General features: G+C 48.4%; 36 protein-coding genes, 8 long non-coding RNA genes, 3 other non-coding genes and 1 pseudogene across 94 annotated transcripts; 15 read left to right on the top strand and 33 right to left on the bottom strand.

Annotated features, from left to right (window-relative positions):
• Window positions 1-7077: 7077 nt before the first annotated feature.
• On the bottom strand, window positions 7078-20169 carry LOC105062678 (kallikrein-5). The gene is made up of 6 exons (XM_010947038.3): window positions 19799-20169; window positions 19424-19507; window positions 12764-13040; window positions 11518-11774; window positions 11255-11388; window positions 7078-7729 (listed from the first exon to the last, which is right to left on the bottom strand). The coding sequence occupies exons 2-6, from the start codon at window positions 19500-19502 to the stop codon at window positions 7574-7576; spliced, it is 903 nt and encodes a 300-aa protein (XP_010945340.3). The 5' UTR covers window positions 19503-19507; window positions 19799-20169; the 3' UTR covers window positions 7078-7573.
• A 4082-nt stretch (window positions 20170-24251) lies between these two features.
• Window positions 24252-31930, bottom strand: LOC105062679 (kallikrein-6). Of its 2 annotated transcripts, none has more exons than XM_010947039.3 (7): window positions 31871-31930; window positions 31095-31222; window positions 30654-30701; window positions 30141-30297; window positions 27099-27346; window positions 25874-26010; window positions 24252-24889 (listed from the first exon to the last, which is right to left on the bottom strand). In XM_010947039.3, the coding sequence occupies exons 3-7, from the start codon at window positions 30697-30699 to the stop codon at window positions 24731-24733; spliced, it is 747 nt and encodes a 248-aa protein (XP_010945341.1). In that variant the 5' UTR covers window positions 30700-30701; window positions 31095-31222; window positions 31871-31930; the 3' UTR covers window positions 24252-24730. The 2 variants fall into 2 exon arrangements, with proteins under 2 accessions (XP_010945341.1, XP_010945342.1); XM_010947040.3 differs by having other exon boundaries at window positions 31095-31192; window positions 31871-31921.
• Window positions 31931-36043: 4113 nt separating this feature from the next.
• Window positions 36044-40332, bottom strand: LOC105062680 (kallikrein-7). Of its 2 annotated transcripts, none has more exons than XM_010947041.3 (6): window positions 40283-40332; window positions 39853-39973; window positions 39209-39368; window positions 38733-38980; window positions 38337-38473; window positions 36044-36653 (listed from the first exon to the last, which is right to left on the bottom strand). In XM_010947041.3, exons 2-6 carry the CDS (start codon window positions 39917-39919, stop codon window positions 36498-36500), a joined length of 768 nt encoding a protein of 255 aa, XP_010945343.1. In that variant the 5' UTR covers window positions 39920-39973; window positions 40283-40332; the 3' UTR covers window positions 36044-36497. The 2 variants fall into 2 exon arrangements, with proteins under 2 accessions (XP_010945343.1, XP_045366721.1); XM_045510765.2 differs by having other exon boundaries at window positions 40159-40291.
• Window positions 40333-48849: 8517 nt separating this feature from the next.
• LOC105062681 (kallikrein-8) lies at window positions 48850-54403 on the bottom strand. Of its 5 annotated transcripts, none has more exons than XM_045510759.2 (7): window positions 53743-54403; window positions 53255-53354; window positions 52858-52950; window positions 52584-52743; window positions 52112-52371; window positions 50320-50453; window positions 48850-49177 (listed from the first exon to the last, which is right to left on the bottom strand). In XM_045510759.2, the coding sequence occupies exons 2-7, from the start codon at window positions 53322-53324 to the stop codon at window positions 49022-49024; spliced, it is 873 nt and encodes a 290-aa protein (XP_045366715.1). In that variant the 5' UTR covers window positions 53325-53354; window positions 53743-54403; the 3' UTR covers window positions 48850-49021. The 5 variants fall into 5 exon arrangements, with proteins under 5 accessions (XP_045366715.1, XP_045366716.1, XP_010945344.1 ...); XM_045510760.2 differs by having other exon boundaries at window positions 48851-49177; window positions 53255-53332; XM_010947042.3 differs by lacking the exon at window positions 52858-52950 and having other exon boundaries at window positions 48858-49177.
• Window positions 54404-54555: 152 nt separating this feature from the next.
• LOC105062780 (kallikrein-9) lies at window positions 54556-61311 on the bottom strand. The gene is made up of 5 exons (XM_074371062.1): window positions 61184-61311; window positions 60852-61008; window positions 58356-58621; window positions 55726-55862; window positions 54556-55303 (listed from the first exon to the last, which is right to left on the bottom strand). The coding sequence occupies exons 1-5, from the start codon at window positions 61224-61226 to the stop codon at window positions 55151-55153; spliced, it is 756 nt and encodes a 251-aa protein (XP_074227163.1). The 5' UTR covers window positions 61227-61311; the 3' UTR covers window positions 54556-55150.
• A 3382-nt stretch (window positions 61312-64693) lies between these two features.
• On the bottom strand, window positions 64694-68778 carry KLK10 (kallikrein related peptidase 10). The gene is made up of 6 exons (XM_074371055.1): window positions 68625-68778; window positions 68064-68168; window positions 67181-67364; window positions 66190-66464; window positions 65868-66001; window positions 64694-65298 (listed from the first exon to the last, which is right to left on the bottom strand). The coding sequence occupies exons 2-6, from the start codon at window positions 68152-68154 to the stop codon at window positions 65146-65148; spliced, it is 837 nt and encodes a 278-aa protein (XP_074227156.1). The 5' UTR covers window positions 68155-68168; window positions 68625-68778; the 3' UTR covers window positions 64694-65145.
• A 1635-nt stretch (window positions 68779-70413) lies between these two features.
• LOC105062682 (kallikrein-11) lies at window positions 70414-75705 on the bottom strand. The gene is made up of 6 exons (XM_010947044.3): window positions 75103-75705; window positions 73245-73321; window positions 72453-72609; window positions 71783-72048; window positions 71072-71208; window positions 70414-70658 (listed from the first exon to the last, which is right to left on the bottom strand). The coding sequence occupies exons 2-6, from the start codon at window positions 73282-73284 to the stop codon at window positions 70506-70508; spliced, it is 753 nt and encodes a 250-aa protein (XP_010945346.1). The 5' UTR covers window positions 73285-73321; window positions 75103-75705; the 3' UTR covers window positions 70414-70505.
• Window positions 75706-76101: 396 nt separating this feature from the next.
• On the bottom strand, window positions 76102-80970 carry KLK12 (kallikrein related peptidase 12). 4 transcript variants are annotated; one of them, XM_010947045.3, is made up of 6 exons: window positions 80924-80970; window positions 80278-80333; window positions 79688-79847; window positions 78406-78665; window positions 77325-77458; window positions 76102-76457 (listed from the first exon to the last, which is right to left on the bottom strand). In XM_010947045.3, the coding sequence occupies exons 2-6, from the start codon at window positions 80312-80314 to the stop codon at window positions 76302-76304; spliced, it is 747 nt and encodes a 248-aa protein (XP_010945347.1). In that variant the 5' UTR covers window positions 80315-80333; window positions 80924-80970; the 3' UTR covers window positions 76102-76301. The 4 variants fall into 4 exon arrangements, with proteins under 4 accessions (XP_010945347.1, XP_045366709.1, XP_045366710.1 ...); XM_045510753.2 differs by lacking the exon at window positions 80924-80970 and adding an exon at window positions 80510-80688 and having other exon boundaries at window positions 80278-80420; XM_045510754.2 differs by lacking the exon at window positions 80924-80970 and adding an exon at window positions 80510-80688 and having other exon boundaries at window positions 78406-78662; window positions 80278-80420.
• Window positions 80971-91500: 10530 nt separating this feature from the next.
• Window positions 91501-110630, bottom strand: KLK13 (kallikrein related peptidase 13). 3 transcript variants are annotated; one of them, XM_074371052.1, is made up of 7 exons: window positions 108770-110629; window positions 106669-106751; window positions 100539-100625; window positions 97026-97215; window positions 96447-96715; window positions 95126-95262; window positions 91501-93466 (listed from the first exon to the last, which is right to left on the bottom strand). In XM_074371052.1, the coding sequence occupies exons 2-7, from the start codon at window positions 106670-106672 to the stop codon at window positions 93278-93280; spliced, it is 876 nt and encodes a 291-aa protein (XP_074227153.1). In that variant the 5' UTR covers window positions 106673-106751; window positions 108770-110629; the 3' UTR covers window positions 91501-93277. The 3 variants fall into 3 exon arrangements, with proteins under 3 accessions (XP_074227153.1, XP_045366713.1, XP_045366714.1); XM_045510757.2 differs by lacking the exons at window positions 106669-106751; window positions 108770-110629 and adding an exon at window positions 101194-101349; XM_045510758.2 differs by lacking the exon at window positions 91501-93466 and adding an exon at window positions 93473-94675 and having other exon boundaries at window positions 106669-110630.
• A 92-nt stretch (window positions 110631-110722) lies between these two features.
• On the bottom strand, window positions 110723-125902 carry KLK14 (kallikrein related peptidase 14). Of its 2 annotated transcripts, none has more exons than XM_074371056.1 (6): window positions 125773-125902; window positions 114861-114921; window positions 113840-114011; window positions 112010-112263; window positions 111633-111769; window positions 110723-111022 (listed from the first exon to the last, which is right to left on the bottom strand). In XM_074371056.1, the coding sequence occupies exons 1-6, from the start codon at window positions 125821-125823 to the stop codon at window positions 110867-110869; spliced, it is 831 nt and encodes a 276-aa protein (XP_074227157.1). In that variant the 5' UTR covers window positions 125824-125902; the 3' UTR covers window positions 110723-110866. The 2 variants fall into 2 exon arrangements, with proteins under 2 accessions (XP_074227157.1, XP_074227158.1); XM_074371057.1 differs by lacking the exon at window positions 125773-125902 and adding an exon at window positions 115064-115137.
• Window positions 125239-132953, bottom strand: CTU1 (cytosolic thiouridylase subunit 1). Its single transcript, XM_074371036.1, has 3 exons — window positions 132794-132953; window positions 128774-129318; window positions 125239-126420 (listed from the first exon to the last, which is right to left on the bottom strand). The coding sequence occupies exons 2-3, from the start codon at window positions 129279-129281 to the stop codon at window positions 125879-125881; spliced, it is 1050 nt and encodes a 349-aa protein (XP_074227137.1). The 5' UTR covers window positions 129282-129318; window positions 132794-132953; the 3' UTR covers window positions 125239-125878.
• Window positions 132954-132957: 4 nt separating this feature from the next.
• On the top strand, window positions 132958-140162 carry LOC123614561 (uncharacterized). Its single transcript, XR_012509350.1, has 2 exons — window positions 132958-137763; window positions 139236-140162. It is a non-coding gene; the product is annotated as an uncharacterized LOC123614561 (long non-coding RNA).
• CEACAM18 (CEA cell adhesion molecule 18) lies at window positions 133905-153924 on the bottom strand. Of its 7 annotated transcripts, none has more exons than XM_010947050.3 (7): window positions 150963-151102; window positions 148623-148979; window positions 147134-147403; window positions 145355-145630; window positions 143591-143726; window positions 141438-141493; window positions 133905-134130 (listed from the first exon to the last, which is right to left on the bottom strand). In XM_010947050.3, exons 1-6 carry the CDS (start codon window positions 151012-151014, stop codon window positions 141475-141477), a joined length of 1110 nt encoding a protein of 369 aa, XP_010945352.2. In that variant the 5' UTR covers window positions 151015-151102; the 3' UTR covers window positions 133905-134130; window positions 141438-141474. The 7 variants fall into 7 exon arrangements, 5 of the variants coding, with proteins under 5 accessions (XP_010945352.2, XP_074227135.1, XP_045366708.2 ...); XM_074371034.1 differs by lacking the exon at window positions 133905-134130 and adding an exon at window positions 139171-139307; XM_045510752.2 differs by lacking the exon at window positions 133905-134130 and adding an exon at window positions 140655-140791.
• A 5882-nt stretch (window positions 153925-159806) lies between these two features.
• LOC105062690 (myeloid cell surface antigen CD33-like) lies at window positions 159807-167301 on the top strand. The gene is given in 8 exon segments (XM_045510766.2): window positions 159807-160946; window positions 161029-161400; window positions 161603-161881; window positions 162103-162150; window positions 162332-162428; window positions 162658-162739; window positions 166813-166944; window positions 166946-167301. Coding segments are annotated over 8 exon segments (1083 nt in total). The 5' UTR covers window positions 159807-160912; the 3' UTR covers window positions 166985-167301.
• Window positions 162847-171614, bottom strand: LOC141578718 (uncharacterized). The gene is made up of 3 exons (XR_012509362.1): window positions 171494-171614; window positions 167201-167262; window positions 162847-163720 (listed from the first exon to the last, which is right to left on the bottom strand). It is a non-coding gene; the product is annotated as an uncharacterized LOC141578718 (long non-coding RNA).
• Window positions 171591-181902, top strand: LOC105062689 (sialic acid-binding Ig-like lectin 13). Of its 3 annotated transcripts, none has more exons than XR_012509342.1 (9): window positions 171591-171780; window positions 171888-172268; window positions 172482-172760; window positions 172986-173033; window positions 174984-175241; window positions 175327-175589; window positions 176059-176155; window positions 176493-176574; window positions 178757-178813. XR_012509342.1 is itself a non-coding variant. In XM_074371018.1 (9 exons), exons 1-9 carry the CDS (start codon window positions 171729-171731, stop codon window positions 178937-178939), a joined length of 1665 nt encoding a protein of 554 aa, XP_074227119.1. In that variant the 5' UTR covers window positions 171591-171728; the 3' UTR covers window positions 178940-181902. The 3 variants fall into 3 exon arrangements, 1 of the variants encoding a protein (XP_074227119.1); XM_074371018.1 differs by having other exon boundaries at window positions 175327-175611; window positions 178757-181902; XR_012509341.1 differs by having other exon boundaries at window positions 176059-176574; window positions 178757-178823.
• Window positions 176368-179135, bottom strand: LOC141578717 (uncharacterized). The gene is made up of 3 exons (XR_012509361.1): window positions 178994-179135; window positions 178392-178510; window positions 176368-176501 (listed from the first exon to the last, which is right to left on the bottom strand). It is a non-coding gene; the product is annotated as an uncharacterized LOC141578717 (long non-coding RNA).
• A 12786-nt stretch (window positions 181903-194688) lies between the features above and the next one.
• On the top strand, window positions 194689-199607 carry LOC105062783 (SIGLEC family-like protein 1). Its single transcript, XM_074371064.1, has 4 exons — window positions 194689-195096; window positions 196371-196652; window positions 196776-196881; window positions 199245-199607. The coding sequence occupies exons 1-4, from the start codon at window positions 195072-195074 to the stop codon at window positions 199279-199281; spliced, it is 450 nt and encodes a 149-aa protein (XP_074227165.1). The 5' UTR covers window positions 194689-195071; the 3' UTR covers window positions 199282-199607.
• Window positions 199608-209293: 9686 nt separating this feature from the next.
• On the top strand, window positions 209294-213907 carry LOC105062784 (sialic acid-binding Ig-like lectin 5). Of its 4 annotated transcripts, none has more exons than XM_074371030.1 (5): window positions 209294-209777; window positions 209972-210253; window positions 210397-210499; window positions 211929-212074; window positions 213776-213907. In XM_074371030.1, the coding sequence occupies exons 1-5, from the start codon at window positions 209294-209296 to the stop codon at window positions 213787-213789; spliced, it is 1029 nt and encodes a 342-aa protein (XP_074227131.1). In that variant the 3' UTR covers window positions 213790-213907. The 4 variants fall into 4 exon arrangements, with proteins under 4 accessions (XP_074227131.1, XP_074227132.1, XP_074227133.1 ...); XM_074371031.1 differs by lacking the exon at window positions 213776-213907 and adding an exon at window positions 212931-213750; XM_074371032.1 differs by lacking the exon at window positions 213776-213907 and adding an exon at window positions 212853-213750.
• A 5484-nt stretch (window positions 213908-219391) lies between these two features.
• Window positions 219392-234941, top strand: IGLON5 (IgLON family member 5). The gene is made up of 8 exons (XM_074371041.1): window positions 219392-219547; window positions 227733-227811; window positions 228470-228702; window positions 230036-230155; window positions 231436-231570; window positions 231814-231934; window positions 232536-232690; window positions 233415-234941. The coding sequence occupies exons 1-8, from the start codon at window positions 219469-219471 to the stop codon at window positions 233501-233503; spliced, it is 1011 nt and encodes a 336-aa protein (XP_074227142.1). The 5' UTR covers window positions 219392-219468; the 3' UTR covers window positions 233504-234941.
• Window positions 234942-236528: 1587 nt separating this feature from the next.
• Window positions 236529-244918, bottom strand: VSIG10L (V-set and immunoglobulin domain containing 10 like). 2 transcript variants are annotated; one of them, XM_074370983.1, is made up of 11 exons: window positions 244879-244918; window positions 243959-244798; window positions 243251-243544; window positions 242810-243094; window positions 241788-242042; window positions 241082-241360; window positions 240532-240828; window positions 238221-238334; window positions 237855-237997; window positions 237296-237372; window positions 236529-236943 (listed from the first exon to the last, which is right to left on the bottom strand). In XM_074370983.1, the coding sequence occupies exons 1-10, from the start codon at window positions 244916-244918 to the stop codon at window positions 237301-237303; spliced, it is 2619 nt and encodes an 872-aa protein (XP_074227084.1). In that variant the 3' UTR covers window positions 236529-236943; window positions 237296-237300. The 2 variants fall into 2 exon arrangements, with proteins under 2 accessions (XP_074227084.1, XP_074227083.1); XM_074370982.1 differs by having other exon boundaries at window positions 236529-237372.
• A 3404-nt stretch (window positions 244919-248322) lies between these two features.
• Window positions 248323-259471, bottom strand: ETFB (electron transfer flavoprotein subunit beta). Its single transcript, XM_010947053.3, has 6 exons — window positions 259313-259471; window positions 253529-253687; window positions 253216-253374; window positions 251777-251839; window positions 249628-249786; window positions 248323-248536 (listed from the first exon to the last, which is right to left on the bottom strand). The coding sequence occupies exons 1-6, from the start codon at window positions 259367-259369 to the stop codon at window positions 248366-248368; spliced, it is 768 nt and encodes a 255-aa protein (XP_010945355.1). The 5' UTR covers window positions 259370-259471; the 3' UTR covers window positions 248323-248365.
• A 621-nt stretch (window positions 259472-260092) lies between these two features.
• On the bottom strand, window positions 260093-261598 carry CLDND2 (claudin domain containing 2). Its single transcript, XM_010947054.3, is given in 5 exon segments — window positions 260093-260207; window positions 260457-260579; window positions 260897-261034; window positions 261375-261438; window positions 261440-261598. Coding segments are annotated over 5 exon segments (504 nt in total). The 5' UTR covers window positions 261545-261598; the 3' UTR covers window positions 260093-260133.
• A 1772-nt stretch (window positions 261599-263370) lies between these two features.
• NKG7 (natural killer cell granule protein 7) lies at window positions 263371-264644 on the bottom strand. Its single transcript, XM_010947059.3, has 4 exons — window positions 264230-264644; window positions 264007-264153; window positions 263785-263919; window positions 263371-263679 (listed from the first exon to the last, which is right to left on the bottom strand). Exons 1-4 carry the CDS (start codon window positions 264384-264386, stop codon window positions 263621-263623), a joined length of 498 nt encoding a protein of 165 aa, XP_010945361.2. The 5' UTR covers window positions 264387-264644; the 3' UTR covers window positions 263371-263620.
• A 4124-nt stretch (window positions 264645-268768) lies between these two features.
• LIM2 (lens intrinsic membrane protein 2) lies at window positions 268769-273632 on the bottom strand. 2 transcript variants are annotated; one of them, XM_074371063.1, is made up of 5 exons: window positions 273560-273632; window positions 272646-272826; window positions 270605-270754; window positions 269342-269476; window positions 268769-269117 (listed from the first exon to the last, which is right to left on the bottom strand). In XM_074371063.1, the coding sequence occupies exons 2-5, from the start codon at window positions 272818-272820 to the stop codon at window positions 269056-269058; spliced, it is 522 nt and encodes a 173-aa protein (XP_074227164.1). In that variant the 5' UTR covers window positions 272821-272826; window positions 273560-273632; the 3' UTR covers window positions 268769-269055. The 2 variants fall into 2 exon arrangements, with proteins under 2 accessions (XP_074227164.1, XP_010945359.1); XM_010947057.3 differs by lacking the exon at window positions 273560-273632 and having other exon boundaries at window positions 272646-273528.
• A 743-nt stretch (window positions 273633-274375) lies between these two features.
• C9H19orf84 (chromosome 9 C19orf84 homolog) lies at window positions 274376-278880 on the bottom strand. Its single transcript, XM_010947055.3, has 3 exons — window positions 278110-278880; window positions 275664-275762; window positions 274376-274891 (listed from the first exon to the last, which is right to left on the bottom strand). The coding sequence occupies exons 2-3, from the start codon at window positions 275696-275698 to the stop codon at window positions 274381-274383; spliced, it is 546 nt and encodes a 181-aa protein (XP_010945357.2). The 5' UTR covers window positions 275699-275762; window positions 278110-278880; the 3' UTR covers window positions 274376-274380.
• A 3899-nt stretch (window positions 278881-282779) lies between these two features.
• LOC141573274 (sialic acid-binding Ig-like lectin 10) lies at window positions 282780-290516 on the bottom strand. Of its 6 annotated transcripts, none has more exons than XM_074370995.1 (11): window positions 290387-290516; window positions 289452-289726; window positions 288982-289365; window positions 288546-288830; window positions 287832-288233; window positions 286509-286556; window positions 286120-286377; window positions 285750-286034; window positions 285354-285435; window positions 285087-285255; window positions 282780-283515 (listed from the first exon to the last, which is right to left on the bottom strand). In XM_074370995.1, exons 2-11 carry the CDS (start codon window positions 289573-289575, stop codon window positions 283249-283251), a joined length of 2304 nt encoding a protein of 767 aa, XP_074227096.1. In that variant the 5' UTR covers window positions 289576-289726; window positions 290387-290516; the 3' UTR covers window positions 282780-283248. The 6 variants fall into 6 exon arrangements, 5 of the variants coding, with proteins under 5 accessions (XP_074227096.1, XP_074227097.1, XP_074227095.1 ...); XM_074370996.1 differs by lacking the exon at window positions 290387-290516 and having other exon boundaries at window positions 287832-288095; window positions 288186-288233; window positions 289452-289774; XM_074370994.1 differs by lacking the exon at window positions 290387-290516 and having other exon boundaries at window positions 289452-289775.
• A 4861-nt stretch (window positions 290517-295377) lies between these two features.
• On the bottom strand, window positions 295378-301566 carry LOC105065923 (sialic acid-binding Ig-like lectin 13). 4 transcript variants are annotated; one of them, XM_074371040.1, is made up of 6 exons: window positions 301459-301566; window positions 301002-301376; window positions 300509-300787; window positions 300264-300332; window positions 298566-298701; window positions 295378-298440 (listed from the first exon to the last, which is right to left on the bottom strand). In XM_074371040.1, exons 1-6 carry the CDS (start codon window positions 301490-301492, stop codon window positions 298398-298400), a joined length of 936 nt encoding a protein of 311 aa, XP_074227141.1. In that variant the 5' UTR covers window positions 301493-301566; the 3' UTR covers window positions 295378-298397. The 4 variants fall into 4 exon arrangements, with proteins under 4 accessions (XP_074227141.1, XP_045369763.1, XP_045369764.1 ...); XM_045513807.2 differs by having other exon boundaries at window positions 300291-300332; XM_045513808.2 differs by lacking the exon at window positions 300264-300332.
• Window positions 301567-302050: 484 nt separating this feature from the next.
• LOC141578713 (uncharacterized) lies at window positions 302051-305159 on the top strand. The gene is made up of 2 exons (XR_012509356.1): window positions 302051-302184; window positions 303051-305159. It is a non-coding gene; the product is annotated as an uncharacterized LOC141578713 (long non-coding RNA).
• On the bottom strand, window positions 304063-311326 carry LOC123615695 (sialic acid-binding Ig-like lectin 13). Its single transcript, XM_045513809.2, has 7 exons — window positions 310616-311326; window positions 310137-310415; window positions 309858-309905; window positions 306673-306930; window positions 306330-306423; window positions 305920-306000; window positions 304063-305135 (listed from the first exon to the last, which is right to left on the bottom strand). Exons 1-6 carry the CDS (start codon window positions 311052-311054, stop codon window positions 305928-305930), a joined length of 1191 nt encoding a protein of 396 aa, XP_045369765.1. The 5' UTR covers window positions 311055-311326; the 3' UTR covers window positions 304063-305135; window positions 305920-305927.
• A 138-nt stretch (window positions 311327-311464) lies between these two features.
• On the bottom strand, window positions 311465-350712 carry SIGLEC6 (sialic acid binding Ig like lectin 6). 7 transcript variants are annotated; one of them, XM_074370984.1, is made up of 15 exons: window positions 350571-350690; window positions 345376-345653; window positions 343601-343836; window positions 342223-342410; window positions 341545-341667; window positions 341224-341328; window positions 319577-319661; window positions 319129-319360; window positions 318686-318964; window positions 318439-318486; window positions 317663-317920; window positions 317293-317577; window positions 316413-316506; window positions 315998-316073; window positions 311465-313725 (listed from the first exon to the last, which is right to left on the bottom strand). In XM_074370984.1, exons 1-15 carry the CDS (start codon window positions 350612-350614, stop codon window positions 313552-313554), a joined length of 2505 nt encoding a protein of 834 aa, XP_074227085.1. In that variant the 5' UTR covers window positions 350615-350690; the 3' UTR covers window positions 311465-313551. The 7 variants fall into 7 exon arrangements, with proteins under 7 accessions (XP_074227085.1, XP_074227088.1, XP_074227087.1 ...); XM_074370987.1 differs by lacking the exon at window positions 317293-317577; XM_074370986.1 differs by lacking the exon at window positions 341545-341667.
• Window positions 329928-339141, top strand: ZNF175 (zinc finger protein 175). 2 transcript variants are annotated; one of them, XM_010951126.3, is made up of 5 exons: window positions 329928-330033; window positions 331816-332066; window positions 335404-335530; window positions 335765-335860; window positions 336985-339141. In XM_010951126.3, exons 2-5 carry the CDS (start codon window positions 331917-331919, stop codon window positions 338853-338855), a joined length of 2244 nt encoding a protein of 747 aa, XP_010949428.2. In that variant the 5' UTR covers window positions 329928-330033; window positions 331816-331916; the 3' UTR covers window positions 338856-339141. The 2 variants fall into 2 exon arrangements, with proteins under 2 accessions (XP_010949428.2, XP_074227101.1); XM_074371000.1 differs by lacking the exon at window positions 329928-330033 and adding an exon at window positions 330051-330068.
• On the top strand, window positions 350708-356479 carry LOC141578710 (cytoplasmic tRNA 2-thiolation protein 1). 2 transcript variants are annotated; one of them, XM_074371037.1, is made up of 3 exons: window positions 350708-350843; window positions 352204-352748; window positions 355098-356479. In XM_074371037.1, the coding sequence occupies exons 2-3, from the start codon at window positions 352241-352243 to the stop codon at window positions 355637-355639; spliced, it is 1050 nt and encodes a 349-aa protein (XP_074227138.1). In that variant the 5' UTR covers window positions 350708-350843; window positions 352204-352240; the 3' UTR covers window positions 355640-356479. The 2 variants fall into 2 exon arrangements, with proteins under 2 accessions (XP_074227138.1, XP_074227139.1); XM_074371038.1 differs by having other exon boundaries at window positions 350829-350938.
• A 4644-nt stretch (window positions 356480-361123) lies between these two features.
• On the bottom strand, window positions 361124-374584 carry SIGLEC5 (sialic acid binding Ig like lectin 5). The gene is made up of 9 exons (XM_074371017.1): window positions 374428-374584; window positions 373974-374342; window positions 373460-373741; window positions 373160-373207; window positions 372281-372538; window positions 371911-372195; window positions 371594-371693; window positions 370645-370723; window positions 361124-361641 (listed from the first exon to the last, which is right to left on the bottom strand). Exons 1-9 carry the CDS (start codon window positions 374477-374479, stop codon window positions 361447-361449), a joined length of 1668 nt encoding a protein of 555 aa, XP_074227118.1. The 5' UTR covers window positions 374480-374584; the 3' UTR covers window positions 361124-361446.
• LOC141578714 (uncharacterized) lies at window positions 370735-377622 on the top strand. Its single transcript, XR_012509357.1, has 3 exons — window positions 370735-371308; window positions 373080-373238; window positions 376000-377622. It is a non-coding gene; the product is annotated as an uncharacterized LOC141578714 (long non-coding RNA).
• A 5357-nt stretch (window positions 377623-382979) lies between these two features.
• On the bottom strand, window positions 382980-388593 carry LOC105080563 (sialic acid-binding Ig-like lectin 14). Its single transcript, XM_074371028.1, has 7 exons — window positions 388465-388593; window positions 388010-388378; window positions 387496-387777; window positions 387283-387330; window positions 385624-385881; window positions 385387-385522; window positions 382980-385255 (listed from the first exon to the last, which is right to left on the bottom strand). The coding sequence occupies exons 1-7, from the start codon at window positions 388511-388513 to the stop codon at window positions 385240-385242; spliced, it is 1158 nt and encodes a 385-aa protein (XP_074227129.1). The 5' UTR covers window positions 388514-388593; the 3' UTR covers window positions 382980-385239.
• A 7674-nt stretch (window positions 388594-396267) lies between these two features.
• Window positions 396268-396423, top strand: LOC105080491 (large ribosomal subunit protein eL39-like; annotated as a pseudogene).
• Window positions 396424-414861: 18438 nt separating this feature from the next.
• SPACA6 (sperm acrosome associated 6) lies at window positions 414862-426579 on the top strand. Its single transcript, XM_010969486.3, has 9 exons — window positions 414862-415301; window positions 415552-415629; window positions 421748-421816; window positions 422503-422526; window positions 422896-422973; window positions 423081-423187; window positions 423562-423564; window positions 423628-423784; window positions 423874-426579. Exons 1-9 carry the CDS (start codon window positions 415088-415090, stop codon window positions 424086-424088), a joined length of 945 nt encoding a protein of 314 aa, XP_010967788.3. The 5' UTR covers window positions 414862-415087; the 3' UTR covers window positions 424089-426579.
• LOC123612927 (uncharacterized) lies at window positions 420135-422961 on the bottom strand. The gene is made up of 3 exons (XR_006720220.2): window positions 422825-422961; window positions 420789-420941; window positions 420135-420263 (listed from the first exon to the last, which is right to left on the bottom strand). It is a non-coding gene; the product is annotated as an uncharacterized LOC123612927 (long non-coding RNA).
• A 192-nt stretch (window positions 426580-426771) lies between the features above and the next one.
• On the top strand, window positions 426772-426843 carry TRNAG-ACC (transfer RNA glycine (anticodon ACC)). The gene has a single exon. It is a non-coding gene; the product is annotated as a tRNA-Gly (tRNA).
• Window positions 426844-431281: 4438 nt separating this feature from the next.
• Window positions 431282-441330, bottom strand: HAS1 (hyaluronan synthase 1). Of its 2 annotated transcripts, none has more exons than XM_074371014.1 (5): window positions 441030-441330; window positions 436713-437420; window positions 435112-435337; window positions 434368-434500; window positions 431282-432099 (listed from the first exon to the last, which is right to left on the bottom strand). In XM_074371014.1, exons 1-5 carry the CDS (start codon window positions 441036-441038, stop codon window positions 431424-431426), a joined length of 1752 nt encoding a protein of 583 aa, XP_074227115.1. In that variant the 5' UTR covers window positions 441039-441330; the 3' UTR covers window positions 431282-431423. The 2 variants fall into 2 exon arrangements, with proteins under 2 accessions (XP_074227115.1, XP_074227116.1); XM_074371015.1 differs by having other exon boundaries at window positions 436713-437417; window positions 441030-441329.
• Window positions 432523-432597, bottom strand: TRNAD-AUC (transfer RNA aspartic acid (anticodon AUC)). Its single transcript has one exon. It is a non-coding gene; the product is annotated as a tRNA-Asp (tRNA).
• A 19329-nt stretch (window positions 441331-460659) lies between the features above and the next one.
• LOC105080465 (uncharacterized) lies at window positions 460660-469126 on the bottom strand. Its single transcript, XM_074371004.1, has 6 exons — window positions 469011-469126; window positions 468782-468860; window positions 465263-465442; window positions 463957-464083; window positions 463568-463663; window positions 460660-462676 (listed from the first exon to the last, which is right to left on the bottom strand). The coding sequence occupies exons 3-6, from the start codon at window positions 465275-465277 to the stop codon at window positions 460797-460799; spliced, it is 2118 nt and encodes a 705-aa protein (XP_074227105.1). The 5' UTR covers window positions 465278-465442; window positions 468782-468860; window positions 469011-469126; the 3' UTR covers window positions 460660-460796.
• Window positions 469127-469244: 118 nt separating this feature from the next.
• LOC123612918 (uncharacterized) lies at window positions 469245-489939 on the top strand. 2 transcript variants are annotated; one of them, XR_006720205.2, is made up of 3 exons: window positions 469245-469774; window positions 471743-472066; window positions 473742-475196. It is a non-coding gene; the product is annotated as an uncharacterized LOC123612918 (long non-coding RNA). The 2 variants fall into 2 exon arrangements; XR_006720203.2 differs by lacking the exon at window positions 473742-475196 and adding an exon at window positions 487521-489939 and having other exon boundaries at window positions 469248-469774.
• Window positions 481958-507974, bottom strand: ZNF577 (zinc finger protein 577). 5 transcript variants are annotated; one of them, XR_006720169.2, is made up of 7 exons: window positions 507800-507973; window positions 506617-506706; window positions 503483-503681; window positions 500591-500717; window positions 499774-499869; window positions 494552-496053; window positions 485240-485366 (listed from the first exon to the last, which is right to left on the bottom strand). XR_006720169.2 is itself a non-coding variant. In XM_074371009.1 (6 exons), the coding sequence occupies exons 3-6, from the start codon at window positions 503495-503497 to the stop codon at window positions 483742-483744; spliced, it is 1863 nt and encodes a 620-aa protein (XP_074227110.1). In that variant the 5' UTR covers window positions 503498-503681; window positions 506617-506706; window positions 507800-507974; the 3' UTR covers window positions 481958-483741. The 5 variants fall into 5 exon arrangements, 4 of the variants coding, with proteins under 4 accessions (XP_074227110.1, XP_074227111.1, XP_045362822.1 ...); XM_074371009.1 differs by lacking the exon at window positions 494552-496053 and having other exon boundaries at window positions 481958-485366; window positions 507800-507974; XM_045506866.2 differs by lacking the exon at window positions 485240-485366 and having other exon boundaries at window positions 492811-496050; window positions 507800-507974.
• On the bottom strand, window positions 501057-501132 carry TRNAV-GAC (transfer RNA valine (anticodon GAC)). Its single transcript has one exon. It is a non-coding gene; the product is annotated as a tRNA-Val (tRNA).
• A 65-nt stretch (window positions 507975-508039) lies between the features above and the next one.
• On the top strand, window positions 508040-520537 carry LOC123612924 (uncharacterized). Its single transcript, XR_012509360.1, has 3 exons — window positions 508040-508105; window positions 509781-509839; window positions 520407-520537. It is a non-coding gene; the product is annotated as an uncharacterized LOC123612924 (long non-coding RNA).
• On the bottom strand, window positions 510833-520594 carry LOC105080534 (uncharacterized). Its single transcript, XM_045506889.1, has 3 exons — window positions 520457-520594; window positions 517054-517180; window positions 510833-512735 (listed from the first exon to the last, which is right to left on the bottom strand). Exons 1-3 carry the CDS (start codon window positions 520469-520471, stop codon window positions 511435-511437), a joined length of 1443 nt encoding a protein of 480 aa, XP_045362845.1. The 5' UTR covers window positions 520472-520594; the 3' UTR covers window positions 510833-511434.
• Between the last annotated feature and the right edge of the window lie 1258 nt (window positions 520595-521852).

Here is a 521852-nt window from a genome sequence, read left to right as displayed (position 1 = left end):
TCCTTCTAATTACTGGGGCATATCCCATTGTTTGAATACACCACTGTTTGTTTATCCTTCCTCCTATTGATGGACACCTGGGTGCTTCCAGTTTGGGACTGCCACAATAAAGCTGCAATGAACATCTGTCTGATTGTGGTGTTAAGCTGCATTTCTCACACGATTAAAGGTGTTGAGATCTTTTCACCGGTTTATTGGACCATTTGTCTATCTTCTGTTATAAAGTGGATCTACCTTTGATTTCTTTCTCTCAAGGAAAGGGATCTTGAGATACTTTCTAATGCCCTTGTCTAACTTGCACTGATTATTAGCTTCCTAGGGCTGCTACAGCAAAGGACCACAAACTGGACGGCTTGAAACAACAGAAATGTATTCTCTTACAGTTCCGAAGGCCAGAGGTCTGAAGTCAAGGTGTCTGCAGGGTCATGGTCCCTCTGAGACTCTGGGTGGAATTCTCCTTGCATCTTCCAGCTTCTGCTGGTGGCCGCAGTCCTTGGCCTTCCTTGGCTTCACTCCAATCTCTGCCTCAGTCTTCACATGGCATCCTCCCCTGTGTGTCTGTCCTCACGTCATCTTTCCTCTTCTTATAAAGACACCAGTTATATCGGATTAGGGTCCACCCTACTCCAGTATGACCTCATCTTAACTAATTACATCTGCAATAACCCTGTTTCCAAATACAGTCACATTCTGAGGGACTGAGGATTAGGACCTCGATATATTTTCTGAGAGGGACACAATTTAAGCCATAACACTATGGATTCAGTAACCTGCCCTCTGAACTATGTCCAGGATCTGTCTTGGAAAAAGGGATGCATCCTGAAAGTGGTAGAGAATATTTTTTTTCTGCACCAACTCTGGGGCAGGCACTGTGTATAAAGTGAGATTATCATCTTGGTGTCGCAGGTAATGAGGTTGATCCACCTACGGGTCACACAGATCCAGTGGCTTGCTCAGCGTTAGCGCGGGAACTGGCCCCCGGGGGTCGTGGGGTTCCAAGCGTCCTGGGCACGCTCAGGGTTTTCCCAAGTCAGTTCTTCAATGGGCCTCAAGGTGGCGCCGTAGAGCAAATGGTGGCTTCTAATACCTCGGGTTTAAAATTTCTTCTTGGGTGCTTGGCGGCGCATCTCAAACTCGAAAGGCACATGAATCTCTACGGGATCTTGCTAACATGCAACTCCCGACTCAGTGGGTCTGAGGAGGAGGCAGGAATGTACTCTTCTAACAGGATCCCCAGGGATGCTGATACGGCGAGGGCTTAAGTACCAATGAGTCTGCGTATCTGTGCGAGCAGCTTAAGGAACTTCAGGACAATAGTAATCACGCTCACAATCATCACAGAAACAGCCGTTTTCACGCACTCGTTCTGTGCCAGGCTCTGCGCGCTTGCCTTTATATGCATTCTCTCCTTTGGTGCGCACGGTCGCCCTATGAGAGAATCCCGTGGTACAGAACCGGAAGCAGATGCGGATCGGCCGCATCCATCACCTCTTGACTGCGGGACAGACACCATCCATGACAGACTCAGCCCAGGGTCTGGGGGGAACGACGTGGCGGGGGGGGAGCTCTGGAGTCTGGCTGCAAGACCACAGGGTTGCGGTGGGCATTTAGGCACCTGGAAGTGGGGGAGAGAGCTAATCAGGGCCAGCAAAGGAAACCCCGGATCCGGGATTGACCCCCTTAGAAATCAGCGCAGGAATCCTTCCTTCCCTTTCTCTCTGTCTCTCTGTCTCTTTGTATCTGTCTTTGTGTATGTATGTATGTATGTATGTATGTATGTATGTATGTATGTATGTATGTATGTATGTATTTTACTGAGTCCCTCTCTCCATCTCCCTAAGTCCTTCTTCAACCTTTCCTCTGTATTTCTGTTTTAATCTCTCTCTCTTTAAGTGTCCCCAAAGGGCTGCCGCTTTCTCTCTCTCTCCTTTTTAAATCTGAATGTCTTTAAATCTCTTCTAGCCTCTTTCTTTAAAGTTCTCTCCCCTCTTCTCTTTCTCCCCCCAATTCCCCCCTTCCTCCCTCTCCCTTTTTCCCCCCTCCCCCTCCCGCACTATCACACATCATCCTAGCTTGGGCCCTGTGTTCCTCTGTTTGCTTCTGTTGGCTCAAGCACGTTGTGGTTTTGGGCATAAGCTCAGGACTCCTACTCCCTTGATTCACATCCTGGCTCTGCTACGTACCAGCTGCAGACATCGAGCCAAATTAACCCAACCTCACTGCCCCTCTGCCTCCTCACTTGTTGAGAGCCTCCCTCCTGAGAGGCTGCTGTCAGAACCGGAGAGACAAGGCATGTCACAAATGCAGCAAGGTGTCTGGCACTCAATAAATGGTGGCTGTCATCATCATCATCAGCATCATTATTATTATTACTAATAAAAGGTAACCCACTGCCAGCCTCTCTGTAGCCAACAATTAGATACTTATCTGGTGTGTGGAATGCATCGGGAAGTTCCTCCCACCAGCAAAGTTGGGGCCACTCCCTGACCTCGGTTTCTAGCCAGGATCAAGCACCCCAAGAGCGAGGGCACCGGGCGTAGGACGCACCAGCTTTCTGAGACACACCCGATGACACTTTTCACCCTTAATCGCGGCCTCTTCAATATCCTGAGCCAATTCTGTGCATTTAGAGTGTTTTGTTGGGGGAGGGTAAATCAGGCAAGAATCGGCCGTGTTGGGTTAGATTAAGGGTCTGATTTAACAAGTTAGGGATATAAAATAGTATCAGAAGGTGGCCACGAGGCATAGAAACACACAACACACACACACACACACACACACACACACACACACACACACACACACACACAGATTCCCTAGACTTGCAGAAGAGGTTCAGCCCATGGACACTGTTCATGCAGTGGCTTGACAATTTGACAAGGTAATTTTTTAACTTCCTTTAGACCTTAGGTGCAGGGAGGGGTTGAATATCATACGCATCTTTATGATCACTGATTTGCACAGGAGCCCTCTTTTATCTTCCTTCCTTCCTTCTCCCCACCCTCCCTCAGTCTTACAAAATGTGTAGTGTGGTTCTTATATGTGTGTAATTTTAATTTGTGTAACTGGCGCTGGATTGCACATCTCAGTCTATTCTAAATTGTTTTTCAACCAGCACTGTCTTTTTAAGACCCATCCATGCTCTGTGTGTTCCTACATCTGCCCCACTGCATCAGGGCTACACAGGAACTCCACGGGGTTTGTCCACACATCCACCCAACAATCCGCCCGCGGGATGGACACTCTATGGCTGCCAACTCCCAGACACCACAAAGAAAACTGCGAGGCACATCCTTGTACGTGTCCCCTTGTGGGTGTGTAAGAATTTCTTGGGGATGTATAGCCAGGAGAGAAATTGCTGAATCATAGGGTGTGTGTTTACTCAATTTGATCAAATAGTGCCAGATCCTTCCTCAGAATTTTAGGCACCACACTTAACCCCAGTCACACCTGAACATTCTAATGTCTGTACATCCCTAACAACACTTGACGCTACCCACCCTTCTGATTTTCTCTACCCTAATAGCTGTAAAGTATCTCTTTGTTGTTTCAACTTACATTTCTCTGGTAACTAATGAGTTTGAACATCCCCTCATATACATAGCGTTTCTGCAAATTGCCTGTTCACGTCTTTTACCCATTTTCCCATAAAGGTGTCCATCTTTTTTCTTATCAATTCACAGGTGCTTCTTGCCTATTGTAAGTATTAGTTTCTTGGCCAGTTTGACAAATGCCTATCAACAGTCCCTCTGACCCTCCTTTAAATGCAGACTCTTGGTTTTTATGTAATCAACTTAATAAATGTTTTGTCTTATGATCTGTGCTTTTGAAGCCTTAAGATGTTGTTCCCTATCACAGAGATTCAGATATTCTCCTTGATTTTTTTTTCTGTTAGCTTTATAAGTGTATCTTTCCCATGTTGGTCTTTCCTACCTATTGAGTCCATTTTCATGTGTGGTGTCCGATAGGAAGCTAGGTTTATTTTTTTTTAACACCACTTAGTAAGTACACCATCTTTCCCTATTAATCTGAGTTGCTACTTTATCATGTTTTATATACAGTACATAATATTATGTTGTGCTCCCATGGGCTTCTGTCTGAGCTCTTCCTCTGTGTCACCATCCATTTGTCTGTCCTTGCACTAACACCTCACTTTAAAAAAACACATTAGCTTTGTTTTGTAGAATGTCTTAACGTGTAGTAGGGGCAAGAAGCTTATTTCTTGTGCCATCACAGCCCTATTGTCACCACTTACATCGCCACGCAGGAAATACAACGATCCTCTCCACCCTTAGTGGAAACTATTTACTGACATCTGTCCCCTCCTGGTTCTGGAGCCAGCCTCCGTGCTGGAAAAGACGCATCCTCACGCAGAGAAAGCTCAGCCTGCCCAGGAAAATCTGCGCAATTCCTCAGCTCAGCTTTTAGCTCCTAGAAATGCTATTTCCCCATCACCTGCTCTGTGCCAGCACACCGAAACCCAGCTGCAGTAGCCCAGACACCTGAGGTTTTACTCTCTTTGTTTCAAACCCAGTTGTTGGGTGTCCACGCCTGGAGCAGGTGCCTAAGCAAGCCATCAGGAGCACAGGCTTCCTCTTGTTTCTCGTGATCCAGTCTTTATCTTGTGGCTTTTATCCTCAAAGTGGCTTGTCCACCTCTGGGCACCTAATGCCGGGTGAGGAGAGAGGGAAGGTCCAAATATAATGCTCTCTTTTTCATCAGCAAAACAAAAACTCCCCAGGAAAACCCAGCTGCTAGGTTTCAACTTATGTCTTATTGCTTAGAACTGGATCGCACGGCTGCCCTGCTGTAGGGTGAACAGCTTTAATTTAGGTCACGTGCCACCCTGAGTAATAGTTGGTCTCAGGTGGCAATGTGGTGCAGGGAATGACAATTACATCTCAGTTTTGCCCAGCTTGCCTTGTGTTGAGTCAGACAGGTTCACAATACATCAGCCTCTGCCTCCTGACCTACGCCTGTCCCTTCCGATCTCCTGCTCACCCTTGAGTCTAAACCTGACAACCTGACCTAGGATGCATCTGGGCTCTGCCATTGGGAGGAGGAAGCATGGAGTGCGTGGAGAATCAAATCACAACTGCTTCTTCTAGACTCTTTCTACCTTAGTTTTAGGAAATGTTACATCAGTAAAATTTTAAACTGTTTAAAACTGCTGAAGATTCCACACATATGAGTGATAAAGAAACAGACTCACGGACTTAGCAAACACTCTTATGGCTACTGGGGAAAGGGGGTGGGAAGGGATAAATCCAGAAGTTTGAGATTTACAAATGTTAGCCACTATATATAAAAACAGATTTTAAAAAAAGTTTCTACTGTATGGCACAGGGATCTATGTTCAATATTTTGTAATAACCTTCAATGAAAAAAATATGAAAACAAATGTATATGCATGACTGGGACACTGTGCTGTGCACCAGAAACTGACACGTTGTAATTGACTGTACTTCAATTTAAAAAAAGCTGTTGAAGAAACTAGAAACTACTCAAATGCCTATTTACAGTAAAAATGGATAAACTGAAGTACATTTGCACCGTAGTATACTGTGCAACAATGAGCAGGGAACATTTACAACTACAGACAAAAATCTGGGTGAACCGAACAAATGTAATATCGAAATTTGGGTGCTGAAGACGAAAACTGAAGTCTCTGGATGTGTCTGAAACGGGCATACCCACAGCCTTCTTAGGGGAACTGCCCAGCCCACGTGGGCAGATGCCGGAGTGGCTGGGGCCCCAGCTTGTATTAGGTGGCCCCGCCCTCCTTGGCCTTAGCTGATTGGACTCAGAGGCAGCACCTGACCCATAGGCAGCCAATCAGGTTTTCTCTCTCTCTGGACTGTGTACTAAGAAAAGCCAGTCACTGGAGCCAGTTATCAGGGGGATGAGGAGGAGATAGAAGATGCCCCTTAGAGAAACTGAGGAGACAGAGACCGTGAAAGCAAGAGCACGTTGGGGAAGAATGAGAGCTCCCAGGGGCGCTGCTTCTGTCCTGACACTTTTTGACTGCACGTCATGGAAAGTCTGGTGATAACTCACCTCCCTTTTCAACATTTTGCCGACAAGCAGCTCGATTTTGTTCTCCATCAAAAGCTGGATGGATCTTCTTAGCACAGAAAGCAGATCATGTCACCATTTGGCTTTAAAACCTCTGGTGTCTTCCCAACCTCAGGAAAACAAACTAGCAAGCTTCCAGGTCCATCGGTCTTTGCATTCTGGGAGACGCCCAGCCTGCCCCCATCTCAGAGCCTTTGTACCTGTCCTTCTGTCTGGAACACCAGGCCCCCAGACATTCGTGGGGGAGTCTCCTTTCATCCCGTAGGTCTCCACTCCAATGCCACCTCCTGTGAGAGGCCCTTTATGTTGGTTTCCTCTTACTGTGGTAACAAATTCTCTCAAACTCAGTGGCTTACAGCACATTTGCTCTCTTATAGTTCTGAAGGTCAGACATCCAATGTAGCCTCACTGGGCTAAAGTCAGCGCAGTGGCAGACAGGGCCGAGTGCCTTGTGGGGGCCTTAGGGGAAAACCATTCCTGTGCCCTTTCCAGCTCCTAGAGGCCACCTACACTCCTAGGCTCACAGCCCCTTCCTCATCTTCAAAACCATCACCATAGCATCCTCCAGTCTCTCATTCTGACCTGCCTCCCACCGCCTCCCTCTTATAAGGACCCCTGGGATTATAATGGTCTCACCCAGATAATCCAGGATAATCTCTCCATCTCAAAATCCTCAATTTAATCACACCTGCCAAGCCCCTTTGCCATATAAGGTCGCATATTCACAGGTTCCAGGAATTAAGATGTGGGCATCTTGGGTTGGGGGTGGTGGCGGCTACTCCCCTCCCACACCCTTGGGACCATCCGATATAAGCAAGCCCCTCTCCCAGCATCCTTTCTCTTTCTTCATGCCTTGTTCTCATTTTATTCACATTGCTTACATACTTCCCAGAGCACATTATGTATTTGTCTGTCTTTTTATTGTCAGTCCCCCTCCACTACAACGAGAGCTTCCCAAGGCAGGAAGTTATCTCTGCTTTGCCTGTTGCAGTATCCCAACCCCCTGGACCCATTCCTGGCATGAAATTGCCAGTCGATCAACATTTGTAAACAAAATGGAAAGCAGCTCAAATGAATCTCTGTTTCTTGCAGTTGATATGACCCAACAGGGCACACGCAGCAGTGCAGAGGGGAGAGGGGCTTGTTCCTGGCTGCTCGGCCATTCAGGGAAGAGACCACACACTGAGTCCACTTCTCAGATGCTTTATTTCTGGGGCCAAATTTGGGCTGCAGCTTCAGAGAAGTGGGGGACTCTGGACCTGAGGAAGGAAGCACTGGGGTGACTGAGACACACCCTCGCTCTGGTCATTATGGGAACTGGTCCATCCACTGTCAGGGAAGGGGGAACTTGACTCCAGGAGACTCCGGGGGACTGGAGAGGTGAACAACCTCAACATTTTGGGGAAGGAACTGGGGTCTGGAAGGAGAGTCAGGGTCCCTGCAGGGGCAGGGATTTGCAGGCGGTGAGGGATGCCAGAAGGCCGGGTCCCGGGGTGACTCATGAATTGGACTGGATGGTTTCCTTGATCCACTTGGTGAACCGGCAGAGGTTGGTGTAGACGCCAGGTCTGTTGGGCTGGGCGCAGGGAAAGTCTCCCCAGGACACGAGGCCTTGGAGTGAGCCATTGCAGACCACGGGGCCCCCAGAATCACCCTGTGGAGGAGAAAGGGAGGCACAGAGAGGCAGAGATGTGGGGAGGTGGAGGGAGGGAGTCACATAGATGAGGAAGGGCCAGGGCAGCAAGAATAGAAACACGGGGAGAGTAGAGAGATGAAGAAACACAGACAAAGACAGAGATGGAGACACAGGTAGAAAGAGAGGCAGAAAGGGAGAATGTTAATATTTCCCCCAAGTCCCTCTCTGCTCAACCCCCCACCTCTTCTCTGTCGCTCTCCCTCATTGTGTGTCTCTCTGTTTCCCTGTATTTCTCTCTCACTCTCCCCTCCAGCCTTTGGATAGCGTGTTTCTCCTACTGGACACCCCTTCCTTTCCCTTTCTCACTCCTCCCCGATCCTTGACGCCAGCCCATCTTGTACTTAATACCTCGCTGTTGCAAAGAAGCAGTTCTCAGCCCCTGGGTGAAGTTTTCTCAACCCAGACACCAATGACACTGGGGCCAGATAATTCTTTGCTGTGGGAGGCTGTCCTGTGCACTGTAGGACATTTGGCAGCAACCCTGGGCTCTGTCCATCACATGCTAGGAACCCGCTTCCTCCCCTGAGGCACAGCTGTGACAACCAAAAATATCTCCAGGCATTTGCCATATACCGGCTGGGGGTTCAGAGTGACCCTGGGACTGAGAATCACTCCCTTGGACTAATTTGGGTTGCCTGTGCTTAATTCCTTATGTCTCCCTGTAACCACCCTCCTATACAATTTCTCAACACTCTTTACTGTGATTTCTTATTTAAGTTTATGCAAGATACCTACACTCTGGCTTTTCTCCCCAGTTAGCGGACCCTGTTTCAAGGCAAAAAAGCTTAGCTGTCCCGACAGCTAAATTTCAACTCTCTTGTGGTTTAATTTCTCTCATTATTTTTTGTTTGCTCTTGTTTATTATCCCTGCAGAGTTTCTTTTGATCAGCAGTTAGTGAACTGCTCTGAGCCTTGGCTCCTCCTCTGTCAAACAGAGCTAATCATAATGGTTAAATGAGTTAATGAGCCGATGCATGTGAACCACTTAAAAGAGTGTCTGGCAATTAATTAGCGCTATTATTACTATTATACTATTAGTATTGTTGTTATTATTTCTTGCTTTTTGTGGTCACACCCAGACCACACTGTGGTATGAAAAAGCCACTTGAGGTCTAGGAAAAACATCCAAGGTACTAACCTTGGCTCCAGGAAGGCTAAGTGGTTTAAAATGCTGACACCCGAATAAGATCTGCTTTCTTCTGATAAAAAGTCCCTCCACCCATCCCTCTATCCAGATACGCATGCTTCCTGAGTTAAGTGGAGACAGAGATTAAACGGGGAGACCTGGGAAGCTGTTGCAACTGTCATGTTTGTAAGATCATGGGAGAGCTTCTCACAGCCATCCGAATGGGACTAGAGTGCTATCTGAGCCCACAGCTTACTAAATGCCAGTATTACTGAAGCATACATCCTGCCAGCAGGGATAATAAACAAAAGCATGCTAATTTACATCCCTCTAGAACCTTTGGAAGCCTGAATACAGGTAAGGGTCCTGAGCTGTAATAGGTTAATTTCTGTCATCCTCAACAAATAGAGCTCCCATGAGAACATAGAGAAACTCTGTACCATGGGATCAAGAAATACTTGCTGAACATTGGGTCCCACTCATCTCTCCAGGCCCAACTCCTGTCCCCCAAACAGGCTGGCTCTTTTCTAGTTTTTGAATCAGCCAAACTCTTCCATGCCTCAGGGCCTTTGCACATGCTTTTCTTGCTCTTAATCTTTGCAAGGCTGGCTCCATTGTGTCATTCAGTCTCTGGAGCTCCCATGCCACCTCTTCAAGGCCCTCCCAACCACCCTTCCAAATATTGCCCCTCCATCACTTGCCAACATAAAACTAAATTTCATATTCTGCATAGCCCTTACCACTCTCTGAAATTGCTCTGCTTATGCGGTCTCTCGACCACAGGCTTTTTTTTTTTTTTTTTTAACCTTTTTGCTCCTCCAGCACTTCCAACAACTTTGTAATCAATCCTCTCTATTAACTATTTTCTTTTTTTCAATACCTACCGTGGGTCTCTGTTTTCCTTCCTTAAGACATTTTACTAGCATTTGTCAGAAGAAAAAAAATTCAGACTACAAATTTTGTGGGAACAAGATACTTGACTGCATCTGCCTGAAATGTGCCAAAATAAATAAGACAAAACTGTGAGTGTGAAGGGTGGCCCCTTAGATATGATATGTTTATGCAGTGCACATCTTGCCAACCATACAGAACAGCCTTGATCTCTCTCTTGAGACCTGTGCTGTCTGATACAGTAGCCACAAGCCACATGGGTCTCTTGAGCATTTGAAACATGGCTAGCCCAAACTGAGATATGCTGTCAGTGTGAAAATACACACTGGCTTTCAAAGACTTACTATGAGAAAAAAGTGGATATGAAATCTTCCATTCATAATTATTTTATATTAATGACATTTTGAAATGATGGTACTTGGGATATATGGGATTAAATAGGATATATTATTAAAAATAGTTTCATCTGTTTCTTTTTTACTTTTTCTTTACATCGAGCTACTGGAATGTTTAAAATTACATGTTGGAGAAAGTGTGGAGAAACGGGAACCCTCCTGCACTGTTGGTGGGAATGTAAGTTGGTGCAGCCACTGTGGAAAACAGTATGGAGATTCCTTAAAAAACTAAAAACAGAGTTACCATATGATCCAGCAATCCTACCCCTGTGCATATATCCAGAAAAAAGATGAAAGCTCTAATTCAAAAAGATACATGCACTCCAATGTTCATAGCAGTGCTATTTACAATAGTCAAGACATGGAAGCAACCTAAGTGTCCATGTATGGACAGATAAATGGATGAAGAAGATATGATATACATACACACACACACACACACACACACACACACACACATATATATGTATACACACACAAAGGAGCATTAATTACTCAGCCATAAAAAAGAGTGGAATATTGCCATTTGCAGCAACATGGATAAACCTAGAGATTATCATACTAGTAAAATAGACAGAGAAAGACAAATATAATATCACTTATATGTGGACTCTAAAAAATAGTACAAATGAACTTACTTACAAAACAGAAACAGACTCACAGACAGAGAAAACAAACTAATGGTTACCAAAGGGGAAGGAGGGTAGGGGATAAATTAGGAATATGGGATTAACAGATGTACACACACTACCATATATAAAATAGATAAACAACAAGGATTGATTGTGTAGCACAGGGAAGTCTATTAAGTATCTTGTAATAAACTGTAATGGAAAAAAATTTTTTTAAGAAAATAGATATATACACGTATATATGTATAAACGAATCTCTCTGCTGTACACGTGAAACGCACACAGTGTTATAAATCAACTGTGTTTCACTGCTCAAGAATGTGAGCTCTGTGGGAACAGAGGTGCTAACCTATTTGATCATTGTGGGGTCCCCACAGCAAGGGGTTACACAGTTGGTTTGTGTGTATCTGCTGAAAGAATGGAGAGTCTCAAGCCTTACCTGGCAGGAGTCTCTGCCCGCCTGGTCACCAGCACAGAACATGGTGGCATCTATCTGATTTGGATAGGCCTCCTTGCACCTGTCGTCACTGAGCACCGTGATGTTCAAGCACTGGAGGGTTTTGGGGAAGGTAACTGTCAAACAGAGAAATGCAGACAAGGGCCACAGTGAGTGGTGGAGAAAGAGAGGAAAGGGCAGAGTGCTCGGGGACAGAGAGGGGAAGGCAGATATAGGTGGGCATCAAAAGGGACCTGGACACTCACCCTGGGGGCTTTTGGTTGTTCCCCAGCCAGACACCAAGCACCTGGTCCCAGCAGATGGACAACGGGAGGAGATTTTGATGGGCCTGACATCCCAAGTCTCACGGATTTTTCTGTTCAGTTTGATGAGCATGAGGTCATTGGAGTGGCTGGGGTGGGAATAGCCAGGGTGGGGGATAGATTTGATGCCCCGGAACAGCTGTTGCCCAGATTCATAGGTGGGTGACAGGGCATGGTGGCCAAGACGGATTCTGAAAAATCTGAGGAAGATGGTGTTGATCATGACCAACCCTGACCCCTGTCCCCATATCCAATGCCAGCTGCAACGCCAGACCTAGTCCCAACCCCAATTCCACTGCCCATTCCCAACCCCAATTTATCTCCAGCCTCATGCTTATCTCCACCCTGGTCACAACTCCAAGCCCATCTCCATCCCATCCCCAACACCAACCCTAATCCTTTCCCCACACAGAAACCACCTACATATGCATCCTCAACCCCAAACCTAACCATTCTCAACCCCCAACCCAGCCACGCTCAACCTCAAATCCAGTCATCTCCAACCTCACCCATGACTTTAACCCCAACCCCATCTTCAATTCTACATCTATCCCCAAGCCCTATCCTTTCCCAGTTCCAATTTATCTCCACCTCACCCCAATTTCCACCCACCTCTAATTCTAGAATCAAACCTCATTCCGTCTCCATCCCAAACCATCAGCATGTGCATGCCCAAACCCAAATCCAGCCCATTCTCAACCCCAAACCCAACCCTAACGCCAGCCCTAATCCTTGACCTACCCCCAAATCATCAACCTATTCATTCCTAACTTCAAATTCAGCCTTCTCCAACCCCATTCCTATCTCTAACACAACCCAGTCTTCAGCTCCACAGCGATTTCCAATCCCAACCCCATCTTCATCCCATCCCATCCCACCTCCAGTTCTAAAGCCAAACCAAATCACATCTCCATTCCTAAGCATCCAACAGTTGTATTCCTAGCTCCAAACCCAACTCATCTCTAACTCCCATCCCCTAGTACAACCCCTTCCCCAATCTAATCCCATCCCCACCCCACTCTCCTCCTCAACTCCATTCTAAATCCCGACTCTACCTCCCCCTGCTTCCTCAGCCCCATCCCATCCCCACCAGATCCCCATCTCCATGGCTCATCCCCCATCCCCAGTCCTGCCTCCCAAGTCCTTCCCCCGCGCCTTGCCCAGCCATCCTCCTGGAGCCCCCACTCACGGCTTCCGGCAGTGGGCGGCCGTGAGCAGCCACTGGGGGTCCACCAGCACGGCCCCACAGTAGAGCTGGTTGGGTCGCATCAGCAGCGCACCCTGCCATGGCTGGGTGTGCATCTCACAGTCCGTCCCATTCACGATGCGGTTGCTGCTGCTGTCATCTGTCCGGGTGTCCTCCCCGGCTCCGGCCCCGGCCCCGGGTCCGAGGTCCTGGGTGCTCCCAGAGGGCCTGGTACCAGAGGGGCTGTCGCAGGAAGCAACATCATTTGCAAGAACAGGCTCTGCGGGCAGAAAATGGGCAAGATGGAGCTCGGGGTTTGGGGCTTGGATTCAAGAAGGAGGATCAGCCAGAGGATGTTTGACATCGGAAAGGGTGCTTATGTTGAGGGGCCAGTGCCAGGACGTTAGGAGTGGGACCAGGTTTCAAGAAGTGGGGTTCAAGCTTTAGTGAATGGGCTGGAGGTAGCAGAGCCTGAGATGTGGGCAGGGCCAAGGCCAGGGTCGGGTGGAGGAGTCAATCCCATAAGGAGCCTTGACTTTGGGAGAAGAGGCAAGGGCCAGCTTCTCAGAGCCGTGGACAGGAAAGGAGGTGGAGCCTGGCCCAAAGTGGGAGAGCCAAAGGGCCTGGGTCTTTCTTGGGGAAGGGGCACAGCCCAAGGATCCCTGACTGTGGAGTCTGGGCTTGGGGTGTGGTTGTTGAAAAGGCGCGGAGTCAGAGCTTGTGGGCTGGGCCAGAATTGGAGGAGCAGACCCAGGAAAAGTGCTCCGGATGGGGGTGGCCCCCCTTGGCAGGTGGGGGTGGAGGAGAGCAGAGCCGTCTTGTGAATTCTCAAACACAACTGTGGCCCCCGAATCATCCTGCGAATACCCTTCTCCCTCACACAAACCTGCAGATAGGAACACAGATACCCCACTCCATCACTGGTTCCCCCATCGTCCGTCCACTCACTCATACTCCTGCTGAGGACCCAGGCAAGCGGAGCCCTGGGGCTGCCTTGGTTTCCGCCCACACTCCAAGAAACACACACACAACAGTGTCAAAGACACGCATACAGGCAGTTACACAGAGAAGTCCATTGTCTTCCACAGGGACAGCCACACCCACAGCTCCGTCTTGTGGAACCCTGTCTTACCAGATACACACATTTGGGGGCAGCCTTACATGATCTCACTCGCCCACGCACAGTGTCTTGGTGACCTGCATGTGTACACCTCCTATACAGACATGGAGAGGCTGCCACTCACTTCTGCACACAGCACAATGGCATGGTGACAACATTAGTCCCAGTGGACCCAGGGCAAGTCAGGTAACATATCCACCTTTACACAGCCACTGGCTCACGGTGACAGCCTCTTCTGCATGAAAGCAGCTCTTTTGGCCCTTTTCCTGTTTGTCAATTTCTCTTCCCCTCTAACCCTGAAAGAACTTCAATACAGGAATGAAGATCTCTAAGCAGTTTAAACTAACTCCTGACTTACACGCTCCTAAATGCACACCATGCCTTGCTTAACCTGTTGATTCTTTTCCTAGATTAAAAGAAGTTAAGAATGAAGAATAAAGTAATTAAAGAATGACTCTCTATCTCTAACAGCCCCTTTAGCCATCCTGCAGGCAAGATAACATTTAGAGAGAGCCAGCCAGTCTGCACTCAGCGGAGAAGGATGCGGAATGCAACCTCCTGCCTCGGTGATTCACTGAGATTCTTCCTCCCATTTTTAGTTTTCAAAACTGTCATGGCTGAGCAGACTTGTCAGAGTTGGTCTCTGGACCTGAGTCTACCTTCTCCCCAGATTGCTGGCTTTTCTGATCAAAGCACCTTTCCTTTCTCCTGACACTTGCCTCTTGAATTATTGGCTTTTGAGTAGTTAGCAACTAAACCTGGGTTCAGTAACAGATTTTGGTACCCAGCGTAGGCCTGTGTTCTCATGACAGCCTGGTTCAGCTTGGACCCACTGGCTGCAGCATCGCGTGGGGTTGACCTTGAAGAGCCAGCCGCTCATGGCTAGCCAGCCCAGAAGGAAAAATTCTCAAGAAAGTCCTAGCAGCTGCCAGAACTACTTGTTCTGGGGATTCTTCCTGTCTCTCCCTCTGCTCAGCACTGAATGCTGGTTTTCACTTTCTGGGGGTGGAAATGGAAATGTGCATTTGAGACGAGCTTAGCAGCTCCAGGGCCAGGCTTTCCCACTGGCGCTTGCCCAGGGAGCCTCCTCCTGCAGCCAGCTGATCCTGATGTGCGTCGGCCATTAAGCCGCAGGCACCGTTTGGACAAGGGGTGCTCTTTTGGGCCAGTTGGTTCTGACATGGGTATGCTGTTGAGAGCCGTTTGCATTTAAAGGAGTGCCTGATGAGGGCTCACACTGGGCAATCTGTGAGGGCCGTACACGTGTGTTTCGTACTTGGTGATTTATGGTTGTCATTCCGCCTTGTGAAATGGGAAATCCTGGTTCTGTTCCACCGTGGAGCCCTCTTGGGCAAATTCTGTCTGACTGGAAAGAGTTTAGCTATGAGCCTATGACTAAGAAAAAGACGACATTTTATTATAACACTGTGTGGCCACAATATTCTTTAGACTCCAGAGAAAATTAGTTAAGGTGAAACTGATTTTGAAAAATTCCAGAACTGGTTCTTTTTTTTTTGTTTTCTTGCATATGCAGTTAGAAAGAAAAAACAGCTTGTTAAAATATTGTTTCAGAATTCTGGCTCTAAGGGAACAAGTCCTTCTAGGAGAGTTTGCTTTTCTCTCCCTGTGCCTGGAGACCGGATCCTCAGGAACACTTATCTAGACCATCTGCAATTCCTGAGACTGAAGGGAAAAAAAAAAAAAAAAACTGAAAAGAGGTTTTTGAAATTTAATGTATTCCAACTATCACTTACAAACTAGTGAGTTTTATATTGTAATACCCAATTCATGACTAAGCTTAGAAAATGAAGCTATGAGCTCTCTGGTTGTTTCTGTCTGTATGTCTATGTGTGTGTTATATATACGTGTCTTTACCTTTGGATCGTATTTTCAAAATTAATTTGTGAATGAGCTCTACTTAACTGGCTTAAAGGAAATTAAGTGCTTATATAAATTCTCAGAAACACAGGAGGTGACCAACCAGAATGAATTTCAGGATCACGTGAACCGGGAAATAGTCAATGTTAAAAATAACACCTGGTCTTAAAGTTAGTTTAGATTTGTTGATGTAATTAATATGATATGTCTGTAGAGTCACCAACATTAAGTATAATACTTTTTTTTGTATCTGGGTTTAATATAAGTCAAAATCTGATTATATCTGTTGCAAATTTATCAGCAAAACAAAACTTGGTATGATGAAAGTTCTATAAGTAAGTTAAATGCAAGATAAGAGCTTTGGGATGAACTCTTCAGGAATAATTGTATTTCAGAAATGTCTACAGATCTCTCCAGATATTGGGCAACTTGAAATTTAGAGTTTTGCTAAATCAAGTTAAGCAATGGAAGTTTATTGAATAGCTAGGTCATTTGCAAATAAAATAAGATACTGAAACATTAATTACTGAACACCGACTTCCTTTTACCAGAGAAACTAAATGCATTTAGTTAGGACTACTGACGAATATGCTTGATGCCACCCTGAGGTGTTCTCTATGAGAAAGCACATGTTTTTAGAAATTATTGGTGTTCATGTTTACCAACCCACAGGAGGTTAATGCAAAACACAGTTCAAAATTGTTTACCTGGCCAATTAATAATACTTGCTCTGACTCTGGCCATAAATGTACATTTTCTTCTAAAGTTACTCCGGCTTAATCAGAGCAACAAGCAAAATTTCAGCCAAAGAATATAACCTCCCACAATTATGGGATGGATTTATGTGGTTAACACCAGGGTATGTTCATTTAAGTTTAAGGGTTCCCTTATACTGAGAGTAATTAAACCACGCCAAGGGGAACCAGCCTAGTAGCACTAGGAAATTGGACTGGGTGCCTGTGGGCAATGCCAACATGTGGTTTCCCTTAAAGATGAGGACTGGCACAGAACAGACTAAGTCAGATGACCCGGGGATATACTGGGCTGTACCTCGTGGAAGTTCTGGACTTAAATTCTTACTTATGACCGCATTAGTACTGCTAGCTATGCTATTTATATATTGCTTATTTTACAAAATTGTTCTTTCTTACATCACCAAATGTGTGACTAAGCCTCTGATAAAAACAATGATGGCTAGGCAACTTGGAGCAGTTGACCAGATACACAGTTCTGTGTGAGCTCAGTGAATATAATAGTGTAACTCGAGATATGGGAAGAAGCAACAAGGGAGATGATTTTTTTTCCCTCTGGACCATAACAGACTAGTGATACAGGTGGTCCAGAGACTTTTGGCTACTGTTAATGAAGCCTGGTCCCATAACAGCACGCCGAGTGGCCTAGCGATGAAATCTTTGCCTGACTGAGCACTCCCAGCACCACGGGGTGAAACAGTCATGAAATGCCTCCCAAATCCAAGGCCATGTATGACCTGCCAACCAAAAACTGGCACTTGCCATCCACCTCGGCAAGGATTCAGTCACAAGCCACTGCAGCTGCTGACCTGCAACACACCCCAAAAAGAGTTCAGGGTGGAGATCAGGAATGGGGCGTTCTGTGCTCTGAGAAAAACTGGCAAAGCAGGCCTTCGGATAGCTAGATATTTTCAGGAGAAGATTTTACGAGCCCCAATTTTTGCATCTCCTCATCTCCAGAAAAGCACTGAAATCATTAACGGTGACATCTGTTTTGGCCATTGAGGAGGGAAATGCCTTTGAAAGTCAAAATGGAGTAGCTGTGGTTCAGACATTCAAGGTAAAAGTAGGTGGCCACCGTGGGTGTGACTTCAGACACGCTCCTGTGTTTGCTGAGGACCTGAAATTTCTGAGCTGTGTCACACTCGGATGCCACCAGCCATTCTCAGAGCAGCGTCTGGGGGTGCAACCAAGCAGGACCCCGTGGGCGCCTCTGTCAAGTTTATGACTTTATTCCTTTTCGGGTTCTGCCCCTGTTCCTCTTCAAGATTGAGGAGTATCAAAGGAAGGGGGGGGGACTGGAACTGAGCAGAACCCTGCAGGGCCCCCCCCCCAAAGTGCAAAAGCGCTTCCATGTCCCCTCCTCTTGTTTGTGGAAAACCTCAAGCCTCCCTGAGTCACAAAAGAGCAGGTTCAACTGGTTAACGATAAGGACAGCAGAGTCACAGACTCTCTCAGTGTCTCGTGCACATTCCTGAGTCATTTCACAGACACTGTAACTGCCACCAGAGGGGAAGAGCTAACTGCATGATGACCAGACTGCGGCCACAACATCAGCGGCCCCATCTTGAGCAGGACTGAATCTGTGGCCTCAGGGGAATGGGATTGACATGATTGCTCATAATCATCTGTATCTTTGTGGGCATCAAAATAATCATAGCTTGTTCTGCCCCCAGATGTAAACAGGCAACTAAAATTGTCAGCAAAGAGATGCTATCGACCCGCATCTTATCTCTTCCACTCGGAGAACACGGGACTGTCCGTCAGCATGAAGAAGTTTACAGAAAATGGACCTTGGCTCCTAAGCCCTTAGAAATGGGATGATGTTTGACGCTGGGGAACTGAAAGCAGCTCTTTTGCCCCTTTCCTGTTTGCCCGTTTCTCTTCCCCTCTAAGCCTGAAAGCACCCAATTACAGGAATGAAGGTCTCTAAGCAGCTTAAACTAACTCCTGACTTATGCGCTCCTGAATGCACACCACACCTTGCTTAACCTGTTGATTGTTTTCCTAGATTAAAAGTAGTAAGAATGAAGAATAAAGTAATTAAAGAATGACTAACTCTCTACCCCTAACAGCCCCCTTAACCAACCTGCAGGCAGATCACTGGGGCAAGATAACATCTGAAGAGAGAGTCAGCCAGTCTGCATGCAACGGAGAAGGATGCAGAATGCAACCTCCTGCCTCTCGATGATTCACTGAGATCCTTTCTCATTTTTAGTTTTCAAAACTGTCATGGCTGAGCAGACTTTTCAGAGTTGGTCTCTGGACCTGAGTCTACCTTCTCCCCAGACTGCCAGCTTTTCTGATTAAAGCACTTTTTCTTTCTACTGACACTTGCCTCTGGAATTAGTGGCTTTTGAGCAGTGAGCAGCCAAACCTGAGTTTGGTTACATGCACACTCAGTCTGTCATAGCAGGGGTGGGAGCTCCACACACAGCTGCACCGCCACACGTGCAGCCCCCCTACCAATATGCAGTCACATATAATCGCCCAAGCGCAGAATCTCAAGCAGTCACACCGTCACAAATATAGCCACACGTAACCTTGCACCCAGCCACGATCACGCAATCACAAGTGGCAACCCGAGAGCATCTAGCCACACATTTTCATGGTGACAGACACTTTTGTCTCACACAGTCCAGCGACACAGGGTCAGGAACCCCAGATACCAACAGTCACACACAAAGCCAAGCAGCCACACACGCAGTAGCATTCACAGCGCACATACAATCACCCACAAAGTTACTGAGACACACCGTCTTAAAAGGCACACACACCCAGTCGCACAAGCACATATACAGCCTCAAAGGGTACTCCTACCTGTCACAGTTGCTTGATATGGGAAAATGTACCACATACACTCACACACACACCCACATACACACACACACCGGGGGGGTGGGTTCTAGTTACCTGTCACTCCCAGAATCAGGGCTGTGATCAGGGCACGGACCATCCATGTTGAGGGGGGTCCTGCCGTTGCCATGACCATTGCACCTGGGAAGTGGGGAAGAGGATGGAAAGGCCCAGGTGATTTTGGGAGCCCTTATCCCACCCCCACCTCCTCCTCTCTCTGGTTCCCCAGGGCAGAGAGGGACCACGAGGACATTGCCCACCCACAGCGCTCAGCTGAGACAAAGGATTATAGACTTCAGAGGAACCACCATCCAGCATCCTCCAGTCTGAGTGAGGAGAGAGGATGGAGAGAGAGAGAGAGATGGGGGCACATCCCAGGCCAGAGCCAACTTGAAGCATCTCTCCCTTCCTGTCCCCCTCCCCAGGCCTCACCTGCCGTGTCCCCCAGGTAGAGGGTGGGGAACTGGGTCCCAGCTCAGCTGCCAGACTCTCAGGCCCGCTGCCACTGGCCTCCACGGTCCTGCCACCGCTGCCTCCTTGACTCCGGGCACCCGGCCTGGGTTATAACCACCCACTGATCCCTTGGGCGCATTCCCGGGTAGTGAGGCGCCCTGCCGGGCCCTAGCAAACCACTCCTCTGGCTTCCCCCCACCTCCGCCCCGGAGCATCCCTCAAGCAGCTCGGATGGCCGCTCCCTGCCTCCCTGGCCCCGGGATGGGGAGGGGTCTCCTGGCCCCGAGCCTTGAGCCTCGGACAGGCAGCTCCTCTTGGCTCAAGTGTTTTCCTTCTTCCCTGTTTCCTTCATTCATTCTGCCTCCATCCATCATCTCTCCTCCTAGCCTTCCTTCTCTCCGTGTTCTGCTTCCCTTGAAATCTTTCTGAGCCTCTCTCGGTGTAATGTGCCCACAGAGTCTCCTCTAGGTCTCTCCCCATCCGCTCTGTCTCAGGATCCCTGTTTCTCTGTCTCAAGGTCTCTCCGTCTCTCTGTCCATCCCTGTCTTTCTGGGCCTCTAAGTCTTGCCCTTTATCTGTGTCTTCATGACTCTCTCTCTCTTTTTAATGGTTCTGAATGTGTTTATGTCAAACATACCTTAGAGTTCTCAAGTCTCTCATTTCCCTTCTGCTTTATTATTTTTTCACAGCTTTACCAAGGTAAAACTGTGGTACAATAAACTGCTTGTATTTAGCATGAACAGCGTGATGGGTTTTGACACATATACATCCAACCGTCACCACAGTCAAGACAGTGAACACATCCGCCAGCCCTAAATTTCCTCATGCCCCTTTCTGTGTTTCTGTAATTCTCAGTGACTCTCTCTTTCTCTATACCCCCGAGTCTCTCTGCATCTTTTCTTTTCTGTTCTCTGTCTTTTCTCTGTGACTCTGCCCTTGTCTCTCTCTGTTCCTGTATCTCCCTCTCTTGTTCTCTCTCTCTCCATGTATATATACGTGTGTGTGTGTGTGTGTGAATATATATATCTATATATATCTGTCACTTAGTATCTGTATCTCTGTGTCTTTCTCTCCCTCTGTCTCCCCTGCCCTCCATCTTGGGCCAGGAAGACTCTGGCCACTTTGCTGAGGAATGCCCACAACTCCTTCACCCTGGGACCAGGGCCACGGGGCAGAAAGGGGCAGCGATCCCTTCTGGGGGCCCCGGCAGGTGCCCTAGCCTGCCTGGCTCAGCCCCGCGTGGGTGAGAGAGTTGGGCGTGGCCACCTGTCAGTGGGGAAAGAGGCTAAGAGGCCAGGCTGGGGGGCGGGTGGTTTTGGGAAATGTGGCGATGGGTGGGGACCCGTGAGATGCCTCCTCCCTCCCAGGACCTGGGCCACTGGGAGCCGCCTCTCCTGACCTCTCGTTCACTCTGTTCCTTCATTTTGTCTGCCCCCACCTCTCTGTATCTGTCTCTAACTTTATCCAAGTCTCTGTCTCCGCCAGGACATAAGAACCAAAGCCTCATTCAGCTCCTATTTACTGAGCACCTACTGTGTGTCAGACCCAGCTCTATTTGTGAACAAAATGGACAAAGAACCCTGGAGATGCTGCCTTTGTGGGGCTCACACTCCTTGAGGGCAGAAACCAGGCTATCTTGCTCACTTCTATAATCCAGCACCTGTTGAATGGGACGTTTTAGAGCTCTGAGGCTGGTCTCAGTGTGTAGGGGGAAAAAAACCCTAAAAATATAAAATGCTAAGGTTACTTTTAACTATCGCAATAACTATTTCATGCATTAAAGTGACAAATCCAGCAGGCTACTTCTTTCTGAGTCTTTTAAGTTTAGCTTACAAATCTTTCTATTCCAAATATGACTTTTGATTCCAGGTAAGTCTTTAAGATAATGTTTGGCCCCATTTCTAAACTTAATTCATGAAATGTCTTCAAACATCTAAAACTACATTTCTAAAACCAAACATAGTTGGTCTCTTTGGGAGGTCCTTCAATTTCTAGACAAACCTTCCAGAGCATTTAAGTAAATTTAAACTTCTGTGTATAGTACACTTACAAATATGATCAATATCGTATTCTTCCAAGTACCCCAGCCCTGGGTAGAAATGTGGTATCACTCTGACTTAAGAGTCGCAGAGTGGTGACCCATGGCAAGCTGAAGCCACAAGACTGTCCCTGTAACAGACAAAATTTCCCCGGACATTCAGGCACCAAACGTGCAGGGCTTCTGCCTCAAAAAGCATTCATGTTGTAAATCAATTCTATTTCAATAAGAAAATTTTAAACATTTATGTTAAGGATTGAGCCTTCAAGGGGGAGGTAGCGCTGAGTCATAGAGCGCATGCTTAGCATGCACGAGGCCCTGGGCTCAACCCCCAGCACCTCCATTAAATAGATAAATAAATAAACCTAATCACCTCCCCCACCAAAAAAAAAAAAAAAAAAAAAAGAAAAGAAAAAAAGGGTAGGGCCTTCAACATTTCTATGCTCAATTTGAAAACATCTCAGAATTGAAAGAAGATGTTCATAAAGCAGAGCGATTAGGAATCCAAACTCTGGCACCAGACCCCCGCCCTCTACAACATTCAGTTCTGATTTGGCCACCTACTACCCATGAGCCTCTGGGCAAACCACATTGCCCCTCTGTGCCTCAGTTTTCCATCTGTAAAGTGGGAGCAATTAGGGTACCTAGCTGACAGGCTTGGTGTGTGAGGATTAAATGAATTGGTGCATAAGGCTCTTAGAATAGTACCTGGCCTGTGTTATCATTACTATCCATGGAGGAAGGTGATTTCCTCTCAGTTGCCTGAAGTTGGTTTTGGTCTGGACGTTCGTTGGCTGGGTTCTTCCTGGTGATCCCAGTGAACTTCGTGGCTCTACTTATAACTCATAACTTTTAGAAAGTGTTGGGTAAGGTGGGCCCGGGCCATTATGTGACTCAATATTTCCATTGACTCATAAAAAGTCAATGATTCTCTCCCACTGCCAAAATTTCACTTTTGGTAAATTTGATACAATTTCGCTTTTCTTTGGTTCTTGGGATAGCTAAGTGTGCCTTTGCTCTGATTCTAAAGACCTTTAGAGTCAAAAGACTCTGTTCTTTTCCACAAACTCCCTCTGTCTTTGGACCACATAACTCTTCTATCATAAAATGACACATGACTGACTTTGAATATCTCCTATGGCTTGGTTGCTCTGTGTAATTACTTCCAACTTCATTCTCCTCTGTCCCAGACAAACATAAGACTGCAATAAATAGTTATGAAGCAAATTGTCTCTGATTCTCCCTCTGTTCCTAAATATTTCTCTGCTCCAAACTCCAGCTCCCATGTTGGACCCTCTTTTTCCTTCTCTGGAGACTACCTGTCCCACTCGCCTTCCTGGGAGGCTGCCTGGCTTAGATGTTGTTTTTGTCTTTCTCAGAGATGGTGTAGTGGAGTTAAGAAAGGAAGGCCTCTCTGAGGGCAGGAACAGACCTGGGGCTTGGGCGTAGGGTGTGTGCGCTGGTGTGGGTTCAAGCCCGGCGCACATGGGTGGGAGAGTCCCAGAAAGCACGTGCAAGCCAGTTCTGCCCGTCTGCTCCCCTCGCTTTGGGGAGGGCCTCCAGTCTCTCCACCTCCCTGCCCATCCCCTTCCCTTCCAATGGACTGCAGCAGAATCTTTCAGTTACCCAGAACTGACCCAGTCCTGCTTTTTCTCAAAGGCCTCAGGATCAAGGTCAAGTTCTTCTGCCCGGTACTCAAGGCTCAGTACCATCTTCCCTTGACCTATATTCCCAGCCAAGTCACCCACTTGTCCTGCCTCAAACCCCAGCCCTCACCATCTTGGGTGATTGTCCATCTCCGGGACACAACAAGTGTTCTCACACCCCCAGGTTTTTCTTTGGATCATTAGCTCTCTGAGAATGCCATCCACCCAAATATCTCCATACAGCAAACTCATATTCAGCCTCCCTTCTCCAGCCCTCCCAGACCCAGCCCCTGCTCAGCCCTCATCTTCTCTCACTTTACCATCACCTCAACCTCCTCCCTGGTCTCTGGTCTCTGGTCTCTGGTCTCTGGTCTCTCCCTTCTGGTCCATACTGCACATGGCCCTAGTGCTGCTCCTGCTCACATCCCTTCCATGGCTCCCCATTGCCCTCAGGAGAAACCCCTGCCTCTCAACCTAGAGCCTTTGGGGTCTGGTCCCTGCTCTCCTCTCTCATCTTATCTCCTGTCACTCTTCCCACACACAGTGGTCTCCTAATCCTCCTTTCTCCCTGCCTTTGTTGCTACAAGGGGAGTTCAGGAGATAAAGACATGCCTCAGGGCCAGCACAAGGTGGAAGAGTCAAGATGTCTTCCCGGGGGAGGAGAAAAATCAAATTGGGCTGTAAAAGGGAACTAAGAAGATCTGGGATTCAGAGAGGCAGAAGTGAGATAAAAGCAAAAAGCACCATGGATAATAAAATTCATTCTTTATTACTCTCACAGGTGGGCAAGACACTGTTGCATATGTTTCACATGTTCAAAACCTTGAATCACCACTGCTTTATGAGGAATATACTATTATTATCCTTATCTTGCTGATGGGAAAATTACATAGTGAAGGAAGGCACTTCCTGAGGGTATAAGGCTAGCAAGTGGCAGAGCTGGGACTCCAGCTCACGTGTGGCCAGACTTGGGACCACTCCTTTGTAGGGAGAAATTGAGCCCATGGAATAATCAGGGAGGGAGAGAGGCTTGGAAGGGATTTTCCTGTATTCTTTTAGTGGCGGGGGTAAGACCCGTTAGCCCAGGTCCCCACTCACCCACAGAGATGCAGGGATGGAGCTGGGTCAGGTAAATCAGGAGGAATCGTGCTCGGTGTCATTGCCTTTATTAAGCATTAAGGGTCAGGTCTGGGAAGGTGGTGAAGGTCAAAAATTGGAGGTCACATGTCAGGGCCTGTTGGACTGAATGGTTTTTTGGATCCAGTGGCCATATCTACAGACATCGGTGTAGACACCCGGCTTCTCCTTGGATCCGCAGGGCACGTTACCCCATGACACAAGACCTCGGAGACGGTCACCACACACCAGCGGACCCCCGGAATCACCCTGTGGGAAGGAGGGAGAGAGTCAGACTCACAGAGAAAGACAGAAGGAGGCACAGAGACATGTAGAGAGGGAGAGAGCCACTCAGAGATGGAAAGACTCATGTATAGAGAAAAAGAGAGACAGACAGACATGGAGAGAGACTGAGGGAGACTCAGAAACATAGAGAAACAGAACACCAAGATCCAGAGACGCATAGACAGCAAAAGAGGGGGAAAAAGGATTACAGGTTAGAAATAGAGACTGAGAGGTGTGGGGAGGGCAGAGGTCCAGAGTTGGGGAGGGGAGGTAAAGAGAGTATATATATGCGTGTGTGTGTGTGTGTGTGTGTGTGTTTTATGTAAAATATATAGAGAGTGAGAAATACATATACATGTTCTGTGGAAAGTTATATACAGATAAATATATATGTTTAATGGATTTTTTATATATGTATTTATATAAAAAGAGAGCTCTGTAAAGAGAAGATGGACAGTCTCAGAACTGGGACTCAACCACCTGCCCTTTCTTTGCATCCAACTTACTGTGTGTCACTCTTTTCTGTCTTTGTCTCTTTCTCCCTCTTGGCTGGTCTCTGCAGATCCTTCAATGCACAGGGCTCAGTTTTGGCATCAAAAGGAGAGACCCAATGGACAATGGCGGCAGAAACCCAAGTCAAAGGTATCTGAGAGTGGGGATGGAGGCCCCTCGCTTCCCAGCCAGGGTGCCCCTCCTCCACAGCACCATCTGCCGCCTTACTGTGTCTCTCGGGTTCTTGTTCTCTTCATATCCATCCTTGTCTCTGCATTTCCTGTCTTTGCTGGCTGTCTTTATATATCTGCTGTCCCTGACTGTGTCTCTGTGGGTCAGATTGAGTCTCTCTCCCTTTTCATGCCTCTGATTCTCCCCTAGCCTGTCTCTGTGAAGGTCTAGCTTGGTCTGTGTGTCTGTCTCTTCCTGCCCGTCTCTGTCCCTTGCTGTGTAACTGGAGGGTCCTGGCTTCCTCACCTGGCAGGAATCCTTCCCATGCTTCTCATCCCCGGCACACACCATGTTTTGGGTGATCTGGCCAGGGTAGGCGCGATCACACTCCTCATGGGGCACCAGGTGGATGTATGCACACTGGATGGTGTTAGGGAAATCACCTGCAGAGAGAGATGGGCCGGGATGACTTCACAACCTGCCCTTCCCATGCCCTCCTCATTGATCCCCCAACACCCGTATGTCCCCCACTCCTATTGGTCCCCATTTCCAACTGGTTCCCTTCGTCCTATTTGTCTCTCAGTCTTAAAAAACCCATTCCCATTACCCCTGACTCCTGAATGGTCCCTCTTTACAACATTCTTCCCTCCCATTGGCCTGTCTTCCTCATTAATTACCCCGCCTCTACCAGCCCTCACTTCCTATTGGTTTTTCCTTTCTCTTAGGTCCTGCCTCCACCTGTGTCTCTCCCATTGGTCCCACCTTCTTCAGTAAGTCCAGCCGACTCTGGGCACTGTTCCTCTATTAGTTCCTCCTCCATTATATCCCTTCCTCCTTCACTGGACCCTTCCTGCCCATTGGCTCACCCTAACTGGTCACCACTTGACCATTGGTCCCTTCTTTCCCCACTGTCTCTCCCATCCAAAGGTCCAGTTCCCTCACTGGTTCTTTTTAAATGGCCTCCCCCTCCCCTACTGGTTCTACCTTTCTTTTTGGTTCTTCACTCACAGGGCCACCCCTAATGGTCCCTGCTGATCTGTTAGATTTGTTTCTTTCTCTGGCTGTCCCTCTAGCGACCCCTCTTGACCACGGACTCTTCCTAGTTGGCCCCTCCCCCCATTGGCTGTCTCTATCCTGTTCTCTTTCTTGGCTCACATCCTTCAGCTAGCTCCCTTGCTTTATTGATCTCTCTTCTTCCATTAGTTCCTCCTCCATTTATACTTTTTTGATCATCAATGCATCTTGATTGGCCCTTTTTGACAACTGGACCCCTTCCTCATTAGTATCTCCCCACTGACCCTCCCTCCTCTTGACCCTTCATCTTATGGCCCATGTCTCCATACCATTCACCCATGGGCCTACTTTCTCTATTGCCTGTTCACTTGTTGGCCCAACTCCCATATTTGCCCTCTCTTCCCATTGAACTTTCACCCACTGATGCACTGCCCCATCGGTCTCACCATTAGCCCACCTCCCCCATGACCCATCACCCATTCGCCTGCGCCATTCTCCCTATCTTCCCACTACTGACCATCTGCTGTCTTGCCCCAGCCTAGGATGTGGCAGCTGGTATGGTTGGCTGAACAGTCTCTTTCCAGGCGCAGGGGCTGGATGTGTTCAGAGAACTTCACTGCATACGCCAAGCGCAACAGCATGATGTCCTGGTCATGGGTGGCCGCATTGTAGCCAGGGTGGGCCACAGCCCGGATAACAGAGCTCTGCTCCTGGAAACTCTCCCTTTGCTGAAGGTTGTGCTTCCCTAAGTAGACCTGAAGATTCCTGGGAAAGAGAAAGGCTGGGTCTCACCTGGAGCCCTTGGGCTGCAACTGAGACTCCCGAGAGGGCTACAGTAAGAGGTAGGGGTAGCCTGGTACACCATGAACCATCTGGCATCTCCCCTCACAGTCTTCCCAGCTCAGTAAATGAAAACTCCATCCTTCCAGAATAACCCAGGAGACTATTCTTCACCCTTATTTCTTGCCTCACATCCAAGCTGTCCAGAAATCCTTTTGTCTCTCCAAAGTATACCAGCATCTGACCACTGTCCACTTCCCCGACTGCTACCATCTTGATCTGAGCCTGGACTTGATTTTGTACCTGGACTACAGCCTCATTGCACTCCTGGCTTCTACCTTTGCCCCTCTACAGCCTATTCTCCACAAAACAACCAGAGATATTTTAGCAACATAAGCCAGCCTTGTCCCTCCTGTACTCAGAACCCTCCCATGACTCCCATCTCACTCAGAATAAAGGCCAAAGCTCTCAGTGTGACCTGCAAGGTCCTACACAATCTGCCCCCATCACCTCTCAGTTATCTCCTTACACCCTCCCTCTTCTCGTTCTGCTCCTGACAAACTGGCTTCCCTGTCTTTCCTTAAGCACAATAGTCACCATTTCACCCCAGAGCCTTCGAACTGGCTGTCCCCTGTGCCAGCACCCTTTCCCAACAAGCAAGCCCTATCTCCCTCTCCTCCTTTCTTTCCCATCATCTGATATACTATATACGTATTGTTAAATATTTGTTTTATTCTCTCTACTTCTGCCATAACCGTGCTAGTCAATAGAACTTCCTGCAATGATGGAAATGTTCTCTGTCTGCACTGTTCGATACAGTGGCCACTAGCCACAGGCAGCTACTGAACCCTTGGAGTGTGGCTAGTGGATTTGGAATTTTGCTTCATTTTTATTAATGTAAGTTTCATTTGTCATGTGTGGCTAATGGCTACCACATTAGATGGCATAGCTCTAGAACATCAAGGTGGGATTTTTGTCTTATTCAGATACATCTTCCTCAGCATGTGGACCAGTGTCTGACACTTGATGGATATTCAATAAATATTTGTGAAGTAGATCAAGGTGTTACTCCCTTGCTCAAAGGCTTTCCATGGCTCCCCATTACCCTCAAAATAAAGCCCAGGTGTCTTTACCCACCATCCTCTGACCCCCAGTGAACTGGTAACTTTCTTTTCTTGGAACTCTTCAGATTTTTCCCACCCCAAGGCCTTTGTCCTTACATGTCCTCTGCCCTGGATGCTCTGCCCCCTTCTTCATTTGGCTATCCTTTCTCATTTTCCATACCTCAGCTTGAATTTCATCTCATCAGAAAGTCCTTCAGGGCACCCTTCTCCACCTAAAGTAGGTACCTCTGTTCTTTTCCTTCATGGAGTCATCCCTGATTTTTTTTTTTCCTTCATTGGACTTGGAGTAATTTGTCATTGTATGGCTTTTCAAGGATTCAGTAACTGTCCTTCTGCACCTTTCTGCTCCTGGATTCCCAAGGACAGAGACTCTGGGTATCCCTCAGCCACTGTTGAACCCCAAATCTGGCACTTAGTGGGTGTTCTTGATCAGTGTACACCCAGTGAATGAATGAGGTTGGTGGGAGTGATGCCAGGTCTCCCTGAGCTTGGGGAGACCATTCTGGGTGGAGGGAGGTCCTTGAGTCCATGATCCTGCAAGGTGAGATCCCTGCTGGGGTCCCCCTCCCAACAGTTGGGTGTGGTATCTGTTGGTTTGTCACTTGCTACTTCTCTGAGCCGCAGTTTCCTCATCTGCAAAATGGGGCCAAGAGTCCCTTATTGTGCGGGATTCCAGGAAAGTTATAGAAACTGCCTCACTTGGCACCTGGCCCACAGTTAGTGTTGGGAAAAAATGGCAGCCGCTGATCATCTAACTAGTGGTTATTAGTGCCCCGAGGATTATTTCTGGGCCATCTACACGCCTCTATCTGTGCCCGCTTTTTTGTATGATCTCACCCCATCCCGTGGCTTTAAATACCACCTTGTTTGTGGCTGATGCCTTAATGTTTACTTCCATCTCTGACCTCTCCCCTCAAGCACCAGCAACCGACTTGGCATCCTTCTTGAATGTCTCCTAGGGACCTCAGTCTCACCTTGGCTAAAACAAAATGTCTGATGTGTGCCTGCCTGTATCCCAAATGGTTTCTGTTTCCCTCTCTCCCAATGCAGAGAACACAACAGGCAATTGTTCAAGTCAAATCCCCAGAAGTCAGCCCTGCTTGCTCTCTTTGCCTCCCATCCCACATGGTTCAACCTCAAAACACTCCCAGAGTTTTCAACTTCCCTCCATCCCCACTTCCCTCCATCCAGACCTCCCCATCCTGGTCCGAGCCATCATCTCTGGTCACCAGACCACGGCAGCAGCCTCCACATGCCTCCCTTCCTCACCTCTCACCCAATCCACTTTCCAGAGTGCTCTAAAAAAAATGTAAATCAGATCATGCTGCTTCCCTGATTAAAACTCTCCAGCGGCTTCTCCCTGTGCTTAGAGTTATCCATCTCTCCCTCCAGGGCTCTGTCTGATCTGATTCCACAGTTAGAGGGTCAGTTCATTAAAGCAGCAGTTTTGCTTGTTTTCTTCACTGCTGTACCCCCAGGGCCCCAAACAGTGGCCAGCACATATTTAGTACTCAATTAAATCCTGGCCAGTTGAAACTGGTTATCAGATGGCCTCGTGCTGAGGCGAGGGATGAGTGCCACTTCATGCCTGGAGTCTGCAAGGCTCCTGCAGGCTCTAACTGCAACCACTCTTCAATCACGGCGCGGAGACTCACGGTTTTTTGCAGTGGGCAGCGGTGAGGACCCACAGTGGGTGAATGAGGACCCCCCCGCAGAGCAAATGGCCAGAGGTGTAGAGGGCTGCTTGGTAGGGGTGAGACATCAGCTCACAGGGTCCGCCATGCATCACCTTATCCTTATCCTCTGCCTGGGCTGAGGGAGGGAGGTTCTGAGTCAGACAGGAGGTCTGGAGGCGTTCGGTGCATCCCCCAAGGTGAACCCCGTTCCTGTCTTATCATCAAGAGCATCTCCATCACCACCCCTAAGCATGTTTTATCCCCATTCCCCCAAACCAACCTCATTCTCAGCTCTTCCCCATATTCCAAACCCACCTCCCACCCCTTTCCCATCTGCATCCCTCAACCCTAGCCTAGCCCCCAACGTCTTCCTCATCCCAAGCCCACCCCCTCCATACCCATGTGTATCTCCATCCCCAATTCCATTCTCTTCCCCGCAACCACCCCTACCCCGCGCCCAGACCACCCCATCCCCGTCTCCTTTCTTCCCACCTGCAGTGACCAGAACCAGTGCTACCATCAGCGTCCTCATGGCCATTCCTGAGAGGGGAAGCCAAGTGCTCCATCAGCCCCAGTCCCAGACTTCACCCAGTCCCTTCCCTCTTCTCCCTCCTCCTCCTCCTCCCCTTGCTCCCTGGCCTGCCATGTCCTCCTGGCCCTTGATGCCTGTCCTTCTCATTCTGCCTCCTGACTTCTGGTCTTCCCGACCCATGTCGTCCATCTGAGAGTCCCATGAAGGCAGGAGACTGCAGGACCTGCAGCTCAGCATCGCTTTCTCATTATTTTTCTACTCTTGGCTCTAGTTTGCCCGCTTAGTGACAGGGGGGAGGGCCCCTGACATCCTTTCCTCTCCCTGGGATTTCTCATCTGCGCTTGGCTCTGTGCTTGCCCAGTCGCTCACCCCCACACCTGTATGTTCTCGTGTGATCTTACCTGCTGGGGACCGGCTGCCTGGCGGCCCGGACTCTTGGGTTGGGGGCAGGGACAGCCCACGTCACAGGCAGACAGACAGGGAGACGGAGAGAGTCAGACTGCAGGGAGCCACGGGGAGAGAAGGGATGCTGAAAGCAAAGCAGAGAGGACGCCTCGGAGGAGGCAGAGACGGAGGGCAGGCAGAAAGCAATGAATGTCGATGCTGTGGGGCCCAGGGCTGGACGGGCACCCTGGAAGAGGCTGGTCCTGTCCCCAGATGCTCCTGGTGCTTCCTTTTTAACCCCTGTCCCTGCAGGTTCCTGAGGCAGGAGGCTGCCCCACCCTTTCCTCCTCACCCTGGCCTCCCACACACATTCCTCCACCCCCACAGCTCAGCCCCTGATGATCCCCGGACCCTGGCTTTCAGGGAGGGGAGAGCTGGTGCCTGAGTGCACTGGGGGCCTGACTCCTGGGTCTGAGGGAGCAGGGGGCTGGGGGCTGAGAATTCTGGTCCTTCAAGGAGAAAGAAGATGGGAGTCTGCACATTTGTGTCTAAAGGAAGAGAACATAGGAGCTTGTTCTCCTTAGTTCATAGATTTCCAGGTCCTTGAGCAAGACAGCGTCTAAGGACCCAAACACCTGCATCCCCGGCGAGCAAACAGTACCCCTGGCCTACGGGACTCCCACCTCCTCCGTGAGCACTCTGGGACCTGCAGGCCCTTACTCCTGGGTCCAGCGCCCTTGGGCACCAGGAACCAGGCTGCATGGGTTCAGTGGGGCTGGGGTGAATCACGCACCTGCCTGTCAGTCCCTCTGTGGGTGCTGGCGACCTCCGTGTCCCCACGAGAGTGAGCAAGCCAGCCAGCGAGAAAGCATGCGTCACCAATCTGGTCCCCGCCCCTGCCCCGGGCCGGGGTGCAGGCCCAGGCGCTGTGGGGAAAGGGCCTTCGAACAATCGGGCTTTGTCCACCCCCAGCACCCAGTGCCATGCTTCTGGCAGCTCCAATTCTCAAGCTTTCTTCCGAGCAGGTGGGCGGGTGACTGTGTCAATAGCTTCCCTTTGTCCCTGTCTGACAGTCCTGTCGCTGTCCTTTGATTGTCCACCCACCTCTTCCCGGATATCAGGACTCTTGACCTTCCTGGTCATCTTCTTCCAAGTCTGCTCACCTCTGAGCTCTCTCTGTCCATCTCTCTTCCTGGCCATGGTAGGGGTGCCTCTGTCTCTCTCTCTCTTTCTCCATCTATTTGTGTCTCTCTACCCCTCTGCTTCTTCCTCCATCTTTTTCTCTAGGTCTCTGTCTTTCTCCTTGACTCCCTGAATCTCCACTGACACTCTCTAAGTCTCTCTTCTCACTTCCCTTGGGTTCCCCCTGCGTTTCCACAAGAAGCTTGTGTGTTTGCACAGAGGGGAATTAGCTCCTGCAGAGGGGATGACGTGGCGGGCACAGCTGGGGAGCTACTGGGACACAGGAGGATTTCAGGGCATGCTGATGAGATTTAACAGGTAGGAAGAGACGTGGAAATAAGCAGGATGGCAGGAAAATTTGGAAGCGCCACGGGAGTGTGATGAGACATGGGGATCCAGGAAGATCTGAGGAAATGCCTTTGAACTTGGGCTGATCTTCAGGAGGAGAGGGGGGAAAAGGCCTGGCATGTGCGGGAAACAGACTGGTGTGGCCTGGAGGAGAGAGGGTGTGTGTGGCCGCAAGGGGAGAAATGGGTGTGGTGATCACAGGAACGGGTGAGAAGGAAAATGGGACTTTTGGGAAAGTCATTGGGTAACAAGCACGACTGATAATAATGTCCACCTCAGCACCAGCTCGCGCCTGGCACTATGGGCAACATTTAAATCTTGCATGAAATCTAATTGTCACCAACTTGGCTTGGCCCCACCCCCCATCACTCCTGGGATGAAAACCAATTTAGCATTCAGTATACTCTCTGGGGCTTCTCCCCTCACCCCCCAGCTTCCCCTAGGCCCTTCTCATTCATGTCCCCAGTGAACTCAGCATCGTCTTCTCAGGACCCACCATGTTGCCAGATGCCAGGTTGGACCACTCACAGCCCGCTGATCCCCAAGCCCTGTCCCACCGCCTCCTCTCTCTGTGTGGTCCCTCCTCTCCATCCCCATGTCCCTGGCCCTACCTCAGACCTGCTCCTCTCTCACCTGGACCATTGTCCCAAGCTCTTCCCCTTCTCTGTGTCCTTCACTTGACCTCAGAAGCATCTTCCTGTGTCCAGAGCTGAGCCTGCCTCTGTCCTGCTCACAACCCTGGCCTGAGTCCCTCAGCACCCTCGGGACGAAGTCCCAGTCCTTCAACCTGGTGTTAGAAAACCTTCAGCATCAGAGCAGTGCTGGCCAGTAGAAATAGAATGCCAGGTACACATGCACTGAAAAATTTTCTAGTAGCCACAATTTGCTAAAAAATAAGAAGAAACAGGAGGAGCCATTTTAACATTTCACTTACCCAAAATACAATCATTCCAACGTGAAATCAATATAAGAAAAATTTAAAGACAGAATTTGCCTTCTTACTTTTTTGCATAATAAGCGTTTGGAATCTGATGTGTCTTTTGCACTTACAGCACCCTCAGCACTTGTCACATTTCACAAGTCAGGAGTCACCGTGGGGAGCGGCTACCATATTGCTCAGTGCAGCTCTGTACACTTTTTCCCTTGCGCTCCAGCCATTGAGATGACTTGACGTTTCTCTGAACTATGCCATGCCTTCTGATCTCTAGGCCTTCGCCTATGCTGTTCCCTCCTCCCAGATCCTCTTCCTAACTTCTCCTGGCAACCACAACTTGTCCTTCAAGTCTTTGCTTAAACATTACCTCCTTCAGGAAGCCTTCCCAAAACACCACCCAACTTCCAACCCCCTCTAGTTGGGTTAGTCGGTCTCATCTAGGTTCCCACAGCAGGTGCCTCCCTTAAGTCACCCTGGATGGTGAACATCTGGATCCACATCCATCTCCCCCACTGGACCCATGAGCTCCTTGAGGGCAGGCACAAAGTCTGACTCACCCCTATGTCCCAAGCACCAGCACAGGACTCGGCCCACAGGAAGCTGGAGGAAATGTTGACCAAATGACTAAATAACTTCATTACGCCTACTCCTGCTTTACAGAAAAGAAAACTCAGGCTCAGAGAAGGGGATTTAATTACTCACCATCAAACACTCAGGAAATTGGTGGAGCCTGAATTGGAACTCAGCTTCCAACATGGTGGCAGACGTGGCCCGTCTCCTGACACCCTCACTGGATCTACCTTACTACAACAGGGGATGGGTGGATTGGGGAGGAATTGTTGAGAGCCATGTGGGAAAGGAGGGATGTGGTAGGCAGCAGGGAGTGGAAGAATCTCTAAGAGAGAACCAAGCTCTCAACTAGGCATTTGCCAGTGGCTTTCATGGTTTTGCCCCCCGCCCACACGCCATGCTTATTCATGAGATGTGTTTCTCCAAAGTGACAGGCTCTGAAAAAGTCTTCAGTAAAGAAAATGTTTTATAGAAGACTTTATGAGGGCGTAAGCAGGAAAAAGTGCCAGAAGTCACAAACTATAAAACCCAACACTCGTTGCAGACTCATCCTGGGTCAGAATGTTTTAGCTCTTTCTGAATATTAAACTTATTTAATCTTCATAACAGCCCTGGGAAATACGTGCTGTTTTCTCTCATTTCAAGGATGAAGGAACAAGGATGGGAAAGTAATGTGCTCAAAGGCAAATAGCTTACAGCTGCCAGAACTGGGATGGGACCCAAACAGCCCAGTTTCTAGAGTCACTGCCTTGAACTATGACGCTATCCTATGTGTCCCCCAAAAGAGGAAGCTGTTTTTTCAATTCAACAAGAGTACTCTCTCAAGTCATTGCAAACCAGTCTACCTCCAGACTTGTATACAAGAGCTGCCTGAGAGGCAGTGCCAAGTTTCTCCAGGCTGATTTACTGCAACTGTGATGTTTTGTGACTTTTCAAAATTTTAAATTGAATGCTGATTCATGGTGGCTTGCTGGAGAGAGGGAAAGTTGATGGGGCTCTGTGGGTGTGAGGGGCCAAAAACTCTTAACAGGACTTAAACTTGACACTGATCCAGAGGAAGGGGGAGGTTGGGTGTCTGGACTCCTGGGTTAGCTTCCTGTGCACAGGGACGCGAGAGGAAGACATGAAGCTGCGCGGTGGCTGCAGAGTTTCTGCCATGTGAAGTGTGGGAGAGCGGGAGGCCAGGAGAGAGGGGAAGCTGGTGGTGCTCCATCAAGAGGAGAAGGCGGCCTGGGAGGGGATTCTGGGGGGGAAACTGGAAAGACAGGTAGGAGGGGCGAGTCCTGGGCTGGAGTGGATCCTTCTGTCAGCAACTTCTGAGATGTGACTGCTCAGGGAGACTCTGATGGTGGGGACAGGGTGTGGCCAGGCTGAGTCACAGGGACTCTTCCCTCCTCCCTTTCTGAGGCCCCTTCCCTTGCTTTTCTGAGGGCTGGAGCCCACCTACCCGGGTTCCCAGCCCCCAACTTCCTCTGGCACCCAGGAGGCTGGGAGCTTACTTTTGGCAGGCCCTTGTTCGACCCAGGTGTCCCATCCTCCTGCCTGTCCTATGCGTCCCCCAGACCACCTCCCTCCCTCCCTCCTACTTTGCCTCCTGTGAAATGAATGCCCAGAAACACTTTCACATCCCTTTCCACCCTCATGAAGTAGACATATTCTCTCCTCCTTCCCTTTTCCTCTCTCTACCATCTCCCCCGTTTGACAGATGAGAAAAGCTGAGCCCTGGAAAATGGAGAGAAATACACCGCTGGACAGGAAGGCAGGGCAAGGGCTCAAAATCAGAAACATCTTTCTTCCCAGCCTCCCTCTCTTAAGGGTCCCCTCTCCCCAACCTTACTCGCCTTAGCTCGCCAGAGCTTTTCTGCTTTTGTTTTTCAGGTTATAAAAGTGCACACCCACAGAAAAGCAAATGGGAGAAAGGGAGAATTCAATGACTACCCCCCTATGCAGTTTGATACAAGTCCTTTCAAGTTTTATTGTATGAATATTTTCATTTTACATAGTGGAAATCACATTCATATATGTGTTTGTATCTTCCCTTTTTTTCATTGAACATCACACAGCATAAATGGCCTTGCATGACACTAAAAATTAATAGTCTCAATTCACATTGTCAAATCACCTACCATAAAAACTGTATGAATTTACAGTGCCAATGGCTGAGAGTGCTGGTCTCATTGCATCTTTACCAGCACCAAAGTTTTTGTGTTTCTCGTTTTGGTTTTAGGTCCTTGCTGATTTGATTAGTTTACATACATATTGTTGAGGTTTTGATCTCTTTAAGGAAAGGTAAAATCAAGTATGCTTACAGGTCTTCATCAATGTCCTTACTTCCGTGAATTTCCTGTTCAGGGCATAAGGATGGAGAGATGGGAGTATGAAGAGATTAGGAATTCTGTCTCATGGTCTCGTGTATCCAGTGTAGGAACTTGCAGACTTGAGTATAGACACCCGGTTGGTTGGGTTGGCCACAAGGGTAAGTTCCCCAGGACACCAAGCCTTGCAAGGTATCTTTGCACATCAGTGGTCCCCCCGAGTCACCCTGGAAGGGATAAAGCAAGTTAGCTTCAACTTCAGAGTGAAACCCCACCCCCACCTCAGTCTCATTAACTCTCGCAGTTGTTAATCTATGTCTTGCCAGACCTTGGACTTCCACCCTGGCCAGTGGGGAGAGACTCACTTTCTCTGAGGACCAATGGGAGAGCAGGGATTAAGGCCATCATGCAGAAGACAAACCACGTTCTCTGAAGACACCAGCTTGAACCCCAGCCAGAGACCCAACACAGAGAAGGGGCAGGGCTTCCAGGGGTCAGAGCCCCATTTACTTCCCATCCTTAAGAACTCAGCACCAAGCCTGTGTGAGAAGGAGCATTATCTCCAGGGAGTGGACACAGGCACACGAAAGGGGGACAGGGTGGTCCTAGAAACTAAGGACTGAACCATTGGGACATAATTCACAAGGCCCAGTGGAAAATGAAAATGAGGGCCCCCTTGCTCAAAAAGCATTAAGAATTTCAAGACCACAACAGAAGTGCATTAAAACAAGTGTGGGACTCTCTTGAGTGTGGGACCCTGTGTCACTGTCCCATGTGCACATTCAGGAACCCAGCCCTCATTAGGGGAAAAGGGGGAGCCCCCGTTCTCTAGGACAACATCTCTGTCCTGTCACCCTTATGCCTAACACGTACCGTCTCATCATCCCTGAATGTGGAGTGTGCAGGTGTGAGAGAGAAGGGTAGGGATATGGGAAGGGAGATGCAGGAAGGGAAAAAATCAGATAGAAAAGGAAGGGAGGTAGAGTAAAGGATGGAGAGAAGAAATGAGGAGGAGGAAGAGGAGGACAGAGAAGCAGAAAGTAGGGGCTGGAGAAAGAGGCAGAGATGGAGGCAAATCAAAAGAGTGACAGGGGAGACAGCCAATGGGGGGCCTTTGGGGGGAGGGAAGCAACACAGAGGAAAAGAATGAGACGCAATTAGGTGTAGAGAAAGACGTGGGAAGATAGTGTCCAGAGACAGAGGAGAGGAGGTCACAAAGAGGAGGGAGGGGCAGTTCTTTGCCCAGGACCAGGACCCAAGTGAGGGGAGAGACACTTAGCACCAGGCACAAAATCTCAGTAACTGCAGTAAATAACATTTTAATGCGATACCTTAAAGTTTGAATTTAATAGGAAAAAAATCCACGATGAACATCACATCCCAATTTTAGATGAAGACAGGGCCAGCACAGGGCCGTGCAGAGGCTCACTGAAGCCTGAGTCGGTGGCATTCGCTAAGACTGATGGCTCTCTATTGAAAATTCTGACATTTTGTTCATCATAGAATTTGGCATGGATTTAAAAAAATATATTGCATTAGAATACGATTTACCTTGATTACTGAGTTTTTTGGGTTGCCCCTCCGTCCCCCACCCCCAATTTTAAAGTTTAGGTTTGAAACTAGTGCCTCACTTGCCTTCCCCTAGTCCTGGTCCCATCTTCCCCATCCCCAGTCCCTCCCATTCATCCTTCTGCCTCACCCGCCCTCGCTGGGCTCCTACTAGTGACCTGGGCAGAGAATGGGGTGGAGACAGCCAGGAAAGCCGGGCGTGGGGGCGGGTGAGAGGCGGTGGTGAGGGAGGGCTCAGCACCGAGGTCGGGCCCCAGATTCCGGATGGAGGGGGAAGATGGGTCTCCGTGCTGAGACGAAGCAGCCAGGGACCCAGGGCAAGGGAGGAAGGGGGGTCTCACGTTGCAGGAGTTGGTACTGGAGTTGGGGATGCCAGCACACATCATGGAACTTTTTAGCAGGTCCTTGTAAACCTTCTTGCAGTCTTCTAAGGACATGAGCTTCACATCTGTGCACATGAGGTCCGTTGGAAAGCTCACTGCAAGGGGGTGAGGGGTTGTCAGTCCGAGGCCTGGGACTGTAGACCCCTAGGTGCTGATGGAGGGAGGATGGGGGTCCAAGACCCTGGACCCTGAAAGGAGGAGGTGACTGGGGGTGGGGTGCAACATTAGGGTCATGAAAAGGGGCCTAGCTTCTGGTCTCCTGGGTCTAAGGGAGAGGTGCTGGGGGACTGGACCTCTGGTCTGAGGGAGGAGAGGTCAGGGTCTGGGGCTTCTGGGTCACTGAGACAGCCTTACCTATAGGGCTGGTGGTGGTGCCCCAGCCAGAAACGGTACACCTGGTCCCAGGGGGGTCACAGTGGGAAGGCAGCTTGACTTTCTTCACAGTGGATGACAGCTTGGCCGGTTTGCTTAGTTTCACCAGCATGATGTCATTAACGTGGCTGTTTGTGGAGTAGTCAGGGTGGCGGAATGACTTTGTGGCCTTGATTTTCTGGCTCATCTTATCATTCAGCCGGTCACTGCCCATGTGCACGTTGTATTCACTGGGGGAGGGGAGCAACATTCAGAGAGAGGCACTGTGACTAAAGAGAGGGTGACAGGGACTCAGAGAGAGGGATAGGGACCCAGAGAGAGGGATAGGGACCCAGAGAGAGAGGGATGGGGACCCAGAGAGAGGGGGACAGAGACTCAGAGAGATGGGGACAAGGACCCAGAAAGAGGGGGACAGGGGCCCAGACGGAGAGCTGGCAGTGCTCACGGGGCCTACATACGCCAGCTTGCAGTGGGCAGCGGTGAGGACCCACTGCTCACTCAGCAGCACACCTCCGCAGTAAGTCTTGTTGTTGTGGAGCAGGGCCACCTGCCAGGGATGGGAGCCTCTCGGACATACGATTCCATCAATAATCTTCTCCCCGCTCATGTTCTGCTGGGCTGAACACAGAGAAAAGACACAGAGAAAAACATGGGTAGCTAACATCAGGGGAAGGCTGAGTTAGCAGCCGAGGAATTTGAAGACTGAGATGGAGAGAGACAGACAAAGAGGCATGAAGAAATGCAGAGGCAGAGATGGAAAACAGTGCCGAGAAAGCAGGAGATGGAGAAGGACAGAGACAGAGACAGCCCGGCTCAGAAACCCAGGTGGAGCATCTCATCCGGGGGCAACCACAGAAGCTGATGGGAGAGACCCTGAGTGCAGGAGACAGGGCCCGGAGGGCACAGAGTCCCCAGGAGTCAGAAGGAAGCGGGAAGAAAGGAGGCAGGAGGCAGAAGAGTCTTGTCTCCGAGGAGAGGGAGCTGCTGGAGCAGAGAGAGGTCCCTACTCAGGGACCCCTTGGAGAGAGAGAGCCCTGAAGAGGGTCAGTGGGGAGGATGGGAGGTCCAGGGATGAGGGCAGGCCTCCCAGACTGGTCCTCACCTGGTGCAGCAGATCCCAGGGCTAAAGACAGCAGTAGGATCAGTGAGAGCGGAAGGACTCCTGCCATGGTGGCCTCTCTGAGTCTCTCTGCCAGGCAGGGGAAGGGTCTCTTCTGCTGGGGCTGGAAAGGACAGAGAGTTCAGGAATAGGCTGTCTTGGCCCCCAACCCCATCCTCTGTCAGACCCGGAAGTCCAGGCCCCCAAACTTCCTTCCCCTTGTACCCAGGAATCTGGGCTGCCATCCCTCCCCATCTGTAAGTCTGTATCCCTAGTTCCTTTTTCCCTAAGAGACCCCAAGTTCCAGACCTCCAGCCCCTCATCGCTCAGAACTGGGAGTCCCGGTTTCTCACTCCTCCCTGGGCTCAGAAGCAGGAGTCGGCTGTCCAGCCAGCCTCATTCCCGCCCCGCCCCCCATGAGGTCTCTTCTCACCACTGAAGGGGCTGATGTGACCTGGACTCCAGACTCGATTGGGAGCCAAGCGTCTCCAGACCTGCTGGGCGTACCTCTTATACCACATGCATCCCTGTGCCCGCCCCCGACACCCTGGGGCACAGGTGGAGCCGGCTTTGTGGTTATCTGGAACCCCTGGGGCAGCTAAAGCATTTGGTTGCACTGCTCTTTCTCTACCCCCCCACCCCCACGCACTCGGCCCCCTGGGGCTGCTGGTGGGGGGGCGGTCAGCTGCTCTGGCTCTGAGGGGCAGGGGCAGGAGTCAAGGACGGCTGGGTTCAAGGGATGAGCTTTGGCCTGGGTCCTTCTCCGGGGCCCATTTTCTTAATCTCATCCCCTCTCCGGGATGACCCAGACCGGTACCCTAATTCTGACCAGCTTGTGGGAACTTGTTCAGGCTGCATCTTAGTCATGTCTTTGAGTCTGAACCCATTTCCAGCCCTAAAATAGGGTATGAATTAAAAAGAAAATGCTTTCCCTGTAAATAAATGCTTACTGTTATCAGTCTAGTCCGTAGATTTCTAGACATATTGTGCATTTTTAACAAAATGTCTGTACCAAGCATTATCTAATATGATATTATCTTATTTAATCTATAGGATATCTTGAACAACTTTCCATCTTTGTACATTTAGTTCGTTTCTCCTTCCTTCATAATGGTTGCATAACGTTCTGTACTATAGTTGTACCATGATTTACGTGCTCTGTTTCAAATCAGAGTATGTTTGGATGGTTTTAATTACAATAATGCTAGGATGAACTCCCTTATACATTCATCTTTGCTGATTGTGTTCATTCAGGAAGCATCTGAATGATGAGTTGAGCAGTTGTGCACTGCTCTGTTTCAGAAACCATCCTGACACCTAGGGACACAGAAGACAACAAAGCAGACAAAAATTCCTTCCTACAGGCTGTCTCGGGGAGTGGACACTGTGAATACAAAAACACCTATGTAAAATACATGGTTTGTTAGGTGTTGGTGAGTGCTACAGAGAAAAATACAACAGGGAAGAGGGGTAGGGAGTTACTGGTTCCCTCCACTCTCAGGACCCCTGCGGTTACAATATTAAGAAGACACAACATGAAGATGACATTTGAACAAAATCTTGAAGGAGGTGGTGGATGGATCCGTGTAGCTACTTGGAGGTTACAAAGTCCAAGCAGAGCAAACAGGTAGGTAAGTTAGGCAAGGGACATGCCTAGAATGTTCTAGCAGGGGAGTCATTTTGACTGGAACTGAATGAGCCGGGGGAACGAGGGCAGGCAATGAGGTCGGAGACATAACTGGACTGGGCTGACATAGACCATGAACATTAATGTAGGACTTCAGCTTTTACTTTAAGGAATAAGAGAACCTTTGCCTGATAATACTTGAAGGCAAGTTCCTAAAAGCAGAATTGACCCCAGGTTCTAAATCAGACCCCTAAAATGTGATTTGTTCCTCATCCCTGAGCTCAAATCTTACCTCAGTCCTGACACCCTAACCCAACTCTATTTTTGTCCCAGTTTGACCCATAACAGACATTATTGTTGCCTACTCAAGCATTCACTCCTTCTGCCTTTCTATCAGAATCCCGATTTTGTTCCTTTATCCTCACCGTGACTGTGAGCTTTACTGCACCAAGCATGGAAACCATATTCTGCCTTCCAGGGACTGGTTTAGAAATGAACATGTGACGTAGTTCTAGCCCATGGGGAGTGACGGGGAGACCAGTGGGACACTTCTGGGAGAGGGTCTCTTCTTTCCAAAAAGAAACACTGGAAGAGTTCTCTTTTCTTCTGCTAGATGGTGCCCCTTCTGGATGTAAATTCTGGAACTGTGGCAGCCTTCCTGGGACGGCAAGAGAAGTGGCTGGTAGACCAAGTCAAAACACTGCAGATGGCCAAACAGAGAGATGAAGAGAACCAGGGTCTGTGATGAGTTTGCTGAACTGGTGTGTTAACCAACAATGGAGCCAGTTCATCTAGTGACTTCTTTGGGTTTCCTATCTGATTTGAAGTTTCTTTGTTCTTACAGTTAAAGTCTTCCATACTAAGACCTCAACATTGAATCCAAATCTCAACTCAGAATCCAAATCTGATCCCAAACCATGAATCCAAATCCAATTCTCTTTTAAATTTTATTTTAATAATTAATTTGGGAGGGGGAAGGTAATTAGGTTTGTTTGTTTATTTATATAGAGGAGGTTCTGGGGATTGAACCCAGGACCTTGTGCATGCTAAGCATGTGCCCTAGCCCTTGAGCCATATCCTCCCCTCCCAAATCCAATTCTAACTTGAGTCTAAATCTTGAAGCCCCAATAATCAACGAACCAATCCTGCTGCTATTCCCAGCTCTCTCTCCAGCCCTCCTCCTAAAGAATCTTCTTTCAGACCCAATCCTTTAACCACTTAAGAAAAACGTATTGAGCACAACTACATACCAGGCTGGGCTAGATGCTGAGGATGCAATGGTGCCCAAACCTGGACAGAGTCCCTTCCCTCAAGGAGACGATAGTTTCGTGTAAAAGAAAAATAATCAAATAATTCATAAACAAATGTAAAATTACAACTATAATGTGTGCTCTGAAGGAAGGGTACCAGGTGTCATGAAAGCACTTCAAAGAGATTTTGACCCAGAAAGTGACAATGAGCAGAGAGTGAGAAAACAATAAGCATTAACTAGATGAAAATGAAAGGAGCCTGGAGACTATATCATGGAGAGGAAATAGCTTGTGCAAAAGTCCTGAGATGGAAGGTGGGTATGGATGAAGCTCAGAAACCAGAAGTTGGCGGGAACAGTCAATGACGAACCTTGTAAGTCATGGTGAGTTTGACTTTATCTTGTTGACAATGGTGAACTACTCAGACTTTAGTTAGCTGAGTGACATAACAAGATTTGTATTTTCAAAATGTCACTCTGGCTGCTGTTTGAAGGATGGATTTTAACGGGACATGGAGACATGAGGAGACTATGCTATTGTTCAGATGAGAGATGATGGTGACTTGATAAGGCCATTTGGGAAGTGGAGATGGTAATAAATAGATGGATTCAAGATGCATTTAGGAGAATCAACAGGCCTTGGTGATGGATTGAATGGAATTTGTGGTGAGGGAGGCTTCCAGGTCTCTTGCTTGATGGATGGTGGTACCATTCATTGAGAAAGCATGGTTGGATATAATCGAGTGCTTATGAGAGAGTGAAAAAGATCTCAGCCACAGAATGCTGAGGATGCAGGGGGGTGAAGAGAGAATCCAGGGACCTCAAGCATAATTCTAACGCCAATCCTTTGACAGAATTCTTGACACCAATCTTTACCTAACCCTTAACCCCAAACCCCAACTCATACCCACCTCTAACCCTCAATCCTTGACTAATTCTAACTTTTGCCTCAACTTGGAATCTAGCTCCTTACCAAGTTCCTGACTCCAAATATCGGCTCAGGCTAGGAACAAACCAACCTTAACCAACCTTAACCCTGAATTTTGACCCAGATCCTGGGTCCCTAACCATAAACCAGACTCCATCTTGACCCAAACACTGAATGTCACTATAGCCTCTGTCCCAAACCTGATCCCATACACAACTCAGACTATGGTCTCCATCCCTGTTGTATTCTAGGAAGCCCACATCGACATCCTCCCCAGGGACCCATTTCCAGCTCACACCCTTCCTAACTCTGACTCCAGCCCTGGCCCTACTCTCATCTTCAACCCAGTTTCTATGTGAAATCCCATCCCATTTTTATGCCCAGCTCTTTCCCTCACCTCATCTTCATTTTTCCAACTCCATATACCACCTTGACCCTTTGTTTCACACACTCTAAAATAAAGTACCAATTAACACCATAGTAATGGTGATCCCATACTGACTAAACTCAAGCCAAGTCCCCCAGACTTCTGAGACACTCTCATCAAATCCCAAATCAGACCCTAGAACTCGGACCCCTGACTCCAATAATTCCACAGCAGGGCCCTGGCCTTGAGGGGTGTCAACATTTCTGACATGGGCTCTCAAATCAAGTAGGGGTAGATGCCAGGCCACTTGACCTCACGGCCCTGTGAGTCAGCAATCTGTATCTTTCCCTCCTGGCTTCCCAAAGAGGAATTTTGGCAAGACTTCCAACCTGTTATCTGTTGTCCAAATCTTCATCTCTGGATTCCCTCTTCAGCTCCCTGTCTCCTCAGCATTATGTTAAGAAGAGGGAGGCAGCTACACTAGTCTGGAGCCCTGCTATTCACTCCTAAATCACTGGAACATCTCTTCTACTGTCTGTGCTTGGCATATCTGTCTTTCTATGTTCTTGATTATTTAATAGGATTTTGTTGCTAAACACCAGTCTTTGTGAGGAGAGGAAGTGTGACTGCTGTTTGTTAGTTGTTTTTTTTTTAAGCATGCAGCCCAAACCAGGGAGCTTAGGAGATACTTAAATAAATACTAGTTTGCAAACCACTGTCATCCAGAAATCAGCCTGCTTTAGACCCAGTCCTTCCCTGATCCTTGAGCCATTCAGCCACAAAGTGTGATAGAAAAGAACTTGGTCTCACAAGTCAGACCAACCCAGGTTTGACTAATGCTCATTGCCCTCCTTGTGATTTCAGGCAAATGATTTAATTTTTCTGAGCTTCACTTTGCCCCTCTCTAAAGTGGAAGAGAGCAAATTCTACTTCTCAAGGCAAACGGGAGACTTAAATAAAATTATGAAAGGAAAAATGAGTGGGCACATAGTAGGCACTGAATTGGTATTAGCTGCCCTACCCCATCAGCCAAGGAATGAAGCAGCCTCCATTTCTGCCTACCTACTGTGTGATGTGTCAGGTGCTTTGCAAACCTCATCTCTATTCCTCTCATGGGTCTAAGCAAGGATTGTCTTCCCCATTTAATAGACGAGAAAATGGAGGTTTAAAAGAGGTTACATTCCTTGAACAGAAGTCAACAGCTAAGGATTCAGAAGGGTCAGAATTCAAATAGTATCATGGCTGCGCAAACCCACTCTCTGAGAAGGCAATTTCCTTGGGATACCCTCACGTATGCTCAGAGTCTCCTTTGGCTCAAAATGAACTCAGGACCTCATGGGCTTATGATAGTTGATGCATGTCACCACATTGGTGAGAGCCCCAAATCCCAGCCCTCCCGTACCCTTCAGGTTTAGTCCCAGCACTTGTTCCTAAGTCCCACTCAGACTCCCAGTCTCATACTTTCACTATCAGATGTATGTCCTGATCCTCTGCCTGATGATTCATCTTCCAGCTCATGAACACCCCTGAGAGCTGGTATCTGGCTGTCCTGCAGCTGTGCATTGCCCTGAGGGATTCTGGATATCATGATCCTGAAACCTCCTGATTCAGCCCCTTGGATTCTGAAGGTCCAATGTTTCTGACTTCCAGAATTCCCTTCTCCCTTCCATCAAGAACAGCTCCCCTCTTCTTTTGGGAAGCTGCCCCCTCATTTCTTACAATTTTGGTGAAACTGTCAATCATAGTTTTCCAAACCCTTCCTCCCATTGGAATGGATGCATGACCCAGTAGAGTCAGCAGGATTACTATTTCCTCCCTAGAAATAACCCAATGGGTTGACTCAGTTCAAGCTGGACCAATCAGAGGTCTTCCTTGGGATTGATATTAAGTTGTCAGAAGAAAAGAGATCTTTGTTTCTGCTGAGTTTGCTTAATTGGGGTGGTCAGTATCTGCTCTATTCCCTCCATGTAAAGAAGTCTGTCTACAGAGGCTAGAATGAGATCCACAGGAGAAGGAAGGAGACAAGCAGAGATGAGAAAGGGTTCACAGATATGAGAGAGAGAGAGAAACAGAGACAGAGAGAAGCAGGCAGAGTGACAGAGAGAGAAATTGTCAGGCAGAGAGAGAAATTTTCAGACAGAGAGAGAAGCTTAGCTTAAGTCATCAACTCAGATACTTGAGATTCTGATACCCAAGTCCCTTCTCTTAACATTATGATTCATCTCCAAGGCCTTTCTAGGCACCTAAGCCAACCAACTCCCTCTTGGGCATAAGCCAGTTTGAAGTGGGGCTCTGCCACTTGTATCCAAAAGCTCTCTGACGTAAGTGGGTCCTTCCAACTTTTGTCCATGCCTGGTGCTCTGATCTCTTGCCAGACTCCACAATCCATGATTCTATGCCTGAATTCCTGGTTGACATTGGACAAGTCTTTTCCCCTCCTTGACCTCAGCCACCCCCTTTCTTCATACCATAAATTAATCTTCAAGTCCTTTTTGATTTACATAATATTGGGGACATTTAAATATCACCTGGATATCAGGATATTAAGGAATTATTGTTAACTCTGTAAAAAATGATAATGTTGAAAACAAATTTGTCTTTTAGAGCAGAAATTGGCAAACTTTTTCCATAAAGGGCCAGATAGTAAATATTTTAGGATTTGTGAATCAGGAGACAAAATCAAGGATATCATGCAGATACTTACATAACAAAAGGGAAAATAAATTCCCATACATTTTTAATTCATGAAATTCAAAATTATAGTAATAGTCATGTCAATTGAAAAAAAATGCACAACTTAAAAGTTGAGAGTTATACTTTATTTGGAGGACATTTCTGAGGACTTAGCCCTGGACAATAGCCTCTCAGATAACTGAGAGATTGCTCCGAAGAGGCAGAAAAAGAGCCAGGAGATATAGGAGTTGTGTAATAAGGACCAGGTTGTCAGAACATCAAAAGATTACTGTTAGTTTAAGAAAAACAGATATCTCTAGTTAAGCAATTTAGCACTTTTCTTTTTATAGGAAGATACAGGAGTCTGGGCTCATTGAACTCATTCCTTTGATATGCATCTAGCTGTTTAGGGCCAGTGTCCTGTTCTTTTCCTATCTTAAGTCCCCTCAGGGTGCACCATTGGGGCTAGTAGCAGACGCCAGTCTGCCTTCTTGTCTCCATCCTGAGTTCCCTCCGGCTCACTGTTGAGGAAGCAGTGGTAGGGGCTGATGACTTGATAACCCCAATGTCTATTATTTACTGATATGGCAGGCAATATTTTTCACCCACAATCAGTACAAATTTTTGTAATACAGGTCTGTCAATGAGAATGGAATTCTTTTGGAAGATAACTTCTTGCTTAATTAGGGTTCAAAGTTAGTGTTTCCTGTCATCAAGTCAAATAGTCAAAACTATTTCTAGCTTTTAAGGTTTGGTCCGCCTGCTGCAGTTTGCAGTCCCCATTTTAGAAACACATAATGAAATATTTAAGAATGAAATGGCAAGATTTGCTTCAAAATATTTCAGCGTTAGGGAAGTGTCTGAGTGTGCAGGTGAAAAATAATTGGTTTTACACTGTTAATTGTTAAGTTGAACAGTGGTAATGAGGATTTATTATTTTACTCTATTTTATATATGTTTGCATTTTCCTTAATAAAAACCATAAAACAGTTCTTTAGGTTGAGATGACCGCTGAGTAGCCATCCAGAAATGCGTCCCTGGCACTAGGGGTTTAGTATCAGGCAGAAACCCTTCCTTAAGATTTCTGGTAACTGGGGTCTTTCATGGGGGATCACGAAGGCTGTTAATGTGCAAGACATCTCACACATCCACAGTCCTGGGAGGCCATGTTCATATCGCATGACTCCAAATATCTACTGATTGCATAGGATTAGTCACCTGACCAGAAGGCAGTCGAACCATTGGCCATTCAGTGACCTATGATATGTGGCTGAAAGAGAAACGTGGAGCTGGACCACTTGGATTCTCTTTTGTGAGAATATAATCTGAGAAATCCTAGATGAAGCAATTGGTGGTAGTTGAAGGTGAAGTTCAAAGGATGTGAAGTAGGAAGAGAGGCTGGAGGAAGCACATGAGGGAGCAGACACTATGAAAATGCAGAAGCATGAAGTAGAGAAAGGAGTCAGGGAGTCAGATACATGAGTTAGATGGTTGGTAGCAAGAAAGGAAAGGAACATACACGAAGAGATTTGAGACAGACGTGAAGGGGATCCAGTTTCTATCCGGTGGCATTTTATTTATGTCTTTACAGTAACTACCACCTCTATCCACATCTTTCCCAAGACAACTTACATTCAGCCTTTGCTCTAATGAAAACTCCCCAGAATGTTCTTTTTCTTTATACTTTAATTTTGATACCAGCAGTGACATGACTCATTTCCTTCTTCCCAGAGCAGTTACCTCCAGATAGCTCTAAGCCATGAGAAACATTTCTATTTCTCTTGAGAGAGAAAAAATACCTGGCTCTCAGATGCTGGGGGCTGTCAATGTTCTATTTCTTCAGTAGAAAGGGTGGGGGTTTCATGGATGCTCATGGGTACGTGTTTAAGCTGTTTATGTATTTCCTTCACCCTACTCTGTATATCTCACAATTCTTTAAACAAGGGAGGAGAAATCTCCCTGCTAAAGCTTAGAAACACTAGCTGCTCAGAAAAACTATAAACAGAAATCCCTTTAACTATGTTTTCACAGGCCAGCCCATTGGATATTTGGAAATCTTTGTGTGTCTTCTCTCCCTTGAAATTAACCTCTTATTCCTCCAAGTCCCTCCAGGAAAAAACAAAGAGGGGCGGGAGGTCTTTTCAGGCAGTGGTGATGGCCACAGTAGCCATGGGGGGTCCTAGTCTTTCTAGACTTCCCTTTGCGCTTCCCAGCAGGGTGCAGACCCCTGCCCCTCCCCACCTCCCAGCAAGGCCAAAGCACAGATAGGGAAGGAGCCAGGCTCAGGTTGTAAGTTTATTGAGGGGGAATTCAGGGCTCATCCTACAATCAGTTTCTTCTGCCTATTGTCTTCTTGATCCAGTCTAGGTAGTGGCAGATGCTGGTGTAGACGCCAGGTCTCTCAGGCCGCCCACAGGGGTCTGACCCCCAGGATGTGATGCCCTGGAGAACGCCACCACACACCAGTGGGCCCCCGGAATCCCCCTAGAAGGGGAGAATAGAAGACTTTCATCTAATGCCCTGCTGTACCCAGCATTTAGTACCAGTTCTGCAGCATGATTGGTTCCTTCTAGCCAATGGGGATAAAAGCATTATATCCTGGAACCAATGGTGAGAGAGAGGGATGGGGCTTCCATGCACAGGGATGCAGACAGGATGCCTAAGGGCAATAAGGGGCAATCCTGACCAATGAGGGAAGAGAATGATGTCTGGAGGGTCCAATCCAGAGAGAAGAGAGTGGGCATAACACGGAGGGGACTGAGCTCTTCCATTCCTGGCCAATCTTAAAGAGATCATTGAATCCAGTTACAAAACACAGAAGAAAGGAGCAGAGTTCTTGGTGGGAATCTGTGGGAAGAGACCATTGTCTTTAAAGAATCATCCAGAGAGATTAGATTGCACGGCAAGATCACCCACCGAAGGTAATGATTCCATTCCTGGCCAATGGGGAACGAAGCCCTGAAGCATTGTCTTCAGGGACCAATTATTAACAAAGGGGGTGGGTCTTCCATGAAGGGGACAAAGCCAATGGGATCCATGAGGACCGAAGTTGCAGCCAATGGGAAAGAGACTGTTATATCTATGTCCCAAGATATGTTATACTGGGGATAAGGAGCTCATTGAGAGAGCAATGAAGTCAATGGCGCCACTCCCTGGTCGGCTGGGAAAACAGCATTACTTCCCAAGGAACCAGTCACAGAAGGCCGCTTTGCTAGGGAACCCAGTCAGGGCCTGAAGAAAAGTGGCTGACTACCTGATCATTGGTAAAGTCAGCACAAATTCCAGATACTAACACTGAGAAAGAAGGCAGGGAGATTGTGCACCCTCTAGCCTCAGACTCTCTCTCATAGACTTATCCTCTCACCCATTTAATCCCCCCTCCCTGCACCCCATCCTGCAAGCAAGCGTTCCCAAGAAAACAACAATGACAGTTCAATGATCCTGATTCTTGTGCTGTGTGACCTGCAGGGAGAGCGTGACTTCTCTGAACTTGTCTCCCACTCTGTAGAGATAGGCGTGATCTCTCTGAGTGCTAACTCTTTGGGATCACCCTGCTGCTTGGGATCACCAAGCCTCAAGTCTCTACAAGTTGTGTGAAGGAAGAAAGGATTTGCAGAGACACTCACCTGGCACGTGTCAGCCCCACTGCTGTCTCCTGCACAGACCATGCCGTCTGTGACTTTCCCAGGGTAGGCATCCTCACACTGCTTCTGAGAAAAGATTTCTACTTCTGCACAGTTGAGGGTGTCAGGAAAATTCTCTGAAGGGGGCAGAGGTTGTAAGTTCCCAGAGAGAGCAACTCTTTCCTTCCATCCCTGTCTGGGTCTAACCTCCCTTCAGTGCATCCACAGCTGCACAGGGCGTTCTCTGAAACATTTCAGAGGGGACGTCACTGCTCACCACGTTAAACAAAGCCATGGCCCCTGCTGTTTCTTTCTCTCTGCCTACAGAAGGTCTGCTGGACCCTATCTTTTGTTTCTTGCCTTGAGTCATTTTCAAATTAAGAATCAGGTGACTGGGAACTTGGATGCGCCCCCTGTGACACCTCTGCCTCTTTCCAAACATCCCTTCCCCAGACCATCAGGTCCTCAATCTCAGCTTAATCCTACTTCTTCCAAGAGTCAGCACCTCCTAGAAGGCTTCCCTGACCGCTGTAATTAAAACATCACCTCCCTATCACTCCCTCCATGATATTCCAGTATTGCACTTGACTCTGCCTAATATTTTATTTTACATGTATTTGTTTACTATCTATTCCCCCATCTAGCATGCAACCTTGTAAGGCTTTGTACAGGACAGTACTTGGGGCATATCAGATGCTCACAAATAAGAGTTGAACTGACGACCGACAGTGGAGTTAATCTTTCTGATTAACCTCTGAAGAATAGACTTGAGAGGGTAAGAAATGCTATCTGGTACCTCTATGTGCCAGAAGCTATATGCTCACAATCTCATTTAATGCTCACAACAGCTCTTTGAAGGAGGGATACGTTTAACCATTCATCCATGCATTCCTTCATCAAATGTCTATTAAACACCTACCATGCACCAGTCACCATCCTGAGCACTAGGAACACACCATGAAGAAAACGGTTATAACTGGAGCCCCTGTAGAGCTTAAAAGTCTACTGCAGAATTAACCTCATTTTGTAGAGGCAGATAGTGAGGCCAAGAGATGGGAAGGGACTTGCCCAGAGAAAAGGGGCAAGGCCATGGTTTGAACTGACCTGCCTGATTCATGAGCAGGTCGGTTTCCACAGCATCCCATTGTCTTCTTAGGAGACAGGCAGGCAGGGACCTGAATCCTGATTTTGCTTTCCTGGCAAATCACATCACCTCTTTGAGCTGAGCCCCAATTTTTTCATTGTGAAGCAGACAAAGGGGCTACCCAAACCCTGAAGTCCCAAAGGGAGGACCTCAGTCGAGGTCCAGACTTCTGGGTCCAGAGTGAGGTGGGAGCTGGGGACCTAGACTGTGGATCCTGTGGGAGGAAGGGTCTGGACTCCTGGGTGTGAGGGAAGAGGGGATCTGGGGCCGGGAGTCTTGGGTTCAAGAGAGAAGATTTTTAGGAGCCTGTTTCCCTGGGCCACTGAGGAACCCGTGTATCCCAAGGCTGTTGTGAAGATTATGTAAAATCCTGTACAACACAAGGTCGTGTAACACGATGCTCTCCACCTTGAAGGAAGGACGCATTCATTCATCGCCTCATTCATGCATTCATCCATCTTTTCTGAGCTCTGCTTAACAATCTGTTCGCTTTCTTTCTCGCACTACTCCTGGCCTTTAAGGTTTCCAGCGTGGACCACCTGTGAATCTCAACTTCACGGTCACTTTCCCTTCATCTCCTTCTAGGGGCAAAGCTTTGCCAACGGCTTGGGGTCTGCTGGGCCAACCAGCTCCTCCTCTCCCTCCCACTACCTTGGGGGCTGGTGACAGTGCCCCAGCCCGAGATGGTGCACTTCTGGCCAGTTTGAGGGCAGCGATCCGCCAGGTTGATGGGCTTCACTTTGGACCCCAGGGATGCCCGACCACGTAGTCGAATCAGCATCAGATCGTGGCTGTGGTCATCGCTGCTGCTGTTATAGCAGGGGTGTGGGATGGACTGGGCCACAGCCATTTCTTGTTCTGTTCCATCCTTCTTCTTCAGGCTGTGCTCTCCCAGGCGCACTGTGTATTTCCTGTAATTATGGGGGTGATTTGGGACCCAGGCAGGGATCTGGGCCCCCAGGTCCCTCCACTCTCAGACCTGGAAGTCCGGGTCCCTCAGTTCCCTCTTCTCTCAGACCTCGTTTCTCAGAGACCGGGTCCCCAGCTCTCCCTTCCTGATGCGAAGCCCCAGCCCACTCTTTCCCCTGCCTCCAGCCCACCCCTGCCCCAGGCATCCACTCACTCTTTTTTACAGTGGGCTGCTGTGAGGACCCAGTGGTCATCTACGAGAACACCCCCGCAGAGCAGCCGGTTGCCCTGGAACAAAGCCGTCTGCCAAGGCTGCGAATTGGCCTTGCACTCCTGGCCCTGCAGCACCTTGGGCTCCTGTGCCCACAAGTGTCCTGTAGCAGGAAGGAGAGGGTCGGATCGCCACCCTCTGGGGCAGTGCAGGGGCCAGGAAAACCACTGTGGGTTCACATGAATACACACACACCCTCGGGCATTTGCCTCCTGACCTGCGTATGCTGCTACACAGACGCACACGTCCGCTCGTGGAAGCCCGCGGGGCATCACACACGGAGTCGCGAGCCTGCGCGTGCTTCCACCTGCTGTCACGGGAATCCACGTGCCCCGTATACTCCTGTGAGTATCTGCGCCCCTCAGCAAGCAGCCCTGCAGGCTGGGTGTCCTCATGCAAAATGCAGCAGAACCTGACACATTCCTACCTGCTGCCACGTGTGCCGCGCCTCCCCCCACCGACAGAAAAGCCCACAGAAGCTCCCACATGCGACTGCATGCTTCGCATCTCCCCACCTGCCACCGCACGCACCCACAGCACGCACCCACACATACCAGCCCCACAGCATCCCCACAGGCTCCCGCGCACCACCGGCGCCTTGCGCAGCCACTCACCTGCCCAGGCTTCCAACAGCAGCAGCAGGAGTGTCCAGATCCAGACTGCAGCAGGTGGGGGGCGTCCCATGGTGGGATCTGGGAGAGGGAGAGGGCAGAACTGAGAGGAGGAGAGAGGAGAAAGTCCTGGTGACCTTGGGATCTGGGAAGAAGCAGAGCAGCTGGAGCTGTTCTTCTGGATCCTGCAGGAGGAAGGGGCTGGGGATCCGGATTCTTGGGTCTCAGGAAGAAGGGGATGGGGCACCAGATTCCTGAATCTGAGGAGCTGGGGAGCTCGGGTCTGAATTTCTACATTCCAAGGAAGGAGGGAGTTAGGGTCCCGGACTCTTGGGTCTGAAGGAAGAGATTGCTGGGAGGTGGGACTCCTAAATCTTGGGGGCTGAGGTGCTGATTCCTGGGTCTCAAAGGAGGCAGGGATCTGAGGTTGAGGGCCTAGACCCTGGGAGAGGGGTTCAGGGGCCTGATGCCTGAGAACTTTGGCATCTCACCTTACAGAATCCAGGAGGCGGGGTCACCTATTGATTCCGACCCAGAGGAAGAGGGCCCAGGACTTCAGCTCTGCCTGCCTGGTACAAGATTCTGGAGCTTTTTAATTGGGAATGCCCGCCTCCCGCTCAGCCTCCTCCCACTCTGGGAACTGGAACCCTGGGTATTAGCGAGGAGGAGCCGAGGAGCTGAAGGGGAAATCTTGAGGCAAGAGGGTTCGGAATCTTCAACTCTTGAGATCTGGGAGTGAAGGAACTTGGTGCTGCGACTCCTGGGTCTGAAATAGACAGGACTGGGGGCCCAGACATTCTGGTCCTAGGGAAGAGGGGGCAGGGGGGCCCGGGCTCCTGGGTCTGAGGGAGGAGGGGTAAGGAGACCTGGATTTGGGGTCTGAGGGAGAAGGGGCTGGCACTGAATTCTTAATTCTTAATCCTTCTTTTTGGAAGGAGGAATTTGGAGCCTGGGGTTTTGTGGCAGGAGAGGGCTGCTGCCAGTAACCCGGAATGGAGGACAGGGCGAGTCCTCTTGTTCCCGACTTCAGAGGGCGGGTCGGCCCCGCCCGCTGCCCCCTGAGAGGTCCAGGATCTGGGAAGGCAGGTTTAGGAGGCACCGTGACCTGATTTCCCCTTCCCTCCGGGGGGACGGGACCAACCCAAGCAGAACCCAGGAGCCTTGCAGCAATCGGGCTGATGGAGACAGACTTTAGGCAGGATCGACTCGGGGCTTTAAAGGGAATTGCAAAGCAGTGGCGGTTCCCTCTCTGCCCTCCACCGCCCACCCGTTGTCCTTCCTTTATCCCACAAAGCAGGCAGAAGGAAGGCGCGGTTCTGCACGTTTAATGTAAAAGCATCCCTTGGATCCGAAGGGATCGACACCCTCTCCCAACTTCTTCAGGTCGTGTCCCCGCCAGGATTCAAACCCTGGACACGCCTAGGGCGGGGCCACGAGGGGCGGAGCCCGACACGGTGCCTGAGTTCCACGTGGGGAAAGCTACCATGCCCGTCACGTCACAGGGGCGGGATCTCTGACGAGGGAGGCGGGGCCGCAAGGGGTGGAGCTCAGAGGGGAAATATCACTGGGCAAAGCTCGGAGAGGAGGAGCTATTTAGTGGATGTCTTTACTCCGGTGGAGCCACAGGTGATGCTGTTCCATGGGGTCAGTGCCCGTTCTTGGTGACGTCATAGGGATGGAGCTGAGAGGGGTAGAGGTGTCTCCTCTTTCCTTCCAAGGGGGCGTGGCTATGTATTTCGCTGGAGCCTGGGTCTAAATATCCCGAAGGTGGGAACTTGAATATCCAGAAGGCGTCTCCAGAGCAGCTGAGGCCAACGGCGGAGACCACTGAGACTGGAGTCTTGCAATTCTCCTACCCTGCGCCCACGCCCCTGTCCTGCTCGTCCAAGGCACAAGGGCTCAGATGTCCTTCATGGTCTTTTGGATCCAGTCCTGGTAGTAGCATACAGCTGTATAGACGGCGGGGCGCCCGGGTTCGGAGCAGGGCTCTGAGCCCCCAGACACCACACCAGCCAGGGTCCCGTTGCAAACCAGCGGGCCCCCAGAGTCACCCTGTGCTCAGACGAACAGAGAACCTGTTAGGCAGGTCTACTCGTACGTAACATTACACAGGCCACTTTCTCCCTCCCAGGAAGCCCCCAGTTTCCTCCTCCTCCAGGACCCAGGCGTGCTGGTCTCCAGTCTCTCCTCCCTCAGACCCAGGAGTAAAAGCTGATAGCCCTCACCTCCCCCTGGTACCTAGCATTCTGGGCTCCTAACTCCCTCCTCCCCCAGGACATAGAGTCCAACCCCCAGTCCCCTCCTGCTTTAGATCCAGGAATCTAGGCCCTGGCCCCATTCTCTCCCAGGGCCCAGGTATCCCAGCTCCTTCCTTGGTCTGATTCAAGAAGTCTGGGGCCTCAGCTCCCTTCTCCTCCAGGCCCCCGAAATCCCTGCAGGACACCCCTCCCGCTCTTTCGCAGAGTAGGCCTCACCTGGCAGGAGCCCCGGCCGCCCTCCCACAGGCCGGCACAGACCATGCTGTCTGAGATGTGGCCTGGATACGCCCAGTGGCAGAGTCTGGGCTCCAGGACGCTGATGTTGGCACACTGCAGTGCAAGTGGGAACCGCACTGTTGGGGAAAGAGGTCCGTAAAAGGTCAGCAGCTGTCCCCACCACACTCAGCGCCCCTCCGCACCCACCTCCCTGTTTCCTAAGAAGGACCCACCAAGCCATCGTATTTGACTCTCAAAGATCGGGGGGTGGGTATAGCTCAGTGGTAGAGCACATGCTTAGCATGCATGAGGAGTCCTGGGTTCAATTACCAGGGCCTCCATTAAAACAAAAAACAAACAAACAAAAAACAGTAACTGAAAACTTCCCCAACTTGGGAAAGGAAACAGTCACCCAAGTCCAGGAGATGCAGAGAGTACCACACAGAATCAACCCAAAGAGGAGCACATCAAGGCATATAGTCATCAAATTGAGAAAAATTAAGGATAAGGAGAAAATATTAAAATGAGCGAGAGAAAAGCAACAAATAACATACAAGGGAACTCCCATAAAGTTATCAGCTGATTTTTCAGCAGAAACTCTACAGGCCAGAAGGGAGTGGCACGATATGTTTAAAGTGATGAAAGGGGAAAACCTACACCCAAGAATACTCTATCCAGCAAGGCTCTCATTTCAATTTGTTGGAGAAATCAAAAGCTTCACAGATAAACAAAAACTAAAAGAATTCAGCATCCACCAAACCAGCTTTCCAACAAATGTTAAAAGAACTTCTCTAGTCATCAAACCATAAGAAAGAGAACAAAAAGAAGAAAGAGAAAAAAAATGACCTACAAAAGATTGCTTTGGCAGTTCGGGGTCTTTTATGGTTCCATATAAATTTTGGAATTGTTTGTTCTAGTTCTGTGAAAAATGTTATGAGTACTTTGGCAGGGGTTGCCTTGGATGTGTGGATTGCTTTGGGTAGTGTGGCCATTTTGATAATGTTGATTCTTCCAATCCAAGAGCACAGGATACCTTTCCACTTCTTTGTATCATCTTCAATTTCCTTCATCAATGTTTTACAGTTTTCAGAGTATAGGTAAGCTCCTTGTTAAGTTTATTTCTAGGTATTTTGCTCTTTTTGATGCAATGGAAATGTTTATGCCAGTTATAAAATTCTGGTTTTTGAAGTGGAAAAAAAAGTGAATGAAGGGCTGCAAATGACAAAATATCTTTCTTTCTTATGGGTGAGTTGTATTCCATTACATATATATGTACTTCATCTTCATTATCCATTCATCTATTTATGTGTGCTTAAGATGCTTCCATATCTTGGCAATTATAAATAATGTTGCTGTTAATGGTCGGGTGTATGTATCTCTTTGAATTAATTCTTATTTTTTGGTTGGGTTTATTCCTTTGATAACTATGTAAGTTTAGAAAGCTAAAGCTCTAAACGTTCTTAGAAACAATGAACAGTACATGTAAGTAAATTTTTTAAATATGTGCAGTATATTGTGTATATGTATTTACATGTAATACATTGTACATGTGCAGTCAAATTGCAACAGTTCTACCTAATAAAACTGAAAAATGAAAAAAATTCTGAAAGAGAGAAATTAGAGACAGTGGCAAAGAAACAGAAAAATGCAGAGACCCAAGAGACAAGAAGAGAGACACAGAGAAAAAGAGGGACTATGGCAGGAGACAGAGACCTCTCAAGGGGAAAGGGATTCTCAGAGGAGGCAATGAAGAAATAGGGAGAAACAGACACAGAGATTTCCAGGGAGAAAGCAGTGAGATAAAGGGGAGGAGCCTTTTCTAGGGAGATGGTAATTGACAGAGGCAGGGAGAAGGATTTAGAGGTTAGTTAGAGAAGGAGGGAGATACAGCATATATAATAAAGGTAGATATAATACAGGTAGATACATATTTATCCATGTATATAATATGTGGGTTACAAATTCAGATGCTTCCAGAGACTCGATGGGTAAACAGAAGTGGGTGGAGGGGACTTTGCAGGGAAACAGCAGCCAGTGTGGTGAACTGCAGTGGCTCAAGAACCCATTTCTTGTCTGAAAAGGGGCAGTCTTCCTTGGTTCGGTCACCGGTGGTCGCTATTTTAGAACTGTGGACCCAGCAGTGCCAGTTTTGAATTTTTCAAGCGAATCCAGTAACTTGACTTTAATGTAATATCTCTCAGGTTCTCCATGTTGGCAGCAACAAGCCGAATAAATGAATTGTTGGGGTTTCTTTCAAGACAATTTGAAAACCAGCGTGGCTGTGGGGAGCCAAATTTGATGAATGGATTGCTGATTTGTGACTCTGAGAGACGTAGCCCTTATTTTAATCGTAAGATGCATATACTCACATTTCAACACCTCTGAAATCAGGATGTGTCTCCCAGTGAATGGTGCCAGCGAGGATTGATGGGAACATTTTTTTCTTTTTCTCATTCTTAGAGGGGTTGTAAAATAATGACTCATGGTACAATTTATAGCATTTAGATTTGATGAACTACGTGGAGATAGATGATAGACAGAACTTAAGAGATGAAAAAACAGACAGAAAGAGATGGGGTTCAGACTCATGGCATGAAACATGAGAGTGTGTGTGGTGGGCAAGGCTATACCTTTGGGACTGGACACGGCCCCCCAGCCTGAGATGAGGCACTGGGTGCCCGGGGAGACGCAGGTTTGGCTGAGGTTGAGGGGCTGCACGGCAGGTCCCAGACGTGCCTTCCTGGGCAGACGGATCAGCATGATGTCATCTTTGTGGTCTTGGGCGCTGAGGTCCTGGTTGAACCCAGGGTGAGGGAAGAAGTCTGTGGCCCGGAACAGCTGCTCTGAACCCTCCCATTGCCAGAGGTGGTGCTCCCCGAGGCGGACCCACAGATACCTGTTGGACAGGTCTCAGAGGTCAAGGTGGGAGAATGTGTGGTGTCTTCTCAGTCCAGTCCTCTTTTTCTTATCACCCAGGATGCTGTGTGACTCTCCAAAAGCCACACACCCTCTCTGGGCCCCCATCATCTATGTGTGATCCAGGGTGCTGTGTGATTTTAAGCAACGCACACACCCTCTCTGGGTCCCTGCTTCCCACTTCATCCCTTTGTCTGCCTCTACCTCTGTAGCTCTCCCTTGAAAGCTCACACCCCTTCCTAGCCCCATACCAAGTGAGCCACCTTTCTTCCTGCCCCACCTGGGGCCTTAGTGGTGAGCTGGGTCTCCTGGAACCATGGAGGCATGTAGAGGCTCCACCTACCACCCAACAACAGCCCCACACCCCCGCCCTCACAGGTCTGATGGCTTCTGTGGGGAGTGGCTCTGTGTGTGTGAATTTATGTATGGCGAGGGCAGGATATGGAAAATCCCCAAGTTGGGGTCGTCTGTGGGCTCAGGCTTTTCCCATCTGCCATATCCCTCACCCCTCAGTGAATTTCTTCCTGAGGTCCTGCCTCAAGCCCTCTCCTGGCAGCCCCAGTCCACTTGTTCTGCTCTTGGTCCATGCCCTGAACAGCTGGGGACCCTCAGGGGGTCTACATGTCCACCCCCAGCCTCTGACCTCTGACTTTAGGAACTAGGTTAATGACTGAGAACTCAGGGCTTGAGGAGTATGAGGTGTTATTTCTATCTCTGTCCCTCTCTGTCAACTTGTTGCCTTGGTTCTGCATCTGGGAAACCAGCCCCAACTTGTCCTTGCCCCCTGAGTCCCTTGTACCTCCATAGCTCTGCTTCTCCCATTCTTTCTCTTTGGGGCTGAAATCCGAACACTGTCTTCCTAGCCTGATGTACAGGCCTGAGCTAAAAGAGGCTCAATTACGGAGCAATGCATGATGGGAAACTCCCACACAGCATCCTGTACAGCCCCTGTGCATCATCCCTAGAGGGGAAAACATCAGAACAGGATATATGGCCCCTTTCCTGATAATATAAAAAGGATTTCTGCTTCAGGTAGATTCTAGATTCTGGAATTTTAAGATTCTAACACTTTAGGAATCCACAATTTTAGAATTCTATGAGGCTCAAGTTCTAAAATCTCATGAAGTCAAGATTCTAATGTTCTAGATTTTTCTGGGTCAAAAAATCTAGGATTTTTAAATTATCTGAACTAAATCTAGGATACAAAGAACCAGAATGCTAATAGTTTGGGACAATAAGACTAGAATTTCATCATTCTAGAGTTCTATAAATCTTTGATTTTAGATTTGTAAGAACCTAGGATTCAAATAGCTTCAAATTCCAGAATTCTCTCAGTTAAAACTTTGGGGATTTTAGGAATTTTGACTGACAGCATTCTGGGATATTAAACCCACCTAGTCATGTATGAATATAAGCTTCTGGAATGCTCTTTGTTCAAGATTCTAGAATTCTACAAGTCACAGTATTCTAGAACATTGTGATTCAGAGAGTCCAGGACTATGTAATTCTGTATTCAGTGAACCAGGCTGGAATATTCTGGATCTAAGATTCTAGGATTGCGCTATGCAATACAACTATTGAGCACCTGAAATACGGCTGGTCCAAACTGAGGTGTGTCATGCTTCTAAAATACATGTCTGGTTTCGAAGGCTGTAGAAAAAGGGACTAAACCATGTCATTCAGAAATATTCAAAAATTGCTTAACGAGGAAATAATATTTTGAATATGTCAAGTTAAATCTATTATTAAAATTAATTTTACTCATTGCTTTTTTACCTTTTAATGTGTTTTCTACTAGAAAAGTTAAACTTTCCCCACGTGGTTGGGGCTGTATTTTCATTGGACAGCGCAGCTCTAGACTTCTTTGATTTTCCCAGTCTCTGAATCCAGGATTCTAGAATTCAGTGAAGCTAATGTAAAACCTCCTGGATTCAAGATTTTAGGAGTCTACCACTCTGGCTTTTTCTGGGTCAGAGTCCAGGCTCCTAAGGGTCAAAGTTTCAAAATTTCCACTCTTAGAGCCAGATTATTTAGAAGGCTAGAATTTGGAGAGTCGACTCTTTGTAATTGTAAGAACTGAACTCTGGGGAACAGAAATGGAGGCAGCCCTTTCTGCCCACTCCCTCCCTCCTCTGCCAGAGGCCCCTTGCCCCGTCACCCTTTCCTGACCCCCAACCCCCTCCCCAGAGTGGCCCGCCCAGGTCACTCACGGCTTGCGGCAGTGGGCAGCTGTGAGCAGCCAGCGGTCGCTGATGAGGGTCGCCCCGCAGAAGAGGTGGGTGAGGTGGAAGAGCCCAGCCTGCCAAGGCTGTGAGTTGGGGCGGCATTCCTCGGCCCCAATGGCTCGGGTGTCTGCCCAGCTGTGCCCTGGAAGGGTGGGAGGTGTGCAGAAGGGTTAGTGAAGAGCAAGGTGGTAGGGCTGGGGGAGATGCTGGGGTGCCTAGAGGGCAGGAGTGGAAGCCTAGGGGACAAAGGGCCTGGTGGAGGGGTGCTTGGGGGCCATGGAGGGGCAGTGGCCTGGGATGGGTGGCAGGAGCCTCACCTGCCAGGAGAGAAAGCAGAGCACAGACGAATCCCAGCCTCATGACCTCAGGTTTCCTGGGTCCTTGAGTCTGTGCTTCGTGCCCTGACCTTCTTTATGGTAAGCCATGCCATCTTCCTCCTCCCTGGGGCCGCCCCATGATTAATCTGAGTTGGGAAATGTCCCACAGGGAGGCGGAAGTCCTAGGGCCTTGACTGGGAGCCATGTGAAGGGAGGAGATACAGGGGGATACCCCCTGTCGAGATGAGCTGGTGGCCTGCATCATCAGGACTCCACTGAATGGGGGAGGGGCCCTGGGTTGCATAGTCCTCCTGGGGTTCTCCAGACAGGGGAGCCCTCATTCGCCATGACTTCCAGATGCAACATCTGCATACCGGATATTCTGTGGCCTGGAGGAGGAAGATCCCTAAGGTGGGGTCCTAGGGTGGAAGCAAGTTTATCTTGAACGAAGCTGCAGTGAGCTGGGACTGATGCACTGGGCAGGCCGGAAAGTTAAGTAGGAGGACCGCCCAGGGGTGGGAGAAAGAACCAGGGGTCAGCGGGAGGAAGGCAGGCAAGCAGGCACGATGGGGTGAGGCAGGGAAGGATGAGAAAGAAACAAACAGAGAGGGAGAAAGAGACACAGAAGGATGCAGAGTGAGAAAAAGAAAGAGAAAGAGACAGAAACACAGAGACCACAAAGAAGGCTGTACCTGTGTACACACCCCAACCCTCCCTGCCCTGGGGATTCGGCCCCCTCCCTTTCCTGGGAGGTTGGGAAATATGGTCCCAATTAGGTTAATCCAGTCTGGTCATAACCTACCTCCTTTTTCATGTCCCCACCATCACAAGGATCCAGGTCCCAACCTGCCTAGAACCAAGCATGTTCCCCATTCGCTTAATGCCACCAGATCTTGGCTAAGTCCTGAGAACATGGTCTTGTTTGTTTTGTTTTCCACCTATCTCTTCCCCTCCATTGTCTTTCCCATCATCCCATCCTTCCTGCCTCTCTTCCCATTCCTCCTCCTCACCAGATGGACAGACCCTGGGGGGCCAAGCCCAGGTCTGACTCATCTCTGTGTCCCTCGCGTCACCCAGTTCAGGGGTGGCCTCATGGGAGGCCTCAGGAAATGTTAATTGAATGAGTGAATGTCTTTCTCCATATCCTTCTTGTCCTGGTGAACTTCTACTCAGCCTTCAAGGCCCAACCTGAATGCTCCCTCCTCTAGGAAGCCTTCTCTGATTTCTCCAGGCAGAGTCCATCTTTTCCTCCCTGGGGGCACTCATAGCCTCTCTTCCATTTTCTGTTGTCATAAGCCTGATTATCAAGCTGGGTCTGGGCTTTCCTTGGAAGTGTAGACCTCATCATGTTGTCGTGCTTTGGAGCAGGGACTCTGAAACTGGACCATGTGAATCCAAACCTCAACGCTGGTAATTATTACATGTGTGACCTTGGGCAAGTCACTGGACCATTCTCAGCTGCTCCATCTGTTAAGTAGCAATAATAACTGGGGTTGTGGGAGAATTATGTGAACTAACACATATGAAACACAACAGTGGTAGGCTTTTAATAAATCTGTCTATCCGTCTCCTACAGAGCCCTGCACTGCCTACATCATAATACACATCACTCATGACTGCAGTTGCCTTAAACCCTCTCTAGAAGAGGAGGTCCTTGAGATCAGAGACTGAATACCCACTATGTACTGAGTGCTGTACTAACTGCTTTAAATAACATTTTGATGGCTAGCTTTATTGACTGTTTGCTCCATGCCTGGCAATGTGGTCAGCGTGTCATGAATGTTTTCTCATTTAATTGTCACAAGAGTCTAATCAGCCTCTCTTTCATAGTGGGGATAACTGAGGTAGAGGGAGCATTCAGGCATTTTGCTGAAGGTCACACAATGACTTACAGAAACACATTTCCTTCGCTACCTGGTGAACTCCTACTTATCCTTTAAAACCCCATGTATATGTCCCCTCATCTGAGAAGCCTTCCCTCAGGGCACCCTGTGCCTCCTTCTGCTACAGCACTGATCAGTTTGGTTATTTGTTAATTCAACAACGTGTTGAGTGCCTTCCATGTATCAGGAACGATACAGGTGCTTAGAAAACCACAGTGAATAAATGAGTCCCTGCCCTCACTGACTGGGTGAAGGGAAGGAGGGGACAGACCCATTATGGAGTAAACAAATAAATGAGATCATTTTTGCTTCAACAAGTCCTGCAAAAGAAATCAACAGAGCAGTGGCTTATTGACCAGGGAAGGGAGTGGGTAACAGAGAGACCCTTTTAGCCAGAGCAATCCTGGAAGACCTCCCAGAGGAGGTGACCTTTGGATGGAGACTTGAGTGACAAGAATGTAAGGCTCGCCTGTCTCCCTGACCTGACCAGCAGCTCCTGAGGGTAAGGCCCAGTCTGAGTCATCACCAGGATCTGGCTTAGGATACGGCTCAATAAACACGTAACGATGTGCTCAAGGGACAGGCAAATTGCCTTTATAAGTGAATCGACTTCTCACCTACTTTGCTTCTGATTCCTACATGACAAACTCAGCTGATATGCCTGATTGACGTTTCCTGGCTGTGCTAATAGGGGCGGGGGAAGAGTCAGCAGAAGGGAGCTGTGTAGACAGCTCAACCCCTGTGCACCAGTCTTCTGCGGGCTCTGTGAGGACAGGGACCTTGTGGTCACCACTGTGTTCCCAGAGCCCAGCACCAGTCCTGCCATACAGCAGGGGCTCCACAAACTGGTGTTTGAAAGGGGAAACAAAACAACCTGTGCTGGGTGGAAATTTTCTATTGTGCCTGTGTTCCGCTGATGTTACTGCTCCAAAGTCCGGGCTAAGTGGAGATGCCCAAACTTCTGTTAGCTTTGCCTGGATTCTGTGTGTAACAGCGCCCCCAGCATAGGAACATTTACACAGAAACAGTTTCGGGGAGGGGACAAGAACCCTTCCTCCCAACTTTTCAGGGCAAAATCTCAAAGCCAGTTTGGGATGGGATGAGGATGGAGTCGGACGTAAGGTCTCTGGGTGTTGGACCAGGGGGATGAGAACGGAGATGCAATGGAGCTGGGACTGTAGTTGGTGGTAGGTGAGGGGATGGAGCTGGAGCTAAAAAAGAAACCAAAAAACTTCCCCTAAATTTCCGAGGGCTTCTTTGCATCATCTTAGCAACTAAGATGGGGAGAGTTCCTCTAGTCTTAGAGGCTGGAGTGGATGCAAAGTGAGGTCCCCTGAATTCTGGTGGCCTTGGGAAGGCACAGGAGGTACCAGATGACTCAGAGACAGCCCAGCTCCTGCTGGGACCTGAGGAACAGGCGTTGGGTGGATTCACACATGGGTAACAGTGGCAGGGAAGAAGGAAGTAGTTAAGAGGTTCTTCACAGAACTTGAGAGGAGGGTGGGAAAGGTGATTCTCCCATCAGCCCTGAGAGGTGGGGATGGCGATGGTATGGGGTGGGGGCGGGATTGGGGGCTACTCCTGTGCTGTTCCCTCCAGGACACAGAATCACACACATTCGCACCAGGACCTGTTAACATTTAGTCAGAGCTCTCCATCCATTGTGTTAATGCTTTACATGACAATTTCCATAACAATCTACACACGTTATAGTCTCCTTGTAACACTTTTATGAGGTAGGCACTACATCATCTTCATTTTCCAGGTGAGGAGACTGAAGCCCAGAGAGGATACTGGGCTTGGCCAAGGTCACAAAGCAGGAAGCCAAGTTGGGACTGACAACTTCTCTCGAGACTAGTGACTGCAACTTACTTATGAACAGCACTTTGCTACCACTATCTGCACCTCCACCTAAATGCCGGCATAGGACAGCACTGAGCAGGGGGCTCAAGGGAAGAGGAGAGAGGTTAGCAGGTGTGCATGGACGGCAGAAGTTTGAGAGGGGCAGGGGAAGAGTCCAGCTGACTGCAGAGGAAGCAAGAAGAGGGCAGATGGTGAAGGAGTTGCAGGGCCTCTGGATCAGTTGGAGCGGATGGTTTTCTCTATCCAGGTGGTGTATTTGCAGATCTGAGTGTAGACAGCTGGATGCTGAGCAGAGCCGCAGGGGTAAATGCCCCATGAAAGGATGCCCTGAAGTGTCCCATCACAGACCAGTGGGCCACCCGAGTCACTCTGGGGGTGGGAGGAAGGAGAGAGCAAATAAATACACCAGTGGAAGGGCTGCCACTTGGGGGCCTGGGGTAGTGATGGGGAAGAGACGGGGTGGGCAGGGTTGGAGCTAGGTTGGGATAAAGATGAGGTTAGGGTGGGGTTGGGGGTGGGATGGGGTGGGGATGGGGTTGGACTTGGGGTTTGGGGTGTTGGATAAGAGATGAGACTGGAGATGCCATGGAGCCGGGATTATAGTTCATGGTAGGTGTGGGGTGGAGATGGATCCAGAGACAGGGAGGGGGTAGGGGTTTAGGAATGGCTTGAGGATGGGAATGTGGCTGAAGGTGGAAGGGGGTTAAGACTGGGGACGAGCTTGGAGGTGGACTTGAGGACAGGGTTGGGCATGAGAAGGTGGACCCAAACAAGTAGAGATGGACAAGAGGTTGGAGATGGGGTAATAAAGAGGTAGTTTTGGACATGGGGATGAAATTGGGCTGGAGGTTGGCTCTGGGGTTGGGGAATGTCTGTTTTCCCATAACCTCCCTATCCTTGCTCCCAAGAGTCAGAGACCCTCCCTGGCCAGTCCCTACCTGGCAGGGATCCTGGCCCCGGTCCAGTCCTGCACATATCATGTTGCTGGTGACCACGCCAGGATAGAAGACCTCACACTCTTTAGGGCTCAGGAGAGTGACCCTGGAGCAAGTCAGGCCCCTGTTGTACTTCACTGGTGGGAGAAAATATCAGGTAATCCTGGGGCCCAGCCCCCAAACCTCGAGGACCCAGAAGTCCAGATAACCCAGATTGTTCCCATCCCAGGCCCCAGACTCCCAGCCTCTCCTCCCTCAGGCCCAGGAGACCCAGCACCCAGTCCTCCTTCCGGGAGATACAGGCCTCAGAACCCCCAGTTCTTGCCTCTTCGGGAGGTGGTGGTGCCCCAGCCAGCGACCTGGCACTGGTCTCCGGGCTGGGCACAGCTGTAGGGCAGGCGTAGGGTCTGGATTCGAGGCCCCAGCACCGCGGGCTTGGCCAGCTTCAGCATCATGAGGTCGTGTTCATCTGTTCGCCTTGGCAGGATAGGGCCCGAGCCCTGGTGGTACTTGGGGTGGATAACAGAATGAGAGGTCCGGCGGAGCTGCTCGCCTTGGAGAAGCAGCAGGTGGTCATCTCCTACTCGAGCCCATAGAGGCCTGGGGAGGGAAGAGCCAGATGGATGCAAAGCCTTCACTGGGACTGGAGCTGCTCCCTGAGTCTCTGGGATGGTGAGTATGGGCAGTGGGGTGGGCACAGACACTTGGATCCTAGCAGTGGAGGGTGCTGGGGGCCTGGAGAGTCTGGGTCTGAGGGAGGATGAGCTGCGGGTCTAGATTCTTGAAAGTGATGGAGGAGGGGCTGGAGACCCTGACTCCTGGGTCTGAGGGAGGATTGGGTAGAAGAGAAGGGAGCTGGAGATCCAATTCAGGGGGACATAGGGAGGAGTGATCAGGTGTTTGGGTCCCTAAATTCTGCAGGAATTGAAGGCAGAGGGTCTATCTGGGTAAACCTACCCTTTTCTTCCTCTCTCAGTGGGGAACTCAAGAGATGAACAATTCCCTTTAGTTCTAAAGTCCTAACCACATGAGACCCTGATTTCTGTCTGCTGCATACAACTATCTACATCTAAGTGGAACCCTAGGAGAATCGGCTGGACAGTGGCGCTGGATGGGCCCAGAAACGCTGAGAAAGGCCACACTGCCCCCTCGTGGCCACAGCACAATCCCACTTCTCCTCCTACATGAAGCCCTCCAGGACTGACCCCACTTCGAGCTGGCAGTGCCATAGAGGCAAATGCCCCAGCCCTTCCCGCCCCCTCCCTGGAGCCTGCCTCCACAGCCCCTCCCTAGCGTTCCCGAGGAGATCTCCCTACTTTTTGTTCCCGCAGTGCGCGGCCGTGAGCACCCAACTCTTATCCACCAGGACGCCCGCGCAGTGGAACGAGAGGCCATTGAAGAGGGACACCTGCCAGGGCTGCGAGCCGTGAGCGCACGGGGAGCCGGAGGCCACAGGGTCCGAGCCCGTGTCGTTTCTGGGGAGCAGCAGAGCCTCCGCGGCTGGAGAAAGAAAGGGGTTGGAGATGTGAGCAGGCAGGGCAGCAGGGCAAGCGCTGACTGCGTTTGGGGTCTGAGTGGAGCCATGGGACGAGGACTGGGGGAGCACAAGCAGAACCCCGGGATGTGTGTGGAAATTGGGGGTCCTGAAGGAAGTGAATAGAAGTGGGAGGAGAAAAGAGATGTGAAAGGGGAAGGAGGCGGGGTTGGAGCGGAGTGGAGTAATGGGACCCGGCAGGCTGGGCCAGGAGGGGCAAGGATAGAACACAGAGCTCGAAGAGATCGGGTACACAAAGAGGCGGGGCAGCAAGGGGCGTGGCGTAAAAGGGGCGGGGACAGAACGCTGCGCGGAGCCGGTGAAAGTAGGGGCGGGAATAACGCCACCCGCTGCAAGAGGGGGCGAGGGCAAAAACCAGAAGGCAAGGCTTGGGGTAAACTAGGGCGGAGTAAGAAAGGGCAGGGAAAGGACGAGGCGAGGAGAAAGGGGAGTTCGGATCTTGGAGGAATAAAGGGGGCGGAACCCACAGGGCGGAGCTAGAAGAGGGGCGGGTCTGACTTGAGGCCGGGCCTCTCCGGATCTGTGGGTGTGTCCTGGGGTCCGAAAGGGAGGGGCGTGCGCTGGTTGGGGGGGGGGGTAAGAGCACACTCCCCCATCACCCTGGGTCCCCGGCACCTCCCGTCGAGCCCTGTTCCCCGCCTCACCCGAGAACTGTGCCATCAGTAGCGGCAGCAGCAGCTTCGCCAGGGCCCGAGCGCCAGGGGCGGTGGAGAGGTGGATGTGCCGGGATCTCATGGCCAGGACCTAGGCTGGGGTGGGGTGGGGTGGTGTGGGCAGGGGGCGGCTCAGAACATTTGCCCATTCAGAGTCCCCCACCCTGCCGCGCCCGTCCTCCCATCCTGGGCCACCGCAGCCCGCGGGGACCCGTTTAACCTGCGGCCGACAAACGCAGGGGTGGGCGGATGGGCGATTTGGGCCTGAACAGCAGTAATGGGCGCAGTTACCCTAGTGATGCCCCTCTGGCATCCTCCTCCCCTCTCTACGCCCGAGGGGATCGCTCTCCGGGCCGGGGCTGTCCCTGCTGCCAGCCTCTCAGGGCTTGAGGTTTCGCCATCCTTCATAGCTGGGGTGGGGGTTCAAGACCCGGAGGCGCTTCTCGTAGATAAGAAAACTGAGGCTCAAACAAGTCTCCTGCCCGCGACCCGAGGGTCCTCACATATGCTCTCGCGATTCGCCCAACCCAAGGTGAGATGCATCCCGCTCACCTGGAGTCGTGGAGGGGAAGAAGGGAGGAGACCCAGAAGTGCCTCTGCCCTGCCCTGTGGGCCGCCGAAGTTCTCTGCCAGGAGACCCCTGGCCAGGCCTTCCCTTTTAATCCCAACGAGCCCGGAAACTTCCCCACCCTCCCCTCCAGGGATTCACCCCCTCCCTTTCCCTCTCCCTAATTATGCAGTGGGTGAGGCTGGCATCCAACCTGGGCCCCAGATTCCTGCTCTGGGAGGGGCCCAGGAATACAGGTTTCTCTCAGTGTCTGAAATACCCTTCTAGGAGTTGGATTTCATAGGGATTCCCCAGGTCCCCTGTTTCAAGAAGTCTTCCTAGATGAGGAGAGAGGGTGCCACAACCCCCAGGGACTCTGGGTAGTGCTGGAGATAGGTGAAGGTAATTGAGAAGGGGGGAGAAACAGAGAAATGCATACCTAGAGTGATGCAGTGAGAAAAGCCAGAGTGCTGAGGCAGAGCTAAGACAGATTGAAGGAAAGAGTAGGAGCAAGAGACAGACATACACAAACAAGGAAAAGAAAACACAGAGCGGAAGGAGGCAGATGCAGCCCCCGAGGGATGCTCAGTGCTTGAGCCCACACCCACAGCCAGAGCAGTGTCCGTGTGTGTCCCAGGGACCAGCCAATGTGTGTTGGAGGAGGTTCTGCATCATGGCGGTGTGTGGTCACTTCATACCCTCCCTGCCATCTGCATGTTTCCAGGTGACACACAGGCCTGTGAATCACTGAAGGCCAAAAGCCACAAGAGGCATCAACATCATTTCTACCAACTTCCTCATTTCTGGTGAAGAATGGGAGACTCAGACAGGGCAGTGACTCACAGTTGGTCACACAGCAGGTGCACCTAACAACCAGGAGGCCCCAGTTCCAGCTTTGGACTCTTACCTCTCATGACAGCTACCTCTGCTGAAAGGGGAGCAGGACATAAGGAAAGATCCTGCGAGAAGTGAGTTAACTCCAGAGGTGGTCCAGCTCAGCACCATCCAATCGAACTTTCTGCCACAATGGAAGCGTTTGACGTGTGCAAGCCAACATGGCAGCCACCAGGCACACATGGATATAGAGCTTTTGATATGTGGCAAATGCAACTGAAGAATTACATTTCCAATTTTAGATAATTTTCATTTAAATAGACATACGTGGCTACTGTACTGACCTGCACACGTCTTGATGAACTACCTATCATAGAGGTTGGAAACAAAACACTAATAGCTCCCTTTTCTTAGGTCCTAACTATGGACAGGTCTATCGTACTGTTCACGTGTTATCGTACTGCTGCATGCATGATTTTACAGATAAGGAAACTGAGTCTTGTTGAAGGCAGTGTTGCTTGGTAGTTAAGAAATCACCTTGCTTCAGATTCCTTTCTATTCTACTTACTGGCTGTGTGACCATGAGCAGGTGACTTTGTTTCTCTGTGCCTGTTCCCCCATCTGCAAAATGGGTATAATAATAATACCAACCACACAGGGTTTTGTGAAGATTAAGTTAGTTGATAATTTAAAAGCCCTTGGACCAGAGGCTGGCACATAGTAAGCATTTGAAAGATTCATTTATTCAGTAAGTAATTATTGAAACCTTGGTATATGCCAGGATCTGTGTTTGGGGCTGGAGACATGCCAGTGAACCAAATGGCTATTATCACTCTCAGAGTCACAAGTTAGTATGTGGCAAGATTTGAACCCAGGTGTCCGACCTCCAGACCCCAAACTGAGGGTTATGCTACAGCATCTCTCAAAGTCAAGAAGCCCCCCAAACAGTACATAAAGGAGTCCTGGCTCGGGCTTTATTATTAACAGAATGAGCAGGAACCACAGCCCCAGGTACAGATTAAGGGTATTGGGCTGTGATGCGCTGGTCCTGGCTAATTATTCTCCATCGTCTTCTGGATCCAGTCCATGTATTTGCAGACCTTTGTGTAAACACCAGGCTTTCTGGTGACAGCACATGGATCCTGGCCCCAAGAGATGATGCCTTGAAGAGACCCGTTACAGACCAGAGGACCCCCAGAATCACCCTGGGGATGGGGAGAGAGAGAACCAGTTAGAGAGGAAGGGAGGCCACGGAAGAGGGGAAAGGGTTGGGCATGGTGTTAGGCAGGAGGTGGGGATGGTGTTGGAAGGGGGTTGGAGATTGAAGATGGGGTTGGCCATGAGATTGGGGATGAGTTAGAGTTATGAGTGGGAACAAAGATGGGGTTAGGGTTGAAATGGATTTGGGGATGGTTGGGGTTGGAAATAGGGGTGGGAATGGGAATGGAATTGCGGATCATGTTTAGGTTAGAAATGCGAACTGGGGGTGGAGATGGGTTTGGGGGTGCAGGGGGATGTGGGCTTGAGGTTGGGGATGAGATTGTTGATGTAGATGAAGGCACAATTGAGGTTGGGAGTGGAACCCATGCAGTTGGAGACCCAGGCCCTGCCCTCTGACCTGGCAGGAGTCCTTGCCCTCTTGTTGGACACTGGCACAGACCATGGTATCTGTGATGTTGCCAGGGTAGGCGTTCTCACACTTCTTGTGATCAATGATGGTGATGTTAGCACATCGCAAGGTATGGGGCACGTGCACTGTGAAACGACATGAGAGGGTATGGACAGTGAGAACCCTCTGGTCCCCTTTCTTACACTCCAAGGCTTGCTCTGAACCCAGCACCTGGGTTTTCTGAACCCAGGGACCTTGCTCTGAATCCAGTTCCTGTCCTTCTTGCTTACAATCAACTCATCTCTCTGCTTGTAGCAACAGCAACAGTAATGCTATCAAGTAAAATTCTTTATGCCAGTTGCTTTATAAACCTTATCTCTAATCCAGCCCTAGTGGGTGGATGTGATTATTCTCATTTTATAGAGGAGAAACCAAGGTTCAGAGAGGCGAAGCCATTTGCCTGAGGACCTATAACTAGCAGGTTTTGGATCTGACATTGCACATCATGTCTGTCTGAATTCAAGACCCAAACTTTTATCTCCACCCTCCTCAGCCCTTACTTTTCCACACTTCCTTCCAACATATCCCACAATTGACACCCTTAGGTAGCCTCCTCTTGTATCACTATGAATCTCGTCTTTGAAGGTTCTTCTGGTTCCCCATGTCCTTCCACAATCATAACCACCCTCCCCCCATCACATTCCCCTCTGGAGTCCCTACACTGGGGGCTGGACGTGGTGCCCCAGCCGGAAATGAGGCAGTGGGTGCCAGCAGTGACACAGTGTGATGACAGGGTGAGGGGTCGCACGGCCCAGGTGATGAAGGCTGGTGCCGCCATCTTCACCAGCATGATGTCATTGCGGTGGTCTTTGTTAGGGAGACTGTTGTTGAAGCCTGGGTGGGGGAAGGACTCAGTAGCTGTCCGGGTTTGCTCATAGCCGTCCTGCTGCTGGAGGTTGTGTTCTCCCAGGTGAACTACGTATCGGCTGGGGTGGGAGAGACGGTGGTCAGAGATGGAAAGGGAAGGCGAGACAGGAGATGGAGAGAGACATGAGGGGAAGGAGAGAGATGAGTGCACCTAAGAGAATGAAGAAACATAGCTCCTCTTCCAATCTCATCCCCACTGCCCACCAAAACCCTCTTCTAAACCATATCGCCAGCCCAGCATCTAACCCCATTCCCAACACCATCTTAGTTCCAACATCATTCATTCTCCCATCTTCAGTCCCAACCCAATCTGTATCATCAATGCTAAAGCCACTTGTGCCCATCTCTGACATCTGACACCAGTCTCCTCACCCCATCCTCATTCTGCCCAGCCCCAAGCCCCTCTGCAGCCATCTCTCCATCTCCAGCCCCCTCCCAGCTCCGCCCCAGCCCCCGCACCCACGGCTTGCGGCAGTGGGCTGCTGTCAGGAGCCATTTGGGGGCGATGAGGGTCGCCCCACACAGCAGCCGTGTCTTCTGGAACAGAGCCACCTGCCAGGGCTGGGAATGAGGAGGACACTCGTAGCCCTTGATGATCCTGGTCTCTCCCCCTGTGTGCCCTAGAAAGGGTGGGGACGAAAGAGGGGGCTCAAGCATGAGAGGACTCCCAGAAATGGGGGAGGAGGACAGCGGGCGGGTGGGCTGGACCTTAACCTAATGTCCCGCTGGGATGCACTCTATGGATGGACCAGGTGTGAAATGATTGAAATCCTTCCACAGTGGTTGGTCAGTAGACACTGTCCTGAGCCCTTTGAGTGTCTTCCACACCATCCCAGCTGCCCTGGCCCCTCCTCTGGGACCGTCTTTGACCTCTCCCCATTGTAGCTCTAAAAGGATTACACTTTGGTACAGCAAAGAGCACCCAGGACCTCATAATGGCTCCTAGATGCATTCACACGCCCTATGGGTTATGATATACATATATTTTTTCATTTTATTTTTAAGCTTTTTGGGGGGTGATAATTAGGTTTAATTAATTAATTAATTAATTAATTAATTAATTAATTAATTTAATGGAGGTACTGGGGATTGAACTCAGGAATTTGAGCATGCTATGCACACACTCTACCACTGAGCTCTACCCTCCCCTCCAGTCTATATTTTTAATATCAACCCCATCAGTGTCCAGATAGAGGGTTGGGGATCCTAGAGATTCCAGAGGGAGGCCCCTGCCCATCCCCATCCCCCACCATACCTGTCACCAGAGCGAGAATGATTAATTGCAGAATCATCATGACCTGGAGCAAAGGGGACGGCAGGCCCCAGGTACTTCTGGGAACAAGGAGGGACATGGGGCCAAGTCACTTTCCAGGGAGACGGAGGGCTGGCTCCTGCCCTCTCCATCTCCCTTGCCTCCTCCGGCTCCCCACAGGAGAAGCAGCGGGGTTTGAGGAATCCCCTGGTTCTCACAGCACCCCAACCTCCACACTTTGAAAATAAATCTGGTACTGAGGGTGGCCTTTCAAGGGCTTAATCCCAGTTAGAAACTTCCCGGAGCCAAGTAGGCTGTGGAAGTTGCTGGGAGGGCTTTGCCCAGGGCAAATGATGAGCCTGCCCTGTTTAAGTCAACCACGGGACCTCAGAGGTGCATTTTGGAGAATGTTTTCCTTCTTGCTACCTGAGATGTGGCCAGGCCCAGCATCTTAGGGTGAGAAGATAAAGGGAACCAGGCTTTGTCAGTAACCGTTCCAGGGTGATATGGGCCATTTGAGGGTGGCCTGGAGTATGGTAGGGGGCTCCACTCCAGACAGCATCCTGGCCCCCACTCTGCTGAACCCCTGCCCCTTCAAAGAACAGCCCAATAGAGCCAGGCGGGGCTGGTCACCAGAAAGGCTAATGTCCTGAAACGCCCTGGCCAGCAGGGGTGGGGGTGAAGGGCTGGACTCAGTAACCGCAGCTGGTGTCAGAGGTCACTGAGGCAGGGGCAGCCTGCTGGAGACACAGATCAAGGCAGAGAGACCCAGTTCCCACCCCCAGCCCCAAGCACAGAGCAGAGGAAGAAATGGAGGCCTGGCGCACTGGGTAGGCCAGTGCCCGAGGGAGAGGGGCCTTCCCTTCCCTCCCAGACTCATGGGCTCTGGGGCTGGGGCTCGGGGGCCCAGCAGTGGGCAGTGGTGGCAGATGCGGCAGGCTGGGTCTCGGAGAGGAGTGGGAGGCACCAGAAAGGGGCGCAGGCAGGGGGTGGCCCCGGGCGGGCCCAGGATGACTGGGCCTCCCAGCCCTGCCTTATCGCCCTGGGGGCGGGGTGTTGGAGGCCCTCCCCAGGCCAGCCCTGGGTTCTGAGGTGCTGCCCACCTGCCGCTGTCATGACCACCCCCAGCCCCTTTTCTCCCAGCTTCTCTCAGTTTCTCCACACCTCTGTGTCCACCTGTCTGTCTGTCTGCATCCTCGCCGGTCTCTGTATCTCTGTGGTTCCCTGCCTTTCTATAATGCTGTGTGTGTGTGTGTGTGTGTGTCTGTGTGTGTGTGTGTGTGTGTGTGTGTGTGTGATTTTTCTTTCTGTTTCTACGTATCTCTGTGCCTTTCTCCCTGTTTTTGTTGAACTCTGTTTTTCTCTCCCAGGTTCTCTCTCAGTATCTCCTCTAGTTTTTTATATTTTTCTTTGAGTCTCCCTGTCTCAGTCTTCCTCCACTCCTCTTTCTCTCTCTCCCTCCACCTCTGTCTCTAAATCCTTCCCCATCCATCTCATCGCCCAGTCTCTCTGTGTCTCCTATCCCTGCCCCTCCCTCCCCACAGCCCCAGCTCCGGTGGGCCCGTGGCCTCCTCTGGGCCCCCTCCCTTCTCCATTCTAAGGGGGCAGGGGACTGGGGCATCACACAGGTGGGGCTGCTGCCTGGCAGAGGGGCAGGCAGGAGGGTGAGGGAGGCAGGTTGGGGCCTGTGAGAGTCAGGGCCCAGGGGAGGGAAGTCTTCCCTCTGCAAGTGCCCCAACGCCCAGGGCTCCTCTGAGGCTTCACTTCTCTGCCCACGCCCACCTTTCTGTCCGACCCCTTCTCCCCATCTCCTAGGCTGCCAGGAACCCCGGGATCCTCAGAATCCAGTCACGACACTTACTCGCTGTGTGACCTAGGTCCGATGACTTCCCGAATCTGAGCCACCTCAAATTCCTTGTCTGCAAAACTCAAGTGCCGATCCCTGTTTCTCCCGGCTTGGTTGCTATCAGTCAGATCTCCCTCTGTCTTGCCCTCCTCTCTTCCCTAACCAGGTGCGGAGCAAGACTACGGGGTAGATCTGGGTTCTGACAGCAGTCAGCCCTGGCCCCAAAGCCGGCACTGCCTCTTCCTACCACAGTGACGTGGGATTGGGACTCCACCCGGTGAGGCTCGGTTTCTTCATCTGTGAGATGGGGGTGACAGCCCTGCCTCAGGGGGTTGGGATGAGGGCTCCAGGAGAGCCAAGTTCAGTAGGCACCCAGCAAATGCTCCCACAGCTGTCACGGTCACCCCGCACCCTCTCCCACCTCCAATTCCCCTTCCATTCACCTGGGAGGGGAAATCCTCTTTCCACCTCCTGGAGAAGCTGTGAAGACAAAGTACCTAAGAGGTGGGCAGAACTGTTCTAAGACCTAGGCTGGGTCCTCTTGCCTTCCGAGCCTGCACCCCACCCTCCATCACTGCAAACATATTAAAACAAACGTGTATCCCACATGAAATATATGTGTGTCCTCAATTACAGGCGAGTCAAGTTGCAACTGGCTAGTTGGAAGAATGTAAGGTTTTACAGACATTTAATCCAATGGTTGTGAATTTTGATTTTGCAGTTTTCAGGGGACATTTTGGAGCCAGTAATTCCCTCTCCCCAACCCCCTCCCCTCTTCAGGTCCTTCAGGGCCTTTAAAAAGCTTATAAGCTCTAGGCTGTGTTCCTGTTGTGCCTGATGGAGGAAAATGTCCCCTACTTTTACTGTTAACTTTCTCTACTCCATTCCTGTGTGGCCACTGCCGGGAAAACCCTCACCCTCTCTGATAATTATTTCTACACCAGTGAGTAGGGTGACTGACGAGCCCTCCCTCCAATCCCAACCAGCATGGGGATATCAAAGAGACACAGCCCCTCCTCCATTTATATTTATTTCAGATCGTCACACACTTCCTCCTCCCCCAACCATGGATCTTAGAAGGGCCGGCTGGAGTTGGAGTTCCGGGAAGATCCCCAGTCTACGAAGAGTGGGAACTGGGGTTGATGATGGAAGAGGTGTTGGTGCTGACGGTCAGAGTGGCCCCCAAGCAGAGGCATGAAGGTGGAGGGAGCAGGTCAGTTGTTCCTCATGACCATCCGGATCCAGTCCACATATTTGCAAACTTTGGTGTAGACCCCTGGGATGCCTTCTTGCCCACAAGGCCCCACGGATCCCCAGGACACCAGACCCTGAAGGACTCCTCCGCATACCAGGGGGCCCCCAGAGTCACCCTGGAAGGCAGAAGGAGAAAGAATATTGCATGAATATGGGAGAAATACCGTTTCAGTTTTCCTCTCCCTCTGCGCACCATCCTAGTCCTCCCAAACCATTCCTGAGCCTTGAGGACTGGGGCTCCAAGCCTCATCACCAGACCAAAAACAAAAAACAAACAAACAAACAAACAAAAAACAAAACCAGGTTCCCAGAGGACAACAGAAATGACTGGCCAATAGAGAGGAACACACTGTTTCTAACAGCCAATCCCAGGGGAGGAGGGCGGGACTCCATGCATGGTAGAAGAGTCCCTCAAGGACAATGGCTGGAGCCCTGACCAATGAGGGAAGAGCGCAGAGGCACCAATGCCCAATCCCAGTGAAGGAGGGTGGAACTCCTTTAGAGTTCTTTCCAGGACAATGGCTGGGGCCGTGGCCAGTAGGGAGGGGCAATCGTCTCTTTCTGGAGGACGTGAGAGGAAAAGGTAGCCAAATTACAGAATGTGAGAGTCCTCCAGACCCCTTTCCTATTCCATCGTGGAATCTCTCACCCTCACCCGGGCCAGCATCAACAGGAGGATGGTGTGGGGAAGAACTGGAGAGACAGCCCGTTACCTGCCTGAGCTCCAAATGCTGGCTAACTCTTTGCCCTCCCTCTTCTTCTCTGTCTCTTTCTCCCCCTCTTTTTGTGCCCCACCCATTTTTCCTTCTCAGTTTCCGCCCTCCCTCTGACTTCCATTCCCTGGCTCTCCCTCCCACATTCTGTGCCTCTCTTTTCTTTCTGACCTCATCTCTCTCCCCATCCCCTTTCCCTGACGTGCCCTCCCTACCCCTCAATTCTCTCTCCCCTATTTCCTGTCCTGGGTGTTGCCTGCAGTCGCTTACCTGGCAGGCATCCTGCCCAGCGATGCCACCAGCACACACCATGTTGTCTGTGATTCTCCCCGGGAACACTGCCCGGCAGGTGGCATTGGAGACAATGGAGAGGTTGAGGCATTGGAGCCGGTCTGGGAATGGATCTGAGGATGGAAGATGGATACTGCTGGATCCCCCAAAGCTTCCCTCATCTCCCCCAAAGCTTTGGGGCCACATCCTTCTTCTCAAGAAGCCCAATCCAAGTCCATAATCCACCCCTTCCTATGGCCTCCTCTACAATCCTCAAACCTCTAAATTTCAGATTTATGACTTGATTGCATGGTGACTATTCACTCCAGTTCATTGACCCAGTCCCGCCTGACCTTTAACCTATGACTTTGGTACTATAACTCAAGATCCTCCTGGTCCTTCCAACCTCAGATATAATGAATCTAGACCTGACTTTCTCCTTCAGTCCTAGCTACTGTGACCTTTCACCTTCAGTCTTATTACCTTTTGATCTCAACTTGGCCTCATGTCTTCTGTCTCTTGGCCCCATGTTCCTTGTCTTCACCTTAACCTCCAACCTCAGCTCTACATCTTCTAAACCACTGGTCCCTACTCCAAAGTGACCTCTGATCCTAGTTTATTTGACCCCAGACTCCATGACCTCTAACTGCTGGCTCCACACACCGAACCCTATGGTTTCCAATCCCATACTAGTGGTCCCTGGTAGAATCCTAGTTCCCATCCTCAGACTGTGGCCAACATCTGGATCCCATGACCTCAACTCTGCAATGACTAACACCAGAGTCCCTGACCCATGACCCCAAGATCCTATTTACATATGCCTTTTGCTCCAGTCTGATGACCCTTAACATCACTCTGACCTCTAACCACATCCCTGACCCATGACTTCTGACTCCACACCCAACCACGTAACCACTTTTACTCCCAAGACCCCTGATGACCCATGAGCTCAGAGCCCAAAGCATGATCCTGATTTGTGACCCTTTACCCATCCATCTGCTGAGCTAGCATAACTCCTGACCTCTCACCCTACCCTCCAAACTTTTGCCCATCCTGACCTCTGACCCCAGGCCCCACTTACTCAATGGTCGGTTGGTGGTGCCCCAGCCCGAGATGTGGCACTCAGTGCCAGCCGGGGCACAGGTGGTGGGCAGGGGTAGGGGCTGGACGCTGCGGGTCAGGAGAACAGGGGTACCCAGTCGCAGAAGCCGGAGGTCATGGTCATGGCTGTGCAGGGCTCCCTGGTAGCCGGGGTGTGTCACGGAGAAGCCACTGCGCCGGATCTGTTCCGTCCAGTCCAGCTTGCTGAGGCTGTGTTCCCCAAGGCGCACCCAGTACCTGCTGAATTTCATGGCGGCTCAGTGGGTGACAGGTGTGCCATCCCACGGGCTCCCAGACCCCTTGTCTCTCTCTGCAGTTCTGCATTTTGATGGCTGTCCTCTCCCTCACTCCTTCCCTTGCTCTCAGTCTCTCTCTGCCTCTTCCTGACTCTTGGTCTCTATTTCCATTGCCAGCTTTCCATTTCTAGTGTTCTTTGCATTTCTTCTCTCCATGCCACTGCAACTGTGTCGCTTTCTGATTCTCTTAGCTGGTGAGGCCCACGGGAGCAGGGCCATCTGCTTGTCCTGTTCACTGCCCTGATCCTACCGCTTAGGAGACGATCTGAGTCATCAACATTGTCAACTAAGTCAACAGGGGAATAATGAGTGGGCTCTCTCTATCCTGCTTGTGTTTCTCCCTGTCCCCATATCTCTCTGCCCCTCAGGGGGAGAGAGTATAGCTCAGTGGTAGAGCGCATGCTTAGCACGCACGAGGTTCTGGATTCAATTCCCAATACCTCCATTAAAATAAATAAGTAAATTAATAAACCTAATTACCTCCCTCTCAAAACAAAAACAAAAAAACAAATAAATCTCTGTCTCTCCATGTCTGGAAATTCTCTTTTGCAAAAAATTCCAGAGCATCAAACCTACAAAGCCCAATTCCTACACTTTACAGATTGGACTGCTGGGGTCCAGACAGGTGCCAGATGTAGCCTTTGAGGCTGCACAAAGGGTTTGGCTCAGACATGGGCCCATGACCCACACTGCATCAGGGGATGCCATATGGAAGGAAGTGGGACACAAGGGAATGTAGGTGGTGGGTGGGCAGGTCCAGGACCCTCCCTGACTTCCAGCTCACCCCTCCCCACCCAGGCCCCCCCCCAGGACCATTGTGAGTTAGTCCTACTCCTTGTCTAACCTCAGACCTTCTTGCTGAAGGACCATCTCCTTACTCCTGTGCACCCCTTTGCCCAGCGCTCCTTTTCCCATCACCCGCCCTTTGACCACCCTGGAAAAGGAGGGACCCATATGGGGGCTTACCTGCTACTGCAGTGAGCGGCTGTGAGAACCCACCTGCGGTCAATGAGGACCCCCCCACAGCGCAGGTGGATGCCCTCAAACAGCCCCACCTGCCAAGGCTGCGAGTGAGGGACACACTCCTCGCCATTATAAATCTTCTCCGTGGCCTGGTGGCTGAGCCCTGAGGACGTGGGCCAGAGAGATGGGGTCAGAGTCCTAGAGATAGTGGCTCAGATAGGAGGAAGGACACAGAAAGAGCAAGATAGAGGTGAGAGAGAGAGTCAGAGGCAGTGAGACACAGAGCCAGTGATGTATAGAAAAAGACACAGTGAAACACCCACAGTGACACAGGGAGGAAGAGAGAGAGAGAGAGAGAGAGATGCTTAAAGATAAGAGAGAACTAGAGATTCAGAGAGAGAGAAAAGACAGACATAGTGACAGGAAGAGACAGAGGGGAGATGGATCAGAAGATACAGAGAGAGAGAGGTACACAGGACCCCTGGAGATGGAGGCGAATGGAGTCATAGAGTCGGCCCCGCTTCCCTCCTCAGTGCCAGGCATCATCATGAGGGAGGGGGGCAGGGGACTCCTTTTCCCCCTGGGGAACTCACCAATAAGACACAGGAGCAAAAAGATGCTGGACTCCATGGTGGGCCACCTCCAGGTTCTGGGGGGGAAGTTAGGACATCTCAGAGATGACCCTTTCCTGGTCAACCAGACCTTCCCTTTCCCCATCCTTTCCACCAGCAGCAACCTGAGAAGGGGATGGTCCACATGCTCATCCCTCTTCATGCCCGTCTCCTGCATGTCACCCTGCGCCGGTGATGGCCTGCCCCTCCTCACCTTGTCTCTGTGCTCGCTGGGTTGTCCATGCGGCTGTTGCAATTTCAGCCTGTCGGTCTCTCTGCACTCTGCCTGGCCACCTACCCTCCTGTCCTTTCATCTGCCGGCCATCCTGCTGGTCAACTCTCCCGCTGTCCACCTGGCCTCTCAGCCACCTGTCATGCTGCCTCGCCTGCCCCCTCCTTCTGTCTGTCTGTCCCAGACCAGCAGCTGACACAGCTTTTAACTCTCTTTGTCCCAGCCCATGCATCTTCCGGGTTGAGGGAAGGGGACAAGGAGATATGGGTGGGGCGCCCTCTAATCCTGTAGAAACTCTTCCTGGCTAATGACACATAATTGTGCTTTACAGTTAAATAGAGGGGAAGCGAGGAGGAGGGGGACAGGATGGCTTTGGAGAGAAGACCCAGCCCGTACCTTCTCCCTCCTCTCCAAACCAGCCAGCAGCCCTGAGACCAGTGACTCAAGGTGATGTGGGAGCTGGGTTCTAATCCCAACTCCAGTGACAAAGCCTCAGGGAGGGTGGAGCCCGTGGATACCTGGGACTCCTCCCTGAGTGGTGCAGGAAAGGGGCAGGAGGGTGGAGAGGCTAAGAGAGCAGGAGAGTGAAAATGAGAGGCTGAGAAAGAAGAGGAGGAAAAGGAAGAGCTTTCAAAATAGGTGAGACATTGTATATAAATCTCACATATTTATCCAATAATCTATATTGAGAAAGAATGTGAAAAGGAATATATGTATGGCTGAATCACTGTGCTGTACACCAGAAACTCACACAACATTGTAAATCGACTATACTTCAATTTAAAAAATAAATAAATAGGTGAGACAGAGGAGTTTCCAAACTGGGATCCCAGGAAGTCTGGTTCTCACTGAATTTTTTAAATGCAGAATCAGTTCTGTTCCCTGCTTCCAGAAGCACAGGTCTTACTGTATATATGAGGTCAATTTATTGAATTCTATGAAAGTTTTTGTTTGTTTGTTTTTTTGTTTGTTTGTTTGCTTTTTTTGGCACCAACAGAGAGAGACAGAGGACAGAGAGGGAAGGGAGAGAGAGAGATTCAGGATTCAGAATCCCTTTCTCACTCTCTCTTTCTGCTTTTATCTCTTTTTTTTTTTTTTTTTTGAAGTAAAATTTACACAACATAAAATCCAGCCTTGGAGCCAATTTAAAGTCTACAATTCAGTGAATTGCACTGCACTCATTATGTTACGCAACCGTCACCCCAATCTTAATTCCAGAGCATTTTCATCACCCCCAAAAGAGACCCCATACCCATTAAGCTGATGTCCATCAACTGATAAATGGATAAATAAAATATGATGTATCCATGGTATGGAGTAGCATTCAGCTATAAAACGAACGTAGTCCTGATGCGTGCTACAGAAGGATGAACCCTGAAAATGTTATGCAGAGTGAAAGAAGTCAGTCACAAAGAACCACAAGCTGTATGATCCCATTTATATGAAAAATCCACAATAGATAGATGATGGAGCAGATGAGTGGTTGCCTGGGGCTGCAGGGAGTGAGGATGGGGAGTGCCTGCCTGCTTAGTGGGTCTCTTTTGACGCACAGATTTGCAGCTTGTAGCTTCTGGATAAAGCCAGTCTTTTTGTAGCTGGAGGGTCCAAGAGAACAGATCTCCTGCTTTCAGAGGAAGCTCTGAGCACCTTTGCCACCTCCGCCCAGGGAGTCCCCAGAATTCTCAAGTCCTGCTGCCTCACGCTTTACTCTCAGGCATCAGCAGTAGCTCGATATGAAGCCCATTCCCTAAAGAGAACTCGGCCACCCCAACACGCAGGGTGACGTCCGGGAGCACAGGTTTTCATAGACATGGAAACTGAGGCATGCCTAGATGAAGGCACTTGCCCAAAGTCACATAGCTGGTAATAGGCAGAACTGGAGTTTGAACCCAGGTCGGGTGCTGTATAAAATATATATATATATTTAATTGAAGTGTAGTTGATTTACAATGTTGTGTTAGTTTCTGGTGTACAGCATAGTGATTCAGCCATACATATGTCTACTCTTTTTCATGTTCTTTATCATTATAGGTTATTACAAGATATTGAATATAGTTCCCTGTGCTGTACAGTAGAAACTTGTTGTTTATCTGTTTTGTATATAGTAGTATGAATCTGCTGATACCAAACTCCTAATTTATCCCTGCCCCTCTTTCCCCTTTAGTAACCCTAAATTTATTTTCTATGTCTGAATCTGTTTCTGCTTTGTAAATAAGTTCATTTGTATCATTTTTTAAGATTCCACATATAAATGGTATCATGTGTTGTCTTTATCTGGCTTACTTCACTTAATATGATAATCTCAGTCCATCTGTGTTGCTGCAAATGGCATTATTTTATTCTTTTTTATGCCTCAGTAGTATTCCATTGCATATATACACCACATCTTCTTTACCCCATCGTCTGTCGATGGACATCTAGGTTGCTTCCATGTCTTGGCTATTGTAAGTAGTGCTGCTGTGGACATTATGGTGCGTGTATCTTTTGGAATTGGAGTTCCCTCCAGACATATATGCCCAAGAGTGGGGTTGCTGGATCATATGGTAAGTCTATTTTTAGTTTTTAAGGGACCATCATACTGTTTTCCATAGTCTAGAACATGTATTGTTAATCATCATCCAAACATATGAATGAATGAATGAATGAGTGTACTGAGAAGAGACGAACGTATACATGCTTCTGCAGGTTTCAGAAAAAGAGGATAGCTTTTGACAACATTCATACTGGGTTGAAACCTCAGTTCATCTCATGACTCACTGGCAGCCACTGGGACACTCTCTTGTCCTGTCCTCAGTTTGCCCCTCTGAAAAATGGGGCTGGGAGGAAGCTAAATGTCTACCTGCCACTTCCTCTTGAGGTCATCAAACAAGGCAACAAAAGATGGGTTGAGGGTGTCAGCGATGCTAAAGGTAGACATGACTAAAATTGCCCTTACCAGTTTACCTCTTTGTAAAGGAGTTGTCAAAGCTGACTTCGATGACAGAATCTTTTTTTCTGTTTATCTTTACCTCTCTCTCATTTTATTTCTGTCTCATTCACTCATTCATGCATATATTTGGATGATTCATATATTTGGATGACGATTAACATCAAACATTTTGCAGTATCCCGTGTGCCCAGTTCTTTTCTGGGCAATGCTGGGACCACAGAGTTTAAGCAGAACCAGAGGCCCTACACTTCTTCTCAGTTACTGCTCTGTTCCTCTACCATCCTTCCCAGCAAAACATCTCCATGGATATCTACTCACTGCCTGCACCCCACAGCCATAGCATTTTGGGTCTCCAGAGATTTCCATGTTGAGCAATCCAGCGGCCACCTGTCGGTCTCTATCTTACTCAACCTTTCCGCAGCATTCATCTCGGCCGGCCCCTCCTCTCCTGGCTTCCGGGACAGGGCACCATGCATTTCTGGTTTCCCTCCTACTTTGCGGGCTCTCCTACCTTCATGAATAGGCCTTTTTTTCCTGCATCAGTGCCTGTACAAACAAAGGTGTTCCCAGAGCTCTGTGCTTAGCCATGTTCCCTGCATTGACTGTATACACCTGACAGTTTCACCTGTCACCCGGGGCAGGTTGGTTCTTAGGTCTCTCCCCAGCTTCAGTCATGGGCTTCCCACAGCCTCCTGGGCAACCCAAACCTACCTCATCATCTGTCCCCACCAACCTGTTCTCATCTACTTGGTCCCCCATCCAGACCCTTGGGAGACCTGTTCTCTCCAGGATCCAGCTTGCTTTTTTTTCTTCTGGGACATCCTATCCTTCCCAAGCTGGATTCAACCATTTGCATCTCCCTGTCTCTGAAACCTGTCTCCTGAGCTCTGACCCTCCCCATCTACAGCCAGAGGCTTCCCTGATGCCCCTAGACCCATCTCCCACTGTGGCCCCCGTAATCTCAGCATCATCCCCCTCCCTGGTCCTCTAGCTCAGGGAGGCTCCACCACCTGCCAGTTAACTAAGCTGAATCTAGACACCATCCTCCTCCTTGCCCCTCCTCAGGCCTGTTCCACCCTTCTCCGATTCTCTTCAGCCCCAGCTTGCCTCATCCCTACCTCCTTGGACCCTCACCCAAGACTCCTCCCTGGATCCTCAGTCTCCAGGCTCCCTGTCCCTCTAGCCCACCCCCTAGACAGCCCCAGAGGGGTCTTTTAATGTCCAGAACCAACCTTCTCTCCAGCTCACAGCCCTCCCATGGGTCTCTAGCATACATCTGGTTTTCTTCCTGGATTCTGGTTAGAATTTTTTAAAATTCTTGGAATTTCCTGACTGGTAGGGGAAGTGAAGAGCATCTTTTGTTATTTGTAATAAACCCCAGTAACCCCACTTGAGTTTATGTTAATGAGGTGAAGGAGAGAAGGGAGGGGGAAGAAATGGGGGTTGTTACCAGGGAAACCAACCAAGGGATTAGAAGATTGGAACTTTCAGCCCCAACCCCTGACCTCTGGAAAGAGAGAGGCACCCAGGTCCCAGCTGGAGACCTGGAGGAGGCACACAACCCATTGCCACTTGAAGGAGGTCCCCCATCCCATACCCTGTTCCTGAACATCAACTATGAAAACTTCTGACATAGTTCTGTTAAACCTATGACAGAGACTCCTTAGTTCTCAGCAAATGTAGTACCAAGCAGCACCCCTCAAAACCCACGGCAGCAGGGCCAGTGAGCAGGGCAGCACGATGAGAAAGATCCTGGAGGTTGTGAATGGAAAACGTCACCTGCCATGTCAATAAACAAAAGATGTTGCAAACATCAAGTCAACAGCCAATGAAGCCACTCTGGACTATGCACCCTGAGGGGATTCGGGATGGAGTAAAACAGGGCACTGGCCCTAGCTTGTTAAGGTGCATATCAAAGGAATGATGTCAATGAACCCAGACTCTTGCATCTTCCACCTACAAGCAAAGAGCTGAGTTCATTAACTTAAGACGTTTGTTTTTTTCCTTTAATTAACAGTATTCTTTTGATGTTCCGACTACCTGGTTTTTGTTGCAAAAACTCCTATATATCCTGGCTCCTCCTCTACCTCTTTGGAACAGCCCCTCAGAGCTATATGAGAGGCTGTCTCCCGGGCTTAAGTCATCAGTATGTCAGCTGAATAAAACGTAATTCTCAACTTTTAGGTTATGCGTTTTTGTTTGTTTTTTCCAGCCAATAAGATAATGGTCCTATCCATACTCCCACTCACAGTGCCAATTGTGATCACCCCACAGAGGCAGGAGGGACTCTTTGGTGCATGTGTGGCATCATGAATCGTGGCATATGAACCAACTCTTAGAAGAAAGAGTCCATCCTATTTCTATGGAACGTCTGCAATATTCTTCTTCAATAGCCCCTCCTCCCACAAGCCTGACTCGGGTCTCTGACCCCCTTAGCCCTCTCACAACCTGTCTGCTTTTCTCATCTTGACTTTGAAATCTGTAGAATGGAACTGTGGGCTTACAAACCCATTACTCCCATTTGCCTAGAAAGTCTAACTTAGTCCCTTATACAAGGTTTCACAAATGGGGCAGTGGCTGAGCTTGGCCTGGAACCTCCAGACTAGAGGGGAGATGTCCCTGGGGATGTCTGCAGCAGAGACGCACAGGAATGTGTCTCCATCAGCCTGGATGGTTTCCACTCACTGGTGGATCATCCTTAGTCTAGGGCCACACTTCTGAAAGACGGGGAGCTGATATTTCCCCCTTGGGAGAACGACATGAAAGCGCTTTGTCTGCTGGGCCAATGACAAGAAGTATGGTTATCTCTTTCACACCTCTCTCTCTTTGCTCTGGTCTCTTCCCCAGTCTCCTTCACCTTCTCTCTCACTCCCTCAGCCTCCAAATTCCTTCTTGCACAGAACCTCATTGTTACTGAAGTTCCCCTGGGCAAAAACAGGAAGAAGAGGGCGTGTGGCGGCAATGTTCCTGGAGAGGGAGGGTGGAGGGCGGTCTGAGGAGCCTGTCACCTGGCTGGCTTTCCTGAATTAAGGCCCTGTTGGCAGTCAGAATCTCAGCTCAGCTACGTCATTATTTTCTGTTCCACTGGGAGGATTTGGGCAGCCATCTCCTGTTCTTTCAAATACCGAGCTGCCACCCAAGGTGGCTTGCTGTGGCACTGGGGCCTTGGAACATCATAACAATGACATCAGTAATGACAACAATACTAATGACAGCTGCCACTTCGTAAGCACTCACTCAGTACCAGGTGTGTGCTGAGTGCTTTCACACGTTAAATCGACCCTCCCAAGAACTCTCCCGAGTAGGTGCTAGTTTTTTCAAGTTTATTAATATGCTAAGATAGTTCTTACTCCTCAGATGTAGAGAATTGAATTAGTTGGTGGCTCATTATCATTAGAAATCTGTGCACATCCCTTTCTTTGTTCTCCTTATTTATATTTTTTAGAATTTATTTACTTATTTATTTTATTGATATATATATATTGTTTTATTGAAGTCTAGTCAGTTTACAATGTTGTGTCAATTTCTGGGGTACAGCATAATAATTCAGTCACATAGGAACATACATACATTCGTTGTCATATTCTTTTCCATTGTAAGTTATTACAAGATATGGAATATAGTTCCCTGCGCTACACGGTGTAAACTTGTTGTTTATCTCCTTATTTATTTTATTACCTTTTATCCTCAGTTCCTTCTGCTGTTGCCTTTCCCACTGTGCATCTTTTGCTATTATCTTTGTTATTGAGTGTCCTTTGCTATTGGTTTTATTATTGTGTATCCCCTGCTATTATTTTTGTTATTGTGTATCCTTTGTTAGTATCTTTATTATTGTGTCTCTTCTGCTATTATATTTATCATACAGCTTTTTTGAAAAATTAAGGTGAAATTTACATGTTGTAAAATTAACCATTTAAAATGCACAGTGGAATTTAATATATTCACCATGTTGTATATATATACACACACATATATATATTTTATTGGTGTATGTTCTTACAAATTGTGTATGGTTTTGTGTGCAAAACAAATTATGTATTGTTTTGTGTAATTTTAATTTATGTCAGTGGTGCTGTGGTACATAACTTATTCTTTTCTTTTTCCTAGCTCAGAATCATGCTTTTTCATTTTAAAATTAAGTATTATTTACATAAACTCAAAAATCCATTTGCTTAAAGTGTTCAACTTGATGAAGTTTGGAAATTAGATGCAGTTGTGTAACAACACTATAATCAAAACATAGAACAGTCCCACTCAACTTACCCCCATCCTTAAGCTGCCCTGTGTTCCTTTTGCAAAAGTTCCTCTCCCTTGGGGGAGGGTATAGCTGAGTGGTAGAGCATGCACCTAGCATGCACAAGGTCCTGGGTTCAACCCCCAGTTCCTCCATCAAAACAAATAAATACCTAATTACCTCCCCCAAAACAAAAACAAAACAAAAAGTTCCCCTCCCCACCCCAACCCCAGGCAGTCACTGACCTACTCTCTGCCACTATAGCTTTGCCTTTTTCAAACCATCGTATAAATGTTTGGTTTCCCTCATTAGCATAATGCATTTTAGATTCATCCACGTTTTTGCATTTATCTGTGACCAAGTCATTCCTTTATATTGCTGAGCTGTGTTCTATACAGGTTGGAAGTACCACCCTTTGTTTAGTCATTCACCACTTGTGGGATATTTGGGTTGCTTCCGGCTCCTGGCTATGACAAATCATGCCACTGTGAATACTCATCTACAAATCATTCTGTGGACATTTGTTTTTCATTTCTCTTGTGCACACACCTAGAAGTGGAATTGCTAGATGGTATACTGGGTGTTTGCTTAACTTTATAAGGAATTGCCAAATTTTTTTTAAATTAGCCTTACCATTTTGCATTGCCACCAGCAGTGTATTAGTGTTCCAGTTGCCCCACATCTTCGCCAGCACTCAGTACTGTCATTCGCTTTAACTTTCACCATCAAGGTTGGTAGCACTATGCCTTTAAGATTCCGTTTGTGTTGCTCTGCGTTATATCTAATCTGTTGTTTTTTTGCTTTTTTTTTTTGCTGGGGGGAGGTAATTAGGTTTATTTGTTTATTTTTGGAGGAGATACTGAGGATTGAACCCAGGACCTCATCCATGCTAAGCGTGTGCTCTGCCACTTGAGCTATATTCTCTCCCTAATCTGTTGCTTTTAATTGCTGTTTAGTCTCCACCACATCCTACCATCCACAACCTCCTTACTGGGCACCTGGCTTTCCTTTAATTCCCAACACAGCAAACAGATCAGTGACCGACACTTTGCATTTGCCCCTTTGTGACCTGCACAGTCCCTGCCTTAGGACAGACATCCAGGAGTAGAACTACTAGGATGTGTATATACTAATTTGACCAAGGAGTGCCAAATTACATTCCAAAATAACTGCACTGATTTGCATTCACACCAGCTGCGCACTAGGGTGCCTGTGTCTCTGAGTACCTGCCAATGTTTGGGGTTATTTAAAGATCTTTAATCCATCTAATAAATATAAAGTGATATGTTATTTCTATTTGCATTTCTCAGATAATTCATGAGTCTGATCATCTTTCCACATGGTTTGGGGGATTTCCTCTTCTACAAACATATTGTTCATATCCTTTAACATTTTTCTTATTTATGTGTGGGATTTCTTTGCACATTTGAGGTAACAATCCTGGGCCAACATTGCACACTGCAAATATCTTTTCTTGGGCCATCACCCATCTATTTACTTTGTCCATGTTATCTTTTTTTAAAAAAATTATTTATTTTTAATGGAGGTACTGAGGATTGAATGCAGGGCCTTGTGCATGCTAGGCACACACTCTACTGCTGATCTATACCCACCCCTCAACCCTTTCCGTGCTCTTTTGTTGAACAGAAATCCTTAACTTTGATGTAATCAAAGTAAACAAGTTTTGCTTATGATTAGCCCTTCTGAGGTTTTAAAAAGTCCTGCCTCATCCTTAGGTCATCGCAATTTTTCTCTGCCGCTATCTTTTATGAACTTTATAGTTTGACCTTTTGCTTTTAGGTCTTTAAGCCATTTGGTATTAAATACTGATGAAATAAAATTCATATTTTATGGCAAGACAAGAAAATTTAAACATACAATTTTATGGGTGCCTCCCTCCCCATTAGAGTATTATGTGCATCTGCTTTAATCAGACCTCCTTAGGAGATAACCTTCCTTCTCAATCTTCTGAGGGGGCCATGATGACCCATGACCCCCTATTGGCTTTGTACATGTAGATCTGAATCCTGTAAACTGTTAATGATAGGTTATTTGACGTATACCCATTGGTCTCGAAAACTTACACAACTGTGCTTTGACCTCTAATAGGCAGAATAGTCCTCTAACTGTCAGAAAGACTGTCTCCTGGGTTCTAATCCTCAGGTTGGCACAAATAAAACTTCCCATTTCTTTCTTAGATTGACTATTGATTCATTTTTTTCACTAATAGTATCTTTGTTATACCCATTTGAGTGACAGGAAGATGGAGGCATGAAGAAGGTAAGTCACATGGCTAAATAAGTGGCAGAGCTGGCATTCAAATCCAGGCGGCCTGGCCTCAGAAACCATGCTCTGCACTACAGCATGCGGCTTCTCCATCAATGGGGGTTTCTAATTCAGCAGTTGCTGAGTGCAGAGCTTTTAAATACCAGTCTTTCACTCAATCGACCCAGTAGCCCTGCACAGGAGGTCCTATTAGTATCAGATGAGGAAACAGGCCCCTAGAAGATAAAGATTCTTCATCCCAAAAACCAGATCCTTCGCAAGCCACTCTCTTTTGCTTTTAAACAGGAACATAGAGTCTCCCCCTGAATGAACCAAGGGTGATGGAAGAATCACCCGTGACCTGTGTCTCTTCACCTTCAAATATTTGAAAATTTGCCTATTCACCAAAATTTATCGGTAGCCCCAAAACCAACACTCGAGGGGCTTTAGCGGCCATTCGCAGACATGCTCAGAGTGGTGAAAGTTTGAGTCGCCTCCTCCATTCAGCTCTCACACTATAAACAAGTGTCCTTTTCACCGTCTACTTAGTGCCATGTTTTGCATTTTTGTGACTTTTCTGGGTGATTCACTTGTTTAAAATGCTCCCCAACCCCCAGCATACCACCTGAAGTGTTGACTAGTGCCCTTAAGCACAAGAAGGCTGCAACGGAGAAAATACACGTGTAAGATGAGCTTCCTTCAGGCACAGGTTACAGTGTTGTTGGCCTTGAGTTCAGTGTGAATGAATCAGCAACCTATAATAAGTAACGTGTCTTTAAATAGGAACACCCATAACGCCAGATGACATATTGATTAGTTGGTGAAAACACTGTGACCAGAAGCTCATGGGAAACTCAGCCTGTATGTCTCCCGGGAGGCACTGGTTCAGTATCCTGAATTCAGTGCCCATAGTGACTTTACAGACCATGACTACTGTGAATGAGAATCAATCGTATCACTAGGCGGGTTTGATGTTCCTGCAAACTCTCTCTCCAATCCATCCATGTCTTTTCATGTCTCCTGGCCCAAGATACTGCCTTCCCTTGCCCACTCAGTCACTGCCCGGTCTGCCCCAGATTAGTCTCTCTGCTTCCATGCCCCCACCGTCTTGTCTTCACCTCCCACTCCACAGCCAGAATGATGGTATAATCTCGGATTGGATCCTTCCCCCAGTTCACCCCTCTCAAGGGCTCCCCATCACGCTGGAAGAAAGACCAAACTGTACCACAGCCAGAAAAGATCCTGCGTATGTATTTGCTCTGTTGAATCCCCTAGTCTCCTTCCCTACAGAGGCACTTGGCCATTACTCCAAGATAACACTGGCCTTCCCACAGATTCTGGAATAAGTTAAACTCAGGGACTGTGCCCTGGTGCCTGTCTCTTTTAGGGATATTCCCCCTATTTTTGCAAAAGTGGCTCTTTCTCACCTCAAGATCTTCAGCCAAATGCCAACTCCTTCAAGAAGCCCTCCCTGACCACTTTACTTAAATTAGCATTCCTCCCTAATTCTCTAACACAAAGCCTTGTTTATGTCCTTCAAGGATCACATTTATTACAGAAATCATCACAATGTGCAGTTATTTACTTTGGGTATTTGTTTGCATTCTGTGATTCTCCTAAGGGCAGTTTATTACCATTTAGCTGTCTAATAATCCCTTCAAACAGATCCAGAATCTGACCTCTTAACTCCTCCAAGGGTGTCACCCTGGTCTGGGCATCATCACTTCCCACCTGGGCTATTGCAGTTGTTTCCACACCGACCTCTTCACCCTCTTCACTGATCTTTAGATGCATCAGGTAGGCTCCTGCCTCAGGGCCTTTGCACTTGCTGTATTCTCCACTTGGGATGCTGCTCTCCAGATGTGCACCAGACTCCCTTTCTCCATCCTTTCAGTCTTTAAGTGTCACCATTTCAGTTAGGTCTTCTTACCAGACCAACCTATTTAAAAGAGCAACTTCACCCACTTCCCCAACCCAACATTCCCTGCCTTTCATTCCTGCTTTTTTATTTTATTTTATTTTTTGCCATGGTTCATATCACCACCTGACAGTTCTTCTGTTTATTCATCTTTTTTTAACCTGGGCTTCCCTGCAAAGAATGTACTGTCTACAAGGGCAGAAGTTTTTGTCTGTTTAATTCACTGTTTATTACCTGTGTCTGCATAAACAAACAAAGGTGTATTTGCCAACACCCAGGAAAGTACTTACACAAGGTTGGCAATAAATAAATGTCTACTGAGAAAAATAAATGAACACAACACTTTTTGGATGCTGCAAATTTGAGGAGTTGTTATTAATAGCCTAAGGTAGTATTTTATAGGGAACCACAGAAATATTAACAGTGGTAAGTGCTTAACATTTATCCTCATAACAATGCTATGGGGAAAATTATGAGCTCCATTTTACAGATGAAGAAACAGAGGTTGTGAGTTTTATGACTTATTCAAAGCAAGGATTCCTGTGGCTGAGTATTTAACCACAGCAGTTTGGGGTCATAGACAAATATGTAACAGCACGGGGCATTGAACAAGGATGCTTTGGATAAAAGTACAGAATACTTGGTGGACAAGAGGTTCTAGGCATGGAGGGACAGATACTCCGTGCCACTTGGGATGCAAACCCCATCACCCTGGAGTTTAGAGTGTGTTGATGTTTAGTGAGCAAGGAGATTCAGAGACAGGGAATATTGGCAGAATGTGGAATGTAGGTGGGAATGGGACAATTTGGGAGATCCAGAAATGTCCCCAGGAATTTCCTGGGTTCATTTGAAAGAATGAACCATTGTGAGGACCCAGTGTTGGCCATGACAAATCAGAGGTGCATACAGTGTTGTCGGGGTAGACGACTATACACACAAGAGAATATTTTCAGGAAGAAACGTCATGGGAGTCTAGAACCTTCTTGAGTACAAAACATAGAAGGATCTAGAATATTGGCAATGAATAAATATTTGAAGGGGTATAGGATGTCGTCGAGGACATTGCATTCACGGAACATAGACTCTTGTTGAGATGGGCTGATGGAGGTATTTAAGAGAGTTCCACAGGTAGAATATTCAGTCGGTGATCCAGGTTTATGTTGAAACAGTTGGGAGACCTGGAACATTGTCTGGGTTGGGACGTTCAGGGGACTGGGATGTTGCAGGGATGCAATGTCTGGGAGACGATGATGCTGAAAGTAACTAAATGCTTTTGAAACAGCTAATGTCCGCTGGAATTGGGCATTTTGAGAACGTGGATCACTGGTTCAAGTGGAGAACTTTGGGAGGGACAGAGAAGCATTGGACAAACCAAGTAAGAAGGCAGGTAAGCCAACCCGACTTTCATTGTGGGCCCCTCGTCCATTTCTGCTCCTGGGTTTTCCGTTCTCGGATTGTTTTGTGGATCCATGGAACATACTGAGAGACTCGGGTGTAGACGCCAGGCCGGTTGGGCTGCCCGCATGGGAAGTCTCCCCAGGAGATGATGCCATGGAGTGTTCCATTACACATCAGGGGACCCCCGGAGTCACCCTGAGTTGGGGGAGAGAGGGAGGGGTTCGTGCTGGGGCTAAACAAAAGCAGAGATGGGGACATGTGGGGAGAGAGTGAAAGATGGAGACAGAGAGAGACACACCGATGGAGGCAGAGATAAAGAGAGACAGAGGAATGCAGAGATAAAGAGAGACAGAGGAATACAGAGAGTGGGTGAGAGGGAGCAACAGCGAGAAACAGAGATAAGGAGACAGAGAGACAGGAAAAGAGAGAAAGATGGTGGTAGATACTCAGAGAGACAGGCAGACGGACAGACAGACACTTCTGTGTCTCTCCCTGTTTTCCTGTTCCTCAGTGTCATTAAAGTGGTGACAACTTACCTCATCACCTGTTCTTGGTTCTCTGGCCCCAAATCCCACCTTGCACCTCCCTCTTCTAACCCTGAGCCTTGCTTCGGGCTTGCAATTCCTTGGTATCGGCTTGCTATTAAGTTAATCAGTCACATCTGGGTACGGTGTGCAACACCCCTGTGCTGGCACTTCTCTCTCTGGGCCCAGGGCAGACGTTCCTAACTGATAAGGCACGTATCATGACTTCATGGTCATTCTCTTTCCCACAGAACCAAAACTCAATCTAAGAAGCATCCTCTATTGGGGATGTGTTTGTTTGTTTGTTTGTTTCTTTGTTTTTGCCCACGTATCCATTTCCCTTTATTTCGATGACAGCCTCCCGATTTTTTCATTTGGGAAATGACCCCTCTCCCACTCTCAATCCACGCAACCTGTCCCTGCCCCTACCCGCCCCCACCATTAGTCATGGGACTCAGACTCGGTCCACCAGAGAATCCCACAGATCTGGCCAGAGTGGTGGCTCAGGGTACACTACAGCTGACCCTTGAACAGTGCAAGGGACAGGGGCGCTGACCCTCCGCAGAGCTGAAGATCCTCCTACAACTTACAGTCGGCCCTCAGGACACTCCAGTCCTCAGTCTCCGTGGCTCCTCGTCCGCAGATTCAGTCAACTGCAGACCCTGTAGTACTGCAGTACTTACTACTGAAAAAATATCCGAGCCTAAGTGGACCCGTGCAGTTCAAACTCGTGTTGTTCAAGGGTCAGCTGTAGTTAAGTCAGCTTAGTGAGAATGAAGCTCAAGATGCCTGTGTACACTGTTGGAAAAGGGATGTCCTCTCTTTCCAGGAGGGTCCTTCGAGGGCGGGATGTTAGCCCAGTGCTGCTGGGGCCATCTCACTATCATATGGGAAGAAGCTTAATTGAGAATGAAGCCAAAAAAGGAGGGAAGAGCTGAGAATTAAAGAGAGACAGACCCCAACATCATTTGTGTACCTCGATCCCTGTGCCTGAAACAAGACACCTCTGGGCTTTTCAGTTACAAAAGTCAGTGTTTTGCTTAAGTTGTTTTGAGTTGGGTTTCTGTTGCTTGCAACCAAAAGAATCCCAGCGTTTACACATCTCAACACAAGGATCTGGGCAGCCACTGTCAGTCAAAGCCCAGGTTTAAGATGAACTCTATTTGTCAGCCTTTTTATCTTGACCTTCTATGCTAGGAGATGTCTCACCTTGCAAAGACTGGTTCCCCTCAGGCTGGAAGCAAATCCTTTCCCCAAGCGTATGTCCCCACTTCCATTCTGTTTTCCCCTCCCAGCCCATGACGACATACTTACTACCCCTTGGCCTCACCTCACAGGAGTCCTTGCCACCCTCTTCTGTGCCAGCACAGAGCATGTTGGGTGTGATCTTCCCCGGGTAGGCTTGACGACACTCTTTATCTGATCGTAGCTGGATGTTGGCACACTGGAGGGTTTGGGGGTAAGTCACTGGGAAGGAGAGAAAGGATATCTGAGGGTATCTGTCCTGGACAGGCTGTGGGGTGGAGGTTGGGTGGGCAGAGAGTTGGTAGAAAATAAAGATGGGTAGAGAAAGATGGGAGAAGAGATGGGCTATGTATCTGGGTAAAGTGATGGAAGACAGAAATGTGGAAAGAAGTAGGGGGAGAGGTGGAAGAAGAGAAGAGAAGAAAAGTGGAGGGAAAGATGGAAGGAAGGTGGTGGGAAGAGACAGGAGGGCAGAGGTGGTGAGAGAACTGTAGATGAGGAAAACACAAGGAGGAAGAAAGATGGAAAGAGAGGTGGGAGAGTGGGAAAGAGTGGTGGAGAGAAGGATGGGGCACGTTGGGAAGAAAGATATGGAAATGAGACTGGCTGCTAAGGAGATGCGAAGGGCTCTTGTTGCTATAGAGTTCAACTTTATGTTCATATGTACATAATTTATATACAAAAGATATATTTATATTCTATTGTATTTAATGAATATATAATCAATATATTAAATTATTTCTAAATTATAAATGATATATTTATGTTTAAATATGTATTTATGTATAATGTATGGATTATTTATATACAAGTATATTTAAATAAATACATAAACATATCATTTATAGATTAAGAAATAAATCTAATTTCTACAATTTATATATTTAAATACAGATGTATAATTATGCATATCCATTTAAATAAAACATGCATCTATACTATATAGTGTATATTTTATATATGTATAAATTTATATACATTTTATAAAGGAAACATACTTTTATATATGGTGTATAACATATATGTAATACATAACTTTATATTCATAAATTTATGTATATTTATATAAAGGATAATAACTATATAATATATGATACATAATATATCATAAATAACTATTTATACAGTTAAATTTCATATTTATATATTCTATAAGGATATATAAAACTATACATTATATATTATCTATAACATTTTACAATTTTATATATTTATACATTTATATGAAAAATAGATTTAACTGTATATATTATATACATTTTATATGTGATATCTGATTTATCACATATACAAGCATATATTTTAAATTTTTTATTTATAAAGAATCCTCCAACCTATCCTCCCATCTCTGCCCCAGTTTCCCCAGACAAACTGTGAGATCTCAGGCCACTTGTGTGGGTGCATACCCTGGGGGCTGGTGGTGGTACCCCAACCAGACACCAGGCAGCTGGTGCCAGGAGGTAGGCAGTCATCGTGGGAGAGGGGCAGGGTTTGGATGTGGCTGGTGAGCTGGACGGAGGACTGCAGTTCCAGAAGCATGATGTCATGGTCATGGTTCAGGTGGGTGGGGCTGATTTGGTAGTGAGGGTGGGGGATAGATCGAACTACCTCCCTCACCTGCTCTCCAGCCTCCACACACCCCAGGGCATGCTTGCCCAGGTATACTGTGTATCCCCTGTGGGTGCAGGAAGAGGGTGGTTAGAGGACCTCAGGAGCCCATCTCCATCCCCAGTCTAACCCTCCCCGATCCCACCTTCCACATCTCCAAACATGTCTCCTTCCACACTCTCAAGTCCAACCCCATCCAAATCCTCTACTTTGACTCCACTCCCACACCCAACCCCCACATCTCCACCTCCAAACTCATTCTCACCCTTGTGCCCATCCCAACTCAACTCCAACCTCATCCTCAAATTCAGCTCCACCCACCCACCACCCCAGTCCCAGTCTCATCCCTACCCGAAGCTCCCCCAGCCCCCACATACTCCTTTAGACAGTGTGCTGCAGTGAGGACCCATCTGGGGTGGACCAGGACTCCCCCACAGAGCAGCCGCCCTTGCACTAGCAGGGCTGCCTGCCAAGGCTGAGAGTGGGGGAGGCAGGTGTAGCCACCCTGGAGAAACCCATTGGTCCCGTTGGTGCCGTTGAGAATCTTGGGATACTCCCGAGGGATGCCTGGTGAAGAAGAGAGAATGTTAGAGAACTGGGGCTCCCAGGGAAAGGAGGCCTGGAGTTGTGGTCCCTGGGCTTGGAGACGCAGTCAGAATTTTGCTCTGGGTGACACATTTGTTTATTTGTCGGTCTCTTGGACTTGCCGTTTTCTATGTAGTGGAGATGAGTCAGGGCAAAGAGGTGATGTCTTTTTCTGTAGAAGTGCCAAACCCTCCACTGGAGGTTAAAAGAAGATATCATAGAATGGGGATGCTTCTGATAGGTAAGCCAAAGGCTGACTTTCTTCCCAACTAAATTTTCTCTCTTGTTCCAGCCTGGGGACAGATTTCAGGAGGTAGAAGTGAGCCTAACCTACATATCTACCCAGGCAGTATCCATCCATGCGTCCATGCATCCATCCATCATCCATCCATCCATCCATCCATCCAACCCTCCATCCTTTTAACACATATTTTATTAGGTGGCTCCAAGGCTTTAAATACCATTCATAGGCTAACTACTTCCAAATTCAAAGTTTGAAGGACTTTGCATCATCTGACCCTTGCTAGCTTCTTTAACCCCTTCCCTCACCTCTCCACTCACTCTGCTCCAGACTCATGGACCTGTTCTTCAAACATACCAGATCATTGTGCTTGCAGCCTCTTCTTTATGGACAGTTCTTTCTCTAGACCTGCACTGTTCAGTACAGTAGCCACCAGCCACAAGTGGCTACCTCAATTTAAATGAAATAAAAAATTCAGTTCTCCAATCACACCAGTCATATTTGAAATGTTCAATAGCCCCACATGGTCAGTAGCTACCACATAGCACAGTGCAGATATAGGACATCATACATGTGAAATAGTCTGCCGGATGGCACTCAGAATCTAAATGTTACATGTCTGGGTCCCTTTTGACTCTGAGAGCCGAGTTCAGATGTCACCTCCTTAGAGAGGCCATCCCAGGTCCCTGGCCACCTAGTCTAATACTGCCCCTCTTAGCCCCCCATCCCCATTATTCCCCAAGACATCCCCCTAGTTGAGTTTCATCATAGCTACAGTCACTATGCATTTCTCTTTATACTTGTTTGCATTTAGTCTCCTCACCTTGACTGTAAGGACCACTGACAACAGGCACCGTAACTGCTCTGTTCAGTGCTGCACCCCAGGACCTCGGACAGCACCCAGCACACAGGCGGTGCTCAACCAATGGATGGTGTTTGTGCTAGGCACTATGCCTGGCACTGGACCCACAGCAGTGGGCAACAGGACAGAGAAAGCCTCATCCTGAATGTGCCACTTTCTGGCTGGGTGATCCTGTACGAGTCTCCAGCCTGTTTTCTTAGCTGTAAAGAAGGAAGAGCAATAGCCTGTCTCTCACAGGGCAGTCGTAGGATCCCTAAGATCTTACATCGAAGACACGACAGGACCTGGCTCAAAGCGAGCACTCAGTGAGTGGGGACTGTTATTAATAGCACCCTCAGAAACTGAATCACCATCATTTCTCTTTCAATTCTGATTTTTGTCAGGAGAAAGTCTCACAGTGGTGGTAATATGCTTAAAAGCTTAATATGCTTGTGTGTGTGTGTGTGTGTGTGTGTGTGTGTGTGTGTGTGTGTGTGTGTGTGGCATTGTTGCTTTTCAATCTTATACGTCATTGCTAACAATTTTACCATAAAGCTAAGATAGGAGGTTATGCCATTCTGCTTAATAAAATATTGATAGCTTAAAAAATGCCTGTCTAGTTTCACCAAATTAACTTTTTAAAACCAGGAGAAAGCAAAAGTTGTCTTCCTCCAGCAACCTAAAAATTAAGTTGAATCATTTTGTGGGAGGTCAAAAAGGGTCAACTATTGGCAATCTCTGGTGGAAATGAAACATATTGTTTTGGGTTCATTGTGCAGGATTGATTTTTTTTTTCCTCTTAGCTTTTACTTATAGCAAAGGATGCTGTTTTCCATAAGGACAGTGATATAAACTTTCAATATGCCTTAAGTGAAAAAAAAAGTTGCCTCTAAGAAGACCATTAGGTTTAAAATAATGATGATTTGCTGGCGTGCACAGTGTGACAGACAGGGCAGGCAAGATGGATTAGGGTCCTGACTCAGGCACCACCGGGTGCCTCAGAATCCTGGGTTTTTCAGCTGTGAGACTGGGGTAATTCGTGCAGCTACCTCATAAGTCCAGTGAGGGTTCCACAAAATGGTGGAGCTCCCAGCCTGAGGCTTGGTACCCAGGAGGGCTGAGGACACAGGCATGAATCCTGGGAATGCCAACAAAGGAGGTAAGCCACCCCACCTTCCGGCCCAGGGTGGTGATGGATACCTGAGGCCCCTCCCCCTGCTCCAGGTACCAGCTCAAGGGTCAGGTCCTTTGGGGGACCCCTTCCAGGCCAGGAATTGCCATTACATCTCTTGGTTTCTTTTGGATTAGCTCCTTGAAGCTATCACCTCGCAACACTGTTCTAATTGTTATCTAATCATTTGGGTAATTATTTGAATGATGGCTGCATCCATCTCTACTAGGATCTGGGTACTGAGAGCAGGAACTGTGTCTCTGCTTGTAGAGCACCTAGCACAGTGCCTGGTGCTCTACAGTTGTTTGTTGAATGAATGCATGACGCATGAATGGAGGTTTCCAGAAAACTTGGCTGCAAATACAGGCAAAGGGCTTAAATGTGAGGAGTGGAATCTTTGGGGGCCAATTCTGGGCAGAATCATAAATCTGGGGTCACCCCAAGGATTAAAGAACACACTAGAAGGTTCTGGAAGTTCCTGAGAATGGAGACAGAATACTAATAAAGTCGTAATAACGACTAACTTTCCAGGCTCTTCCATCTCCTACGCACATGACGACGTGTGTTGCCTCATATCAATATTTACAGCCACCCTTTGTGCTAAGGACTTAATGTTCCCATTCTACAGTTGAAAGAAAGGAAGCTAAGCTACTTGCTCAAAGTGGCAGCGTCAGGATTTGAACCCGTGTATGTCTCGTCTAACTCTCAGGGAGGCCTTGGACGTGGGAGGGGTTTGGGGTGGACTTTTCAGGGCAGAGTAGGATAATCAGGGAAGGGGCTAGTGCGGAAGATCTAGAAGACTTTAAAAATAGGGCAGGCCCATCTGAACTGAGATGCCCCAGGGAGAGGTCGGTGGGGAGAGGGGGCAGACCCCAGCCGGGAAACCAGGTCACGCCGGGACAAGCAGGAAGCCCTCAGCGTGTCCTGGCAGGACCCGGCCCTAGTGGGCGGGGGCGGAGCTCGCGGCTTCCACGCCCCCTCCCCCTCCCCCTCCCATCCCTCCTACCATTGTCTGGAGTGGCCACCCCGCCTCCACCCCCACGCATTCTTACCTCCTGACAAGGCCGCGGTCAGGAAGGCAGTCACGGCGGCCAGGGGCCACATGGCGACTCTGAGGTGGAGGGCAGGGCGCTCAGAGCCTGAGAAGTTGAAGGACATGTTAAGGGCTGGCCGGAACCCCCGTCTCTGGACACCACCCACCTCTGCTCCCGCAGTTCTCAGTATTGAATCTCCTCTCGTTTACTCTGAAAACTCTGATGCTAGAATCTTCACCCTCACCCCCAGTTCCATCTTTGGGGGGAGCAGTAATGAGGCGGAAGGGGCGGCGTGCACTCCTCCCCCTGTAGCCCTCCCCGCTCTCCCAAGCACCTCCCCCCCACGCCCCGCCCCGTCCCGCACCGGCTTGCAGCCCCTCGTCCCAGGTGGCCAGGCCCTCCACGCCTGCCCTCCAGCACGCTGGGTCCTTATGCACTGTCCTGCCTCTCTTGACCCTCTCCGTCCCCTTCGTCCCCTTTCTCCCCTCTCTGGGTGGGACTGGTCTCACACTGAGCATCCGCGTGCTTCATTCACCTCTCAACACCTCTGCAGATTTCTATCTCTAGAACCAAGCCTCTGGCTTCTGTCTCCATCTCCCTGACTCAGCTCTTTCCCTCTTTCCCCTCCCCTCCTCCCCTCCAGTGCTCTCCCCCGGATCCAGGCAGACCCTACCTGGGTCAGGGGCCCTGGTGAAGAGCTTCTGCCAGCTGCCTCCAACTTCAGCCCCGACCCATGGCTTTTAACCCCTGAACTCCCTCCCCCAGCGCCTTCAGCATTTCCCTGTTGCTGGCCTTCCCCTCTCCACCCTCAATGGCTCAGCAGGCTGTCGCCAGGCACCCCCCAGCCTGGGCTTGGCCCTCCGCTTGGGGTGGAGCTTCCAGGACAAGCTAAGACCCAGATCTAGGTCCGCCCAAGCCCGAGTTGAACCCACTGTGAACTTTCAGGCAGCAAGACCCACCTGGAGGGAAGGGAAAGGCTCATTTCTCTCCCCAGGCCCACCTGAAATCCCTATGGACTTCCCTAACATCAACCCATTTTCCACCCCACTATCTCCCCTCCAACCCTATGCACGTTCTTAATATACGTCAGCCCTCCATTCTCAACTCACTACCTAATTTTAACCGAATCCCTTATCATCAGCCTATCCCTGAGACCCAATCCCATTGAAACGCTCTACAGCAAACCCAACGCGGCTGAATTCCAGTACTCAGCCTCATCTGTAGCCCCAACTCCATCTCCAGGCCTTTTTCTTCTTAAACACACAGGAATGCCCACATTTATTCTACCCTTCAGACACAAGAAAGAACTCTTCAGATGGGTGGGTAAAAAGTCAGCTTGGGCTTGGATGGGGCAGGGATTGGACCTGGGAAAACAATATTTCAGATAAATGGCCTTTTAGGAGCAGGGCTGGATGGGGTGAGGGAGTTCATGTGGAGAAGAAACTGGGGAGAAAGAAGCAAGAATCGGAAAACTCGGTTGTGGGGGGGGGGCGCTGGGATGAGGGGGAAGAGGAAGGAGGAAGAGATGTTGTTTCAGGAAGGAGTAGGTGTCTCCTGGAACTGTGACTGGGTGGGGCCATGAGTTAATCCTAGGGGGTGGAGGGGGCAGGATTAGGGGTTATGGAGGACAGAGGTGGGGTCAGAATTCGGAAGGAAGCCAGGGATGGAGACCAGTTGGAGTTTAGATAGAGAGACACAGTGGTGTTATGATAAGGATAAAGGGTTGAGATGGATGGAATAAGGGTTCACATCAAAACTGGTGTGGTCCAGGGGGCAGGGCATAGCCCAGGGGTAGAGTGCATGCTGCACAAGGTCCTGGGTTCAATCCCCAGGACCTCCATTAAAACAAACAAACAAACAAATAAACCTAATTACTCCCCCAAACAAAACCAAAGAAACAAACAAAACTGGTGTGGTCCATACCAGGGGAGTTAAAGTTTGGACACAGGGGTCCAATCTAGTATTAAAAGATAATTTTTCAAAAAAAATGATCTAGCCATGACTCTTCCTGCATCTATAAAATGAGCAGATATCAAAGATGTTGTCTTCATTCATTAATAAATGATGGATCTAGGAAAGAACCACACATGTACAGGCAATAAGGAATGCTGAAATGAATTTACAAATAGATGCAAAACTGGCTTATTCTATATGGAAGGGAGGGAATTGCACTTCCCCCCGACAAAACTCATTTGCACAGTTATGGACAAGAATTATTTATATTTTTATATAGTTATAATTTACGGAGTTGTAAAGCAGCTCAAAGACAGTGAAAGAAACAGACCTCATAAAATCGGATAACCTGTCTAGTTTTTCACTGATGATACCTGTTGGATATATCTTAAAGTCTTTCATAGGTTTTCCCTCCCCTAGGAGGAGAAGTCCGTGGTCAGGTTTAGCAGGGAGTTAGGGGAGTTCTGATGACAGTGTTGGGGATGCAATTGAGTTTGGGGAAGAGAGTGAACACAGGGTGAGGATGGGGTGGGAGTTGGGTTTTGGCGATAGGATTGAGTTGTAGATGAGGGAGACCTGGGGATAAGGCTGTTGATGGAGCCCTGTTGGGTTGGGGCTGAAGATGGGGCCAAAGCTGAGGCTTTGGATGGGGAGGTGTTGAAATAAAGTGGAGTTGGTGTTGTGGGTTGACGCTGATGCTGAAGATGAGATGTGCTGTCGAGTGTCTGTGTTGGGGGTAGGGTTTTGGTGGGAGCAGGGTGGGTCAGAGCTGTGAGTGCCTCTCAAGGTGACAGAGAGGCTGCTGTCCTTCCCCACCTGGGAATTACCCCACCTTCCAGGGCTGGGCCCAGAGTGGGGACTGGGTTCACTCTTTCTGAGTAGAGTGGGGTTCAGGCTGAGTGACAGGAGGAAGGATGCCAGGTTAAGCGAGGTAACAGGCTTGTGTGGGAAGTCGGGGTACCTGTGCCCTCTTGTGGCTTGGGTCCAGAAAAAAAGCCTTTTTCACTTGGGAAGGGCTGGAATCTGGAGTCGAAGTGGCTGGCTTTGGCATTTGCTAAGGGGTGAGCACCAGGTCAACACTGATTTCAGGGCTTATGATTGGCTGACTGTTGTTGAAGGGAGGTCTGGACCCACCAACGATTGGATGCCTTCCACCCCCCCACTTGACTGATAGGGCAGCTGGGGCCCACGGGGTCAGTGAGCTGCTGCAAGCCACGCAACAACCAGACCAAATCCAGGTATACCGTCTCATAGATCAGGGTCTTTCCTCCTCAAAGAGCAGGGCTGGAGAAAGAAGGAGTACGGACTAGAAGAAGAGACGGTGCTCCTAGTGGTTCAGAGCTGAGACTCTTGAGCGAAACTGCCTGCTTTCAAGTGACATGGCCACTCTGTGCCTCAGTGTCCCATTTGTAGATGGATGTTGTCAACAGCACATGCCTCACAGAGGAGAGTTAAGTGAGTTAATATTTGAAGGCACTTAGACGAGAGTCTGACACGAACCAAGGGCCACAAATGTGCTTGTTCAATAAATAAAGGCAGAGATGGAGGCAGCGCAAGGTTCCTGGGGGCCCCACCCTAGGTTGGCTTCAAAATGGAGTTCTTTTGTCAAGTAGGAACTGGAAGTTCTGGTTGGAAGTGCTGGCTGGGACGAGAAAGTTGGCCCCACACCCAGGCCTGGAGCAGAGGTCCCAATGTAAACGTGAAAGGAGGGGGAGACAGAGAAAGACACAAAGGGATAAATACACAAATAGAAAAACAGGGTGGATGGGAGAGGGCAGAGGAAGCGTAGGGAGAGACAAAGGCACAAAGGCCTTAGAGGTAGAAAGACAGAGAGACGCCTGGGGAAAAACCAGACTTGGGCTTTTGGAGAGAAGTTGAGACCTGTGAGTTTTTCTTTAGAGCTGGATCCACGTGATTAAGGATGTTGGCCCCAGTCATTATCTTTGTCATGCAGCAGCGAAAAACACCACTTTCCACCCATCAGAATAGCAAAAACTAGAAAGGTCAGTCTTGCCATCTACCTGCATCTGTGCCCACATCCTCTGCCTCCTCTCCCATGTCTACAGATGAACAGTCTTTGCCTCCGTCTAAGACGGACCCCTCCACCTGTGCCCGGTGTCCCATCCCCTCTCACCTCCCTGAGGACATAGTTCCCGCCATCAGTTCTCTGCTCCCTTTCCTGCATCATCAGTTTCTTTCCTCCCCAGTGAGCAGTCCCATTAACACACATACATGCTACAATTTCTCCCACATTCCATCAAAAGAATTAAAAAAAAAAACAAAACAAAAACAAAAACAAAAAACCTTCTCTTAACCTTCATGCTCTCCTTCCACCCTGGTCCAGTTTTGGTGCCCCTGACTGCAATTCTCTGAAACCTTGGCCACACGTACTGTCTGCAGGTCCTCTCCTCCTGTTGTCTCGTGAGCCCACTCCATGCAAACTTCCTCCCCGGCTACTCCACCAACTATGGCCCAGTTAAGGGCACCCATGTTGCAGAACCCATCAGCTAGCTCTTTGGGGTTCATCTTACTTGAGTAATCAGCAGCATTTAACAAGTGGATCACTCCCTTTTCCTTCCAAGTCTTCCCTCGGCTTCTGAGACGCTACCCCTTCTTCATCTGCCTCATAATTCACTGACTGCTTCTCATCCATGTCTGGTGCTGTTTTGTCCTCCGGTCTCCAACCTCTCCATGGTGGAGCACCCCAGGGCTCAGCACTTGGCCCTCTGGGTCCTCTGTGTCTACGCTCACTCCCTCAGTGATCTCGTTGGCTCTCGTGGCTTTAAATACCATCAACATGCTGACGACTCCCAAATTTTATGTCTCCATCCAGACCTCGCTCTGAACAGCCAGTTGCCTACTCAACAAATTCACGTTCAAAACTAGACTCCTGTCCTCCGCCCCAGCACATTCCAGATAGCCTCCTCTGACAGTCTTGGTCTTCTCAGTAAAGGGTCCCTTTATTCTTCCGTATTCCTTGGCCAAAACCCTAGTCTCCTTCTTGAGTCCCTTTTCTCACATCCATTTTGTTACCAAACCTTGCCAGCTCTACCTTCAAAATAGATCCCAAATCAGACCATTTCTCCACACCTGCCATCCCTGCCACCCTGGTCCCTCCCAGCCACCATCATCTCTCACCTGGGTTACCTCCAGTTTCTCACCTGGTCTTGTTTTTGTCCTTGTCTGCCTACACTCTATTTACAACACAACCACCAGAGCGATCTTTCAAAACGTAAGTCAGAGCAGGTCATTCCTCTTCTCAAAAGCCTGCAGTGCCTCCCACCTCACTCAGAATGAAAGTCAGGTTTTCTTATGGTGGCGGAGAGGGCTCCACGCCATCTGGCCCCAGTAGTCCTCTGACATCATCTACCCTCTCTTCTTTTCCAGCCCTGCTTATGCCAGGTGCGCTCGCACCTCACAACCTGAATACCTGTTGTTCCCACTCGTGGAGCCCGCTTCCAAATCAGGCCTCTGCCTGGTTTCTTCCATTCTTGTCATCCTCTCCCTGAAGACTTCCCTGACCACTGTAGCTGGGGATCCCTGAGACAGGTTCAGGGGATCACTAGAAGGACTCATAGAACTCAGAAAAGCTCCTGGGCTCACAGGTTTGGCTTATCACAGTAAAACAGGAAGGCACACGGGGCTGAGGCCTAGAAAGACCAGGCGCCAGCTGCCAGCTGTCCTCTCCCGGTGGCTTTGCCTGGACCACCTCGCCTTGCCCAGCAACAGTGTGTGATGACACGCACAGAATGTTGTCCACCAGGGAAGCTCAGCTGAGTCCTGGAATCTGGGTTTTTTACTGGGGGGTCAGTCACACAGATACGTGGCTGTCCCCTGGCATGGCTGACCTCAGTCTCCAGCCCCTCCACGGGTCAAACATGCCCCCAGACCTCCACCACAAATGACCTTACTCAGATACCTATCTGCATAGCCCAAGGCCCCCAGGTAGACAAGGACACTGCCAATAGGCAGAATGTGCCAAGGGCTCAGAGGTTATCTCCGGAAGTCAGGCAAGGGCCAAACTTTTCTTTGTAATGTTCAGGGTTTGGACGACACAGGCTTGCTGTGTTAACCCCTCACTGCACAACCACCTGCTTAAAATGATCACCTTCTCTGACATTCTCTGTCTCCTTACTCCACTTCACTTTTCTCCAAGGCACTTACTCCCATCTGTGATTCTTTATGTTTTACTTACCCATTTGTTTCTTGTTTGACTCTCCTCTAGAAGTGAGTTCTCCGAGGGCAACAATATTATCTGCTTTGTTCCTAGAACAATACCTGGCAAATAATAGGATTCAATGAATATTTGCTGAATGAATGAACTACAGGTATTTTTGAGGGTGTAGGGAGATACAAATCCTTTTTTTTTTTTTAATTGGGGTATAGTTGATTTACAACATTGTGTTAGTTATCTGGTGTACAGCATAGTGATTCAGTTACACATATATATGTATATATATATATATATATATTCTTTTTCATTACAAGTTATTGCAAGATATTGAATATAGTTCCCTGTGTTATTCAGTAGGATCTTGTTGTTTATTTTATTTTGAAAATTTGTGTGTGGGGTGCTAATTAGTTTATTTATTCATTCATTCATTTATTTCTCATGGAGGTACTGGGTATTGAACACAAGACCTTGTGATTGCTAAGCATCTGTTCTATCACTGAGCTATACCCTCCACCTCCAATCTATTTTATATATAGTAGTTTGTATCTGCTAATCCCAAACTCCTAATTTATCCCTTCCTCAGCTTGAATCCTTATCTGGATGAAATTTGCCAGTACCTGAGGAAATTGATTAAGATTACGCCTTTTGGCCCAATGGTCCTGCTCCTGTGAATATTCCAGAGACGCCTTCTGTCGGTATTTAAGGGGCATGCTCCCCAAACAGTCGTTGCACTGTTGCTTAGATAGTGGAAGGACCATAGATGTCCATCTCTGGGGACACATGGTAGAGGCATACCATGGAGTGGTGCTTTTCAGACTCTAACAAGCATGAGTCCCCTGGGGATCTTGTTAAAATGCAGATTCTGGTTCAGTTGGTCTGGGCTGAGGTCCAAGACTCTGACTTCCAATGAGCTCCAGATAATTCCCATACTGCTATTCCCTGGACCACAGTAGACTAAAGTATTCCTGTCCAATAGAACTTTCGCAATAATGGAAATCTAGTTCTCTGCGCTGTCCAATATGGCAGCCATGTCTGGTTACCAAGCATCAGAAAGATGGTGAGTGTGATCGAGGAATGGAATCTTAATGTGTATAAAATCTAGCTAATCTTAGCTTAAAAATTAAATGACCACACATGGCTAGTGGCTACTATATTGGACAGCACGGGTTGAGAGGACACTGTGGCAGTGAGGAGTAACATACCAGATGAGCAGATGACAACATAGATAGACTGTTAACACACCGTTCTGGCCATCTTTGGTGAAATAAGATCACCTGTTTAATACGGCAACCTGACTCTTCACCCACACTCACCTTCCTTCGTACCCCATTTCACCAAATGCTTCGATCGACTGACGCTATTGTTTTGTATACCACTAAGAAAGGAAAAGGAGCTGTCGACTGAATTGGGATGCCGTGCTAAGACATAACGCTGTCGGTTAGTTGTAAGATGCCTTCTTCTTTCAGAGATGTTAAAAATGGGAGAGGAATGTGCATCTGAGAAGCAATACAATAGGGTGTTCAACCATTACAACTGGAAAGACGAGTTGGAAATCTGATTAAAGTGATCTTTAAACTGCTTTTACTTAGCTTTATAGAAGGATGCAGACAAAGAATTACAGTATGGGCTATATCTTCATCTCTCTGGGGGCCCAAAGCTACTCAAGTACACAGCTGCTTTCAACCCCTTTCCTTCTCAGAGCCCGTATGGCCACCCCATGTGAGAGCCAAGGTGTGGCTGTATCACCTCAAAGAAAGGTGCAGCTCCACTTCCCAGCAACCTTTTTTTCTTTTTTGACTGAAGTATAGTTGGTGTACAATATTATATGTTACAGGTGTATGACAGAGTGATTCACAATTGTTAAAGGTTATGTTCCATTTATAGTTATTGTAAAATATCGGCTATATTCCCCCCTCCCCCTCCAGCAATCTTTTGAGCTGCTGTAGCAGGCAGGTCCCAGACCTCTGGGTCTCAGGATTTTCTGACCCCGTGCTGTCTCCCTGTGCAAAGCAGGTGAACACTTGTGTGGCCACACAGCCTCCTACTGTATCTGAGTTCTGCGGCATCCAAGCACAGAACCATGAGAAGAGGGACAGTTGGGAAGGGATGTGCAGATGCTCACCATGACAGAAGTAATGTGATAGATATAAACAGCCTCCAAGCAGAGATATCTGTAAAAAATTATTAGGAATGGATGGGTTTGGAGTATTTATTGACTTTTAAAAATACATTATTTAATTGTAAGTTTATGTAATTGAATTTTTAATAAATGGCTCTGTTTAGCAATGGCCTCTCTGAATTCCTGCAAATTTGCCAGCAGGCTCATTCATCCGGGGTGGTGTGAGCTGGCTCTGGCACACAGACAGGGCCTGCCACCCAGCCCAAGTGTAATGGCCTTTTTATTTATAGGGACTCTCTACTTTTAAATTATGTTTATTGTTTCTTGTCTGTCACCTCCTGCTAGAATGTAAGCACTGGGAGGAGAAGCGTTTGGATTTGCCTGGCGTGTTCACAGCTCTACTTCCAGCACCTGGAACAACGCCTGGCATGTAGCAGGTGCCCATAAATAGACGAGGGCCTGGCATGTAGGAGGCACCCAGTAAATAGCCATTCTTGAATGAAAGTAAGAAAGAGAATGAACGACCAGTACTACAGAAATACAAAAATAAATAAATAAATAAATAAATAAATAAATAAATAAATAAATAAGAGAATACTATGAACAACTATCTGGAGACAAACTGGACAACCTAGAAGAAATGGATAAGTTTCTGGAAACACACAATCCACGAAGACTGAATCAAAAAGAAATAGACCACTTGAACAGACCACTAGAAATCACTAGAAATGAAATAGAATCAGCAATAGAAAACCTCCCTACGAACAAAAGTCCAGGACCAACTACATATAAAAATAGATTTTAAGAAGTTTCTTTTGTATAGCACAGGGAACTATATTCAGTATCTTATAATAACCTTTAATGGAAAAAATATGAAAACAAATATACATATGGATATGCATGACTGGGACATTGTGCTGTACACCAGAGATAGACACATGGTAATTGACTGCACTTCAAAAAAAAAAAAAAAAAAAGTCCAGGACCAGATGGCTTTTCTGGGGAATTCTACCAAACATACAAAGAAGAACGCATACCGATCCTTCTCAAACTCTTCCAAAAGACTGAAAACTCATTCTTTGAAGCCACCATCACCCTGATACCAAAACCAGACAAAGACACTACCAGAAAAATAGATACACTGGTTGGGACTGGAGCAGAGTTAGGGGAGGGGGGTAACTGGATTTGTTCATCCATCTGTTAATTAATTGTTGCGTTTTAAAATACTTGATAAATGAAACTTAAAATAAACAAAGAAAGAGAATGAGATTCAGAACACAGTGATTTCATGCAAATTAGAAGCAACACAATGTGACAACACCCGTGTTCCAAGGATGCTTGGTATTTGAGGCCATTTGTGTTGGTGCCTGTGGGGAGGGAGGGGACCAGGGCCAAGGAGGACAGGTCTCTGTCAGGACTTGCACTCAAGGGTGTGATTAATTCAACTCTCCTCACTGAGATCTGATTAGGAAAATGAGGACCTCTCTATTTGAATAGAGTTTTCCAGGAAACAAGGTAGGTCTTTGCCCTCCCTGCCCTGGACTTTAGAGAGGAGGCTTGGGGAGGGGCAGTCCTGCTCAGGGCCACACTGCAAGGCTGGGGAGTTTCTTTCTACCATACCAGGTACAGTGGACGGTGAGGGGGCAGACCCCCAGGGGACACCGTGCACCTCTTTTTGGGACACAGCTCCTGACTGGGTCTGTTGGGGCAGCTCTGTGCCCATCGTGGATGAATTAAATGAATAGATGAATGGAACTTAGGGTTGTTAAAATTTTATTAGTAGTAATTATCCAGTTTTGAGAGACACTAAGAGTTTTGAAAATTGTCTCCCTTGGAATATGGTAACAGTTCAGTGCCTTTTGTCTTCATGCTCCTGCTCTGTGTGACTTAGGGACACCTTGAATAATGATGGGGGTGTTGTGGGGGTGGGGAACTGAAGGAACTGCTCTGGGAGAGGGGAGTTCTGAGCCAGGGGTCAGGGTCAGGATGCTGGGGTCTTGGTCTGAGGGAGGAGGAGCTAGGGGCCAGGCTCCCTGGGTCTTGACTGGAAAGAGCAGGGTCTTGGGAAGCAGGCGGGGAGGTGGTATTCTACCACACCGGCTATGAACTGCTCCGCATGGTTTCCTGGATCCAGGTGTGGTACTTGCACAGGTTGGTGTAGACGCCGGGGAAGCCAGGCTGGGCACAGTGCTCCATCCCCCAGGACACGAGGCCCTGGAGCTGTCCTCTGCACACCAGGGGTCCCCCGGAGTCACCCTGAGTGGGGAGAGACAGAGATGGAGACACCTACCAACAGCTGGCCAGAGCTGTGGGTGTGGAGAGCCCGAGAGGCAAAGATGGGGCGGGGGTGGGCTGAGACTGGACATCTCAGCCCCTGGGCGTTGTGGGTCTCTTCCTTCCCTCTTCACGGTTCCCACTCTATCTCAGTCCCTTGGGTCTCTTGGGCCCCTGTTCCACTTAGCTCCATCTCCAGAAACCTGTGTGCCTCCAGATCTCCTGTCTCTGGAGTCATCTCTCAGGACGGGTGACGCTCCCTAGAGGCCCTGAGCACAGCCGTCTAGGTGCCCATATGTAATGACGGCAGTGACAGCAGTGATCAGAGCTCTGTACTCCTTCCGTGGACCAGTCCATCTAATTCCACCAACTAAACCATGCTACGCCTGTGGGGCAGGTGAGGAAACTGAAGCCCGGAAGGTTAGGTTCATTACTCAGGGCGAGCAGCTAGGAGGCAGCCTGGTTATCACAACCCTTCTTGGTCTCTGGGTTGGAGGCAGGGGGAACGCCACTGGTCTTCATGCTCTTGAGGTCCTTTGTAAGTTCCAGCCCCAAACACCCCCCTTCCTCAGGCTGTCTCCCTGGGCCTCACCTGACAAGAGTCCTTCCCTCCTTGGGGGACCCCTGCACAGACCATGCCAGCAGTGATGGCTCCAGGGTAGGCCTGCTGACACCTCTGATGGGAGATGATGTTGACGTTCACGCATTGCAGAAGGTTGGGCAACCTAGCTTTAGGGGGCACTGAAGGGTTAGAACGGGGACACCTTCCAACAGGACCCAGGAGTCTGAGCCTGAGCCCCTCCTCCCTCAGACCCAGGGGTCCATTCCCCAGCCCCACCTCCCTCAGACCCAGGACTCAGGCCCCCAGCCCCTCCTCCCTTGGACCCAGGGCTCAGGCCCCCAGCCCCTCCTCCCTCGGACCCAGGGTTCAGGCCTAGCCCCCGTCTTCCCCGATGCAGGACTTCTCACTGGTAGGACTGGAAATGGTGCCCCAGCCCGACACAAGGCAGGGAGTCTCCGGGCTGGCACAGGAGCTGGCGGTGGCGATCGGCTGCACCGCCCTCCCCAGCCGCAGGGGCCGCTCCAGCCGCAGCAGCATCAGGTCGTTCTCGTTGGTCCGGGAGTTGTACTGGGGGTGGCGCACCTGGCGAACCACGCGCAGCACCTGCTGTGTGGCCTCCCAGCCGCGCAGGTTGTGCTTGCCCAGGGCTACTCGAAGTGTCCTGGCCCATGACCCACAAGAGTGGTGCTGCTCAGCATCTGCCATGGAGACCCCTCCCCACCCTCCAGCCCCGCCCCCTCCCCTGGAGATGAGCTTTCCTCAAGCCTAACCTACCTGCCTTTAACTGCAGGCTGTGTTTGCTGTTCTCCTGTACCCTTTCCCCCAGCCTGGGCATTCTCTCGGGACCCAATTCCACCACCCTCCCCATCCCCTCTTGGGCTGTGTTCTGCCTTCTAACTTGGGTATAAGGTGATGGTTGGGCATTCTTGGCTGAGTTCTGAGGTCTGTGCCTGGCTCTATACTTTGGGTTCTAAGTGAGACTCTGGGCTCTGGCTCTAGGCTCTAAATCAGAATTGGTATTCTGGAGTTGGCCCCAGGGAGGCTCCATCCCAGTTCTAGCCTGGCCTTTGGGTTCTAGACATCTTGAAATTTGACGCTAAGCTAGGAGCTGAGTTCTAGACTGAGTCCGGATTACAGCATACTTTCTAGATACTGGTGTGTGCTCCAGTTTCTAGGTTGAGTTCTGGGCTCTTGATTAAGTTCTGGCTATGAACTGGGTTGTAGACAATGGTTTGAGCTCTGTGCTCCAGTTGGGCTCAGGGTTCTAAACACTGGTCTGAATTTTTGATTCTAGGTCAAGATCTAATTTAGATCAAATTGCAGGTGATAGTCTGGGCTCTTGGTTCTAAACTCTGGTCTGAGCCCTTGGCCTCTGGTTGGCCTCTGGGTTCTAGATGGAGCTCCAGGTTGTGGTCAGGATCCCAGGTTCTAGATGTTGTTTGCATTCTGAGCTTTATGTTCTAGACTCTGGGCTGAGCTCTGGGCTCTGGGTTCTATACTGAACTTCGGTTTATGGCATTGGCTCTGGTTTACGGGCACTGGGTGAGCTTTCATCTGGACTTGGACTTCTAGTCTGGGGTCTAAGGTAGAGGTTTAGATCTAGAATCTGGGAGGGGCTCTGGGTTCTGTTTTAGATTGTGGCCTGCATTCTGGGATGTAGATGTTGGGTTAAGGTCTGGGTTCTAGGCTTATCAAAGAGGAGCTATAGACTAGACTCTGGATTAAACATTGGATCTAGAAGACAACCTGGCTCCAGGTCCTTTCTCCTATGCCTTGAGCCATAAGCAGGGTTCTGGAACCCACAAGCTGGACTGTGGGTTCTGAACCTTACTCTGGATTCTAGGCAGTGTTATGAGAGGGGTCGTGAGTTTCTGGAGGTAGATTGTGCCCTGAATTCAACCATCAGTCTGGAACAGGCTCCTAATCTTAGTCTCTATATAGAGCTTGGCCTCTGGATGGATCTCTAGGTTATATGTTAGGTTCTAGGTTCTGTGTGGGGCCCTAAGCTGTTGTATGGGTTCTAACCTGTTGATCTGCTTTTAGAATCTCAACTGAGTTCAAGATGTATGGCTGGATTCCATATTCTGAGCTGGGTCTGTGCTTCTAGGCTCTTATCTAGACCCCAAACCAGGACCCAGCTACTACACTGGGTTCTAACAGGCTGGAGGGGCCCAGCTGAGCTCTGTGGCTCCAGACTCCGGGACTCACTTGGCCCAGGATGGGAAGGGGTGACTCACGGGCGGGCGCAGTGAGCAGCAGTGATGGCCCACTGGTCGGACAGCAGGACCCCTCCACAGAGGAAGCGACGTGAGGGGCCTGTCAGCAGGGCCGCCTGCCACGGCTGGGAGTTCCGGGTGCAGGTGTAGCCACCAATTATCTTGTTCTCGTTCCCTTGGCTCTGTGCCAGGGCTAGGGAGAGGCAGGGGTGAGGTGGGGTGGGGAAAGCAAATGAACTCAGGCCCTCCACCCCCTAAACCTTTAGGGCATCTGGGACCACAAATCCCCATTTCTTTGCCTAATCCTTAAACCACCCGCTTTTATCTCCCCTACTCAATAGGAGACATGCCAAACATCGCCCCCATTACTGTCCCAACACAACCAGGGGGTTTTCTGACACCCCCTTACCCCTAGGCACCTCCATAGTGTCTATTATCGGACCCCAGGGCTACTTTATCCAGGGCCCTGATCCATCTCCTAACATTGCCTCCACTTGCCCACAAGCGTTTTCTATCAGTACTTTTCACAATACACCACAATTCCAACCAGTAACCCTCCAGCACAATCAGGGAGCTCCCCGTCCCTCCCCAAGACGTCTCACTCAGTGTGACCCTGCCCCGCGCCCCAGGATGCACTCTGTCACCCCACGCCCACTCTGCAGGCCACACCACTCTCCCTACCAGGAGCCCACCACCCCGGCATCACCCCCTCCACCATTTCTGACAACATGCTGTCTCTCCCGTATTCGCTCTTTCTCTGATACAATCAAGAAGTGTCCCGTGGCCCTCCTTTCTAAGAAGACCCAGTCAAGACCTGCTGGTTCTGCACAATTCCTCATTTATTTACCTCTGTCTCCTACAAGCCTGCAATCTCCTAATATCTCCACGACTCAGAACTTGGGCATCGCCTCCAGCGCCCTCCTGTGCCAGGATCCCCAAGCTACGCCCCACTCCTTCCCACCAGGTCACCTGCGAGCATCCCTGGTCCCCAGAATCCTTCCCCATCTCTTCTCAGAGTCCTCAGACCCCACTGCTATCTTACCTACAGCCAAGATCTGAAGTGCTGTCAGCAGGAGGAACATTCTGGGGGTTGGGGTTGGATTCTGGCAAATGGAAAGAAAGAAAGTGAGGAAGAAGGAGGCTGCAAGAGACCCAGAGGTGGTGAGACAGAGACAGAGAGAGCCTCTCATGCAGAGACAAAGGTGCTTAGAGACATGGATGAGGCGTAGGGTAGAAGCCAGAGACCTGGAGGGCAGGGTCTGGGGGCTCCTTGGTGGCTGAGAAGGGCTTGGGTCCTGCCTTGCTGTCTCCTGCCTGGAGGAAGTGGGGATCGTGTCCTCCTTCTCTGTCACTCGTGGAGGCCTTTTATCCCTGGTCTGAGTAGCTGGCCCTGCCCCCCGCCCATCTCTTGACCTTTTTTTTTAATTGCCTAGTTCCCATTCCAGGATCGCTGGTCCCATCTCCTCCCTCCACCTCTCTGGCCAGAGAAGCAGCCACAATTGTTAATGAGAACCTGCCTGCCCAGTGGGTGAAGGTGTTATAATCTAGGAGGAACCCAGGGCGAGGGACCCCAGGGCAGGGTGGATGGGGTGGTAGTGGAGGTTCAGGGAAAAGTGCTGGGAGGTGCTGAGAGAGGGAGGGACAGAGGCAGAGAAACAGTAAGAGAAACAGGCCAGAGGAAGAAGTGTCAGAGGGAGAGGGGCTTGAGGGAGACGGAGGAAGAGCAGGAAGATGAATGTCGATGGGACAGAGGCAAAAAGACAAGCTGGGCGGGGGGTGGGCACAGAGCCCGAGATTCACAGAGAGATGAGAGTGGAAGAGCCAGAGAGAGAAGCAGAGAAACAGAGGGAGGAAGGGGAAGACAGAACAGAAACAGGAGCAGAGAAAGAAGGCGGAGAGAGAGAAAAGAGGCAGAGGTACCCCACCCTCCAAACGCGCACACACAGAACAACAGCAGCGCTGATGCAAGGAGGGGGAGGTGGTGCTGCGCTGGGAGACAAGGAGGAGGGAGATGCAGGGCCAGGCAGAGGACAGCAGGGCGATGGGGGAGTCAGGGAGGCAGATACGAAAGACGACAGGAAGAGAGGGAGGCAGGGGGTGGGGATGGGGAAACGGCAGGAGGAGGAGGTGCTGGAGGCACCTGGTGCTGGGCCTGCCTGTCCCCCACACTTTCTCCCTTTGTGGTCCTCACAGTCCTGAGAGGTGGGAGAGCAGGGACCCTGGCAGGGGGCTGGGAAGGGGGATCAGGGCAGAACTGGTGCCCCCAACTAGGGCTCTGCAGAGAGGCTGGGGAACAGAGAGGTACAGAGACCCAGAGAGAGGGGGACAGGGACCCAGAAGGAGAGAGAGGGAGACAGGGACCAGAGAGGGGGCGTATAGAGACCCAGAGACAGCAGGAGAGACAGAGTGATGCAATGGGGAGCCTGAGGTGGGTCTGGGTTCGAGGCACCCATCCTAACTTGGGGCAGGGCCCGCTGCCCTCAGCTCCTCCCCCAGCCTCTTAAATTCCCTAATGACTGCAATTTGTCCCTGGGCCTGGGCAGCCCATCCCAGACCACCACGCAGTGACTCAGGAGGCCACGTCTCTGCACTCTCCCTCCATCAGCAACCCCGGGGCTGACTCCCAAACCACTTTCCTCCCGTCTCCGCCCCAGGGCCGGTCCCTGCTCCTGGGGAGTCTCTGTGCTTCTGAATCCTCACATGGCTGCGGCCCGCGCACCTCCTCTGTGAAGGTGTGTTTAGGGCAGTGGGAGGAGAATATCCTCCAGGTGGGTGGGGAGGGATCTGGTCCAGGCTCTCCCCAGCCCCATCCCATGTCTACCCACCAAGGGAGCCATGGCCATCTCACCCCCACCCCTACCACCTTCACGCCAAGGCTGTTCGCACCAGCTGCTGCAGACAACAAATGGAGCTGATGTACCAAATCCGCAGTGTCCTTTTAGCCTGCACTTTTTTTATAAGGGGCAAAAGGAAACTCAGTCTGGTGTGATGTGTGCTCTGACCAGGGGTGTTGAGGGCCTGATGAAGTCCCAGGGGCAGGGAAAAGTGTTCCCAGAGGGCGGGCTGTCTAAGCCGGGCACTGCGGATGAGTAGGAGTTCATCGGGGGGGATGGGCGGAGTGAGGTGTAGGGGTGGGAGGGAGGAGCGCAGCTCTGAGTAGGGACCTTCAGTCAGTCAGGAGGATGGCGCCGGCCCAGGGTGCTAGAGGGACAGGTGGCCGTGAGGGCAGGGCCAAGGGTGATTCTAAGCAGCGGAGAGAAGAGCCTTTAAGCTTCTCACTGCAGACCTTGGGCCAGAGCTTAGGAGCGCTGTCTGGTTAGAGACACTGGTGGGGTGTTACCAGCACAGACAGACGGCCCTGGAAACCAGAGCACCGCGGGGCTCACATGGGGAGATTGTACAGAGTGGGGAGACCAGGGGCATCTTCCTGGGACCACAAGAAGACCCCTAGTTTAGGGGGTAGGAGGCCAAGAGGGAGTGATGGAAGACTTAGGGAGAAGTCAGATTTTTGAAGAAAGTATTGATGGGAGTGGGAGCCGGGGCTGTGGGCAGAGACGAGCGTGGAGCAGAGGAGACCCTGGGCAAAGAGGACTCTCTGATGCAGAGGGACAGGGAGGGTATAGCTCAGTGGTAGAGCGCATGCTTAGCCTGCACAAGGTCCTGGGGTTCAATCCCCAGTACCTCTATTGAAAAAAAAAAAACACAAGGACAAAATAGACTGAAGTGCATTTGGAGCAGGGTAATAGCTTAGTGGTAGAACACATGCTTAGCATGCACGAGGTTCTGGGTTCTATCCCCAGGACCACCATCAGAAAAAAAAAAAGTTGTGGAGGGAGGAGATGGTGTCTGAAGTCTGGTTATGAGAGGAAAGAACAAAACAACACTCATGTTACTGAGGGTTTGGCCCAGCCAGGAGCTGTGCTCTGTTCTTTCTGCTTTTTTTTTTTTTTAAGTTTTCATGTTCCAAACTTTTTTAAAAATTCATTTTTTATTGCAGTGAAATGCACATAACATGAAATTTACCTTTTAAATCATGTTTAGGGTACAGTTCAGTGGTATTAAGTACATTCGCAAGGTTGTGCAACAATCCCCACCATCCGTCTCCAAATCCTTGTCATCTCCCCCAGTTGAAACTCTGTCTCCATTAAACACAGGTGGCTCTCCATCCTCCGTCCCCCAGACCCTGGTAGCCTCCATCCTACTTTCTGTCTCTAAGAATTTGACCACACCAGGTATTCCTGTAAGTGGCATCCTACAGCAAATGTGTGCTTACTTTTTGTGTGTCCGGCTTATTTCACTGATCCTAACGTCCTCAAGGTTCGCCCTCGCTGTCGTGTGTCAGAACTTCCTTCCTTCTTAAGGCTGAATCCTGTACCATCATGTGGATGAGCCATATTTTGTCTACCCAGGTAACTTCTTTATGTGGGTTAGCATCTTTCCTTCCTCCTCCCCTCCCTCCCCTCCTCTCTCCCTTTCTTCCTCTTTCTCCTGCCTGCTTTTCTTTATTCTCTCTCCCTCCATTCAACAAATATTTATTGAGCATCTACTATGTTAGTAGTCATGGGTTTAAATGCTGAGGATACAGTAATGAGCAAAATAGACCGAGATCCCTGCCCTATTGATGGAATGAAAGGCAACCCCGGAAAAGAAAGTTAAATAAATACAGTGTATGTTACAAGCTCTGCAGTGCTGTGATGCTGTGAAGAACAATAAGAAAGCAGGGAGAAAGGCTGGGTCGGGACCCAGGTGACCTTTGAGCAAAGAGCTAAAGGTAGAGGGATATCTGGGGGAAGACTGTGCCAGACAGAGGCACAGCAAGTGCAAAGGCCCTGAGGTGGAAGGTCTGGTGTGTCCAGGGACCAGTGAGGGAGCCAGCGTAGCTGGGGCAGAGTGAGCAAGGGAAGAGAATAGGAGGAAATGAGGGCTGTGAAGTCATGGAAAGTCCAGACAGACCAGGTACTATGTTGTGCCCATTTTACAGCCTGAGAAGTGGAGGCTGAGATGGGGGAAGCGGCTTGTCCAAGGTCATCCAAGCACAGGAGGAAACGCACAAACTCAGGACTATCTGAATCTTCTCTCTGCCGTCTCCCGAGGCGACTTGAGCATCAATTCCATCTGAGCACTAAGTTGGGCGTCCAACACTGTTTCTATGCATTTTTCATAAATTAACTCACCGGACCCTCCCGACGGTCTCGTGAGAAAGGTGCTCTTGTCATCCTCCGTGCGCGGACGGGGAAGTGGCGACGCCCGGCCACGGTTACACAACGCGGGTGGCCGCGCCGTGACTTGAACCCAGGCGGCCGCGCCGTGACTTGAACCCAGGCGGAGAGTTCTAAACAACTGCACGGAACTTGATGCCCGACAACAAAGGGGCTGATGGTGCAACCATCCAAGAGGTGGGATTAACCCCGGACAAGAGGGAAGCCGCCTCTTCCATTGTTTAGGAAGGAAGAAGGAAAGGGCGGGTGAGGATGTGGCCGGAAGTGGAGGGAGGGTCGTCCAGGGAGACCGGGAGGCAGAGGCCAGCTCACCTCAAGGGGCACCTGGACGGGGGGGGGGGGGGGGGGGGCTGGAGAGGTGAGGATGGCAGGTACCCAGGTGAGGTTGGCGATCAAGGATTTAAAGAGGCATCCGCTGAGCGGCTAGATGATTTTGTTCTGTTTTGTTTTCCTCCAGCGAAGAGCAGGCACTTGCAGGGCTGGGTGATGGTGGGAGGAAGGCTGAGAGGGGAGCTGAGGGCAGCGTGGGAGAGGGGCTGGGGATAAGGCGCACTGTGGGGGTAAAGGAAGGGCAGATAGAAGGGGCTTGGGGAGGCTGCATGAGGAGGGTCGGGGTGCCTTTCAGGTGGAAAAACAGGTGTGGCAAAGCCACCCACAGCTCTGGGAGCGTGGGAGGGGGTGGTCAGGGAGTGGGGTGCTGGATTTTGTGGTTTCAGAGGTGGAGCCCGTTCGGATGGAGATAAGGGCCAGGGTGTGACTGTGGGAATGGTGGTCTCTGGCCACATCGAGGGTGAGGGACTGAGAAACCAGGGGGTCCTCTCTCCCTGGGTCTGCTGACTCCCCATGTCAGCGAATGCCTTTTTCTACCTCCACTTGTAACCAAGGACTTTGCCTCACAAGAGCTTTATGAGATTAGAGACTCATTAGTACCACATTAGAGATGAGGAAACCAGATCTCAGATAGAAGTCACTTGTGCAGATGACATAGCTGGGATCTAACCAGGGAACCAGGGTCGTTTGTCTGCTAAATGCCATGCCACTCTGTCTCCAAATCTGCCTCCATGCCATCGAGGGCAGGGAATTCTCTGCTGGACCCTTGTCTCCTGGAACAGTCCTGTGTGAATGTGCATGCGATGCATGTTTGAGCGATGGGCAAACAGACCCTCACTTCTGCCTTCTGTCCCCCGCCGGTTTGGGGTTGGCAATTTCTCTAGTACCTCCCGAGTGTCACGTCTTGCTTAATTCCCCCATCAGCCCTGTGTGGTGCACACAATCACTCCCATTCTACAGATGAGGAAACTGAGAAATAAGGTCAGTTGCCCAACACGAGCCACTCGTGGAGCTGCGATTCGAACCTGGGCCCGGCTGACTCCATGTCCCTCTGCTGCTGATCTCACGTGTCTCTTTGATTACCCAAACTCTCCCTGGGTAATCTCTCAGATGGCTCTGAGCCAGCACCTGCATCTGCTACGTGCCAAGAAGCTTCTGCATGCATACCTGGGCACCCCTGATGCTCGGTCCACAGCCGACGAACATCTCTGCCCCACCTCCTTCCATCTTCATCATCAACCACTTATTTCTATTTAGGCTCCATGGTCCACCTCCTCCTTCCTCGAGTCTTCCCTTTGTTAGTAATAACACCATCCTCTCCTCAGTTGCTTCTGTCAGAAGCTGGGAGTGGTCCTTGATCCCTCCCTCACGCCCACTTCCCACTTTGGCAATTCCTGTCACCTTAGCGCCAAATAGATGCCAAATCCACCCACTCACTTCCTCTCACTCATCTGTGCCTAAGCTGCCTTAATCTCTCACCTGGACAGGTGCAACAGCATCCAAACCAGCCTCCACACTTCCACATTCGAACCCCGTTCCCATCTCCCCAACTCCCACCCAAGTCCATTCTCCACTTGGCAGCCAATATGTGTGTATATATATATATATTTATTTATATATATATAAAATATAAAACAATATCACATTAAAACCTGCTTAAAACCCATCCATGATTTCCCACGGCAATTATGATAAAAACCTAAACACTTCCAAGGTACTCCATGTCTGGCTTTATGTCCGCCTCTCCAACCTCATCATTCCATCACGCACTGTGCCTCAGGCTCCCCCCGCCTGGGACTTCCTTGATTTTCTTCACATGATAGGTGCCTTCCCACCTCAGGGCCTTTGTCTTTGCTGTTCCCTCTGCCTGGACATGTTTCCCAACATTCTGCCCATGATCACTTTCTCTAGAGTAGACATTCCACTCTAGTTTCTATCTCAGCCCCCTGTTGGTTTCCTTTCTATGCCTCATTTCAATCTATAATTGCTTTATGTGTTTGCCTCCTTGTTTATTGTTGCTGTTCTTTTTCCTTTATGGCATTTATCACCATCGATGTCCCCATGTTTTATTTACTTCCTTTTATGTGTAGACTGTCTCCCACAACTTGAGTGTCAACTCCAACAGGGCAGGGGGTTTTGCCTTCTTTATCTGTGTTCCCTGGCACAGAGTAGGTGCTCAGTCAACATTTGTGGGGATAAAGAAACATCTCTCTCACTCAAACTGAGGCTTCATGATGGCAGAGACCTTGTCTAGCGTGCTCACTGCTGAATCCCTGGAGCCTGGCTCTGTGAAAACAGGCTGAATGAGAGTGAGATTATGGAGAACCTTCTTCTCCCCAGACTCTCTGCCTCCCTCCAGAATATCTGCTTCTCCCCAGACTCTCTGCACCCAGTGCCTCTACATCTTCAGACCTTTACATCTTTAGACCTACAGTCATCTCCAATTACCCAGCCCTGGGAGAGCACACACTGAGGGAAAGATGGAGAAGCCCATCTTTTTGAGATTGGGCTCCAAATTCTTGCAGGGAAGAATGCTTCTGACTCCAGGGGGATGGTACCCCAGCATGGGGCATGGGGATTTCTACCTCACCAGCCCTGGTCCTTTCACAGACCTATTGCCACGTTCCATAACTATAAAGGACCCCTTGTATTTATGTAGGGGCTGTGTTTACCAAGTCCACAGGCCTCAGCAGAAGCCCTGCTCTGTGATGACTGGAGCTTCCTACCTCAGCAACAACCCTGCCCCACCCGCGGTGTTTTCTATGGCTTTCTCCCGCAGCAAGACTCTCCCGTGTTCACTACGGCTGTCTGCCTAAGTGGCAAACTTTATTTCTGTTCAGTCTGTTTAGTGAGGCTTCTCTTGTATTTACAACTTTGGGTTTACGCTGGAGCTCTTGCACTTACAAAACACACCTTAGGGTTTAGTAGGATTTCCACCTCTCTTAAGTCGCCCTCATGTCTGTTCCCACCATTCCCACCCCCTTGGCTTTGGCTTCTCCCTGGCTTCCTGGCCTATAAATTTTCCCCCTCCAGTCCTCCTAGAATCGGCCCCAGAAAGCTCTTTCTGACACCCAGGGCGAGCTCCGTCTGCTCTAAACCCTTCCCGGTGCCCCATCACCCCCGTGGAAAGCCCGCCTTGAGCAGTGGTATTCTGCCCCTCCCCAGGGGCCTGGCCTCCCCCCTCCAGCCCCTCCCCAGCCGGCCTACTCCAGGAGCAGCGCTTCCGCCCTGGTTCCCAGCGCTTCCTTGCCTGCAGGCCTTTCCACCTGCTGTGCTTTCGGCGGTACACTGGGCCCCCTCCCCTCCCCTTTCCCGTGCTCATTCTTACTCATCTTCCTGGTTTAAACACTGCCTCCTTCAGAAAGCATTCCATGATGCTCCACGCTGAGTTAGCGGCCCCATCTCTGCGCTCCCCTGGGCCCTTACTAATCCCCGCCGGGACACGTATCCCCGTGGGTCTTGATTTACCCACGTCCCTGCAGCCTCTCCCACCAGACGGGGAGCCCATTGAGGGCAGGGACTGGGGCTGAGTCAGCTCTGTTTCCCCACTGCCCCGTGCAGGGCCTGGCTCCTGGGAGGCACTGGCAAATGTTTGCTTCATAAATAAAGGGATTATCCTCATCACTCATTGGCTCAAAAATTCCTGTGGATTCCATCTCAAAACCAGAGCCACACTTATGCAGTCTGGCCACTCACCCCCTCCATCACTCCCTTGCCTCCCTTGGAGTTTGCACCTGCTGCTGCTCTGCCAGCAGTGCTCTTCCTAGGAATCTGCAGAGCTCACTGCCTCCCCTTGTGTGGGTCTCTGCTCAGCTGTCACCTTCTCCACGAGGTCTTCCCTTTCCACCCTACTTACATGTGTGGCATGCTCCCCGTCTCCAACTTATCAATTTATCACCACCTGACATACTGCACGGTCTCCCTATTGTTCTCCTCTCTTTTCTGGCCTCTCCCGGGGCAGGTTTTTGCTTTCGGCCACTCCTGTCAAAAGTTGTGTGCTTCGATATTTGCAGGGTGACTGAATGAATGGACACCTGGGTCTTGAGGTCATGGAAGGTTTCCAGTGTTCATAGGGGACCTTCAGATTCCTGCCAGACTGTCTCTTGCCCTTGGAGGCTGGCTCAGACCAGGGGGCCCAGGAGGGAGGTGGGAGGAGAGAGCAGAACTCCCCAACCAGGCAGGCAGCTGGAAGCAGACCTTGCTATGCAGTCAATGGCCACCCAATGCAAAGTGGGGTCACAGTGACCCCTTGTGGCTGAGGCTGAGAACAGCATCTTCCCCAGCTCTCAAGTGGGATCTTCTGGTCACATTCCCCACTGAACGAACTGTGGGTGAGTTTGAATGAAGTGAGCTGTGTATAACATACACATAGGATTTTGAAACTTTAATACCTAAAAAAGGTAAAATAGCTCAAGGTTTTAAAAATATTGATTACATGTTAAATTAGAAATATTTTTGATATAATGGGTCAAATAAAATATATTAAAATTTCACTTGTTCCCTTTCCCCTCTTAAAAAATATGGCTATTAGAAATTTTTTAATTACACATACGGTTCACATTATATTCCCATTGGCTAGTGCTACAACAGAAATTTCACCAACCACCCACCTCCTGGTATGAAGGGAGAAACTGGGTTACAGAAGAGAAAAGTGCCTTGCTCAAACCATGCGGTCAATCAGTGGCTGACCTGCAATAAGGTCCCAGGTCCCCTGGCTTCCAGCTGACAGAATAGCAAGAGTCAAAAGCCCCAACTCCTTCACCGATTTGGTGCTGTGTGACTTTGGGCAAATGACCTCACCTCTCTGCGCCACAAGTCTACTCTTTGTAAAGTTGCGGATCAAAACGCAGTACATCACGTCACTGATCGAACACAACGGAGGGGTACTCCGCAGTGCCCGGCACCAGAGAATCATCCCAATTGACCGTGATCATCTTGCGCCCCCTACAGTCCGTTGTCTCCACCGCAGCTAGAGTGATTTTTAGAAAATGGAAGTGGGATCCTACCTCCGCGAGACCCTGCAGGACCCGCCCTGGCCGCTGCCTCATCTCATCTCTTGCTATTTTTCTCTGTCCACTCTGTTCTGGCCACACTTCCTTGCTATTCCCTGTACTTACCAACTTTATTCCCAGCTCTGGGCTCTTGCATCGACTGTTCTCTCTGCCTGGAAAGCTCTTCCCCAAGATGGTTTTAGGATTCATTCCTTTGCTTTATTCAGGTCTCTGCTCAAACACCACCTCCTCAAAGAGGCCTTGCCCAGACCCCATGGTCACTGGCTCTTGCTCTCTCCTTATCCTGCTTTATTTTTATTTGTTGCATTAATCACTACCGGATATTATATATTCATTTTCTTATCTGCTTCTCTGTGAACTTCATGGGGCCAAGGGGCTTTTGTCTTTTGCTCACTTTAAGTATTACTAGTACTGGCACATGGGCCGCAGACGAGGTACTCAATGAACGTTTGTTGAATGAATAATTAACCTGATGCTCGATTAACTCACAGAAGAGGCAGGACATCTGATCCCTGTCCTCCAGCAGAATCTAATTAGGAAACGTGAGACCCAAAGAGTGTGGATGGCCACATATGAGGACAGGACCCAGGGGCTGGGGTCTGGGGGAGTCCTAACATCCTGCGTTGGGCAGGTGGGAGGAGAGAATCATTAGGACCCTGGAGCATGTGGGCAGGAAGATGAGAAAGGAGGGCATTCCTGAAAAGGGACCAGCCCGGCAAAGCTTGGAGGTGGGACTCAGAACACCACATCTCCCCAGGGGTCAAGTAGGAAGCCTCTGGGTCTCACGCCTGTCTGAATGGGCAGAGCGGCAACCCTGAAACCCAGAGCCCCCTGGTGGCCAAACCTTAATAAGAACAACCAAGTCTGACACCATTTATTGAGTACTTTATCAAACACAACAGTGCTTTGATGGGAAGCTTTGATTCTATTTTCAGAGAGGTTAAGTCTTTGACCTCCAGAATCGGAGGTCTGGGAAGCCCACCCCTGCTGCTCCCGAACCATCAAACAGAGATACAGGCGGTGGGACGGGGGAGTTAAGGACTAACCAGCGCCTGCAGTATGCGGGGTGCTCACAGAGAAGCATCATGATTACTGTAACTGACGTGTGTCCATCAAGTTAAGTGGTTTGCTTATCCCACTGCTGGCAAACATGAAACATCAGGCACACAGTAGGCGCTCAAGAAGGGTTAGGACTATCCGAGCATGCCCAGAACCCCACAGCCGTGCAGGCAAGCAGCCCCCTAACTCCCACTCGCTCAGGAGTGGGAAGCTGTTCAGTCCTCTCCTCCCTGAGACTCAGGAGTCCCGGCCCCCAGGCGCCTCCCCCGCCCCAGGAGCCCAGCGCCCCAGTTTCTGCAGGGTCACAGGTTGCAGTTCCCGTTTCCCTCCCCACCTCGCACCGAAGCCGGAGGCCAAAGTAACTCAGGTTTATCCACAGTGTCATCTGCAGGCGGCCCCGCGCTCCCACGGCGTCGGATCCCCGCGGAGAACTGGCGTCTCTAGAAGGCGGGGACCGGCTCGGAGGCCGGGGGTCCGGACGGCTCCGGCTCCGCCTCCCGCGGCGGCCCGTCCTCGTCCAGCCCCCGGCGGCCCTTGCCGATGGCCAGGCGGGGCCGGCCGCGGTTCAGGCCGTCCAGGAGGGCGCAGGCCTGGCAGAGCGCGCGGCTGGCCAGCGCCCCGCAGCGGGCGCAGGCGCCGGGCGGCGGGGGCCGCGCGGCCGGGGCCAGCGCCAGGCGCTCGGCCGAGTGCACGAGGTCCAGCACCGCCGACGGCCGCGCCGCCTCCAGCCGCTTGAGCAGGTCGCGCGCGTGGCCGCGGAAGGCCTCGGGCGCGTACACGCACTCCTCGGAGAAGTAGTCGAGGCGGCGGAAGTGCGCGTACAGCACCACCTCCTTCTGCGAGGCCAGCTGCAGCGGGCGGCAGCGCGGCAGCGCGCCCCCCTCGCCCGGCGAGCCCAGGCCCCCGCCCCGCGCCAGGCGGCCCGCGTCGCCCCGCAGGAAGTTCATGAGCACGGTCTCCGCCATGTCGTCGGCGTTGTGTCCTGCGAGGGGGAGAGACGCGGGGCAGGTGAGGCGGGGGGCGCCGGGGGGGAGGGGGCGCGGCGAGGAACGAGGGGGGACCCCACCCAGGCTCCCGTGGAGCAACCTGGGAAGCCCCCCTTTGCCCCCCACTTATTGCAAACCAGGCCCCGTTTCATGTCGTGAGTACAAGTGCTTTCAGCTACAAATATTATTTCAGCCCCACTTGGAAGTGTACTTCAGAAGTCAAAATGGGAGGGAAGATATAGCTCCGTGTAGGGCACGTGCTTAGCACACACAAGGTCCTGGGTTCAATCCCCAGTACCTCCATTGAATAAATAAATAAATAAGCCTAATTACCCCCTCCCCCAATAAATAAATAAATGAAAATTATTTTTTTAAAAAAGTCAAAATGGCATTGAATGGAGATTGTACAGGGGATTGTTGTGGTAAGCAGAATTCACACCCCCACCCTCACCCCAATATGTTGGGTCACATGGCAAAGGGTATAAAGGTTGCAGACACAATGAGGGTTACCAATCAGCTGACCTTAAGATTAAAAAAAAGCAGCCTGGATTATCCAGGCAGGCCCTATGTAATGACAAGGGTCCTTAAAATGGGAGAATCAGGATGGGAGACGTGGGGACTGACACAAGTGCAGATGACGAAAGGTGGGACGGATTCAGCCCGAAGCTGCTGGCTTTGAAGCTGGAGGAAGGGGCCAAGGAACGAGGGTAGCCTCTAAACACCAGAAGAGGCAAGAAAACAGATTCTCCCGTAGACTCTTCAGAAGGAATGTCACCCTGCAACACCTTGATCCCACGGAGACACTTGCCTGGCTTCTAACCCCCAGAACTGCCAGCTAGTAAATTTGTGTTGTTTTAAGCCACTCAATTGGTGGTAATTTGTTACAGCAGCCATAGAAAAACTCATAGTTGTTGACACAAGCGCCTTTGACTACACAGACTGCAGTGTTTTTGTGTTATCTTTGTTTACAGAGACCAGGGAGAAGGTAAGTGAATATTTACACATCATTTTAAAAATGCATTGATTGTCACAACCATCCTCTCTCACCTGGACCACCTCAGCTGCCTCCCTCCAAGCTCATTTCCTTTGTTCTGCCCTCGCCCCTCCGACTCAGACTCCTCACCACTGCTAAGGTGAACTTCTCAAAGTCAGAGTCCTTAGGTCATGTCCACTGCTTTCCCCGCTACTCAAAGGATCAGGTCAGGTGTTAACTCCTCATGGTCATAGGGGCCCCTGGAGCCAAGCCCCGCCCACTGCTAGGGCCTGACACCACACCCCACTTCCTTCTTGGGGCATCTCAAACTGGCCTCTGCATAGATGGTTCTCTCTGCCTGGAGCAACCTCCCCTATGCCCACTGCCTCCTCACCCTGAGCCTTCAGATCTCAAAAAACCTCCTTGATCCCTCTCTGCATGTCATATTTTGCTCACACAGTCTGTGTAATTTTTTTTCAGTACCACTTATAATCATTTATTATTTCATATTTGAATTGTGCAGAGGTATGGGCTTATTTCTGTCTAGTGCATATTTTCTCAGCCCTAGCATGATGATGATGATAGCATATACAATATATATGTGTAATACCTACTATCTATTAATATATACACTATATGTAATCTGTAAATTACAGTACAGACAATAGTGTATATATACACACATATACTTTATTCCTACCAACTCATCTGTCATAACAAATGCATGAGCCAGAAACCATTAATATTCTCATTTTAAAGATGAGAAAATAGAGGTAAAGAGGTTAAGAATTTGCTATGGCTACAGCTTGGATCTGGCATATATTAAAAACCAGTAGTTGTTTGTTGAAGGGATGGATGAGAGTGAGAGAATAAAAGAGTTATCGAAGAGAAGAGATGCCAACAAGAAAAAGGAGGTAAGAGGTGGAGAGATACTTTACAGAGACAGAGAAGGATTCTGAAGAGATATTTGGGGACCATGAGATCAAGAGTACTAGAGGCAATTAAAAATAAGTAAATAATCAAAAACTTAATCCCCAGAGACTAACTCCCACCCTCTTCTCCAGCCCTCCTCACCAATCTGTGTACACCAGGTTGGTGGCCAAGAACCAAAGTCTTTTAGATACCCTATCTGGCCCCATCCCTAACACAACCCATTCTGTCCCTCAGGGTATGAACCATGGGGGATGGGGCTCCCGCCCTACGCTGGAGCATGCGCATATCCCCTTTTTCCTGCTCGTTTCTTCCCCTAGGACACTCGCAGTCTCCTTTACCACTTCTTAGGCCTGCGCCCCAATTCCCTTGCGGTTTCCGCCCCTCGCCCGCGCATGCGCCCGTTCCTTCCCATACGCTCCTCCTGCTACGGCGCCTGCGCTCACCTGTCACAACGTGCGTGGCTCCCACGAGGCGCGCCCCTTCTTCCAGCGCCCGGCGCCGCAGCACCCCGCAGAAGGTGCAGCAGGAGCGGCTGCGGCCGGAGCCGGCTGTGCTGCGGGCCACGGCGTCCATCGTCCAGCCCCCGAAGAGGTCTGCGTAGGCCACGACGGTGAGCGGGAGCTCCCAGCGCGCCGCCTGGCGCCGCACGGCCGCCAGCGCCGCGTCCCGGTAGCCGCCGATGCCCTCGTCCACGGCCACGAGGCGCAGCGAGATGCCCAGGCGCGGGGCCAGCTCGCGCAGCACGTGCGCCAGTACCGTGGAGTCCTTGCCGCCCGAGGCGCCCACGGCCACCACGGCGCCGGGCGGCAGCAGGCGGCCCGCGACCACTGTGTGCAGCACCTCGGCCTCGAAGGCGGCGCAGAAGCAGGTGCCGCACAGCGCCTGGCCCGAGCGCGGGCGGCGGAGGGCGGCGCGCGCCTTGTTGCAGGAGGCGCACTGTGGGGCTGGCATCTCGGGGTCCGGGCGAGGCGGAAAGGGTAGGCTTCTCCTGGATGGGGAGAGAGAGGAGGCGGGTTACATGTGGATTTCGGATTGCAAGGGTCCTTGCCTACAGAGAGGTTGCCGGGATAGTGTTCCTGCCAGGAATAGACCAGGATGAAGTACGCTTCTTCCGGAATAAGGGAGGGTTACCTGTATAGAGCTGACCCTTGAACTATGTGGGGGTTAGAGGCGCAGTCAAAATACCCATAACTTTGGCCCTCTATATCCTCCCTAGTCCCACGTCCGCAGATTCAACCAACTCGGGGACAGAATAGTACTGTGTGTATTTATTGAAAAAAATCCAAGTATCAGTGGACCAGCGCAGTTCAAACCCATGTTGTTCAAGGGTCAACTGTATTCTGGTTTAAGGAGGCTGGTGCCTCCAGGAAGTCTTCTTGGATTACACGCATTACACACCAAGAAGAGAAGGAGCCTAAGAATTGGTTGGCGCGTGGAGGGGAGAGTGAGAGACAGGCAAGTTACACCCGGAATTAGGCTTGATTCTGTTTGGAGGGATAGAGGGGCATATTAAGGACCAGTTTCGTTCTCCAAGGAGGCCACTCCTGTTACAGCCCTGATCAGAGACAGGATGATTATCACTGACTTGGGCTTCCAGGGCCCTTCAGAGAGCTTGGGAGGGGTCAGTGACCTAAGTAAGGCCAGGGAGGCCAGGGGACTGCAGCTCTGTTAGAGGAAGGGGGATGAGCAGGAAAGACCAACTGGATTTCACTTTGGTGGAGGTGGGATAGCCTCCAGGAACGGGTCCCGACTGCATCGTCTGATCACCACCTCCAGGGAGACACAGAAGCAGCATGGATCATACCTCCAAGGAGACCAACTAGGGCTGTTTTGGGGGTGGGAGGTGTGTGGGCCTACAGGATTGCTGTGGTATCAGAATCTCCTGCAAGCTTCTGTGGGTTTACCAAGACATGGGAGAGGGAGGGTATAGCTCAGTCATAGAATGCGTGCTTAGCATACACGAGATCCTGGGCTCAATCCCTAGTACCTCCGTTTAAACAAAATAAAATCGTGGCGCTATTAAAAAAAAAAAAAAGGCATGGATCAGCCCATCCTGGACTTTCTGTTCCTCCCTCCTTCCCTCCCCCCTCCCAAGTCCTCCCCACCCAGAATTCTAGCCCCCTGACACCCCCTCGTTTGACCCACCTGTGCATACATTCTGTGACTGTATGCTTACTGTCTGCAACTTGTGATGGCAGGGACCACTCAGACATCTGACAGGCATCTCAAAACCCAGATTCCTGATTCCCTTTCCCAAACTTGCTTCTCTTGCAGTAAAGGGCCACTCTGTCCCTCCAATTGCTCAGGGCAGGAGCCTTGGGGTCCAGGACCCTGGACAGCTCTTTCTTCTCTCTCTGGCTGCCTCTCCCCACTCTATCTGTGGGTGACTCCAAATTGCAATATCAAGTCCCAACCTTTGGTACAAATGCCCCAGAGGGGCATCCTCAGACCTCATCACCCAAGCACCCAACCAGATTGTGGCAAATCCTGTTTTCAGAACAGATCCAGAAGCCAAACACTCTTTGCCATCTCTACAGCTGTGACCCTAGTCTGTCTGAGCCAAGTTTCTCTCCTGGTTATTGCAGAAAGCTCCTCCCTGGTCTCCTGGCCCCATGCTCCCCTCCTCCGCATGCTCAGTTCTCCACAAAACAGCCAGTGGGCTCCTTCCCAGGACCTCTGCATCCTCCATGCAACTCATCTCACTTGATTCAGAGCTTATGGCCTCTGAGACTCCCTTTTCCTCTGACCTCATGCCCCACACTTCTCCAGCCACTCTGGTCTCTGCTCTCAAACTCCCCAGGGAACACCTACTGCAAAGTGTTAACACTGCTCTTCTCTGTTGCTGGGCCCAGCAAGCAGCCCCCAGGACCTATGGACCATGACCATTTGGCACATCTGTCACACCTGAACAATGCCCCCTTGAAATCTATCTACTCCCTACTCCCACCCTCCCAGCTTTGACTTGATTCTCCCTTGCTCTCCTGGTTTTCCTCCTGCTCAGCCTCCAGTCTCTTGGAGAATCCTCTTCGTGGTTCTCAGGTCCTGCTCAGCTCATTTTCCTTGTGGGTGGCTCTAAATCATGATGGCCACCAGGCTGGTCCTCCAAATGCCCCACAAGGACCCCGCTGGTCCTCTCGGATCCTAAATGCCTGAACTGACCAGTCTCCCCCTCCCCAGGCAGAAACTTGTTCTTGTCCAGCTGTTTCCAGCCTCCTGAGAGCACCATCACCTTCCACCCAGCTCCTCTGCAGGACAGGGCATACATAAAGTCACTCTCGACGCATCTCTCTTCTCCCCCTAAATCTACAGTCTCTCAGTCCTCGGAGGTTACCTCCTGAACGAGGAGATGAGTCTGTGCAGATTGCCAGAGGCTCATAAGCCACAACACGAAGTTTTAACTTTATTCAGAGAGAGATGGGAGCCATGGGAGGGTTTTGTGCAAAGAAAGGATAGGATCTGCCTTAGGTTTTAAAAAGGGTCCCTTTGGCTGCTGTGCGGGGAACAGACTGTGGCAGGCAGGGGCAGAGGCAGGGAGGCCAGTGAGGAGGCGATGGCAACAGTCAGTAAGATCATGGTGGCCTGGACTGGGGGTGTGGGGTGGGGTGTTGGCAGTGGAACTGACAAGAAATGGTGGGATTTGGGATCTATTTTGAAGGTAGAGGCCACAGGATGTGCACAAGACTTGGATTAGGGTAGAGGGTGGGGTCGTGAGAAAAGAGAGGAGTTAAGGATGACTTGGAGGTTTGGGCCTGAGTACCGGGGAGGAAGATGGGACCACTTAGTCAGGAGGGTCGCTGACCAGATTTCCATTTGGACATCCCAGGTTTGAAGCGCCTGTTAAGCATCTTCCGCTTGAAGAGTTTATAGACCCCAGGCTATAAACTCTGGGCTAGAAGAGCCCCTTGTATACCTCCATTCCGTCCTGACCATGATTCCACCATTCCTGGTGACTGGCCTGTGTCCCCTGCTGTACTGTGAGCTCACTAAAGGCAGGGAGTGGGTCTGCTTCGTCCACCACTGACTTCTTCTGCCTCGTACGGGACTTGGCAGAGGATCAGTGCTCAGGAAAGACGTGTAGGATGAGGAAATAGTAAATGCACCCAGAAGACGGGCCCCAGGCCCCAGGGATGCCTAAGACTGAAGCTTTATCAGAAGGACAGGTAATGTGTAACATCATTCTATCAGGACAGAGGTTCCAGGACAGAGTAGGGGCCTTCTGAACGTACCCAATTGGAGGCGGGGTCAGGGAAATGGTCGAATCCCAACCAGTGGGAGGGGGTGAGGGGGCAAGGGACATACCGAACCGCTGCGTCCAAGTGGAGGTCCTGGTAAGAAGGCCTCTATAGGCGTTGGGAAGTCAGAGGCGCGTGTCATCACCCCCAGAGAGACCCTCAGCCCTCTCACGGCACCGCAACAAAGAGCGGGCGCTCACGGGCCAACCAGCTGAGGGAGGAAATACTCACCTGAGCAGAATGCGGTGCAGGGATGTCCAAACTGCGTTACACGCGGAACTCTGGCACGGAGATGGCTCCGGAAACTGGACTCCCACAAGGCCTTGGGGGCTGTCTTGCCTGCGGCTCCCAGAACCCCATGCAGCGGCTCTACCGGAAGCGCCCTTTGTTACAGAGCCCTCTTGGCCTACAACTCCCAGCAATCCTTGTGGCCCATTCCCCGCCCACCATTCCCTAAATACACTGCCCTGTTTCCTTTCTGCGCCTGCGCACGGGCCTGGGATGGCGCTATGCTGCGTGTCCTTGGAGGCAACGAGCTGTCACTGTACAGGACGCTTGAAAGGCTAAGTGGCTGCATTCGGATTATCTGCTTTTATGGGATTGTTATAGGCTTTTAGAGGCATTGTAGAGCATATTATTTTTATCCTTTGAGATGGGGTTGCGGGTAGGAATTGAAGTTGGGAGTGCGGGGCTTGGTCGCGGGTGTAAAAGGAGGGGACAGCGCATGCGCGGGGCAGAAACTGAGGAAAGCGGTATTTGCGGTGGATCTACGCGTACATTGAATGGGTAGTAATGGTGCGCGCGAGCGTGTCGAATGGAGAAAGGGAGCAGTGTTTGAGCTGAGATCTCTGCGCTTGCCTCAGCCCTAGAGGCTCCAACTTCTGAGACGGGGGGTTCCAAAGGCTCAGGTCCCTGAAACCCACTAGTGCCTAGGCCCAGGGTCGTGGAGACTCCGAGTTCCAGAAACCCAGAGATCCAGACCCCTGACACTTCCAGCAGCCAAGAGAACCAGGACTCCAGAGACAGGTCTCCCCCACCAAAGCCCGGGAACCTAGAGACTTCATCCCTCTACCAAAGACCAAGGACCTCGGAGACTCCTGAAACTGAAATTTAGAGGCCAAGGGAGTCACAAGACTCAGATCTCTGAGACGCAGGAGACCGGAGATCTTGGGGGCTAAGAAACTGAGAGTCAGGGTCCCCAAACCCAGATTCCCCCCAAAACCGGGGCTCAAAATTCCTCACAATGAAGGGACCAGAGCCTCAGGGATCCCGAGACTGAGAGGTGCACAGCCCAAGGGGTGTGGACCTTAGTGAGTGATGACAAGAAGGACAAGACAGACTCTGTGGAGACTATGTTTTCTTCATGACAGGGGAGCCATGATGCCTAATTTAAGATGAGATGGCCTCCATGAAGTCACCATCAAGGGTCATCACGAGCCAGTGATGGTTGTCACTGGCTTATTGGTTCCTTTGTGGAATGATCATTTCCTGAGGTCTTCTTGTGCCAGGTTGGCCCTGTGCTAGATACTAGTGACACAAGTGAGGTCGTGGTCCTCTGAGTCCCCTGCCTGGTGTGGGAAGAGGGAGAGAAACACAGTTAATACGGTGATAAAGCTTGATATGGATGTTAGGAACTCTGGAAGCTGAGTCTCAACTACTGCCAGTCAAGGCATCAGGAAAAAAAAATCAACCAGAGATTACTAGGCACCGTGCTGTTCTTTACGTGCACTGTCTCAGTTTGTTCATCTGTAAAATGGGGATGATAATAGCAGAACTTGCCTCTTAGCGTTTATATGAAGTCAAATTGAATTAACAACACCTACAAAGAGTTTAGAACAGTGCCTGGCAGATAGTACCTGCTCAATAGATGGTTATTGCTTGTTCCGGGCTCTTGTAGGCAGCCTTGTAAGGTGGTCCCCAATGACCCCCACCTCCTGGTATTCATGCCTTGTGTGCAGGCTAGACCCAATGGCTTTCTTCTAATGAACAGAATACAATCAAGGTGGTAAATATTACTTCCAAGATTATCTTACAAAAGACTGTGACTCTTTCTCTGTTCTTTCTCTCACTCTCTTTCTCACTTCATGAAGCCCAGATGTCACATTGTGAGCTGCTTACCTTGAGAAGACCTGGGGCTGGCTTTCATTGGACAACCAATGAGGAACTTTAAATCAATTGGCATCATGATTACAGCCTATAAGAGACCCTAAGCCATATAACCCAACTAAGCTGCACTCCAATTCCAGCCCCAATGAAACTGTTGAGATGATAAATGTGGGGTTTTTTTGTTTGTTTTGGTTTTTGTTTTAGGCCACTGAGCTTTAAGGTAAAAATAACCTCTGGTCCCTCTGTCCTAGGCAGGGGTTGGGGGAAGGCTAGGGGGTGGAGCCTAAATTCTCAACATTGGGGTCTCCAAAGGGGGACCACCCCTCTCCCACCTCAGGCATCCTTCCAGCCCCTTAAGAGAGAAAACAGAGGAGGAGGGTCCATCTGCCCACTGCACCCTGAGCTCTCTGTACACTTCACTCAGAGTGAGGTCCCACAGGAAGAAAGTAGCAAGGCCAGCAGCAGTCATGGGAGACACGGGTGTGGAGGTGCAGACACTGTCACATGGTCAGTCTCTCAGGTGAGTGACCTGGTATCTCGCCATCCAGCATTCTGCCTGGACACCTCCCCAGGATGGCCTCCTAGATTGCTCTGCTCAGCATGGCCAGGGTTGCTCTCCTCATCTCCTCCTCCTCCCCACAAGCTGGCATCTCTCCCTGGATTCCCCATCTTGCTAACAGCCCCCCGCCTCTTTCTTTCAGGCCAGTCTCTGAGGAGTCAGCTTCCCCCATCCTCCCTTTCTCCTGCTGCCTCCAAAAAGTCACCACATCTTGTTCACTTTTTCCTAAGAACAGCTAGCATCAGCCCCCCCAACCCTTCTCAACCCTTATCATTTCCAAGGCTTCCTGGACCCCCTCATCTTCCTACCTTCACTTCCCTTGACCTACATGGGGACAATCATCTAAAAGCCATCACTGTCCAGTCCTTCTGCATTTAAACATTTGTTTGCCCCTTTGTCTAGAGCAGAGGGTGGCAAACTTTTTAAATAAAGGGGCAGATAGTCAAGATTTTTGTCTTTTCAGGACATACAATCTCTGTTGTAGCCACACGACTCTGCCTTTATAGCATAAAGGCAGCCCCAGACCACATGTAAATGAATGGGCATGACTGTGTTCCAATAAAACTATTTAAAAACACAGGCAGTGGGCCAGATTTGACACATGGGTGGGGCTGGTCTGTAGTCTGTCCATCCCTTACCAAGAGGATAAACCCCAAACTCAGCCTGCAGCCTTACATGTTCTGACCTCTCAAAAGCCTGCTTCTCCAGAAGGGCTGGGATTAGGGTGAGATTAGTAAGGCACCCACCTCAGAGGCAAAATTTAAGAGGGTGCCAAAAATCTCAGTAACTGAGATAAATAATGTTTTAAAAGTGCAAATTAATGGCAAAAATACCTGATGAGCAGACTGTCAAAAAATCTAAATAACGGCAGAATCAGTAAACTGAAGTTAGTAAAAAATTATTTTAAGATCGTGACTTAGTAAAGAGAAATTGTCAATCAGGGCAGTGTTCTCAGTTAAAAATCTGAGAAGCAGGGTAGATTTTGAAAATATCCTTCCTGCATTTGCTTCTAGGAAAGCACAATTAGAATCAGTTCTGGCTTGGGTATAAATAAAATCAATGTAAACTAATGTTACGATACACACCACTTTTCAAGTGTGCAATAATATTTCAGTTATTTTAATGTCCGGGGGAAAACTGACCATTAAAAATACCTTAAAAAACACAGTGAAAGGGGCATACATTTTTTCCCTCTGCCTCAGGCTTCAATTGGTTCAGAAGGACACTCTTACAAATCCCACATTTATTTAAATTTTTGATACTGTGTTCTCCACAGATTATTTTTTGCATTCATTGTAATTTTTAAAAGCTGGGGAAGGGGAGAGTATAGCTCAGTGGTAGATCGCATGCTTAGCATGCATGAGGTCTTGGGTTCAGTCCCCTGTACCTCCATTAAAAAATAAATAAGTAAATAAGTAATACAAAATCTAATTATGTCCCCCGAAAAAAATTACAAATAAAAATAAATAATATATAAAATTTTAAAATATTTTTTTACTAAAACCTGGCATTAAAATATTATTTATCTCCATTACTGAGGTTTTGAGTACCCCTTTTATTTTGTACTCACCCTAACCTCAGTCCTGCTCTCCAACTCTTTTTCTACCACTCCCCCCACTTCCCTTTTTCAGCCTGTCCCCCCTGGACTTTTCATTAGCCTCAAACATGACAAGGTCATTTGTGCCTCTGGGTTTTTGCATGAGATGTTCCTCCCTCCTCAAATGCCCTTCCCTCCCCTTTCCACTTCTCATTCCTGTTCTGCCTTCATGCTCTTATGTGAACATCACATTTTTCATTTATTTATTGTATTTAGAGTGTGAGTGAAAGCCTTTGGAGGGTTTTGAGCGGTTGAGTAATGTGCATCCTTTCAGTCAGACTCGTAGAAATCAAACTCTGTCCCATTTTTAAAAGAATCTTATATTGTAGATTAGACAAAACTGTGTGAATGTGGTGCCAGGACATTGGAGGAGACCTCGTAAACCAGGAGCCCTAAGCTTAGGTTTCATCAGCTTTTTTTTTAAATTTTTTTATTGTTGAAGTACAGTCAGTTGCAATGTGTCAATTTCTGTTGTACAGCACAGTGTCCCAGTCCTGCATATACATATGTATATTCATCTTCATATTCTTTTTCACTGAAGGTTATTACCAGATATTAAATATAGTTCCCTGTGCCATACAGAAGAAATTTGTTTTTTAATCTATCTTTATATGTAGTGGCTAACATTTGCAACTTTCAAACTCCCAAATTTATCCCTTCCCACCCCCTTTCCCCCAGTGACCGTAAGATTGTTTACTTTGTCTGCGAGTATCTTATTTTTTTTATGGCGGCTACTAAAATTTTCTAAATTACTCATGTGGCTTGCACTGTATTTCTTTTGGACAGCATTGCTCTAGAAGAAAACTTAGAAGAATGTTTGTGGCTATGCAAAGATTTCTTAAAGGACATCCAAAATACTAAGCAAATTATACATTTATATATGTATTAGACTTCATTAGAAACTTCTGTTCATCAAAGACAGAGCTAAGAAGATGAAAGGTAAGCCATAAACGAAGAGAAAATTATATCTACATAGATAGATAGATAGATATCCCTGAAAGGGAAGTTGAACTTAAATATATAAAAGAATTCTTACTAGTTAATGAAGTAACAGGGCCCAAATGGAGCCACATGGGCTAAGCTTCCCGTCAGCAAACCAAGACTTAATACCTAACCTAATTGCGGCAATTAGGAAAGATCCAGGAATGTGACCTTTAACCAGCCTACCTGGAATTTCCTGGTCAGCACTAGTAAGATAATATCCCATATAGACCTTTTCTGTCGCCTAAAGAAAGATGAGGTAATTTGTTCTTTCCTTGTCCCTGCCCCGCCCACCGCCCCCGCCCCCGCCCCCGCCTCTGCCTCTAAGAGCCTTCCATTCTGTACAGCTCCTTGGAGCGCCTTTCTGCTTATTAAATAGGATGCTGCCTGATTCATGAATTGATTAATAAAGCCAATTAGATCTTCAGATTTACTTGATTGAATTTTGTTTCTTAACACCAATGACAACCTAACTTAAAAAAAAATTTTTTTTTTTGTGGGGGAAGGTAATCAGGTTTATTTATGTATTATTGGAGGTACTGGGAATTGAACCCAGGCCCTTGTGCATGCTAAGCATATGCTCTAGCACTGAGCTATACCCTCCCCCCTCAACAACCCTGATTCTTAAAATGGGGGAATAAAAGACTGGATCATACATTTTGTAAGAGAAGAGATCCAAATGGCTGATAAGTACATGGAAAGGTCCTCAGTATTGTTGGGTGCCAAGGAAATGACAATGAAAATCACAATGGGTGCCCTGTCACATCTGCTACAGCGGCTGAAGTTTAAAAGCCTGAGCACACCAAATGCCGGAGAGGGTGGGGAGGAACAGGAACTCACACATTTCTTGGGGAGGGCCGCTGACATCCACACAGGGTGTTCTTGGTGAAGTAAAATCTCCCTTGTGGCATGTGCAGTCCCTCAGGAAAAAGATCCTCGTTCAAATAACAGGGCTTGGCCACTGTCCAGCCCTGCCCAGGACGCCTTCTGGGTTTGAAGAGGGAAATTCTAACTGCCCCCCACCACCACCGCCACCCCTGCATCCCCGCAGTTCAGACCAGGGATTAATTCCAGCTGGCGGTTTTCACTTCTGAATCAGACTGGGGATTGCAGCTGGGGTGTGGAAGGTCTTCGGTGCCCTTGCTGGGTCTGAACTGGGCGTTGGAGTCTGACAGTAGCTTTCTTCTAAGAAACAATCAGACACAGGCGTGGCCTCCTGGGCCATTTGCCAAGCACCTGGCATGTGTGCGGGACTTTGCCAGGTGCTCTGACGGAGCCTGTGAAACACAGAGTGTCATTTCATCATGTAGTTGGGGAAACAGGCACAGAGAGGTTATTCGGCTGCTTCAGGGTCACTCAGCTGCTCAGGGCAGGGCTGGGATTGAACCCCTCGCCCGATTCTGAGGATCTCTTCTTTCATCCACCACCAGGTCAAGTAACCAGCAGACACCTTGGCCACATGTTTGCAGGAAATAGCATCACTTGAAGACTTTTTATTTTTCCTATAGAAGGGGGGGAAATGACCCAGACTCAGGGACAAGACAGATGCAGATGAGGAGATGAAGGCTAGAGGACCCCAGCCCACTTCCTTTGGGTAAGTTGTTCGTTTATTTCTTTGTTTTCCTCCAGATTTTCAAAACATCTTTTTAATATTGAGGCAAAATTTACCAAAAATGAAATACACAGTTCTTTGGGTACAATACCATGAGTTTTGCCAAATGTGCACACCTGTATGATCAACGTCCCAATCAGGGATGTACAAGTTTTCCGTCAGCCCCAGAAAGATCTGGGTGCCCCGTCCCAGACAGTCTGCAACCCAACAGCCGTTATTCTGTGATTTCTGTCACCAGAGATTAGTTTTCAATGTCCTTGAACTTTATATAATTAGAATTACATAAATTAGTAGAATCATATAACTGAAATAGGTTATATTAATTATAATCTATAAATATATTTGTATTATTAATACTACATTATATAATATAAACTAATATTAATTAATGTATATAACATAAAATGATGCTATATATTAATATGCCAACACTATGATTAATGTTAATAGTATGATTTGTTATATAATTGTAATTTATAAAATAAATTTTATAAATTATAAACTATATAATGATTTATATAATTAAAATGCAGTATGCACTGTAGTGTCTTTTTTTTTTTTTCCACTCAGCAGCCATATTTTGAGGTTCATCCGTGTTATTTTATCAGTATTATGTTCCTTTTTGTTGCTGAGTAGGATTCCAGTGTATCACAGTTGGTTTACCCATTAATCTGTTGATGTGAATTGGGTTTGTTTCCAGCTTTCTGCGATTGTGAATAAAGCTGCTGTGCACATACTTGTACAAGGCTGTGTTGAGGTGTACTTTCATTTCTCTCAAGTGTTGGGAGGCAGGGCTGAGATGCGGACAATGAGGTTAAAGTCACATGTTGGCAGCTCAAGGGTGTCTGGAGACCCCACCCCACCCCCAGCTGCCAGGGAGACCAGCGTCCAGCAGGCAGATAGATGGGAAGATGGTCTGGATCTCAGGAGGAAGGTAGAGACTGGGCATGGACAATGGAAAACATCAAGGGGTCCAGTAGCCCTGGCGTGAATACCTGCCATTGTGGGTTGAACTGATACAAAAAAGATACATTCAAGTCCTCACCCCTGATAGCTGTGAATATGATTTCATTTGGAGATAGGATCTTTGCAGATGTGATCAAGTTAGTATGCGGTCCGGCTGGACTTGGTAGGGGAGTGCGAAATCCAGTGACTGTCCTTATACAAACAGGGAAGTTTGGACACACGTAGGGAGGAAGGGCATGGGACGAAGGAGGCAGAGATTAGAGTTAACGTTGCCACAAGTCAAGAAATGCCGAGGATTGCCGGCGATGGCCAGAAGCTGCAAGAGGCAGGGAAGGATCCGCCCTAGAACCTTGCAAGGATGTGTAGCCCTGATTGAACACCTTGATTTTGGTCTTCCGGCCTCTGCAGCTGCGAGAGTGTACATTTCTGCTATTTTAAGGCACCCAGTTTGTGGTAATTTGTCACAGCAGCCCTAGGAAACTAATACATTCGCTTAGCACCTGCTGGGCATCAAATCCTCATGTATTCTGTCTCATCCAGTCCTCACTGTGAGTCTTGAGAGAATCAGAATTATCCTGGGTCAGGAGGCCACAGTGAGCTGCTCAAAGCCTCAGAGGCCAGCAAGTGGAGGGACCAGGTTGAACACGGGTCCGTGGCCCCTGTACCAGAAGGGGTCTTAACCAGTGGCCCCTGGGATTGCCTTGTATCCAGGCACTGACCTGACTGCTTTGTGTACATTCATAGTCAAACAGTTCCTAAGAGTAGTGATGTCCACAGGGGCAGGCCGGCCATTCACACGTCCCACATTCAGCCAGGAAAGGGTCTCTCTTTCTTCCCCTCTCCCTCCCTCCCTCCCTTCCTCCCTTCCTTCCTTCTTTCCTCCCTTCCTTCCTTCTTTCCTCCCTCCCTTCCTCCCCATCCTTCCAGTTTAACTGCCATGAAAATGAACAATCCCCACGTGACTGGGCTGGTTCCCACTCTTGACCGTCCCCTCTAACCTGTCCCTGAGCCCTTTCCACTTTCCAGCCTAGCCCGCCCCTATGGGGTCTCTCACCTCTTTTCCCATCTGGTCTTGTCCTCCAGGTCTGAGGTCATGTACCCCAATGTGACCTATGGGGAGAAATTAAGGAAGAAGTCAGATCTGGGTTCCGTAAGAAACTGCCAGAACACAGGAGAGTCCTGGGTAGATGAGGGATCAGCTTCTTTCCAAGACCCCACCCTTCTAAGGGATCTGATGAATCGGGGGGCATAGCCTTTATGCCAAGAGTCCCCAGCATTCCCCACACTTTTAATATTTCTGACGACTTCAGGTCCCTGCAGAAAGATACCACGGGGCAGGGGCTCGGGGAGGGAAAGGAGGATGGATGTACCTGGGAAAGGAATTGGCACTGCCCGGCCTGATTTCTGAGAATGGTGATGATGATAACGAATTTCACACCTGTTGTATGCCAGGCACTCTGCTAGATGATTTACAGAAATTATCTTAACCCCTCCCAACAGTTACACAAGGTAGATACGTTAACCCCACTTTATGGATGAAGAAACAGGAGTTCAGAGAGGTGATGTCACTCGCCCAAAGTCACATAGCAAGACAGCGACAGAAGCCAGTATTCTAGACCTGGCCTCTGACTCCCAGCCCCCTGCTCTCATGCCAGACGGGAGACCTCAGACTGCAGAGAACATGACAGCTCTAAGGGGAGTGGAAGAGTAGAGATGTCAGGTTGACACCTGGCTGGGGGGAGGGGGTTATGCCTGGCTAGGGGGCTTCTTCCAGGATGTGGAAGAAGAGGGGACCCAGACCTCCCTGAAATACTCTCACTCCCTGGAATTTATCACAACCGGTTTGGAATAGTACATCCAATAATGATAATGATCATGACTGTGGATGGGTCTATTCAGTGCTTACGATGTGCCAAAGCCTTGTTCTAAGTTCTTCATCAGTAATACGTGACTTTACCCCCATAGCGGATATCCCTGTGACATTGGTACCAGAAGTACTCCCATTTTACAGATGGCAAACTAAGGCACAGAAGGGCCAACTTGCTATTGTCACATTGATGGTCAATACTGTAAGCTTCTTGATATAGAGACCTTGCAATGATCACAAATAGGCTTGATATCTAAATACTAAAAAAATGAAAAGAAGAATGTATCTTCTAAAATCTTCACCATCATCACCACAATCAGTATCACCACCACCAGTATCACCATTGTCACAACCACCCCCATGACAACCCTCATCACTGTTACCACCACCATGACTGTCATCACTGTTCTTATTAATTCCCCATCCTCTCTGTCACCATTGTTCTGATAATTTCCATCATCATCATCTCCATCACACTGCTATTCTTAACATCTGCTCTGGTGGTTCTCAGCCAGTGCAATTTTGGCCCCCATGGGACCTTTGTAATGCTTTGAGTCATTCTTGGTTGTCTGAACTGAGGGTGATGGTGGCTGTTGCTACAGGCATCCAGTGCATAAAGACCACTCGTCCTACAGTGCACAGGACAGCCTTACCCCCCACCACTGAAATAATGATCAGACCCCAGGTGTTGACAGTGCTCAGGCTGAAACCCTCGGGTCTGCTCTGTGCTGATAACACCGCTAAGCCCTTCACCGTCCATACGGTGTGTCCAACCCCCACATCACCCTCCAGGGCAGGTACTACTCTCCACACCCTCCACGTGGGGCTGGGAGGATCTGAGAGGAGGAATGAGCTGCTCAAGATTACCCATCCAGCTGGAGGCAGATCTGGGATTTGAACCCAGATTTTAATCATGACTCCACCCAATCTCTTTCCCCTGCATACTGACCTCTGTTACCTGTTTCCCCAACTTCTCTTGGTAACTAGTGAGTACCATGTACAAAACACATGCTGGATGCTTGACACACACCCCTGTCGTTCACACACCTGCCCTTCTACGTGGACCTTCAGTATCTACACTGTAAACAGAAAGCAACAGGGCTTAAGAGAAGCCACTGCATGAAACCCCTCTGGTATTTAGAGACATGACTGACTCCAGACCCCCTACTCTCTGCTATAAGCATCTGGTCCTCAAGACCTATTTGTTTGCCCAGATGATCCCTGACAACCCAGTGCCTGGCTTGTCCCTTCCCCCTCTGGTTCCCCCTCTCAAGGATGTGCTGGTTCTTGAGTCCTAGTCCCCAGCCACCATCCCACCCTGGGACCAGGGTGACCCGTACCTGGTGGAGTAATGTTTGATCAGGGTATGGATCAGGATGATACAGAAGAAGACACCTCCCAGGACTGTCATCAAGATGAGAAGCACCACCCAGGTTCCTGAGATGGTGAAAGTTTTGGTAACAATGGTCCTGCGCCCTAGAAGGAGAGGATACATGGAGGTCAGGACCACCATTCACTCATCCATTCATTCGTCCACACATCTGTTCTTGGAAGATTTATCAGCATCTGCTGTGTGCAAAGCACTGTTCCAGCTATTCAGGACTCAGCAGTGAACAAAACAAACTTCCAGCTCTGACAGGGCTGATATTCCAGCTAGGAAGTGGACAGCTGACATTTAAGCAAAGAGGTGTCTAATATCAGGGCAGGCAGCAGTACACGCTCCAGAAAAGCACGAAGTGATGTAAGTGGAGAGAGAGCGACAGGGTAGGGGGTGCGGTTACACAAGGTCATTAACTCCTCCCACAGATACTCATTCACTGAGCACCAGCTATGTGCCAGGCACCATCTTATGTCCTGGGGACAAATGGTTATCAAAGAGCTTGCCCAGTCTCTGTCAGTCTTGAAGTTTTATAGTCCAGGGAGGGTCGACAGGTGTGAATTGGGCGGTCCCACAAAACACCGTGTCTGGTGCATCGTTGGTCAGCAGTGTGGAGTGGCCGAAATAGCTGTCTCCACCCCTCACTCAGTATCTGCGTGTGGCTTTCTCTGCGAGCCAGGCTGATGGCTCTGGTACCCTGTCTGATGTCCTTGCAGCAGCTCCGTTGTGTAGGATCCTTACTATCTCAGCACTGCAGAGGGGGCACCTGGGGCTCAGGGAGGTGATGCTGCTTGTCTCTGCATCGTGCACGGCAGCAGCAGAGCTGGGATTTGAACTCAGGTCATCGAGTTCCAGAGCCCTGCTCTGCATGCCTGCTCTCTCCCTGAGTGTGTCAGCCTCTCTCCTTGGTGCTGATGATGGGACCAGAGCTTGCTGCAAAGGTGCTTGCCCCGTTTACAGATCCCTTCCCAAGCCCAGTTTCTCAGGCCACATCCACCAACAGACCTCTGCTTCCCCTGCACCACCTCTGCTGGCATCTCTCCACGTCCTCACCTCAAAGCAGCCAAACAGATCCGTTGAGGGCACAGGCTGTGAGGTCAGACTGCCAGGGTTTGAGTCCTGCCTCCAATGCCAGTTAGAACTGGAACATTGAATAAAGCCCTCAAATTCCTTGCAGCTTGATTTGCTCACCTGTAAACTGGAGGTGATGCTAATAACAGTCACTTACTCTGTAGGGAGACTTGGAGTGTCATACAGATGAGAATGGTGGCTCCAGGCACAAGTCAGTGCTCAGTAAATGCTGGCCGACCTCATCTCCCTGGAACCCACCCTGACTGATCTGAGGACTTTGGGGGCTTCATAAAGGAGGCAGTTTCTCCCTTTCCTCCTTCCTTCCTTCCTTCCTTCCTTCCTTCCTTCCTGCCTGCCTGCCTGCCTGCCTTCCTTCCTGCCTTCCTTCCTTCTTTCCTTTCTTCCTTCCTTTCAAATCGAGGTCCTGGGGATTGAACTCAGGACGCCATGCAGGCTGTGACTGAGCTATATCCCTCTCTCTCAAGGAGGCAGTTTGGACTCGAACGTCGGCGGGTGGGGGGATCTTGCCCAACCACGGTGAGCACGGCACTACAGGGTGGAGACGGCAGTCCTGAGGACAGGCACCGCCCAGCAGAGGCATGGAGGCGGGGAGACTGGGCAGCGTGAACCCCAGCGGGGCAGCGGCTGCACTCACAGGGCGCCTGCACCTGGACTTCCTGGTAAAAGGTCAGCTGGGTGACGGGGTTCTCCCCGATGCATCTGTATCTGCCCATCTGGTCCCAGGTCAGATTCAGGAGGGTGATGTTTTTCTCTGAGAAGCTCAGGAGGGAGCCATTGTGCATCCAGCGGTACTTGGATTCCGGTCTGGAGTAGGAGACACACTCCATCTCCACCTGGGAGCCGATCTCAGCGGACAGGACGCCATTGAAGTCATTCAGATTGGTCCACAAGAACACATAGTAGGGTCCAACTGCAGAGACAGCGCAGGAGACCCGGAGCTGTGCCTCTGACCGCTCCGGGTCCCGTCTCCTTCCCTCAATCCACATGCAGTCCTCCCGGAGCCAGGAGGTGACCCCACTCTGCACCCCAGTCAGACCCCCAGACCCACCCCAGGCAAGGCAGCTGGGCCAACAACAATGACAATAATAGTAGTGGCTTCTGTCACCTGCACTCACTGTGGGCCAGCCCCATGGGTGCCCTTGGTGCCATAATAAAATAGGTGTCTCTGAAGCAAGCAGCAGGTCCCTGCATGCCAGACACTGTTTTAAACACGATACACATTCACCCACTCACTTAATCCCCACACAAGCAATGCAACCAAGTCCACCCTGGATCCATTTCATAGATGAGAAAAACGAGGCTTCGAGGAGAGGATTAGGGAATCAGCGGTCCCCGGTCGACTAAGGACTAAGCAAGTACCGCTATGACCTGGGAGGAACTTCGCTAAACAGCTGCAGCCCCTGGGTCCTGGGTCTTGATTCCAAACCTCTGACTATAAGCAGAGGATGATGGTCAGAAATTGTCTGCTCTGGGACAGGTTTCTCTGGAACTGTGACCACAGCCCATGTGTTAGGACACCTGAGCTTCTGCAAGAGTGGTTCCTGATTTAAATGTGAAAACAATCCTAGACTGGTGATTTTTCCCAGTCGAAGGTGATATAAGAGTTGGATAAATGTGAACAGTCCTGGAATGTTTCAAAGATTCCGAGTTTTATAGCATCTCTAAGTTCAATGTCTTTGATTTACAAGACCCGTTTAAGAATTTGAGCAAGTCTTGTTGGGATGCCAACTTGCCTTAGTGGGCAGCAGCATGGTTAGAAGTAACAGAGAATGTATGAAACACGTAACTGAGCTTTTAAAGCGAACTGTCTAAGGGAGTATAGTCAATTCCATCCCAGGAAAAGCAAACGTGAAGGTCATTTTACTGTATCTAGAAGAACAGCATAAAATAATCAATGAGCTGAATTGGAAAGCTCAGGGAAAGAAGGGTTTTGAAACCGAAGAAATGGAATTGAAGAAACAACTGGTTGTGAGGAGGGGAGGGTCGAGCTCAGTGGTAGAGAGCATGCTTAGCATACACGAAGTCCTGGGTTCAATCCCCAGTACCGCCATTAAAAAAGAAATGAAATAGTAAAAGTAAATAAATAAACTTAATGACCCCACCCCAAAAAAAGAAAAAAGAAACAGTTGGTTGTAAGCAGTCCCTTCTTTACACAAAAGCCTGATGGCAACAAACTCATAGTACTTCTAATCTGAGAAGCAGGGACTCGGGCCTCTATTTGAAATTGAGTGGAGGCCGGTTCTGAGCAGTGAGGACAGTTCTGAGGTCCAAAGAGTTAAATGGCCGTAGCTGGGATTCGAACCCAGGGCAGCTGGCTCATGCTTCCTCTCCAGGTCTGCCTGTCTTATTGTTACATCCTTGGAAGACCCTGAGCCCGTCCCTGGCTTCACTCCCATGACCCCAGAACACTCACAGAACACTGTCAAAGAGATGGGTTCACTTCTTTGAATAATCTCTGGGAGGATTTCTATCCCACACTGAAGCGGTTTGTCGGAGTGGCTGAATCTTTGGATGATGAGGGTCTTGCCATCTGGGGAGACTGTCATCCGGCTGTTGCTGGACACTGGTATGTAATCCACATACCATGTGACGTTGGTGGCATTGGTGTCGCAGACGGCAGCCACGGATTCCATGTCCTCTACCACGGAGCTGGTGTTGACCGAGATGCCCGGGATTTCTAACTCTGGGTGGATGAAGCAGGAAGGAGGAGATTAGGGTTTGGATCTGCCTCCCCAAAGCTCTGCTTTTCTCCAAAGAGAGGTTTCAGGTTATGTTGGTGACAAGCCAAGAATCGTAAGATGGGATCTGGGGTCTTGGCAGGAGAGCATCCCTGGGGCTGCCAGGGACAGAGAAGTAGGGAGTGGGCAGGAGGCAGTCAGGATGCGGGCGCTTTCCTGAGCTCATCGACTTATGCACTGAGCCAGCTCTGTGGCAGCCGTTGCAATAATGGTGAGTTCTTAGCATAGGTGTGTGGCCTAATGGTTGTTTCTGAACCCCAAAACCAGGACACCCCCATCCAAGGAGCTGTGGGTAGAATTCAGAGTGAGAGGTGGCTTTTGGATTCTCCATAACAATTCCTCCCATAATCTGAGTCCCTTTGTCTTTACAGATACTTCCTCCAACCTTACAACAGACCACAATGGTAGACAGTATGCCCATTCTACAGATGAGAAAACTGAGGCTCACAGAATGAAGACAAAGACCATGTGGTATATATGGAGACAGAAGTAAACAAAGGTATTTTCAGTCTTCAAAATCTATGCCGACCTGCCGTAGCCCTGTAGAGCTGTCTGGAGTAGACAGAACTCCAAGAAGGCCCCACGATCTCCACTCCTTGGTATGCACCCTGTTTAATCGCCTCGCCTCAAATGTGAGTGGGATTTGTGACTTTCTTTTAGCCTAGGGAATATGGCAAAGGTGATGAGCTATCACTCCTACCGTTAGATTTTTTTTATGTAAGACTCCTTCCTAGCCGACTAGAGAGAGATGCTTCGGATGAACTTGAAAAAGCAAAGAGCCATGGTGTGAAATCTCCTTGGACAGAGTCACACACATGAGAACACAGCCCCGGTCAACATTTTGTGAGTCTCAGCATATGGAATCGGCTAAGCCATGCCTAGACTTCTGACTCACAGAAATGAGCGTTGTTCTAAGCTGCTAAGTTTGAGGCTATTTGCCATGCAGCAGTGGATAACATATACACTGACAGTGTAACTGGAACCCCTGAAGGTAGTGAGTGCTCCATCTCTGGAGAGAAGCTAGACGACCATCTGCCAAGGCTCCCAGTGTCATCTGGAAGTGGATGGGAAACTGGACAATTTGAGCTCCAAGAGGCCTCACTGCCCATACCTCCAGGTCCAACTCCCCTTGCAGTCAGACAAGGGGGCAACCTGCCCACTCACCTTGAATCTTGAGCCAGCCAGTTGCTGTCTGGGTCCCGTTGATGGCATCCACCCGCACGGTGTAGTTCCCCGTGTCATTTAATTGAGCCCGAATGATCAGCAGGTTACCTGCGTTAGACAGGGCTTCCCGGCCACTGTACATGGGCCCATACTGCCGGGAGTCAGACGTGCTGTCGTAGCTAATAATCATGTTTCCCTCGGTGTCATTTGCACCCCGGTGCCAGCTATATTCCTGAGCATCCTCAGGGGCGTTCCCGAGGACCAGGTAGCTCCGATATCCCTCCACCCCTACGAGTGTGTCTGGGATGATGTAGATTTGGCTGGAGGACTGGCGGATCCCACAGGCCAGCAAACTGACTGAGGAAGACAAAGAGAAAAAGACACACAGACTGATTTACACCCCCAGGCAATGATCCACAGAGACACTGGTGAACAGGCTAAGGGTTTCTAGCTCCTGAATGACTCCCTAGCTTGTCCCTTCCTCTCCACTCCCTCAGCCCCTGCCCTGGTCCATTCTTTCCTCATCCTTTTCCAGCTTGACCTCCTCCCTGGACACTCAGCCTCCAATCCATCCTCACATGAAAGTTATGTGGATCCTTATAAAGCCCCACTGGTGACCCTGCTCTCCCCCTGCTCAAGTATCTTCCATGGCTCCCCAGTACTCTCACAGTAAATTTCAAACTCTTAGCATGGCTTATGAGATAGTTTTTTTAAAACTGAAGTATAGACAGTTTACAATGTTGTGTCAACTTCTGGTGTACAGCACAATGCTTCAGTCATACATATACATACACATATTTGTTTTCATATTCTTTTTCATTATAGGTTACTATAAAATATTGAATATAGTTCACTGTGCTGTACAGTAGAACCTTGTTGTTTATCTATTTTATATACAGTAGTTAGTATCTGCAAATCTCGAACTCCCAATTTATCTCTCCGCACTCCCTTTCTTCCCTGTTAACCATAAGTTTGTTTTCTATGTCTGTGAGTCTGTTTCTGTTTTGTAAGTAAGTTCATTTGTGTCTTTTTAATTTTTTTGAGTCCACATATAATGATAGCATATAGTATTTGTCTTTCTCTTTCTGGCTTGCTTCACTTAGAAGGACAATCTCCAGGTCCATGCATGTTGCTGTAAGTGGCATCATTTTATTCTTTTTTATGGCTGAGCAGTATTCCATTGTGTGTGTGTGTATACACACACACACACACACACACACACACACATATATATATATACACACACACACACACCCCACATCTTCTTTATATGAGACACCCTTAGAGAGAACTGGTTTTTAGGACCCATCTAGCCTCTTCTTGGATCACATCTACCTCACCCCATCACCCCACGTACTTCCTTATTCATTCATTCATTGACGAGAAGACCCAACATCCATGCTGTGTGTCTCAGTGGCACATACAGCTCTCTCTGGACATACCACACACTCTCCTGACTTCAGGCTTTCTCCAGTGCTCTTCCTCATTTGTGGACCACTGATCGCTGCCCTCCCCACCTCATCTCCATCCTCCTTGTTGACTCACTTCTTCTCATCCTTCAGTGTTCAGCTTTGGTGTCTTCTCCTCCCCAGCCTGGGTCGGCCACCCTCTCAGGGCTCCCCCAGCCCCCTCTTCCCAGTCCCCATCACTCTGGGTTATCAGAGTCTGGTGACAAATCTTCCTGTTCCACTGGACTGTGAGCTCACTGGCCACCTCGGTAACCACTGCGTCCCCAGCACCCTGAACACAGGGTGGAACCCAGCAGGAGTGTGCTCAGCATGAGTATGTGGGTGGATAAAACGGCCCCAAGACTGTCAGCATGTGTCTTTGATTTAGCACCTAAGTTCAGTGGAGTGAATGTGAATGGGGGAGGGGACCTGTTATGTCCTAAGTCATGGGTGAGCATCTGATGCTCTGTGACCCCTAAGCCGTGACTCCGTGGAGGAGACAGCTGAGAACCCCTGCTGCAGGGCTCCAGGTGTGGACCCTGGAGTTGTCTGAGGACACTATACGTGGCCATCAGGGAAACATGAAAGGCATGCATATGAGGGGGAGGCAGAGAGTCCTGGGGGAAAGTGAGGGATTTGGAAGGGGTCCAGCTGGAGAGGTGGGGCAGGGGATCAGATCCTATGGGCACCCAGATGAGGTGATTGCTTGGAGGTGTGCATGGGGGTCCCAGTTCATCATTCCGCGGCTGCATAAAAATGAACATGTATATGTGTGTGTGTGTGTGTGTGTGTGTGTCTGTGTACCCAGGGATGTGAGCTCACGAAAGTCCTGGTGAGCATCCTGGGCCCTTCACTTCCTCCTCCCCTCTCCCAGCAAGCCCAGATCTCTTACCCACAAGGACCAGTTCCCTCCAGACGCTGCACCTGGGTGTGGAACAGTCCATGAGCTGTGTGGGTCCTTCTGGTGGAAGGGTCTCTCCAGGGACCAGGCAGCCTCCTGATCCCTTTATACAGCTGCTTTATAGAGCTGCGTTGCCTCAGGCCTGAGCTGTTGTCTCCTCCCCCATCCTTCCTCAGGGATGGACTCTGAACCTCAGAGTGGGAGGGGCTGTCTGGGAGGCATTCCTCTGAATCTGCCATTGTCTTTATGGCTTTATACCCACAAGGAAGGACCATGGACCAATGGCAATTGAGAATATCAATGGCCATTATGGGGAACTTTTGAAATCCCGAAACTTACTTAACACTGAATTGGACCACTTGGGAACAGAAAAAAGCACAAAGAGCATCACTCATCACCCATATACACGGGGTTAAGTCACAACCCACTGCAATTACCTACCAACAGTCCACCCTGAGAGCAATTCAGAGGAAAAAAAGTGAGTCACTGTGCGCTTTGGATAAGGGGGCCCCAAGGTCCATATCTCAGGAAGAATCTCAGTGACCCTAAGCTCTTGCATCTTCCCGTACATAAAAAAAAAGCACTAAAATCATTAACTTGAGATAGCTGTTGTTTGTGATGAGCAGTGATCTTTTACCAACGATGTGCTTGCCTACACATATTTTCCAGCTCAAAAATTCAAGTATGTAGATAAACAACAACTTTATACCGTCCAGCACAGGGAAGTATATTCAATATCTTATAGTAACCTACAATGAAAAAGAATATGAAAACGTACATACAGATGTATATGTATGTGTTAATTTCTGGTGTATAGCATAGTGATTCAGTGTTACATATATATATTCCTTTTAATATTCTTTTTCATTATAGGTTATTACAAAATATTGCTTGTAGTTCCCTGGGCTATACAGTAGGACCTTGTTGTTTATCTATTTTATGTATAGTAGTAGTAGTAGCAGCAAATCCCGAACTCACAATTTATCTCTCCACCCACCCCTTCCACCACTGTGAGTTTTCTATGTCTGCAAGTCTGTTTCTGTTTTGTAAATAAGTTCATTTGTGTCATTTTTTTAGATTCCACATATAAGTGATATCGTATGATATTTGCCTTTCTCTGTCTGACTTACTTCACTTTGTATGAAGATCTCCAGGTCCAACCAAATTGCTGCAAATGGCATTATTTTATTCTTTTTTATGGCTGAGTAGTATTCTATAGTGTGTGTGTGTGTGTGTGTGTGTGTGTGTGTCACAATTTATATATCCAGTCATCTGTTGATGGACATTTAGGTTGTTTCCATATCTTGGTGACTGTAAAGAGTTGTGCTCAGTTTTCAAATTGTGGCATCCCAGTTTTTACTACCAGATGCTCCCCCCTCAACCCCAGCTACCCACCTCAACATATTGTACTTTTCTCCTTGTCAGTGACTGGCCCGCTGCACGGCCATTTTGAACGGCTGCAAGGCAGGCTGTGATATGCCAACCAGCACTGACAGGACCCGTTCCCTCGGCGTTGATCTGATTCCTCACGTCCAGCAGCAGGGCTCACGCGGCGTGGGGCGGGGAGCGCGGGGAGGAGCGGAAGGCGCTCCTGGCAGAGGGCGTGGAGGAGGGGAGCCGAGCTGTGCGGAGCTGCGACGGGTCTGCACACTGAGACCAGACCGAGACAGACAGACCAGGGCGCGCGGAGAGAGAGGGGAGGTGGCTGGCTGAGCGAGACACAGAGACGCGGGGGAGAGAGAGCACATCCCAGAAATGTTCAACCAACAAGGTCTTTCAGACTGTACTTGGGAATATGTTCATCTTTTATCTTTATAACAACATGTACTACTTTTTTTTCATTTTTCCATTTTATTAGGTAAAATTGGTACAATTTGACTGCACGTGTACAATATATTGCATGTAAATACATACATACAATATACTGCTCATATTTTTAAAATTTACATATATGTGCTGTTCACTGTTTCTAAGAATAGCTTAGACCTTTAGCTTTTTAAACTTACATAGTTGTTAAAGGAATAAAGCCAACCGCAAAATAAGAATCAACAGAATGCGGTAATCCAACCATAAAGGACAGTCAGATGTGCTTACACATATTCAAGAGATCAATCATCTAAGTTATAAATAATTAGTTCATTTGTGTCCTTTTTGTTTTTAGATTCCACATACAAGCAGCAAGTGTTACTTCTTTAATTGCAAAAGGAATGCACTGGCTGCAGAAAATTTGGAAAATGCTTAACAAACAAAAAGAAGATAGAACTATACCATTTTAATAAGAATTTTAAATAAAATAATCTATTATGCATAGCTTCCAAATACATATTTATAAATATATAAATATTTATAATAAATGCTTTTAATTAGATGAAGATTCACATATTTATGTAAATATTTACACATGTATACATTTCACATGTATAATTATCTAGATAAATTAAAATAGTTTATAAAGAAAATAAATATACAATTATTTATTATAATTTAATTAATACCATTAAAGATCACCGGTAGTAATTTGATCACCTGGAGGTATATCCAGCTTTTTCCTACATATATTTTCAGTTTTGATGTATTATATATACACGCATGCACGTATCTGTATTTTTACCGAAGTGGAATCATACCATTAAAAAGAAATAACGGGCCCAAAGTGGAGTCAATTTTGCAGAGCCACATCACCAGACCAAAACTTAGTAACTAACCTGAGGGCAGTTTCAGTCTCTCCCAGGAGTGGCACCAGTGAGTTAATCCACACAATCAGACCCCCTGCCTTTCCCTTCCCCCGAGGAAAGGTGACCTTGCCTGAAACAATCCTGGTTTTCCTCTTGCTAATAACTTGCCCCACCCTCTTCTGCTTAGTAAAAAAATTTCCATTTCGTACCACCCCTCGGAGTGCCTTCCTACTTGCTAGATGGAGTGCTGCCTGATTTGTGACCTGCTAAATAAATTTTCAAATCTACTTGGTTGAATTCTGTTTTTCTTCTTAACCATACCATGAAATATCCTTCTTTATTTGAGCCAAAAGTCACAACCAAGCCAAAGATTGGGAGAAGGAAGGAATTTATAATTCGCAGCAAGTAAGGAGAGCACACCAGAGATCTTTCCCAAAGCGTTGTCTCCCCCAACAGCCAAATGGGGAAGTTTTAAGCTAAGAGCACATGCATATTCATGGTGGGGCTTAGGTGGTTTATGCATATTCATGAGGGGGCTTGAGCAGAGGAGAGGTCAGCATAGAATTGGGACATAGGTCGGCAGAGTCAAAGCTTTAGTTGATGGAAGCCATGAGGGCCAGAAGAGATCAGCGTGTCATCCCTTTGGTTGCAGTGGACCTGGTGGTTGGCTGAGCACTGGAGGGGGTTTCAGTTCCACAAAACAGCTAATCTTTCCTATTGTAACGGAACTGGGAGGCTTTACAACTGATGTGTTATCTTTGCTATTGTTACTTCTCTTGCCTGATAACAGTCTTTTGTTCCTGCCTTCCTTTGCTCCCTTAAGATCATTAATTACTGAGCCCTGTTCCAGGGCAAGCATTGTGGCCGGGCTTAGATCACAAAATGGCTTAGGTCAAAAATGGTTTCTCTTATGTCAAGACACCCATTCCTGGTTCTCTTTCTCCGGAGACCCCTTTACCTTATCTGCTTACACCATTTGTGAATTTTACATGGGTCCCAGAGGCAGACTTGGGTAGTAAAGAATTTAACTTTAACCAAAGAGGGGTCTAGTCTTTGCCGTCAGCTCCTGGGAGGGAACTTCTGAGCCTTAGAATCTCCTTCTTCTTTTTTTGTTCTGTTTTTTAATTAATTTTGTTTGGGGTTTTTTTTGGGGGGGGGTTGTTTGTTTTTTGTTTTGGAGGCGAGATAATTAGATTTATTTAGTTCTTTTAATGGAGGTACTGGGGATTGAACCCAGGACCCCCTGCTTGCTAAGCATGTGCTCTACCACTGAGCGCTACCCTCCCCCCTAGAATTTCTTTTCCTTTCTTTTTTCTGACATCTGTCTTAGCAATAATTTTTTTCCCTTCTTCAGTTCTATTAGGTAGAATTATCAGAGTTCAGCTGCACATACACATTATTAGAATCTCTTCCTTGACACATGCCTTTGTTTACCTGGGGACTGGAGCCACAGCAGATAGTCTAGCAATGGAATTTATGATGGAGGCTTTGGGTCACGAGGTATCAGCTCTAATTCTGAAGAGGCTGGAGTCTGGGGTCAGCCATGTGTCAGTCAAGCGTAGCTATGTGACAGAGCCTCAATGAAAACCCTCAGGGGAGCTTCCCTGGCGGGCACGTTGTCACCCATCAGTGCTGGGAAGAGGCAGTGCTGTCCACGACTCCATGGGGAGGACAACTGGAAAGTCCACACTGGGAAATCCACCGGACCCTCCCCCATGCATCCTCCCTTAACTGATGTGAATCTGTATCTTTTCGCTGTAATAAACTATAACCATGGAGATAACAGCTTTTAGTGAGTTCTGTGAATCCTTCCAGTGAATTATCAAAACTGAGGGTGGTCTTGGGGACCCCCTGGAGTTGCAACTCACGTCAGGAGTGAAGGTGGTCTTGGGGACTGCCCCCTAACTAAGCAGAACTCCTGGATGGTGCAAAGCATTTGAGGAGAGAGTGTGGTTATAGAGGGGACTCTCCGACCCCACTGCCAGGGTTCCCATCCAAATGCTGCCACTTATCTGCTAAGTAATCTTAGGCAAGTAACCTTCTTCCCCTAAGCCTCACTTTCTCCACCTGTAAAATGGGGATATTAAATGCCTCCTGTCCCTAGGGTGTTCTGAGAATTAAATGAGTTAATACACACAAATGACTGAGAACAATGCTTCACACGTACACAGTTTCAGTAAATGTCAATTCCTGTAATTATGCATATTTTGAAATCTTTTTATACCTATTACTGAACTTAAGAAAAGAAAAAAGAAAAACTTGCTCTAACAGGATTATCCCATTACATTATCACATTTTTTTTTCCAGAGAAGGAAGTTGAGTGTACTCAAGGAGTGTTTTCTTAATAGAATTGGGCACTTCTGTGGAGAAAGCAAATCCAGCTATATAATTTGTGGGGCCCAGTGCAAGATGAAAATTCAGGGCCCCTTGTTCAAAAAACAGGGGAAAGATGTCATTAAAGGTACTAAGATATAAATCTTTTCCTTTTTTTCTGCAGCCTTTCTCTTGACTCATCAGGGTGTTTTATATTTGCTGTTCAATGTCATTCTAAGAAAAATTAAAATTTATACAATTAGCCTAAATTTCCCCATTCATCTTTGCCAGTTATAAACACAGATATAAGAACATTAAACTCCCACAGGAAGGCATGCACTTTGCACGATTCCTAATTTGTAGATGGTACGAGTGTATGTATTTTGCTCTTAACAGAATAGCGGAAACACTGCACAGCATTCACTCAGCTTTTTGGGAGATGGTGAAACACATCTAGCATAAATTTGACTGTTTTAGCCACTTTTAAGTACTACTCAGCGCAAGGGCATTGAGTACATTCACATGGTGTCACCATGCCCACCGTCCCTCTCCAAAACGTTTTCATCTTCTGAAAGTGGAATCTGCACTCATACAAAAACGCTCTGAGTTAGTCTTCTCAGGATGTCATAATATAGTACCATCGACTGTGTGGTTTAAACATTTACTTCCTCACAGTTCTGGAGCCTAGAAGTCCAAGATCAGGGTGTCTGGTTCCTTCTGGGGCGCCTCTCCTCCACTTGTATATGGCTTGTTTCTTCCTATGTCCTAGCAGGGTCTTGCCTCTTGGTAGTCTTTGCCCTCATCGCCTCTTCTTAGATGGACACCAGTCAGATTAGGTTAAGATCCACCCTAATGACCTCATTTTAATTTAATTATGTCTCTAAATGTCCCAACTGGGGGTTAGGACTTCAACATATAAGGTTTGTGGTTTTTCTTTAAATTTTTTTTTTTAAACGGAGGTACTGGGGATTGAACCCAGGACTTTGTACATGCTACGCTCTTGCTATAGCGCTGAGCTATGCCCTGCCCGCAACATATGAGTTTGGGGGGGGGGGGACACAGTGGGTCCATAAGATTCCCTGTTACCTGAACAGTTTTTATTTTTCATTTCACTTCGTGATACAGGCACATTCCAGCAACTTGCTCCTCCTGCAGCTTCCTGATGAATAAGAAAGGACTGAAAGGGGAAAAAACTCTGGGGCCCTCTCTTTCCATTTTCTTCTGAGTCATCATTTGCCACCTAAGTTGTTGGCTAATGCAGGGAATTCATGTGATAAGAAGGGTTATAATAGGATTCTTTGGTCTTTTGTGTTTCTTAGAATGTCCTTGCAAGTTCCAGTTTGAACGAAAAGGGTGGCGTTTCTCAGGGTCATTAGCACCCCCACTTTCTCAGTCTTAGACAGAATACACTTACCTTTTTTGTGGGGGAAGGTAATTAGGTTTATTTATTTATCTTTTAAAGGCGGTACTGGGGACTGAACCCAGGACCTCTGGCATGCTAAGCACGCGCTCTACCTCTGGGCTCTACCCTCCCCCAGAACACGCTTACCTTGATTCATGGTGAGTCTCACCAGACTCCCACACCTTGTGGTGCTACCAGAATTCTGCACCTGGGTCATCTTGAATGTTATCTACCCAAAGGGCAGAGAGGAATGGGTGTCTGTGGCGGTGATGGAGGATTGTTTTCACTAAGGGGAAGGGGGGAATAACTGGGGGAGACCAGCAACCTCTGCCACAGAGAGCATCTGATTGGATCTGCTTAGCATCACCCAGCACGGAGCATCCCCCTCACACAGAGCTTTGTGCCAAGTTAGTGCAGAAGAGTGTCCCTCTCTTTTACCCGGACCATACGTGGCCAGCGATGACTGGTCTGGTGAGTCAGGACTGAGATGGATAGACAGTTAGAACTGGTTTCATTCAGAGCCTAGTTCCGGTTGGTGGCATGAACCTGAGTGTTTAATGCCCTCCAGAGGTTGGAACACATCCTCTCCTGCCTTTAAGCAGATCCCAGGGCTGGACCTGACCCCTTCCACCCTGGATTCCCCATAACGTGGAACACCTTGACTGGACCTTAGTCAGGAGTGCGAGGCTTCCTCTGTTATCAGCCACTGAACACCCCAAATTGGAGAAGTCTGACAGATGTTGGGGAATTGGTTCCCTCCAGAAAGACATGTTAATACCGGATGCAGCTTTCCTTAGCCCGCCCCGGGGCTCCCCTGGGAGCAAGGAGCAGCCGGCGGAGCCGTCTTAGGGAGCCCCGAATCTCTTTCTGGAGTCCAGCTTTGTACTTTCTTATTAGAAGAGAAAAATATGACAACCCCTCCTAGGGCAACGTTCTGCCGGGTGCAGCATGGACGTTAATAAGGCTCCACTCTTACCGGTGTATCAGGCCTGGAGATCACAAGGAATATTAACTTGGGATCTTTGCGGAAATGTAAACGAAGTGGAGCCATGATAACCCCCAGCCTGCGTCCTCGTGGACCAGCCTGGGCAAACCAAGTGCATCGGACCACCAGGGGGAGCCATGGAGTTGTGAAATGCAGCGACCTTGATTTGGTCTCCATCTTCATAGGGGTGCGGTAAGAACTGGGTAGACAGGGTAAGAGGCAGGAACGCCTACCAGCTTCCAGAGAAGAAGGAAGTGGAATGGGAAAACAATAAACCAATATTAATATAGCATTGTTAATAACAACCAATAATAATAACTATTTCCTATTTATCATTCCTATGTAGAAAGACTGAAAATCTTTATTCTAATAGCTTTGTTTTATTTAGTACTGTATTATTTAATTATTTTACTTTGATGGGGGGAGGTAACTAAGTTTTATTTTTAGAGGAGGTGCTGGGGATTGAACCCAGGACCTCAAGCGTGCTTAACAAGCACTCTACCACTTGAGCTATATCCTACCCCCAAGACTGTAAATCTTGAGATAGATTAGCCTCTGAATGAAGGGATGGGTTCAGAGCTAGGAGTCAGGAAAAGCAATTGATGGTGAAAGAATAGGAACTGAAAAATATGGACTGAGGATGGTGGAAACCCGGGGCAGCGATCCCGGTAACTCCCTAGATGAGCAGCAGAGGGCGCCCTACCAACGTTCTGCAAGGAACGTTGAGCTGGCGGCACAGCCGCAAGGGGGCGTCATGGGGGCAGTAGGTGCACAGAGTCCAGTTTCTGAAGGAAAATTACTTGACTTCGGTGGGCTTCAGTGTCTTCATCTGCAAAGTGGACATCGCAGCTCCTATCTTTGTGAATCTGAGAATGAAAAACCAGGCTGAACAAAGTCAGCACCAACAACACAAGAAAAGCAAGGAAAGAGAGAAGGCCGTCCATCATAGGCACCCTGGAATCCAGCCACATCTAAAGCCAGGTCTAATTGTGTCCCGAATGAAAAATAAATAAATAAAGGGGACTCAGGACGCAGAGACATACAAGACAGGAGTCCGAGCCCTGGTGGACGAGTTAGTACTTACTCCAGTCCACATTTTGTCCCTCACTAGTTATATTTGTGTACAGGGGCGGCGGGGGGGGGGGGGGGAGGTGGGAATCTGGAGCGTACAGTTAAAAACAGATGCTTTAGGGACAAGAAGATGAGATTCAAATCCTGTCTCCAGGCATGAGCTGTATCTGTTCTCTAGAAAGCGAGGTCGTGAAATAGCGCAGTGTTGTAATGGTCTATTTGCTGTGAACTGATAACCAAGGAACTTTAATCACATAAACAAGTTCTACGATTTCACCCCCAACACTTTATGTTCTTCGCGTCACAGGTTACATCGTTTTAGCTTGTGTGTCCATTAACAAACTGTTGTGGTCATCACTATCCTTAATGCTTTTGTCTTTTAACTTTTATACTAAAATTAAAAGTGATGTACACACCACCATGGCCCTGACACAGTGATCTGTACTTGTCTCTGTATTTACCTTTACCAGTGAGTTTTATGCTCCCACGTGCTGTCATGTTTTTAAGTTTATTGTTCTTTATCAGGAAATGACAGATAAGAGGATAAATTTTTTATTTCCACTAGGATATCTATTTTTATTTTATTTACTTATTTATTTATCTAAATGGCCGCACCGGGGATTGAACCCAGGACCCTGTGTGTGCTAAGCACATGCTCTAGCACTGAGCTCTACCCTCCCTGCTTATACTACTCCTTACCATCCTTTTACTTGAACTGAAAGACCTCTCAAGCATTTCTTGTAATGCATTACGCTAAGGGGAAGCAAGCCAGTCACAGAAGACAAATGCCTCATGACTCCACTTGTATGAAGTCTCTAAAATAGTCAAATTCACAGGAGCAGACTTTCTCCATCCCAGCAGTGTTGACCTTCAGGCTACATGATTTGTTGGGGGGGGGGGGGCTCAGGGAGCACAGCATGTTTAGAAATTTCCTGGTCTGTACCCACCAGATGCCAGTTTCACCCAATTCCCAAACTGTGACAGTCAGATGTGTCTGGACATTGTCAGATGTCCCCTGGGAGAGGGGCAGGGGTAAGAACCACAGGTCGGACAACAGTGTGACCCTCTCCGACCAGGGCAGCAGGACTCAGACAACCCCCACCCCCGTCTCATGCCTCGGAGGCCTACAGAGGCCCCTGCTGAATCCCTCGCTGGTGAGGGTGGACCTCGCCAAGGCCCAGAGGCCTGATGGACAGAGCCCATATGCCTGGTCCTGGCTCTGGCGCTGCAGGCACGCGCCCGAGATGGGGGGCAGGGCAGGGGTCTCCTCCTTGCCTGCTCCTCTCCGGGCAGGTCTCCGGGGTCTCTGGGCCGAGGGGTGTCCTTCGCTCTGTGCAGAGAGGGGACCAGCTCCGGCTCCCGAGTTCCTCTTCTGTGAACGGCCGAGTCTCGTGCTCCTCCCGGCTTCCCGTGGATCTCCCCGGGGCCCTCCCTCCCTTTCACTTTCCCCTTCTCTTTTCAGACACAGGACGCGCAGAAACCCTCCGACTCAGAGATGCTGCGGCTGCTGCTGCCCCTGCTGTGGGCGGGTGCGCGGGCGCGGGGAGGCGGCGCGGGCGGCGCGGGCGCGGGGAGGCGGCGCGGGCTGGGCTCACCCCGGTTTCCCCGCAGGGTCCCTGGCTCAGGTACCCCGGCTGGAAGTGCAGGAGTCCGTGGCGGTGCAGGAAGGCCTGTGTGTCCGCGTGCCCTGCTCCATCCGTCCTTGGGGCTACTGGGCCATCTCTAGTCCAGTTCATGGCTACTGGTTCCGGGAAGGGGCCAGCGTGTTCCAGGATGCTCCTGTGGCCACGAACAACCCAGATCGTGAGGTGCTGAGGGAGACCCGGGGCCGATTCCGCCTCCTTGGAGACCCCCGGAATAACGACTGCTCCCTGGACATCAGAGATGCCAGGAGGAGCGACGAAGGTTCATACTTTTTTCAAGTGGAAGGAGGAAGTTTGAGATGGAGTTACATGTTTAACCGGCTCTCCTTGCATGTGACAGGTAAGGAGTGGGGTCCAGGAGAAGCCACAAGGGAAGAACATGGGGGTCCTTGGCAAAGCTGGGATGGGAGCCCCTCCTCAGAGGGCATTGGGGGTAAAGCAGGTGGGGGCTCAGAAGGAGGAACTGGACCAAAGCCTGAGGTTTCTCTTGAGGTCACATGTCTAACCCTCCTCCACATCCTCCTGTCTCCTTGCCTCGGCAGCCCTGACCCACACACCCAACATCCTCATTTCTGGGGCTCTGGACGCTGGCCGCCCCAGGAGCCTGACCTGCTCAGTGCCCTGGGCCTGTGAGCGGGGCACACCCCCCATCTTCTCCTGGACGTCAGCCGCCCTCACCTCTCTGGGCCCCAGGACCCTCCTCTCCTCAGTGCTCACCCTCACCCCACGGCCCCAGGACCATGGCACCAACCTCACGTGTCAGGTGATGTTCCCCACAACTGGGGTGATCGTGGAAAGGACCATCCAGCTCATCGTCACCTGTGAGTGCTGAAGCAGAATGCTGGGGTTCTGAGGGTGTCAGACCAGGAGGTCCAGGCTGGGGTTGCTGGGTGCTCTAGCCCTGGAGGCCCGACTGAAGGACACCAGCCGTGGCCCTCCTGCATATCTGTGGCTTCTGGGGTGGAGTGGGTTGGGGAGATGCCTATACTTATTTCACTCCATGCCCCCAACTGAAGAAGGAAATCCACTCTCCCCATCCTAGGTGCTCCACAGAATCCAGCAGTCAGCGTCTGCCTGGGGGATGGCACAGGTAGGAAAGAGCTCCCCAGCCATGGGGCATTGATAGTGGTGGGTTCTCGTCCAGGTTGGGCCAGAGCTGGACTTTCTGTGCTCAGATGATGCGGTCAGGTGGGGTGCTGTGATTGGACATGAGAAGCCCCTGTTGGTCCTCTTCCCCCAATATCCTCTCCCCAAGTCTCTCTTGTCTGCAGGGGAATCGGGGACCAGGGCAGGAGTGATTCAGGGGGCCATCGGGGGAGCCGGTGTCACCATGCTGCTTGCTGTCTGCCTTGGCTTCATCTTCTTCATGTGAGCTGGGTTGGGTGTGGGCCAGAGGTGGAGAAGAGGAACCCAAAGGGTTGTGAGGACCCAGAGCAAAGGCCAGCCCTGGTCTCAGACATCCAGGATTGGGAGGGGGGTGGGGGGTGGGGCTTGTCATAAAGCCTTGTTATAAAATTTCCCGGGATCTCCCTACCCTTGACCTGCCTCAGTCCCCTCACTCCAGCCTCAAAAAAGTGACCCTGATGTCTCCCAGCAGGGTGAAGACCTACAGGAAGAAGGCAGCTAGGCCAGCAGTGGGTGTGGAGGACATCCACCCTGCTGTGGGGACAGCTTCCCTGGTGAGTGACACAGGCATCCGGGCATGCAGCCCCCCCCTGCACATCTCCCAGGGTGGCCCAGAGTCCTGCTCTATTCAGTGTGTCCAGAAATGAGCCCACCACCTTCCTGCCTGTTTGAAAATGCCGATTTTATTACTACTCAGGTATGGGAGGCCAGCAGATCAGGAGGCAGGTGATTGCCATGGAAAAGACAGCTTGTTACAGTTCCCAGAGGAGGGGGCATGCCACAGCATACAGGGCCATGAGGGGCAGCACCAGGGTCTGTGAGGAGACAGAGGGAGCGAGGCAGAAACCTGAGCAAGAGATTTTATTGTGGTTTATGCAGAAAGGAACAGGCGGGGATGGGTAAGCAGATTTGGAGTTGTCTGTGAATAACTGCGGCGCGCTCTGGGGTGTAGGGGCTGTCTCTAGCTGTCTGGTACCTGACCCTGAAGTGATGAGAGCAGGAGGATGACGGCCCAGCATGTAAGAGTTGGATAAAGGAAGTGGCGGGGGTCGTGAGCTTTGGGCTGATGGGTTTGCAACATCAAGGGCAGGCTTGCAAGCAGATCCCTTAGACTCTCTAGACATTGACCAGCCCTGGCAGGGGCAGTCCCTCTAGAATTAGCAAAGCCCAGATGTCAAAACTTCAGAAACACATGGTTAATACAACGCTAAACATACTTCTCCTGCTGGGTCCTCTGTCTCCCTGATGCTACTCTTGTCCCTGACTCCCAACCAGAGACCTACCCCTGTCCCACCCCAGTCCCCCCCACCCCTTCCTGTACTGAGACACGACAGAGCATGTCTGTGCTTCTTCTAAATACAGTTTAATACAAACACCCCCTTTGAGCTGAGATCTCCTCTTCATCTGCATCCTGCTTCAGCCCTCCCACCCCTCCTCCCCAGCACATCAGCCTTACCTCCATCAGAGACCATTAACCCCTCATGCCCAAGTCTGAAATGCACGGCTTCTCCACACTGCCAAACAACCTGGGGGACCTTTAAGGCAGGAAAACCATTTACTTATTAGATTACCGGTTTATTATGAAAGGATATAGCTCAGGAATGCATGAAAAGCCAGATGAAGAGATACACAGGGCAAAGTATGTGGGACGGGGTGCAGGGTTTCCAACTCCCCTTCCAGACACATCACCCTCCCAGGACCTCCACCTGGTCACCATCCCAGAACCTTCTCGAACCCCATACTATTGGGACTTTTATTAAGGCTTCATCATGATTAACTCCATGATTGATGTATAACTCAATTTCCAGTCCCTCTTCCTTTTCTGGACCATAGGGGATTCCAGGCTCCTAGTCATGGCTTTCTCTGTCCCATCCAAGAGCCATTTTGGAACCAACCTAGGGTTGCCTCATTAGAATGAAAGACACTCCTATCACCCAGGAAATTCCGCAGGATTTAGGATCTCTGTGTGAGGAACCAACATGAGACAGATGATGCTCCCAGTGCTCCTGTCACTTGGGAAATTACAAGAGTTTTAAGGCCTCCGTACCAGGAACTGAGGGCAGAGACCAGTATATATATATATATATATATATATATATATTCTAATACTTCACGAGTGATGCACTGACCCTCGTTTTAAATGCGATCACACTGGCTGCTGTGTTGAGAAAGTCTGTAGCGGGATGGGGTAGAAGAAAGGAGCCTAGGTAAGGAAGACGCTCAGACAGCCCAGGCAAGGGATGGAACAGCATGGAGTAGTCTGCCAGGGCTGCCATAACAGGATACCACGGACTGGGAGGCTTAAACCACGGAAATTAATTTGCTCACAGTTCGGGAGGCTGGAAGTCCAAGGTCAAGGTGGCAGCAAGCCTGGTCTCCCCTGACGCCTCTCTCGGTGCCTTGCAGACGGCACTTTCTTGCTGCGTTCCCACATGGTCTTCACTGCGTGCTGTGCGTCCCTGATCCCTCTTCCTCTTCTCATAAGGACGTCGGTCATTTGGGGTCCTGTTCTAATGGCATCGTTTAAACTTAATGACTTACCTCTTTAAAAGTCCTATCTCCAGACACAGTCACGTTGGAGGTTAGAGCTTCAACATATGAATTTGGGGCAGACACAGCTTAGTCCATGAGACAGACTTAGTCTAGGGTAGAATGATGATTCTGATGTGAAGCGGTTGGGTTGTGGACACATTTTGAAGGTAAAGCCAACAGGATATGCTAATGGAGTGGCAGAGTACATGTGGGGTGTGAGCAAACAGAGCTCCCTGCTTCTACCTCATAGGAGCCATAGATGTGCAAGATGACACCACAGGTGTCCTTAGATGTCCTTGGATACCCTTAAATGTCTATAAATGTCCTAAGATGTCCATAGATGTCCTTAGATGTCCATAGACATCCATAAATGTCTATAAATGTCCTTAGATGTCCTTAGACGCCAAAGATGACTCCAGTGTGGTTGCCCTGAACAACATGAAGAATTGAACTGCCAGTTCCTAAAATTGCTGTCTCTGAAGGAGGAGTATACCTGCAAGAAGGGAATCAAACTTTTATCTTGGTTACTGTGAGTCTGAGCTACCTCTGAGACACCCAAGTGTAGATGACAAGCAGACGGCAAGAGTCTGGAGCACAGGAGGGGAATCCGGGTGGGATACACAGAGGTTCAAGGGATCCTCTACACCAAAGTCTGATAGTAGATGAAATCACAAAGAAGAGGAAGGGTCCACAGACAGAGTCTGTGACCCTCCATCATTTAGAGTCAAGAAGATAAGGTTGAAATAGCAAGACAACCACTGAGGAAGAATAAATGACCAGGAGAATGTGGGGGGGGGGGGTCCCGGTAGTCAAGGAGAGATGGAGCTTCAAGGAGAGAGAGCCCATTTGTTTCAAATGCTGAGTAAGATAAGGTCTGAGAAACAACCATACGTGCTATCATAGCTGATCTTGACAAAAGATCTGGTAACCTGATGGAGGCAGTTATCTTGATTGGAGTGAGTTCAAGAGAGAGCATGAGGAGATGGAGTGGAAAGACTTTTCTGAGAAATGTTGCAATAAACCTAGAGCTAAGAAATATAACTGCAGCAGAAGATGGTTGTACTCCTAAATCCCATGGAACTTCCTGGGTGAGACCACCATCTTTTGTTCTAATGAGGCAATTAGGCTCCTGGATCAAGGCTGGTCATCAGAAGGACCAAGCTGAGATTAGAAGCTTGAAATCTTCAGCCCCACTTCCCACTCCCCAGAAAGGGGAGAGGGGCTAGAAATGGAGTTAATCAGTATACATGCCTATGTGATGAAGTCTCCATAAAAATCCCCAAAGTATGGCGTTTAGAGAGCTTCTGGGTTGGCAAAGGAGCTGGGAATATGGTGCACTCAAAGAGAACATAAAAGCTCCTTGCTCCTTCCTACACGCCTTGCCGTACGCATCTCTTCCATCTGGATGTTCATCTGCATCCTTCATCGTATCATTTTATAATAAGCCGAAACACAGTAAGCAAACTCTTTTTCTGCGTTTTGTGAGCCACTCTAGCAAACTCATTTAACCCAAGGAAGAGGTCCTAGGAACCTCTGATTTATAGCCAGTTGATCATAAACACAGGTGACAACCTGGACATGGAGGGAGAGGGCGGTCTCATGGGACAGTGCCCTTAACCTGTGGGACCTCACACTGCCTCCAGGCAGGTAGTGTCAGAATTGAGTTAAATTGTAGGACACCCAGCTGCCGTGGGAGAGCTGCTTGGCGGGGAGGAGCTTGTCCTCAACGCCCTCCTGTGTATCCAGTGCTGGGCACTTAGGAGGCATCAGAGTGTCCAGGAGTGGAGTTTGTGATCGATAGACATGCGACCTCGGGAAGCACTTAACTTCTCTGAGGTTTAGTTTCTCTCTCTGTAACGTAATAGTATTTTCTGCATAGGTCTGTGTGCATGTTCAGTGGAACTGGAAAACAACCTATAGTGTTCTATTTGCTGGATGACTGAATATATGCAAACTTGAGAAATGTTTGGTTAAAAAAAAAAAAGGAAGAATGAATAAATGTTCTGTTCCAGAGTCAAATTCACTTCATGGACCCTTTCTGCCCTCTCCCCCTACAACTTCCTTGATTGGACCCCTTTCTCTGCTCTCCACCCAGGGTCTCCAGCAAGAGTCCAAGGTGGAGGGTCTTGATGAGCCCACGAGCTCCACAGGGACCGCCCCCACCTTGAGGATGGAGCAGGAGCTGCATTACGCCTCCCTCGCCTTTCACGGGATGACTCCTCAGGAGGGGCACCTACACAGACTATGCAGAGATCAGAACCCAGTGAGAGAGCATCAGCCTCGGCCAGAGCGTCCACATCCCCTGCAGGAAAGGGGACTCAAGGGTTGATTCCTGGAGACGTCACATCCCCATGGGCCAACTCCAAGAGTTTGTGAGCTTCCGGCTATGTGGGCGCTAGCTTAGACTTTGCAATCAGAGCGACCTGGGATCGACCCACACTCTTTCATTTACTACGGGCATGGCATCAGGTGAGCCACCTTACCTCCCCTGCCTCGGTCTCCTGCTTTGTGGAGGAGGTGTGAGAAGTCCAGCCTCACAGGGTTTCTGCGAGGATTAAAGAAAAGTATGTATGAGAAACACACAGCAGAAGGCCTGGTATGTTGTGACCATTGTCAACTGAAAAAAAAAAAAAGCACAGCCTAAAAATTGTGAGTTATGTTTGATTCAGGGACCTCACTGAGGACACAGCCTGGGAGACAGCCTCTCCGCTAGCTCTGAGGAACTGCTCCAGAGGTAAGGGAGGAGCCAGGCTGTACAGGAGCTTTTGCTGAAAAACACAAACATGTGGTTGATCAAAAGATTACTGTTCATCACAAAAATCAGACATCTCAAGGAATTGATTCTAGTGCTTTTCTACGTATGGGTAGATGCAAATATCTGGGCTCACTGAAATCGTTCCTTAGATGCACACCTTAACTCTCTAGAGTGGTGTCCCGTTTTTGTCCAGCCTGAATTCGCCTCAGGGCTCACGTTTGGGAGAGGCTAACGTGGCTGACGGCAGCATCCTTTGCTTTCTGAAATGGCAGGAAACATTTTTTTGCCCTCACATTTCACCCAGAGGTTAGGTATGTCCTGCCCTGGACACCACATCAGCCACATGTCTGTCAACTCTTTACTCAGAGCCCTTCCGTGGATCCCTTCCTTGACCTGACCTCCAGCACCTTGTCTCTCCATTCCTGAATCTTCCCTTTCCATCCTGCCTGCCTCCTACTAGCCCTGCTATAGGCAAAATCACATATTAACCTTTAGAGAACTTCCTAAAGCTTAGAGCTGACTGCAGCCAGAATACTGCTCTGTCTCCTTAACCCAAAAGAATAATTTACAAACTTCTTGGGTTGACACTATAGGTCAGGGGTCAAGACACCTTTTTGGTAAACAGCCAGATAGTAAATATTTAGGCTTTTCAAGCCACAGGGTCTTTGTGGCAACTATTCAACTCTGCAGTACAGAAGCAGCCAGAGGCACTTTGCACATGAATTAATACAGCTGTGTCCCAACACAATTGTATTCACAAAAGCTGGCTGCCCCCGGGCTGTAGTTTTCTGACCTCTGTTCTAGGTTATCCTTAATCTCATCCAGTCTGCTTCTCCATCACTACATCCTAAAACCATCAATCCCTCCAGCCATTCTCTCTGTAGCCCTCCCGGAAGCACTCCTCACTGTCCTGGAGAATCTGCATCTCTCCTTAGCCCCAGGTCACCACCTGGCTAATGCCTTCTTATCCTCAAAAATGTACATCTAGGTTGAGAAGGTGGAGGAAAGCAGAAGCTAGTTTGTAAACTTCCTCCTAAAAAGCCTAACATTCTAATTTTCCTAAAAAATCAGTTGAAAGAAAAATAGCCCCAAATATACCAGCAGCACCCAAACCATGACAGGGATAAAGCATGATGCCTCAGTTCATTAAGTGACACTTACAGAAACAAATGGAAGATTCTGGCGTGGTGGAAAAAACGCATAGTGCCCCCACCCCCTGCCCAACACCCAGATGGAACACTTGGGTCAGACTTCTGTTTATGATAATGTCAGGCTGTGCGATGTGAGTCAACCCATCTGTCGAATACGTTAAAGGTGAACGGTTAGACTTCCAGTCCAGACAAGATGGCATTGGCTCATTGTTCCCTCCAGCTGCCCTCTGTTGACAGCTTAAAACTCTGTGAATGGTGCAAGGAACAATCAAAGGAGAATTCTGGAGACTGGTAAGAAGATGGAGAGTTGGCTTAGGACCCCAGGGCTGTAGGCACAGTACAGAGGCAGGGCATCTCAGTCCCCACACCCAACCGAGGACAGACACTCAGACCCGCCATTTCCCAAACCCTGACCGAGAAAAGGAAGGCAGCCAGGTAGGCTCATTCCTGGATGTGGAGGGGAGGGGGCAGGGCACAACTGTTAAAGGAATGACACAGGTACCTGGACCTCCCACGCTGGCCCGTGACCCCCAGAGCCCACGGCTCCTCGTTCCTTGACTCTTACCCCCTCCCCCTAACCCCTGCCACCTCACCACAGCCCAGCCCTCCAGGACACTCTGCTCAGCAGATGGGAGACAGGCAGGCACCCAGGGTGCAGGAGCAGTGACCAGCTCAGCCAGCAGAGGGACCGGCCTAAGCAGAGGCCTGCGGAGCACAACGTGTCCTGGGGAGGCGAGCGGAAGTGTGGCCCGTGGAGTGAGAGCCAGCGGAGTTCAGAGCCAGTGTGCGGAGGGGAAACAGAGGTTGCCTCAGGTTACCACATCGTTCCCTTCCCCTTTCTCCTCCCGTCCTCAGATCCGCCCCAACCTGCAGGCTGACGGCTGGCCTCTGTGTGGGCTGCGTCCATCGTGGGCCGCTCTAGGCCGCTCTGGGCATTTCACTTGTACGAACACGTCAGATCTTCGAGGTGACCCCATCTGTTCATTTGCTAGGCCTGCCACTACGAAGTACCACCGCCTGGGCGGCTTAAACAGCAGAAGTTCATTTTCTCAGGACTCTGGAGGTTAGAGATCTGAGATAAAGCCGTCTGCAGGGCTGGTCCTTCTGAGGCCCATCCCCTTGGCTTGCAGACAGCCGTCTGCTCCCTGTGTCTTCCCTCCGGTGTGTGTCTGTGTCCTCACCCATTCTTCTTACAAAGACGTGGGCCCTATTGGCTTAAGGCTCACCCCAGTGACCTCATTTTGTTACCTAGTTGATCGCTGGTTGACTGAACCCACACCAGGATCCTAGCCCAGGCCGAGACCCGCTGTCCGATCGGATTTGCACAGCCAGTAATGAAACTGATGATGACAGAGGGAGAGTACAGGCTTTATCCAACGGCCAGAGAAAGGAGAAGTGGGAACCAAGTCCATAAATCAACTCCTCAACCCAATTTGGGTGGACACACCAAATATGTAGGAGGGTGGAAGTAAAAGGAGGGAATTGCAAAGAGTAGGAGGAATATTCATGCGTTATCCAAGGCCAGAGGTGTGGTTTGGACCGAGAACTGATGCAATTTTCCTTTCCAGTTCTTATGTGGGCTTTTCCAGTTGTTGTCATGGCAACTGTCAACTGTCTTGGCGCTGGTGAGTGTGTCATTTAGCACGCTAATACATTACAATGAGTGTATAATGAGGCTCAAAGGTCCACTGGAAGTCAAATCCTCTGCCATCTTGGGCCTAGTTGGTTCTAACTGGTTCTTGTTTTTTTTCTCCTTGAAGCTTCCTCCTGAAACTTAGATAAGAGTAATTTGTTTCTATTTAAGGGAGGGGTAGGGGTATGATCCTGGGGCACCAGCCTCAGTAACAATTTTACCTTAATTACCTCTTTAAAGGTCCTGTCTCCAAATACAATGACATTTAGAGGTACTGGGGGTTAGGTTAGGGTGACACGATTCAGCCCCCAACACTCTGTGATCATAGGCACTGGAGCCCGCACAGAGTGGTTAAGCCCCTGACTAAGGCAGCACAGCAAGCATCAGGGAACCAGGCTCCAGCCTAGAGCCATCAAGCTGCGGAGCCTATGCCCCGCCCCTTTGTCGGAGGCCTCAGATGATGAAGCCCCAGGGAAGCGCTGACAACAACGCTCTCACTGAGGGAAGGACTCAGAATGACCCCTGAGGAATGGGCAGAGCCAGGCACTTGAGCTACGAGACTGCCACACCAGTCTGCAGAAAACACCCACCTCCATCCTCGAATCAGATTTTCCTACAGATGAGCGTTGAAAATTGTGATCTCCCCATGTGACAGATGAGAAAACTGAGACTCAGAGGGGAGAAGAGCCAGGCCCACCTGCCCCCAAAGCCCAGCGCTCCCAGCATCGTGCTGGGCTGTCATCTTGCTCCAAGTGTCCGGCTCCCAGACCTGGCGTGTGCAGCCACCACCAGGGATGCCTGGAGCAAGGGGCTGTGAGCAGGTCGGTCAGTAAGCCTCCTGCCCACCTGTAGCATCATGTCCTCGTGACCCCCTCCAGTCCTGGTCCCATCCACTCTGGCCATTTATATGAGGGAACTTGCCTTCTTGCTGCATGGAGCAATCGGGCTTCCTGCAAGCCCCTGCCTGTGCTGCCAGCATCACACACGGTACCAACGGGAGCTGGGGTTCCTCCGCCCCTCAGGCCTCGGAGAAGTTCTCAGGGACAGAGACAAAGTCTGTTACATTCTCCCCTTGGACTCTACTCCCCTGAAAGGAGTAGATACTCGTGTGCCCTTGACATGTTCATGCAGTAATTATTCACCACCTCCTTCGCCCCTGCGGGACCCATCCTCATCTTTCCCGCCTGGAGTGTCCCCGGCCGGCCCTTGCTGAGTCCCACACCCAGCGGGGACTCACCGGCCTGCTTTCCGGTGGGAGGACATGGAGCTGCGAGCGGCGACTGGGCTGCGCTTGCTGCGTGCGACCCTCAGCCGGCCCTCAACTGGAAAGTAGAAGGGGTTATTCTCCAAGGTCCACGCAGCTCCGGCAGCGAGCGGATGCCTCGTTCCTCTTTTGCGGTCAGTCACCTTTCTGACTTCAGCCCTGGGCTTCCTGCTGGGGCTTCCTCTCAGTCCCGTGACACCAGGGCCCCATGATTCTCACCCCAGAGATGCTGCGGCTGCTGCTGCCCCTGCTGTGGGCAGGTGAGCGGGCGCGGGGAGGCGGCGCGGGCGGCGCGGGGAGGCGGCGCGGGCGGCGCGGGCGGCGCGGGGAGGCGGCGCGGGCTGGGCTCACCCCGGTTTCCCCGCAGGGTCCCTGGCTCTGTATGATGTACACCGGCTGGAAGTGCAGGAGTCCGTGGCGGTGCAGGAAGGCCTGTGTGTCCACGTGCCCTGCTCCTTCCAGCCTTGGGGCTACTGGGCCAGCTCTAAGCCAGTTTATGGCTACTGGTTCCGGGAAGGGGCCAGCGTGTTCCAGGATGCTCCCGTGGCCACGAACAACCCAGATCGTGAGGTGCTGAGGGAGACCCGGGACCGATTCCACCTCCTCGGAGACCCCCGGAATAACGACTGCTCCCTGGACATCAGAGACGCACAGAGAGGGGACACGGGGACGTACTTCTTTAGGGTCGAAGGAACGTCTTATATGAAATATAATTATAAAAAAGACCAGCTCTCCGTGAATGTGATGGGTAAGGATGGGGTCAAGGGGAGGACACGTGCAGGGGTCCTGAGGGCCCCCAGCGCAGGGCAAGGAGGGGATCCACTCTCTTCTCATCCTGGGAGGGACCCAGGGTGGCCCAGGGGACAGGATACCGGGGCTGGCCTGAGGCAGAGACTGCTCTTGGGGGCACATTTGGGGTCCCCACCTCCAGGGTGTGTGTCTGTGTCTCCCTCCTTTCCAGCTCTGACACAGACACCTGACATCCAGGTCCAGGGAACCCTAGAATCTGGCCGCCCCAGGAACATCACCTGTGCGGTGCCCTGGGCCTGTGAGAGGGGGACACCCCCGACCTTCTCCTGGACTGGTGTCGCCTTCACTTCCTTGGACCCCAAGACCCCCCATTCCTCAGTGCTCACCCTCACCCCGGGGCCCCAGGACCATGGCGCCAACCTCACGTGTCGAGTGACCTTCCCCGGAGCTGGCGTGAGTGTGGAGAGGACTGTCAGGCTCAACGTGTCCTGTGAGTGCAGGGCCAGGACACTGGGTCCCTGAGGGCAGTGGGTGTTGGGGAGGGAAGGGGAGAGACTGGGCTACTGGCTGCTGGGTCCTGCGAGCTGGCACCAGGGAGGAAGGAAAGAGGAGACACTTCTGTGCCCCCTTCCTATTTGCAATGTTTCTCGGGGGAAAAGGGCCAAGGCCCACCCTCTTGCCACTGAAATATGAACAATTATGTCTGTCTGTCCAGATCCACCCCAGAAGCTGACCATCAGCGTGCTCCAGAAAGACAGCACAGGTAGGGCAAAACTTCTCTTCTCCAGGAGTGTGGTGGGAGTGAGGTCCGTCTCTGCCCTTCAGAGCAGAGCTGCGGTTCAGAACTCAGATAGGAGCGAGGCTCAGGCCGGGTGTGGGGACAGCAGAGGGAATTCCCCCTCGTTCACTCATCAGCATACAGGCTGGCCTCCCCCTCCCGCTGACCCTGCTCTCCTGGGGAACCGCATGGCCTCTTCCTTGCCCGATGTGTGTGGCTCTGCCGGCTGCCAGGGCTCTATCCTTGTCCCCAGCCCTGCTTTCATTCCCCTTAGGATCTGGACCCCACCTTCTCTTCCAGTTTTCTTCCCTTATTTTAATGTTACTGTTTAAAATAGTAAGCATAAAATGTGTCACAGCCTGCTCAGGCCACCATGACAAAATACCACAGACTGGATGGCTTAAAAAATAGCTTATTCTTGCCAGTTCTGGAGGCTGGGAAGTCCAAGATCAAGGTGCTGGCTGCCAGGGTTCCTGGGGATGGCTCACCTCCTGGCTTGTAGATGGCCTCAGACCACCAGGTGCCAATATCATGGCCTCATTTAACCCTCATCGTCTCCCAAAGGCCCATGCAAATACCATCACACTGGGGGTTAGGGCTTCGACAGATGAATTTGAGGGGGACACAGTTCAGTCCCTAGCAAAATTTAATACGTATAAAATAGTATTCAACATCTTGTGTACCTCCACTGTTGGGTATCCTTCCAAACGTAACCTACACATACACATTTAAAAACACACACGTATGTGCAGACAGTACTATACATATGGCTTGCATCTTTACTATTATTTTTAATTAACTTTTCATGTGGAGTAATTTTATATTTACATGGTACAGACATGCTCCACAGATCTCTCACCCAGCAGTCATCGTCATTAAAATCTTCCATCACCATGCCACATTTGTCACAGCTAAGGAAGTGACGCTGGTCCACACATCGGTCCGTTTCTACAAACTGGACTCCCCTTTTCCTCACAGTTAGTCTATCTCGGAGACTTTCCTGTATCACTAATAGGAAACCTCTATTCTTAACGATGACTCCATGGTCTTCCAATTAGATGGTTTGTTTTGTTTTGTTTTGTTTTAAATGGAGGTACTGGGGACTGGACCCAGGACCTCGTGCATGCTAAGCATGTGCTCTACCACTGAGCTATTTCCCTCCCCACTGGGTCTCCCAATTAGAAGTAAAGTATACAGTAAAGTACTTAATGGGTCCCCCCTTAGTGGAAAACTGTGGCATTTCCAATCTTTTGCAAAGACAAATGAGACAAATGGGTGTGTCTGGAAGATGAGTTTCGAGAGGGAAGAAAGTCCTGGATCAAAAGGTATGTTTGCGATTTCTGTAGGTACTGCCGAATCGAGCTACATGGAGGTAGTTCTATTTAAGCTCCCACCTTCTATTTGCCCATTTCTCTGCTAAGCATTTTCACCCTTGCTGGTACCCTGAGTAAATTCAGTGTCATTTTAACTTGTATTTATCATTTTGTGAATAGACTGAGTATCTTTCATTACATTTAAAAACTATTTGTGTTTCTTTGGGGACTTTTTCTTAATGATTTGAAGAAGCTGTTTTCATGTTAAGGCAATCAGCTGTGTGTTAGTTGAAAGGATTAATTTCCAGCCTAATCATGGCCTTTTGATAAAGGGTGATTCTTTTTTGAAGTTGCAGTCAGTGGCGTACTGGAGAGGCGGTCACCAGTTGGCAAGAGGCAACTATGCAATTGCGTCTGATTTTCCCAGTTCTGGGTTCAGTTAGTTCTAACTGGCCAAGATGGAAGTTTTTACACAGAGGAAGTTGACAAATGCTACAGATCCGTGTGCTATTAGCCCATCAGGAAATGGAAGAGAAGAAAGGGATCTACATTTTGAGGAAGAGACTGACAGACAGACAGACAGACAGACACGGAGACATTAGCTTTCTCTCTGTCTTGCCAGGACCTGAAACTCTGGGCAACAGTTCATCTCTTCCAGTCCAGGAGGGCCAGCCTCTGCGTCTGGACTGTGTTGCCAATAGCAACCCTCCTGCCATGATGAGTTGGAAGCGGGGGAGCCTGACCCTGAGCCCCTCAAATTCCTCGAACCCTGGGGTCCTGGAGCTTCCCCAGGTGGAACTGGGGGATCATGGGAAATACGTGTGTCGAGCTTGGCAGCTGTTGGGCTCCAAGGAAGCCTCCCTGAGCCTCATTGTGAAAAGTGAGCTGGAACACACCTGAGGGGAGGGTGCCTGGGGTCTAGACAGGGGAGAGGCTTCTCTGATCCCTCCCCTCTCTCCCCACAGAAACCCCACAACTGTTCGGTCCCTCCTGCTCCTGGGAGGACGAGGGTCTGCACTGCAGCTGCTCTGCTCGATCTCAGAGGCCCTGCTCCCTGCGCTGGCGGCTGGGGGAGGGGCTGCTGGAGGAGAACCTCAGCAATGCCTCCTTCAAGGTCACCTCCAGCTCCTCTGAGCCCTGGACCAACAGCTCCCTGAGCCTCAGTGAGGGGCTCAGCGCCAACCTCAGGCTCAGCTGCGAGGCCCAAAATGCCCACGGGAAACAGAGTGTGAGGATCCTGCTGCTGCCAGGTCTGGGGACTATGAAGGGCTGTGCTAAAAGGAAAATGGACAGGACCTGGTTAATTCTGGGCTCGAGGAATTGAAGGAAAAGATGACTGACAGGAAGAACAAATTTGGATGGGGGAGATGGGGAGCTCATTTTCTGATGTGCTGGCTAAGCTGCTGTGGCCCAGGGAAGGGGGACACGCCAGGCTGGGTCCTAGAAGACATTGAGAGGGAGAGAAAAGGGTCTGACTCTGGGCAAAGGGGTACTAGAGTTCAGGGTCCTCGGGTACTAGAGTTCAGGCTAAGGATGGGCCTGGGGGAGCAGGAAGCTGCAGTCCTATAGAAGGCTGGGGACAAAAGACAGAGTCCTGGATAGAGTGAGCGCACACGTGGGTCATGGATTTCAGACAGCTGGATGGTCAGGTGCCTGCTAAAGGGGATTGGAGGTCACCCCAGGTCTCTTATCTGCAGGGAGACCAGGACCCAGGACAGGTGTGGTTCCAGGGGCCATCGGGGGAGCTGGTGTCACAGCCCTGCTTGCTCTCTGCCTCTGCCTCGTCTTCTTCCTGTGAGTGGCAGCCCCGGTTTAGCAGAAGGCTTCCTAGGCGGTGGTATGGTTGTGGGAGGAAGGAGGAACTCAAAGTTTCTTCAAAACTCAAAGCCCAGAGCTGAGGAAACTGGCGAGGTGATGAAAGCAGGAAGGAGTATATAGATCATTGAAACAGCATCAGGAATTTAGCCTCCTGACATCTTGGCCATGTGTGCAGTCTGGTGCCAGCATCCGGGAGGACGGTACATGCATTCTGGTCATGGTCTCTGCAGCTGGACGGCAGCCTGCAATCAGGTCCTTCTAGGCTCCCTCCAGCGAGCCCACCAGGCTGAAGGGCCTTGGTCTCCCTCCTCAGAGTGAAGATCTACAGGAAGAAATCAACAGAGAAGACGCTGAGCAGGGATGGAGTCCATCCTGAGTTGAGTCCCGTCTCCCAGGTGAGTGATGTGGGCAACTTTCCCACCAGTGTCTTGACTGGACACTTCTCCACCCAGACATGGGCCACAGCAGCTTAGCCAGCACATCAAAACTTGAGTTCCCCACCTCCCCCATCCAAATTTGTTCTTCCTCCCAGTCATCTTCTCCTTCACTTCCTCGAGCCCAGAATTAACCAAGTCCTGTCCATTTTCCTTTTAGCAAAGCTTATCTCCATTTGGCTCCTTCCTTGCTGAACCCTCACTGTCTCTCTCGGGTCACTGGCTCCATCTCTCCTCCCCGAACAAGCTCTCGGCAAGAAATTCCCCAAACAGCTGTCACTCGGTCACCCCTGTGCTTGCCCCCCGCTGTCTAGATCCAGCAGAAATCTGATGTGAGCCACACGTGTAATGTAAAACCTAGGCATGTTACAACGGTAGAAAGAAACATGAGATCGATTTTAATGTAATATTTTATCTAACCCAACACATCCAAAATATTATCATTTCAACATCATGCCATCAGTAATCAACACAAACATACAAATTATTAATGAGATACTTTGCAATCTTCTTTCATTCTTTATACAAAGATTTTGAAATCCAGTGGGGTTTTTTTCTATTTTTTAATGAATTAAAAAAAAAAACTTGATATGATTTTTTTGGGCGGGGGGAGGTAATTAGGTTTACTTATTTATTAATGGAAATACTGGGGATTGAACCCAGGACCTTGTGCATGCTAAGCATGAGCTCTACCACCTGAGCTATGCCTTCCCCTCTATTTTTTTTAATTAAAAAAATTATTTTTGAAATCCAGCGTTTAGTTTACACTCATACACAGCACATCTCCATTCTGACTCACACATTTCACATGACCAACAGCTGCATGTGGCTAGGGCTACCACATTAGGCGGCACAGGCCTAGACAATCAAGCCCAGATCCTTCAGTCTGGTGTTCTGGGATCTGTCCCCTGCCAAGTTCTCCAGCCAGCTTCCTGTCCCATCCCACAAAATGAGCTTACTATATACTATGATATTGTAACTTATGATAAGAAATAGACATTTGGTCTTCATCCCCATTGCTGGCACAGGGCTCCTAGAACCCTTGGAATTTCCTGTGATGAGAATGATAAAGGTGTCTAGTAAGATATTAATGGGGTGACTTTTAGAAAGCACCTAAGGATGGAAACTGGCTGCCAGGAGAACGAACCATGTGATGGGAGGGCTGGAATTTTCAGTCCCAGCACCCAACCTCCTGGGGTGGGAGAGGAGCTGGAGGGTGAGTTTAATCGCCGATGATCTAATCAGCCGTGCCTATGGAATGAAGCCTCCATAAAGCCCCAAAAAGATGGGGTTCGGAGAGCTTCCTGGTCAGTGAGTAAGTGGAGATTTGGAGAGAGTGAAGCAATTGGAGACGGCATGGAAACGGCACCCTTTTCCCATACGCTGCCCTGTGCATCTCTTCCATGGGCCGTCCCTGGGTTACATCCATTTATAAAAGGTAATCTAGTAAATACAGTGTTTCTCTGAGTTCTGTGAGTGGCTCGCGCAAATTACCGGAACTTGAGGAGGGGGGTCGTGGGACCGACCCTCTGATCTACAGCTGCTGTGTCAGAAGCACAGGTGGCAACCTGGGGCTTGCGATTGGCGTCTGAAGTTGGGGGGTGGGCAGTTGTAGGACCCAACCCTTAACCTGTGAAATCTGGTGCTATCTCCGGGTAGACAGTGTCAGAATTAAGTTGAATTGTAGGACACTCAGCTGGGGTTGCAGACATGCTTGTTGGTGTGCAAATCTCCCCCACATCCCTCCTCCACGTTGTAATTGGTACCAGAATCCTTACAGATCCAGGCAGGGCCTGACGGTTTCTTACTGTCTCCTTGTCCTGATACATTCTCCAAGGTCAGGGATCTTGTCTGCTGAGGAGTCACCTGACCTGGCTCACTCAGGGTGTTTTCCTACCTGTAAAACGGGGATAACATTAGTACCATCCACAGAGGGAGGTTAAAAGGATTCAGTGAGATGTGTAATAAGAAGCAGAACAGACTGTTATGATTAAAATGTGTTAAAGGTACGAATGAATGAGTGAATGAGTGATACGGATAAATGAAACGGATAAGTGAATAAGTGCCCCCCGCCTCCAAGCCCCAAGTTCCCTTCCCCAGACCTCAAGGACCACCTCTGAAGCCCTGCTCTCCTCCCATTCAGGGTCACCTAAATGAATCCTGGTCAGACAGCCCCTCAGACCACTGGACCCCAGCTCCAGCTGCCGCCACATCAGAGAAGGACCAGGAGCTCTGTTACGCCAACCTCGATTTCCAGGGGAGGAGGTCGCACAACTTTCAGCACCAGGAGACCACCGAGTACTCAGAGGTCCAGATCAGGAAGTGACGACCCCGCCCCCACCCCCGCCCCCAGGAGCTGGCTGGAGCCCAGAAAACGCACCTCTGAGGATGATGTATGTCAGGCACTGATTCTTGAAGATGTGACTGCCCTCTGAGCCAAAGCTTGTAAGTGGAAACCTGAAGTTACTTGGAGAGGCTGAAGGTCACGGTTAGAGAGTCCCGGGTTTAAATCCAGGCTCGGGTAACGCTGAGGGTGTTCCATCAGGCAAGTCATCTCACTTCTCTGTGCCTCAGTTTTCTTCTATGAAAAATGGACATAATATTCATTAGGTACATTGTTAAGTGGGAAAATTGCACCGTGGGTGTTGTTAAGCACTTTGTTATATGTTAAGTTTACTTCGGATTGGAGGGAGATGTCAGCTTTTGGCTCTATAGCATACTTCTATTTTGTATGACTACTTTTAAGAACATGTACTATTTTATTGTTTGTTTTTCTTTCTTTCTTTTTTTTTCTTGTCAGGGGAGAGCAAGCCATGTATCATTTTTAAAGAGTAAATTTAAATGCAACTCTCTAGATGGAGAAGGTATTGCCCAAGATCTATATCTAACAAAGGGCACCCAGAGTATATAGAAAATAAAGATCAAAGAGGGAAGGTATAGCTCAGTGGTAGAGTGCATGCCTAGCATGCCTGAGGTCTTGCGTTCAATCCCCAGTATCCGCATTAAAAAAGTAAATGAATAAACCTAATTACCTCCCTTAAAAAACCCAAAAAACAAAAGCAAAAAACAAATAAACAAAAAGACTATATAAAGATCTTCCACAATCAGTAAAAAAAAAGGCAGACAACTCAATAGAAAGAGAAGACAGTCAGGGGGAGGGTGTAGCTCAGTAGTAGAGTGTGTGCTTAGCGTGCACAGGGTCCTGGGTTCAGTCCCCAGCACCTCCTCTAAAAATAAATAAATAAAAGCCTAATTACTCCCCCCCCAAAAAATTTTTAAATAACTGAATAAAATAAATAAAACCTAATTATCTCCCCCACCCCACCCCTAAAAAAAGGAGATACTCAAATGGCCCATTATTATCAGAAAGGGGTTCAACTTCAGTAACTGTCAAGGAAATGCAGACTAAAGTCACAATGACGGTGCCACCGCACAGCCACCACGTTGGCTAAGATGGTAAAAATAATTATCAAGGAAATCAAGGGTTGAGGATATTGCACTATGTGAAATAAGCCAGTCACAGGAAGACGAATGCTGCGGGATTCCAGTTCTATGAGATATTTAAAGAAGCCCATTTTGGGGGGTGGGGGGCGGATAATTAAGTTTTTATTTATTTATAGGACCTTGTGCATGCTAGGCACGCACTCTACCACTGAGCTCTCCCCTCCCCTCCATGAGGTCTTTAAAGAAATCAAACTTTTTGAACTGGAAGGTGGAAGGACCCGGGGATGGGGGTGGGAGGAGACTAGGCTCAGAGGAGAGACAGATAGGAAGTTGCTATTCAATAGATAGAGAGTTTCATTTTTGCAAGACAAAAACATTCTAGAGATCTGACGGACAACAATGTGCATAGTTAATGCTACTGTACTGTGCACTTAAACATTGTTAAGATGATAAATTTTCCTTTCTTTTTTTTAACCACGATTGAAAAAAAAAGTACTCTCTAGTGGTTACCAGGGGCTGGGGCCTGCGGGAGTCGTCGGACAGTTAATGTTTACTAGGCATAGCATTTCCGTTTAGGATGATGAAAAAGTTCTAGAGATGGATGGTCGCGATGGTTGCACAGTGTGAATGTGCTTAATGCCACTGAATTGTACAGTTGAAAATGATTAAAGTGGCAAGTTTTATGTCATGGGTATTTTATCACATTAAAATTTTTTTCTTAAAGAAAAGCAAGTGTTGGGTGGTGAGGATATGGTTCAAGTGGTAGAGCGCATGCTCAGCATGCGCAAGGTCCTGGGTTCAATCCCCAGGACCTCCTCAGAAAATAAATAAATCTAATCACCTCCCCCGCCACACACACACACACACACACACACACACACACGCACAAAGAATATCAAGTATTGGTGACAATGGGGAGCGGCTGGAACTCCCCTACACTGCTGGTAGTAGTGAGAATTGGTACAACCTCTTGGGGAAACGTTTGTCCTTCTCTGCTAACGCTGAGCCCGTGAGCCGGCCGTTCCATGTACCCAGCAGAAGCACGCACGCATGCGCACCACGTGTAGACAAGACTGTTCATAGCAGCACTCGCCGCAGGGGCTGAAAAAGGGAACCTGCCCAAATGCCCATCAGCAGTAAGGCAGCTAACAACAAGGTCCTACTGTCCAGCACAGAGAACTACACTCAGTATCTTATAATAAAACATCGTGGAAAAGAATATATACATATATATATGCATAACTGAATCACTATGCTGCACACCAGAAACTAACACAACATTGTAAATCAACTATACTTTAATTAAAAAAAAAAAAACAGTAAGAAAGGTGAAGGGACTATAGGTTATTCACGCAATGGAAGAATGAGGTAACAACTCCACACAACATCTATGAATCTTCAAACAATGTGAGTGAAAGAACCCAGACACAGAGAATACAGACTATGTGATATGCTTGATACAAGGTTCAAAAACAGACAAAATTCAACTTTGGTATCAGGAATGCAGACACAGATTACCCTCTGTGGGCAGTGGCTGGAGGAGGGCAGTAGGGACCTCCTGGGGGTTCCAGTAAGGATCTGTTTCTTGATCTGGGCACTAATTGCTAAGATCAATGGCTGTCTGACTTACTTCACTTAGTATGATCATCTCCAGGTCCATCCATGTTGCTGTCAATGGCATTGTTACATCCTATGTTAAGTTTTTTAAAAATTATCCTCATTAAGTATCTAACTCTGATTGCATTCACTCTTTGAAACATTTTTGTTTAGTAAAAATCTGTGATTTGTGCCGTTTTCTATATGAAAAATCTTTAATAAAATTTACATTATGTTTTTTAAATTGAAGTACAGTTGATTTACATGTGTTAGTTTCTGGTATACATATATACATTCTTTTTCATATTCTTTTTCATTATAGGTTTATAAGATACCAAATATAGTTCCCTGTGCAATACTATAGGACCTTGTTGTTTACCTATTTTATATATAGTAGTTTGTATCTCCTAATCTCAAACTCCTAATTTATCCCTGCCCCTAGCCTTGCCTCTTTGTTAACCATAAGTTTATTTTCTATGTCTGTGAATCTATTTCTGTTTTGTAAATAACTTCATTTGTCTCATTTTTTTTTTTTTTTTAGATTCTGTATATAAGTGGTATCATGTGACGTTTGTCTTTCTCTGTCAGATTTACTTCAATTGGTATGATCATCTCTCGGTCCATCCATGTTGCTGCCAGTGGCATTATTTCATTCTACATTAAGTTGTTAAAAAGATTAGCCTTGTTAAATATCTAACTCTGATTGCCACCAAACCATAAGCTCCCCCCAGGGCAGGGACAGTACTGTGTCCAGCCTGATATTTTCAGAGCCCAGCCTTGGACACAGCACATAGACTCAGCAAATCTTTGAAATGAGCTGAACTCAAGCTCACAGGGAAGATGCCACCAGGCTCCGCTCTGGCGTCCCATGTTTTGTTTCCAGCCCAGGCCTCTCTCCTAAGTTCTAAATCCCCGTGTCCTCCTCACCATCTCTCCCGGACTGACCTCAGGCTCCTCGTTTAATGCATCCCAAACTGGACTCTGCATCACCCCTCAAGTCTGCTTCTTATCACCTCCCCGCCCCACCCCCAGTCCTCCATCCAGAATGTGAGAATGTCCGTCCTTTGCCCTGACTCTCAGTAACTGGCTGAGGAGAGCACTTCACCCTTGTGCCTGGATTAGCTCCAACTCCTCACCGAGACACAATTTCTGGCCAGGCCCTCCCTGGATCTTGTGAAACAGACCCCCTCCCCTTCTTCATCTCTGGTCTCAATTTAGGCTCCTCTCTGTCTGTTCCTTTAAGAGGTCACTGTCCGAACCACTTCCTGAATCAGATGAGTCTGCATCTTCTCCTGCCCCAGGGGATTGTAAGCTCCCCCTGGCCTCTGTATAAAGTGCCCGAAGGCCCAGCTCCCAGGTCCCTTGGTACTCAAGACCTGGCTTCCAGAAATTAGCACAACATTGGAAATGGACTATACTTCAATTGAAAAAAAAGAAAGAGAGAGAGAGAGAGAAAGAAAGAGAGGGAGGGAGGGAGGAAGGGAGGAAGAAAGAAAGAAAGAAACAAACAAACAAACGAAGGAACGAAGGAATGAAGGAAGAAAAACCCAAACAAACAAAAAAGACCTGGCTTCCAGTGTGAAGCCTTCTTCACCCTTACCTATGATCCAAGGAAAGATTCTGGAACAACTTCCTCTGGAACCCCGCAAATTTCATTCGTCTCTCCATCATAGTTTTAATCCCAGGGCCAAGAGTCTGTCTAAATTGTATTAGTGAAGGTGGCAGAAGACAGCTGTTAAAATTGTAAGCCCCTTCCAAATAGCCAAAAAGTGGGAAAAAAATCCAAATGTCTAACAAGGGGTGAGTGGAAACAAAATGTGATCTAACTATATAGTGGCATGTCATTTATGAAAGGACTGAAGCAGTGATCTGCTACATAATGGATAAACCTCGAAAATATGCAGGTGGGGGTGTGGGGGCTCCGGGAGGGTATAGCTCAGTGGTAGAGCACGTGATTAGCATGCATGAAGTCCTGGGTTCAATCCCCAGTGCCTTCGCTAAAGCGGAAAAAACATCCTAAATGAAAGCCATCAGACACAAAAGGTCACATTTGTACAAAACATGCAAAATATGTAATCCTGAGGGACAAGAAGCAGATTAGGGGCTGTCAGGGGCTTTGAGGAGGAAGGAATGGAGAGTGACTATTTAATGGGTATAGAGTGTCTTTTTGGGGGTGATGAAAAATGTTTTGGAACTAGGTAGAGGCATTGGCTGCACAACATTGTGCACATAATAAATGCCACTAAATTGTTGGCTTTAAGATGGTTAATTTTATGAGAATTTCCCTTCATTCAAATAATAATAATAATGATAATTTAAGCTCTTAAAGTCATTCTGCCAGGATTCAAACACCTGCTTCGCCACTTAACCTCTTGCTACTTCCACTTGCTCATTTGTCAAGTGAGGATGACAACGTCTCTGAACTCATTTGGTTGTTTGGAGAATCCAGTGAATCCATGCACACAAGCATGGCGCCGTGTGCCAGGCTTGGTGAGACTGGTGACCGTCAGCTTTGGGTGCCTGGTCAGAATGCAGCCAGCCAAATCCTGCTGAGGTAATCATTCGACTTACTAAATGACCTCTAGGTTTGAAGCTGTAGATGTGTGGCACCCTGATCCAGTGGGCATTCCCGTAGTCACAGGACAAGGATGCTGATATGCCAGATAGCAAAGAAATATAAGGCTTATTTCAAACCTTTACAGCCAGGTTCTCTGTCAATTCCCTGCTCCCTCACCGCCCATTCCCATGAGTCACCAAATCCCTAATCTTCCCCCTCTTCTCTGTACCAGCCTGACCTCTCTCCCCCTGACTATTCAAAAAACCCTCCTCCTCCACCTCTGGGCTCCAGTCTCACCTCGTCCAGCCCATCACCACCACATTCTCAGAAGGAGCGATACCAGCTCCAACTCAGTCCCTCCCCAGCTGAACATCCTTCCATGCCTGCCCCTTCCCCTCAAGATGAACTGTCAACGGCAGTGACAGTTATTCAGGAATTTTCACACTCTCACCCTCATCTATTCTACCCACCTCTCTCAGCCACCACCTTCACACATCTCAGCCACATGCCTGCCACTTCCTGAAGATCTCATGCCCCGTCCTTTCTTTCCAATCTTCATTCACATGGTTTCATCCCACTGTAATATTGTCCCCTTTTCCCATCTTTGCAGTCCACGCTTATCCTTTGAGATCCGGCTCCAATATCCCCTCTTTAGACAAGCTACCTTCCCTGTCTACATTCCTGCCACCCCTACCCTGCACTTTCCCGTGGAATGGGTTAGAGCATGGTTTATCGGCCTCTGCACTGTTGATATCTGGGCATTTGAGGTTGAATGCTGCTCTGTCATGGGGGCGTGTCCTGTGCATTTCAGGACGTCAAGGAACATCTCTGGCCTCTACCCAGGAGATGCCAGTAACTTCCCCTGCCCAGTTTTGACAACCCAAAATGTCTCCAGACATTGCCAAATGTCTGTGGGAGAGAAAAAGTCCCCAGCACCGGCTGAGAACCACTGAGTCAGAACCTCCTCCTCTGCACTTGCACAATGCTTCAAAGAATGGCCAGCTTTCTCCAGTTCTTCTTTTCAAAGTCACTACAAACACCATTTCTTCACTCCTGTCAATTCCACAACAATTAAGTGCATTTCTGTTTCTTTGAATTGCATTCATGAGGGGAGCTTTGGGAAATTCCTATATTGGCTCTTGATTTCTTTGTTCCTCAATTTTTTTTTAATTCCCAAATTGTGTACTTACACTATGCTAAGAATAACAACAGGAAGAAGATATGGTTCCTGCCTCAGAGGAGTTCAAGTTCATGGGGTAGGATTTGGGGAAGGAACAGAAATATTTAGCCTATTCAAACACAGTGTGATGAGGTTCCTATAAAGATGAGCATAGGGTATTGAACAGATAGATACCGCTCATTGTCTGGGGCCCCAGGGCAAGAGTTCTGACTTCTGCCTCAGGGGTGGGAAGAGACAAAAGGCTTCTCAGCTCTTTTTCCAGCTGCACCTTGAGGGAAAAGGAGGAGTTGTCTGAGCAGAGAAGAAGAAAAGCAGCCCAGGTAGTTGTAACATCAAGTACAAAGCAAGGAGGTGGGAGAGGACCTGGCAGCTGTTTGGACAAGAGCAGTCAGTGTGCAGTAGCTGGATCCTGGGGTGAAGGAGACAAGGTGAGGTCACACCCCTAGAAACTCTGGGCTCTGCTCTCCAAGGGCTTTGTATCCAGGCTGAGGAGGCTGGGCTTCATTCTTCAGTCTGTCACACACACACACACACACACACACACACACACACACACACACACACACAAAATCTAGACTTCTGTAAGGAGACTTTGTTCAAAAGGATTATTGCAACAGAGGAGAGGAGACGCGTCAGAACAAGTCTTAATACATTTTACAAGTTGAAAAACTTACAAAGCATCTCTTCCAATCACAGTGGAATGAAACTAGACATCAGTAACAAAAGGGAAACTGGAAAACTCACAAATATGTAGACATTAAATAGCACACCCTTAAACAATCAATGGTCAAAGAAGAAACCACAAGGGAAATCAGAAAATATCTTGGGAACAAATGTTAACCAAAACATATCACACCAAAATGTATGGGATGCTGTGAAAGCAGTGCTAAAATAAAAATTTCTAGCTGTAAATGTTCACACTGAAAAGGAAGAAAGATCTCAAATAAGCCACTTAACCATACAGATTAAGAAACTAGAAAAAGAACAAACTAAACCCAAAGCTAGTGGAAGGAAATGAATAATACAGATTAGAATGGAGACAAAGGAAAGAGAATAGAAAAGCAAGAGAGAAAATCAACAAGATCAAAAGTTTGTTCTTTGAAAAGATCAACAAAATTCGCCAACTTTTAGCTAGGTCAGCCAAGAATGAAAGAGGAAAAGTCTCAAATTACAAAAATCAGAAATGAAATTGAGGACATTACTGCTGATTCTACAAAAAATAAAAAAGATTTTAAGAGAGTACTATGAATAATTGTACACCTCCAAATTGGGCAATCTAGATGAATGGGAAAATTCCTAGGAACACACAATCTACTAGGATGGAATCATGAAGAAACAGAAAATCTGAATAGACCTCTCACTAGTAAGAAGACTAAATCAGTCACTAAAAACCTCCCAACAAAGAAAAGCCCAAGACCAGATGGCTTTATGAGTGAATTCCACCAAATATTTATAACATGATTTTAAATTAATATCATTATTTTTTATTTTTTTAATGGAGGTACTGGGGATTGAACCCAGGACCTCCTGCATGCTAAGCAGGCACTCTACCCCTGAGCTACACCCACCCATTCCCGAACATTTAAAGAAGAATTAATACCAATCTTTCTTAAACTCTTTCAAAAAATCAAAGAGGAAGGAACACTTTCTAGCTCATTCTATGAGGTCAACATTGCCATGATACCAAAACTATACAAAACCAGTACAAGGAAATGAAACAACAGACCAATATTGCTTAGATATGAAAGCAAAACAGGCAACAAAAGAAAAGTGAAAAACTGGATTTCACCAACATTAAAAACTTTTGTGCTTCTAATAACACTGTGAACATAGTCAAAAGGCAACCCACAGAATGGGAGAAATTATTTGCAAATTATGTGTCTGATAAAGGATTAATATCTATAACATATAAAGAATTCCTACAACTCAACAAATACAAATAAACCAATTTTTAAAATGGCAAAGACTTGAATAGACATTTCTCCAAAAAAGATATATAAATAGTAATGAGATATCTCTTCATACCTATTAGGATGGCCATTAATTAATTATCAAAAAAAGAAAAAAGAAGGAGGTTGATGAAGTTGTAGAGAAACTTGAACCCTTGTTCATTGCTGGTGAGACTGTAGAATGCTGCAGCCACTGTGGAAAACAGGAGGAGCCTCAAAAAATTAAACATAGAATTACTGTATGATCCAGTAATTCCACTTTTGTGTATATACCCCAAAGAAATGAAGGCAAGTACTTAAACAGATATTTGTAAACCAATGTTCATAGCAGCATTATTCACAGTAGCCAAAAGATGGAAACAACCCGAAGTTGTTGTTTGACAGAGTCTATTGACAGAGTGGATAAACAAAAAGTTGGATGCACATACAACAGAATATCATTCAGCCTTAAAAGGGAGAAAAATCCTATTCTAAGCTACAACGTGAATGAACCTTGAAAACATTATGCTAAGTGAAATAAACCAGACACAAAAGGACAAATATTGTGTGCCCCACTTAGATGAGGTTCTTAGGCTAGTGAAATTCCTAGAGAAAGAAAGTAGAATAGTAATTCCCAGGGACTGAGGAAGATGGGAATGGTAATGGTTGCACAGTTTTAATTAAGTATGTTAAAAAATTTTCTGGAGCTGGAGAGTGATGATAGTTGCACAGCAATGTGACTGTACTTAATGACACTGAATCGCGTACTTAGAAATAATTAAGATAATAAATTTTATGTAATGTATATTTTATCACAATTTTTAAAAAGAATGTTGTACCATGTTCATGGTCAGTTTGTCCCCAAATTCATCTGTTAACTCAATGAAATCCCAATCAGAATTCTGGAAGGTGTGGGTACGTGCATGCGTGCATGCGTGCGTGTGTGTGTGCGTGTGTTTGTGTGTGTTGAACAAGGGTTATTAAGAGGAATAGCTCGATCAGGTTTCACGTAGAGTGATTTTCATTAACATGGTCAAGAAAAGCTCCTGAGAAGAAAACTGGCGCCTAAATTTCCATAACACCGCTCACCACTACTGATTGGCTCAAGCCCTCAAGATTGGTTCCACCCCCCCCCCTCGCCACGCCCCCCACTGGTACTTTCAGCTCCTGATTGGCTCCGGCGGCTGTGCATCAGTTCCAAGAGGTATGTGCTCATGCGCAAAGTTTCATCTGCCTCAGCGATTGGTTGTGGAATGCTAGCCATAGTGCAGTCACTGATTGGCTGTGAAATAGGCCCATGCAGTCGCTGATTGGCTGCAGGGTAGAGGCGGACCGCGCGAGGCACGCCGGCGGGACCCAGGGTCGCCATCTCAGATCCTTCCCGATGCTGACAGGCCACATCGGGCTTCCGGGGGCTTCACGGGGCCCACACTTGGCCCTTTGGTTTTTCTGTCCCTCGTTGAGTGCCGGGCCTGCATTGGGACTGTCCAAACTGGGCTTCCATGAAAGGGGGGCTTCCCTGTCGGTCAGGCGGTCTGTCACTCAGCTTGGGCAGCTAGACAGCCTCGGGGTCGGTTAGGCCAATTCTGGATCAAATTGGTAGGCTCCTTGGGAGCCAGTTCACCGACTAGTCGGTAAATTCCCCGGCAGCCTGTCTCATGTTCATCAGCCTGCCACCTGGTAGTTCCCCTCATTCAGGTTGAAGGGCAGCCAGGGGGTCACCAGCCTGCCAGTAAAGCCACCATCGGTCTGGTTAGTGCCCTTACGAGTCAACAGTTAGTCCCTTTGTAAATCTTTTGTTTTTGTTTGAGGTTTCTTTTGGCGGGGGGTGGGGGGGTTAAGTTTATTTATTCAATTTAAAGGAGGTACGGGGTATTGAACCCAGGCCCTCGTGCATACTAAGCACACGCTCTACTCCTGAGCTATAGCCACCCCCTCCCACCCCCCAATCTGTTAATCAGATAATCCACCTTCACGGCCTGCCCTGTTCATCAGTCAAATTAAACTCCCTCTAATTCAGACTCTTAATAAGTAAGCTGATCCCCCTATAAGACATTCGGTCATTTGTCACACCGTTATCCCGCATGGATGCCAGTTAATCAGTTTCGCAGTTAGTCCTCGGTTTCTCTAGAAAATCAGTTTTCCAGGCAGCATATGGAGGTCAGTCATCCAAACCTCAGTCCTGCCCTTAGCAAGTCTGGAAAGCCCTTTGCCTCATTTACACTCTGCTGAGGAAACATCCAGACGGAGGTGTGCTGAAGACAAAGACTGTCCCGGAGCCCTGGGAACAAGAGACGAAGGTAAAATTGAGGGGAGAAATGATGGGTGAAAGGAAATAAAAGGGACAGAAAAAAGTGGGTGCTTGAGGAGTCGTCCCATGTATCTCTAATGCCTGGCAGGGAAGGGCAAGAAGAAACTGATCATTCCATCAGAGCTAGAATGATTATCCACCTCCAGCGATAAAGCCCACGCAGGTTCCAGATGAGGAAATAAAAGGAAAACCAGAGAGGGGAAAAGAGTTGACCAATTTATTCAGTGATTTACTGGCAAATCCAAGACCCAGACAGGGCTCATTGCAACACCCAAGTGCAGTTTTAAATCGCAGAAGGGAAAAGAAAAAAAAAAAAAAGGCAGTGCACAAAAGGGAGTGGTTGTGAGGTGTGAAGAAGAGAAATGCTTCATTACCTGGGAGCCTGGACAGCATCTTCTCTATGTAAGAAGAAGAAAGGAAATCTGTTGTGACATGTTAGAGGCCAAGAGTGGGGGCAGAGTCTACTCAGAGGGTCTGTAAAACATGTAGAAATGGGGACAGGAAAACAGAACTGGCCAGAGGACCAGGAAAACAGTGCAAGGGGTTTAGAGGTGGGAAAGAGTGGTCCCAAATCCCATACTGACCAGGGGGTGGTGGGGGGTGGGGGGCAGGTAGGTAATTTAATAGAGAGCAGCTAACATTTATTGAATACATACTGTGTAAGGCTGTTCTATTTATTTATTTAATCCTAAAAACAACCCTATGAGTGATTATACTCCATGTTTTAATCCATGTTTAATATGAAGTGCTGTTATAATCCATCTTTTATTTATTTTTTACTCTTTTTTATTAATTTTTTTTTTTTAGATTCCACATATAAGTGATATCATATGGTGTTTTTCTCTTCCTGGCTACTTCACTTAGTATGACAATCTCCAGGCCCATCCATGTTGCCACAAATGGCATTATTCTATTCTTTTTAATGACTGAGTGGAATTCCATAAATATGCCACAACTTCTATATAATCCATGTTTTAAATTTGAGGAAACTGAGGCCTAGGGTGAGGTGAAGCATCTTGCTGGCCATCACACAGCTAGCCAGCTTCACACCCAGGAAGCTGAAGTTTTTTTCAAAAAGGAAAGAGAAGCTGAAATTAGATAAACAACAAGGTCCTACTGTAGAGCACAGGGAACTGCATTCAGTATCTTATAATAACCTATAATGGAAAAGAATATGTATGTGTATAACTGAGTCACTATACCTTATACCAGAAACTAACACAACATTGTAAATCAGGTATACTTCAATTAAAAAATTATTTTAAAGAGAAGCTGAAAGTTTAAAATTTTCTGTGAAATAGCTTGATTTTTAAATGTTATCCCCCACACAGAAAGTGTTGATTTTAAGAACTAATGTCACGCCTGGCAGGAGTGTCTTTGTTTGCCTAGGGCCTTGCATCACCCTGTATAGTCTAAAAAATGTAATTTAGGGCAGGGGCTGGCCACACCAGCTACTTTAACAATGTGATTTACAGTAAGGTCTTTGGATCCTGTGGTATCAGCTGACTTTCAGAAGGCGTGAGAGAATAAAATGTCAGACAATCATGCCCACGTGATGGAGGCCCAATAAAAACTCTGGACACAAGGTTTGGGTGGGCTTCTCTGGTTGTCAGTATTCTGTGCCTCTTGTCACAAATGAATATCAGAAAATTCAAGTTGCTCTCTCCGCGACTCCACAGGGAGACAATGGGAAGTGCTCTGGTTGGAACTTCCCTGGACTTTGCCCTATGTGTTTCTTTCCTTGGCAGGTTCTAATCCATGTCCTTTAGTTGCAATAAACAGTAACCTTGGGTATAACAGTTTCAGCGAATCCTGGGAGTACTGCTAGTGAGTTAGCAAACCTAAGGGTAATCCTGGGGACCCCCAAACTTGCAACTGTTAGAAGGGTGTTTTTAGGTACCCCTGAAATCTGAAGTTGGTGTCAGAAGTGAGGGCATTTTGTGGACTGTTCCCTAACTTTGGCATCGGAAATGAAATTTGCTAGAACAAACATGACTCACTGAAATATATCATTTGGGAAAAGGAAGGATTTGAGGTCAGGGGATAATGAACCTTGATTCCCGGCTGGCCCCAGGGTCACTCAAGGGTATGGAAATGCAACTGTTCTGCAATTAGTTAAAGGAGGTAGAAGTTACCAAATTTTTTTAAATTGATGGATCCAGCCCCCAAAGGAGTTGATTCACTGGATGCATAAGGAAATGCAAAATAACACGAACAAGCTAAATATACATTCCTTTGGTTATTTTTATCTGTAATAGCTGAAGTGAAAGTAAAGAAGGTGAAGTGGATCCTGACACTGAGCCAAGTTTGGGTTCTGTCCAAGGTACAGCCGTTAGCCTCAGGGCTGCTACTAGAGGGAAAAGTGATGTTGAAACAACAGAGAGCCAAGGATGTTAAAGTGATTCACGGGGGAATGAAGAAAGATGAAGGGGAGAGTCAAAGGACGCATCCCAAAAGGGAAGGAATCTTTAAACAGTTATTCAGAAATGGGCTGAATAAAGTGGACACTGATGGGGTCAAAACAAAGGTCTCAGGGCAGCACTCTTGGAGATTGGGTGGACCAGTGGGAACCCTGGATGGCTCCTCAGCATTGTAGGACCTCGATCTGCTCTATTTACCCGAGATTGGACGAATTTAAAAAGCCACAGGACAAATATGACAATGAAAAACCTGACTTCAAATTGCCTGAGGTGATGGCCCCATAATCTAATCAAGATAAAGATTGATAAAAGGGCCTGGGTTCCTTGGTCCCACTCCCAGCTGGGGACTCAAAACCCTACATGTGTTGCTGATAGATGCAACTGGTGTTCCAGGTTCTTGTCCTGTCCCAGAAAGAATTCAGAGACAAGACGTAGTGGTTAACAAAAGTAAAGTGAGGATTTATTAAAGGATGCATAGCACACTGTCAAGGGGAGAGCGGGCAGCTCAGGGGAGCGGCTGCCCTGAGCTTCTCTGGCAAGTCAGCTACATAGGGCGTAAAAATGAATGGGCGGAATATTCACTGGGGAGGGAAGGGCTTGGGGTCGTATTCCCTGATTATCATCCCAACTCCACCTTCCCAAAGGGAGGAGGGATTTTTGTCCTTATTTAGTCAGGATCGGAAGTGTCATGGCATCGGTACGTGTCGGGTACTTCTAATCTGCAAGGCTAATTTTACTGAAATGAGGGCTTAATGAGCAAAAGGTTACATTCAGACACTGGAAATTCCTGCCTTTTCTCACCTTTCTTTGTTCTTCTACAGGCCACTTGTCACAAAAAGCATGATCCCTTATCAGGCCAAAGGTTCCTGCTTTTCTTTCTCTGCCCAGGGACCCCTGCTGCTTACATGATGTGTGGTTTCCTGCATTTGGCTTGTGCCCCTCCTTTCTGCCCAATTCCTGCCATTTGGTCTGTGTCCCCCTTTCTCTGTTCATATCTAGTGTTCTGCCTGCTGTAACACATGCACATGAGTGGTAAAATTGTCAAGAGGTGGAGAAGAGATGTTTCTGTAACCCCATGCACCGTGATTCTAAAACCTGTTAGTAAATCCTAGTGGGAGTTAAAGTTAGACTGGGAAACTCTGGGACTTCAAGGATGGATAGGATTAAGGTGACAGTTTGGTTGAAAACTAAAATGTTTGAATAGATTTTATGTGAAGTCGGTGTGTCATCTCCTCCTTTACCTGCATGTCAATAGATACCATGTATGGCGGGGGAACATCTCCCCAACCTAGTGTTAAAAAACAGAAGACATGTAAAATCTCCCTTCAGCCAAAATTGATTGGACATGATGAACGGGAACCAGTAAGATTGCCCAAGCCCGCACAGGTTGTTCATTTGAAAAATATAGGCTATCTGGTGGATGAAAGATGTTAGACGCCCAGTGTCTGCTTGGCTTCTTTGGATTTTGGAGGACACGCATTCTCCATCGGGGGTTACTGCTATCCCCTATCCATAAAATTACTGGAAAGAAGTCTTGGAGTCTTCATGTGGACAGAGGTTTATAGCAAAAGCCAGTGGATACCACCCAGTGGTGACTAACGGAATTTTCTTTTTTACCAGCGTGACCTAGCCAAATGAGTTTGTCTTCCTCGTAGAAGATGTGTAGAACTAGGCTGGGCAGGGTCGGTGTAGCAGTTGCACCAGGCCATCAGGGGACTAGGCTTCTTGACTTGCTTCTGCTAAAACATCCTGAGTGGCTTTCATCCCCATGGTTACCTCGTGGTTGCCAAATGGCTGCTCCACCTCCAGCATCACATCCATATTCTAGGGAAGAAGAAGAAGGAAGTGACAAGAAGCAGGAAAGGACAGTATCAGGAAAGCAAAAATTTCCCAGGAATCCCCAGCCCACTTCCACTAAAACAATGTCACATGGTCCCCCCTTAACTGCAAAGACCATAGCTTGCAATACTGCACCCCTAAACGGGTTGAGTTTGTTCATAAAGAAGAGCAGGGGAGGTGACTGTCTGGCACCTACACAAAAACAAATAACTCGGTTACGAGGAAAAAACTACTTCCCCAGAAAAAAACAAATAAAATCACCTGACAGTTCTGCGAGGGGAGAGATTACCCACTTCTGACTGGGTGGGGAGATCAGGAAAGGCTTCATGTAGGAAGCAGCATTGAACTCAGATTTGAAATTGAAGTGGGATTTGAATGCAGACAGGGGAGAGTTGCAAGAGGAAAAGCTGTGGAAGGGGGAAATCCCTGGGTCCCGGGAGAGGTATGTTTAGGGTGAAATTTGGGAAAAGGAACATTTCCCCTTCGGCATGGAAAATGCTGGAAAAGGCAGAGGGAGACAAGGCAAAATTGTGGGGAACCTTGTTTGCAAAACAAGGAAGTTTGAAACTTTTCCCATCAGCAGAAGGAATGCCTGTCAGTTTTTATTCCCTTAAAGATGTGAAGTCTGTCCCATCCACTCCATCTCTCACAGCCCATGCACTGACTCAAGCGTGTCATTCTTTCCAGATCACCGCACCAGTCTCTCCCCTGGCCACCTGGCCTGCAGTCACTCCGCCTCCAAGCCGTTTCTCACATGGGCCCCAGAGGGATATTCCAGACGCTCAGGCCTGCACCTGTCCCTCCGCAGATCTCTATTCATTTGAGAGAAAATCCAAAGACTTGGTACCTGAGACCCTCCCAAGTGGGCTGGGAGCGACAGACTAGGGGAGAAAGGAGAAAACAGCCATGGCCTTGGGACTTCACAGAGGACCATGGCAGTGCCACCCTGTCCCTAGACACTCAAGCATCCCATCCCATATAATTCCTGCTTCTCAGAGTGAACAGGCCTTCAAGATGACCAAAGAGACAGAAGCCCCTGGCTTGCTAAGAATACTTTCTGCTCTCCCCAGCCCGACAGCCTCTCACTTCCTCATCCCTTCTGAACCATACGGTCCTGGTGTCGGACCCAGTCCTGGAAAAGGCCTTGGGCCTTCCCTGCTCCTGAGGACCATTGCTGCTGCAGATGGTTCTGCCACGGCTGCAGCTGGGTGAGTGGGAAGGGAAGCAACGCTGGAGGGGTCTGAGCCCATGGTGGGATGGGCTACAGTGATGTGAAGATAGAGGCCACAGGATGTAGGGTACCAAATAACAGTGTGCATTAGACATCTTTGTGTGCCAGATTCGGGAGGGCTGGGCGTGTCTGGGGCAGACAGCAGACTGGGTCAGGGAGCAGAGATGAGGGCGGGGTGGGAGCTCAGTCGGGGGGTGGAAGATACCACAGCACAGGGAGCCATTTCAGTGTCACTAACATGTGCTGGAAGCTCCAAGGTTAGTTTTCAGCATCTGTTGTCGGTCTCCACAGGCCTGCTTGCCCAGGTGGGGCAAATCAGTCATCTAGAGGGGCAGCCCTGGAGGACAGGCTGGGCAGCACTATGCCCTGCAAATTCCTCATCCCCCTGGGTGACCTGGATGAAAAGTCTTAAGATCAAGGGCTACAGTTCTGGGGGAAATGACCCCTTCCTTCCAGGAACCTCAAACAACTCCGATGAAAAAGTATGTGGAAACACCAGGGCCAATTCCTCATTATTGGAGACCTTGAAGAGCGTGACTGTTCCCTCTTAATCCATGATCTCACCAAATGGACAGCACGTCCTACCTGTTCTCTGCAGAGTGAGAGTTTCACGTGTTTTGACCCTGAAACTGGCATCGCAATCTTTCTTAAGATGAATGCTCAGTCAGTCAAAGGCCGCTGGAAGTGGGAAGAAGAAAATCTCCAAAGGGGTTCTGTGTTGAATGGGTAGCACTTGGCCATGCATTGAGCTAGGAACACAGCAAACCTCAGGGCATTCATTCTTACAGCAGTAATAGCATGATGTGAGTTCAGTGAATATCCCAATTTTTCAGACTAGGAAAGAGCAGAGAGGGAAAAGTGACTTGCCGACAGCATCCGGATAGTAAGTGATGGAGGAAAAATTTCATGAAAGGGGGGGCTGGGAAGGGGCGGAGCCTAAAAGGAGAGCTGGGGATGGGAGCAGGAGAGGAGGCTGGGAAGTCTAGCCTGGGCAGGGGTGAGAAAACAAGGGTCACAGGCAATGGAGATCCTCAGAAGATTCCCTTGCCATCCGTCTAGAAGTTCGAGCATTGAGATTCAAGCCAGATGAGGGGAGAGGGTGAAGGGGAACTGGTTCTGAGGTCTGACTCTTCCGGGCTTCCAGAAAGTCTGAAGCTCCTTGTGCATCATGAGTAAGGAGAAAGTAGGTCCTGGAGGAAGTGGAGAGGGAATCCAGATGCCTTGCTGACTCCTGACCCTCCCTCCCCACAGCGCCGGCCAGGCTGCTCCATTCCTCTTGTTCCTTGAAGAAGACACTGCAGTGCAGCTGCTCCTTCCACGGGATCCCCACGCCCTCCGTGCGGTGGTTGATGGGAGGCGCTCCCGTGGGTGTGAACGGCCCGGACAGTGGCCTCCAGGTGACTTCCCTCATGCTTGGCCCCTGGGCCAACAGCACCATCAGCCTCACCGAGCAGCCAGAAATGGGCACAAGCCTTCTCTGCGAGGGCAAGAACCCAGAGGGAACCTATGCCTTGAGCATCCTGCTGATGTCAGGTGAGGGCAGAGGGACCCAGCGACTGGGTGGGTGCTGGGGCCAGCGGAGGGAGCCGGGAGGGCTTTGACTCCGGTTCCGAGATTTCAGGAGAGAAGCCCTTCTCACGAGCTTTCTGCTTCCAGGAAAGAGTTCTCTGGTTCCCCAGACCTTCATGGACGGGCTGATCCAGGGCGTTTTCTACGGAGCCATTGCGATTACACTGCTCTTCCTTTGCCTCGTCCCACTCATGTGAGTCCCGGGATTAAAACTCACCTGGCAGCCCCTCCCAGCGCCTTCTACCCGCAGGCCCTGGCTGTGGGGCTGGCACAGAGAGGGTAGGACAGGACCCCTGCCCTCCAGGAACTTAGGGGTCTGGCGCCAGACATGGTCCCCACAAGCCAGAGCCATCAGGACTATACCTAGCCACAAAACAGGCCCAAGGGACAGAGGCTTTCAGAGATTGTCATTAAAGAGAAAGCAAAGGAGGGAGTGGAGAAGCCAGCCGAGTCCCCAGGGCGCCGTCTGAGGGTCAGCAGGGCTGAGCACTCATTTAGTGGAAAGGAGTAGCTGCAGACCCCAGGAACACGTTTGGAACTTCTGGTGTCTTTCTGCAATGTCAGGTGCATTGAGAGTGACAAGTAATGGCTAAAACTGAAGTTGAGAACATTTCTTGGTGTTGGTTCCTGAAGATTCTTTTTTTTTAATTAAAAAATATTTAATGAAGGTACTGGGGGTTGAGCCCAGGACCTCATCCATACTGTGCACATGCTCTACCACTGAGCTATACCTTCCCTGCTAAGACCCTTGAGAACTGGCTAAATGTATTGGCTGGAAGCCTGGAGTGAGAAGGGCAAATTTGCCAGAGGTCAGGCCAGAGAGTTGGGCAGGGGACCCTCTGGCCAGTCCAGATGTCTTGGACTTCATCCTCCACTGAGAGCCATGGCAAAGTAAGCTGGGAAGGACGGCGTGAACTTAGGATGGGACACAGACCTGAGAGGGAGAGGCAGGAGGCCTGAGGCCAGGCAGGAAGCTGGCACCGCCGTCTAAGCCAGGCCTGAGCCGAGCAAATGATGAGAGACAGAGAGGTGGAACTTGGGAATGGCTGTCTATCAGGGCTGAGAAATAGGAGGAGCAGGTGGCAGGGGAGACTGGGGAGCTATTTTTAAAGTATGGTCAGCTAGACTTAAAGACCAAAGACAGTCCTTCATGGTATGCAAAGCCCTTTCATAGCTGACCTCATCTGAGTCCCGCCGCCTGATAAGCATTGTGTCCCCGTTGTGGAGAGGATGTAAGCGACTCCCAGAGAGGCTGCGTGGCTTGCCCTAGATAACACGGCAAGCTGGCAGTGTATAGAGGCTCTAAGCTTCTCATGGAGACCAGAGCCCCACTTGTGGGGGTGGAGAACCAGAACTGATCTGGAGGGTCATTTCCTTAGAGTGAAACATATCAGAATGAAGCAGGCAAAGAAAATTGCAGCAATCAAAGCAGAAAACAGCCTTAAAGTCAGAGTGTGCCAAGAACCTGAGATGTCTCTGAGGCCCGAGGAACCAGAAAAGCCCCATCTTCTGAGAGCCGGACAAGGGTGGGTACCGTGTGTGTGGAGCCCAGTCTGTGAGAAGACGGGTAATAAGACCAATGAGGAGAGGCGCACACGGTGTTTGAAGGAAGCATCGCCCTCAGTCCTGCAGGATGTCTAGAATTCCAGGATGGGCTTGCAGGTCATGTTACAGATGGAAGCGAGGGCCCAGGGAGGGGAAGAGGGAGGAAAATGAAGGGTGATTCGAATCAGCAACACACACACACACACACACACACACACACACACACACACACACACTCCCCCACTGAGAAGCGGGCTGGGAGAAGAGGCAGCAGAGTGGAAATCAAAAGCGTTGGTCCCCGAGTGTTTGGTGGGCTGCAGTCTGCAGATGCCGCAGGCCCGGATCAGCCCAAAGCGCTTGGAGACCAGGCCAAGCCCAGGTTGCTCCTTCACGTAACCTGGACCCCACATCCCCAGCAGGGCTTGGAGGGGACAGTGCCGGGCTTGCTGGGCCTCGCTGTTACTTACTATTTACGATTCTCTAGGACTGGAAATGCCCTGCTGCTCTCCTTACACCCTGCACTAGGAGCCAGTGTCCCTTTGTGGCTAAACCATGCATCTGTTAAATTCCACCAGTATTTCCTCCAGTATCCCCTGACCTCCACACTGGGCAATGCTGGGATCTAAGAAATGGGTCAGACCCAGGCCCTGCCCTCAGAGAGCGACCAAGCTGGTGGAGAAGGCGCCCTCACAGTAACAGGGCTGAGCTGGGGGTTATGGTTGCCCAGAGGAGGGAGGGACTGAACCGTCCTGGAAAAGTCGGGCAAAACTTCCCAGGAAAGTCTGCGGATCAGGCGGGTGGCTCCTGGTGCTGGGTTTGCAACAGAGGACCAGCAAGAGACGACAGGGCTGCAGGCTCCAACCATGGGATTTCGAGGAAAGGGGAAGCCAACCCCTGCTCCACACTCCCTTTAATTCTGTGCTCAAAGGAAAGACAGAATTCTGTCTTTTTAGATTTGGATACCTCACCTCTAGACCTGTTCCAACATCCTTTCTCTGCCCTGCCCTGCAGGACCCATTGCCCTAAGCTTCCAGGAGAAGCAAGATAAGCTGGACCTGACGAAACCTATGAAAACGACGTTCACACCTGGAGTCCCCACCACCTGGGAACTGCCAGCGTCCACAGCAGCCTTAGAGAGCCCTGCAACCCTGAGGTCTCGAACAGACTCGGAGCCCCGGAGTCTCCTCAGCTCACGGAGCCCTCTCAAGCCTCGTCTGTCCCTCTCACTGGCTGTCTATTGAATAGGGTTCCTCTTGGACCTGGTCTTTGAACCTTGGAAAGCAAACTCCACGATCTGTTGTTTGGGTGAGCCGGAAGAAATATGCCCCATCCTGGGATGGTGTCAAAGAAAGGAAATAAATGTGAGACCGTGAAATGGGTCCACCAAGAAGTAGCTTTCGAGCCCCTGCTGTGTGCCCAGTCCCTGAATACACATATAAGGGCGCCAGGCTTTGGAGCCATCACATGTGGATTGAATCCTCACTTCAGTGCTTAGTGGTTGTATGTCTTTGGATAAGACCTTTTGCCCACCTCTCTTCACTTTGAACTTCAGTGTCACGTGAGGTATGCCTGGGTAGAGAGTGAGTGAAAAGCGGTGTCCAGAGATACAGGAGGAGGAAAGACAAAGATGGGCCTTGAATGCCAACACAAGGCGTTGGAGCTTTATCTGGTAGGCCCTTATCCTGACTCCCTCAGGATGTAAGGTCCGTGGGAACAGGGATCTTGTCAGTCTTGTTTTCTACTTGTATCGCCAGCACCTAGAATGACTCCTAAAACGTAACAGGCTTTCAGAAATGGCAAATAATTGAATGAATGAATGAATTATAAACTTTCGGAAGGTCTGAAGCAAAGCAGAGTGACCAGATGCATAGTGAAAGCTCATCCTAGGAGTAGTTATTGAAGACGTATTTAGAAGAGGCAAAACTGGAGGCAACAAGCCTAGTTAAAAGGTTATTGCAATATTTCTTGGCCAGAAGGGAACACAAGGAATGAGAACAGGATTCTGGCAAGAGCATGGGCCACGGCTGTGTGTTCCCTTCAGAATGGATGGCAACCTCCTTTCTGGAGCCAGATGCTGGTAATTTTTCAGAGGTTGGGCAAAGTGTCGCTCTTTGCTGGGGCATTATTTATGAGTAGTCCAGTGGTTCTCCCTTCCTCACCAGTGAGACAGTCATCCTGGGCTGAGGGGAGATGTTTATATAAGCCTCACGTGTGTGCATGCAGTTCGCACGTTCCACAGAAATATGAGCCATACACTGAAGCAAAGAAGCCAGACACTGGCCCTGCCACCATGGAGCTCACGGTCCACACAGGTACACAGACGATGAAGAAATAAACACAAAGTTATAGCTTAAAATGTTGATAAGTGCCAGGAAGAAAGAGGAAAGAATGCTTTGAGAAAGTATAAGGGACCAGGCGAGGACTGAGAGTCTGAGAAGGCCACTCTGAGGAAATGACATTTGTGCTGAGACCTTAAGGAGTATGAGGAGCTAGTTAGAGGGAAAAGCAGATTCTAGGCTCTGAGATGGGAGAGTGAAGAGCCCAGAAGGGGGTCCATGAGGCTGGAGCTCAGATTGAGGGGTGACGTTCCAGGGGGCCAGACCTTTCAGGGTCTTGAAGGCTCTGATGAGAAGTTGAAGCTCTGTCCTCATCCGCAGTTTTATGACCCGTGGGCTTTGTAATTTTGGAAACTGGGCTCCGTATTCATCAGGACTCTCTGAGAATCTTGCGCCAGAGGTTTTTGAGTTGAGGCCAGAAGCCTCGTAATTGGTTTGGTGTTTGCCTCTATCAAAGAAAGAAATCTACTAGGGAGAGGGGACAAAGATGGGGAGAAGGAGGGAGACAGGCTTGGGGGAGGAGAGGAGAATGAGAAAGGATGGGAACTGGGTTGGGAATAGGTCAGTGATGGGTATGGGCATGAAAACGTAAAGTTGGGTCTTGTTTTGCTCGCGATAGGGGCCTTGGGTGCAGGACAGGTAAGAAGGTTGATGAGGGGGAGGGGGCAGAGGGAGTAGCAAGGTGCCTTCTGATTGGCCCTGAAAGTCACACAGTTGGCATTTTGCTCCTTGATCAGTGGCTTCCAATCCGCCCATCACCTTCTTGCCCACAAGTCCTGGGTTGAGGAAGGAGAGCTCCTTAATGGCTGGAGTTCTGAGGTCTGGCAGGGGTCTAGAGCCGCCTGCTCAAGAGAGACGATCCTCAGACGTCCGCTAGAGCCCAGGGCGCCCCGTGGTGACGGTTGTCCGGCTCAGACGTTGGAGGCTCGGCCCCCCTTCGCCGCCCCTCGGGGCCCCGGAGGCTCCCGCGCGCATCGTCGAGCCCTGATTGGCTCCAGGCCGACTCGCGCATGCCCACTGGCGCGCCTGCAGGGCGGGGCTGGTGCGGGGAGAGCAAGAGGCGGGGCGGGAATGGCCTTGTGACCGCCTCCTGCTGGGGCGTCGGTGAGGCTCTGGGACGCCCAGGCCACCTGATGAGCGAGTTATAGGTCGGCTGATGAATTAGCCTTCCTCTCCCTCAGTCACTTCCGGGTGAGTCACTCAGTGGTGTGCACATGGTTATCCTACGCGTCAGTTCTTCAGGCTCGTCGTGACGCATTAAATCAATCCAACAAGTCTCAGAACTCCAGAGCGGGGTAAATTTGGGAAAGGAAGTGATAATTTAGGGGGAAAGGAAAGAGGTTGCCTGTGGTGACACCCCGCGGAAGCGCCAAGGCCCAGGGAAGGAAGGGAATGAGACTTGAAAAAAGATAAGAATTTTCAAGTCTGAAGGACCGTTACATGCTGGGCAATAAAACCCACCCGTTTTACAGATGAGGAAAATGGAGGGGGGAGCCAAAGAGGAGATAGTGCTTGTCTAAAGTTGTCCAGTGGAACCACCCCAGAGCTCTCCTCAATCTTTGATTTGAGATTGTACGTAAATCACTATATTCTCTGAAACAATTAGATTCTGAAATTAATTCCTAAAATTTTTATTTTAAAAACTAAAGTATATAATCAGACTGAAAGGAGAACTAGACCCATCAATTATCCCCTCTCTGCAGAGACCCTGTTTCAAGTAGGTCACATTCACAGGTATGTGAGAACAGGCCTTCAACATGTCTTTTCTCATGGACACAATTCCACCCATTGCACAAGAGAAATTAGAAAGTATTTAGCATTGAATGCATTTTAAAAACAACATAGCAAAAGCTGTGAGATGCCACTAACGCAATGCTGAGGCTAGAAAAGAAGAAAGGGCTCAAATCCATGGTAAGAGCTGCCGCTTTAAGAAAAGAAGAAAAGGAAGAGAGGGAAGAGGAGGGGGAAGTGAAAGAGAAAGAAGGGCAAATTAAACCTGAAACAAGCAGAAGGAAAGAAAGAACAGAAAGCAAAAGTCAGTTAAATTAAAAACAGAAGCAATACAGAAAAATCAATGGAAAAAAGCTTTTTCTTTGTTTTGTTTTGTTTTTTAATTTCAATACAATTGTTAGACCTTGAATAAACTAATTCAGGAAAAAAAAGAAAAGATGCAAATTATGAATACCAGGAATGAAAGAGTGGCTATAACCACAGATCCTAAAAACATTAAAATGATAATAAAGCATATATGCCAATAAATTGGATAACTTAGATAGAATGGAATTCCTAGAAAGAAACAAATGACCATATTTTATTCAAGAAAAAATAGATAACAAGAGGAGCCTTATGCTATTACAGAAGTTGCATTTATAGTTAGACATGTTTCCATCAATAAGATTCTAGCCTAGAAGTCTTCACTGGTGGATTCAACCTAACATTAAAAGAAGAAATAATATCAATTCTACACAATCCTTCCAGAACATAGAAGAGGAGGAGCACTGCCCTACTCATTTTGTGAGGCTAGCATTACTCTGGTTATCAAAACCAGACACAGAATTTCAAGAAAACTGTGGACCCTGAACTATCATGCTGTACACCAGAAACTGACACATTATAAACTGACTATACTTCAATTTAAAAAAAACCAACTGTGGACCACTATCCCTGTGATAATAATACAAGAATGCTCAACAAAAATATTATCAAATCAAACAATATAAAAAAGTATAATAAGTTATGATCATGTGGGTTTATCCCAGGAATGCACAGTTGATTACATTTGAAAACCAACCACAAAGAAAGACTTACGATGATCATCATCTCAATAGATACAGGAAAAGCATTTGACAAAATTCAAGCTCCATTCATAGTTAACAACAACAAAACACAACTCCCTGCAAACTCTAAAGAAGAATATTTCTCAACCTGATAGTGTATCTATGAAAAATGTACAACTAATGTCATCTTTAGTGATGGAAAGACTGAATGCTTCCCACCTAAGATCAGGAGTCAGGCAAGGATGTACACTGGCTCCATTCTATTCACTCCTCTGTTCCGCATTTTACTGGAGGTCCTTGCCAGTGTAGTAAGACAAGAAAAAGAAATAAATTGTATACTACTAAAAAGGAAGAAATAGAACTGTCTTTATTCACAGATAGCATGACTGTCTACATAGAAAATCCCAAAGAATTTACAAAAAAAAAAAAAACCTGCTAGAATTTGTGAGTGGATTGGATTTGTGTAAACTAACCAAAGAAGAGAGACTGATGGACGTATTCTATAGCTTGACTGTGGTGTTCATAAAATGTGTGCATTTGTTTGTCATAATTCATTGGATTCTACACAAAAAATGGATACCTTTTATTTGATGTAAACTGTACCTCAGGATGATTTTTAAAAATATTTCCAGATGCCCAGCAGACTTATATTTGCATCTGATCCATTGATCAGAACTACATCATGTGGCCACCCACATGTGCAAGGGAAGCTAGGAAAGTGAGTATTCTTTATTTCTGGCCTGCTTAGTGGTTCTGGAAAGAGATAACACCATTATGAATGTCTCTGGGTCAAGCCAGAAAGCAGTGCCAGGCACAGCGTACAGCTGAGGCTCAGACTCAGGTATCCCAGTTCCTGGCGAATGCTTTTCAGAAACAAGGAGCAATAGTACCCAGAAAGGAGAGACTTGTGCTTGTACAATTTTTTCAGCAAATATTTATCACACAAGAAGTTTTCTAAGCACTGGGAAAGACACAAAGATGTATTTGATGTAGGGCTTTCTCTTAAGGAGCTCACTCTTGGATAGATTGATTCCGTGGTAGGGCATTTCATCAGTTTCCCAGCAAGAGCACGAACCAAATGAAGAAGCCGTATAAATGGCAGTAGACTGTGCAGGGTTGGTGTCGCAGCTCCACAAGGCTGTCAGGGAACCAGGATCCCTATACTGTCGTCAATAATATCCTCAGTCTGTAGCTATGATCTACATGGTTGCCTCATGGCTGCCAGACGGTTGCTCCACCTCCAGTATCACATCTACATTCCAGGGAAAAAGAAGAAAAGCAACAAGGAGAAAGTAGTTGTACTAACATCAGAAAGCAAAAACTCCCAAAATTCTCCAGCAGGTAGCCTCATACGTTTGGTATTTCAAGTAGGCAGGTCTCTCAAAATATTTGCTTAATAATAAATCTAGCAGCAGAGTCCATGGTTTTTTTTTTATTTTTGGATTGTACACATGGGACACGAGAAGAGCACAAGCCTACAGAGAGATACGCAATTTAAGAAAACAGAGATGTCAGTTACAATGTTACTGTTACCAGAGCAAGAAATTACCAAGTAAGGCAACTAGTCAGAATTCCATTTTATTTGGATATCGTTTTCATAAACATGGAATAATTTCTAATGTCTTTGGAGTCTCATAAGACCACTTTGTTTAAATTGTTCTTCCAAGAGCGGATTTGTATTAACAGAACAGAACAGAACAAGTCAGTAACGGTCATGAATATTCATACAAAACTGTATATTGCAGAGGAGAACATAAATTATATCCTTATAAACTTTCTTCCTTTTGTACAATATCAAATCAGAATCCTTGAACCCTTTTATAACACAGAACAATACCTTTTGATTTATAGCTGCAGGGGAAGGGAACATCTTCAATTCTTTCTGAAACTTGTTTCCTTTATTATGAATACGTGGTTTTTTTTTTTTAACCAGGCTCTCAAATTTCACTGGCTAGTAGTATATGCAAAAGATCAGACCTTCAGATTTCAGTAGTGATGGTAAAAAAAAAAAAAAAGTAAAGGCTGCATAGGCTTTTATTTGGTGATAATAATTTAATAGTATTTTTCTTGTACTTGGCCCATTGGCCAGGACTATGTTACATGGCCAGCCCCAGATATAAAGGAGGCAGGGAAATCATTGTTTTGTTTTGTTTTTTTAAAACCAGGGACTTCCACACCTAAAAGAGATGGATGTATAGGAGTGCTGAAGAAAGTTTGAGAAAGGAGGGTTTTTTGTGTGATTATGGGGATCCAGGAAGGCTACCAGGAAGAAATTGCATTTGACCTGGGCTTGGAAAAAGAGGTACGATTTGAATGTGGGTAGAAGGGAGGGTTACAGAAGGACGCCATTGAAACGGGAGTGGGGTGTGGCCCAGGACAACGTGCAGAGGTAGGAACATGCGGAGTGTATGTGGTATGTATATGTGTATATACCGTTTTCTCTTTGGCATGCAGGGAATGGCAAGGGCGTGGGAAATGGGGCAGTAGAGCTGGGGCAAGTGTGAACCCAAATCATGGGCAGCCTTGAATGCAAGGGGAGGAAGTTTGGAATTTGTCCCGTCAGCCATAGAAATGTCTTTTATCGCTCAACTGTCTCCTAAATACGCCTCATCCTCTCCATCCCCCATGGCCACTGTGCCAGCTCAGGCCACATCGTCTTCCTGTTGAGCTGTTGCTTCCTCCTCAGTGCAGGCCCAGAGAGACCTGTACAACGCCCACACCTGTTCCCCTGTGGTTCAGAATCCTTCCGTGACTTCCACGACGTCCCCCTCGACCTGGGAGACAGCCCAAGCTCCTCAGCCTGGCATCTGAGACCCTTTAAAGGAGAAGGGGGCTGGGAGTGAAGACTAGAGGAGAGAGAAGAAAGCAGATGTGGTCTTGAGGCTCCCCAGAGAGTCCTGGGGAACCTTCCCTGTCCCTGTCCCGGGAGGTCCTCAGCCTCTGATCCCACAAGGCTCCCGATTCACAGATAGACAAAGCTTAAGGGTGACAGCAAAGATGAGAGCCCCTAGTAAACTGAATTTATTTCTACTTCCGCCCCTGTCTCTTACTACTGCCCCTCTACTCTTCCATTCCAAATCCCACCCTCCAGCGCGTGTGGGTCTGAGGACAAGAGTTAGCAGCATGATAGGTCCTGACCCTCTCTTGTCCCCGAGGTCCGGTTGGCGCTGATGGTGCTGCCACTGCTATGGCTGGGTAAGCGGAACGAGAGGCAGTGGGGAGGTGTTTGAGAAAGCCAAGGGAGGGCTGGGGGGGCGGGGCTGGAAGCTGGGCTGGGCTGATGTGGGGTGAAGGGGTGAGGACCTAAAGAATTCAGTGCACAATAACTAATACATAATAGACATGGTCCATGTGCATATTCTGTGGTTGGCACGGTGGCCTACCATGTGTCCCATCTTCTCCACCCAACAACTCCCTGAGGAATTATTATCCTCACTTCACAGATGAGGAAACAGGCTTTGGGAGATTAAGCCACCTACCCAAAGTCACCAGAAATGTGGCCAGTGGAGTGCCGGACTCTTCTGACCCCTAGTTCCATTTTAATGCTGCGCCCCTGACTGACACTGTAGAACCCAAATGAGAAATGTGTCCACATCTGCTCTGTCAACATCATCACTTGCATGGTGGGTGTTATTAAGTCACATCCTAGGAGAAGAAGCATGGCGGCCCAGAGCCAAGTGTGCCGAGATGCCTGATGTGCTAGTCTGGAGGAGCAGACTTCACGTGTGGAGACCCAGGCTCCTGGCCTGACGCTGCCAGTCTTTTCTCTGTAGCCTCAGGCAGGGCCCTTCCTCTCTCTCTCTTTTTTAGTGGAGGTACTGGGGATTGAACCGGGGACCTTGTGCATGCTAAGCACATGCTCTACCACTGAGCTCTGCCCCCACTCCCCTTAATCTCCCCTGAGCCTTAGTTTCCCCATACGTCTAGGGGAGCAATAAGAGTATTATGAGAATGACTTAAGCTGATTTCTGTAAAAGTGCTTGGAAATCTATAAGCTTACGCAGGTCGGCATTACTACCATCATTTTAAGATGTCATTACTAGAAGTGGCCTCAAGAACCATGACGTTTACCAGTACCATCCTGTACATGACAGAGCTGTCACCTAGGAAATGGAGAAGGAAGGGGAAGAAATAACTGTTCGCTAAGAGTCGACAGCTCAATTACAATCTGCGATTATGATTACAGGTGCCACGTGCCTCTGCAGTTAGCATCTTTAATTCTCACAGCATTGCAGCACTGGTGTTATTGTACCCATTTTTCTGATTGAGTAATTAAGATACAGAAATGATGTGGCATGGCCAAGGTTGCAAGATACAGTTACCACCAAGAAAAGAGAAATTAAAAAAACAACCTCAGCAGACTAGATTGGAGCAGAAAAGACTAGATTGGAGCGGAGCAGACCACCCTCGGGTTCAGTAACTCACAAGGAGGACTCGCAGAATCAGCAGAGATTGAAATCAGCAGAGGGAAGAGCACATAGAGCAGGATCTAGGAGAGCGCAGGCGCCAGCTCCCCGTTGTCTTGTCCCGGAGGACGGTGCCTCTGCTCCCAGCTACCACATGTGACAACAGGCCAGTATTGCCAAGCAGGGGAACTCGCCAAACCACAGTGTCCAAAGTTTTTAACTGGGCTCAATTTTGTAGGCATGGCTGACCACCCCAATGGCTGATCTTTGTCCCCAGCCCCTCCAGGGGTTGAATTGATACTTTATTGTCCAGGGCCCTTGGTAAATCACACCATTAGCATCGACTGTCTGGTGAGGCCCAAAGCCCCAGGTAAACCAAGACACCCATCATTACCAGACAGAACATTACCGGGGCTTAGAGATTCCCCGCCAGGCGCCGAGCGAGAGCCACACCTTTCCAGGATAAGCTTAATCCTCTAATGCTGGTAACAGGTAAGACTCTGGAGGACACTAGGTGAGTCTGTATTTTCAGCTTGAATCTCTCTCCACAGGGTTACTTTCTCCCGTGTTGGAGGAAGTCAAGAAGATATTGGTGGAAGCGGACCTGTGTGCTACAATCTCTTGCGTATTTGAATTTCCCAAAGAATCTGCAAGCCGTTCCATGACTCTGAACTACTGGCTCAAGAAAAGCATCAGGTCCCCTGCGGCTACAAAGCCACCCACCGCTGCCATAGCTGATAACACCACGGACAGATCCCACACCATTTGGAGTCTTGCAGAACAAGACTGTACCCTGCTCATCCCCAATATACTCAAAAGGGACAATGTGGCATTCTTACTCTCTGCAGATCTGGGAGAAAACAGTGCTTTCCTGAGGGGGAGTATCAAGCTCTCTGTGTCAGGTGACATTGGGTCTCATGCAATGGATGCTTTGGGAAGAAGGAACTCCAGAGGGTGTTCTGATAATTACCTGGGTTTTGCTTCACCTGGCACTAGGCTTTAGAAAACCTTAGGTATTTCATTCTTACAACCATAATCCAATGCAATAGACACAGCTGATAAATTTTTACCCCGAATAGGAATGGCAAAGAGAGGGGAAGTGACTTGCCAGCAGCGTCCAGCCTGTAAGAGTTGGAGACGTAAATGATCATAGATCAGCTGAGAAGGGGCACAGCCTAAGAGGGGAGCTGTGTTGGCGGGGAAGAGGCAGAGTAGGAAGAGCTGACCTGAAAAAGTCCAGGCTGGGGGCCAGGTGAGGAATCATAGGCAGCGTAGATCCTCAGAAGATGGACTTACCCTCAGTCTTGAAAGTCGGGGTTCTGGTTCAAGCTCTGCTACGTTAAGCAAGTCTCTTCAGTTTGCTCCCCCAGACACCGTGGTGTGCTCCCTCCACGCAGGGAAGGGAGATAAACATGTGAAAAGCCACCAGTAACAATAATCCCAAATTCCATGAGGTGGCGGAGTCAGGGTGGGTGCCAAATGGGCTCGAGGGTGGGGAAGCACTTTGCAGCCTGAAAACTCTGTGCATCTGCAAAGTGTCCATGAGGGTCCCTTGTCTCCAGGCTTTGGGTCCAACCTGTCTCTCTCCTCCAGACCTGACCCAGAAACCGGAGCTCCACATTCCAGAGATCCTTGCATCTGGGGAACCTGTGACCTTGGCTTGCACCGTCAGAGGCAGCTGCGAAGAAGCCAGAGCCCTCTTCCTCTCCTGGGAAGGGCCCGGTGTGTCCTCCAGCACGGATGGCTCCAGCAGCTCCTCCTCCCGCTCGGGGCTGCGCTTAGCCCGGAAGCCTCAGGACCACAGCACTGCCCTCGGGTGTCATCTGAACTTCTCCCTGGCTAACGTGACCAGGAGTAGCACGGTCAAACTCCAGATGGCCTGTGAGTGCTGGTGGGCAAGGGGCGAGCCAGAGCCTGGGAGGAATGATGGGCCAAAGAGCAAGGCTGAGCCCTCGGCTGGGGGGCCCGGAGTAGTCCGGGGAGCAACCTCATCTTTCCCTGGCCTCTGGGGCCGAAAGTCTAGAGGTAAGAGCTGAGCCCGGGTCTGCGGCAGACAAGGAGACAGGATAAAGGGAACTGTGCGGAGTCCCAGCTCCTCTGGGCTTCCAGAAAGTCTGAAGCTCCATATGAGTCACAAATAAGGAGAAGACTGGGCCCTGGAGCAAGGGGAGAAGGGAAGTCAGGACGCCTTGCTGACTCCTGACCCTCCCTCCCCACAGCGCCGGCCAGGCTGCTCCATTCCTCTTGTTCCTTGAAGAAGACACTGCAGTGCAGCTGCTCCTTCCACGGGATCCCCACGCCCTCCGTGCGCTGGTTGATGGGAGGTGCTCCCGTGGGTGTGAACGGCCCGGACAGTGGCCTCCAGGTGACTTCCCTCATGCTTGGCCCCTGGGCCAACAGCACCATCAGCCTCACTGAGGAGCCAGAAGTAGTCACGCGCCTCCGCTGTGAGGGGAAGAACCAACACGGAATCCACGCTTCCAGCATCTTCCTGATACCAGGTAAGTGCACAGGGGGCGAGTGACTGGGCTGGAACGACACCTAGGGACCAAGGTGAGGGTGGGTGCAGAGCCAGAGGAAGGAGTAGTGGGTCCAACCTTACAGCCTAAGGGGAAGAATGGCTATCACTTCCCTCTGATTCCAGATAAGAATTCAATTTCCAGTGTGTTCGTGAAGGGGCTGATCCAGGGCATCGTGTATGGAGCCATTGCGTCAGCGCTGCTCTTCCTCCTCCTTGTCCTCCTTGCGTGAGTGTCAAGTTAAAATTCACCAGCCAGCCTTTCCCAAGGCCTGCTCCATTTATTCATGTCCTTTATTTCCCTCCCGTGATTCTTCCAGTTCATTCAGCTTTGTCTGTCCTCTTAATTCGCACTCTTACGTCATTACACTTCAGGTACCAGACCACTAGGGACCACCCCGATAGCCCAGAGGCCACCGAAGTTATTCAGACTAGCCAATCCCAAGTCTGCTTACCCCACCTCGCCTTGCCTTTCCGTGGAAACCACAACAAAAGCTCCCACCCACGCCTGCCCCTTGCTCCCTCGGCCTCCTGACTGACCTGGTGCTTCTCTGTGGGTCTTCGGTGGGACTTGATCTGCAGGAACGTTACATGGCCAAACCCCAAGCTATTGATTGATGCTGATCGCTCACCTTGGGGCTCTCCGACCCACATCTCTGTAAGGGCAGGACTGTGGCCTCAAATTCTAAGAGGAAAACATTTTTTCTCAACCTAGCGCCCAGGCCATATTAGACATGCTCCCTTGTCATCCTTTTGAGCAATGACTGGGTTTTTCCTTCTAGGTCCCCCTCCATGTAGGGGTTGGAGGGGTCTCAGCTCCAACTCTCCACCTCATGTGCACCCAAAGCCTTGCCAGCCTTCATCACTGGGCTGTTTAAATCAAACCCGGTGGTTACCCTAACCAGCAATGCCCCTTGCTCTCCAGAAAAGGGTCGCCAGGCTAGTTGGTTCATCGCGTCTGATTTTCAGTTCCTTGCTTCCTTACAGCCTCAGCCTGCTCTCTGTGTGGTGATGTTCTCCTCAGCATTTTCAGGCATTGTTGTCAAGGGAGGGTTTTTTCAGACAGGAAATGGAGGTTCAGATCCAATTCTCTCAGTGCAAAGAGCATCGGATGGAGACCCACCGGGGCAGGACAGGGGCAGATGACTGTCTTTGTAAGGTAGCTCTGGCTGCTCTGTGGAGACGCATGACCTAAGGGGGACTGGTGAGCAGGCTGGCAGATGACAGGGTTGAAGAGGAAGGGGACCAGTTATATCATCGGTGGTGCACCCACACAGGGGAACACCACACTGCTGTAAAAAGACTGAGGGAGCTCTCCGTGTACTGATATGCACAAATACGCCAGAAATTTTATGAAGGAAAGAAAGTGCAAAAGAAATTTGTCCAGAAAAAAATTGCATATATATCAAAACTTTAGGGGGCCAAGAAGAAGCAGAGGAAAGGCACAGTAGTGAAGGGTCACCAGGCTGGGGGGCCTGGGACTTTGTCCTGGGGGCACTGGGCGGTCACTTGTATCTTCATTTGATGAGGGGAGGGGAGTGCTGGCCACACAACAAGCAAACAGTGGGAAACTTGGTCTCCTGACCCCCAGCCCAGGGCTCCTTCCGGGAACCTGGATGTGCTGAGCACAGCATTAACCCCAGGGCTCGTTGCCCCAGAATGAAGATGCTTAAATGGTGGGAGGAGAGTCACAGTCCCAAGGCCAACGAGGCCCTGATCCTCAAGAAACCGAAACCAGAGCTGCTGGAGGAACCAGAAACACCCATGGAGTATAAAGCTGAAACTTCGCTGGTCTCCGTTGAAGGTAAGTCCCTGAGCTGGGCTACTGCACTGCTAAGGCCACCAGAGGGCACTCGCGAGAAACAGAGCTTCCCAGGGGCCCCCGTACCCGTGAGCCCACCCTCCCTAGGACTGGAGCCCAGAGGCTCTGCACTCAGGGCAGGCTCTCCAGCTCGTTCCAATGCATGGCCGCCGGAGGGGAGAAGCAGGGCTTGGCATGAACGGAGCATCCGTCCAGTTCTTCAAGCAGGCGTTCCCTTCTGGCAGCCAAGCCCCCTGCGCCACGCACGGCCTGCCAGGAGAGGACAGTGAAATCTAGAAGGGGGCATTACGAGTCTGCTTGGGCTGCCTGGACAAAGGACCACAGGCTCGGAGCTTAAACAACAGAAATTTATTTTTTCATGATTCCAGAAACCAGAAGTCCAAGATCAAGGTGTGGGCTGGGTGGACTCCTTCTGAGGCCTCTCTCCTTGGCTTATAGACAGCCGTCTTCCCCTGTGTCCTCACACGGCCTTCCCTCTGTATGAATCTGTCCTGATCGCCTCCTTATGAGGACACTAGTCCTGTTGGATTAGGGCCCACGCACGTGACCTCACTGTACCTTAACTGTCTCTTTATAAAGGCCCTGTCTCCAGTCACATTCTGGGCTCCTGAGGGTTAGGGCTGCAACGTATTGATCTAGGAGAGGAAGCGACACGATTCAGCCCACAGAAGCTGGTTGGACCCCTCTGTTTGAGGGAGACCCAGAGAGGGGAAGGGGCTTGCCCACGGCAGGGGGATGCCAGGATCTGGGTCTCCCACAGTCTAGGGCTCTTGAGCGAGAAAGAAGACTGTGGACACGCAAACTCCAGGACAGATCAATTCCAACGTGTGGTTCGCAGCCGTGTAGATCCAGACCTGCGCAGACCCACAGGGCAGGAGCGGGCAACTCCAGCTCAGACTCCAAGGCCTCCTGCCGCCCACACCAGGGGCACGCCTGCTCCCCGCCCTTGAGGAGCCTGCGGCCTGGGCAGGCAGGCCGGCACTCAGGAACACAGGTGAAACACGAGAAGGAGGCAGTACTGGGAAGTGGACCGTTGCTACTGCAGAGTCCGCACGGGGCTGTGAACCAGAGTGACCGTGACCCGCCTGCAGCCTCAGGGATGCTGCCGCCAACCAAATCCAGCCCCGGCATTCTACGGAGGGAGAAAGGGAGACCTGTAGAAGGGAAGTGAGACCGTCAAGGTCTCTCTGCAGGGACACTGGGGATTATGGTTTCCCATCCTCCACATCCCCATATCGCAGATGGGGAAACTGAGGCTCAGAGGGCCTCAAGTCACACAGAAAGGCTGTGCCCTGCTCAGGGCCCCTGGATCCTAGGACTCTTCGCCCCTGGAGCAGCCATCCCTGTCTCTGTCCATTTTCTCCTGATCTCATAAGGCTCCAGTGCAGAGGCTGCAAACCCAGAAGCCCACGGGAGCCAGGCAGGTAACAAAATAAGTGCCCGGTGGGGCCCACATCCATCTTAAGAGCAGGTGCCCCAGCTGAAGGGGGTGCCAGACAGCAGCCCTCTCCACTCGCATGCCTCCCTCCACCCTCCCACCCCGAGGGGGGCTGGGATCTCTAGTGCCAGGTCTTCTGATTTTTTTTTTTTCTCAGAGAAACCCAGAGATCCAGATTTCAGGGTGAAATTTCTGGATTCAAACATGTTGGTAATCAAGACCATATTGTTGTGTTTTTTTTAAAGCAACGTGGGCCTAAGAAAAGCCACATGGAGTGGCCTCTCATCTGCAAATCTGGTCAGAAGCATAGACATGGATGGGACACCCTTCAGGAAAAACGCGATGTCCCCGTGGGTGGGCGGCAGGGTGGGAACGGCAGGGAGCCGGCAGCAGCTCCGCCAATAAAGATGACGTGGGAAGTGGATCATCTTCCAAGAAATGGTTACAGGGCCAACCTTCTTCCTCCAGAGTCGAGAGAGACAAGAGGGCACTAAGAGGTCGGATGGGCAGGGCTCCCACCCTAGGCTGTGTGACATTGGGCCAGTCACAGCCTCTCTGAACCAGGATAAGAATCAAAAACTTGAAGTGCAGTCAGGAATCTCATGGGGTAAGCCCACGCGGAGGGCCCGCGGGGCCGTCCAGCTCACTCCCTACTGAGCAGACGTTTGCTGACGTCCATTGTGTTGGGGGCCCAGGACCACCCTCAGGTTCAGTGATTCACTAGGAGGGCTCACGGAATTCAGCAGAGCTGTTACACCCACAGTTACGGTTTATGGCCGCAAAAGGATAGAGATTAAAACCAGCGAAGGGAAGAGGCGCACAGGGCAGAGAGACCAGGAAGGGGCTTCCAGCTGTCCCGTCCCCGGGAACTGACCAGATCACGTGATCCCCCAGCAAAAATGTGTGCAGCGTGCATGAAGCGCTGTCAGCCAGGGCACTCCCCTGAGCCTTGCCGTGCAGGCTTTTATTGGAGGTTGGTTACAGGTTACATAGACCCTGATTTCCAGCTCCACCACCACCCAGGAGGTCAAGCTGATACCCCATGACCCAAGGTGTCCCCCATAAATCACACTGTTAGCATTGACTATCTGGTGTGTCCCAAGGTCTCCAGATAAACAAAGACACTCTTATCAGGCAGAACATTCCAAGGGCTTAGCGGTTGCCTCCCAGGAGCGGGTCCAAAGAGTCCTCTCTTTGGAATGGGCAGGGTTTGGAAACCCAGACCCTCCGAGTGAGCCCTTCACTGCACACTAAGGCCAGCTGGGAGTGCAGGAGACGCAGGTGAGTCAGCCACAAACTGCTAGGGGCAGCAGACAGCCCAAACCAGAACAGGACATTTGGTGATGGAGGAGGCACGGGGCACTGCCAAAGCCCCACCCAGGGAGGCTCCTCTCCCAGGAGTCTTCGGACTCCACCTGAGCTGAGTCCGGTAGGGAGTGTAATAGTTCCCCAGGCAGACAGGAGGAAGTAGGACTTCCATGCAAAGAGAATCACACACTCCCATCCATCCATCCATCCACCCATCCATCCATCAATTCAGAGAAACCTGTCCCAGGGTCTTCGGGGGCCGAGGGTGCTGGGTGATGCTGGGACCCCTCCCTGCCCCTGTGCGTCCTGCCCCAGGCTGCCTGTCTCTCTTCCCACTACTCTGCTTTTTCTCTCCCTCTGTGCATCTCCCCGTCATCCTTCTTTCCCTCTCTGGTTTACGTCCCTGCCTCCACCTCCGGGTCATTCGACACCTCAGTCGCCATCCATCTCCTTCCCTCTCTCCCTGTTCCCTGCTTTCTGTCTCTCGCTGTTTCTTGTTCCTTCCTCCAGTTGCTCATCTAACACATGTTTCCCCCAGGTCCTCCAGGTGCCACACTCTATGCTGAGCACCGCAGGGACCTGGGCGTGAGACAGGCCTCTCCCTGTCCAGACTGGGACACAGATCAATCCAGGGGGATGCGGTGGGGGCAGGGAACCGCCGGGTCTCCGAGATGGGCACTAAACTGCCTAAACCACCGAGACTTATTATCCCTCAGAGTAGGATGCTCTTGTTCCCATGGAGACCGGAGTCACCCCTTGGGGTGCCCCATCTGCACCAAAGAGAGGGTCTGAGTCCCCAGAACAAACCCCTGATCCTCTGATTATCTGGTCAACCGTCAGGAGTGTAGCTGAGTGAACCTTGCAATTTCGTCTCTCCAGCCAAGGAGGAGATCACGATCACGGGGAGACAGATTTGTACAAACCGGGGTGATGGCAACAACTGTGATAAGGGCACTGGCCAGGATTGAGTGCATTCCAAGCCCTCAGCCTTCATCCACTTAACCCAGTGTCCCTGTTAGGACAGTGTGCCCCTTTTCCAGAGGAGGAAACTGAGGCCCAGAGAGGTTCAGAAGCCTGTGTAGGGTCACATCTGAACTTTATGAGATGGGAGATAGTCCCCCACCTTTCCCTGCAAGGATGCCAACATTTAGAAAGGGGGCGGTCCTTTCCAGAGGCTCACAACCAAAGGGGCAAAGCCAGGTCCATCCCAGTGCCCCTGTCTGCCTGGGAGCTGGACCCATAAGGAGTGCTTCTCCCCATCTTGGAAACAGGGGAGCACAGACTGGAGGAGGGGTCTGTTTTTGCTGCCCCAAGGAGCTGGTCCAGGCTTCTCCCAGCTCACCCTAACATCTGGCCCTTCCAACACCTCCTATTCTTTTTCGGGGGGTCAGGGGAGGTGGAAGTAAGTGCATTTATTTTTATTTTTTAACAGAGATGCTGGGGATTGAACCCAGGGCCCAGAGCATGCTAAGCATGCACTCTACCACTGAGCTATATCCTCCCTCCTATTCTTATTTTAACTCCCAACACTTAGTTTTAACAGTTTGCTCATTTTCAAAGAGGTCTTGCATAAACAAGTTATGAAAAAAAGATAAGATAGAAAAGCAAGACTTAGACCTCAGTGCCCCTCCCCAGAGACAAACACTGCTGGTGGTGCCTGGTGGTGGGGTCTCAACCAGGAGCAAGGCTGCCCCTCCCTGGGACACCCTGGGGTGTCATGACTGGGGGTGGGGGAGCTCTACTGACACCTAGTGGCTGGAGTCCCAGGACAATGCTCAGCAGCCTTGAACACACAGGGCAGCCCCTACTAAGAATCACTCAGCCCAACCCAATGTCAGTGATGCCAAGAGTGAGACAGCCTAGTTTAGTGGAAGCTATCATCCAAAAAACCACAAATAACAAATGTTGGCAAGGATGTGGAGAAAAGGGAACACTTGTGCACGGTTGGGGAGAATGTAAATTGGTGCAGCCACTGTGGAAAACAGTATGGAGGTTCCTCAAGAGACTAAAACTGAAACAACCATATGATCCAGCAATTCCACTCCTGGGCATATATCTGGAAAAAAAAATACCCCACTAATTCAAAAAGATACATGCATCTCAAAATTCATAGCAGCATTATTTTCAATAGCCAAAATATGGAAGCAAGTTAAGTGTCCATCAACAGATGAATGGATAAAGAAGATTTGGTGTGTATAAATATAATGGAATACTACTCAGCCATAAAAAAGAATGAAATGTTGCCTTTTGCAACAACATGAATGGACCTGGAGGGTATTATGCTTAGTGAAATAAGTCAGACAGAGAAAGACAAATACTGTATGATCACACTTACATGTGGAATCTAAAATATAAAACAAGCAAATGAATATAATAAAACAGAAACAGACTCACAGACACAGAAAACAAACTAGTGGTTACCAGTGGGGAGAGGGAAGGGGGAGGGCAGGATAGGGATAGAGGACTGAGAGGTACAAGCCACTGTGTATAAAGTAAATAAGCTACAAGGATACATCATACAGCACAGGAAATATAGCCAATGTTTTATAACTTTAAATGAAGTATAAATAAAATTCTGACTCACTATGTTGTATAACTTAAACTAATATAGTATTGTAAATCAACTCTATCTCAATTAAACAAACAGACAAACAAAAACACAAAACCCTGCCCTAGCAAAGTGCACATTCTGGAAGTAGTGAATGAAGAGAAAGGGAGGTGGCAGGAAATAAACAAGTGAACACAGAAAATAAGGGAATGGTAAAGGCTATGGAGAAAACAAAACAGAGGTAGGCATTAGGAGTGGGGGTTACTTTTTTTTTAACTTTATTTTACAATGTCATATTTTTTTAAACTGAAGTATAATTCATGTACAATATTATATGTTACAGGTATATAATATAGTGATCCACGATTTTTAAAGGTTAGGGTATAGTTATAATATATTGGCTATATTCCCCATGTTGTACAATACATCCTTGTAGCTTATTTTATATCTGATAATTTGTACCTCTTAATCCTCCGCCTCCATCTTGCCCCTCCTCCTTCTGGGAGGGGGTGTTACTTTGGATAGTACAATAAACAAAGGCTTCTCAAAGATGAAACCTGAATGATAAGAAACTCTGTGCCAATCTGGTGAGAAGAGCATTCCAGCAGAGGGAACAGCAAGTGCAAAGGCCCTGGGGCTGGAACAAGTTTGGCTTGTTTGAGGAGCAGACAGAAGGCCAGAGCAGCTGGAGCTAAGTGAACGAGTGAGGCTGGGCAGTGGCATCAGCTGGCTTACTTGCTTGGGGCCGGTTAATCTGAAAGTGGAGACCAAGGTGGAGGCCGGGAGACCAGAGCCTTGGCTTTTATAGTCAGAGCAGTCATTCAGGGGAGACAGTGACAGCTCAGAGCAGGGTGGAGTGGGAAGAAGAGGACAGAGTAGAGATCTGTTTTGGAGGCAGAGTCAGCTGCTCTTGCACACAGATTGGCTGTGGGGGGATTGGGAAGGAATTGAGGATTTGAGTTGGAGTTAAAACAGCCCCAAGAGATGACTTCAAAAATTCCTGCCTCCAACTGCCCCCAACATGGAGTGGGCTCAGGGATTGTCCTCTTCTTGCCTAAAACCTATATCAGGGGACGTAGGGCAGGGATGCCTCACCTGGTGAGCCAGGAGAGAGGACTATACCTATTAAATGGGTGCATAGTGGGGCTGCGAGGAAAGACCTAACTGCAGGTGGCTGGGGTGCTGGGCAGAGCCAGCAGCTCCCCAGGAGTGCTCTTCTTCTTCTCAATAACCTTGAGAAATAGAGACTATTCCATCTTCCATCTTGACTGGTCCAAGGTCACGCAGGCAAGTAAGGGAAAGAATGAGGAGTGGGGACTTTTTGTACCTAAACCCTGGATTGCCATCTCCCAAGGTCAGGTCCCCCATCTCTCCCCATTCTCCTGTTACCCTGAGCATGAGGGTTGGGGTGGAGGGAAGAAGTAAATTTCACCCCAGAAGTCAGTCTAATTTATGAAAGTAGATGGAGGAGCTGAACGATGTCCCACAGGAAGAAGGGACTGGATGCTGTGACTTCTGGGTCTGGGGGAGATGGGGACTGAGGGACCAGACTCCAGGGTCTGAGGAGGAAGGAGCTGGCGGCCTGGACTCTTGGGTCGGAGAGAGTAGGGGGCTGGGGGAGAAGGGGCCTGGGGGGTGAGATTTCTATGTCTGAGGGAGGATGAGATCGGGACCTGAAGCAGGAGGGAGGTGGGCTCCGGGAAGTGTCCCAGGCCCAGGGTTCCTAGGGATCCGAGGTGGGAAGCCGTGGGGACGCCCGGGATGGGAGGAGGTAGGGGCCGGGCCGCAGTAACAAAGGCCTCTCCCTCCAACAAGCAACCCCCCCTCGGCCCCGCCTCCCCGGCCCCCCGCCTCCCCTGATTGGTCGGCCTTCCTGCCCGTCAGCGCCGCCCCCTCCCCGGGTCTGCTGCAGCTCCGGCCGCCTCGTCGCGCCCCCCCAGCCCCCTCCCCCCGCCCCCGCCGCCCCCCGGGCCGGTGCAGCCGCAGGCGGGGTCCCCCTCCCCCTTCCCCTCTCCCCCCAGGCCTCGCGCGCCCCGGACCGGCCCCCCCTTTCCCCTCCCCCTTCGCGCCGCCGCTGCCGCGATGCCCCCCCCTGCGCCCGGGGCCCGGCTCCGGCTTCTCGCCGCCGCCGCCCTGGCCGGCCTGGCCGTCATCAGCCGAGGTACCGCAGCGCCGGGGGCGGGGGGACTCGTCCTGGACTCCAGGGTCCCGGGCGGGGATTGGGGGCGGTGAGGGGGGCTGCATCTCAGGGCGGAGAAGGGGAGGCCCCCGGTCGCCGAGGTCTGGGCCCGGGGGCGGGGGCCGCATCCCCCACCTGGGAAGGGGGAACTCGGACATCTGGATCCATGCCCGGGGGCGGGGGTCCCCGTCCTGGGGCCTGAGCCTGGGCCTAGGGGCGGAGGTCTGCTTCTCCGGGCAGGAGAGAGAGGGTCGTGGACCCCTGGTCCCGGCCTGGGGGCGGGAGGCTGCGGCTCCGGGTCGGGGAGGGAGATCAGACACGAAAGTAAGGGTCTCTGAGCAGGATCTCTGAACTGAGTTGGGGGGAGATAGGGGAGCTGCCCCGTCCGGGGTCTTCATCTCTACGAGGAGAGGGTCCCCTTGGGGGTCCTGGCCTGAGGGCTGGGGTAGGTGTTTCTGAGCAGAGGTGGGGGGATGGTATCTTCCCAGGATCAGTAAGAGGAGAGGGCAGAGGTGTCTGTGGACCTCCGTCCCAGGGCCAGGAAAAGAAGGGGGTGGGGTCTGGTTTCCCACCTGGTAAGGGGCTGAAATCCCCAGCTGGGTCGTCTAGGTTGGAAGAAAGTGTTAGTATTTGGAGTGTTGCCGTTATGTGTGGGAGAATGAAAGAAGGCAAGAAGTTGGGGTGCTGGGCTGGGAACTCAGACATGGAACGCTCTGGCTGAATATTTGGTTTGGGGTAGGATGGAGGGTGAGAGACGGGGGCTGATTGAGAAGGGAGGGAAGGAAAGGGTTAACATGGGGTCAGAGGGTTAATCTCAGCCCTCCCTGTGGGGAAGGGGGCCTGGGAGTTGGTCTCCACAGAGCAGGAAGAGGAGAAGGGAAAGTGGGGGGCTCAGGTGGTGAACCTGGCAGTCTCTGTTAATAGGATGTAGAACTGGATCTCGGATCTCCCCATCAGGCTGGCATCCTGGGGTCCAGGAGATGCTCCTTAAGGAGGGGAGGGGAGAGCAAGAAGGCAGGAGGCAGGGAACAGAGCTAATTCAAGGCTTCTGGAGGATCCCCCCAGGCCCTGCCCTAACACAAGATCACAGAGTCAGGGACACACCATCAGAGACAGTCTCAGCCAGACAGCTGCTCTCAGCTTCCCGCCCACACACAGCAGTCAGGCATAGTCATATAAACACCCATCACCAAGTCCAACCTGGAGCCAGCCACACCTGCAGCCGCCCACAGTCGCACACACTCAGCCCAGTGTAGGTAGGATGCTGGGCTGGGCCACAGAGGGCTGGAGGGTCCCTACCTCACTGGTGCAGAGGTCTGAGGAACCCTCCCACCTGACCTGTCTGAATCACTGTCTGACTTTCTACCAACCTGTCTGTGTCTCTCTATCACTTGCCTCTTTAAGTCTTTCTCAAGTCTCAGCCATTTCTGGAGTTCCCTAGCCCTGGGTGACATCCTATTTGTCTCTGTCTTTGGTCCCTGCCTGTCCCTCCCTGCTGGGCTCAGCACAATTTCATATCTGTCCCTCCCTCCCTGACTCTGGAAGTGTTCCTCCTTGTCACACCACGTGTCTCTTAGGGGAGCCAGGAGGTGGTCTGTGACCTAGGTCAAGTCCTTTCCCACCTCTGGACCTTTTGTCCCCCATCTGAGAACTACACGCAAGAGGGATGGGACAGGGGTGAACAAAGACAGGATTAGGATGGCAGAAAGATAACCGCACCCTCCCACCACCCCCTGACTGTTAGGGCTGCCTGAGAAAAAGCCCGTGGAGGAGGTACCAGATTGCCTCTCTTCCCGTTGATTCATTTGACGTGTTCCACATTAGGGGGGGATGCGTACAGGTGAACCAGCCACGTCAGGTCTGCGCGAGAGCAAACCCCACCGCGTCCCACCCCCACCCTCCCCAAACCCACTGTCACAAGAGAGAGAGCGAGGGGTTCACAGCCGGGAGCACGGCCTCCCCAGCCTTCTCTCACTTACACAGTCAGACGCGCAGAGTTCAACATCTGTGAGGGGGGTTGTTGGTGTATTTCCCAAGATAGAAACAAAATAAAGCCATTTCCCTGCAGCTGGCTTTTTTCCCACTTAAACTCTACCTCCCTGGCATCTGTAGAGATTGTTCTAGCTTTACTTTTTTTTTTTACTAAATTCTTTATGCCCACGCACATACACACACACACACCTATATATATCCACTTACAAAAGTCGCTGCAGCAGGGGATTTGGGGGCAGTTCCTCTGTCGTGTTAGACGGAGTTGGGGCAGAGTGAACTGGGCATGGGGACCTGCTGCCCCCGCCAGGCACCCGAATTTGCCTGGACTGAGGACTCTGCCTCACTGTGGGCTCATTTAACACGTATTTACTGAGCACACAGTCGCTGTTCCAGGCACTGGGGATCTATAAACACAGCAGCGAGGGAGCCAGATGAAGTCCCTGCTCTCACGGAGTTTACGTCCTAGTGGGATGGAGAGAGATAAAACTAGAACAAAACCTAACAACAAGCAAGTAGGTAAACAGGTAATTTCAGAGAAGATACGTAACGCCGAGAACGTGAGAATGACTCGGCAGACGAGTTGGCCTTGTGAGCGCAGGTGGTGTCTGAACAGCTGAGTGGAGGTCAGACCGAGAGGGGAGACATCGGCCCTGGAAAGATCCCAAGGGAACAGCAGAGGCAAAGGCCCTGAGGTGGGAACCAGCAGGAAGGAATGGCCAGCGTGTGGAAAGTTCCAGGATTCTAGGCTTAGCATCCTGATTCTGGGCATCTGGGATAAGAAGGACTTCCGAGGTCAGCAAAGAGGAAGAGGGGTCTGGGGGTTCCTCAGTGGGAGTTAGACCAGGCCCGGCCCCTTCTCACATCCCTTCTAAGCCAGAGCCACACGCACCCCCCACCCCCCTCCATCCAGTGACACTTCCACCCCCAGCTCCCTGAGCGCCCGCCAGTGGCTCAGATACATTCTCCATCTGTGGGTTCTAGGGTGGTGGAATCCAAGCACTCCCCACCCCATTGGAGGGTCCCAGCTTCGCCTGAGTTCCTTTGAGGGGCATCCTTGTCTACGACTCAGGGTCACTCAGGTGGCTAGAAATCCCCTCCTCTCAAGAGAAGGGAACTCACCCACTGCGACCTTCAGTCCTTGGTTTATCAAACAGGTGTGAGGGCTGCCAGTCTGGACTGGCAGAGACCCAGGTGGTCCCTCCAGTCACCACTGGATCTCCCCCCCACCCCTGCCCACAGCCTGCCACCTGCCACATAACTGGCCAATCAGACAACACACAGAGCTGTTTGAACCCATTGCTTGGGTGACTTTTCATCCTCCACGATGACTGTCCCTGGTTTACAGGTGGGGAAACTGAGTCCCAGTGAGGGGGAGTAACTTGTGCAACTCGGCAGCCCAGCTGGGGTTTGAACCCAGGCAGCCCGGCTCCCCGGGTCATTCTTTTCACAGCCTGCTTCTGCTGGCTTGGCGGTGGGCACAGCAGATGCTGACGGGGCATCTGTACGAGAGTCGGCGACTCAGGGGTGGGTGCTGGGCAGAGAGCAACCCACAACCCGGACCTGCCTTGCTCTCCCCCTCCCCCCAGCCCCTGGGGACCAACACCGAACCAGGGATAACAATAGCTGTTTACTTAAAAAGAAGGTGCTGTTAGGATCAGCTAGCATTTACTGGACCCTTTCTGCATGCTAAGCGCTGAGCTAAATGTTTTGTTTGCATGTTCTCCTGGAATCCCTGACAAAGACCCTCAGAGGGAAGAGCTATTACTTTTCTCCTTTCTGCAATACAGTTGGGGAAACTGAGGCTCAGACTGGCTGGAGATCACCCTGCTGGGAAAGGGTGGGGCAGACGTTTGATCTCTCAGCCTAGGCTTCTTGGGGCTTTCTCACCCAGTCTCTAGAGACCATCAATTACTTCTACAAACAGTTCCCTGCTCAGAGCTAAGCCCAGCTTTGGGGGACACAGCCAAGATTCCAGGCCCTCGGGGAGCTCCTGATCAGGTAGAGGAGACACCCTGGACACTGTCCCAGCTGAGTCAGAGGGTACCTAGTAGAGAAAGTGGAGACTCTGTCTTGAAGAGTACTCCTGGAGGAGGGGGCATTTGATTTGAGGTTTTGAAGAATGAGTAGGAGCTCAAGAGTTGCAGAAGCATGTTGTAGGCACCCATTTACATCCATTCAAGGAATATTTCCCAAGGCCTTCTGGGCCAGGCCCTGTGGTTGGAGATGCTGGAGACACAGACCTGAGTCAGAGCTAGGCTCTGCCCTCAAGAAACTTCTAGTCAGACTTCTAGACAGACACAGACAGTCAACACAGTGTGATCAGAGCTCTAATGGAGGTAGTTCAGGCATTGTGGGAACACAGACCAGGGATGGAGGTTATAGGGAGCCTGAGTTTTCCAAGCAGAATTCCTACAGAATGCACTTCATGTGCACTAGCTTGTTTATTTATACATTAAACACCTCTTGAGGCCACCTGTGGGCCAAGCCTTGAGCCCAGTGATGCTGGGACCCAGACGTGGGTCACACCCAAGCCCCACCCTGAGAGGATCCCATCTGGTGAGGGAAGCCAACCTGGACACAACCCTTGGTAATTGGGACTGAGACAGAGGGAGGGGCCGGGCCCAGGGGCAGAGAGGGTGATGTAATGGCTAACCTGACCCCTGCTCCATTTACTGAAGCCCAGAGAGGGGAAGGGACTTACCCAGGGTCACACAGCACAGACAGTCCTCCTGATCTTGATGTGTAGTAACTGTGCGAGAGACATGCAGGCCCATGACATCCAAATTTATAGACACAGAGACCAGGAATCAAAGACCCACTTGAGATAACTTCATCACTCATCTCCTGAGACTGCTCTCAGCCAGGGCCCAGCTGGGTGTGCTGGGGACACAGATGGTCTGAGCCTGGCCCTGCCCTGGAGGAGCAGGTGGGGGAGGCAGACGACTCCGATCCACGGTGCCCTGGGAGCAGAGTGGCAGCGCATATGGGCTCATACAGGCCGCCTCTCCTCTCCGCCACATGTGCATCAGGGGAGGGGAGGCAGGAAAGTGATGCCAGGCCGAGGGGCTGGGACTTCATCCTGAAGGCAGTGGGGGGCCACTGGAGGGGCAGGGGCCCACTTTGAGTGTTGGAGAGGTTCCCTGGCAAGGAGTGTGTGTCTGTCTGTCTTGGCTGTTTTTCTGTCTGTTGGGACATATGATTAAGATCCTACCTGCCTCTGTGAGGTCGACACCCCACCCCAGGGCCCTAGGCTGAGCTCTAGAGCCCCGGGTTCTGCCCTGAAGTTTTGAGGGGCACCTTGGACAGCTCCCTCTTCAACCCCAGACTGGGGTCATTCCCCTTAACCTCGGACAGTGGCTGTCACAGGGCTGGTGGGGAGACAGGCGGGGCAAGGCGGGGCTGGTGGTGATTTTGCCCCCTAGGAGGTATCTGGCAATGTCGGGGGTGGGGAGGTAATTAGGTTTATTTATTTATTTACTTATTTATTTTAATGGAGGCACTGGGGATTGCACCCAGGACCTCGTGAATGCTAAGCACGCCCTCTACCACGCAGCTATACCTACCCCACCCCCCCCACCCCCGTCCAGAGGCATTTTGGGTTGGGGGAGCTACTGGCATCTAGAGGGTGGAGGCCATGGATGCTGCCAAACATCCTAACACTGCACAAGACGACCCCACAAAGTAGAATCACCCGGCCCCAAGTGTCAGTGGTGCAGAGATGGAGACACCTTGGTCTGGGATGTGTGTGACCAAGAGTATGACAAATACTGTGGGGCGTGTGTGTATGTGTGTGTGAATGTGGCTATGGCTGTGTGTGATCTGATCGTCGGTGACAGCATGCCTGCATGCGCCGGATTCTTGGCCCAGGGCGGCGGCGCCTTTGTATTTGAGAGGCTCTGCCCCTGTCACTGTTCCATTACACAACCTGGAGCTTCCTGCATGACTTTCCAGAGGGAGGGGGTGGGGACGAGTATGGCTCCTGGGCTGGTAGTGTCACTGTGACTGATTAGGCCAACGTGTGTGTGCGCGCGCGTAACCGTGTGTAGACTTTGCACCTGCGCGTGGGGGGCTGCTGGTGTCCGTGTAACCGTGTGGATCGGTTATATATGGTGGGTCGAGTCAGGATGCAATGGCGGCTGGGCCTGGAGCTGCCCCTCCTGTGGCTGATAGGAGTGCTTCTGGGAGAGAGCTGTCCTTTCTAACTGACCTTCTGCTGGGTGTGTGTCTCCGGCTGTGCGCCTCAGAGTGTGTGCTCCTGTCCCTCCGAGCAGGCCCTACCCGGTTCCTGTGACTGCTTGTGGGACTATTTCCTGACCCTGGGGCTGGCTCAGTGCATCTTTCCGGGACCCTAGTGACTGTGTGTGTGTGTGTGTGTGTGTGTGTGTGTGTGTGTGTGTGTGTGTGTGTGTGTGTCTGTCTGTCTGTCTGTCTGTCTGTCTGTCTGTCTGTCTGTCTGTCCTGGCCGTCCCCTCCTGTTACCGGGGTGTGTGTGTCATCCCCCCTCCGCACAGCGCAGGGAGAGCGAGTTCCTTCCCCACCTCCAGGGCTCTTCAAAGCGCAGGAGGGACTCTGGCCCGGCTGCAGGGCCCGGCCCCCAACCCCAGGGCCTGGCGAGCCCACTGCACTGGCTCTGCCCCCGCCCCGTCCTGTGGAGCTGCTGATGGAGAGGGCCTCCGGGAGTCATTGGGGCGGCACGGGCAATTAATTCATTAGATTAATTAGCTCCTCATCCTGGGGCGGGGCACCAGGGCAGCCCTGGATGGGGCCCTCCCTCCCCAGGCGCCCAAGGTCACCTGGCCTCCACCGCCTCTCCCCCTCCTGATGCTGTCTCCATCCGCTGCCTCTGCGTGCCCAGCCCCCACTCCCTGGCCCCGGTCCAGCCGCTGGCCACGGTCCACAGAGAGATGAATGGGTGGGGGTGGGGGCTCTGCCAGGCGCTGGGGTGCGCAGGCAGGCGTGGGCAGGCGCCCGCCAGAGCGTGCCCCGCTGGGCATGGGCACACCGGGGTGTCTGCGTAGACGCGGGGGTCTGCGGAGGCTTGCGTGCCGCTGTACACCAGGCCCAAGGGCAGACTGTGCGTCTGTGATAGACGTGTGTCTGCGTGGATGTACGCAGACATCTGTGTTCCTGCGCGTGCTTGCATACGTGTGTCTGTAGGTCTGTGTAGACATATGTGTGTGTTGAGTATCTGCGAGCCGCTGGCGCTGCGTGTCTTTCCATGTATTTCTGAATTCAGGCCTATAATGTGTGTACAGAGTGCACATGTCTGTTACACACGTACATGTGTCTGTGTATATAGGTACCTACATACCCATGAGTCTGAATACATGTGTGTGCGCCCGTCTACGTGTGTATCTGTGCGTGTATACGTGTGTATCTTCATATGTGTACCTATCTGTAGATTTTTTTTTATTTTTAGTGGGGGAGGTCATTAAGTTTATTTATTTGTTAATGGAGGTACTGGGATGAAACCCAAGACCTGGTCCATGCTAAGCACGCGCTCTACCACTGAGCCCTGCCCTCCTCCCCATCTGTGGATTCTTGAATCTGTGTGTGTGTGTGTCTGTACACTACTTGTGAACATGTCTGTGTGTGCCCGTGTGTTCCCATGTGCGGGTGTGTCGGTGTCCATGTGTATCTGTCTGTGTGTATCTGTGTGCATGTGTGCCTTTGCATTTCTGTAATTGTGAATCTGTGCATCCGTCGGTGTGGGTGTCTGTACACAGCCTCTGTGAATGCGTGCATTGAGTACTGGTGCTCTTGTGTCAGTGCGCACACACACTTGTGCTTGTGTGCTGGGGTTGGCTGTTGTCTCCGTGTCTCTGGAGGAATGTAGGTTTGTGTGTCTGGGCGGTGTAGGCTTGTGGGAAGGTACTGGTTGCGTGTGTTGGCTCTGAGTGTGTCTGCTGTGTGCATCTCCGGAAGCATCGGGGGGTGGGGGGAGGGTATAGCTCAGTGGTAGAGCGCATACTTAGCATGCCCGAGGTCCTGGGTTCAACCCCCAGTCCCTCCATCAAAAAGAATAAATAAATTAATTAATAATCTTAATTACCTTCCCCCCCAAAAAAAACAGAAAGAGAAACATAAGTGAACATGTGTGCCAGTGTGTGTGTGTGTGTGTGTGTGTGTGTGTGTGTACTGTCCCTGCTGAGCTGAGCCACTCCCCCTTCTGCAGGGCTGCTCTCCCAGAGCCTGGAGTTCAGCTCGCCAGCAGACAACTACACGGTGTGTGAAGGTGACAACGCCACCCTCAGGTACGGGACTCAGAGGGGGCTGCCCCCTCACCTTTCTTAGGGGTAAATGGTCCTGACTTGCAGGCACAGCCCATACCTCCCCCATCCGGAGAGAGGCCATTGGGGCAGAAACTCTGGGCCCACCTCCACCCATGGGCCTCAGTGTCCCCATCTGTCAAATGGGCAGGAGAATGGTCACCACCGAGTGAGTTGTTGTGAAGATTCAAGTCTATGCACACACCCTGAGCTCAGACAGCGTGGCCCACTGTGAGAGCCAGGATCACGTTGTCCCAGGCTCGGCCCCTCCCCACTCTGGGTCCCTGTCCCCCCCCCACCCCCGGGTCTCTGTCCTTCTGTCTCTGGGTTCCTCATCACTCTGCATCTCTGTCCCTCTCCCCCAGACTTTCTCTCCCCTCTCTTCTCTGACACACAACAATCACTCAATAACCATCAGCTGCTATTCTGTTGTACACGAGCTCACAACTGTCCATCCCTGAGGTTCAGTTTGCCCGCCTGGAAAGTGGGCACAGTCACCCCTGCCTTCGAGGACTGCCATGGGAACTGGAGATGCGACAGGCCTTCCTCTCCCCCAACTCCAAGCCCCTGAGATGGGGGACCCTGGAGGGCCAGGCAGGTGTGGGGGAGGGAAGAACCGCCCTGCCCTTGTCCTCCCCGCCAGCTGCTTCATCGATGAGCATGTGACCCGAGTGGCCTGGCTGAACCGCTCCAACATCCTGTACGCGGGCAACGATCGCTGGACCAGCGACCCACGGGTGCGGCTGCTCACCAACACGCCGGAGGAGTTCTCCATCCTCATCACCCAGGTGGGGCTGGGCGATGAGGGCCTCTACACCTGCTCCTTCCAGACCCGCCACCAGCCGTACACCACTCAGGTCTACCTCATCGTCCACGGTGAGCCCTCGGCTGGGGCCCCAGAGAGTCACGGAGGGGAAAGCAGGTGGCGGATGCAGGGGAGAGGGGACCCTCATGTCCTCGCAGATCCCAGGGATGCAGCCGTGGGAAGGCAGACACACATCCTCCCTCACAGATTCCAGCCAAGCAGAGGAAGGGGAAGTCATGGACAGCTTCTAGTGCAGGAGAGCGATGGGGGCGAGGGGGCATGCGGAGGAAGACCGCATCCATTCTCTCAGCCCTGTTTATTGAGCACCTACTATGTGCAGGCATTTTGCTCCACGCACTGGGGACAGAGAAGGAGCCAGGCAGGCTGTCGCTGCCCCTCTGGAGGTGTCTTTTCAAGGAGAGGTGGCTTCCCAGACATAATGTCTGAGCTGAGACCTTCAGCTGGGTGCAGGGCTGGTCCCAGAAAAGGAACAGCACGTGCCAGATCAGATGCAGCAGAATTCAGAGCAGGAGAGGTGGGGCTGGAGAGATCCATGGAGGGGGCAGGGGGCTGCTTCGCATGGCATCAGTGGTGGTCTGGAGGACAGGGAGCACTTGGAGAGACAGGACCCCAGAGACAGCCCAGCAGGGCCACGACCAGCCCTGACTTGGGAGCCAGATCCCCTGGTTTCCAACCTCGCCGCTACCACCCACCGGCTGAGGGACCTTGAGCAAGCCGGACTGACTCAGACGCCTCATCTGCAAAACAGAGATGACGTTGTCATGTATCAAATCCAAGACATCGTCAGTTGGAAGGGGCACCTTTATTTTATACCCTGCTGGAAGAGGGGGAAAAACCTGCCTATTAAATTCTGGTGTCCTACCTCGTAAGGCCTTCCTGATGGGAGAAATCTTCAAATGGGACAGGGGGTCGAGGTGGAGAACACCCCCCTGTGTTAGAATTGATGACTATAGCAATGTCTACCCCAGAGGGGTGGTTTAACAAGTTAATCTTTATAAAACACTTAGAACAGGGTGAGCTTACACCCAGAAGCAGAATATAAGCATTAATTAAATAAATTAATTTTAGTGATTTTTTAAAAAAATAATAATTAATACATAAATGCAAATAGAGACTGGAAAGGAGGACTTCAGGCCAGAAGATAGAAGAGAGAAACCAAGTTAGGAGGAAGGTGGAGAAAGACAAGAGACTGAGAAAGAGAGAGGAAAACACAGGAGCAGCAGCTGGAGAAGGAGCCAGGCCCAGAGGGAAGGGAGGACACAGAGGGAATCTTACAGAAAGACAGGAAGTGCCGGGGACTCCCGGGTCGGGGGGAGGAGGGGCTGGGGCCTGGATCCTGGGTCCCGGGGCCCACACCCAGCCTCTCACTCACCTTCCCTGCAGTCCCCGCCCGCATCGTGAATATCTCTTCGCCCGTGACGGTGAATGAGGGGAGCAATGTGAACCTGCTCTGCCTGGCTGTGGGGCGGCCGGAGCCCACGGTCACCTGGAGGCAGCTCCGAGGTGAGGACCCACCCCTGGCCGAGAGCCTCTTCCCCTTCTCCACCAGCTGGGCCCCCAGTTATCCCTCTCTCTTGATCCCTCCCCAACTCTGGTGACGACGGGTTTTCTCCTCCCACCCTGGTCCTGTTATTTCACCCGCAGCCCCCCAGAACCTTAGAGCCATCCCCACTTGCCATCCCAGGCCTGGATGATTTCCTCCAAATCGCCTGCGAGATCCCAGCTTGCCACGCATCCCTGTCCCCAGTATCTCCAGTCTCTTCCCCACCAGTTCACAGGATTCTCCTGGACTCAGACCCCTACCTACTAGGTGGCCAGAGCCTACAGCCCTGGCCCACGGTCTCCTCTCCTGCTCACATCACTACACCTCTACTGGATGCCTTTAGAGCAGCAGTTCTCAAAGTGTGGTCCCCAGACTGGCATCACCTGGAAACCTGCCGGAAATGCACATCTTGGGCCCATCCCCAGCTTAATGAGTCAGAACCCCACCACCACCACCACAATCTGTTTTAGTAAGCCCTTTGAATAATTCTTATGGTAGAGCTGAGAACCACAGCTGTCCCAAAACAGTGCCATCATCCATCGCCCCTTTTACCTGGATCTCCACCACTAGTTCCCAGATCCCTAAATCCTCACTCACAGGGTCTTTGGAGACCAACCGTGCCAATCACTAGATCCTCTGGGACCCAGAACCCAATAACTAGGTTTCAGATCCCTGGATCCTCGCCTACCAGTTCACGTAAGCCCCAAGGTCCTGGTCTTGATATCCTGGTTCCCTGGATGTTCTGAGTCTCGAAGGGTCATCTGAGCCAGTGCTCTGGCATAAGACCCCAGATATCTGGATTGCTGTCCCCAGTCACCAGATCCTGATTCCTTGGACCCCAAGAGCTAGATCACAGAACTCTAGAGCCTCCCCCATTGGGTCTGTATTTTCTGGATCTTTCTGAATCTTTCTGAGCTTCAAGATCCTAGGATCCTCCCCACTGGGTCCTGTGAGCCCCATGATCTGAGTTATGGACTCCCAGATCACTGAATCCCCTGAGCTCCCCAAGTTCTATGACCCTCACCACTGGGTTCTAGTTACTTGGCCCCAGATCCCCACACTCTGCCCCACCCCTACCAGGAGATCCTGGGCCCCGCTAGCCCCCTCCCCACTCCTACTGAGCCGGGCACTCCAGGCCCTGCGGTGTCCGCCCCGCTGATGTGTGTCCGTGTTGTGCCCGTGTTGTCCCGTGTTAAGTGTTTGTGTCTGGCCCTGCCCCTCCCCTTCCCTCCCTCAACAGACGGCTTCACCTCCGAGGGGGAGATCCTTGAGATTTCCGACATCCAACGGGGCCAAGCCGGAGAATACGAGTGCGTGACTCACAACGGGGTGAACTCTGCACCCGACAGTCGCCGCGTGCTGGTTACAGTCAACTGTGAGGCCCCCTCCATCCCACCCCCGGGCACTGGGCACCAAAGGGGGGGGGCCCTGGGTCCCTGGGGATGAAGGATATGAGAGAGAAGGAAGGGGGTGGGGTGGGTCTAAGGGAGGAAAGGGTTTGGCCTAAGGAGGGGGTTGGAGATCTGGACTCCTGGGAAAGACGGAGGAGGGGACTGGGGGCGAGACCTTTTCGTCCCCACTGGGCTAGGAGAATTCGGTGATCCTGGTCCCCCTCCAGATCCTCCGACCATCACGGACGTGACCAGCGCCCGAACGGCCCTAGGCCGGGCCGCCCTCCTGCGCTGCGAAGCCATGGCCGTGCCTCCAGCGGATTTCCAGTGGTACAAGGATGACCGACTGTGAGGACAGCACCGGGGCGGGCCGTGGGGATGGTGGTGGTGGGGCCCTCAGTTCTTTGGACTGCAGGGAATGGGGCAGAGGGAGCAGAGTACTGGGTCCTGAGACCTGGGGGTCTAGTTTCTAGGTCTTGGGGTCCACTGGGCACCGGGAGACTGGGGTGACTTACTAAAAATTTGGGGTCCCAAGATGATAAATGTTGGAGCCCAGTCTCCTCCGGCTATTCAGGAAGAAGGTCTGGGGTCAGGGGTTGCTGTTGAGGATCTGGCCGAGAAGCTTTAGGGGACCCTTGGGACCCGGGTCCAGCGTGGCCTGGGAACCCCTAGACCTAGAGGTTGGGGGGTCACACACTGGGAGAGTCCAATGTCCCTGAGGGACTGCGGTGCCTGGAGAAGGGCGTCGGTGGGAGTGGCCCGTGATCCATGGGGAGCTAGAACAGGAGGCTAGAGATCGCTGGGGTAGGGGACAGAATGCAGGGTCTTCAGGGAATCGGGAACTGGGGAGCCTGATGGTCGCGGATGCGGGTGCAGGGCTGGTCTCTCCGCCTCGAGTGGGTCCCAGGCCGGGTCCTGCGGCCTGGTCCCTGACCCGGGTCCCTGGCAGGCTGAGCAGTGGCACGGCCGAGGGCCTGAAGGTGCAGACGGAGCGCACCCGCTCGATGCTTCTCTTCGCCAACGTGAGCGCCCGGCATTACGGCAACTACACGTGTCGCGCAGCCAACCGGCTGGGAATGTCCAGCGCCTCCATGCGGCTCCTGCGTGCGTCCCTGAGCGGCGGGCGGGGCGGGGCGGGGCCGGGGAGGCGTGGGCGGGGCGGGAGCTGAATGGGCGGGGCCAGGGAGGTGGAGATGCAGAGACCGCCCCGAGAATGTCCTCGAACTTAGGAAAGATACGCGTGCTGAGACTCAGAAGCAGTGCGACTGAGCAAGAAGCCTATCCCTCTATCGATATTCACTGAGCGCCCACCTAGGGCTGGGCGTTGGGTGCTAGGGACCCAGCAATGCACAAAAGAGGCGAGCTCTGGGGACTCGCAGAGCTTGCTGTCCAGCAGCAGTAGAACAGCAATAAACAAGTAGACACAAATAAAATTAAAAGCAAACAAATCTATAAACACGTAACTAAGCAAAAATAATTTTAAATATCCATAAGGGCTACGAAAAAAATAAGTAATAGGATTGGGGGTGGTAGCATTAGATCAGATCATCAGAGAAAGCTTCCTGGAGGGGCTGATATCTGAACTGAGATCTCAATGGTCAGAGGAAGCCAGCCCTACCAAGATCTGCGGGAGGAGGTCTGCGGGCAGAAGGAACAGGGATCACAGATGCTAAGACTGAAACACTGAGTGGGAAGCCCAGAAAGTTCCCTAGGAGGCAGCCTCAGACAAGACCCTCGGAGACCAAAGCAGAGACAAGACTCCTGGGAGAGACACACATGGGGTTTCCCCTCTCCGGGCCTCCTCCCCTGACCCTCTTTCTCCCCCCAGGCCCAGGATCCCTGGAGAACTCGGCCCCGAGGCCCCCAGGGCCCCTGATCCTCCTCTCCGCCCTGGGCTGGCTGTGGTGGAGGATGTAGGGAGAACCGGTGCAGCTCGCCTCCCCCTGCGGGGGGCCTGCGGCCGAGAGCGAGAGGAAAAGGGGGAACAAGCGCTGTGGGTCTCGAGGAAACAGAAGAGCTCTCGGCCACTGAGGAAGAAGAGAGGAAAAGGAAGAGGAAGGGGAGGAGGAAAGATCTTTAGAGAACCCATCACTGTGAGGGATAACGCAAAATTATGCATCTTTCTACAGCCATTCTCGCCACTGTTCACCTTTCCGATTGTGACTCACCCCTGGCCACCCCACACCCCTCTCTTAGCTCAGGCTGTCAACTGGATCGTGCGTGTGTAGTGGGTGTGTGTGAGCGTAAGCCTGCACGTGTGTGTGCGCGCATGCGGGCGTGTGTGGACGGATGGGTGGGTGCGGAAGGGGGCGCAGCACTCTTCCTTCCCCAACACCCCCACATCCACTGCCCCCGTCCCTGCTGTCTCCCACTCTGGCTGGAGGTAGGTATGGGGGCTTCGTGGTAGAAGCCGTGAGGAGAGGTTTTCCAGGCTCCCTCCTTTCCCAATATATGCACGCACACCGCCCCTTCCCCTCCCTGTTGAAAGGCTGTCTCCTGGGCAGGTTGGGAGGGGAGGGAGGGGCATCACTTTGTCAAGCTGTCATTCAGCCTTTATGAGAGGGTTGCGGGATCTCCATCTTGGCTTTGGGCCTCCCTGCTGTCAACCGCCAGCTGCCTGTAGCCAGAGGCCCCATTACCAGCTCAGCGGCCTGAGACCTTCCCACTTTCCCCGTCTCTGTCCACCCTGGACTTTCGGCCCCCTTCTGGGCCAATCGGTGCTTCCATCCAACTGTCAGGCTGGTGCCTGCTGTCACCTGCCTGTCTCAGTGCTTTGCCCTTCCTCAGCCCCACTCCCCTCGGCCACCTGCAGCGCCAACCAGCTGCCTTCAGCGCCCCTGCAGCCAACCCACAGGTGTGGGCTTACTGGTCTACCACTCCCTGGCCTCTCCACCAACCCAACCTCCTGAAGGTTGACCTGACCACCCTCACACACATTCAGACACACCCACAAAACCAGCGACTGTGACCAGCAATAGCCCCCTGGCTCCAGCTGTCCTGTAGTCAGTCGGTTCCCCCCAAGGATGGGCAACTGTTGTCAAGAAGGGGCTCTGAGGCTGTCACGTCAGCTCCGATTGTAGGAATACCCCACCCTGGCACAGCGCATCGCACCAAGTGGGGGAGAGAGGGGCGCCGCACAGACACCCCGAGCCCAGGCCAGGGTGCCGGGCTACCAGCTCCAACTCCCGGGAGACCCTCTATAAACACCCACCCTGAACTACACCACCCAGAGCTTGGGATAGGGAGAAAGGGTAGAGCAGGGGCAGGGGGGCAAGGGGCAGTGACTGTACCTCAGACGGGGGCGTGGGCCCCATCCCACATTGTCTTCCATTCCCAGGGTCCGGGGGACAGGGAGGGGAGGGGGAGGGACGCAAGGGAGGGGGCGGGGGGCCCTGGGGGCCGTGTGTTCCGATTCATGGGGAGTGTTGAGACCACCACACCAATAAACGCCTTTTTCCAAAGTCTCTGCCTGCAGGTGCCAATGTCATTAAGATATGGGTGAGTGGAGGGCAAGGGGTCGTGGTCCTTGGTGGTGCCTCCCCAGCATCACTGCATCATTTCTACCCTCTTCTTTCTCTTTGGTAAATTTGGAATTGACCCACTTACAGAAGTGGCCCCTGATTGGCTTAAGCCACTTGGCACAGCCCATTTCCCAATGTGACTGGTTCAGAGGTGGGCACGTGACCTAGCCAGGCTAATGACAGAGTGGACATCAGAGCTGTGTGGATTCACAAGAAGAGATGCTCTTCTGCTGGATAATGTGGCTCAGTGGTATGAAGGCTAGATCTGCAAGGTTGCTTTTTTCCATCGCATGGAGAGCTCTTGGGTCTGTGGGGATAGCAATGGTGGGGAAGACAGCACGTGGAGCCTGTGAATGATAGAAACACTATGGAATGCAGAGTGAAAAGTCTAGAGAAACTGAGTCCATGATGACATCATTTGAGCAATCGGTTCAAAACTTATCTGATGCCCACGAGCACTTACATAGGCAATAAAGTAGGTTTTCTGTCTCTAGTTATCCAAAAGGAAATGAAAACTCTAACTGATATAGAAGAGATATATAGAGTCCAGGTACCCAGGACCCCAGCCCTTACCTTTTAAAATTATATATGTGTGAGTGGGGAGGGCTATGTGTGAACTCTGTATTTTCTGCTCAATTCTGCTGTGAACCTGAAACTGCTCTAAAAGAATAAAGTCTATTAAAAAAAAAAAAAAAAAGGATTCAAGGGCTCTTTTGCCCAAATCTTTCATCCCAATCCTTAATCAGAATGCCTCACATCCTTCCCCAAGACAGATGCTGGTTGCCTACACTTTATTATATGTTTTCTCCCTCTTTCCTGTCAGATGACCTCACATGATACAGGCTGAGATATTTAGTTTCCTGACCTCCACCTTGCAGTGATGTGGCCCATTCAGGGTCAATGAGACATAAAGGAAGTTTGCTGTGAGGCTTCCAGGAAAGTTTTTCCCCCCATTTATGAAGTTGGTCAAGGGGAGGGGGACCCTACTCCCTTCCTTTTGTTGTCAGATACAGTTGTGTGAAGATGTGATGTCTGGGGCTGCAGCAGCCATCTTGCTACATGAGACAACATGCCAACCCACCAAGGGTGGCAGAGCAGAAGGATGCAAAGAGCCCAGGTACTTGATGGGGTCACTAAGTTGCTGAGCCAGCCTGAAACCACTTACCTCCATGTTACTTGCAGCCAAAAGGATTTTCATTGATGCACTCCTTAAATTTTCAAAGAGAAACCCAGGTGAAAAAGGAAGGAATCCTGCTGGGTAAAGCAACAGCAAGCCCAGTCCTTCGCGGGCCCCAAAACATTTGATCGTCAACAAATATTTATGGAGGAACTGCCATGTGCCAAACTCTGTGTTAAGTGCTTGGGATAATGACACGGTCTCTACCTTTGTGCAGCTCTCAGTTTAGAAAGGGACTCAGAGGTTAAACAATTAATTATGTATTTACATATAAGGCACAGGAGGTTCAGGGGCTCTGGGACCTCACACGTGACAGGTAGGTTGGGGTCATGGGTTCGGGAAGTGTCCTCTATAATGGTAATGGTTACTTTTACATTTGAGAAACAAATGACAGAGCAAAGAAAGCTGCTCCAGGCAGAGTAAACTCTAGGAGCAAAGGCCTGGAGGCAAAATAAAGTGTGGTGGAGAGAAGCCAGGATGAAAGTTCTGGAAGGGGAGGTCAGAGAGGCTGACAGAGGCCAAACCGCAAGGTTTTGAAGGTCACGATGAAGAGTTTGGACAATATCTGAAGGGCAACGGGCAACCGCAGAAGGGCTTAAAGAGATGAGGGATGTGATCTGATCTAAGATGAAGACTCTGGAAGCTGGAGGGGGTGTGGCCTGGAGGCAAAAGAGAACATAGGAAGATCCTATCAGAGAATGAGGCAGGGCGACCTCTCCAGCACAGAGCAACGCAACAAGCCCTGCCAGTCTGCCACAGACACTGCAGGTTTTTCCTGCTCGAAGGTTGTGCAAACCACACTGACAAATCAGCAGGTGTCTCTCCCAGCCCAGGAATCCCATCTCTTTAGTTGCACAAATGCCGGTAGAGTCTTCTCTGCTGAGAGAGGGAAACGGGAAGCCCCACTTTCTGGGTCCAACCTTCAGTCACAGCAGGACAGGAAGCCCTGACTGCTGGTGGGGCTAAACAGGAAGTTCTTCCCCAAAGTCCGAGGCACAGCAGGCCACTCACTCTGGTCACACCTGCGTGGCAGCCCGAACAGTCTTGGGAACCCCACCTGGAGAGATGACTGGACTGGGGCTGGTGGCCTGGAAGAGAGAGGAGGGGTGAGGAACAACCTCACAGGTTACCCTGGATATGATATAACTCACCCTTTTCCCACTAGCTCCCACTACGGTGAAATTAGTTGAGTTCCCCCCAAAAAGTGTCTAGCCACCCTTGGGAGAGATAAGACATGCAACAATCCAACTTTTATGGGGAAGAAGACATTCTATTTCACTTCAGAGAGAAAATGAGAGTTTTGCCAATTTTTATGAAAAAAAATTCAGGTGTTTTCCCTCATTTGGGGAGGAAATTGGAACTTCACTTTTTTTTTTTAATGCTTCTTTTAATTTACATAAAAATTGGGTGGGAAGTCATGTCCAACTTTTATATATTAAAAAAAGGGAAAAAAAGCTACCAACTTTGTAAACCAACAAGAAAAGTTGGAAGAATTCAGACCATCTCATCTCCCCGCCTGAAACAAAAAAGTTCCACCTCCGTTCCAGGACACTGGGGCACCCACACTCACCGGGTGTGCCCTGGATGGGTGAGGGTCCTCCAGCGGGACTTTGAGAGGCAGAGGCTGTGGGGTCACGCTCTGCATCTTCTTTTCTGGTAGTGGGACTACAGGGGTCAGCGTGGGGGGATGTTTCTTTTTCTTAGGGGTCTCTCCTTGGAAAGGGAGGAGGAAGAGAAATAGAAACACGTGACTGGCTGTTCAACATGCCCACCCAGCCAATGGCAAGGGAAGCTGGGCTGAGAGGTGTTGTCTTACTCTGATTGGCTGATATGGAGATAGGAAGGAGGATTGGATGAGGTAACCGCTGCTGATTGGTTCAGAGGCTGAACCAATGGCACTCTTTCTAGGGACTGTACCAGTTGGTCCCTCACTCACCTCGAAAGGGGCACAGACAACAGATGCATAGGAGCAGAAGTGCTGCCAGGAGTGCGAGGGCCAGTAGCGAACCCAGGACGATGCCTGCAATCGCCCCGGGGCTCAGGGTGGGGCCTGGAAGAGACATAGAGAAGGAGGATAGAGGAGCAGGAGCCAAAGCTGGATCTGTTTCTTGAGCCCCCTGGTCTCAACCCCCCTCAGAACCCAGGAATCTGGGACCTCAGCATCCTCAATTCATTTAACATTTCCTAAGTGACTATGGTGTGCCTGGCAGTCCACTAGCTGGTGAAGATCCATTGGTGAGCAAACCAAGATACCTGCTGTCGTGGGGATTCAATCAGAAATGAGTGCTCAAATAAATAACATAATTACAGATTGCACTAAGAAGAAAAATAGATGTGCTATGATAGAAGTAATGGGAGGGGAGGTGATATTTAGAAAGGCTGGTGAAGAAAGGTCCTTGAGGAAGTAACATTTTGGGAAGAGAACTGAAGAACTTATTCTAAGTTCTAAGACATGCTAAACCGGGGGAACTGTATTCCAAGCAGTGGGAACAGAACATGCAAAGACTTAGAGCTACAAAAGGGCTTTCTGCATTCAGTGAAGGCCAGGGTGGGTGGAGGAAATGGAATGAAGGTAGAATAGGTAAAGGATGAAGTTAGAGGGGTTAACAGGGACCAGAGTCTGGGCATGAAAGGCTTTTCAGCAGGGCAGCAGCAACACGATCTGATTTGCATAACTTCAGCTTCTACCTGGAGAATGGCTTTGGAGGAAGGCAAGAAGGGATGTAAAGAGACCAGATAAATGGCCGTTGCAGTCCAGATAAGAGAGGATGGTGGTGTCTGACCAGAGTGTTGGAGTGAAGATAGAAAGAAGTGGGTAGATTAGGAAAGCATTTTGGAAGGAAAAGTGATGGGACCTGCTGGTATCTGGGATTTTGGAAGTGATGTCAGCATGCGGGCAGTGCTATTTACCAGGATGGGAAGACTGGAGATTTGGTCAGAGGCGGGCAGGGTGCAGTTTGGGGAAAACTATTGAGGTCTATTTTGGACATGTAAAGTTTGAGGTGCCAGTTGGGCATCCTAAGTGAAGAGGGCAAGTGGCGAGGTGCCTTTTCAAGTCTGGAGTTTAGAGGAGAAGTCTGGGCTGGGGATGAGACATCTGAGAGTCATCTGAGCATTAATGATATTTAAGGCAACGAGAGTAGACAAGGCCACACTGGGAAGAAATATAGGTTGAGAAGAGGGCTGAGGACTGAGAAACCCAATCCTCAGAAGTTGAGGAGTGTTAGTGGTTGAATTGTATCTCTCCCCAAAAAGATAGAGTGACACCCTAACTCACAGTACCTGTGAATGTGACCTTATTTTGGAAATGAAATTTTTGTGGAGCATCTTGATTTGATTACACCTGCAAAGATTTCATTTCCAAAATAAGGTCATACTCACAGGTACTGAGGGTTAGGATGTCAATACAGTAGCCCCTCCCCCTTTATCTGTGGGGGATGCGTTCCAAGATCCTCAGCAGATGCCTGAAACTACGGATAGCACCAAACCCTATACCCGATATTTTTTCCAGGATCATTACTCTTGCGCTTTGGGGCCATTATTAAGTAAAAGAAGGGTTCCTTGAACACAAGCACTGACATACCATGACAGATGATCTGATAACGGAGACAGCTTCAAAGTGACTAATGGGAGGGATACCCTGGACAAAGGGATGATTCACATCCCAGGCAGGATGGAGCGGGGCCAGCGTGAGATTTCATCACGCTACTCAGGCACGCAATTTAAAACTTATGAATGGTTTATTTCTGAAATTTTCCATCTAATATTTTCAGAGTGTGGTTGACTGCTGGTAGCGGAAACCGAGGATAAAGGAGGGCTATTGTATCTTTTCTGGGGGAGACAACATTCAAGAAGTCAAGTCAAGATGAGATCATGAGGGTGGGCCCTAATGTGATATGGCTACTGTCCTTAAAAGAGGACAAGAGACACACACAGGGAGGAGGAGGCTCTGGGAAGCTGGAGGCAGAGATTGGAGTGATGCCAAGGACTGACGGTCACCATCAGAAGCAGAAAGGAAAAAAATGAGGATTCTACACAGTCTCAGAGGGACCATGGCCCTGCAGACACCTTGATTTCAGACTTCTGGCCTCCAGAGTTGTGAGAGAATACATTTCTGTTGTTTCAAGCCACACAGTTCATGATATCTGGTTACAGCAGCCTTAGAGAACTAATGCAGAGATGGAAGAGCCAACAAAACAGACTGAGAGGAGACAGCCCCGGAGAAGGCACCCACAGCTCCAACTCACCGGCCAGGTAGACCTGGCTTTGGGATGGGATCCCTGGCTGGCCCCCCAGGGTGGGCAGGATACGAAAGACCCAGGTCCCAGGGTTCCGATGAGGGAGGGGCACCACAGCTGAACGCTCCCGAGGTCCCAGGATGAGCAGGGAGACCCAGTCTTTGTAGGTGGCAGCTCTGCTCAGGTCAGGGCCCTCTGGCCGTGTCTGGATCTCAAAACCGCTGATCAGGGCCCCGCGCTCCACATCCCAAGTCAGCACCGCTGCATCCTGGGTTCTCTGCAGCCTCCATGAGGAGATGGAGGGTCCTGGGGAGGGTTGGGGGGATCAAGATGGAGGCCGGATTCATGGGCCCTAGAGGGGAGAGGGAAGAGGGCCACCAGCCTGGACTCCTAGGTCCCAGGGGCAGGGGGTCTGGAGACCCTGACTCCTGGGTCCACGAGAAGGGACTCGGGGCCTGGACTCTTGGGTCTGAGGAAGGAACAGGCTGGAATTCCAGTCCTAAGTGTTTGAGAGAAGAGAGGGCTGGAGGGCCTGGTTCTGGGAAAGGATGGGGCTTACCAATGAGGGTGATCTGGTCCCCACCAGCACCCAGCGCCCCGCTGCACAACACGGAGTAATTTCCCAGGTCCCAGTCCAGGCTGAAGTTGCCAATGAGGAGCTTCCGTCCATCTTGGCTGAGCCGCAGACGCCCCCCACCTCCTGGGGCCAGGGGTCGCCCTTCCCGGGACCAAGATGCTCGAGAAGGTGGGGGACAGCCAGAGGCCTCCAGTGCCACCTCTGCCTCCCCTGACCGTGTCTTCTCCACTATCGGATGCAGCAGCACCTCGCGAGGGGCCTCTGCAGATGGAAGAAACCCAATCAAGAAAGTCAAAGCACAGGTTCTGCGCCCTTTGATAAATCTAATAAGGCACCTTAGCCAAATGAGGAAGAACTAACTGGCTATTCACTCATTCATCTGATTTCCTTAACAAGGACTTAGGAAGTACGTGCCTGGGAAGGCCGTGGCCTGAGAAATTCATGATTCTCAACTATTTATTGCTCTGAACACGTGGGAAAGTGTCAGCCCTCTTCCTGGTTCCAGGAAAGAAATTTTGTCCCCGCCCCTGCTTGAAGTATAGGAGAAACTTCCATCCTTCTGTAAGATGAAAAATAAAGGCAATCTCTTTTCCTGGAGTTAGTAAGTCCCCCTTTCTCAGAGCCTAAAGGAGCAAAGAAGCACCTCCTTCTCCTCGGAAAACAGGAAAGAAGTCCCACAGACTCTCACCCGGGGTGACAGTGCAGGTGCGCGTGGTCACCAGGTGACGAGCAAGGCAGGTGACCCGGACGCCGCTGAGCCGAGGGTGGGCGGGGACAGCCGCTTGGAGCGCAGAGGACACCGGCCCCGCCCAGACCCCTTCCGGGAGACCCTGGAACTGCAAGGAGGCGGCAGGGACCCCGCCAGGCCAAGAGCAGCGGAAGCGGAGGCTTCTGTCCCCAGGACCCCCTTCGACTGAGCACTGTGGGGACCCGGGGGGCAGATCTGTGGAGGGGAGGGAGAGATCAAGGGGTCAGCCTCTCTCCCCTCTCCCCTCTAGCTCCGATTCTCTGAGCGTTCACTGCACTCTTTCTTCACCTGGCCCCACCCTGTAGGCATTGACCCTGCCCCGTTCTTTCGCAGACCCGTCCCCTTTCCTAAGGACACTTCATCTTCCCACACTTGACTCCTTTCATTCTAAACGTAACCCCACCCCCTTTTTTCTAGTTCCACCCCTTTACCAGGTTATTGGGCCCCTCTGATTACTCCATGAGAAGCCTCTTCCTGCTGAACCCGCCCCTTTTGCCAGACGTCCCTGCGCTTCCTAGTGGACCCTGCCCCCTTTCTAAGATGACTCCGCCCCTTTCTAGAACGATTCCCCTCCGTTCTCTTGTGACTCCGCTCCCTTTCCCAGGTAACGTCTTTCTTTTGCTGATCCCACTTACTGGCCTAGCAACTTAGTCCCGTCCCTTTCTGGCTCCCACTCTTGGCCACTTAAGTCTGCTGCTTAATTTATTGAGATTGCTCCCTGCCCAGGAAGCTCCGCCCTCTCAGTGCTGGCCCCGCCCCCTCCTGGCTACCCTCGCTCCACCCCTTACCCTGAGCATCCCCGTTCCTTCTACAGGGATCTCCGCCCCTCCCTGCCGGCCCCGCCCCATGCTAGCCCCGCCCCATCTCCGAGTAGTTCAGCCCCCTGCTGGTTCCGCCCCTTCTCCCCGGCATCTCGGCTTTTTTGCTGGCCTGGTGCCTCCATCCCGCCCCGCCGCGCTCACCCGCCACCGTGAGGTTGAGCAGCGAGCGGCGGCGGTGGCCGGTGCGAGGGTTCGCGGCGAGGCACGCGTAGGCGCCGGCGTGGCCTGGCCGGACCGCCGGCAGCAGGAGGCGCGGGCCGGCGGGCACGGCGGCCTCTGCAGGGTCCGCCAGGCTCCACGTGATGTCGGCCGGTGGCCGCGAGGCGGCGGTGCAGCGCAGAGTCACGTTGCTGCCCGCGGTGACATAGAGGGCAGGGGCGGCGTCGCGGTCCGAGGAGACTTTGATGACCGGTGGATCTGGGCCGTCTGAGGGGAGGAAAGGGGTCGGAACCTCGAGAGTCGGGGTCACCTGAGACTCTTCCGGGCTCCCGAGAGACTGAGCTTCCAGCCCCCTCCTCCTCAAAGAATCCGGCGCTCGAGCCCCTGATCCCTGTCTCCGCCCCGAGGCATCCCCCAACTCACAGAAAACACTGACGTCGGCCGCCACCTCTGTGTGGCCGAAGGGGCTGCGGACGCGGCAGGTGTACCGGGCGTGGTCGCTGCGCACAGGGCGCGCAATGAGCAGCTGGTCGCCCTCTGCGTGGATCCGGGGTGGCTCCGCTCCCTCGGGGTCCGCTGCCTCCACAGCGCGTCCGTCCCGGGTCCAGCTCAGCTCCCCGCGACCCGGCGCCCACCCTATGCAGCGCAGCCGGAGCTCGGTCGCACCCTCCTCTGTCTCTGGGGCCTTGGGCTGCACCGATAGCTTGGGCAGGGGCTCTGGGAGAGGGGAAAGGGACTCAGGACTCCCTCATCCCTTAGGTCTAGGACTCCAGGCCCCAGCCCCCTCCACCTCTTACACCTGGGACTTCCGTCTTAGCAGAGGCCCCCCTTTTAACCCTCCTCTTGGCCCCAGGAATCGTCTTCTCACAGACTCATGAGTCTGAGTTCCCACCTCTCTCCTCTCCTGCACTCAGGAGTCAGGACCCCCAGGAGTTTTGGTCCCCAGGTCCAACTTCCCTCAAGCACCCCTGTCTTTTGCCCCCAGCTCCTCTTCTCCCTCCTTCCAACCCAGAAGCCCTCTCTCCCCTGTCTAGGAACCCCTTCCTCTGGGGAGGAAACATGCTCAAAACAGCAGGAAACTGCCCAAAGCAGCCCCAGTCACCAGCACTGGGGACCTCAGAACCCACTTACCATACACACCCACCGTGAACTCCCGAATCTGCCGAGAAACCCCAGCCCGGATAACCTCAGCTGTGTAGACCCCAGCATCCTCTAACTGGGCAGAGGTGAGTTCCAGGCCCCCTCGAGCCTGGTCAAATCGTAGGCGGTCTCGGTGAGCAGGGTCCAGGCTGATCAGAGGGGCCCCTAGCCCCAGGCCCCCGGCTGCCAGTACTTTGGAACCGTGGCGCCAAACCACTAAAGGGGCTGGAGGGCCAGGGCTGGGGACTGGAACCAAAGGAAGCCGGATGGTGGTCCCCACTAGCACTGCGAGAGGCCCCTCCATCTGTGGGGGGAAGCTTGCCCCTGAGTGGGCCTCCATGGGAACTCTGGGATCCAGGCTCTGGGCAGAGATGTCACTATCCAGATCCTCAGAGAATTTTGAAACTGGGGCCTCCCCAGAGACTTCAGTATCTGGGACTTGAGCAGACACGTTGGAAGCTGGAGTCTTCACAGAGAAGGAAGACTCCGGGTTTTTGGCAGAAACTTGAGGACCCAAGGTATCAGGAAATACTTCAGAACCAGGGATTCCAGAGAAGGAACCTAGCTTCACAGATGGGCCGTCAGCAGAAACGTTTGACCAGAAGGACCCGGGCGCATCGCTGGGATCCAAGGCTTCAGGAGACCATTCAGAATGAGGGATATCCGCGGAAGCTTTTGAAGCTGGAGACTGATCTGAAACTTTCCCGCTGGGGGGTTTAATGGAGGGAACTTTTGAATCCGGGCCCTGAGAAGAACTTTCTGAGTCCAAGGATAAATTGGTTCGCTGAATTCCAGGAGAGACTCTGAGGGCGAGGACCCCTACTCTGGAGGCTGCAGAGGAGAAGAGGAGAGGGCATTGCTGGGCTGCTGAAAAGGGGACAGGTGGGGAAGGGGCTGAGCAGGTCACTTACCCAGGAGCAGGAAGAGCGGCAGAGCCAGTGAGGTGTCCATGGTGCTGGCCGCACCAGCGAGGATACTGAGGCAATACCCAGGGCCTGCACCCATCCCTCCCAGGCTGGTCGGGGCTGGACGAGTCGGACAGGACTGGTAGCTTCCTGGGCGGGGAAGGGAATCAGACCCAGTGGGAGGTGCCAGCATCCCCTACCCAGATCAGGTGCCTGAACCACCACCCCACCCCACTTGTCCTCATCAGCTGGTCCAGTCTCGGGGGGAGGCCCAGCCTGACCCCTGCACTCCCCACCCTCTGGGGGAAGATGGTGAGAATCGAGTACCAGCCAGAAACTTGGTGACAAATTCATGGAAAATCCAGGAAGGCTTCCTGGAGGAAGGTAAGTTGCCCTTTCAGAGAGCATTCCCCTCTATGATGGCCTTGGCCTCAGCCGAGTCTTCCTCCTCTGCAGCCTCCTGGCCTCAAGTCCAATCTGTCCTGCCTGCAGCCTCAAATCCCCATGTCTGACCCTGCTCCTAACTCTCCCATGGTTCCCTCTTGCCCTCAGGACCAAGTCTCAAGTAGCTATCTCTCACCCAGTCATCTCTTCTGAGACCCAGAGGTGCATCTCCATGTCCCCCAGGCACTCACATGCCCTGTGTCCCACTACACTCTCCAACACAACCCTTCTGCATTCTCCATCTCCTGCAATCTAGAGACATGTTGTGAGCCTCCCCCCACCCCACCGCCTCCCTTCCCTTCACTGCTGTCAGTCTCTGAAACCCACCCACTCCCACCCCTGAATCTCTCTGCTCCATCCCTTCCTCTCTGTTCCTACTGGCTGAGCCTCAGCACAGGCCCTCACTTCTCCCTCTGTCCCTTTGCCTGGCCTCCTCCCTCCAGCTTCTAGTCTTCCTTAGTCCATGGATTCCCACTTGGCCTTTGAGTCTTTCCAGAGCTGACCCTGCCCCTCCATAGCTCCCCAGTGCCCCCAGGAGACAACCAGGTTCCTCATCAGAACTGCCAGGCTGATACCCACCCACTTTCCCCCTCCAGCAATTATTCTTTGAATACCCGGCCATTCCTCTGCCCATCTCTCCCCTCCCTGCCTTTGCAAGGGCAGCTTCCTCTGCCTGGAATGCTTGTGCTCGCTCCCCCACCCCCTCCTCTGACCTGGCTAAACCACAACTAGTCCTTCAAGTCTCACCTTATTAAGAACCAAAATAATAATTACCACTTCTCATGCGCCAGGAACCATGTGAAATGCTTTCTGGACATTATTGGGCTGAACCCTTCTAAACACTCTATGGGCCGAACCCTTCTAAACACTCTATGGGCCAGGTGTTTACAAACCGGGATACTACGGCTCAGAGACGTCAAGGGACCTGCGGAGGTGGCACAGCTGGAGGGAGGCGTTTAGCCCAGGATGGTCAGGCTGCTCACTCTTTCTGAAAACTTCTGCCACCCCATGCTAATAATAATAATAATGGCCATAATATACAGTGAGAATCTTCTGCATGTTGGGTATGGGTCTGCAGGTGCTACATTAATTAAACCTTCAGAATCCCATGGAGGTACGTTTTGTAGATTAAGGAATAGCTGCAAATTCAACCCTCCTGCTATTAAGAAATGGGGTCAAATTTGCAGCAACATGGATGGAACTGGAGATCATCATTCTAAGTGAAGCCAGAAAGAGAAAAATATCATATGATATTACTTATATGTGGAATCTAAAACAAACAACAACAACAACAAAACCCCACACAAATGAACTTATTTATAAAACAGAAACAGACTCACAGACATAGAAAACAAACTTACGATTACCAGAGGGGAAAGGGGTGAAAAGGGATAAACTGGGAGTTTGACATTTGCAGATACTACCATATATAAAATAGATAACCAACAAGTGTCTACTGTAGAGCACAGGGAACTGTATTCAGTATCTTGTGTAGCCTATAATGAAATAGAATGTGAAAACGAATGCATGTATGTATACGTATATGCTGTGCACCAGAAACTGACACATCGTAAACTGACTACACTTCAATTCACTTTTTAAAATAAATAAATAAAAGCTATTAAAATTTTTTAAAAAAGAAAAAGGAATAGGGTCTATGTCCCCTCCCTTGGGTCCGGGTAGTCTCTCCGACTGTCAGACCAAGAGAGCAGAGCAGAAGTGGCCCTGCGCTAATTTTTGCATCTAGAACTTGAGAGACTGGCGCCTACGCCGCTGCCTATACTGGGCCCCAGCTGTGAGGAAGCTCAAGCGGCCCCAAGGAGAGGAACCATGGCCCCTGGCCAACAGCCAGCTCAAGCCCACAGCCCCAGCCAGCTTGCCAGGCACAGGACTGAGCCACCTTGGACACCCCATTTGAGCCATCCCCACCAAGGCTGCATGGAAGATTGGCAAGCTGTCCCTGCCAAGCCTCACCCACATTTCAGATTTACGAGCAAAATAAATGATTGTTGGTTTCCACCACCAAGCTTTGGAGAGGTCTGTTACGCCACAACAACCAGAACGCAGGTGTTACCACTAACTCCACCTGATGGAGGAGGAAACCCAGGCTCCGAGAGTGGGAACTTGCTGAAGGTCCTCCCAGCATCCGGGATTGGCCAGACTGGGATCTGAACCCAGGGCCTTGGGATGCAGATCCCAGGCTCTTAACCACTACACCAAGCTCTTACTATTCCATCGTCCAGATGAGGAAATGGAAGCTCGGAGGCAGAAAGTAACTCACTCAAGATCTCATAGCTGGTAAGTGTGAGAGTGAGGGTCTAAAGTCACAAAGTCTGACTCCAGGCCCCAGCTCCTCATGCCTAAAAGAGGTTTTGACTGTCTGTTGCTTGCCTGTCCCCCCCAGCCAGGACCAGAGCCTCCAGCCTCATTCCCTCATGTCTGAAGCTCAGCAGGGACCTGGCACCTGGAGTATCCAGCAAAATCTTTGCAGATGAAAGTCCTTCTTCTACCCCCTCCCCCCCCCCCCACCAACCTCACTGATATTTTTCTTTTTCTTTCTTTCTTTCTTTCTTTTTTTTAAATGGACGTACTGGGGATTGAACTCAGGACCTCGTGCATGCTAAGCATGCACTCTACCACTGAGCTATCCCACCCCTTATATTTGTCTTTTGAGAATCAACTTAAACACCATCTCCCTGGGAGGTCCCTTTGACCCCACAGGCCAGGTCAGATGCCCCATGTGGGTTCCCAAGGGAAGTGGGTTCCCTCAGCTTATAGCACACAGCACCCCGCCTTACAGCTGCCTCTGTCCATGTGTGTCCCCCCCTTCAACAGAGAAGCTCCTCTTGGACAGGGACTGCATGTGACTCACCTGGGTCCCCAGCATCACTTAGCACAGGGCACAGGGCACAGGGCACAGGACCCAGCATGCAGGAGACTTAAGTAAATGTTTGCTGAATGAATCAAAGAATGGGTTTACAGGGAATGGGTTAACAGAGACAGACGTTGGAAGAGTCATGGTTTTATTGCTGAGTTTCAGGGAAGGGGCTCAAATGCACCCAGTCTCCCTCAGCTTGGCCACCAGGTCCTCTGTAGTCTCCACCTTGACGCCGGCTGTGCGCTGGGGTGGGTCTTCCACGCTAAGCACGGAAAGCTTGGAGGTCAGGTCCACGCCCAGGTCCCCGGCCTTGATCACCTCAATTTTCTTCTTCTTGGCTTTCTGCACACAGGAAGCCATGGTTCCCAGGGCTGCCAGAGCCTCTGGCTACCCGCCAGCAGCCTCCTTCCACAGGGGCCACAAATGCACAACCACTCCCACTGGCTGAACCCTTCTGGATCTGCCCACTGGCCAGAGCACATGTGACCTCTTACAGGGCTACATCCAGTGCCGATGATTCCCGCTGGCTGGGATTCCCTGGGAAGCCCTCCTACTGCGAGAGTCCTCCTTTAGACAGCCGCCTTGGGAAGCCCTTCACTGGCCAGCAACTTCATCCTCTGGCAATAATCTCAATGGACTTTTGGCCAAGATGACCAATTGTACTCTCCCTATTAGCTGAGATAACTCATTGAACCCTCCCTACTAGATGCGATGACCTACTGAACCCTCCCTGTTGGCTGGTATGACACACCAAAATCTCCCTATTGGCCGAGATGACTCAGTGAATCCCCCTTGTTGGGTGAAATGATATACTGAGCCCTCCCTACTGGCTGAGATGACTCAATGGACTCTCCTTGTTGGCTGAGATGATTCACTGAACTCATCCTATTGGCTAAGATGACACACTAAACCCTCCCTATTGGCTGAGATGACCCAATGAACCCGTCCTATGAGCCAGGATGAACAGTGAACTCTTCCTGTTAGCCAAGAGACCCCATGAATTCCTCCTAGTTAGCCATCATGGCCTAAATGACTCCTTCCTGTTGGTTAGGATTACCAGGGAAATCCTCCCTGATGAACCAAGATGATCTAATGAATCCTCCTTATTCAGCTAAGATTACACAGTGAACTTTTCCCATTGGTAGGAATGATGGGGGAGTCCTGGTCCTAGGCCTATTAGCCAGTGAAGCCTTTCTATTGGCTGAGGTAATCAGCAACCCTCTCTGTGAGCCAAAACAGCCCCCATGAACTCTCACTATTGGCAGAAACGGCCCAGTGGGACCCCCTCGGTTAGCCAAAATGACCAGGAGAGCCCTTCCTTTGGAGGAGACATGGCGTGGGTCCTCTTTCCTCCCACCTGACCACCTGGGAGCCCTGGGCCTGCAGCCCTCGCCATTCCCAGGCCCTCGGCGGCCCGTCTGCCAAGCACTCACCATGATGTTGGGCAACGTGGCATAGCGGGGCTCATTGAGTCGCAGGTCAGCAGTCACCACGGCCGGCAGCTTCAGGCGCAGGGTCTCCAGGCCCCCGTCGATTTCCCGCTCCACTTTTACCTTGTCCCCTTCCAGCGTCACCTGGGAGGCAAACGTGCCCTGGGGAGGGACAGCGTTGGGGGGAGCACGGGAGAGGTTAACTCAGGACAGGCACAGAGAAGTCAGTCCTGAACGCAGGCGCGGAGGAGCCAATGAATGAGAACACAGGCGGGGGAGTGCCCCCAAGGTGACCTTCAGACAAGCTCAAGCATGGGAGGAAGCCGGGGGTGGGGGAGGGTCTAGCTCGGTGGTAAGGTGAATGCTTAGCATGCATGAGGTCCTGGGCTCAATCTCCAGTACCTTCATTAAACATAAATAAATAAAAACCTAATTCCCTGCCCCCACCCACACCCCCCAATTTTTTTTTTTTTAATGGTAGGAAACCATAGAAAAAGATCTTTAAAATCCAAGGGAGGGTGTCTTTACTGGGACCCAGGATGTATGTAGGTCCTGATGTCCCAAACCTGCCGGTTAGATCTCCCTTCCTTAATGACAACGAACACTTACTGAGTACTGGGCACTGTTCAAAGCAACTGAAATGTAGTAAGTCATCAGATCCACATAGGAACTCTATGAGGTCAATGCTATTATCCCCACTGTACAGATGAGGAAAACTGAGGCAGAGAGAGGCTCAAAAACATGCCCACTGCCGTGAGAGCTGGCAGATCCGAAACCTGGCGGTCTGATTCTAGGCTTCATGTCATGGTCTCACCTACCCACCATTCTATCCCCAAGAGCTCCCACCCAGGCCCCTCTGCTGGGCTGACAACAGAGCCTCGTCTACACTTTGATCCTCAAAACAGCTTCTGAGGCCCCATCTTCTTGACTCAGTGCCCACCCTCTGGCCAAGTCTCCTGTGCCCTTCCGTCCCGAATCACATGATCGACATCCTCTTTGTCTAAACAGCATGTTCTCTCTATTCCATTAATCACTGAATAAATCTTTCAGGTCTTAGCTGGAATGTACCATGAGCCCGGCTCTGAGGACACACTGTAAACAAAACTGAAAAGGCCCCAGCTTTGGGGGCACTGTTCCTGGCAAAGAAGACCGCCAGCAACCAAGTAAATACACGGTGGCCACTGGCCCCATATGGCTTCTGAGCACGTGAAATGTGGTTGGTTCCATTGAGGGAAGGACGGAATTTTTAAGTTGATTTCACTTATTTAAATTTAAGAACTGATAAGCAAGATACATTATCATGATTGTGGTGGTGGTTTCATGTGTGTATAACACGCTTACCAAATTGTACACTTTAAATGTGTGCAATTTATTGTGCAGGTCAATTTTATCTCAATAAAGCTGTTCAAAAAACCAACCAAAACGATACTTGATGCAGTGACTAGGAAACGTTTAAGAATGTTTGGAACAACTGGGGTGTATGAATCTACTTTTTCAACTGTGAGTTTCAAGAATCTAAATTAAGTAATTTCAGATGGAAATTGAGCATCTGAATTGAGTGTGCTATACATATAAAATGCACACTGGATGTTGAAGACTTCGTGCAAGAAGGAAAAAGGAACATAAAATAGCTCAATAGCTTTTCTACTGATTACACATTGAAATGATATTTTAGAGATACTGAGTTAAATAAAATAGGATTAAAATTAATTTCACCTTTTTTACTTTTGGAATATGGCTGTGGGAAATTGTAAATGTCCCATGTGGCTTGCATTTCTACTGGACTGGACTGGACTGGGGAGCCTGGATTTGGGGTGGGGGCATGAGTATTTCATAGAAGCCTCTCTGAAGAGGTGATAATCTGTGGAGAGACCTGGAGGGGAGTGAAAAGTTCTGAGGCAATCCCAGAGAACCCTGTTCCAGGTGGCAGGAACAGCAAGTGCAAAGGCCCTGGGGCAGGGACGAGTTTGGTGGCTGAGGAGCAGCAGGGGCGATGGGAAAGAGCACATGAAGGCCCTGGCTGTGCGCACCTCCTTCCCAGAGTAGCAGTCCTGCTCTACCCTTGCCTCCCTCCAGAAGGGTGGGGACAGGGGTGGCTGTGTCCTGAGCCCCAGGCCTGGACCTCGGCAGGTGCTCCCCACTCCAGCCTCACCTGTGGCCAGTCCAGAAATCCGGCTGTCATCTGCCCCGTCTGGTTACAGTCATCATCGATGGCCTGAGTTGGGGAAAGAGAAGAGACTGTATGATGATGGGGCTTCCGATGTACCATTCCAGCCTCTGTCCAGAATGGAGGTTGGCAAACATTTTCTAGAATGGGCCAGATAATGAATGTCAAAGTCTCTGTCACAGTCCCTCAGCCCTTGCCCTGTTATGCATACTCAGCCAGAGACAATATGTGTCTATGTAAACGAATGTGGCAGCGTTCCAATAAAACTTTATTTATAAAATCAGTGGTAGCTGCGGAACAGTTTGCTGACTCCTGGTCTAGAATGATCCCATCTCGTCACATGGGCCCAGAGACAGTCACTCTTCTAGGGGGTACATGAGGGCACTCAGCATCCTTGACGCCAAATCTTTACCCTGTGCCTAAATATTCCAGAAGCTTCCCTCTAGCCAAGCCTGATGCCGACCACACTGGGGGAATGAATGAATGGCATTTGGGCCAATGAGAACATTTTATGCCAGACCCTGGTGACTGGTTCAGATATGGGTACATGAATCCAGCTAGATCTGTGAAGAGTCAGCCCTGGGAGCTCTGCTGGAGCCCTTGGGGAAAAAGGGTCTTTTCTGCTGGGGTTGTTAGGCTGGTCAGATGTGAGTGAGTCTGGAGATGCAGAGAGTACCACGAAGACAGAGAAGCAGAGTAGAGCATGTGTGTGACCTGAATCCAGCTGTGCCTGAAGCTTGCTACATGAGCTAATAAATCTGGTTTTTGTCTTCAGCCAGCCTGAGTCACAATTCTGCCACTTACAGCAAATAGCATCCTGACCAGCTCATCCAGCATCTTTCCAGCTGGAGGCCCTGGCCCTAAGAACTGTCCCTGACAACCAGGAAAGGCAGAAATAGAGTTTGAGACCCACCAGTGAATGCAGGGTCTTCCATAGGCCATGCTGCCAGCACCATATCCTGGGGGGACGCTGGTGTGAGCCCCAGGCCCCACCCAGTCTTGTGCCTTTATAGACTGTCCCTTTGTTAGCACCTCTGCCTCAGTTCCCTGATTTGTACTCTATCTCTCTTGTTGTTTGTCATCGCTCTCTGTTTTCTCCCATCTGACTTGGGCAGGACACCCAACGACCTACCTAGACCCATCAGTCTCCTCCTCTCACCAGGGGCCGATTGGCAGGTGTCCAGTCGAGTCCCTGCCCCAGCTCATTCTCTTAGCCCCCAACCTCCTCCCCAAAGTCCCCACCTCCGGTCTCTTCCCTTCTAGTCCATTCCTCAGGGCCTTTCTGCACCTGGAGCTGATCCCATCCCTGCTCAGCCTGGGACGTCTGGACACCCTGGGCCTGAGCCACCTGCAGTCTGACCTCACGCCCTCCCCACCCCCGGGCAGCCATGGGGGAGCGTGGGGCAGGGTCGGGGCACACCTACCTGCTTGCCCAGCAGCACCAGGTCCACCTTCTCCTTCTCTGCCAGCTTGGCCAGGACCCGGGCCACCTGCAGGGGACCCAGGCGGTCTGCCTCTGCAGCCGGCACCTCCACGTGGATGCCTCGGTCTGCACCCATGGCCAGAGCAGTGCGGATGGTCTCCTGCAGAGCAGGGAGGGGCGTGACATGGCAGGGGAACCCGGAAGCCTGGTCCCCAGCCTCCTCCTCCCTCAGACCCAGGAGTCCGGGCCCCCAGATCTCCTTCCTAAGACCGGGACTCGGGGTCCCAGCACCCCCTCCCCAGGACCCCGGGTACCTGGCACTGGGCGGGCCCACAGCTGACGGCAATGACTTCCTTCACCAGCTTCTTCTCCTTGAGCCGCACAGCCTCTTCCACGGCAATCTCGCAGAAGGGGTTCATGGAGTGCTTCACGCCATCGGTGACCACACCTGTCCTGTCGGGCTTCACCCGGATCTGCCCAGCCAAGAGGGGAGGGGGCAGGGTCAGGGGGGAGTGGGCGAGAAGTGGGGGGCTGAGACACCAACCCTCGCCCAGGCTGGAGGGGAACCACAGGGATCTGGAAAGGGGCAGGGCCTTGTCCAGGGTCCCACAGCTCCGGGGACACGATGTATATTTATTATTAGCATAAATTCCACTGCCATGTAAGTTTCAGTTAACAATTTCAGTGAACTCTTCCATTATATATCATACCCTGACATTTTTCTATTCTTTTTGTGTGTGTGTGACCTTTATTTTAAAGGGGGTACTGGAGATTGAACCCAGGACCTCGCACACACTAAGCACTCACTCTTCCAATGAGCTATACCCACCCCTCTCTATTCTTTCTTTTTTTAATGCCAGCAGGTCACGTGGATTTCATGACGACACATGGCTAAGCCCTAGTTTGAATAACACCAGCATAGAAGGCCTCTCTCTGCCTAACAGGCAAAGGGCAAGGGCAAGCAAACCTCGCCTGTTCCTTTCCTCACAGGCGGAGTCTTCACTGAGCGCCGACCGTGTGCCTGGCCCCGAGCTGGATTCCGGGGCACCGCCGTGCGCAGGGGAGAGAGGCCAGCGGCCCCCGGGAGCTCTGGCGCAGGTGGCGTGGCCTGAACAACTAACTGTTTCTGTCAGTTTCCTGCGGCCGCTGTCAACACAGCGCCGCAAACTCAGTGACTTGCTGTCTCCCAGTTCTGGAGGCCAGGAGGCCACAAGCAGTTTCGCTGTGAAATCAAGGTGTTGTCAGGGCTGCGGTCCCTCCCGGGGCTCCAGTGGAGGATCCGTTCCTTGGCTCCCACGGCTCCGAGGAGCCGCTAGCATTTCTGGGCTTGGGGTGGCGGCCTTTCTGCCTCAACTTTCTCTGCTCCGTCTTCATGCGACCTTCTCCGTATGTGTCAAATCTTGGCTTCTCTCTTATAAGGACTCTTGCCATGGCATTTAGGAAACACCCTGGGAATCCAGGGTAACCTCCCCATCTCAAGATCCTTTACTTAATCACATCTGCAGAGACTGTTTCCAAATAAGGCAACATTCACAGGGTCCACAGATTAGGGACTTCATAGCCTAGGGGGGCCACATCTCCACCCACTACAATCTTCTTGGTGGCAAACCGGGATGACAGTATTGGCCACTGAAGAAGCATCACGCAGGAGCCCTGTTCTAAGCAATCACATACATCCTAACTCATCATTTCTGGAGACAGCCCCATGAGGGAGGAGCTGTCTTGTGTCTTGTCCCTGTGGGCAGACCAAGAAACTGAGGCTCCGAATTGAGGTGCCTGTGCTAAGGTCACACAGCCAGTCAGCGGTGCCCCAGGCCTCCAGCACTCACGCCCCCTGCTGTACCACCTGACCATTCCTGAAGGAGACGTCAGGGAGGTATGAGACAGGATGATGGAGGCCTGACCCAGTCTAATGTTGGAGGCTATCAAGGAGGGCTTCCCTGAGACAGTGGCACTTGAGCTGTACCTGAGAGAGGAACTGGCATTGAGTAGGTGAAGTGTGAGGTAAGGAGTTTGGGGGGATAGGGAGCGTGTGCAAAGGCCCTGAGGTTTGAGGAGTCCCAGGAGGCTGGTGTGGCCAGGGGAACGCAGTGTGCTGTCAGAGAAGCTGGCAGGGGCTGGACATTGTGACAGGCACAATATCAGATCCTTAAGATGTCCACATCCTAATCCCTGGCACCTACGTGGCAAAAGGGATTTTGCAAATGTGACAGAAGTGACAGTTAGTGTCAAGGTCCAAAAGAGAGACTGAAAACGGTAGGCTGCTGGTTTTGAAGATGGAGGAAGGGGCCATGAGCCAAAGGATGCCAGCAGCCTCTAGAAGCTGGAAAAGGACAGGAAACTGATTCTCTCCTTGAGCCTCTGGAAGGCATGTAGCCCTGCTGACACCTTGATCTTAAGCTCAGAAGACTCACTGCAGATGTCTGACCTCCAGAACTATAAGAGAATAAATGTATGTTGTCATGAGCCACTCAGTGTGCGGTGACTGTTACAACAGCAACAGGGAATGAACACAAGAGGGCCCGGCAGGTCAGGCGGGGAAGCTGGGCTTTGATCCCAGAACCACAAGGAAAGGTAAACGAGTCGGGGTTGGGGGGGAGGCAGGGGGAGGTATAGCTCAAGTGGTAGAGCACATGCTTAGCGTGCATGAGGTCCTAGGTAAAATCCTCAGTACTCCCACTTTTAAAAAAATTAAACAAATAAGGGTGGTGGGTGTAGCTCAGCGGTAGAGCGCGTGCTTAGCATGCATGTGGTTCTGGGTTCAATCCCCAGTACCTCCGTTAAAAAATAAATAAATAAAAAACCTAATTATCTCCCCCCAAACAAACAAAATAATAATAAAATTAAATACATAAAACTAATTACCTCCCCTCCCCCCCAAAAAAACTTGAAAAAAAATAAAGAGGTGAGAGGACCTGACCTAAGTTTGTACAAGGTCATTCTGGATTCTTGGTGTAGGAAACTGGAAAACTGGCAAGAGCGGAAGAAAGAAGCCAGCTGGGGGTGTTAGAGAGGATTGTTGGTCACTGAAATAAGAGATGACAGCTGTGACAGTGGTGATGGGGAAACGGAAGGTGTGACAGACCCAGGGTGACAACATGGTCCAGCTGGGGACACTGGGACCCTCTTGCTATTCCCCACCCCTGCCTCTCTGGGGCTGGGGGACTGACAGGACAGATCTGAGATGGGACTGTGGGATTCGAGCAGGGGTCTCCTGGTCTGGCTGTGCCTCATGGACCAGTCACACTGAAAGGAGGACTGAGTCCATGTGTTTTCACCAGAACTTGTGCCGAGCATGTCACCCAGGAGCTCCCAGAAGTGCTCCTGGCTCGACCCCTCACCTCCTGCCACTTTCCCTGGCCACCTTCTTCAAACCGCATGTGTCCCAACTCTCCCCGTCCTGTCCCGTTATTCTGTCCCCTTCCATTGCCCTGCCCACCCCTGCCATACGACATATGCTATCCTTACACAATCACAGACAGACACAAACATACACACACCCAGAGACACAGACATACACATTGAGCACCATATTGTTATGTTTTGAATAACTGACTCAATAAACATCCATTACTCTTACTACCAACGAGAGCAATACACACTGAGTGTCAGTCAACACTCACTGCGTGTCCCGCGCTGTTCTAAGAGCTTATTTAATCTTCATACCCATTTAACCTACATACCCTCATTTAATCTATAAGGAGGTACTTTCATTATCCCCATTGTACAAAAGCAGCAAATGAGGCTCAGAGTGGTTAAGCAACTCTCCCAAGATCACACAGCAGGAAGCAGACCCAAGTCTGTGCTCTAAACTGTTCTAGGAGTGTGCCTGCTGTCTAAGGCAGCAGGGACTATATCGGACAGACTCTTTTCCCCACCTTGGGGCTCGAATTCCAGAAGGAAAGACAGACACTAAAGCAATAAATCAGTAAAGTAAACTGCTGATTACAAAGTGATAATAGTATGGGGAAAAAAACACAGCAAGAAAGGGGACAAGACTATGGCCCCTGTGATTTTAAGCAGGTAACCAGGAAAGGCTTCACAGAGAAGATGAAGTTTGAGGAACGCCTGGAAGGAGGTGAGGGAGCGATACTGGGAACACAGAGTTGGGTCAGACCTAACATCCACCTCTGCTCATCTGGGGGCAGGGGTGACATCTGGACAAACAGAACATCTCAATCCAATGTGGGAAGGGCTAAGAGGCAAGCCCAGGGGGCTGCAGGTGTGCCCAAGGACACATCGAAGTAGCCTGAGGGGATGGGGTGGGGGGGCTTCCTGGAGGTGGTGACACCAGTGAATTACTAAACTTTGTTACAATCAGTGGGGTCAGTGGGAGTTAGGTAGGACACGGGAGGGAGAAGCAGCAGAGGTGGGAGGGCAGAGCTGGAAGGGCACCCGGGCAGAAGGCAGAGCAGGGGCAAAGGTCTAAGGCCAGAGGCAGCCTGGTCTGTAAGGAAAGTGTGAGCAGATGGGAGCTGTGGAGGCATAAATGGGGATGGAGGGCCAGGGGGCCGGGGATGGAGGGCCAGGGGGCCCGGGCTGGACCACGAAGGGTCTCAAACACTGAGCTGAGGGGACTGGTACTCTGTCCTGAGGGTGCTAGGGAGCTCTGGGTGCAGGAAGCCATTCCCCCTCCCCAGGGGCCGGGAGGGGATAGACTGGAGAGGAACTGGAGACTGGGGAACCAGGGAAGTGCTGGGGGTCTGGTCTGGTAATTAGGTAGTTGGCTGTGTCTGAATCACTCATTTGTTCAGAAAAAGACATCCACAGACACATCCAGGGAGACAGGATGCAATGGAGGGAGGCCTGGGGCCCTGTGGGAGGGATAGGAGCTGATCCAAGGGTAGGTTCACACTTCCTCACTCAGCACCTACACCAGGGGCTCCCACATGCCAGGTCCTGGGCTGGGCGATGCTGGGACTGAGAGCTGAGTCAGATGTGAGCCTGTCTGGCAGAGGGGAAACGATTATGACCCGAGACATCTCAGGCCAGGGACCAGGGCTGGGGCAGAGGGAGGCTATGAGACCCCAGAGGAATTAGTAACATCTAGATGATACCAAAAGGATTCACCTCTGTCAAGGACTCAGAACGCTGCCTAGTGCAAGTAAGAACCCACTAAATGTGAGCTGTTTCATGTGAGAAGTTTTCATGCTGGGGTCGGGTTCCCAGGCCCTCTTCCCGACTCCACTTCAGACGCTGGCAGGAGCAATAGCAGCACCAACTTCGTGGCCTCGGTTTCACCCACCCGAGACCTAAGGCACGCGAGAGTGCTGGGCAGTGCTGGAGACACAGGCGGGCTCCCAATCTGATGGAGGGGGCGGGGGGTGGGGACAGACATGGATGGACAGTCACTACTCCTTCAGTCTAGTTTAGGCCACGTATTGAGACAAAGTGGCTTGAGGGACTGTCTGAGTCACCTCTGTCCAGACCAGCTTCTCTCTGGGGACAAGCCAGGCCCTTGGAGACGTTGCCTCTCACACCTCTTAAAAGATTGTCTTTGTCCCTAGCAAACGCACTTCTCCCTTCCTAGCGGGATACACCTCTCGCCCTGTGGCTGCGATAGCTTCTGGGTTCCCACAGTGCCCAGTGGGACCTCCATCATACCACATTTCCAGAGCTGAACAGTCAATTGAATGTGCAATGCAGCCTTGTGCATGAAAGCCTGGCTTGTGTGCAAAGCACTTAGTTGGGGTAAGGAGTCAGAGGGACCTGGATAGGAATCCTGGCTGTGCCCCTTCCCAGTTGGGTGACCTCTCTGTGCCTCAGTTTCTCTGTATGTTAAACAGGGACCATGACTCCTCCAGCAGGTAAAAAAAATAGAGAAGGTAACTCGCCTTGCACCGATTTCTCAAGAGAGTGAGTCCAGAACCGGGGAAAGGGTAACGGGGTCATGACCCCAGAAGGAATGGGTTTGAATGATGAGATCAGACGTCAGAACCTCTCAGTTCTTGATCTTTGCCCTTAGGTGCGACTTTCACGTTTGGGAAGAGAGTGGCAGAGATCAAAGGTCCCAGATGACCCTCATACAGTGTGCGCTCGTGACCCCGGAAGCACACGGCAGTGGGGCTCAGGGAGGAGGGAGAGGGGGGCCCGGTCACCTTCACGGCGAAGTCGATGACCCTCTTGACAGCCACGAGCGCGCGCAGCTCCGCCATCTTCCTGCGGCGGCGAGTCCTCGCCTTCGGCCTCCCGGGCTGGTAGCCCCGCCCCCCTATCCTTCTCTGCGCCTGCGTTCCGCGCCGCCAGCCAGTCAACAGCCGCGGTGCCCGCCCCGCCCGCCCAGAAGGACCAATCGGGAGGCCGGAGGGGAGAGAGGTGGGGCAAGTAGATGCGGGCCAATGAGGAGCAGATCCCTGGGAGAGAGGCGGAACCCGGAAAAAAGGACATTGTGAAGGGGGTGTGGCCAGGAACTGGGGGAAAGGTCCCGCGAGGGAGGGACGCGTTCCTGGAGAGGAGTTCAGAAAAGACCTCCTAAACTTTTCCCAATGCCTTCGGGTCTACCCTCTCCCCTAGTGCCCAACCCGTGTCCCATTCCCCCTACCTCATTCTCTCCAAGCCCGTGTTCCTCGTCCCCTCTATGATCGCGCCTCTACGTTCCTCCATATCTGTCCTCCCCCGTCCTTGTCTCCACTTTTCCTCCGTGTCTGTGTCCCTATATCCTCTCTATGCGCCCATGTCCCCTGATTCCACTATCCCCATGTCCCCGTCCCCTCCAAATACATGTCCCTTGTCCTCTCTATATCCGAGTCTCTACCACGCCCGTGTCCCCCCCATGTCTACAATGTTCCCTGTAGGTTCGTGTCCTTACGCCCTCCCTGAGCCTCCAAGTACCCCCGTATCTGCGTCCTCAGGTCCCCCAGAAAGTCACATGGAGCCGCTGCGGTGGAAGCCGTTCCTTTATTCTGCCAAGCACCTGCGGTTACAAGCACACTGGAAATTCACTGATGGCATCCGTGCTCTGCACGATCATGTCCGCCAGCAGAAAGCAGAAGCCTGGCGGGAGGAGAATGGAGGGCAGGTGGAGGAGGGTAGGTCCCGGGGCGGATGACCCGGAGGGCCCCAGGGACTGGAGTTTGGGGCTCCAAGTGCTTTTCTGCCGGGTCCCCGGGAGCCCGGAGTGGAATGTGTTGGGGAGTCCCTGGGAAGTCACTGTGGAGTTTCCGGGAAGTGGCTAGGAGTCTCTGCAGGGAGGGGGTGTTCTTCGGGACCGTCTCTTCCACCCTCTTCCGCTGTCCAGATTACCCGCGAGAACAGAGAAGGATAAAGTCAGCCACCCCAAAAAATAGGACCAGGAGAAGACGACGTCGTTTTTCCACATATTCTTCACTATATAGCAGCCTGTCAAGGCGATCAGCAGCAGCAGGCCTGGGCCCCGCCCACCCCCCGGGTGAGCGTGGCCAAGAGGCTGCACCCAGGCCCCACCCTGGCCTCGCCCACCGCCCCAGGCCACGCCCTTCGAGCCCACCCCGTCCGGGCTCTACCCCTTCTCCCCGGCCCCGCCCCTAGCCCCGCCTCTCTAGCTCCTCCACCACCAGAGCTGTCCTTCTGATCCCCGCCGTATCCTCTCGGTCTCCAGCCCCAGCTCCCGGCTCCCATACCCATGCCTCAAGTCGCGACCCCTGGGCCCCTGCCCCTCCAAACTCCAGGCCCACCCTATGCCTGGCGGCCCGCTGCCGTCTCACCGCAGAGGAAGAAGATGGCGCTAGTGGTCTGGCCCCGTGGGTCGCCCTCTTGGCACAGAATCCGCAGCCCCATCACCAAGCCCACGATGCCGGAGCCCGCCGCTAGCACCATGAACGCCCCAGTCACCGCCAGCATGGCTGGGGGAGAGCGGGTCGCATCAGCCCCGCTGGCACCTTCCCTGGCCACCAACCCCACCCGCCAGTTCTGGGCTGGCAGCAGAGTCAGGGGTTTGGATGGGGACTTGGCAGTTACATCATGAGGGCCCGTTAATGTTGCAACAGGGAAGCAGATGCCAAAGTGGGAGATCATGGTGGCCTTGGTCACGGAGGGGTAGCTGGAACTTAGATGGAAGGGTAGATTTGGGGGCGCCGCAGGATGTGCCCCGCAGTTGTGTCAGATGAGGGGGCTAGCTGTGATCGGTCTGTCTGGGGGCTGTCTGTCCAGTGGAGGTCTGACACTGGGGCGGCCGGGCCTCACTCTGGCCGGGGATGTTGGGTTACATGCCACTGTTACACTCCTGCCACAGGCCACTGTGGCCCCCCAGAGTAACGGAACCAGTAGTTGGTGGTGGTGGACAGAATCGTGAGGCTGGTAGCCAAGAAGCCCAGCAAGGTGCCCCCACTCTGAAGGTTCTGCTTCACCCCCATGCCAGGGAGGCTGCTGCCAAGGACCACACATGCAGGATTGGCCAACACCTCTCCCACCCCCAGGCCCCTCGCCCCATTCCTTCAAGTCCCTGAAACCCTCTTCCATATGTCCCCCCATATCCCAGATGGCTATCCCAGCACCCTGCCTCTGGCCCCTACTTATGGGGATCCCCCACAGGCCCCTCTCAGACCCAAGCCCTCCTTTCCCCTCAGGCATCACTGCTTAGGAGTTTCCTTGTCTTCCAGAAACCTCCATCCCTCACATGCCTTTGGCCTGTCCAGTGCCACACCCCTCCTCCACTCCCCCACCCCCCCACCCCCCTCATCTCTGCACACACTCACCTAAGTGACCCATTCCAGCTCCCAGGGCTTCTCAGACAGAGCCCAGAGGGGTGGGGGAAGGGAAACCAGGTCTCTGTGAGGCAGTAGGAATTCCAGAATCCGTGGCTGTTTAAAGAGATAACCACCCACCCATACACACACGCACGCACACGGGGCAGCTCTTCTAGCAAAGTAACAGCTCAGAGTCAAACCGCAGGACTGGGGGCGTCTGAAGGTGATGACACGGTAGCCCATGTCCTTCTAGAAACTTCTCTTCCCTTGACCCTCCCCAAGTTCTCCTGTCCCCAGCTCTTTGACTGTGCCCTCCTAGGCCCCCCTGCAGCCTCCTGCTCCTACTCCCGCCACCGCCCAGTGTGGGTTCTCTCGGAGGCTCCATTCTGTATCTTCTTTTCGGGGGAGCTTCCACACTCCCACAGCTCCAGTGACCACCAATGCTCTGAGAGCATCCCAAATGCCATCTCCAGCCCAGGTGTCCTCCTGAGCCTTAGCCTTAAATCCTCACATGCTCCCGGCCCTCTCCCAGACCCTAGCCCGCAACCATATCCCAGTTGATCTCAGCATCTTCCACCAAAACCAGAAATGACCACATCATCCCACTCAGTTAGTTGGACCAGACCCCCTGGGCACTCTCCTTGCCCTCTTCCTGCCCCTCACTCCACAAAGCCCTTGGATCCCTGAGTCCGGTTCCTCCCACCCCCTGAATCTTTCTGGCTCCTTTCCTCCATTCCATCTCATGCCCTGGCTCCAGCCCAGCCTTGTCCTGTCTTACGTCCCACCTGTTGTGTGGCCAAGATCTCCTCTCACCTCTGGCTTCCCCCATGTGCCCCAGAGGGAGCTTTCTGGTGCTCAGAGAAGATGCTGTCCCTCCCCTGTTCACCCTCTTCTCTTAGCTCCCTATCACCCACCAGAGACAGAGACAGAGACAGAGACAGACAACTGTTGAGTTAGAGGCACTGACTGCCACCTGTCTCTCCATCCTCATTTTCCACCAGCTCCACATTCTCCATTCAGCTGCAAAGCACTCTTCTCCATCCTCTGAGAACTTCCACCCTCTCCACGCCTCTGCCTTAGGGTCCCACTACCTGCATTACCTTCCTTTGGCCCTTGAGAAGTTCTCTGTCTCCTCAGAGAGCTCACCTCCACCCCCCACCCCACCCCACCCCCACGACACAGCCAGCCCTCCTGCTGTGCCCGCCCTGGGCTCTGCCTGCCCCCACCGGACTTGCAGCCCCTGGTGGGCAGGGTCCGGTCTGACCCGCCACAGCACCCCCAGTGGGAGGCCCCCTCAGAAAGGATGCACTCGGGGAAAGCCAACTGCAGGAGTGAATTTATTAATGAAATGAGCAAGGAGGGCTAAGAGTGAAGGCAAGTGTGACAAAAGAAGAGAGGGGCGAGAATAAAAGGGATAAAAAGACAAAGGGGAGAGACAAAGGCCAGGGGGAGGGGGGAGAGAGCCCTGGGGCTGAGCCCGAGCCCACCCCGGCCCCCACCCTGGGTGGGAACACTCTCTGGGTGCCCAGGGTCTCCCACTGTGGAGCTGGCGTGTCGTCAGCTTCTGCTGGGGCTGCATTAACCTCGGAATAACTGGGTCCCAGCAAATTTTTGTGGAGTGAACGAAGACACAAAGGAAGGAGGCTGCAGAGGCTGGGAGTGAGGACTGGGAGGAGAACCAGAGCTTCCCGCGGCTCCTGATGGTGCCTTCAGAGGGCAGGGCCCCAAAGCCATCCACACGGTTCACACGCTCTCATAGCCGGGCCGGTGCGCCCCGCAGTGAGCACCCAGACTCAGGCCGCCTGGGGTGGCAGAGAGAAGTTAGAGCCCTTGCCCCTGCCCTGCTCCCTCAGAGCCCCCGGTGGACCCCCTCCCCCCTCCCCCCAAACTCCCAGGGCAGCAGTCACCTGCACACAGAAAGAGGACAGTTGAAACCCAGCCCAGGTAGAAGGACCAGGAGAAGAAGGACTGGATCTGGGGGTGTCCAGGCTGGTTCCACCGCTCGATAGTATAGACCACCATGGCCACCATCAAGGAGAGGGCTGGGGGTGGAGATGAGAGAGACAGCTCAGCCCCCCTGCAGAAACTCCCCAGGTCCCAATGCCCCAGGTGCAGCCCGGAGCCCTTACCTGCGGCAAAGGCTGTGAAGGTGGAGACCAGGGGGCCACGTCCAGGGGCAGACAGTGAGGGGATGCAGGACATCACCAGGAAGCTCACAGAGATCAGGCCCCACAGGGTGGCCAGAATGCAGAAGCTCTGTGTCACGTGGATGTAGCCTGCTTAGACACAGGACCTCTGAGTGCCTGTCAGCCCTGGCTGTTCCCCACCCCGAGAGAGATGGCTCCCCCTTACCTGCTATTGAGTCCTGATGCCCCTTTGGCCAGAGGCCCGAATGAGATGAAGAGGTGGGCCCCTCGGCCACGAACCAGAAATTCGTGCTCAGAGCAACCAAGATGGACATCAGGCCCAGGGAGCCAGTCAGCAGGGCCAGGGACCGACAGGGCTCCATCAGGTGAGCGCGGGATTTCTGGGTCCTGGGTGATCAAGAGGCTGGTAATCCAGACTTCTGGGTCTCTGAGAGAGGAGGAGGCTGTGCCCCCGGACTCCTAGGTCCTCTGAGCTCAAGAAAGAAACCAGCAAGCAGCCGGGGTGGCCTGGGGGCCGGAGCGCCTTAAGACCGGGCTGGTTTAGCTTTACCCAGTTCCTAGCAGCTGACTCTTGTCACACATCCTCCCTTCCTGGGTTGCATCTACCCCACCCCACCTCCCTGAGGTTCCCCTCACAGCGTGTGTGTTGGGGGGGAGGGCACTGAAGATGTCACCTCGTCAGTGGTTTGGATGGTGGTTGGAACTTGCCTCTCTGTCTATATAGAAGCCCTAGGAGCCCTTGGCGGCAGAGGGGGCTTCCTGGAAGAGGTGAGAGAGAGGCTTGGGGGGCCCGGAGGTGAGATGTGGTGAGGCCAGGGTGTGATTGAAATAGGAGGGGGGGTGTGGCCAGAGGGGACAGTGGGGGATGCATCATGCTTTCCTGTGTGTGGGTTCTGAAACCTTCCATTCTAGGAGATGGGGGTCTCAACTCTATGGTCTCCACCAAAGGAGGGGGCAAGAGATCAGGATGCCTGGGGCTGAAAGAGGAAGGAGTCAGAGGCTTAGACTCCAGGTTTTGAGGGCAGGGGCCCTCAGACTCCCAGATCCATGCTTGCAGCTTGTGCTCAGGGCAGATAAACAGTGATCACAACTCTAAGAGTTTGTGGAGGGGAAGACGTGCCCACATCCTCCTCTGATAAATGAGTTCACAGATAGCTCTGCTTTAAGCGGGGCCTTCAGCTTGGTGGGCTATCACCAAGATCAGGGTTTCTGTGGTCAGGGAGTCGGGATGGGGAGTAAAGGGTGTCAGGGATGGACGCTCCAGACCTCCTCCCACACCAGGAGACTGGCCCTGCGAGATCCAATAGGCTGGGTCCTCTTTGGTTGGAGACTCTAGATTGCAGGCCCTCATCCCTCACCCAGATCCTCCCCGAGGGGGTAACTGGCCACTCCTGAAAACATACCTATGAGGACAGGCTCCCAGAAGAGGATCCAGGTCATGAGCAGCTAAAGCACCATCACAAAAATGGTGGTGGACGTGGCTCCTGTGAGGAGCAGCCAGACAGACTTCAGGAAGTCGGGGCCGTGGGCGTGTGGTGACAGGAGTCATAGCCCAGAGCCCATCTGCCATCTTGACTTCAACCCCAAACCCAGCCCCATCCTGGCTGTGGCTTCAGTCCCATTCTTAGCCCCATCCCTTTCCTCCAACCCAATCCCATTCTCATTCCCAAACCTAACCCCAGACTCAACCCCATCCTTAACGCCAGCTCCAGCCCCAAACTCAACCTCATCTCAATTTCCAAACCTAACCTAACCACTCTTATTCCCAAACCCCAATTCTAAACTCAATCCCACCCTCAAACCCAACACAGCCCATTCCTTAACCCCAACACCACCCCCTAATTTAACCCTATCCCTGTCCTCTAACCTAACCCCATTCTTATTCCCAAACTCAACCTGATCCCAAAAACCCAAACTCATCCTCACCCAGACACTGAACCCTATCTTCATTTCCATCCCCACACCAGATGGCATTTCCAACCCCAGCTCCAGCCCCAGTCCCACACCCACTTCTATCTTCATACTTCTCCCCCAACCCATATAATTCCTACCTCAAACTAACCCCCCTCCCACCTTACCCTCCGCCTCTCCATTTTTATCTGCGTCCCACCTCCAGGTCCAAGTCTCTAGAGGGCTTAGAGCGGAGGAGGGACATGATTTGAATTATGTTTTAATAAAAATTCCTCTAGATACTGTGTAGAGAGTGGATTGCAAGGGTGGGGGATTGGGGGTGGGGTGGGTAAGGCAGAGGCAGAGCTGGATAGGAGACTGTGGCAATAAGCCAGGTGAGAGCTGATGGCAGCTTGGATCAGGGGTAACTGGGTAACTGTGGTTAAGCAAAGAGTCAAATATTGAACACATTTTTAAGGTAGAGCCAATACCTTTTGCTGATGAATCAGACATTAAGATGTAACGGAAAGAAAGCAATGGAGGAGGATGATCCTAATGTTTTTGGCTTGAACAGCTGGCTAAAAATGGAGTTTTTTTGTTTTTTTTTTTTCTTTTACCATTTACTAAGATGAGGGAGGCTGTGGGAGGAGCCGATGTGGTGGGTGAAAGAGATCAGGAACTCAGTTTTAGACATGTGAAATTTGAGATGCCTCTTCTTTTCAAGAGGAAATATTGAGTAAGAAGTTGGAGATAGGAGTCTGGCATAATAAGTGTAACATGATTATTGCTAGAGTAAGCCCCTATAAATACAATGACTCGAATGAACCTCAGTAAATATTTCTACTTAAATTGTCCTCAATAAATTATAATTACAAGGAGGCCTCCATTCCTATTATTATTAGCAGAAGCCTCTATAAATATAGTATTATTGTTATTTGAGGAGGCCCCAATAAATATTTCTAGAGAGTAAGCCTCTATTAATATAACAGTTACTAGCATAGGCTGTAGTAAATATTCTTATTATTGGAACTAGCCTTGCTAAAAATGATAAGCATTAGTAAATCTCATGACGGTTGGCATCAGTTTGTTGGGTGAACTAATGAAAGAGTGGATGAAGAGAAGGTCAAGGTCATGAATGACGGGTGAAGAGGCAGGTGCAGAAGGAGGTGCAGGTCGGAGTTCCAGTGTCCCTAATTGGAGGAACCCATCCAGGGAGGGGCCAGGAGCTTGGGAGCCAACTGGAGACGGCGTGCGTGGGCAGGTAGGTTGTTTTTTTCAAAGGTGTTTTTGATACAGGAAAAAGTTGGGTGAGAGGACAGCTACGTCCCTGGTCTCAGTTGAGTCCCTGGGATGTGCCCCCCGACTTGGCTCCGTGCAGTTAAGAATTCAAGAGCCAGCCACCATTGGGTACAAGTAGATTTATTCGGAGAGAGACATACTCCAGAGACAGAGTGCAGGCTGTCTCAGAAAGCAAGAGGAAGGCCAAGTGGCACGGGGTTGGGTGCTTAGCTTAAAGTAACAGTAGATCCACATGCCACCGACAGAGTGCTGTCCGTCTCAGTCAGAAAGGAGAGCGGCCACCAGGTGTGGAAGCTGTTAGTTTTTATGAGCTCGGCAACTTCACGTGCTAACAAGTGGGAGGGTTATTCCAACTACTTTGGAGAGGGGGTGGGGATTCCCAGGAACTGGGCCACCACCCACTTTTTGACCTTTTATGACCTGTCATGGCACCTGTGGGAGTGCCATTTACCATGCTAATATATTACAGTGAGTACATAAGAAAGCTCAACTGGAAGTCAAATCTCCCACCATCTTGGTATTAATTGCTGTGTCATTCCTTGAATGTCTGTAACCCTGTCCCCTCCCTTCCTGTCTCATTTTCAGTGACTCCATTATCTTACTGTGATATTCTGATTTGGAATAAATATATATTGGGTCTTTGTCCTCATTTCTGGCCTGGATCTCCTAAAACTCTTGGTATTTCCTAAGTGCTGAGAGCGGTCAAGGTGTCTTTTGTTATGCCAATGAGGTGACTTTTGGAAAGCCCCTAGGTAACTGATGGATGGGGCCGGTTGCCAGGGGAACCAACCACACAATTAGAAACTTAGAACTCGCAGTCCCACCTGGTTGAGCTCTTGGGAGGAGAGAGAGGTTGGAGATTGAGTCCAGTCACCGATGGCCGGTGATTTAATCAATCCTCCTATGTAACGAGCTTTCCATAAAAACCCCCCAAAGGAAAAGGTCCAGAGAGCTTCCGGGTTGGTGTGCACATGCATTCTGGGGGAGAGTGGCCCCCTTGGAGAGAGCTTGGAAGCTCACACCCCTCCCCACTTCCCTCACTCCATGCACGCCTTCTATCTGGCTGTTCTGACTTACATCCTTTTATGTTGAGCTGGTGATCTAGTGGGTGAAATGTTTCTCTGAGTTCTTTGAGCAGCTCTAGCAAATTAATTAAGCCCATGGAGGTGGTTGTGGGAGCCTCCAGCCTGTTGCTGGTTGGTCAGAAGCACAGGTGACAAACAGGACCTGTGATTGGTGGCTGAACTGGGGGGGCTGCGGGGTAGTCTTATCAGTCTGAGTCTTTAACTTGTCTGATCTGACCCCTTCTCCAGGTAGATAGTGTCAGAGTCGAGTTAACTGCTTGGTGACGGGAAGAAAACACACCAGAACTAGACCTACACATCGGTTTCCTGGAAGTTGAACCTAGGAGGGCAGGGACTGTGTGGTTTACCTCTCTGCCCATCCCTACTGAAACGGGGCGGGTTGGGCTACTATAATGCAACCACCCCCCACCCCACCTACCACACTCACCCCTGTTTCTCTCCACCCCAGCCTCTCAGGGACCACACTTCAATAGTTTCAATCAGTTTTATTAGACTCCAGAAAGTCGTTCTAATGGATAACCCATTTCTCTAACAACCTCCCTGGTGGGTGGGGCTTTGGGTCTTCTCAACTGCCTCCACCAGGCCCCATTCTTGCTCCTTCCCTCTTGGGACACAGGAGTCAGGGGCCCCCACCCAGAGTCCGGGACCGAGCCCCCTCATGCCCCTAGGAATCAGGATTTCAGGCCTCTAGACCCTCCCCCTCCTCTTCAGTGACCTCACTTTAACTTCCAGATGAAGTTGGGGCATACATTTGGGCTCAGCGGGGAGTGGACAGGCGCCGACATTCATGCATCCGGTAGGCACACATGTAGAAAATTCCTACATGAGAAGAGACCCCAGTTGACCACCCACCACCCCCCTCAAGTTCTCCCAGCCCCATTCCCAGCCCAAGACCCCAACACAGCATCCCGTTTCTCCCTGGTGTCCACAGGGCTTAGAGTCTGCCTTCTGGCTCAGTCCTGGGGGACTCCCCAGTATTTCACCCTCTTAAGTGCTTCCTGCTCTGCCACAGACACTGACCTTGCCACCCCCAAACCCAGTACCTGCAAAGAAGGTCATGAGCAGGGCTACCCAGCCCAGGATGTAAGACCAGGAAAAGCGCCAGTCCCCAAAGCGGCGACCGAGGAAGCTGACGGTGACTCCAGTGTAAATGGCCAAGGCCAGCAGGACAAAAAAGGCTGGAGAGAGAGGGCAGGGGGGGTGTGGGTGGGAAAGGGGTGGATTTGGGTTTAGAGATGAGGGTGGAAATGAGATTGAGAAGGGGGTACAGGTTGGGTGGGTGTGGGTAGGGATATGGGTAAGGATGGAGGCTGAGTTGGAAGTGGGAGTAAAAATGAATGGGGAGCAGAGCTGGGTGGGGATGGGGCAGTGTTGTATTGTGTCACAAAGAACCTGACTGGTCTTTGGCTCCCGGGAGGGAAACTCAATCTTTGGAATTTTCTGAGTAATAGGAGTGTCTTTTGTTGTTCTTGAGCCTCTTGGATCACACCTGAGTTTATGTTGATGAGCAAAGATGACTCAGGATGGGAGACAATCACCAGAAGACCAACTGTGGGAATAGAGGGTTAGGGCTTTGAGCCTCCTGGTATCAGTCTAAACTCTGGAGAGGACAGGGGAGCTGGAGATTGAGTTCAGTCACGTGACCAATGATTAAATCAACCACGTCCTTGTAATGAAACTGCAATAGAAACTCTGAATGCTGAAGTTCACTGGAGCTTCCTGGCTGATGAATGTATGGATGTGCTGGGGGGTGATGTGCCCAGATTCTGTGGGGAGAGGGCATGGAATCTCCAAGTTCAGGACTCTGTCTGGCTTCATCCTGTGCATCTCTTTAGTTGGCTGGTCTTGAGTTGTATTCTTTATAATAAAACTGTCATTGCAAGCATCATGCTTTCCTGAGTTCTGTGAGATGCTCTAGCAAATTTTTTGGAAACTGAGTGGGTCCTGGGAACCCCTGAATCTGTAGCCAGTTGATTAAAAGTGCAGGTGGGCTGGGGACCCGACTTGCAGCTGAAGTAGGGGCAGTCTTGTTGGGAACCATGCCTTTAAACCTGTGGGGTCTGCTGCCAGCTCTGGGTGGTGAGTGCCGGACCTGAATGGCAGTACGCCTCGCTGGTGTCAGAAACGACTAGTATTAGAAATAATCACGAAGTTGTGGTTGGGTTGGAGGTGGGATTTGGATGCGGGTGGAGTTGAGAGGGAGGAGAAGTAGGGAATGAAAGTGGTGTAGGGGGTGAGGACGGATTGGGGTTGGAGCTGGGCAGGGAGCTGGGGAGAGGGGTAGGCGTAGGGGGCAATACACTCACTGGAAGCGAAAAACATGATGCCTGCGGAGAAGGGCCGGGAGAGGCGGGTGAAGGTGGGCTGCTGAGCGAAGGCCATGATGCCCATGACGATGCCGGAGGTGGCACACAGGGAGGACAGGATCATGAAGGCCCGGGTGGCATTCCAGTATGCTGTGGGAGCACCCCAGGGTCACTGCCATGCCTCCCCCGCCCTCAGTGGTGAACGAGGCTACCTCTGAGGGCAGGGATGCCCTGCCTTTCTGTGTATCCCAGACGTAGCTCCTCCTTCGCCTCTGCAAACTCCCTCCTTTTTAAAAACTGGCAATGACTTTGGAAACTTTAAAAACACTATACATATACGTCTTCGGCTGGGTTTCGCCCCTGGGAAGCAAGCTCAGGACTCCTGCTCTAAGACTGGTGAAAAATTATGCCAGTTATACAATTGATGAGCAAGTCAAACCAGTTGTTTGGACAAACACCCAAGAATCAGTCGGGGTGAGTTATGTCACTGAGGTTCTCAGTCTTGTGGTCAAGAAGCTGTCAGATGAACTTGAAGACCTCCATCTGCCGCGCTCTCTCCCCATCCCCAGCAGAGATAAGACCCTTGGGGGTCTTGGGGATGTCTCTTGGGGGTGTTCCCAGTCTGAAGCAGGAGGAATGGTAGAAGTGTGACAAGAAAGACAGCCAGAAATGAAAAGGATGTGTAAAGTCAGGCAGACTGCTTTGTGAAGCTGGAGGCCCACCACAAGTCTTTCCACTTCTCCCTGCCTCAGTTTACCCCAGCAAACAGGAAGGTTTAGGGAGATGAGGTACGCTAAGTCTCCTGCCACAGGCCTGTCACATCACAGGGCTCACCAAGGGTTGGCCACTCCCCCCAAACCCCCCTCAAGAGAATTGGCTTTCTGAGGTCCAGTAACATGTCTTACTCAAAGACACAACGGGAGCACCCTCTTTGTGTTGCTGGGGCACCAAAGGGAGTTAATCCAGCCAAAACACTTAGAATAGCACATAAAACACAGTAACAATACATGTCAGTTATTATTATTATTACCGCCACTATTATTGGATACATATAATATAAAACATGATATACTATATATTATTAATTTATTAATGTATTATATAATGTATATTGTATAATATATTATGTAACACACTGTATATCTCTATGTATCTCTCTTTCCATATATACATATATTCAGTTGACCCTTGAACAGTATGGGTTTAAACTGCACAAGTCCACTTGCATGTGGATTTTTTTCAATAAACACATACAATACTACACGATCCGCGGTTGGTTGAATCCCCAGATGAAGAACTGCGGATGTGGAACTGAGAATATGGAACTATGGAAACGGAGGACTGACTGTGTGACTTGAGCATCCAGGGGTTTTGGTATCCACTGAGGGTCCTGGAAACAATTTTCTGAAGATACTGAGGGACAATTGTACATATATATAAATATATACCTATGTAGAAAGAGGTACATAGAGATATAAAATATATTATAATACTATATATTATATAATACAGATTGCAAGAGCCTTATAATGTAAGTACTTTTTTATCCCCCTTACAATATATAGTGTAATATATACATGTATGTACCTATATACACATATACATACACACATACACACATATACATATGCACATATATATTACATGGCTTAGCACACAGCAAGTATTTAAAAATATCTCATCCAGTATTAAGCAAATGTACGGTCCGTATCGCTTCTGTATCTGCCTGGTACCTAACAGAGCTCTTGATACATTGCAGATATTTAGAAAATGCTGTTCTGACACCCCCAGCCCCAGCTGAACCTGACCTCTATGTTCACCTCTCTACCCAACCTCTAAATCAGTACATCCTGTAATTGTACTAGGAAAAAAATACTGAAATCCCAATTCTGCACCTTTCATGCTGAGTGACCCTGAGCTGCACCCTTTCCCTCTCTGAGCCACAGGGTTCTACATTTGCAAAAGAGGTTGCCCTCTGGCTGTGAGGTTCCGCCCTGCAGGAGGCTCTGATTCCAGCCCAGACCCCGCCCCGGAGCCTCACCGATGCTCTCCGTCTGCAGGTAGCACTTGCTGCCCAGACAGTACCGCCACAGGCCCTGGTGAGCAAAGGCCCCTGACAGCCGGTACTGCATCCAGTGGTCCGTCGCTGTGGCCACCACCAGGAGGATGGTCCCCACCCAGGCACAGAAAAGGCCACCACCCATGAAGCTGTACATGGTGATCTGTGGGGAAGGAGAGAGAAATGAGGTCAGGAGCTGGAGTCCAGGGTCCTGAGGAAGGAGGGGACTGGGGTCTGGGACATGAGGTCCCAGGGAAAGGAAGAAGCTGGTCGCCCGGACCTTGGGTCTGGGGAGCAGAGGGAGCTAGTGATCTGGACTCCTGAGTCTGGGAGAGGAGATGCTGAGGATCTAGACCCTTGGGTCCTAGGGGAGAAAGGGGTTGGGCGCCTAGACTCCTAGGTCCTAAGCCAAGAAAGGGCTGGGCACTGGGATGCTAAGTCTTTGTGGAGAGGAGTGGGCCGGGGGCCTGGACTCCCAGGTCCTATATGAGGAGGGAGCTAGGGGCTAGGACCCCACCAAGTCCCCGGGAGAGGAAGGAGCTGGAGGACTGGCCACCTAGGTCCTGGGGGAGGAGGTCCCGTGCCTGGCACCTACCTGTGTGACAGAGCCTGACCTGAACCCTCCGTCTGCCTCAGCCCCTCTGTGCAGACTGAGCCTAGCCAGGTCACTGGCCTCTCTGCCTCCCGGGTCCCCCAAATCCCTTAAGCCTCCCCGCACAATGGCCCCACAGCCCAGTAGCTTCCAGCAGGCAGAAGTGCAGTGGTGGCAGAGGCCCCAGATGGAATTTGCTGAAGCAGGAATCCGGGTGCTCCCTCTCCACAGCCCCTGGCCCCACTGGCCTCTCTCTGTCACCCTCCCAGCGACCCTCCCACCCCCTCTCACAGGCCTCACTCACGGCACCCACTAGGTCCGCCCAGCTGTGTTAAGCACACACAGACACAAGACATAGGGATGCTCAGCCATTTATTGTTCAAGCCGGTTCCTCACCACCCCCACCCCCAGGGCAGGAAATGGGGTGAGGGCTGCAGGTGTCTAGAGAGGTTGGGCCAATGGGGTTCTTTGCAGGTGGGGTCACCAGGCATGTCACACTTGGGACAGGAAGGAGGTTGTGGACCAGGTGGGGCTGGCAAGCGTTGAAGACCGGGGAGGGGGTGTTTGGGGGGCTGGAGTTTAGGTGAAGCTAAGGATAAGGACTGGGCTGGCCTGAGGTAGATGGGGAAAGAGGATGAGGGAGCTGGGAAGGAGGGAGGCTGGGGTGGAGACGGGATAAGAACAGGACAGGAATGACTGTGTTGGGAAGCATGGTACTGAGAGCGTGCATGGATGGGATGGGACCAGTAGAGCAGGCAGGAATGCCTTCTGGGTTAGGAATGGGGTTGAGGATGGGCTGGAGGAGCCCTGGGTGTTGAGAGTGAGGTGAGGGTTGTCGCTGTAGTTGGGGACGGTGTCAGGATTGAGAAGAGGTTTCAGTACAGGTATGAGGTCCAGGGTTTTTGTTTTGGTTTTTGTTTTTTGTTTTTGGCTGCTTTGGGATCCTAAGTCAGGTCCGAGTTTCACCAGCTGACTCAGAGGACCCACTTCTGAGGCTGTGGTTTTGGGGGGAGAGGGATGGGAGTAAGATGTTTCTTGGGTTATCTCTGGCAGGGCTAAGGTCACCCTCCTGGAGACCCTCAAGGGGCCCTTCCGGAGTCAGGGGTGTACAGGACCCTCAGGCCCCTAGTACTCTGCCTCCCAGTCTTCTGCAGGTGGTGTCTCCAAGGGAGGCTCCAGACCTTGAGTTTCCTTCTTCCCATCCTGGGCAGGTGGTGTTGATGACGGCGGTGTTGCTGGTGGATTCTTGGGGCCAGCCCTAGAGCCCTCCATCCAACCCCTCTCTGCCTGCTCAGCCCTCCCAAGTCCCCATCGTCGCTGTCCCTGGCCCCGGCCTGGCCTGCGTCGGACCTCCCAGCCCCCTCGACCTCTGTACGGCCTTCTGGCAGTGCCTTGCGGCAGTGGGGAAGTGCAGGGGCAGGAGGGCAAGGACTGTTGATAGCTGTAGGCCCCCATGAGGGCGCTGTGCAGGAGGTAGGAAAGGGCATCCAGACGGATGGGGACGGTGACAGAGGCCAGGCTCTCGGGGAGCCCCAGGTGGGCTGGATCTGGGGTGCCCAGGAGAGAAGGGTGCAGGGCTGGAAAAGGTGCAGGCGGCCATGACTCGGTCCCAGGTGATGGCAGGGACAGGTTGTTCCTGGAATGACAAAAGGACAGGTGAGTGGGTCTCACTGTCTGCAAGTCTTCTGTGCTTCTCCCTGGAGTCCATTTCTCCCCACTCTCAGTACTGAGTCCACCTCTGACTTCTCTCTCTCTTCCCATCTCTTTACAGACAGACAGGCAAACAGCGCTGCCAGAACTTAAGCATCCGACAGAAGGCGGTTCCACTTCCAGGCTGCCTCCCTCATGGTGTGTCTGGGCAAACCATGGTCCCATTCCCAACCTTTACACTTCATACCGAAGGATGGCTTTTCGAGGTATCAGAGGTGCCTGTCAAAGGGCTGGGGCTGGGAAGTGTTCAATAAATGCGGGCAATGATTATTTCTCCAGCCCTACAGCTGTTCCTGGCATCTTCAATTCTCCTGGTTCCTTCTTGAAAGTTCTCTCTGTTCCACACATACCTGTTTCCAGCTCTCTATTTCTAAGTCTCTAGCTCAATTCTGTCACCAAGATCCTCTAAGATTCTGTTCCTATGTGATGATACCCGAGACTTTTAAAAATTAATTTTTAAAAAAATTTAACTTTGGGGGGGGAATTAGGTTTTTATTTATATATTTTAATGCAGGTACTGGGGAACGAACCCAGGACCTCGTGCATGCTAAGCACGCGCTCTATCACGGAGCTATACCCTCCCCCCACCCCCAACCCGAGACTTTTTTTTTCTGACACTCTCTGGGTCTGCTCAACTCTCTCTCCGATTTTCTGTCCCTTCTCTTTCTGGGGAAAGGGGAGTGCCTTGTGTCTCTCACCTCTCTGGCATGGTCCCTTCCTTTCGTTGTTCCATCTTCACAAGTCTTTTCTAGCACCTTCGACTGGATTTCTCCAGGGCCCAGAGAGTGGGGCGGGGTCTAAAAGAAAGTGGGCGGGGCCTTGTTAGAAGGGGCGTGGCTTGTGGGCCGCGCAGAGCCTCGGGAAAGCGTGCAGGGCTGGGTTCTTGCGGTTGCGATTCCTCAGCTCTGCGTATCTCAGGTCGCAGCCCCCACCTCCCCGAAATCCAGGAGCCCTGCATCTGAGCTCCGTCCTCCCTCAGACCCGGGAGCGCAGGCCCTTCCTCCCTCAGATCCAGAAGTTCTATCCGCTCCTCTCTCTCCACCTCTGTTTCTGGGCCTTGTCCTCAGGGGGGCCTGATGGTATTTTTTAGGGCTAAAGGGACATTTAGGGAAATCTGGATATCTGGACACTCCGAGCGCAGAAGGTTGAGTAGACAGGCTGGGAATCTTAGGGGCTGGATTCCATTCTAGGCCATGTCTCTGACTTACTTTGTGAGCTTAAGTCCTTCTAGTCTCTATGCTTTTGAGAAATGAGGCTAACATTACCTTCCAGGTTTATGTGAGGTTTAGAAGACGTATCACGTGTGTAAAGTAGTCACCACATGATCTGGACTATGACGGTGAGCCTTAACCAATGAGAGTTACTTATTGTTATTGCCTGGTGGTGGTGGTAGCAGTGTTGAGAAGCAATAGCCATTCTTTTATCTATTCATTTAAGAAATATTATTCAGTGCCTGCGATAGGCCAGGCCCCAGGCTGGACGCTGGGGATCTAGTCCTGGATGAAACAGACACATGGTGGTGAAACTCACATGCTAGGAGAGAGACAGACCGGACCCAAATAGTACATTTCCTATGTGAATGAGAACTGTGAAGATGTGAAGACAAGGCAAGGGGACATAGAGGCACAGAGGCAGGGGGTTATTTTAGATAAGACGGTTAGGAAAGAAGCTGTGGGCATGAGTCAGCAGATCTGGGAGGTGAGTATTTCCAGCCGAGAGGCCAACAAGTCCAAAGAGCAAGCATAGTTGTTGAATGTCCCCTTTTTCTCTATTCCAGAATCCAATGCAGAATCCCACTGAATCCTCTCCTTAGTCGCCTCTGGTCTGCAGCGGTTGCTCAGTCTCTCCTTGTTTTTCTAGTCTTGACAGCTCTGAGGAATACTAGTCAATTTTATAAAAATAGCAGCCTATGTTAATGAATAATTCTAATTTATTTAATCCTCATTTTACAGACGATCAAACGTGCCTCAGAGAGGCAAAGTAAGTTACTCAAGGTCATAGAGCTAGTAAGTAGAACCATGGGATTTGAACCCCAGTTCCAGAGCCTGCACTTTAAATGGAGACATACGAATGAGCCAGATTGTATAGTACCTTGTGAGCTGCAGTGAAGACTTTGGTCTTTCTTTCTTTATTTCTCTCTCTCTTTTTTTAATGCTAGAACTTTGAGATGACTTTGAATATTTGTCAGCAGAAGTGTGATATAATTTGATTTATGTTTTAAGAAGGGCACTGCGTCTGCAGGTTGGGGAATAGATTGTACAAGACTGGAAGCTGCCATTGTCTAGGCAGGGGCGGTGGTGACTCTAAGGAGGGTGGGGGTAGTGGGGATGGGAAGATGTGAATGGGTTTATGATGTGTTTTGGAGGGAGAACCATTAGGACTTGCTACAGGACTGCTGGAGGTAGTGGGGAATCACAACATCCCACTTTAAGAATGAGAAATCCAAGAGACTAGCTTTCACTTTCTGAGTTCTCTCGAACCCTTATAATGCTGGTGACCTGAGGTGATGCAGAACCAGTATCTGCCCTTGAAGGGCTCTCGGTTTTAAGGGGTAGGGAATAGAAACGGAGAGAGACTGTAACTAGGGTAATCAGAGCCTGGACACAGGGAGGAACAGAACTGTGAGATCCCGAAGCAGGTTAGATGTTGCCTGGAGGCAAGGAGGTGGAGAGTAAGATTGGGGACCCGGAAAACATTATTGCTTCCTTGCAAGGGTCGGGGTGGGGCTGGTCGGGGAGGGTTTTTTTTTTTAGAGGAGGTGGCCTTTGGACTAGGTCTAGGGTAAGTGGTTATTTGATGTAGAAGAAACGGTGCAAGCAAAGGCCAGGTGGCTGGAATCGAAAGATTTTTATCAAGAAGGCTGGCTTTCCTTTCCTGGCGACTGTGATTAGCATGTAGGTCTCATTTCTCCGGTTACGTCCTATCCCAAAGAGGGAGCTTATGTCAAACAGGGATAGGAAATGAGGGTTCGAATCCTGGCTCCGCTTCTTACTAGCGTGTGACCGAAAGCAAGCTGAATCTCCGTTTTGCTCGAGATAGCGCTTACTGCTCAATTCCAGCGTAACAGCATTGCTTCTGGTTTTGTTTTATCATTGTTTCACCTATTTATTCCATCAGGGTCCTTCCTCCTCACTTACCACGTACCTGGCCCTTTAAGGCCCTCCTTCCTACGATAGGAGGGCGGAGGCGGGATCTTGCGTCTCTAAGGAAATGCCCTTTACCCAGCTTCCAAATTTGACAGGCAAGTTTTGAAAAGTGACCAATCAGCTTGTGCGTCGGGAGGGAGCGAAGCTTCTGATTCGCGGGGAACGCTGGCAGAGAACGCCCGGTTTTTCTTGCGTATACAGCGCGAGACGTCATCCCCGGCTCTGATTGGCGGGTGAGCTCGCGTTGTTTCCAAGTCTCCTCCTCCGGCAGCTAAATCCTTGGGCTAGCATCCTCTCTCTTTTATTGGCTGCGTTTCTCAGCGCAACCTTCGCTCTCGCCTTCTGATTGGCTGCCCTCTTTCCTCGCCTTCTCCAAGCTGTAACTGATGATTTTCGTCTCGGCCTTTGGAGGTCTCTTGTCGGTTCTCAGTCGCGGTGGCAACGTCCCTGTCCGAGTAGAAGCAGCCCAGGCCTGGAGATACTGAGCGAAACCTGGAGGGGAGAGGAGCCCCCCAGGCTGAGGGGCTCCCGACTAGGGAGCCTCATTGCCCTTAACCAGCGTTAAAACCAGCCTCTTCCTTACACTGCCCCCTACAGGCCTCGGACCGTTAAAGTCCCAAGATTCGATCTTCAGGGCCTCCCCAGCCCACAGGGCTCACGGATTCCCTTAAGTGTCCCTCCCTTCCACTAACGTCCCCCTGCAGGAGACGCCCTGGGGACCCTGCTCTCTCCCTTGGGCCTTACCCACTCTTTCAACCTTTCCATCTTAAGGCCCCTTACGTCTTGGGGGCTCCTCTTTCCCACCCTCACCCTTGTATCCTCTTTCTCCCCTCCACCCATTTCTCCCACCTCCGGGAAGTCATCCTCTCCTCCCTTCCTTGGAGAATCTCCCCACTGTAGAGGTTCTCATCTCACTGCTCCCCTCCCAGCCCCTTGAAGGCCTGGGGATCACCTTTGGACTTTGACCCAGGAGTTACACTTTATTCCTAACCACCTCTTGTTTCTTGCCCCCAATCCCCTTGGGGGGACCTTGGGAATCCTAAAGCCTCCAAAGACCGATCCGGCCACATGGTTAGGATTCCCATACTTAATCCTCTAACTTCTAGACCTTTCAGGATGGAAACTGGGACCTCCCCACCCTAAGGAGTGCATTCTCCCCTCTTCCTAGCCCATTCTCTTTTCTTCTAGGCCCACCATTCCCCTGGGATGTCCTTGAACCCTGCAGGTTTGAGGAGGGTGGCCAACCTAAGGGCCCTCACTCGTTCAGGAATCCCCAGGTGTCCTTCAGTATCCAGGGAGGGTCGTCTCCAGGGATATCTCTACCTTCACATCCCTATTCCTTCCTCTTCCTTTCCCCAGTCCTTAGAGCTCAAACCCTCACTGTCATTCTCCCCTTCTCCCAATCTTTTCAGTTTGGTTTTTTTTTAATTGAAGTAGAGTCACTTTATAATGTGTGAATTTCTGGTGTACAGCATTATAGTTCAGTCATACATATATGTACATATATTTGTTTTCATATTCTTTTTCATTCAGGTTTTTTAATGGATTCTTTTGAAATTTAGGAGGTTGTCCTTAAGCCACCCCACCCTCTCAAATACCCCCGCCTGAGGGCGTTCTCTGCCAGTTCCTCCTCTGCTGAGTTCCTTACCCCTTAGGCATCCCACTGTCTCCCTAAGGTCTCCCCCCTCACTGCCAGCTCCTTCACACTCGGGATACCCCCAGGACGTCCACCATAAAGGGGTCATCCCTGCCCTGTGAACCTTACTCTTCCTTTTCAGGTACTCCCCTCTCACAGTTAGCCGCCTCTCTTCATTGTCCAGAGGACTAAAAATTCAGGGATTATCCCCTGGGCCTCTCCTTCCTTTGGAATTGCCCCATCCCCCTTTGACATACACTTGGAACAATCCTCGTTTTCATCTTCCATTTTCAGAGTCACCTGCATTCAGTGGGTTGCCTGGTCACTTTCAGGGCTTCCCCACATTTTGAGAACTTCCCCACACAGCACCTCCAACTCAGTGACGGTCCCTTCAGCCTCAGAGCAGAAATTACTTTCTAGGTTCAGACGGTGATCTTTAGGGTCTCCCTCAGCCTCGGAGGTTTTCCTCACCCCAAGGGCTTCTTCCTTTTACACACTCCCCAAAGGCCCAGCATCACTGTCTCCATCAAGAACTTCACTTTCAAGGCCTCTTTCTAGGTTCCCCCTTTTCTTCCAACCACCAGCTTTGAGAGTCTGGAGGCCGAAGGACTAAAGATCACTTAGACACGTTCACTTGCATGAACTCATTTAAATTCTCATAATCTTTTTAACAGATTTTAAAAGTGCTCCTTGTGTTTGGTATTTAAAACCGTGTGGCAGTGTGACAGTAAAGGAGAAACACACAGGCGTGTTCTCCCTTACAGTGTGGTAGAGCAGGGTCTCAACTCTCCTGCCAAGAAACAGAGAGCTCCATTAATTAGAAAAGATTCACACACCCCAGTGTTCACAGAAGCACTATATACAACAGCCAAGACACGGAAACAACCTAAATATCCATCGACAGATGACTGGATAAAGAAGTTGTGGTATATATATATGTGTGTGCACTGAGATACTACTCAGCCATAAAAAAAGAATGAAATAATGCCATTTGCAGCCACATGGATGGACCTAGAGATTATCGTACTGAGTGAAGTGAAGTCAGAGAAAGCCAAATACCCTGTTATCACTTATATGTGCAATCTAAAATATGACACAAATGAACTGATTTACAAAATGGAAACAGACTCGCAGACATAGAAAACAAATTTATGGTTACAAAATGGGAAGAGGGAGAGGCATAAATTAGGACTTTGGGATTAGCAAATGCAAACTACTATGTATGAAATAGATAAACAATAAGGACCTACTGTATAGCACAGGGAACTGTATTCAGTATCTTGTAGTAACCTATAATGGAAAAGAATCTGAAAAAGAATATATATATATATTCTGAATCACTCTGCTGTCCACCAGAAATTAACACATCCTTGTAAACCAACTATACTTTAAAAAAAAAAAAAAAAAACCAAGGTGCCTAGCATCCCAAGGTGGGGGAAAAATAGAAAAAAATCCAAGAAATCTCATCGGACTCACCCACCCAAAGCCTCACATTTTTGCTCCACAAGAGACCTAGTGTTTTGATACCTGCCACTCAGAGTCCCAGCCAGGGTTAGCCAGAGAAGCAGCTTCAGCCAACAAGAGGCCACTACTGTGACCAGTTAGGTTGAGTCACTTGTCCCCAAACCTGTCCCTTCTCTAGGCCCCAATACTTTGGGAAACTGGGGGTATGTCAGGAACAACTGGTCTCCCTCTCTTTTCCAAGGGGTCCAGTCCCAGCTTAAACCTCCACTGGCTGGAGATGAGATCTGAACTGAGTTTGAGGTGAAGATTTAAGGCCAGGCTGAGTTTTAATAATCAGAGCTGACTGGAGAGTTGCAGAATGTCCAAGATCCTGTTAGGGGATGAGAAAAATTTTGACAGAGCATGATTAAGTCAGAAATCAGAAATGTAGAATCATTTTATAGTATACCTCCTGGAGTTGATAGTCTCCAGTTAACTGGCTATAAAGAGTATCTGGCAGTGCAGAAAGTCCAAGTCAGCTGACTCCCAGCCTGTCCTTTCTGTAGCTGTGTTCATCCACACACGCCTTTCCCCAAGAGGACTGGACTGCAATACTCTCCCTCCCCCTCCCTCCAAGTCCCAAGCCGTTATTGCAGAAGTCAAGACCTTAATACACATATTTCACAGTTATTGACCCCTGGCCAAACCTGGTGCCTTAGCAACACAGTTCCACAATCTCCCAGGTCAAACAAACTTTGAAGGATTGTTCTCATGCAAGATGCAGGGGCAGAGGCAGGGAAACAGAGACCCCCACCAGCATCCTCCCCACTCCGAGTCTATTAAAAGGAATTTGGGGACCTGCAGCGCTCATCACTTTTGGGTCCTATCTGAGTTTGAATTTCACTTCTGCTATTTTGTTATGTGACCTTAGGCGAGACCCTGTCCCTCCCTAAGCACCCCACCTATAAGATGAGGCAGTTGTTCAAACTACCGGGTGTAAGTGGTAGAGCATTTGACCGCAAAATACAGAGTGTAAAATAAATAATCAGCCAGGACGTACTGGGTAACACAGGGAATATAGCTAATGTTTTTTAAATTAAAAAAATTTTTGTTAGTGGGGTAGATAATCAGGCTTATTTACTTATTTATGTTCGGAGGCGGTACTGGGGACTGAACCCAGGACCTCATGCATGCTAAGCATGTGCTCGACCCCTTGAGCTATCCCCTCCCCCACTGCCTTCATCTTAACACTTGGGGAAATCGAGGCTCCGAGAGGGAAAGTCACTTGCCTACACTTACTCTGGTTAGTAAGTGGTGGAATCTGGACACAAGCGTGAGTGCTTTGTCCTTTCCATATACTGCACCTGCCAGAACCCCTTATCAGGCCCGCTCTGCTCATCAAGCCACCAGGAGCCAATATAGGGTTGTGACCAAAAGCCTGGGCTCTAGAATTGAATCTTACTAATCATGTGGCTTTGGATATGTCTGTAACCTTTTCATGATTCAGTTTACCCAACTGTATAATGGAGATAAGATCTGTATAAAGGAACCCTGGTGGGAGGGGGGAGAGTATAAAGAATGAGCATGGCTGTGTTCCAATAAAGCTTTATTTAAAGACACTGCAATTTGAATTTCATGTCATTTCCATGCATCACAAAACATTCTATTTTTTCCCCCTCACCATGTAAAATGTAAAAAACCCTCTTGGCTCACAGTTGGCATGGAAACAGGCCAGACCTGACCTGCGAGGTTGGCTTGCCAACCTCACAAAGATGATCTTTAAAGGCCCTCCCACCTTTGAGAAACTGAGACTGTGAGTCACCAGCAAGGGTGAGGCCTGGGTTTGTCAGAGGAAAAGCTTTTCCTTGCTGCTCAGAATAGTGTTATTTGCAGAAAGCCACTCTGGAGAGTTTTGTCAAGCTGGTCCAAAATGCTAGGGTCTGGGATGGGATGAGTCAGCCTTGAGGATTAAAGAGAGAAAAGGAGACACTACAGTTCTTCTCAGGTGCTCTCCCTTTCTCCCTGGCCTGGATCCCAGTCTTACAGCCCAGCAGACCCTCAATGGAGCTGGATTTCTGCATAGTCCGAGTGGGCATCCTTGGACCCCTGAGTCTCCCAGGGCCTGTGGCCTGGAAAGTTGAGGACAGCATAATGGAGCTCCTCTTGGTTGTTCTCATACTCTGCATCTTGAGTGGAGGCTTTGGGTCCTGGACAACTGTAGGAAACGTAATAGGGCTGCTTCTGCTTATGCCTGGATTCCTGGGGGTGAGCATCTGGCGGAGGGGGCCGGGAAGGACTGCTTGGATTGGCTTTCCGTTTCTGAGCCTAAGAGAAAGATGGCCATCACTCGTTCACTCATCCCTTCAACAGATGCTTGAACACCTACCACCCACCAGGCACTGGTTGAGGAACTGGGATCACATCAGGCAGTCAGTAAAACAAAGTCCCTGCCCTCTCGGGGCTGGCCTTCCCTCCCGGGGCAGGAATAAACATAAACACATTAAAAAAAAAAAAAAAAAAAACCCCACAAGTGTATTGTTTAAGCCTGCCGGCCTGTGGTTCTCTGCTATGGCCACCCTAGCAAACTAAGGCGGGCAGACTGGTGTAACCACCGCCGCAAGATACAGAAATGTTCCATCACCACAAAGAGCTCTTTCCATCCCGAACCCCTTGCCACTACTAACCTGTTCTCCGTCTCTACAATCTTGTCATTTGAGAGTGTTATATACTTGGAATCCTGTGTATGCGACCATTTGAGACTGGCTCTTTTTTTTTTTCACTTTTTTTTGGGGGGGTCCCTAAGCTCTATCCAGCCAGCTATATATCATTTGTCCCTTCTGATTGCTGAGTAGTATTCGTGGGGGGAGATGTACCTATTTGGGTTTTAAAACGATATCAGATAGAGAGAACTTGACCTGATGAACAGGCAAGAGTGGAAGCTGAGAGGACACACAGAAGGTGGCCATGGTGTCCAGGTGAGAGCTGTTGGAGCGCAGACTAGGGAGAAGGGGGGAGAAGTGGTTTGAATGGATTTTAGAGATTTGCTGATGGATTGATTGTGGGGTGACAGAGGAAAGAGGAATAAGAGATGATTTAAGGCTTTAGGCTCAAACAGCCAGGTGCTGTTTGCTGAGATGCAGAGGATGAAGGAGAAGGGTTAAGTGGTACTCAGTTTGGTTTTGGACAGGCTAAGTTTGAGATGCCTATTAGACACCCGGATGGAGAAGCTACCTAGACAGTTGGCTATGAGTCTCAAGTTCAAGGGTGAGTCTGGAAGACATAAATTTTGGATTCGTCAGCATATAGATGTTCTCTCCTGAATATATCCAGCATTTATTGAACATTTGCTAGGTGCCAGGTACTATTCTAAATGTTTTACAGGTAAAAAATGAAGATGTTGAATATATCTAGAATGATCCTAGGTGATTGGTACGATTATTATTCCCATTTTACAGTTAAAGAAACTGAGGCACAGAGAAGTTAAGTGACTTGTCCCAGAACACACAGCAACGAAAGCAGGAATTAACCCAGGCAGGCAGACTTCAGAGCCCTGCCCTTAATCAACACCAGGACATACTGCCTCTCAGTGATATTAATCACTGTGACACCATTAATTATAATTAGTAATGTCCTTGGTGGTGGTAATGGAACAGCTGCTACATATTGAGCACTAACAGATGTCATAATCCTCAAACCAAGTCTCTAGGAGGAAGAAATGGAGGCATAGAGGCAGGGAGTGATTTGGTCAAGGTCTCATAGATAGTTAAGTGCCAGAATCAGGATTTGAATCCTATACCCAGATTTCCCCTGTGATGTCTCTCAGGCAAAGGGTGGGGGCCGGGCTGGGGAGGAGCGGGTACAGGAGTCAGAGAAGGGGAAGAACAAGCACCACTCACTAGGAGGCCAGGTTTAGGGATCACGTTGATGTAATCCAGAATCGTGCTCCTCCGTGAGAGTCTGGACCGCAGAGTCTCTCCCGGGGCCGGGGCCGCCGGGGCCGCCGGGGCGGCCGGGGCCGGGGCCGGAACCTCTGCCTGGGTCCGTTTCTTCCGCAAAGTCTTCACGCTGAGGAAACACCCCGCAGGTGTGGGTCCTGGCCCCGCCCCTTTCCCGGACCTCCGATTCCCACCCTCTATCCGTCCCTGCTCCCGCCCCTAACTCACGCGATCGGGATGAGGCAGAGGAAAAGGAGGGTCATAAGGCCAATTGCTACAAACACTCCCTTGGAGAGAAGTTTCTTTTCACCTGCACAAGGAAACCGCGCAGCCTTCTCAGCCTTTCCCGTGCACGCGGGTCCTGGCGTCCACCCGCCACTAGGCGCGCAGGCTGCCGGCTCCCATTCCAGAGGTTTTACCTGCAGTCCCTTCCCATTGACTTCTTGGGAACTCCGCTGCACCCCAAGCCCAGGTGTCAGGCTTTCCAATTTAAAGTCCCCCCTCTGCAGCCCCAGCCATAGGCACTGGTGTCCTAGTTCCTAGCTCCTGCCCCAACCACACACGGAACCCTGTCCCTGCCCCGCTCAGTCCCCGCCTCCACGGGACGTCTAGTTGCCCCCTGACCTGGCAGCAGCAGGACCCTGGCGCTCTGGGCCCCGTGGACATTCTGAGCCTCGCAGCTGAGGCTGAGGCCAGAGCTGAGCCCCTCACTGAGGCTCAGGGAGCTGTTGGCCCAGGGCCCAGCCGAGCTGGAGTTGACCATGTAGGAGGCGTTGCTGGAGGTCCCCTCCAGCAGCCCCTCCCCTAGCCGCCAGCGCAGGGAGGGGGCCGGCTGGGCCCGGGAGGAGCAGCTGCAGTGCAGACCCTGGTCCTCCCAGGAGCAGGAGGGTCCCAACAGCTGTGGGGGGTCTGTGGGGAGGGAGGAGAAGGGTCAGCAGTCCCTCTTCCCTCCCCTGGACCCAGGTGTCCTGCCCCCAGTGGTCCCCACACTCACAGACCACAGAGAGGCTCAGAGAGAGATACTGGGAGCCCAGCGGGTTCTGAGCTTGGCAGGTGAATTCTCCTTCGTGCTCTGTTTGTATCTGAGGCAGTTCCAGGACCCCAGGGTCTGAGGGCTGGGAGGGGCTCAGAGTCTGTCCCCCTCGGGCCCAGCTCAGCCGGGCTGGGGGGTTGCTGTGAGTGACACAGAGCAGACGCAGGCTTTGGCCCTCCAGGACCACAAGGGATGTGCCATTCCTGAAGTTTTCCAGGACTGAGGTGGGGGAGAGGCAGGACAGATGCACAGCTGAGGGTAAGGGGACCCCCTCGCCTGCCGATATTCCAGATGCCTGGGCCCCCAATTTGGCACTGAGATGCCCTGGTTCCTCTGTCCCCCTTTCCTACCTGTCCTGTTTGCTTGGGAGACCACCACTCTCAGGTTCTCTGGGGCATCTGAAACAGAGATAGGGCGCTGGCTCTAAAGTGGCCGGGACTTTCGGTCTGGGCAAAGTGAACGTCCCTGGGGATGAAGGGCTGGGAGGGGGCGGGAGGACTGACTCACCCACAGAATGACTCAGTGCTGAGAGACCCAAGGGAACAGGCTGGTGGGAAGGGAGGGTCCCTACGACATTGTGATTTAGAATAGAAATAGATATTTGGTCTTTGTCCCTATTCCTGGCACAGAGCTTCTAAAACTCTCGGAGTTCCTGAGTGGTCGGTAAGAGTGATAAAAGCCTCTTGTTATTCATAACAAACCCCTTGCAATCACCCCTGAGTTTATGTTAATAAGGTGACTTTGGAAGAACCTAGGGTGGGGGAGCGGGCTGGTTGCCAGGGCAACCAACCAGTGATTAGAGGGTTAGAACTTCCAGCCGTGCCCTGACCTCTGAGGAGGGGAGAGGGGCTGGAGCTGAGTTCAGTCACCGATGGCCAATGATTTAATCAATCACGCCTATGAAATGAAGCCTTCATAAACTGCCTTCCCCAAGATGGGGTTTGGAGAGCTTCCTGGTTGCTGAACACATGGAGATTTGGGGAGAGTGGTGCCCGCGGAGAGGGCGTGGAAGTTAGGTGCCCCTTCCCTGTATCTTGCCCTATGCCTCTCTTCCATCTGGCTGTTCCTGAGTTATATTCTTTTATAATAAACTAGTGATCTAGTAAGTAAAATGCTTCCCTGAGTTGGTTTTTTTTTTTTTTGCAGTTTAAATTTAATTTTTTTAAATTGAGGTACTAGGGCTTGAACGCAGGACCTCAGGCATGCTAAGCACACACTCTACCGCTGAGCTCTGCCGCACCTCCTCCCCTCCTCTGGGTTCTGCGTGCTGCTCCAGGCAAGTGATCGAACAAGGAGGAGGTCATGGGAATATCTCCAGCCTGTTGCTGGTCGGTCTGAAGCACAGGGGACAACCTGAACTTGCAACCGGCTCTGAAATGGGGGCGGGGCCAGTCTCATGGGACCGAGCTCTTCCCCTGCGGGACCTGATGCTCTCTCCAGGTAGACAGAGTCAGAACTGAGCTGACTTGTAGGACATGCTGCTGATGTTGGAGCATTGCTTGGTGGTGTGGGAAAATCTCCCACATCGCAGCTGGAATTGGAAACCTTAATCCCTTAGGCCCCGGGCGGGGGGAGGGTTCTAGTTCTCCCTAGAGCTCTGCGACCCGGTCCTGGGTCCCTTTCCTCCTCACGTCTCCCCCTCCCGAAGCCAGGTCCCAGCTGATCACACTCACACTGCACAGAGAGGTCCAGGCTGCGGCTCTGAGCGCCAAGCCTGTTCTCGGCTTGGCAGGTGTAGCGGCCTGCATCCTCAGCCTTCACCCCCCGCAGCACCAGCTCCAGGGTTCTGGAGCCGGAGGGGTGGGACCAAGAGAGGACTCTGTCCTCCAGGGACCAGCTCAGGGTGGCGAGGGGCAGGCTATCAGCGGCACAGAGCAGCCGCAGGAACTGGCCTTTCTGGACTTCCAGATGTGGGCTGTTTCCCCACGGCTCCAGGGCTGCAGAGAGAGAGGCAGAGAGAAAGCAGAAGGGCTGCAGGAGGACCACCATTCCCCCATGCCCTGACACCTTCAACAGGCCCTTGGTACCTGACACATTGGCCCGGGAAGTGCTGACAACCAGGTCCCTGGGGGCGTCTGCAACAAGATGGAGAGCTGGCTTTGGGGAGGAATGCTGACTTCCTCCTCACCAGAGAAAACTCCCTTGGGGAAAAGAAAGTGTGACCATCCTCCAGGAAGACGAGAGACATGAGTGCCAAAGATGCGCTTGTGGACAGGGGACCAGGTGGCACCCCCACTCCCCTCCCAGGGTGGGGGCAGCATCGTGAGACTCCACGCCTTCCTCTCTGAGGCCTGAGAGGTGCCCAGCATCGCCCCGCTGCATCGCCCCATCTCCCCATCCCCCATGCTGCTTGCACACCCTGATGTCCCTCCCGCCACCAAACTCACAGGCCACGCTAAGTCGGACCGTTTTCTCTGTGCTCACACCCTTTCTGGAGAAGTCCACTCGACAGGTGAGCTCAGTGCCGTGATCCTGGGGTCTGGGTGTGAGGGTGAGCGCTGAGAAGTAGGAGGTCCTTGGCCCTGCCCCATGGGAGGAGACGGCAGCCCCCGTCCAGGAGAAAGTAGGGGCTGGGCATTCCTCGATGATCCGGTTAAACACACAGATGAGTGTCACCTGGTGCCCAGGCTCTAGGGTCTCTGGGATGTAGACCTCTGGCTTCTGTGTCAGGGCTGGGATGGAGGGACAGAGACTGGGATCCGAGCCCCAGATGGTCACCCGTGGTCCATTCCCCATAGTCCCTCCCCAGTTTGAGAAGCAGAAGATGGCGAGGGAGGGGGAGGGGGATGTCCCACCCCACTCCAGCTGAAGCTGGTTCCATACCTGTCACCTCTAGGTAGAACATGTTCTCCTTGAAATTATATTGGACATAACTGCCTCTCTCCAACCGAAAGAAGTACGATGCTGCGTCCTCCATCTGTACGTCTCTGATCAGCAAAGAGCAACTCTGGCTGAGATTGCCAAGGAGCTGGAATCGGCCCTGGGTGTCTTTTCGCACCTTTTGGTCTGGCTTGTTTGTGGCCACTGGTGGATCAGTGTGTGTGTTGGCCGGGTCTCTGAACCAGTAGCCGTGAGCTGGGGTGGCGTGAGTCCAGCCTCTTGGAGGATAGGTGATCAAGGAGCAGGACACGACCACGCACAAGCCTTCCTGCACACTCACGAACTTCGGCACTTGCAGCTGGAATTTGGGGTACAGAGCCCCTGACCCTGGGGGGAGTCAGAGGCTCAAGCTGTAATCCCAGCCCCACACCAGCCCCCAACCCGGACCCCTGCCGGCCCCGCCATCCACTCACCGCCCCACAGCACAGCCAAGAGTAGCGGCAGGAGCATCTTGGACCTGCTCTGGGGCAGGACGCTGTGGCTGGCCTTAGGCACTGGCAGAAGGCGGAAGCTGAGCCCCGGGGGGTACTGATGCATGAAATGAGCTTCTGATGCTCAGGCCCACAGACTCCCTCTCCTCTTCTCCATAACTCTCTTCAGCCCCATCTGGCCCACTTGAACTCATTCTTTCCTAGGGGGCCTGCCTGGCGCTGGGGCTCGCTGAGCTGGTCTCCTTCCGAGTCATCTCCTGGGGAGGGAGGGAGTGGAAGGTCTGTATCTGGCCTTGGGGCTTGGCTCTAGGTGGGTGGAAGGTGGGGGCTCTCCCACTGGGCTCTAGGTAGTTGGAGAAGCAGAAGTGAAAGTCCCCAGGTGGCCCTGGTGGTGGGGGCGGGTGCAAGGCAGGGTGGATTTCTGGGAAGGAAGGTTGGGGGGTGGCATAGGGCTGCTCTCGCCAGGTCAAAGGCAGGATGCTCAGTTAAAATTGGCTTTCAGATAAATCATACTTTTTTTTCCCCCAGTATAAGTCTGTCCCCAGTATTGCATGCAGATGTGCTAAAATGATTCGTTGTTTAGATCTGCAATGCAAAGTTAACAGGGCAGCTTGCATTTTTATTGGCAAAATGTGGCCACCCTAGGCTAGTCTCAGTCCCACCCCTTCACCCTCGCTGGTGGGCTCTCCCACACATGGTCACCCAGGAGCAGCCACCCTCCAAGCCCTTAATCTGCTTCCCAGTCTCCTCTTCTTCCGTCACACAGTTGGACGACACACACTTGTAACACCCGTTGTGCTAAGAACACAAACATCCAGAGGTGATGCTGACAGTGGGAGTTTTGGGTAATGCAAGGGGAGGGGGTCATGGAGTGGGCAGGATAAACTCCCCCAGAAGTTGACTGTTGTTCCCCTCACCTTGAAATAACGCTCTGTTTCGGCCACTGTGAGACACTGGGCTTGCCCGCTCGACCTCCATGCCCCTGGGACCTTGTGTGCGGCAGGAGTCAAGCCATCTAGGGGAGGGTATGTAGGTAAATCAGACACAGTGTCTGACCTCATGGGGATCCAGCCTGGTAAATGAAGTTCCTTAGAAACAGACAGACACCAGGTGCTCATAAATGCCCCACCCCCCACCTGCCCAGACAGATGTTCCTGACGGGCCCAGGGGAAGTCAGGAGGGGCCCCCTGGAGGAAGTTACCTGAAGCTGTTTCCGTCCTCGAATCCACTGTATTAGTCTGCTCGGGCTGCCATAATTAAACACTACTGAATGAGCAGCTTAAACCACAGAAACATATTACTTCACCGTTCTGGAGGCCACAAGCTCAAGATCAAGGTGTCAGCAGGGCTGGTTTCTTCCAAGGCCTCTGCTTGACGTGGAGACGGCCGTCTTCTCCCTGCCTCTTCACCTGGGCTTCCCTGTGTGTGTGTCTGTGTCCTTTACAAGGACCCCGGTCGCATTAGACTAGGATGCTACCCTACGACCTCACTTCAACTGAATTATCTCTTTAAAGACTCTATCTCCAATTATCAATAAAGTAAAAGGACAACGCACAGAATGGGGAAAAAATTTGCAAAATAAAAGACCCCATCTCCAAACACACATTCTGAGATACTGGAGGTTAGACTTCAATGTGTGAATTTGGCGACAGGGGGAATACAATACAGCCCATAACATCCACCCTCCTCTTTACTCTGATCCTCTGTCCCTGCTGCCCAACCTGGGCTTTCTCTGGGAAAAGCAGGTTCCCCTCTACCAGGGGAGCTCTAGCGTCAAGGGCATCACACTCGTCACTCCGTCGTCCAGTTCACAGAGGAAGAGAAGGGCCTCTCCCAGGGAGGAGTGAGAGGGAGGGAGCTGGGGACTTGCCCTAAGGAGCTGACAACTGAGGTCCCAAACCCCAAAGCTCAGACCCAGCCTCCCCTCTGCCTCTGAGCATCGCTGTGCCTCTGTGGGGCTCACGGGAACAGGAACCAGGAGGGCAGTGATGTCTCAGTCCTGTGGGTTTCTCCAACAGAAACGGTGCCCCATCAGCCAGGAAAGGGAGAGAGGACCCTCTGCTGTCCTGGGGCTGAAAGATACCAATCCGTGACTCCCCATTTCCTCCAGGCTAACCCAGAGGTCTCACACCCCACATCGATGAATGTGGGCCACCCTCAGGATCAGATATGCCTTCAAACCTGAGAGCTGATCCTGAGATGTGGAGGTGAGGAAGCCCCCTGAACCAGGCGAGGATGGCTGGGCAGCTCTATGTCCATAGCCAGGTGGCCTGAGAGAGGTGGAAACAGAGTGGCACCAGGAGACCCTTCAGTGACCCCACTTGTGGACCAAACCTTCCCCTTCTGGAGACAGCTGCCAAGACATTCCTGGAGGTGGTTCTGAGACCATCAGCTCCCCTCCTCTGCTTTCCCGGACACCCTGAGGGTTCTTAGGGGTTCACCCTCTTCACAGGAAGGGTTCTTCAAGGACCCAACCTTTATTACTGACCATCCTGCCCATCCTCGTCTGATTGTGCCTCCATCCCTCCATCACTCAAACTGTTCTGTCAAGATCACCAAAGATCTCCAATGGCTAAAACCCACAGAGATTTTCTACTCTCATCTCACTTGGATGCCACCCTCTCTGTAGCATTTCATGTGCTCAATCACCCACTCCTTCTCGAAACACTTCATTCTGGCTTCAGTGTCACCTAGAGCTGCTATCTTGCTCAAGTCCAGGGGCACCATCTGCACAGTCTGTGTGAAGGCACCTACCGAAGTCAGGTTGCACGTAGCATACAGAGGACACCATACTGCTGACAGATTCACCTTGACAGAGAATGACTATCCAGGTCCGTGCCACCATCATCCCACATCTGAATGAGACAAAAGCTACTGATGATCAGCCCTGCTTCTATTTTTGCTTACTCCCTAGTGCCCTCTCAGCACAGCAGCCAGGGTTATTTTTTAAATATAAATCAGACCAAGTCACTCTCTTACTCAAAGTCCTCCCATTATATTTAGGAGAAAATGCAACCTCGCCATAACCTATGGAGCTTGACCTGATGTAACCCCCCGATGACCCACCCCCAAACTCGCTTTCAACCCACTTCACTTCTGCATTCCCACCAGCGATCCCCACTTTGTTTCTCACACCGACCAAGTTTGTTTCCACCTCGGGAATGTGACCCTTGCTGTTCTGTCTTGCAGGAACGTTCTTCCTGTAGCTGGTTCCTTCTCACTTTCTCAGCTCAAAGACCTCTCTTTTGAGAAGTCTTTTCTGACTTTACAACCAAGTCGTCCCAACATTTCCCCATCTGTGCACTTTTCTGAGTCTTTGATTATTTCGTTGGCCTCTGAACTTCCCACTTTTCATCAATGTGACCAGAGCACTTCCCCCCTTTACTTTGCAATTGCCTTCTCCTTTAAGCCGCCGTTCCCCCACCCTTGGCCAGACCACAGACTAGCCGCTACCTGAGTCCTTGAGAATCTTATTTGGTCGTCCTCACACCTATCTTCTCTGCCTAAGAGTGCTCAGATTTTCTCTGAGTTTATTCTTTAAAAAAAAAAAAAACAGTCTGGGAAAGAGGGGAGGGTATAGCTCAGTGGTAGAGCGCATGCTTAGCATGCACAAGGTCCTGGGTTCAATCACCAGTACCTCCATCAAAAAAATAAATAAAAATAAATAAATTACCCTAATTACCTCCACCTCCAAAATAGTCCTTCAGAAGAAAAAAAGTTTTTTAATTAAATAAATAAATAAACCTAATTACCCTCCCCCCACAAGCAAACACAACTCTCCAAGCCTCTGGTCTCCCTTTCTCATTCAACAGATGTTGGGCACATGCTCTGTCTCTGTCCCTGAGATCATGAAGAAGGCAAAGGTAGATACTGAGAGAAAGTGAGATCGGGGTGGGTGGGTATCAGGTGGGAGAGGTTGGCGGAGGGGAGAGAGGTAGACAGGTAGGTAGGCCGTTCAGGATTCTGCCCTGGGAGCGGTGCTGGGTGTGGGTCTGAGGACTGGACTCAGAAGGGACGAGTGAAGGTCAAATAGGCAAGCATCCCAGTGGTGAATGAAGAGTCCGGGTCTGGCTGTAGTTGAGACCCTCAAGGTGCTGAGGAGCCTTTGTTGGGGGAAGGGAGTAATCAAGACATTCCCTGACCAGCGTCTTCTCTGGATGCACCTGTCCCAGTTCCCTTGCATAGCGCTCGTGCTGCAGTTCAGAATTCTGCCTCCAGGGGGCGCTCCATTTCCCTAGCATAGACTGACCCTTGTGCCCCAGTCACCAGGATCCGTGCTGTCCAGAGTTTTGATCCGACTGCCCTTCTACAGGGGATATTTCTCAGATTCTGGACACATTTGAAAATGTTGCTCGTCCAAAAAGGCTGCATGCATTCTCAATGCACTTACAAATCATGATTCTGCCCTTTTCATTGCACTGCAGTACAAACTGGTTTCTGCCAGGGGAAGCGTATCAAAGTAATCTGTCACCGCAATCATCCCACTTCCCTCACTGCAAACTCACCCTTCCTCAAATTTAAATCACTTCAATATCTTATCCAGAGAAAATTCTAATTCGAAAAGACACATGCACCCCAATGTTCATAGCAGCACTATTTACAATAGCCAAGACGTGGAAATACCCTAAACGTCCATCGACAATTAGATAAAGAAGATGTGGTATATATATACAATGAAATACTATTCAGCCATAGAAAAAGAATGAAATAATGCCATTTGCTGCAACATGGATGGACCTGGAGATCATCATTCTAAGTGAAGTATGTCAAACAGAGAAAAAAATACTGTATGATATCACTTCTATGTGGAATCTAAAAAAAAAAAAAAAAAAAAAGATACAAATGAACTTATTTGCAAACCAGAAATAGACTATCACACATAGAAAACAAACTTATAGCTATCAGGGGGAAGGTGGTAGGAAGGGATAAATTGTGAGTTTGAGATTTGTAGATACACACTACTATATATAAAATAGATTAAAAAAAAAAAGGACCTGCTATATAACACAGGGAACTATATTCAATATCTTGTAGTAACCTATGAAGAAAAAGAGTGTGAAAATGAATATATGTATGTATATGGATGACTGAAACATTATGCTGCACACCAGAAATTGACACAACATTGTGAAATTACTATACTTCAATAAAAAAGAGTGCAAGTTAAAAAAAAATTTTTAAATAAAGAGTAAAGTAGCCCCTGCTGGCAACGACAGCCAGGCCCCGGTGTTCCCCTATTGAACAGAAATGATTTTAAAAGGACCTGAGACTGGTAGAGAGCATAGCTCAAGGGGTAGAATGCATGCTTAGCATGCACGAGGTCCTGGGTTCAATTCCCAGTACCTGTCCCCAAAATAAATAAACCTAATTACCTCCCCCTCAAAAAAGATTTAAAAAAATAAGTAAAAGGACCTGACACCTGACAAAGCCGCTCTGTGACTGTGATGAAACAATAGGAGTGATACTTGCTGTAGTCACGTCTCAATACAGACCCAAACAGGAACACTGTCTGAGACACAGAGTGACCAGATACCCCTTTATCTATAAATGGCTGCTGATTATTTACCAATTACAGCTCCAGCCTTTGCTACAGACTGCTTGCTGTGTGCCTCTCTCTGACATTCATACGTTGAAGCTTTAACCCCTGATATAATGGTATTTGGACATGGTGCCTCTAGGAGGTGATCATGTCATGGAGGTGGAGTCTTCATGAATGGGATTAGTGCCCTTATGAAAGAAACCCCTCAGAGCTAGCTCCTTATCTCTTCCACTGTGGGGAGACACAAAGAGAAGACAGTGCCTATGAACTAGAAAGATGGCCCTCATCAGACACTGTTGTGCCAGTGCCTTGATCTTGGACTTCTCAGCGTTCAGCAGTGTGAGAAATAAAAAAGTTTTTATAGCACCGTGATTCTTTAACTTTATTAATTTAATTTAATTTTTAAAATTTAAAAAATTTATACAAGTTTAAAGGTAATTTCCTTTACAGTTATTATAAAATAGTGGCTATTTTCCCCGTGTTGTACAATACATCCTTGAGCCTGTCTTACACACAATAGTTTGTACTCCCATTCCCTACTCCGGTGTTGCCTCTCCCCACCTCCCTGCTGGTAACCACTAGTCTGTTCTCAATATCTGTGAGTCTGCTTCTTTATTTGTTATGTTGTACTTTTTAGATTCCACATATAAGTGATGTCATATGGTATCTGTCTTTTTGACTGACTTATTTCATTTAGCATACTGCCCTAGAAGTCCACCCATGCTGCTGCAAATGGCAAAATGTTGTTCTTTTTTATAGTTGAGTAATATTCCATTATATATATATTTAGTCAAGATATGGCTATATTTAGTCAATATATTAAAGCAACCTAATTTTCCATTGACAGATGAATGAATATATATATATATATATATATATATATATATACACACTAAGTAATGAATATTACTCAGACATAAGAAAAAATGAAATCTTGCCATTTTTGACAATGTGGATCAATCTAGAGGGTATTAGGCACAGTGAAATAAATCAGATAGAGAAAGACAAATATCATATGATTTCATATGTGGATTCTAAAAATCAAAGCAAACAAATAAAACAAAATGAAAACAGACTCATATAGATATAGAGAACAAATGGGTGGTTGCCAGAGGGGAGGGGGTTAAGGGGGCAAAATAGGTGAAGAAGATGAATAAATACAAACCACCAGCTATAAAATAAAATTCCGTTCTGTATTACATCCATATGGCTTATGTTCAATTATACTGTAATAAATTTTTATGGGGACAAATGGTTAGGTGACTTATCATGGTGATCATTTCATAATGTCTGCGAATGTCAAATCACTCTGTAGTAACCTGAAACTAACTTAATTTTGTACATCAATACGACTTCAATAAAAAATTAAAGAACCTTTAAAATATTGACCCAACATGCAAATAACATGACTGCCATCGAAGAAAAGACCAATATTATTTAAAGAAATAGAACCAGACCAAGTCAATAGTCACATAAAATTGACAATGTTCAGCACTCAGTGAAAAATTACTGGACACACAAAGTAGGAACATGTGACATTTAATAAGAGAAAACTCATTCAATGGAATCAAACTTAGACATGACAGAAGAGACAGACCTAGCAGACCAAAACATTTAAATATTTATTACAAATATGTTCCATATACTCAAGGATGTAAAGGAAAACATTAATATAATAAAGAACAAATGTAAGATTAAAGACTAAGGAAATTGACTTTGAGAGAAGAAAATAATGATCTGAAATAAGAAGTTCACTGAATGAGACAAACAACAGATTCAATATTGTGGAAGAATAATCAGTAAACTCGAAGATGTAGCAACAGATCCTATTCAGACGAAAGAATACAGAGAGAAAAGGCTGGAAATGGTGAACAGAGGCTCAGTTATCCATGAGATAATATTGAGCAATATGACATATGTAAAACTGGAGACCCAGAGGAGAACAGAGAGAGAAAGAATACAATATATTTAAATAAATATTGGCTTCAATTTCTACAAATTTAATCACAGGTATAAAATTTCAGATTCAAGATACTCAAAACACTCCAAGTAGGATAATCTAACCCTCTCTCTCTGTCTCTCTCTCTCTCTCTCACACACACACACACTTGCACATCAAGGCACAAATTAATCAAATTATTTAAACCCAGTGCAAAAAGAGAAAATATTAAAACCAGTCGGAGAAAAATATAAGCCACAAAGAAAGAAAGACGAAGATCACAGCAGAATTCTCAGAAGAAATCATGCAAGCCAAAAGAATTTGAACAACAGAAAGGGGGAAAATGTTAACCTAGAATTCCTTATCCAATAAAATCTCTCTCCAAAGCTAATGTAAATGAAAACTTTTTCCCAGACAAACAATGGCTGAGAGAGCCCATCACCAGCATACCCACACTACAAAAATATATGAGCAGATCTTCAGATGAAAGGAAAATTATGCTATAGAGAAATCATACCATCATCATAAGGTAGAAATAAACCTGAGAAAAGAGTCAGGGTTATCTTAAAGCCAAAGGACGGCTTCATTGTTCACAAGGTTTGCAAACCAGGGCTAAGCAGCCTTTGGCTGTAACTAAAAGTACGTTCCTGGGAGTTGAAGGGGTGAGGGATTTTTTAAAAGCAGAAACCACAGAAGCCACAGTTGGGAGACTTGTCAAGGGGACTGGAAGATTCTTGAAGCCTGACTGCAAGTTTCTGATGATGACTATCATTGGAGCATCTCCTTAGGGGTTTTCCAGGGACCCTCAGCACAATCAGAAGTACTTATTGCCTTTAAAGTGTTTGTTTGTGGTTTTTCTAAAGAACACAGAGTACGTGACCGAACCCCGCGTCTGTCATGACTGCCTGATTTCATTTTCTTTTGGGTCCCTGTTAGCCACGTCGGGCCCATTTGCTGTGTTCTTTCCACAGGGGCTTCCGCTTATGTTTACTTCTCCTTAGGGGATCTTATTTTTGCAATCCAAAGGAATGGAGAGCAATTGAAATGGTTCCTAGGTGGATAAATATAAGAGTTCATTTTCCTAATTCAAAAAAATCTCTTTTAAAAAATAATATATTATGGGATTTATGACACTATATTAAGGGGTTGCATTATGGGTTTAGCAAAACCCCACTAAGGGAAGCACACAGACGCAAAAATATTATGTGGAGTATAGTTCAATTGAGTAATAAAAATATTTCCTCATGTGCCCTCCCAACCGTTCTTGTAGAATTATCTGGAAAAGTCTTGGAGACCAGAAGTGAAGAGATGCTATTTCTGGACAGGAGGCAGGGCCATCCAGTACCACCTTGTTCGCAGACGGATGCAGGGGTGAGTGTCAGGAGACAGGGGGTTGGTGAATTTTCATCCACCTGTCGGGGCTCTGGAGGGCTGCCTGGAGGAAGGGCGCTCAGTCACACCTCTCAGCCATATCCCCTTGTGCGCCTCTGCACCTGTGAGGGAAACACAGCTTTGCAAAGAGACCCATTTTGCAGAGGGTTTGCTCCAGAGAGGGGCAAGATGGGTGGTCACACAAAGGGTCCCCCCAGTGTAGGTCACCTGGAGAAGGGCTTCTTACCTGGTATAATAGATCCAGGTGAGGCCATAAGTGAGAAGAAAACCAGCCCCCATGAGGGACCCCCTGAGCAAGGTGAGGACCAGGGGCCAGGTGCCCTGCTGCTCCCCAGAGACTTGGGGGCAGGAACAGGAGGTACCTGGAAGAGGAAAAGAGGGCGGAAGGTGGAGGTGTGTGTTTCCTTAAGTCCACATCTTAATCCTGCTCACGGCCCAGCTCAGATCCCAGGCATCCTTGTACAACCAGGTTCAGGGAGACACAGTGGGAGCTCCCCGGGTGCTGAGTTCGGCAGGTGAATTCTCTTCCATCTCCTAAGACCACGTGGGGCAGCTCCAGGACCCCAGGATCCAAGGGCTGGCAGGGGCTCAGGGACAGGCTTCTACGGAACCAGCTCAGCATGGAGAGTGGGTTGTTGTCATTGACACAGACCAGGCGCAGGGACTGGCCCTCCTGGATGTGCAGGGAGGTGGCATTGCCCAGGATTTCTGGAATTAGGGAGACAGGCAGAGCTGGAAGGGCCAGGCTGAGAGACCCTTCTCTCTTATCCTCCCCGACACAGGAATACTATCTCTGAGAGAAATGTCACAGGCAAGGGCGCGCAGCGGGGACGTCCAGGAGGTGAGGTGAGGGGGAGGAAAGGCAACTCAGTGATCCCGGGAAAGGGGGACGGACATTGGAGGAAGAGACGGCTACATCTAGACCTGGGAGAGAACATTCCAGAAGATGGACCCTGATGTGTGAAACTGTGCAGGGGTGCTGACACACGTGAGTCTGACCCCTTGGAGGCCTGCACACAGGCTGTGAGGGACACAGGGAGCCTTGGGAGGGTTCTGAGCAGGGAAGGATGAGGGTCAGATCATGGCAGGCTGGAAAGAAGCAAGACTGGAGGCTGGTGGGCCAGAGGGGAGGCTGGTCCAGGTCCAGATCTCACTCAGGCCAAGCGAGAGAGAGGACGGACACCCGGGTCGGGTCGGGGTGGCAGTTACGGGGGGGGGGAGGGGGGTGACATGAAGCATTTTCAGGAAGTTAAGTTTGCGAACCTCACTGAGAAGTGGGAAGTGCTGGCTGAGACGCAGAGTCTGAAGTGAGTTCCAGGAGACAGACTCACGTGGGAGGGCCCTTCCCAGGGGGAGTTGGGGTTACTCAGGACAGAGACTTGTGACACTTGGTTTGATTTGATTTGAGATACCCCAAGTATCTCAGGGCAGAAGTAAGATTGTATCCCTTGTGGCGGGGGAGGGTACAGCTCAGTGGTAGAGCACATGCTTAGCATGCACGAGGTCCTGGGTTCAACCCCCAGTCCCTCCATTAAAAATAAATAAACAAACAAACCGAATTACCTCCCCCCCACCCCAAATTGTACCCCCAGGTGGATGAGCTTGCTCTCGCGGTCCTGCAGAAATTGACTAAAAACATGGTACCCAACTTGGGAACTCAGTCTCCTTGTGGGAGACCAAGACGGCACAGTGAAGGCAGTGGCAGGGAATCAGGGAAAGGATGTCATGGGAAAGTGACAGGGGAAAGGAGGTCGGAAGAGAGGGAGCAAGCAGAGGTGACAGTGAGTGATCACCTAGGAATTCACAGTGGCCCCAGAGAGAGTCCTGCCAGGGGAAGGGATGGGGGTAGAGGCAGACATAGGACGAGAGGATGAGGAGTGATGGGCTTGACTGTGTCCAGTTCACAGCATTCCCCTCATCTGACCTCGGTTCTGCCCAGGGACTCTCCCACCTGTGCTATTTCCCCGGAAGACCCGGACAGTCAGTGAAGCATCTGAAAAAGAAATCAATAATTGGCCTCCTGACGGGCGGTCACGAGCAAGGTAGTGGGGTCTGGGTGTTGTCTCGCTCTTGACCCCGGGGTGCCTCCAAGAACAGTCTCCAAGTATCCCAACCCCCTCCCCAACACCCACCGCCCTCAGGGACCCGGTGTCCTGGCCCCGCACTCACAGGACACGTTGAGCCTGACGCTCCTCTCCACACTCACGCCAGCTCCGGGGAAGGTCACTCGACACGTGAGGTTGGCACCATGGTCCTGGGGCCCCGGGGTGAGGGTGAGCACTGAGGAATGGAGAGTCTTGGGGTCCAGGGAGGTGAGGGCGACACCAGTCCAGGAGAAGGTCGGGGGTGTCCCCCTCTCACAGGCCCAGGGCACCGCACAGGTGATGTTCCTGGGGCGGCCAGATTCTAGGGCCCCCTGGACATGGATGTCAGGTGTCTGTGTCAGAGCTGGAGAGGAGGGAGACACAGACACACACCCTGGAGGTGGGGACCCCAAATGTTCCCCCCAGGAGCAGTCTCTGCCTCAGGCCAGCCCCAGTATCCTGTCCCCTGGGTCCCCCTGGGTCCCTCCCAGGATGAGAAGAGAGTGGATCCCCTCCCTGCCCTGCGCTGGGGGCCCTCAGGACCCCTGCATGTGTCCTCTCCTTGACCCCATCCTTACCCGTCACGTGCACAGAGAGCTGGTCCTGTTTGTAATTATATTTCATAAAAGGCCCTCCATCCACCCTAAAAAAGTACGTCCCCGTGTCCCCTCTCTGTGCGTCTCTGATGTCCAGGGAGCAGTCGTTATTCCGGGGGTCTCCAAGGAGGCGGAATCGGCCCCGGGTCTCCCTCAGCACCTCACGATCTGGGTTGTTCGTGGCCACGGGAGCATCCTGGAACACGCTGGCCCCTTCCCGGAACCAGTAGCCATGAACTGGACTAGAGATGGCCCGGTAGCCCCAAGGACGGATGGAGCAGGGCACGCGGACACACAGGCCTTCCTGCACCGCCACGGACTCCTGCACTTCCAGCCGGGGTACCTGAGCCAGGGACCCTGCGGGGAAACCGGGGTGAGCCCAGCCCGCGCCGCCTCCCCGCGCCCGCGCCGCCCGCGCCGCCTCCCCGCGCCCGCGCACCCGCCCACAGCAGGGGCAGCAGCAGCCGCAGCATCTCTGAGTCGGAGGGTTTCTGCGCGTCCTGTGTCTGAAAAGAGAAGGGGAAAGTGAAAGGGAGGGAGGGCCCCGGGGAGATCCACGGGAAGCCGGGAGGAGCACGAGACTCGGCCGTTCACAGAAGAGGAACTCGGGAGCCGGAGCTGGTCCCCTCTCTGCACAGAGCGGAGGACACCCCTCGGCCCAGAGACCCCGGAGACCTGCCCGGAGAGGAGCAGGCAAGGAGGAGACCCCTGCCCTGCCCCCCATCTCGGGCGCGTGCCTGCAGCGCCAGAGCCAGGACCAGGACCTCCGAGGACACCGAGGCATGGGACACGGCGAGTCTCCTACGGTTGTCCCACCCGAGCACCGCTGTGCACACCAGGGAGCTGGTCAACGCCTGCCTTGACCGGAGGGTCGCTGCCTCATTTAGACCCTCGGCGGGGCGGCGTGGGGGTGGGGGTGGTCCTCGAGATGCAGGGTTCTTTAGGGTCTGTGTGAGCGTCTGGAGCAGAAGGAAAGAAGGGGCTCCGAGGTGACATGAAGGCAGCAGCCGATCATTCACGCACTCATCCACCGAGCAGTGAGCATCTTCCTGTGCGCTGGTGACCTGGAGACAAGAAGGGATACCCGCTCTGCTCCCCTCGCAGCCCCACCACTTCCTCCCCAAACGCACAGCACTGTCAGCTGGGCTTTAGACCTGCATCACTGGTGAGTTTGCCGTGCGTCCTGGCAGTATATTGGGTTTCTTTGGGGTTTTTTTAAAGAGTATGATTTTTTTTTTTTTTTGGAATCTAGTTAAAAAAAAAAAAACTATTTTCAAGTTGAAAAACTTGAAACTCTATATCCACTAAATAACGACTCTTTATTCCTCCCTCCTCCCAGCTAGGGGCAACCACAGTATTTTCTATCTTGAGGCATTTGACCACCTTGGGTATCTCATACAAGTGGAATCCTATAGTGTTTGTCTTTTTTTGTGACTAGGTTATTCAACTTCCATAATGCCCTCCACAAAGTTCATCCATGCAGTAGCATGTGTCAGAAATTCCTTCCGTTTTACAGATGAATAATATTCTATGGTAGGGATATACCACACCTTGTTTACCCACTGAGGGACACTTGGGTTGCTTCCACTTTTTGGCTATTGTGAACAAACAATGCCACTGTGAACACGAGTGTATGAACATGTCCTAGACTCCCTGCTCTCAATTTTTCTTATATTTAAAAAAATTGAATTTTTTTGTTTTTGTTTTTTGGGGGGATAATTAGGTCTATTTATTAAAATTTTTATTTTTCCTTATTTATTTTTAATGGAGGTACTAGGGATTGAACCTAGGACCTTGTGCGTGCTAAGCACATGCTCTGCCACTGAGCTCTACCCCCAATTCTTTTTGACAGGGATCCGGAAATGGAATTGCTGGATCATATGTTAATTCTATTTTTTAATTTTTTGAGGAAGTATTATACTCTAATCATCCCACTCCCCCCCCCTTTTTTTTTTACCTCATCTATTGTCATCATCTTATACTAACTAGACATTCTAATGTCTCACCCTGGACCCCTTTCCTGATTTCTAGACCTTCAGACCCAGCTCTCAAGCTGGCATCCCCAGTTGGATACCAAGTGGCTTCTCAGAATAAGCATCACCCTTCAAAACCCCACTCTCCGAAGTCCTCCACGCTACACAACTCCATCCGTCCCGTTGCTCAGAAGAAACAATTCAGCCCTATTTTTGCTCCTTTTTTCCCCTCACTTACCACATCCATTAGAAAACTCTGTTAGCTTGACCTGCACAATATCTCCAAAATATATCCTCCTTGTCTCCACGACCTCCCTGGTCCATTGCACCATCATCTCCTGCCTGGAGTACCCAGCAGTGCCTTGCCACATCTCTCTCTATCTTTTTTTTTTTTTTTTTTTCGCTGCCCTGGTTCCACGCTGGCTGATTCTCAACATAGTAGCCATTGGGATCCTGCTAAATGAGGGTCTAATCATTCGTCCGTTCTCCTCGAAGTCTCCCCGAATCTTGCACTGACCTGCAGGGGTCTTCCATGGGGTCTACAGCATCTTTCCAGCTTCTCTTGCTCCTTTTGCCTCCCTGTGCTGTCAAATGCCAGCGTCTTGTTGCTTCCATGACACACCAAGTCTGCTTCTGCCTCAGAGGCACTGCCCTCACTGGCCGCCTTTTCCCTCTTCTCGGGACATTTTTCTCTCAGGTAAACAAAGCCTGTTTAGCTCAGCGGTAGAGTGCATGCTTAGCATGCAGGAGGTCATGGGTTTGATCCCCAGTACCTCCATTAAATAAAAATAATAATAAATAAATATATAAGCCTAATTACGTCCCCCCGAAAAACAAAACAAAAAAAAATTTTTTCAAAAAGCCTGTTTCCTCCCTGTCTCCAAGTCTTTGTTCAAACATCACCTCCTCACACTCAGGTACAGAAAACCCACCCCAGTGTGTCACCTGCTCCTTTTCCTTGCGTGATTTTCCTCTAAATATGTGTCAATCTCTGACACGCTCACATTTTCTTATTTCCTTTCAAAATTCTTGTCCCCGTAATGAAAGCACCTTGATGCCAGAGTGCTTCTCATTGCCTTTGTTTTATTGTAGTAAAACAGCCATAAAATAAAACACCATTTAACATTCTTATACAGTACAATTCAGTGGCACTGAATACATTCACAATGTCAGGGGAACCGTCATGACCGTCTATTTCCAGAATGTTTTCATCATCCCAAACAGAGACTCTGTATCAGTTACACAGTAACTCCTCGCCATCCCCTCCCACCCCCCGCCCCGTCTCCTATCTGCAAGAAACGCCACTCTACTTTCTGTTTTGAAGAATTTGCCTTGTAGGTCGCTCATATAAGCAGAACTGTACTGTATTTGTTCTTTTGTGTCTGACTTCTTCTCTTTTCCTTAAGAAAGTAAAGTGAGGATGTATTGTGATAGAACACTCTCAAGGGGAGAGCGGGCAGACTCAAGTGAGTGCTGCCTGGTTTCTCTCACTTAATATGTCATTTTCAAGGGTCGTCTGTGTTGTAGCACGTGTCAGAATTGCACTCACTCCTGTGTAAGGGTGCATGTTATTTTATTGTATGCGTATGCCACATCTGGTTCATCCATTCTTCGGCTGACGGACTCTAGGATTGGTTCCACCACTGCTGTGAATTTTGCTGCTATGAACAATGGTGTGCAAGTATCTGTTTTGGAATCCCTGCTTTCAGTTCCTTTGAGTTTACACCGAGGAGTGGAGGGGCTGGGTCTTACGGTAATTCTGTTGACCTCTTGGAGGATATTCAAAGCGTTTTCCACAAGGCTGCACTGTTTTCCCTTCCCACAAGCAACATGTGAGGGTTCCAATCTGTCCACATCTTCGCCAACACTTGTTATTTTCTGTTTTCTATTTTCTTGGGTTTTTTATACAACAGTCCCAGTGGGCGTGAAGCGGTACGTCGTTATGGGCTTGATTTGCGTTTCTCCAATGACTGAGCTTCTGTTTTGGGTGCTCACTGGCCATCTGTATTACCTTCTTTGTGGAAGTGTCTAGTCAAGTCTTTTGGATGATGGAGACTTTGGGAGTTGTGTTCACTGATGTACCCCTGGTGCCTATGACTGTGCTGGCACATAGTAGGTCTTCCATAATATTTGCTGAATGAGTCTGTGAATAAATAACTAAATATCACTCTTCCACGCAGAACCATACAATGAAATACACACACACACACACACATACACACACAAACTGGATGACACTTAAGACTGAGCCTGAAGGATGATCAGGACTTGCAGAGGCAGGGCTAGGGAGGGAAGGGCATTTCAGGAGAAGGAACTACACAGGCAAAGTCTCAGAGTCACAGAGGTCTGACCAGGCTGGGTGCAGAGATGTTGGGAGACGCAGGAGGAGGAAGGGATCTGGGTGGAGAGCCCAGCAGGAGCGGAGCCACCAGGGCTGCAAATCCAGCCTGTGGCGTGTGTTCCTCGGTCTCTGGCCATGGAGGGAAAACAGTACTGTTCCTGCTGAGCAGGAAGTGGACACTGATGGGCTCTGCAAACACAGCCTGCAGGCCTGTGTTTCCGAGAGAGATGGAGGCAGGAGGTAGGTGAGCTCAGAGACCCAAGATGAGGCTTCTGGAATGCCCAGGGTCAGGACAGGGAGGAGACAGACATCAAGATGAGCTGCGCTTTGGGGGAAGAACGGATAACACTTAGCGATTTGTTGGATCTGGGAGAAGGGAGGGAGGTCAAAGTGGAGAACCACCTGCCCTTCTGGCCTTAGAGATGGGGATGCCTTGTCATCAGCATGACAGGGAACCTACCAGAAAGTGGGTTTGGGGAGGAAGATGGCAGCTCAACTCTGGCCATGCTAAGCAGAGCAATCCCGGGGCCACCCTGGGGGGGGGGTGCAGTGAAATGCTGAGTGGTGACACACCCGCATCACTCACCTGGGGGGTTAACCTGGGATGCCGTTTGCATCTGACATGCCCCCTGCGGGCCTGGCTGCCTTCCTCCAGGGAGACCTCACTCTGAGAGAAGAGATCAGGCTTTTTCAGTCTGGTCAGACCCGGAGTAGCGGGCAGCAGTCTCACCCTGCCCCCATTCCTATTCAGGGGCTGGAGGGGTGATGGAGGTGGGAGAGGGCAGGTCTGGCCCCACAGACCCTCTTGAACACAGCAGGTACCTCCCGGCCCGGTCACTAGGCGGCCGGCCGAGCAGGTCGAGCAGGTGCCCACGTGGAGTCCTCAGCGCCCCCCACGCCCACCCAACCCCTTTCCGGTCAGCCTCCTGCCTGCCCGGCTCCCGCCCCTCCTGCGCCCCGCCCTCTCCGCGCCTCCCCTTCTCGTGTGGTGCTCACTGGAGGGCGATGAGGCAGAGGAAGAGGAACAGAATCTTGACAACCGCCTCCCAGATGGCCACCACGATCACCTCTACCATGCGCCCCGCTGGCCCTGCGGGAAAGTGGCACGAGGATGGATTCACTTGCCGAATCCCAATCCTGTGTCCCTCCGCTCCCAGGAGGACTCCGGACATCGGCCTTCCAGGCCTTCCTGATTCACCAGATGCCGGACCACTCGTGCCTGGGCCTCACCCCACCCCACAACCTGCCTGTCCAGCAGTTGGACTCTGCACCAGTCAGGGACTGGTGGGCTAGGGCGTTGGTGGGGTTGCAGCTCACTGTGTAGCCCCTGGACACTCACTCTGCAGGAAGAGGCTCAGAGAGATGTGCTGGGAGCCCAGATGGTTCTGAGCTCGGCAGGAGAAGTCCCCTTCATCTCCCATGAGTACCTGCGGCAGCTCCAGCACCCCCGGGTTGGTGGGCTGTGAGGGGCTCAGGGTCAGGCTCCCCGGGGCCCAGCTTAGCTTGGCAGGAGGGTTGCTGTCAGCGACACAGACCAAGAGCAGGGACTGGCCCTCCAGGACTGAAAGCGATGAGCCATTCTCCAGGGCTCTGGATACTGGCGAAAAAGAGACAGAGGGTCAGAGTGACAAAGAGATTGAGAGAAAGAAGGATATAGTTGGAGAACAGCTGAGAGGGACAGGCTCACCGGCACTGAATGAGAGCGCCACACTCTGGAGGAGTGAGCATGAGCCCAGAGCACGGCTCAGGCCCCATCCTTGTCTGCGCTCAATGATGCAGATCCATCTCTGCACTGATGGACTCTGTCTGGCTGGATCTAGGCCCCAGGAAGCACCGAGGGGGGTCTTGGGCTTCACAGAACACCCCTGCACATTGTCAGCCCTGCCCTGAATTCCATGTCCCCTTCGTTCAGAACCCGGATTGTCCCTGAAAAATTTTGTCCCTTATTCATGTTTTCACTTAACACTAGTTTACTGATTTCACCAGGCGTCTCCGAGGTGACTGACTCTTAGAAATTCACAGTCTGGTGGGGAGCGGGGGACCCAGGAACAGGAGTTCACAACACCACATGACACATAGCGTGATGGCAGTGACTTTGGCTTGCAGGAGCCCTGGGCATGCCAATGTAAATGCTACTGGCAGGTCTAGGAGGGCTTCCTGGAGGCGGTGGCATCTGAAGTTGAGTGTGAAGGGCAAGCAGGGCTGGCAAGATGATGATGAGGGGGTGGAAGGGCATTGCAGGAAGGAGGAACAGAGAGTACAAAGATGACCAAGGCCTGCCCATGTCCAGGAAAAAGTGAATAGACCTGCAGGGCTGGAGGGAAGGGGGTGGGGGGGTGGGGAGCCTCAGAGATGAGACCACAGGAGGAAAAGCAGCATCTGTTTTTTTAAACTCAAAGTGGGAAAAGCAGAAGCCAGAAGAGAAGACATCAGTAAATGTGGCTACAGATATAAAGAGATCCCTGTGGGAGGGTATAGCTCAAGGGGTAGAGCTCATACTCAGCATACATGAGGTCCTGGGTTCAATCCCCAGTACCTCCTCTAAAAATACATAAATAAATCTAATTACCCACCCCCAAAAAAGAGATCCCTAAGAAGTATTGTTCGAATCACTAACCAACAACAAAAAAGTAGTGCCCTACTGAGCAAAGTTGTTGAAAATCGTATTAGAGAAAAATGGCCAATTCCTCTTACTGGAAAAAAAAGTTTTAAGAATGCATAATAAAAAGTCAAGTCACTCAGTAGAAACCTGAACAAAGAAGATGTACAGACAGTTTGCAGAATAAAAAAACAAAAACAAAAAAAAAATGACTTTTCAACATACAAAATCATGTGCATCATCACCCACAACAAGAGAAATGCTACTTAAAACTACATGGATATTCCATTTTTTTCACCGGATATTGTCAAAGCTCTAAAGGTTTTGCCCCCACTCTGCTTTGGAGAGGCTAGGAGAAACACCTACACTTTTACCCATCTCTGGTGGGGTGGAAACTTGTCAACCTCAATGGAAAAGAGTTTGGCCAGATGTCTTATAAACAGAGCATGTGGAGAAAAGGGAACCTTCGTGCACTGTTGGTGGGCATGTAAATTGGTGCAGCCACTTTAAAAAAAAACTTTGAGGAGGTTCCTCAAAACAATAAAAATAGAACTACCATATGATCTAGCAATTCCATTTCTGGGTATTTATCTGAAGAAAATGGAAACATTAACTCAAAAAGAAATCTACATCCCCATGTTAGTTGCAACATTATTTACAACAGCCGAGACACCGAAACAACCTAAGCGTGCATCAACGGACGAATGAATAAAGGAAATGCCGTGTATATACAATGCGATATTACTCAGCCATAGGAAAAGAATGAAATCTAGCCATTTATGGCAACGTGGATGGATGCTGAGGGCATAATGCTTAGTCAAGTAAGTCAGACAATCTCACTTACAGGTGGAATCTCAAGAAACCAAAAAACAAAAAAACTCATGGATACAGAGAATATGGTGGTTACCAGAGGTCAGGGTGGGTGAAATGGGTGAAGCAGGTCAAAAAGTACCAACTTCCAGTTATAAAATAAATAAGTCACAGGGATGAAATGTACAACATGGTGACTATAGTTAGTGATACTGCATTACGTATTTGAAAGTTGCTAAGAGGGTAGATCTTAAAAGTTCTCATCATAAGAAAAAATTTTGGAATTATGTGTGGTGACAGGTGTTAACTAGACATTATGGTGATCATATCACAATGAATATAAATATCAAATTATTATATCATACACCTGAAACTAATATAATGTTATAGATCGATTATATTTCAATTAAAAAAATAGAAAAAACACATAACCCAACTATTTAACTTTTAGGAACTTATCCCAAAGTCACACACACACACGAGAAAGTTACAAGATTATTCATGCAGCGTTTCGGTCAGTAGAATAAAATGGATGCCAGGATTTTCCACTGACAGAAGATGTATACAAAACCATGCAATGGAACACTCTACAGTCACAGAGAAAAACAAGGATGCCTGTACTACTGGTATCAGAGGCTGCCTGAGCCCTTCAGGTGGGCAGACCAAGGCTCCGAGTAGCGTATGGACACTGGTTACTTCCTGCCAGGGGACTGGGCATCTGAGGACAGACTCCGCTGAGCATTTGGAATTTTTGGCCATGTGAATATATTACCTGTTCAAAGGTACTTAGGTAAACAATTGTTAGGGAAATAAGAAGAGGTGGCAGGAGGAGCCATCAGGACACGGATGATAAGAGGCCTCGAAGGTGGGCTCTGTGGTATAAATTTTGCCTTGTTCTTGGGTAGCTGAGGAGGGAGTGGACCAGTGCCAGGGGAGTGAGGGGCTGCTGGGGCAGCTGGGCACAGAGGCCATGGGGGCTGAGGAGGGGGAGGGACCACTGGGCTCACCCACAAGGGGGCCTCTGGTCACCGGTCCAGGATGAGGCAGGGAGCTAGCCCAGCCCTGAGATGGAAGAGGTCCTGCTCCCTACAGCTCCTGAGGGGGCTCCTTCCTACCTGTGCTGTTTCCTTGGAAGACAGTCACAGTCAAGTTCTGTGGCGGGTCTGGGACAGAAAGTCACGGCGGATCCGCATCAATGGTGAGGCCTTGGTAGACATGGGCCCTGTGTCCCCAGGAGCTGCATAAATGGGGAAAGGGTGGGGGCCGGCATCCTCCTGACCCTCTCTCAGCTTGGTTTCTGGGACCCAGCACCCAACATCCGAGGCCCTGACACCCCCTTCCCTGTTGCCCTCAGAACCCCGCCAGGGACCCACGTGTCCTGGCCTGGCTCTCACAGGACACATTGAGGTGGATGGTCCTCGTCGTGGTCACTTCAGCTCCAGGCAAGGTCACCTGACAGGTGAGGTTGGTGCCATGGTCCTGGGGCCATGGGGTGAGGGTGAGCACTGAGAAGCGGGCTGTCATGGGGACCTGAGGAGAGATGGTGGCCCCCTTCCAGGAGAGGATGGGGGGTGTGCCCCGCTCACAGGCCCAGGGCACAGAGCAGGTCAGGTTTCCGGTGCGGCCGGCCTCCAGGGTCTCTGGGATGAGGATGTCAGGTGTGTGGGTCAGGGCTGGTGAGGAGATGGGGAGATGCGGGGACACGTGTATCAGGAGGTGCAGCCCCAAGAGCCTCAGGCTTGGGTCCAGCTCCTTCCTCTGAGCCCCCAACCTGCTTTACCCCGCCCCCTCCCAGGAGGGGCTCCCATCCCAGCCCTGTCCTAGGACCCCCAAGTCCTTCCCCTGTGGCCTTCTCCTGGACCCCACTCCTTACCCGTCACATACAAGGAGAGCCGGTTAGATATGTAATTATATTTCGTATTTCCTCTTTCCACACGAAAAAAGTATGAACCGTTGTCCCTCCTCCTGGCATCTCTGATGTCCAGGGAGCAGTTGTAGGCCCGGGGGTCCCCGAGGAGGTGGAATCGGCCCCGGGTCTCCTCCTGCACTTTCTGATCTGGGTTGTTGGTGGCCACGGGAGCATCCTGCAGCGTCACCGCCCCTTCCTGAAACCAGTAGCCGAGAGCAGAGGTAAAGATGGTCCAGATCTGCCAGGGGTAGGAGAAGGAGCAGGGCACGTGGACACACAGGCCCTCCTGCACCGCCACCAGCTCCTGCACGCGCAGCGTGTAATCCTTCCCGGGCTCCGTCTGGCCCTCAGCGGCCCCGCTTATCCACCAGAGCAGGGCCAGCAGCGGCAGCAGCAAAAGCATGTCTGGGGTTGGCGATGCCAGGCTCCCCGGGGAAAGTCTCTTTCTCAAGGTTCGTTTCTCAAGAACTGGAAGTAGAAGTTGCAAGATTTCGAGGCGGCCGCCAACAGGAAGATGAGGGTGAGGTCAGAACACTGACCCTCCTCAGAGGAGGAACTTCACCCCCAGAGACTGCTGGGGCCAGGAGAGCCCTTAGAGATCAACCACCCACCACCGCACACGCACTCTCGGGGGCCCTGGGCCAGGGACGGTGGGAGACACCCCACCTCCTGCCTCCCTGTCAGTGCCTTCCTCCTTGGAGGCCATTTTCTGCAAAGTGACAAAGGGTCCCTAATGGCCAGACCCCTCGAGCCACAGGTGTAGATGTTTGTAGAGGTCGATCCAGCCAGGGTGGGACGTAGGGACACGGGAGGTAGGAGGTGAGGAGGTTTACTGCCCCCCTCCCTCAGTGTCCACGTGGCGGGCATCCCCTCTGCTCCCGGGGTCACACACCAGCCCTGGACGCTGCTCGCTGAGTCACCGCCCCGTGGGGAGACAGTAGGCATCCCCGCACCTGGAGCTCCAGGTGACGAGGAGCTGTAATTCTGTGAGTATTTGTGTTTTGTGTGTTTTGAGATTCCATCTGTGGGTGCGACCATATTTAGAATTCTATATGTGGGGAGGAGAGTGAATTAAAACCTTTGATCTTCATGAAGTGCTCATTCTGAAGGATGCCATTTTCCACACTTAGTGCTTGCACGGTGAAATCTTTTACCATCTTGTCATTCGAACCTTTCTGTTTCAGCTCTGTTTCTTGTAAATACAGGGAAGCAGGCTTTCATTCATGTATTATGTCCTTCATTTCTTCCAAGCACGAAAGGATGAGACTGGCTCTCTTCTGAGAGGAGAGAGAGAGGGGGGAACTTGACAAATGAAGACACTCCCCTCACTGGCCTGCAGGGAGCAGGCAAGGCATTGCTCATGCAGACCTCTGGCCACGGGGTTTTGGTGCTCAGCACATGTGGGATGAAGACCGCCAGGCTGGGCATGATCACCACTGGGAACCAGCAGGATCTTTTGGGAATGAGTCTTGCTCCTGGATATGGAGAAAAGGTTTTGGCTGTGCAGCTGGTGCGTGCAGAGGAAGTGGTGGGGATCCTGGGAGAGTGGGACAGGCACTGGAGGGGGGCTCTCCTTAAACGGATTGACTGTCAGTTTTCAAAATGTGTTAGGACATTCTTGTTATTTGCTTTTCTATGTTTATTTTAGAATCAGCTTGTCAAGCTCTACCAAAGCACTCACTGAGAATTTGCGGTTGCAATGAATTTGGCCATCAGTTTGGGGAAACTGGTCCCCTGACAATCCTGACTCTTCCAATCCATGAACATGGTCTACATCTCCACTTAGTCAGGGCCTCTTTCATTTCTTTAAGCAGTATTTTACTATTTTCAAAGTACAGGACTTGCCTGTATTTTAATTTCACATTTCGTGTTACTGTAGCCTGCATCTTTAAAAAATACTCAATTTCTGATTGTCCTTGGCCAATATGTAGAATTGCAAAGGAATTTCAGAATTTGAACAAGTATCTTAACACCTGGCTAAACTCTCTCCTTGGTTTCAGAAGCTTCTTCGTGGATCACTTTAGATTTTCTACGCGCACAATTTTGTTGTCTGTGAATGAAGACCATTTTACTTCTTACTTCATGCATGAGATAGTTCTTATTTCTATTTCTCGCACCTATTGCACTGGGGAGAACCTACAATACACCGTGTGACAGAAGAGGTGAGAGCAGCCGTCCTCGCCTTGTTTCCGGTCTTAACGGGAAGAGCTCTGTGGTCTCTGGCACTGGGCCCTCCGTGCCTTAGGAGAAGTGGTTAGCAAAAACTTTCTGTTAAAACAGGCAGCCAAAATCCTGGCACAAGTCTGTGTTCAGAGTCCACGAAAAGCGACTTTTGTTGGCTGTCTTCTGTGTATCTTTCATTCTTCCACGACAATCTGGTTAGACACGGATGGTTGACCTGCTCTGCAGAACAGTAACGTGAGCCACAGAGAGCCAAAGGGACTCCCTCAGTAAGTGGCATGGACGGACTTGAACTTTGGCCTTTGGTCCCAAGTCCTGTGGTCTTCCACATATACTAGGGCACTCATACCATTGCCAAGAAAGTCATTCACTTTACAATAGTTGGAGGTGGAGTGTGATGGGCTGAAAACAATCATAAAATTAATCAGTTGAAGTTCTAATCCCGGGTACTCCAGAATGTGACTGTATTTGGGGATAGAGTCCTACAAGTTCAGTTAACATGAGGTCATCAGGGTGGGCTCTAATCCAATACATCTGGTGTCCTTATAAGAAGAATAAATTAGGACACACATGCACACACACAGAGAAGGAAGACCGTGTGAGGACACAGCGGGAAGACGGCCATCTACAAGCCAAGGAGCGGGGCCTCAGAAGGAACCAACCCCGCTGACTCCTTGCTCTCAGACTTCCAGCCTCCAGAACTGTGAGACTGTGATTCCTCACTTGTGTGTCCTGATCTCTGAGTATTCAGTGTCCATGCCTTCCCGTCCCTGAGGCTTCAGCTTGTGAAATCTGAGGAAGGCGTAGTGCAGCTGGCATTCGTCTTGTGAGATGGGGCCAGCCCCAGCAGGGGCTGGGGAGTCTGCAGGGGTGTCTGTCCCGAACTGATACTCCTGAGTGGAACAGAGAGAAGGGACTCAGAGCTGGGCAACAGGGTCTGGGAGAAAGCAGCCGAAGACCAGAATGGGACTGGGACTGATGCGTGTTTATCATTCATTTACTCATTCAGTTATTCAAAAATAGTTGATAATTCAGATCGATCAGCCCTTGGTGAGTGTTCGTACTAATTACATTATAGTCTTCTTAAAAAATGCTTGGAGAGGGTACTATTATCCTATTTGTTTTACAAATAGTAAAACTAAGGCTGGGGGAGGGTATAGCTCAGTGGTAGGGCACGTGCCTAGCAAGCACGAGGTCCTGGGTTCAATCCCCAGTACTGCCATTAAAAGAAAAAAACCCCGAAGCTAATTACCTCCTCACAAAAAAAAGTATACAGTGCTGTGTGTCAATTATATCTCAAACTGGAAGGAAGAAAATGATTTAAAAAAAAAAAACTAAGGCTAAGACAGATTATAAGCACTGCCCTGAAGACACACATCTTTATGTGCACCACTGAGCCAGGACCCAAAACCAGTTCTTTCTAACTGTGGTGCCGTCCTTTGCTCAGGCTGTGTGAGGACTAGGAACTGTGTGCGGTCCCTGCTATTATGTAACTTAGCGTTTTCTAGGAGAAGCAGTTACTAAACAAATAAAAAGCAGATACTTTTCAAGTGCTAGATTTGTGATAGGAGATATTTTGAAACAGAAATCCAGGGCGAGGGTAGTCAGGTACTAGAAGACAGACACAGATCAGATCTTGCAGTAAAGATGGTAACGGACCCCTCGCCCCTATCCTGCCACACCCTCAGGCTGTAGAAGCGTGAGACAGAACCCCTCCAACAGGAGCTTAGGCAGGCAAAGACAACCTGTTCTCAGATTAGACTGCTGCCCAGCACAAAGAAGATAGGGAGAAGGCTGCCCATCTTAAGGAAGAGTAAGACGAAAATAAACAATAAATCAATGATGTCAATCTGCTACAGCCAAAACATGGAAAAGAAAGAAAAGGGTCTGTTGGTAACCAGGACTAAAGTCTCTGTATATGGATGAACCTCACCAATCAAAAGAGAGAGATAGTGGGGGTGGGAAGGGATAAATTGGGAGTTTGAGATTTGCAACTATTAACCACTATCTATAAAACAGATAAACAACAAGTTTCTTCTGTACAGCACAGGGAACTACATTCAATATCTTGTAGTAACCTATAATGAAAAAGAATGTGAAAACGAATATATGGATGTGTATGTATGACTCAACTGTTACACCAGAAATTGACACAACGTTGTAAACTGACTATACTTCAATTAAAGAGAGAAATTTTATTAGAAAATGAGATCCAGCAATGTGGTTCTTCAATGATTTATTCCAGAAATATTTATTGAGTACCAACCGTGAATTAGGAGCTAGGCATTCCTCTAGACACTAGATTACAGCAGGGAATAAAACAGTAACAGCAACAAGCCACTGTCCCGGGGACCTCCTTGCTGGAGGAGGGGGTGATTCTGACTGGCAGTGAGGAGGACTGCCCTTAGCATATGCCAGGGACTGCTTTAAGCATGCCTCCTAACGGCTCATACCTAGCCTGTGATACAGGTCCTACTAATATTCCCATGTCACAGAAAATAAACAGAGGTCAGAGACAGCACATCATTTGCCCAAGGGCACACAGCTTATAAGTAGGGAAAGACACGATTTGAATGCAAGCAATCTTTTTTTAAAAAAATGTTTTGGAGGGGAGGTAAATAGGTTCTTATTTATTTATTTATTTATTTATTGGAGGGACTGGGGATTGAACCCAGGACCTCGTGCATGCTAAGCACACACTCTACCACTGATCTCCACCCTCCCCGCAAAATGGGTGCATTTTATTATATGCAAAGTATGCCTCGATAAGCAGGGCGGTAGACTTGAAAATGCAAAATGGGAATTGTGACTTTGGGGTGCCTCAGGCTCTCTACCCTACATCCTTGTACTCAGGGGGTCTGACACAGACTAGGTTGGGGCCACTACACTTCCTCAGTAATCAACGCCCAACGAAAAGGCCAATATTCCTAGAAGAATACGATGATCTGACATATGAAGCATAAACACGCCCAGTGAACCAACTGGACTCCACACATGTTCCGTCAGAAGCAGAAGTATCAGAGCAGCTGAATCAACCACTTACAGTAAGCACAGGTGGAATCCCAGGGAGGGCTGCGCGCTCACAGGGAAATGCCCAAGGGCCCGTACCGAGCACAGTACCCGAAAGGGATGACGCTGAATAGGAGGCCATGTCCCATCACTCACCCGGGAGCCGGAGCCCACGACTTGGCTCCTATCATCCATGCTTTGCACTGGCTGGGTCTCCCTGCGGGTCTTCACTCTAAGGGAAGAGCCCCGGGCCTTTCAGCCTGGTTATTTGGGGGTACGGGGTAGGCAGACCATCCCCTACTGCCTATGAAGAGCATGGAATGAGGGAGGTGGAGGTGGGTCCAGTCTCCAGGTGCTTCCCCCAAACCAAGAGCTGGACCAGGGGCTGGGAAGAGACCTTGTGTGTGGTCCAATTGGCTATGGGCTGATCACACCATCACTCAACTTCCTTCCGTGGCTCAGGGTTATCCAGCCAGGCCAGGGTCCTCCGGCTCAGGTTTTCTGAGATTCCATGACCTTATGCCCTTCCCACCGCCCAGGCTTCTCCCTCCCTCCTGAGGCCTACACTCACCTGAAGACGAGGCAAAGGCTGAGAGAAAGCAGGACCATGAAGCCAGCTCCCCCGACAGCTCCCAGGACCCAGCCGGCCCTGGGCTGTGATTGGCCTGTAGATAATTAGAGTTTTGTGTAAACTCCAACCCCAGTACATGGCATCCGCCCAGCAGGCCATTCCCTCTCTCTCTCCCTTTCTCTCTCTCTGTGTGTGTGTGTGTTCCTTTACTGTACCCACTTTACATTCAGGACTCAGACACTCAACATGACATCGTCCTGTGGACCCTGGACCAAGCCCTCTTCCTGGGCTCAGGACTGAGAACCTTTTCCCCCAGCCACTCGGGTTGGGGCCTTGGGGGTGCTTCTCCTCCAAGGAGCTCCATCTCTCTGGGGCTGTTATGGGTTCCCCGTCCCCAAATTCATATGCTGAAGTCCCCTCACCCCCCAGTAACTCAGAATGTGCTCCTATTTGGAGATAGAGTCTTTACAGAGGTGATCAAAGTGAAAAATGAGATCGTTAGGGTGGACTGTAATCCAATATGACTGATATCCTCATAAAAAGGGGAAATTTGGACACAGACAGGCATGCAGAAAACATAATGCCACATAAACATGAAGGCAGAGATTGGGGTGATGCTCCCAGAAGACAAGGACTCCCAAAGATGGCCAGGAAACCCCCAGAAGCAAGGGGAGAAGGCTGGAACATTCTCACAGCCTCAGAAGGAATCAACCCTAGCCATACCTTGGTCACAAGCTTTCAGGCCCCAGAGCTGGGAGACAATAAATCTCCATTGTTTAAGCCCTCAGTCTGAGGTACTTCATTATGACAGCCCTAGCAAACTAATGCAGGAGCCCAGGCTCCTCTTCCCCCAGGCATCACCCCTCAGGAACCCCCTGACCTGGCAGCAGCAGGACCCTGGCGCTCTGGGCCCCGTGGACATTCAGGGCTTCGCAGCTGAGGCTGAGGCCAGAGCTGAGCCCCTCACTGAGGCTCAGGGAGCTGTTGGCCCAGGGCCCAGCCGAGCTGGAGGTGACCATGTAGGAGGCGTTGCTGAGGGTCCCCTCCAGCAGCCCCTCCCCCAGCCGCCAGCGCAGGGAGGGGGCCGGCTGGGCTCGGGAGGAGCAGCTGCAGTGCAGACCCCCGTCCTCCCAGGAGCAGGAGGGTCCCAGCAGCTGCGGGGGGTCTGTGGGGAGGGGGGAGAAAGGTCAGCGGTCCCTCTTCCCTCCCCTGGACCCAGGTGTCCTGCCCCCAGTGGTCCCCACACTCACAGACCACAGAGAGGCTCAGAGAGAGATACTGGGAGCCCAGCGGGTTCTGAGCTCGGCAGGTGAATTCTCCTTCTTCTGCTGTCCCTACACCAGGCAGCTCCAGGATCGCCGTGCTGGAGATGGCGGTGGCGTTCAGGGCTGGGGACCCCCGGAACCAGGTCAGCTGCGCAGGGGGGTTGCTGTCAGCAACACAGAGTAGCTGCAGAGCCTGGCCCTCCAGGATGGGAAGGGATGAGGCGTTTTGCAGAGTCTCGAGGGCTTTGGGGTAGAGAGGGAGAGAGAAAGAGATGGGGTGGGCAAAGCTGGCATCTCTCTCCTCCTATGTGTCCACTCTAGCCCTGGGGAGAGGACAGGCAGAGTCCGGGCCCCAACCTTCAGAAGAGGCCCAGACGGTTTCCCTGGAGCTCCCCAGACTGCCCAGCATATGGAGGGTGGAGGGCCCAGGACAGGGATACAGTAAGCAAATGTAGCTATGGGCCAAAGAAGAGCCTAAGGAAGCGGGAGGAGGTAAAACGGCAAAGAGAAGGACAAAGCAAGAGGGGTGTGATGGCTTCCTTCGGATTTGGCCAAAGAAAGCTGTGGGTGAGCAGATTAACTTCAGGGAGCTGAGCTTTGAGGGGACTCCTGTGCTCTCCCTGCATCTGAGCTGAACAGCTGGCTCCCTGTATATATCCCACTGAATCCTCAGCCTTTTGGAGCTCTGAGATCCAACCAGGGTCTGTCCTGGCAGAGACCTGGGTTCCATCCAGCTCTGGAGACAAAAGGTTTTTTCCTACCTGGTCTGTTTCCTTGGAAGATGCTGATGGCCACGTTCTGTGGAGCATCTGGGACAGAAGGATATGACAGCATCAGTATCCATGGTGAGGGAAGGGTGGGCACTGGGACTTCCCCCAGGAGCCATGGAAACACGTATTGGGGGGGGGGTCCCTTCCTGTTTAGCTACTGAGACCCCAATGTCAAGCCCTGCCCAGCTCTGCCTTGGCCCCCACCTTCAGGACCTGGGCATCCTCACCCCTCACTCACAGGTGACGTTGAGCTGGATCGTCCTTTCCACGATCACCCCAGTTGTGGGGAACATCACCTGACAGGTGACAGTTGTGCTGTGGTCCTGGGGCCATGGGGTGAGGGTGAGCACTGAGGAGAGGAGGGTCTTGGGGCCCAGGGAGGTGAGGGCAGCTGATGTCCAGGAGAAGATGGGGGGTGTGCCCTGCTCACAGACCCAGGGCACCGAGCAGGTCAGGTTCCTGGGGCAGCCAGACTCCAGGGTCTCCGGGATGGGGATGTGGGGTTTGTGGATCAGGGCTGGTGAGGAGAAACAGAAGAATGGGGTCCCTTGGCATGTTGCCAGCCTGCCCCAGGGTCTTGTCCTGGCGTCCCCATCCCAGCCCCAGGAGGACGAGAACCTTGATTCTTCTATTTTTCCCATGCCCCATACCCCAGGGTCTTTCCCTGGGCCCCGACCATACCTGTCACCTTCAGAGAGAACATTTTATCTAGATATGAGTGTTCACTGAAGGATGTTTCCACGTGAAAGAAGTATGTCCCACTGTCCCCCATGCTGACGTCTCTGATGCTCAGGGAGCAGTTTTTGGTCCGGAAGTCCCCGAGGAGAAAGAACCGCCCCCGGGTCCTTTCATGCAGCTTCTGTTCGGGCTTGTTGGTGGCCACTGGAGGGTCGTGTGCTGTATCTGCCCCTTTCTGGAACCAAAACATGTAGGAGGTTCCCAAAGACCAGGGGTAGGAAAATCTGCACGGCACAAGGACACACAGGCTCTCCTGCACTGTCACAGTCTCCGGCAGTTCCAGCGGGTAACTCAGCACTCGAGCCAGGGGTGCTGGGGAGAGGGAGATACTCAGCCTGGAGCCCCAGGGCCTCCCCACAAGTGGCGGCCCCCCTCCCCTAGGCCCACTCACCTCCCCACAGCACAGGCAGCAGCAGCAGCTGTAGAAGGCACATCTCTTCCTCGTGCCCCCAGACAGTCTGCCTTCTGGAGTCCCTCTGAGGGAGAAGAGAAAGCTGCTGATACCGGAGGGCAGCGGAAGCTTAGATAGGAAGCCTGTGGTGAAAACCACAGCAAGGAAGGGGGAACTTCAGACTCAGAGAGAGAGAGAGTCAGCTGTGATTGGCCCATTGAGATGGTTCAGCCCCATTTCTGGGCATGGAAGGTGAACCCTGAGGCTCAGAGTTCAAGGAAGGCAGCAAGGAAGGACAAGAACCCTCAAGTCCCACCTGCTGGGCTCCTGCACAATCAGCGGGTCCCACCTGGCCAGCTCCCAGAGAGTTATGGCCTTGGGACCCCCACGGAGGTGACTTGCTGGGGTGGACCTCAAGATAGCCTCTGTGGGTGCCAGGGGCAGGAAAGGGGCCAGAGGACGCAAGAGAAGCAACACATAGCTTTACTCATATCATGCCTGCATGCATTTATTCACTCATTCACAAACTAACATTAAAAAAAACAAAAAGAGGAGGATCAGTCCTGACCCTTGACTGGCTCAAGCACTGTTGGGAAGACAGACAAGCTTGATGTTTATCGGAGGGCAATGGGGAGCCATGGAAGGTTCTTGAGCAGGATAAGGGGTAGAGTCACGTAGGTATCCACATATTCCTTCTGGGGCCATGTTGTAAGGAAGAGCTAGAAGGAGGGGACTGAAGGCCAAGAGGAAACCGTTGTGCTTGTTCAGGAAGAAGAGAGCCAAGCCAGAGTGGAGACAGCCGCCTTGGTGATGGACAGAAGGAGCCACTGAAGACACTTTTCTCGAAGTGAAATTTGAGGAAAGGTGTGGTGGGTGGGGAAAGAGGCGTCCAGAGTGGGAGGGTATAGCTCAGTGATAGAGAGCACGTCCTCAGCATGCATGAGGTCCTGGGTTCAATCCCCAGGACCTCCACTAAAATAAGTAAATAATATAGTCCAATTCCCAGGTCTGAGATTTAAATATATTTGTAATTCTTGTGGTCATATAAATGAATAAATAAATACCTAATTACCTCCTCCTAAAATTAAAAAAAAAAAAAAAAAAAGGCAACCAGAGTGACTCCCTGATCCCTGACTCTAGCTATCAGGGGATGGAGGGGTCATTGCCAAGGGCAGGGTAAATGTGCAGGTCTGGGCTGGGGAGAAAGTGGCAGAGAGGGTAGCAAAATTGGTTCTGGGGGTGGACACATTCACTGCGGGGGAGCAGAAGGCCCTCGGCAGACACACACACACACACACACTTATGCTTAATTGTGGGATGGAGGTAGGTGGAGGAGACAGATGGCCTGGCCATGGAGGCTTCAGGAGAGCAAGGTGGTTACTGATGATCCAGGTGAGGGTTTTTCTGGGGACAGATGGGAGAGGGCAGCAGCCAGACGGCAAGGAGCAGAGGGGTGATGCGAATGAGGGGATCTCCACAGACCACCTTTCGCCACCTCCCATTTGAGCTGGGCTCCCACTTCTGCCCTGAGCAGCAGAAACCCCACCTCTATCCCTGACCCAAAGGACAGCTTCTTTCCTTCCTGCACCATTTCCTTGGACAGGACCAACAGCCAGGTTCTTGGAGCTTTTGGAACAGAGAAGGGAAATATTTTTGACTTCCTTCATGGTGATATGGTGGCTTTAACTTTTGGCTGGAAACACAGAAGGGTGTAGATGTGGGGACTGTCACGCTTTCTTCTTCCTTCTCGGGCCAGGCTTCTGGCCACGTGTCAAGTCATACAAGCCTGTGACTGGGTCCCTCCTTAGAGACCCAGGTGTCCTGACCAACACCCACAGGGGATGCTGAGCTGGATGGAGCTCAGCCCAGCTGGCCGAGAGCAAACCTGCACTGCTAGCGTCACAGTAGCTGATTAAAGCAACGGGTCCACGTGAAAATAACAACGAAGCCTTTCACCACCTACTCGGGTGGTATAAGCAACCGTCTAAACAGGAAAAAGCACTCACTCCCCCGTGTTCCGGAACAGCGCATAGGTGTTAAAGAAAAAGTATGATTCTAACCATCACGGAAAAAAATTATTTGTGAAACTTGTTAAGGAACGATGAAGCAGACTCTTCAGGACTTCTGTCCTAAGTGCAGGGAAGCCCCCTGCACTGGGGCTTTGCGGAGGGGAAGAGATCAGGACCAGCTCTGAGTACAATGTGAAAAACTGCAAATTGATTGCCAAGGAGCAGGGTGGGGGTCAGTGGATGGAAAATTACTAACAGGGAACATCAGGGGAGAAGGGGGAATTCTGGTGAAACCGACCCATCAGGCTTCTTGCTGAAGGCAGGCCAGAGGATCAGACATCAGCTGGGGAGAGTGGAGGATGAGGAACTCCATCAGATACACAGGGTACGGGATTCTGGTTAAATCGACTTAGCAGGACTCTTGGGGGAAAAAATTCGATGATGCCAAGGTGGACGCAGAAGTCCAAAAGTCAAGGGCTCGTGGATAAAGGGCCCAAAGAGCCTGGTTAGCATTTAGTGAAGAAGAAAATTTTGTTGAGGGTCAGGTGGGCCACACAGACATGGGGGTCATCTCACGGATGAGAGACCCGGCACAAAAAGCTCTGGTGGGTCTGTGGACCCTGGGGTGGGGGCAGGGGGAGGAGTGGAAAAGTACTGAGTCCCGACTCAGAGTACGGAAAAGTGACTTCAAGTTTTCCTTCTCTTTCCTCGCATAAGGAGATCTCAGTAGAGGTGAAGACCTCTGCCCAAGGCCTCAGATAAAGACCTAAGAGTGAAGGCATTGGGGCTAAGAATGCAAAACTGTAAACAGCATGACTGGCCAGTGCGGTCTGAGTCCTTCACTACAACTCCCTTTAGAGACTCCGGTGCACTGACAGCACCCCTGTGAGGTCAGCCAAGGAAAGCCTTTATATTTGCCTCTGATTGGGCCTGAAAAATCACATATAGGTTTGTAGCCATGGGCTGAACCCCTCAGATGGTTCCACTCATAGACCGATCACCTCCCAGGAAGGTCACCTGACATGTAAAGCTGGTGTCATGATCTTGGGACCCCGCATATGGGTGAGTAGTAAGGAATGGGGGCTTTGGGGAACTCTGAATGAGACAAACATCCTCCTGGAGGACCCTGGACTGGCAAAATGCTGTTTAGACTCCAAGATGGTTCAAAGGTTAAAGGGGTGTAGACCTGGGGTATCTGGTACAAGCTGGAGAGGAGAGTCAGACTCAGACCCCAGAGAGGAGACCCTGAGACTCCATCTCAGCTCCCCACGGGGTTCTGAACCCTCCAGATAAGGAGCATGCGTGTTCCTGTCTCGGGTTCTTTCCTGGGGATTCCTGAATGCTCATCACATTCAGAGACACTGGGAGTCATTTCCCAGTATTTCGCTATCCTGAACCAGTCCCATTTTCCTGCATCCTGGAAAGCCTGATGCTTAGAGAGGAACAGTGGGCCCCTGGATCTCAGAAGAGGTTGAATTGGCCTCAGATTCTTTCTTCCAGATTTTGATGGGGTCTGTGGCCAGAAGGGAATTACCGTGTCTGTTGGCCACTTCCAGGATCTGAAGGTGGATGTCAAGGGGGCTAAAGTCAGTCCAGAAAAGCCCTGGGTTGGAATGGAAAATGGGGCTGGTCATCCAGGCCCTCCTTCGCCATCACTGACTAAAGCTTCCTGATCGCACCTGCATCACCCTCCAGGGACCACTACAGGAAACAGAGGATCTGGCCGCAGCCCTGCCCAGAAACCTCATCCTCAGATCTGCTGCCCTCACAGTTTGTGGCCACAGCAGCTGCAGCATCTCTGGGTTGCAGAAGGTAATCTGGATTCTCTTGACACCATCTGATTATCCTCTCCCAGCCTGGAGGTAGGGGTGACCATGGAGACACTCTCTGATTGAAGCATGTGGTTTCTGTGTCAAACTTCTCCCTTTACCAGAAATACCCCCTCTCTTCCTTGGGCCACTACAGGGGAAGTGAAAGCTGAGCTCTTCTCTCCTGGGACCACAACCAGACAGACCCTGCCTTCTTCCTGTACCCTGAGACCCCAGCTCTCACCTCCTGAAGATCAGCCCCCATTTCCCTCATGAGAAATATGGAGTCTGAGGGTCTATTTTCCCCAGATTGGTTTCTTGGAGCCTTGCTTGTGGGAACAGAGGAGTGAGAGACCAAGATTCTTCTGGGATCGAATCCTCTCTTTGTTGGACCCACCCCAGGGCTGGAGTATCCTGGAGGCTGCAGGAAGCTTTGGGTGAACTCTTGATTTTAGCTTCAGGGAGAGACCTTATGGACAGAGGCTGGGACTGAGCCTGGAGCCCTGACTCCAGCCCGACTTGTTTGAGCCATTTGGGTTCATGGTGAGACAGAAATTGTGACTGTGAGTCCTGCACAAACATGTACAGAATCTCCCTCCCTAGCATCTCCACAGCCTCCACAATTCCTCTCCTCCATGACGTGACCACATAACCTCCCTCCTCTTACTTATCTGCCTCTTGTAGCCTCTAGGTCTGCCACTGATAGCCCTCCAACCCTGAGGTCACAGGACTCCTTCCCCAGTCTAAGCAAGGTCTCTCATATGCCTCAACACTTTGAATGTCTTCTGTTGCTTCTAAAGACAAAGCCTCAGTCAGCCTCCTGATATTTCATGCCTTCATTTATCTGACAGACACTGAGGCACAAAAAATTATAATTTCTCAGGATTTGGCACAAAGTTAGAGTCGGTAAAAGCTGCAGTAAAAATCAGACAATATACAAGAAGTTTGATTCTCTGACACCCATCTTTTGGTGACATTTTATAGTGCTTCTTTCCCCCAGAGCTCAATATTCATAAATGAGTGAGAGAAAGAAAGGAAGTGGGCAGGGGAGGATAGAAGGGTAGAGGGAGGGAGAGGGAGAAAGACTTCATATCAGGACCCCAGGCCTTTCCCAATTCTCCCTTCCGTCGCAGCCTACCCACAGAGAGACTGCTCTTTCCAACCAAGGCAACGTCTGGTCCCCAGGAAGCAGAGACTGCGCTGTCCGTGGTGCTGAAGCAAGATTGGGTCTTCAGTTTAGGAATAACTGGATTGTGCAGAAGGGCCTGACAAGACAGGAACTAGATCTGCACCTCAGGCTAGGAAAGCAGCTGAGTCAGGACTGGGAGCCCAAGAAGGAGAAAATCAAGGAGGGGCCGGCCCTCTAGACTTGGGGCTGGGATTCCCCCAAACCCCTGTTTCTTTCTTCTTCTTTACCCTCTAGGAAGTCCTGTGGGCTCTGTCAAGCCACTGAATCAAAATCAGCCTATCTCGACTGAGAAAAATAAAGCCCTATTTGTAATGTTCCTGAAAGTCAGCCTTGTTTGTAACTTAGAGAAAAATGCCTTTCTAATGGATAACAGTATGTGGAGATAATTCCCCCAATTCCATTTGACGCCAACATGATATTTCCCAAAGTCATTCAAATCTCCCGACAACACGTGAGTGTGCCTGGCATTACTGACTTTTTTTCCCTTTTGTTAATTCAAGGTTAGAGAAACAGAGTTACATCTTTACTTTGCATCGCTGTAACTATAAACATTGTCCATCTTTTAAAATTAACTGCAATCTTTCTTTGTGAATTATTCATTCAAAGGGTTTACACAGAGGGACCTTGATGTTTTCCTTATCAGCTTCTCTAAAGATTCTGATCTTATCCCTACTATTAACCTTGGAGAATGATATATTCTTACCAACAAAATATGCATCCCTAAATTTCAAAGTTTAGGTTTTGCTATTTTTGACCTTCATGTAATGTCATCACACAGTCTGTATTTCTTTCTTTTTCTGGGTACTTCCACTCAATATTAGTTTTAAATTAATTTTTTATGGTAAAGTGTATAACGTGGAGAAGACACAAATGGCTAAGTGTGTAGCTCAGTGATTTATCAGAGAGCAAATGCAGTCAGTTCACAAAACAGAATACTGCCAGCTCCCAAAATGGCACAACAGTCTATGCTCCCATCATCAGAGCATGAGGTTCCTGCTTCCTCACATATTTGCCTTGCTTGCTGTTATCTGCCACCTTGATTTTCTGATCTGATGTGTGTACAGTAGTATCTCATTTCTGTTGAATCTCATTTTTTTTCAACTACCAGTGAGTTGGAGCATCTCAGTGTGGACTTGTTTTGCATTCATGTTTCCACATTTGTGAAATAAAAATTCATGCCCTTTGCTTATTTTTATGTTGGCTTGTTTTCCTTCTTGTTGATTTGTGGGAGATTTGGTACATTCTCGTTTAAAAGCTCCTGTAAGCTTAAATGAAGATTGCTCTCATTCTGTAATTTCTTGATTCAATTTACCTGAATTGTTCTCTATTTGATGGGAATCTTCATTTTGGTGCAATCAAATCTATCATACAAATCAATCTTTTATTTCCCTGGTAGGTAAACTGAGTATTCCTTGAGCTTCAAAAACAATTATTCTCTCATTTATGAATACTGAGCTCTGGGGGAAAGAAGCAATATAAAATGTCACCAAAAGATGGGTGTCAGAGAATCAAACTTCTTGTATCTTGTCAGATTTTTACTACAGTTTTTACTGTGATTATATACATATAAAATACATAAAGTGCATAACCATATAGGTGACATTAGCCAAATGGTTAGAAAGCAAAACTAGTGTAAACACAACACAGATCAAATAATAAAACACTAATGACCTCTCCAGATGCCCCTTTTGTGTGTCCCTCAGATCACAACGCTCTGTGTAACCCTTCTAAAAGTATCCATGCTCCTGGATACCTGAGCGTGGAAAAATCTCAGAAAAAAAAAAAAAAAAGTAGGAGCCCCAGGGACAGTTCTCCAGAACGTGAGGGAAGACACAGGAAGCAGCAGATTCTGGACTTGTCTTTGACCAAGGATCCCCATTGTTCACAAGATGTATGGTTTCCTGCCACATGGCCCGTGCCCCCTCTTTCTCCTGCTCATATCTAGCCATCTGCCTGCTGTAACAATTATTGCCCCCTAGGTTTATTTAGGTTGACAATGTATACATTATAACATATATACATATGCACATAAACACATTTCTATTTATGTTTATATTTAATTTGCATTTATATTTACATATAATTCTGCCAAAGTTTCCTCTCTTTGCCTGTAACCTCCACACTTCCATACATACTCCTTTTCTCTTGCCTTACAGGATTAATTTCCTTACTTGAAAATTTAAGACCCTTTCTCTCCACGGTTGTCTTTGCTCTCCTATTCCTTCCTCTCGGCATGCTTTTCAACTTTAAAATCACCAGATGTCTACTTATACTTGATGGGAATAACAGGGGTCCTTGGGCAGACAAAGAAAAGCAGGAACCTCTGGACTGACAGGAAACCACACATTTTGGGGTGACAAGGGTCCACTAGGCAGATAAAAAAAAGATGGGACAGACAGGAATCTCTGGCATCTGAATGTAATCTTTTTCTCATTATGCCCCCATTACAATAAAATTAGCCTTGCAGATAAGAAGTACTCATCATGCACCAATGCATGACACTTCAGATCAAGACTAAATAAGGGCAGGGGTGGGAAGGAATAAATTGGGAGTTTGAGATTTGTATATACTAACTAATATAACTATATATGTAAAATAGATAAACAACAAGTTTATACTGTATAGCACAGGGAAGTATATTCAACATCTTGCAGCAACTTATGGTTAAGAAAAATATAAAAATGAATATATGTATGTTCATATATGACTGAAGGTGGAGCTGGGGTGGAAATCAGGAAATATGACCCCGAACTCCTCCCTCCCCAATGAATATTTTGCCCATTCATTTTCACACCCCATATAACCAGCTAGCCAAAGAAACTAATGGCAACTACTACCCTGAATCTGCCAACCTCCCCTTGAGAGCGTACTATCACTTAATAAATTCTTACTTTAGTTTCTTGATCTCCTTGTCTCATCTCTGAATTCCTTCTGCAAATAGACAAGAACTTACTCTCTGGTAACATAATCAAGCAGAAAGCATTTCTTTGAGATCAGAGAACTGCAATTCAAAGCATAGGGCACACAGATTCAGGTAGCGACCCACAGAGTTTCCCATAAAGGACTAACAGTCAGGAGCAAAGAAGGGAGGTTTGCGTTACAAAGAAATTTAATTGGAGCTGGAGGCAGAAGCTAATCTTGGCTGAACAAGATTGAGTGCTAAGGCTATGACTAGAGGGCGGAAAAATCCGTTGCTGTGACAAGCTGCAGGTGTTCTTGCAGAGACCTTGAAATATTTGTGGTTTGGCCCAGTTCAAAAGTTCATGCTTCCACCTGGTGGGGATGTGTGCAAGGTCCTGCCTCTTAATGGCCTCCTCCCAGCTCCATTTAAAAGTCCCTTGACATAAGTGACTCCATTTTAGTTCACATTTCACAACATTACATATATTTTCAGAGTTGGGAATGCCAGAGTGCTAAGAAAAGAGTTACAAGCTTATAAGCTTTAAAGCTTAAAGACTTATAAATTCAACTATATAAAACAAAATTTGGATGGCAAATCCAAGCTAAACCAAATCAGAAGACAATGACAAATTAGAAAAAGATACTCATGATCATACTATAGACTAATGATTGTATTTCCTAATATAAAAAGAACTTGTCCAAATCCTTAAGAAAAGAAACAGAAGCCAATAATGATGGAAACTGACATGAAAAGCCAGTTTACCGAAAGGCAGAACAGAATAGAGTGGAAAATATTAATGGTTATTAAACCTATTTTAAAATGCTCACCTTCATGCCTAACAAGAGAAATTCAGGTTCAAACTATGAGAGGGTACTTTTTTTTTATGGGTAAAATCGGAAAGATCAAAATCAATGCTAATGTACTCTGCTGTTGAGGTTGGAGTGAAGCAGAGACTCTCATCACATTGCAGGGGGTGGGGATGCAAATTGGTACAACCTCGTGGAGAGTCATTTGGCTATATCTATAAACACTGCTTAAAGCATGTGTCCCCTGAGGAATTCAAATTCATACAGACATTTTAGCATATACACATACCTTGGAGATATTTCAGGTTCAGTTCCAGACCACCCCCAAAAAGCAATTATCTCAGTAAGTCGAGCAACACAGATATTTTTGGTTTTCCAGTGCATATAAAAGTTATGTTTTAAAATAGATAAACAAAATGTATGTATATGTATGACTGAAACATTATGCCATACACCAGAAACTTACACAACACTGCAAATTGACTATAGTACAATCTTTTTGAAAAAAGTAAATGAAGTGAAATAAAAACAAGGACCTACTGCATAGCACAGAGAACTTTATTCAGTATCTTCTAAAAACATATAATGGAAAAGAATCTGAAGAAAAATGTATGTATATGTATAAGTGAATCGTTTTGCTTTACACCAGAAACTGACATTGTAAATCAACTATACTACAATTTAAAAAAATTTTTTTAAATAAAACTTATTTTTACACTATGTAGTCTATTAACTGTACAATAGCATTCTGTCTAAAAAATACAATGTACATACCTTAACTCAAAAATACTTTATTGCTAAAAAATCCCAACCATCATTTGAGTCATCATCTTTTTTGCAACAGTAACACCAAAGTTCACTATCTCAGATCACCATAACAAATATAATAATGAAAAAGTTTGAAATACTTTTGAGAATTAGCAAAATGTGACACAGAGACATGAAGTGAGCAAATGCTGTTGGACAATGGCACTGATAGACTTGCTCAAGGCAAGGCTGCCACAAACATTTAATTCTTAAAAAAAAAAAAAAAGCAATACCTGTGAAGCCCAATAAAGTGAAGCCCAACAAGCAAGGTACGCACAGAGAGAATTTATCCTTAGATACTTTCCAAAAGCCACCTCATTAACATAACGGAAGACACTCATTTTATGGCTCTCAACACTTAGGAAATATCCAGGTTTTTAGGCGTTCTCTGCCAATCTCAACCAACACCTTTGGGCTCCCAGTGCTCCTTTTGCCTCTCTGGGCAGAGGGAGTTGTGGGACGGAAGAGGGCGCAGGATACCTGGATTCCGAGGGTGGGACAATAAATCAGTGTGAAAAATACAGACAAAAGGTACTTTCCAGAATATGCAATGCTATTGTCTCCTAGAAATAGATATATACACCATATTTAATTGGTCCCTTGCCAAGACTAACTTTGAGATTGCCGGATGCCTTCCCTGGCTGTACGGAATGAAGGCTCTTTAAAAATGGCGGCCTCCAGTATCAAAGCCGTATGGGCCCCGCCATGTCGTTCTCCAGACAATCCCTGAAAGAAAGTGAACCGCGGACTAAAAATAAGGGTAATACTCCATAACTATTGGCAGGGAGTGGCTTCAAAGGTTCTAGTGAGCATGCGCGCATCTCAAGCCCCGCCCCAGAAATCCAGGCTGGAATTCAAACCGGAAGTGGCCCAGAGCGGCCATTTCGCTGGTAGTGTCAACTCTCCTAACCCGTCTATCGCCTGCGGGAGGCTAAGGTGATTTGGAATATTAGCAGTGGGGAATCTGTGGGGTCAGTGAGGGGAAATGGGCATGGTGTCAGTGATGTGGGGATTAGGGGACAGGCGAGGGTTGGGGGTCTGTGGAATAAGTGATGCCGGGTCGAGGGAGTGAGTGGTGGAGATCTGTGGGGTGAGTGATGGGGATCTTAGTGGTGGGGGCTTACAGGGGTGAGTGGGGTTTTCTACTGTAAGTTGGATAATTGGCTCCTTAATGTTCACGCTTTGCATATTTTCTGAATGTATGTATTTTTTAACTTAAATTCCAAATGTACTTTATATCAGATTTTCTATTGTTGGCCCGTGAAACTTGCTCATTTGAGGACAGTGAATCTGCGCCTTAAGAAGGCCTTCTGGTAGATGGTGCTGGGAGCCGTTTGGGGAAGTGATCCACTGCTTGGGGGACTGCAGGAGGCAGTGATTGAGTGGGAGCAGAAGCTTCAGGGGTTGGAGGACTTTGAGGGTCCCACTGTAACACACTTAAGGGGGACAGTGATTGAGGGGGGACCTATGAAATCAGTAAAGTGGGGTGCTAAGGGTAGCATCTGGGAACCAGTGAACTGGAGGCCCAGGGGGGTCAGTGATGGAGGTTTGTGTGGGTAACTGCTTTCTGGGCAGTGTGTTGGGGTCCTTTGGGAATGGATGAATGGCTCAGTGTTGGCCTCTTCGTGGGCCCCTGTCAATGATTGGCATTTGAGCAGATGGATGATAGTTTCCTACCGGGGTGCATTATTTGGAACCCTATGTTGGGGATTATTTGGGGGTCCTGTGGCAATCACACTTCCTGGAAACATTTATTGGCAATCAGGGCAGTAATGACTTCCAGAGCCTGGTCATGGGTAACTGGGGGGCATTTCGTGACCTTCTTTGGTCTACTCATTGGGGATTTCTAGAGGTCACTGTGCCCATCACTGTATTTTGGTGGGGGGAAGGAAGAAGAAATGGACAGGCAAGAAATGGTAAGTGATTGGGGGGTCCTGGTGTATATCTGCAATTTTCCAGGCCAAGGTGGGGTTCAGTACGTTGAATTTTAAGTTTTATCTTTGTCAGAAAAGGCTGAGCTGTCTACATAATGGACACTGAAATGTCCAGAATCTCAGATTAGGCACATCAGACATGTACAACTTGAAACCTCAGCTCCCTGAAGGCAACAGGAAATGTAAACCATGTTTCTGGAAGCTGACCACGTAGAGGACCACATGGGTTAGTGCCAGCTGTGTGCAGTTTAAGATGAGCCAGACATGGGACTCGGTCCCTGTTCTTCCCTTTGCAGAGTGAGTGACCTTAAGGCAAATGATGTAACAGCACTCAGCCTCAGTTTACTCATCTACAAAATGAGTATGATTATCATCACAATCGTTAGCTGACGGGGGTTGTGTGAAAACTAAACAAGGCACCGGACTCTGCAACCTGCTGTTTTTTATTCAGTGTTCACCATGTGTCAGGCTGGTGCTGAGGGCATGACGAGCCTCATCTCATGTAACTTTCCCACTGCCTTTGATAAATACCTTCCTCTTCATTTTGGAAACTACAGCTAAACTATGATCTTCATCTTCTCACAGTTAAGAGGTGGCAGAGCTGCCATTAAACTTTCATTTAGTCCAAATCTCTTCATCTTTTCTTATTTTTTACCCCAACAGCTAAGTTTTTCTGAGTTTTGTCTACATTCATTGTCTAGCACATGACCTTCACCTTAGGGCCCTCTGAAATCCATATGGAGTGAGTATTAAATGAGTAACTATGTGGTCATTTCCTTTCCAGGGTTTCTTGGTGTCTCTGCAGAACCCACATCACTGAGGCTGCAGGACCTCCCTTCGCTGCCCAGCCTGACTCTTCCCAGCAGCTCAGACTGGAGTCTTCTGATGCCCACTCAGCTGCAAGCTCCGGGGAAAAGTGGAGTTGTCAGCAAGAAAGACCAAGAGCAGAAGCCCAGAGGGGACATGCCTGCTGATACAAATTTGCCCCCGAGACCCCAGGTCTTGGGTCCAGAGGAGAGGGATGGATCGTGTGAGGTAAGCGGGAGCCCCAGGGACAGTTCTGCAGAACTCGAGGGCAGACACAGGAAGCAGCAGATTCTGGACTCCCCTGGTCTGAGACAATCCGGAGTCTCCTGCTGAGAGCAAGCCCACAGAGGGCTGCTGTGTCCTCATCCACAGGCATTGTGTGTAAAAGAGGAAACTGAACTGGCTAGTGGAGAAGAATGTGTTGGAGAAGAGGGTTGTTGGCCTTGGGGCAAAGGAAAAAGAAAAGGTAGCTCCAGCCAGAGGCAGGGAAATGCCAGCTCCTTCCTGCTCTGCCCAGGCGAGGATCCTTCATCCTCAGCTGGGTCTTTAGATATTCTCAGCTGGTCCCCACCTGACTCCTCCTTACCTGCCCTGTGGAGATGGGCTCTAGGGTGTCCCTAGAGCGAGAACTGGCTTTTAAGGACCATGTGGTTTTTCTCATTTTAAAAATTGAATAAAAGTGCTAGAGAACAGTGTTTCTAAGTTGCCCACAGATAATTAATATTTGATATTTTGGAATGGGAAAGCAGGATTCTTGGGTATACTCAAGATTTCCTGAAATTACAAGTTATTCTGAATTTCATGATGCTTTATTTGCGTGTTTTAAAATAACAGTGACCCACCCTAAAGTCCTCATCTGCACTTTGTCCTGTCTTTAAAGCCTGTGTATCTTGAAGTACTGGCACATTTTGAGGTTCTGGGGGTTAGGACTTCAGCATGTGGACAGTATCACTGTGCTGTGATAGATTTATACTCAGTTACAGAGGTGTTCTGTTTTTAAAAGGTATATAATGTGCGGTCAGCGATATCCTTGTCAAGCAGTGGATCACCTCCCCCAGTGGCTCCCAGTACCACCTATGAAGGCCCTCTTAAGATGCACATTCATTATCCTCAGATGAGCAAGTTTTATGGGCCAACAATAGAAAATCTGATATTAAAGTACACTTGGAGTTTAAGTTGCAAATATATATAGCCCCTTCTCAGACCCTCAGGTTGACATTTAGCTCTCTGTCATATACTTCCACCCCAGCACACTCGCATGCTGTTCATGCTTCCCTTTCCAAGAGGTGGGTCAGATTTTGAATCGCTTAGCATTCCCTGCAACAGTCACTTCTATGTGCTTCTCTTTACACAGAACACTTCACTTCTGACACTTCTGGTCACCAAATGTGCGGGGATTTTTTCCCGCACCAAGCAGTTCTCTGTGGTACCAGCTGGGTGTTCTGCAATTTAACTCAATTCTGGCACTGTCTACCTGGAGACAGCGTCAGATCCCACAGGCCGAGGGCTCAGTCCTACAAGAGCACCCACCGCCTAGATGCTAATAGCGAGTCTACGTGTCACCTGTGCTTCTGACCTACTGGCTACAAACCAGAGGTTCTCACAACTCCCTCCTTGGGTTCAATTAACTTTTTAAAATTCTATTTTTTATTGAAGTGTAGTTGATTTACCATGTTGGTTGCAGGTATATAGCAAAGTGATTCAGTTATACATATACATACGAATATATTTTTTCTTTTCAGATTCTTTCCCATTATGTTATTACAACAATTTGTATATATCACTGTGCTATACAGTAGGTCCTTGTTGTTTATCTATTTTGTATATAGGAGTTTGCATCTGCTAATCCCAAACTCCTAATTTATCCCTCCCCCATCGTTTCCCCTTTGATAACCATAGTTTATCTTCTATGTCTGTGAGTCTGTTTTGGTTTGTAAATAGAATTTGTATCATTTCTTTTTTAAGATTCTACATATAAATGACATCATATGATATTTGTCTTTCTCTGTCTGACTTACTATGATAACCTCTAAGTCCATCCATGTTGCTGCAAATGGCATTATTTCATTCTTTTTTATAGCTGAGTAGTATTCCATTGTATAAATATACCACATCTTCTTTATCCAGTCATCTGTCAATGGACCTTTAGGTTCTATGTCTTGGCTATTGTCAGTAGTGCCTCAGTGAACACTGGGGTGCACATATCTTTTCAAATTAGTTTTCTCTGGATATATGCCCAGAGGCATATAAACATAAACCAAGGTTCTCACAACTCCCTTCTTGGGTTCAATTAATTTACTAGAGCAGCTCACAGAACTCAGGAAACCAGTTTACTTCACTAGATTACTAGCTGATTACAAAGGGTAATTAAAGGACGTAATATCAACAGCCAGATGAAGATACACCAAGCGTGATCCAGAACAAAGGAGTTTCTGTCACAGGGCCTAGCCAGGTAAGAATCCACCGGATTGGAGATACACGAAATGTAACCAACATTCAACTCACGAATCACTCGGTTTACTGCACACAATTAGCACACGACACAGCTTAGTCAGAGTTGGGAGAAGGTGGGTCGGGGGGAAGGAGTCTGGGAAGCACGTGTCTCAGCAGTGGTCCCCAGTCTGACGACAGGGCTCACAACAAGCCTGAGTGGGAAGTCGCCCTCTGCTCTGGCGGCATCCATCTAGAATGGCTCTCAGCACCAGGGAGTCAGGTCCGCCACAGAAGAGCCATCAAGTCGCTTGGTGATCCATTCTAAGTTTGTCAGTAGGATGTAATGGTTCCACCCCAGGGGATCTTGTCTCTCTCACTCCCTCCTGTTCCAGTGAGGTCTTTCCAAGGACACGGCCAAATTCCTTATCTCAAGTTAACACTCCTAGTTTTCCACTCTTAAGCACTCTCGGCCCTATACTGGATGTTTCACAGCAGCTCATATGGACATTCACATTGGCCACTGTGACTGCACTTTGAACTTCTTAACATAGCTTAAATCCCATGAGTCTCACACAGATGAGTAGGAAGCATAACAGAAGTCACATCATAACAGAGCTTCTGTCCCCTTGGAGTTTAGGCCCAGCACAGTGGCATGTGGAAGCCTTCTGGTTCACCAACCTGGAAGTTCTTTGAGCCCTGTCCTGTTGGGGTTTCATGGAGGCTTCGTTACATAGCCATGACTGACTCATTGGCCATTCACTAATGATTCAATGGCTAGCCCTTCTCAAAAGGTCAGGGGGTGGGACTGAAAGTTCCAACCTTCTGATTACAAGGTTGGTTCCTCTAGTGACCAGCCACCATCCTGAGGTGCTTTCCAAAAGTCAATTCATTAACATAGCAAAAGGCACCTTTATTGCTTTACCAGGAATTCCAAGGGTTTTAGGAGCTTGGTGCCAGAGACAGTGATGAAGGCCAAATTTTTTAACTCCCCCCAAATACAATATGAAACAGGTAGTGGGAAGCCATCTATAGCATGGCAAACAAAAAAATCTTTAAAAATGTGTCCTTATATGTAATTGCTCCGTTCACCAATGATGACTGATCCACTTGGAGCTGGGGTTGGTTGTTACAGGGATCAGTGTCATTTGAGGACGTGACCATGGACTTCAGCAGGGAGGAGTGGCAGCAACTGGACCCTGCCCAGAGACGCCTGTACCAGGACGTGATGCTGGAGATCTACAGCCACCTCTTCTCAGTGGGTGAGCGCCCCGACCCGGGGCTCCTGAACGGGCCTCCTTGAGGAGAATGCCCTTCTTTATGGCATGCACTTTACCTTCGGTTTGTCCCAATCTGTTCATTCCTTTTGGGCATCCTTGAGTGTTACTCTGTTCCTGGGCACAGATGTTGACTTTTGATATTCCAATGAAAGCTTCATGGAATGGCCTGGAAAGCCCAAGACCACATCCAAAGGCAATATCCTTTCTAATACCCAGGGTATCACATTCCCAGCCCAGAGATCACTGTCAGGATGGGAAAAGGAAAGGAGCCATGGATGGGGGAGGCCGACCTCCCACAGCACAGGTGTCCAGGTGAGTGACTGTTAGCCTGAAAACTGCAGATACCTTCGAGGGGCCATTATTCAGCCTACCACACTTACCCATTGCCCTGGCGGTGGATACTTGGCTCACCTCATACTCCTAGTTTCTACAGCTAATGCTGCCATGTGTTATTCTGTAAATGTCCTGTGGGGACCAACGTAAGAATTTCTCAGAGGTGAATACTCAGGAGTGGGACTGCCTGCTCACTGGATATGAGTACACTTAATCTGGCTAAGTAAATCATACAGCTCTTCAGGTGGGCTGCACAGTCTATGCTCCGCTGTGGGAATGTGGGGGAATGCACGGGGAGCCACACTGCTACATCTTGCTTGCCAACACTTAATAGTTAACCCAACTTCTCATTTATGACCCACCTCATGACAGCTGCTTCATGTTTTAATTTCATTTTTCTAATAACTAAACAGAGCATCTCATTGTGTATCTGCTATCTAACTGGATCTCCCATCTTAGGGTAACACTGAAGTGTTCCAAGCACAGTTAGGGGAGGCTGGGCTAAGCTATGATGCTCAGTAGGTTAGGTGTATTAAATGCACTTTTGATTTACAGTAGTTTCGTCTCACGATGGGCTTATCAGGACATAACCCCATTGTAAGCCAAGGAAGCACCGCCCTCTGAGCCCTCCTTCGAGCTCTGGCTCTTCACAGATCTGCCCTATGACACCCTCGTCTGTTTTACCCTGTGGTTGTCCTACTAGGTCTGGGCAGCTTGACTACCTACACAGGTGGGGTCAGGTTGCCTTTGTTCAAATCTAGCGTTCCCAGCCATGAGCAAAGTGAGTTTGGCTGATTACCGAATGGTTCTGTGTTTCCTTTTCTTCACATGAAAAGCAGGAATAGTAAGTAGTTACCTCAGGGGGCTGTTGTGAGGACTGAACGAGCCTGTGCGTGCATCACACAGAGCATGGCCTGGCGGATGCTAAGTGCTATCTAGACAAGGGCGGGACATATAACAAGGGCTGTGTTTTCTCGCATCATCACCATCAGCACCGCCACCGCTGTATGACTCAGCACTTTCCCTCAATCAGCTTCATGCAACTCCTCCTCTATCCTTTGCCAGCTGTTCACTGTATCTATTTCATCTTTTTCTCCTTGAAGGGGAGTTGGGGCTTGAAAGCCCACAACAGGAAAGTTCTGAAAAAGCTTCACTTCACAGTGATGCAGCCAGTAAGGTCACAAGAGATGGTGCACAGTGGTTCGTTCTGGAAGAACTGTGGGAAGGGGCTGACCAAACAAAGGCGCATCAGGGGAGTCGAAATAAACCTCCCCACCAGGGGGCTTTCCTCAACAAGGAGAAACTGAATACAGAGAGGGATTGTGACTGTAAGGACCCCAGAAAAGTCATCCTTGTGAGGCTCCACCTTGACGCTTCACGAAGAAGACCTCATAAACGTTGCTCACTTGCAAAAAGCTTGAAGCCTCACCTAGAAATAGATCATCAGAATCAAAGCAATACCACAGAACACTCTGATGAGGCTGTTGGATCTGGTCAGCTACTCATCCATAGCTCTTCCGAGGCTGGCTGCGAGAGAACTCACACAGGAGAGGACTTCTGCGAAGGTAATCGAGGTGCGAGAGTCTTCAACCATAAACAGTCGCTCACACGACATCAAATTAATGCTCGGGAGAAACCAGACAGGTGTCCTGAATGTGGGAGGGACTTCACCCAGAAGTCACACCTCCTTGAGCAACCAAGATTCCACAGTGTAGAAAACCTCCAGGAATGCAGTCGGTGTGGAAAAGCCTTCCCTCTACAACCAAAACTTGGTGTATATGTGACAGGTCATACAGGTAACATACCACATATATGTAAGGAATGTGGAAAAGTCTTCGTTCAGAGGGCAGAACTGATTACACACCAGAAAATTCACACCAGAAAGAAGTCCCATAAATGCCATGAGTGTGGAAAGGCCTTTTCCCAGATATTATCTCTCTTCAGACATCAGCGAACGCATACTCGAGAAAAACTCTATGAATGCAGTGAATGTGGAAAAGGCTTCTCCCAGAATTCAACCCTCAGCATACATCAGAGAATTCATACTGGTGAGCGACAGTACGTATGCAGCGAATGTGGGAAGGCCTTCACCCAAAAGTCAACCCTCAGCTTGCACCAGAGAATCCATTCAGGGGAGAAGTCCTATGTGTGTATCGAATGCGGCCAGGCCTTTATCCAGAGGGCACACCTGATCGTGCATCAGAGAAGTCACACGGGAGAGAAACCTTATCAGTGCCACAACTGTGGGAAGTCCTTCATTTCCAAGTCACAACTCGATATACATCATCGAATCCATACCGGGGAGAAACCTTATGAATGTAGTGACTGTGGAAAAACCTTCACCCAAAAGTCACACCTCAATATACACCACAAAATCCACACTGGAGAAAGACACCACGTGTGCCATGAGTGTGGGAAGGCCTTCAACCAGAAGTCAATACTCAGCATGCATCAGCGGACTCACACTGGAGAGAAGCCTTACAAATGCAGTGACTGTGGGAAGGCCTTTACTTCCAAGTCACAATTCAAAGAACATCAGCGAATTCACACCGGAGAGAAACCCTACATATGCCCTGCGTGTGGGAAGGCTTTCAACGGGCGGTCCAATTTCCATAAACATCAGCTGACCCACACTAGAGAGAGAACTTTTGCCTGTTACAAATGTGGGAACACCTTCATCCAGAAATCGGAGTTGACTGCCCATCAGAGAACTCACGTTGGAGAGAAACCTTACGAATGCTGTGACTGTGGGAAAACCTTCAGTAAGAAGCCACAACTCAAAGTGCATCAACGAATTCACACAGGAGAGAGACCTTATGCATGTTCCAAATGTGGGAACACCTTCAACAACAGATCAAATTTTAATAAACACCAAACAACTCATACCAGGGGTAAACCTCACAAAAGCAGTTATTCTGTGACAAGCTTTACGCAGAAATCAATTCCTACTATGCCTCAGCATATACATAAGTGAAACAAACTCTCTGGATTTCTTGAAGAAAAAAATCTTACAAAAGTCAGATTTAATTGTATGCTACAGAATTCATGCTTCAGAAAAACTCTAGGAATGCATTGCATGCCACCAAATTATACATTATTATATGTGAGGGAAATTACTCAGACAAGAACTTTTAAGAATGAGTGGAAATGCCCATAATAATACTAGTCTCATTAAAAATTATAAAATTCGTGTAATATAATTTCTCCCTCCCCTTCAAAGAAATAAAAAAAAAAGTAAAGCAAAATGGAATTGGACTTAACTCTGAATGACTGACTCTCATTTACTAGTGAAAAATGGAAGGTTCTGAAAATGTGCTTATTTCCAAAAAGATGTAGCTGACCTCTACCTATGCTACTGTGGGTTGGCAAAAGTGACTGATGTGTGAGCCAAAAGAAAAGCTGTCAGAAATTGCTGTCAGAGGACGTGTTTGTTCTCAATAGTTGAAACTGACAGGGTCTCATAAGATCCACAACTAGACATGTGACCATTAAATTTTTTTTTTGAATTATAAAATTCATCTGGGGAATAAAACTCTTAACACACTGAGAAAAAAGAATGTGGTACAGAACAGACTGTTCCCAGATTTACAGGAAAGTATGTGGCAAATTATATTCATGATATAAACCCTACTTAATGTGGGGTATCAATATTTCTAAAAGGCCAGGGAACTGAACAGTGACTGGGCAGTATTATGTATATGTGTGTATCTGTATGTATATGTATGTCTGTGTATTTACATCTTCAGGTCAGCATATATATTTATATGCATATATACACACACCCCCTCAGTTCTGTAGTGTTTGCTACAGAATTCACTGCATAACAGGAAGTGTGGCTCAATTTTTTATATACATATATAAAAAAATTTATATATATATTTATATATATATACACACACACACACATTTATTGAGGTGTGATTAACAAATAAAAATTGTAAATGTTTGGGTTGTACAATGTGTATATTATACACATATTTTAAAAGCACCTAATATAATTATCAAATTTATTCCCTATTTACATCCTGAGATTGCAGTCAGTAGTTATTAATTTCTGTATGTATATAGGCATGTGAATGTACTTTTTTTTTTTCCATAAATGCGTAAATGGGATTCTGGTCTTTAAGGTGTAGTTTTTCTCTTCTTTCCTGACTGGTTCAGCTCTGCCCTCCCCTTTCCACCTCCACTATCTGTGGATAACCAGTGTCAGCCTTTCAGTATGGACTCTTCCGTATTTTTATGCAGGCTCCAGGTCATACACACCAGGAGTCAGTAAACTGACCATCAGCCAGATCTGGTCGGCCACCTGTTTCGTTAAATAAAGTCTTACTGGAACACAGCCACGTTCATCTGTTCATGTGTTGTCTGTGGCTGCTTTTGTGCTCCAGTGGCAGGGCTGAGCTGCCGTGGCAAAGGCCATTCGGCTGCAATCTGAAAACATTTCCTCTCTGGCCTTTATGGAAGAAGTCTGCCAGTACTTGTTATCCACACACACTCACTACTATGCTCATAATCAGACACCCATTGAGGTATTCCTTCCTCTTTGTTTTATAAATATTAGATCATCTCACGCGTGTGCACTGGTTCTTTTCACTCCACAACACGGCTGTTCAGTGACTGCAGTGATATTCGATCATGTGGACATGCTGTAATTTACTCAACCATCCTCACATTTTAAAAAATTATTCATCCCCCCCCCCCTTTTCTGCTGCAAGAAAGTAGAACAGCATAATCTGTAAGTGGACAGGCCTGGGAGCCAGGTTCCTGTGCTTGATTTTACATCCATCAGGCAAGACATCTGTCCTGGTTTTCAAAAGGAAGATGACAGAAGGGCTACCCAACAAGTCCTTGTGAGAAGTCAACGGGTGGGCGTGTGTTAAGCACTTTGAACTGCATAGAGAGGCCCAGAGCTTGGCGAATTTGAATGGGGCCCCATGTAACTGAATGAATGGAAACGGAAGGATGGGGCGTGGGGTGGCAGAGAGGAGTGAATAAAGTAAACCCTCCTTTAATAAGAGGGCTGAGTGGGAGGCCTGCCCTGCAGCCCGCGTCTCAGGGATTCCCTTCTGGCCTTCAGATACCCTTCAGCCTGGCCCTGGGGCTCCTGGGGCTGAGAAGCTGATGTCCACGGTGAGGTTGGTGTAGAGGGGCTGCAGCTCCTTGGAGAGCAGCCTGTAGCTCAGCGAGTTCATGCTATCGTGCCACCACCTGCGGCGGATCGGGGCCAGAAGCCCAGGGCTGGAAGGAGATGCAGGACGGGCTGCCACGTGAGCCTGGGGATCAGGGACAGGCCTAGAATCCTCCCACCCCCCCACCCCACCCCTGCCCCAAGTCTGACTCACCTCTGGGGGCTCTGCTTGTGGCTGGGGTACTGCCCCTCCTCCAGCATGTGGTAGCGGCCAAAGAGCAGGTGGGGCCGGGAGAGGAGCATCCCGCTGAGCTTCACCCTTACAGAGGGGAGGGCAGGGAGGCCGGATGCCTGTCTCCTCTGATAGGATCCCCATGCCGTGCCCAGCGCCCAGCCCCTCAGGCTGGAGCGGCTCGTGTCTCCCTCAATCCAAAATAGGGGGTGTCCCCTATTAGCCAAGGGCAGCCAGTGTCCCCCCAGCCATGGAGGGACCAGCAGCTCCCTGTGCTGGGCTCCCTGGAGCAGGGCCCCCTACCTGGCAGCGATCTCATTGTCCTCCTGATCCCAGCCCCAGTACGTGTTGGGGAAACCGTTTATCCTCAGGTAGTGAATGGGGCGCAGAGCAAACACCCCTCCAAGATAGCCTTGGTAGGGCAGCCTGGAGAGGCAGACAGGGTTGGAAGCACAGGGAATTCCTACCAATGGGCCCTAGCCCCTTCCTGGCTGGAGTCTCCAAGCTTTATTTCTGGGTAAGCCCTTCTCCACTCACCTCTGTGACAACCTCTGCCCTGACCCCCAGATGTCCCCCTGCCTGATCCTGGGGTAGTCCTTCCCCTGACCCTTGAGATGGCCCCTCATCGGATCCTGAGCTATCCCCTCCCTGAAGCATCTGACAGGCCCATCTCCTGACGCCATCAGTAGCCCTTGCTGATCCCCAGTTAGCCCCTCTTTTCGTAAGTTCCCCTTTTGTGACCTCAGTTCACAACCTTGCTGCCTACCACTTTATTAACAGCATCCTGACTCCCGCGCTGACAAGCAATCCCACTCCCACGTGACACCCACATCCAAGAGGGAGGCTCTTCACCATCCCAAGGCCTTTCCCAACATCCCCTCTCTGCCTCTGCCACAGGGATCAGGGGCCTGGACCAAACAGATGGGCAGGGCAAGGTCCGGGGAGGGCAGGCCAAGGCGAACAGTCCCTTCCTCCACCTACTTGTAGTTGAACTTGTCAATGGCCACGGACACATGGGCAGGGAAGACGTCACAGACGTAGCGGTTGCGGTCGTCCTCCGGGAGGAGGTTCACATCGTGGAAGAAGACACAGTCCCAGTCCTCCTCCTGCATGGCCTCCCAGAACCCCACGTTGCACAGCTTGCCCCAGTTGAAGGGGCTGTTGTTCACCTGGGGTGGACACAGATGTTCGGTGCTGCCTTCACCACACCTGCCAGGCCCGTCCTCTCTCACCTTTTCAAGAGCCATTCTGCCTGGAACCCCTCCTTATTCCCACAGTGGAGATGGAAAACCCAGACTTGCCCAGGAAGATGCAGTTCAAAAGTTCCCTTCGCTGGGAAGCTTTCCTTGGGTCCCCCCACCCGCATCCTAGGCAGTCAGTATCTTCAGCCTCTCAGGTCTCCCTCCTCAGCCATTCTCAAGGTTCTCAAGGATCATCACCTTCAAGAGGCCATCTGAGGGAGGCAGAGGTCAGGAGTGATTGGGGACCAGCTGTGTCTCTATCTGTTTCTGCTCCTTCTAGACAAAGACTAGGTCTGATGCCCAGGACAGGATTTACCTCTCCCCTTCTTCCTCTATCATCATTATCTCCTTCATCACTACCTTAACCATAACCACCACCACTTACCATTAACATGATGTTCATTACCAGCACTACCACCGTCATCACTATCACTGTCTGCACCATCTTCAACATCAGCATAGTCACCTACCCTCCATCGTCACTATTACCAACATCACCGTCATCACCACCACCACCGCCATTGTCACAGTCACCACCACTATCGTTATGATCACCATCATCATTACTATATCGTGTATTGAGCACCTACTATGTGCCAGGCACTGGCCTCACTGCTTTACATTCATTAACTCAGTGAATCCTTGTCTCATGAATGAGAAAACAATGGCACATGGTTATACTGAGTAACCGTGTTGGACTGCTGGCTGGCTGGATGGATGATTGGTCCCACCCTCAGGCCACACAGGTAGTAACGGGCAAGACCAAGATTCAAACGGCATCTGACCCCCCTGCTCAGTGCTTTAATTTACCCCTTAGGTTAACTGTCCAATCTGACCAGCCCCGGTTTCAGAGAGACCTGGACTCAGTGGGATTGAGCCTTTCCCTCGGACAGCTATTCAAGCTGATCCCAGACTAGGCCAGCCAAGACCAAACCTACAGCCCCTGGCTCTAATTTCCCCCAATCCAAGTTCTTCTTGACTCATCAATCCAGCCCCCCGGATACTCTCTGGCCCAGATACTCTCAGCTCAGTGAGTGACAACTCCAGCCCTGACTCTCCACGGTCAGGCTCAGACCCGCCTGCCCTCCCGGCCCTGCCCCTCCGCACCGCCGCCGCACCTGGTTCACCACGTAGACGGCATAGTGCAGCTGCTGGCGCTGCAGGAAGGGGTGCAGGTGGAAGAGCAGCTGCTGCAGCTGCCGGCCTTGCCCGCAGTAGGGCACCACGACCGCCGTGTGCTGCTCTGTCCAGCAGTCGGGTGGCCGGTACTGGCCTCCCAGCTCCACCAGTGGGTTCTTCTCCACCACCTGCTCCATCGTCAGGTTCTCTGGGATCAGCACCTTCAAAGGACCATCTGAGAGAGGCACAGGCCAGGGATGGTCAGGGATCTACCCTAGACACCCCACAAGCCAGATGTCCCGGGTGGAATCATGTCCCACCCCCAAAGGCGTGTCCACCCAGAATTTCAGTATGTGACCTTACTGGGAGATAGGGACTTCACAGATACTATGCAGGTTGAAATGTGGTCATACTGGATTAGGGTGGGCCCTCAATCCAATGGCTGATGTCCTTCCAAGAAGGCCACGTGAAGACCCAGGGAGAAGGTGGCCATGGAGGCAAAAACTTAAGCAGTGTGCCTACAAGCTAAGGATGGCCAGGGATTGCCACCAACCACCAGAAGCTTGGACAGAGGCATGGGCTGGCTTCTCTCCCAGAGCTTCCAGAAGGAGCCAACCCTTGACAACACCTTGGTTTCCGACTTGTGGCCTCCAGGACTGTGAGAGGGTCAATTTCTGTTGTTTTAAGCCCCCAGTTTGGGCACTTTGTTAGGGCAGCCCTAGGGGACTCACATGCCAGTACGACAGGCTCTGAGTTTCCCCCTTTTGAGCTTCTTGGCTCAAAAATGTCCTGCCCTCCTGGGGTCTTCGCTCCACCTCTCAGTACCTCCTCTGATCCTTCCCTCATCTCTCCCCAGCCTCCCATGCTTCTCTCTGCCCTCCCTCAGCAAGCTCATCACCTCCTGCTGCTTTTCCTCCTGCGGACTCTGATGGTCCTAAGTCTGCCTCCTGAGCTCCAACCCCAGCCTAACACAAGACACCCCAGATGTCTCCTCCTGGGTGGGTCTCAGGCCGCTCTCTCCCTGCATCTTAGATCCGCCTCCTCCTCACTTTCCTCTCTCACTGAGGGCCCACCGTCCACTTATCCCCTGGCGTGCCTCCTCTTTCTGCGGCAAACCATCTTTTTCCCCAAGATGGCCACAACACTCTTACCCAACAGGCCCTTCAGCCAATGTGACCTTGACACTCTTCCTATTGAGAGGTGAGTCTCTGTCCCTGCCCCTTAAAGCTGAGTGGGCTTTTACAACTGTTCCAATGAACGGGGTATGGGAGACGTGACGTTACGTGACTTTTGAGACTAGATCGTAAAAGGCCACTAGGCCAACGCCTCGTTTACACGAATACTTGCTCTTGAAGCCTTCAGCTCTGAGGCCACCATGCTGTGAAGAAGCCCAGCTAGCCCACACGGAGAGCCCCTAAGATCCCATGGAGAAAGCCAGGTGCCGGCGGCTTCCGCCCGCCGCCGCTCTAGCTCCACCCTCATTTCACCGCAACTGCATGAAAAACCTGGACTGCAACTGTCCAGCTGCGCCCACCCCCAAATTTCTGACCCCCATGCACTTTGAGTTAATGATTGTTTAAAGACACCAAGTTTGGAGGTGGTTCATTTTGATGCAGCACTAGATAACCAGCACCCCCTCCGTTGCCCCACCCCGCCCCAGTCACCAAGCCCACTGCCTTGTGCTTCCAGGTCCTGCCCTCCTCCTCAGGGATTCCTGCTGGCTCCCCGAAGCCTGAGGTGGGGCTGGGGGTGTAAGAGGCCGCTACAGGCTTACTGATGTAGGGCGAGATGATGGGACAGTTGGGCAGATCCTCGTCACTGATGTCCAGGGGGTGGATCTGGCTGAGGTTGGAGTACACGTCCTGGTAAGGGATTCCTACAGAGGAGACCTGAACCAGAAAAGGCAGCTCTTCTCCATCCTCTGGCTTGTCTTGTATTAGGGAGCGCAGGAAAGAGGTGAAGCTACGGCGGTGGTGGCTTTGGTAGAGCAATGCCCCCACCAGCAGCATCTGTACCCCCAGAAACAACAGGAGCCCCCTCTGCTGTTCCATTCTGGGAAAGGAAACAGAAGGTCATTGGTCCCATCTTGCAAACGTCTCACGTTTGCCCCAGGTGGCTCGGTCCCAGTTTCCTGAGCCCATCCCACAGCGGCACTACACAGAGGGGAGACTGGCGAGAGAGACTTGCCGAGGCCACCCAGGGCCACGCCACCTGTGTGGGGGACCAGTCTCATGCACATCCCCTGCTCAGCTCTCCTGCCTCTGGTCACACTGGACGCCAGCTGGGCTGCTCCCCTGGGAAAGTGAGCCAACCTCTCTAAGGCTCGACATCCTTGTCTGTAAAATGGGGCTTATGGCTGGACCAGGCAGTGTGCATGGGGCAGGGTGCGACATGGACTGGGTACGAGCCCAGGACTGGGCCAGGTTCTCTCATACCTCCAGCACCCCGTGTAGAAAGGACCTACCCCGCCCCTGCTCATCCCGGTGCCTCCCCTCCCCCACCACAAGCGCCACGTAGCCCCTCATGGCTTCCACAGCATCTGTGTCTCCCTCTGCCACCATCTGGGCATCCTGGATTAGGACTGCCTGTGTCAACCTCCCCCCACAGACAAGGGGGTTACTGAGAGCAGGGTTCAAGACTGACTCAGCTCTAGGTCCCTGGCACTTCCCAGCACAGGCAGCCCCATGAAATGAATGGATGGATGGATGGATGGATGAGATGCTATTCACCACCCAATAAACTCCTGCTCATCCATCAAGAGCCATCACAAGTGCTCCGCGTCTAGGGAGTTTCCTCCAAGTCCTTCACTCCCCTCTACACTGTCAGGGCTCTCCTAGTCCCTGGTATCTCGGCTGCCATAGCTCTGGTCATCACACCTGGATTGATCCCAGTCCAGCTGGCTTTCTCCCTCACCAGCCCTCAGCACGACTCATCTCTGGGCCCCAGCATCACCCAGCACCAGGGCTGAGCATTCATGCATTTGATTCACCCAGATTTACTAAGCACCCACTTCGTGCCAGGCATTATAGTGGGAACCCAGGAAGCAGCCGGACACAAAGTAAACAAAAACCTCTGCTCCCCCATGAAACCTACACCCTGGTGGAGAAGACAGACAAGAAAATAGATAATTTCAGAGAGCAACTGAAGCCTATAAATAAACAGAGTAGCTTTGGTTTTTGTCTACTTGATTAGTTGCTGACAGAGATCTACTACAATGTCACAGTGCTGCTGGAATGTGTCCATTTCTTCTTGTCCTCCTGTTAACTTTAGTTTTACCTCTTTGGGGACTATGTTGTGAGCTGCATCCGGGTTTAGAACTGCTTTGTCATACTGGTTATTCCTTTTTCATTTGTGATGACACTTCATTACTGATCGTGCCTTTTGACTCAAAATCTGCTTTGTTTGGTGGTTAATGCAGCTAAACTTAGACTTCTTTGAGTTATTTTCCTGGTATATCTTTCCCCATACTTTAACTTTTCACATTTTCTGAGTCTTTATTCATTTGACATGGGTCTCATGTATACAGCATGTAACATCTTTTTTCTTAACTTTCCTAGTGATAGAGATAAACTATTTTTCCCCCAACAAATCTTAAAAACATATTTCTTAACAATTTCCACCAATCTAAAACAACACTAAGCTTTCAGGTTTTATTAACTAATACATTCCACAAAAGGAATCCTGACATTAATCAAATACTCCCCTCGTGCTGGTCTACCTCATACTCAAAGCCACTGTTCAATTCCATTGAAGACACTGAGGCCCAAAGTCGCTCAGGTGTGAGAAAAGAGCATGAATTTGAGCCCAGGCCTCTGCGTGCGACTGTGAGGGAGTCAGTCACTGCCTGCCTGACGGTATTCTGGGGGTCAAGGGTGGGAGAGGTCAGGGAAGGCTTCCCCGAAGAGGCGGCATTCTGGTTAGGTCCTGAAGGATGAGTAGCTATTCAGCCCCCATGCAAAGTGGGGGGAGGGCGTTCTGGGCAGAGATGGAGGCACCAGCGCTTGGCATGCTTAAGTCATGGCGGTAATGGTAGCTAATGTCTACGGAGTGCTTCTCGTGGCCTGTTCTAAGCACCCAGTAAGTATCTCTTCTCAACCCCAGAACCACCAACATTTGGGGCAGGTTATTTCTTTGCTGTAAGTGCTGTTCCGTGTGTTCAAGGTTTAGTATCATTGCTGGCCTCTATCTACTGGATGCCAGTTCCCCGCTCCATCTCCAGTGGTGGCAACCAAAAATGTCTCTGCCAAATGTCCCCTGGGGGTCAAACTCACCCCAGGTTGAGAACCAGCGCTCTAATCCTATGAGGGCTGTACTAGTGTATCTCCATCTTACAGGTGAGGAAGCGGAACTTGTCCACGCTTACACAACTAGAATGGTTGTCCCACGATCTGAACCAGGCTGCCTCCATCCTTGACCACCACATCCCATGGCAATCGTTTCCCGCCTGAGCTTAGTGTTGACTGGGGTGTGGGTAACAGGAGGAGACAAGGATGGAGAGGTAAGCTAGGAGCAGCTGAGGAAGGACCTTCAATAACTCACCTGCTCTGTACCCGGTCTTGTGCTCAGTGATGCCAGGGAACCCAGGTTCAAATCCAACCAGACTCCTCCCTCAAGAAGCACCCAACCCAAAGAGACCCTGAAACAGACACAGACAGCCACAACCCAAGGTGACAGGGCCTCTGACAAAGTGAGGGACCAGGGGCATGGCAGTCCAGAGGTGGCTGGTTAATCCAGTACAGGGGAGGAGGGGTCCTGTGGCTTCTAGGGGGAACACCCTCCAAGTGGCCACCTGGATGAGAAACAGCAATCACTGCGGTGGGAGGAGAGGTGAGGGATGGAGTCTTCAGGAAGAGGAAACAGCACGTGCAAACATCTGGCAGAAAAAGTTACTTCTCTGGCAAATGTGAGGACATGCCGGCGATTCAGGGGTGAGAGATGAGGCTGCAAAGCCATCAGGGGCCAGGTCACAGACACCAGGATGAGGGACTCGACCTTTATTCTGTGACTAACGAGAAGTTGCAGATAGCCACCTGCCGTCTCTGGAAGCCCCCAACACCAACTCAGCCTTTCCCCCTAGAATACTAAGTTCCTGTGTTTACAACACATGAATCTGAAACTGTTCACAAAGCAGCCACGAGAAACTTCTGCCCAGACTGTGCCAGTTTGTTGATGAACGTGGCCACTAAGGATCAGAACTGGTCCAGTTCTCAACACTGCCAATTACTGCTGCCCCCAGGAGGTGACATAAAGAACCAGAACACTGCCCACCCCCAACTCTTTTTACAGCACTTACAAAGCACCAAGCACTGTTCTTAATGCTTTACATACATTAAATCATTTAGTTCTTCCAACAACTGCTACCATGATCCCTACTGAACAGATGAGGACAGAAGAGCTCAGTCACTCCAGGTCACACAATTAAGCACATGGCACACGGAGTCACCCAGGCAGGCTGGTTTTCACAGCCTCTTTTTTTCACTGATGCGCAGATTAGGACAAAATTTCTTTTTACTAACTTCTCACTCAAAAAATTACGACAGTGGTGTGGAAATCTGTTTAAATACTTATAATAAATTTGCAAAGTGGGAGACTAAAACCAACAAAGAAACACCTCAACGTGTCTATTAGTTCTGCAGTAAAAAGCAAAGGTACAGCAGAACACCACATACACCAGGGTTCCCAGCCTGAGCACTATCTTTATTTGGGGCCAGATGTTTCTTGGCTGTGGGAGGCCATCCTGTGCACAATGTTTACTGGCATCCCTGGCCTCTGCCTGCCAGAACACCAGTCACACCCTTCCCCATGCACCCCAGTTGTGACAACCACAAATGTCTCCAGACATTGAGAGGTGTCCTCTGGGGGACAAACTCACCCCCAGCTGAGAACTGCCTTAGACTATCTGTAGGTTGCCTGAGGTCTTAAAACCCCCAACTCACAGCTTGCTTTCATAGGAAACTTAGGCCTGGCCCGGAAAAGGCAGCCATGCCTGATTATGAGAATTAAATGAGATGAAAATTATAGAAGTTTATGTTTGGGTCAATAAACACTTTCCTGTTAACATCTTTATTTTCACACGCACCGTGAGGCAGGTCCCACTTTACAGAGGAGGAACTTGCAATGGAGCAAGGGAAGGGCAGAATTGGTGCCTGGCACATGCTAACTCCTCATTAAGAATTGTTGTTTCTCCCCCTGTCCTGGTTAGCAGCACCTGTAACCTCTGGGCTCCGGCAGCGCCTGACATCTGGAACCTCCACACCAAGCTTTGTCTTCCCTACTTCCCCAATCTGGCACACCTGCGTAATGACCAGGGTTCAACCAATAGGTTCAGACACCCAAACGTCCCCCATCACCAGCCTCTCAAGGGCTTTACAGAACTGGGAGACAAAAGGATCTCAGAAACTAACACGCAGGAGAGGGAGCAGTTTGGGGGCTGGAAGGAGGCTGAGAGCTTGGGCCGGTTGACTCTTGGGAAGGTGCTCTGTTTTTTGGTTTGGGGGACTTATGCCCCAGGGAATCCACCACCTCACGGGTCTCGCCTGCCCTCCATCCCGAGCTCTGCCTTAACTTCACCAGGCAGGACAGGATGCGTGCGCATAACTGCTCACCGCGTTCGTGCCCCGACCCGGTGCACGAGTACAGAACCACAAACCGCCGTCTACCGGCTCCGCGCACGTATAACGCCCCCAGCCCGCACGGCGGGGGCCTCCGACCTGGGCGCACACCCACTCCCACGCCTGCCGGGGCGCGCGCAAGAGCCCAAACTGCATCCCCCGGCGACGCGGCCCAATCCCTGGAAGCGGCCCAGCGCCCTCGCCACCTCTCCTTTTCGCACCCCCATCCCCTTCTCGCCCCACCTGGACGCCTCTCCACCCCTACCACTAACTCAATCCTGCGCCCATAAGAGCAAAAAGTCTGAATAAGCCGCACTGTGAGCAGTAGAAGGTACTACACAAAAATCACACGCCTCACCTGCTCTTGCGCAGGCGCACACAGGACACGACCCGGACTGGCATGGAGCACTCTGGGAGCCGTGGGCGGAGCCAGAGACGCCACCGCAAGGATCGCAGGGAGTTGTAGGCCCACCGTCTCCGGAAACAGTTAGCGTCTTCCAACCGTACCGCCGCCGCACTGGCACCTGGGAGTCGTCGGCGGGTAGACCCAAAGCCTTCTGGGAGTCGTAGTTCTTTTACCCGCTTCCGCGTTTTCTCGGAGCCTGGACTGTCCAGCCCGGGTTCTGCTCAGGTGAGTGCCTCCTTCCGCAGCAGGCCCATCTCCGCCCTTTGTAGCGCTGCCGTGGAGGAGCTGATGGTCTCCATATTTTCTCTCCCACGCATTCGGTAGGCATCCCTGGGGAGATGGTACTCCCCTCAGTGATCCCCCAAAGCCTATCTACCGGCGGCCCTCCAGGCAGGAGTGCCCTAAGCAGCTGCTGTCCCCGCTGACCCGCTTTCGACTCTGCGGCCGGGTCTCACTCCTTGATTTCACCTCAAACCTGGGTGCGGTGAGAGCGCACCCTCTTCCGTCCTGATTATAACCTCGAGTGGTCAGGGGTGGCCTGGGGAGCGATCAGGCGGCCGTGGAAGCCCAGAGGAGGCGCCAAACCCAGCCCAGGGATCAGGAAAGACTTGCAAAGCAAAGGATCTCAAATCTGCCATGCCCAAACGAAATTCCAGATTCTCTACCCTAAACTTAACCCCTCTCCCAATATTTCCCCATTCTTCTCTAACTCCCATTTCCTCTCTACTAAATGGTCCCACTAACTTCCAAATGTTCAAGCCCAAAAAACTTGGGAGTTGTCCCGAGTCTTCTGTTACTCTCATCCACTGCCCTCCCCCAAGACTTGTGAGAGTCCTATCTGCTCTATCTCCAGAAGAGATCCAGAATCTGACCACTCCTCTCCAATTCCACTGCCTCCACTCTGCTCCGAGCGACCACTGTTGCTCACCTGGGTCAGTGCAGGAGCCTCCTCGCTGGTCTGCTAATGCCACCCTCCTCTCTTTATTCACACTCAGCCCAAGGAATCCTGTTAAATAAAATCCTGTCACTACATAGCTTAAAACCGTCCAATGGTTCCTATTTCATTCAGAATAAAGTCCAAGCCCCTGATCCTCTCTGGTCTTCAACCACAACACACTTTCTACCCAATGAACAAAGACAGGACCTGCCTGTCCTTCAGGTCCTTTGCATTTGCTATTAACTTTGTCTGCAACATTCTTCTCACCTTAATACCCGACTCTTCCTCCTCCTGGCCTCAGCTCAGAGGATAATTCCTTCGTATTACTCCCTATATTTGGGAAGTAATATCAGCTCCTCCACTAGAAATTAGTGCCTGTAACCCTTCCTGTTTTGTTCACAGCTGTGTCCCCAGTGCCCAGTAAAATGTTGGACACATAGGAGACAGTGAGTGGATATTGCTTAATGAACTAATGAGTGAATGAAAGCTTAAGCTGAGACTTGAAGGTTCTAGGCCTGCACAGTGCTGGTACAAGAGTGTTCCAGACAATGGGTTTACTCTGGGCGCTATCAAGACAGCCTCCCCGGAGGCAAGGACCCTACGATCCTAAAACCACGTGTAACTCTCCTCCTCTCTCTCCCCATCCAGGAGAAGCCTACCCTTTCCGCCTCGCCCGGACCCCGAGATGCCAGCCCCACAGTGCGCCTCCTGCAACAAGGCGCGCGCCGCCCTCCGCCGCCCGCGCTCGGGCCAGGCGCTGTGCGGCACCTGCTTCTGCGCCGCCTTCGAGGCCGAGGTGCTGCACACAGTGGTCGCGGGCCGCCTGCTGCCGCCCGGCGCCGTGGTGGCCGTGGGCGCCTCGGGCGGCAAGGACTCCACGGTACTGGCGCACGTGCTGCGCGAGCTGGCCCCGCGCCTGGGCATCTCGCTGCGCCTCGTGGCCGTGGACGAGGGCATCGGCGGCTACCGGGACGCGGCGCTGGCGGCCGTGCGGCGCCAGGCGGCGCGCTGGGAGCTCCCGCTCACCGTCGTGGCCTACGCAGACCTCTTCGGGGGCTGGACGATGGACGCCGTGGCCCGCAGCACAGCCGGCTCCGGCCGCAGCCGCTCCTGCTGCACCTTCTGCGGGGTGCTGCGGCGCCGGGCGCTGGAAGAAGGGGCGCGCCTCGTGGGAGCCACGCACGTTGTGACAGGTGAGCGCAGGCGCCGTAGCAGGAGGAGCGTATGGGAAGGAACGGGCGCATGCGCGGGCGAGGGGCGGAAACCGCAAGGGAATTGGGGCGCAGGCCTAAGAAGTGGTAAAGGAGACTGCGAGTGTCCTAGGGGAAGAAACGAGCAGGAAAAAGGGGATATGCGCATGCTCCAGCGTAGGGCGGGAGCCCCACCCCCCATGGTTCATACCCTGAGGGACAGAATGGGTTGTGTTAGGGATGGGGCCAGATAGGGTATCTAAAAGACTTTGGTTCTTGGCCACCAACCTGGTGTACACAGATTGGTGAGGAGGGCTGGAGAAGAGGGTGGGAGTTAGTCTCTGGGGATTAAGTCTTTGATTATTTACTTATTTTTAATTGCCTCTAGTACTCTTGATCTCATGGTCCCCAAATATCTCTTCAGAATCCTTCTCTGTCTCTGTAAAGTATCTCTCCACCTCTTACCTCCTTTTTCTTGTTGGCATCTCTTCTCTTCGATAACTCTTTTATTCTCTCACTCTCATCCATCCCTTCAACAAACAACTACTGGTTTCTAATATATGCCAGATCCAAGCTGTAGCCATAGCAAATTCTTAACCTCTACCTCTATTTTCTCATCTTTAAAATGAGAATATTAATGGTTTCTGGCTCATGCATTTGTTATGACAGATGAGTTGGTAGGAATAAAGTATATGTGTGTATATATACACTATTATCTGTACTGTAATTTACAGATTACATATAGTGTATATATTAATAGATAGTAGGTATTACACATATATATTGTATATGCTATCATCATCATCATGCTAGGGCTGAGAAAATATGCACTAGACAGAAATAAGCCCATACCTCTGCACAATTCAAATATGAAATAATAAATGATTATAAGTGGTACTGAAAAAAAATTACATAGACTGTGTGAGCAAAATATGACATGCAGAGAGGGATCAAGGAGGTTTTTTGAGATCTGAAGGCTCAGGGTGAGGAGGCAGTGGGCATAGGGGAAGTTGCTCCAGGCAGAGAGAACCATCTATGCAGAGGCCAGTTTGAGATGCCCCAAGAAGGAAGTGGGGTGTGGTGTCAGGCCCTAGCAGTGGGCGGGGCTTGGCTCCAGGGGCCCCTATGGCCATGAGGAGTTAACACCTGACCTGATCCTTTGAGTAGCGGGGAAAGCAGTGGACATGACCTAAGGACTCTGACTTTGAGAAGTTCACCTTAGCAGTGGTGAGGAGTCTGAGTCGGAGGGGCGAGGGCAGAACAAAGGAAATGAGCTTGGAGGGAGGCAGCTGAGGTGGTCCAGGTGAGAGAGGACGGTTGTGACAATCAATGCATTTTTAAAATGATGTGTAAATATTCACTTACCTTCTCCCTGGTCTCTGTAAACAAAGATAACACAAAAACACTGCAGTCTGTGTAGTCAAAGGCGCTTGTGTCAACAACTGAGTTTTTCTATGGCTGCTGTAACAAATTACCACCAATTGAGTGGCTTAAAACAACACAAATTTACTAGCTGGCAGTTCTGGGGGTTAGAAGCCAGGCAAGTGTCTCCGTGGGATCAAGGTGTTGCAGGGTGACATTCCTTCTGAAGAGTCTACGGGAGAATCTGTTTTCTTGCCTCTTCTGGTGTTTAGAGGCTACCCTCGTTCCTTGGCCCCTTCCTCCAGCTTCAAAGCCAGCAGCTTCGGGCTGAATCCGTCCCACCTTTCGTCATCTGCACTTGTGTCAGTCCCCACGTCTCCCATCCTGATTCTCCCATTTTAAGGACCCTTGTCATTACATAGGGCCTGCCTGGATAATCCAGGCTGCTTTTTTTTAATCTTAAGGTCAGCTGATTGGTAACCCTCATTGTGTCTGCAACCTTTATACCCTTTGCCATGTGACCCAACATATTGGGGTGAGGGTGGGGCTGTGAATTCTGCTTACCACAACAATCCCCTGTACAATCTCCATTCAATGCCATTTTGACTTTTTTAAAAAAATAATTTTCATTTATTTATTTATTGGGGGAGGGGGTAATTAGGCTTATTTATTTATTTATTCAATGGAGGTACTGGGGATTGAACCCAGGACCTTGTGTGTGCTAAGCACGTGCCCTACACGGAGCTATATCTTCCCTCCCATTTTGACTTCTGAAGTACACTTCCAAGTGGGGCTGAAATAATATTTGTAGCTGAGAGCACTTGTACTCAGGACATGAAACGGGGCCTGGTTTGCAATAAGTGGGGGGCAAAGGGGGGCTTCCCAGGTTGCTCCACGGGAGCCTGGGTGGGGTCCCCCCTCGTTCCTCGCCGCGCCCCCTCCCCCCCGGCGCCCCCCGCCTCACCTGCCCCGCGTCTCTCCCCCTCGCAGGACACAACGCCGACGACATGGCGGAGACCGTGCTCATGAACTTCCTGCGGGGCGACGCGGGCCGCCTGGCGCGGGGCGGGGGCCTGGGCTCGCCGGGCGAGGGGGGCGCGCTGCCGCGCTGCCGCCCGCTGCAGCTGGCCTCGCAGAAGGAGGTGGTGCTGTACGCGCACTTCCGCCGCCTCGACTACTTCTCCGAGGAGTGCGTGTACGCGCCCGAGGCCTTCCGCGGCCACGCGCGCGACCTGCTCAAGCGGCTGGAGGCGGCGCGGCCGTCGGCGGTGCTGGACCTCGTGCACTCGGCCGAGCGCCTGGCGCTGGCCCCGGCCGCGCGGCCCCCGCCGCCCGGCGCCTGCGCCCGCTGCGGGGCGCTGGCCAGCCGCGCGCTCTGCCAGGCCTGCGCCCTCCTGGACGGCCTGAACCGCGGCCGGCCCCGCCTGGCCATCGGCAAGGGCCGCCGGGGGCTGGACGAGGACGGGCCGCCGCGGGAGGCGGAGCCGGAGCCGTCCGGACCCCCGGCCTCCGAGCCGGTCCCCGCCTTCTAGAGACGCCAGTTCTCCGCGGGGATCCGACGCCGTGGGAGCGCGGGGCCGCCTGCAGATGACACTGTGGATAAACCTGAGTTACTTTGGCCTCCGGCTTCGGTGCGAGGTGGGGAGGGAAACGGGAACTGCAACCTGTGACCCTGCAGAAACTGGGGCGCTGGGCCCCTGGGGCGGGGGAGGCGCCTGGGGGCCGGGTCTCCTGAGTCTCAGGGAGGAGAGGACTGAACAGCTTCCCACTCCTGAGCGAGTGGGAGTTAGGTGGCTGCTTGCCTGCACGGCTGTGGGGTTCTGGGCATGCTCGGATAGTCCTAACCCTTTTTGAGCGCCTACTGTGTGCCTGATGTTTCATGTTTGCCAGCAGTGGGATAAGCAAACCACTTAACTTGATGGACACACGTCAGTTACAGTAATCATGATGCTTCTCTGTGAGCACCCCGCATACTGCAGGCGCTGCACCATCCCAGTTCATCTGCACCAGGATCTCACTGGCTGTAGCCTGAGGCCCATAACTGGCCTGAGGTCCCCTTGCTGGAGAGGGACCAAACCAGGGGCTTACACCCAGGTCTGCCCGGAGCTCTTTAAGATAGTGAATTTAGTCCTTCCTTCTCCCACCCCACCCCCTACCCCCAACTGAATCTCTCCTGATGTCTCCCTGTGATGGGTGGGGAGCAGCTGGGGGGTTCCCCAGACCCCAGATTCTGGAGGCAGAGCTGGGTAAGCCTGGGTTAGTGAGTTAACCTCGCTAGTCTTCCATTTCCTCCTCTAAAAATGGAATCAAAGCATTACTGTAAATATTTGATAAATTGTTCAATAAATAGTGTCCGACTTGTTCGTATTAAAGTTTGGCCATCAGGGGGCTCTGGGTTTCAGGGTTGCTGCCCTGCTGGTCCAGGCAGCTGTGAGGCCCAGAAGCTTCTCGATGACCCCTGGGGAGACTTGATGTTCTCTGTCCCATCTCCAAGGTTTGCTGGTCCCTTGTCAGGAGTGCCCTCCTTTCCCATCTTCCGGCACACATCCTCCAGGATCCTCCTACAAGCCTCCCTGATTCTCTCCCCCAACAGTGTCCAACCAGGGATTTAGGATGCTCCCAAACCCCAGCCCCTGGGTCCTGCCCTCACTATGTGACCATTCAGCCCTTTTGGCTCTTGCTATCCCTAATCAGACTGAACTTTGAAGAGAGAAACCAGATTTGTCTCCCCTCTGTATAGTGCAGCATCATTCATTCCACATTTATTGAGCCCTTAATCTGTGCAGGGGCATGTTTATACAGTGGTGGGAAAACAACAATAAAAGACAAAAACCTCTCAGTTGTGGAGCTCACAGTCTTGGAGAGAGGCCGTAGACAAGTGAATATGTAATATGAGGTCTGATAATGATGAGTGCTTTGAATAAGAAACAAAGCAACATACAGGGAAAGGCAGTGAAGGGTGCTGTTTTAGTTTGAGAGGTCAGGGCCTTTTTGAGAAAGTGACTTTTGAGTAGAGATCAAAATAAAGCAAAGACAGTTTCTAGCCCTGACAGAATATCTCATGTCAACACAAAACTTCCGCCTGTACAACTCTCTCCATGCTGTGGTCCACTGAGGCCACAAGATTCTTTCCCCAATCTGAATATTTACCCTTTGTGTAGCATGAAGAGAAACTTAGAATTTATTTCTGTGACCCATCAGCTTAACCAGATTTCTGATACTTCATTTTTTAATTTGAGCTGAATCAGGACTTGGCAGAGCACGGAGCACAAAAAAGGATCACAAATCATGTTGTCTATCATCCAGAGCTCCATGACAGTATGGGGAAGGGCTTAAAAGCAAGAGCAGAATGGCAGCCCACTGGAAAGGGTTGAGAGGAGGGGAGGGGAAGAATCTTGATGCAGAGAAGGTTTTCTGCAGGGAATGAGGGTAAAGCTTGAGGAGCAAGGAAACCAGTGGCCTATGAGAAACGCATTGTGTCCCCTTTTCCCTAGGATGAGAAGGTTTTCAAGGGGTGGCTGAGGAGCTTGTCTGTCCCCTGACCAGCACCTCTGTCATGTAGGACAGAATGTCACCAGTCCCATTCCCCTGCCTCTTGCCTCTGCATCTGAAACAGGCCAGAGACCTGCCCCCAGGGGGCGCTCCATCTTCCATGCCAGACCTGGGGAGGTCCCTGCTGGAGGGTTGACGCTGTCCATGGTTCTGGAGCACAGCTGGGCGCTGAGTTCAGGAAACCCCCAATTCTACCAAGGACCCCAATCGACATTCACAAGGTACCAAGCTTTAGGCCAGCAGGGCACCTAAGGAAGGGGGTTCAGAAAGGCTTTCTTTTAAAATTAATGTTAATATAGTATCCAATTCTGTCTCCTTTTACATTTGACATTTTCTACCCTTATAATTTAGATGCATACATTGTGAAGAATATATGCTTGGAATAACAATCCAAGCTGACTCTCTGTCTTTAACTGAAGCATTTATCCAACTATATTCAATGTTACATTTTATTTTCTGTACATGCCCCCAGTGCCACATTACTTTATCTCTCCAACCTTGTCTTCTTTGATTTACTAAGCTTTTTACAGTATACTTTTAACGACTTCTAGTTTGTACATTCTTTTTTCCCTTTTTTTTTTCTTACAGGAGTGAGGTAATTTTAGGTATATTTATTTGTTTGTTTTTTTAACAGAGGTACTAGGAATTGAACCCAGAACTTTGTGCATGCTAAGCATGCACTCCACCACTGAGCTATACCCTCCCTCCTCTAGTTTGTACATTCTGATTCTATTCTTGTAGTCATTACCATAAAAATTACTTCATGTCTAATTAACTTATCAAAGTCTTTAGCAAATGAAAACATCTCTCTCCTCCGGGATTATATGCAGATGTTAGGAGATGTAAAATCCATTTACCATCCACCCCCAACTTTGGACTTAGCTGTTATTATTGTCAAGAATTTTTAAACTGTCTTCTATGTTTCTTCTATAGGTAATGAACTCCCCTTTTATTTGTTCCAAATGATCTGTATTGTTTCCTCATTTTTTAATTTATTGAGTATGGATTATAAAGTGATATTTAAAGACAGTATTCACATTTTTCTGCTCCATAGTTGCTACTTGATAAGTGAGTCAATTATGCTACTCTCCTTTGGAAAGTTATCTGTCTTTTTTCTCTGGTTGTTGTTCAGATTTTCCCTTTGTCTTTGCTTTTCTTTGATTCACCCTTCCCCTGATATAAACTCAATGTGGAAATGGTCTTCTATGAAACTTTCTACCTTAGGCAGGGCCAGAGTCTTGACTTTCATTTCCAGGACCATACAAAGCCACAGAACCAAAGCTCACGTGGTCAATTCGGGCAAGTGCCATCGGGAGTTTTGGAATTTTGGCTTAGATATTCTGCTTCACTCTCTTGGTTCAGGCTTTCCCCAAAATTCTGGCTTAGTAAATTCTCATTTTCTTTTCAGGTTTTCTATACTTTTAAAATGAGGGATTGTATTTTTCTATTCATATTTTCCCCCAAAGGATTTTATTATTTTCAGCATAAGACTCGATCAGATTAACCAAACCTGTCATTACCAAAACAAGAGTCACAACTCAACTCCTTACTCTACTGAAAATGGGGCCCCAGTAGTGGACACTGAGAATCAGTGTCCTCCTAGCACTGTACTGGAATTATTATCCACCTCTCTCCTCACAGCCACTTTCTAAAGTTTAGGAAATAACTTATCCCAGTTTGGGTGCTTTTTTGTGTTGTAGGGAGCACACCCCTGCAGTGGCCAGCCCCCACATACATTTCCCTGTCCGGAGCCAGTGTTGTAGATGGACTGGCCCTCGAGGTTCTTACTATGATTGCAAGAGGTACTCCAGCAACAACCGTCAAGGCTCGCTACTCACAGGTCCCGGAGGATACATAGCACACACGCGGGCCGCTCAGTGAGGTCTCAAGTAAAGAAGGAGGGAGGACGCGTGGGCCTCCAGCTCTGCCTTCTTTGGGGTACAGCGTGGGGTGCCTGGAGTTTCACGGGTTCACACTTTATTGGTGAATTTTAAAAATATAAGAGGGGTAGTGGGGGAGGATATAGGTCAGTTGTAGAGCACATGCCTAGCATGCATTAGATCCTGGTTCAATCCCCAGTACCTCCATTAAAAAATAATTAATTAGTAAACCTAATTACCTTCCCCCCCCCCAAAAAAAAGTAAACAAACAAAATAAGAAGGGAAATTAGGATGTGAGAATGGAAAAGCAGGGGCACTCAAGGGTCAGGTCACCCAGGGTTTTCTAAAAGGGAAAGGGAACTTCACAGGTGGTAACATCCAGCTCTTTAGCCATGGCTGGTGATACGTTTCTTCGAGATGAATGTCTCTGAAAAGGATGCCCCCAAAATGAAAACCTCAATGTCAGGCACTTACAATCCAAAAAGCTTCTCAGTAGGCACTCATACTACAGTGGGGCTGGTGAAATCTTGGCTATTTTTGCTTTAGTGCTTTCTTTAAAAGAATAAATTAGCTCAATTTTAGAGGAGGGGGAGAATGAGGTCTTTCTTCAGTCTACTCGTTCAACCCAAATCCATCCATGACCTCAGGTTGGAAGGACAAGCAGCTGTAAGCAGATGAAAGCAAGGTGGCACGGCCTCCGGGAAAGAGATCTCAAATTGCAAAGACATTGGTATGCACCAGCATGGAAGGCTCAAGGAAGAGTAAGCCAAGAGGAGAGGGTGGATAGAGAGCAGTGAGGGCTTTAAATGCCAGGGCAGATGCTTGCAATGCTCTAAGGCCAGGGAGCCATGAGTGGGTTTATGTGGGAGAATCAAGGTCAGCTCTCTGACTGTTAGGAAGATCCCTCTAGAGCCCATAAATGAGATAGGGAAGGGACTGGAGATCAGGAGGTGAAGGAATGTGCTGGAGGAGTTGACAGATAAAAGCAGGGCATGGAGATACCACCCCTGCCACAGAGAGGTTATAAGATGCTGTATCATTAACCAAATGCCAGGTGCGGAGGCTGGTCTTTTCCTGGGGAGGCTTTGAAGGGTTCTGGAAGGAGAATGACATCAACAAATTGCCACCCTGTCCTCTGTGCCTGGTGTGAAAAATGAGTAAACAAAAACCTCAGTTAAATAGAATCAGGAGACCAGCAGGGGGAGTGCTCATGCTCTGCAGTGACAGCAGAACCCAACAGGAAGAAGAAAGGCTCCTCCCCGTCAAGGACTCAGCCAATAAAAAGCCAGGGACTCTTTGTTTACTAGAACCCCCAACTTTTACCCCCCCCCCATAAAAGCTTTCCCCTTCCCTCGCCACGTGGGAACTTGCACAAGGCTCGTCACGGTTGCAGACCCCTAATTGCAATTCTCGGCTGACCTTGAATAAACTCATCTTTGCTGTGGAAATACCTGGCAAGCTACTTGTTTCAGGTCAACACTAGTCACTCCCAGCCTCAGGAGAACTTGCCAGGAAGATCTTTCTGTTCCAGGAAAAGAAACCAGCAGACACTGGGCACAGACCAGCTAACAGGACCTCTGTTGCTTGATTTTCACATGTTCATTTCTTTAATGCTCACCCAACTTTGAGGTAGGACACATAATCTCTGATTTACAGAACGGAAAACTGAAACACAGAGAGATGAAGTGAATTGCCTGATCACAATGCCTTAGGAAGTGTTGGAACCTGCCTTTGAGCCCAGGTCTCTCTAATCCCATCACCTGTCTTCTTTCTGCTCTACCTGGGGACACTCCCACAGTAGTTAATGCTAATATTGCCACAAAGGTTTCGTCAACTAGCCCCTGACTTCTCCTTTCCCCCGCAGAGGCTGTGATTCCTCCAGCCAGGACCGAGCTCTGGGAGAGTCCTCATTTGTTGATTTTGATCTCTGAGTACTCGGTGTTGCTGGTGGCCTCCCGGTCCTGAGGCTCTCGAGACTTCAAATCGTGAAAGCTGAGCGAAGCATAATGGAGTTCCTGCTGCTCCCCCGAGGGCGGGGCATTCTCCACAGGGGATGGCGCCTGGTCTGGGGGGCTGTCTGGCCAGGACTTTTGCCTGGAACCCTGAGCAAAGGGGAGAAAAGGGAGTCAGAGAAGGAAGAGTAAGGCAGGCATGGTCCCCAAGGGGAAGTTGGGCTGATGGAATATTCATTCATCCTCTTATTCCACATATGTCTCCTATGAACTCAACTATTCACTCATTCATTTAAAATTTTGTAAAACTAAGGTTGAGTAGACCATATCGAGGGCTTACTGATCATATTTAACCCTCACAAAAACCCAGTATGAATGACAAATCTTATGAACCCCATTTTACAGATAGGGAAACTGAGGTGAGGGAGAGGTGAAGTAACTTGCCCAAGGTCACTCATGTCGTAAACGGCAGAACCAGGACTTAAACCCAAACCTGCTGTGTTATTGGCAGTGTCTCCTGTCGCAGGTCCTGGGGGGGGGGAGGGCAGGTGGACAGTGTGAGTAGATATAGACCCTGACCTCATGACAAGTAGACGAGTACACAAAGCAAATTTCTAACATCCATGTGTTATGAGGTAGCATATGCAGAAATCAGAAAAGGGATGTTAGTTCTGGATCCGGGTCCCAAGCTTCAATAAGCAAAAATGAAAATAGAGTGGGAACCCAGCAAAGATGATACCCAGACGCTGGTAAGCCATTTCGTTTTCTCTCCCATGGCTGCCCACACTCCGACACCATCTTCCTATTGAAAATGTGTTGAAAGCAACATTAACCTTTAAATAGTAGCTCAGAAAGGGAAAACAAAAAAATGCAGGTTAGGGAAAAATTGGTTTCACCAGATAAGAAAAAAATAGAATATCTAGACAGAGCTGCCCGTAGTAGGCATGAGCAAGATGAAATGAAACGGCAGAGGAACTAGGTGCACTGACCCTACTGCAGCCAAAGACAGGGATATAAGGACATTGTCCATTAATAGTCCTCCCAGATATTAAAGGGGGATTAAATTGATCATCATAGGACAAGATGCAGCTCAGAGTAATAAACAGGAGAAAGCATTATGTTCATTCTTTCACTCAATACCTCTTTGCTGAGCCTTGGCTATGAGTTAGATGCTGTTCTCACAAATGAGGACATAAGAGGAACTGAAACAGCCCCAAATACCTGTTTTTGTGTGGTTCCCTATTAGACAGGGGAAAATACTAACATAAGGTAAAAATTGTAAGCAATTTTCCCACGAACTAGGCACACTTCTAAGCACTTCTCATAATAACCCAGTGAGACAGGAACCAGTGTACTGATGGACTCATTTCCAGAAGAGAAAATAAAGACACAGAGAGGTTCATTAACTGGCCTAAGGTCACACAGCTTGGAAGTGGCTGGATCCAGGACTTGAACACAGGAATTTGAACTCCAGGGACTATGCAGTTGACCACTTTACAATTCTGTCTACAGTATAAAAATGTACAGGAAGGTTGAGAGTAAAATCAGGGGAAAAACAAACCACTCGTTTTTACCATAGTCCCTGTCAAGATAGTGAATTCATACATGCCACTGGCTCTGCCCGCCAAGATCCAGCAATGCAAGATTATAGACGGAACTATGGGATGACAAAATTTTGTAAATCAGTCGATCAGCTGATTGAACACACATAAATCCCTAGGGGGAAAGTAAAGGCTAATTTGAATAAATGGAGTGGGGGAGGGGAGGTGCTGCAGCCCAGGGCTAGGAAGTTGGCTTGAGAGGATGGGTTACCTCCAGTGTGCTTGAATTCTGTTCCTTTCTCTCCTCTACCCTTGCCCTGGGACAGTCATCATCTGCAGAATTCAGAGAGCCTGGACACGCCAGTGATATGCAGGTGTCCATGATGTAAGTGCTGGATAAGCACTGAAGGTTCACTGAGGCGAAGAGGAGAGCAGAGGTGGAGCCTCACTGGCCTTTGGGATTTTTGCCCTCATTTTCTCCTTCCCAAAGTCCGGGGTCTGGTGGATCAAAATCCACAGAGAGCCCCTGACCAAAGTGCCTTCTGTCTGAGGGTGGGAAGGCAAAGGGACGACTTGAGCTGATTTCTTGGCAGAACAGGAAGTGCAAATGCTTGGCAGTAGTTTTGGTGCCTGAGGATGCTCCACCCTGGGGATTGTCCGGTCCCTCCTTCAAATTGACACAGACCAGCATCTGCCCTTCACTTTCACCCAATCAGCACTCCAGACAGAGTAGCTAACACTCCCGGCAAATATGCTCTTCTAGGTCAGAAGACTGGACACCAACAGTGAAACTACTCTGGAAGAAAAACAAATGAAGGAATCTGGGAACCTCATCTCATGTACCTCTGAAACAAAAGTGTTAGAACCCTCTGATCAAGAGTTTAAACTAAGCACACTAAATGCTCTAGGAGAGAGCCTTTACTTTCCCCTAGGGACTTTGGTGTGATCACTTGATTAAGCAGCTGAGTGACTGATTGATTTACAAATTCTTTGTCACCCCGTAGTTCCATCTGTAATTATTCCATTGTTGGATCTTGGCTATTACCATCATGAAAACAAGAATAAAAAAATTACGTAAGTCAGTCAAGAACTATGTAATACCTTTGGTGATATGTTGCAACTAGAGTTATGTTGAAAATGTATAGAAATATCAAATCATTATGTTGTGTAAGGGGCACTAACGTAGTGTTGTAGGTCAATTAAACTTCAATAACGAACAAACAAACTGGTAGAAAAAGAGATCAGATTTGTAGTTACCAGAGGCAGGAGGTAGGGAAAGGGGGCATTAGATGAAGGTAATCAAAAGATACAAACTACCAGTTATAAGATAAATAAATACTAGGGATGTAATGTACACATGATAATTATAATTAACACTGCTGTATGTTATAAGTGAAACTTAGCAACAGAGTAAATCCTGAGTTCTCATCACAAGGAAAAAATATTTATCTATTTCTTTAGTTTTGTATCTACACGAGATTGATGGATGTTCACTAAACTTATAGCGATAATCATTTCATGATGTATGTAAGTCAAATCACTATTCTGTACACCATAAACTTATACAGTGCTAAATGTCAACTGTATCTCCATAAAACTGGAAGAAAAAGAAATTGTGTACATCGGAAGTTATGTACATAAAGTGTAAAACGAGAAGTTATGTAATTCTGTAAATTACGGTAAAAAGGGGAAATGCGTATGCAATTCTGTAAAAAGTGGAAATGTTATGTCTGAAAAATACAACAAGAAGAACCCAGTGGATGGAATAAAGAATCGAATGAATATAACTGAAGGCATATGAGTAAGCTGGAAGGGCCATCTGAAGCACCCCTACAAGAAGCAGAGAAGGAGAAAGATCAGAACCCAAGAAAGAAAAGATAGATAGAAGACAGGCACAGAAAATCTCAACATTCAGATGATAGTAGTCCCCGAATGCATTTTTTTAAAAAAGACATAAAACAAGAAGAAATATTTGAACAAAAATAGTGGAGATAAAATTCCCAGTTTAAAGAAAGATGAACCACTTCAGTTAAAAGGACCCCACAAGTGCAAGAAAATGGACAAGAGAAAGCCCACCTCCCCACAGAGTAGCGAATCTTAAGAATATCAGAACCAAGGAGAAACATATAAAGGTTTCCGGGGAGAAGGAGAGGATTACCTCCCAATGTGCAAGATTCAGGCTGACCTCACATTTCTAACAGCAACATTGGGTACAAGAAGCAATGAAGTAAACTGTTTAAAGCATCGTGGTAAAACCACCTTGACCCTAGAATTTACATCCTGCCAAATGAAGTTCAAATATAGGGGCATAAAAATACTTCCAGGCACCGAGCCCTCGGAAGTCTTAATACAGGAAAACCCAAATTGAAAACACATTGGGAGGAAGAATTCAAATAAAAAGAACAAAACCAGGAAACCATACGCAATAAGAATAGGAGATGTAGGTATCAAAATACCTCATTAAAATGTGTATTTAAAAAAAAAATGACCAGAGAATAGAAAAATGTTAGGTAGGTTCATGATAACCCAGAATGAAAACGATCTCTAAAGAAAGAAGCAACATTGTAGTAGGGGATGGAGGAAGAGGAGATCAACGGATGTAAAAGCACTCGAGTTCTTTTTGTTAGGAGTAAGATAGAAATATTAACTATTTTAAGAAAGGAGAGAATGAAATATTGAAAGAAACATGGAACCAAGCGAAAAGAAAAGGTAAAATAGTAGAAAGAAATCCACATATATCAATAACCGTGATGAATACAAATAAAGTCAACTCCGCAGAGGATGTCAGATTGGATTTTTAAAAACCTGGTTGTATACTATTTACCAGAACCACGGCTAAAACATAAATAAAATGTTGGGGGGGAGGGGGACGGGAAAGGATAGTATGGAAAAATATCAGGCACCTAGCTAACCAATGACAAACTGATGTATCTCTTTTAAGATCTAACCACTGAGCCATAAAAAAAGAATAAAAATAATGCCATTGGCAGCAATATGGATGGACCTGAAGATTGTCATTCTAAGTGAAGTGGGCTGGAAAGAGAAAGAAAAATGCCATTGACATCATTTATATGAAGAACCTAAAAAATAATAACAATAATAATAAGGACACAAATGGACTAATTACTGTGCTGATCTCTTGAATATGTGTAAGCACATCTGACTGTCCTTTATGATTGGATTACCGCATTCTGTTGTTTCTTATTTTGTAGTTGGCTTTATTCCTTTGATAACTATGTAAGTTTAAAAAGCTAAAGATCTAATCTGTTCTTAGAAACAATCATTAGTACATATATGAAAACTAAAAAAAAGTGAAATATACTGTTTATATGTATTTACATGCAATATAATGTGTATGTGCAGTCAAACTGTAATAATTCTACATAATTAAACTGAAAAAGGGAAAAGAAAAAAAGACAAAAAAAAGACCTAACCAAAAAGTATCAGTAGGGAGAGAGACAATCACACTGTGTGACTAAATGTGGTAAAAATGTTCATTTCCCTGGGAAGACAAAATACTTCCAAAACATACAGTTTAAATTTAAAAGTACATCAACCACAAGAAACATATGAATAGGACTCCAGGGGAAAACTGACAAACCGTCAGAATGTAAGATTTCAGATATGGATAGGTCAGGAAGACCTATCAGTAAAGATCTGAATTTCATCCATACAGCTAACACACTGGCCTCTTGATCTTATATGGAATTTAAGAAATAGAAGATATACATTCTTCATAAGCACACAGGAAATATTTACAAAAGGTCATCGCACACCAGGCCAGAGAGCACGTCTCAACAAATTTTAAAAACAGGTTATCATAAAAACATGTACTCTGACCAAAACCCAATTTAGCTAGAATTTAAGGATGGAAAGATGTTTTAAAACCCCTTTCTGCTCAACTTTGGAGTCTTATCCAGGATATTAAGACAAGAAAGAGGAAAGAAATGCTTAGAATCGAAGGGAAGAAATAAGCTGTTATTATTTTGCAGATGATATGATCATCGAATTTGAATTCCCCAAAGATTCTGACACCCAAAACCAACCTGTAGTCATTTTTAAATTGAAAAAAAAATCAATCAAAGATACCTCCATGTCTACATGCAAAGTATTAGAACTAACAGGAGAGCTTAGCAAGTTGGAAGAATATAAAAGATCAACTCAATACATAATTGCATTTCACTCATTCATGGCTGCATCTACTGAAGAAAGACAATTCTTGGTACCCAGACAGCGAACACCCCAGGAGCGGTGGCTGTCACCGAGAAGAGATGCACATTTATAGTGGGGACCCTAGAGGAACCCAGGGGAGGGCTTCAACCCCATCAACATACAAAGTAAAAGAAGAAGCTCTTTGTGGGCAAATGAAAAGAAATTGACTGGGGGGAGGGTATAGCTCAGTGGTAGAGCACATGCTTAGCATGCATCAAGGTCCTGGGTTCAATCCCCAGTACTTCCTCTAAAAATAAATAAGTAAGCCTAATTAATTCCACCACCTGCCCCCCAAAAATAAAGTTAAAAATAAATGAAAGAATTTTTTTAATTGGCCACTGTTCAAAGAACCTGTACTCACATCCTGCCCATAATCACACAGACTTCCATTGCGAGATGCAGATGAGATAGTCTGAGTGTACTCACTCCCCATTAGTTAAAATTCAGGGGAGTGAGGAGTGAGTCATCTGTTGAAATCTGAAACTTCTCAGATGAAAAATACATCTGCAGAGGTTGCAGGAGGCTGGGTGGTTTTTTTTTTTCCTTCAATACCTGAAGCCCAAAAGGACCAGTTGATTCTTGATGGAAATGAAATTACATTTGCATCAAATGCAACAGCTTTGAGTCAGCAAGCCATGACAGTTAAAAACAAGAATATCACAAATGTTTCGCATGTCTTAATCTCCGAAAGAGAATGATTCAGCAGGCTTATGAATAAGATCTAAGATTCTCCAGCTACCAAAGCCACAAGATTCTAAATGACACCTGACACCAATTTGTGGTTTTTTTAATTTTAAAGAAACAACCTTATATGTTTTTTCTAAATATTTTCCTTCTGCGTATCAGCAATGAACAATGAAAAAAATATACTATTAAAAAGATAGCATTTACAGCAGCAACAATAACTAGGACTTAGGAATAAAAATAGCAAAACATGACGAAGACCTGTGTGAAGGAATTCTCCATTATTCTTGAAAACATTAAAAAAAAAAAAAGACTTAAATGAATGAAGAGAACTGTTTTCATGGATAAGAAGACTTGAATTCATAAACATGTACATTCTTCCTGAATTGATCTATGGATTCAATGCAATCCCAATCAAGATTCCAACAGGAGTATTTTTTTTTTTTTTGAACTTGAAAAACTGATTCTAACATTTAAAAAGAATAACAAAGGGCCAAAAATATCCAGGGCATTTCTGAAGAAGATTCAGAAGAGGGTCTTGTTCCGTCAGACACTAGGACTTATTTTTGAGGCTATAGATTCTGTTGACTGAATACACAGTTCTGACTCGGGGATTGGAACAGAAGAGGCCACAAAAGGAGGCCCACACATGTGCAGAATTCTGATGCATAACAGAAGTGGTGTGGCCGATCAACGTGGGAGGGAAGGACTATTCTATACATGAAGAAGGAACGTGTACAGATCAACACTGCACACCGCACACAAAAATCAACTCCTGGTAGATTAAGTCTTTACATGTCAAAAGAAAACATAAAACTTCCAGTAGAAATTGTACTTGACTGTTCTGCTAATCTTAAGATGGGAAAGCTTTTCTTCAATGAGACCCAAAAGGCACTCAAAAGAAAAGAGAAGTTTGGTGCGTACGGTTATATCAGAATCAAGAACTTATTGCCATCAAAAGTCACCTTTGAAAAAGCGAAGACAAGCTACTCACTGGGAGAAGATATTTACCATGTATACAACAACAACAACAACAACAACACTGTAAAACTCTCTAATACATTTCGAAAAGGTCAAACATCCAATAGAAAAATGGGCTGTAGATGTGACCAGGCATTTTACAGAGAAGGTGTTTATAGGCCACTGAAGATGTAGAGAGATTTTCATCTTCATTGGTAACCAAGGAAATGCAAATCACTATCACACTGGGATAGTGAGATGACAAAAAAAAAAAAAAAAAAACTGAGAAAACCAAGTGCTGGAGAGATTGTAGATTGACAGAATCTGATAGGCACAAATAGAAATATAAATGAATGCAGTTGCTTTGGAAAACGATTTGTGATACTCTTGCAAATATGAACTTTGCATACCCTATGACTTAGCAATTAAATTCTTAAGTCATGTTAAAGAGAAACTCTTGCATGTGAATAAAATGAGACACTAATAAGAGTGTTTATAATAAGCCACATCCAGAAACAACTCAAATGTCCATGAACACAAACCTAGATAATAGACAAAATCATAAAATGAAATACTCTGCAATAGGAAACTGCAACTTTATGCAGAAACATGAATGAATCTTTGTGACATAATAGTGTGTCTACAAAGTAAATCCAAGAAGAGTACATGCAACATGACACCCTTTGTAGGTTCAGAAGCAATTAAACTAAATAGTGAATATTTCAGGTATACATATACATGATAACACCAGCAGCAAAGGATTCAGAGCAGTGGTTACTGGGGATGGGTCAGGGAGCATCACGGGCAGATGGAAGTCATCATCGATGTTTGAAGTCATAGGTTGGGTGGTAGGTTTACACTTGCTTATCATACTATGAATAAAAATGAATAAGTAAAAATAAACACTGTTCCAGTGATAATAGTTTGGTCACGAACAAAGCATTTTGAACAATTCCATTCAGTCCAGCACAGGTCCAGTTTTATAAAAGGGGAGAAGGGTCATGTTGGACAGGGACGGAGTGAGAGAAAATTACAGCTCCTGCCCTCAAAAACTTTACAAATATGACAAGAAAGTGGAGACAGGTAAATGCAGTGATGTTGTGTGATGTGCCCCTCAGGACAGGGGTGGACACAGAGCTCTGGGGATGTAGAGAAGGGAGGGATGGACATTGACAAAGGTCTTCCAGAGCCGGAGATGCTGATATTGGAGCTGAAAGGAGGAGGAGAGGTGGTCTGGCGGAAATGGGAAGGGAGGGAGGGCATTTCAGGTCAGAGGAACTGTACATTCAAAAGCTGAGTCATAGGGAGTAGACCAGTATGGAGAGAGCAGGAAGCCCAGTGTGGCTGGACCCTAGGGCAGGGCCAGTGGCTAGAGCAGCCATCAGGGAAGACCTTAGGAAAGACTTCAAATATCAGACCAAGGAGTGTGACTTGATTCTCAAAGCAATGGGAGCAAACAACAGCTCTGAGACTCCAGAGTGGCTGGAAAGTAGTGGTTTTGAAGAGACAGTTATGGCAGCCTATATATGGCAAAGCAGTGAGGTCAGCTCAGCAGTGAGGAGGCAGGAGGGTGAGCAGACGGCCACTGGGTCTGGAAGATAAAGGTGAAGAACAGAGGGAAGCCAGCTCCCAGGTATCTCTGCCCAGGGGAACAGAGGAGCAGGTTTGGGGGAAATGCTGAGGAGCTCAGTCAGGACCCGCCGAGTGGACATGCCCAGGGCCCCCCACTGCGTGAGAAGACACCCACATCACTCACCCAGCCAACGGTACCCATGATGGGGTCTTCATCCGGGCTCTCTGGGCTCCTGGCTGCCTGCTTCCTGCCAGCTTTCACTCTAAGAGAAGAAACCAACATACTGCAGCCAGGATGTCTCAGGCGAAGGTGGGTAGGCTCCTTCCTACTGAGTCACCCAGACCATGGCACTGGATGCGGAGACCTTCCTGACAGGACACTGAGTGTGCCGTCCTCCCAGATGACCAGGGATTTGGCTAAGACTGAATTTCCATCGCTAAAGACCCTTCTTACACACAAAAATTTGTACATGAGTGATCATAGCAGGTAGTAGAAACAACCCAAAATGTCCATCAATGGATGAACAGATGAGTAAAATGTGCTCCATTCATACAATAGAACATTATTTGGAAATAAAAAGGAAGGACTGACACATGCCACACTAGCATGAACCTTGAAAACATCACGTTAAGTGAAAGAAGGCAGTCACCAGAGACCATATATTTTCTTTTTTTTTTTCTTTTTTCCTTCTTTTGTTTTTTCTTTATTCCTTTTTTGTTTGTTTGTTTGTTTTCATATTTTCTGATTCCACTTACAGGAGCTGTCCAGAATAAGCAACTCTTCGAGAGACAGAAAATAGAACAGTGGTTGCCTCAGGCAGGGCGTGGAGCTGATGGCACGACAAGGGGTATGGGTTTCCTTTTGGTTTCTTTTTCATGTCGAGCTAGTGAAAAAGTTCTACCATTGATTATGCTGATGGACACACAACTCTGCGAAAATACTAATGCCAATGAATCATACACCTTAAGTGTATGGGAATTATATCTCAACAAAGATGTTACCCAGCCCACCCCCTGAAAAAAGACCCCATCTGGATCTAGTCTACTCAGCTCTGCATTTCTGAGTTAAGTGACCTCTCTCCGGACTCCCTACCACACACTTCCCTGCACCTCCCCCAAGAACAAAGGCTTACATGCAAAAGTAGACAAGGCACAGACATAGGGACAGCAGGGCCATGGCACCAGCGCCTCCAAGAGCCCCAAGAGCCACTCCTGTCAGGAATGTTGATTTTCCTGCAAAGAAGAGGTGTGCGAGACGCCCTCACTCCCAAGATTCAGTCCATTGCCTTCCCACCTCCTTGCAGAACTGGCTGGAGAGCCTCTTCAGGCACAAGATGGAGCACCTCGTCCTAGCAAACACCTTCTGTCCAGGCCCCTCCCACTCAAACTTCATCTTCTGGGATCATAACTCATTTCCCCCTAAGCCTATGCCCCCAACCAGCCCCCTGACCTGGCAGCAGCAGGACGGTGGCGTTCTTAACCCCGTGGACGTTCAGGGCTTCACAGCTGAGGCTGAAGCCGGAGCTGAGCCCCTCAGTGAGCCTCAGGGAGCTGTTGGCCCAGGGCCCAGCCGAGCTGGAGTTGACCATGTAGGAGGCGTTGCTGAGGGTCCCCTCCAGCAGCCCCTCCCCCAGCCACCAGCGCAGGGAGGGGGCCGGCTGGGCTCGGGAGGAGCAGCTGCAGTGCAGACCCCCGTCCTCCCAGGAGCAGGAGGGTCCCAACAGCTGTGGGGGGTCTGTGGGGAGGGAGGAGAAGGGTCAGCGGTCCCTCTTCCCTCCCCTGGACCCAGGTGTCCTGCCCCCAGCGGTCCCCCCACTCACAGACCACGGAGAGGCTCAGAGAGAGATGCTGGGAGTCCAGCGGGTTCTGAGCTCGGCAGGTGAATTCTCCTTCTTCTGCTGTCCCTACACCAGGCAGCTCCAGGATCGCAGTGCTGGAGATGGGGGTGGCGTTCAGGGCTGGGGACCCCCGGAACCAGCTCAGCTGCGCAGGGGGGTTGCTGTCAGCAACACAGAGCAGCTGCAGAGCCTGGCCCTCCGAGATGAGAAGGACTGAGGTGTTTTGCAGAGTCCTGAGGGCTTTGGAAGAAAGTGCAGACAGAGAGAGGAGAGGGAAGGCTGGCAGGCTGACAGGTTCCATCCCTCCGTCCTTCCCGGGGTCTGCCTGGCCCCTCCCTCTCCTCCCCTGGCCCACTAGCTTGCTTCTGTCTCGGTTCTAAGGCTGGACCTTCACACCCTAAGGAGGTTGGCTCAAAGTATCTGGGTCTCATATCTTCAGGGGGAGGCTCAGTGTCTCAGTGGGACCTGCCTGGGCTGTTTGGTGGAAAGAAAGCAGAGAGCCTCCAATCTTGGAGAAATGGACTCAGTTAATGTAGCGAGAAATGAAACTAAAGAGGCTTTCATGGAGGAAAACCACAGAGCAGAATCATGGTGAAATGAAATGGCTTTGAACAGTTTGGGGCGTGTGTGTGTGTGTGCGTGTGTATATGTGTGCATGCATATGTGTGTGCACATGTGCCCATGTGCATTGTATGCAAGTGTGAGTACTGGTACTCTGGAGGTGAGGGAGGGACAATGGTGATTTTTACCTTTGCTTTTCCCATATCTGGTCCCATTCTAGCTCTGAATCCCCTGCCCTCTCTGCCCGGAGGTGGTCGCAGGAGCAGGACCCAGTGCTGGGGAGGACAGGTTCTTTCCTACCTGTGACATTTCTGAGGGAGACACTGATGCTGAGGTTCGATGGAGCATCTGGGAGAGAGAGACGTGCCCTGCTTCAGAGGTGAGGAGTGGGGTGGAAATTGACCCAGCACCCAAAAACAGGTGGTGGAAACTGCGAAGGTGGGGATGGCCGTCCTCACGGCCACCGCCCACCCAGACTCCCAAGGCTCAGATCCATAAAAACGTGTTCGTGAGCTGGCCCTTGCGCTCTCCCCGGCCTGGACACACACATGGTCACACAGCCCACTGCCCTCAGGGACCCGGCCGTCCCTCCACACTCACAGGAGACATTGAGCTGGACGGTTCTCTCCAGCGTGGTCCCCTGACCTCCTTGGAGTGTCACCTGACAGGTCAGGTTGGTGCCATGGTCCTGGGGCCTCGGCGTGAGGGTGAGCACCGAGCTGTGGAGCATCTCTGGGTCCACCGCATCAAGGGCGTCCCCCGCCCAGGAGAACCGGAGAAATCTTGCCCCAGCGCAGACGACTGGCAGGCTGCAGGTCAGACTCGTGGGGCGGCCAGACTCCAGAGGCTCCAGAAACTGGATGTCGGGTTTCTCTGTCAGGGCTGAGGAGGAGAGAGGGAGATGCCTGGGCCCCAGGGGGTGGGGACCCAGAGTGTGACCCTAAGAGGGACCAGTGCCTCGGGGCCCAAGCTCCCCCCGGGGCCTGTGTCTCCTCTGATCCCTCAAACCCCAAGACTCCAAGCACGGGGTCTTCCCGTGTCCTGTTCCTGTTCTAACACGGGCACGGGCGGGGGTCTCCACGGCCCACGGTCCTCACTGGGCGCCCTGCCATACCTGTCACCTGCAAGTTCAGCGTATTTCGGTAAGTGTATCTCTCAGGATAACCTGCGTCCACTCGGAAGAAGTAGGTTCCCGAGTCGCTCATCCTGGCGTCTCTGATGCTCAGGGAGCAGTCGTCCCTGCGGTTCCCGAGGAGGTGGAATCGGCCCTCGGTCTCTGCCTTCACTGGTCTTTGCGGGTCGTTTGTGGCCACAGGAGCACTGGTGTGTACGTTGTCCCCTTGGCGGAACCAGTAGATGTAGGGGGCGGACCGCTCGCTCCCCGGGAAGGAGAAGGAGCAGGACACGTTGGCGCCCAGGCACTCCTGCACCGTCACTGACTCCTGCACTTGGAGGCCGTACCGTGGAGGCTGCTGCAGGGACCCTGGGGGGACACAGAGGCTCAGCCGCAGCTCCCGGCCCTCCCCCCACCCCGTGTCGCCCCCCCACCCCCACCCCGGGCCACTCACCCCCCCACAGCAGGGGCAGCAGCAGCAGCAGCAGCAGCAGCAGGGGCCCCATGTCCGCCTCGGCCAGGGCAGAGCCCGGGCGCAGGTTCCTCTGCCAGGGCAGGAGACGCCCCGAGGAAGCCCCAACAGGAAGCCGGCGGGTGACGGAGAGGGAGCCACGGCCACGCAGAAGGGGAACTTGGACCCCGCGGGCCGTGGGGGAGCAGGATGAGGCGGGAGCTGGGAAAGCGTTCTGCCCCGGCCTCTCCCCACCCCACGCTGCAGGCCAACATACGGAGGCCCCCAGAGTGCAAGCGCTTCCTCGGGATGTGGTTCTGAAGTGATCACCTTCCAAATGATGTGTGAGTCAACAGCAGGGTCACCCGGCAGGAAGGAGAAAGCGGGCGATGCCTGGTGACTCGGCGGGACCCGTCCTCCAGCTGAAAAACACTGAACATTCTGGAAAAGAATATTTTAAATGTTCTCAACACCATTCAGGTTCTGGCAGGAAAGAAGTTTTCAGACCCCAAAACAGTGGAGGGTGGAGCCCAGGAAGGAGAGCTGAGACTGAAAAGCTCCTTTGCCCTGAAGGGTTTTGGGACGTGGGCAGCACAAGTGTCGGTCTCCACGGATCTAAGGGTCTTGTGGGACCAGCCGTGGAGCCCAGACCCACGCAAAACAGGGTGGGTAAAGGGACACCCTTGCCCCACTCAGTGGGGACCCCAAAAGGCCAGACTTCCCACAGAAGCACAATTCAGGAGCCCTCACTCTGCACTGCCTTCTTCTCACAGCCCCAGGAAGGGCTCAAGCCCTGTGTGGAAATAACCCCTAATCTCCCCGCTCTTCGTGGAAGAAATGTCACCAAGGTTTCCCAGATTTGACAATGAACTTAAGCATTTTAGACATTCCCACTAACAAGTTGTGGGATTGAAAGAAAGTTTCTTTTATATTCACATATAAATAATATTTGTATATTTTTTAGTTTCTTAAATTATAAAAATAACAAGAAATTTCCATCAATTGTGCCAGTGGAAATACTGTATCTTCTTTGTAGTCTCTCTATTTTATATATAATATATTTATAATTAATATAATATTAATATTTATTAATATAACAAACTATTTTCCTATAAAGAGGCACAGAAAGAGTCTCAGCCAACAAGTGTGGGGAACAGGTGTCATGCAGGTGCGACAGGCAGGGTCGCCTTAGTGCTCATAAAAAGAGTCTGTAATTTTTCTGAATTGTCTTATATTTTGGTTTTGAGCATTTTCGCTTTTGTGATTGGTGAAATGTGTTTTTCTCATTTCGAAAAAAAAACCCAAAACACTCATTTATATGCCTGAGATGTTGTGACTTTTAAGAAATATATGTATTTGGTCTCCACCCACCGTTCCTGCCTCACAGCTCCCAGAACCTGCGGAATTTTCTGCTCCATAGGAGATATGGGAGCCCCTTTTGTTATAATATTTGGACTTTGTTCTCAGTTTCTGAAAACAACTTCAGGGCCCAAAAGATGCTGTGGGTGTCACACGTCATATTTGTGCCACATTTGTATTGTATTAAGTGACACTTTTTTTCCTTTTCCTTGTAAGGAAAGATTTCAACAATTGTATGAATATCAGGCTCTGCAGAACGTAGGACTGGCCCTGCTGCGGGGGTCAGGCGGACAAGAGGCAACCAGCTATATCCCCGGCTCCTCCCGGCCTGCAGGGAACACTGCTGGGCAAGGCAGTGACCAAAGAAGGTCAGGATTCACATGGCTGTGCGGCACAAATTCACATCACCTGGTGGTCTAGCGAATCGCAAGCTGGGATTATCCACCAACAAGAAATTTAACAAGTGTTAGTGAGGACGTGGAGTAAAAGGAGCCCTTGTGCGCTGCTGGTGGGAATGTAAATTGGTGCGGCCACTATGGAGAACAGCATGGAGCTTCCTCAGAACTAAAAATAACGCCATCAAGCACTTTCGCTTCTGAGTACTCATCTGAGAGAAAAGGAAACACCGATTTGAAGTGATTCATGCACCCCTATGTTCACTGAAGCATTGTTTACGGTAGTGAAGACATGGAAACAGCCTATACGTCCATCAATAGATGAATGAGTAAAGAAAATGCGATCTGCATATTAAACAGGGCATCTTTCAGCTATAAAAGAGAGGAAAATCCTGCTTTTGCAACACACGGAGGGAACAGCGACATCATGCTAAGTGAAATAATTTAGACAGAGAAAGACACATACCGTATGATCTCACGTATATGTTGACTCTTTAAAAAATCAAAAGTAAAATAAACTGATAGATACGGAGAACTGATTGGCGGTTCCCAGACGTGGAGCACTGGGTCATGGGCAAAATGGGTAACAGTGGTCAAAAGGTACAAACTTCTGTAATAAAATAAATAAATCGTGGGGGTGTAATGTGCATCATGGTGTCTATAATTAATGTACTATTAACTATCATTGTTTAGTTAGTCATAATGTCTTGTATATTTGAAAGTTGTTTAAAGAGTAGATCTTAAAGGGGGAAGGGTGTAGCTCAAGTGGTAGAGCGCATGCTTGGCATGCATGAGGTTCTGGGCTCAATCCCCAGCACCTCCAATAAAAATAAATAACCCTGGTTACCTCCCCCTAACCGCCACAAAATAAGATAGTTAAATAATACGATGATAAATAAATTTTTTTAAAGTAGATCTTAAAGGTTCATATTAGAAGAAAAAAAAAATCTAGCTAGTATATGATGATGGATGTTAACCAGACATATTTGGTGATCATTTTACAACATATATATATTTCAAATCATTATCTTGGGCACCTGAAACTAACCTAATATTATGTTTATATCTCAATGAAAAAATATATAACAGAGTTTTAAAATCTCAAGATAGGTCCTCAGATTGGAGTGGTCTAAGGCTACTGGGCAGTAGTCCCTTGTTAACGTCTCCACCGGCCTTTCAGCACCTGCTTCATACGTTACTTACTTACGTTAAATTCCCGCTGCTGAAGTACAAAGTGTGGCTTCTTTTTTCGTGATTGGCCCTTGACTTATTAAATCTCAAGAGATAAGAAAATGAACAATTGGGGGATTTTAAATAACTTCATGATAAAACTCACAGCCAATTGGAAGTAAAGGAGAAGTTCCCTCATTAGCACGACAAAAGACATCTTTACTGCTCTCAGCATTTAGGAAATGCCAAGGGTTTTATAAGCTCTGTACCAAAATAAATGAGGAAGAGAATGAAATATATATTTCACATTACGTGTCACAATATCACATTACCGCATTAGTAACTTCCTAAGAATTGCATATTGAAATGATAGAATTTGGATATATTGGTTAAACAAAATAAATTATTAAATTATTAAAATTAATTTCACCTTTAAAAATGCTCTTAATATGGCATCTAGGAAATTACTTTCCAGTGTCTTGTGATGCTGGGGAGATCCCCACCAGGATGAGGACGGCGGATCTCATCGTCCTCCCAGCCCTTCGACTCTCCCTGGAGTGCCCTCAATAAAATGGCTTGATCCCCCCAAAAAAGAAAATTAATTATACATATGGCTCCTCTACAGGGCTTACATTTTTTTGTTATCAGATAACAGAATTTTCTAGAGAAAATCTTTCCCATGTGCACCACACATACAGTCAAGAATCTTCATAGCAGCATTGTTTGTTTTGCTTTCTTTTTCTCACACAATGCCTTAGTGAATTTATTTTTCAGCACATACAAAATATAAGAATTGAAGTTCCAAACTGTCTTGGGCTTGGAGAACCTACCAAATCTTCTGACCACCCATACTGCCTCTGCCCTTAGTCCGCACCTTGGCCTCTATCCCTCAGAGGTCTTGCCTCCACAGCACCTGGACATCCTGCCCTAGGATCTGGACACCCACAAGTCTTCCTTTCACAGGACCTGGGTACCCTATCCCAGCTCTCACAGGCTGTGCCAAGGTGATGGTTCCCTCTGTGGTCACTCCAGCTCTAAAAATAGAATCTGCAGGGTCCCCTGCATCTGCAGGACACCTGATGACAAGAAGTAAAGGCAACCCCCAAGAGAAGGAGTAAAAGTGACCACTGAGACAAGGAGGAGAGTGAAGGTGACCATGGGGCAGCCACAGGTCTCAGGTCCCCGAGGGGAGAACGTGGCACTCGTCTGAGAGAAGTTAGTGGGTTGCTCCTTCCATTTGACTCCAGGGTCCCTTCCAAACCATGCGTTAATGGTGATCCCATTCTAGCTCCACCTGTGACACCACCTGTCTCTACCTCTGTTGCTGTCGCTTGGAGAACTGTCACGCCTGTCACTCTCACAGTGACTCCTTAGGTGAACAGGTATATATGATACCAAGTCTTCTCAAAATGTGTCCCCACTGATGCCCAGCTGGGCTCCTCTGGTGTTCAGAGAGCAGTTATACTGGGAGAAACTGAGGAGCTGAAACTGGCCTTGGCAATTATACTTTCTATTTCCATCTTCTTCTTCCGTGGCCCCTAGAGCACTGGCTACGGTGAGTCTTGGGAGTCCAGGCTGTCAGGCGTAGGAGAAGGCAGAATGCTTCAGGTCACTTGTTCCCTGGAGTGAGGGACAGAGATGCCTGCAGTGCCAGCTCACCTCCACCATCCTGGTCCCCTGTGGCCTTCCTACCATTGACAGTAGAGGCAACTCTCAAGCTGGACGTTTCAGTAGTTGCCCAGGGATGGCCTCCTTCCCCTCACCCCACATACTCTGCCCTGTAGGCTGGGAGTCAGAAACAGATGGGGTGGGTGAGAGGACAGGAAATTGCAGCCAAAAGCCACAAGGTAGAGACGGAAAGGCGGAAGAGGAAATCTCCCCATACCCTGTGCCAGGAAAGGTGGGCCCTGAGGCCAGGGAAGAGGCCAGGGAAGAGGCCAGGCTGGCCCACCTAAGAAAAGTAAAACAACCCAAACAATTGAATTGGAGAAATGAAGCAACCATCTTCACACTCGAGAAGAGAAACAGAGTTCATACCAGTGAAAGGAGTGTGCAGACTATAAATATATTTTTAAAAACAAAGTAATAATATTTTTATTGAGGTGATATTCCCATGATGTGAAAATACCAATGATAGTTTTGTTTGTATAAATTTTTGGAGGATGACATGAAGAGGAAACTAAATGACACATGATAAAAGTGAACCAGGAGGCTCCCTCTCGTGGAGGAGAGGGAAAGCGTTGTTGAAAGTTCTAGACCCCATGACAATGGGGTGAGGATTTGGGAGATGATCTTTGTCCCCAGCACCATGGGCACTGGAGAGAGACGTCCAAGAAAAGACTTTCTATGTTAGGGATGGATGGTGAGTTTTTGTAACATAATGCCTAGTATCTGATTTAAGCTATTTCCTGTCCTGAAGGACCATTTTCTCCTGCTGTCCCTGATACCTGAGTGAAGAGTAGTACACAAAACACACTTGTGTGTAGTGCTGGGACAATGCAGGAAGGAAGTCTTTGTGTCGTACTGGGGGAAAGGACATCAGCTTGCCTCTGACAGTCACCCATCACACCCAGGAAGTCCCCACATATTGTGTTGGGTTGGCAGTTTGGGTTGTCTGTACTTATGAGACATGGGAGATCCAGTTATCTTCTGTGGATATTAAAATTTAAGCAGGATGCAAGGCTGATGGTATGATTTGCACCACGAAACCCAAAATCTGCTCTTGTGGTAGATGATGTCAGCCTGGTGTAATACGATTTGAGCTTGTATTACTAAGTTATCCAATTAAAAGAGAAGAGCACAAGAGAAGAAGAAAGGAACTGAGGGAAAAAAACAATAGTGAGACAACGATTAACAAAATGTTAGTAAGCACGTAGCTATCAATAATTGTTTGTAACGTAAATGGACTAAACACTCCAAGAAAATGACATAAGGTGGCTGAATGGATTTAAAAAAACAACTCATACATATGCTGCCTACGCAGACTCATTTCAGACCTAGAGATACACAGAGAATAAAAGTCAGGGGATGGAAAAAGATACTCCAGGCAAATTAATCTATGTGATACAGCACATTAACTAAGTAAAAGATAAAAACAAACAAAAAAACAAAAAAAAGCAAAAAACCGTATGATCATTTCAATAGATGCAGAAAAAGGTTTTGACAAATTTCAACATCCATTCATGATGGAAAAAAAACCTCTTAACAAAGTGGGCGCAGACTGAACATGCCTTAACATAACAAAGGACAAACCCACACCTAGTAGCTCAGTCAATAATGATAGCTGAAACCCTCTAAGGCCAGGAACCAGACAAAGGCGCCCACTCGGGCCACTTTATTCACAGCACTATTGCAGGTCCTAGCCGGAGCAGTCAGAAATGGAAAAGACTTGAAAGGCCTCCAGACTGGAAAGGAAGAAGTAAGACTGTCACTGTCTGCAGGCAATGTACCGTAATAAACAACTCTATAGACTCCACCAAAAGAACTGTTACAATGAATAAATGAATTCCGTAAAGTTGCCTGAGGCAAAGTTAATATACAGTAACATGGACTGGACAGCAGCATGTAAAACAATGAAGCTAGAACACTCCCTTACACCATATACAAAAATCAACTCAAAATGGATTAAAGACTTAAACATAAGACAAGATACAATAAACCTCCTAGAGGAAAACATAGGCAAAACATTATCTGACATACATCTCAAAAATTTTCTCCTAGAAGAAATAAAAGCAAGAATAAACAAATGGGACCTGATGAGACTTACAAGCTTCTGCACAGCAAAGGAAACCAGAAGTAAAACAAGAAGAAAACCTACGGAATGGGAGAAAATTTTTGCAAGTGAAACCGACAAAGGCTTGATCTCCAGAATATATAAGCAGCTCATACGACTCAATAAGAAAAAAATAAACAACCCAATCCAAAAATGGGCAGAAGACCTAAACAAGCAATTCTCCAAGGAAGACATACAAATGATCAAAAAGCACATGAAAAAATGCTCAATATCACTAATTATCAGAGAAGTGCAAATCAAAACTACAATGAGGTATCACCTCACACCAGTCAGAATGGCCGTCATTCAAAAATCCACAAATGACAAATGCTGGAGAGGCTGTGGAGAAAGTGGAACCCTCCTACACTGCTGGTGGGAATGCAGTTTGGTGCAGCCACTATGGAAAACAGTGTGGAGATTCCTCAAAAGACTAGGAATGGACTTACCATATGACCCAGGAATCCCACTCCTGGGCTTGTATCCAGAAGGAAATCTACTTCAGGATGACACCTGCACCCCAATGTTCATAGCAGCACTATTTACAATAGCCAAAACATGAAAACAGCCTAAATGTCCATCAACAGGTGACTGGATAAAGAAGAGGTGGTATATGTATACAATGGAATACTACTCAGCCATAAAAACCGACAACATAATGCCATTTGCAGCAACATGGATGCTCCTGGAGAATGTCATTCTAAGTGAAGTAAGCCAGAAAGAGGAAGAAAAATAACATATGAGATCGCTCATATGTGGAATCTAAAAAACAAAAACAAAAACAAACAAACAAACAAAAACAAAGCATAAATAAAGGACAGAAATAGACTCACAGACAGAGAATACAGACTTGTGGTTACCAGGGGGGCAGAGGGTGGGAAGGGATAGACTGGGATTTCAAAATTGTAGAATAGACTACACTGTATAGCACAGGGAAATATACACAAAATGTTATGATAACTCACAGAGAAAAAAATGTGACAATGAGTGTGTATATGTCCATGAATAACTGAAAAATTGTGCTGAACACTGGAATTTGACACAACATTGTAAAATGATTATAAGTCAATAAAAAATGTTAAAAAAAAAATACAGTAACATGGAGATCCCTATACATTCATGGGACTCTAGCCAAAAGAAAAAATTTCAAATCCCATTTACAATTGCATCAAAAAGAATAAAATACCTCAGAATAAATTTCACCAAGGAGGAGAAAGACCTGTAGTCTGAAATCTATAAGATATTCATGAAAGAAATTAAAAAAGGGAACAAAGAAATGGAAAAATATACCATGCTCAAGGATTGGAAGAATTAATATTCTTGAAATGTCCATTTTACCCAAAGCAATCTGCAGATTCAATGCAATCCCTATTGAAAGATCCATGGCATTTTGCACAAAACGAGAACAAATAATCCTCAAGTTTGTATGAAACCAACAGTGCCCGGAAGAGCCAAAGCAATCCTGAGAAAGAAGAACAAAGCTGGATGTATCAGATTCCCTAATTTCAGACTATACTACAAAGCTACAGTAATCAAATAAACGCAATAATACAGCAATCATTTTATATGGTTACTACGCTTATCATGCCGATCATGTTGTAATGTACTTGGTGTCGGATCACTCTGTTGCACATCTGAAACTAACATAACTGTGTGTGTCATCTGTATTTCAGTTTTAAAAAGCTATTGATAGATGCAAAGATTTCTTAATTGGCCAGCAAGACCACCGCACAGACGTGAAAAGAATGACAAGGGTATTTCAATTATTTTTTCTCACTCCAGCAAAAAAGAGAGAGAGAGAGAGGAGGGGAAAGATGGTCATAATTTAAAGGGCACATAGCCAGAATAAAGACCTCAAAAAATCAATAAGAAAATGTGCAATTTTTATTTTTAAATGGGCAAGAGTCAAAAGAGGCATTTTACCAAAGAAGACAGTCAGGGGGCTCAACGTCGTTACTCATCAGGGAAACGCAAGTTTAAAAGGCAATGAGAGACTGCAGCAAACGGACTGCAATGCTGAAAACTGAACATGCAGGTTAATAAGAGCTGCCAGGGTGAAGAGAGATCAGAACTCTCACATGTGACGGTGGGATGTAAATTTATTTGACTGCTCAGGAGAACTCTGTTGGTACCTTCTAGAGCTAAACAGATGCCTACCTTATGATGAAGCAGTTCCATACCCACCATGGAAAAAGTGCTCGCTCTCCTATTTTTTGAAATCATGACATTCACATTAAAATTATTTTGAAAAGCCAAAAATTGGAAACAAATGCAATGTTATCATATTTTAGAGCAGATACAAACCTGGAAGTACATTCATACATAAAATACTATGTTAAAGGCAAAAACGATACCAAAACCAAAAATGAATTATCGATACATGTAAAAACATGGATAATCTGAAAAACATAACATTGAGAGGAAACAAAAAAGCTGGCTCTATAGGGACAGAAAATGTACAGCCTGGCACTCAGGGCACCAACATACCTGACCCCGTGTTCTCATCCACCATTATCACGTTCTGTCGCTCCTGGTCCTCCTTGCCCCGGTGCAGACATTGGTGTCCTTCCCCTCGCCTTCCAGGCTGTCTCACCTCTTAGCACGTCTCCATCTGAGCCGCCCACCTCGTTCTCCTTGACGTGAGATGTGAGAACTGCTCTCACTCTTCCAACCCCAGCCCAGCCCCCTTCTTTCTGATAGCGTGACCTGACCAGGGGTAGGTGGGAAGAATCCATCTGTTGACTTGATAGTAGAAGCGGGGTGTGTACATGTGTAAGCATTCATCTAATTGTACTCTTTAGATTTGCATATTCTGCTCAATTTCAGTCTGGCATCAAAAAAAAGATGACTAAACCAGAAGTTGAACCCGACCAACCAAAAATAATGCCAGATGAAGATATAATTTGTTCTGCAAACTCCTACAGAGACAGTAAATGACAAGATCGATATTTTAGTATTATTATATTGCTTAGAAACATTTAAATAATGAAATGTGACATTTTATACTATTTATTATGAGGTCAGTAACTATTTTTTAGTATTTTAAAAATTCATTCATTAATTTTTTTTATGGCTGTCCTGGAAATAGAACCCAGGACCTCGTGCATGCTAAGCACACGCTCTACCCCTGAGCTATTACCCTCCCCCACTGAGGTTAGTAACTTTAAACCCAAAAAGAAAAGCTGTGTTCCTGACTCCAGTGTGTGTGGATGTCCACGCTGATAGGGAAGTTTTGGGGACCAGAAACTTGGGTGTGAAACAGGTAACTTCTCGGTAATGAGAAAATAAGCCTCGAGACTCCCTTTGCAGAGCTAGGGATGGAGGGAGAGAAACAGGGCGGGAAGGCGGGGTGTAACAAGACCGAGAGCAGAGGCAGAGCGGCAGGCTGGCCGTGGCACTGCAGAAACAATGCATCAGGCAGTCGGGCTGTGTGTGCGATAACCGTGTTTTGTTTTCTGTATCTTAGGATGTTTTGACATCTTAAAAAACTTGCTGGCCTGGGAAGGACACTGCCTCCCAGGGTCAGCCAAGTCTTCCAGACAGAAAAACTCTGCTGGGAGCTCATTTTCTCAAATGCAAACCGACCAGTTCCTACCCCATAATCCCCAACCCCCCAATTATTTACCCCTCACACGACCAAGCCACTACTTCCCCGACCCAAAGTCATCCATGAACAGGTAACAGGCTATTTAACACCACCCCTATAGCCCAAAGCCCATCAGAATTATTCAAGTTAGCAGATCCTAAAGTATTTCCCTGCCCAGCATCGCCGTTCCCATGGAAACCCCAAGAAAGGCTCTGGCTGAGCCTTCCCTGCACAAGCTCCTGCTTCCTGAACCTGGCGCTTCCCGCTTGGCCCTACCCCGCGCCGATGTGACAGCCGCTCTTGGACAATGTCACTAATAACAGTCTCCTTTCAGTGGTATTGACTCTCTGTGTTGTCATGCAGTCACCTCCACAAATTAAAATCTCGTGGGTACAAATGAGACAGGGTTGGAGTGGAGAGTTTCCAGGGAGAAGCTGACAGCGATGTCCCCGTGTCTGTCCTCCGGACTCCGGGTCCACACCTCAGTCCCGTCTGGAGAAGGAAGGAGGCTCAGTCACACCTCTCAGCCCTGCTCCCTAGTGGCCTCCACACCTGCAGAACCAACACGGTCTCAGGTCAGAGAGTTGGGCACTTCAGCTCCAGGCAGGACAGGACAGCTCAGCGCCACCTAGAACTCGGGAGCTAGTCACCAGAATTCCCTGGAGGGGGACAGGCGTGCTCACCTGGTGTAGTATATCCAGGTGAGGCCATAGGTGAGGAGGAAGCCAGCCCCCATGAGGGCTCCTCGGATCAGGGTGAGGACCAGGGGCCAGGAGCCCTGCTGCTTCTCACTCACACAGCTGCAGGAGGGGGCATTTTCTGGGGAAGGGGAGAGGCGGGTAAAGTTCTGTCCCCAGACCCTCCCACAGCCCAAACACCTGACCAGGCTGCTTGCCCCCAGCACCTGTCCTGCAACTCACTCCACACAGAGAGGCTGATGGAGACATGCTGGGAGGCCAGCACATTCTGAGCTTGGCAGGTGACTTCTCCTCCATCTGCAGCCCCCACGTGGGGCAGCTCCAGGACACCGGGTGCTGAGGGCTGGGAGGGACTCAGGGCTTTTCCATCTTGGAACCAGCTCAGCACAGCAGGAGGGTTGCTGTCAGCCACACAGAAAAGGCGCAGGAACTGACCCTCCAGGACCAGGAGTGAGGTGCCATTGCTCAAGCTCTTCAGGTCTGGGTGAGAGAGACACAGCCACGCGGGTGGAGCTGGGAGGACTGTCTCTCCCTCACACTCCCTGCAGAGCCGGAAGTAGAAAGGCGGGCCATGGGACAAGTCCCAGGGATGGGTTATTTGAGGCTGAAGAGGCAATGACCCTGGTGGTCAGGCTACCAGAAAAAAAAGAGAGCTGGTCTGAGGTTGGCAGGATAAGAAGTGGGCGTGCAGCCCAGATGAAGATGTTCCAACAGTAGAGACCACGTGGAAGATGAGGGGAAAGGCACCTGTGCCTGCGTCTTGGCAGGGAGGACCAGGAGCAGCAAAGACACCATAGCAGTGGCAGAGAAGGCAGGGTCAGATATGTTGGGGCCTTGAGTGGCGGGCTGAGGGCATCGGGCTCTGCTCTGGGGTTACTGGAAATGCGAGTAGGGGAAACACAGAATCAGCACCAAGTCGAGGAAGACCCTGCTGGGGCCAAGTGGGAACTGAATGGGAGAGACGCGACAGGAGGCAGGGAGGCTGAGGAGGAGACCGAGGCAACGGTCCAGGGGCCAGCAAGACCGGAGCTGTGTCTGAGGCCAAGGGCAAGGAAAGAGGGAGGCGATTCGAAGTGAAGCTCTTGAGACTCACTGCCCCATGGGAGCAGCTGGTGAGAAAGGGCGATGTGTAGTGATGTCCAGACCACATCCGGGTTCAGTGGGGGACGGGAGCCCAGCTGAGAGGCACCAGCAAGAGATGACTAAGTGTGCAGATTGCGGCCAGATGTATAAAGTAGTGGGAGGCATCAGGACAGGGTCAGGATGGGGATGGGCTTGCAGGCGGAGACTCAGGATGGGATAAGTCCGCCCAGGAAAGTGGGGAGATGTTGGAATGGGCTCCAGGGCAGGAGTGAGAACACGAAACGCTCCTGGAAAAGAATGAGGTCAGAGGTGAGCATGGGCGACTATCCTAAGAGGCGAGGACAGACAGAGATTCAAGAAAGGGGAGCAGAACCTGGAGTGGTCCACATTGCAGACACGGAATGTGAAATGCTGGTTTGCAGGGGCTGGAGGGGGAGGGGTGGGGAGGTCGTGTCGGCTGCGTGTGCAGTTTTGGTTCTGCAAGATGGGAAGAGCTCTGCGGATTGGGTCCTTCATCCTGCTGAGCTGTGCCCTTATAAACGGTGAAGATGGCAAATTTCACTTTATGTGAGTTTTACCACAATTAAAAATAAAATAAAAAACTAAAGAAAAGGAAAGGGAGCAGCCAAAAGTAATACTGGATCCGTGGGCGCGGGATGTTGCTGGGAGGGTGGGTGGAAGGCGAGCCCAGAGCCAGGGGGCTGAGGAGTGAGGGACGGTCTCATCTCCAAGCCCTGAGCCCCAGGCTGGCCGGGACCCACTCGCATCACAGCCCCACGGATGAGACACCTTTCTTACCTGTGGAGTTCCCCTGGAATAGTCTGATGGTCATCAGCTGTGGAGCATCTGGGAAAGAAAAATGGGGCGAAGGGCAAGGAAGGCATTAGTCCTTTACCCCAGGAAGGGATGGGGTTTTACTTCCCCCAGTCTCCTCTGGGAAACGGATGCCAGGACCGGACCCTCCTCTTGCCACCAGTGCCCTCAGGGACCCGGCCGTCCCTCCACACTCACAGGAGACATTGAGCTGGACGGTTCTCTCCAGCGTGGTCCCCTGACCTCCTTGGAGTTTCACCTGACAGGTCAGGTTGGTGCCATGGTCCTGGGGCCTCGGCGTGAGGGTGAGCACCGAGCTGTGGAGCGTCTCTGGGTCCACCGCATCAAGGGCGTCTCCCGCCCAGGAGAACCGGAGAAATCTTGCCCCAGCGCAGACGACTGGCAGGCTGCAGGTCAGACTCGTGGGGCGGCCAGACTCCAGAGGCTCCAGAAACTGGATGTCGGGTTTCTCTGTCAGGGCTGAGGAGGAGAGAGGGAGATGCCTGGGCCCCAGGGGGTGGGGACCCAGAGTGTGACCCTAAGAGGGACCAGTGCCTCGGGGCCCAAGCTCCCCCCGGGGCCTGTGTCTCCTCTGATCCCTCAAACCCCAAGACTCCAAGCACGGGGTCTTCCCGTGTCCTGTTCCTGTTCTAACACGGGCGCGGGCGGGGGTCTCCACGGCCCACGGTCCTCACTGGGCGCCCTGCCATACCTGTCACCTGCAAGTTCAGCGTATTTCGGTAAGTGTATCTCTCACGATAACCTGCGACCACTCGGAAGAAGTAGGTTCCCGAGTCGCTCATCCTGGCGTCTCTGATGCTCAGGGAGCAGTCGTCCCTGCGGTTCCCGAGGAGGTGGAATCGGCCCTCGGTCTCTGCCTTCACTGGTCTTTGCGGGTCGTTTGTGGCCACAGGAGCACTGGTGTGTACGTTGTCCCCTTGGCGGAACCAGTAGATGTAGGGGGCGGACCGCTCGCTCCCCGGGAAGGAGAAGGAGCAGGACACGTTGGCGCCCAGGCACTCCTGCACCGTCACTGACTCCTGCACTTGGAGGCCGTACCCTGGAGGCTGCTGCAGGGACCCTGGGGGGACACAGAGGCTCAGCCGCAGCTCCCGGCCCTCCCCCAACCCCGTGTCGCCCCCCCCACCCCCACCCCGGGCCACTCACCCCCCCACAGCAGGGGCAGCAGCAGCAGCAGCAGCAGCAGGGGCCCCATGTCCGCCTCGGCCAGGGCAGAGCCCGGGGCGCAGGTTCCTCTGCCAGGGCAGGAGACGCCCCGAGGAAGCCCCAACAGGAAGCCAGCGGGTGACGGAGAGAGGGAGCTCTTACTATCCATGGAAGGGGAACTGAGAAATCATCCTGTTCCCCTTTCTCTGCCGTTTGCAGCTTCAGACTGTGAGCAACTGAAATGTGAAAGCTTGTCAAGTTCTTAAGGTCGCATGGCTGCAGCCCTGTCCCCATGCACCGCTATCTACACGGGGCAGAGAGCCTCACCTGGCCAGCTCCCTGTGGATCAGAACCTCTGGGCCCTCCGGCAGATCACAGAGCAAATCCATTATCACGTGATGGGAGGCGCCTAGGCTGAGGGTCCAGGCGGCGGAGGCCTGCCACGCCCCCCCCAACCCCCGTCAGGAGAGGAGGACAGTTCTCAGGGGCAAATGCGTCGGGTGGACATGACTTGGTCCACAGTGGTCACGAGAGATGTGGTCCCCACCAGTGACCCTGGAGCCTCCTGACCCCTTGGGGTTGAGTCCCGGTTCCCATCACTGTCCGCATCCCAGGCAGACTCAGACTCTGGCCCTGGCATTGATTCCCAAAGCAGACCTGAGAGCTGGGAGTTTGGAATGTGGAAGTCGAGAGCATGGCGTGCCTGGCTTGGCAACAGACGCCCACCTCCCTACCACCTCACCTGTCACCTGTTCAACTTTACCAGTTAGTTAGTCTCTCTGTGCCTCAGTTTACTCATCTGAAAAAACAGAGACACTACCAGAAATGCTGTGTGAGAATTAAATGAGTTCCTATATGTCAAACGTTCAGGACTGAGCCTGGCACCGAGACTCATTCATTTGATTAATGCTTCCTGGACACCTGCTGTGTGTCATGCCCCCAAGTAGGGGCTGGAGAGACAGCACATGATAAGCTCTTAGGATGGAAACCGTGGACCCAAAATCCGAGCAGGAAGACCAATATTTAATAAGAAAGTTAAGCTACACAGTCTCTTGGAGAATGATTTAGTCTAAGGAAACAAAAAAGGAAAGCAAAGAATTGTTGAGGACAGCTGAAATTTTTTAAAATGTGAATTGGGGCAGGCCTCCTGGAGAAGGTGACTTCTGAGCAAAGACATGAAAGAAGGAAGAGAATGACTCCTGTCGATATCCAGGCAAAATTCATCCCAGAGGAACAGTGCATTCACAAGTCTCAAGATGGACATGATGCTGTACACCAGGAATTTGACACATTGTAACTGACTATGCTTCCATTAAAAAAATCAAGTCATGAACCTGAGAGAGATCACAAAGGGTGTGAGTTTAAATGAAAAAGAGATTGAGGACCATCTCCAAGGGTTCTGTGAGCTGGATATCAGCCCCAGCTCCCTGCTGAAAATAACTAAAAATACAATAATAAGTAAAAATACACTAATAACTAAAAGTACAATTTCATTTTAAAATGAAAAATCATTGTAACTCTTTTTTTAATTGAAGTATAGTTGATTTACAATGTTGTGTTAGTTTCTGGTGTACAGCACAGTGATTCAGTTATATATACATATATTCTTTTTTAAATTCTCTTTCATTATAGGTTATTACAAGATGTTGAGTATAGTTCCCTGTGCTCTACAGTAGGACCTTGTTTATCTGTCTTGTATATAGTAGTTTGCATCTGTTCATTCCAAACTGCCAGTTTATCCCTTCTCCCACCTTTCCCCTCTGGTAACCATAAATTTGTCTTCTAAGTCTGTGAGTCTGTAACTCTTCTTAAGACAATTGAAAGGCTGACTAGGGAAAAGAATTTGCAGTCCAAAATCTAGGAGAGGATGGAAACCCAGAGAGGGAAGCAGAGAACAAAAGTCACACGTGCCCTGGGGGAATTTTGATCGTGGAAACTTGAATTTGGGGGTTTGTGGACCTGAGGCTCAAAGTCAGGCTAGATGTCACAGAAGGGAAAAGCTTGGGGCTCAGGGTGACACGTATTTTCTGCATGGTTTCAAGCCATGTCTAGGGGCACGGAGAGTGGAGCAGAGCCAGCCCTTCCCTCCCCCACCCCCACCCACACTTTGGGGTTACAGAGTCATTAGCACAACATGCAGACAGAAGGGCCCTGATCGAACAGAAAAGGAAGTCTTCCCGTCACATCTCCAGAGAAGGAAGAGGCTGGGCTGAACAACCTCAGAGCCGAGAGCCTGCCCGGGAACGAAGCCAGCTACAGGGTTAACAGAATTCTTTTTAAAAAGGATTTTGGCAACACAACATTGTAAACTGACTATACTTCAATAAAAATATATTAAAATTTTTAAATTTTTTAATTAAAGAAAAATAAAAAAAGATTTTGGTGACACTGACCAAGCTCCAGAACCCTCTGTGCCTGAAGCCAGTGTACTTCAGAACTTTTTAAGCTACATGAGTCAACACATTGGTTATGTTTTCTCCATCAGGCCAACTTGAGGTGGAAAGATCTCGTGTGTGTCAAACACGACCTCATCCCAACCACCAGGCTCACACTTCCTTACCTACACAGCCTCTGAAGCTTCTGGGAACCTCCCCATGAAACTTGACTTCAGCTTCGCCATTCACAACACTTCCGTGGACTTCTGGGAAACACACCGACATATGTTGGTGGGTTTTTAGCAACTCCCTTTTTGATGCCTGTTAATACAAAGTGAAAATGACCAAAACCTGCTGTAGAAATAAACCAAGATCTATGTCTTAGTCAGTTCAGGCTGCCACACCGAAATACCAAAGATGATTGGGTCACTTGAACAAAAGGAAATTATTTATGACAGTTCTGGAGGCTGGAAAGTCCAAGATCAAGGTGCTGGCTGATTCAGTTCCCTGATGAAGGCTCATTTCCTGGCTTGCAGATGGCCACCTTCTCACTGTGTCTTCTAGGAACAGGGAGAGAGAGAGAACACTGGTCCTTCTTGTTATTATTCTAAGAACACTAATTTCATCATGGGGGCTCTACCCTCATGAACTCATCCAACCCTAATTACCTCCCAAAGGCCTTACCCCCAAATACCATCACATTATGAATTTGGGGGAGGACAAAAACATTCAACCAACCAAATGCAAACAAGCAGGGGCTACATGGAGCTTGCTGTGACAAGGGAGCTGGCCACCACCACTTATGTTTCATCAGAGACTCAAAGGCAGGCAGAAGCGTGGGAAAGGTTCCTAGAGGAAGAAAGAGAAGGCTTCAGGTGTGCTCTGCCTGGGGGCTGTCAGCCTGGGGAAGCTGGCGGTGGGCTGCGTGGATGTGGAGCATCCCACGTGATTGGTTGGGTTGTGTATCTGGCTTCCTCTGAGCCGTACTGAATTGGGAGCAGAGACAAAAACTAGGGGAGCTGTGAGTTATTATTCGAGTCCTGTCCTTCTGGGGCTGATTGATATAGGGGTTCTTGTTTGGTTTTCTGAATAGATTGCCAGAGGGACGTTCTGATGTGCTTCTAAGTCTGACTTGTCGATATCAAGCCAGCCTCCTGGGCTGGTTTCTGCAGACGGTAGGTTGGTTTTCTGGGCTTGATGCTGCAGAGTGTGGGTGAAAATTTTTACACATGGTCTGAGATCCTCTGTTTGTACATTCAGTCTCTCACAGTGTCATAGAACAATCTCCACATTCAGAGGAAAACCCACAAAAATCATCTCAGGGAGAGGATGTTTTTGAAAACAAATCAATTACCTTCTGGAATGTCTAAACAGAAGGCCTGGGACTAGTCTGGGGGTTGAGCTAAAAAAATAGGCTAAAATTTCTGTGCCTAATAGAATCATGTGAATTCTGAAATTGTGGCTTCGGGAAACAAAGACTGCATTGATCTCAGTGGAAGCGGAGGTCCACTGAGGGAGTGGGACCTGGTCTTCTGCCACAACAACTGAGGCGCCAGCAGCATGATGGCAAGAGAAATACAGCTGTTTTGAGGCTGCATGGGGTGGAGATGGACCATGGAGATTAATATCCTACTTAGGTTGCTTCCTATTTTGTGGGTTCATTCCCCGCTGCCATCCCCAAACATTTAATATGTTACATAATATACCACTGGATTAATAGTGCTGGGGAAGGCAAGAAAGTTTTTGTGCCCATACTAGGAGAAAGGACATGACCACAAATGACAATTAGGAAAATGTCATCACCTATAGAAACCCTCTCAAATATGCAGGGTTGGCAGTTCTGGATTTCGTATATTTTTCTGGCATGGGAACTTCAGATGTAGTCTCCAAATATTAAAGTCATGGAGGGCTGCGAGATTTGGGGGACCTCTGTTTGTACCATGCATGATGCCAAAATCCCTGACAATATCAATCTGCACAGGACAATGTGGACATAATTGAGGGTGGAGCCAAGAACAAAGGCGTAACCACTGTCTGAGGTCGTGGGACAATGTCGTGAAGCTGAAGTATGAGGAGGAAATAGTGTAGGGCTCCAGCTAGCATGAGTGCCAACCCCAGGAAAGATAACAGCCATACATGAGCAGCAATGGGACAACCAGACTCCTGTGAAGATTTGGCTTCCCCTTGATTTGGCCTCCGGTGAGCAGGCTAGGTCTAGCTCGTACTTTGTGTTTTGTTTGGCTGAAACAGTTTGGAGATATTTTAACTGATAGAATATTCAGGTATTAGGCGATATCTCACAATAATGTGCGAGCCTTCTTGAAAAGATTGGAAGGCCTGGCATTCTTACAGAGCAGCAATCCGCTGGGGCCGAATGAGAACAGACCTTCTTTACTCAGCTGTACTCCCCACCAGGCGCTATCATCTCCCTCCACGAAAGCCAAATCCAGGTACCATTGGTCAGAACACTTGCCCATTTGTCTTCCTCACACTGGTCTGCTTCACTCATTTACCGTAACTGCCTTGTCTATGTAAGGATTTGATCTGAGAGGCCCTGAACCTATCAAAAAAAAAAAAAAATCCCACAGGCTATAGGCGGTCTATAATTGGATTTAGCCAAGGTCAAGTAAGCCTTGAGAAAGAGAAAGAAACCAAAGTTCAAGCCCTCCCCCGCTGGATGTGGTGAACTTGGCATTTTAAACATATTTTAGAGGTTAAGCTTACGGAAACCATGTCACACGGTGTAGATGTGCAAGGCCCAGCCTCTAACAAAAATATGCAAAAAAAAAAAAAAAAAGAAAGAAAATTAAAATGACATAGTAAGAGACTTCTGATTTCAGCCCTGACATTCAAAATTCAAATGTCATTCTCATTATTACAATGAGAAAAGAATTAACAAATTGGGAATCAATGACTTTTCTTGGACCCATCAGAGAACTTAGATCACAGAGCAAGCCACTACCCCAAAATCTACAGAGACTGGCAAATTCAGAAAGTTACAACCGAGATCTCTTTCTCTCTCCCCCTGAACTTTCTGCTCAATTTTACTGTGAGCCTAAAACTGCTGTAAAAAAAGAAAGTCTATTAAAACAACAACAACACTACTACTAGAGTCTGAAGAGACAAACCAAGTACAGAGCAAGGTTTTTGACATGACACAGATGTTGGAATCATCACACAGGGAATTTAAAATAGCCATGATTACTATGTTAAAAGTTCTAAAGGAAAAAGTAGGCAACATGCAAAAACAGACAGTGATGTAGCAGAGAGATGGAAGCTCTGAGATGGATTCAAAATGCAATACTAGAAATCAAAAACTCTGTAACAGAAATGAAGAATGTCTGGTCTTCCTGACCAACAGAAAGTGCCCTCCTTCTCTCCTGGACACTGAGGTGAGTCCAGGAGGGTAAAGCTCTCAGTGCTTAGGGTCTGGGCTCAGAGAAGTATTGACTTTTTTAAAATATTGAATATTCTAATTCATGAACATAATACATCTTTTATTTAGGGCTTCTTTAATTTGTCTCAGCAACATTTTCCAGTTTTCAGTGTAGAGGTCTTGAAACTATTTTGTTAGTCTTACTTTTAGAACTATTGGGGGGTGCTTTTTAAAAAGTATTGTACTTTTACTCTTAAAAAAAATGAGACAAATGAACTTATTTACAAAACAAAAACAGACTCACAAACACAGAAAACAAACTTGTGGTTACCGGGGGGAAAGGGAGGGGTGAAAAAGGAAAAGATATATGTATAACTGAATCATTATGCTGTACACCAGAAAGTAACACAACATTGTAAACTGCTCTACTTCAATTTTAAAAAATTAAATTATTGTACTTTTAATTTAATGTTCTGATTTTGCTAATATAAATATAGAAGTTATTTCTGTATGTTGATTTTAGATACAGCTACTCTGCTAAATTACATACTGATTCCAATAGTTCGCTTGTATATTTTGTATTTCCTTTGTGCACCACCCTGTCATTGGAAACAGTTTTGTTTCACTTCCTCCTTTCCAATCGCTATGCCCGTTATTCCTTTTCCTGCTGCACTCTAGTAATTTCGTTACAATATTGAGTTGAAGTGGTTGGACTAGACATCCTTGTCTTTTTCTTGACCTTAAGGGGAAAGTATTCAGTATTTCACTATTTAGTATAACTAGAAGCCCATGCTACAAAAGTGCGGTGAATCCAGGGCTACTACAAAAAAATTCTAGAGCATAGTTTGTATTTGGTTTATATACAGGTTTTAAAACCATTTTTAATTCATCCATCACAATTTAACATTTGGAAATATCTCATAGCAGTTTGTTTGGGTTTTTTTTTAATTCTAACAAAAAATGTGGTTTTTTTTTTAAATGAAGTATAGTCTGTTTACAGTGTGTCGATTTCTGGTGTACAGCATAAGGCTGCAGTCATACATATATTCCTTTTCATATTCTTTTTCACTACAGGTTACTACAAGATATTGAATATAATTCCCTGTGCTATAGAAACTTGTTTATCTAACAGAGTGGGGGGTTGTTTTGGGGTTTTGTTTGTTTGTTTTAGAGGGTAATTAGGTTTGTTGGTTTCTTTGTTTGTTTGTTTAAGGAGGAGCTGAGACTTGTACCCAGGACCTCCCGCATGCTGAGCATGTGCTCTACCACTGAGCTATTTCCCTCCACCCCCCAACCCCCACAGCAATTTGAATGGCTGAGTTCTCCTGAAAATTTTTGAATGGCTGGCATTCCCATATGAGAGAAATCAGCTGCGTCTGAGCGGGAACTGCCGGGCTTTATTTTGCCACATTCTCCCACCACGTGCTATGTATGGTCTCCCCTGCACTGACGCCAAAGCTCAGGTACCATTTGTCAGTATACCTGCCCCGTTGTTTTCCTTACCCCAGGCCTCCTACACTTATTTTCTATACCTGCTTTTCCACTGTAGGGGCTTGATTTTATATTTCCTGGGAAAATAGATGCACTGCTCCACCAGACAAAAATTCCCACGGCCAGAGGTTTACGCTCTTAATTTCTCACGGGTGGATTTCCTCAAACTGAGGCCGGAAGACAATCAAAGTCCAAGCCCGCCCCCTGCTGGACAAGGCGCACTCAGCATGCTTGACTGGTAAATCAAGGAGAGACCCAAGGTCTCCAATTCCTTTCAACATATTTTGACAAATAATAAAATGGAAAAGAAATATAGCATGAAAAATTATAAAGAGCATTTTAATTGGTTAACTGTAGGAATCAAAAAATAGTAGGCCGTAGAAGCTTCCCACTTATTGGAAATTAAAGAAAATTTTCTTTTTGGATTTAAGCAATGATAAGACAACAAAATCAAAATGGAACTAGAAGATCAAGGGGAAATAATTAAGGAACAAATAATGACAATTAAAAATTAAAATAACTTGTTCACCATCCTATGTGCGGTTGAGTTTGGTCCTCGCCATGTCTTCTCACAAGACTTTCAGGATCAAGTGATTCCGGGCCAAGGAACCAAAGCAGAATTGTCCCATTCCCCAGTGGATTCGAATGAAAACTAGTGATAAAATCAGGTACAACTCCAAGAGAAGACATTGGAGAAGAACCCAGCTGGGGCTATAAGGAGCCGCACGTGAGGTGGCGCACATACGCTGTGTCAAGGTCACGGGCATCTTATCGTATCGCTCTGAAGACAGTGCTACTGTCTGAACAGCTGGATGCGTTTCGGGACATGATTTTTCTCTTCGTGTCAATATTTCTGCACTGTTGCTTTGGCTAAGCAATAAATATGTGAGATGTTTTGTTGGAAAAAAAATAAAATAGACTGAAGAGCATAAAATACAATACTCGGCATGCAGAAAATAAAAACCAGTGGTATAGAGTCCAGGGTTGAGATATTCAACCAGGATGCAGGGGAAAGAGCCAAGTGTGAAAATGAGGAGTGGGAAGAGGGTAGCTCTGGGAAAACCTAATTACTTACAGAATCCTTTGTTCAATTCATTACTAATAAATTCTGGTTTTTTAAGTGAAAAAAAAGTGAATGAAGGGCCACAAATAGCCAAGTATCCTTCTTTGTTATGGGTGAGTTGTATTCCATTACATAATGCTTGCTGCATCTCCGTTATCTATGCAACGATTGATGTGCATTTAGGCTGATTCCATATCTTGGCAACTATAAATAATGTTGCTGCTAATAGCAGGGTGTATGTATCTTTTTGAATTAATTCTTATTTTGTGGCTGGCTTTATTTCTTTGATAACTATGTAAGTTTAAAAATCTAAAGCTCTAAACGTTCTTAGAAACAATGAACAGTACATATATGTAAATTTAAAAATATATGTGCAGTGAAAAAAAATGAGCTATCAAACCATGAAAGACATAGAAGAAACTTAAAGGACATATTACTAAATGAAAGAAGCCAGTCTGAAAAAGCTACAAACTGTACAATTCCAACCAAATGACATTCTGGAAAAGGCACAGCTACAGCAACAAGAAAAAATTGTGGTTTCCAGGGATTTGGGGAGAAGGAGGGAGGGAAGAATGAACAGATGGAGCACAAGGGATTTTTAGGGCAATGAAATTATTCTGTATGACACTATAGTGGTGGCTACATGTCATTATGCATTTCTCAAAACCCGTAGAATGTACAACATCAAGAGTGAACCCTAATGTAAACTATGGACTTTGGTTGATAATAACGTGCCCATGTTGGTTCATCAATTGTACCAAATATGCTGATGAGGGGGGTTGAGGTTAGGGGAATATATATGTGTGGGTGGGGAGGGCTATGTGCGAACTCTCTGTATTTTCTGCTCAATTCTGCTGTGAGCCTGAAACTGCTCTAAAAAAAATTGTCTATTAAAAAAAAGATTCAGTTAAGGTGCATTAAAAAATTCATTACTAATAACTAGAAAATTTGGGATAAATGGATGATTTTTTTCAGGAACATGTAAATAACAAAAATAATACTCAAGTAGAGATAAGCATCTTAGATTAGTAACTATGAAATAAACTGACAAACTTATATTAAATTATTTCAAACTATCTATAGACAGACAACGCTGATTCAATGTAAACTAAAGATAATGAAAAGCTCCCCAGTGATCTGTATAATAGAGCCAGCATCACATAACATAAAAGCCTAACAGGGTAGCACAAAAAATTTTCAACTATAGATAATTCTCCCTATTGATAGGAAAATTCCAAATAGATAACTAGCAATAGAAATCTCCAGTAAATTAAAAATGTATTCCATGGCCAAATGGACATTATCTAAGAATGTGGACAGACATGATTGAATATTAGAATATCTGTTAAAGTAAATCTTCATTTTATTAAAATAAAATTTTATTTATCAAAATGAATCTTCATAGGACTATGCATATCACTTTGTTACCTGCTGAAAGGACACTCTTAAAATTCAGGTATTATCTGCAACAAAAATCTCTTTTTATATAGGATTATTTCCTTAATCTAGAATTCTATTTACCTATTTATCTATCAGGTCACATAAAATCAAAGACAAGTTAAATGCTTCCACACTGGCCTACCCCAGGATGTCTCTTTGCCATTTTTACTCATTTCCAAAGCAATCTCATCTAGTCCAAAAGCTTTAAATATTGTCAAAGATTGATAACTTATATCTTCATCCTGGTCCTCTTCCCAGAACTCCAAACTCATAAATTTAATTGCCTGCTTGGGGATCTAGCAGGCAAGTAACTCATCATATCCAACCTTTGCTCTGGATTTCCACTCCAAGGATGCTTTTCTCAAAGTCTTCCCCATCTCAGTAGATTTTCCATTTTCCGGCTGCCCAGGCCGAAGATCTCAGAGTTATCTTTGTTTCTTTTCCATCTCTTACACCCTGCATCCAGTTGGAAATCCTCAGTTCTACATTCAAAACAGATTCAGAACTTGTCTCCTTCTCCCTCCCCTCCCATCCTTTCTCTTCCTCTTTTGATCAGTAGAGCTCAGGTGTGGCAGAGCAAGATGGCAATCTGTGCAGAGTGGTGGCCTGGAACCGGGGTGTCTCAAACAGAGTGAGGAGGGTGTCGACCCAAGAATATCAGAACCTCATTAGGTGAGGAGAGCGCTCAGGGTGGGGTGGGGACATTCCCAGCTGGGGAAACAGAGTCGAACAGGATGAGAACCATCACACTAGGAAGAAACAGTGGTTGAAATGGGGAACTAGTTACACTTAGGGGAACTAATCAAATAGGTAAATACATTGTGGATCATGGATTACAGGTTTCCCTTTTTCAGAGAAAGGGTTTACACATATGAGAAGGCAGAAAACCTGAATGACCCAAGTGGTATTGAGTTGGAACTAGAGATAAAGGAGTGAACTCATGAACTGCAGTGTTTTATGAATGAATTAATGAATGGGTTCAGATGAAAGACTATTTCCAACCAAGTCAAGAATGAGACAATTGGTGCCTGCTACTGTTACCTAGTCCAAGCTCATACTGCTCACTCCACAACAGACCAATAAATCGACAGACGAGTTGTTGGGGCAAGGAATAGCGACTTTATTCAGAAAGCCAGCAGATAGAGAAGATGGTGGACTAGTGTCCCAAAGAACTATCTTGCGCGAGTTAGAATTCAGGCTTCTTTTATACTGAAAGAGGAGGGAGTAAAGTCAAACATTTCTTGTTTCACATCAGCCCCGGAGGGGATGCATTAATTTCTCCCTTCCTGCAGTCATTCACAGGGAAGCCTGGTCATGATGTTTCCTGTGAGCTAAACAAAGGTATTTTACGCTCATTACCTGGAAGGCAGTGCTCCCAGCGATGGGCTGTTATGTACAATTTAAGCTTACAGGCAACATCCCTTGATTGTGATTAACTTGTAGTGAAAGCAACAGAATACAAAGGTTAAAGTAGATGAAACAGATCCAATATGGAGTCAGGTTTGTTCTTCCCTATTACGTGGTCACAATTATTATTTAACATTCTAACAGTGGGGATCTTGGTTGTGAAGGAAACCAATCTGGGTTAACTTAAGTAAAAAAGAAATTCATTCATAAGACATTGGGCAGCTGACAGACTGGATGAGAAAGTTAAAATACCAAGTTTAGAAAATGGGTCAGAACTCAAGGAAACAATGAAAGGAGAATCGTTGCCAAGTTTGCCGAAGGACAGCCTGGGTCAGTGCCAGGGCCATCAAAGTGAGCACTGGACCTTTCTTGATGTCTTTATAAAGTCTCAGTATGAGTCCGGTCAGACACCTGCACACTAGCCACTAGGCTTCAGGGAAAGCAAGAATCTAACTTTTAGGTCCATAGTGGTAGGAAGCAGAACCTCACCCAGGCGTGGAATTTCCAAACTAAGAAATATGATTCAGCTCCTCAGTGCAAAAATTGTTCTGAGAGTGCTAGCTAAATGCAAGTATAAAATAGAACCAAATAAGAGATATAAATACTAAGAAGGCTGTATCCTTATTATTTGCAATTACTGTGATTGTACATATAGGACATTCAAAAGTAACTGGAAATCTACTAGAAGCAATATGATAACTCACTAAGGTGTCAAGTCACACCACAGTTTTTCAATTTTAATGCTACTGACACTTGGAACTGGACAATCCCTCATTCTGGAGAGAGAGGAAAGATGTCCTGTCGGATGCTTTGCCACATCTCCATCCTCCACCCTAGGCAACCCTTACTAATACACCCATCCTCCAAGGTTGCAGCTCTCACTGGCTTCGGGCACCATCCTTCCCTTCCTTGCCCCATCAGATCTGGGGGAGGAGGGAGCAATGGCTTCCCAATGTTGGGTCCTTGGAAGCCATTGAGTCCTTTACCATCCCTTGTACTTAGGTCTCTCACCGTCCTTTGTTGGACCTCTTAATCCTGCTGCATCTCTGTCACTAGTCCCTCCATTAGTCTATGTTTAATGAGGTCCCTGACGGTGGCATTAGTTTTCTATTGAGATCTTGACTGATACATCTGCCCACTGAACCGTTTTCTTGCCCCTGTCTCTCAGGGATCAGTTTCCTTCTGCAGGTGAAGTACCTTCTTTCAGAGAGGGTTTACATTTGCTCTTCCATTTCGCATGGTACCACTTTTATTTCTCTCCCCGACCCCAATCCAGGAGTCAGCTGAAAACCTCAGCTCATTTTATAATCAGAGATAAGTAAATGCTCACTGGTCAAAAGCAGCGTGGAACGCTCTGCTTACTTCTCTGAGTTCTAAACTTCAACTGGGAAATTCCTCACTAGATTGTCATAGCTTTCATGATCTTGTGAAGACTGTTTTAGTATTTTATCCAGCACTTTTTTTTATACTGAATATTTTTTAAATATTTTTCTTGAAGTGCAGTTAGTTTACAGTGTTGTGTCAATTCCTGGTGTACAGCACAATGCTTCAGCCACATAGGAACATACATATATTCGTTTTCATATTCTTTTTAACCATAAGTTGCTACAAGATATTGAGTATAGTTCCCTGTGCTGTACAGTATAAACTTGCTGTTTACTGGATTTTGTGAGAATCCTCCTGTATTTCGAAATGAGAAACACTCTGCCAGAGCTCAGTAGGTGTTTTGTGTGAGTCGATGGGTTTGTAGATGTAATTCTTGGTGTATTTGTGGGAGAGGGCGAGCTGTGAATCTCTATTCCGCCATCTTGGCTCTGCCCTCTTATTCAGCACTTTTTGTTTTCAGCAGTAAAGTTGATCTAAATAACCTAGCCCACCATTATCAAAAATGAGAAAGCCCTGGTGGGGTGTATAGCTCAGTGGCAGAGTGCATGCTAAGCATGCACAGGTCCTGGGTTCAATCCCCATGACCTCCATTAAATAAATACATACATACGTACATACATAAATACATAAATAGAAATTAAGGGCCACCCCCCCCCAAATGTCTAAAAGCAAAAAAGAGAGAAAAGGCCTGTCCTCTCTTGTGGATTTTTTCCCCAAGATCTTTGCATGCACTGCTGTTTTGCATAATCACTTGGGAAGAATCTGTCCTTAAGTCTTGAATAAGAAATATGAAGATGGAGCAAGGCCATTGACTTTGTGTTGTATCAGTGTTGTATCAGTTATCTCTTGCTCCGTAACAAATCACCCCCAAACTAAGCTTCTTAAGACAACATACATTTGTTATCTCATAGTTTCTCTGGGCCAGGAATTTGAGCACAGCTTATCTTGGTCTTCTTCTCGGTTTCACAGTTTCTCACTAGGCTTCAGTGAAGGTGTTGATCCAAAGCCTGTCTCATCTGCAGGCTCTACTTGGGAATGACTCATTCATTGGTTCCATGCAACATTCAGTTTCTCACAAGATGTTGAAGTGAGGGTCTCAGCTTCTTGCCAGCTGTTGGCCAGGGGATTCCTTCAGTTTCTTGCTACATGGGCTTTCCAAAATGGTAGCTCACACTATAACCACTTACATCATTGATATATGAAAGTCAAGAAGGCAATAGGGATGGGGGAAGGTATAGCTCAAGTGGTAGAGCACATTCTTAGCATGCATGAGGTCATGGGTTCAATCCCCAGTACTTCCTCTAAAAATAAATAAGTAAGTAAAACTAATTACCACCCCCAACAACAAAAAAATAAAAGAAGAAGAAGAAGAAGGCAATAGGGAGCGTTTGCTAGTAAGACAGAAATCCAGGTCCTCTGTAACCTAATCTTAGAAATGAAATGGCATCTCCTTCCTTTCCCCATATTCTACTGGTTATAAGCAAGTCACCAGGTCCAGCCCACACTCAAGGGGAGTTAGATTAAATGAGGACCTGAATATCAGGAAGTGGAGGTCACTGGGAGCCAGTTTTGAAGGCTGCTTACACTATAGTAATAATGTCTGCCTTTCCATCCCTGTCTCAGCTTTCAGTGGTGGTATTTACACACCAATTTCAGCACCTTGGTAGGAGCAGAATGATAACAAAGTTGTTTTTTTTTTATATCATGTGTGGAATACTTCCACTCTCAAAACACATTGGTTTGGCTCCTACAGTAAGTTCATCAAATAAACCAATTTCTCTATAAATGACTCTTGATTCTCAGTAATTCCTAATATGTTAGTATTGTCTTCTGCAACACATCTCATTTTTTTTTTGTTCAAGTACCACTTTGTTATTTTTGTTTTTATTGAAATATAGTTGATTTACAATGTTGTGTTAGTTTCAGTGATTCAGTTATAGATGTATGTGTATACATCTAGATTCTTTTTTTTTTTCACATAGCATAAACTGATACATATTTTATTGGAGGATCATAAAGAAACCACATTTCTCATTTGATGGTTTGTTACATAAGTTACTTGTTATATTTGGGAAATTTTAAATAGACAAGAAAAAATTTTAAAAATGTATAAAATCATATCCCATCCAGACATTTTTTTCTTCAAATGTATCAATATATTTGTAGGTACTGTTAAAGAATAAACATTAGGAACAGAGTATGTATAATTGGATATATAAATCAGTGTTCTTAAACTTCTACACAGAGTCTAAATTAATATTCATATTATATTATATATAAATTTTAATTATGTATCAATCATTTATTTTCATTAATTTATATTCACTATCTTAATGTTCTATCAGATCTTTTTTTTTTAACATTTTTTACTGATTTATAATCATTTTACAATGTTGTGTCAAATTCCAGTGTTCAGCACAATTTTTCAGTTATTCATGGACATATACACACTCATTGTCACATTTTTTTCTCTGTGAGTTATCATAACATTTTGTGTATATTTCCCTGTGCTATACAGTGTAGTCTATTCTACAATTTTGAAATCCCAGTCTATCCCTTCCCACCCTCCACCCCCCTGGTAACCACAAGTCTGTATTCTCTGTCTGTGAGTCTATTTCTGTCCTTTATTTATGCTTTGTTTTTGTTTGTTTGTTTTTGTTTTTGTTTTTTAGATTCCACATATGAGCGATCGCATATGGTATTTTTCTTTCTCTTTCTGGTTTACTTCACTTAGAATGACATTCTCCAGGAGCATCCATGTTGCTGCAAATGGCATTATGTTGTCGGTTTTTATGGCTGAGTAGTATTCCATTGTATACATATACCACCTCTTCTTTATCCAGTCACCTGTTGATGGACATTTAGGCTGTTTCCATGTTTTGGCTATTGTAAATAGTGCTGCTATGAACATTGGGGTGCAGGTGTCATCCTGAAGTAGATTTCCTTCTGGATACAAGCCCAGGAGTGGGATTCCTGGGTCATATGGTAAGTCTATTCCTAGTCTTTTGAGGAATCTCCACACTGTTTTCCATAGTGGCGGCACCAAACTGCATTCCCACCAGCAGTGTAGGAGGGTTCCCCTTTCTCCACAGCCTCTCCAGCATTTGTCATTTGTGGATTTTTGAATGACGGCCATTCTGACTGGTGTGAGGTGATACCTCATTGTAGTTTTGATTTGCATTTCTCTGATAATTAGTGATATTGAGCATTTTTTCATGTGCTTTTTGATCATTTGTATGTCTTCCTTGGAGAATTGCTTGTTTAGGTCTTCTGCCCATTTTTGGATTGGGTTGTTTATTTTTTTCTTATTGAGTCGTATGAGCTGCTTATATATTCTGGAGATCAAGCCTTTGTCGGTTTCACTTGCAAAAATTTTCTCCCATTCCGTAGGTTTTCTTCTTGTTTTACTTCTGGTTTCCTTTGCTGTGCAGAAGCTTGTAAGTTTCATCAGGTCCCATTTGTTTATTCTTGCTTTTATTTCTTCTAGGAGAAAATTTTTGAGATGTATGTCAGATAATGTTTTGCCTATGTTTTCCTCTAGGATCTAGATTCTTTTTTTGATTTGTTTCTATTATAATATATTATGAGATATAGAGTATAGTTCCCTGTGCTATGCAGTCAATCCTTATTATTTATCTATTTTATATATAGTAGTGTGCATCTGTTAATCCCATACTCCCAATTTATCCCTCCCCTATTTCCCCTTTGGTAGCCATAAGTTTGTTTTCTATGTCTGTAAGTCTACTGTTTTATAAATAAGTTCATTTGTACCATTCTTTAAGATTCTACATATAGGTGATATATGATATTTATCTTTCTCTGTCTGACTTACTTCACTTAGTATGATAATCTCTAGTCCCACTGATGATGCCACAAATGGCATTATTTCATTCTCTTTTTCCTTTTTCAGTTTTATTAGGTAGAATTATTACAGTTTTATTTCATTCTTCTTTAATAGCTGAGTAGTATTCCATTGTACATATATACCACATCTTCTTTATCCAGTCATCTATCGATGGACACTTCGGATGCTTCCATGTCTTGGCTATTGTAAACAGTGCTGCTATGAACATTGGGGTGCAGGTGTCTTTTTGAACTAGAGTTATCTCTGAATATATGCCTAAGTAAATATTTATGCCTTTAATACTCATGCCAACACTCACTCTATTTCCTGATTTGTATAACTATTTGGAAGTTTTCAAAAGTTGTTCTGGGATGTAAAAGGCATAGTGTAGTGGACAGATTTCCCCCCTCAAGACTGAAGCATTCGTTCCTTCAGCTGCTGGGAGTGTTGAGGGCTTGAAGCTGAGTGTCCCCTCCCCCAGAGACTGCCTTCAGAGGCAGGAAGCCACCTGGATGGTCATTGTCCCCTTCCTGGGGGCTGCCCATATCCAAGGACTAGTAAGTGTGTAAGGTAAAGGTCCAATCCTCTTGCCAATTCAAGACATGTCTTTGGGGCCATCCAGGTGCAGTGCTCCTGCAGGATCGGCTGAGACCTCGGTTATGACTGCATGATAGTTCAACTTCTCTTGCTGCCTCATGCTGCTTCCTTCATCCCCTTACAAGTGTTAAGCCTGAGAGCATGCCCCAAATAATTTCTTGAACTCTAAGTTTGTCTCAGACTCCTTTTCCTGAACACCCAACCTGCAGCCCACAGCCTCTCACCATCATCATTAATTATTTCCCCCTCTAACTCCTGTAATTATATAATTACACACATACACACAGAGTTATGTTTCACCTGACAAAATCTTAACCTTGAATGCAGACACAACCTTTTCACTCCAAGTTATGCTAGGATGCTTAAATCTAAAAGTGACCATTAAGATCTCAACGTAAGATAGGAACAATCGGACTTGCTCGATATCACGAAGGTTATGACGCTGATGAGGTGTGATGGTAATCCAATCGATCACACATTCATCGCACCCACCCAAGTTCAGGGCTGCCAGAAATGACCTTCACGTCGGCGTTCAGTGTCTCAGCCTTCGAGAAAGAGTGAGATGAGGCTGCAGGCACGTAGAAAAGTCTGAACAGTTACCGAGGCTGAAGCTCAACTTAAATGTGAACCAGATATGTGTATATTCATGTGTGTGTGTTTACTTAAGCATAAACTAAAGGACGAAAAGATGTTAATGTGGATACTATATTGCTTTCCTAGGAATTCCATAACAAATTACCACAAACCACGTGGCTTAAAACAACAGAAATCAATTCTCTCACAGCTGTGGGGGCAGAAGTCAGAAATCAAGGTGTCAGCTCCCTTGAAGACTCCTTCCTTGCCCCTTCCGGCTTCTGGTGGTTGCCAGCAATCCTTGGCTTGGAGATGCACCACCCTGGTCTCTGGCTCCATCACCACATGGCCTTCTCACCTGTGTGTCTCCTCTGTGCCTTCAAACCTCTCTCTCCTTATGAGGATACTGGTCATTAGATTTAAGGCCCACCTCAACCCAGTATGACCTCATCTTAACTTGATTATATCTGCAAAGACCCCCCCCCCCAAGGTCACATTCACAGGTTCCGGGGATTAGGACTTCAACACATCTTTTATGGGGAATGCAACTCAACCCACAACAGATATCATACACGATTTAGGGTGGAGAGGCATCAGGGAGTCAAGAAAAGGCAATCAAAGGGAAAAGGCTGGGAGGGAGAGGGGACAAAGAATGTAGTAAATATATCTCCATAAGAATAAATTTTCTTGTTTATGTAAAATTCTGTGCATGGACAAGAAGAAATTAGAATAAAGAGCCAGCTCTCATTTTTTGTAGGAATAATAACAACAGATAATCCTTTTTTTGTGGTTTACTAGGTACCAGATGCTGTTTTAAGCACTTTACATTTATTAATTCCTTAAATCCTCATTTCTCAACTCTGTGCTGTAGATATGATTATTATCATACCCATTTCACAGATGACAAAACCGAGGCAGAAAGAGAGCTAGTCCATAAAATGACTGAGCCAAGATTCAAACTTAGGCTTCAAAGTCTATGCTCTTAAACACCTTGCTAGACGTACAATAGAATTCTGTTCTTGGAAACCAAGAGCAGTCAATGTGCATACAAATGCTTGCATGTTTTAAAAGATCTTAAATAAAGTGTCAAGATGAAAAATGAAATCTTAGATTTTAATCAGCTCAGTGGGGGGTATCACAAGTGAACAAATGCTCTGATTGGCCTGGATTGGGTCACACGCTTAGGCTATGTGTTTTGGGGGAGGGAGAAAGGAAGGGCCTTAGTGCTAGAACATTCTTATTAGAGTCACCAAGAGTGAGTTTCTCACAGGAAAGAGGCTCTAATACCAGACGAAGGGAAAGTGGAGGGCAGCTGATGAGCTTGAAAAAAGGACACCCACTCCCTCTCCGGTCTCCTTGGACCTCAGAGGCACCTTCCCTCCCTCCTGCTGAGATGATGAGAACAGAGGAGCCGAAAGCCCTTTACCGTTCAGCTGAATAGAAGGCGTGGCCCCAAGGGGAAGAGACAGGCTGTGGAGAAACCCTCCTTCAAAAATTACACCAGCCCCCACATCCAGGAAAGGGTTAATAGCGGGACTACAACTTGTCATCTTCTTCCCACCCACCAGCACTACGCACACAGGAAAGGTGCCCTGTCCCCATTTCCTGCAAATCCACCAGGGGCAAGTTGCCATTTGGGATTATTGAATGGCCCAACAGGAGCATCTGTTGCATTTGGATCATCTGGTCTTTTGGATGCTCTGCCAGTCCAAGGATTATCGCACCTGTGGGGATTAAGTGGTGCCGCAGGATGATTGTAAATTTGGAGTTCATTGACACAACACTGTAAAATTATTATAAATCAATAAAAATTGTTTAAAAAAAAAGTTTGGAGTTCAACCCCCACATGGAAGGATTCTCTGACAGTGCTGTAGGATGATCCAGGGCCTGGGTTTGATCCCTCACATGGAAAGATTCTCTGCTGTTTGAAGTTCCCCCTTATCTGGCACCTTCTTTTCTACAGCATTGACAAGGGAGTCCTTGACTGAGACCTACTTCCAGGCAAGTTGAAGTGTCCTCCTTGCTCACGGTTCTTGTCCCAGGAACTTGGGGATGGGCCTGTGAAGGGCAGGATGTTTCTATTTTCCACTGGCATGCTCTTCTGAGGGATAATAAGAAAGGCGGAACTTGTGTCTCAGGAGTTGATGGGAACGGTGGTCCCTGTATCTTTAGGGCATGGTAATTATGGATGTTGGGCATCAAGGACTGACAAGAACGTTGCACTGACAAGGACTGACAAGAACGTGTGCCGATATCTGGATATCTGATAAGGAACGGTGGAGCCTGAGTCTCAGGGATTTGTGGGAACTGCAGCAGCTAAGTCTTATGTGCCAAGGGATTATTTACCCTGTATATCAGAGAATGCTGGAAACAGTGTTTCCTGTGAGTCACTAACCAATGGTAATGCAGGCTTTATGTTTTAGGAACTAACTGGGAATTAGGTTCTTTTATCACAGAGGCTTAAGCAAGTCCCAGCCTAACCCATAAACCATTTGTTATTCATCCATCCCTCCATTCATTCGTTTAGCAAACATTCTCCTGAGCCCTTGCTCTGAGCCACACCTTATGCTGAGTGATACTGAGGACACAGAGATGACTCAGACCTTGACAGTGCCCTCAGTGAATTCCCAGAGACAGAACCAGACATGGAGAGTCACAACCCAGCGGGATCAGGGCCAGGACAAGGAGACAGCAGGGTGGTGCGGTTACCGTCCTGACCTGACTGCAGGGCATCTGGGGTGAATGTAGACTGACAAGTAACTCTGGATACCAAGTCAAGGCGCAGGGCCTGACAAAAGGCCCTTTTATCAAATGTGAACTTGTGTGCATAACAAGTCTAACCAGTGCCGGATCACAATCCCAGCTAAGTTGCACATTTTCACAGAGGCAGCCCACTTCCAAAGAAAGGGCATTGAACTTACAGCCAGAGAGTCCTGGGTTCGAATCCTGTCTGCCATTCACTTTGTGCGCCTGGGCAGTCATTATTCACAACCTCAGTTCCCTCATCCTTGAGTGGAGGTAAAAGAGTTCCTAACAATAAGATTGCTGTGTTGACTGAATAATATAATGCGTAACAAATACCTCGTCCAGGGCCTGTCCCTAAGTAGACAAGCAATAAAGGGTATGGCTGTCATTATTATTATTGTATCATTAGCACTTAATGACAAAATTTAAAGGACCTAGAAGTAAGGATTTATCAAATATTTGGGTTCAGAGTCTTAAAGGCATTGGGAGAAATCAGCAAAACACAAAAAACAAATAAACAGTAATTTGTATATTCATAATCATTAGTTTCTTTATGTTAAAAAAAAAACCCCTCCCAATTGACAGAGTAAGTCTGGATGAATAAATTTATACAGTGCAATACCACACAGCCACTAAAATGAATGAGGGAGCTCTATGAGCACAAATACAGGATTGTCAGGATTTGCTGTTAAAAAGTAAAGTAATAGGATCCCACCTGGGGACCAAAAATGGGGAGGTGGTATAATACTTGTGCATAGATGTAGGGAGCTCATCTGGAAAAAGAAATTGGTAAGCATAAGCTGGACCCCGCCCCCGGGGGGCGGGTGCGCAGGGGGCAAGGACAGGGTGGGAGGAAACTGCATTTTTCACTGTTGGCGCCCCAGAACCATGTACCCATCATTGCCTGAATGTCTTCCCTAAATGTTCCTCGACACCTAATGTCCAGTTGGTTCCAAGCTGCACACAGCATCTTCCCTCTCCTGTACCCTCTTCTTCCTCCTAGTTCGACTTCAGGAAAAACTCTGGTCCTCTCAGTGTCTGGGCAAGACTTCTGGCTGTCCTATCTCCTCCACCTCCTCCATCCCCATCACCCGCCTACAACCTGTCAGTCCCCGATCCCTCACATTCTCTGCCCCACCCACCTCTTCTCTGTCCCCAGGGTCCCAGCCCCTGCTCAGGCATCCTCCTCCCCAGCCTCCCAGCCGCCAGCAGTCTCTCCCCCTCAACTCCTGCCCCACGGCCCCAGAGGAGTCTTTCTGACACCCGGATCTAACCCTGCCCCTCCCCTGGCTCACCACTCTCCCCGGCTGCGGGTCACCCTCAGGAGAAAGTTCCTACCCTGGCCTTCCCAGCGCTAGGGGACCTGGCACCGCCCACCACCTCAGCCTCGCCTTCCAGGCTCCTTGGCTCGCGTCCTCTAAGGCTCCGGTAAGACTTGACGGCTGTGCTGTTCTCCCAGAATCGCCCCCTGGTTTCCTGCCGTTGGGCCTCTGCTGAAGCTGTGCCCTCTGGCTGGAACGCCCTTACTGCTCTCGCGCCCGCCCTCTCTCTCTCTCCCTCTCGGTTCTGGGAGGTCATGCCACAACCACCGCCTTCTCCGGGGGTCCTTTCGGCTGTCTCCAGCGCAAAGGATTCCTTCCACCCCTGGGCTCCCACAGCCGCTGGTCCCTCCGTCTGTCATACCCCGATCGCCCTGGATTGGAACTGTCTGCGTCTGGGTCTGTCTCCTCCACCAGATTGTGAGCTCCGTCTGCAAGGGCAGATATGGGTCTGATTCACCTTTCTGTCCCCTGTGGGTGGGTGGGTGGAGAGACCCAAGCGGAGGGAGGGGAAGGAGGCTGGGAGAGCAGAAAGGGGGAGAGAGAGGTAGGGGGGAGCAGACCCTGATGGGGTGGTGGTGGGGGTGATGTAAGGAGAAAGAAAGAGACGCGGAGACAGAGAGAGAGGAGAACGCACACGGCCAGAAGGAGGCAGGCGGGCAGGGAGAAGGAAAGGGAGGAGAGGTGGAGGGGACGAGAGAAAGCGGAGAGCGGACAGAGAACCGGCCCCGGCCGAGGGAGGAGGGAGGGAGGGAGGAGTGGGAGCGCCGCCGGCCCAGCCGCCTCCCGGCCCCTTTTGTCCCTTCCCTCCTCCCTGCGTCACGCTCCCCGGCCCGGCCTCCCCTCCCCGCTCCCTCCCCCGCCCCGCTCCTCCTCCCCGGGGCTGGATGGAATTTTTTCCCCTGGACCGGGGCCAGCTCCGGGGCAGGGGGGAAGCCAGGCCGGACTGGGCCGGGCAGTGGGGAGGGGCCGGGGCGGGGGCCCCCTGGGGAGGGGGCTGGTCCGGCGGGGTCCCGGGCGGGGGAGCCGGGCCCGCAGAGCCGGGAGGAGGCGCAGGCCGGAGGGAATCGGGGAGGAGGGAAGGAGGATGGCGGAGACGCCGGGAGGAAGGGGAGAGGCCGTCGGGCGGCAGAGGCGGGGAGAGGATGGAGAGCTGTCGGCGGCGGCGGAGCCTGGCTCAGCCCGGCCCGGGGGCTGCCCACGGAGATCCCTTCCCCCTCGACGCGGGAGCGGCGGAGCCGTGAGTCTGCAGAGAGGGAGGGGGATGGGGCCCGGTGCCCGGACTCCAGGGTCCCTAGGGGAGGAGGCAGCCGGAGGCCTGAATTTCTAGCTTCTAGGAGGAGGAGGGGGCTGGGAACCCAGACTCCTGAATCCTTGGAGGAGGGGACTGGGGGCCTGGATTACGGGGTCCAGGAGGAGGAGCGGGCAGGGACCACCTCCTGGATTCCACTGGGAGGAGGGAGATGGGGCCAGGGTAGCTAGGTTCGGAGCTGGAGGAGACTAGGGCTAGATGCCCTCCCGGGCCCTCAGGGAAGGTGGCGGGAGAGAGTCTGGCATTGGAGGTGCCTCTGGCAGCGGAAGGGTTAACGTCTGGCTGGAGGGGAGGGGGAGGGGCAGGGAAGGGGCTGCGGGGCTTTGAGGGGTCAAGGGTGAGCCGTGCAAGTGGGAGGGGGCCGCAGAGGAGGGGGGGAGGTTGTCTGGGCTGCCAGACGGGCCAGGGTCAGCGGCGGGGGCAGGGGATGTCTGGCGGAGGAGAGGCCCAGCATCCAGGCTCCCTTGGGGACCCGGGATTCCAGGCCCCAGCCCCCTCCTCCCTTAGACTTGGGAGTCCACAACCCAGCCCCCTCCCTCAGAATTCCAGAATCCGAACCCGTAGTCCCCTTTACCCCAGGATCCAGGAGTCTGGGCCTCCAGCCTCTTCTTCCCTCAAACCTGGGGGGGGGGTCCACATTCCAGCCCCGACTTCACGAAACCCTAGAGTTTGGGGCCCCAGCCCCTGCCTCCCCTGAACCCAGGAGTCCCCACCTCCTCCTTAACCCCAGCTGGAGTCCAGCCCTCTGGGGGTTAAGGGGGCGGGGCCAGCTGGTTGCCATAGTGCCAGACTGTTTGGGTTTGCTCTCTGACCCTTGGGGGCTCCCCAGGGTCTGTGGAGAGGGGGAGGGGGACCCAGACCTGGGGGAAGTCCAGCGCCAACCTTTTCCCCAAATCGGGCCTCTGGGCCCGGGGAGTTCGCGTCTCCACCAAGGCCTTGTCCAGTGACCTTGAACAAGTCCTGACCCGTCTCTGTGGGCCTCAGTTTCCCCAAGGAGAAATTTGTTGGAGGAGTGGGGAGATGCTCAGGTCCTACAAATCTTTAAGATTCTCCGCTTCCCCTCTCTTCTCACCCCCCTCCTCAGGCCCCAGGCAGCCCCGGGGCATGCTGGGAACCTAGGCCTGGGCTCTGGGCCAGGTTGTTGTGGGGGGGGCGGGGGCAGCCTCCTCCCTTCCCCTTCCTCCCCACCTTGGCCTGACTCTCGCCCCCGCCTGAGGGTCTGGGAGGTTGGGAAGGAGGGACGGGGGATGCGAGCTAGGCCCGTAGACCCGTCTCTGGCCCCCTCCTCCCCCTTTCCTCCTCCGCCCCCTTCCCGCCTCTCCTCCCCCTCCTCAGCAGGTCGCTACCCCAGCCCTGGGCCCCTTCTCGAACCACCCCCACCCCACCCCCAGCTCCAGACCTGGCTCTGAGCTGCTGCGAGGGGGAGGGAGAGAGGGAAGGAGAAAGAGGGAGAGGAGAGGGGGGGAGGGAAGGGAGGAGAGAGACCTAGGAGGGAGGGAAGGAGAGAGGGAGAGAAAAGGAGAGAGACAGAGACGGAAGGAGAGAAGGAGACCGAGAGATGGAGAGAAGAGGAGGAGAGGGAGGGAGCCGGGCAGAAACAAGGGAGTGGGGAGGAGAGGGAGACAGGGAAATTGAGGGAGAGAGAGGAGGAGAGGGACAAAGACCGAGGGAGGGGGGAGGAGAAGGCGAGGGTGAAAGACAGAAGAGAAAGGAAAAGAACGAGAAAAGAGAGAGGAGAGAAGGGAGAGAACCAGGAGGGGAGAGAGGAGAGAGACGGACTGAGAAAAGGCCCTGGGAGGAGAAGGAGGAGAAGGCAAAGCGGAGGGGGAGGATGGGCAGGGCAGAGCCAAGGAGAAGCACACGGAGGCAGGAGGAGATGGAGACCAGGTAACATCGGAGCCGAGAGTGGGACCGAGCCGCGAGCGGCAGCAGGAAGAGACCGCGGGACGCTGAGAGAGAACCAGAAAGATGGACATGGTGCGGGAGACAGTGAGAGCAGCACAGATCGAGCCCTGGACAGGGGCGTAGGCTCTCAGGTGCACAGGCTCAGCCCAGGGATGGGGAGGGCGGGTGCTGGTCCCGCCGCCTGGCAGGCCTGGCCCCTCCCACTTACCGGCCGGCTGTAGCCAAGCACCTTCCTTCCCCCTCTCTGGGGCTCAGCCTTCCCACCTGCAAAATGGGGGTGCTCAGGGCACCGAATGCGCCTGCCTACAAGATGACAGGGGCCTGGGGCGGAATCAGCGCTCAGGGCTGGTAGCTGTCAATGTTGTAAATGATGAGAGGCCAAAAGAAGGGACGAGAGTGGGGGAGAAAATATCCAGAAAGACTTTGAAGGTTTTCTATACCGTGGGCAGCCTCCACCCTGGTCTTGGATTGCCATATCTGACAGGTAGGTAGGGAGCCATGTTGCCCAAGGGGCCAGACTCCAAAACAGGTGAGGTTCCCTCTGACCCGGCCTCCAGGAAGCCAGGCTGTGCCTTCTCCAAAGAGGCAGGCCTAGCTGGACTCCCAGGTTTGAGGGAGGGGGCTGGGGGCCTGGCCTCCTGGGTCCCCTGGGGAGATCGGGTCTGTGGACTTGGACTTCTGAGTCTGAGGGAGGAGGGAGCCTGGATTCCAGGGACCTTTGGGGAGGAAGGGTCCAGGGGCCTGAACTCTTGGGTCCGTAGTTAGGAAGAGGCCGAGGGACTGATTCCTGGGTTCCTTGGGGAGGAGGGGGCCGGGGGCCCGGAATCCTGGGTCCTGGCACCCACCCGTAGAACCGACCTTGCGGGGCCTTCGCCGCACACAAGCTCGTGTCTGTGGGTCCGTGTCGGGGGCTCACCATCGCGGCTGGGGCCTCCCCGGCCCTCCCCGCCCTCCCTGGCCCTCCGGGTCCCCGTCTGTCCGTCCATCCGTCTGTCTGTCCACCTGCCGCGCCCCCCGGGCTGAGGTAGGAGGTTGTATAGTTGAGGAGGACACCCACGGAGATCACTATACGGCCTCCTAGCTTTCCCCAGGCTGCGCCCTGCACGGGACGGCCCGGCGGGGACCCCCGACCCCGCTGCCCAACCCGCCGGGCTCAGGGGGCTGCTGCAGGGACCCAGGGAGGAGGAGCTGGGCTGCCCCTCCTGTCCTCTCCCCTGCATTCTTTCCTCCCTCTTCCCTCAAAGAGTTTCTCTCCCATCAAGAAATCTCTGTTTTGCTTTCTCGCTCTGTCTCTCCATCCTCCGTGGAGTCTGCACTGTGGCCTCTCAGGCTCTGTCTCCATCCGTCTCTCACTGTGCTTTCTGGGTCTCGGACCCTCCCAATTTCTCTCTGTGGCTCACTTTCTGTCTTTCGGGTGCTCGAGGTGTCTCTATATCATGTCCATTTCTGCCACACTCCCTCGCTCCACCCCAGGGCCTGGCGGGCCCCCCTGCACACCGCACTGCCGGCCTCTGGGTCCCTGAGACCCTTTAACCTGTGAGGACGTCCAGGGTCACAGGTGAGGTTCTTGGGAGCCTGGCGTCCGGACCAACCACAAGCCTGGGGATTGCTGGCCTGACCCCTGACCCCTGACGCCACACATCCTTCCCCCTTCCTCCCTTAAAACCCTGAACCTGACATCTGATGGGCAACTGAAACCCGACCTCTGACCCCATATCATAAGCCCCTCCCCCACCCTGTGATGACCTCACAAAAGTCACCAGCTTCTCCCCAGTTCAAGACCCTCCGCTATGGCCCTGCTGGTCCCAGCAAGCTCTGTCCTGTCTGCCCTAGTGGCCCTGATGGTCTTCAGGGCCTCCGCCTGGGCCTGTCTCCTCTGCTTCACGTCCTACAATGAGCGCCTCCAAATCTGCCAGATCTTCGCAGGCCTGGAGAGTCCCGACCTTGGGAAGTGTGAGGAGGCCTTCACGGATGCCTTTAAGGGCCTCCTGGACACAGAAATCAGTGAGGAGACCCCCACCATCCTCCAGGGCCCCGAGGGGGTTGGCGGAGGGAAGGACCAGAGATGCTAGGGGAGCCTGAGGGGGACAGAGACTCAGAGACAGGAGGATGTAGATGGGGGAGGGGGGCAGGGACTCAGGGGAGGTGAGAGACCAGTGAGGACAGAGATTCAGAAAGAGAAAGGAAAATGTTTACACTGGGGACATGGTATTGGGGGAGCTGCTTCCCCCAAGCTGCTGCCTCCCACCCCCAGACTACGATGAGCGAGGCCACTTGCACGATGCCTTCACCCAGATGACCCACTTCCTCCAGGAGATGGCTACTGCCCAGGGTGAGTGGGGCAGGGATGGCAGCGGTGGGAGGTGTGGGTTTGGAGCCCCCAGGAGACAGATGTTTGTGCGCAGAAGGCCTGGAACTTGACAGTGATCTCTGGGGAGGTGGCACTGGGAAGCCCAGTGAGCTGGGTTACCTTGTCGGGGAGGAGCAGGTGCTGGTGGAGGGGTGAAGGGACACTGCAGAAGTACCTTAGAGTCTGAAGCCCGCTGGGATCAGGGAGATGTGAGCTCTGACCTCACTGGGTGGCTTGCCCTCTTTCTGGCTGTGAGATTCTGGACCTGTCACTGCCCCACCCCCACCCACCACCCTGGGCCTCAACTTACCCACCTGTAAGATGGGACAGCCTCCTTGCCTCCCAGGACAACCTTGGAACTCAGCGAGAGGGAGGGACCCCTGATGAGACAGACTTCAGGGAGGAGCTCTTCCTTTAGTATAAAATGCACATATTGCCTAGAGCTAACAAAGGGATTCCACATTTTTGACATGTGAGGCTATTAGTGGGAAGGGAGACAGGTGGAAACGGGGAGAGAGGATCATTCAGGTAACAACCGTGCAGGGAGTCAGGCACCCAGGACAGCCCTGGAGTGGGTGAGACCCACGCGTGCAGCTCTGGAGAGATGTGGGCATGTGGTGGTGGGAAGGGACCTCAGGGCTGGGGCAACCCTCATGACCCAGGAGAGGCATGAGCCATAATCACACCAGGCCACCGTGATCACATGACACAGGATCCCCCCAGTGTGTTGGAGACTGGAACTGTCAGGGGTGGGCGTGTGGGAAGGAGGCCTGACTGCTGGCTCTTGTGCAGTGTCACCGGCCACCTCAGTGGTCCGGGGCTTTGGACTTACCACAGCACCCTTGTTTTATCACTCCTTTTGCTTCCTGATCTTGCCCACCAAGCTTTTGGACAAAGCTCCCCAAGGATGAGGAAGTTCCCACCTCCTCCCCGGGGAGGGCACTCCAAGGGGCCAGCATGGGGAAGACTTTAGCTTCCGATCCCCATCCCCAAAGTGAGAGCTGAAGAACTCAGGGCTGCCAGTCAGGGAAGGGAGTCTCAAGACTCCAGGAGAGGCCCTTTTTCCCCCACAGAGACCAGCTTGTCACAGAAGGTTTTGGAAACAGTGAGAACAAGTCCAGCTCTGGGGGTCAAAGACCTTCTTGGGCTGTGTGGGGGACAGACTGGAGCAGGGGAGAGAGCGGAGGCTGGGAGGCCCCGGTGGAGGCTGTGGTGACGGAGGCCTGAGCTGGGACGGGGATTATAAAGGTGAACATCTGAGAGGCAGCAGATCCATGAGTCCAGGGTTCAGCTGGGAGTCAAGGGAGAGTTGAGACTCTGTCCTTAAGGAGCTGGGCTGTGAGCTGGGAAAGATGAGGTCAGCTCTGCATGAAGTTCCTCTGGTGCCCATATGGAGGACGGACTAGAGGGAGAGACTGGAGGCCGGGAGAAGCTGGTGCAATACATTCCATAGATATTTATTGAATGGGCCACATTCAGGGGACACAGCTGTGACCAAAACTGCATACCACCTGCCCTGAGGTTGCTTATATTGAGGGGGGCAGTGAGGGGGAAACAGAAGAGGAAGGAAATGGGGTGACCAATGGGGTGATCATTTTAAATAGGTTGATCGGGGGAGGTGCAGATGAGAAGGTCCAATTTGAGCAAAGACCTGTACTGGGTGACAGTGAAAGCCTGGCAGATGATCTGGGGAGAGAGCTTCCAGGCAGAGGGAAGCACCAGTGCAAAGGTCCTGGGGCCAGTGAGGCTAGAGTGGACCTTGCAGGGCAGTAGTTCTGCAGCCTCACAGTATATGGTATAATCTCCTGGGAGCTTATTAAAGTGATTAAAATGCAGACTCCTGGGCCCCACCCTCCGGTTTCTGACCAGTAGGTCTGAGGTGGGGCCCAGAATGGACATTCCTAATGCATTCCCAGCCGATGCTGCTGCTGATCTGGGAAGACAGTTTGAGAACTGCTGTTGTGGGCCCTTAGACTGACTTCAGCCAAGGTGCTCCCTCTTTCCAGCTATATCTGGTGAGCATTAGTTCAGCCAGTCTCTTCGGCTTTTGTTCACGATACGGGGAAGCCCTTGGAGGATTTTACGGACAGAGAGATGGGGAGGATCGGACTAAGGCCATGTAGGTCAGGGCAGAAGCAGAGAGACCAGTGAGGAGACAGTCAGTGATGGTTTGGTCCTGTTGCGGTAGTTCAGGTGGACCAAGATGAAGCTGCCCCCTACATAGAAGACGCTGTGTCTGCAGACTTATTTATGTTAATTATCCTCCTAAAGAATATCTTTATACCAGCCCTGCGAGGTGGGGGTTTATAGCCCCCATTCTTCAGATGGGGACGTTGGGGCTCAGCTGGACAGTGGGGACAGACTCAGAGATATCTGGACCAGTCCTATGTGGAATGAGGGAGATGGACGATTCCTGGGTCTTTCTCAGATGGAGGACCCGAGAGATGGATGTGCTGACTCACAGCAGCTCCTGGTGGTGGCCAGTGATACTGTTAGTGTAGGTAAGGCATGGAGTGGAGAGGGTGGTGTAGGGAGAGGGCAGTGTACCACAGGTAATGGTCACAAGTGGACCGCCTGGGTTCCAATTTAGCTGGGTGTCCTTGGGCCCCCTTCCTTAATTTCCCCATCTCAAACCTGGGGATGGTGATACCAGATACCAGTTATAATATGTCAATTTCTGGTGTACAGCACACTGTCCCAGTCATGCATATACATACACATATTTGTTTTCATATTCTTTTCCATTAAAGATATTGAATATAATTCCCTGTGTTATACAGAAGAAATTTTTAATCTATTTTTACATATAGTGGTTAACATCTGCAAAACTTAAACTCCCAAATTTATCCCTTCTGTCCCCCTTTCCCCTGGTAACCGTAAGATTGTTTACTTTGTCTGCAAGTCTGGTTCTTTTGTAGATGAGTTCATTAGTGTCCTCTTTTTCCTTTTCTTTTTATTTTTTATTTTTTTTAGATTCCACATGAGTGATATCATATGGTATTTTTCTTTCTCTTTCTGGCTTACTTCACTTAGAATGACGATCTCCAGGCCCATCCATGTTGCTGCAAATAGCATTGTTTTATTCTTTTTTTAATCACTGAGTAGTATTCCATTGTATAAATATACCACGACTTCTTTATCCAATCACCAGGCACCATTCTAAGTGCTTAGAGACATTATCCTATGCAATCATTAAGTGGTACTGGGCCACATAGTTTGTGAGGGGGAACGCTTTTACATCGTATGACATAAGTTCTCCCCACCAGCCCTGTGAGGTTGATACCAATATTGTCCCCATTTTATGAATAAGGAGACTGAGGATCAGGATGGTTAGATACTTGGCCAAGGTCACATAGGGAGGAGGACTTGTGATGCATACCTCAGGTGTGAGACAGGTGTGCTCATAGAGAACTCAAACTCAGATGATCAGAAACAGTTGAAGTTCCTAATCTTTGGGGGAGACTTTATAACATCCACCTGCGCCCCCTTGTGGTTCACTTAGCATCACCCCCACCCCTTGGCCTCTCTGGGTATTTCACTCCATCCCTAGTTTACTACTATGCTTCACTAGATATATGACATTCTCCCCTGCCCCATGGCTAGCTTGGTATATCCCACACACCCTCCCCATGAGTCATTTGGTTTGGCCCATAGATATTCCTTGGATGCCTTCCCAACATCCTGGCCACTCATTTGAGCACCCCACTCTGACCACATCCTCCTTACCAGGCTGCCATCTCCAGACCACATGCCTGCCTTGTGGCCAAAGAGAGACCTCTAAGTCCATGACCCATCATTTTGAACCTGCTCCCTTGCTTCAGTGCCCCCTCTCTCCAGCTTACACCCAATGACCATCACTTCAGCCAGTCTCCTCCCAGTCTCCTCAATTCCCTCCCTTTTTGTATGGTTTTAAGTGGCAGAGGAACGTGCAATGACTTAAACAAGCTAGAAGTTCATTTCTCCCATATAAAATAAGTCTTGAGGTTGGCCCTCAAGGCTAGCATGGCAGCTCCATTTTCTCTGGGACCTAAGCTTCTTCCAGATTTCTGCTTTACCATCCTAGTGTATACCCCTTTTATCCTTATGGTCCTATATAACTGCTAGAGCTCCAGCCCTCAAACCCAGTTTCAGGCAGCAGGATGGAAGAAAGGGAAAGGATCAATAAAATGGCATCATTTCTCTTTTAGGGATACTTCCTGTAACTCACACATGACACTTGCACTTACATTACAGTGATCAGAACTTGGTCATAGGACACCCCCCCCCAACCAGGTCACGTGACCATGGTTGGAAGGGAGGCTTTTAGCTGGGGTGGGGAGTGGGGCAGGGCGGGGTGCTTTCCTAGCTGAAAATCAGTGTCATGTTACTAAAAAGAAAGTAGACACCTTGAGGCAACTGGCAATCTCTGTGTATTAGTTTGCTCAGGCTGCTGTAACAAAATACCATAGACTGGGTGGCTTAAATAACAAATTTGTTTGTTCACCATTCTGGAGGCTAGAAGTCCAAGATCAAGGTGTCAGTGTTGGCAGGGTTGGTTTCTTCTGAGGCCTGGCTCCTTGGCTTGTAGATGACTGTCTTCCTTCTGTGTGTGTCTGTGTCCAGATTTTCCTCCTCTTCTAAGGAAATCAGTCATGTTGGATTAAGGCCCACCATAATGATCTCATTTTGACTTAATTACCTCCTTAAGACTCTATCCCTAACTATTACATTCTGAAGGCCTGGGGGTTAGGACTTCAACATCTGAATTTGGGAGGGACACAGTTCAGCCCATAACACCCTGTCCCATTTCTGACTGCTAAAACCATCTCCACCAGTAAATCATTCCAGCCATCCGCTTGGAAAAAGCCAAAAAACTTTATAGTGTTGAGGCCATTACGATGGTCAAAACTCAAACAGCCATAGGACAGAGAACATAAAGGGAGTGAAAGAGGAGTGGAAATGAAGAGGCTAGGGACCCTGAAAAAGTGGTGGGTGTGTGCCCTCTCTAAAGGGGCTGGCTGCTACTAAGCTCCAGCTAATGTGCCTCATGGAAATAGTCTGTGTTACAGCTCTTCCAAATTCTTTAAAGGGATGCCAAACATTTTATTTGACTTCCCCAAATTTTATATGATGGCAACTGGTTCATTTTGAAAAATACTTACCAGGCCAAATATAACACATCCAAAGTCTGGACTGGGGCCACAGACCTCCAGTTGTGGTCTCCATTCCAGTTGGATCCTGGAATTCATTCTTCACATACCAATTGAGCACTTTCTAAGACTCGGGGCCCTCGCCTGGGTTCTGAGAACACAGTGCTAAAGAAGGACAGGTTTGCTTACTTAAGAGACAGGCTTAGCGGGGAGGTATAGCTCAGTGGTAGAGTGAGTGCCTAGCATGCATCAAGGACCTGGGTTCAATCCCCAGTACCTCTATTTTAAATAAAAATAAATAAATAAAATAAATAAAAACCTAATTACCTCCTCCCCCCAATTTTGTTTTTTTAATTTTTAAAGGCTTAAATGATCACTATATATACAGTAATATTTGGAAACTGGTGAGAGCTCTGAAGGGGGCACTAGTAGAGACAAAAATAGGGTACTGGATTCAATTAGATCTGTGGTCAGGGAAAACCTCTAAAGAGGTGACATGAGGTATAACATGGAAGATGAATAGTAGGAGGGGGAAAGATGTGCTAGGAACAGAAGCCAGCATGTGCAAAGGCCCTGGGGTGCTAGACAATGTGGTTCTTTTCATATTAGGGGTAATGAAAGGTGGGTAATAGGGATGGAGTAGAGAGGGAGAGGAGACTAGGCCTAATGGGCCTTGGAAGAAATTTGATCTTCATGCTCCCCTTTCCCCTCAACAAGATAAAGTCAGATGATGCAGAAGGGTTCCATCAGAGAGATAGTCCAGAGGCAGCAGAAGGTAGGAGACTTGGGGACTTGTCAGCCTTCTGGGTAGACAGGGTAGGAGGAGGTGAGAAGAGGGATGTGGTATATACCAGAGACCCGCGGGTGGAGAGGGACTGGGGAAGGGGCACAAACACCATGACGACAAGTTCTACAAGCTCAGCCAGCCTTGGGGAAGTGTGTGCACTACAAGGACTCCCTCCACCCTCCAGGGTCCTTTCGGGTCGCCTTCCCTGATGCCGCAAAGAAAATGGAAAAGGTTATATTACAGCTTAAAGAAGGTAAAACAGACCATCTCCTTCCCCTAGGCACAAACCCCACTCCCGCGAACCCCATCCGCTTCCTTCAGACCAATCCCCTGGCCCGATCTCGTCCCTTGGTGGGTCACTCCTGACAGCCTCTTTCCCTGCTTGGACTTCTCTGGGTCCGGCCCCACCCCTCTAGCTAGGACCGCTTCTTAAGACAGTCCTGTCCCAGATTAGCCTGGACTTCTTCCTGGATCTCTGTGTCTGGCCCTGTGTGCTCGGTGAAGTTTCCTTTCCAATTGGGCCTCTAGTGGGCTGCTTCTAGTCCTGCCACACCTCCTAATTAAACCCTGGCTAACTCCCCTAATTAAACCCTGATCCCTCAGAGGATCGCCGAGGATCTAGGCCCACCTCGGTGGAATACACCAGGACTGGCCTTGCCTCCTTAGTGCCAGCAGCAGACCTGCCGCCCTTGTCCCCACACCTGGCCTTAGATGCTCGCAGTAGGCCTGTGCCTGACCTCTTAGTGGAATGCTGCAGGCCCCACCCCGCCTACAGGTGGAATGCTGCTGGCTTTTCCCCGCCCCCTAGGTGGACCGCGGCAGGCCTGGCTCTGTCCCCTCGGAGGAATGCACCCGGCCCAGTAACAGTTACTGTAGGGAAGCTTCAAGTGGGCACCTCCTGCGACTTACAGGGTAGTAATTCTTCCTCTCTCTCCACAGCCCAAGCCTGCATCCCTCCCTGTGGTAAGCACTTCATTCAAAGCTCGGAATTGCTGGGGGAGGTGGTAGGGGCCGCTACAGGGGACTGGGAGGAGTGGGAGAGCACAGGTGGGTCTCTGATCCGAAGGGGGCCAATAAGAGCCCTGGAGAAAAGTAAGTACACCCGGTATTGTTCACAAACCTCATAAAAGGCGGGCCCGAAAACTAAGGCAAACCAATAGGAACCCGAGAAGCTGGAGACTGGCGTGAGGTAGCAAATGTGAGCAGGGAAGGCGGGGCTCAGATTCGGTCTGGAGGGTAGAACCCAGGGAGGTATTTAGACCTTAAGGTGGCCGAAGGGACCCGGGATGGGGAAGGCAGATGGAGCCCAGACACAGCGTTCCCGTTCCGTAGGACTCCAGGAGGTCGCCCGGCGTTTCCGCTGCCGCGGGTGCTACTCCACGGTCTGCGACCTCCCGCTGGACTGCCCAGGTGAGGGGCGTGGCCTTGAAGGGCAAGGAACCTGACATACTGGAGGAGGGAGCTGAGCAAGGAGGGGCGTAGTCCGGGGCGGGGCCTTGACGCCACCCTGTCTTCAGTTAAGGACGTGACAGTGACTCGGGGTCAACAGGCTATGTTCTCTTGCACTGTGAACTTCCAGCTGCCGAAGGAAGAGATCACCTATTCCTGGAAGTTCGCAGGAGGTGTGAGTCAGGGCGGGACCAGCGCAAAGGGTCTAGGGGGCGGGTTATACTTCCCAGGAGGTTGCGGAGTCAGGACGGAGCGGGTGGACAAGCTCTAGAGTCTCCGTCCAGATTCAGACTTCGTGCAAGGGGAGGGTTCTGGCATTTAGGGGAAGAGTCAAAGCTCACAATGCAGAACCAGAGATCGGGTATTTATCCGTAAGGGTTTGGGGCGGGATTGCAAATATTAGGCTTATGGGGCGGAGTCAAGACTTAGAAGGCGGGGCTATGCGCGAAGAATCGCGCAGAAGAGCTGAGGGTGGAGCCGGGGCTCGGGAAGGCGTGGCCTGGCTCAGGGGTGGGCCTTGTACCTAGCGGCTGGGCGAGCCGGGCGGAGGGAGTGTCTCCTGGGTTTGGGGCGGCGTCCCGCTGCTCGCGCCGCGTCAGCCCGAGCGTGCCGCAGATCCGGACTCAGGACCTGTCCTACTTCCGAGAGATTCCGCGGGCCCAAGGATACCTGGCGCGGATCCGGCCAGTGCAGCCCACGCACGGCGGGACCTTCTCTTGCGTGATCACGCACGACCAGCGACCCCTGGCGCGGCTCTACTTCTTTCTTAACGGTGCGGGCGGGGCGGGGCGGGGCTGAGCGACTAGAGGGCGGGGCTACGGGGGTGGGGCGCGCGCCCGGCTGACGTGCGCGCCCCCGCAGTGACGGGGCCGCCTCCGCGCGGGGAGACCGAACTCCAGGTCTCTTTTCGGGAAGTGTTGCGCTGGGCGCCTCGGGAGGCGGAGATGATCGAACCCTGGAGACCGAGCCTGGGCGAGCTGCTGGCCAGACCCGAGGCTCTGACGCCAGGCAACCAGTGCCTGCTCGCGGCCGCTGTGGCGTTAGCATCAGCCGGTGTGACCGTGCTGGCGTGGTGAGTCCCCCGGGACCCCGGAGTCCCACATCCGGTTCTCTCCTTCCTCAGACCCGGGAGTCTGGGTTCCCAGCCCCTTCCTACTTAGGAGTCCAGGCCCCCACCCCTCTCCTTCCTCAGACCAGGAGTCCTAGCCCTGTCACCTACCTTTGGGTCCCAGGCTCCAGGACGCAGATTTCTGGTACCCGGCCTCTATCCCTCCACACATAGACAAACACTTTGTTTCCAGGATGTTCGTTCGTTCGTTCTTTCTTTCTTTCTTTCTTTCTTTCTTTCTTTCTTTCTTTCTTTCTTTTCTTTCTTTCCTTTCTTTTCTTTCTTCCTTTCCTTTCCTTTCCTTTCTTTCCTTTCTTTTTTCACTTTTATTTTTTTAATGGAGGTGCTGAACCTAGGACCTCATACATGCTAAGCATACGCTCTACCACTGAGCTTTCTGTCTCCCCTTGCAGGATATTCTTTCGATGGTACTTAAGCAGCAGCTAACAAAGGTATATTTTTCTTCCTTATCCGATTTCCATCCCTAAAATAAAGAATATATTTAAGCTCTCTAGATTCTTTCATCTTTGAAGGCGGTCACTAACGTAGGAGGAAGGGCGGCATATCCCAAATATGCCTAGGTGAGCAGGCCCCCACCATGACAATAATATACACGGCTGTCACAGTTCGAGCCCAGACCCCTCCCCAGATTTCAGGCAGGATCCTGGACATTTCTACCTGCAGGCATCACCCTTAAGTAGAGTCCTTGATGTCACCCTGAAAGCTGCTTCCTCCTCAAGGCTTTCCTGCTGTCATAAAGGGCACCACCATCCACCCAGCTGCCCAACGAGAAACTAAGCTGCATTTAATCCTTCCTCCACTTCCAGTCTTCCAAGTCTCAGCCTTCTCAATTCCTGACTCTCTCGTGAAGTTGCCTTCTCTCTATGTGGTCCCAGTCACCACCATCTTTTGCCAGAAACAGTGTAGCAGTGTCCCCATTGGCCTCCCTGGCTCATCTTGGCCTTGTCCCACCTCAATCCATTGCCCACAAAACAGCCAGAGTAATATTTTGAAGTTTGTCAGATTGGAGCACTCCTCTTACCAGAACCCTTCAGTGCCTGCCCCACCCCCCATTGCCATTGGAACAAAATCCAGTTCCTAGTCAAGGCCTTCAAAGTTCCCCAAGGTTCTGGCTAACCTTGGCTTGCCCCACTCTTTGCCCTTGATCTTTCTACCGGGTAGAAAGATCTTTGGCCTTTGCTCATTTCTTGTATTCATCCAGATTCTTCTTATTCTCTGCAGGACCTGGGTCCATGCTGTTTTCTGCCTAGACTAATATTTCTTCCCTTTTTGGTCTAGTTAAGTCAGTTAGGATTTCCCCTGAACGGCCTTTACATGAATTAACCCATTATTCCCCATGACAGCTCTCTGTGGGCTGGCACGGTATTTATGGGCCTGACTCCACCTCCCTCTCATCCCCCTCTTAGCCCCACTGGCCTTCTTTTTTTTGGCCCTTCAACATGCAAAGCTCAGTCCTGTCTCTGGGCCTTTGCACATGCTGTTCTTCATACTTGAAATGACTTTACTCTGAACCTCACAAAGCCACCTCCCTCTCACTGCACAGGTCCCAGCTCTAGTGTCACCTTCTCTGACGACTCCCGTCACCCCATAACTGACCTCCCCCTCTTTTACCTTGTGCATAGCACTCCTTCAGGCCTAATGTAAACTTCTTTTTTAATTTGGTTTCATGCCTTCCCCACTTGAAAGGTAAGCTCCTTCACATCCTTATTCACTGATGTGTTCCCCTTCACTGATTCATTCAGTCAGCAAACAGTTACTGAGTGTTTACTACGTGCCAGGCATTTTCAAGGCCCTGTAGAAACAGCAGTGAAAAAATCAGAAGAGACAAAAATCTGCACCTTCAAGATGAAGGAGACAATTAATAGATACAAACTGTTATGTATAAAATAAATAAGCTACAAGGATATATTAAACAGCACAGGGAATACAGCCAGTATTTTATAATAACTTTATTTGGGGGGGGGGGTGTAGGTTTATTTATTTATTTTTTAATGGAGGTACTGGGGATTGAACCCAGGACCTCAAGCATGCTAAGCACACACTCTACTACTGAGCTATACCCTCCTCCTACAATAACTTTAAATGGAGTGTAGTCTATACAAATATTGAATCACTATGTTGTACACCTGAAACTTATATAGCACTGTAAGTCAACTATACTTCAATTTTTTAAAAAAAAATCTGCACCCTCATGGAGTTGAGATTCTCGTTGATGGTCAAAAAATAAACAAAAAAATTAAGCAAAAATACTCATCAAGTCATATGATAATGGGTGTGATGGAGAAAATAAAGCAGAGAAGCAGAGATGGGGGTGTTGGGGGAAGAAGGGTAACAATAGGATCTTTGGACAAGGCCTCACTGACAGTGACACCATGATAAACTTACTTACAAAACAAACAGGCTCACAAATAAAAAAAAAAAAAAAAAAAGGAAAGAAACAGACTCTCAGACATAGAAAACAAACTTATGGTTACCAAAGGGAAAGGGGAGTTGAGGATAAATTAGGAGTTTGGGATTTGCAGATACACACTACTATGTGTAAAATAGAAAAACACACTATGCTGTACACCAGAAACTGACAGAGCATGGTCAACAGTACTTCAATTTAAAAAAAAAAGAAGGACTTAGAGGGAGGGTGTAGCTCAGTGGTAGAGCGATGCTTACCATGCACCAGGTCCTGGGTTCAATCCCTAGTACCTCCATTAAATAAGTAAATAGACCTGATTAACTCCCCCCCCCCAAAAAAATTAAGTAATGAAAACATTTTAAAAAGGACTTGAAGGGGATGAGGTGCAAGCCATGTGGATATTTGTGTCAAGAGCTCTCCAGGCAAAAGAAACAGCAGGGGCAAAAGCCCTGGGGCAGGAGTTTGCCTGGTGTGCGGAGGAGTAGCCAGGAGGTCAGTATACCAGAGCAAGGCTTTAGGAAATGAGTATGCCATGAGGTCAGAGGGAGCACGGGGGACCAGTTCACGCAGGACCTTGGCCACTGTAAGGTCTGCATTTTCCTCTGTATGAGATCATTGTGAGTTTTGAGCCAAGGAAGGTCATGGTGGTATTAGACTGGACTTACTCAGCTCCTGCATGGATGACAGACTGTAGCAGGGGCAGGGGTAGAAGCAGGGATCACTGCTGGGTGCTGCGGTCATCCAGGCAAGAGATAGCAACTTTTTACATTTAATTTGGGGGGCGGTAGGTAATAAGGTTTATTTATTTATTATTACTTTTGGTGTAGGTACGGGGGTCGAACCCACGACCTCATGCATGCTAGGCACACACTCTACCACTGGGCTATACCCTCCCCCTGAGACAGCAACTTAATAATTGAGGGAAGAGTTGTGGTTTGGGGACAGAGTGGTGACAGGGAAGGTGAGGAGCAGTGCTTCTAGATCTGTCTTGAAGATAGAGCCATTGGGATTTGCTGATGCATCAGCATGTTGGGTGTGAAAGAAAAGAGAAGGGTCAAGGATCCATTGTCTGGACAGCAGCAACGTCCAGGAGAACCCTCTGACGTAGGGGACTGTTCTAGATCTGCCCTGTCCAGTATGGCAGCCACCAACCCCATGTGGCCACAAAGCACGTGAAATATGGCCAGTGCAATTGAGAAAGTGAATTTATAATCTTTTATAACTTAGATGACATAAATCTAAATCATCCTTCTGTGACAGTAAAAGTCATTGGAGCCTGTGTCCAGGGATCTTTAATTCTGGGTCACACCCTCTTTGTTTATTTGACTGAGAGCTCCTGGAAGGCAGGCTCTGCCTCTTGTTTTTGTATTTTCGAACCTGGCAAAATGTGTGGAATTCAGTAGGAATTTAAATGTTTTTGTGACAGATTGACTGAGTCAAAGAATGATGGAGTTGAAAAAAGAACTTAATTTAGTCCCACATGGTGATGGCCACTGTTGTGAACAGTGCAGCTGTAGCATTTGGGGGCCTGAGCAGCTGGAAGGATGGAGTTCTGTTTCTTGAGATAAGGGAGACTGTTAGAGGAGAAGATTTCATGGGGATTGAGGAGGATAGATTGGGAGCTGGGTCTAGTATTAGGTATCCAACTGGAAACATTTTGGAGGCAGTTGGGTACACAATTTAGGGACGAGATCTCCTCTGAAGATGGAAGTTTCAGAGTCCCGCCTCCAGACGTGGAGCATGGATGAGGCATTCGTGTACAAAAGAAGTAAGTGTAGGTGGATGAAAGAGGTGGATGAGAGGTTTCTTTTTGATCAGTCAGCAACATGAAGAGGAACCCACAAGGAAAACAGGGATGGCAGGGCAGCTGTGGCATTCCGGAAGCCACGTGAAGAAAGCATTTCAAGGAGAGAGTGATCAGCTGTCTCAGAGGCTGGATCATAAAGCCTGTTTCATGAAGCAAAGGAGATTAGTGTTAATTTTTTTTTTTTAATCTGGTTTTTGGTTGCTGCCTGTACTTCATGTTTTCTTCTGTAAAGAGCTTTGAAGTTTTGATCTGTGCTGTTGTTATGCCAGTAACCGTGTGTGTCAGATGTGTGATGCATTTTCCCTTCTCCATGTGTGTTATGTCCTTTAACAGAAGGCACAGCTGAGTCCCAGCTAACTGGAGTCACTTTGCTGTTTTGCTGCTTGTTGCATGCACATAGGAATGGGCAGCGAGCTCCTTTCCCCTTCCCCAGAGCCGTTTGATCTCTCCCAAAATATACCAGCAGCCTGCTTACTACTAAACTCAATCCAAAAGGCCTTTAAAAATACAGTGGATATCTTTTTTTTTTTTTGACTAACCAGTTTATTGACATTATTTGAAACTTTTGAAACATAAACGGAGAGGCTTTTTGTTGAGACACTGTCAAAACAATTTTTTGAAATGTTCCTGAAACTCACATGGATTTGAAGATGAAAGGATGTTACTACCATCCTTATTAGTCGTTGGGAGGAGGAAAAATATGACTTTATTCCACCTGAAAAATATATACAGGCTTATATCTTTTATTGTCTAAAACAATAAGCTAAAATGAATTTCTATAATTTTAATTTGAAGATTGAATAAATATTTTTCATAAAGATAAAAAAAACTATCTCAGAAGCTAATGACTAGGAAACAGGAAGCCTGAGAATTGGCCCTCAGTTTTATCCACATGGATATCATTGATGAAACTGATGAGCAATTTCCATGGCGCAGTGGGGGGTGACCATCTGACTGGCATGCGTTTAAGACTCAATGAGAGTCTTAAACAGCAAGGTCCTACAGGGAACTATATTCAGTATCTTGTAGTAACCTATAATGAAAAAATATGAAAAGAAATATATGTATGTGTGTGGTTGGCTGGACCATTATGCTGTACACCAGAAACTGACACAACATAGTAAACGGACTCTACTTCAAAAAAGATTTTTTTAAATATATAGCATTTATTCACTACTGAAAGAAAAAGGACTCAGTGAGAGTCAAAATCATCTGTCATTAGAGAAACACCAATCAAAACCACGAGATACCACTTCACCCCCACTAGGATGGCTATAGTCAGAAAGTCAGGAAATAACATGTCAGATGTAGGATGGAGAGAATTCAGAACCCTCATATTTTGCCAGTGGGAATGCAAAGTGGTGCAGCCACTGTGGAAAACATTCTGGCAGTTCCTCAATACGTTAACCATACAATTACCGTACGATCCAGCAATTCCATTCCTAAAGAATTCCATCTAAGAAACTTAAACCTACGTCCACACAAAAATTTGTACATGAGTGTTCATAGCATTATTCACAGTAGTCAAAAAATGAAACTATCCCAAATGTCCATCAGCTGATAAGGGGATAAACAAAAGGTGATACATCCCTACAGTGGAATATTATTTGGCAATAAAAAGCATCAGTGATACACACAGCAACATGCTTGAACTTTGAAAAAGTGCTAAATAAAATCTGTCAGAGAAGAGCACATGTCACATGAATCCATTTATATGGGATGTCCAGGATAAACAAATCTGTTGAGACAGAAAGTAGGCCATGGTTGCCTAGGGCGTGGGGATGGGGGAGGAGAGGGATGAGGAGAGTGCCTGCCAATGGGTATGGGGTTCCTTTTGGGGGGATGATGAAAATGTACTAAAATTAGACCATGGTGATGGCTGTACAAATCTATGAACTTACTAAAGCCCATTGAATTAGACGCTTTCCATGGGTGAACTCTGGAGGAGAGAAACTAGAGACAAATATAGACAGCTCTCAGGGAGATTTGCTGTTAGAAAGAGCAATGTGACTGTCGCTCAAGGAGAAACTGAGGCCAAGACAGGGTGTCTTAAAAATCAGAATAACAGCACGTTTGGATGCTGATGGAAAAGATACCGTAGGGAGGGAAGAATTGATGTTGGAGGAGCAGGTGGGAAGAACCTCTGCAGGGAGATCTTGGAGTAAACCAGAGGGTGTGAGGTCTAGTGCCAAGTGGAAGGGGTTGGCACTGGCTCGGAGCACAGATCATGCACCCTCTGTAATGGGGGAAGGTGGCCTGCGTGGGCACAGTTGCAGATGAGTGAGAAGATGCGGAAATGGGGATCCTGCATTTTCTTCTTGTCACCTCTGTTTTCTCAGGGAGCCAGGACGGAGGTTCAGTGTGAAGTGCCTGAGAAGGAGGTGTTGAGGCGAGACCATGTGTTACCTTTCTTAAGGAATAAGGGACTAGATGACTGGATGGATCAGGAAAACTCCATCACTGTGCCTAACAGTTTCGGGCAGGTAGTAGGGGCTCCGTAAGTTTCTGAATGAACAGTGGAGAAATTCCACCCTCACAACAACCCTGATCCCAGGGATTCATCTCTCTATTTTCTGAAGAGGGAATGGACGCTCCAAGGAGGGAGGGTATCTTGTCTAGTTTCAAACAGCTGGCACCCAAGACTAATCCGACTGCCCAGTTCTCGACCATGCAGTCCCCTTTGTTCTCAGAAAAAGGGGGGGGGGGTAGGCTCAGTAGAAAATAAATAAAATTCTTTATTATGATCCTAATCACACAGTACAAATGGAGATTAAATAAGAACGGAGAGAAATCAGGAGTCCCAGGACAGCATGGGGACCCCTTTCTCCCTGCCCTTAAGCATCCACATGTACCCTGATCAATAAATACCCGTCCCCAAGAGACCCCAAAGTCCCAGACCCCCGCCCCAAGAGTCCAGGCTGAAGAGTCTTGAGTCGACCCCTTCGCTTCACAGAGGATCACCCCGCACGTTCGTGGCTCCGCGGGTGGGGAGGGACACCCCCGAGGCAGGGCTCTCCCCGCCCCTTGAGGCCCCCCCCTCCCCGAGCGGGCACCCCGCCGGCCCGGCCTCACACTTGGACGCGGTAGCCCCCCGCCCGCCGCCGGCAGAGCCGCCGCACGCCCACCCAGTAGAAGGTCAGCATGACCACCCAGTAGCCCACGTAGGCGCCGGCCCCCGCGGCCAGGTGGCGGGCCTCGGCCGCGCGGGACGGGCCGCTCCACTCGGCGCGGGCCTCGTGCGCCACGCTGCGGACCAGGCCCCCGAGCAGCAGCAGCGCCCAGAGGGCCAGCGGCAGCAGCGGGACGTAGTTGGCGGCCAGCTGGCGGCGGCCCGACGTGCCCCAGCCGCTCTGGTTCATGGTGGCCAGCGCCAGGAACTTGGCGGGCAGGAGGCCGCCCATGTAGAGGGGCGCATAGAGCGAGAGCAGCAGCATCCGCGCGCAGCCCCGCAGCCAGGCGGCGAAGGCCGCCTTGGCCAGCGCCACGCCCTGCACGCACAGCAGCACCCAGAGCAGCGCCCACGGGCGGCCGGCGTAGAAGAGCCGCAGCACCGTGGCCGCCACGAAGAAGGGGAAGAGGCCCGAGACCACCGCCTCGTAGGTCATCCACGCGTGGTGCCGGTGCCACCACAGCGCGTTGTACAGCCACTCGCGGAAGTACGACTTGGACCAGCGCGTCTGCTGGCTCAGCCAGCGCAGGAAGGATGACGGCGTCTCCGAGTAGCAGCGGGACCGCGACGTGTACCTGGGCGGGTGGGAGGAGACACGGCCGTCAGCAGGAATCGCAGGCAGGAATGGCCCCTGGGGCGAGTTTTCGCAACCTGTCTGGGCCTCAGGGTTCTGCATAACAAATGGGGTCCTTGGGCTGTGTAATCCAGAGAAAGAGGCCAGAGGAGGAATTCAGGCAAGGCTTTACTGGGACTCCTGCTGCTGCAGCAGGTGGGGGCAAACACAAGTGACAGCTTCACTTCCCCACCCCCCAGGGAGGGAGCCAGCGGGCCCCTTAAATGGGGTGACGGTGGGGGTCATTCAGTGCTCAGGTCAGTGAGGGAGCGGTGGCTTAGGTGGGCTGCCCACCCCCGTGGTAGAGCTGTGCACAGGATCATGCTTAGTCCCCTGTCTTTGCTCCCCTAGAAGTCGCAGTTGAGTTTGGGGCTTTTTTTTAGAATGGAGGTACTGGGGATTGAACCCATGACCTCATGCATGATAAGCATGGGTTCTACCACTGAGCTATACCCACTCCCTGGTTTGGCTCTTTTGTATCTTCTTGTTCCTCATTTGCCCCAGCTGCACATGCGTGCACTTATTTTTCGTTCCTTACAGTTTCTTTGTATTCTGTTGCTGGAGGAGATGCTTGCCTAGGTGGGTAAAGGGTCCCAAGTCCCAGCCTATCTCATTCTCATATGTAAAATGGGGTAAATAATGGTTCCTACCTAATAGGTCATAATTGAATGAGGATTAAATGCCAAGTGCTTAGAACCAGCATATAGTAATTGCTTAATAAATGGTAGCCACTACTATGACTAATGCAACTATTGGCATTACTAATATCATTGTGGTGACTGACACTATTACTAATACTATCACTAATCTATTAGGAATCTGTTATTAGCAGGCCCCATGGTGAGGGACACGCCAGGCATGTTTCCTACCTAGGGTAGCCCCTATGTTAGAGCTTCTCAAGGGAACCATTAAGCTCCTTTCCTGTGGCCCTAGCAGACATTACTAATCAATCCCTCCCAGGTTCTTAGCCAAGCCCACACAAAGCTAGAATCCCTGTATGGAACGTCATCAGCTGGCCTGTGGCAGTCAGTGTCTTTGGAAGGGTCAAACTGTTCTATCCCCACGGGCATTACTTGACACTGTCTAGTCTTCTTCCCCTATGTCACTTGGCATCCTCAGTGACCTCCCTGCTAACCCTCTTCCTCCCTGCAGTCTGTACTCAAAACAGCTGGGAAGGATCCTGTTAAAGCAACATGCCACCCCTCTGCTCAAACCCCCCCCCATGGCTCCCTCATCTTAGTTCACAGTTCTTTCTGCAGCCCACAAGCCTATCATGCGTGGACCCCCCGATTAATTCTCCATCCTCTCTCCCGTTATTGCCCCACCTGCACTATTTTCAGCTTCCATCCCTCTCTTACCTCAGGCACCTTAATTTCACACTTCACTCCCTCCCTGGAAACTGCCTATCCCCCTTCCCTGGCTTTATTTATCTCCATAGCAGGTATCATTACCTAAATACTATATGTTCTACTTACATATCTTAATTTATTGCCCCTCCATCAATGTAGGCTTGAATTTACATCTCTTTTATTTGCTTCTGCATCCCCAGAGCCTAAAACACTGCAGGCACTTAAAGAACACCTGTCAAGTGAATGAATGCGTGGGCTCCCTTGGTAGACCCCAAGTTCACTTTGGTGCTTTCACTGGGTATAACTTTATAGAAATCACTTTCCCCTGAACTTCACCTGCTCTAGCCCATATTTCCCTGAGTCCCATTGAATTATATCTTTTCCTCCTGAAGCCCTTTACTAGAGCTTAGATGTTCTCCATCTCTCCTGCTTGATTCTTCTCACTCTCTCACTAGTTAGATCCCACTCTATCTCTTTCTCTTCCCCTCTCACTTGGAGTAATTCATGCTCTCCCTGGTAAAGCCATCAAGCCCCACCTCATGTTGTGTCTTCTAGCTGTAATTCCCACCCTCACGTTGCCCTACTTGGTAGAGTCCACTGTGTCACATGGGTCGATGCAAATATCACCCCGCCCCTATGATATCTTCCACTCTTCCTTAAGGTCTCACATGATATAGCTCACTGATTCAGTGCTAATGCTCCCTCTCTATTCCTGATGGTTTCTTTCTGTCTCCTCTAAAGTCTCACTTGATGGAACCCACTGTCCTATAATTTACTTCAGGTTTGGAAAATTCCAAACACACACACACACACACACACAGATTTGCTGGGATACTCATTGGCCTCTGCACACACCCAGCCACTCAGTCCCTTCAGCTTACTTGGTGGCATAGCCCATGCTGAGCATGCGGTTGGTGAGATGACGGTCATCCCCAAAGGTGCAGTGGGTGCCCAGGAACTTCTGGTTGTACCAGGCCTCGAGGAACTGCTGCAGGAGGTTGTTCCTATATAGACCTAGGGTGGGGAGGGGACGTACAGGAGCATCAGCCTCTGCTTTTGCCAATACTGTCCCCAATCCTATCTCAACCCTCCCCAGTCCTCTCTCCAACCCCGCTCATCTCCAATTCCAACCCCATCCTTAACCATCTCAATCCTATTCTCAGCCCTCTCTCCGATGACAATTCCAGCCCCAATCCTGTTCTCAACCTCAAATCCTTCCTCAATCCCATACCCATCCCAAACTTGTCCAGTCCTGTCACTGACGCACACTCACTTTGAATGCCCCAATCTCAATCCATTCTCAGCCCCACCCCCTATACATCCTCATCTAAAAATCCATCTCCACCCCCAAACCTAGCACCAACACTGTCCTTGACTCCAAACCCATGTCATCCCCTTCCCCAAACCCTCCCCCACCCCAGTCCCAATCCCCATCCATACCCTTTCTCCAACCCATCCCCAACACCAGACACCATCCCCACCTCCAGCTTCCAATCTTATCCCTCTTCCCAAGTCCTGCCCCAGCCCCATCTCTGTCCCCAGTCTCAATCCCATCTTCAACCCATTCTGGGTCCCCTTCTCCCTTCCTCTCCACCCCATCCATGGCCCTCCCAAGCCCTGCTCACCCAGGGGACCACTGATGCAGGACACACAGTGGAAATAGCTCTGACAAGCCCGCTCCACGTTGAAGGCCACCCAGTACCGCAGGCTGCTCAGGAAGCTGACCCAGGAGTCCAGAGGGTTAAGGATCCGCACATCACCCCCAACAGCCCCTACCCGCGGGTCCTCGTCCAGAACCCGCACCAGCTCCAGCAGTGCCATGGGGTCCAGCCTCGTGTCTGAGTCACAGACCTGTCAGGTAGAAGAGGCCAGGATCAGGCCATATCCTTGTGCAGGGCTGGTAACTGAAGGGAGGGTACCAAGGGATGGGGAGCAGCTGGGACACTCTGCAGCCAGTCTGAACATAACTTTGAATTCTTTAGTCATTTTTAATGTCTAGTCACATTTTAAGATGACACCCCCCCCCAACACCCATGCTCTTGTATAATACCCTCCTCTGTTGTGTGGGCGAGATCTGAAACTTGCTTCTAACCAATAGAATATGGCAAAAGTGGCGACATATAACTCCCATGATTATATTACCTTCTATGGAAATGGTGAAGGAGTTTTGCAATATAATTAAGGTCTCTAATCTGTTGACTTTAAGTTAATCAAAGGGAGGTTATCCTGGGTGGGCCTGATCTAATCAGGCGAGCCCTTTAAAAAAAGGTCTAGAAGTCAGAGACTTTCTCTTGCTGGTCTGTAAGAGGCAAGCTACCATGAATTCTATGACTGCAAAAAAACAAAGTCTGCCAACAAACACATGAGCTTGGAAGAGGCCCCTGAGCCTTAGATAAGACCCAGCTACAGCTGACACCATGACTACAGTCTGATGACACCCTGAACAGAGAATCCAGCTAAGCTTTGCCCAGACTTCTGGACCACGGAAACTATGAGATAATAAACATGTTTTGTTTCAAGCTGCCAAATGTGTGGCAATTTGTTATGCAGCAATAGGAAACTAATGCAATGCATTAATGAGTGAATCTCTACATTGAATGGATGAACAAATGACTAAATGAACAAATGAATCTCTATACTGAATAGATAGGTAAATGGACAAATAAATGAACAAGAGACTCTTACAGGGTGAAGGAAGAAAGGAAGGAACAGAAGGAAACAGTCTCTACATTTAATGAATACGTGAATGAATAAATGAGTGAATGATCACCATATTGGATGGATAAATGAATGCATAAATGAATGAGTGAAGGAAAGAATTTCTACACTGGATGAGGAAAGGATCTCATTGAATCTACATTGAATAAATGAATAAATAAATGGATGGTCTCTATATTAGATGAATAGATGAATGAATGAGTAAAGACAAGACTACACTGAAAGAAGGAAGGGAAGGAGGGGGTAAATTCTATACTGAATGGATGAATGAAACTTTATATTGAATAGATGGAGGGATGAATGAATGAGTGAGTTAAGGAAAGAGTCTGTGCATCAAATGGATGAATGAATGAAGAAAGGAAGGAAAGAAGGAAGAAATCTCTCCACTGAATGGATGAATGAATAAAAGGAGGGTGTCATTCCAACCTTAGATTGAATGAAGGACCCCAGGGAGGTGGGATTCGGGGTGCCAGGGTGACGGATGGGGGTGGGGGCGCCTTCCACGCACCTGCACGTAGTCCACCGAGTCGCCCAGAGCCTTGAAGGCGGTGTACATGACCTCGCGCTTGCCGCCCCAGCGCTGCGCCACACACACGCATCTGCGCGTCCTCACCAGCGCCTCCACCGCCAGCCGCCCGGGATCCTCGGCCTCCACCTCCCGGTAGGCGCCCTCGCCCGCCGCGCCCGCCGCCGCGGGTTCCCAGGGCTGGTGGTAGTTGCCGTCCCACACGTAGGTGGCGGGGTCCTCGTCGGCGAAGACCTCGCGGAACATGTCGACCATGTAGAGGTCCTCGGCGCGGTTGCCGTCCACCACCATGAGGACGCGCAGCCGCGCGCGCGGGTACAGCAGGGCGCGGGCGGACACCAGGCACTGGCGCAGGTACGCCGGGTCCTCCTGGTACGCGGAGATGGTCAGCGCCACGCTGCGCGCCGTGGCCGCGTCCGGGGGGCCCCGCGCCGCCGCCCGCCGCGCCGCCGCCGCCACCCGCCGGTGCTCCAGGTACGCGAAGAGACTCTGCGCCACCAGGTGCGCCGAGAGGAAGGCCCCGTAGAGGCCGAAGGCCAGGAGGCCGTAGCGGTCGGAGGCCAGCGGCACGCCGGCAGCGTAGGCCCAGGTTATGAGGCCCAGGATGAGCAGCGCGAAGGCGATGGTCAGCACCCGCCGGGCCAGGCCGGAGCAGTGGCGGGCCGCCGGGCTGGGCTTGGGGACGTCCTGCTGGGAGAGGAGACAGGAAGAGGAAGGAGTGCTGAAATGCCCTTCGGGAAGGGAAGCCCTCCTGGATTTTGTTCCCAAGCCATTGATAACATTCTCTTTTTGTAAAGAAAATCCACTAGGTACTGCAAAGTTATTTTCATTAATAAAAATATATGTGGAGGGGGAGGGTATAGCTCAGTGGTAGAGTGCATGCCTAGCATGCACGAGGTCCTGGGTTCCAGTACCTCCATTACATAAATAGATGAATAAACCTGATTACCTCCCCTCAAAAAAAATTAATTTTAAAATAAATAAATATATATATATGGCAAACAGTTATCCAGGCTTGAATGCCTGCTTATATTGACTCTAATACTATTTATTTCCACATTTTTAACAGCTCTTAAATCCATGTGGATTACACTCAGTGGAATATCACAATTTAATCGACAGGTGTTTCCCTCCCTCCTTCTTAGTAGTACAGGAAAATAATAATTCATCTCACAATTAAAGGTTTCTTAGTGTTGAGATAATAATAGACTGAAACATGATAGCCAGGCATTGCTTTAAGCCTTTTGTAGGAACTAACTTTTTTTTTTCAATTGAAGTATAGTCGGTATACAATGTTGTGTCTATTTCTGGTGTACAGTATAATGTTTCAATGATATGTATACATATATTCCTTTCCATATTCTTTTCCATTATAGGTTATTACAAGGTATGGAATATAGTTCCCTGTGCTGTACAGTAGGACCTTATTATTTATCTATTTTATATATAGTAGGAACCAACTTATTTTAATCCTTGAATCAGCCCTATGAGGGAGGTACTTTTATTGTCATCCCCATTTTACAGATGAGGCAACTGAGTCACACAGCAGAGTATCAACCTGCCCAAGGGTCTGCCTGGAAAGCACAGAATCCAAGATCTGAACCTTGAGAATCCAGTTACTAAACCACAACCTTGTACACTGGCTTTACTCCTCAGGAGCAGCCCCAGGGGACAGACAATGTTTACTGCCACCACCATACAGATGGCAAAACCAACGACTGATAAGCCAGGAGGAGTGGCTGAGAGGGCCAGGTGTCCGGTACATGTTGTTGGAAGAGCTTAGAATTGGGGGGGGGGGGCTCAGTTTTCCCACCTGTTTGGAGTTTTAGCCCCTTCCACGGGCCAAGCACTGCTCCATGTGAGGAAGGTACTGTTACTCCCTTCTGTTACAGATGAGAAAACGGAGGCACAGGGAAGTGGATTCTCTTGCCTAAAGTCACGCAGGCTTCATCGTCTGGCCCCATCATCCTCCTCACTAAACTGTCATCAGTTTCCACCTCTTGGGCTGATTATGAGTTATATGAATCCCTAAACTATGGGTCTGCACCGTCCAACACGGGAGCCCCCTGCCGCATGTGTCTACAAAGCCCTGAAACGCAGCCAGTACGACTAGCTGAATTTTTAATTTTATTTAGTTGAAATGTTTCAATTGAGAAACTGGTACTTGATTTACTTATCAAAAAGCTGTTAAGCATGTTTGGGACAAATAGGGTCTGGGAAGCTCCTTTTTCAACTGTAAGTTTTATGAAATCTAAAAATACAAATCAAAAAGAAAGCTACTTAAAGAAACAAGTAGAATGTCTATCGCTGAATTGTACTTTTATAGGTGGTTAAAATGATCAATATTATATTATGTATTTTATCACAATAAAAAATGTACACAAAGAACTATCTCCAATGAAAATATAGCACCTGCATGACATGTGCTGCACATCTGGATTGTGAAGCCTGAGTGTAGAAAAAAGAAGGTAAAATATCTCATTAATATTTTTGTGTCGATGCTGTACATCAGAAATCGACACAATGTAAACTGACTGTACTTCAGTAAAAGTATATTAAAAAATATTTTTGTGTCGACTGTATACTGAAGTGATAATATTTTTGTTATATAGCGGGGTCGGCACACTACAGCTCCTTGGGCCGAATGCCTGCTGCCTTTTTCACTACAGCCCCACAAGCTAAAATTACTGTTTATGTTTTTAAAAGGTTGAAAAATGTCAAAAGAAGAAGAATATTTTGTGGCACATGAAAATCATATGAAAACAATAAGATCCTACTGTATAGCACAGGGAACTATATTCAATATCTTGTAATAACCTATAATGGAAAAGAGTATGAAAAGGAATATATAGAGAGAGAACTGAATCACTAGGCTGTACATCAGAAACCAACACAACATTGTCAATTGACTGTAGTTTAATTTAAAAAATAATCATAGGAGGGAGGGTATAGCTCAGTGGTAGAGCACATGCTTAGCATGCAGGAGGTCCTGGGTTCAGTCCCCAGTACTTCCTCTAAGAATAAATAAATAAGTAAACCTAATTACCTCGCCCCACCAGAAACAAATAAATAATGATAATAAAAAAGAAAAGCACTAAAATAAAAAAAGAAAATTATATGAAACTCAATTACATGGAAGGTGGGCCCCCTTCCATCATTTTATTGGCACGTCACATTCATCTGGTTACCTATTGACCATGGCTGATTTCACACAGTGTCAAAGTTGAGACGTTACAACAGAGACGGTATGGCCCTTGAAACTGCAAATACAGACTGTCTGACCTGGTATGGAAAATGTTTGCTGACTCCTGATACACTGGGTTCAATAAAATGTTATTATGAAAATGAACTGCACCTGTTTCTTTTTCTTTTTTTTTTTTTTTTAATATGGCTACTAGAAAATTTTAAATTGTCTGTGGTTCATGCCACGTCTCTCTAGGGCAGAGCTAAGGTACAGCTTTGAGCCTGAAGCTCGTAATCTGCCAATATTGACAATTATTATTATTTCTTCCAGAATCATCCTTCTCTGTCCCTTTGCCCCAAAATTAGCCCTGCCTGAATTTTTAGGGGTGGCCCAATTCATGGGGGATCACAGAGACGGGAGGACATCTAGAGGGTTCTAATTCCGACAACAGTCAGGGTCACGCGGATGGGTTGTGGTCACGCAACCCCACACGTGTGCTCGGAAAACCCTCAGGTTCTGCCGGATAACCCCAGGCACCTGCTCTTAGAAGTCTGTGATCCTAAGACACTCCCCTACCCACTCAATTAACAGCCACACAGGTGAGGTTGGGTACACATGCCCTTAAGCAGGAAAAAGCAACAACACGAAGAGATGCCCACGCAGCAACAAACACACAGAAGACCCCCACCCCTGGGTCTGGAGCAACGAGTTGCTGAAGAAATAGCAACCGTTGAGATTGAACCATCTGAAATTGACATGTTTACAAGTCACAAGTGCCCAGACATCGGCGATTTCATCTGGTTTGCCTTCATAGCTGCTGAACACAGGAAAGTAGCAATTCAGCTCCACGGGTCAAGCAAACGCAGCTCTCCTCTCCTCTCCCCGGGCACACAGACGTCCAGGAGTTATAAGCCAGGTGAGCATGGCCATGTCACATCTCCCATGAGCACCGGCGGGATGGCACGCAGACTCTCACGGTCACTGTCCCCGCACGGGAGCGCACAGGTAAACTCCCCAGAACTCGCGGCTCCCCGCACACGCGTGGCCACACGTGTGCTGTAGCGCCCCCCGCCCCCCGCACGGCTGCGGACAGACCGACAGACGCACACACACACCTGTCTCATTGCTGTGGGTCCGGCGGGCCTCTCTCCTCTCCTCTCCTCGCTTCTCCCCGAGTCTCTGCGGCCCGAGAGCTGGGGGGGGGGTGATTTGAAGAGCAGCGCAGGCGGGGGCGAGAGGAGGAGCTGACGTCAGGGCTGAGCTGGGCCAGGGGCTCTGAGGTCACGGCCGGCCGTCGGGCAGCCCCACCCGCTTCCCGCCATCAGCCCCCACCCCCCAGCACCAGACGGGCCTCCCTCCCCAGCCCCCCGTCATCGCAGCCCTTCCCTCTCTCCTGAGGCCCCCATTGCACCCCTTCTTCCCCCATCTCTCCCCTTTATTTCTTCTCCTCTCTCTGCCCTCTTCTCTCCCTCCATTTCTGTACTTCTCTCCATCCTTTTATTTCTCCCTGCCTCTCTCCCCACTTCTTTCCTCCTCTCTCCCCCATTTCTCTCTCTTTCCCCCATCCTCAGCTCTTCTCGCCTCCCCTCAACCCCCCACCCCGCCTCAGCCCATCTCCCTCATCCCAGTGTCCCCACACACCGCTCCTCCCCTCCTATCTTCAGAATCCTTCCGGGTTGGCTTCCCCAGGGACTGTCCCGGCCACTGGCAGATGGAATAAAATGCACACGTGCGTGCTTGTGGGTGTGACTCGTGTGCGCGCTGGCCTGGGAGGCCGGCTGTCTGGAACTGGAGCTGGGAGTGAACGTCTGTCCGTTCAGTGCCTCATTGACTTGAGTCGCGTGTGCCCGCATGTGCGCCCACAGATGTGCCAGGGTCCGGGGAGGGGGCTGGGGCACTGGGATTTGTCCTCGCAGGCGTCGAGGGTGAACGCAAAGTCGTTGGTTCCCAGCTCCTCAGGACAGGAAGACTCAGTGACAAATGACATTATTTCCATGCCCTTTCTTTTCATGATTAAAAAAAAAAAAACACCTCTGTATCTAATTCAATCTTTCTGCTCCACTTACTATGAACTGATTTTGTCTGTCCCTCCCCCTGCTTCTCCATGTCTGTGACTCTGATTATTGTGAATCCCTGCCTGTGCCGACCTCCTTCTCTCTTCATCTGTGTCTCTCTTTGAGTCTATGATTTTGTCCCGGTCTCCCTGGCTCTGTTTCTCTGTCCATCTGTCCGGTTGTCTGTCTGTGTGTTCCAGTCTCTCTCCATGCCTCCCTATCTCTGGCTCTCTCTGTCTCTGGCTCTCTCTCTTTTGGTGTGTCCATTTCTGTCTGCTCCCCTCTGGGTTTGAGTCTGTCTGTCTCTAAATTTCTGACTCTCCATCTCTCTGATTTTCTCATCCTCTCTCTCTTTCCCCCTTCCTCCCTCTCTGTGTTTCTCTGCCTGGGTTTCTGTGTACATCACTCTTCTTCTCTCTGGTTCTATCTGTATCCTTATCTTTTTTTTTTTTTATCTCCCAGGTTTTGCTTCTCTGCCTGTTTCTCCCTATTCCTCTCAGTGTTTGACTGTTTCTCTTTCCTCTGCCTCTGTCTCTCTCTGAGTCTCTGTCATCCCTGGGTCTCTGCATCTCTGTGTATCGCTGAGGCCCTATCTGTGTGTTTCTCTGTCTCTCTCTCTGACTCACTCTCTCTCTCTCACTGTTTCTCTCTGTTTTTCTGTCTCCAAGTCCTTATTTCTCCCTGCTGCTCCATCACTTCCAGCCGGTCCCCTGCAAGATGCCAAGTTCTCACTCCCTGGGTTTCCCCAGAGGGGCAGGGTGGGGAGGGGCCATCGCCAGGTTGAGCCTTTGCCTGAGCCTGGTTGTCAGGGAGAAAAGGGCTGGTTCAGGACCCAAGTGAGGGGCACCACGCCCACCTCACCAGGGCAGGGCTGTTTCTGAGTCTCTGACGCTGCTGCCGGGAGCCTGGGCAGCCGCCTGGTGTCCGGCTGTGTCAGGATGATGGGTTCTCCTGTGGGAGCCAAGCCCAGAATAGGAGGGGAGGGTGATTCCTCTACTCTGAGGTGGGGGTGGGGGGGCAGCCCAGGCTCCACTCAGAAGCCGGGCATCTGGCTGCCCAGCCCCCACCCCGCCCTGCCCGGGTGGAGCAGCTGTATAAAACCAGATGTTTCTAAAACCAGAGTGTGGACGAGGGAGGAGGGACCTGGACTTTAAACTCCAATGGTTTCCTCCTCCAGGACCCTGGAGTCCAGGCCCCCAGCCCCTCCTCTCTCAGGACCCTCTTTCTCCAACCTCCTCCTCCCTCAGACCCTGAGTCCGGGCCCCCAGTCCCCTCCTCCCTCAGACTCAGATGTCAAATCTCCCAGAATTCCTTGCAGGGAGAGAGGAACAAGGCTGGAAGCAGCCAAGACAGGAGCTGAAAGACAAGGACAGGTGAAGCCGGACACTCCCACGGGAGGCAGGGATTGGTGTGGTGGGACCACTTCCCACTCCCCTCACTAACAGCCATCTCTCCAGAACCCTCCACTCCAATGGTGGCTGATCTCGGGTCTCTGCCCTGAGTCTACAGTGGCCTTGCAAAGATATCAATCATCATCGCAAAACCTCAGGGTGTGGTTTACAGAACAAAGGACAAAAGGAGCGAAATGGACAGGGGAGATGATGAGGCAGAAATAGAGAAAAAGCAGGGGAAAGAACACTGGTTCACTGTAGGAACATCTCCTGCACCGCCGGTGGGCTGGGCTGTCAGCTGGGCGATGCCGGGCACATAGAAATGACTCAGACCCAGGCCCTGCCCTGGAGGAGATGCCAGTCTGGTGGAGGAGACAGCTGTGTAAACAGAGGACCACAGACCAGTGTGAGGCTGCATGAACCCACAGGAGGGCTTCCTGGAGGAGGTGATATCCTGGAGGTGCTGAGTCCTGACTGATGAGAAGTTAGAAAGGGGAAGGGCAGCAGGGGTGGGGCTGGGGGTTGAAAGGTGGAACTGGAAGGGCATCCAAGGCAAGGAATGTCCTGGCCAGTCAGGAAAGTACTGGGGAGTTGTGGAAGCTTCAAGGGTGGGGTGCATAGCAGGGTCCACCCCAGGCAGGGTTTTGAATGCCAAATTCAGAGAGTGGGACTTTGTCCTGGGTGCTGGGGAGCCATGAGAGGGCTGGCAGCAGGGGAGGGACAGGCAGTTCTGGGTGCCTCTGGGCAGTTAGCCATCTTCAGGACTACTTGCTTCCTGGGGAACTAGGGAGGGTGAGAGGCCCGGGGAGGGGAAGCAACTTGAAGAAGGCTGTGTTTTGTGAAATTCTTGAGTCTAGGCAAATGATTTCTCTGCAAGGTGGGAGGGAAGCACTTTGGGAGAATCTGGGCAATGAGAGTCAGAGGGGGAGAGGAAGAGAGGGAGAAGGGGAGGGAGGAGAGAGGAGGGGAGGATAGGAGGGGAGGAGGGAAGGAGGAGAAGAGGAGGGAGGGAGGAGGAGAGGTGGGAGGGGAGGAGGCTCACCTGATCACCTGTTTAATATGGAAACCTGCCCCACCCTGGGACTCCCGACCCCCTCTCCCTTCCCCTACTTTTACTTTTTCCCACAGAATTTGTCGTCTTCGTATGGAAAGTATAACTTGCCCATGGAGAATCTTTTCTGTATGAGGCATGTCTCCCCTGTGAGACTGCAAGCACTACACAGGCAGGGGTCTTGGCCCGGTTCCTCTGGATCTGGACCTATGCCTGGTACACAGTAGGTGCTCAATAAATATGTGGCAAATGAATGAGTGAGATTGGGATGGAGAGTCAGAATGGTAGACAGAGACAGGAAAGAGAAAGAAGAGGAGGAAAAGGGGGGATGGGAAGGGAGGGAAGGAGGGAATAGGAAGGGGAAGGGGGAGGAGAGATGGATAAGGAGGAGGAGGAGGAGGGAGAGAGAAGTAAGGATGGGGAGGGGGAGGGACAGGGAGAAACACAGAGAAGTGGGAGGGAGCAAGCCCAGAGCTAGAATCCCCACCCCCACCCAGCAGCTCAGAGGGATGGGGTGTGGAGTTCCCAGGGAGGCTGGACCCTAGGCAAGGCTTCCCAGGATCGGCAAAGATCCAAAATCCCTAAGTAGAGCATGTGCCTCTGAACTTCCAGGAATTCCAGGGCTTGGGTCCCGGTGCTCTGAGCTGAGCCCTGGATGGGCAGCGGTACGTTGGTTACAAAGAAGGCTGTTCCTCCCACACATCCATGTTCTGGGAAACACCTCAGCCTCCAAATTCTGCTGAAATTCTGAGAGGAGGGGAGGCGATGACTGTACATCCACCTTCTGCCTCGGAGGAAGTTGGGGGACTTCTGAGGCCAGGAGGAGAGGGACAGTTCTGACTGGCCAGGACACCATCCCTCCAGCTGAAGACATCTCCGCCCCATTTCCTCTCTGCTCTCACCCTTTTCCCCAGAGGGAACTAGAGACAGAAGGAGCCAGAGAGAGACTTCCCTTGCAGCAGCTCTGTCCTCTCCCAAGGAAGCAAGAGACAAGTCTCATTTTCCAGAGAGGGAAACCGAGGCCTGGGAAGAGCTGTTTCCTGGCCAGAGTGATGCAGTCTGGGGGCAGCAGAGCCATGTAAGAAGGTCACTGCGGGAGGAGGGGGCTGGGGACTGGACCCCTGGGTCTGAGGGAGGAGGGTCCCAGGATCCACACCGCTATGTACTGAAGAGGAGGCCTGGCTCCTGGACTCCCAGGTCCGTCACCTTCGGAGCTCTGACAAAAGTTTTTGAGGTCCAGATTACTCTTGAATACACGGCTTTAGCTCTGTGTCTCCCCAGCTCCCTTCCTGAAGTTCCCACTGTCCACCTTGAGTCCTGGGTCCGCCTCCAGCACTGACCAGGGCCTGAAGAGCCTCTGGGGGAGGAATACAGCAGTCTGAGTCAGAAGACGGTGAGAGGATGATGGGGAGCCGGAATGCAGGCTGGGCCTCCTGGGTAGGAGTCAGTTCCTTGCGTGTTCTTTTTTTTTTTTTTTTTAATTTGCATTCACTTATTTATTTTTGTCAGGGAAGTTTGTATCCACTGCCAGAGACCCTCACTGTCTTTATTTTTTTTTTTAACTTTTTTTTATTGAGTTATAGTCATTTTACAATGTTGTGTCAAATTCCAGTGTAGAGCACAATTTTTCAGTTATACATGAACATATATATATTCATTGTCACATTTTTTTCACTGTGAGCTACCATAAGATCTTGTGTATATTTCCCTGTGCTATACAGTATAATCTTGTTTATCTGTCCTACATTTTGAAATCCCAGTCTGTCCCTTCCCACCCCCCGCCTCCTTGGCAACCACAAGTTTGTATTCTATGTCTATGAGTCTGTTTCTGTTTTGTATTTATGTTTTGTTTTTTTAGATTCCACATATGAGCGATCCTATATGGTATTTTTCTTTCTCTTTCTGGCTTACTTCACTTAGAATGACATTCTCCAGGAACATCTATGTTGCTGCAAATGGCTGTTATGTTGTCACTTTTTATGGCTGAGTAGTATTCCATTGTATAAATATACCACATCTTTATCCAGTCATCTGCTGATGGACATTTAGGCTGTTTTCATGTCTTGGCTATTGTAAATAGTGCTGCTATGAACATTGGGGTGCAGGTGTCATTTTGAAGTAGGGTTCCTTCTGGATATATGCCCAGGAGTGGGATTTCTGGGCCATATGGTAAGTCTATTCCTAGTCTTTTGAGGAATCTCCATGCAGTGGCTGCACCAAACTGCATTCCCACCAGCAATGTAGGAGGGTTCCCTTTTCTCCACAGCCTCTCCAGCATTTGTCATTTGTGGACTTTCAAATGATGGCCATTCTGACTAGTGTGAGGTGATACCTCATTATAGTTTTGATTTGCATTTCTCTGATGATTAGGGATATTGAGCATTTTTTCATGTGCCTATTGGTCATTTGTATGTCTTCCTTGGAGAATTGCTCATTTAGGTCTTTTGCCCATTTTTGGATTGGGCTGTTTGTTTCTTTCTTGTTAAGTCGTATGAGCTGCTTATATATTCTGGAGATCAAGCCTTTGTCGGTTTCATTTGCAAAAATTTTCTTCCATTCCGTAGGTTGTCTTTTTGTTTTACTTATGGTTTCCTTTGCTGTGCAGAAGCTTGTAAGATTAATTAGGTCCCATTTGTTTATTCTTGCTTTTATTTCTATTGCTTGGGTAGATCCTTGAGTGTTCTTAAGTCTCTCTTTCCTTACCTGTAAAATGGGAATGTCTCAAGTTGTCCCTCAGCAGGTAGCCCTTCAGATTAAGAGAGAGCATCTGCCTGGCACAGTAGAATCTGAGGTGAGTTTTAGCTGTTCCTGAGCCAATGGCAGCTGAAGGTCTGCACCACTGACCCAGGCAGCAACAGGGGGACCTTCACCCTCCCTGGTGACATCAGCTCCAACCCGGGGTGTCTGCATCCAACTTTCCCTTCTTCATAAGGACACCCAGTCCTATTGGATTGGGGCCCACCCTACTTCAGTACTGTCATCCAACCGAACTTGGTCTGCTCGCCCATGTGCAGTAAAGCCCATCTACTGACCCCAGGTTGTGGTGAAGGAGGGTGCAGGGTTGGTTGCAGGGCCCTCAGCAAGGAGTCCAAGTAGCTAGTGCTTAGAAGATCTGAACTCCCCAAAAGTCTTTCAGGGTAAGGTTTTTAAAGACAGGATGAGGGAGAGGGGCTGTGGGGGTGGGTGATCCGCTCTTGGACGTTCTTCTGACTGGTTGGTGGTGAGGACATTGGGAGTCAACATCATCAACCTTCTGGTTCCATCAGGTCTGGGGTCCACATGCTTATGGGCAGCACATAGTTAACTTCTTCCACCTGGTGGGGGTTTCAATGTCTGCAACACAGCTCAAAGGATAGGGCTCAGAATACTATCTATAGCCCTTAAGGAGGAGCTAAAGTTCCTTGTTTTTGTTTAATGGCTAAACTGTTATTCTTTTGTCTTGTTTGAGTGTTTTCCTTCCTTTCTGCATTTTCTCACTTCTGTGATTAAATGTACCCTTTTGAATTGGGGAAGCCTAGGAGGCTGAAGTTTTTTTACAGACAGCAGGCAGGCGGAGGACATGGGGGAGGAGGCTGTCAGTTCCAGGAAGGCCCCATAGAGTCCTGCCTGGTTACAGTATGATCTCATCTTAACTTAAATAATTACGCATGCAACAATGCAATATCCCAATAAGGGCCATTCAGAGGTACTGGGGGGTTAGGCCTTCAGCTTAGGAATTTGGGGAGGGAGTGGGCACAATCTAATCCAGAACACCAAGAATGGCCAGCAACCTCCAGAAACTAGGAGGAAGCATAGAACCTACCTCCCTGAGAGCCTCCAGAAGGAACCCTCTCGATACCTTGATTTCAGACTCCCAGCCTCCAGAACTGTGAGAGAAGACATTTCTGTGGTTTTAAGCCACCCAGTTTGTGGTGATGAGTTATAGCAGCCTGAGCAGACTAGTACATCAGCCCAGTGCCCGACACATGCAGCATGCAATGAGCCAGCTGCTGGGCTCTACCCTGGAACCCTCCTCCCTCCTCTTCTAGGGCGCAAGGGACCAGAATGGGTCACAAGGAAGGTGTTCCCTTCCCCTCCCTCCCCAGGTCCAAGAATTCGGAGTAAAATTTGCTGAAAGGTTCCCCAAGGTGTTGATTGCCAAAGAGAGGGGCAGTGAGGAAGGAGGACTGTGAGGACGGGAGGGAAGGGCCACGTCCCTGTCCTCTGGATCTCAGAGAAAGCAGAGAGCAGGCCAGTCTCCAGCAAGAGCAAGGAGCCATCATGCTGATAGTGGCTGTGGCATTTACCAAGCCTTGGGTTGCCCACTTCATATTCATTAGCTCCCACCCAAAGGTCTCCCTCAGAGCTTTATTATAACTCCTGTGTTCAAGAAGAGAAAACTGAGGTTGAAAAAAAGGAAGTGACATCCAGCAATCCCACTCCTGAGCATATATCCAGAGAAAACTCTTAATTTGAAAAGATACATGGACCCCAATGTTCATAGCAGCTCTATATACAATAGCCAAGACACAGAAACAACCTAAATGTACATCAACAGATGACTGGATAAAGAAGTTGTGGTATATAGATATACATATATATATATGCATACACACAATTGACTACTACTCAGCCTCAAAAAAGAATGAAATAATGCCATCTGCAGCAACATGGATGGACCTTGGAGATGGTCATACATGAAGTAAGCCAGAAAGAGAAGGAAAAATATCATATGATGTCACTTATACGTGGAATCTAAAAACAAGGACACAAATGAACTTATTTACAAAACAGGGACAGAGTCACAGACATAGAAAGCAAACTTACGGTTTTCAGGAGGGAAAGGGGGTGGGGAGGGATAAATTAGGAGTTTGGGATTTGCAGATACTAACTACTGTATATAAAATAGATAAAGAACAAGGTCCTACTGTATAGCACAGGGAACTATATTCAAAACCTTGTAATAGCCTATAAGGAAACAGAATATGAAAAGGAATGAATATTTGTATATGTATAACTGAATTGCTAAGCTGTAATCAGAAATTAACACAACATTGCAAATTGACTATACCTCAGTTAAAAAAACAAAATAGGGAAGTGACTTCTCTAAGGTCCCACAAGTAGTGACAGAGTCAGAATTTGAACACGGCTCTTACAGAATCCCAAGCACATGTGCTTTCTGCACTGTGGTGTGCTGGCAAATATTTAACAGCTAGCTCTAGGCGGGGAAGAGGGTATCTGTATATAAATACATATGTTTGCAATCAGTTTTACTGAGTATTAAATGATATGTAGCACACAGTTTACAAATAATAGTCCAATACACGATACTCTTTGCTGTAAAGTCCATGCAGCTACAGTTTCAGGGCAACTTGCTATTTCTTCCAAAATCCAGCACCAGTTTTTATAATTCTGCCTCCAAGTAATGTTGCAAAATCAGCCTATAAATAAATGTTTGATTACTCTCCAGTCCAGCAAAGAAATAGCTCACATGATTGATGCCATCCTACAATTCAGCTCTGACGCTGTCTACCCAGGGATAGCGTCAGATCCCGAAAGTTAAGGGCTCAGCCCCACCAGACGCCACCTCCCACTTCAGATGCCAGTTCCAAGTCCGGGTTGTCACTTGTGCTTCTGACCGACCGACGACAAATCACGGGTTCCTGTGACCTCCCCATTTTGGGTTTGATTAATTTGCAAGAGCGGCTCACGGAACTCAGGAAGCCCACTTATTCACTACATTACTGGTTTATTACAAAGGAGATTAAAGGAGATGAATCAACAGCCAGAGATACACAGGGCGAGGTCCTGAACAAAGGATCTTCTGTGCTGTTAAACAGCAAAAATTCATCTGAGTAATTTAAAAGTCAGATTGGCTTTATTGAACGACTCATGCTTCAGGCAGCACCCCATCTAGCAAACTGAAAGGAGAGCCCATTAGCTGCAGGAAAAGAAAGGTGTTTAAAGGTAGAGGGGTGGGGGCGATTATTAGCAAAGGATGCATTGTCTCAGGCAAGGTCACCCCCCACAAAGGGGAACGGAAGGGGTCCATCAGCAGATTACCTCCCGGTCCTGGGCAGGAAATTCCAGGTTGGCTCATAAAGGTCACATCTTTGCAGGACTGAAACTGCAGTTGGTTAGGTAGTAAGTCTCGGTTTGTTGGCAGAGTTGACTCCATCTTGGACCCGCTGTCTCCTTTTTAACAGAACCCATGAAGTTTGGGCTCGCCACGGTGATACGTGGAAGTGTTCCGGCTTTTCCCCAACCTGGAAGCTCTCTAAACCCCGCCCTTTTGAATTTTCACGGAGGCTTAATTAAATCATTGGCCGTTGGTGATGGAGCCCAATTTCCAGCCCCCCAGAGGTCCGATGGTGGGGCTGAAAGTTCCAGCCCTCTAATTACAGGATTGGTTCCTTCTGTCCTTAGGGGTGTGCCAGAAGCTACCTTATTAACATAACAAAAGATCTTTACTGCTCTCACCACTGGGAATTCCAAGGGTTTTGGGAGCTCTATGCCAGGAATAGGGATGCAGTTCAAATATATATTCCATGTTATCATCACAGTATCACAGATGCTCCCACAATTGCTAACGTGCAAGTCATCTACCAGGTAGGTTACTTAACTAAAGAAGATATGGTTCTTGCCCTTCAAGAGAATATACTGGGCAAATGGCATATAGAGAAAACAGGGACTCCAACAAAAACTTGTTCACAGTGTGGGCTAAGAATGCCACCTGCCGTGTAGGTAAACAAAGGATGCTGCGGCCATCAAGCCATCAGCCACTATCTGCACTGAAAAAGATGGCAGTCTTTCTGAAATTTTAAGAAATTTAAAGAAAGTATCATCTGAGGGTATCAGGGTGACATGGGGAAATATGGAAAAAGAGAAAGAGGTTAAGGACAGTCACCCTAAAAACGTTATTCCCAAGGTCTTGTATCAGTTAGGCTGCTTTCAATCATACGCAGTTTGCAGTTTACAATTACACCTAACAATGGCTTGAACTAAGGCAACATTTATGGTTTACTTTACAAGAGTTTTGGAGATGGGTAGTAGTAGGTTCAGTTCTGTCTGAATAATATCATCAAAACCACATTTATTTTCATCCTTCCTCTTTATCATCCCTAATATGATGGTCTTTTTCCTGGAAATTGCTACCTCATGGCTGCCAGTTAGCTGCCAGAGCTCCGGACTTCACACATGACAGCATCCCAAGCCAGGACGATGTAGACGAAATGAGGAATCACTATCAAATTTGTATTTTATGTCAAAAATATCTTTGGGATCACACATAAAAGACACATTATAGAAGGCTCCCAAGGGAGGAAGGATTACAAGGGTGGATGTGACCAGGATTTGAATAAAACCCAAAGTCTTTCGGGGAATTCAAATGAAGAGAATGGCAAAGGGTACTACAATGCGTGGGGAAGGGCCCAGATGCTGAGAGGAAACCAAAGATACAGGATCCCACAGAGAGTAACTGCCAGACAAATGTCCAGATCTTTAGAAGTCTGGCTGTTCTTTCTGAAACTGGGCTTCTTGTCATGACCCTGGCATGTTTCCCATAAGCCCTCTGTACAAAGGCATAAGCAGGGTTTTTCCCCTTGCTAACAAATGTCCCATGATTAACTAGAATCTGCAAAAATGGACAGAGGCAAAGTGACTAGGGTGAGGAAAAGAAGTCTCAAAGAGACTCCCACTCCTGAGTGGCCCCATTGCGTGATCTGGATAAGACAAGGAGGCAATGACATTGGGGTTGACCTGGGTAAGGCAAGTTCCTGCCTGTGCTGCAAAAATCCCTGACCCCTGGCAGCTGATGTCTGAAATGGCCTTTGTGAACCCTCCTACACTGTTGGTGGGAATGTAAATTGGTGCAGCTATTATGGAAAACATGGAGAGTCCTTAAAAAACTGAAAATAGACTTACCCTGTGATCCAGAAATTGCACTCCCAGGCATATTTCCAGAGGAAACTCTAATTTGAAAAGATTCGTACACCCCAATGTTCATAGCAGCACTACTTACAATAGCCAAGACATGGAAGCAACCCAAATGCCCATCGACAGAGGACTGGATAAAGAAGTTGTGGTATGTGTGTATGTATGTGTGTGTGTGTGTATATATATATATATGTGTGTGTGTATATATATATATATATATATATATATATATATATATATATATATATATATATATATATATATATATAATGGAATACTACTCAGCCATAAAAAATAATATAATGCCATTTGCAACAACTTGGATGGACTCGGAGATTGTCATACTAAGTGAAGTAAGCCAGAAGAGAAAGAGAAATGCCACTCCATTGTTCTTACTCAATCACCCTCCTCTCCCTTTCCCTCATGTCATCCCTAAAGTTTTTGCATTTCCAGTGCAGGGAAGTTTACCCATTTCATTTGCATTCTCGACTCCCAGAAATGCTTTTTAGTTCCCAAAGAAATGTACATCCTTCAATGCTCAATGAAGGTATGAGCATAGAAAATAAAGAACAACTAATAAAGGCAAGAGGGCAAAGCCAGGAGCCGTGAAGGACGGTGTACATCCTCTAGATAGGAGAACCAGTGCTTCCAAATGGGCTCCTTAAGAAATCTGGTCCCCCTCCCACCCCGTTCTGCCAGGGTAGGAAACTCTTACTATTCCTGCCCACTGGCCTTGGGTAACTGCAACAAAAGAGTGCCTGCTATATCCTCTCCATTTTTCTGTTCTTCATTGGAAGTTTTCATTGTGGATGCTCAGTTCTCATTGCACTACTGTATATTGGGTCTCTGGGAGCTAAGGATTCTTTTTAAGTTTATGGAATGCTCACCACAAACACTTCTAGATCGGATTGAGTCTAAGATGCCAAAATAAAACTTTGGGGCTGTGTCACACTTGGGAAGGATGGGACTACTTCTGTTTGGGGAGAAGAGTATACAGGGATGCTGAGGAGACAAATGAGTAGGATGTGGCAGAGACGGCCAGCTTCCTCTCAGTTCATTCCCCTTCTTCCAGTGGGCTGGACATTCATACACCTAAAACAATACTTTCCTCAGCCATCCTTCCAGCCAGAGGAGAGTAAATTCTAAGCAATGAGATGCAACAGTTGTAATCATGAGTACACAGTAAGGACGGGGAGAGCTGAGGGGTCAAAAAGCAGCAGCAGTAGTGGGGAGGGTATAGCTCAGTGGTAGAGTGCTTGCCTAGCATGCAGGAGGTCTGGGTTCAATCCCCAGTATCACCAATAAGATAAATAAATAAACCTAGTTACCTCCCCCCACCCTCCTTTCAGTGAACAATCCTGGTGTGACTGGCTTTGGTGTCATTCAGGTTGTCCAAGTGCTAATGAAAACTAACTCCTTAGAAGCTGAGCTCCACCTTGTGGCAGCTGAAACACAAAGCAAGGAAACTGAGGTCCTGCCTCGTCCTCAGCCATCTGACCTCATTTGGAAGAGAACCTCTAGGAGACCTTGATTATTTTCCCCGTGAGCTTCCCCCAGAGTGACTTTCTAAGTGCATCTGAACAACCTTTATTTTTCAAGTCCAGGAAGTCCCCTTCATTCCAGAACTTACATTCCAGAGACAGGAGAGTCTGGAGATCTCTCTCGTATCTCACCCCACCCTATGAGTTACCACTGCTACCAGATAAAAGAAAATCGGTGTAAATGTTGCATAATCTGGGCAGGCTGTGGATTGTTCAACTGTGTTCTTTCCTCACATTTCTATCTAACGCCTCTCCTGGCTCCAAATACCATCTAGGTAACTGTTTCCCAAATGTTGACCTACAACTAATGCTGTTCCATCAGAATCACTTGGGGAGGTTTTTGGGGTTTTTTTAATTGAAGTATAAGTGATTTACAGTATTGTGTTAATTTATGGGGGAGGTATTTTTTTAAAAAAAGTGTTAGGTCACTGCAGCATCAAGGCATCTGATTAATAAAATCTAGTGCGGATGCAGGAATCTGTATTTATTCACAAAACTCCCTGGTAATGGTGTTCCTCTCTCTTTCTATCTCTCTCTCTCTCTCTCTTTTTTTTTTTTTCCTCCCTCGTAACTGTAATGGGCAACCAAATTCCTCTGATTATTAGCAGTTGAATAAATACTCTCTTTTCAAGAGAACAGAGTAAGAACCAGCAGTAGATCTTGGGAATACAGATGTATCTTCATAGTCCACACCCAGGAACAAATGGCCATCTTTATCTGGGTCTAGTGAGGCAGTTATTAGAACGGCGATGTGGGCAGAAGTTCAATGAGCAAAATACATCTTTGACAGAAAAGCTGTTGTTCCCAACATCTGGTTCAAAGCCCTCTGGAGCTATTTAGGTCTTGAAGTGGCAGATGTGGGCAAGTTAGGCTGTTAATATTGTGTTCTTCTGAAAGGAGAGGTTCTCAGAAACAGTTAAAAGAATTACTAGTTAATCAGAAAAAAGTCTTTCCCACTCTTTCCACCTCAAATTCTCAGCTTGCATAATCATGTGAGTCAATATCTTGTAATAAATCATACACACATACACTAATGGTTTTGTTTCTTTGGAGAATCCTACTATATTAGAGAATTATTGTTAATTTTGTTGCGTATAATGATATGGTGGCTATTGTCTTTTTAAAATCTGTTACGGATACATATTATTTAAGGAGAAATTATATGAGATGATATTTGATTAGAAATATTCCCAAGAGTGGGGAGGGTATAGCTTAGTGTTACCGTGCGTGCATCACATGCACAAGGTCCTGGATTCAATTCCCAGTACCTCTGTTGAAAAATAGATAAATAAAAATAAATAAACCTAATTAAACCCACTCTCCCCCCAAAAAAGAAATATTCCCAAGGGGGGAGAAAAAGGAAAGGCAAGCAATGAAATCAACAAAATGTTTAAAAAATTTAAAGCTTTCCACAACATTGTAAATCAACGATATTTCAATTAAAAAGAAATTTTGAAGCCTTCTACTCTTGCATGTTTACATTTTCCATTTTAAAGTCTTCTGGATAAACAAGTCTTCCCTACTGTATAGCACAGGGAACAAAGTTCAATATCATGTAATAACCTATAATGAAAAAGAATATAACTGAATCACTATGCTGCACACCAGAAACTAATATGACATTGTAAATTAACTATACTTCAATTTTTTAAAAATATAGATCGTTCTGCCCAAATTTATGTATGATTTTAATGTGACACCAGACAAAATTACACAGTACATTTACTTCATGGAATACTTAAAAGTATTTTTTTTTAAATTAGTAATGTAGGGATGTGTATATGTTAAACTCAAGTGATAAGAAATCATTCAATTAATAATAACTTTTCAATAAGCGTAAGAAGCCTAAAATAAGGAACCCAAATTTTAACAAGTGTTATCTCCAGGCAGCATATTTTGGGGAAACTTGCTTATTTCTTACTGTCTACGTCATGATCAGCCAGAAACGAAATACTCAAGTGAAGTATACAAAAACCTTAGAGATAAAAAAGGCAGAAGCCACACCTTTCATAACATATATTATTGCAGATTAATTTACTTTAATCACTTCAAAGTATTCTCATTTTTCAGAGAAAAAGTCGGAAGAGAAGACGACTTGGGGTTAAAGGAGAACTGAAAACAGGCTTTGAGTAGGAGATTGGATACGACGAAACAAACTGCGTGTCAGCTGTGAGAATTACGCCCCCAGATAGCTTATTCCCATTATCCGAGGCGGTGAACTCAAATTACTGAACATCCCCCTCTTCCACCTGCCCATCAAGACTTCCCCCAATTCACTGCAGTTCTCAGACCTACGCACAAACCCGACAAGCTACTCAGTCACAAACACGAATGAACCTGTCCGACCACTCACGCTCAAGTGGGATCTCATCCTTAACCAAGTCACCCCATTCGTGGACACACCATACTGAAGTTATCAATGACTCACACTGCCACGGAACACTGACCGTCAGGTTTCTCAAACACTGACTCGCAAGTCCCCAAGGAGTAATCCCTAGCCCCCGCTGGCCCACTCTCTTGATGCTGCCACTCACTCACACCCAAGCCTCCTCTCCGATAACTCATCACAGTCAGAGCCTCCAGCCAACTGCCATACGCCCCGAGGCTGCCTTCATCAATTATGCACCCTACCATCCTCCCTCGGCATTTTCTTCAACACAGCAACTGTATCCAAGCAGCTAGAACCCTCCTCAGCGCGCCACAGGTTTAAAAGGATGCCACACCCCACTTCCGCTTCCGGCCCCGGCCCCGGCCCCGCCCCCTTTCAGCTCACTCAGGGTAGTTTGACGTAAAGGGCCGCAACCACCCAAAGAACAGATCTGTGCACCGTGGATGCCTGGTGAGCAACATGGCCGCCCCCGTCTAGCGACTTCACAGCGGGAGCGGCCATCTTGAAGTACGTGCCGTACAGAGCACAGCGAGGACTTTGTTCGGCTCCGCAGACCCATCCGCCTCCCTTCTGCGGAAGAACGCGGCAGGCTAGGGGCGCTACGCATGCTCAGTAGCATATCAGACTCCGTCTATCCCTACCCCAGGACCACTGGACCGCCGGCCCTTCTATAACGGCCGTAACCGTCGTACCGCTTTGGACAACGGAAGTTAGGGGCACCTCGCAGCGACCCCGGGCATCGTGGGCCAGGCGAGAACTGTGGTTGTTGGTACTGCAGAGAATGCGTTCTCTAGTCAGGGAAGGACGTCCGGGAAGAATTCTGATAAAAGGCAGCGTGCTCTGCTGGGGACACGGTAGACACACGCATAGCAGAGAAGTAATGCTAGGATATTTGGAAGCAGAGGTCCTGGAAGAGGAAAAGGAAGCGGAAGCCCTGGGGCCAGTAGGAGGGAGGCACCAACAGTAAGGACATGCTTTCTTTATATTAAGAAGTCCAGACGCGATGGGCTCGATGTTTGCAGAGAAACGGAGCCAGTTTTAGCGGCAGGCCAGCGACAGGGGGCCGGGGCAAATATCTGGAAACCACTTATCCTCTCCTTAGGATGGGAACTGTTGAGGCTCCTAAACTCAGAAAAAGTAGATACCGTCACCAACGCGGGCCCTTGGACTCTAACAGAAATTGGTAAGAGGCTAAAGGAGAAATTTCAGGCAAGGATTTACTGGGGCTCCTGCTGCAGCAGAGGGGACAAAAACAAGTAACAGGTACTTTTCCTGGCTCCAGGAGCGCTGCTTGGGTCCTTAAAACGGGTAACAACGGGTTGATCTGTGGGTCGGGCAGAAGGGGTAGCTTAGGTGGTCTGCCCACCCCCTTGGTGGAGTTGTGTGCAGGGATCATGCGCAGTGCCCTGCTTTTCTCTTGACACCTCAGAAGTGGCAGTTGGCTTGTTGCCTTTTTTGTCCATCATTACTCCAGCTGAGCAAGTGTGCAGTTTTTACTCCCTTATAGTTTTTTTGTTTTGATTTTTTTTTTATTCTGTTGCTCCAGGGGACGTCTGTCTAGGTGCAAGCACTCTGGTAAGCGTCCCAGATCCCAGCCTGTCTTAATACAAGGTCCTGTAGTTTTGAAAGCATCAGGTGGGCTCCACAGATCAAACCAACCAGCCATACTCCAAACTCTAGCCTGCTACACACCCTGGGAAATCAAAGAACTAAAGTCACTTGATCAGAGAAAGTTATTTTTTACCTGAATGCCTCCACCTGTGGGTTGGTGTTGTCACATGAAGTGTTTTAAGCTTCTCTTCACAGAGGGGGAGTTTGTGATTCCCCAATGACAAAGTGGAGACCCAGGCTCAGTCATGTTAATGTGACCTGCCTGTTGTCTGCCTGCAGCAAATTCTGCTGTGTATGTTGAAAACCTAGATTACTGAGCCCCACCACAGGACCTCTCTGAATCTGAGGGGGGGGGGCAATAATCTGCATTCCCAACAGGTTACTCAGTTGATATGCAGACCATGGTCTGGAAAAATGTGTTTTGAGAACCATCTGTACTGAGGGATCCTGCCTTTTAGAGTGTGTGCTGGTGCAATGGACTAGTTTGTAGCATAGAGATCCTAAAACACTTGGAATTTCCTAAGTAATGAGTCTTAAAAGTGTCTTTTGTTAATCATAACAAGCCCCTTTGAACCACACCTGGCTTTATATTAACAGGGTGACTTCAAAGCCAAAAGTAGGGGGAGTCTGCACAGAGGGTGGTTGCCAGGGGAACCAGCCACATAATGAGAGATATGGAACTTTCAGTCCTCCCCACTCTGGGAGGAGATGTGGGCAAGAGGCTGTCAGTCCCCAGTGGCCGATGAATTAATAAGTCATCTGTGTGTGTGTCTGTACATGTGTAATGAGGCCTTCATAAAAACCCCAAAGGAAAGGGTTTGGAGCACTTCTGAGTCTGTGAACACATGGACATTTGAGGAGAATGGTGTGCCCAGAAAGAGCATGGAAGTATGGAAGTTCCTCACAATGCTTTCCACATACCTGCCCTAAGCATCTCTTGATTTTCCTGAGTTATATTTCTTTACAGTAAACCAGTAATCCAGTAAGTAAACTGTTTTCCTGAGTTCTGTGAGCCACTCCAGAAAGTTAATCCAGTCTTAAAAGGAAGGGGGTCATGGAAACCTCCAATTTATAGCTGATAACAACCTGGACTTATAACTGACCTCTGAATTTGTTGTTCATATTTTCTACTTTTTCTAGGAATTTGTTATTTGTTATTTCATCTCAACTTTCAAATGTACTGAAACGAACCAGTTAAAATACCAGAAACAATCAGATAAATCCAAAATGGGGAATATTTTATGAGATCATTGCCAAGTCTTTTCAAAAAAACTGAATGTCATTAAAAAAAAAAAAAAAGTGGAGGGAACATACCAGGTGAAAAGGAGGCTAAAGATATCAACATATGATCCAGTAATTCCACTCCTGAGCATATGTCCCAAGGAAACTCTAATTCAAAAAGATACATGCATCCCAATGTTTACCAGCCTAAATGTCCACTGACAGATGACTGGATAAAAAAGTTGTGAGATATAGACATATATACATACATACACACAATGGAATATTACTCAGTAGTAAAAAGGAATGAAATAATTCCATTTGCAGCAACCTGGACGGGCCTAGTGATTATCACACTGAGTGAAGTAAGCCAAAAAAATAAATAACATAGGATACCACTTATATGTGGAATCTAAAGTGACACAAATGAACTTATTTACAAAACAGAAACAGACTCAGACATAGAAAACAAACTTATGGGGCGAGAGGCAGGATAAATTGAGAGTTTGGGATTTGTGGATGCTAAATACTATATATATACTATAATGTATAAAACAGATAACCAACAAGGGCCTGCTGTATAGCACAGGGAACTATATTCAGTATCTTAAGAAAAAATGTAAGTGCTCCCAATACTGTATTATGAATATGACTGTAACACTGTAGTCCATAAATATTTTCTAACAATGTATTCATTAGTGTATAGGCTAGCTACCATGAGGCAATCATATTGCTGCTGCTTTTTTATCAATGCATTTTATCAATGCATGAGATGATTCATCTTATAAACAGCTGACATAAACTTGCAGTGTTGATAAGTACTGTGCAGTACTTTAAATAATTTTTTTCTTTTTCTTGGGGGGGGTGGGGTAATTAGGTTTATTTATTTCTTTTCATAGAGGTCCTGGGGATTGAACCCAGGACCCTGTGCATGCTAAGCAGGTGCTCTACCACTGAGCTGCGCCCTCCCAACTAGGACAGTACTGTAAACATAATTTCTCTTCCTTATGACTTTCTTAATAACATTTTCTTTTCTCTAGCTTTATTGTAAGAAGAGAGTATATAATACATAAAACATGCAAAATATGTGTTAAGCAGCTGTTTATGTTACACTTTCTATAAATACAGAGCAATGTGACAGGATCAGAATTTTCATTATGAAACTGTTTCTATGTGAACCACCTTTCCCACCATCATTATACTATAGTAGTCCTTAATAAATATCTGCTGCACAGTAAGTATGGACTTCATGCCAGAGGCATCCTTTATCACAAGTCTTCAGTCGTCTGTGTTCTTTGGTATGAAAACTCAATTGTTTGGAAGGCGTTCACAACATTTGTGAGACTTTTCCTCATGAAAACTGACTACTTTATGATGGCCTATAAGAAACATTTGTTGTACTCAAAAGGTTCCATTTCGGTGTGATGTATAATGGGATTTCTTTTCTCAAGAAACGATTTCAACTTTTCAACTCAATATTGCCTTTTTCTAATGGAATATTAGGCTACATTGGTAGCAGACAATTTTCCTATATTCACTGCATTTAAAAGATTTCTGGGTAAGTTTTCTGAAACTTAACAAAGACCAAAATTAATGGAAAAGTACCCTTTCTCTGCCCTCATAGGGTGACTTGTGAGAATTCTCTTGTATTCAGTGAGATCTAGCATCTCATGAAAGTCTTTGTCGCTCACTGTGTTCCTGAGATTTCTTTCAGGTATGGATTTCCTCGTGTGAAGTGACAAAGAACTGGACAGAGGAGGTTTTCCCACACTCACGACACTGATAAGGCTTCTGCCCTGCATGACTTCTGTGATGGACACTGAGGTATGATTTCTCAAAAAAGGCCTTCCCACACTGAGTACACTGATATAGCTTCTCTCCCATGTGACGTCTCTGATGTCTAATGAGCTGTGACTTCTGGTTGAAGATTTGACCACATGGAATGCATCCATAGGGTTTCTCTCCAGTATGGCATCGCTGATGGATAGTAAGATGGCTTTTTTGGCGGAAAGCTTTCCCGCATTCATTGCATCCGTGGGGTTTCTCTCCCGTATGAATCAAGTGATGTCTGCTGAGCATTGCCATACTGCTAAAGGCTTTTTGGCATTCGAGACATACAAAGGGTTTCTCTCCTGTATGTGTCCTCTGATGGACAATGAGCATTGCCTTTCGTATGAAGGCTTTTCCACACTCACTGCATTCGTAGGGCCTCTCTCCTGTATGAGTTCTCTGATGGACAATGAGATGTGATTTGTCTATAAAAGCTTTTCCACATTCACTGCATTCATAAGGTTTCTCTCCTGTATGAATCCTCTGATGCGTTATGAGGGATGACTTTTTATTAAAGGCTTTCCCACATTCCTGGCACTCATAAGGCTTCTCTCCTGTATGAGTTCTTCTATGAGCAATAAGCTGTGACTTGTCTATAAAGGCTTTCCCACATTCACTGCATTCATAAGGCTTCTCTCCTGTGTGAATTCTCTGATGGGTTATGAAGTGTGACTTTTTATTAAAAGCTTTCCCACATTCGTTGCACTCATAAGGTTTTCTTCCTGTATGGGTTCTCTGATGTAGAATGAGTTGTGATGTGTGTACAAAAGCTTTTCCACATTCACTGCATTCATAAGGTTTCTCTCCCATATGAATCTTCTGATGCATTATGAGGTGCGAGTTTTTACTGAACGTTTTCCCACATTCCCTACATTCACAGGATTTTTCTCCCGTATGAATTCGATGGTGAACCACAAGCTGAGACTTACTAGAGAAGGCCTTCCCACATTCTTCACATCCATAGGGTTTCTCTCCTGTATGGGTTCTTTGATGGATAGTCAGGTTTGACTTCTGCATAAAACCTTTCCCACAATCGGTACACTCAAACGGTTTCTCCCCTGTATGTGTTCTGTAATGTAATCTGAGCTTCGCCTTTTCCCTGTAAGCTCTTCCACACTCTTTGCATTCATAGGGTTTCTCTCCTGTGTGGGTCCTATGGTGTAGAATGAGATGATATTTTGTTCTAAAGGATTTCTGACACTCGATACAGTCATACGGTTTCTCTCCTGTGTGAGTTCTCTGGTGCAGTGTGAGATGACATTTTGTACTGAAACCTCTCTGACATTCACTGCACCTGTGCGGCTTCTCTCCCGTATGAGTTCTCCGGTGTATTACGAGCTTTGACTTATACCTGAAGGATCTGGGGCATTCACTGCATTCATAAGGTTTCCCTTCTGTGTGAATTCTGTGATGTCTTTTAAGATTTGTTACTGTGCTGAAAGACCTCACACGTAAATTATGTTCATAGCACTGGGCTTGAATGTGGGCGGTTTCATGCAGATTATGGAAAAATGACTTCCCATGACCATTTAACTCATCAGAGTTCATTTTTGCATAGTTTCTACTCTGAAAACTTGAATCTGAATTTTGTTTCAAACTTATTCCTCTTGAGACACATTTAGGGGGTCTTTCTATAAATGGCACAATGTTTTCGCTCAAAGAAAATATTTTCCCCCATGCACTGTTTTCATGACCTCTCTCCACAGGTCCATCCTTCTCATTATCTTCCTGAGGCCAATCACAAACTTGCCACATTACTTCTAGGAAAAAAAAAAAATCAATACTCGCAGAATCATGAAATGGAGAGGGATGAAATCTCAAAGTCAGATTTCCTATAACTTGTGAAGGGCACACAACTCAAGTGGCTTCAAGTTTTTATGTGATTCAAAGTGCCTGTATTTGCATTGTATCACTGCATCTTCAATTATAAGAAAAAATTAATTTTGAGTTGTTTTCATCATTAATAATTGTTTATCTGGAGCTGCATATAAAATAGTGTTATTTTCCATCAAAAAAACTTACATATCCAAAGAGATGGAGAAACTATGAAAAAGAATATGAAAATGAATATATGCATGTATATGCATGACTGGGTCATTGTGCTGTACACCAGAAATTGATACATTGTAACTGACGATACGTCAATGAAAACAAAAAATAAACAAAAAAAACCCCCAAAGTGATGGAGAAAGTGATACAGCAGGTGCACAATATTAAGTCTGAGGGATCCAATACAAGAAACAGTAAGAAGTAACGAACTGAAGGACATGAGTGTCATTAAACACTGGAACATAATAGAAGAGGTCTATGAATATGGATAAAAGGTGAAGGAGGCTGGTTGTGTCTATCAGGCTACAATAGAAGAACAGCCAAGTAAAAAAGGAGGGACCAAGTGAAATAGGCATAGATTTGACCCAGGTAGATAAAAGGAGGTAAATCTCAGTGGCTGGCACAAGAGAGCCATATGTGGAAGTGTGGCAAGGGAGGAAGCAGGCACCTTTCGTACTGAAGACCTCTTTTCACTCACAGTCACCTCTAAAGGTTCAGAGACTATGAAAAAAATATTAAAATAAGTTAACAAGGGTCCCAGCTCAACAATGACCAGTTGCTACTTTGCTTGCGTGAATTCCCACTGCACTGGTTGCACTCACCCGGATTGCACTGGCTTGGGAATTCCCTCTCCACTATTCCTTGTTCTCTTCCTTCCTCCAAGGGCACCAGTGCTTCTGGCTTGCTAACTTGATAACCTGTCAAGGAGGGGTAATGACAGAGAACCTGAGCAGTGTCAGGGCCTATGAAAAAAAGTTCTGTTTCAGGGAACGTATAGTTTAAATCTCAGCAAAATGCAAACATTTCACTTGGAGAATGAAATTAAGCACAGTCACTGTATGACAATAAATAAAATAAGCTCTGTTACCCACCTACACTAGGCCAAGTCCAAAATCACTGAGGATATCAGAGTACCCATAAATCGCAGCAGCGGGGAAAAGATAGTCGATTAATGTGTGTATGCTGAGATACTGAGGAAAGCTGTCCTTACCCAATGACAGCAGGTTGCTATAATTTTCCAACATCACATCCCGGAAGAGGTTCTTCTGAACAGTGTCTAGTAGCTGCCACTCTTCCCAGGTGAAATCCACAGCCACGTCCCTGAATGACAGTGAGCCCTGTGATAACATAATCCTTTTTAATCTGGAGTCAGTAGACTAGAATAAAATAGTAAAGATCTAAAGGATATTGTTCTGATTATTTTTAGTATGAAAATGTATAAATAATATTTTTGTTCCTAGCTTTGATTTACATTTTGTGGGCTAAATTCATTAAAACTATCCTTTCTTTGTGCATTCTTCATTCCCTTCTTCACTCACTCGTTCGCCCAATATAAAACATCATGCAAACTCTAAACTACCTAAAAACCATCTGCAACCTACCTTACAAGCATTGAATGTTACTATAAAGTTTGCAATAAAAAAGGAAATAAAGCATGATCCTGCTGTCAAATGCTTTCTGATCTATTTGAGTTCAAGGAACTGCATGTAGTTCAATGAGACAGGCGAAGAGGCTGGAGAGGACAGATGCCCAGGTGACAGGCAGGTACAGGTCTTGGAGCAAGTGTGCACATTTCCTGCAGACACTGGGTAGCCACTGCAGTGTTTTTCATATACAAAAGGGTGCTATGCTCAGAACTGCCTATTAGAAATTGTACTATATATTAAATCAGGATACTAAAAAGAAAGACAAACAGAGCTCTCACTATGTGCTATGCATCATTCTAAACATCTTCCAAACAACAGTAATCTGCACAATAACATTCATGTAAGCACTATTATTATCTTCTTTTTATAGATAAAGTTTTAAAGTTTTCTAGCTGTATCCATTACATCTCCCACATTTCCTCAGGAAGATGACTTTTCACTTGGGCCACCGTCTGGATGAGAAACAAGGAAGAAGAAGACCCATCTTCATACTCAATGTCCAAGAAATATTTACTGATCTCAAGGAATTCATGTGCTTCCTCCTTATATACAAAGTAAACCTTGTAACATGTTTTTATTCTTTTGTGATGGTTTCCAGTATTACCGGAGAAATGTGTGCAACTCATTTCTGGATCCTGTTGCTTACATGGCAATGTTCTAATTATTAGCACCTTGCAGGACACTAAGACATGGAGATACATCTCCCTTCCTGATTGGCTATTCAGCATCATTTATTCTGTCTCCCAGTCTAAGCACATCCCTCCCAGCCATGGTATATCTATATATATTGTTCTGATTGTACACAGCTTTATAAACTTCTGAAAATCTAAAATGGAAAACAAACTGGGAAAAAACAAGCAAGCAGCTCACCTGGGACTTGGTCATTTTTAACAGTTTTTAGGAAATAGTCACCACTTTTAGGATCTGTCCTGAAATCCTCGTAATGGTGTCTCATCAATGGTATCCTTCAGCAAGGATGAATTTCTGGGCTTGAGCTCTACTTTGTTTCCCCCTCTTTATAGGAGTGGACTCATTCTAGGAAGCCAGCATCTATGGATTCAAGAAAAGATTTGTTTGGCATGAAAATAATGATAAAAACAAGCTCCTATACAAGCAAGGAACTGCTTTAAGCATGTTCTTTTCTCACATGACCCTCACAACAATCCTATAAGGAACAGATGATAATTATTCCATTTTAGAAAAAAGCAAGAGAGGAAAGGTCTAGCACCTCGCTAAAACCCAACATCTAGTAACTGGTGGAACAAGAACAAAAACACAAACCCTCAGAGTCAATAAATCCTCTGATTCCCAGGAGAACTACCAGAATTATGCTTTCACCTTAACCAACCAAAAAAAAATTAGGAAAAATATCTAGAACAACTATCTTAAGAGCCAGAAGTCAAAGAAAAAGGTAAACAAACAAGGTGAGACCTTTGTGTGCTGCAGCTCAAAGCCCGGTGAGACTTTGCAGGCTATAGCACAGGGAGAAGGAACCCCCAAAGAGCCCAGCAGTCTTGCTAAGTTCATGATACAGAATTCAAAGTCTGAGGAAGCAAAGGTGGCTAGAGTTTGCCAGGCAGCACACCAGAAAAAGAGACAGAGAGAAAACACACTCTGTAGATGTGCAGAGGGCTTCTTTGAGTCTCTGGCAAAGGACTGATGAACTGGAAAAACCACAAAGCCACTTGAAAGGAGCAGGTGGAACAATTCCTAGAACTTACACAAGATCAGGACTAGTTCGTGTTCCCCCTAGCCAGGGTGGAAAGACCTTCTAATATAAAGGGACTTCAAATGAAGTCCTCAGAAGAGTGCTGCCTCAGTAACAGGGACAAAGTAATCCTAGACAAAAGACTGATCTGGCCCCACCTAACAAAGTTTAAAAGGAAGTCTCTGAAGACTCAAACCATTTCAAAGTAACCTGACCACATCCCAGAACAAACCTCAGAAGTATTTAAAGGACTAAAAGAAAGTCCTGTAAATAACAATGTGAAACTGACAATAATCTGACAGCCAATCAACAATTACTAGACACTAAACAACAAGGTCCTACTGTATAGGCACAGGGAATATCTTGTAATAACCTATAACGGAAAAGAATATGAAAAAGAAAAAATATATATATATACACACACATATACTGAATCACTATGCTGTACACCAGAAACTAACAGATTGTAAATAAAATATATGTCAACAAAAACAAATCACTAGACAGGCGAAGAAGAAGAAGAAAAAAAAAAGACCCATAGTCAGGGGAAAAATTCAAGCTAGAGAGACAAAAATGACAAAAGGGATAGAACTGGCAGGCTAGGACATTTACACACACACACACGGAATGTATTACACATTACACATATTCAACAAGAGAAAAGCAAGAGCATGAGAGAAAAAAAAATTAACATTGAAACAATAGGCTATTCATGTTTGCCTCAAACCAAAATTAACTCAAAATGGATTACCAATGTAAGAGATAAAACTATAAAACTTTTAGAAGAAACCAAAGAAAAATTTTAAGTGAGGCTAACGTTTCTTAAATAGGGTATAAAAAAGCAGGATAAAAGGAAAAGTTGCTAAATTAGAATTCCTCAATTTTAATAATTTTTGATATTCAAAAGACACCTCTAAAAAATGAAGAATCAAGCCAGAGGCTACAGTAAAATAATAACAAAGCATGTACCTGACTAAAAAATATATATCTGAAGAGTATGAAGAACTTTTCCAACTTAATAAAAGAAACAATCCAGTAAAAAAAGGAACAAAAGCTTCAAACAGACATTTCACCAAAAAAAAAAAAAGATGGCAAAAAAGCATATGAAAGATTGCTTTAAGTTATATGATAAAAGCAAATTAAAATCTAAATAAAATATTCCTACCAACCTGCTAGGATGGCTATAATTTAAAAGACTGAAAATTCTAAGTACTGACAAGAATGTGAAGAAAAAAAAACTCTCATGCATTGCGAGTGAAAATACAAAACGACAAAATGGTACAGCCATTTTGACTTGAACATCAGTGTACACTGCAGCTTCACCCATAATATCCAAAACGTACTCCCCCAAATCCAAAATATCCATCAACTTGGAAATAGGTAATATTGTGACTCATCTGCACTGCTGAACATTAACTCAGCTGCAGAAAGAAATGAACTAATGATACATGCAAAACCATGGCTGACTCTCAAAAACATTATTCTAAGTGAAAGTCAACGACTTCCTACCATAATTCAATTGTATGAAGTATTAGAATATACAAAACTATAGAAAGCACGTAAGTGATTGTGAGCGAACAGAGGATGGGGGGTATGGTCTCAATATACAGAGGCACAGGGGACTTTTGGGGTTGATGGGAAAGCTCTATGTATTGATTACAGCGGTGGTTACACAGTGGTACACCTTTGGGAAACTCATCGAATTGCACCTGAAGAACTGGTGAATGTTATTGTATGTAAATTACACTTCAATTTTCTTAGCTCTTGCCTAAGAAAAGCAAAACAAATACAGGCTGTCTACTTCTGAAGACGAAATCCATGTCCTTAAACTGCAATGAAGCCTCAACTGAAATCTCAAATTCACGTCTCTCGTTTTGAAACTTCATCTTCACGCAAAATCCCAGCTGGGTCTCTTGGCTACTCTAACCAGTGTTGACTGTTAAAGAATTAACTCTGGTTATAAAAAATTAATTTAACACTGAGAATAATGTAGAGATGCCAGGACACCCTATAAATATAATAACACAGCTTAAATACTCTCAATATTACATTGCTGAGAACCCTGAAGGACAGTGCAACTCTGTCTTAGGCCGGATATAACAGAACTGAAGAAAACAGATCTGGATTTCAAGGACAATATGTCAAAGAAATTTATAGGCCAACCTAATAAAAATCCTACATAAAATACTAGGAAACCATATTCACTGCCATATAGGAAGGATACTAAGAAACTGAACATAGGAAGAATTATACAATTTACAGGTAGCTTTTTTTTTACAGGAACGTAATAGTGTAATAGAACTATTTAATTATCTCAATAGATGAAGACATGTAATAAGATACCATAGCCAATCACAATTTTAAAAAATCCTATGAACTAGAAATAGACAAGAACTTTCTTAACTTGATAGAGTATCTACCAAAAAAAAAAAATCCACAGCATTTCTTAAAACTTAGGAACACAACAAGGATAACCACTCTGAGAACCTTTAGTCAGATCAAACCCTGAACAGTACAACAGGAAAAATGGAAGGAATGAAGATTGGAAAAGAAGAAACAAAACCGTCACTAAGCAACTGTTTTAAGATCAATAGAAACATTCATTGCAGTTTCATACCCAAACAACAAGATTTAAAGGGAGAAAAACACTATTTACAATGCCAACAAAATGTATACGGTACCCAGATGGGCTCCTTGCTCACTGGCTCTTCCAACGCCTCGCTGCACCGCCTACGGGGGCGATCCGGAGTCGACCTGTCACTGCCAACAGTTCCATGTATTGATTAGATGGGGAAGAGTCTCTCGATTCTTCCTCAACCCCCTCCCTCACACTGATGCCGGCCCAAGTCGCCCACAACGCCCCCCAAACTACCAGGCCGCTTTAAAGAACAATCCTCCAGGAGCACCCACCACAAACCACATCTCAAGTCACCGAACTCCCACCACGCGAGATTCTTAAAGCAGCTCGCAGAAATTTAACTTTACCACAAATGCCAATTCTCTGACCTTACGTCCCGGGAAGCCAAGCTTCGGACGCCACTTCCGTTTCCACTGACGTAAGCGGCGGGCCCCTGCCGTTACTCAGATTCAAGGCCACTTTGGAAGTGAGCGGTGGATTCTGGGGCCTGGAGGCGTTATTGCCGTGCAATATGGCCGCGCCAACTTCGTTACCTTACGTTACGTTGGGAGCGGCCATCTTGGACCGTGCGCCGCCATCTTGGGTCGTTTGCAGGGCAGAGAGCGACATGGCCACTCTCGCCGACCAAGCGAAAAAGCTGCAAATCCAACCTTCAGGAATTCTCTTCAGGATTTCTCACCTTTGGTTTTTTTCCCCCATGTTTTCAGCGGCTGCCAGCACAGTAACGCACGTTTAGTAGAATTTCAGCCTCTTGCCTACAGTCTTCCGACCGGACCGGAGCGCTGAACCAATCCCAGGCCAGGCCTGAGTGGACACTGGCCGCGCCCACTGTGTCTCGCAGCCCTTTTGAGGCCGCACGAAGCATGTGGCCGTATTGGAAAGGTTTGGGTCCCTACTGCAGAGAACCGGACAGAGAAATGGCGAGCGTGCACAGACAGGAGAAAGGGATTAGGAGGGGGCTAGAGCTGTATCTGAAGGATCCGAAGAGGTACGAGGAGAGCACTCCGGATGTACTTGGGGACGAGACGGAGCGGAGGTAAGGACCGCTTCAGGTAGATAGGTTTCATTCTGCGGGTCAGTGATGGGCTGTAAATGAAGTTACCAGAGATGAAGGAGAAGAATAGCAAAGGAGTTTATTAGGTTACACTGCCGTAGACAGCAGCGGGCCACACTGAAGAGAGGTGCTTGTTGCTAGGGTTGTGTATAAGTTAGGGTCACAAGATGCGTGATCCGCTTGTGCGCAAGTCTCTGGTTATAGGTGAGGTAAGAAATTTAGGTTCCTTGCAGGGCTGTGGGGTTTATGATTCTTATAAGGTGGGCTGAAACAAGCCAGCCTGAGCTGTTGTGAGGTTAGGCATTACCAAGGGCTATTAGTTTATTAGGGCAAACATGTCCAGTAAAGAATGTGCTTTATCTGTTGAGGGATCACAGGGGGACAGATGAGAGCCCAGAAATGGGGGTTGTTGGACTTTGAAGGGTCTCGGTTGGTCCCACAACTTGTATCCCATGATACAAGATAATTCGAGATACATTCAAGAAGGATTAGTCACAGCCTGCCCAGTCATTTGTTTTTGTGAATACTGTGGCCTACTCTGTCTTTTTTGGGGGGGTGGGGAGGGGTTGTGTGTGTGTAATTAAGTTTGTTTGTTTGTCTGTCTATCTATCTGAATGGAGGTACTGGGGATTGAACCCAGGACCTCCTGCATGTTGGGCATGCACTCTACCACTAATCTTTACCCTTCCCCCTCAATTCCCTTATTAAAGTCAGTCTCTTCACTGTTTGGCAGTGCCATGTCTATCATAAATCAAGTGTCTGTGTGTGTATGGCTGGTCTAGGACCTTCTGTTCCATTGGTCTGTTGTCTATCCCTAGGCCAATGCTACTCATTTTAGCTACAGGATCTTTTCTAAGTCTCAGATGATAAAACAACGTTGCCTGCTATATTCTTTTACTACAAAATGTCTTTGTTCTTTTGGCCCTTATGTTTTTACATAAAATTTTACCTTACCTTGTCAACTTCCACCAAAAAAAAAAAAAGTGTCTGGGATTTGTACTGGGACTGCATTCAATCGATAAATCTTTTGAGTAATGACATATTTATAATATGAAGTCTTAAAAGCCATGAACACCATGTATGATTCCATTCATTTAGGTCATCTTTGATGTCTCTGAATAAAGTTGATGTTACTTATAGAAGCGTTGTACATTTATATTAGATTCATTTCATGATACTTGAAATTTTTAATGCTTTTGTAAATGGTGTTTCATAATTTCATTAACTTTTTGTTGGTCGTATACAGAAATACAGTTAACTTGTATGTTGATATACCAAGCAAATGCGATAAACTGTCTTATTAATTCTCATAGCTTTTGTGTAGATCGCTGTATTGTAAATTTTAAAAGCTTCATATTTCTCCTCTACCTCAGCATCCCCACAAACAGGCTCTGTGTACCAGTGTAATAAGGGCGGTCTTTGCCACAAGTTCCTCTTCCTACCCTCCCCGGACTGTGACCTAGTGTCATTTGAACACACAAGTGAAATCTCCTCCAGTCTGTTCTTGTGTACTCCACCATGACCCCCAGTAAGGGCAGTTGTCCATGGTCCTTGCTCCCACCCCACCTACTTGGTTGCACCTTATCCCTTGGTGCTCTCTCCCATGTGACTTCCTCTCGGCATGCAATGAGTCTCGTCTCTCAGGACCTGTAAGTGTAATACTTTTTTTTCCCTGTACCTATCCTGTGTCCTTTCTTGTGGTCACAATCTGACTGATTGTCAGCTTAAAAACCCACAAAAAAATTATAGCTTTTTACAGAAACAGTCATATCACCCTTAAAAAGTGAGTTTTTGTATGACTGAAACATTATGTTATACATCAGAAACTGACTGAACATTGTAAACTGACTATACTTCAATAAAAGAAAAAAAATGTTAAAAAAAAAAAAAAAGACAAAACAGGGAGTTTTCCCCATCAGTCTCAATTTTTAAAACTTTGTTTCTTACCAGTTGCACCGGTGGGAACTGCAGTCCAGTGCTGAAAGAAGTGCTTGCAGCATTCTTGTCTTCTCCCTGATGTCAGAATTTCTCCTTTAAATATGATGTCTGTCAGAGATTTCTGTAAATATCCCTGTATCAGATTAAATCATGCCTATGTGATTAGCCTCCGTGAAAAACCCATAAACCACAGAGAGCCTCCAGGTGGATGAACACATCCACGTGCCAGGCGGGCGGTGCCCTCCGACTCCACGGTGACAGAAGCGCCTGCGTTTGTCCGCACCTCACCCTTTGGCCAGCTCTAAGCTGAGGATGATGTGTTCATTTAGGGGGCAGGTAAGTCTTGGCTGTTTTGGAGGAGTTTTAGGGCCTGTACAGCAGAGAACCTCATCCCTGGGCAAGGAGGAGGGCAACTAGCAGGGCGGACTCCAAGGAGGCCTCTCTGGTGGGGGGATTCTAGAGCAGCGTAAGGGAAAGTGCTTCAGGGCTGTCTCGTGGGGGCTGTTGACCATAGAAGGGAGAGGGAGGGCAGTTTACTGAAGGGCTTCTGGTTTGTGCCATCACTTGACTTAAGTGGTGTTACCTAGTTGTTCACACATAGGTATAGACATTTTATGTGAAACTGTGTGTATGTGTGTGCGTGCGTGCATGTGCATGCATGCACACGTATGTGATTATTTTTAATATGCTTTTCTGCATGGTATATTTTACAATATGAATGTTTTGATAGTAGCCCATACTCCATCTTTACACAGCTGGCAGTTGGTTAGAATGAATGGCTCTTTAGTTACAGGCAACTATTTTTTTTCTTTTTATTAGACTTTTCTTTTAAACTTTTTTTAATTGAGTTATAGTCATTTTACAATGTTGTGTCAAATTATAGTGTAGAGCACAATTTTTCAGTTATACATGAACATACATACATTCATTGTCACAGTCTCTTTCGCTGTGAGCCACCACAAGATCCTGTATATATTTCCCTGTGCTACACAGTACAGTCTTGTTTATCTAGTTACAGGCAACTATTGCCTTCTCTCCTCTCCTACTCCCTGCTCCTTCCTCCATTCCTTTCTCTTTTTCCCCAATACTATTTGGGTCTTTGGTGGTCACTTCAATAGTTAGTGCTTCTATGAATAGTTCATGTGACCCAATAGCTTAAATATCCCAAAGGGAAGATTGTATTTAGCCAGGCCCAAGTGCTTGGCCTAGGCACCAAGAAACTCATGCGGAAAGGGCGCTATCCTAACATCTACCATTTTCCCTCCTTCTATTACCTGCTGGGTCTTAAGTGATGAACTCAACTGTTTCAGTCTTTTTACAGAGTCATTAGAGGACTTCAGTCTTAAATTTGGCCAACCTAAAGGACTGTGGCTGTCCGGCCCCAAGAGCTGATGACCATATGGAAGCTTATGTAGTTGGGGCCTGATTGTGAACCCTGGTCATATAATTTTTAAATATAATGAAGGCTCTGCTGCTGCCTTGTGTGGTATATTTGGCTTTGTGGCCTTCCTGGATTCAGGAAGTTTCACTGTGGCTTTCTTGCCTGAAACTTTCATTAAACCAGGTTTCTCTTTTTTCATCTTGCTGGTATTCTCTAGCAAGGGCCTCATTCTTTCCCAAATACCACACTCTCAAAGGACTGGCATCATGAAGACATTGTGCTTGTAGGAGAGTATCTTTATTAGGAGATTCAAATTGAGGTATTTGGGGGTGAAGGATCATGATATCTGTAATTTCAGGTATTTCAGTCAAAAGAAGTAAATTGGATAAAAGAGAGAGATGGATAGATAGATGATATGTAGAAGACATATACATAAAACAAATATGGCAAAATTTAATGTTTATTCAATCTGTGTGATGTGTATAAGGGGGGTCCACTGTGCTATTCTTTGAGTTTTTATATATCTATGAATGTTTTTTATAACAAAAAAAAAACTTGCGAGAAACTACTAGTGACTGTCTTGGGATAATATGTAACTGATTCTTAGGTTGCTTGTTTTTTGTGTGGCAGGAAGTTGGAGAAGAAAGTAGACATCCTGTCCGTCGCATCTCACATCACTGCAGAAATGTTCTTAGCGCTCACTTATCTGATAAGAACTCATTTTGTCCCCATCCCTGGGAAGCACCAGGTTCCTGTTTAGTTTCCTGAGATGAAAGCCTGTGAGGAAGGAAATAATTTGATGCTGTTCGGAGTTTGTTGACCTGCTTGTATGTATAGATTGTTTTCATCAGATTTGGAAGTTTGGGATCATTATTTCTTCGCATATTCTCTATGCCCCTTATTCTGTCTCCTCTCCTTCGAGGACTTCTATTATGCATATGTTGGTGTGCTTGACGGTGTCCCCATCTCTGAGGCACTGTTTACTTTTTCTTTTTTGATTTTTTCCCACTTCACCTGGATAATCTTTATTGACCCATCTTCATGTTTGCCTGTTCTTTCTTCTGCCAGCTGAAATCTGCTGTGAAGCCCTTCTAGTAAATTCTTTTTTTTTTTAATCATCTCTCTTTGTTGATATGCTCTATTTGGTAAAACATCATTGTCATATTTTCCTTTATTTCTTCAGAAATAGTTTCTTTTAGTTCCTCAAACATATTTTAATAGCCAATTTAATGTCTTTGTGTAGTAAATCTGACATATGAGACCCCTCAGGAACTGTTTCTATAGGCCGCTTTTTTTTTCCCTGTGTATAGATCGTACTTCCCTCATTCTTTGTGTATCACAATTTTTTATTGAAGCTAGACATTGTAGGCAATATAATGTTGCTACCTTGGATGTCGAATTCCCCCTCTCCTCAGAATCTGTTGCTGTGGCTGTAACTGTTGCTGCAGTTTGTTTAGTGACATTCCTGGACTAATTCTGTAAAGTCTGTTCTCCTGTAGTGTGCAGTCACTTAAGTCTCTGCCTGGTTAGCTAATAATTGATCAGAGATTTCCTCAGTTGCCTTGAGTCAGTGAGTCCTCCACCCTTGGCCAAAGGTACTTTGTGTGTGTTGAGGCACTACTTCAATGCCCAGCCACTTTACAAGTCTGCCTTAGCCTTCTCGTCCTGCTGCAGGATTTCAAGGTCAGCCAGAGGTTAATTATTGGCGACCTTCACGTCTTTTCTGGGCAGGCACATATTCCTGTGTACGTGTGTGACCTTTTAGATCCTGAGGAATGTGTCAGAGTGCTTCATAGCTCCTTGGGTCTTAAGTGATGAACTCAATTGTTTCAGTCTTTTTACAGAGTCATTAGAGGACTTCAGTCTTAAATTTGGCCAACCTAAAGGACTGTGGCTGTCCGGCCATGTGAACATCTTATTCTTATGATACACCTTTTAAGAATTTTGGCCTTGGCTAATGTTTACCCCAACTCGTATTGCAGCCTTAACCTACCACAGTGTAAAACAATTGAAACTGATCCTTTCTGATGAAAGGTTTTCTTGCTACTGTAGCTATGAGGCTGCTGTTTTTCTAGGGCTAGTGCAGAGCTTGGGGAGAGGGAGCTGGGAGTAAACAAAGGTAAAACTCCACAAACCCTGTTTTTACTGCTGAGGTTCAAAATTTTTTTCTTGACAAAAAAATGCTCTTCCGATTGTTGTTAGACTTTGGTTAATTTCTAGAGTTGTAAAAAAGTTGACTTTAGTAATTTTGCCAGTATTTATGTTGCTTTTCTAAAACAGTAGATTTACACAGCATCTCACTCTGCTATTTTGGAAGTCTTGCCTCATCACCTCATTTACTTCTGCACAGTAACCTAATAGGATACAATTTATTAATTTCATAGGTAAATGCCCTAAGTCTTACAATGATTCAGCTGCTTCCATGAGTTACAGTTGTTGGCATACAAAGCCAGTACTGCTTATCATTATACAATATTGCATCCAATTTAGTAATTGTCTTAATAAACCGTTAACATTTCTGATATGTCCTCAAATTATTCCTGTCCAATTTCAACTAGCATGCTTCCATCAATTATTCCAAAGAAAAACAATCACAAAGCATCATGATAATAGTAACCCTTATGTGGTATTGTATTTATTTGACAGTTGTCTGCCTTCTGAGTGAAGCTGGAAACTTCCACATGGCTAAGTCAATGTCATACAGATCTTTGCATCATCAGTATCTTGGGTGTATGTCTGTCATGTCTAGACATCTAGATGTCCTTGCTTGAATAACCACATTCTTTGGAGAAAAGAAACCATTGTGAATGGCCCACTAGCAATTTTGGAATTATTCCCCCACCATTTAAAAGCGGAATCTTGGTGCTTGGAGATCTTGAAGCAACAGTATCAGGGAGCTCAGGGTGGGATAACATGCTGCCAAAAACATAGTGGTGTGCTGCACCCAGAGGTGAAAGTTGGAAAAAACATTATAAATTGTAAGGACGGAATTGGCAAAGTAAAACAAAACGAAGGTGCTTGCTAGAAATAGGATGGTTTGAGTGGCTTTTGCCTCAGGAGAGAGTCTGGGGGAGTTTCTGAGGGTGTGCATATGCTTCACTGTCTAGTGGTGTCTGTGTAGGAGAAGGGCCGTGTGAACACTGGCCCCAGTCATAAGTCCCGTGAGCACAACATCTGGGAAGGTCATTGTAAGTGTGTATTTTGTAGTACTAGATGTTTCAGGCTTTTTCGAAGAACACAGCCCATAATCCCGGAGCTTGGTAGAACTGCCAAGACGCTGATGAGCCTCTAAATGGATAAGAACAAAGGTGTTTTATCAGCAGGTTGGAGATCGAACATAGGGAGCAGGAGGAACGGATGTTCTTCCAAGCTGTCTTTGAGCCCCATTGACCCACCAGTTCTGGGACTGACGGTGATTGCCTGAAAGTTGCTCAAGAGGCAAGTGGTGCAGAGGGAAAGGCCTCGGGCTGTTCTGTGGATATAGTAGACAAGCTTACACCAAGCGCTGCCCACGATGTTGTGACTCCCCAGATAAATATCATCTGAAGGATTCCCTTGAAGAGAAGAACCAGGATGTTGGCCACAGCCTTGTTGGTGAGAACCAAGTGTATGGGCTTCCAGGCGTGGCCAGTGCAGGATGTGGAAGTGTAGGCTGAGAGAAGATAGATATTCCCCAAGACTCCGATACCTCTGGACCAGGAAAAGGAGCTTCAGGATCAAGTCACCAAAAATCATTCTCGTGGGATCATGGGAAGAAGCAGTTCAGAAAAGAACCTGGAGGTCATGAAGTTAGAACGCAGAGTGACAGCAGCACCAGTCACAGATCGGCTCCCTTATTCCCGGTTCTGATAGGGACTCTCGGGCCCTCAGTCATTTCCCTTTCTGAGGATAGAGATTTCAGTCCCGGGGAGGGGATCCAGAGCAGTGAGCTCAAAATTGCTGCTCCGAGTGGCCATCCTGGCATGTCTTCTGTTTATTCTCACACACAGATGCAAGATGGTTCATTATGTAGTCTATTTCCCAAATCCTTCAGTGTATATGTCTAGGGCATAAGCTCCAAGGTATAAAGCTTTATCTTTCATTTTGAAAGCCCTTCTTAAGCATCTCCTATATGCCAGCACAGGCTGTCAGCTCTCAGAGATACAAAGGTTAACCGACTTGGATCACTGTTCCAAAGGGCTAAGAGCCTAGTGTGGGAGACACATATATAAAGTATGATAGAATAAAATATAAATCATGCCGAGAATTAAGGATATAAATGGTATTGTGGAAACGAGTGTCAGGGATCCCAGCGTTTAGGGATTCTGTGATAATATATCAACATTTTAATTTGCATTAATTGAGTCAATTGTTCTCCCAGAGATTAATATGTGTCTGTCACAAGGAATAAACTAATACAGAGATATAGAGAGGAAAAAAGTTCATCTGTGTCCTCTGTCTCTAATCTCTAACCTTACTCCTCTCCTCCCTGAGATAACCATATATCTCAGTGTGCATTCTTCCACAATTTTCTTCCTGTTCTTACAAAATGTGTGTGTGTTTTAGCAATCACTAATAAGTATAGGGTTAAATGTGCTGCTTATGTTTAGAAATTTAAAGCATTCTTTCTCATAAAACATGGACCAAAGGAAAAAAATCATACTGCAAATATGGCATTAAGAAAATAATATATCATGGCCATGTGAGACGTACCAGGAAAGCAAGGATAATATTTTATTAATAAAATTCTTGTTATTATAAAATTCACTTGATATTTCTAAAAAGAAAATTCATAGGACTGTCTTCATTGATGCTAAAAAAGCCTTTGACAAAAATCAACATGATTTTTTTTAAAAACCACTCAAGGATAAAGAAGTTTATGGAGACCTCCTTGGCATGATTATGTGTTTATATACAAGCATTTTACTTAAAGGGAAATACTGCAGGAACAAAAATCAAGGAGGGCCACTATTTCAGTTATTAATGTTGTCCTCTAAGTATTTAGCCAAGAGAAAACAAATAAGCATAAAAATTTAAAAAGAAAGTTTGCAGGTGATATGATAGTATAGCAGAGAATCAGTGCTACAACAAACTCAGTTAAAAAAAGAATTTAGGAAGGTAGCAAATTATAAAATTTATACATAAAAATCATATATACAATTAATACTTGTAATATGTAATGAAAGAGAACATTCTATTTATAAAACTAATCAAAAGTTATCATTTTCAGGAACAAATTTACGAAAAACATAGAAAAGTGTCAAAGTTTCATGCAGAAAAGATTTCAAATACTCCAGTGGGATATCAAAGTCGACCTAGGCAAGTGAAAGGACATCCTTGCTTTTGCATTCACCACATGAATAAAGCAATAAAATATGATTGTTAAGCTACAGTGGTGGGCCCTACTTAATTCAGTCAGTAAAGAGTAAGTTTTTAAAATGTGGTTATTAGAGAACAGTGTAGGTAATTAGACTAAGTCTGTGTAGACAAGGCCTAGATTCTGTTAGCCCTAATGTGTAGATGCAATCAGCTTAATTTAAAATTTGGAATCTAAAAAAAAAAATATTTTGGCATCTTACGGTTTTTGTATAGCTAGGCACTTTATTTCTGTCTCTTGAATTGAAAGCACACTTCCATATAGAGTCATGTAATTGTCCTGAAATAAGATGCTTATAAATGGAACAGCTACACAGCTAGCCTAGTTTTCCCACAATCTTTAGCACCTAAGATGTTTTTTAAAAGCTTCTAAATGCCTAATATAAAGGGAGATGCTTATAGCCACAACATAAACAAACAAACAAAAATATAACCATTATAAAGACATCTGTTCTCCACAAGATAATTTAAGAATTTAATGCCAAGTGAAAATAAGAATAAGCTTTTTGCTGGAACCAGATGAGTTGGTGTTTTAAATTACGTGGAAAGAAACATGCAAGATTAGGTAGGAAATGTATAAAAGAAGTGCTGTGTGCTATGGAGTAGTTCCACAGATACTACAGCAAACTGCAGTCTACACGCCCAAGCGCTGTGCTCGCACACAGACAGGCAAACAGAGCAGCAGAATGGATGAGAGTGAAAGATGCCTCAGTCGTTTCAAATGAAACCCTCCATGTAAGTATTAGAAGAAACCAGGAGTGTATCCCTCTATGACCTGGGAGTAGGGAAGGGCTTCCTAACTCTTACTGAACATCAAGAGGCAATAAAATATTGATACAGACAACTACATAAAAGTTAAAAAGAAAAAAAAAAGTTTTCATGAAATACTAGAAGTAAAAGACAGGGCAGTTTCTGCTTCTGGTAATAAGCTGAGTAAATCCTGCTGAAGCAACTCTCCTGCAAATAACCACCACGGACTCTGGACAAAGTATACCTACTTTTTAATGACTATCTACAGAGTTAGTTCACCAAAGAGTGAACAGCAGCAGGCAAATCCTGCTGGGTTGACACTTGGAAGACGTGGGTTTTCCATTTTTTTTAAATGACTCAGTTCCTGAGGGCAGGCTGTAGCTGGCACCATGCACCCAGAGCCCAGAAAGATCCCCTGCAGTCCTGTTGGTTTAAAGAACCAAAGGACAAAGTTCAGCATAGCCACAGATGCTGCTAAAAGTAAAAGGAAATCTGATATAAAAACAGCCACAAAGGTGGTACCACAAATTTTAGATATACCCTCCACCTAAGACCCTGGCTGGTCCCTGAATATGCACGCCTGGGGCAGATACCAAGCCGTCCGCCAGAGACTAAAATGATGAAATCAATGTTATTATGTTACCTTGTATCTTCTTTCCCCATTTTGCTCCCAAATTTTAAAAATTTTATAATTTCTGTGCTGTCATTGTTTGTAGCACTTACATGAGGCTCTGTAACTGACGTTCCCATCATCTAAAGGCTGATCTGTACGGTTATGTGGATTCCATGCTTACTCTCAGTTCTTTTGCCATTGTTCATCTGTCTGTCTCTTATGGGTAAAACTCATGTTTTAGTAATTTCTTCAGAAATTTCATGCATGTTCTTGCATGTTCAGCAATGTCTGCCTCTTGGTACTTGAAAGACTTACTTATTGGAGGCGAAGAGTTGTCTTTGTGATAGTGAACCTTCTCATTTAATGACCAATCCACCTCTTCCTTTATTATGGTAATTTAAAAAATCTTCCAGGGTGGGGCAGGTATAGCTGAGTGGTAGAGTGGATGTTTCACATGCACAGGGTCCTGGGTTCAATCCCCAGTACTTCCATTAAAATAAATATATACAATAAAGTAAAATTAATATATGAATAAAACTAATTCCCTCCCCCCCCAAAAAAAACCTTCCAATAAAGTGGTATAAATCTTTCAAATTCTCTCGTAATTCCTATTGTGAACTGACAACTTTTCCAGAGTGTTCTGATTATTGCTGGTGCCTGGCACTCCAGTGAAGTTGCATACTGACCAGAGAATCAGTGAGTAATCAGAGTATCTAGAGAATCCTACTGGACTCTCATTCCGCCTGGTTGTCTGTGGCTTCTCCTCCTCCCACAGAGGCACTCACATCATCTGCAGATAAAGATTTTGTTTCTTCATTTCCAATTTGTAAACTCTTCAGTTGTTACTCACTGTCGCACTGTGCAGGTTAAAGACCTCCAGCAGAGTGTTTAGCAGAAATAGAGGCAACAGACTTGTGTTCCTCATTGGTGAACAACTAGGCAACATCTTCCAAGTCTCTCATCCTTAAATATGATGTAAAGTTTTGGTAGAAGATATACTGACACCTGTTTTGCTAAGCAGTTTTTTTTTCATAAGTAACTTAATTTTTATCTGCATTTTGAGGGCTAAGTTTCTTGCTATGTCATTCTTTTTAAATGTATTTTTATTGGTGTAAAAATGTAGAAAATAGAAAATTAACCATTTCAGAGTATATAATTTGGGGGCCATTTCCTACATTCACAATGTTATGCAACCGCCACCTCTATCTAGTTCCAAAACATTTTCATCATTCTAAAAGAGAACCCCATATTCATTAATTAGCCAGTCTCTATGCCTCCTCCCCCCAGGTCCTGGTAACCACCAATTTGCTTTATGTCTCTATAAAGTTACCTATTCTGCACATTTCATATAAATAGAAACACAATATGTGGTCTTTTGTGTCTGGCTTCTTTCATTTGGCATAATGTTTTTGAGGTTTATTCATGTAATAATATGTATTGATACTTCACTTGTATAGGTGATTAATATTCCATTACACATATGTGTGTGTGTATATGTGTAGACACACACCACATTTTGTTTATCCACTAATCCACTGATGGGGTTTTGGGTTGTTTTACCTTCTGGCTATTGTGAATAGCGCTATGAATACTCATGTGCAAATATTTAAGTACCTGTTTTCAGTTTCGTTGGGTATACACCCAAGAGTGGAATTCCTGGGTCATATAGTCATTCTATGTTTAACTGTTTAGAAGGGCCACCAAATTGGTTTCCATAGCAATGGAACCATTTTTACACTCCAGCAGTGTTCAGGAGTTCCAATTCTGCAGTGTTTTCTTAATATTAGCAAAATACCAGGCATTTTAGGAAAGGCTGAGAGGGAACTGTTTGTAGTGCCCAAGGACGTGTTATAATAATGATTCCAAAGTTCCTTTGTGACCCAGCACTGGAAACATATCCACGTGAACTCACCACATGTAATCCCATCTTTTTCCCTCCTTCAGTCTCATGTGCTGCTTTGTTTTATTATTTATTGTAAATCTTTTATCATCTTTGGATATTTAAAAAATAAGGCTCCAGAAAAATGTAGGCTTCGAGAAGTGATGGCCCATCACAGTTGGCAGATAGATTACAAAAGACAATAAAAACAAAATTGAGGAAAACAAACCCATGTGGGATATGACTTCATGAGTCAAATTACATATTACAAGGCATTTTAATTGATAAGGAAATAGAACAGTTCTATTTATATTAGATTATATTACTCACCACTCTGTGCCTATGCTGAGAATTTATTAAACCCTAAAAATTACATTCCTTCCTGTAAATTCCGAAAATAAAAATTAAGTACATAAAGTCCATGTTATGTAGTGTAGTCCACAACATAACCACGACAAACCTTGGTTGACACTCATCTGATCCTGTTCTGATTGTTTTTGTATATTCAAACAGTATTGTATTTGTAGTGAAAATGCCTAATATTTATAGTAGGATATTCTCTAAAACAATTATGCTAAGCCCTTATAAAATTATTTCATTCTATATATAGTTTCCAAGTTTACTTAATGACTCAAATCTAGAACACCATCACTTGTAGAAAAGCCCTTAATAATGAAATGATGACATTCCATCAACTGTAACATGTGTCACAATTTAAGATACAGTCAGATATGAAGAAATAAATCCATGAAATACAAAAATAAATTATCATTTACCATTGATGCTTTTTGCCACATTCACTGTATTCATAAAAGCTCTGTGTGGAGCAAACTGTTTCTAGTTTTAAGAGCTTATGAGCACAGAGAACTATATTCAATACCTTGTGATAGCCTATAATGCAAAAATATGAAAAGGAGTGTGTGTGTATATATCTATATATATATCTGAACCACTATGCTGTACACCAGAAATTAGCACATTATAAACCAACTATACTTCAATACAAAAAAATTTTTTTAAAAGAGCCTATGGCGGTTAATGATATCCAATCTTCCACAGATCGTGACTATAATCACAATATTTCTGTGATATATGAGTTCACTGGAGTAGAAAAAAGATATGATTCCTTAAGGATTTTATACCTTCACTGAATCTAGAAATTATTCCCTTGTCTGAGAATAGGGTCTTTCTACTTTGTGAGTTAGCGGGCAATTAAGGAGTTCTGTGAATTGTAAGTAAACCATTTTAAACAATCACTGCAACTCGTGGTGTTTCTTTCTTGCTGTGCAGTGAGTTTTGTGGCCAAAGGAAGACTTTAACTATAGCCATTGGAGTTTCTCCTGAATTAAGTACCTGCTGTTCAATATGTCACTTTCAAAAGTGTTCCTCATTCCGTTTCAAAGATTTACCTGTTACATGAGTTTGTGGATGATCTGTGACATCCAGATGAAGGATATACTTCATTTACTACGGCTTTCCTTCTACATGAGTTTGCTGATGTAAGGAAGATACGCATTAACTGGCAAGATTCTGTCACATTCACTGCGTCTAATGGATCTCTCTCCCCTATACAAGATGTTCAAAGAGTTTTAACTTTCTAGGGAATGCTCCACATTCCTGAAATTTTTATTTTTGTGTACAATGAGATGTAATTTCCCCCAGCTTGATGGCATTCACTGCAACTGTAGGGTCCCTCTCTTGGATGAATACCCTAATGCATAACAAACATGACTTGAAAAATAATAATTTCCCACCTTCCCTGCATCCGCAGGTTGTCACCTCCTAAACGCATAACCTGTGCCTCTCAAATAAAGTCTTTTGACAACTGCATGTATGTTTCTTTTTTGGTGAGATCCCTAAGGTATAATGAGAGGATGTCTTCAGATGGAAGACGTACAACTTTCATTCCACATCTAAGGTTTCCTTCCTACAAGAGTCTACTGTAATTACAACACACATAGCATTTCTATTCTGTATGAATTCTCTGAGCAGGTAAGATTAATCAAAAGAGCTTTCTTACATTCCCATGGTCATCAGGTAGAGGATTTTCCTGGGTGCTGCGTTTGCTGATGACTAACTAGGGCTGACTTCCGAAGGAAGGCTTTTGGACATTCACTGCATCCATAGGGCCTCTCTCCTGTGTGAGTTCTCCGGTGACCAATCAGAGTTGACAGAGTCGCAAATGCTTTCTTGCAATCACGGCATTCATACGGTTTCTCTCCTGTGTGGATTCTCTGATGTACAGTGAGGTAGGATTTAGCTGTGAAGGCTTTATCACACACACTGCACTTGAACGGTCTCTCGCCTGTGTGGGTTCTCTGATGAATCACCAGAGTCGACTTACACGACAGAACCTTCCCGCATTCACGGCATCCATACGATTTCACTCGGGCATGACAATTCTGCAGATGGTTGGTGAGACCCGACTTCTGGATGAAGGCTTGCTGACACTCGTCACACCCATACGGCCTCTCACCTGTGTGAATTCGCTGATGAATCATGAGATGTGCCTTAGTGGAGAAGGCTTTCTCACAATTCAAGCATCCATAGGGTCTCTCTCCTGTGTGAGTTCTCTCATGTACAGTGAGGTGTGCCTTTGATGTGAAGGCTTTATCGCATACACTGCATCTGAAGGGTCTCTCGCCTGTATGGGTTCTCCGATGTATAGTGAGCGTTGACTTTGAGGACAAAACCTTCCCACATTCACTGCATTCATGGGATTTCCCTTCTGCGTGATGAGTTTTCTTATGATTACTGAGATCTGACTTCTGGATGAAGGCCTGTTGACATTCACTGCATCCATAGGGTCTCTCTCCTGTGTGAAGTCGCTGATGAATCAAGAGCTGAGCCTTTTTTGCGAAGGCTTTCTTACAGCCTGAGCATTCGTATGGTTTCTCTCCTGTGTGAGTTCTCTGATGTGCAGTGAGATGCGTCCTAACCATGAAGGCTTTATCACATGCTCTGCATCTGAAAGGTCTCTCTCCTGAGTGAGTCCTCTGGTGTAAAATGAGTTTTGACTTCCAAGGAAAAGTTTTCCCACATTTACTGCATCCATAGGATTTCCCTTCTCTGTGTCGGGTTTTCTGATGATAGGTGAGAGCTGACTTTGTAATGAAGGCTCTCTGACATTCACTGCATCCATAGGGTCTCTCTCCTGTGTGAATTCGCTGATGAATCAGGAGCTGAGCCTTTTTTGAGAAGGCTTTCCCACAATCTGAGCATTCGTATGGTTTCTCTCCTGTGTGATTTCTCTGATGTGCAGTGAGATGCGTCCTAACCATGAAGGCTTTATCACATACTCTGCATCTGAAAGGTCTCTCTCCTGAATGAGTCTTATGATGTAAAATGAGTTTTGACTTCCAAGGAAAAGCTTTCCCACATTTACTGCATCTGTAGGATTTCCCTTCTCTGTGACAGGTATTCTGATGATAGGTGAGCGCTGCCTCTGTAACGAAGGCTCTCTGACATTCACCGCATCCGTAGGGTCTCTCTCCTGTGTGAGTTTCCTGATGAGTAATTAGCTTTAACTTACTGGGAAATGCTCTCTTACAATCTCGGCATTCGTGGGATGTCTTTCCTGCGTGAGTTCTCCGAGGCATGGTCTTAAGTGGTTTCCAAGCATTCGTCGCACTTTCATTGTATGCATGTGGTTTCTCACCTAAAGGAGTTGAGTCATAATTAGCGAGCTCTGACTGCTAGATGAAAGCCAGAGTTGCCCACAACAGAAAGGGCAAGATAACAAGGAGAGGTCCAGAGAAGGTTTTTTTCTCTCATTTACTATAAAAAATATTAGCGAGACAATCAGTAAAATTTGAGTAAGCTCTGTAGATTGGATGACAGTTCTGTGTCAATATCAACATCCTGATTTTGATAATCTGTATTCTATTTATGGTTTTAAAATGCCCGTATTTCTAGGAAATACACACTTAAGTATTTAGGGGTAAAAATCTCAGAAAAACTGTGTGTGTGTGTGTGTAACGACAGATTAGGCAGACTATGATAAAGCAAATGTGGTAAAATATCGCCACCTATGGAAATCTGCAAAAACAATGTGCATGAAATTTGTATATAGTTTTGGGATTTCACTGTTTAGAAATAAACATTTTCAAAGGGAAAAAAACAGAAAATAAAGGAAGACATTTATATAAAGCTATGCAGGTGCACTACTCATAATGGCCTGAATGCAGAATGAATTGTTTTATTTTCACACAACAGCATCCTGCACGGTGCTCTGGTGTATGTGTATGTAAGTATGTGTGTGTATGTATATATATATATATTTTTTTTTTGGTGTGGGGGTTAATTATTAATTTTTAATGGAGGTACTGGGGATTGAACCCAGGACCTCGTGCATGCTAAGCATGTGCTCTACCCCTGAGCTATAGCTTCCCCTCTGTGCTCTGGTATTCTTGATCTAGACGCTGGTTACACAGTGTGCTAACTGCAAAAATTAACTGCGCAGTATACTTTTATCTGTATACTTTCCTGTGTTATACTTCAAACAAAGAAGTAAACAAAAATGCAGGCAGGAGTCAGGAAATGCTCACATGCACGAGAATCCTGGAAGGAATTTGGGTGTTATATTAATAATAACCGGATGCCATTCAAAATAACAGTACGAGGGAGATGACATGTCCCAATTTTCACTTTAGAACTGTCATCCTTTGTGTATGTGTATCAGTCATCACACGGACCAGGTTTTAAATATTGTGACATAGATGCTGTTTTTAGGCTTGTGGACTGTGGTTGTGAAAATTGGTAATGATCTGCTATGTCTTATAGCATTTTTCTTACTTTTTTTGGTATAGACTTGTTTTTAATTTAAAATTGTTCCTGCAATAGTGTAACACTTAAAAAGAAAAAATTCAAACATACACAAATGTAGAGATGGTACAGTGAACCCCCCATATACTCACCACCCAAATTAAATCACTTAGATTATACTTTAGCTCTTTCCCTCCACCCTCCAACTCAGAAGACTGCTCTTTCTATATGATGGTTTCTCTTCCAAACACCTTTTTTTCTGCCCAGGTAACAGTCAAAACCTTATCTTTTTAAAAATCCAGATGTTTCTGAAGTTTATCTTTATGGTCATGACCTTTGTGGGTGAGAAGCTGGAAACACTGAGTTTCCTTAGCTACTGTTTATAAATAAATAAAAAAAATACAATAAAAATAATAATCTGGCTATTACGTGGAGAACAGAGAGAAGCAAGATTAAAGAAGTAAGAGTATTTTCAAGAAAACTATAATAATTTTGGCAAAAAATAATGGACATTGAGGCTTGAGTGAAAACCATAGTTACAGAAAAGAGTGGAGACCCTCAGGACGTGATAAGGAGACAGACTAGACTTGCTGATGGATTGTATCTGTGGTGGGAGTGAAAAGAGGAACCAAAAGTGACATGAAATCTGAGGTAGCTGTTAGCTCCCCAAGTGAAGAAATGAAATATCCAGGTGACTGTATGAGGATAAGGGAAGGTCTGGCCTGTAGACAGAAATTTGGGTCATCAGTATATAAACAGTATTGTTAAGGCCATGAAATTTAATGAAATCACACTGGGAACAAGTGATAGAAATAGGCAGGGATGCAGCTTCGTGCTTTCCAACCCTGAAGACTTTAAAAGATGCCCAGAGAATGGAGAAAACCCATCCATCAGGCACAAACAATGAGGACAAAGAAAAGATGCCGAGTTAAGTCTTGAATGAATATCTGGGGAGGCAGGTTAGAATGAAGGACCTTCCACTTCTCACTTCAAGGTAAGCGTAGTTAACTGCTCTTACTGATTTTTTCTTCTCTAATTAATTCTGCAGGAACAGACAATGAACTTTCCCAAAGCTCTAATATCATATTTAGAGACCACCACTGTGGTCAGCGTTCCCACCTACTAGCTTGCTTGGATTCATTCTCACCTGGCTCACAGAAGTCCACCTGGACAGTGGACCAGATATCCTTACCCAGGATAAAAGGTGCTGCTGTATTAACCAGAAGACTTGTTACATTATTTGATCCGGTAAAAGAGGTAAAAACAGGAGATGTGGAGAAAACAGGAAGTGACACTGCCGAAGAGGAAGTAGAGGAAAAGGAAGAAGTCTGGATGCTGCCAAGAAAACAACGTTCTACTGAACAATGAATCAATCCGAAAAAGAGAGAAAGGCACTTTTTTTCTTGAAACAGCAAGCAGGAGAGCCTCACCAAGAATTCAGGTATTGGTAATGACCTTTCAAGTTTTAGCCTTGTTAAACACACTTGGAAGGGTCAACCCTTCATGGCCAACTGCTTTACTTTCAAGGTCTCCCATCCTGCTGCTCCTCAGTTGCTCACTCACCTGAGAAGCACGGACACTGCATTTCATCTGCTACTCTCCATGGCTCCTCGCCATGCTTGAAATTAAGGATCATATCTGGTTTGGAAGCTTGACAGCCGGTTCATGGGAAACGACAAAGACCTGGACACTTATCACGGACTTGGTGGGGGATGTCTAGGAAGAGCACAGAACGTCTCCTGAACTGACACACTAGCACCTGGGCAGATTAAAGATCTAATGAAGGAGAAAGCACATTAAGTTCCATCTGGGAACAGAAGAGGGAATGAGCATCTGTCTAGAAGCTCAAGTCCAGGATCTGGAAGCTCTTTGGAAGCCAGGGGAGCTGGAAGGGGGAAGCCTACTGGCTGTGCTCTCTGAGTGACGCAGGGCAGTCATCCTTAACTGGTGTCACAGGTTGCTGTAATTCTCCGACATCACGTCCTGGTAGCTGCCACTCCTCCTAGGTAAAGTCCACCGACACATCCTCAGGTGACATTAATCCCTGCAATTACCACACGTTCTTCTTCAATTTGTGATGATCATTTCTGATGAGAAGAAGACCTACAGATACACCTTCTGGTTGTTTTCACCATTAGTTACAAAGGCTATATCTCTGTAACAGTTTTCATTGGAAAGAAGTAAAGTGCCATTAAATCCATCTGGCGACTGAACACCTAATCCAGTAAAATTAGAAGTTTTTGTAAGGCATACTGATTAAATTCTACATGTAAGACATCCCTAAGATAGTAATCTCTGAAAACCATTTTTAACGTCTATTTAAAAGGTAGAGAACTAAGTGCTAACATATAAACACAGCAAGTATCTGTCCTCAAAGAGCTTTTATCTTGAACATTTTCCAACAGATAGAACAAAGAATAGAATCAGACATGAAATGACTACACGTGCAGGAATTATCAGCACTGAATATTAATAGGAATATTCAATATAAATATTTAATATATTGAGAAATAAGCTATCTTAAATATGGAGAAGGAATAAGATATTATTGAAATGACCACTTAGATGTATATAAACCAGAAGAAAATTTTAAAAATAGAGTCAATCCTCATTATTTATGGATCTATTGTGAATTCACCACCTACTAAAATTCCTCTGTAACCCAAAATCAATAGTCGCAGCACTTCTGTGACCATTTGCAGACACATAGATACAGTTCTAAAGATGCCCCTCCAGATTCCTGTCCCTTAATTGGTCAAACAAACATTAATTTTGGAAGTGCTGTGAAGGGAGTCTGGAGATGTGATCAAGGTTACTAATAACCTGACCACAAGATAGGGAGATTAACCTGAATTATCGGTGGGCCCAGTGCAGTCACATACTAGTTTAAAGGAAGAGACAGTCAGATATGTGTCAGAAAGGGAAGCTGAAGAGATCTGAAGTACAAGAGGAACTCAAACGCCTGCTGGAGGGGGATCACATGGAAAGCGTCAAAAGGAAAGGAGGCAGCCTCTAGGAGAAAAGATTGACCCCTCAGCTGACAGCCAGCGAAGAAACAATGATCTCAGTCTTACAGTCACAAGAGAATGGTTTCTACCTACAACCTGCATAAGCTTGGAAGTGGATTCTCGCCAGCACTTTGTTGGCCAGTACTGTGATTTCAATCTCAAGAAGAAGAGAGCAGGGAAACCAGCCACGCCCACTCAAACTTCTGATTTAAGGGACTGTGAAATAATACATTGGCAGTGTTTTAAGATGCTAAGAGTTGGTGAGAATTCGTTTCAGCACCAACAGAAAACTAACACATTATTGATACCAAAAACATTAAAAACATTTTTCTTTTAATGGAGGTAATGGGGATTGAACCCAGGACCTTGCATATGCTAAGCACGCACCCTACCACTGAGGTATACCTCCACCCCTCAAAAACAACTTGTAATTCAATTTAAATACATCATAAATTCTTACACATGTATTCACCAGTATTCCTTTTATTTGAACACTATGGCCTACATTTCCCCATTCTACCTTTGTCCTAATCTCAATTTTATGGTTTATTTTTTCTCAAATTCTGAATTTAGGAACATGCATGTTTCCATTTAATAGTTATTTTTATAAGCCTCTGTAAATTCAGGAGGAAGAAAGGCAAAATAGAGAAACAGAGAAAAACTCATCAGGGCCTTCCTCGGTCGTTTTCTCCCATTCTTAGAAAATGACCAACATTTCTAGGGTACGGTCTACTCTGTTGTCTTTTTGGGTTCTGAACATCTGACAGAAGATCTCTGATCAAGGGTAAAGGAGACATTCAGAGAAGGGCCTGGCTTTTAGAATTTTAACAATTACTCAACTCCTCTTTTTTGATGAAGGACAAATTCTTAAAAGCACAAGGCTGGGACTGGCAAAAGGAGCCCCCAGAGATCAGACGAATCAGCCCATATACGACCTATGAATTTCTAGTCTCTACCTCCACCCCTAAGCATAGACACAAAGAGAGAGTCAGTTGCTCCCCTGAACAAGATCAGCACTGGGCAACTTGTGGTGGAGTGGCTGACTCTCTATTTCTCTGAGGTCTAGAAGGTTCTAGAATCTAGAAGCCCAAGTTCTAGCCTGGAAATCAAGACAAACTGGGTGCAGCGACATGGATGGACCTAGAGATTATCAAACTAAGTGAAGTATGTCAGACAGAAAAAGACAAATACCATATTGATATCACTTACATGTGGAATCTAAAAAAATGACACAAATGAACTTACTTATAAAAAAAAAAAAAAAACAGACTCACAGACATAGAAAACAAAGTTGTGGTTACCAGGGGGGAAAGGTGCTGTGGGGGAGGGATAAATCGGGAGTTGGGGGGATTGACAGACTAACTGCTATAGATAAAACAGATAAATAAGGTCCTACTATATAGCACAGGGACCTACAATTCAACACCTTGTAATAACTTATAATGAAGAAAATGTGAAAAGGAATATATATACATATATACACATGTATAACTGAAATGCTATGCTGTACACCAGAAATTAACGCAACACTGTAAACAGATTATATATACATCAATATCAAAAAAAAAAAAGATGAAGTGGGTGGAATCTGTAAATCTTAAAACTAGGGTTGTAGGTTCTAAAGTATGCAAATCAAATTTCTTTTGTCCTAAATCATCTTCCCATTGCTAATAATAATACTATTTAAAAGTTGTTCACTTAGTCCTCAAGGCACTGCATGGCAGAGAGTGTTCTAGAAGTTTTCTGTTCATGGTAACAGAGCTGGTAAGAAGAGGCTATAGGGCTGGACATCCCATAGGACACACTAAAATTCCCCTCCCAGGTCCCCAACACAGGATCCACCTGGCCCCCTAGAGCAGGAGGGATGAAGGTGGAAGGAGGAGGATGTCCCACACAGCAAAGGAGTTCCTGGAGCCATCACTCACCCAGGCCACACAGCAGGGCAGACCCACGAGGTCTGACCTGGCCGGAGCTGAGCACTAGATGGGCTCAGAATCGACCCAGGCAGAACTAACTCCCTCACACGGCGCAGACAGAAACTGCAGCAGCCTTCGGTTGGGGTTCTGGCAGGTACCCTCCTTTGACCACCACTGTACCCAAGTAGAATTCACTCATGTAGGGAAAAATGGCAGGAGATGCACGAACGGTGTGTCCCAGAAACCACCACGGTGACCAAACATCCAAGGCGCACCAGCCCCTAACCAGGAAGGTAACGTACCCTAAACCGTGCCTCCCAGACAGAGCAGCGCAGCACAGGCACCAGCCCCCAGGGAAAGGAGGGGGCAAGTCAAAGGCCGAACGACACTCCTCCAGTTTGGCTGCGCTCGGTTCTCCTCCTCATGGGACCGGGTCCTCACTGGCAGCAGCAGCTTCCTTCTGGTCCCTTCCTGGGAGGCTGAACACCCTGGGGACAGGGGCTCCGGCACCTGGAATGGCCTCATCTGCCCCTCTGTCATGGGGAGAGCGCCTCACAGTAAATTGTACTTTTTGTAATCCCCTTGATGTAACCTTTCTGAGCATACAGAATATTTACAGTAACGTTTTAACACCATTTTGCACTAATTGTATGCCCTGTGCCACTTGTGCGTCTCTGTTGACTTTCCTTCATATTTATGGGTCCTGTTTTCCTGCTGCTTTGCATACCTGGGTAGGTTTTGATTAGATGCCAGATGCTTCGAATTTTACATGACTGGTTGATGGATTGCTTCCTATTCCTTTGACTACTACTGGGTTTTGTTCTGGGAAGCAGTTAAGTTACTTAGAAAGTTTGGTTCTTTTAGTGGTTTGCATCAGTGCTTTGGAAGGACGGTTCGGAGCAGCCTTTAGTCTAGATCCAACGGAAGCCACCCACTGAGGCAACACTCTTCTCAAGTTCCGCTGTGATCCTCTGGGTGGTAGGTGTTTCCATTCCAGCTGGTGGAAACACAAACAACTCTCAACTCTGTGCAAGCTCCAAGGATGGCTCTGCCTGTCTGTTTCCAGCGGTTCTTTCTCCAGGCTGGGGAATTTCCTCACATATAGTGATTGCAACTTATAAACCTGGCGGGGAACACTACAGAACTGTGGAACCCACTCACTCTGGATACAGCCCTCTCCTTTCCTGTCATCTGTCCCATGGACTGGAGCCACCTTGAATTCTCCAAATTCAAAACCCTGTCTGAATTCAGGGAGGCTGCTGAGATCTTTTGGGGTTCCCCCTCCCTATGCAGCAGAACAGAAGCTCTCCAGGCAGTAAGCTGGAGGCAACCACAAGGTTCGCTTCATTTGTGTTCTCTCTCTCACAGACAGCTGTTCTGAGCTCCCTCTTACCCAACACCTGAAAACAGTCCATTCACACATTTTGTCTATTTTATTTTTTTTTTCAGTTATTGAAGGTGGGAGGATATATATGTTATCCTGTTGAAGAAAAAGGAGTTGTTAGAATTGGCTGTGAAAACACTGGTCAGTATTTAGGTGCATCGTGATATATGCAGATATATAAATCTATACAGTTTCATAGTTAGATGCAAACGTTGGTCTGGCAGCAGTTCCAGCAGCACAAATCTCATGTTCCTTTAGGACATTTAAGAGTTCTCTTCCTGTGCTGATAATCTGATTTATACATTTCAAGAACATTGTGCAGTGTTCATATCTAACACTCAGTGTAGGGTTCTCTGATTAAAGAAAAAATGTTAATGTATTTAGTTCATAATTACTTTAGATAATTCTTTCTCCGGAAACACGCTTTCCCAAATTTACTTAAGGGCTAGGTAGGAATTTATCAAACTGTAAATTCTCTGAAGTCTCATGTTTTTGTGGTAGGCGAAATAATGTCAAGTCCAAAGATGTTTATGTCCTAATTGTCAGAATCTGTATATCACACTGCATGGTAAAGGGGAATTAAGGTAGAAGAGGGAACTAAGTATGTTAGGACCATATAAGTTGTTTCTTATATGAAGAGTTTTAGAGGTTCAGAGAAATTGTGCCTCGGGATGGATTATACTCAGAGCCTCACCGATACTTGACCTAGATGATGAGATTGGGTGCTGCTGAGCTGATGAATTTTAGGTGAGACTTTGGACTCTGGGTTGGGGCTGTAATGGGTTGAGCCATTCAGAGATATTGGGACAGGGTGAATGCATTGGGCACGTGGGATGGACACAGATCACTGGGTGCCAAAGGGTGGTCTCCAGTAGGCAGAATAATGGCCTCCCAAAGATGTCTACATCCCAGTCTCCAGGACCTGTTAAATTATAAGGCAAAGAGGATACAAGGTAGCAGATGGAGTTAAAGCTGCTAATTAGCTGATTTTAAGATAGGGAGATTATCCTGGATTATGTGGGTAGGCCCACTATAATCACAAGGGTCCTTGAGTGTGGATGAAGGAAGTCGAAAAATGAGTGTCAGACTGATGAAAGAGTTGACCTGCTATTGCTGGCTTTGAGGAAGGAAAGGGGCCACAAGCCAGGGAATCTGGGCAGCTTCTAGAAGCTGGAAAAGCCAAGAAACAGGTTCTCCTCAAGAGCCTCCAAAAAGAAATGCAGCCCTGCCAACAGCCTTGCTTTTAGACCAGTGAGATGCATTTTGGACTTCAGGCTCCAGAATAATACACTGTGTTGTTCTGAGACACCGTATTTGTGGTAATTTGTTGCAGCATCCATAAGAAACTAATACAGCTGTACTTCTATATTCATTATATTCTCAGGTTTCTACTACATCATGCAATTCCTGGTGTCCAAGATGATTTCCATTATTAGAGAAGTCTTTCCCACTTTCTCAAGGTAAAACGGTGATACAAGAATTCGTTTAATGATAGATGTTTCTTTTTTTCTTTTTGCATTCAGTGGGGTTCTCTTTTCTACGAGTTCTTCCACGTTGGTGAACACGTGTTCCACATCTAGTGCCTCTAGAGTCGTCTTTCTGTGCTTCTCTGACAAGTGATAAGGTACAACTTATCACTGAAAGAGATCGCATTCCCTCCTAAGGTTGTGGTCCTGTGAGAATTCTGTGATAGCAACCGTGATGCCACCTCCAGGCAAAGGCTTCCCCCAGCGGCTGCACTTCTGGGCAATGTGATCTGACAGGTACTTACCAAGTCTGACCCTCGCAGGGGCATCCTCCGCCACCACTGCATCCACGGCATTTCTGTCCTAAGTGAGCCGACACATAACGGACGTGGGGCGGATTCACGCTAAAGGCTTTTCCACGCTTCCGGTACTGGAGAATTGTTTTTTTCCTATGCGATATCTGTGACATATAAGACATAATTTATTACTGAAGGGGTTGTCACATTCATTGCACCTGCAAGGTTCGCTCCCTGTGTAAATTCCCGATTAGCTACTGAGGCTTGACTTCGTGGAAAAGGCTGCTGCACAATCACTACGTTTCTGGCCCCGAGGAGCTCGCCGATGTTTAACGAGGGCTGAGTTTCCAAAGAAGACATTTCTGCAGGCACTGTGTTCATAGCCTTTTGCTCCTGGACCAGGTCACTCATGTATAAAGAGCTATGACTCCCCGAGGAAGGTTTCTCCACCTTCAATGAATTGAGAGCTTTCTCTCTCATATGAGTTTTCTTATGTTTGATGAGGACGGACATGTGGGCAAAGGCTTTGCCACATTCACCACAGGCATACGGTCTCTCTCCAGTGTGAGTTCGCTGATGCTGAATGAGCTTGGACTTGCTTCGGAAGGCTTTTTCACAGTCACTGCATTCGTAAGGTTTCTCTCCCGTATGAATTCTCTGATGCTTGGTCAGGTCTGACTTAAAAAAGAAGGTTCTCCCACATTCACTGCATTCATAAGGCTTCTCTCCTGTGTGAAGTCTCTGATGTGCAATGAGGTAGGCCTTCTGGGAAAAGGCTTTCCCACACACACTGCATCCGTAGAGCTTCTCTCCAGTGTGAGATCGCTGATGTCTACTGAGCCGGCACTTCCGGCTGAAGGCTTTCCCACATTCGCCGCACTCATAGGGTTTCTCTCCCGTGTGAGTTCTCTGATGTACCATGAGCTGTGACTTCCTGGAAAAGGCTTTTCCACATTCGGTACATTCGTGGGGTTTCTCTCCCGTATGAGTTCTCTGATGCTCGGTGAGCTGAATCTTCCTCATGAACGTTTTCCCACATTCGTTGCATCTGTGGGGTTTCTCTCCTCTTTCAGTTCTCTGATGTCTAACGAGCTGTGCCTTCCTGGAGAAAGCTTTCCCGCACTCACTGCACTGATGTGGTTTCTTTCCTGGATAAGTTTTTTGATGGTCACTGAGCTGTGGTTTAGTGCTACTGGGTTTAACACAACCATGGTATTTAATACCAGTAAGAGTTTTATCATGCTGGACGTAGTGAGATGATTTCCCATATCCGCTAAACTCATCAGAATTCTTTCCTGCATGTCTTCTATTCTCAGTAACAAAACCTAAATGTGATTTCAAATGTTTACAATGTGAGCCAAACTTATTGTGTCTTTGTGTTAAAGGAACCAGACTTTTGCATACATCGACATTATTTCCAAGTGCATAACTTTGCTGATATCTGTCCACAGTTTTAATCCCATTTTGGTTTTCTGGGTGCCATTGCATATGGTCAAGCTCCCACATTTCTTCTAGGAAAAAGAACAATGAAAATACTCATGATAGTTTTAGGGGGGAAAAAGGTATAAAAATGCCGTGGTTTGGGCTATCTCTTATAAGATCTCAGTCTAAGAGAAACGTACCCTATAGAAATGGATCCTATGCTCTGTGAAAAAGTTGACAATATTGTAAAACAGCTACTTCAGAAACAATGATGGATAGCCTACAATGAAGAAATATAACCCGGGCTTCTTTCCAAAGAGGACCATGCAAAGTGGGGACAGAAGCAGACACAGAACCACACTGTGACTGGAATACAACAAAAGAAGGTAGAGGGGATGGATTCAATAAACACTGAATCGGTTGGTGTTTGGGAAGATGTCACACTATCATATTAGAATATCAGAATTAGTATGTCACTAGAGTGTGACTGATATATTCTATCTCCATGGAGCTGCCATTCTAGCAACAAGAGAGAAAGAGAGAGGCAGCAACAACCAAGAGGTTAGCAAAGAAGGAAGAAAATGACAGATCGTGAAAAGCGGGATGAAGGAGGTGACACAGCAGTGGTAATTCAGTCTTAGATAAAGCAGTCATCCTCAAGAGAAAAGAAGTTAAGCTGACATCATAGGATAAAAGAGTGAGCAACGCTGTGCAAATAACTAGATGAAGACTATTCCACAAAGAGGGACCAACCAATGCAAAAACCCAAAGGCGGCGAAAACTTCAGCGTGATCAGGAAATGTTAAGGGAGGCTGGCGTATCTGGGACCATCCTGAGCTTGAAGGAAGTAGAGATAGTTAAGTTTAGAAAGGCAGGTAGAATTGAGAGCATAGAGATTTGATAGAAAGACTGTTAAAAACTCGATTTTATGCTAAGAACAAAGGCAGGTAGAATGAGAGCATATAGATCTTGTAGCAAGACTTTGTCAAAAATCAGATTTTATACTAAGAACCAAGCCACCAAAACTTTTTTTGGCAGGAATACAAGCGGTTTTGAATGGATATTTCCAAAAGGTCACACGACTCCTATGGAGAATGGCTTGGAGAAATGAAATTGTTGAGAAAACACACAGGAGGCTACGGCAGAGTGCAGGCAAGAGGTAACAGTAGCTTCAGCCTGGATGACTACCATGGAGAAGAAAAAAATGTACAAAAACAAAATTCCTAGGATGGAAGCGGAAAGGACAAGTGTAGTGGAGGGAAAGACAAGACTCACCAGCAGAACCAATGCTGGAGGCAGAAGAGTGAAGAATCAAGGGTTAGTCCTCAATATGTGGCTTAAGCATCCATCTAGAAGCTGGTGCCATTTAATAAATGGGGAAGAGTAAAGACACAGGTGTGGCGTTTGTGGGGAATCAAGTGCTCCGTTTTGAGGTGGATGTCATGTTTGGGATGACTAATCCATTCAAGAGAGAGTATGATGTACTCAATTGGATCTATGAGTGTGGAGAAAGTTCTAGACTCTAGGTAACAATTTTAAGTCATGTGTTTATACATATTACTTAAATATTTGGACTGCATGAAACTATATGAGCTAATTTAAGAATGAATAGAGAAAGAGGAAGGCCCAGGACAAGTCGCTTCATGCACTCCCAAGTTTTAGAGTTTGGGGAGAGGGATGTGCAGGGATTATGAAAAGCCCGTCTAGAGATATCAAACCATATCTATGCTGATCAAACAAACAAACGACATGGGTTTTAGTAACAAAGGGATGGAGCTGGAATGTAGGATCACATTGAACCAGAACGTAGGATCCACGGCATCTAATGCCAAGATTACTGAGCTAAAATACTCAATAATCGCCTTGTCACTAAATCTTCCCCTCTCATGCCAACTACACACCAAAATTAAACTTTCCTAAAACACCAATCACCTATTTAATTGTAATACTCCAGTTAATACTCCAACTGTCTATATCGGGATGATACAACTTCAGAGGACCCAATACATCCAAACGTACATGTATCTATCTGAAATTTTAAAACAAGTCCCTGGGCCATCTACTCATGTCCTGTGTACCAACTGGTGGAAATACCACTTTCTTTAATCATACTGTAACTGTATATAGAGCTGTTCAATAAAACTTTCTGCAGTGATGGAAATGTTCTATATCTGTGTTTTCCAATATGGTAGCCATGTGTATGGCTGTTGAGCACTTAAAGTAACTGCAGAAATAACTTGTTACTTTTACTTAATGTTAATTAAATTTAAATTTAAGTAGCCCACCCGTGGGTCATAGCTCTTTATACATGAGTGACCTGGTCCAGGAGCAAATGTCTTCTTCGGGACCTCAGCCCTTATTAAACATCAGCAAGCTTCACATTTTCTCATCAAGTCCCACTGCCTGCACGCCCTCCACCCACAGAGAAATACAACCATAACCTCAAAAGGAGCTAAAAGTAAAAAACTGGAATCAGCCAACAGATGCAGCAACTGGGGCAAAACAAGTCTGTATCATAGTGGCCTCCTTGGAAGGCGGGAATTGATTGTGGAATCTCCAAAAGGCCTTTGCAAAACAACAAAATTTGATAGGAACAGCACAGACCTTTAGAAATAACACGGCAGAGTGAAAGGAAAGACTCGAGGCAACCGGAAGGTGACCAGGCACTGGGGTGTAGAGCTGTACGGCAAAACCTCAATAAAAGGCACGGGAAGTAAAAGGATTCACCAGGAGGACAATGACCTCCTTCATGAGGCTGAAGGAAAAAGGGTTTCATAGGACAATTATCTCAGGTGCCAGCAAAATACAAGATTAGAGGGCAGATTAGACTATAGAAAGAGAGCTGTTAACTTGGGGATGCCTGTCAGTGTGCAGGAAGCCTACATCTTTGCTATCTATAGAAACACACTATGATGGTGAAGATGGTATCTGGGAGGAAGGTCCAGTTTCACACACAGGAAGCAGGACATCACAGGGCGTCACAGCAGCCCTGGTGGCTGGTAACACGCAGAGGATTAGAGGGCAGATTAGACAGTAGCTGGGGTCAATCTGGGGCTCTCCAGCAGAGAACAGAAAGTTTAGGCCTTGAGAATGAATTCAACTTTCAACAGAAGATTAAAACAAAAACAAAAACAAAAACAAAAACAAAAACAGAACCTGAAAGCTGGGGAAACAAAAGGTGAATTAGGAGACAGAGGTGCCCTGAGAGACGAGGCGTGTGGTTCTCAGATGCACGAGGGTGAAGTGGATCATCAGCCTTTTCACAAGGGGCAGAAGGAAGGAGCGGTGCTGAGTGCACTGCGATCTGTGTGGGTCGTGAGGGGTTATCTCAGAGCAAGTCAGGTGGAGAACAGGACGTGAGAAGAAGAAAAAGGAGAAGGCATAAGTGAGCCTGCTGGGAGGAATGGAACCGGATAAGACAGCAGGTCCCGGATGAGACAAACTGCAGTCAGAGCCAGAAAATCTAAAAAAGGAAGACAAGGTGGGGAGGGTATAGCTCAGGGGGTAGAGTGTGTACTTAGCATGCATGAGGTCCTGGGTTCAATCCCCAGTACCTTCATTAAAATAAATAAGTAAATAAATAAATCTAATTACCCCACCCCCAATAAAAAGGGGAAGACATCATGCTTTAACAGCAGGCAAAGAAGAACAGCCCTAATAAAGAACATGCAGGAAGGTGTTAGGTTTCTGGGTCACCAGTGGGTGGAAGGGAAGTTCTCCAGGCAACATTCTGAGAGTGTCAGCCCTCCACTGGTGCACTGGAAGTTTAGTGTCCTTTCTCCCCATTTCCTCGGTTTTCACTCACTCACCTGGACAGGTGTGCCTAGGGACTGCTCCCTCTGCTCTCCACGGTGGTCGTCTGCGCTCCCACTGAAACAGTGAATCTGGTTTGGTAGCTTGATGTCCTGTAAACGGGAAGTCATGGAACACTTGGCATTGAACATCTGAGCCTGGGGAACCCATGAGAAAGCTGGAGAAAGTTATCTTTCAGGGACGACATCATTTGTACTTTGGTAAATAAAACCCTTTAACTCGGAAAGGGAGAGCACACACCCTAGGACCTATGGTGCTTTTAGTCCAGCTCATGAAATATTCCAGGGGCCCTAAACATTTCACTGAGTGAGAAAAGAAAAAGCATCTGACAGTGACGCTGCCTGTCAGGCTGCACCCAGCAGACCTACAAGCCCTGTACTGGCCCAGCTTGAAGACCAAAGAAAGAGCCCGGAGTCAGCAACAGCGACATCAGTGGTTTAATGGATTAGGGGACCTTACACGTCTGAAGCAAGGTCCTGGAGCGAGACCCTCACCGTGTGCGGTGGACGGTGGGCAGGACATGGCAGCAGTTGTGAGGGTACCAGTTATAGGGGGAACTGACATCAGGTTGGCTCACTGGTTACCAGGGAAACCAGGAGAGGGGCACGCCCCTCACCGCCCGTTTGATAAGCCATCACAGTGGAGATGTTCTGATCTAAAGTTAGAACAGTCATCAGCTGGGGGAGGGGCAGGTATGCAGGAAGGTCAGTCAGGTGAGTAGAGTGCAGGGGAAGCAGGCACAGGTCGAGCAGGGGATGCTCAGAGAGCAAGAGAACAGCCATCTTGGGTGGCCTGACCCTGCCCTCTCCTTACCTACTGACACGACGTTGTAGTAGTTCTCCAACATGACATCCCTGTACAGGTCCTTCTGGGATGCATCCAGTAGCTGCCACTCCTCCCAGGTGAAACCCACAGCCACGTCCTCGAATGACAACGATCCCTGTGATGACAAACCCCGGTGTAATCGGAGGCGGGACAGATGATGGGGGAAGGATGGACAGGGACACATTCGGACCATTCTCTCCCGGATAAACAGTGCACGCGGTGACTAGTTCACTCACCACGGACCATGTGTCTTAGTCCACCCTGGTTGTTACAAGAAAATACCACAGATCGGGTGGTTTATGAAAACAAATTTATTTCTCACAGCTGTGGAGGCTGGGAAGTCGGAGATCAAGGCATGGCCGCGTTCTGGTGCGGGCCTGCTTCCTGGCTCAGTGGGCACCTTCTCACTGTTCTCACGTGGACGGGTGACAGACGTGCATTCTCTCCTTTTCGATGAAGATACTGGGGATTGAACCCAGGACCTCGTGCATGTCAAGCACGGGCTCTACCACTGAGCTACAGCCACCCCCTACCCCTGCCACGTATTCTCTTTTGTAAGAACACTAATCCTATTCACGAAGGCCTCACCCTCATGACCTACACACCTCCCAAAGGCCCCATCTCCTAATGCCCTCAGCTTTGGGGGTTCAGATTCAACACCTGAATTTGGGAGGCACACAAACATCCAAACCACAGCCCTGTGGAAGTCTACCAGCTAGTCCCTCTCTGACTAAAAAAGTGCTAAAATAGTATTTACACAGATGTAAAAAGCACTGTGCAGTAAGAATGTCTTTGTTTATAACAGTGAAAAATCTATCAGTAATTTAAATGTTTGCCATAAGCAGACAGGGTGTGCTGTATCTCTATGCTATGAAAAACTGTGCAAACATTAAAATCAATGGGGTATATTTAAACATACTGGTATCAGTGATCTTCAAGGCATTCTCTTTTTTTAGGGGGGGATTGGATTTTTATTTATTTATTTTTAGAGGAGGTACTGGGATTGAACCCTGGACCTTGTGCATGCTAAGCATATGCTCTACCATTTGATCTATACCTTTCCCCCAAGGCATTCTCTTAAATGAAAAAAAATCAAGTCCCCAAATTGTATATATAGTATGAGCCCAGAAATGTGAAAAATCTTCATAATATATATAATAATATATAATATACATAAAAACCTTAGTAATACAGTCTAAGTATACATATGTATACATATATAAATGTATATGTAAATTAATGTAAATATAAATATACATACGTTTTACCACTTGTCAATTATAGAGAGAGAATGGTGGGAGACCCAAACTATTAACATTTGTTACCCTTTGGGTGGGAATTCAGCAAGAAAAAGGTAAAAGGGGATATTCTCTTTTGGTGCCAAGACTTCTGTTTGCTACAATATCTTGGAAATACTTACTGGAAAACAAGTTTAGGCTATAATCTTAAAATCAAGGCAAATTCAGAAGTGAGATATGCAGGCTCCAGGGGTCATACAAAGTTCTTTTTTTTTTAATAATGATATTTATTTTTATTGTATTTTGTTTTTGCTTTTTAAAAAACATTTTTTAAAATTGTAAATTTAATTTTTTCTTTTTCTCAACAGGGCACTGGGGGTTGAACCCAGGACCTCATGCATGCCAAGCACACATGCTCTACCACTGAGCTCTACCCGCCACCGGCCCGTACAGTTCTTAAGACTGCAGCCTAGGTAAGTGACTATTTAAGACCCTGTGGGTTGCCGTAACTTGAATATCTTGCATGCAAATAAAACCATGTATCATTAGAGTAATTAAAAACACAAAGACCCAAACAAGAATAATTGGCTCTGGCCTCATTTTTTGGACCTGGGGTTGGGAAGGCATATCTGCACACCAAGCTGCTCTCAAAAAATGGAACTTTTAGCTGTCTCCTGAAAATCAATCCCAAAAATCTGGTTGAGAGAATTCTTCTTCATGGAGGACCACTCAAAGGTCAAACAGCCCATCCATTCCACTGGGTAAAACAGGCTTTCTTCTTGGGTAAAGTCAGACTTCCAGAAGGCTCCATGTCAAGGCATTCTCCTTTCAGAGAAACTTACTCAGCTGAGTTCTGCTTTGGAGTGACCCGCGTGGCCCACCCTGGGGAGCCCAGTAAGGAAAGGCCCAAGGACATCGTATGCCTTTATTACAAGACTGATAATGAGGATACTGTCTATCACAAAACCTCTTTGAAGAACTAGCAAAAGAAATTAAAAAAAATTTTTTTTATTGAGTGTGGTTGATTTACATGATAGTTTCAGGTATACAGCAAAGGGATTCAGTTATACATATACATACATATGTATATTTTCTTTTCTGATGCTTTCCCATTAGGTGTTATTACAAGAAATGGAACACAGTTCCCTGTGCTATTCAGGAGGTCCTTGTTGTTTATACACTGATATGTGTGTGTTAATCCCCAACCCCTAACTTATCCCTCCCCACCCTTTCCCCTTGGTAACTATAAAAGAAATTTCTTAAGATCCAAGAGCAATGAAATGTTTTCTTCCCCTGAATACTGATTTGCAATCACAGACAATGCAAATCACGTAACGTCTCACATGCTTCCTGCTATAATGGCTGCCAAGAAAAGCAGACTCAGGCTCAGAGCTTCGGCACCCCACAGGGTCTTACACAGCCACTTACCTGGGCTCCAGCCTTAAGAACTTCATACAGACCCTAGAGCCTACGTATCTCGTTTCTGAATTTGCCTTGATTTTAAGAGTATAGCCTAAATTTATTTTCCAACAGATCCTGATTTCTATCAGTATACACTGTCTCCTTTCAGCAGACTGTTTTTTAGAAGCTTCCAGCAATTCACTGGGAAACAAAAGATAAAACAGATTAAAACAAACCTCACCTGGACTTTGGTCATTTTCTCCAGTTCTTAAGAAAGGGCTAGCAACTCTAAGGTGTGCTCTGTCTTCTATCTCTCCGGGCCTGCCCCAAAGTTGCGGTCAGGTATCTCAGGTCAGGCTGCTTCTGGAACGATGATCTCCCAAGCAAGGAACCCTCTCCTTCTATTGCAGAAAATGTCTTGTTCCCGCAGAATGGAGCCTCTGGATGCAAGAGCAAATTCAGCTATGAGAGCCTGGGACCACAGCTCTCTCTTGCCATAGGGACTCACTCTAATAGAAGGCCCCACATCTCCGAAATAAAATAGGTATTTTCTTAACAAAGGGAAAATGGATGCCTGGTTGGCGGCCAAGAGTAGCTAATAAATAATAGGTTAGAGGAGGAAAGCCTACATTGATATTGAAAAACCAGTTCGTAAAACTTGGTATTGCTTTTGTTTTAAACCTGTAATAGGCTTGGAATAGTGGCAAAGTGAGCAAAAACATATGTAAGGTACACAAAATATATGTTTAGGTCCACTAATGCAAGATTCACTGAATGAACAGCTATAATCCATCTCATGGAATACTACATTAATTTCATATCTTAACAAACTTAAGTAAAAAATGGCCATAATATACAACTCGGTGGACAAGGCACATTTCTACTCATTATGTATAATACAATTCTATATTTCTGCAAAAGCAAAGCAACACACCTGTATCTGTGGGTACATATGTGAGTGTGTGTATACACACACTCACAAAAGGAAATACAGCAATGTTAATAATTATTATGGCTGGTCCGATATATTAGGATGTGAATTTTACAGCTTTTTCAATAAGCACAGGATATTTTCAATTACAACTGGAAGTTTACATTTTTAAATTTTAAATTAAAAAAAACTCCAACTAAAGTTAAATTAAAGGTGTTGCCAAGTCACTGTACATCAATAGCCATGTTTGCTTTTGGAAGGAATATTTGTTTATTTATAAATTTTATTTCTCTATTTAAATAAAATACTTAAATTTATTTTGTTATTTTAAATTAAATATACATTCAGTCAACTATATCTCAGTTAAAAATGCAATTCGAACACTTCCACTGTAATTTTTTTTTTGATTCATGGGTTATTTAGAGGTATATGAGATACTTGCCAAACAATTGGGGATATTCTACATACTGTTTTGGCATTGCTTCAGAGCTTAATTCCACTGTAGTTAGAGAAAACAGCCTGTATGATTTCGATCATTTGAAATTTGTTTAGACTTGCTTTATGGTCTGCCATATAACTTTTTATCAATGTCCTACAGGCATGTGAGAAAACCTGTTGGGTGGAATGTTTCATATTGGTCAAGTTTGTTAATCATGTTTGTTCATCTTTCAAGGGTCAGCACTATGGTGGGCTGGTGACCTGTTTTTGTAAATAATGTTTTACTGGAACACAGGCACACCCATCTGTTTATGTATTCTCTATACTACTTTCATGTTATGGTGGCAGAGATGAGCAGGCACAGAAAGAAGACCACTGGGCTCAGAGAGCTTAAAATATTTACTATTTACTTCTTTACAGAAAGGCCAGAAAAAGTCTGCTGGCTCCTGTAAATCTATAGCCTTCTAGCTTTTTGTCTCCTTGGTCTCCATTACGGAGAGAGGCACGTTAAGAAGGATTCCCACTGTGACTGAGCATTTGTCATTTCTCCTCGTATCTAGCATACTTTACACTTTAGGAATTCCACTAAGTGTATACCCAACAGCAGCAAGATGCATTACAAACTGTTCATTTAAGCATTATTCATAATAGCCCCAAGCCAGTAACAACCCAAATGTCTATAAACAGCAGAATGGGTAAGTAAACTGGGGTATACTCATACAACAGAACGCTACACAGCAATGAAAAACCCATCTACTGCTATTTGCAATAACTTAGATAAATTTCACAACAGAATGTTGAACCAAAGAAATCAGATACAAAAGAACATGTACTGTATGATTCCATTTATATAAAGTTAACAATCAGGCAAATTTAATATGATGTTTTTAGGATAATAACTGCCTGTGGAGAGGAGAGAGGAGATGAGGATGAGGTTGGGGCTACCAGGGTGTTGTAATTTTTTTTTTTTAATTTTTAGTGTTATATTTGGAAAAAACTTTTAAAGAAAAGTATAGATCAGTTTCGCTTATAAATTTTCACCAAAAAACTTTAAAATTCTTAATATGAAAAATGTCAAGCAAAAGAAGAAACAGTATAATTAAACCTCATGCACACACACAAAAGAGCAGTATAAAATCATACTCCATGTATCTAATATGTGACTTCGGTAATTATCAACTCAAATCTAATTTTGTTTTATCTACACCACCACTCACTCCCCCTCCACCACTGGATTTTTTTCTTTTTCTTTTTCTTTTTAAGGGGAGGAAGTAATTAGGTTTACTTATTTAAGTGGAGGTCCTGGGGATTGAACCCAGACCCCTGTGCATGCTAGGCAGGTACTCTTCCAATGAGCTATCCTCTCCTTCTACACCACTGGATTATTCTGAAGCAAATCCAAGACATCTTTTCCTTCCTAGATGCACAAATACTAAATAAAATATCAGGAAACATAATCCAGCCCTATCTTAAAAGAACAAGTAAGGTTTCTTCCAAGAATATAAGACAGTCAGAAATCTAGCAACATAAATCAAAGAAAACTTTGAAGAGACAGAAAGAAATTATAAATGAAAATGAAATTAAAAAGCCTTTGAGGGGAATCTAATGTACAGCATAGTGATTATGGTTAATAACACTGTATTATATACTGGAAAATTGATAAAAAAGAGTAGATCTTCAATGTTCTCATCACAAAAAAGAAATGCTAATTATGGGACATGACGTAGATGCAATATGTAAATGTATCAAATCAACAGGTTGTACACTTTAAATTTACAGAATGTTATATGTCAATTACATCTTACTAATGGGGTTGGGGGAAGTCTCTGAGAAAGAATAACTTGATAAAGTACAACTACCATTTTTTCAAACTATACTATGTGTCAGGCACTACATTTTGTACTTAAATGACAACATTTGCTCATTTAATCTTCCTAACAACTATGTTAAGGAAATTATGAAAGCTTTTTTCACAACTGAGAAGTCTGACTCAGAGATTAACCTACCCAAGTCAGAGGCAGAAGCAGCTTCTTCTTACTCCAGTCCACACACCAGCTGGCTGGCCAAAACTGTTGGCAGATGACAAAAATGCTCAACTGGAAAACATAAAGAAATCAATATGAAGCTACTAAGTAGCATGAGGTGAAAAAATAAGTGTATCTTTTAAATTTTTGCTCTTGTGCATTACATAAAATTAGAAGAAACAAAAAAGAGGGAGTAAGTTTACATGGGGGAAAAACATCATTTACAATTAGAACAAAAGTGTAAACTATTCACAAATAAACATCATAAAACATGTCCAAGACACATACAAAAAAAAATCATAGCTCGTCAAAGAAATAACAACAAAAAACTTGAGTTAAAGGAAATCTGCACGTTCCTGAAAGTGCAGTGCCTACATCAGTGGGTAGGGTATAGCTCAGTGGTAGCCGGCGTGCTTAGCATGCATGAGGTCCTGGGTTCAATCCCCAGTACCTCCGTTAATAAACAAATAAACAAACCTAATTCCTTCTCTCCCCACTCCCCCCCAAAAAACAGACCTACATCAGTCTTACTGAAATTAAAACATTCACTTGATGGAACATACCTGCAGCAGTTAAAAAAGAAAGAAAGAACCCTTCCAAAGAGTTTGTAATACGGAAATGGTATAACAGGATGTTAGATTAAAAATGTATAAAGTTATAACAATACCTACACACCTGATCCCAATACTAAAAATGAAATATACAAATTTTAACGAGTCATTTTCTGGAGGAGTATTAGGAGGATGGAGGTGTCATTACTTGGGTCGGGATAAACCTGAAAACGTATTTCAATAGGAACATACAGTAAACATGGAACACAAGAGGACCAGAAACCCCAACTCTAAAACTAAACATGCGGTAAGCTCCCCAAACGGTGTCCCCAACGCGGAGACTCCCAACTCCCCGAGCCACAGACATTCCAGACGCTACTCTGCAAAAAAGACCTTCCAAGTGTTCGCCCCAACAAGGAATCCCGTGAGCTCTCCCCCAACGTGGGGGAACTCTGAGCACACATCCCCAGTCGGATCCCCCAACATGCATCACCGAGCGAGGTCTACCGCTCGCTTGCCCCAACACCGACCACTACGCAGGCTGGGACAACCACCACAGAACACCCCAACGCACTTTCCCTGGCCCAGAAACACGCTTGGAACCCGATACTGACCTGACGGATGACCTCCGTCTTCACCGTTGGACCAAACCACGGAACCACAGTTCTAAACACTTTGCTTTAGAGTCCGTAGCCCGGCGATCAACCCCCGCAGGTGTTAGGACCCTCGGACGCTGGAAGGATGGCGGCCGACGAGAGCCAATAGACCTTCGTCCATAGCCGCGGACTCTGGCTCCTCGCAGTCCCTCTGTGACGTAGTATTGCCGCGCCCGGTTCGAGGATCTTGACCGGGAGCCGCCATTTTCTCAGGTATTGCCGTACGGCGGGCAAGGTCTTCCTCTTTCGGCCTTTCGCGGGAAGGTACAAAACGGTGATTTTCAAAAGCTATTGAAAAATGACCTATATCAACCCATTTCCAGGCCACTTGACCCACCAGGCCTCGATTTTGCAACATTCGCCAGGGGCGCTACACAAACGCTTAGCTTCTCAGAAACTCAGACCTGCCCTGATCTCTCTGCGGGGTGGGCAGAGATGTCGCAGGCGTTTAGGCGTTTTGATTTAAAGGATAGAGAGAAGCTACGTGAGTGCGACCGTCTCAAGGGGACGTTCAACAGGGAGGGAACCCGAGCCGAACCAAGCTACAGTTGGAGAACCGACAAGTGTCCTAGGAATGCTGACTGGGGTGGGAGGTGGGGGCGGGGCTTTGAAGCCGCTGTAGGGTTTGGAGAACCCCTAAGGAAGGCACTGGTCTGACAGTGGGTAAAACGGCAGGATTATACAGCTCTCGTTATGACGGGTGTGGAAAATGGGAACACGGTTCATCAGAGATTGGCAAAAGGGGCAAAGCCAACGGAGAAGGGTGGTTTCACCTCCAATGTGGGTGGGAGGAGCCCCAGGTAGGGCAAGGTTTCCTTCTACAAAGATGGAAAATACTTTTGAATCAAGGGCTGAGTGGGGAGGGAGCGTTTAGCATGTAAGAGGTCCTGGGTTCAATCCTCAGTACCTCCATTAAAATAAATCTAATTACTGTCCTCCTCCCCCCAACCTCGGAGAAAGGGAAGAGATTCTGTTCAATGTTGCAGCCCAACTGATTAAACTGAGAGCTCTTAGTGCACACCGCACTCCCTGTAATTATACAACCAGGCTCAGAGAGCCTTCGAACTAAAGGGGTTAATCATTTATTCACCGAGCAGATGTTTATGAAATGCCTACTATGTGGCAAACACTTTTCTGCTTGCTGGAAATACAAAAGGTAGAAACGCAGACAAAAACATCTTTCTTCGTGAAGCCGTACATTCTACTGGTGTAGAGAATGTAGAAGTAAAGTTGCTGGTTTGATTTTTCTCATTACAGCCAAGTGTTATGAATCTCACCTACAATGTAACCTACAAGTAAGGAGTGGGTATAGCTCAGTGATAGAGCGCGTGTTTTAACACGCACGAGATCCTGAATTCAAACCCCAGTACCCCCACTTAAAAAAGATGAAAAAAATTACCTCCCCCCTCGCAAAAAAATTAAAAATAATAAAATGAATAAATTCAAATTACCATTGAACCAAAGACGATTAGTCTCAAGCCTTAAGATCTAAGAGCTGTACACCAGTAATTGACATAACATTGCAGACTGAATATACTTCAATTAAAAAATCTAGTAAAATTTGTTTCTCTAGGTTTTGGATTTGCTTGGCAACTGTCACTCTTTTTTTCCCTTACGATTGCTTTTAGAATGAGAAGGTCTATCCTACCCATGTCCCACCATAGTGTTTTGGAAGCATGTAACTTACCTGGTTTCATGGGTTCAAAGCTGGAGAGGAATTTTGCCTCCAGGTGAATTGTACCTCAAGTCTCACCCAGATCTGATTTAGATGAGAGTATGGACTGTAGACCAGAGTTAATGTTGGAATGAGTTAAGATTCTGGGGGCTGTTGGGATGGAATGCGTGTATTTTCCATGCAAGGTCATGAATTGGGCAGGGGAGAGGGGGAAAGAATGGGGCCAGTGGTGGAAAATTACAGACTGAGTTTGTATCTCCTCAGGTTCCCGTGTTGAAGCCCTAAAACCCAGTGTGCCTGTAGTTGGAGATGGGGCTCCTAAGGTAAGTAATGAACATTCAGTGAGGCTGTAAGGGTAGGGCTCTGATCCAGTAAGTTTAGTGTCCTTGTAAGAGAAACCAGAAAACCCTGTGTCACCAGAAACTATCTGCTGGAACTTGATCTGGGGCTTGCAGCTCCTGGGACTATGAGACAATTTCTGTTATTTAAGCCACCCGCTCTGTGGTATTTTGTTGTGGCAGCCAAAGCAGTCTAATACAGTGACTTACATTGCTTGTAAAATTTGCTGGGGGAGGGCATAGCTCCATGGCAGATCGCATGCTTAGCATGCACAAGGTCCTGGGTTCAATCCCCAGTACCTCCATTAAAAAAAAAAATTAGACAAATTTTAACCTACGTTGCATTCTTTGGATAAACCCAGTGTAGTCGTGGAGTGTTTATCTTTCTCATATATTGTTTATGTGTTCAGTAGAAACCTGGGAAATATTCGTGGCATTGTGATGGAAGGACTATAATTCTGGATCAAGCAAATTTAATAATATGGGCTTACTATGAATTGATTCTGGCTTAAATGGGTGAGCTCAATTAGAGTGGCTCTCACAGTTTGCTTGGTTGGTTGACTGACATCTGACTCAAAGTGGCCTACACTAAAATTTCAATGCCAGAAATTCCTTAAATAAATTCCTTACATAAGTTAAATTCAGAGTCAAAGAAATGTGACCACTAATCATCATGTAATTCCATATGCATACCTTTGGATACTTTACAGTATTATCATATGATACTGGGTAGGTATTGAAGGTAATTTTTTAAAAAAGAAAAGAAAAAGGATCCACAACTGGGAGAAGTGAATATAGTGTGATAAACCAGTGATGCAGAGTGGACTATCTCCTTTAAATTATGGATTCATTAGCATAGTGACTAGGAATATGGTTTGAGGCTTCCTCTCCAGAAATGTACATCAGGTGGGTTACGTAATGTGTAATGAAGTGAGAAATGGTAACAAAGCCCTCAAATATTCCTCATTTTCACAGGCCTTTGCTTCAAAAGAACTTTAATATTTTGTTAAAGGCATTCCAGTTAGTGTGTTCACAGTGCTAGTTTTATATGATTTCACCAGCTAGTAGATGAGGCACTGAGAACCCTGCCCCATTCACTGCCTTCCAACAGTTTCTCCCCAGTATGTAATGACACCTGTTGAGGGCAAGGACTTTCCCTCCCACTTTCATTATATTTCTACTCACTGTGAGCGCACCAATAATGACTGATGGGAGACAGGGCCTATCTTCCAAAACACAGCCTCCCTAAGCTCCTCACTCACAGGCTTTCAGTGTATACATCACCGTATCATCAGCTAGACATTGTTGCTCAAGGCTTTTCCAAACAATGCACCAGTGTTTTCCTATGTGTTTTTTGTGACATAAAATGTGATTGACCACTGAAGGCATAACCACATTCACTGCATTCATAAGGTTTCTCTCCTGCACACACACTCTATCTCCTGAGGATGCACATCTGACATCGGCTGGCCCCCAAAGACTACATTCCTATCTGCTAGGAGCCCCCTGAGGGATCACAGAAGGTATCTATACAGTCACCGTACTAACAGGGTCTTCCTCCTGCATGAGTTCACTGGAATCTAAAAGCTGTGACCCTTTGTGGAAGGACATTCCACCTTCACTGTATCTACATGTTGCTCTCTTGTGTGTGTCCTCTTATGCTTAACCAGGTAGGATATGTTAGTGAAAGCCTTCCCACACTCGGTGCATCCATAGGGTCTCTCTCCTGTGTGAGTTCTGTGATGGACAATCAGCGTTGTCCTTGTCGTGAAGGCTTTCCCACAGTCACTGCACCCATAGGGCTTCTCTCCTGTGTGAATTCTCTGATGTTTAATGAGTCCTGATTTCTGCGAACAGGATTTTCCGCAGTCGGTACAGACAAAGGGAGTCCTTCCTGTATGAAATCGCTGATGTGCGATGAGGCAGGCCTTCTGGCTGAAGGCCTTTCCACACTCAGTGCATCCATAGGGCTTCTCTCCAGTGTGAGTTCGCTGATGGATATTAAGATTGCCCTTCTGAATGAAACCTTTTCCACATTCACTGCATGTGTAAGGTTTCTCTCCTGTGTGAGTTTTCTGATGCAGAATGAGCTGCGTTTTTGTGGAAAAAGCCTTCCCACACTCACTGCACCCGTGGGGTTTCTCTCCTCTTTCGTTTCTCTGATGTACAATGAGTTCTCGCTTCCTGCAGAAGGCTTTGCCACAATTAGTACATTCATAAGGCTTCTCTCCTGTGTGAGTTCTCTGGTGCTCAATTAGCTTGGACTTTCTGTAGAATGCCTTCCCACATACACCGCACACATGGGGTTTATTTCCCGTATGAGTCTTCTGGTGTTCCGTAAGCTGAAATTTCCTGAGGAAGGCTTTTCCACACTCACCACACTCATGGGGTTTCTCTCCTTTGTGAGATCGCTCATGTTCAGTGAGCTTGAACTTCTTGGAGAAAGCTTTCCCACACACACTGCATCCGTGGGGTTTCTTTCCTGTATGAATTCTCTTATGTTCGTTGAGCCGACACTTCTTGAGGAAGGCTTTTCCACATTCAGCACATTCATAGGTGTTCTCTGTTTTGTGTATTTGCTGATGTTCAAGTTCAGGATGAGTTTGCTCACGACTAGCGTGAAGCAAGGCTCTTCCCTCTGCAGCAAGCTCAGCAGGCTCTTCTGGGTCAAAGCGACTGCTCTGGCTGATTGCATCTAAATATGGTTTCAAAGGTTTTCCATGTAAATCAAATACATCATGATTTGGCTTTAAAGGAAAACAATTTTTGCTCCAATGAATAATATTCCCAAATGCATCCTGTCCATAACACTGTTCCATCCTCTGCGGCATATTTTGGTTTTGCCAGTGCAGCTGCACAAGACCAGCCACTTTCTCAATTTCTAGGAAAGAGAACAATGAACCCTTCCATGAGCATCACATGGAATAAAACTACTTCAAAAAATCTTGGGGTGAGCTGGCTCTTTAGTGGAAAACCTATGATAGCAAATATAAAAAAGACTCCAGGTATAAATGTGCCTCATCTCTCTTTTTTAAAAAAGCTTATAAAAGTTATAAATATATATGATAAATATTACCATTTTAACAATTTGAGTGTACAGTTCTCTGGCATTCAGTACGTCCACACTGCTGTGCAGCTGTCACCACCATTCATCTCTAGAACTTTTGCATCTTCCCCAACTGAAAAACTCCATCCATTAAGCACTAACTCTTATCTCTTGGAAATGGTTAAAAACACAGTAATGTAACTGAGGGGGAAATAGAAACTAAGAATTTGGAGGATGAAGAGAAAGACGATCCTACGGAAGAATGGGGTTCTGAAATGAGAGCTGCAGAGAAGGAACTGGAAGAGCTAAAAACTGAGGAAGAAAAGTGTCAAAGGTTACCTTCAGTTTGAGTGTTAGAAAATCGGCCACACTTCACATGGCTAAATGACTTCCCACCTCCAGGAACTGACAAGGTTGAGGACGTAAGTGGCCTTCACATGGCCAGTTTTAGGCCAGTCTCAACAGTCTTGTACGCGGCCTTGCACAGTTCTACTTTCTTGCCATGTTTCCTCATCATCTTCGTACTTCAGAAACCCACCTGTATCTCCTGCACACAGTGCTTAAGGACACAGTCATTCTCCATTCTCTCTCTACCACTTTAGGCTACTTACAAGTTTCTCAAATAGGCCCTATATTTACGATTCACGGTGAACTTTGCACAGCGTTCAGTTAGCGCAAAAACATTTCACACGTTCAAAAGCTTAATTTGTAAATATTACATGAACATTTGTCCTAGCTTTGCTCATAAAAATCTTTGCTCTGAAAAAAAAAAAAAAACCTTTGCTTTGAAATTGTTTCCCACTAAACTTTGTCTCTTCTACCAAAAATTCTTAGCATCATCTTCCACCTTTTTTTTTTCCTTTCACATTCCATCTTGGGGTTTGATTATGTCTTCCAAAGAGATATGTTTAAATCCTAACCCCAATAAACAACAAGGTCCTACTGTATAGCAAAAGGAACTATATTCAATACCTTGTAATGGCCTATAATGAAAAAGACTATGACAAGGAATATATATATATATATATATATATATATATATATATATATATATATGTAAATGAATCACTATGCTGTACACCAGAAATTAACACAACATTGTAAATTGACTATACTTACATTAAAACACACACACACACATATTCACTCGTTGTGTAAAATGAATATCGATAGCCAAATGTCTATCTTGGCTTTGAATTAGTGTCCAGATTGAGAACACATGATGATCAGTTCATAGTTAAAGCAATATAATATTTTTAAAGGATTTTATAATCTTTTTCAATAGTTATTAAACTAACTAGTTACATTAAGCTTAAGAAATAAATGGTATTTAATAAAGATCAATTGTGAAGCTTAAAAAAAAAAATCCAAACCCCTTGTAGCTATGAATGTGACCTGATTTGGAAACAGTGTCTTTGTATGTGTAATCAGTTAAGATGAGGCCACAGTGGATTAGAGTCATCCCTAATCCAATGACTGGTGTCCCTGTAAGGAGAGGGAGATCCGGCTACAGACACACAGAGACATGCAGGGAGAAGGCCATGTGATGACAGAGATCAAAGACTGGAATGACGTGTCTACAGTCTCAGGAACATCAAAGATTTCTGGCTGCTCCCAGAAGTGAGGAAGAGACGAGTAGGATTCTTTCCTAAACCTTTAAAAGGGAGCATGGCCCCACCAACACCTTGATTTCCAAATTCCGGCACCTACAATTGTGAGAGAGTACATTTCTGCTGTTTAAAGTCACCCAGTTTGGGGTAATCTGTTACAGTTGCCCAAAGAAACTGAGATACCCCATATCTAGTTCAATGGCAAATTCAATCAGCCTTTATTCATCCAGAACCTTCCAGTACTCTCTTCAAGCCGGGCTGAAGTCATCAAGAACCAGGTCTCCCATCTGACTTTCTGCGTCAACACCTGCCTATTCGTCTAGTCTCTACCCATAGCCAGAGTGATACTCTGAAACATAAATTATATCATGTCACTGCCACACTTAACCTTCTAAAGGTTTCTCAATCCATTAGGAGTGAAACCAAGTCCTTGAAATAGATGACAGGACCCTACATTACCAACTGACCTATCGACAGCCCCCAGCTAAGACCCCACTGACCTCATCTCCTGTCATTTTCTATCTTGCTCACTCTGCTCTGTCTGCATGGGCTTCCTTGATGTTCCTCTAACATGCTCTTGTCTTTGCTGTGAACGTCCCATTCTCTCCACTCTTCACCCAGGAAACCTCATAACAACTCATCTCTCTGCTCAAAGGCACCTTAGATTATACAGGCATTCCTACTCCTAAGAGAGGAGCCCCAGCCTCACCACCCACTCTAACACACGCTGATGAATTGCTGTTTACAGCCCTTTTCACCACCAGATATAGCATGTGTGTACTTTTTCCCATGTATACTCAGTGTGATAAAATACACATAATGCAAAATTTACCATCTTAATCATTTTTGAGTGCATAGTTCAGTAGTATTAAATGCATTCATAATGTTGTGTAATGATCACCGTCTGTCTCCATTAACTCCATCTTGTAAAATTGAAAATCTGTATTTGTTTTGTTAAATTTCTGTCTCCTCCTCTTTGAGAGTAGGGACTTAAGTCTTTCACAGTAGAGAAGTTTCTCTGTCATAGTAATATGGTCACTTAGGACTTAATGTCATCAGAAAGGAATTCAGCAACAAAATCTACAGTTGAACTAAAAGAATGATTAGAGTTAACAAATACACAAAGGCGGGCATGAAGCTTTATGATTCTATTCAGGCTAGGAATTGAGAATGAGAAATTTTATAAAGGTTTTTCCTAGTTAAACGAAGAACGGGAACACCAAAGACCTTAAACACAGGAGCTCAGGGAGTAGAGACAATTCAAGGTAATGCCAGGATGGGCAAGATTTATGATGCACAGAAGTACAAGAGTCAGGGAGGGAAACAGCTCAGTGGTAGACACAGGCTTAACATGCATGAGGTCCTGGGTTCAGGTCCCAGTACCTCCACTGAAAAAAAAAAAAAAGGAAAGTACAAGAGAATCTGAATTTCAAAAAGGACAATGAAAAGGGATTTTCTTGGAGGGAAGATAATCGAGTTCCTCACACAAAAAGTAGGAACTCACAAGGAGGTGCCATGGAGATGTGAAATATATGGTACCAGCATGTGTATTAGACAGTGTTAAGGACGTGTCAACTGAGAGTCTCCACAGAGAATAAGAGCTCAACACATCTGAAGGAAGTAAGGTTTTACAGCCTATGAGCCAGAGCAGAGGATGAAAACATAACTCTAAAGATACTCAGAGTAAAGAAAAAGAAAAGTTGAGCAAGCAGATAAATGTACATTAAGAGACCAGTTACCACGAGAGTAAGACATCCAAGGTATGGCTGGATGTCATAAAAGGAAATAAACATTTCCCAAAGGGGCAGGAAGGTGTATTAGTCAGAGGACAATGATGAAGTCAAACTTTCCTCTTAGAAAGACACAGAAGGAGGAATTTCATAGCAAGCGACGTGAAAGGAACCCAGAATCATACTCTGACGATTTGAAAATCCAAGCAAGAATAATCCTAGGGGGAAAAAGCTGACATCTAAGAGGAAATAAACAAGAATTTGTTCCAAGAAGAGATAAAGGGGTATGTTTTCCTCTAAATTCCCACACAGCAAGAGTCTCGTATGGGAGGAGGGATACACAGAGGCTATTTCTGTATCCTTAGACCCCCTCACCACTGTGATTCCTTCTCTAAAGGACCAAAGTGATTTCTGCAGCCTTGCCCCTCCTGCAGGTTCTCTCTCACTGACCTGGATGGGGCTGATTGTGAATTTCGTGTTCTAAAGTCCATGGCGGTTCTCCCTGTTCCAGCTTGGAAAGTGTATCTAGGTTGCGAACTTGGTACACTGTTCGTGGGAGATGACAGAAGACTTACTAGGCCTACCAGACTGCACTAGGGATCTGTGACCCTGAGAATGGTACACTTTAGCGACTGCACGATTTGCATGTTTGCAAATTAAAGGCTTTCTGCTAAAATGAGAGGAGATTAAACCTTCTCATCTGGGGCCAGGCTGTGGAGTGAAAATCTACTTCAGAGCATCTCAGACACAACGAAGTGTTTAGAAGCTGAGAAAGGAAAGGCGCTGTCCAAGGGACACAGGGAGCATTCTCACCCACGGACACCAGGTGGCTGTAGTTCTGCAGCGTCACCTCCCGGTACAAGGCCTTCTGGGCAGGGGTCAGGAGCTGCCACTCCTCCCTTGTGAAGTCCACGGCCACATCCTTCAGGGTCAGTGATCCCTGTAACAACACAGTCCTGTTTAATATAAGTGTGTCTCTAGTTATTGAAATGGAAGGTGTGAGATAATAGAAAATATATTAAGGGCCTGTCCCTGATTCCCAGTACAGAGCTTCTAAAACCCTTGCAGTTTCCTGAGTGATAAGAACACTAGGAGCATCTTTTGTTCTAATAGTTATTTGGTTCCTGACGCAAGGCTCCTGAAATGCTTGTCAATTCCTATGTGGTAAGTATCAGGTTCAGAAAGCTTCTGGGTTGCTGAGCACGTGGAGGTGCTGGGGGTGTCGCACCCCACGGAGGGCGTGGAAGCTCCGTGTCCCTTCCCACATACCTTCCCCTGGGCACCTCTTCCATCTGAATGTTCATCCATATCCTTCACATCTTTTACAGTAAACTAGTAAATGTAAGTAAGTGTTTCCCTGAGTTCTGTCAACCATTCTTAACAAGTTAACTGAACCCAAGGAGGGGGTTTCGGGAACCTCTGATTTGTAGCCAAGTCGGACAGAAGTTGCAAGTAACCTGGGACTTAACTATTTTCGGTTGGCATCTGAAGTGGAGAACACTCTAATGGGACTGAACCCTTAGCCTGTGGGACCTGATGCAACCTCCAGGTAGACAGTGTCCGGATTGAGTTAAATTGTAGGACGCACGGTGGGTGTCAGAGAATTGCTTGGTGGGAGAAAACTCCCACACAGCTGGTGTCAGAAGTGCTGTGAGTGTGGTAGTGGCGTGTGAGCAATGGAGAGACCCAAGGGGAAGGACCGGGTTTCTCCCTATTCAAAAGGAAGGTGAAGGAAGTTGTTCTGCTCATTTTTCACCACCTATATTCCTGTTTTTCCAATATATTGTGAAAGAAGCAAAGTCCTATTAAAATATTCAGTCATCCATTCATTTCAGCAACTCACAAATTTCTGTAATGTGCGGCCATGAAATCCTCTTGCTCACCTGAGGTCGTCTGCACGCTTTTCAGCACCTACTTGTCGATCACTGAGCTATGTGCTTGTGACATCAGAACAATGTACTATGAGTCTACTCGTGGAAAAAAGGTCAATTAAACATGTAAAATCATGTGTGTGTGTGTGTGTGTGTGTGTGTGTTTTACATGTAAAACATTACCAATAAACATTTGGTAATGATGTGCTAGCAGATGAGGTAAAAGTATGGGGTGGGGAAGGAAGATTTGTTTTCTCACTATGGATACTATATAATTTGAGTCTTTTACATTGAAAAAGTATCCAGAAGTCTGGGCTTTTCTTCTGACACCAAGTACATGGTATCTTTTCCAGTACCAACTCTCCAGCTCTCTTAATCCGCTGACACCAAATGGACGGCCTACAATTCAATCCTGTTCTGACACTAACAACTCAGAGTTAGCATCAGGCTCCCCAGGTGAAAGGGCTCAGTCCCACAAGACTGCCTTCGCTTCACACACCAGTCTAAAGTCCCAGGTTCCTAGCACTTGTGTCCAGCTTGGCGACAACTTCAGGGATTCCCACAGCCTCCCCACTTAGGCTTGATAATCTGCCGGAACTCACAGAACTCCGGAAAATGTTAAACTTACTGGCATAGTTTATTATGAAGGATACAAATGAACAGCCACGTGAAGAGGTCCAGGGGCCTCTGTCCCAGCGGAGCTGGGATGCACCGCCCTCCCAGCAGGTGGCTGTGCTTGCCCACTTGGAAGCTCTCTGAACCCTGCTGGGCTCTGTTGACGGATTAAATCGCTGGCTACTAGGGCTCGAGCTCAGTCTCCAGCCCCTCTCCTGTCCATGAAGGTCAGAGCAGAGCTGCAAGTTCCAACCCTCTAATCAAGGCTTGGTCTTCGTAGAGATCAGCCCCCATCCCGAAGCTGTTAGGGGCCCACCCTGTGTCACCTCATTGGCATAAACTCACGTGTGGCTCAGAGGGGCTTGTTATGAATAAAAAGAGACACTGCTACCACTCAGGGAATTACAAAGGTTTTAGGTACTCTGTGCCAGGGACCAGAGACAAAGGCCGAATATATATAATACCTTTTACTGTGCCACAGTGAGTTATTTGTGTAATTAAAATAAAGGCGACAAGGAGGTAGGAGGTAATAACTACATTTAGAGGGTATTCTCTTTCAGTTGTCAAAATTTTATAAGCAATTGAACTTTTTCTGGTTAATTTTTCTGTATTACTTGATCAGTGATTTCATTTTTAATAGCTTTATCAACTTGGAATTTCAAATTTAGTGTCAATACAATAACCATCCTCACTCAAAAATAATGATACCTCTTTGAATGGGACAATAGCCACACCAGGATCAGATGTCATTGCTTCAAAGGTTAATATTTAAACTGACCAAACATCACATTGATGATTATGTATTATTTTGCTAGTTTCAATATTTAGATGAGTTCTTTTCAATGTAGTTCACTAACTGTATTTCAAATAAATATAACAATATCTGACTCTTTCCTATCTACACAAATACTTAGTGTTTTGGTCATGAAAAGTATAGTCATGACCAGATTTTGAACAGGGAAGGACCCTGTATTTTCTGAGATAAGGTGAAGTTCTAAAGTACACTATGGATCTCAGCAACCCAAGACATTACCGAACAACAGAACTTGACTCCCTGTGGCCAAGTCTGTACTCAAGCACCAGTTCAGCAGTCTGTCCACAGATGACCTTAAGAAACCATGCAAATCTTCCATTTTCCTGGACACTTCAGGTTTTATTCAAAGATAAACCCAGCCAGGAACAAGTGTGGGTATGTAAGTCACCAGGCTGTGGTCTTCTGAAAACCTGTGTCCACTGAATTCTACTTGGTCTAGTCCCTCAGGGCACTCAGAATAATCATATAAGAACCATACACAGCCTGCTTGTACATCTCTTAGGAAAATGCTATGAACACAGAGTCACCACCATCACCTCTAGAAAGAAATCATCAAAGATATTTCCTAAGACTTAAGTACCATGAGACAGTGACATCACCCGAGGAACTGATGTGCCTTCTCCCAGGGTCATTGCGTATCACATAACTCATCATGAGTCTGTGGGTGTGGCCGACAGCTGACCAACAAGGTCCTGCAGAGCCACACATTACATTCCAACACTGGTCACGTCGTATGAACTCTAGGAACAATACATTCCCGATTGTACTTTGTCCTGATTTTGAAGGTATGGCCTAAATTTATTTCTCCCCAGAACTCATTTTTCCCAAGGTACACTTTTCATTTAAATGAACTGATTTTTTTTCAGGCCTCCACAAATTCACAAGGGAATCAAACATAAAACAAACCAAAAGTCACCTGGGCCTTCGTCATTTTCTTCCAATTTGGAAAATGCCCAGTAACTGGGATGTTCTGTTTATAGTTTCTTCTGGATCTGCCCTAAATCTCTGTTCAGAAATCTCAGTCTCAGGTGAAGGATGTCCCACGAAATGACCATGTGCAACTCCAGGAACGTCCTCCTTGTCCTTTACTTGATCTCTCCTGCTCCTGGGAATCCAGGACCTGTGGGGGAAGAGTAAGTTCATTTGGGGTGATACCTTCCCTCTGGGCCGCTGCTGCTGCTGCTGCGCACCCACCTTATGTCAAGGCCAGCACTTCTAACTGCCCCTTTGTGTGGTGCTCCTGGGGCAATAAAACATACCAGTCTAAGTGGCGGGGCAGTAGGCCTTTCTTCAGAGAAGTAGAAGTAACAAGACTGAGAAAGGGAAGACGGGAAAGGAAAACCAGCTCAGCACAAAGCCTCAATGGCAGGAGGCTTCTCACACAGATCGGTTTTGGGAAGGAGGACACCTAGTAGGTGAAGCTCTGGACATTTTTTCCCTTAAAATCATGTGTCCACATACCCCTCTGCAGTGGGTTGAATGGTCACCTCCTAAAAGATATGTCTATATCTTAACCCCCACAAACCTGTGAATGTGATCCTATTTGGAACAAGGGTCTTTGCAGGTATAATTAAGTTAGGGATCCTGAGATGAGACCATCCTGGATTATCCACGTAGGCCCTCAAATCCAGTGAGTGTCCTTATACCAGACACACTGAGAAGAAATACACACGGAAGATGAGACCATGTGAAGACAGAGGCAGACAATGGGGTTATGTTGCCACAAGCCAAGGATGCCTGGAAAATCTGTTAGAAAGGAGAAGGAAGTTAATGGATGTTGGGCAGGTGTGCCGTTGTGGGGGAGGTGGGACCCCAAGACCAGCTGAAAGCCAGTGATAAAAGCATTCAGTAAGAGCAAAGGGGTGTGTGTGTGTGCAGTATCATTTTTCACCACAGTTCTGGAAATACTCCCAATACAATTGGATAAAAGAATAAAGTAGAATTCCTAACATTAGAGATGGAGGTCAATTTTAGTAAGCACCAAAAATAAGAGTATTAGGTTAGCTGACCAGTTACACAATCTACATGTAACAGCTGCCAGCACTATGGAGTGACATCAGCAAAAACAAAACGGTGGAGAAGAGACCTCCAGGGGACTCTGCCTCCTCAGGAGCACAAAGAAACCTGGCAGAAGCTGTCAGAATCAACCTTATTGGAACTCTGGATGATAGTCAATGGTTTACAGAAACAAAGTGAACAGCTGACCAGGTTAAAGGCCACTGAAACCGACTGGGAGAGTTTTTACGGCATTCTAAACTAGCCTCGCCCTGCACCACGGCAGACTGGTAGTCTGAAGATGGCAGCCGGTCTTC

This window comes from Camelus bactrianus, chromosome 9, assembly GCF_048773025.1.
Source record: "Camelus bactrianus isolate YW-2024 breed Bactrian camel chromosome 9, ASM4877302v1, whole genome shotgun sequence".
In the NCBI taxonomy this organism is placed as follows: domain Eukaryota; kingdom Metazoa; phylum Chordata; class Mammalia; order Artiodactyla; family Camelidae; genus Camelus; species Camelus bactrianus.
The sequence above is the reverse complement of the archived record's forward strand: the minus strand, read 5'-3'. Positions and strand labels throughout refer to the sequence as shown.

What these genes read in the sequence shown, in the direction of transcription:
- KLK12 (XM_045510753.2), bottom strand. Translation starts at nt 80,538, where the DNA reads ATGGACAACCCAGCGAGCACAGAGACAAG. An exon ending in TTTGCTCCTGTGTCTTATTG is followed by an intron (nt 79,848 to 80,277) that starts GTGAGTTCCCCA and finishes CCACGTCCTCAG; the next exon opens with GGCTCAGCCACCAGGCCACG. An exon ending in CTGGGCAGGATGCCTGCCAG is followed by an intron (nt 76,458 to 77,324) that starts GTAAGCGACTGC and finishes TCTGCCTTCCAG; the next exon opens with GGTGACTCTGGGGGCCCCCT.
- LOC105062678 (XM_010947038.3), bottom strand. Translation starts at nt 19,502, where the DNA reads ATGGTCATGGCAACGGCAGGACCCCCCTCAACATGGATGGTCCGTGCC. An exon ending in CCTGATTCTGGGAGTGACAG is followed by an intron (nt 13,041 to 19,423) that starts GTAACTAGAACC and finishes TTCTGCCCGCAG; the next exon opens with AGCCTGTTCTTGCAAATGAT. An exon ending in CGGGCAGAGACTCCTGCCAG is followed by an intron (nt 7,730 to 11,254) that starts GTAAGGCTTGAG and finishes TCTCCTCCACAG; the next exon opens with GGTGATTCTGGGGGCCCCGT.
- LOC105062681 (XM_045510762.2), bottom strand. Translation starts at nt 53,128, where the DNA reads ATGTGGGAGCTTCTGTGGGCTTTTCTGTCGGTGGGGGGAGGCGCGGCA. An exon ending in CTGTGTAGCAGCATACGCAG is followed by an intron (nt 52,744 to 52,857) that starts GTCAGGAGGCAA and finishes TTCCTGCTACAG; the next exon opens with GACACTTGTGGGCACAGGAG. An exon ending in GTGGGGCTGACACGTGCCAG is followed by an intron (nt 49,178 to 50,319) that starts GTGAGTGTCTCT and finishes CTCCCCTTCTAG; the next exon opens with GGGGATTCCGGGGGCCCACT.
- ZNF175 (XM_010951126.3), top strand. Translation starts at nt 331,917, where the DNA reads ATGCCCACTCAGCTGCAAGCTCCGGGGAAAAGTGGAGTTGTCAGCAAG. An exon ending in AGAGGGATGGATCGTGTGAG is followed by an intron (nt 332,067 to 335,403) that starts GTAAGCGGGAGC and finishes TGGTTGTTACAG; the next exon opens with GGATCAGTGTCATTTGAGGA. An exon ending in CCCACAGCACAGGTGTCCAG is followed by an intron (nt 335,861 to 336,984) that starts GTGAGTGACTGT and finishes TTCTCCTTGAAG; the next exon opens with GGGAGTTGGGGCTTGAAAGC.
- KLK10 (XM_074371055.1), bottom strand. Translation starts at nt 68,154, where the DNA reads ATGAGATCCCGGCACATCCACCTCTCCACCGCCCCTGGCGCTCGGGCC. An exon ending in CACCACCACCTCCCGAAGAG is followed by an intron (nt 66,002 to 66,189) that starts GCAAGAACTGGG and finishes TTCTCCCACCAG; the next exon opens with TGAAGTACAACAGGGGCCTG. An exon ending in GGGGCCAGGATCCCTGCCAG is followed by an intron (nt 65,299 to 65,867) that starts GTAGGGACTGGC and finishes TCCCACCCCCAG; the next exon opens with AGTGACTCGGGTGGCCCACT.
- LOC105080465 (XM_074371004.1), bottom strand. An exon ending in TAGCAACCTGCTGTCATTGG is followed by an intron (nt 463,664 to 463,956) that starts GTAAGGACAGCT and finishes CCTCCTTGACAG; the next exon opens with GTTATCAAGTTAGCAAGCCA. An exon ending in CCCAAGCCAGTGCAATCCGG is followed by an intron (nt 462,677 to 463,567) that starts GTGAGTGCAACC and finishes TTTTTTTCCTAG; the next exon opens with AAGTAATGTGGCAAGTTTGT.
- CEACAM18 (XM_010947050.3), bottom strand. Translation starts at nt 151,014, where the DNA reads ATGGACTGTTCCACACCCAGGTGCAGCGTCTGGAGGGAACTGGTCCTT. An exon ending in GAGGGAACTGGTCCTTGTGG is followed by an intron (nt 148,980 to 150,962) that starts GTAAGAGATCTG and finishes TGTCTTCCTCAG; the next exon opens with TCAGTTTGCTGGCCTGTGGG. An exon ending in CATCTCTTTGACAGTGTTCT is followed by an intron (nt 145,631 to 147,133) that starts GTGAGTGTTCTG and finishes CTGTCTCTGCAG; the next exon opens with TTGGACCCTACTATGTGTTC.
- LOC141578710 (XM_074371038.1), top strand. Translation starts at nt 350,907, where the DNA reads ATGGTCTCCATATTTTCTCTCCCACGCATTCG. An exon ending in TTTTCTCTCCCACGCATTCG is followed by an intron (nt 350,939 to 352,203) that starts GTAGGCATCCCT and finishes CTCCCCATCCAG; the next exon opens with GAGAAGCCTACCCTTTCCGC. An exon ending in AGCCACGCACGTTGTGACAG is followed by an intron (nt 352,749 to 355,097) that starts GTGAGCGCAGGC and finishes TCCCCCTCGCAG; the next exon opens with GACACAACGCCGACGACATG.
- SIGLEC5 (XM_074371017.1), bottom strand. Translation starts at nt 374,479, where the DNA reads ATGGGGCCCCTGCTGCTGCTGCTGCTGCTGCTGCTGCCCCTGCTGTGG. An exon ending in GCTGCCCCTGCTGTGGGGGG is followed by an intron (nt 374,343 to 374,427) that starts GTGAGTGGCCCG and finishes GTGTCCCCCCAG; the next exon opens with GGTCCCTGCAGCAGCCTCCA. An exon ending in TCTGAGCCTCTCCGTGGTCT is followed by an intron (nt 372,196 to 372,280) that starts GTGAGTGGGGGG and finishes CCCTCCCCACAG; the next exon opens with ACCCCCCACAGCTGTTGGGA.
- NKG7 (XM_010947059.3), bottom strand. Translation starts at nt 264,386, where the DNA reads ATGGAGCCCTGTCGGTCCCTGGCCCTGCTGACTGGCTCCCTGGGCCTG. An exon ending in GCATCAGGACTCAATAGCAG is followed by an intron (nt 264,154 to 264,229) that starts GTAAGGGGGAGC and finishes GTGTCTAAGCAG; the next exon opens with GCTACATCCACGTGACACAG. An exon ending in CTTCACAGCCTTTGCCGCAG is followed by an intron (nt 263,920 to 264,006) that starts GTAAGGGCTCCG and finishes CTCCACCCCCAG; the next exon opens with CCCTCTCCTTGATGGTGGCC.
- LOC105062783 (XM_074371064.1), top strand. Translation starts at nt 195,072, where the DNA reads ATGGTTCTGCCACGGCTGCAGCTGG. An exon ending in GAGCATCCTGCTGATGTCAG is followed by an intron (nt 196,653 to 196,775) that starts GTGAGGGCAGAG and finishes TTCTGCTTCCAG; the next exon opens with GAAAGAGTTCTCTGGTTCCC. An exon ending in CTTTGCCTCGTCCCACTCAT is followed by an intron (nt 196,882 to 199,244) that starts GTGAGTCCCGGG and finishes CCTGCCCTGCAG; the next exon opens with GACCCATTGCCCTAAGCTTC.
- LOC105062682 (XM_010947044.3), bottom strand. Translation starts at nt 73,284, where the DNA reads ATGATGATTCTGCAATTAATCATTCTCGCTCTGGTGACAG. An exon ending in CATTCTCGCTCTGGTGACAG is followed by an intron (nt 72,610 to 73,244) that starts GTATGGTGGGGG and finishes CACCCTTTCTAG; the next exon opens with GGCACACAGGGGGAGAGACC. An exon ending in GCAGCCCACTGCCGCAAGCC is followed by an intron (nt 72,049 to 72,452) that starts GTGGGTGCGGGG and finishes CTCCCACCCCAG; the next exon opens with CCGATACGTAGTTCACCTGG.
- IGLON5 (XM_074371041.1), top strand. Translation starts at nt 219,469, where the DNA reads ATGCCCCCCCCTGCGCCCGGGGCCCGGCTCCGGCTTCTCGCCGCCGCC. An exon ending in CCTGGCCGTCATCAGCCGAG is followed by an intron (nt 219,548 to 227,732) that starts GTACCGCAGCGC and finishes CCCCTTCTGCAG; the next exon opens with GGCTGCTCTCCCAGAGCCTG. An exon ending in GGTCTACCTCATCGTCCACG is followed by an intron (nt 228,703 to 230,035) that starts GTGAGCCCTCGG and finishes CCTTCCCTGCAG; the next exon opens with TCCCCGCCCGCATCGTGAAT.
- LOC105062680 (XM_010947041.3), bottom strand. Translation starts at nt 39,919, where the DNA reads ATGGCAGGAGTCCTTCCGCTCTCACTGATCCTACTGCTGTCTTTAGCC. An exon ending in CCTGGGATCTGCTGCACCAG is followed by an intron (nt 39,369 to 39,852) that starts GTGAGGACCAGT and finishes CTCTGTGTTCAG; the next exon opens with CCCAGCAGAACATGAGCGGG. An exon ending in GCTGCCCACTGCAAGCTGGC is followed by an intron (nt 38,981 to 39,208) that starts GTATGTAGGCCC and finishes CCCCTCCCCCAG; the next exon opens with TGAATACAACGTGCACATGG.
- LOC105062780 (XM_074371062.1), bottom strand. Translation starts at nt 61,226, where the DNA reads ATGAGGCTGGGATTCGTCTGTGCTCTGCTTTCTCTCCTGGCAG. An exon ending in GGCCGTGTCCAGTCCCAAAG is followed by an intron (nt 55,863 to 58,355) that starts GTATAGCCTTGC and finishes TTTCCCCAACAG; the next exon opens with TGCGGTTCCCACTTGCACTG. An exon ending in GCGGCCGGGGCTCCTGCCAG is followed by an intron (nt 55,304 to 55,725) that starts GTGAGGCCTACT and finishes GTCTGAGCACAG; the next exon opens with GGTGACTCTGGGGGCCCGCT.
- VSIG10L (XM_074370982.1), bottom strand. Translation starts at nt 244,918, where the DNA reads ATGGACACCTCACTGGCTCTGCCGCTCTTCCTGCTCCTGG. An exon ending in AAGCCAGGTCTACCTGGCCG is followed by an intron (nt 238,335 to 240,531) that starts GTGAGTTGGAGC and finishes TGTCTCTTCCAG; the next exon opens with GCCCCACCCTGAGCCCCGGG. An exon ending in TTGTCTGTGCCCCTTTCGAG is followed by an intron (nt 237,998 to 238,220) that starts GTGAGTGAGGGA and finishes TCCCTTTCCAAG; the next exon opens with GAGAGACCCCTAAGAAAAAG.
- CTU1 (XM_074371036.1), bottom strand. Translation starts at nt 129,281, where the DNA reads ATGCCAGCCCCACAGTGCGCCTCCTGCAACAAGGCGCGCGCCGCCCTC. An exon ending in AGCCACGCACGTTGTGACAG is followed by an intron (nt 126,421 to 128,773) that starts GTGAGCGCAGGC and finishes TCCCCCTCGCAG; the next exon opens with GACACAACGCCGACGACATG.
- ETFB (XM_010947053.3), bottom strand. Translation starts at nt 259,369, where the DNA reads ATGGCGGAGCTGCGCGCGCTCGTGGCTGTCAAGAGGGTCATCGACTTC. An exon ending in TCATCGACTTCGCCGTGAAG is followed by an intron (nt 253,688 to 259,312) that starts GTGACCGGGCCC and finishes TTGGCTGGGCAG; the next exon opens with ATCCGGGTGAAGCCCGACAG. An exon ending in TGGTGCTGCTGGGCAAGCAG is followed by an intron (nt 251,840 to 253,215) that starts GTAGGTGTGCCC and finishes TCCCCAACTCAG; the next exon opens with GCCATCGATGATGACTGTAA.
- KLK14 (XM_074371056.1), bottom strand. Translation starts at nt 125,823, where the DNA reads ATGACACTGTGGATAAACCTGAGTTACTTTGGCCTCCGGCTTCGGTGC. An exon ending in CACCATTTCCAGTCCTACCA is followed by an intron (nt 111,770 to 112,009) that starts GTGAGAAGTCCT and finishes TGCCCCCTAAAG; the next exon opens with CTAGGTTGCCCAACCTTCTG. An exon ending in GAGGGAAGGACTCTTGTCAG is followed by an intron (nt 111,023 to 111,632) that starts GTGAGGCCCAGG and finishes CTCCCCACTCAG; the next exon opens with GGTGACTCCGGGGGACCCCT.
- C9H19orf84 (XM_010947055.3), bottom strand. Translation starts at nt 275,698, where the DNA reads ATGGAACAACGAAAGGAAGGGACCATGCCAGAGAG. An exon ending in GAAGGGACCATGCCAGAGAG is followed by an intron (nt 274,892 to 275,663) that starts GTGAGAGACACA and finishes TTGTCATTCCAG; the next exon opens with GAACAACCTGTCCCTGCCAT.
- LOC105065923 (XM_074371039.1), bottom strand. Translation starts at nt 301,492, where the DNA reads ATGCTGCGGCTGCTGCTGCCCCTGCTGTGGGCGG. An exon ending in GCTGCCCCTGCTGTGGGCGG is followed by an intron (nt 301,377 to 301,458) that starts GTGCGCGGGCGC and finishes GTTTCCCCGCAG; the next exon opens with GGTCCCTGGCTCAGGTACCC. An exon ending in GCTCTCTGTGCACGTGACGG is followed by an intron (nt 300,788 to 301,001) that starts GTAAGGATGGGG and finishes CCTCCTCTCCAG; the next exon opens with CTCTGACACAGACACCTGAC.
- HAS1 (XM_074371014.1), bottom strand. An exon ending in ACTCGGTGGACTACGTGCAG is followed by an intron (nt 435,338 to 436,712) that starts GTGCGTGGAAGG and finishes TCTACCTGACAG; the next exon opens with GTCTGTGACTCAGACACGAG. An exon ending in AGCATGGGCTATGCCACCAA is followed by an intron (nt 432,100 to 434,367) that starts GTAAGCTGAAGG and finishes CCACCCGCCCAG; the next exon opens with GTACACGTCGCGGTCCCGCT.
- SPACA6 (XM_010969486.3), top strand. Translation starts at nt 415,088, where the DNA reads ATGGCCCTGCTGGTCCCAGCAAGCTCTGTCCTGTCTGCCCTAGTGGCC. An exon ending in GGAGATGGCTACTGCCCAGG is followed by an intron (nt 415,630 to 421,747) that starts GTGAGTGGGGCA and finishes TCCACCCTCCAG; the next exon opens with GGTCCTTTCGGGTCGCCTTC. An exon ending in GCTCTACTTCTTTCTTAACG is followed by an intron (nt 423,785 to 423,873) that starts GTGCGGGCGGGG and finishes GCGCCCCCGCAG; the next exon opens with TGACGGGGCCGCCTCCGCGC.
- LOC105062784 (XM_074371029.1), top strand. Translation starts at nt 209,294, where the DNA reads ATGAGGGTCCCTTGTCTCCAGGCTTTGGGTCCAACCTGTCTCTCTCCT. An exon ending in CTGGGGCCGAAAGTCTAGAG is followed by an intron (nt 209,778 to 209,971) that starts GTAAGAGCTGAG and finishes CCCTCCCCACAG; the next exon opens with CGCCGGCCAGGCTGCTCCAT. An exon ending in TTCGCTGGTCTCCGTTGAAG is followed by an intron (nt 212,075 to 212,460) that starts GTAAGTCCCTGA and finishes TCATGATTCCAG; the next exon opens with AAACCAGAAGTCCAAGATCA.
- LOC105080534 (XM_045506889.1), bottom strand. An exon ending in CAGCCACCTGGTGTCCGTGG is followed by an intron (nt 512,736 to 517,053) that starts GTGAGAATGCTC and finishes TCTCTTTCCTAG; the next exon opens with AAATTGAGAAAGTGGCTGGT.
- KLK13 (XM_074371052.1), bottom strand. An exon ending in GCAGCACACTGTCTAAAGGA is followed by an intron (nt 96,716 to 97,025) that starts GTATGTGGGGGC and finishes CTGCACCCACAG; the next exon opens with GGGATACACAGTATACCTGG. An exon ending in TACCACCACCAGCCCCCAGG is followed by an intron (nt 95,263 to 96,446) that starts GTATGCACCCAC and finishes TCTCCTTCCCAG; the next exon opens with TGACTTACCCCCAAACCCTC.
- SIGLEC6 (XM_074370984.1), bottom strand. Translation starts at nt 350,614, where the DNA reads ATGCCAGTCCGGGTCGTGTCCTGTGTGCGCCTGCGCAAGAGCAG. An exon ending in CCGTCTACGTGGTGAACCAG is followed by an intron (nt 342,411 to 343,600) that starts GTGCGGCGGCGG and finishes TGTCCACCCCAG; the next exon opens with GTGAACAACAGCCCCTTCAA. An exon ending in CACAAGCAGAGCCCCCAGAG is followed by an intron (nt 319,662 to 341,223) that starts GTGAGTCAGACT and finishes CTTCTCCCTCAG; the next exon opens with AGGGACTCCAGAAGGCAGAC.
- LOC105080563 (XM_074371028.1), bottom strand. Translation starts at nt 388,513, where the DNA reads ATGGGGCCCCTGCTGCTGCTGCTGCTGCTGCTGCCCCTGCTGTGGGGG. An exon ending in GCTGAACTTGCAGGTGACAG is followed by an intron (nt 387,778 to 388,009) that starts GTATGGCAGGGC and finishes TCTCCTCCTCAG; the next exon opens with CCCTGACAGAGAAACCCGAC. An exon ending in ATTCCAGGGGAACTCCACAG is followed by an intron (nt 385,882 to 387,282) that starts GTAAGAAAGGTG and finishes TCTCTCACCCAG; the next exon opens with ACCTGAAGAGCTTGAGCAAT.
- ZNF577 (XM_074371009.1), bottom strand. An exon ending in CTACAACGTCGTGTCAGTAG is followed by an intron (nt 499,870 to 500,590) that starts GTAAGGAGAGGG and finishes TCCCGTTTACAG; the next exon opens with GACATCAAGCTACCAAACCA. An exon ending in CCCTAGGCACACCTGTCCAG is followed by an intron (nt 485,367 to 499,773) that starts GTGAGTGAGTGA and finishes CAACTCCTTTAG; the next exon opens with GTGAGAAACCACATGCATAC.
- LOC123615695 (XM_045513809.2), bottom strand. Translation starts at nt 311,054, where the DNA reads ATGCTTTTGCTGCTGCCGCTGCTGGCCCTGCTCTGGTGGATAAGCGGG. An exon ending in CATCCACCTCAATGTGTCCT is followed by an intron (nt 309,906 to 310,136) that starts GTGAGAGCCAGG and finishes TTTCTGTCCCAG; the next exon opens with ACCCGCCACAGAACTTGACT. An exon ending in CTCTGCCTCATCGCCCTCCA is followed by an intron (nt 306,001 to 306,329) that starts GTGAGCACCACA and finishes CTCTTCTCTCAG; the next exon opens with AGTGAGGTCTCCCTGGAGGA.
- LOC141573274 (XM_074370995.1), bottom strand. Translation starts at nt 289,575, where the DNA reads ATGCATCAGTACCCCCCGGGGCTCAGCTTCCGCCTTCTGCCAGTGCCT. An exon ending in TCTGAGCCTCTCTGTGGTCT is followed by an intron (nt 286,035 to 286,119) that starts GTGAGTGTGGGG and finishes CCCTCCCCACAG; the next exon opens with ACCCCCCACAGCTGTTGGGA. An exon ending in CTCTGCCTCATCCCGATCGC is followed by an intron (nt 285,256 to 285,353) that starts GTGAGTTAGGGG and finishes GTGTTTCCTCAG; the next exon opens with CGTGAAGACTTTGCGGAAGA.
- LIM2 (XM_074371063.1), bottom strand. Translation starts at nt 272,820, where the DNA reads ATGTACAGCTTCATGGGTGGTGGCCTTTTCTGTGCCTGGGTGGGGACC. An exon ending in CCTGCAGACGGAGAGCATCG is followed by an intron (nt 270,755 to 272,645) that starts GTGAGGCTCCGG and finishes GTGCTCCCACAG; the next exon opens with CATACTGGAATGCCACCCGG. An exon ending in GCTCATGACCTTCTTTGCAG is followed by an intron (nt 269,118 to 269,341) that starts GTACTGGGTTTG and finishes CTTCTCATGTAG; the next exon opens with GAATTTTCTACATGTGTGCC.
- LOC105062679 (XM_010947039.3), bottom strand. Translation starts at nt 30,699, where the DNA reads ATGGCCATGAGGACGCTGATGGTAGCACTGGTTCTGGTCACTGCAG. An exon ending in ACTGGTTCTGGTCACTGCAG is followed by an intron (nt 30,298 to 30,653) that starts GTGGGAAGAAAG and finishes TCCCTCCCTCAG; the next exon opens with CCCAGGCAGAGGATAAGGAT. An exon ending in CTGGGGCAAGACAGCAGATG is followed by an intron (nt 26,011 to 27,098) that starts GTCAGTAGTGGG and finishes CTCTCTCTGCAG; the next exon opens with GTGATTTCCCTAACACCATC.
- LOC105062689 (XM_074371018.1), top strand. Translation starts at nt 171,729, where the DNA reads ATGATTCTCACCCCAGAGATGCTGCGGCTGCTGCTGCCCCTGCTGTGG. An exon ending in CCTGAGCCTCATTGTGAAAA is followed by an intron (nt 175,242 to 175,326) that starts GTGAGCTGGAAC and finishes CTCTCCCCACAG; the next exon opens with AAACCCCACAACTGTTCGGT. An exon ending in CTCTGCCTCGTCTTCTTCCT is followed by an intron (nt 176,156 to 176,492) that starts GTGAGTGGCAGC and finishes CTCCCTCCTCAG; the next exon opens with AGTGAAGATCTACAGGAAGA.